Source organism: Ursus americanus, chromosome 4 (genome assembly GCF_024610735.1).
Source record: "Ursus americanus isolate L20-20 chromosome 4, mUrsAme1.1.p, whole genome shotgun sequence".
Lineage (NCBI taxonomy): Eukaryota > Metazoa > Chordata > Mammalia > Carnivora > Ursidae > Ursus > Ursus americanus.
In genome coordinates, this window is record NC_142130.1 from 53,452,291 (window position 1) to 54,029,006 (window position 576,716).

The window sequence follows — 576,716 nt, forward strand, 5'->3', positions numbered from 1 at the left end:
CCAGCACCCAGCCACAGTGCATGAGACCCTCCTCTGGAGGATGAGTACGGGTCTGCTGCCGGGGTTTCTGAAGTTTGGAGTTTTGAATCCCACCATGCACCTGAGATAAAACAGAGTGCTGCCCTGCTTCGCAGGTAGACAGCTCAGACACAGACAGAGTGAAGGCAGCAATTTGATAGAAGCTGGGGACACAGGAGGGTGATTGTTTCTTCTTTGAGGGCTTCCTGGAGTGGTGGGTGTAAGTTCTCTCATCTGAGGATAAGAGAGTGGGGCAGTGCTATTTCCCCACCCCCCCCATTAAAACTGACCAACTTCAGTGAACAGCGCCACCAAGTGGAGGCTAGGGCCGCTTACACCAATTCTGCACCGCCCCCCTTTCCTGCAGATGCATGTCTCCTAGGGCAGGTCCACCTGAGAATCAGCACAAGAGGCCCCAACCCCAGAAGACCAGCACAAACCTCTCACGTGCACCAAGTCTACTGATCATATAGTGCTGCAAAGCTTCAGATCTGGGGGAAATAAGATCGATCTCCCTTTGTCTTTTTTAAAAAATGGGATATAGAAAAAAGCTATTTTTAAAATTATTTTATTTTTATTTTAAAATTTATTCAATTTAATTAATTAATTTATTTTTTTTTGATCTGGTTTCTTTTAACAAGTGGACCAAAACACACCTAGGATCTAGCTTCCCCTTTTTAAAAAATTTAAGTTAAAAACATTTTTTGACCTCTTCTTAATATAGCCATTACTCTCAGAAGCAGGAATATAACAGACTTTCCTAATAATCACACACACAAAAAACAGCAACTTTGACAAGATGACAAGGTCGAGGAATTCACCCCAAAAGAAAGAACAGGAAGAAGTAACTGCCAGGGATTTGATTCATACAGACATAAATAAGATGTCTGAACTGGAACTTAAAACAACAATTACGAAGATACTAGCTAGGCTTGAGAAAGGTGTAGAAGACACTAGAGAATCCCTTACTGCAACGATAAAAGAACTGAAAACTAGTCAAGCTGAAATTAAAAATGCTATAATTGAGATGCAAAGCTGAAAGGATGCCATGACAATGAGGATGGATTAAGCAGAGGAACAAATCAGTGCTATAGAAGATAACCTTATGGGAAATAATGAAGCTGAAAAGAAAAGGAAAAGAAAGGTATTGGATCAAAATGTGGACTCAGGTTGGAACTCAGCGACTCCTTCCAGCTTAATAACATTCGTATCATTGGAGTCCCAGAAGATGAAGAGAGAGAAAAAGGAGCAGGTTCATTTGAGCAAATTATGGCTGAAAACTTCCATAATCTGAAGAACAAAACAGATATCAAAATCCAAGAAGCACAGAGAACTCCCATTATGTTAAACAAAAGCTGGTCATCACCAAGACATATCATAGTCACATTCACAAAATAGACAAGGAAAGAATTCCAAAAGCAGCAAGGGGAATAAAGTCCTTAATCTATAAGCAAGGACAGATATCAGGTTTGCAGCAGATCTGTCCACAGAAAGTTGGCAGGCCAGAAAAGAGTGGCATGATATATTCAACATACTGAATGGGAAAAATATGTGGTCAAGAATACTCATCCAGCAAGGCTGTCATTCAGAATAGAAGGAGAGACAAAGAGTTTGCCAGACAAACAAAAACTAAAGGAGTTCATGACCACTAAACTAGCCCTGAAAGAAATACTAAAGGGGACTCTTTGAGTGGGGAAAAAAAGACCCAAAGCAACAAAAACCAGAAAGGAAGAGAAAACATCACCAGAAACACCAACTTTACAGGTAACACAATGGCTCTAAATTCATATCTACCAATAATCACTCTGAATGTAAATGGACTAAATGCTCCAATCAAAATACATAGGGTATCAGAATGGATAAAAAAAACAAGACCCATCTATATGGTGCCCTCAAGAGACTCAATTTAGACCTAAAGATACCAACAGATTGAAAGTGAGGGGATGGAGAACCATCTATCATGCTAATGGATGTCAAAAGAAAGCGGGAGTAGCCATATGTATATCAGACAAACAAGATTTTAAACCAAAGATTGTAATAAGAGATGAAGGGCAGTATATCATAATAAAGGGGTCTATCCATCAAGAAGATCTAACAATTATATATATTTATGCCCCAAACTTGAGAGCACCAGAATATATAAAACAATCATTAACAAACATAAAAGAACTCGATGACAATACAGTAATAGTAGGGGACTTTAACACCCCACATACAGCAATGGATAGGTAGTCTAAGCAGCAAATCAGCAAGAAAACAGTGGCTTTGAATGACACACTGGACCAGATGGGCTTAACAGATATATTCACAACATTTCATCTTTTTTTTTTTTTAAAGATTTTATTTATTTATTTGACAGAGATAGAGACAGCCAGCGAGAGAGGGAACACAAGCAGGGGGAGTGGGAGAGGAAGAAGCAGGCTCATAGCGGAGGAGCCTGATGTGGGGCTCGATCCCATAACACCGGGATCACGCCCTGAGCCGAAGGCAGACGCTTAACCGCTGTGCCACCCAGGCGCCCCACAACATTTCATCTTAAAGCAGCAAAATGCACATTCTTTCAAGTGCACATGGAACATTCTCCAGAACAGATCACATACCGGGTCACAAATCAGGCCTCAACAAGGAAAAAAAGATTGAGATTATGCCATGCATATTTTCCAATCACAAACTTATGAAACTTGATGTCAACAACAATGGAAAAAAATGGAAAGACCACAAATACACAGAGATGAAAGAACATCCTACTAAAGAATGAATGGGTTAACCAGGAAATTAAAGAAATAAAAAAGTACATGGATGCAAATGATAATGAAAACATGACCATTCAATGCCTTTGGGACGCAGCAAAGGCAGTCTTAAGAGGGAAGTGTATAGCAATACAGGGCTACCTCAAGAAGCAAGGAAAGTCTCAAATACAGAACCTAATTTTACACCTAAAGTTGCTAGAAAAGGAACAGCAAATAAAGTCTAAAGCCAGCCGAAGAAGGGAAATAATAAAGATTAGAGTAGAAATAAATGATACAGAAACAAACAAACAAAATGCCCAGTAGAACAGATCAATGAAACTAATAGCTGGTTCCTTGAAAAAATTAATAAAATTGATAAACCCTTAGCCAATGTATCAAAAGAAAAGAGAAAGAACCCAGATAAATAAAATTGCAAATGAGAGAGGAGAGATCTCAACCAACACCACAGAAATACAAACAATTGAAGAGAATACTATAAAAAATTATATGCCAATAAACTGGGCAATCTGGAAGAAATGGACAAATCCCTAGAAACATACAAATTACAAAACTGAAACAGGAAGAAATAGAAAACTTGAACAGACAAATAACCAGCAAAGAAACTGAATCAGTAATCAAAAATCTCCCAACACACAAAAGTCCAGGGCCAGATGAGTTCCTGGGGGAATTCTACCAAATATTTAAAGAAGAGTTAGTACCTATTCTTCTCAAACTGTTCCAAAAAATAGAAATGGAAGGAAAACTTCCAAACTCATTTTACAAGGCCAACATTACCTTGACCCCAAAACCAGACAAAGACTGTACTGAAAGGGAGAATTACAAGCCAATATCCCTGATGAAGTTGGATGCAAAAATTCTCAACAAGACACTAGCAAATTGACTCTAAGAGTACATTAAAAGAATCATTTACCACGATCAAGTGGGATTTATTCCTGGGTTGCAAGTGCAAGTTCTATATTCACAAATCAATCAACATGATACACCACATTAATAAAAGAAAGGATATGAATCATATGGTCATTTCAATAGATGCAGAAAATGCATTTGACAAAATATAGGTTCATTCTTGATAAAAACCCTTAACAAAATAGATATAGATGGAACATATCTCAACATCATAACGGCCATATATGAAAAACCCACAGCTACTATCATCCTCAATGGGGAAAAACTGAGAGCTTTTCCTCTGTGGTCAGGAACAAGACAGGGATGTCTATTCTCACCATTGTTATTTAACATAGTACTGGAAGTCCTAGCCTCAGCACTCAGACAACAAAAAGAAATAAAATGTATCCAAATTGGCAAAGAAGAAGTGAAACTTTGACTATTCACAGATGACAGGATACTATGTAGAAAACCTGAAAGACTCCACCAAAAAATTGCTAGAACTGATACTCGAATTCAGCAAAGTTGCAGGATATAAAATATGTTGTATTTCTCTACAGTGATAATGAAGCAGCAGGAAGAAAATTAAGGAATCAATCCTATTTACAACTGCACCAAAAACCATAGATACCTAGGAATGAACCTAACCAAAGAGGTGAAAGATCCTTCCTCTGAAATCTATAGAATACTTATGAAAGAAAGTGAAGAGGACACAAAAAATGGAAAAACATTCCATGCTCATGGATCAGAAGAAGAAATATTATTAAAATGTCTATACTTCTCAAAACAGTCTATACATTAATGCAATCCCTATCAAAATACCAACGGCATTTTTTCACAGAGCTAGAATGAACAATCCTAAAATTTGTATGGAACCACAAATGACCCTGAATAGCCAAAGGAATCTTGAAAAAGAAAAGCAAAGCTGGAGGCATCATGATTCCAGATTTCAAGCTATATTACAAAGCTATAGTCATCAAGACAATATGGTACCAGTGCAAAAACAGACACATAGATCAATGGAACATAACAGAGAACCCAGAAATGGACCCACAACTCTATGGTCAACTAATCTTCAACAAAGCAGGAAAGAATATCCAATGGAAAAGAGTCTTTTCAACAAACGGTGTTGGGAAAACTGGACAACAACATGCAGAAGAATGAAATTGATTATTTTCTTACACTATACACAAAAATAAATTGAAAATGGATGAAAGACTTAGATGTAAGACAGGAAACCAAAAAAATCCTAAAGGAGAGCACAGGCAGGAACCTCATTGACAATGATTGTAACAGCTTCTTACTGGACGTGTTGCTAGAAGCAAGGGAAACAAAAGCAAAAACTACTGAGACTTCAAGATAAAAACTTCTGCACAAGAAAGAAAACAATCAAGAAAACTAAAAGGCAGCTTACAGAATGGGAGAAGATATTTGCAAGTGACATATTTGATAAAGGGTTAGTATCCAAAATCTATAAAGAATTTATCAAACTCCACACCCAAAAAAACAAAAATCCAGTTAAGAAATGGGGAGAACACATGAATAGACATTTTTCCAAAGAAGGCATAGAGATGTGACAGACACATGAGAAGATGCTCAACATCATTCATCACTAGGGTCAGGGAAATACAAATCAAAACCATGATGACGTATCACCTCACACCTCAGAGTGGCTAAAATTAACAACACAAGAAACAATAGATGTTGGCAAGAATGTGGAGAAAGGGGAGCCCTTCTGTATGGTTGGTGGGACTGAAAACTGGGACAGCCACTCTGAAAAACAGTATGGGGGTGCCTCAGAAAGTTAAAAATAGAACTACCCTATGACCCAGCAATTGCACTACTAGGTATTTCCCCAATGGATACAAAAATACTGATTCAAAGTGGTGCGTGCACCTGAATGAGTAAAGAAGATGTGGTGTACACACACACACACACACACACACACACACACACACACACACATTACTCAGCCATCAAAAAGAATGAAATCTTGGCATTTGTAATGTCCTGGATGGAGCTAGAGTGTATTATGCTAAGGAAAATAAAACAGAGAAACGCAAATACCATATGATTTCACTCATGTGGAATTTAAGAAACAAAACAGAAGAACATATAGGAAGGGGGAAAAAGAGAGAGGGAACAAACCATAAGAGACTCTTAACGATAGAGAACAAACTGAGGGTTGATGGAGGGAGGTGGGTGGAGGATGGACCAGATGGGGGATGGGAATTAAGGAGGGCACTTGTGATGAGCACTGGGTGTTGTCTGTAAGTGATGAGTCACTGATTCTTCTCCTGAAACCAATATTGCACTGTATGTTAACTAACTAGAATTTTTTAAAAAATTTGAAAAGGAAAAATTTTTTTTTGAATGTTAAAAAAAAAGACCCATCCTCTTGTTTATCAGTCACATGGGGGATGTTTGCATATTTGTGTTGCTGTTTTGTCATATGCTCCATTTTGTCTGAGATTTTCCTTGACAGGACAGCATTGGAGATGTTTGGTGGATCAGCTCTAACATTACTATAAGTCATCTTTTATTATGGTAAAACATACATAAAATTTACTATTTCAACTATTTTTAATAGCATTCACAATGCTGTGCAACCATCACCACCATCCATTTCCAGAACTTTTTCACCATCTTAAACTGAAACCCTGAACTCCTTAAGCAATAACTCCCTATTGCTTGTCTCCTCAGCTCCTGGCAACCACAATTCTACTTCCTGTCTCTACGAATTTGACAACTCTAGGTACCTCCTATAAGTAGAATCAAAATATTTGTCTTTTTGTGTCTGTCTTACTTCACCTAGCATCATGTTGCCAAGATTCATCCATGATGTAACCTGTATCAGAATTTCATTCACTTTTCAGGCTGAATAAAATTCAATTGAATGTATATACCATATTTTGTTTATTCATCTTTCCATAGACATTTGTGCTGTTTCATATTTTGGTTTTGTGGATAATGCACTATGAACATGGTGTACTGATTTAATCCTTGTGCTATGGACTGAATTATGTCTCCCCAAATTCATATGTTAAAGCCCTAATCCAAAACGTGACAGTATTTGGAGATTGGGTCTTTAGGAAGTAATTAAAGTTAAATGAGGTCATAAAGGTGGGGACCTAATCCATTAGGGCTGTGGTTTTGTAAAAAGAGGAAGAAAGCCCTCACCCTATCATGTAAGGCAGCAAGAAGGTGGCCATTTGCAGCAAGAAGAGAGTTCTCACTGGAAACTCAGCCCCACTGGACCTTGATCTGGAAATTTCCAGCCTCAAAACTGTGAGAAAATAGATTTCTTTTGCTTAAGCCACATCATCTATGACATTTTGTTACAGTAACCTGAGCTGACTAAGACATTCTGCTTTCAATTCTTTTGGGTATATACTCAGAAGTGGAATTGCTAGATCATATGGTAGTTCTAAGTTTAATTTTTTGAGGAACCAATATATTGTTTTCCATAGGAGCTGTACCACTTTTACATTTCCACCAGCAATACACAAGCGTTTTGATTTCCTCACATCTTGCCAACTCTTTCCCTTTCTTTTCCTTCCTTCCTTCCTTCCTCCCTCCCTCCCTTTCCTTTTTTTCCCCCCTTTCTTTTCTTTCTCTTTCCTTTCTTTTCCTTCTACAAATATCTATCCTAATGCACATGAAGTGGTATTTCATTATGGTTTTAGATTTGCATTTCCCTACTGGTCAGTGCTATCAATCATCTTTTCTGTGCTTATTGGCCATTAGTATAACTTGGGAGAGATGCCCATTTAAGTACTTTGCCCATTTTTAATTGGCTTGTTTGTTTTTTATTGAGTTGCTCTAAGTCATTTTGAAAAGAGTCATATTGAAAACAAATTATCTTTTTAGTCAAAGCTTCCAGTTTCCATATAATGTTGATTTTCGGGAATTTCTTTGCTATGGTCAAATTTCATTTTTTCCTGTTAAAATTTTTTCATTTTTACTGGGAAATTTGGATTTTTATCTTAGCATCTGTGTTATGAAATACTGATGACTGTACTTTCTGGCATTTGTTCTGATTTAGTTGCTAGTTGGATAAACCACTATGGTAAGTTGACCAAATCATACTTTAAAACATTTACATTTTAGTAGTTGAAATTCATATTTTATTCCTAGTTTTTCAAATTATTTAAATGATGTCCTCTGAGGTCTTATAACACAGCAAGTCTGTCCCCCCCCTTTTTTTAACCAAACTTGATGTGAGAAGAGTAACAAAATATTATGACCCTCAACTGAAGAAATATCTCATAATCAGAATTTTTTTTTGCCTAAGAGTAGATGACATAATAACTAAATTTATTGCCAAGACAAGATTATTAGTTGACCTATGGATTAGTTTCCTATGGTTGCTATAACAAGTTATAACAACTTGGTAGCTTAAAGAAACACTAATTTATTCTCTTACAGTACTGTAGGCTCAGAAGCCCGAAATCAGGTTCACTGCTCTGAAAGTACGGTGTTACCAGGACCCTATTCCTTCTGGAGGCTCAGAGGGAGAATCTGTTTCCTTGCCTTTTCCAGTACCCAGAGGAGCATTTCTTGCATTACTTGTTGCGTGTCCTCTTCTCCATCTTCAAAGCCAGCAACATAGCCTCTTATTTCCAATGTCATGATACTTTCTTATTCTGAGTGGGTGAAATTTTCTTAGTTCCTCAAAAAATTAAAAATATAAATACCATACAAATCAATAATTCCATTGCTGGGTGTTTACCCAAAGAAAATAAAAATACTAATTTGAAAATATATATGCCCCCCATGTTTATTGCAGCATAATTTACAATAGCCAATATGGAATCAACCTAAGTGTCCATTGATAGATGAAGCAATGGAATGTTGTGCAGCCATAACAAGGGATGAGTACTTGCCATTTGTGACAACAGGGATGGACTCAGAGGATATTATGTGAAGGGAAGTAAGTCAAACTGAGAAAGACAGATACCATGTGATTTCACTCATATGTGGAATCTAAAAAAACCAAATAAACAAAAAGCAGAATCAGACCTATAATTATAGAGAACAAACTGATGGTTGCCAGAGGGAAGGAGGGTGAGGTGATGGGCAAAATGGGTGAAGGGGAGAGGGAGATACAGGCTTCCAGTTGTGGGATGAGTAAACAATGACAATAAAAGGCACAGCATAGGGAATATAGTCAATGATATTGTAATAGGACTGTATGGTAACATGAGGTCATACTTCTGGTGAACAAAGCATAATGTACAGAGATGTTGAATCACTATGTCATACACCTGTTACTAATGTAATATTTTGTGTCAACCATACTCAAAAATTTTTTTTGATGAGCACTGGGTATTATACATAACTAATGAATCGTTGAACACTACCTAAAAACTAATGAGGTACTATGTGCTGGCTAACTGAACGCAATAATTTTTTTTTTTTTGAAAAGAGAATACTTGTGATTGCATTTAGGGGACACCTGGATAGTACAGGCTATTTTTTCCATCTCAAGACCCTGAAGTTAATCATACCTATAAAGACCCTCCCTGGTTTCCCCCCTATATATAGTCACTTTCACAGGTTTCAGGGATTAGAATGTGGACATCTTTTGAAGGACCATTTTTCTGGTCTTCCACAACCTATATAAGGCTCTTTGGAAACTTGAAAAGAAAAAAAAAAAAAAAGCTGTAAACACCATAGATGTTACTGAATCCTAGTTCTGTAAATGAAGTTTAAAGTTTAACGCAATTCTCCTGTTTTAATCATGCTGAGTGCCTCACTTTTTCTTTTCCCATTTTATTCTTAACCTCTTGCAGTTTGGTTTCTGCCCATGCTACTGATACATGGTTTCAAAAGTTTATCAGTGACTATGGAGACAAATCCTGGAACATCTCTCTTTGGTTTTCATCCTCCTCACTCTCTTTGAAGTGTTCAGCACAGATCACTTATTAATAAATGAAATCTTCCCTTCTTTAAATGTGTATGACACTCACCTACTGGTTCCTCTTCTGTCATAATCATTGTAAACAATCCTTCTTTCTTCTTCCTCGGTGTCTTTCATTCTACTAAACCATGAAATAGAAATTCGCTGAGGTTCTATGCATGGCTGTTTGTTTCCCTTTATTGTCTCTTGGGTTTAGTTGCTGAGTTAATGAGACTTGCAGATCTCTATCTTTAAATGTGAATTCTAATTAAGTGCCTGGGACAGCCATCTATTTCCAGCTCTTTTACAGGTCACGTGCTCATAGTTACCCTGGTATCATCTCCAACCCACCATTTATAAAAACAAAATTCATCTCTCATTCATCCCACCAGTTTTTTGTTTTGTTTTCCCAATTTCCATGAAGGTCAGTGATCCCACCATGATCTTAGAAATTTTTTATCTTATTCCTTACAACTAGGCTTTATTATAATTTTTGAATCTTAGTGAAAATAGTTTTTGGTTTTGTTACTCGTAGCTCAGTAGTCTGGAGCAGTGCTACTCAGAGTGGTCCGTGGGTCAACAGCATGGAAATCTGTTAGAAATGCGAATTCTAGGTCCTATCCCAGATCTTCTAAATTACAATCTGTATTTTAACCATGGTTTAGCAAGCCCTTCAGGTGATTCTGATGCAGGGTGGCATTCAGTGACCACTATTTTAGAGTCTAGTCCAGATTGGCATTGCTCCATGCTTACATTAGTCCAACAGCTTCTTACTAGATGAGTCCCCTTATTTTCAGTCAAATATCTTATGGACAATTGTTTTCTTTTAAAATTCCTATCCTGTTTGTTAATCTTATTTCATGTCTTACAGCATTATGTATTTCATGTGTATGAAATATGTGGAAACTTGCCTGAAGGACATGTTTAAGTTGAATAGATATCTAGAATTGATTAATGGACTTCTAGTTTTTCTTTCCTGTTTTAAGCGATGGGCTGTGTCAGGTGTTTTGTTTTGTTTTTCATCTTTCTTTGCTTTTTTAATGCTCCCAGCTCCCTAGACCTAGCTCTTTACATAGTAAACTTCAAAACAGAAGTCTTGCTCCATCTAGGAAAGTTGGTGACAGGAAAGGGAAAGAGACAGAGATGAGGGAGAGGACTGCAATCCAAAAACTAAATTTGGATTGCAGATATGAGCGGGAATTTTAGCATCATAGAATTGCCGAGGTCTGTCACTAGTATTAGCATTTTTTTAAGGAAAATAATTTACATAAAATTTCTAGGTCTTTAAGGTCCTTTTAGCTTTCTTCATGCAGTTAGAATTCATGGCAATGGTTTACTTGAGAGAATCTCCTTTTCTATTTTTCATTAGCTAAGGCCAAGGATACTAGGAGGTCCTTTTGTTGTATTATTGACATTTGGAAAGAATTTGGAAAGAAGGAAGAAAGTCTCCAAATAATTTAATTACACAAATTAGAATCTGCCCCATCGTTCCTGAATATATTGATTTAACTAAAATTTAGTATTCTATGAACATCTTTAAAAAAAAAAAAACCAAACAAAATGGAATTGAACATTTGCCAATGTTGAGATATATGCTGGAAACACAATACGGTGATACTTAACAGGAACTCTCTCATGTTGCTCACTGTTTAATGTAGGAGACAGACTAGTAAACAGACACTTAAAATATAATAATAATGTAAATGGCCCAAGACCCCTCTGCTTTTTGGATGTCAGAGAAGCTCTTAATCCTGCTACACATGTATGAAAAGTTCAGCAGTGTAAAGACTGTTCTGAGCAGCACATCATTTGTTCTGGAAGAGCAGAACAAAGAGTGGCAGCACTGTTGGTGCTGGGAAAATGGCAGGGTCAAAAGTCCCTGAGATTTGGGGTGCCTGGGTGGGTCAGTCGTTAAGCATCTGCCTTTGGCTCAGGTCATGATCCCAGGGTCCTGGGATGGAGCCCTGTGTTGGGCTCCCTGCTCAGTGGGGAGCCTTCTTCTCTCTTTCCCATCCCCCCTGCTTGTATTCTCTCTCTCACTGTCTCTAAAGGAATAAAATCTTATAAAAAAAAGGGAAAAAAAGTCCGTGAGATTGTTTTTAATGACAAATGTTATTGACTTATTTTACAAGAAGAAACAATAGGAGCAAGGCTCCTAGCAAATCACACCCATTTCATTTCCCTGATTGGAAATTTGTGTTAGCAGTGTGTCCTAGATAAGGGAGTTGAAATGATGTATCAAGTCGTTCATTCATTCATATGATAATCTAAGAGTCACTCTGAACCAAAATAAGATTGTTAAAACATTTGCTGAAGCGACTTTACATCTGTGACCATTTTGGGTTTAAATGCTGTTTGAACTTGTGAACTTTCCTAGAGATTTCTTGATGAATTAAAATGATGAATCATTTTTTTTTCAGAGAAGAAGCAGGTAAGCTAATAAGAGCCAAACAAATTATTCAGTCAGAGGTTCTATCGCTTAGTGAACACAACTACTGATTTTATATTGTCCATTCAACAAGTAAGAATTCTGTAGTTTTGCATCTATGTGCTATAAAACCATTGAGAACAGTAAACAAAATTGAATTATCCGTGATCTAAAGAGAGTACAGAAGGTTTTTTAAATACTTCAAAACAGATGTTTTCTCTTCCTTCCTCCCTCCCTCCTTTCTTTCCTTCCTTCCTTCCTTCCTTCCTTCCTTCCTTCCTTCCTTCCTTCCTTCCTTCCTTCTTGTTAAAGTGGAGGAACAAGGATTATCGTTCACAAATTTCTGAGCATTGGTTTAACCTTAAAGCTTTCTTGGCCATTTATAGGAAAATATGGTACGGAACCAACTGACCTTACTTTTTGGTGCCAATACACTTAATCCAAGTGATAGGTGTGAGGCCACGTTTAAAAAATCATCTTATGCACATATATTAATAGAATCACATTTCAAGTCTATCTCCCAGTGATTTTAGTAACTATATTTATAAATGAATCACCGCATTTATAAAGGACAGATGAGTATACAGAGCACAGTCCTAGACACGTTGTACATGAATGGAAAAGTCTTTCCCTTAAATATATAATATTCTTGAGAAATGGTGCAAAACTGACATGCAAACCATGGAGACGCTGTGTTGCTGCCTAAAAGTAGAAACAATGAGTACTCTACTAAATAAGTAGAAAAATGAGCAAAGTTATCCTTAATTGTGAAGACTTGAGGATAAAGTGCTTTGTTATTTTGCTCTGCTGAGTATCTCCTAGCTCTGTATAGGTTGGTAGAGTTCCAGGCTGATGTTTACATGAAGTTGTGTTTATATGACATTTAGGAACCATTGGCATGTCTCTCTTTGAAGTTTATTATAAGCAGCATAAATCAAATCAAATCGTATACTAAGTTATGGCAGCTTTCTAATTCTGGGACATTTTAAAAGCCCCACTTGCCTGGAAGTCAGAGGGTGGTAAGTGGAGTTACAGGACATATTAGGGTATTGTTTCAACTCTACTTAATCTCATCCTCAACTCCATTTCGTATCAATGATTTGTCTTGTCATATCCTCTTAGAAAGTTTTCAAGTACCTTAATCTTTTGAAAAAATCACTTTCTGCTAATGCAATGTTTTATAGCCTCTCTTAACCTTTGTCCCATTGTGATAAACATGTCATTCTTTAATGTTACCTCAAATTTTAAAATGTTGTGACACACACTTAATAATAACAAATATTCTTGTCCTTCCTGACATTTCTCAGTCTCCTCTGCATTTAGGTTGGAGCCTTGTGACTATTCTAGGCATATTTACATTTACATTTACATATATGTATGTAAAAAGGTGATTTCTGGGCTAGGACAGTTAAGGACCAAGTGTCACCACCATCTCTCTCTTTCTCTCATCTACGTAACTGGAAGTGAAGAAATGTAAGATGGTGGAGTTGCAACATTGAGGAGCCTGGGCCCCTGAGTCACTGCTTGGCCAGCTGTTCTGTACTAAATTGACATGAGTGAAAAATCAACCACTGTAGTTAAGCTGCTGAGATTTCAGGATTTATTTGTTACCAAGGCATAACTAAGAATTACTTAAATAATGAATGCAATATGAATCAGACGTGGGATAAAAGGCCACCTCACATGCTTATTTTACAACCACTGAATGGGGTTTGGATTTAAATTAGTGAGTTTCTGAGTGGCATTTGAGGAGTACTTCCAGAGAATGAAGTCTTTTCTGCCTGTGATGAAGATTTAAATTGCCACTAATTTTTTTTTAATGATTTTTTATTATATTATGTTAGTCACCATACAGTACATCCCTGGTTTCCGATGTAAAGTTCGATGACTAATTAGTTGCGTATAACACCCAGTGCACCCTGCAATACGTGCCCTCCTTACTACCCATCACCAGTCTATCCCATTCCCCCCCCCACACTCTGAGGCCCTCAGTTTGTTTCTCATAGTCCATAGTCTCTCATGTTTCATTCCCCCTTCTGATTACCCCCCCTTTCTTTATCCCTTTCTTCCCCTACCGATCATCCTAGTTCTTATGTTCCATAGATGAGAGAAATCATATGATAGTTGTCTTTCTCTGCTTGGCTTATTTCACCTAGCATTATCTCCTCCAGTGCCGTCCATGTTGCAGCAAATGTTGAGAATTTGTTGTTTCTGATAGCTGAGTAATATTCCATTGTATATATGGACCACAACTTCTTAATCCAGTCATCTGTTGAAGGGCATCTCGGTTCCTTCCACGATTTAGCTATTGTGGACATTGCTGCTATGAACATTGGTGTGCATATGGCCCTTCTCTTTACTACGTCTGTGTCTTTGGGGTAAACACCCAGTAGTGCAATGGCTGGATCATAAGGTAGCTCAATTTTTAACTTTTTAAGGGACCTCCACACTGTTTTCCAGAGTGGCTGAACCAACCTGCATTCCCACCAACAATGTAGGAGGGATCCCCTTTCTCCACATCCTCTCCAACAATTGTTGTTTCTTGCCTTGTCTATTTTTGCCATTCTAACTGGCGTAAGGTGGTATCTCAGTGTGGTTTTGATTTGAATTTCCCTGATGGCTAATGATTTTGAACATTTTTTCATGTGTCTGTTAGCCATTTGTATGTCTTCATTGGAAAAGTGTCTGTTCATATCTTCTGCCCATTTTTTGATTTGTTGATTTGTTTCTCGTGTATTGAGTTTGAGAAGTTCTTTGTAGATCTTGGATACCAGTCCTTTATCTGTAGCGTCATTTGCAAATATATTCTTCCATTCCATGGGCTGCCTCTTGTTTTTTTGACTGTTTCCTTAGCTGTGCAGAAGCTTTTTCTCTTGATAGAGTCCCACAAGTTCATTTTATCTTTTGTTTCTCTTGCCTTTGGGGATGTGTCATGAAAAAGGTTGCTTTGGCTGATGTCATAGAGGTTGCTGCCTATGTTCTCCTCTAGGATTCTGATGGATTCCTGTCTCACATGGAGGTCTTTCATCCATTTGGAGTTTATTTTTGTGTATGGTGTGAGAGAGTGGTCAAGTTTCATTCTTTTGCATGTAGCTGTCCAATTTTCCCAGCACCATTTATTGAAGAGACTGTCTTTTTCCCACCGGATGTTTTTTCCTGCTTTATCAAAGATTAGTTGCCCAAAGAGCCGAGGGTCCATTTCTGGGTTCTCTATTCTGTTCCATTGGTCTATGTGTCTGTTTTTGTGCCAGTACCATGCTGTCTTTGTGATCACAGCTTTGTAGTACAGCTCGAAATCCGGCATTGTGATGCCCCCAGCTTTGTTTTTCCTTTTCAACAGTTCCTTGGAGATTCGGGCCTTTTCTGGTTCCATACAAATTTAAGGGCTATTTGTTCCAGTTCTTTGAAAAATGTCCTCGGTATTTTGATCGGGATAGCATTGAAAGTGTAGATTGCTCTGGGTAGCATGGACATTTTAACTATGTTAATTCTTCCGATCCATGAGCATGGAATATTTTTCCATCTTTTTATGTCTTCCTCAATGTCTTTCAAGAGTGATTTATAGTTTCTAGAATATAGGTCCTTTACGTCTCTGGTTAAGTTAATTCCAAGGTAACATATGGTTTTTGGTGCTATTGTAAATGGGATGGATTCCCTAATTTCTCTTTCTTCAGTCTCGTTATTCGTGTATAGAAATGCAACTGATTTCTGAGCATTGATTTTGTATCCCGCCACATTACTGAATTGCTCTATAACTTCTAATAGTTTGGGAGTGGATTCTTTTGGGTTTTCCATATAGAGTATCATGTCATCTGCAAAGAGAGACATTTTGACTTCTTCTCTGCCAATTTGGATACCTTTGATCCCTTTTTGTTGTCTGATTGCTGTTGCAAGAACTTCTAGTACTATGTTGAGTAATAGTGGCGAGAGTGGGCATCCTTGTCGTGTTCCTGATCTTAAGGGAAAGGCTTCCAGCTTTTCCCCATTGAGAATAATATTTGCTGTAGGCTTTTCATAGATGGCTTTTATGAGATTGAGAAGTATACCCTCTATTCCTACACTCTGAAGGGTTTTAATCAAGAAAGGATGCTGTATTTTGTCAAATGCTTTTTCTGCATCAATTGAGAGGATCATATGGTTCCTGAGTCTTTTCTTGTTGATATGATGTATCATGCTGATCGATTTGCGAATGTTGAACCACGCTTGCATCCCAGGGATGAATCCCACTTGGTCATGATGGATAATCCTTTTAATGTACTGTTGGATTCTATTAGCAAGGATCTTGTTGAGGATTTTGGCGTCCATATTCATTAGGGAGATCGGTCTGTAATTCTCCTTTTTGAGGGGGTCTTTGCCTGGTTTGGGGATCAAGGTAATATTGGCCTCATAGAATGAGTTTGGTAGCTTTCCTTCTGTTTCTATTTTTTGAAATAGCTTTAGGAGAATAGGTATGATTTCTTCTTTGAATGTTTGGTAGAATTCCCCAGGAAAACCGTCCGGGCCTGGAGTTTTGTTATTTGGAAGGTTGTTTATCACTGACTCAATTTCTTCATAATTAATTGGCCTGTTTAAGAAATCAATTTCTTCCTGTTTCAGTCTTGGTAGTTTATAGGTTTCCAGGAAGGCCTCCATCTCTTCCAGATTGCTTAGTTTTTTGGCATATAGCTGTTGATAATAGTTTCTAATAATCCTTCCAATTTCATTGGTGTTGGTCGTGACCTCTCCTTTTTCATTCATAATTTTAATAATTTGGGTCCTTTCTCTTTTCTCTTGGATAAGTCTTGCCAGTGGTCTGTCAATTTTATTGATTCTCTCAAAGAACCAGCTTCTAGTTCTGTTGATGTGCTCTACTGTACTCCTGGTTTCTAATCCATTGATTTCTGCTCTAATCTTGGTCAACTGCTTCCTCATGAGTGGATTAGGCCTGTCCCTCTGTTGCTGTTCCAGCTTCTTGAGGTGAGAATATAAAAACTGCATTTTAGATTTTTCTATTCTTTTGAGTGAGGCTTGGATGGCTATGTATTTCCCCCTTAGGACTGCCTTTGCAGTATCCCATAAGTTTTGGACCGTTGTGTTTTCATTCTCATTGGTCTCCATAAATTGTTTAAATTGATTTTTGATTTCCTGGTTTATGGAGTCATTCCTGAGCAGGATGGTTCTTAGTCTCCAAGTGTTTGAGTTTCTTTCAAATTTTTCCTTGTGGTTGAGTTCTAATTTCAGAGCGTTGTGGTCTGAGAATATGCAGGGGATAATTTCAGTTTTTTGGTATCGGTTGAGACCTGTTTTGTGTCCCAGAACATGGTCTGTTCTTGAGAATGTTCCATGGGCATTAGAATAGAATGCGTATTCTTTGGTTCTGGGATGTAGTGTTCTATATATATCTATGAGGTCCAACTCGTCGAGTATGGCATTCAAAGCCTTTGATTCTTTGCTTAGTTTTTGCCAGGGTGTTCTGTCTATTTCTGATAGTGGAGTGTTGAGGTCCCCTACTATTAATGTATTTTTATCTATATGTCTCTTTATTCTGGTTAAGAGTTGGCTTGTGTATCTTGCTGCTCCCCTGTTGGGGGCATATATATTTATAATTGTCATATCCACTTGTTGAATACTTCCTTTAAGAATAATATAGTGCCCTTCTGCGTCTGTAAGTATAGTGTCTAGTTTAAAATCCAATCTATCTGATATGAGAATTGCTACCCCAGCTTTCTTTTGAGGTCCATTTGCGTGAAAGATGGTACTCCATCCCCTTACTCTCAGTCTGAATGCATCTTTGGGTTCGAAATGAGTCTCTTGTAGACAGCAAATGGATGGGTCATTTCTTTTTATCCAATATGCAACCCTGTGGTGTTTTATGGGATGGTTCAAACCATTTACATTGACACTAAGAACTGAGAGATAGAATTTTAATGATGCCATGTTGCCAGTAAAGTCTTTGTTTGTATCGGTTGTGACTTTCTGTTCTGTGTCACTCTTGGGGCCTTTTTACCTTTATAGAACCCCCCTTAATATCTCCTGTAGGGCTGGTTTCATGGTTACGAAATGGGTTAATGACTGGCGATTCTGGAACGTCTTTATTTCTCCATCAATTCTGAATGACAGCTTTGCTGGATAAAGGATCCTTGGCTGCATGTTTTTCTCTGAAAGAGCTTTAAATATGCCCCCCCCAACCCTTTCTCTCATTCCAGGTCTGTGTAGACAGGTCTGACGTAATTCTGATGCCTTTGCCTTGGTACATGAGAAATTTCTTTGCCCTGGCCGCTTTCAATACTGTATCGTTGCATCTAATATTTGCAAATTGCACTATGACGTGACATTGCGTAGGTTTGTCGTGGTTGAGCTTGGGAGGGGTCCTCTCTGCCTCTTGGACATGAATGTTTGTTTCCCTCGCTAGATTAGGGAAGTTTTCAGCTACAATTTGTTCAAATATCTCTTCTAGACCTCTGTTTTTCTCCACCCCCTCGGGGATGCCGATGATTCTGACATTGGATCGTTTCATTGAGTCAGTAATCTCCCCTAACCTACATTCATGGGCGTGGATTTTTTTAAGACCAGCTTCTATTTTCGTTTTTTCCTCTATTAACCCATCCTCCAAATCAGTAATACGTTCCTCTGCTTCGGTGATCCTGGCCGTCAGAGCCTCTAGTTTTGCCTGCATTTGGCTCATAGAATTTTTAATTTCTGTCAGATTTTCTCTCATTTCTGTCCTTAGGGATTCTATATTCTCAGTAACCTTTTCGTTAATAGTTTTTTCAATTCTACTCATCATTTTGACCATCATTACTCTGAATTCCATTTCTGATAATTTGGTTACATCCATATCCATTATTTCTGTGGCAGAGGCCACAGACTCAGTGTCTTTTCTTTGCTGGCCGGGGGGGGGGGGGGGGCTTCTCCTTCTTGTCATTCTGATGAGGAGAGGTTGTGGGGTTGTCCAGAGCCCAAATTATTGACTGAGTCCCAGGCCGTGCCCCTTGTTTTATACGGATCTTAGGGATGTGGGCTTCTTCTTTAAAGATTTTATTTATTTATTTATTTATTTATTTATTTATTTATTTATTTATTTATTTATTTATTTATCTGAAAGAGAGAGACAGACAGTCAGCAAGAACGGGAACAGAAGCAGGGGAGTGGGAGAGGAAGAAGCAGGCTCCCAGCGGAGGAGCCCAATGAGGGACTCCTTTCCGGAACGCCGGGATCACGCCCTAAGCCGCAGACAGGAGCTCAATGACTGCACCACCCAGGCGCCTCGGGATGTGGGCTTCTTGATTTTTCAGCCTGCCTTCTGGGGGAGGGGCCTGCCGCGCCGATACTCAGGCAACCCTGTTTGGGTAGAGTCTCCGTGTCCCCTGCGAGGGGGGATGGGGTTGGGCACTCCCTGAGCCGGTATTTCCAGGCTTTTGTTCTCTGGCGGCTTTCCCTGACGGTTTGCTGTGCCTCTTCTGAGAGTCAGAGCAGCAGCGGCCGAATTTCAGCCTCTGTCAGAGAACAGAGGGATTGCGGCCCGTTCTCTACTAATGTTCTGGCCACTTTAACTCTGTTTCTGTTGGTGGTGCTCAACCCTGCAGCGTCCGGGATGTGCGCCCCACACCCGGAGTCCCAGCCCTCACTTCCAGGGCCGGCGAGTCTCTGTCCTTTGTGTTTCTAATGCCGCCAGGCGCCAGCCGCCCCACGCGCGCTCCCGGATCTCCCGGTCTCAGTCTGGATCCAGTGAGCGCACCGGGATTCCGGTGTTCCGCGAGATGCTTGGTGGCGCGCGCACCCGGCTCACGGTCTCAGTCTGCTGTTTTGCGGGTGCCGTCCGCGAGCCCCGCCCGCTCCCCCGTGCAAGTGGCTACCGCTTCCCGGCGCCCGAACACGGCGGCTCCCTCCCCCTTCCGTTTATCTTCCGATATCTGTGCACGGTTTCATGGCTCCCCGCTTCGTACCTCAATACTCAGCGCTGGAGATGTTCATTTGTAGAGATCCAGATGTATCTTCCTGTGTCTCAGGCTGATTCCATGGGTGTTCAGGCTGGTCTGGTACCTATCCAGCTCGACTCGGGGGACCGGCTGAAAAAGGCGTCCCCTACTCCTCCGCCATCTTAACTCCTCTGTTCTCCACTAATTTTTAAAATATATTGGGGTTCCATAATATTGATGCCAAAAACTTCTGTTATTAAAAAGTAATCTTAACTATTGGTTAAATAATTATTTTTTTTCCAAAGATTTGCTTTTCATACATTTTTTTCTGATTTTAAAATGAGCACATGCTCACTGTGGGAGAAAAAGTTTTATAAATACACAAAATAAATTGAAAATGCCCCAAATCCCTCATCATCATAAACACCAAGATTTAAATAGTAATATTGTGGGGTAATGTTTTCTTCCCATCTTGTTACTTTATGTAAGTACATGTTCTTGTTTTGAAGACTCTCAACTTCTATATTGTTTCCTCCTGGTTTTACATTTAATTATACCACAAGCTCAAGCTCTTCTACACATTAAATATCCTTGTAAATATTGTTTTAGGTTTTTTGTTTGTTTGTTTCATTTTAATTAGGGCTTCCTTGAAATAGATTAGCTTTTGGTTAAGACCTTGTGTGAATTTTCGATCTGTTTATTTGTCGGATTGGTCCCGGTAGGCACACTGAATTTGTGAGAACACGTGTGTGTGTGTGTGTGTGTGTGTGTGTGTGTACATGTACACACACATAGGCACACCAAAGGGATAGATTTGTTTGACAATTCTATAGCCACTTTTAAAAAGTTGACTTTTATTTTAGAAACAGAGTCACTTGAAGAGCAGGGTGGGGTTATTATTTCAACTGAAGAAGCCCTTACTGGGCACCAACTTAGCAAAGTACTGTAAATCGCTGTAGATCAGAAGATGGTCAGTCCTGCCCTAAGGGAGCATACGCTCTAGATGAATGCTTAGATAAATGAGTTCCTGGCTGCATCTCCGTGGGACTGGAGGAGGTACTAGGCATTAACACCACTTAGGTAAGTTACAAAGATGCATTTATCTGAGCGATACAAAATGAAGTTAGTACAGTTAGACTACTCAGCAGAGATTCACAGCAGTGGCCAAAGAAGGCACAAATCTCATCCCATGACAGGAAGCACCAGTGAGCATACAACAGCAGGTGGTAATGTCTGATTGTGTGAGGATCCATGTGCTGTCTGGGAGCGTTACTCTCCTCTTTGTGTTACAACCTAATTTATAATTTCCAATTAGGCTACTGACCCTCTCATCAGGGTAAGGTCAGCTTCATGGGTGTGTGACCAGTGCAGTTGCATAGTACCCGTGCTCCAAAGGGGACTCTGCACTTGAAGTTTAATGCTCAGTTATTATGATCCTAAAATTCTTAATAATTTATCTTTCAATTTGTGTTTTATAAGTTAAGTCTGATGGCAGAATGGAACTTGCACTGGGGGCTTGGAGCTTGGACTCATCGCAGATCCCACTTCCTGCCACCTCCCTTCCTGCCTGCATCACCATATTGGGCTCTCAGCCACTTGCTCCCCTGCCCCATTCAGCAGTTACTGTTGCCCATCACCCCTGGCAGGGGCCTGGGCATGGGAAAGGTCAGTTTGGGGCACTTTTGTCCCACTCAGTCATAGGAGAGACCAGGCATCAGTGACACCGGCAAGTATCTTTTTGTCCAAGGGAGAATAATATTAAGTAGCAAAATAATAACAACAAAGAACTACCATGACAGGTCAATTGAGAGAATGCAGAAGGAGGGAAAGTTTTATCCCCCCTTCCACCCCAGGCTAAAAAGATCTGACCCCAAATACTTGCCCGAATTCTAGGAAGTAGAACCAGAACAAGGACCAGTAAGATTACCCACAGGTCTCTGAATGTCATACAAACAGGTCCTTGGTCTAGCTCTTTGGTATTATCTAAGGGCATTAACAGGCCCCTAGTCTAGGATCTATTAGGCATTATCTAAAATTATTTGGTATAAAAAAATCTGTATTCAAGTCATTACTATTCTCTGTTGATCTGAAATTAAGATAATATATTCATGAGGGCTATAACATTTTCAGTTTTGTGGACAATCTTTATGACCATAGATGTATAAGGGAAAAGAAATAACATATTTAAGCAAAAAATTGGGGAAAATTAAGTATGAATTGGCATGAGGAATTGACTTATGAGCCATATGCTTATTTTTAAACCAAAGATGCTGTTTATTCATTCATTTATTGAGTACCGTATATGCCAGAATATAGAATATGCTAGAATCTGGAGATAGGATGGCAAGCAAAACGATGTGGCTCCTGACTTCATAGAGCTCACAGACTAATGGGCAAGAATGGCATTCATAAAATAACCGCATGATCGAATGTGCAATTACAAACCGCGGCACATGCTCTGAAAGGAAGAAACAGCCTATAGGAGTAGGTAAGAAAAGAACCTAACCTAGCTTTGGAAGTCAAGAAGCACTCTTCTGTGGAGGTTGAGGAAAGCTGAAGAACCAGTAGGTAACTGGGTGACAAGGGCTGGGAAGGGGAAGACATTTGCAAAGGCTAAGGTGGGCTGGGAGTGAGGGGAGCATGAACTGTTTGAAGAATTAGAATGTCAGCTGGCGGAGCTTAGTTCGTGAGAGAGAGGAGCGTGGTGCGAAGTGAGCCTGAGGGGCAGCAGGGACCAGACGGTGCAGAGGCTGCTAGACCATGCTGAGGTTTTGATCTGCAGCCTAGGAACAAGGAGAAGACGTCGAAGGTGCTTAAGAATGAGGTTGGTAGAATTAGGGTGTGTGCAAGATTTATGATTTGTTAACGATGACTTTGCCTGCAATAGGGAAAAATAGTTTGGAAGGAGTCTTAGGTGAATGTCGAAAGTCCTGTTAGCGGGCTGGTGCCACGGTTCCGCTAACAGACAGCCTGGACTAGTGGAGGGTGGTGAACACAGAGAGTCCTATGGATTCAGGGGATGTTTAGAGAACAAAATCAATGATGAAGTGAATACAGGAGGTGTCAGACAATTTCAAGTTTTGTTGGCTGGCATACTTTGATTGTGAGTCTCTTCATTGAGATAGGGAACAAAGAAAATCAGGTTCAGAGATAAATGTCATGAGATTGATGGAGATGCCCCAGGCATTCAAGTAAAAGTGTTGAGGATATATTTGTACATATGGGTGAGCTTTTACAGTATTGGGCTCATAAATGGGTAATTGAAACCTGGTAGATGATTATGTTCCTGCAAGGGGGACAGAAAGAGAGCTGTACCTTGAAAACAAGGGAAAGAAAGTGTTCCAAGAATGAAGGGACTGATTCAAGATATTGAATGTAGTCTAACAGATGAAATAAGAAGAGCACTGAAACAACACAGTCTTGACTTTAGCAAGAGGTTCCTGGACAGAGTGATGGAAAAAAATTGGAGAAGTTGGAAGTAAGAAAATGAAGGCCACTTTAACCATCTCTGAGTATGTGTGACCATTGTAGAGAGAAGAGAGAAGACAATAGCTGGAGAGGGATGTGCATGGTAGAGTTTTAAACTGAAGCAGCTTAGATTGATGAAGCAAATGGGGAGGTTTGGATACTATCACTGAGAAACAAAAATATATGTGTTTATAATTGATGCATAAGACCCATTGGTTTGCTTTTCGAATGCACCTTTCCTTCAAACTTTAAATTGTAACTTGAGATCTGTCCCCTAGTAAGCATTCTTTTAATATTAACTCCACGACACTTGTCATTGCATGCCTTCTGTCTGGAGATCCGAGGTGAATAATGCACAAAGTTGCATTTACAAATAAGCAAAATGTGAATATTGCCAAATTGTTTTCATGACAATGCTGTCTGATGTAATTCCCAAAGGTTACTTTGTTGGGTTTGAAGAAAAATTGGCTTTAAGCTTTTTGTGATTGCATGTATTCTTTCTCCCAAATGATATGTTTTTGGAGCAGGTCACAATGGATGAGTAAGATTTAGAATAGAATAGAGTTGGCAGAACATTTTTTTACATGTGTTATGCAGTTAAAATCATAAATAGCAGTATTTTTTCCAATTCTGTTAGTAAAGAGGCAATTATAAATAGTGTGGAAAGCCATGGATCAGCTTTCAGTTTCCATGTGCCTATTTTGAGTATTGTCTGTGAATGCCAAAGGCATCTTTGTACTTTCTTCTTTGTTATAATTGATGAGTCTGTGTTTATAAATGTGAACACATTTTGGTGAACGTTCTCATTCCTCGGCCCCCATTACACAATGATATTTTTCTCTTTTTCCCCTTGCTGCACATTCTCCACAGGTGCTCTAAGTTTAACTGGGATGATTCTTAACTTTTTTTCTTTCTTTTTGTTTTAAAACTTTTGTTGGTATCAGTTCACCTCTTAGATTTAGGTAAATGCCTCTCAAGTTCATATTTTACCGCAGAATTTTCACTTACTTAACTGTGTATTTCCCAGGGTCCTTATCTTCTTCCCTCAGACCAGTTACCAATTTCCTGTCTTGGGTATTTTGCTTTGTTTTGTGTTTTCCCTGTGAGATCACTTTCTCAATTATTATTATTATTATTATTATTTCTAAATTCTTTATAAGATTTTATTTATTTATTTATTTATTTATTTATTTATTTATTTATTTATCAGAGAGAGAGAGAGAAAGAGAGCGAGCACAAACAAGGGGAGTGGCAGGCAGAGGGAGAATCAGTCTCCCTGCTGAGCTGGAGCCCGATGCGGGGCTCGATCCCAGGACCCTGGGATCATGACCTGAGCTGAAGGCAGATGCGTAGCTGACTGAGCCACCCAGCTATCCCTACTTTCCCAATTATTTGGGCTCAAAAAGGTCAGCCTTCATTCCTTTTTTCTTTGCCACCAATCCAATGAGTTGTAAATTGCTAATTAACTTCTTTTAAATAAACTAATTCAAGTATGTGACATTACATCAATAGAGAACAATTTCTGAGAAGCAATAGTTTCCTGCTTCTCCCTTCTCCACCTGCAATTCCGTTCTCAGAGGAAATACACTGTAACTGTAGTTTGTTCTCCTAGTGGTCACTTGAAAAATTGTAGATAATGTACTTATACTTGTATTTATTTATTGATCTAGCAACTTCATGTCTATTGACTCCCAATATAAAAGATGAATCTTTTGATTCTTTACCCTTCCTCTTCTTCTGATGTTCTGACATTTATATTTGTAACTTTAATTCTTTTTTGTTTCTTTAACCTAGCTAAGCGTCTGTTTCTTGTCCTTTAACTCTTGATATTATTTCTTGATCTCCTCTTTGTAAAATGAGAACATCTCTTCCCTCTGTCTTTATTATAGTCTTCGGTTACCTTTGATCTGCAACTGCTTCCAAGTTTTCTGTGTTTGATTATCTCTAAAAGTTTATAATCAATAAATATTGCCTATATTATTATAACCTTGTTATACATATATATCCAGAGCTTGGCCCCATTGCATTTTTCTCCCTAGATTCAATGTATTATCCCCAGGCCCTGGAAAACCATAATTACCGCTCTTTCTCTTTATTCTCATTTTTGTCTTCCACTCTTTTTCTGCCTTTTGTGATTTTAATTGAGCATTTTATAAAATTCCATTTTCTCTCCTTTCTTAGTATATCAGATACCTTTTCTTTCCTTCTTCCTTTCTTCCTTCATTCCTTCCCTCCCTCCTTTCTTTCTTTCTTTCTTTCTTTCTTTCTTTCTTTCTTTCTTTCTTTCTTTCTCTCTCTCTCTCTCTCTCTCTCTCTCTCTCTCTCTTTCTTTCTTTCTTTCTTTCTTTCTTTCTTTCTTTCTTTCTTTCTTTCTTTCTCTTTCTTCTTTCTCATTCTTTTTTAGTAGTTGCCCTAGAGTTTGCAATAAACATTTAAAATTAATCCAAGTCTCAAATAACACTCTATTGCTTCATGGATACTGTATTTTGTAATAACAAAATAATCCTAATTCCTCCCTCCCATCCTTTGTATCATTGCTGTCATCCATTTCACTTGTTTATAAGCATACATACAATATATACGTAAATCTACATAATTGAATACATTGTTGTTATTGTTTTTTTTTTTTTTGAGGAAACTGTTATCTGTTAGATCAATTAAGAATAAGAATTTTTATTTTACTTTCATTTATTCCTTCTCTGTTGCTCTTCCTTTTTTATGTGGACCTGAATTTCTGACATATAATTTTCTTTCTCTCCGAAGAAATTTTTATTAAAATATTTCTTGCAAGGCAGGTCTACTACCAACAAATGACCTTATTTTTTGTTTGTGTGAGAAAGTCTTTATTTATCCTTCATTTTTGAAGGGTAATTTCACAAAGTACAGAATTCTAGATTAGCTGTTCTTTTCTCTCAACACTTTAAATGTTTCCCTTCACTCTTCTTGCTTGCACGGGTTTTGTGAAGTTGGATATAATTCTTATCTTTCTTATGTTTCTCTATAGGTAAGGCTCCCCCCCACTTCTGGATTCTTTCAGGACTTTATCTTTGATTGACTGTTAGTTGAATATGATGTGCTTGGTTGTAGCTTTGTTTTGTTTTTGCTTTTTGCCATTTGTCCTACTTGTAGTTCTCTAATCCTCCTGGATCTGTGGTTTGATGTCTGACATTAATTTGGGGGAAATTCTCAGGCATTCTGTTTCTTCCATTTCTTTCTCTTTTCTTTTTCTGATATTCCCATTATGCATACATACACCTTTTTTTTTTTTTAAAGATTGTATTTATTTATGTGACAGAGGGAGACAGCCAGCAAGAGAGGGAACACAAGCAGGGGGAGTGGGAGAGGAAGAAGCAGGCTCCTAGCAGAGGAGCCTGATGTGGGGCTTGATCCCATGATGCCGGGATCACGCCCCGAGCCGAAGGCAGACACTTAACTGCTGTGCCACTCAGGCGCCCCCATACACCTTTTGTAATTGTCCCATAGTTGTTGGATATTCTGTTCTGATTTTTTCAGTCTTTGTTTTCTTTGCCTTTTAGTTTTGGAGGTTTCTATTGGTGTATGTTCAAGCTCAGAGATTCTCTTCTCAGCCATGTCTACTCTACTAATGAAGCCATCAAATACATTGTTCATTTCTGTTACAGCGTTTTTGATCTCTAGCATTTCTTTTGGTTCCTTCTTAAAATTCCATATCTCTGCTTAAATTGCCCATCTTGCATGCTTTTTTATCCATTAGAGTCCTTAGGATAATAATTGTAGTCGTTTTAAATTCCTGGTTTGATAATTCCAACATCTTGCCATGTCTGTTCCTAATGTTGGCTCTGTCTCCTCAACCTATATTTTTAGCCCGACATGATGTACCAGGTAAAGGGATTTGCTGTAAATAGGCCTTTAGTAATGTGATAAAGTATGGGGTCAGGGGAGTCATTCTGTAGTCCTACGATTAGATCTCAGTCTTTTATTGAGACCGTGCCTCTGGAATATGGGCTTTACCAATGTGTCTCTGTCTTTTTGCCCTATAACTTACGTAGAACAGGACGGCTTGAGTAGTCCAGTGATGGGTATTTTCCTTCTCCCTCATCAGAAGCTAGAGGGAATTGGAGCTGGATATTTCCTTTCTTTCATGCGGAAGGCTGCGTCTGGTTAGTGTGGTGTATTTCTCTTCCTACAAGTCAGTTAGGCTCTGATAAAACTCTAGCAGGTTAGGCTCTGGTCAAATAGTTTCTCCTGAGGGCAGACCTTGTATTTTTGGGTTATTTGTTTGTTTGTTTTTATGTTTTTATTTAAATTCCAGTTAGGCTGAGTAATATTTCATTATATATATACGTACACACACCACATCTTCTTTATCCATTCGACAATTGATGAACACTTGGGTTGCTTCCATAATTTGACTATTGTAGATAATGCTGCTATAAACATTGACGTGCATGTATCCCCTTGATTTAGTATTTTTGTCTTCTTTAGGTAAATACTTAGTGCTATTGCTGGATCATAGAGCAGTTCTATTTTTAACTTATTGAGGAAACTCCACACTGTTTTTCTGAGTGGCTGCCCCAGTTTGCATTCCCACAAACCATGCAGAAATGTTCCCCTTTCTCCACATTCTCACCAACACCTGTTGTTTCTTGTGGTGTTCATTTTAGCCATTCTGACAGGTGTGAGGTGCTATCCCATTGTAGTTTTGATTTGCATTTCCCTGATGATCAGTGATGTTGAGCATCTTTTCATGTGCCTGTTAGCCATCTGTATGTCTTCTTTGGGAGAATGTCTATTCATGTCTTCCGCCCATTATTTACTTGAATTATTTGTTTTTTGGGTGTTGAGTTTGATAAATTCTTTACAGATTTTTGGATACTAACCTGCTACCAGGTATGTCATTTGCAAGTATCTTCTGCCATCCCCTAGGTTGCCTCCTCATTTTGTTGATTGTTTCCTTTGCTGTGAACAAGCTTTTTATTTTGATCAAGTCCCAATAGTTTATTTTCACTTTTGTTTCCCTTGCCTCAGGAGACATATCTAAAAGGAAGTTGCTACAGCTATCTCAAAAAGTTACTACCAGTGTTCTCCTCTAGGATTTTGATGGTTTCCTGTCTCACATCTAAGTCTTTTATCAATTTTGAATTTTTTTGTTTATGGTGTAAGAAAGTGGTCCAGTTTCATTCTTCTGAATGTTATTGTCCAGTTTTCCCAACACCATTTGTTGAAGAGACTGTCTTCCCTATTGGATATTCTTTCCTGCTTTGTTGAAGATTAATTGACCATATAGCTGTTAATTCATTTCTGCATTTTCTATTCTGTTCTGTTAATCTATGTGTCTGTTTTTGCACCAGTACCATATTGTCTTGATGACTACAGCTTTGTAATATAGCTTGAAGTCTGGAATCGTGATGCTTCCAGCTTTGCTTTTCTTTTTCAAGATTCCTTTGGCTATTCAGGGTCTTTTGTGGTTCCATACACATTTTAGGGTTGTTTGTTCTAGCTCTGTGAAAAATGCTGGTGGTGTTTTGATAGGGATTGCATTAAATGTGTAGATTGCTTTGGGTAGCATAGACATTTTAACAATATTTGTTCTTCTGATCCATGAGTGTGGAATGTCTTTCCATTTCTTTGTGTCCTCTTCACTTTCTTTCGCAAGTGTTGTATAGTTTTCAGAGTACAGATATTTTACCTCTTTGGTTAAGTTTATTCCTAGGTATCTTATGGGTTTTGGTGCAATTGTAAATGGGATTGATTCCTTAATTTTCTTCCTGCTGCTTCATTATCAGTGTAGAGAAATGCAACAGGTTTCTGTACATCGATTTTATATCCTGTGATTTTGCTGAATTCCTGTATCAGTTCCAGCAAGTTTTTAGTGGAGTCTTTTGGGTTTTCTACATGAGTATCATGTCTGCACATAGTGAAACTTTGACTTCTTCCTTGCTGATTTGGATACCTTTTATTTCTTTGTGTTGTCTGATGTCTGTGTCTAGGACTTCCAGGACTAGGTTAAATAACAACGGTGAGACTGGACATCCCTGCTTTGTTCCTGACCACAGAGGAAAAGCTTTCAGTTGTTCCCCATTGAGGATGATATTAGCTGTGGGTTTTTCATATAGACCTTTATTATGTTGAAGTATGTTCCTTGTAAATCTACTTTGTTGGGGGTTTGTATTATGAATTGATGTTGTATGTTGTCAAATGCTTTTTCTGCATCTATTGAAATGATCATATGCTTCCTATCCTTTCTTTCATTAATATGGCATATCATGTTGATTGATTAGTGAATATCGAACCACATTTGCAACCTAGGGATAAATCCCACTTGATCGTGGTGAATGACTTTTTAAAATGTATTGTTGGATTTGGTTTGTTAGTATTTTATTGAGAATTTTTGCTTCCATGTTCATCAGGGATATGGCCTGTAATTCTCTCTTTTAGTGTAGTCTTTATCTGGTTTTGGTATCAGGGTAATGCTGGCCTCAAAGAGTGAATTTGGAAGTTTTCTTTCCTTTTCTGTGTTTTGGAATAGTTTGAAAAGAATAGGTATTAACTCTTCTTTAAATGTTTGGTAGAATTCTCTTGGGAAGCCATCTGGCCCCGGACTTCTGGTTGTTGGGAGTTTTTAATACTGATGCAGTTTCTTTGCTAGTTATCAGTCTGTTCAAGTTTTCTATTTCTTCCTGTTTCAGTTTTGGTAGTTTATATGTGTCTATAAATTTATCCATTTCTTCCAGGTTGTCCAATTTGTTGGCATGTAGTTTTCCAGAATATTCTCTTATAACTGTATTTCTGGGTGTTCGTTGTTATTTCTCCTCTCACCTTTGGGATTTTATTTATTTGGGTCCTTTCTCTTTTTGGTAAGTCTGGCTAGAGGTTTATCATTTTTTTTTTTTTTTAAAGAGAGGGAGAGTGAGAGGGCTGGGGAGGGGCAGAGGGAGAGGAGAGAGAGAATCTTAAGCATGCTCCATGCCCATCATGAAGCCCAATGTGGGGCTCAATCTCATAACAGTAGGATCATGACCTGAGCCAAAATCAAGAGACAGGCACTTAACCTATTAAGCCACCCAGGTGCCCCTAGAAGTGTATCAATTTTACTAATTTTTTTCAAAGAACCACCCACTGGTTTCATTGATGTTCCATTGTTTTAAAATTTCTATATCATTTATTTCTGCTCTAATCTTTATCATTTCCTTCCTTCTCTGGCTTTAGGCTTCATTTGTTGTTCTTCTTCTACCTCCTTCAGGAGTAAGGCTAGGTTGTGTATTTGAGATTTTTCTTGCTTCTTGAGGTAGGCCTGTATTGCTATATACTTCCCTCTTAGGACCACTTTTGCTGCTCCCAAAGGTTTTGGATTGTTTTGTTTTCATTTTCATTTGTTTCCATGTATTTTTTTAAATTTCTTCTTTGATTTCCTGGTTGACCCATTCATTCTTTAGTGGGATGTTGTTTAACCTCCGTGTATTTGTGGTCTTTCTATTTTCTTTCTTGCGGTTGATTTCTAGTTTTACAGCGTTGTGGTCAGAAAAGGTTCATGGTATGATTTCAGTCTTTTTGTGTTTGTTGAGGCCTGTTTTGTGACCTAATATGTGATCTATTCTGGAGAATATTTCATGTGCGCTTGAGAAGAATGTGTATCCTGCTGTTTTAGGATGGAATGTTCTGAATATGTCTATTAAGTCCATCTGGTCCAGTGTGTCATTCAAAACCATTGTTTCCTTGTTTATTTTCTGTTTAGATGATCTGTCTATTAATGTAAGTGGGGTCTTAAAGTCCTACTATTATTGTGCTATTATCAACTAATTCCTTCATATTTGTTATTATTTTTTAAATATATATTTGGGTACTCCCACTTTGGGTGCATAAATATTTTAATTGTTGTATCTTGTTGTTGGGTTGCCCCCTTTATGATTACATAATGCATTTCTTTGTCTCTTATTGCAGTCTTTGTTTTAAAGTCGACTTTGTCCAATGTAAGTATTACTACTCTGGCTTTCTTTTGACATCCACTTACATGATAAAGTTTCTCCACTCCCTCACTTTCAGTTTGCAGATGTCTTTAGGTCTAAAATAAGTCTCTTGTGGGCACGATATAGATGGGTCTTATTTTTGTTAATCCATTCTGACATCCCATTTCTTTTGATTGGTTCATTTACATTAAAAGTAATTTTTGATAGATATATATTTGTTGCCATCTTATTACTTGTTTTGTTGTTGTTGTTTCTGGAGATTTGCTTTGATCCTTTCTTGTCTTTGTCACTTTTGGTCTCTCCTTTGTACTCAAAGAGCCTCCTTTAATATTTCTTGTAGGACTGGTTTAGTGGTCAGAAACTCCTTTAGTTTTTGTTTGGAAACTCTATCTCTCCTTCTATTCTGAATGATAGCCTTGCTGGATAGAGTATTCTTGGCTGCAGATAGTTCACATTCAGCATGTTGAATATAGCATGCCACTTCTTTCTGACTTGGCAAGTTTCTGTTGAGAAATAGGTTTTCCCTTATAAGTTAAGAACTACTTTTGTCTTGCTGTTTTTAAGATTTTTTCTTTATCACTATATTTTGCAATATGTTTAATGTAATTACAATATGTCTTGATGTTGGCCTGCTTTTGTTGATTTTGATGGGAGTTCTCCATGGAGGGCAGACCTTGTCAAGAAGAACAGAGTATTCTGGCATGTATTTACTGTAAGAACCTGGTCAATGTCTAGAGGTAAAACTCATAAAAGTATGACCCTTTAACTGGCACCTCCTGGATTGTTTTACTCTCAAACTTGTCCACTCTGAGCTTCCAGCAGTTCATCAATTATAGTTCTGATTTTCTAACTCCAGTAATGGTTCCTGTAGAGATTTCAGTTTCTGTCTGCTCCTGTAAATTGTGGTTTTCTAAATTCATTTGTTGATCTTTGTAATTTTGTGGGGGGCGGCAGTTTGCTCTGTGTCCTTAGTTCTCTTGTGGATCTAAGAAGAGTAGTTGATTTTTCAAATTGTTTTCCTTTTTACTTGTTAGAATGGAGTGGTGACTTCTAAGCTCCTTAGAACTGAACTGAAAAACAGAAACCTTGAATTCTTTCTTCTTTTACTTTACCAATTGCTTAACTTAGTTTCCCATTTCAGTTTTCTATATATTTAGAATGTAACCTTTTTTGGGGGGAGGGAGCTTTGTGGTATTTTTATCACACCAAAAGGAAACCCCTTTAGCAGTTATTCCACATTGCTCTCTACTTTAGACCCTGGCAACCATTAATCTACTTTATTTTGGATTTGTCTATTTTTGACCTTTTCATATAAATAGAATCATACAATATATGTGCTTTTGTGTTTGGATTCTTTGACTTAGCATTGTCTGTTGTCCATGCTGTAATGTGTTCATCCATGTTGTAGCATGGATCATTCATTTTTTGTGGCTAAATAATATTCCATCGTAGAGATGGAATACCATATTTAGTCTTTATGTTCATAGGCTTATGAAAATTTGGTTCTTTTCCTCATTGTATATTCTTGCCTCTTTTGCTATAGATTAATTGACCATATAATTATGGGTTTATTTCTGGGCTCTTTATCCTGTTCTATTGATCTATGTGTCTATTTTTGTGTCAGTACTATACCATTTTGTAGTATATCTTGAAATGTGGATTGCGACATCTCCAGCTATGTTCTTCTTTCTCAAGATTGTTTTAGCTCTTCAAGGTCTTTTGTGGTTCCATACACATTTTAGGATATTTGTTCTAGTTATGTGAAACTTACTATTCAATTTTGATAGAGATTGTATTGAATTTGTAGCCTGTTTTGGGTAGTATGGACATTTTAACAATATTAATTTTTCCAAGCCATAAGCACAGTATTTTTCCATTTATTTGTTTTCAATTTCTTTCATCAGTGTCTTATAGTTTTCAAGATACAGATCTTTTTTTTAATTATGATATGTTAGTCACTATACAGTACATCATTAGTTTTTGATGTTGTGTTTCATGATTCATTGTTTGCATATAACACTCAGTGCTCCATGCGATATGTGCTCTCCTTAATACCCTTCACTGGGTTAGCCCATCTTCCCACCCCCTTCCCACCTCTAAAACCCTCAGTTTGTTTTCTGGAGTCCATAGTTTCTCATGGTTCATTTCTCCCTCTGTTTACCCCCCTTCATTTTTCCCTTCCTTCTCCTAACAATCTCCCTGCTATTCCTCATGTTCCACAAATGAGTGCCAAAATACAGATCTTTTAACTCTTTGGTTAAATTTATTCCTAGGCATTTTATTCTTTTTGATGCAATTATAAGTAGAAATCTTTTCTTAATTACTCTTTCTGATAGTCTATTATTAGTGTATAGAAACACGACAAGTTTCTGTATACTATTTTTGTATCTTGCAACTTTACTGAATTCATTAGTTCTGTTTTTTGTGGGTTTTTGTTTTTGTTTTTTTGGTGGGAGATTTAGGGGTTTTTGCCTTTCACTCTCGGTTGATAGTTTAATTAGTTATTGACTTTTAGGTTTCAAACTTCCCCTCAGAGTTTTGAGGGCTTTGCTCTTTTGTTTTCTGTTATCTATTGCCATAATAATGATGCATAGCAAAGTATCTTAAATGTAGTAGCTTAAACAAATCCAGCCATTTATTGCTGCTTCCAATTCTTGAGTTGTCTGGGCACTCGTTAGGGTCTCAGATGAGACTGTGGTCAGCTGAGAGCAGTTATGCAGCTGCTGATTTTAACTGGGATCACATATATTTGGAAATTGGCTTGCTGTAGGCTGGTCTCGGATGACTTCATGTAGAATGACTCAGCTGTTTTCCAGGTTGCTCTCTTTTCCTCCCAGGAGGCTAGCCTGAGCATGTTCTCAGAATAGTGGCAGGGATCCCAGAGAAAGACAGGAAGAAAGACTGGAAGTACTCAAGCTCCTTTTCAGATCTCTTTTACTAATACTCACTGGTCAAAGCAAATCATGTGGCTGAACTCAGAGTCAGATGAGAGAAGACAACAAAATTACAAGACAAAGGGTTCAATACTGTGAGATCATTATTTTGGGTCATTAATACACTTAATTTACCAGTGCTCTGTAATGTTGCTGATGAGAAGTCTGGTGCCAGTCTAATTCTTATTCTTTTTGTTTAGGATATACTCTTTATCCTTGGCCTAAAATTTCATAATGGTGTAACTAAAGTATATATTTTTATATTTTTAGGAAATAATTTTAATGTATAGTTGGTGGATTTCAATATGAGGATTTGTCCTTAACCTTGAAATTATCCCCTTTGATAAATTTTTCTTGCCATTTTCTTTTTATTCTTTGAGGTTTCTGTTAATTGAATCTTCTGGGTCAGTTCTCCATTTTTCTCATTTTTAATATAATCCATATCTGTCTTCTTATTCTGGGAGATTACTAAATTTATTTGTCAGTCATCCTATTAAACATTTATTTTATTTGGCTATTAAAAAATTCCTAAAAGCTCTTATTCCCTTCTTTTTTCGTTGCTTTCTGTTTTAGCATTATGGATGTAATTTCTTTTTTTTTTTAATGATTTTTTATTATATTATGTTAGTCACCATACAGTACATCCCCAGTTTCTGATGTAAGGCTCGATGATTCATTAGTTGTGTATAACACCCAGTGCACCATGTAATACGTGCCCTCCTTACTACCCATCACCAGTCTATCCCATTCCCCCACTCCCCTCCCCTCTGAGGCCCTCAGTTTGTTTCTCATAGTCCATAGTCTCTCATGTTTCATTCCCCCTTCTGATTACCCCCCCTTTCTTTATCCCTTTCTTCCCCTACCGATCATCCTAGTTCTTATGTTCCATAGATGAGAGAAATCATATGATAGTTGTCTTTCTCTGCTTATTTCACTTAGCATTATCTCCTCCAGTGCCGTCCATGTTGTAGCAAATGTTGAGAACTCGTTCTTTCTGATAGCTGAGTAATATTCCATTGTATATATGGACCACAACTTCTTAATCCAGTCATCTGTTGAAGGGCATCTCGGCTCCTTCCATGATTTAGCTATTGTGGACATTGCTGCTATGAACATTGGGGTGCATATGGCCCTTCTCATCACTACGTCTGTATCTTTGGGGTAAACACCCAGTAGTGCAATGGCTGGATCATAAGGTAGCTCAATTTTTAACTTTTTAAGGGACCTCCACACTGTTTTCCAGAGTGGCTGAACCAACCTGCATTCCCACCAACAATGTAGGAGGGATCCCCTTTCTCCACATCCTCTCCAACAATTGTTGTTTCTTGCCTTGTCTATTTTTGCCATTCTAACTGGCGTAAGGTGGTATCTCAGTGTGTTTGTTTGTTTGTTTGTTTTTTTAAAGATTTTATTTATTTATCTGATAGAGATAGAGACAGCCAGCGAGAGAGGGAACACAAGCAGGGGGAGTGGGAGAGGAAGAAGCAGGCTCATAGAGGAGGAGCCTGACGTGGGGCTCGATCCCATAACGCCGGGATCACGCCCTGAGCCGAAGGCAAACGCTTAACCGCTGTGCCACCCAGGCGCCCCCTCAGTGTGGTTTTGATTTGAATTTCCCTGATGGCTAATGATTTTGAACATTTTTCATGTGTTAGCCATTTGTATGTCTTCATTGGAAAAGTGTCTGTTCATATCTTCTGCCCATTTTTTGATTTGTTTATTTGTTTCTCGTGTATTGAGTTTGGGAAGTTCTTTGTAGATCTTGGATACCAGTCCTTTATCTGTAGCGTCATTTGCAAATATATTCTTCGATTCCGTGGGCTGCCTCTTAGTTTTTCTGACTGTTTCCTTGGCTGTGCAGAAATTTTAATCTTGATGAAGTCCCATAAATTCATTTTATCTTTTGTTTCTCTTGCCTTTGGGGATGTGTCATGAAAAAGGTTGCTTTGGCCGATGTCGTAGAGGTTGCTGCCTATGTTCTCCTCTAGAATTTTGATGGATTCCTGTCTCACATCGAGGTCTTTCATCCATTTGGAGTTTATTTTTGTGTATGGTATGAGACAGTGGTCAAGTTTCATTCTTTTGCATGTAGCTGTCCAATTTTCCCAGCACCATTTATTGAAGAGACTGTCTTTTTCCCACTGGATGTTTTTTCCTGCTTTATCAAATATTAGTTGCCCAAAGAGCCGAGGGTCCATTTCTGGGTTCTCTATTCTGTTCCATTGGTCTATGGGTCTGTTTTTGTGCCAGTACCATGCTGTCTTTGTGATCACAGCTTTGTAGTACAGCTCGAAATCCGGCATTGTGATGCCCCCAGCTTTGTTTTTCCTTTTCAACAGTTCCTTGGAGGTTCGGGGCCTTTTCTGGTTCCATACAAATTTAAGGACTATTTGTTCCAGTTCTTTGAAAAATGTCCTCGGTATTTTGATCGGGATAACATTGAAAGTGTAGATTGCTCTGGGTAGCATGGACATTTTAACTATGTTAATCCTTCCGATCCATGAGCATGGAATATCTTTCCATCTTTTTATGTCTTCCTCAATGTCTTTCAAGAGTGATTTATAGTTTCTAGAATATAGGTCCTTTACGTCTCTGGTTAATTCCAAGGTAACATATGGTTTTTGGTGCTATTGTAAATGGGATGGATTCCCTAATTTCTCTTTCTTCAGTCTCGTTATTCGTGTATAGAAATGCAACTGATTTCTGAGCATTGATTTTGTATCCCGCCACATTACTGAATTGCTCTATAACTTCTAATAGTTTGGGAGTGGATTCTTTTGGGTTTTCCATATAGAGTATCATGTCATCTGCAAAGAGAGACATTTTGACTTCTTCTCTGCCAATTTGGATACCTTTGATCCCTTTTTGTTGTCTGATTGCTGTTGCAAGAACTTCTAGTACTATGTTGAGTAATAGTGGCGAGAGTGGGCATCCTTGTCGTGTTCCTGATCTTAAGGGAAAGGCTTCCAGCTTTTCCCCATTGAGAATAATATTTGCTGTAGGCTTTTCATAGATGGCTTTTATGAGATTGAGAAGTGTACCCTCTATTCCTACACTCTGAAGGGTTTTAATCAGGAAAGGATGCTGTATTTTGTCAAATGCTTTTTCTGCATCAATTGAGAGGATCATATGGTTCCTGAGTCTTTTCTTGTTTGTATTGGCTGTGACTTTCTGTTCTGTATCACTCTTGGGGCCTTTTTACTTTTATAGAACCCCGCCCGTAATATCTCCTGTAGGGCTGGTTTCGTGGTTACGAAATGGTTAATGACTGGCGATTCTGGAATGTCTTTATTTCTCCATCAATTCTGAATGACAGCCTTGCTGGATAAAGGATCCTTGGCTGCATATTTTTCTCTGAAAGAGCTTTAAAAATGCCCCCCTAACCCTTTCTCTCATTCCAGGTCTGTGTAGACAGGTCTGACGTAATTCTGATGCCTTTGCCTTGGTACGTGAGAAATTTCTTTGCCCTGGCCGCTGTCAATACTATATCCTTGGATCTAATATTTGTGAAATGCACTATGACGTGACGTGGCGTAGGTTTGTCGTGGTTGAGCTTGGGAGGGGTCCTCTCTGCCTCTTGGACACGAATGTTTGTTTCCCTCACTAGATTAGGGAAGTTTTCAGCTACAATTTGTTCAAATATCTCTTCTAGACCTCTGTTTTTCTCCACCCCCTCGGGGATGCCGATGATTCTGACATTGGATCGTTTCATTGAGTCAGTAATCTCCCCTAACCTACATTCATGGGCATGGATTTTTTTAACACCATCTTCTATTTTCATTTTTTCCTCTATTAACCCATCCTCCAATTCACTAACCCGTTCCTCTGCTTCTGTGACCCTGGCCGTCAGAGCCTCTAGTTTTGCCTGCATTTGGCTCATAGAATTTTTAATTTCTGTCAGATTTTCTCTCATTTCCGCCCTTAGGGATTCTATATTCTCAGTAACCTTCTCGTTAATAGTTTTTTCAATACTACTCATCATTTTGACCATCATTACTCTGAATTCCATTTCTGATACTTTGGTTACATCCATATCCATTGTTTTCTGTGGCAGAGGCCACAGACTCACTGTCTTTTCTTTGCTGGGGGGGCTTCTCCTTCTTGTCATTCCGATGAGGAGAGGTTGAGGGGTTGTCCAGAGCCCAAATTATTGACTGGGTCCCAGGCCGTGCCCCTTGTTTTATAGGGATCTTAGGGATGTGGGCTTCTTCTTTAAAGATTTTATTTATTTATTTATTTATTTATGTATGTATGTATGTATGTATGTATTTATTTATTTATTTATTTATTTATCTGAAAGAGAGAGACAGACAGTCAGCAAGAACGGAACAGAAGCAGGGGAGTGGGAGAGGAAGAAGCAGGCTCCCAGCGGAGGAGCCCGATGAGGGACTCCTTTCCGGAACGCCGGGAGCACGCCCTAAGCCAAAGACAGGCGCTCAATGAGGGCGCCACCCAGGCCCCCGGGTTGTGGGCTTCTTGATTTTTCAGCCTGCCTTCTGTGTTCTGGGGGAGGGGCCTGCCGCGCCGATACTCAGGCAACCCTGTTTGGGTAGAGTCTCGGCGTCCCCTGCGAGGGGGGATGGGGATGGGCACTCCCTGAGCCGGTATTTCCAGGCTTTTGTTCTCTGGCGGCTTTCCCTGACGGTTTGCTGTGCCTCTTCTGAGGGTCAGAGCAGCAGCGGCCGAATTTCAGCCTCTGTCAGAGAACAGAGGGATTGCGGCCCGTTCTCTACTAATGTTCTGGCCACTTTAACTCTGTTTCTGTTGGTGCTGCTCAACCCTGCAGCGTCCCGGGATGTGCGCCCCACACCCGGAGTCCCAGGCCTCACTTCCAGGGCCGGCGCGTCTCTGTCCTTTGTGTTTCTAACGCCGCCAGCCGCCCCACGCGCGCTCCCGGATCTCCCGGTCTCAGTCTGGATCCTGTGAGCGCACCGGGATTCCGGTGTTCCGCGAGATGCTTGGTGGCGCGCGCACCCGGCTCACGGTCTCAGTCTGCTGTTTTGCGGGTGCCGTCCGCGAGCCCCGCCCGCTCCCCCGTGCAAGTGACTACCGCTTCCCGGCGCCCGAACGCGGCGGCTCCCTCCCCCTTCCGTTTATCTTCCGATATCTGTGCACAGTTTCATGGCTCCCCGCTTCGTACCTCAATACTCAGCGCTGGAGATGTTCATTTGTAGAGATCCAGATGCGTCTTCCTGCGTCTCAGGCTGGTTCCGTGGTTGTTTAGGCTGGTCTGGTACCTATCCAGCTCGACTCGGGGGACCGGCTGAAAACGGTGTCTCCTACTCCACCGCCATCTTAACTCCTCCTCCGGTGGGCTGTTTTAATATCGCCACGGATATAATTTCTAACTCTGAGTAAGTTATAAATTTTCTTTTGTCTCTTAAAATTTTTTTCTTCTACACCTTGCTATTTGTTTCCACCAAGGTCTTTTGTTATTTATTTTTATTTATTTATTTTTTTGGGAGGAAGGGATCTTTGTCTTGTATAATGTTGGTTCTCCTCATATGTATAGACCTGGTAGTCCTTGGTTGTTCATTTACATTCATGATTAAAGCAGAAGATAACTGGCATGTGCCTTATTTATTATTTTATGAATGACTTTACTTTCTAGTTAAGTGTCTTTCCTGAAGGAAAATTCTTACCACAAGTCTATGCAGACTGACTAGTTTTCCTGAACAGCATTGCTTAAAATCGGAAAATAGGGTAAGGACAGTGCTATGGGATGGAATAGCCTCTACTGAAGCACATAGCAAACTCATCATCATCCCTAGTGCACATTTGGGCACTTTACTGCTTTGTATAGTTAAGTCTAACTATCTCTTAAATCTCTAACTTGATTCCAAGGTAGGAACTGTATTATACACGTACTTTACCTTACACAATCCTGCTTTGCACAAGAGAGTTGCTTAATAACCTTGATTAACCTGTTTTCAGAAGACTTTATTATTTGAGCAAGTTTCCTTTTTCTGCTATAAAATGTTACTGATCTTAGTTGGATAATAATTAAGCTCACTTCCTGTTTGTTCTAAACTATTTTCTTTACTAGGATCTCATAGTTTAGACACTTTCCATTCCAATAACAATTTATTTTGTAACTTCAGAGTTTCCTGAGATTTCCTGTATGGTCATTGATATCTACAGGATCGTCTGGGAAAATCTTTGAAGTCAAGTAGAAGATGATGTGCGTGAACATCTGCTGAAATTCTCATTATTTTTAACTGTGCTTAGCTTACTGATGTATTGTACTTCCTTTTAACTAGACATGGGATTCGAGAAAGCAGAAGTTGAAGTTCATGGGTTAAAAAGTTAAGTCTAAATCCCTAGTTGATATATGTAGCCGTGGAAATCTTAAAATCAATATTTTCTAAGTTGTTACTGTTTCTCTTTCTCATAAATTTTATTTTGGGAACTTTTAATAACACACACACACACACAGAGTATTATCATTAACTTACATATCCATCACCTAGAATTATCAACCATCCCCGGTTACGCTCCATCTCTGCTCTGCCACTGTTTTTCTTCTGGAGTATTTTAAAGCAAATTTTAGTCATCATTTCATTTGACATGTATCTTTTTTCCCCCATAATCACTCTGCCATTATCAAACTTAACAAAATTAAAACTCCTAAATTTCATCTAACAGTATGTAATTAAGTTTTCTTGGTAGCTCACAAATGTCTTTTTTGACTTTTTAGAATTAGAATTAAAAAATGACACGTTCATTGCATTTGGTTATTATGTAAGTTTCTTATCTGTCAGAGTTCTTCCTCCGTTTTTCCCTTGTCCCTGGTGTGTTAGAGCGCTGGTGCTCAATTTTTTTTTTTTTTTTTTTTTTTGCCTCAGCATTTCTTTACACTCTTAAAAATTGTGGAGAATTCCAAAGAGCTTTAATACATGTGGGTTATTTATTAATTTAATTTGTTTAATTTATGTGAATTACAGCTATCAATATTTACCATATTATAAAATAAAACTAAGAAGTTAAAAATATTCACTAATTAAAAATGTTTAAATAAAAATAATTTCATTTAAAATAATAGTAAACCCACCACATCTTAACAGAAATAAAATATTTTATGAAAAATGTATTTTCAAAAACAAAACTGATTGTTTCACATTTTGCAAACCTCTAATGTCTGGGTTAGTAGAAGGCAGCTATATTCCATATTTGCTTCTGCATTCAAACTGTTGTATTAGGTTGTTTTGGTTGAAATATATGAAGAAAACCCAGCCTCATACAGTTATAAAGTCCTGTAGCTTTTGAAGAACTCCACGGAACATGTAGATAATAAAAGTGCAAGAGGCAAGTACATTTGCCTCTTGCACAGCATTTCAGCAGGTCACAGGGACCCTGAGTGGCTTTCTGCTCTTACCACTGAACTACCAGGGCTCCCCCATCACACAGGGATGCTTTCCTTGCTCTGCCCCATCTAATGGCTTTAGGATCAATGTGTTTGGGAAGAAATCCAAGTAGGGCAGTATGGAATTCTTGAATTTTACTTATAAGCATTGAGGATGGTTGTGCTATTGGTGAGTTAATTCTGAAATTGTTTTATGTGCATTGTGTGAGAGAGCATATGAGTAAAAACTATTAATGTTGGGAATGATGTTCTCATTGTAGAAAAAGGGAAAAACAAATAGGGAATGGGGAATGTGAGGAAGAATCTTCTGTTAACAGGTTTGAATTGGAAATATAAGTACTAACTAATCAGTATGAGTTTGTGATGTTTTTAAAAAATGTTTCTTAATTCTGTTCAATAGAAGGGTATAGAAGCAATGACACCAGAGTTAACAATGAGCTTATTTAGTGCCCAGATCTTGCATTCTGATTTCTTCTTTGGAGAAATGCCTGATTACAATCCTGGGAAAGGTGGGCACAGCAGAGCCTCTAACACCTTGTGCCAGCAAGCGAAAAGGGGCGCTCAGTGTCAGGTGGAACCCCCAAAGTGTGAGAGCTGCCTGAAGGGGCTCTCACTGGACTTAAACTATTTTTTATGTTACTATTACTTAGACACTTCATATTTGCACATATTTATCAACTCCTTGCACCTGTGGTTCCTGTACAGCTATATAAGCAAAACAAATTTACAATTAAACAAATAAGAAAATAAATACAATTCAGATGAACTGTTTTAATATGCATATTTTGTTGGAACTAACTTACCTTTTTAAAAGATGTAATGTAGTTTGTGTATTTGAAATTCAGTTCTGCAAATGCAGAGAATGCCTGTGTATGTTGTATAGAGTGTCATTAACTATTTCAAGGCTTTGTTTGCTAGCTCACCACGATCAGATTTCACACTTAGCCAACAGTCTACCAAGGAATAATCCTAGATGCCATTGTTGATAATATATCACTTTAACTATAAAGCTTCCATGTTCATTCTAGATAAGATTATCATGTTGTTATTGAACTCTATACTACAGTGGCGTCTAAATCCAATTGCTGCAAAAGAAAAATACCTGAAGTTTGCAATTTTTTGCAGATGTTGAAAAATAGTAATATTTTAAACACTGAGCCTGATTCAGACTGAGATCAGTCCATAAATACTTAAAGTGATTTGTGTACCCCATTTAAAAATGACACGACTGCAACTCAGGTTTCCTTATTCCGTCTCGATTCTTAACTAGAAATTTTCAACTCCTTTTCTAGTAGATTGGCTGTGATTTTTCCTTGGCTTGATGTGGGTACGTTTATATATTAAAGTCCAGATTTATGTTCTTTCTCATAATCTGTGACAATTAATTTAGTATATTTCTTCACTGTACCATGTTTTTTATCTCAGGTTTGTTTAAATGTCAATATCTTAAACTGAAGTCTGTGTCTATGAAAGACATGCCTTTCAACTATAGATTCTCTTGATAAAAGGAAAATTGTCTTATAACTGGTAAAAATTATTCAGTACAAATACTGCAGTACAACTAGCTTACTGTTAGGTAGAACTACCTAATAGCAGTTATATCATGCTTATCTATACATACAGTTAAATTCTGTGACCTTAGGTGATCACTGGTGTTCCCATGATCCTAACACTTGGGAAGACAGCATTCAGCCTTGAGGTAGCTTTCTGGATGACGTGAAATATATTCACATACATTTTTTAAATTGTTGAATAAGGCTTAAAAACATTCTTAGAGTGCTTAGAGACAGCCCACAACATCCTCCACTACACACACGCGCACACACACACACACACACACACACACTGCAGTAAGACTCTCCGGAGATATCAAGTGATGAGGATTTGGAGCTATGTTTGGGAAGGGTGTTAATTAGGCCTCTTTTCTCATAGGCATAATCCAGATCCCTAATTAATTTGACAGAAGCACTTCCCACTGACCTTTATTCACCAGCATTCTGGATTTGCTGAAGTTTTTCTTTCCCTCTTAAAGGCTGTTTCCAGTACTCACAGGACGCTAAGCTTGTAGTTCACATAGCTGTAGCCTACTTTCTGGTACATCCATGTTTTTCTGCCACCACCCATTAAATTGTTCCAAAATCTGTTCATTTCGGTTGTATTTTATTATGGCATCAAATATATATTTCTTATGTGTTATAATTATATAATCAAATTAGATAGATACTACATAAATCAGTGAAATAAATATTGGAATGGGAATTATTTCTGTGAAAACTAAGGCTGAACGCTTTGGATATTGATAAAAACATGACACTGTACTTGCTGCTTAATTGGTGTGAATGAGATAACTGAGATTGAGGGGGGAATCACACTATTCTAGAAAGTGTTTTCATTTAAACTGCCTGACAAGGGACCCCATGCTTTTTCCTGCCCTGAGACTAATTAGAACTTTGAATGTGATACTGTGATAATTTTCCTTATATCTGAAGATGGGCGAATGCATGTATATTTACATGTCTTAATTAAAATATTTGAAGTACTAATCAATTTTTGATTGTCCACATTAACCAACTTTTACTTAAAACAGTTAACTAATGGTTCTAAATATATCCTCTAAGAGAGAATCTAATGTACTTTCAACCAGTCTCATTATTTAAACCTTTAGTCCTAGCTGGAAAATAAACAGTGATGCTGAGTTATTAATTTTTCTTAGATAAGTTTTTATAACACTGGTCCTATGTTTGTTTGTTCGTTTATTTTAAAGAAAATAATATATAACTATTTAGTCCTTGAAAAGGGAAGGGAAGAAATTAGAAAAGACTCTACTGTAATTATCCAAAAACGTTGTAGATGTGCCATTGTTTTTTACTCACAGCAGATGCACAGAGCACGTGGTTCCGAATGAGTAGACCCAAGATATTTGTTTTAAGACCTAAAAATGTTTAAGAAGTCTCCATATCTCTTTTTGAGGCTGCTCTTTGAATATTTATATTCTTGTCTTCTCATATTTTCTGGTTTGTGCTGGAGTCACCTGCTGAGCAAGGGTTGATCTGGTTATATGCTTATGATCCAGAGAGATTGAAGGTGCTTTAGGCTAAGGACTTGAACTTAAAAGAAATGATCACGTGATGCATAGGATTCCATAATGCCACTTGTTTCCTATTCTCCATGCAGTTCTAACACCTACGTAGGTATTTGAAAATGTGCTGACCGGTGATCTGTTTACTTAAGTAACAGAAAGTTCTGCAGTCTCGTAGCTAAAACCTTTTAATGATTCTGAAACAACACTGGAAAGATTTTATCTTTGAAAAACAAATACATATATGACTCACCATGGGCAAATGCAAGGTACTTTTTCCTCATGTTGAAAATCAGTGGAGTTTCTCCAGTGCTTTAATTTACTTTTCATAGGCTATAATATCACAGTTTTGAGAATTTCCAATAACTCAGATGACAGCACAGCTGCACAGTTCGGAAAGCAGCTGCCTGAGCGGGGTGGATCTTGCTATGCTTATTTGAAAAGATGTTTGTGGTTATTTTACAAAAGGAAGAGCTTAGTCAAGGATACAGCTTTTTATTCCGTCTCTCCCTTCTCTATATGTGGCCTAATATTTTTATTAGATGACTCATTTGTTAATTATGACTTGGCTAAAGTTAAAATAAACATATTTTAATACTTAACTGGACAAATAGGCTTTTTCTCTCTATCCCTTATCCTTTCTGGATAAATTGAAGCAACTGAAGCATATCCCTTTGCAATCACTGTAACCATTTTGTTGAATATATATATTGATAAGTCATCATGTTTACCTCTGAAAATAACCTGTTAGAATTTTCTTAAAGCACCTTTTGTGCATTGTAGTTTTTGCAAAAAATAAACTTTATTTTTTAGAGTAGTTTTAGGTTCACAGAAAACCGAGCAGAAAGTACAGAGTTCCCATGTCTCCTGCCCTATATAGGCACAATCTTTTTCACTATCAGCATTCTCCAACAGGTGGTACATTTGTTGCAAATGATGAACCTACACTGACATGTAATTATCACCCAGGTTCCATAGGCTTGGTGCTATACATTCTATGGATTTGGACAAATGTGTAATAACATGTATCTACCATCAAAGGATCATATAGAGTCATTTCACTGCTCTAATCATCTGTGCTCTGTTTATTCATTCCTCCATCCCCCCTATTCTCAGCGACTATTGATTTTTTTTTTTTTTTACCGTCTCCATAGTTTCGCCTTTTCAGAATGTCATACAGTTGGAATTGTATGGTATGTAACCTTTTTAGATTATATTCTTTCAATTAGTAATATGCATTTAAGTAATATTCAATAAGTAATATGCATTATATTCTTTCAATTAGTAATATGCATTTAAGTAATTCTTGCATGTCTTTTCATAGCCTGATAGCTTATTTATTTTTAGCATTGAATAATATTCCATGTTGGGGATGGACTGCAGTTTATTTATTGATTCACCTACTCAAGAACATCATGGTTCATGAATGTAGGCTTAGGGAACTCAGTGACTCCAAGAATATAAGAACATTCATAGCATAGCAGTCCCAGAAGAAGAGAGGGCAAAAGGGAGAAGAGGTTGGTTTGAGGACATTCTAGCTGAAAACTTCCCTAATCTGGGGAAAGAAATAGACATCCAAATCCGGGCGGTGCAGAGAACTCCCATCAAAATCAACAAAAGCAGGGCAATACCAAGACATATCATAGTTACATTTACAAAATATAGAGATAAAGAAAAAAATCCTAAAGCAGCAAGAGAAAAGAAATTCCTAACTTACAAGAGAAGACAAATCAGGTTAGAAGCAGATCTCTTCACAGAAACTTGGCAGGCAAGAAGGCAGTGGTATGATATATTTTAACATGCTGAATGGGAAAAATATGCAGCCAAGAATATTCTACCCTAAAGGCTATCATTCAGAATAGAAGGAAAGATAAAGAGTTTCCCAGACAAACAAAAACTAAAGGAGTTCGTGACCACTAAACCAGCCCTGAAAGAAATATTAAAGGGACTCTTTGGGAAAGAAAGCCCCAAAGTGACAAAGACAGGAAAGGATCAGAGAAAATCTCCAGACATTGACTTAACAGGTAACACAATGGCACTAAATTTATATCTAACAATAATCACTCTGAATTTAAATAGACTGAATGCTCCAGTCAAAAGACATAGGGTATCAGAATGGATAAAAAACAAGAACCATCTATATGCTTCCCACAAGAGGCTCATTTTAGACCTAAAGATACCAGCTTATTGAAAGTGAGGGGATGGAGAACCATCTATCATGTTAATGGATGTCAAAAGAAAGCTGGCGTAACCATATTTATATCAAACTAGATTTTATTTTTAAAAATTTTTTTAATAAAAATTTTTATTTTGTTATGTTAGTCACCATACAGTATATCCTTAGTTTTTGATGTAGTGTTCCATGATTCATTATTTGCATATAACACCCAGTGCACCATGCAATATGTGCCCTCCTTAATACCCATCACCAGCCTATCCCAATCCCCCACCCCCCTCCCCTCTGAAACCCTCAATTTGTTTCCCAGAGTCCACAGTCTCTCATGGTTCATTCCCCCTTCTGTTTACTCGCCCTTCATTCTAGATTTTAAACCAAAGACTGTAACAGGAGATGAAGAAGGGCGCTATATCATAATAAGGGGTCTATCCATCAAGAAGCTCTAACAATTATATATATTTATGCCCCAAAGTTGAGAGCACCCAAATATAGAAAATTAATAACAAACATAGAGGAACTCATTGATGATAATACAATAATAGTAGGGGACTTTAACACCCCACTTACAGCAATGGACAAATAGTCTAAGCAGGAAATCAGCAAGGAAACAGTGGCTTTGAATGACACACTGGACCAGATAAACTTAACAGGTATATTCAGAACATTTCATTTTAAAGCAGCAAAATACACATTCTTTTCAAGGGCACATGGAACATTCTCCAGAATAGATCACATACCGGGTCACAAATCAGACCTCAACAAGGACAAAAAGATTGAGATTATGCCATGCATATTTTCCAACCACAAGGCTATGAAACTTGAAGTCAACCACAAGAAAAAAATTGAAAGGCCACAAATACACAGAGATGAAAGAACATTCTACTAAAGAATGAATGGGTTAACCAGGAAATTAAAGATAGATATATCAAAAAGAAAAGAGAAAGAACCCAGATAAATAAAATTGCAAATGAGAGAGGAGAGATCATAAACACCACAGAACTACAAACAATCATAAGAGAATATTATGAAAAATTATATGCCGATAAACTGGGCAATCTGGAAGAAATGGGCAACTCCCTAGAAACATACAAATTACCAAAACTGGGGGCGCCTGGGTGGCTCAGTCGTTAAACATCTGCCTTCAGCTTAGGGCGTGATCCTGGCATTCTGGGATCAAGCCCCACATCAGGCTCCTCCGCTGGGAGCCTGCTTCTTCCTCTCCCACTCCCCCTGCTTGTGTTCCCTCTCTCGTTGGCTGTCTCTCTCTCTCTCTCTGTCAAATAAATAAATAAAATCTTTAAAAAAAATTACCAAAACTGAAACAGGAAGAATAGAAAACTTGAACAGACAAATAACCAGCAAAGAAATTGAATCAGTAATCAAAAATCTCCCAACACACAAAAGTCCAGGGCCAGATGACTTCCTGGGGAAATTCTACCAAATATTTAAAGAAGAGTTAGTACCTATTCTTCTCAAACTGTTCCAAAAAATAGAAATGGAAGGAAAACTTCCAAACTCATTCTATGAGACCAGCATTACCCTGATTCCAAAACCAGACAAAGACCTCACTAAAAAAGAGAATTATAAGCCAATATCTCTGATGAAGTTGGATGCAAAAATTCTCAACAAGATACTAGCAAATTGAATTCAACAGTACACTAAAGAATCATTTACCATGATCAAGGGGGATTTATTCCTGGGTTGCAAGTGTGGTTCAATATTCACAGACCAATCAATGATGATATACCACATCAATAAAAGAAAGGACAAGAACCATATGATCTTCTTAATAGATTTAGAAAAAGTATTTGACAAAATACAGCATCTGTTCTTGATAAAAATCCTCAACAAAGTAGGGATAGAGGGAACATATTTCAATACCATAAAGGCCATATACAAAAGACCCACAGCTAATATCATCCTCAATGGGGAAAAACTGAGAGCTTTTCCTCTGTGGTCAGGGACAAGACAGGGATGTCCATTCTAATTATTACTATTTAACATAGTACTGGAAGTCTTAGCTTCAGCAGTCAGACAACAAAAAGAAATAAAAGGTATCCAAATTGGCAAGGAAGAAGTTGAAGTTTCACTATTTGCAGACATGGAACTTTACATAGAAAACCCAAAAGACTCCACCAAAAAACTATTAGAACTGATAAATGAATTCATCAAAGTTGCATGATATAAAATCAATGTGCAGAAATCCATTGCATTTCTATACACCAATAAGGAAGCAGCAGAAAGAGAAATCAAGGAATTGATCCTATTTACAGTTGTACCAAAAAACTTAAGTTACCTAGGAATAAACCTAACCAAAGAGGTAAAAGGTTCATTCTGTGAAAACTATGAAACACTTATGAAAGAAATTGAAGAGACATGAAAAAATGGAAAGACATTCCATACTCACGGATCAGAAGAACAAATATTGTTAAAATGTCTATACTACCCAAAACAATCTACATAAATCCCTATCAAAATACCATGAGCATTTTTTCACAGAGCTAGAATAAGCAACCCTAGAATTTTTATGGAATCACGAAAGACCCCAAAAAGCCAAAGCTATCTTTAAAAAGAAAAGAAAAGCAAAGCTGGAGGCATCCCAATTCTGGACTTCAAACTATATTACAAAGCTGTAGCAATCAAGACAGTATGGTACTGGCACAAATACAGACACATAGATCAATGGAACAGAATAGAAAACCAAGAAATGGACCCACGACTCTATGGTCAACTAATCTTTGACAAGGCAGGAAAGAATATCCAACAGAAAAAGGACAGTCTCTTCAACAAATGGTGCTGGGAAAACTGGACAGCCACATGTAGAAGAATGAAACTGGACCATTCTCTTACCCATACACAAAGATAAACTCAAAATGGATGAAAGACCTCAATGTGAGATAGGAATCCATCAGAATCCTAGAAAAAAAAAATCCCAGAGGAGAACACAGGCAGCAACCTCTTTAACCTCGGCCACAGCATCTCTTACTAGACACATCCCCAAAGGCAAAGGAAACAAAAGTAAAAATGAACTATTAGGTTCATCAAGATAAAACCTTTTGCACAATGAAGGAAACAATCAACAAAACTAAAAGGCAACCTTTGGAATGGGAAAAGATATTTGCAAATGACATATCTGATAAAGGGTTAACATCCAAAATCTATAAAGAACTTATCAAACTCAACACCCAAAAAACAAATAATCAAGTTAAGAAATGGGCAGAAGACATAAATAGACATTTTTCCAAAAAAGACATACAAATGGCCAACGGACACATGAAAGGATGCTCAACATCACTCATCATCAGGGCAATGCAAATCAAAACTACAATGAGATAGCACCTCACACCTGTCAGAATGGCTAAAATTAATAACATTAAAACACAGGAAGCAATAGATTTGGCAAGGATGTGCAAAAAGGGAAACCATCTTACACTGTCGGTGGTAATGCAAACTGGGCAACCACCGTGGAAAAAAGTATGGAGGTGCCTCAAAAAGTTAAGAATGATCCAGTAATGGCACTACTAGATATTTACCCAAGGGATACAAAAATACTGATTCAAAGGATATTTACCAGTTGTCTATTAACTGATGAATGGATAAAGATGTGGTATATATGTATGTGTATATATATATATGTATATGTATGTATATATATATGGAATATTACTCAGCTCTGAAAAAGAACAAAATTTTGCCATTTGCAATGATGTGGATGGAGCTAGAGTGAATTATGTGAAGTGAAATAAGTCAGTCAGATAACAATAAATATATGATTTCACTCATATGTGGAATTTAAGAAATGAAACAGATGAACATGGGGGAGAAAAACAGGCAAATCACAAAATAGGCTTTTAACTATAGAGAACAAATTGAGGTTTGCTGGAGGGGAGGTGGGTGATGGCATGGGTTACATGGGGGATGGGCATTAAGGAGGGGACTTGTTGTGATGAACATTGGGTGTTATATGTAAGTGATGAAACACTAAATTCTACTCCTGAAACCAGTATTACCCTATATATTAGTTAACTGGAATTTACATTAAAAAAGAAAAAAAAGTAACTTTTAAAGACAAAAGAAAAATTTGATGATTACTATGACATATTAAAGAATCATAAGGATAAATGATGAATTTTCCATTGGAAGAATGGGTTAGAAAGGGAAGTTTAGTGCTAGTACCCACTCTATTCTCAAAGGGCAAGACATCCCAAAGTAGGTTAGTTCCCCACTGGTTCGAGTACTAGTTGGGAGGGAAATAGTAGTTCTTGAAGCTTATATCTTTTCTAACCTCAGCTTATTTAGTGATAGCCTTGGAAATAAATCCTTATGTTTCCTCAAGCCAGGTGTTGCTTGGCTATTGTGCTGTCAAAATCTAGGGACTTGAGATTCTCAACCTGGCTGTGAGTACAATTTAGGTACATGTCTAATGTGTGTAAACTTGTTGGTGGAGTGGAGTAGAGTAGAGGAGATCCACTTCTTGCACCAATGGTAGATCTCCCTATAATTTATACATTGTTGCAAAAAGAAAGAAATACAGTATTGTTTCACAGGGTGAGTGGATAATTCTGACAACACATTTATGAGCTAACTTTTTTCCTTTAGAAAAATGGAAAACAAATGTGTATTTTTGCACGTGTGAGTGATGGCATTTGTCTCATCCCTTGTATTTCCTCCCAAATAGAGTTACATCTTTTGTTACCTTGTCCTGTGATCCTACAGTTCCTCTAAATAGATACTTTGCAATGCAATTTATCTATCTGGAATCTCTACAGCCTCACACAAAATTTGTAAGCACCCCTACTTCACTCTGTTGTCTCCCCCACTTTCTCCTCTTCACACCTTATTCCCAAAACTAATCCCTCTTCCAACCTCATATTCTGTTAGTTACATTATATCATGGCTGTTGGTTTAGCATCTAGCTTAAGCTGGCCCCAGGAAATTAGACTCTTTATCCTCTCTTTCTTCAGTGCTTAGCACAGTGTGTGGCCCAGACACAGAGTAGGAGCCAAATGTTAGGATGGGGAATGTTTTCTGTGAGACAGGAGCCTCACTATCTTTGAATGTGTGTCTGCCCTCTGAGAGTGTGCTAATATGTGCATATGCACTCTGGTCCTTATTATACTAACCTTCTGGGACCACAGGAAAAATGTTGAATTTCTTCCTAAGTACTTTGAGTATGTGAAATATCACTGCTTATCAAAATCTAGAAATCTTGTATCTCCAAGTTTTCTTTATTATATTTGTTTTTGTGAAAAAAGAAAAAAAAGTGTAAGTGGAATACATTCATCAATTCTTGAATTAAGAGAATTGAACTGGAAAGTTGAAGTACCAAGCTAATTCAAAATTCTAAGACATTTTATAAATAGTATAATGTCCCAAGAGTATAGTGGAAATGTGCTAGGTTTAAGGGTGACATAGGTGATCCCATGACACGTAATTCCTAAGTTGAAGAGTACATTAGGTTGACATTGAAAATTATAGTAAACCTCTCACGAAGCCCCTTGTTAACATGCGGGTGATTAACCCCAGGCAGGCTCGCGCTGTTGGCGTCGGCCGCCTCTCCCTCGCGTACAGCACAGAGCTGGAGCGCATGTGGTGTTACACCTGTCCTCAGCAATGTTTTCCATGGAGTTCTATGACTTTGCAGTGGCTTAGGGAAAATGGTATGTGGGAAGGATTCTTAATATTTATTATCCTAGACATAATATTTTTTTCTAAAAATTAATTGGTCAAAAGATTTCCTCAGTGTCTTCTTTAATTTCAGAGGCAAGGGAAGGAAGCTGGTGACCTTTCTGTATTCTCACATCAACAGCCACGAGGCATTTTAATTTAAGGGGAAACAAAATCTGTGACCCACTTTTAAACAATTGAGACTGATTAACCTTTGTTTAAATTCATCTAACTTAAAATAAACAGTCTGGAAATAAGTTCTTGGACATTTTTCAGTAGGAAGTAGAGAAAATGGTCATGTAAATACACCAAGTGAGAAGAGATGTTAACTACACAGTTGCTGGTGTGAATTGTGGGAGAATTTTATTTAAAAATCTCTATTGGCTCCTTTAGTGTAGAGATCATATCCTCATCTCTACTGGTTTTAAAAATAGCTTGGTTTTACAAGTGAATGAAACCAAAGAGGATCTTAACAAGGGTCTATATTTTACATATGTATACCTTTAAACAAGGAAAAATATATTTATTCTTTGCGGAAATTGGGAATATATCTCACCTCCTTCTCCCAAGTGTAGGGAATCATAGTGTTAAATACACAAAAGCTGAACAGGACTAACCTGAGAGTCTCTTTAACCTGAACCCTCCAAAACCTGAATTCCTGGTAGAATTTGACAGTGTGTGGCATTTTTATGGTGCTTTATTTTATAGTTTTGGGCTATGGTGGTATGAGTCAGGAGCCTGAATTTGTAATTACGTAGTTGTATGACATGGACATGCTATTTAAACTCTCTATGCCTCAATTTCTATTGAAGAATAGAAGAGGGAAAACTGTCTTTGCTGGGGCAAAAACTAGATATGAGCATACTGTGTTTTCAGTCATATAGTTCTATAAAAACTCAAGTAGAATTAAGACATGAACATTGAAGAAGTTGGCTTAGGTGGGGATGTTGCTAAAAACTTCCATGGCAACAAAACATACTAAGCTTTATTTTTAAAAATTATTATATTCATAAATTAAATGCCTGTAGAGTGTAAAGAATTATGCATTTTGTTGATAGAACACAGTGCATTTATAATTCTTTGAGGACTCTTTTAATTAGTATGTATGTGTATATTTAGTGCTTATTAAATATCTAATAAATTTACTTAATGACTTGCATTTTATATCACTAATATGATTGTTTTTCTGTCCTCGTTAGCCAAGATTGGTTTCAGTTTGGGACCAGGAACTCAGACTGTTGTGTATTGATTTAAAATAATTTTTTTTTGCCTTAAGGTACTTTTTCTAATTTTCCTTAGATGAATGTCATTTAACCAAACTTGTTATAGGTTTTTCTTCACAAATATTTCCAAACTACCTTTTGTTTTATTTATTTTTTAGAGTTTTTATTTTCATTCCAGTTAGCATATTAGTTTCAGGTGTACAACATAGTGATTCAACACTTCCATATCACCCTGTGCTCATGACGATGAATGTACTCCTTAATCTCCATCACCTATTGTTCTACGTCTGTTTGAAACTTCACAAAGACTTTGGAATATAATTCAACAGTATATAACAAACTCTTGGTACTTTATTGATAAGAGGATTAATCATATATTGATGTAATCTATTAAAGGAAAAGATGGGACTTATGTAAGAAAAGAGGCAAAGAGGAGAAGAGGAAGATTGTGGATCCTTCAGAGACAAAAAATTGTTTTCCTTTCCTTGGGCAAGATGTGGATGAGTTGGTAGCAAGCCAACGTTTTAGTTGCTCCTGGATTTTCTTTTTGGTTGCTCGTGTATTCTCCAGAAGACCTTGGATATTTCCCTATAACAGGATGCTCAGAATTGGGTCTCTTAGTGCCCGTCATTAGCATCTCCGTCTCAGTTTGCTAGGTGTGCTTTGTTCCTCTTATCACTGTTTTTCATGACCAATCACTTTTTTTTCCCCGTACACCCAGTACATAACTATCTTAATTTCCTATTGTTGCGGTAACAGATTATCACAAAATTAGAAGCTTAAAAGAACACAAATCTGCTATTTCATAGTTCTAGAGGTCAGAGTCTAAAATGAGTCTGCAGAGCTCTAGGGGAGAATTTATTTCCATGCCCTTTCCAGTTGCCTGCATTCCTTGGCTCATTGCTACATCCTGCTGACCTCTGCTTCTGTTGTTATGTCTTCTCTGAGATTACACTGGGCTCACCCAGGTAATCTGGGGTAACCTTCCTATCTGAAGATCCTTTACCTAATTACATCTGTAAAGTCTCTTTTGCCATGGAAGGCAACATATGCACAGGTTTTAGGGATTAGAATGTGGACATCTTGGGGGGGGGGGCGTTATTATTTCTGCCTGTCACAGCAGCATGACAAGATCCATAGTAAATACAAGAAGCTACAGTAATTACAATAATGCCCATAGTTAACCAGAAGCTTAAAACAAATGCTGATGCTATTTGATATCAATCAATAATTGATAATCATGCCATTTATGATTGAAGTTCTAAGGCCCCTTCACAGAGTAGTTAAAAAGTACAAAGTGACTTTGTAAGAGTTCCAGTGAGATCCATCAGTGAGATCATAATGTGTTTTTACTTTCTTCAAGGGGATTCATTTATTCACGGGTATATGTGTTTATCGGTTAATGATTACAATGAACAAACTACGTGTCAGGTCCTGCCCTCACAGGAGCTTACAGCAGAGGTGGAAGATGGCTGTTGATAAAGTTACGACCTGTAGTGCTTGATGTGCTTACAGGTAGCAGTTTAGCAATGAGGGAGGAGAATAAATGGAGTTCCTAACCTAGTGTGGAGGATGACGGTGGATTTCAGAAGTCATTTAGATAAATAGCCAAATGTTCTTAGAGAAGAACTGGTTCACCTTTAGGCACTGGCATTCTAGGCACTTATACCACAAGAAGACTAATTATAAATACTGGCAATAGCTGTCCCTATTATTCTACTGCAGGGCGTTTTCCAGGGTTATGAGTGAATTTTTCTTGGGTTTCAGAAGTCCATCAGTGGTACCATTTTCAGACAATGATCTGATGACCATAAGAAAGGAAGAACTGCTTTTATGTCAATGAATATCAGACGGTCTGGTAAGAGGGCAGCTCTAAATTTGAAACTGCGTCGTCTTCTCAAATTCCTGCCTCAGTTACTGACTACCCAATTTAAATAACCAAAAAAACAAAAACAAAAAAAACCCCCAAACAAACAAAAAAACACAATCCAAACAAACCAAAAAACAAAAAAACATTCAGTTCGTGTTGCATCGATGCCAGAGACAATGCAAGAAACTCTGGACTTCTTAAGGCAAGGGTTTCCTATGGAGTTTTCCTCCATTTAAGGCAATCATGGGCTGGCACAAGGATGCCTTCCCTAATGTCTGAGAGCTGTTGAATCCGGATCATTGCTACGCGCTAAGGAATGCACACCACTCTGCACTGATGCTCTTTACTTTATGGTATTAGGAAGGTCTTTGGCTACAAAATCGTATTTAGCTTTGGGGCCACAATTACAACACGACTTGTCACCTTCAGATCTGCATATAAATGCTAACACTAGATGTTACCTGGAATCTATTTTCATGGCCATGTCTTAATAAACTGTACTGGTCCCACACTTCATTAATTGTTTGTTTTAGGGTGCACCTATGACTTTATTCTTGTTTGTTTGTTTGTTTTGTTTTTTGACTTTTTTTTTTTACTTTATTCTTTATTGCACTATAGCTCTTGAAGCTTTTGTCTGGGTTTCTATTCTGAGACATCTGTCACTCGATTATACATTTGGTGCAACTGACTCAGGAAGTTTGACCATAACAGAACCTCTCTTAACCACCTCTTCAGGGTGATAACATTGTACGGTTGATTTCCTTTGGACTACTGATTCAAAGAGATAGGTAATAGATTACTAATCAGAAAGCTTTCAGAAGAACCTAAGCTTTTATAGACTGTACCTGCTTTTAAAAATAATGTTTTGTGGGGAAACAGACTTGATATTCCCACAGGTATTTGCTGCATTCACCTTAGGGGGTACTTATTTCTAAGTTAAATGTTTGTTTTTGGTCTCTCTAGGGTTGTATAAAAGACTTGTTTTAAATTATTCCATGTTCCAGGATAGATTTTGTTTTATTAAGGAACTACCGTTAAGGCAAACCTATGTTTTGTTTAAGCCTAACAATGCACTTTTATTACAAGCATTTTTTATTTTGTGAGGAAAATATTGCTTCTTTAGTCTTTATTTCTATAGTGGTAGTCTTAGATATGTATCTCCATGGAATGTTAAAATAAGTAATAATTTGGAAGAAGAATTTAAAAGTTTCTAAAAAGTTTACTTAAGGTTTTGTAAACTTTTATACAAGTTACTTGCTATTAGAGAAACATTCTAAGGGAGTATTTCTCTTAGATTATTTTGAGCTCTCATGTGCTGTTTTCTGGCAATTGCTTGAGTTTATGAACTTGACATATCAGACTGGGCTATTAAGGAATTTAAAATAGCTTTATCACCCTGGGTAGGTGGGAAAATTAAGGAATATCCTATGTCAAATGGCAAACAACTTGATTATATTCTCTATAGTCTTGGCTTTCTTTCAATAAAGTAACTAACATAAACATTTCTAACCGCAAGTTTATCCAGGGTAAATGCGCAGAGTTACTTCCTAGCACCTTGTGCTCATTTTTAAGGTAATTATTGCTCCCCCTTTACTAAGATATAAATGACAAGTAAAATTGTATATATTTAAATTGTACAACGTGATGATTTGAAATACACATACCTAGAGAAATGATTACTACAACAAGGTAACACATCTGTCCCTTGACATGATTACCATTTTTCTTTCTGTGTGGTGAGAATGTCTAAGATCTACTCTCATAGTGAATTTCAACTTGACAATAGAGTATTATTAACTGTAGTTACTATGCTATAAATTAGATCCCCAGAAGTTACTCATTTTATAACTGAAAGTTTGTACATTTTGACAAACGTCTTTCCATTTCCCCCACTCCACAGTTTCAGGCAACTACCATTCTACTTTATTTCTCTGAATTGGACTTTTTAAAGGAAAAGATTCAACATCTATGTGAGATCATATAGTATTTGTCTCTGTCTGGCTTATTTCACTTGGCATAATGTGCTCCAGATTTATCCATGTTGTCACAAATGACAGATTTTCCTTATTTTTCATGGCTTTTGTATGACCCTGATACCAAAGCCAGACAAAGACACTACAAGAAAAGAAAATTATAGGCTAATCTCCCTGATGAACATAGGTGCAAAAATCCTTGACAAACTACTAGCAAACCAAATTCAACAGCACATAAAATGGATCATATATTGTGATCAAGTGGGATTTATCCTTCAGATGCAAGGATTGTTCAACATATGCAAATCAGTAAATGTAATAATACACATTCACAGAATAAAGGATAAAAATCACATGGTTATTTCAATAGATGCAGAAAAAGCATTTGGCAAAATTCAACATCTTTTCATGATAAAAACTTTCAACAAATTAAGAACAGAAGGAATGTGCCATAATATGCCAACATATACATAATATATTGTAATGTACTATAATTACTGTAGTAAAGCCCATATATAATAAATCACAGCTAATAGCATACTCAGTGGTGAAAAGCTGAAAATCTTTCCTCTGAGATCAGGAACAAGACAAAGATGCCCACTGTTAGCACTTCTATTCAACATAGTACTTTAAGTCCTAGCCAGAGCAATTGGGCAAGAAGAAAAAAAAAGGCATCCAAGTGAAATTGTCTTTATTTGCAGATGACATGATTTTGTACATAGAAAGCCCTCCACCAAAAGCTCCAAAAAAATTCCCCCAAAAACCCAACCCCCCAAAATAATAAAAAACCCCACCAATAAATTTGCTGGATACAAAATTAATATACAAAAATCAGTTGTGTTTATGCCAACAACTATCTACAAGAGAAATTGAGAAAACAATCCCATTTACAATAGCATCAAAAAGGATGAAATACCTATGAATAAATTTAACCAAGGAAGTATAAGATCTACACTCTGAAAACTATAAAACGTTGATGAAAGTAATTGAAGAAGACACAAATAAATGGGAAGATATTTTGTGCTCAGGGATTGGAAGAATTAATATTGTTAAAGTGTCCATACTACCCAAAGCACTCTACAGATTCAATGCAATCTCTACCAAAATCCCAAAAGCATTTTCCACAGAAATGAAAAACAACACTAAAATTCATATGGAACCACAGTATCTGAATAGCCAAAGCAACCAAAAAAACAAAACAAAACAAAACAAAACAAAACAACAAACAAATCTGGAGGCATCACACTGCCTGATTTTAAACTATATTACAAAGCTATTGTAATCAAAACAGTATGGCACTGGCATAAAAAAAAGAGACAAGTGAGAAGGAATAGAGAGCCCAGGTATAAATCCACATATATGTTCAAGTAATTTTGACAAGGGTGCTAAGAATATACAATGGGAGAAGGACAGCTTCTTCAATAAATGGTGTTGGGAAAACTGGACAGCCACATGCAAAGAATGAACCTGGAGCCTTATCTTACACCACTCACAAAAACCAACTCAAACTGGATCGGATCTTAAGTGTAAGAACTGAAACCATAAACCTCCAAGGAAAAAACAGGAAAAAACTCCTTGACGTTGGTCTTAGCAATGATTTTTAAAATATATATATAACACAAAAAATACAAGCAACAAGAGCAAAAAATCAATAAGTGGGACTACAGTAAAGTAAAAGGTTTCTGCACTACAAAAGAAAAAATCAGGAAAGGGGCAACCTATGGAATGGGAGAAAATATTTGCAAGTCATTTATCTGATAAGAGGTTAATATCTAAAATATATCAGGATTATATCAGGTACTCAAAACTCAATGATAAAAAATCCAATTAAAATATTTAAATTCAATTAAATTAATTAAAATAGATTGTAAAAGGCTTTGAATAGACATTTCCCAAAGACATACAAATGGACAATAGGTAAATGGAAAGGTGCTCACCATCATTAATGATCAGGGAACTGCAGATCAAAACCACAGTGAGAGATCACCTCACACCTGATAAGATGACCAATATATAAAAAAAACCCAAAAGATAACAATTTTGGGTGAGAATATGGAGAAAAGGGAGCTCTTGTGCTCTGTTGGAGGAAATTCAAATTGGTGTAGGCACTGTGGACAACAGTATGATGGTTCCTTAAAAAATTAAAAACAGAAGAGCAATCCTACTTCTGGGTATATATCTGAAGGAAACCAAATTAGTGTCTCAGAGAGATATCTACACCTCCATGTTCATTGTGGTATTATTCATAATAGCCAAGATATGGAAACAACAATAGTAACTACACTTACTGTGGTGAGAGTTGAGTAATTAGAGAATTGTCAAATATGATATGTATAATTGTATCAATTATACACTTTCTGAAACTGATATAATATTGTATGTCAATTATATGTCAAAAAAAGATACGGAAATAACCTAAATGTCCACTGATGAATGAATGGATAAAGAAAATATATATCTTTTGCTTTGATACAACATATAGTAAGCACATGCCACTGTAAAGATTATTTTTTCTGTCTGTAATGAAAATTTAAGAGCTGTATCTGATTTGACTATTAGTACACTCCCCTCACCTGCCTGGTTCTGTCTCCGTAATCCTGCAATATTAAATAAAAGAAGATTCTCTTCTCGAGCTTTCGAAGTAAAGTATTTATGTTGCAGTGAGATTAAGAAGCAATACTGAGCAAAACTCTGTTTTATCAGCTAGGTTTCAGGCCCTGATGAACCTAAGAACAATGATTCCTTTTGGTAGTGGTTTGTTGGTTTGTTTGTTTTTTAACATCTTGTTTAGAATACTCATCTGTAAAGGATGGAGCAGTGATGGTTGAGAGTGTGTCAATAATCTCAAAATTAAAAGCTGTGAGGGTAATTTAAGTGAATAACTTTTGTATATTAGAAGACACTTGCCCCATATAAATGTGAGAAATTGGACCAGGCATTCTAAATTTTTAAAAAGAAATGAAGTCTGAATCTTTTATATGCAGTGTACTATTGTTTAATATTGGCAATGAACTAAATCAAAACATCGCAGACCAAAGAAAACACAACTGCAAAACGAGCTGCAGGGATCGAGACCTCTGGAGGAAAGGACATCTAGGTTCCTTCTAGCTGTAAAAAATGTCTAGTTAATGAATGATACTCACCACTCCATCACCCTGTTCTTCTTGGCTCATCATACAGTTTCTTTATTAAATAAGATGCCAAGGTGTATTATATAAATAATTTGATTATGTTTTTTTACCACAAAAACCTAGCTTTGATATTTTGCTTTAGAAAGATGATAAGAGAAATGGCTCTAGATTTTTGTCCAAATGTATCTAATGAGAGCAGCGGGGTTCCTTTTGATCAGAGACTCTAGTATCATTGTCACAATAAATATTAACCTGAATATGAACTTGTACTTTTAAAAACACTGTTGTATCAAGTCAGGGATTAGGTTGTCAGCCATCACGGACCTGACTGATAAAATCAGCCAGGAAGCACAGTGACTTTTGTTCTAGAATTTTTGGTTAAATAAAACTTGGTATTGGGGTGCCTGGGTGGCTCAGTTAGTTAAGCATCTGACTTTGGCTTAGGTCATGATCTCAGGGTCCTGGTTGCCGCCCCCCCATCCTGGGGGTCTGGTTCCTCACACAGTGGAGAGTCTGCTTCTCCCTCTCCCTCTGCCCCTCCCCCCACTTATGCTCTCTCCCACTCTCTCAAATAAATGAAATCTTAAAAAAAGAAAAAAGAAAACTTGGTATTGGACTCAATCATAGGGACTGTAATAACTCTTTGGGGGAAAGTCTCTAATAAAATGATAAGTGGGGAAAAAAGTAAATCAGAATTTCAACATCTAAAAATAGAATTACAGATTTTCCTCAAAATATTTGGCGTTAGTATTTGACCTTTGTATTGGACCCTCTGTTAGGAATACATGTAGCAGCTGAATATAGAATAAGGAAAAGCAGGGAATCTTGGTGAGTTTTAAGTCTTCACCATTGTATGGAAGATTCTTTCAGAAAAGCCCTGAAACACCTGGGCAGAGCTCAAGAATGCCCTCCAGTTGCTGTGTGATGCAAATGTTTGAACCCTGACAGATTTCTCTTAGTATCAGTCATTCACATGTTAGTGTGATTGAGTTCTAGATTCTCCCTGGAAGGTATTAAGCAAGAAGAATTGTACTGGGTATAGGAGGAAAGTAGTTCGCAAGGAATACTAGGGAGCATTCTCTGAGACATACCTCAGCCAGTTTTTAGATTTAACCAAGGCCATTGCTGCTTACTTGATAAAGTGGTGGACTTTGTTTTACGTGGCCTTTCTCTATTTGATAAATCTACTTAAATATAAAATCATGGCAACTCAGGAAGAGTACTCACAGACAAGGAAATTGGCCAGAGGTTTGACTGGGAAAGGAGGAGTCAAAATATATTAGACATGACTCTTGAGACAGCAAAAGAAGGAAAGAGGAAGATAATAGTATCTCACGGAGCACTGAAGCCTAGTGTAACTTCTCCCCGAGCTAGCAGGCTGTGAATTGTGAGCTAGAATTCGAAATAATGAAGGCAGTTGAGCATGAAGTGGAGACAGGTCATAATGGCTAGAGTTGTGCAGGAAAGGACACCCACACGAGTATTCTGTTGTTTCAGCCTTGGTGGAGGACTTCCAGAGAGTGGTGTTTGGGTAACAGAAGTTTGGACTTCCATTTGAAATTAGACATGCTGTTTACTTATAAATGACCATCAAAATCCAGTTTTCCTTAGAGTATTGGGAGAAGAGACTATGCCCAGGACACATTCCCTGAAAGAATTCCCTGATAAGTTTGTGGAAGAGTGCCTGCGAGTCACTTTTTTTTTTCTCGGCTCTCCGGCATTTTACCTCCTTTCCTACATGTTGAACATTCCCTGCCACAGATGTCTTGATGGAAAGGAGAGCCCATTGCCCACGATAGGACCAGAAAATTCCTTACCACCATAGAAACAGAAAATTCTCAGAAATTGTTTCTCTAGCTCCTATGAAACTAGGTCAGTTGGAACTAGTGGCTGGGAGTGTTCCCCTTGGAGTTCCTGAGGCAGAGCTGGAGGCACGGATAGAAAGGGGCTCCCTGAGGGCAGCAGCAGAGTGCCTTGGGAATGGGATCCAGGAGAGGGTGCAGGAGGCAGGGGAGGGGCTGCAGGTCCTCGCGGCAGCTGGCTGTGCCCCAACTCTGGCTGGTGGCTATGGCTGCAAAGCTTTTCTTTGTTCCCACCTATTCAGAGCCTGATTTTCCAGAATCCTCAGTAAGTGTGAGATACCAACATCCTTTATTATTATTTTTTCTGCTTAAATCAGGTAGAGTTGGTTTCCGTTCCTTGCAACTGATTTATAATACACAAGGGAATCACAAAACATTTTCCCAGTTAGTCCCTGAGGAATAAAACTTGACGCTGTTTAAAGAGCTGAATTAGACTGAGCTTTTTAAACTACAGAGCTTTCAAGGCCAAGTACCACCCTGGGAGGAGGAGGGGAGAACATGGTTCTGTGTGAAAACTCGTGAGCACTGAGCAGGGCAAAAAGCAAAAGCATCTGGTGATACGAGACTGCGTGACTGCTTTCCTCAGAGTCATTTATCTCTTCTCCCCTAGGCTCCAGGTTCTTTGTTCTCCTGTGTCCTCTTATGACTTCTGCTTCTAGCCGGGGGCCTGGCAAACAGGGGTTGCTACAGGATTCGTTGAGTCCATTTTCCTGGTTCTGCTGTTTCCTGACTCTAGAAATAAGTAGCCAAAAGAGTTTCAAAGAATGATGTATCTTTGGTTTATTTCTTTCCAAATGCTGTAAAACCACTCTCTAATTAGAAAACAGACTGTTATTTTTCGTGGAGTCTTAAAGAATCCCTTCATGTATCTTTTGTTTTGCAGAGCACTCTGCTACTACAGACTTGTTCCTTGCTGTTTCACTTTTGAGTGATTACATGGGGATAAGGCAGTCTTTTTGAAGAACTTACATGTGAGTTCTGAATGTAAATACACCATTGCAAGAACTGCTTTAGGAAGAGTCCTGGAGCTAAATAAATCTTAGAAACTTGTGAGCAAAATGGCAGGACTTTGTTTTATCCCAAAAAAGAAATCCTTAGGACATCATAATTGGAGCCCAGTGTACTTGGAGCCAGACGGCTTGCCCTTGGCCTTGGAAGCCAGCAGGCTGATCTCCAAACATCACAGCCTCAGACAGCCTTACAATCTAAGAGGAAAATAACTGAGGAAAACTTTGGAGAGCCACTAGTCTCCATTTATTTTTGTTCCTTTGTCTACCTGGTAATAATAAGACTTTTTACGTTTTTCTGTAGTCCTTGGAGTGGTTCTTGAAAACCTAACATTCGTCCTTTGTCCATATACATATCAGAAAAGTCTTATAAAGAGGAACTATAGAGGATCAGTGTAAGATTTTATATAGCCCAATATTTTGCTTTCGGGTAGTGACATTAAGCTATCCTCCTAGGAGAGTGTGACAGTTACCTTCACTGATGCCACCCTTCTCCAAAGCAGAAAGGGCATCAGAAACATATGGGTATCTCTGTATTATTTCTTACTACTGTATGTGAATCTCTAATGATCTCAAAATAAAAAGTTTAATTAAAAAAACAGAAACATATGACTCTTGTTCAGCTTCACATATAATTATGTTGAAGTTTGAAGTAGAGTTAAACAATGTCTGAAAAAAATAATAAACAACTTCCTGTTTTCATGAGATTATCTGAAATGGCTAGTTTTACGTTTCAGCTGCTTAGCTCAGGATATGTGCTGCTTCCGAAATTTTGCATTTGTAATTAAGCATAAATATTTTCTGTGACTGAGAGGATATATGATTTAAGACCCTAAAATATTAAATATGATGTAAAATAGGTTTATAAGTTAATATGAAAGAAATTTTAAACATGTAAACTCATCCCTAAATCAGAGGATTCTCATCCTCGGCTGCACACGAATCACGTGAGGCGTTTTAAGAATCATCGGTGTTTCGGTCCCACCGCAGGCTGACTTATCTCGTGTGCGTGCCCAGGCTATCCGGATTTTACAAAGCTGGCGTACGTAAAACTGTTTGACAGACGGGAATATATTAGAATTTATTGGCTTTATCCAGGTGTTTCATAGATTTAAGTTAAACAATATCAGATCAAGTAAAGCCATCAGTCGGTAAGAAGCAGCATGGTATCTAACCCTGGGTCTTTACTTGAATTTAATTACGGGTTGTGTGCTTTGTTTAATATCTGTCACACCCTCCAGACTATAAACTCTCTGACGTCAGGGAACCCGTGTTATTTTCTCTGGTGTATTCTCAAGGCTCTATTCGTGATAGGCATATGGTTGGCCCTCAAATATTATAGAATGCATAGAGAAATACTTGTACAGAAATACTTATAGATACTCTTTGGAAAGCGTCAGCTCAAGGTAATGTCATGCCAAAATTTCTTTTATTGGCATAAATTGCCTTTAATTCTTTAAATTCAAAGCTCTAATTCTGTGTGACTAAACTTCTGGCTAAGAAAATGTGTTAAGCTACTGATTTTTCACATTGCAGTGTCAGGTAAAAATATAAGGTCCATAAGGGCAAAGACTGTGCTTTTCTAATTGCTCTGTCTTCCATGCCCCTAATAGTAAGATTACAAATATTTGTAAAAAGAGAAGATTATGCGTCAGTGCTTTTTAAACTGCGTCAGTGCTCTTTAGATATGCCCCGAGCTGGGGCTGGGGTGGTGTATAAAGGAAAGACAGAGGCTAAGCAACTGGGCTAAGCTCTGTCCATGGTCACTTCGACTACAGCAACTTTTATTCCTTGCGATTTCTCATTTTAGTTTGAAAAGCTTGAGTCACTAATGTGCTATTTCAGAGGAACATTTCCTTAAAATATTATGTCCTAAGAGGTTTATTTTAAAGAGCGAAACATTTGAACCTTGTAATTATATAGTATAACACACATTTATAAAAGTGTTCGAAACATCTGTAACTGTATTTATAACACTAAACAAGCACCCACATAAACACCAAGGTCGACAAGTAGAAGATGGCCAGCATCCCAGAAGCCTCTTCTCTGACCCACTTAAATACTTCCTCTTTCCCCTCAAAGAAACTTCTATCCTGACTTCTAACCCTCTGCTTTTGCCTGCCCCCCCCCCAAGTAGTGTGTTATTCTATTATATGAATAGACCATGATTTATTTATCCATTTTTCTTCTGATCGATCATTTGATTTGTTTGTAGTCTGGGCTACTATGAATAATGTTGCTGCTTTAAATATTGTCGTATCGATTTTGTTGTACATGTGAATGCATTTCTGCTAGGTTCACAATGAGGAGTGGAGGTGCTGATGATAGGGTATGAGTGGATTTGAATAAACAGCTTTATTTGATACCAAACAATTTTTCAAAGTAATTATTTCCATTTACAGTCTCCCCAGCAATGTACGAGTGTTCGTTTCCCATTGTTCCTTCTTCACACCAATACTGGGTATTTTCTTTCTCTTTAATTTTAGCTGTCCTATTGGATATATAGTGTAGCTCGTTATGGTTTTAATTTTCATTTCCTCAAGCTACTGAAAAGTAGGCCATTTGGATGTTTTCTTTTTGAAGCACCTTTCAATTTCTTGCTCATGATACTATTGGATTGTCTGTTTGTTTTACTATTGGGATGTCTCTCTATTGGTTTTTGCGAGTTCATTGTATATTCTGAAGATAAGCCCTCTGTTTACGATATGTATTACAAGTGACTGCTCCCTTCTGCAGCTTGCTTTTCATTTTCTTAGTGGTATCTTTTGATGAATAGAACTTCTTACATTTAATGTAGGCCGTTGATCAATTTTTCCCTTTATGATTTAGGTTCCTTGTGTATGTGCGTGTGTGTGTGTTTCTGTACATGCGTAAGTTCTGTTTAAATAATAGCATTTCCAGGGATGCCTTGGTGGCTCAGTCAGTTAAGCATTCAACTCTTGATTTTGGTACAAGTCATGATCTCAGTTTCGTTATATTGAGCCCCAGGTGGGGCTCTGAGCTGGGTGAGGAGCCTGCTTAAGATTCTCTCTCTCTCTCTCTCCCCCTCTGCCCCACCCCCCTTGGGTGCACATGCTCTCTCTCTCTCAAAAAAATAATATATTAAAAAATAAATTATCTTTCAATGCTGTGGTTATATATTCTTATTATATCCTAGAGCAACACTGTCCATAGAACTTTCTACAGTGATGGAAATATTCTGTATCTGCACTGTCGAATACTATTTTTAAGTGCTTTTGAGCACTTGCAATGTGGCTAGTGTGACTGAGAAACTGAATTTTAAGTCTTATTTAATTTTAATTAATTTAAATAGCTACTTGTAGCTACTTAAGCTACTATGTCAGGGTAACTTTACAAGCTTTATTGCATTGTCTTTTACGTTTAAGTCTACAATCCAGCTGGGAATCATTTTGTGTGGTTGTACGGTGTGAGGTAAGGTCCAGGCTTAATATTTTTTGCCTTATCCAATTGCCTAGAACAATATAGTGAAGTGATTTCTTTCTTCACTTCTCTATAGCACCACTTTTATCATAAATTATCATATTATAATTAGATATATACACACTTGGGTTTGTCTTTGAGCTCTTTATTCTTGTCTATTTGCATATTTTTGTGTTGATTCTATATGATTTTAATTATATGGATTTATTAATATTTATAATATTTAAAAGTGTTTCTACTTTATTTTTAAGGGCTTCTATATTTCCATATAAAGTTTAGAATCAGCTTGTCAAGTTACACACACATGCAAAATTCTGTTGGGTTTTGATTTGGATTTTATTGACCACTCTATAGGCCAGTTTGGGAGATAACTGACATCTTTACATTATTGAGTTTTCTAAGAAGTGTCAAACCCCTTACATGGTCTTTTCTTTGGTCAAACATGTGGCAATTTTTCACATCTTTTATTGGATTTATTCATAGAGATTTAATATTTTTGATACTATTATAAATGACATCTCTAAATATTTCATTTTCTGTTTGTTGTTGGTATAGAAATGCAATTGATTTTCATTATATTTACCTTGTATTGGGCAATCTTGCTAAGCTCACTTATTTATTCTAATAATTTATTTTAGATTCTCTTGTATATTCTCTAAGCAGATCATAAGCAAATAATGACTGCTTTATTTCTCCTTTTCTGAATTTCAAACCTCTTACTTCTTTTTATTGCCTATTGCGCTAGCTAGAACTTCCAGTACGAAGTTAGGTAGTAAAGACACAGGGAACATTGTTGGATTGTTCCTGATATCAGGGAGAAAGCTTTTGGTGTTGTACCATTTTGGATATGCCATCCACTGTGATTTTTTCTCCACTAGATATCTTCTAAGAAGTTATATGTCTTCTGTGCTAGAAGTTGTATACAGAATTTTATCAAATGCTCTTTTGCATCTATTGAGATGATCAGTTATGTTTTCTCCTTTTTTCTACTAATGTAATGATTTGATTTTTGAATATTAAGCCAACCTTGTATTTGTGGAATAACCCAATTTAGTCATGATATGTTATCCTTTTTCTATATCAGTTAGCTAAAATTTTGTTTAGTTTTTTGCATCTATGGTTTTGAGCAAAATTGGCCTGTATCAAGGTTATACTGATTTCATAGAAAGAGGGGAAACGTTTCTTCTTTTTCTATTCCTTGAAAGAGTGCATAGAATAGATTTTATTTTTTAAAAAATTGTTGGTAGAATTCATTAGTTAAGCTATTTGGGTCTGGAAATTTTGGGGGAGGAATAAAGAGGTTTAAAATGACAAATTAGATACACAAATTAAAGGAGGTTATTGATTCAGAGCTTCTATTCTTTTTTTAAATTTTTTATTATGTTATATTAGTCACCATACAGTACATCATTAGCTTTTGATGTACTGTTCTATGATTCATTGTTTGCGTGTAACACCCAGTGCTCCATGCAATACGTGCCCTCCTTAATACCCATCACCGGACTAGCCCATCTCCCCACCACCTCCTCTCTGAAACCCTCAGTTTGTTTCCCAGAGTCCATAGTCTCTGTGGTTCATTCCCCCTTCTGTTTCCCCCCCCTTCAGAGCTTCTATTCTTAGGTCAATATCAGTAAGTTATATTTTTATTTTCTGGGAACCTGTCATTTCATCTAAATTTCCAAACTTAATGGCTTAAATGTTTATGATATTTATATTTTTTATTTTTTAAATTTTTAAAAAAGATTTTATTTATTTATTTGCTGGAGAGAGAGAGAGAGAGAGAGAGAGCACACAAACATGGAGAGTAGCAGGCAGAAGGAGAAGCAGGCTCCCTGCCAAGCAAGAAACCCAATGTGGGACTCAATCCCAGGACCCCAGGATCATGACCTGAGTGGAAGGCAGACACTTAACTGACTGAGCCACCCAGGCATCTCAGGGTTGACTTTTTAAAAAATAAATTTGGTAAACCTCCAAGTAGAGTTACCAAGATAAAAAGAGAGAGAACTCAAATATAAAAATATGAATGAAATAGGAGACATTACATCTAACACCACAGAAATACAGAGTATCATAAGAGACTACTATGAACAATTATATACCAACAAATTGGACAACCTCGAAGAAATGGAGAAACATACAACCTACCAAGACTGAATCCTGAAGAAATAGAAATAGAAAATCTGAACAGGCCAATAATGGGTAAAGAGATTGAATCAGTAACTGAAAACTTTCCAACAAAGAAAAGCCCAGGACCAGATGGCTTCACATCTGAATTTTACAAACATTTAAAGAATTCATGCTAATTTTCAAACTCTTCCAAAAATTGAAGAGGGAACACCTCCAAACTCATTTTATGAGGCCAGCAATACCCTCATACCAAGGCCAGGCAAAGACATTACAAGAAAACAAAATTTTAGGCCAATATATCCCTGTGAACATAGATGCAAAAATTCTGAACAAAATACTAGCAAACCAAATTCAACAGCATATTAAAGAGATCATACAGTATCATCAAGTGAATTCTATCCTTGGGTGCAAAGAAGTTCAACATACACAGATCAGTAACTATGAAATACCACATCAACAGAATAAACTATAAAAATTATATGGCCTCAATAGATGCAGAAAAAACATTTGACAAAATTCAACATCCTTTTATGATAAAAACTTTCATAAATAAGGTATAGAAGAAATGTACCTCCACAAATAAGGCCATATATAACAAACCTACAGCTAATGCCATTCTTAATAGTGAAAAGAACTAATTTTTTATTTTATTTTATTTTTATGTCTTTTTAGTCAGGCAAAAAATTTTATTAAAAGCAAACTACTCATTCAAAAGTGATCAAGAACAACTCAAAATATAGATCAAGAAGGATAAACAACTTCTCATTGGCCAATAAGTTGTTTTAATTTTCTCACTATATGAAACTTAAACTTTTCATGTTTAGGAAAGGTTAAGTGTAACTTTAGTAGACAGCAATGCAGAAAGATTTTATCACACAGACTGGTTTCCTTAGTCAATTACTTCTAGCTGTCTCCATTGGGATAGACGCATTTACAGACCTAGCTGTGCTTGAGCCTTCTTTGCAAGCGGCTTTAGATCTGCAGTGCGCTTGGCAGTTGTCTCCTGTTGCTGCTGTGTGTGGATGCTCTGCACCACAGGCTTCTCCACCCAGTTTATCACATGCTCTTGGTCCTTTTGACGCACCATGCTCTGCACGGAGATGTGATAGTCCAGGCAATTCTTCACCTCCTTGTATACTCTATGTAGCCATTCCTGGTAAGTAAACTCCAGTGTCATAGCAATGTTATTCATCTAGACATCAAAAAGGTAATGGCACTTTTGAAACAGTGCCTGCTGTGACTTCTCCATATCATTTGCATCCAATCTGTTTGATGGAAGCCTGTTTCACTTCTAGTTGGGCGACTTTTTGCTCATTGAGTTTATCAGGAAGAATTCCTTGGGGGATCAGCCCCAAATGAACATTTCCTCCGTATTCAGGAAAGGGTGGTACAGGGGCAAGACTTGGCTGCCCTATGTGAAAGATCCTTGCTGCCTGCAACACCCTGGACCAAGGAGGTCTGCGTTCTTTAGACAGGGGCGGCCGTGGCGGCTGTAGAAAGCACCTCCTGGGACAGCATGGTCAGCGAGGGTCCACGCAGTAGTCAAGAACTAATTTCTTAGTTGTGTATCAGATATATCTGTCAATTCTACTTTTTAAAAATAACTTCACTTCATTGCTTTATTTGTATCTATCTAATTTTGAGTGCTTTATTCATTTATTCTCACTTTTCAAGGTCAATCTTTTTAACGACATCTGAAGTAATAACCCAGAAGTTTTGGCTTATAGGGATCTGAATTTTATTTTGCCCAATTAATCTCTTGCATATTTGATTTTTATTATTGATATTTTAATTATGTAGGGAATTTAAAAAAAATACAACTTTCTTCCTTTTTATATCTTACCTGAAATCCTGGGATGTTTACTATGGTCTCCCCGTGGGTGGGTCACGAATTCCAACTTCTGTCTCTCTAGCACTGATAGACTCCTGGAGTCTTGGCTTTACAATTTGGCATCTCAGCTGGGGTTTTTTGCTTGGGACTTCAAGTCTCACTCTTCATTGGAAAGTCTTAGGAGTTGGAAATTCCTCAAGGGCAAATTGCTGCTGCATTTTGGGTTATCCTGTTGTTCCTTTCTCCTTGTTATTTTTTGTCCCCTTTGGTGTGTGTCTCCCAGCCTGATGAAACTGCTGTAAGCCACAATCTACCACTCGTGTTTAAAAATGATGGTCCAAATTACCAATATTCTGAGAGGAAAACTAGTCATCAAAGTGGGTTCATCTTTATCTGCCCTTCTTTTCTGTGGGGTCTTTGCCCCTCAACTCCCGATTGTCTTGGTTGTTCTCTAATGCCTTCACTGATGCTTTCAAACTTTTAAGAATGTATTTGATTCAGCTTTTATAATTGTTTTTGGCAAACAAATTGGTAATGAGAATACAAGATTTTCCCCTTAATACATTCTTTTCTTATAACGTTCAAGTCCTTCTTAATTTAAAGCTTAGCTTTTATTCCAGTTTATTCTACTTTAAGCTTACTTCTTATGTTTCAAAAAGTCTGTTTTCTTTTAATTTTCTTAAAAATACAAAGTTGATAATTTCTAACGATGTCTTTGGTTTCTTACGGTAAATCATTTTATGTGCGTGCCCTGTATCCCTACGGGACTGCCTTGCTTTATGTTATTTAATATTGCTTTACTCATTCTTGAAAGAGAAGAAATCTCCCCAGCTTCTGTGTTTGGAAAAAGCAATTTAAAATTTCTCTAAGTCCCCTGTACTCTTCACTCGGGTGTGGAGTAAGTTTTTACTTTTGTTAGAAGGGGGTTGCTTTTGTTAGGTATCTAACTAACCAGATTTCCAAGGTCAATGGATCATTGCTTTAGAATGGCTCTGCCAGATCGTCTGTCTTACAGCTAGATTGACTGACTCAGAGGGAGCTGACTCCTGCATCCCTAGAGAGCAACCACGGTTCTTTGACCAGGGTAGTCCTTGCGATGTAACAATCCCAAATGTCCTGGTTTCCTTGCCTTTTCCTTTATCTCACCCTTCTAGAGATTTCACGTTAAAAGATGCAATGTAGCTCCACTTATGTGCCTTTATAAGCTACAACTACCTTGGATTACAGAGGGCTATAAAAAATGAGGCTTTTGGAAGAAGACTGTCTTAAAAATTGTTCTTGAGTTGTAGAGGAGTGACTGCCAAGTGTGGGATAAGGGAAAGAGCAGAGGTTTCATGTCCAGCAGTGCTGGGCTTTCATACTGGTTACCCACTCTCAAGCTACTCGGTACTGGAAAGATCTAAACTTTTCTCAATGGTAAAATTGGTATGACAATGTACCCTCCTGAAAGGATGATTGAGGGACAAACTAACAAACACAACACAATTAGCATGCTCTTGGTGAAAAGAGAGTGCTCCAAATACTAGCTATTGTTACTAATTTTATTATTATTGTTATTTTAGTAATCATTACTAACCTCTTTTTGGATATAAGACTCTTTGAGAAATCCATGTATGTTGTTCATGAAGTGAGGTTTTGTAATATTTCTAATCTGGTGAGGTGGGGGACAGGGTCCAATGAAAACTAGGGTGTGGCAATGAAAAAAGGCGGTCTTGTGGGAAGCTTAGTCTTAGGCCAGTCTTTGCAATACAAATGATGTAGCCCAGTCATCTTGGAGGCAAGGGTTTTCACATCAGAGCCTGTGCAATGCCCTATTATACTTCTCCATGTCTCCCAAAGTTCTTGTTGTCTCTGCCATGTCTGACCTCATTTCATTTTGAAGGCCTTCACAAGCTGACTTCAATTTATCTTTCCAGCCGGAACTCAAACCATTTACGCTCAGATATTCCAAGTTACAATCATATCAGGCAACTGTGATAGTCTCTGGATATTTTAACTCTTTTCCTCAACCATTCAGTTTTTTGTACTATTCTCCCAGACTGACCAGGCTTAATTGCCTTTTCTCATTTGTTATTGTCAACACTAATTCTTATATTTTTCTTCCTGCTTCATGAGTCAGCAAAAGTATCTTCTTCCCAAGACCTCTCCCCTTACTCCTCACTACTCTTAGGGTATTTTATCCTGCATTTGAAAACTTATATTTGCTATTCTTCACCCTCCAAGCTGTAAATCTTTTGACCTGTGTATTATTTTTCTTTACATTTCCTGGCAATGAGGTACAATTTTTGTACCTGGTAAGCATTCAGTAAAGGCCATTTAAAACTGAACTCCCATATCTTAATTAATGATAATGTCTTTATTTAGATGCCACTGGTAAAAGATTTTACTTAGACAAACAGAAAATGCCTACTTTCAAAATCTGTTCGTTATAATTATGTTTGAGTGTAGCCAACTGTTACTCACAGTTTTAATCATCAATCTACTCGATGATTATTTAAACTAATACTGCTTTCATTTCTGTGGTCCCAGCTGTAATCATTGAGTCAGAGAAGTACTCTGTTATTAATTATAAACGACTGGGTACTTCATACTGCACAGAATATCTCTAAATTTCCTTCATAGGATCAATAAGCCTTTTCCTAGATTTTTAAGCCTTACTTGCAGAATTCTTAAATGAAGTACTCATTCTCTTACTCTCAGAATTAACACCTTTTTATTCTTGATCTTGGTGAATGATACCACTGAGCTTTCTGAGTCAGAAACTGTAGTGTTTCATCCAGTCTTTTCTTTCCTCTATTCTATTTATAAGCCCTATCTAAATCTACCAATTCATTTAAGTTTCAAAATAAAATGCAGCTCTTTTATTTTGTCATTATCTTTTCTTTCTTGCAATAAGTAGTAACAATTCCCAACTTATGTCCCTGACCTTAATCTCTTTCCACTCTAGTCTGTCTGTTTTTTTTTTTTTAAAGATTTTATTTATTTATTTGACAGAGATAGAGACAGCCAGCGAGAGAGGGAACACAAGCAGGGGGAGTGGGAGAGGAAGAAGCAGGCTCCTAGCGGAGGAGCCTGATGTGGGGCTCGATCCCAGGACGCCAGGATCACGCCCTGAGCCGAAGGTAGACGCTTAACGACTGCGCCACCCAGGCGCCCCACCACTCTAGTCTGTCTTAAAAATAGTTGAGGATTTAATCGATGCCAGTTTTCAAAATGATTATTCAGTAATACCATCTATGTGGCTTGAAAATCTATTAGATTTAAGTGGCTGAAATTACTTAATTGAAACTTCTCATCTTTGACTTAATTGATCTTGTCAGCCTCATCTGGTACTATTCCTTTCTGTGTAGTTCAATTCCAGGAACACACCAGATCCTTTAAGTCTCTGTTGTCCTTTGCTTATTTTCTGCCTAGAACAGCCCTTCTTTGCTGGCAAGTTCCTACTTACCCTTCAGGATCTAACAAAATATTAATTCCCATGTAAGAAGTTGCTTTTTCCTTGGGGCTTCTCAGCCCTTTGCTAATGTACCTTCAGTAGTTACTGCAGTGGGTAGTTATTTATCTATTATCTTTGTCCCCCTGGAGTGTAAACCCTGAGAGAGCAGGGTTCCTAAATTACTTATCTTTGTAACCCAGGGATTGCAATGCCTAATAATGGTAGGGACACATACTGCTTTTCTTAACTCTGGCTCTAAAATTTCAGCCACATGTTTAAGATATAAAGAGAAGGACCCTAGATGCAAGTTAGGAGACCTGAGTTCTAGTCCTGGGTTGGTTATTAACAAGCTGTATAATCTTGGGTGTATCACATCATCTCTTTGTACTTTGGTTTCCTCATCTGTACAGTGAGGAGATTGGACTTGATGTTGTCTGGGGACCTTCCTGTTCTAAAGGATGACAATTCTAGGTGGGGAGGCTTATACACTGATTTGAGCAGATCTGCCAATGGTAATGTTCTAGGACACATTTTTAATTTATAACTATTCATTTCTAACCACCCACTCATTCTGATTTAATGAATTTTATTTCAGAGTGAAACATTAAAGTTCACAGTGTTAGAGTTTAGACACGTGATCTTGGAAACACATGGGGTCCTCACTGCATATGGTGCGCACAAAAAAGCTTTTAATTAAACACATGAAATGTATTAGTCACATGCTCTTGAGAAAACTATAAAAAGGTCCCATCCCAAGCCCAGATGTGCCCTTGGGAAGGATTGGGCCGGCAATAGCGGAGGAGGGGTGAGAGTTTCAGCTATGATTACTCCCATCTGTTGTTCTTTGAAACAAACAAACAAAAAAAGTTCCATAAATGAACACTAGACGTGGGAAAAGTTATAAGAAGTTGATATCAGAGTTGGACTAAATATGTAAAATAGCTTCATAGTCCTAAATTTTGAGGTGAAATTTTAGATTTCAGATTTTGTTAAAGTTGCAACTGCTTGTCACCTTTTTTGTTCTTTGACTTTTGCTCTTTGAATTCAATGATGCTTCTGTGATGAGTCTAGAACATACTATATATTATGGTAGATAAATCTGCCCCATGGAGCTTATTTGATCAGAATTTTTCCAAACATAGTTTTTCAAATATGTTTTGGACACATAATACATTGATCCAAACATGTGTGGACAACAGTGATACCAATTTTCTTAATTCATTTAAGGATCAGAGAATAATTACAAGTGGAGAGAACTCAGGTAATGTCATATTAATCAATTTAGCTTCAGTAAGCCACCATTTAATTTAATAAAGAGAGACACACTACAACACAGGGTAGATTTTAAATTATTAGCTACTCTGTTATATTTTCTGAATAGCAGCAGAGTTTTAGATAGTGTGTACCCTCCATGACTGTTGGCATTAATAAATAATTGAATGAACCAACTAAATTCTATAGATACGTTAATAAAGTATGCAGTTGATGTCTGGAGATTGTTAAAGACTGAGGTGCTGAGAATATTTCACTCTGATTTAAATTTCTAATTTGTTGCTGTTCATTATAATTTAAGATCCTTCTGTGAATTTATGTAAGTCCAAAGAAGATAGATAGTTTGTACTTAACCTTTCTAATGTATTTAAATGTATTTAATGTAATGTATTTAAAATGTTTTAATGTATTTGTTCTACATAGTTGAAAAATATCATGAAGCTGACAAGCAAATAATTCCTCTGAGATACTTTGCACTCTGATTAAATGTGGAATCTTTGAATAGTTTTTTAAATGTGTAATTTTTAGGGATGCCAATATTTTAAAAATAGCAACTAAATATTGTATTCTCTTCATGCAATCAGATTAAAAACAACACCTAAGTACAATAAGTTTCCTTTACGAGTTCTACCTAGTAGTCAGATTTAGAGGCTTCATTCACTACAGCTGTAGAGAATCACTCTAAAGAGAAAAGCTGTTGCATCAAGTTATGGGACATGGGAACAATTTCAAATACATTAGGGTATTCTTTCCAAAGCCAGCTTATAGGAAGGATAAGGATCATAATTTAACTACTGAAGTAATTTTGCCCTTGTTTTTTCTTCTTATTGTAAATCTGAAGGAAATGTGATACAATTTGTTTTTAACATGCTCACATGTGTTCCTATGGGATCTCTTAAATCAAGAGAAAAATCTTGGTATTTCCGGGGACAAAAAATATGAACACATCTGGCATTCACAAAACGTGCTGAGTGAGTGGATCAATAAATACCCAGCGACTTCAGTATTTTCTGCTCTGCTGGACCACTGATAACTTTCTGAATGCCATCTTAGAGATGTCTTCTACACTGAAGCTGGTAAGGAAGGTGCCTCCCTTAGCTCTCAACTATAGAATATTTGGGAAAATTTGAAGGAAAAGCAAGAATTCTTTTTTCTCTCTCAAATTAATTTAAAAAGTTAATGCAATCTCACTCACAATTCTGGCAGGATTTTTCACGTAATGAGACAGATTCGAAAATTCAGATGGAAGAAGAGTGGTCAACTCCAAGGGATACTGTTCATATTTTGTTTTATGGAAAAGTCATCTATTTTAGCAGTACAAAGGCCAAAAGTAATCAAGAAGTTTGAACAAAGACATAAGGAGTATATCTGTTCTGCTAGATATACCATGACTCATTATAGAACCATGGTGTAGAATGGGTGCAGGAATGCACAATGGAGAAGACAGAGCTGAGAGAAGATCCATGCATATGCCAAACCCTTGTAATAGAGGTGGCATTGAGATCATTGGGGAAATCATTACTGAGTAGATGGGTATGCTAATTGGCTCTCTATATGGAAAACTATAAAAATAGATCTCTATCTCATATTGCATGTCAGAATGTAAAAAAAGAAACTTTGCAACATTCAGGAGTAAACATAAAGAATATCTTTGTGAACTTGGGGTAAAGAAGAATTTCTTAAAGGAGAGATAAAACCCAAAAGTTATGAAATAAAAGACGAATTTGTCTAAAATAAAGCATATCCCTTTCAACACAACACAACACAAACAAATTTAAAAGTCAAGTGATAGATGAGAAGAAGAGATTTGCAACATGAAGATTAGGATCCAGAATGATGGATAATGAATAAAAAAATAAATACATATGAAATATAAAGTAATGTTTATTTCTTGGAAACGGCTGCTCAGAAAACAGAGCTTATCTGCAATGTATGGGCAGCCTAAAACCACCCAGTCAGTGATATTTTTGCAAGTCTGTAGGAGACTCAGTTTGGAGTTGGTTAAAACAATAAAATAAACAAATAAAATGATATAAAGTTTAATATAGATTATGTATTCCTGGGAAATGACCTGAAATTGCAAGGGTTGGGTGTGATAGAATACAGGCCTTCTAAAGATTATTTTTAAAATATCGAGATCAGTCAGTTTCTCAATGGGAAATTGATGGCATATTCAACTGAGGACAATTCAAGCATGATTTATTAATCGAAAGACTAATTATAAACTGTGGTGGGAAATAGGCGAGCTGCAAGGAAAAGTGCAGGAACCAGGGCCAGCAGGCTCATAACTCTGCTGCATCCTAGGTCTGCAAAGGTAAACCAAGGGAAGAGACAGGTTTCTGGACATGGAAGAAGAAAGTTATGAGGAGCAGGGAGCCTTGAGAGAACAATGACCTTCTGTCCCATGATGCAGCCAGACTGGGCTGGTGTTTAAGAGGAAGTGCCGGAGAATAAATACCCCAACCTCAGTCTCTGCCCTGCCTCTGATCCCCTGTTAAGACTTGCTATAGGCTAACCCTAGCAGGAAGCCTGGGACCAAGGAACTGTGGGGACCTGGTCCACATAAGTCAGCTTTCCAGGGCAGAAAGTAGGCTGGAGAAGAAAGGGGAGTGGATCTGAAGGTAGAAATGGAAGATAACTCGCACAAGGAGCAATATTGTCCTTGATCATATTGTGAAGATCATGAATAGCAAATGGTATTTTGTAGCTTGGACCAAAGTCTTGTGAGTGTATTAAACACAGATTCAAAATTTATCTGAATAAAAGTGAAGATATCTGCTTGAGAAAACTGTAAATGATGCAAAAAGTGGCTCAAAGATGACAAATCTTGATGTTGGACATCTTCATTAGAAATTTGAATAAAATTGTTTAAGAAATGTGAAGGAGAAAGCAGTATTTTAAAATATTTTATTAAGTAATGTATGATTTAAAATATGCATTTGAAATGGCATTAATATGAAATGTGACACAGACATTTCATGATTTTATCTTTATACATAAGTATTTTTATATTAAAGTTGTACAAAACTATTTGTATCTTCTCATTTGAAACACTGGGAGAGATAGCCTTATATTTGGGTCACCTAATGGACAGACCCATATGGTATATAAAGAACTACGGAGAAAGTGACAAGTGTGTATAAAAATGGATAAAAGATATGAACCAGCAGTTCAAAGAAGAGATAAGCCAAGAGGACAATAGACATGAAAAGGATGCTTAACTTAGCTAGAAATAAAGTAATCAGGGAAACTAGTAATCAGGGAAAGGATTAAAATAAGATACCATTTCACACCCTATTTGGCAAATATCAAGTCAGATGTGTATAAAAAAGATCTTGCCCACTGCTGCTAAGAGTGTTAATAGTTCCCATCACTTTTTGAGACTTTTGCCAATGTCCAGTGAAATGATGCTTAAGATTCTCTTGCCCTAGATCTAGAATGATCTAGGTTAATCTAGAACCTCTTGCTGATGTTTATAGGAAAATATGCAAAATATCTTCATTGTGATATTTTTTAATAGTGAAAAACTAGAAGATATTTAATACCAATCAAGAAAGTAATAAAATGTAGTTTATTTATATATTGGAAAATTAATAGCAATTAAAACAAACTAGAGCTATACATATCAACATAGAGAAATCTTAAAATCAAAGGGTGGGGAGGATGGGACTGGATTATACAGGTGTTGGTAGCATGAAAGTGTACAATGCTTTGCCTTGAAATACCTGAATGTTTGTTTATATTCTGATTAGATTTAGACTCCATTCCTCTTATGTCCTGAAATAGTCTGAACACATTTCCAAGAATTGTAACTATAGTCAACATAGTTTTTATTATTTGGAGGCAAGTGGAGATTTGTATCCTTAGTGCTGTGATTTTCAGGGCAAGTTATAAAGCTGTCGATTGGAGCAATTAGAACCATTTTCTACCATTTATTTCTTCACTAGCCTATAGTCCAATAGGGGGACTTTGAAATGGAAGAAATTGATCTCAGGTTATGGAGTAGTAGGAAGACAAATGCAATTGTCCCCAAGGGTAGCTGAGAGCAGGTTGTTTAAAAATTGATGAGTCTTCGTTTTACCGATTTAAAAGGTGACGTGCTTCTAAGATGGCAACAGTGTGTAGGAAGAACGCGGAACACTTGACCAACTTTCCAATCTGTATTGTCAATTATATTGTGACATTATTTTTAATTAAGTATTCAATTTACCTGTATTCAAATATAATTATCACCTATAAGCAAAAACTGAACAAATTAATTTTAAAATATCCACCACTGTTAATTATGTGTTGGTCACTCTTGTCCCCATTCCCCATTGATCTGTTTCCATCCGTTACGCCCGAGCTACAGTGTTCTCTTCTAGTTCAGTTGGGTTCTCTGAGAGCTCTATTTGAAGGGAATGCTTCTATTCTCTCATTCCTTTGTAATTGTTGGGAGCATCCATTGTGTGTGAATTTCTCACTTCCTATGCCCCGTCTCCTTAGTTTTACTTTCTTATGAAGTTGTAATAAATGAACCCCACGAGCATTTTTTCCCCACTTGACTACTTCCTCCCATGTACACTACTGCTGTAATTATTGCATCAGAAGTATTCTATTTGCACACACTGCCTTTTCTGCATTAATTAACAAGCACTGTGACAAATTGCCAAAAATACATGACATGATCATAGGGACAGAAGTACCAATACGCTATTCACTAATGGCCCATCAATTTCTTTCTTCAACCCTTACCTCTCCTCTGAGTTGCTGCCTATTCAACACACCATTTGGATGACTCTGAGTAAATCAAACTTAACGACCTTCCCCCCAGAACTACTCTTCCCACCATGTTTTCTGTTTAGTCAGTGGCATCTCCGTCTGCCAGGATGTGCAAGTTGGACTGTCACCCAGTTCCAAGATCTTATTACTCATATCCAGGTTTCTTTCAGGATATGTCAATTTTGCTTTCTATGTATCCCACAATGATTGATCTCTCGGCTCTTTCTCTTGCATCTTCCGATGTGTTCTGTACACTGCAACCAGAAGGAGCTTTTCAAAGATGCCAAGACAATCACTTCACATACACTCAAACCCTCAACCTCTGATTGCTAATAACCCTGTCCTTAGGCTAAATACCAAAATCCCTTGTGTGACCTGTAATGCCCTGTAAGGCCCCTAACACCTTCTGCTTCTCCCACACTATTACATAATATCATTTCCTTTTCATTCTCAGTGCCTGGATTGCCTTCTGCCATACCCCCCTCTATCTGGTTGACCCCTACTCCTTTTTCAGATTTCTTCTTTTTTGCCAGTTCCTTAGAGAAGTTTTTCCTGACCTTCCTGAATTGTTCAAATCCTCCTATTATTAGTTTTCAAAGCACTCAGGACCTAATGTTTCTTAGCACCTAGCACAGTGGTAATATTACACTCATTGGATTCAAGTATTTTTTCCCACTAGACCCACACTGTCCAATACATTAACCACTAGCCTAATTAATTAAAATTACATGAAATTAAAAATTGTTTCTTAGTCCCACCAGCTACATTTCAAGTGCTCAAGAGTCACAGGCAGCTAGTAGCTACCATATTGGGCAGTGCAGAATAAGGGACATTTCTATCATCACAGGAAGTTCTATAGGACAGCAGACACCATACTCTAAGTTCTTCTAGGCAGACACTCTTTCTTTATTCTTTTTTTTTATTCTGTCACCTTTCTATCTTTGTCTTTGCATGTATTTCCAGTGCCTAGCAACATGTCTGGCCCATAGAAGACCCTCCAAAACATTTGTTAAGCAAATGAAAAAATGAGATAATAAATAGCACCTTAGAGCCTTGTGAGGACAAAGTAGAGCAGTCAAGAATGTCCCACACTGGGAAGACTTTCTCTGAGGCTGGTATTTCCACACCTTTGCTTCCCGAGGCCTTAGTACTTTATGCTTTCACGTGCTCACTTAGTGACATGTCTACACAGAGCTTTGTGTGCTCTCTCACAGTTTTACTTGGCCAAACATGGTCTGGAGAGCCTTCATGAACATTTTGTAAGAGAGGTGTCTTTGTGGAAATAAAAAAGGTATCTGATTGAGGCGGTATACATGCTCACAGATGTTTATCAGTTTTTAGCAGTGAATAATTGTCATGTCTGAGATGAGTTCTTACGCCTACAGCAATATGCCAAATGATGTGAGGGATCATATTTCTTTTTTTACTTTATTTTAATTTAATTTTACCTTTCATGAGAGTTAATGAACTATAGTCTAAAAAATGGTAAGGAGGGGCTCTGTTTTCACAGAAAACTATGTTAAAGCTGCAAAACATCACAAAATGTTCTAGTGCTTTAATTGAGGGAGAAGCAGGCATGCCTCAGTCGGTGATCTCAGGGCCCTGTGCTGGGCCTGCCTTGAGCCCCATGCTCATGGGGGCATCTGCTTGTCCTTCTCCCTCTTCCTATGCCCCTCCCCCCACTCATGCTCTTTCTCTCTCTCTCTTTCTCTCTCTCTCTCAAATAAATAAGTAAATAAATAAATAAAATCTTCAAAAAAATAATTGAAGGATAATCAAATTAAGGCCCATGGGCCAAATCCAGCCCCTCACCTGTTTTTGTAAATAAAGTGTTGTTGGAACAAAGCCCCATCCATTCATTGGTTCATCTCTTGCTGTTTTCACTATGGCAGCATTGAGTAGTTGGGACAGAGAGCAGGAGCCGACAAAGTCTAGAATATTTGCTACCTGGCCCTTAACAGAAAAAGCTTGCCTGCCTTTGCTTTAACTCCTACAGTGCAAAAGTTACTTTTTTGGGGGGCTATGGGGATGAAATCATGAACAGCACGTGTGAAGTAAGCTGCCCCTTGCCATGCTGTGTGGATTGATATCCTTCAGATGTTGGTGCGGGAGAAACTGGAGGTTGGTCTAAAAAATGATAATGGTTCAGGAAACATGCCAGTGAGAGATGAAAGCTGGAAAATGAGAGGCTTTGGAAGTGAGGCCCATGTGGATAGGCTTTGAAAGAATGTGGGTCCTAAAGGCAAATTAGAAAGAACACCTTTATTTTTCAGAGTTAAACAGTATTAATATTTTGGTATTTTTTTTCTACTTCTATGTTTCTTTATATAAATGAGATCAAACTGAATATATAATTATATCATTTGGGTTATCTCATGTTACAACATGAAAAATTTCCCCATGTCCCGAAGTATTAACAACAAGATCTTTAGTGCAGAGTATTTTCATCATAGAGCTGTATCATATATTTTATGTGACCAATCCCTTCTTATTAGTCATTGAGGTTATTTCTGAATTTTCTTTCTTGCTATTATAAACAAGGGTTATTAATTCTCTTTTTAAAGTCACTGTCTGGGTGCTTGGGTGGCTCAATCAGTTAAGCATCCAACTCTTGATCTCAGCTTAGTCAGCTTAGGTGTTGATCTTGAGATCGTGAGTTCAGGTCCTGCATTGGGCTCCATGCTGGGTGTGGAGCCTACCTGGAAAAAAAAAATCAGTGTCTAACTTTCATGTAATAATGTGCACAAATTGTAAGGGTATATAACTTGTTGAATTTTCATGTGTGCACTCACCTATGTGACCCCTAGGGTGATTAATTTTTCTTAGTTACTCTGAACAAATGAAAGTCTCCAAAAAGAAGCCTTTCAAGAACTGATGCTGGTGGTTCCTGGCTTTCACCAAAATTAGAAGAATTCTGTGTCACAGGCCTTTAATTCTTTTTTTTTTAAATATTTTTTTAAATTTAAATTCAATTAACATATAATGTATTATTAGTTTGAGAGGTAGAGGTCAGTGATTCATCAGTCCTACATAATACTCAGTGCTCATTACACCACATGCCCTCCTTAATGCCCATCACCCAGTTACCCCATCCCCTCACTCCCCTCCCCTCCAGCAACCCTCAGTTTGTTTCCTATGATTAAGAGTCTCTTATGGTTTGGGTCCCTCTCTAATTTTGTCTTGTTTTATTTTTCTCTCCCTTCCTCTATGCTCTTCTGTTTTGTTTCTCAAACTCCACATATAAGTGAAATCATATGATAATTATCTTTCTCTGATTGGCTTATTTCGATTAGCATAATATCCTCTAGTTCTATCCACGTTATTGCAAATGGCAAAATTTCATTTTTTGGTGGCTGAGTAGCATTGCATTGTATGTATATACCACATCTTTATCCATTCATCTGTCGATGGACATCTGAGCTCTTTCCATAGTTTGGCTATTGTGGCCATTGCTGCTATAAACACTGGGGCGCAGGTGCCCCTTCAGATCACTACATTTGTATCTTAGGGGTAAATCCCTAGTAGTGCAATTGCTGGGTCATAGGGTAGCTCTATTTTTAATGTCTTGAGGAAACTCCATACTGTTTTCCAGAGTGGTTGCACCACTTGCATTCCCACCAACAGTGCAAGAGGGTTCTCCTTTCTCTGCATCCTCACCAACATCTGTTATTTCCTGACTTGTTCATTTTAGCCATTCTGACTGGTGTGAGGTGGTATCTCATTGTGGTTTTGATCAGTATTTCCCTGATGCCGAGTGATGTTGAGCATTTTTTCATGTGTCCATTGGCCATTTGGATGTCTTCTTTGGAGAAATGTCTGTTCATGTCTTCTGCCCATTTCTTGATTGGATTATTTGTTCTTTGACTGTTGAGTTTTTTTTTTCCTAAAGATTTTATTTATTTATTTGACAGAGAGAGACAGCCAGCGAGAGAGGGAACACAGGCAGGGGGAGTGGGAGAGGAAGAAGCAGGCTCCCAACGGAGGAGCCTGATGTGGCGCTCGATCCCAGGACTCTGAGATCACGCCCTGAGCCGAAGGCAGATGCTTAACGACTGAGCCACCCAGGCATCCCTGACTGTTGAGTTTGATAAGTTCTTTATAGATTTTGGATACTAGCCCTTTATCTGATAAGACATTTGCAAATATCTTCTCCCATTCTGTCAGTTGTCTTTTTTTTAATTAAAATTTTTTTTAAATTTTAAAAATATTTTTGCTTTTATTTATTTATTTTTTAATTATTATGTTCAGTTAGCCAGCATATAGTGCATCATTAGTTTTTGATGTAGTGTTCAATGAGAACACCTTTAGATCAACTGTTGGGAAACTGAATTTGACAGCTGTGCCCAAGAGGGAGAAATGAAGTCAGAAAAACTCTATGGACAGTTTCCAGGGAAGCCCAGTGAGGAGTGAAATGGTCATAAAGAGATTAGGTTTGAACTAGGACTGAGGATACCCTGATGTAGACAGAAGCCAAATCTAGTAGAGGCAGAGAGGTCAGGAGAGCCCATTAACTTGAGGCTCACATTTACATTTTTGATTTTACCTCTGAAACAGGTTGTATATAACATCAATGAGCAATACTGGCAGGTTTGAAAGAAGGCAACGATATTTAAACTTTTAAAAAATTTGACTCTGTGTGTGTGTGTGTGTGTGTGTGTGTGTGTGTGTGTGTGAATCTAGGAAGCCATGGAAAATACAAGTGACAAGCCCTGTAGCATAAACTCTAAAGCCAGGCTATTTTTGTTCAAATTTTGGCTCTGCCATTTACTAGCTGTGTGACTGGGACGAGTTACTTAACCTCTCTATGTCCTGATTCACTCACCTCCAAAATGAAGGTCATAACAATAGCATTCCACAGGGTTGTTGAGAGGACTAATGAGCTTACATTCATGAAGTGCTTACAAGTGGGCCCAACACAGTGGGTGCTCTAGGAGTCCATGAAATACTAGTGGCCTCCCTCTCTCTCAGCCTTTGACTTGCCCTGGTTGGAAGATTAACTAGATAAAAACTTTGGATATGACCTCAAAAATGTCTATTCATGCAGGCATCTGTTTCTTTTCTTTTCTTTTCTTTTTTTTTAATTTTTTATTATGTTATGTTAGTCACCATACAGTACATCATTAGTTTTTGATGTAGTGTTCCATGATTCATTGTTTGCGTATTAGGCACCTGTTTCTGACAGACTAAATGGTATTAAAGAATTCATGTCCTTTAAATAGATGGCTGTTTAGTGTATGAGGCATGAGGACTCATTTTTTGAATTTTTCCCCCTTTGAACAGATTGTAAAATAGTGTCTGTGTGGGAGTTGCATCTCATTGACCCAAATTCCTGCCTGCAAAAGAGCATAGTACTGGGCAGAAAAGGAAGTGAAAGGGTTGGTTAAGGTGGGGGAAACTCAACTCAGGCAGGTGTTTTTGTTTGTTTTAAAACTGTGGTAAGAAAGTATATAACATAAAATGTACTATCATAACCATTTTAAGTGTACTACTAAGTAGCGCTCGGCTGTACGACTAATCTCCAGAACTCTTTCATCTTGTAAAACTGAAACTCTGTACTCAGTAAAGAACTCTCCATTCTCCCCTCCCCCCAGCTTCTGGTGACCACCATTCTACTCCGTTTTTATGCGTTTCACTCCTCTGGCTCCCCCATGTAAGTGTAATCATATGGTATTTGCCTTTTTGTGGTTGCCTTACCTCAATATAATGTCTTCAGATTTCATCCATGTTGTCCCATGTGTCAGAATTTGCTTCATTTTTCAGGCTGAATAATATTGAAAATATGTATTTACCACATTTTGTTTATTCACTCATCCACTGATGGACGCATGGGTTGCTTCCACATTTTGGCTGCTGTGAATATGCTGCTACAGACCTGGGCGCATGACAGGCAGGTCTTTACGAGATTCTTCTGTGGCGTGGCTTTCTTGGCTCCCTGGCACCCTTGCTCCCCAGAATATTAGAAGGTTGGGCTCTAAACCAGGCAGACTGGGGTTATAAGAAGGTTCGCTCTACAATCTTGGGCAAGTTACTCACGTTCTCTGAGCTTGTTTCATTCTCTATAATAAAGGAACAGTGATCTTTAAACACAGACTTCTTTTAGGAGTTAAATTAGACCATGCACAATGTTTGTTATATTGTAAAAGTTCAATGAATTCATTTCCCCCTTCTCCTTCAAATATTCCATTTCTTCTCTGATCGCCTACAAATATCTCCTTCTTTTATTCTTGTTTTATTACAGGGAGAGCCACAAACATATCCATGAGGCCCAAGGTTGGCTTGTGTATTAATACTCAAGGAAAAAAAAAAAGTCCTCCGGGGATCCTAGTACAGTTGGGCCAACCTTGCTTAACTAAACAAGTTTCAGGGTTCTTTTGAAAAAGCTTTGACCTATTCAAGAAGCCTTATGATCCTAAATTGCCTTTCTTACTTAAAAGCAGGAAATAGTATTTCTCCTTTTTCAAAAGCAATTTTAGATATTTGAATTCAATTCAACACAAACTTTCAGGGAATGCCAAATTTGACCCACATATGTTCCCTGATGCCTAACTCTTTTGGGTCCACGTATTTGACCCTGATCTAATAAAGAAAATAAGACCTTTACATGTTTATGTTGGCAGCAAGTGTTTGATTTCATTCCCTTTGCGGAGTGTCATTGACATAAATGCTTCTGTGTGATACACCTTAAAGAACATTATAGTATGGTGACTATGCCAGTAATGGTCTGTTTACTTAAACTCAATTCTGTGGCATAAATATTACTTTAAAATGTCAGCGAAAATGTATTTTTAAATGTTTGGAAAAGTATATATACAGAGAGAATTTGTGATTTTAGATCTTGGCAAAAAAGCTATAAAGAAATAAGTTGCCAGATATGCTCTGCTGGAAAAATTAAGCTTAATGATTATTTTGTTTTGAGAGAAAAAATTCGAGAGAATGACTTGAACTTTGAGGAAGAAAAATAATGTAGAATAAAAGGAACTTGGTAGAGGTGACATGAAAATTGGACAGATGGATGCCAATGATACTTGCTCTTAGAATTCCACACATGAAATAATGTAAAATAGCATTTCAACATCACGATTCAATCTGACATTAGCTAGTACTAAAATGGGTAAACATACGTGAGCTTATTTATTTTGAAGTTCTTTTAACTATTGAATCAGAAAATTAGGTTAGATTTATACAATGTTTTGCTTTTGCAAAAACAAGCTCACACAAATATAGATTATGGTCATTGTTGGACTTTTACTGTGTGTGAATGTTTAGCATAACATGCTTGCAGAGCAAATTGAGGAACCTAAGAAGTGTTCTGAAGAATCCTGGGAGTTTGAGCATCATCTTCTCAAAGGGGGAAGAGAATTTCAGTCTTACAGGATAGGAGTGAAAACAGGGTAAAGGTGAGCAACAGATGGTCCCCAATGCAGTAAATCCTATGTAGTGTTGGGGTAAGAGAAAGTTCTAGAGTCTTTGAGTCTGTCATTACTTGAGCAGAGTCCCATCACCTACCTTGACATGGTGGATTTTGAAACCAGGCAGTAGCTGAAGGTATTAAGTCAAGACTTTCGGTGCTTATTACCTTCAGAATAACCTGTGGTGCCAGGTATTGGGGGTGAGACTACTAGCAGGGGGCTGGCAGCACTGCAATCACTTTATTATAAGAAAGTTTCAAATATTAGATATATTGTTGCTGAGGTCCCACGTAGTATTGTGGTCACAGTTCCTCCATTTATCCAAAATAAAATTTTTAAAGATTTATTTATTTATTTTAGAGAGAGAAAGAGAGAGAGAGAGAGAGAGAGAGAACACAAGTGGGAGGGACCGAAGGAGAGGGAGAGAGAATCTGAAGCAGACTCCGTGCTGAGCGCAGAGCCTGAGGTGGAGCTCGATCTCACAACCCTGAGATCACGACCTGAGCTGAAACCAAGAGTTGGATGATTAACTGACTGCACCACTCAGGTGCCCCCAAAATAAATGGTTTGAGGTATTATTGTTTGCTGGGTGCCCCCTAAGACCTAGCTTCCCAAGATTAGGAAGTATATAATTCCTGCCCTCAAGAATACTGAAGTCCCAAAATTAGTAAGTGCACAATTCCTGCCCTCAGTGCACAGTTCTTCCTGTTCAAAGGTGTGTACAATGTTCGATGGTGTGCATTGATGTTCTCACTATCGATAGGCAGGACTAAAGTCAAGAGATGAGTGCACATCTCAGAAAGGTAGTCCTTATATAAGGGCCCTTTGACCCACAGTTTCCACAAAGTGAAAGTCAAGGGGATGGAAAATAAGGATTAGAGTTACTTCCAGGAAGGGTGAAGCACAGGATAGTTCAGAGTTGTTTAATAGCCTGTGAGAGTTGGAGGGGACCTGACCTGTCATCTATTAACCCATTCCTCTTTCAGCTCAACAAAGTGGAGCCTATAGGCTGCACAGGTATGCTTTAAAGAGAACAATTAGCCTTTTTTTGTGGCATAGATACTCTTAGAATATCCATATGTTATAGGGATATCCATATTTTATTTTAGGGATAATCCATATGCTGGTGACTTTACAGGTCTTTCCAAGATCGCCAATGATTACATTGTGTCTAAATTTATGCAGTGCTTGTCACTGATCTTGTTTAAGTGATCTCCTTACCATTCGACACTGGTCATTCTTTGATACCACCAAAGGAGTCAAAAGTTTTAAATAGGAACTTCCAGGCCCTTATTTCAGAAGCCTCTTGAATATCTCCACTTGGCTGTTTCATGTGAGCCTTAAACTCAATAAACACACATCTGAAGTTACCATCATTTCTCCCCACCCTGACACTGTGTCCCCAAATCTCTTCCTCTTCTATTCCCCATTTTGCTTGGTACCATGATGCTTAGACTCCTCAAACCCAAGGTTCATTTTTGATTCATTCTCATATTCTTTTGAACATTTTTTTAACCTGTTTAATTCCTTTTCTCCCTATCCCTACTGCTGTTAGGTTGAAGGACCATCCTTTTCCACCTGGATTATCAACCAACCCACAAAAACTCATTGACCTCCTTGCCGTCACCTCCTTAGCCACCCCAAGCCGCTAAAACCCAAAAGGATCTAACTGGGGGGAAAAACCTAATCCTATCATTTTCCTGCAAAATGCTCTCTGAAGGCTTCCTATCACCTGTAAGGGCAAAGTTCAAAATCCTTAGCATAGCATAGGGCCCTTTGTGACCTCCATTTAGATTGCATTTAGACTTTGTTTTAGGTTTTGGTTTCTTTGGGGTTTTGTTTTGTTTTTTAAAGATTTTATTTATTTATCTGACAGAGAGAGACAGTGAGTGAGGGAACACAAGCAAGGGGAGGGGAAAGGGAGAAGCAGGCTTCCCGCTGAGCAGGGAGCCCAACGTGGGGCTCGATCCCAGGACCCTGGGACCATGACCTGAGCCGAAGGCAGACGCTTAACAACTGAGCCACCCAGGTGCCCCTGGTTTTTTTTTGTTCTTTGTTTCATTTTTGTTTGTTTTTGCCACTCCATCCTTACATTTGTCTCTTGGCATTTCAAAATACCTTCCATTCCTTGAACTTGCCATATTCTCTGTTTGCCTTTTTAGAAAACCAGGGATGCTTTTCTCCCTGCTCTGGAGCCTTCCTGCTCATCCTTCAGATCCTAGCTCCGATACGATCGCATTCCTCTTCCCTCCCTGCTCTGCGTGGTGCATGTTTGGCGTCCTCTGTTCATCCCATCCCGCGATTTCTATTCTGTTGAAATCCTGTGGCCTATTTGTTTGGATTCTACTTCCTCACCTCTAGACAGGGCTCTCATTGAGAGCGGGGTTTGTGGCTTCTCTGTACACCCAATCCTGGTGGAGTCTATGGTAGGCATCAAGTGCTCACAATTGAACAAAAAAGGGTAAATGTTTCTATGTTATTTTAAATCAGAGTGGGAGGGGGAAACATACTGGAGTCAGCTGGAGAACTTTTTTTAATAATTTTTTATTATGTTAGTCACCATACAGTATATCCTTAGTTTTTGATGTAGTGTTCCATGATTCATTGTTTGCGTATAACACCCAGTGCACCATGCGATATGTGCCCTCCTTTATACCCATCACTGGCCTATCCCAATCCTCCACCCCCCTCCCCTCTGAAGCCCTCAGTTTGTTTCCCAGAGTCCATAGTCTCTCATAGTTCATTTCCCCCTTCTGTTTGCCCCCTTCTCCTACTGATCTTCCTGCTATTTCTTATGTTCCGTAAATGAGTGAAACCATATGATAATTCTCTCTCTCTGCTTGACTTATTTCACTTAGCATAATCCCCTCCAGTCCCGTCCATGTTGCTGCAAATGTTGGGTAATAGCTGGAGAACTTAATTAAAGTTCAAATACCCATTTTATCATAGAATGTGCTCTACTCCTACTGAGAGCATATAAGAATTTTGGGGGAATGATTGAAATGATTGCAATCATTGAAAATAAGATAAACTACTAGGATTATAAAGACACATATTTTTTTTTGAGAGAGACAGAGAATGCATGCTTGTTGGGGGGGGGGCTGCAGAGGGAGAGCAAGAGAGAGAATCTTAAGCAGGCTCCACACCCAGTGCAGAGCCCAATGTAGGGCTCGATCTCATGACCCTGAGATCATGACCTGAGCTGAAATCAAGAGCCAGACACTTAACTGGCTGAGCCACCTAGGTGCCCCTAAAAATACGTATTTTTAAAAATCTAGCAATATAGGAGAAACCAAGTAAATACAAAATGATGCTTAGGCTTACAGTGAAATTATTTAATGCCCATCAGAGGGGCAAAAATGAAAAATTGACACTTAAGTGTTGGTGATAATCTGGAGACATGGGAATTCCAACATTGCTGGTGGTCTTTTGGAGGGGGACTTAGCAATAACTAGTAAACTCAAAGCTGTATATACCCTTTGGCCAGTAGTTGGAAATTACAGGTCTATACCCTAGAGAAACCATAGCACGTGTACACAAGAAGAAATGTTTGGAAATAGTGACTGCAGCCATGTGCAATAGCAAAAACATGTAAACAGTATGAATGTTCAATAGAAGAAGAGAAAAAATTCTGAATAGGCATTCCCTCTGGGAAGAAAAGGAAGAGAATGAGACTAGGGAAAGTATCTGTATTGCTTCATTTAAGACAAACTATTAGTAAGAGTCTTAATGACTTTGCCAAGTTACCAATTAGCCAGACCTCTAATAGTCTAAAAAAGAGTAGAAATAGTAAAATTGGGGTTGAAGTATTAAAAAATAAAAATGTGTTTTTGGAAGGGATAAGGATCAATGCCTTATGTCACTGTGGGTGGGTACATAAACAATTTTTTATTTTGGCCAATTCACAAAGACCTGTCTTGACTCTATCAGAGCAGCGTTGAAAACATTGTCTACTCTGACTTCCTGGCTATGCCCTACTTTAGTGGTGCCCTGCAAACAACCTCACTGGCATTTTCAAGGGGAGTTGTAATATGAAGGTATCATGTGATGGAAATTCTGTTATGTTTCCTTGCTAGTCCATTCCTTTTCTACCTGACCTTTAAATGTTTTAGTTTGTCATGACTCCATCTCCTTAACACTCTGTAATCTCTAAGTAATTGCAACTATTTCTACATTTAAATGTCAAGTTCAGATAGCTCATTTACGCTCTAGACCTCAAATAGCCAACTACTCACTCAACATCCCACTGGGGATCTTATGGACAACTCAGAGTCCAAATCTAATACTGAATTCACTCTCTTCACCCCCCTCCCCCAAACGTATTTCTGCTGTGTTTCCTTTCCCAAATCACCATGTACCCAACTGCACCTACCACCAGAAAACTGGGAGTCATTTTTGACAGCTCCCTCTCTCCTATCCTGTATATGCAACCCATCACAAAGTCTGTTAATCCTACCTTATCGACATACCTCAAATCCTACCTTACAAGCATACCTTTACAAATTCTTTACTACTCGTAGTTTTTCTGGCTTTTGCATCCTCACTGGCCCACTTATATGTGTCAGCACCCCCCTCCCATATTTGATGAGCCCCCACCCACTAAGTCACTCTCCACACTATATCCAGAGTGATCTCTTCAAAATGCAAATCTGAATGTATCACCCCTACCTAAAACAGTTTGCCATGGTTTTGGAGGTCCATCCCAGAATCCTTCACAGGCTGTCCCGGACCTGGTCTCTCCCCATGTTGGAAGCTCATCTCATTACAGTTTTCTCTGCTCACTCTTCTTAAATCCAGCTTCCAGTCATACTGTCTCTCTTTTGATTCCTGAAGTGGTCAAGCTCCTTCCCAGTTCACAGCTTTGCCCCATTCTGCTCCCTCCGCTGTAAAACTGACCCCAGCCACTACTTCCCAATTCCTCCACCTAAGAGATGTTGCTTCATTCTTCAGCTCTCAGTTCAGACATGACTTTCCCAGGAAGCCTTCCATGACCACCACAGAAGGGATTATTAGTTTTATAATTACCCAACTCTGCACTTGTTAATAGCATTTAACCAAAAAGTAATCAAACACTCAATTGCATAGTTGTCTGCCTGCCACACTAGATAGTAAGTTTCACAGGAGCAGTACAGTGCTTACTGTTCACTGTGGTGTTCCCGGTTTTTAGCGCAGTGCACCCCCAAGTAGTGCCTGAGTGAAAGGCTGGCTCCTAGAATGTCTACAGAGAGAAGGAACTGCAGGGGATTTCCAATATTTGGAAATCAGTTCTTTTTATTATTTCAGAAAACTAGTCTGGGAATAATAGTTGAAATGTTTTTTAAACTTATATGGAATTAAATATGTAGCTATGTCTTCATCTGTATTTGAGTGTTTTCCTAAGCTGAAGTGCATTTCTTTGAAAAAAGTGATAAATCACCTTTGCATGTTAGATAGGCTTGCTTTCAGAGGCTGTAGTGTTTGTGCTTGGGAATGACTCTTTAGAACACTCTCTAGAGTGAACCCTCAAATAATCCTTGGCCAACGAGTATTAATTGTGGGCTGGTGAGTGAGGAGAAGAAAGAATGATTTTTCCCATGAATGGTGTGAATGTCTTGTCTCTGCTATTGAAAGAGAATAGATTTTGGGATTAAGATCTGAGTCAGAATCTCAATTCTTTCACTTAAACATTGGCTAAAACGTTTAACTGCCCAGCTTCAGTTTCTTAATTTATGTAATTGATTCTATGTCACCTTCATGTGAACATTTATGTAAATACCAATCTTACTGAGATAACATTAATCAAGCTCTTAGCACAGTGCTTGTTCCTGGTAGAGACACACAAACTAGTTTATCTGTCCTTGAATTAGCATCTAGGGCCTGAGATAATTGAGTCAGAGTTTGAATACTTGACGTCCTCCCCTTCTTAGAGCTTATTCTAAGAAACTGTTTTGATAGACAGACTTAACGAAGGATTGTATGATCATAGTAACATAACAGGGTACTTTTATGCATTTGGACAAACAGATAACAAAGCAAGGAAAAAAGATTTCTAGCAATATAGTGCTTTATTGTAAGAAGCCAGTGAAGCAAGTCTGTCTCACCTGGGCTGGGTGTCATTTAGTTGTGACCTTCCTAGAATATAGCAGTAGGTGCCTTGTGATGAGTAGCTGGAAGGACTAACATGTATCTTCCTGCACTGGAGAGTGATTCATCCATCCCTCAGCCCATTTGTGTCACAAATATCTGAGTGCTTGGGATATGGCAGGCACGGCGCCTGCAGCAGAAGTTCAACAGTCAACAAGACACAGTCGTGTCTGGTGTAGCGGGGAGAAGGAAAAGTACAAGATAATAAGCGAACACATACGGTATCAGGTGGTGATAAATAGAATAACACATAAAAAACAACAAGGGGATAGAGAGGATGGGGGTGTGTGTGTGTGTCCAGTCTTTAATACAAGGTCTGCAAAAGCCTCTAAAAGGCAGATCCGCACAGAGGCTTGAAGATACGGAGGGAGGAGGTCTTGTGGGGTCCTGAGGGGATGAATTCCCAAGCAGGGGTGACAACAAGAATGAAGCTCGTAAGCAGCTCGCCTGGTATATCTAAAGGATGGCAAGGGAGCTGGGGCCAGAGCAAGCAAGGGTGAGAGGGAGGGAGGTCGGTGAGGTGGTAGGGTCCAGGAATCCCATACTGAGATTTTCGGCTTTGAATCCTGGAGAGCTGGGAAGCCATGGGGGCGCGGGGTTTGAGCATGATCTTACCTTTTAGCAGGATTATTCCGGCTGCTGTGGGGGAATGGGCTGCTGGAGGCCCCAGCAGAAGTGGGGAGACTGTTAAGGAGACTGTTACCAAAGCTAGATCAGAAGTATGTTCCCTTCAGGACTAGCTGTAAAATTATATTAACGAAATATACCTCCATATGGCATCTTTCACCAAAAGATGTTCTTTCTACTGTCTACTGACTACCACGCTAAGTGCAGCCCGTTTCTCTTTGGTTTTTATTATATTTCCCTCTATGTACTATCCCTCAAATATTGAAATGAGAGCAACAACAGTGCTGGTGAAGTATGTTGGATTTTGGATACACATCAGCGTAGTAGAGCTGATGGGATTTGCTGATGGATCAGACGAAGGGTGTAAAAGAAAGAGGAATCAAGGACGGCACTTAAAACTTGAGTCTGAGTAACTGGAAGACATGGGGATGACTAAGAGAGGGACAGATGCGGGGGATGCTTTAAGGATTTTTTGTTGTCTAAGCATCTTCTATTCCCACAGTTTCTGGAATCCTATCTTAATACCTGTCAGCGATCATCTGGCTGTGGCTTTGTTGACTGCCGAGGGCCGAGTTCTGTGGGATACAAGAGAATTGTCTGGCATGAAGGGTATTCCGTAAAGGAAGTTGGGAGGAGTGTGAAACAGAGATTGCACCTATTTGCTGCTTAGCCAAGGGCTAGCCCTGTTTATTAAAAAACATTCCAACTGTCTCCCCAGAGGGCCAAAGCTGGAGTAACAGCTGGAGGTGATTCCCAGTTTGGCAGAGGTTGCAAAAGCCATTAAATCTCCAAACAATGAATCTTGAACGTTTCCAAGTTTTAGTCAGTGAAAGCATAGAGCTAGAGGAGGGAAGACTCAAAGAAGGTTGTAGCTGGAAGGGATGTTAACTGGGGTCCAAATCAAGACTCAGAGAAGCATAGATTCTGGGAGGTTCTACAACTTCTGTGAGGATGTGAGAGTGGCGGAGAAAGGACCAGAACCTGGGTCCCTGACTCCCAGGGCAGCACTTTTCTTGCTGTATTATGCTGGAGGGAACATGGCAGTCCCAGCTATGCACTGACTTGGAGCAAATCAACCTTTACTCTAGGGAGGCTGGAAATCTTGAAGCCTTCATTATGTTCCTCTAAATCCCATGGTTTTGCCCTGACGCAGAAACTGGAGTTGGCTGGCTTTCCAGGTCTAGGCAAGCGAAGAATAATCATAATAGTCCTTGCTTTCCTCTGGGGATAGAATAGTATAGACATCACGGATTGTGAGCATAATGATTGGAAACGAAATACTGGTGTAATGAATGATGTAGTAAACCGCGCAGGTGGGTAATTAACATCATTTACATGTAACTACTGTAAAAGTAAGTTTGTAGTATTTCAATTTCCTTGCCTTATCAAACTGACAGGTGAAGGCAAAATGGCTTAATTTGAATTTCAGCCATCTTTTTTAGAATATTGAAGGGGTAGGAAAGGTTCAAAGTAGACTGCTGTGGAAAGAAAGAAAGGTGATATGAGTAGTTAGCCCCTGAAAAACTGAGATTGGTTTGTTTGTTACTATTCAAATACTTTGAAAATCTATGTGAAAGTTTGTGAATAGCTCCTCAGCAGGGCCAAGATCATCTCTGATTACTACAAAGTTATTACACCCCCGTGTCAACAATGGTTAGTGCTCATACAAACTGCCGTCACATTCTCAGCTTCTGTGTGTGTGTGTGTGTGTATATATCTGTAAAATCAAGTAGAATGGGACAGTCCAGGCTTTTGGTAAAAGTTTGTCATTGTTTTAGCTATTACGCTTGATATCTAAGTATAGTATCCAACTTGATTTTCAAGTTCAATGAATCTAGATATTACTAAGATTTAGGGACCCACTCAGTTCTGTATCCACTGACTAATACCTGATGTTTCTCAGATTTTATATATTTATTTATTTGACAGAGAGACAGAGAGAGGGGGGGTGCACAAGCAGGGGGAGCAGCAGGCAGAGGGAGAGGGAGAAGCAGACTCCCCATTGAGCAGGGAGCCCAATACCGGGTTTAATCCCAGGACCCTGGGTTCATGACCTGAGCTGAAGGCAGACGCTTAACCGACTGAGCCACCCAGGCGCCCCCAAAATATAGACTTTCTTATTAAAGATTTTTATTTATTTATTTGAGAGAGTGAGCGACAGAGAGAGAGAGAGCGAGGACAAGTGGGGAGGAGGGGCAGAGGGAGAGGGAGAAGCAGACTCCCTGCTGAGCAGAGAGCCCGATGGGGGGCTCTATCCCAGGACCCTGGGATCATGACCTGAGCTAAAGGCATACGCTTACCGGACTGAGCCACCCAGGCCCCCGTTTCTCATTTTTTTTTAAGGGAAAAGATCTTCATAACTATATATTTCTCACTCCGGTGTGTCCTAAGATAGAATATTTCTTTTATTTCATCCTATGTCGTTGCCCTGAGCTTTTCTGTCTTTGGTTTCTGAGACATTGATCCCAAGGATTCAGGAAGAATATTCTTCTTTGAAAGCTGGCTGCTGGATCTCTGATAGTTTAAGACGGAGAGCTATTTTTCTGTGAGGTCATGTGACACTGTTATTTCCCTCCTCAATCTGGCAGCTTCCGTAGGAAGACTTCAATTAGTTGCATAAAGCAATCTACGAGTTAAAGTTAGAGTGATTTTCTTCCATGTTAAATCTAGTTACACTTTATTCTTTCTCTTTTCATATTTGTTTATTGTGCTAATTGATTAAGCTCCTACCCACTGCCTGGGAGTACACAAACCCCCCAGCGAGCATGGCACATTTTCCTAATTATATTCTAAGATATGGAGGAGGTGGTGGGGTGTTGAATTGTTACATTCCTGAAGGTTTTGTAAACTACACATAGAGGTAAAATCAGTGAGTCCTACCTTTCTGCTTTCCTATGGATATTTTACAGACCAAATTGGGGAAAAAATTAGATTTTTAAGATAAAATGCAAAATTAGGAAATTCTGAGTATGTCGCAGGGTGCTTCTGGCTAAGGCCAGGCTTCCAGTTCATTATTCTGGGCCTTTAGGTTTCTTCAGTGAAGTGTGAGGAAAGCTTTATCATGTTTTCTCAGTCTCAACCACCTTTTATACTGCCCTAAAAATTGATATCCCAAATTCTAGCTGCAGAATTTATTGCTTTTATTTGCCTCTGTTTGCTTATTTGGCCTTGCTCCTGCTCTCCCACTCGCTCTCCCTTTATAAATAGTTCTATGCATTTCGTTGGGAATGAAACATACTCGTATCAATTTTTATGACAGTATAAAAGCCATTCCTTCAATTATCCAAGTGGGTGAGCTGCCCTGTTTGCTCCATCCCAAAATAATTTCCTTTGGTGTATTTTTGAAACTCTCTGTGTTCTAAAATCAACTGTTGGTAACCACAATGTCCATCAATCAATACAAGCAAATATCGGTATTTTATATTGCACTGTTGTTTATGTTTTTTAAAATGCTCTCTCCAGCAGTGTTGTCTGTTACCGATGACTAACTTTCTGAAGGGAAGACTTTCTGAAATGAGGAGATAGGCCATACCAGGAGCTCATCTTTGAGATCCACAGATTAGGTGGTTCAGCCCATAAATGAGATGGGTCCTGGGCCAGCGGAGTGAATGTCTTAAGAATGGCCATGGCAATAGCATCTAGAACTTGGTAAGAATTGGGCTGATCTTAGAGCTGAAGCCACCCCCCGCCTCCAGATCATACATCACCATCTGTTTCCATGGGAAAGCGGAGGGGAGGAGCTGCCTAGTGCAGTTATTCATTTGTAAGTAGTCTCCGCATCAGCTAGAGAGAGTGTGCTTGTGTAGACGGCACTTGCTGAGAACCTTTCCCCTTAGTCAAACAGGCATTTGATGCCCAAACTGACTTCCTGTTTGCGGTCAATTTCAGGGAAACTTTAGACATTGTCTTAGATCGTCTGCAGTCCTTTAGTTGCTTTGCAGAAGGTGGTGTTGCAAGGCTTTTTTGTATGGTCTCCTCAGCTTGGAGCAGGGGTGCTGGTGTCCAGAGATAGCTGACTCATGATACCCAGACCCACACACGACTGGCTTTAGCTACCAGCAAGTGTGTGTGTGTGTGTGTGTGTGTGTGTGTGTGTGTGTGTGTGTGATTTAAACACACACGCACATACACATATATAAAGAAAAAGACTGAACTAGCCTCATAATTCTCTTACTTGCTTGATGGTACACGGGAGGAAAAACTACTTGGAAGAAGAAAATGAAATTTCAGTCAGAATGATTCTTGATGAGCAGGGGATCTGAGTGAGGGAGAAGCTTGGCATCTTTGCACAGATGTGACATGGTGACACCCTTTCCCCAGTCTGGAGACCCCTTCCCCACAAAGGATTGAACCTCCATTTCCCTGTGAGGACAGGCAGGTGGGCCCAAAGTAGTGGTCCACGTTCTCATTCACATTCTTATTTTGACTAGGAGAGACTAAGAAATATTTGCTCTTCATGACTTGTTTTTTTCATTTCAACACAGATTTTAACACAGTCTCACCTTGTTTCAGACACATTGTCTTACTGATTTGTGTAAATATCTAAGGAAATTCCTTAATCTTACTGGGCCATGTCTCCAGACCAGGTATTCCCTGATCAGTATGTTAGGCAAGGCAGCTTGCTATTAGTATTGGTGGAAGCTGTCTCATCTTTGATTAACCTTGAGTTAACACGTGTTTTCTGCTAGACCTAAGTTTCCAGACTTCACTTTCTGATCTTGCTCTATATGAATGCTGTTTGCATGCAAATATTTTTACACATACAAAATAGGTAACATACATAAGTTCTGAAGAAAAATCATGAACATTCACGAATTTACAGTGAAATTGAGAACTGGAACATTACTATACTGTTCTCTCTTGCCTCCAATATGTGGTGAACTACTATCCTGAAGTTTAATAATCTCATCCTTTTTTTTTTTGGCAATTTTTATATGTATACAACCCTTAAGAATATTTCGTTGAGTTTTGTTGCTTCAGCTTTATTAAAATGCTACCGTTCTCAATATAATATTTTTCGACTTGCTTTTGTTGCTTAACTTTGCAATTCCTTGGTGTTACACATAATTATAATTCACCCACATTCACGGTTGCATAATATGCTTTTGTGAGGCTATACAAAATGTATCCATTTCCTGTTGAAGTTTTAGATTTTATGCTTTTGCTACCACGAACATTCCTATACCTGGCTTTGGGGCCGGATGCACAATTGCTAGGTCACAGTGTATGCTAATATCCAACACGAGAAAATAATGCCCAGTTGTTTTCCCAAGTGGCTGCTCAGTTTCTACATCTCAGCACATATGTAAATTCCTTTGGATCCATGTCCTTGCCAGCACTTTTATTTCCAGGCTTGGCAATTTTTGCTAATCTAATGGGCATAAAACGGCATTTTTTATTAATAACCAAGACAATGCAAATTAAGATGCCAAGGAGGTTAGGCATTTGTGATGTATAAATTGGCCATTTCTCCTCTTTGTGAAATAACTGTTCAAGCCTGATGTCCCTTTTTCTAAGGGGTTGCTTGTCTTTTCCTGACATGTGAGAGCTTTTATCTGGTTACTTGGCCTTTGTCAGTTGTGTTGCAGTTAAAGTCCTTCTAGTATGTGACTTGTCTTTTCACTTCGCTTATGCTATCTTTTGATGAATAGAAATTCTTAAGTTTACCAGGGATGAATGCTAACTTTTTCTCATGGCTAGTGCTTTCTATGTCTTAAGATGACCTTCTCCATCCTGAGGCTATATTCTCCTAAATTAAACATCTTAAACTTTTGCCACTTAATCCATCTAGGATTGATTTGATTTTTGTGTATGGTATGATGTGAGAGGTTAGTTTAGTTTTCTTTTCCTGAGGGAGAATCATGTCCGTCAGCACTATTTATTAAGTAGTTTCCTCCTTTCCCAGTGATCTTCAAAAGTACAAAATATTTCAAATTTCTATGTTCTTTGAATCCAGTTTGGGACTCTTCATTCTGTTTGGAAAAAAGAGTGCTTAAAAACACACACACAAAATCTTTTGTTATGAATTTGTATTGAATTTTACCAAGTATTTTTTTCCTGGAAGTTGAGATCACTTTTTCTCCAGTAATCTGTTACTGTGGTAAAGGACACTTATAGATTCTCCGTTAAACCACCCTTTGATTTCCTATGATAATCTCAATTCAGTCATGATATTATATGTATTTTTCTAACTGCTGGACTTGGCTTGTTAAGATTTTGTTTATAAATTTTGCATCTTTGTTTCCGAGTGAAATTTGCCTGTGACATTCTTTTTATACACTATCCTTTACTAGTTTTGGCATTAAAATTGTGTTTGCCTCAGAATGCATTGGGGAATGTTCCTTTTTTTTCCTCTAGAAGAGCTTGAGATGATTCGTACTCTGGAAGTTTCATAGAATTCACCTTAAAAAATCTTTTTTTTTTTTTTTTTAAACTGGTAAAGATTTTCAACTAATAATTGAATTTCTTTCATGGTCATGAAAAGTCTCTTTTAGGATCTCAGGCTTAATAGGAATCTCAGGTTCAGTTTTCCAGCCTTGTTGCTCCTCCAAGACTTCATGTTTTCAGAACTGCATCCCCCATAAGAAGCACTTCTTAAAATAATTTTCGCGAAGGCACTCGTTGGTTTGACATTGTCCTTGTAGACCATATTGCTGATGCAGGCATTGGGCCTCAGGGCAATCTCTAACATATTTTATAAGCCTTAACTCTCAAACTGCTTGCACACATTATTTTTTTTTCAGAGACATCTGGGAAATTCTGATTTTGGTTTGCCTGATTTGTGTACGTCCCCATGACAGGAGTAGCACCCTCTCCAGTCCGCCCCGCTTGAGGAACCCTAAACACTCATCTCTCTCCGCCAGCTCCTGGGAAGCTGCCCCGACTCTAAATGCCTCATGAAGAGAGCAGCAGTGTGTGGCATGTATGTGCATGTGGTCACACAGTAGTTACAAGGGATCAGGGTCCTTCACTATAAACACAATAAATGGATGTTTATTATAAAATAAAAAGCTTATGCATTAAATTGGCATTTTGTGCATCTGAAACGTACCTGTGTTTTTAATTGTTATATGTGCCAACAATAACCACATGGGGAAACCCTAGCAAACATTTCAGGTGTCACTTACCTTTTGCAGCTTTGACCTGCTTTTCATTTCATTTCCAATCTCCTAAAGTTAAAGGAAAATGCAACAACAAAACAAGTTCTCGCTTTTGAGGAGTTGCAGTGAGGCTGCCAGAGGCTTGTTTGATTGGCTCTTTTCCTCATCATAGCCACATGTGTCTCTGCCCCGAACCATCTCTCCTTGCAAATGTTAGCAAGTGCCTGAAGCTGAGAAGTGGTAGGGTCTGCCTGCCTCAAAAGGCATGTTAGGCTGCGTTCAGGTTAGACCAAGTGGAGAGATTTCTAGGGAGGAAATAGTAAGATCTGATGACCAAGCTTTTCTTACCCCACTCACCTCTCCCACCCCCACCTACTTCCTGCAAGCCGTAAACTTCTCTTTTTAATGATATCTCGCCAGCAAAGCTCATTATTAATTCAATGGAAATGCTTTTCTCAGAAGATTAGTTGGACATCCAGTTGTTATCCTATGCCTATATTTTCTCTTCTAAAGCAGAAATAGCGCGCCAGTTGGAAAAAAAATATTTTCTTTCCTATGTACAAGTCATAATTTGCTGCAGTCTTAGGAATGAAATAGCAGAGGTGTTTTAGAGCAGGAGTTGACAAGTTTTTCTGTAAAGAGCCAGAGAGAGAGCACCTGGGTGGCTCAGTTGGTGAAGTGTCTGCCTTCAGCTCGGGTGGTGATCTCAGTCCTGAGATCGAGTTCTCAGTCGGGCGGCCTGCTCAGCGGGGAGTCTGCTTCTCCCTCTCCCTCTGCTTGTGCTTGCGCTCTGTCAAATAAATAAAATCTTAAAAAAAAAAAAAAAAGAGCCAGATAGAAAATATTTTAGTTTGTGGGCCATATGGTCTCTGCCACAACTAGTCATCTCTGCAGCAAAGCACCAGAGACAAGATGGCAGAGCATAACAACTACGCGTGGCTGTGCGCCAATACGGTTTTACTTACAAAAACAGGCAGTGGGCCAGATACGGACCATGGGCCATAGTTTGCCAACCTTTTTTTAGAGCCACTGTTTCAAAGGGACTTCTCTCAAGGTTTGTTGCGCGTGGTTTGCTATCATTCATGTATCTAAAGCAGAGTTTCTCAACAAAGTTTCCATAGACACTTTGGGTTGGTGAATTTTGATACAAGGGATGGTTCTTTGCACTGTAGGGTGTTTAGCAGAATCTCTGGCCTCTACCCACTAGAGGGTAGCATCTCGTGAGTTGTGATAACCAAAAATGTCTCCAGACATTGTTAAGTGTCCCCTGAGGATAAAATTACTCCCTGTGGAGAATCACTGATCTGAAGTGATGAGAGCGACATGTCACAAACTGTTAAACTGAACATAGAGCAAAGGAGGGAGTATGAGGGATTGAGGCCAAGAGGTAGTCAAAGGGAAATCATTCAGGGCCATTTAGACTTCCTTTTGAAGGCAACTGGATGCCATTAAAGGGTTACAGAGATGGGTGTGGTTTTATGTTGAGTTTTATATGTGAACACGGTCATTTTTGCATGAGAGAATGCGTCAGGCAGAACAAGACTGGAGGCGGGAGGTCAATAAGACAACCCAGTTCTCAACGTTTTGACTGGTACCTCTTGACAATGTTGGTCTGGTTGCTGGGCATTATTATATTCTCATAATCTACAAAAGACTAATTAGTGCCATCAATTCAATCTATAATTTATTAAAGATGTGCCTGATCTTACAATCAAGCTGAGTTGTCTTGGAACACTTGTTTCCTTCTACAAGGAAAATTATCTTAGAAAACAAAACCACCTATTTCACTTAGCATAATCTCCTCCAGTCCCGTCCACGTTGCTGCAAATATTGGGTAATCGTTCTTTCTGATGGCTAAGTAATATTCCATTGTATATAAGGGAAGAACGAAGGGGGAGTAAACAGAAGGGGGAATGAACCATGAGAGACTATGGACTCTGGGAAACAAACTGAGGGTTTCAGAGGGGAGGTGGTGGGGGATTGGATAGGCCGGTGATGGGTAGTAAGGAGGGCACGTATTGCATGGAGCACTGGGTGTTATACACAAACAATGAATCATGGAACACTACATCAAAAACTAAGGATGTACTATATGGTGACTAACATAACATAATAAAAAATTATTATTAAAAAAATATAGGCTATCTTGCTATAGTAATATTCCAGATAACTGAAGAATTATTAAATTTGATGGCTTTTGTACAATAAAGGTACCACAAACAGCCCATAAAAAAAAAAAAAAAAGAAAACAAAACCACCTAAAAGCATTCTCAACTAGAGAACCAGAGCAAGGATACTGACCATCATTATGGTATGTACTCACCAAGTTATTGTGGCCAACGAGTAGGCCAACTCTGCTTCAGGGATCAAGAATTAACTCTTGATTTAGAAGGAAACCGAAAGTCCAATGTTCACTGAATACATTTACATCATCATCTTTAATTGGTTATGACACCTCTGTTTAAACGACTCCGATGGTGATGCAGCTCCCAGGAAGCTCATAACATTCTGTCGTCCGTAATTATTATATAGCTCTTTTGTTTCTTTTTTAACTTCTACAAGATACTAGGTATTTAGTTGTTTCTTTCTACAGACCTGGAATGGTTGCATTGATGGGTATTCCCTTCCCTGGACAGTCATGGGAATGTGGAGAAATGCTCATCCTCAAACGCTCCTTTGTTACCTTCTGCCCTTAATTCCAGTTATTGTCCTAACTGTGATGTCCAATTACAGTTATCAAAGGTTTCCAGTCTATAGTCACCATGGTAGGTAGTGGGGATACAAAGGTGAGTAGACAGTTTCTGCTCACAAAGAGTTTGTAGTTCCACGGGAGATGGAGGAGGGGCTTCAGTCATTAAATTAGTAAGTACAATTGATATAATTCATATAACGTGATATATTCTTCATCGTTATTGAGGGAGGAATGTGAAAACCACTCGGTCACTCTTTAAAATTAAACTTTCCCCCTTTTTGCCCTCAAAACTTCAAGTTTTTACTTTATTTTCAGGAAAACATGATTCCAACTCCACTTCTTTAATAACTATTCTGTTTGGGTAAGTTTATCTCTTGTTGGCCAGACTTCAGATCTGGCCCCAAAATGTACAAGTCACAGAGATGCTCCCTGTGTTCTTACAGAAGAGGTGGCCATTCCCACAAGTAGCCAACACCAGAGAGACATCATTTTCCCGGCAACTTAAAACTATGAAGACTCCTAAGTGGGGGAAACCTCAGGACTGAATGATTTCAGAATACATGGTTTAGTCTCTAACGAACTAGGAGATGAGCTTGAAGATTAAACAAAAGCCTTGGTTTCATATGTAATAGTTTAATTCCTTTTGTGTGGGCTTGACATCATATCCACCAACCTCATCACCCATATTTTGAAAATCCAATGAAGTAACAGAAACAAGTTCCTTGAGGTATGCATTAATGAACATTGGTTTAAGCGTTACTGTCCATCTTCCAGTAAAAACAGTAAGTGAAGTACTTTAAGCTGGAAGATGGATAAGAGTTGTTATGAGATTTTTTTGTTTCTTTTCTCTCACCATCTGCCACATACCTTGCTGATAGTGTAACGCTTTGGATGAAATTCAGTAAATTTGGTAAACTTAAGGGAAACCAAGGTGAGAACTTTTTCTTTTAAGCTGCTATGTTTTTCAGTAGTATAAAACCATTATAACTAGTGTTTAACAGAAGCATACCCTTGCCTCTAAAGGCACAGAAATATTTGTAAGATTTAGTTATGTAAATTTAAGTACTCTAGGTTTTTTAATCTGAAGATGTAGCAATTCATCTCTTAGGAGGGATGTTGTTTGACCTTAATGAAATAGAAGGAAGTGTAAATCAGAAAAAAATCACTTAGCTTTGTATATATATAAACATGTTCTTCATCTCCAAACTGAGAAAATTATATTTGTTGCATTTAGAAAGGAAAAGCTGCTCTTTTTTTTTCCTAGTAAGAATTCCAGGAAAAGCAAAAAACTCGTTAAAACACTTAATCCTTTTCTGTGTGACTCACGGTTTCCTTTTTGCTCCTGACAACATAAGTATCTTTGTATCTGTGCATCAGCCTGCCTGAGGCTTCATCTCCTTCCTTCGCTCAAAGACAGAGCCTTGGGGACACTTCCAAGAGTCAGCTAAGGAGAATGCACACACTTTAAACCCACACCTGTTAATCCCCCGTTTTTTCCAAAAGAGTTTCTTATTCAGTATTAGACTGAGAGCCTTTGTGAAGGCGTCCAGAATATTTTAACATTTCCTGCTTCATCTGCAACTTCGAGCCAAAAGTATAGCCCCAGTTTCTTCCAAGATGTTTTATGAGCAAAGAGTCATGTGCTCTGTAATCATTCTTAGTTTAAGATGCCTCAGGTTTCATGCTTTGGGGATAGAGAAGGAAAGCACATTTTCTCCTGACACTTCCAGTCCATGGGATATATGTTTTGGAATTTTTTTTTTTTCTCCAGCTGGATTGTGATTTCCTGATCACCAAGTTGGGATGCTGCATGAAAACACATAAGTCTCGGGGCACCTGGGTGGCTCAGTCAGCTAAGCATACAACTCTTGATTTCGGCTCAGGCCATGACCTCAGGGTTGTGAGATCGAGCTCCACATCAGGCTCTGCACTGAGCATGGAGCCAGCTTAAGAACCTCTCTCTCCCTCTCCATCTCCCCCTCACCCCTGCCCCTGCTCACACATGCGTGCTCTAAAAATAAATAAATAAATAAATAAATAAATAAATAAATAAATAAATAAATAAAGATGCTAAGTCTTGATTTGACAAATGACATGTTACTGTGTGTGTAAGTATGTTTAAGACCAGCTACAAGCAAACTAGCGTAGTTTATGTACTGTCATTGCCTCCGTCTGCTTCCGTTTCCCGCGCCCTTTCTTACCTTGATGCTGCCCTCCTTGGGGCTTCCAAGATGTCATCCTTATAATTTTTTTGTTTTTCCTTCCTATCAAAATGGGTTGTGATGAAAATATTAGTAGTTCACTCACATGATGTAAAAATAGCTTAACAATTCCCCATCCCAAGCGATTTAAACAAATCGCTGAACTAAATTGCTTTTGTTTTCTGGTAGATTGAGATGGAGGCCAGGGCTTTCCACCAGACAGTGGTCTAACTCTCATCCTAATTATATGTTTTATGGTCATCACTGGGCTGATTCCACATTAAACATATTTTCCTTTTTTGATCCATCAGTTCTTTCATGCATGAAGGAGAATGGGAGAAAAATCATCTGAGAAAAGTTACTCTTTATTACTCTAGAAGTCATAATTTGTTACTTAAGTATATTGCATATCCATTATGCAAATGAACAGGCAAAAACAAGTAACAAATACTTAAAACTGGGAAGATAAACTGAAAATAAATAGCAGGCACTAAGTACTCGTGATTGGAACAGACAGCAAGACTAAATCAGGGGAGGAAACAGCAGACTGGCGCTGTGGGATTTAGGGAATTTTTGTTGGATTAGAGGTGGTAGAGGCAGAAAACTGGCAACAATTTGGAAAACAGCAGCAGTGGTGCAAGAATAGAGGGAGGCTTCACACACACATGCTCATGCTCACACACACACCCCACCCCCACCCATACACACTCATACTCATATTCATACATGCACACACACACCCGTAGACACTCATACCCCCCCACACCCATGCACACCCATACCCACACATGCAGAGATGACCATAATAGAAGACAGTGCCTCTCCCTTCTCTTTGCTCCTTTTCCATGTGACAATTGGAAGTCGGGGACCACTGAATCCCGTTTCTCAGTAATTGTATTGTGGGAGATGCAATATAATAAAGATGATTATGAATGTCTGCAGTGGATGATACTGGGCTTTCCTAGAATAGCCACCATCAGCCCCTCTGCTCTGAAGGAGGCCTTCTTAGGCACCACCCCTCAGGGTAGTGTCTGAAGCCCATCATTTTCAACTAAATCTAGAACAACATAGCAATTGTGCCTCAGCCTATGTGATTGATGTGGACACCAAGACTGGTTGGTGATTTCTTTTTTCTTTTTTTTAAACATTTTACTTATTTGAGAGAGAGAGAGCAGAGAGAGAGAGTGCACGTGCTCACAAGCAGGGGTGGGGAGGGGCAGAGGGAAAGGGAGGGAGTAGCAGACTCCCTGCTGAGCTCCATCCCATGACCCTGGGATCATGAGCTGAGCGGAAGACAGACACTTAACTGACTGAGCCACCAGGGCATGCCTGGTTGGGGATTTCTTTTATCCTGTTGGGTTGGGTATGAGCACTACCACTGCATGTTGTGACCTGGCCGATGTGCTGTGCGTAACACAGCAAGAAAAGTGGGGGACCTGATTATCTCCTGGGCTCACATCCATGCCCTTCTAGATCCACCTACTGCTATTGACTATTGGGTTAGAAATAAATTATTTCTAGAACATTTTGTCATTATCTTATCTGCCGTAACAAAGTATCTAAGATTGGGTGGCTTATAAACAATAGGAATTTATTTCTCACAGTTCTGGAGGCTGGAAGTCCAAGATCAAGGTGTCAGCATGGCTGGGTGAGGGTCCTCTTCTGGATCACAGACTTCTCACTGTGTAACCGTACATGGTGGTGGGAGCTTGGGATCTCTCTGGAACTTCTTTAGTAAGGCAGTAATCCCATTCATAAGGGCTCCATCCTCAGAGCTCAGGCACTTCCCAAAGGCCCCAGCTCCTAATACCAAGACCTTTAGAGGCTAGGATTTCAAAATTTGAATTTGGGGGGATGCACTTAGACCATAGCAGTCATTGCACAAAAGGTACTTGGTTATCACAGATAAATATTTGAAATTACGAAAAAATACAAGAAAAAGTATCTCCATTAATTCTATCACACAGGGACAACTGCTTTTGGTTTATATCCTTCTAGCCTTTTAACTTTTTGTAAGTTTTATTTACTTATTTATTTATTTAAGAGAGAGCAAGCACACGCACAAGTAAGGGGAAGAGCAGAGAGAGAATCTTCAAGTAGACTCCCCACTGAGCAAGGATCTTGATGGGGGGCTCAATCTCACAATCTCTCAGGTGTTTGTTAAAAGTCATTGGCCCATTTTTTAAATCAAGTTGTTTGTTTTCTTACTGTTGAATTTTAAGATCTCCATATTTTGGCTAACGGTCTTTTATCAGATGTGACTTTGTAAATATTTTGTAAATATTTTATAGTGAGTTTTAAAGTCAAGTAGTATCAGTCTTCCAACTTTGTTTCTCCTCTTAAGGATCGACTAAGTGGGGGGGTGAAGGAGGAAAGGTGGTGGGATGTCTTGGGTAGGGAGGAGGGAGCTCTTCCTCTTTGCTGGGTCTAGATTGAGAAGTTAAAGTGCTAATGCGGGGAGCTGAAGGAGTCATAGGTTCCCCTTTTCTTTAAAGACGTTTGAGGTGTCTTCAGTATGTAAAGGGGCCAGGGTGGACCTGACTAGACCTCACATAGTAAGGGAAGCAAGGGACACCTTTTTACCTTGTTTATGGCAACGTTTCAAATTCTCTCCAATTCTTTCCCATACTTCTAAATCTAAAGTTCCTTGGTCAGGGAACCATGGGTTCTGTTCAATAACAACCTCTAACAAACCCTGAAGTTGGTCCTCCATTACAGAGGCCCCGCTCACTGTAAGGAGCTGTTTCTCATTTATAGTAGGTCCGTTACCTTTAAGAATTGCTTTAAAACTTTAACATACTGTCTCTGTTCAAGGGAGAGGCTTTGCCCTGTATCCGGAGTTCTTAGAGAACTTTCGATTCTGTAAAAATTCCCAAGCCTGAAACTTCCGTAACTGATGCCAACTTACTGTGTGCAGACTTTTCGTTTTTTTGGGGAGGGGTGACCGTACAGTGTCCATTGCAAGATGGTCATGTCGGGTTCACCACTTGCTGGGAATGGCCTGCAATCCCCGTAATAATGGATGGAAGATTACTCCAAACTTTGCTGTGAAAGAAATGAGAATGAGAACGCAAGATGTTCAACACTCAGAGAGGAAGACCCTTTGCCCTTCTTTTCTCCTGCCTTTATTGGTCCTTCAAGATACTCACAAATCCTTATCACTGTGTCTTAAGTAAGTGATGTGTGACAAGGGGTCTTACTGGAACTAGGAGGATCTATTTAGGGGAAAGATATGATAGATATGCTAATCTGCGTGCTCTAGGAGTTCTGCTAAACATAGCCTAAGGGACAATGCAGACATCTCTTAGGTCACTGGGTGGCTGTTTGGGCTAAGAAAGCTTTGGGGAAGGCAACTCCCTGCGGCCTTCCAACCACAGAGCAGTCATGCAGCCCTCTGCATGCCAAAGGCCCATGCCCTTCGCGGAAAGCTTCCATTGCCCCAGCGGCCTCCGTGTTACATTTTAGCAAGCCACGTATTATGGCTGATTTCATGCTCTACGTTAACCCCCAACACTCTTTCAATATAGTCTTGACTATTTTGGGTTTCTTACTTATTCACATAAATTTAGAACCAGTTTCTTGGTGGGGTTTTGATTAGAATTGCGCTGAATCTATAGATCAAGTTGGTAAAAACTGACATCTTGACAGTACTGAACATTCTCTATGAACATGGAATACCTCTCCATTTATTTCTTTGATTTTGTTCATCAGCATTTTATAGTTTTCCTCATACAGCTATTATGCATATTTTTTTAGATATATACTTATTTCATTTTGGGTGGCTGCTAATGTAAATGGTATTGTGTTTTTAATTTCAAATTTCGCTTGTTCATTATGGTTTATAGAAAGTGGTTGACTTTGTATTTTTTTTTTTTTTACTATGTTCAGTTAGCCAACATACAGTACGTCATTAGTTTTGGATGTGTTCCATGATTCATTAGTTGTATATAACACCCAGTGCTCATCACCACATGTGCCCTCCTTAATACCCATCACCTGGTTACCCCATCCCTCCACGCCCCCTCCTTTCTGTAACCTTCAGTTTGTTTCCCAGAGTCTAGAATCTCTTATGGTTTGTCTCCCTCTCTGATTTCTTCCCATTCAGTTTTCCCTCCCTTCTCCTGTGGTCCTCCACGTTATTCCTTATGTTTCACCTATAAGCGAAACCATATGATAATTGTCTTTCTCCGCTTGATTTATTTCACTTAGCATAATCCCCTCCAGTCCCATCCATGTCGATGCAAATGGTGGGTAGTCATCCTTTCTGATGGCTGAGTAATATTCCATTGTATATATGAACCACACCTTCTTTATATTTTAACCTGTGTCCTGCAAACTTATTGTAACTGATAACTAGCTCCAGGAGTTTTTGGGTGATTCTTTCGGGTTTTCTACATAGATAATCAAGTCATTTGGAAACAAATATAGTTTGGCTTTTTCCTTCCTCATCTGTATACTTTTATTTCCTTCTTGAGCTTTACTGTATAAGCCATTGCTTCCAATATGATGTTGAAGTGGAGTGCTAAGAGAGGACATCATTGCCTCTACCTGCAGAATGGGAAAGTTCCAAGTTTTTCACCATTAAGTATGATGTGAGCTGCAGGATTTTTTATATACCTTAAAAAATATCAATTTAAAGTAGTTCCTCTCAATTCCTAATTTACTGTGACTTTTAGATCATGAATGGTTTTGGATTTTGTCAAATGCTTCTTCTGCATTTATTGATATGATCATGTGATTTTTTTTCTTTTAGTCTGTTGATGTGAGGGTTTACATTAATTGATTTTCAAATATTGAGCCAGCCTTGCATACCTGGGATAAATCCGCCTTTGTTGTGATGTGTAGTTCTTTTTTATACATTGTTGAATTTGATTTGCTGCTATTTTGTTGAGGATTTTTGTAACTAAATTCATGAGAGATATTGGCTTATAGCTTTCTTTTCATGTAACATCTTTGTCTGGTTTTGGTATTAGGGTAATGCTGGCTTTATAGAATGAGTTAGGAAGTACTCCCTCTGCTTCTATTCTCTGCAAAAGATTGTAGACAACTGGTATAATTTCTTCTTTAAATGTTTGGAAAATTCACCAGTGAATCTATCTGGGCCTTGTCCTTTCCATTTTGGAAGGTTATTAATTATTGGTTCAATTTCTTTAATAGAGGTAGGCTTATTCAGATTGTTTGTTTCTTCTTGCATGAGTTTGGCCAAATGTGTCTTTCAAAGAATTTGTCCATTTCATCTAGGTTATCAAATTCGTGGGCATAGAGTTGTTCATAGTATCCCTTTATTATCTTTTCAATGTCTATCGGAGAATTCTGCTCTTTATATGCCTAAAAATGACAATCTGGATAACAGAGCAAGATTCTAGAGGCTTGGAGTGTGGTAATGGTGCCCCAGGTCTTAGATTGGTGACGAGATTGATTTGAGGGGGTTGGTCAATACAGCACGTCCTGTGCTGGTGAATGGGTTGGGTCATTTGGAATAAGAAATTCTGGTCTTCTGGGAATAATTCAGAGCCCTCTCAGCATCATCTCATGTGATTGGCATTCCTTGACACAATTTAATGTCCTGCCTGAGCACTGGTGCTAGGAATGAGGCATTTCACAAGTCAAAGGGCACCAATTTCATGTTCAGGCAGTGACAGCTGATGATATATGGAGTAAGAAGTTGCCACATCTCATCCCATTGACTCTCTATCAGACCCTCCCTGTTGCTTTCTCTGTGTCTTTGTATTTCAAGCCCTTGTTCCTGGAATTAATGTCAGATGTTTGTAGTGAATCATATAATTTCAAGGAAGGCTATTTTCTTTCACTTTAGCAGAGAGAAGTCAGGAAAAAGATATTCTCAGTATTGGCCTGGGCTAGTAATTGAGAAGAAATTCTCTGAGTGTTTCTATTTTCTTCCTTCACTAGACCTGAGATTCTGCTTGGTGGTGAATGAATAGCCTGTGGCCTAAGAACAACTGATTTCACTTTATCAGGTGGGACCTTAAAAAGCTGAACTTCAGAAAGTTTGTCTTGGTCCACAGGATAACTTGAAGATAACTTAAGGATGCCTCTGTGGTTCCTTGCTGCTATTCCCTGGCTCCTTAAGTTCTTGTGGTTGAGGCTAGAAGAAGAATATGGAACTAAAAACAAGCTAGAAGGAATGGATGGTTCAATGAATGGATGAATTTAAAAGGGAAACGGGTGGGAAAGCAAGGTCTTCTTCACATTTCAAAGTACTTTGGATTCATATAGGCCTGGATTCCACTCAAATCCTTAGAAGGATTCTGTTTTTCCCTTCTTGAATACCTTTCCAACTTCTTCTCATTCCTCTCAAGAGCCCAGTCTTCTCTTTCTCTATCCTCCAATCTGTTCTGAATGTCTTCATGAGCTCTAAGGTTTAATGGTTGGTAATATGCTATCTCATAATGTTACCCCTCTAAGGGATTCTCACATTTTTTCCATCAGCCAAAATAAATCTCTAAAATATAATTTCAGACATAAGATAGAGAACGAGAGAGGAAATTTAATGTTTTAAGGCCTCTGATTATGATACACACTAAAGTTCATGAACCCCCTGCATTACACCACTGACTCACTCTGTTTCTTAAGCAAGTCTCTTAAGTTGTTTGAGTTATGCTTTCTCCACCTCAAACTTTCACAGAGTTGTTAATGAGGATGAGACAGTGTAAAAAAATGTATGGATTGGGAAATAATTTAAAAATGAGCACTCCCAGGGGAATGCTAGGGGAATAAGTAGATCATTCAGGGTTGGGGGGGGTTGTTTGTCTTGGGGGGTTTTTTGGTTTGGGTTTTTTGTTTGTTCATTAGTGAATGAGTTTTGCAAGTGGTGATGAGAAGGAGACTAGCTTTTCTAGAAATAAACTGGGAAGAAAAATTTTAGAAAAAAAGTGTTAAACATTCAATAAACAGTAGCTGCTATTTATCAAAATCACCATCACTATCATCACTGTCATCATCATCATTCCAATTAGACAGATGCTAAATTCTGCTTTGGTAGTCTTATTCTGACCAGTACTTTCCTGTTAGTTTCCTACTTGAATTACAACAGAAATTCTAGTTATAGGGTATTCCACTGAATGATATCAGAATATATATTCTTTTCAAGGGCACAAAGATAGACCATATTCTAGACCATAAGACAATTCTCAATAAATACAAGAGGATTCAAGTCATTGAGAGTATATTTTTCAACTACAATTGAATTAAAAACAGAATGATTCCTGGAAAAGTCCCCCAAATATTGGAAACAAAATAACATACTTCTAAATAACCCATGAGCAAAGAAGAAACAAAAGTAAAATAGAAATATTTTTAACTGGATGAAAATAAAAATGTGATATATTTAAATTTTGTTTGAATAGGACAGAGAAGACACAGATCAGTATTAGGAATAAGAGAGGCAACATCATTACAGATTTTATAGATATTAAAAGGATAATATGAGAATATTATGTATATTATGTATAACTTTATGTCAACACAGTTGACCACTTTTGTAAACATTCAAATTCATTTAAAGATGTAAACTAACAAACCTCACTCAAGAAGAAATAGATAATCTGAATATCTCTGTGTCTATTGAAGGAATTGAATTTTTAGTGAAGCAGAGAAACAAAAAAATACCCCCCAAACCCAAAACTTTCCTACAGAGAAAACTCCAGGTCCAGATGATTTCACAGGCAAAGTCATACTACTTGAATCTAAGACTTATAAGCTGAAGTGTTTAATACAATGTTTTATTGGTATTAAATAGAACAAATAGACAATGGAACAGTAAAGAGACTTCAGAATCAACCTATGTATATATGAACAAATGATTTTGATGAGGCGTAAGGTCTATTCAGTAGAAAAAGAATTGTCTTTTCAACAAATGGCACTAGAACAATTGGATGTCTGTATGCAAAAAAAATGAACATGAATCCATACCATTCATCATATGCAAAAAATCAACTCAAAATGGATCATAGATTTACATGTAAAACCTAAAGTTATGAAATCTTCATGACCTTTGATTTGGCAAAGGATTTTTAGCTATGACACCAATAATACAATCCTTAACAGAAAATTGTATAAATCAAAAACTTTTCCACTACAAAAGACACCATTGAAAGAATTAAAAATCAAGCTACAGTTAGGGAGAAAATATTTGCAAAGCATAAATCTGATAAAGGACTTAAAGAGCTCCCAGAACTTTATAATAAGAAAATAATCCCTACCTCTGCAAATAAGTAGGCTAAAGGTTTTGGACAGACACCACCACAAAAAAAGAAAAAAAAAAAAAGACGAAGAGATGGCAAATAAGCACATGAAACTATATATGTATAGCATTGTTTATCATTAGGGAAATATAACAAAATCAAAATGAGATACTATATACCTGTTAGAATGAATAAAATTAAAAAGTTTGACAGGCATGTGTCAACAAGGATGTGGGAAACTGTAACACTCATACATTGTTGGTGTCAATGTAAAATTGTACATCCACTTTGAAAGAGTTTGGTAGTTTCTTAAAACTTTAAATGAAAACCTACCATATTATCTAGCAGAACTGGGGTGTCTAGGTGGCTCAGTCAGTTGAGCATCTGGCTCTTGGTTTCTGCTTAGGTCATGATCTCAGAGTCGTGGGATTGAGCCCTGAGTCAGTCTCCCCACTCAGCAGAGAGTCTGCTTGAAGATTCTCTCCTTCTGCCCCTCCCCCCACTTGCACACATGTTCTCTCTCTCTCTCTCTAAAATAAATAAATGAAACTTTAAAAAAAATTATGGGCCAGAACTTATTCACATGGGCCTCCCAAGGTATATTCTATGATGGGAGGCAAGTGCTGTCAGAGAGAAAGGACAGAGAATGGTTGATGGGTTAGCAGCCAACAATGGCTGGACCACTTTGATATATCCTGCCAGAAACCCAAGATCACATTCTCTCAGTGATGGTTCCCTGACACTTTAGGAGCTGGAAATTTGTAGATGAAATTCCTTCGTCCTTTGTTACTTTCTGTTTGTTTTTCCCCCTTTGTCCTTTGTTACTTTCTCAGTTTGAGAACTTCCTATATTACTTGAAGTTTAATAACAAAGAATAATAAAAGCATATTATATTTATTTTGAAAAGAGAGACAAAGAATCAAAAGAGAGTGATTCATTCATTCAGTGTTTCATTCATTAATTAAATGACAATTCAAAATACGAATGTTGGTCATTGTCCATGAGTAGAGTTTGATGCTAGCTGACATGGTCAAGATCAGTGCTTTACTACAGAACCGCAATGATAGAAATCTTTCACATCTGGGCTGTCTGATATTAGATAACCAGTAGCCACATATGACTGAGCATTTGAAATGTGGCTAGAATGACTGAGGAACTAAATGTTTAGCTTTAATTAATTTAAATTTAAATAGCCATATATGGCTAATGGCCATCGTACTGAACAGCGTAAGTGTAGAGCAAGGAGATATTTTGTTTTCATTTTCTTATTTTTGTTTATTCTCTCATTAGAGACATTATTAATGATATAATTATCAACCTCAATTTTTCAATATCCTTAAAGTATTATTACATCAAATTATTATTTTTTTCCTTAACCTCAAACACAATTGTTTTTAAACTGTAATAGAGATAGCAATTAGAAAATTAGAGTGTCACAAAGTCAAAACAGAGAAGATCACAAATTAAAATTTTGTGTACTTTTGTCCTTGTCAGTGATTGTTATTTTAAATACTCAAATTATTCAACTATTAGAAGCTGTCGCTTTCTAAGAACAATTTATTCTTCTCAGTTAGCCTCATTTACTACCTCTTCCCTTTCTGTTTCAGGATTTATTTTTCTAATTGGATTTGAAATGTGTCCTTTCCTTCAGATTATTTTTCTGTACTTTATTTCAGTGGGTAGCTATAGCCAGAAGGGCCCACAAATGTCTATCCTGTTAGGGAGAAGCGCTTTCAAATTTGCTTCAAAAAGTTCCTTTTTATTTCCTTATTTCTTTTTATTCCCTCATTAGAAACATTATTACATGATGTATTCTCAACCTCAATTTTATAATATAATAAAGCATTGGATGTCCTCTGCTTGTAGCCTGGTTGTCACAACCAAAACCAATGCAAACAAAGCTGGGAAGTGTCCAGAGAAGTGTCACTTCCATTAAATAATAAACTAAAAAGACCTGGGATCTATTGTTTAAGAGATTATGATCATGACTAGTCCATCCCAGCCTTTAAAACATATCAGGCCTTCCATATACCACATTCAGGAAAGTGTAAAAGTCAGCCTGCTGGCAAAAACTCCTATCTAAGGTATGTTCCCAGGACCACCATCCTCTGACTTGTCCCATCTGCTGTTGCCTCCTCACATTCCCCATGCTCTCTTGGACTTCTGATGCTATACTCTTTCAGGACCTACTTCTGACACATCCTCTGGTTTAAAATTCCTTCTCTGGTTTTGGCCATTATCAAAAACACAAGAAACCAAAAAAAAAAAAAAAAGTGAGGATATAGAGAGAGGAGGACCCTTGTGTACTCTTGGTGGGAATGAAAACTGATGCAACTAATGAGGAAAACAGTATGGAGTTTCCTCAAAAAATTAAAAATAGAAATTCCATATTATACAGTTAATTCCACTACTGGGTATTGGCCCCCCTCCAAATCAAAAACACTAATTAGAAAAGAATTATGCACCTCCATGTTTATTGCAGCATTATTTACAATTGCTAAGATATGAAGCAACCCAAGTATTCATCAATAGTTCAATGGATAAAAACGATGTGTATATATACAATGGAATATTACTCAACCATAAAAAGAATAAGATCTTGCTATTTGTGACTACACCTAGAGGGTATTATGCTAAGTGAAATAAGTCAAAGACAAATACCATATGATTTCTTTGATATGTGGAATCTAAAAAACAAAACAAACAAACAAAAAACCAGATTCTTAAAAACAGTGAAGAAACTAATGGTTACTAGAAGGGAGGTGGGGGGAGGGATGGGTGAAATAGGTGAAGGGGATTAAGAGGTACAAACTTCCAATTATAAAATAAGTAAGTCATGGAGATGAAAAGTATGGCAGAGGAAATATGGTCAGTGATATTGTAATAATATCCTATGGTGGTGGATGGTGACTACACTTATCATGATAAGCCTTGAATAATGTATAGAACTGTCAAATCCCTATGTTGTGTACCTGAAACTAATATATGTCCACTATACTTCAACAATTTAAAAAAAGTAGAATTTAGACAAAACAAGGAAGGAAACTTTACAGCTCAGCTTAATAGGAAGAAAGTAGATACAAGTTGCTTATTTCCTCAAGGTTGTGAAGCCAAAAATCTAGAGGTCTAGATGCCTTTAGACAGACTGAAAAATGACCTGCAAACGTAGGCATTTAAGGAGCAGTACTTCCCTGTGCTACAAAGAGCGTTGTGGAAGAGAACTTCATACTCTGGTCAAACGTACCCCCAATGGAGCAGGATACCTGTACAATTGAATCATGGGTCTCATTCTGTGCAGTAATTACAGAAACAACATTTGGGCTAAAAATATGGAACATCGAGGTACCTCTTTCAAATATGAATCATAATAAAAATTATTTGTATTAGCATCCCATAGAAAGTCACAGCATACATTTGCATATTATTAGTTGTAGATATAGAAGCCTTTTAAAATGTCCTAGCATAGGACCTTAAGAAGGAGAGACTACAAAATGTGAACCGATAGGTAAAATGACTGTACCGAGTTTACGTCCAAGAGTAGAAAGATTTATGTTTTAGTGGAAGGCACATTTAAAACAATGAAATTATTATTGAACACTTCAAAGTCCAAATGTGAAATGATTGAAAAATCTGACATGTGCATAGCATAGTGTTCTGGATTTCCTCCTGTCTTTTGTCTACTTTGCAAAGAGAAAATATATATAAAGAGGTGATGCTATATGATCGTTGGACCAGAATTCCACCAGGGTTTACTGTTGTGTGAGAAGGAAAGCAGAGAACAAGTTCCCAGATTCTCACTTCACATATTTTGACACGTACTTCTGACAGAACTCCTGTGTGTCGAGTTTGTGTAGCCCTCACTTGGTTCCAAAACAACAATGAAAGAAACTTATGAAACCAACTTATGAAACCACATAAATTAAAACTCCAAGTAAAATAAGCAATAAATAAGGGTGGGATGAAAAACAAAGCCAGGAATGATGCCAAAACACGCACACCACAAAGACCTATACACTTAGTCTGGGCAGGGACACATTTGGCTCTGGCTTTCCATCAGTCAACACAGAAAGAAAAACCTGGTTATGATGTCACAAAATAAATACGGTTGCTCAGGAAAAAAAATTAGTCTTTTTTTTTTTTAACATAAAGAACAGACTTTCCCCCCCAGAGTTTTAATAAAGAGGATGCTCTATGATTTAATAAGCAAATATCTAACAATGCTCTTACTATGCACAACAGAAAGTTTCATTGTTGATTCTTATAGTGGACTTGAATGTTGATGATGGCATTATACCAAAGTTTATCTAAAAAGATATTTTGGAGTGCGCCAATCTTATTGTCAAGAATTATGAAGGGTTGAGTTTTTACCCCATGTGCACGCTAGCATGCACTGTTCAGTAATGCTGGCAGGAGACACAAGACTCCAGGGTCAAAGACAAAGGACAGTTTATTTACTCACAGCCATACAATTAGCCTGAATATCAGCATTTGCTCGCATTCTAGGAGCTCAGATTCCCACTGGGCCACGCAAAGAGGTATGGGTGATACCTACGCATGCCGCAGAAACCCTGAACTTAGGGAACTTGACTCTTTGATAATAGGATATGAGCATGTGTTCCCTTTTTGTCCCAGAGGGAAACCTTACTTTTTATTCAATGGGACAGTAAACAGACTTCTATCTTCCAAGGCTGTTTCCTATACAAACGTCTTTGCAAAGATAGTCTGGAGCACAGGAAATCAGTACCTTTGCTTGTAAGATACACAGAAACATGAGGGTCCCTTGGAGAACTGTCCCCCAACGACTGCGCATTCCAGGACATGGTCTAGCTTTCTCTAGCTCGCTCCTCTTAGACTGTTTGGAGGAACTGATGGATGCTGTTTCATTTGACACTTACTCATCATACTGCACCTTATTATGTTCTAGGCACTGGCTACAGTGATAAACAGGCGTGGTTCATGTCCTCATAGAACGTAGAGAAAATACAAATATATTTTATGTATTTTTCCAGCAGTTATTCCTAAATGTCCTCTCAACGAGGATTTTTTTTTTTTTTTGGTAATAGATTTAATTTTTGTAGAGTAGTTTTAGGATCCCAGCAAAATTGAGTGGAATGTGCAGATTTCTCATATGCCTACCCCCACACATGCAGAGATACACCATACACCCTTTGCCCTCCTCATTACCAACATCCCACACCAGACTTTGTTACAAATTGGTTACATTTGTCACAACTGATGAACTCACACTGATACATCATTATCATCTGGAGACCTTATTTTACATCAGTGTTTACCCTTGGTGTTGTATAGTCTATGTGTTTGAACAAATGTATAAAAAAAAGTTTTCCATGAATATTGGTGACAATTCAATATTCTACAATCTCACAATAGAGCCTTCATAGTTTTAAAAAAGATTTTATTTATTTATTTGAGAGAGAGCTAGTGAGCACAGGCAGGGGGCAGAGGGAGAAGCAGGCTCCCGCTGAGCAGGGAGCCTGATGCGGGGCTCCGTCCCAGGACCCTGGGATCATGACCTGAGCCGAAGGCAGAAGCCCAACCGACTGAGCCACCCAGATGCCCCATGGAGCTTCACATCTTTATATTTTTATATTTACAGACACAAGTGCCTGCAGAGGCACTGGAACCAGAGCTTCATGTCAGTTTTCTTCTGTGACAACCGAGAAACCAAACAGAGATGCACAGATTACTCCACAGGCATCATCTCCAATGTACCTGTTGTCAGACGATAATTCTTCCTTGAAAATGGCCTTAACTCTCCACCAATTACATGCTCATAGCCCTGAAGTGTTATCTCACGTAGCAAGGCACTCAGAGTTTTTCTGCAGCATTGGCATACCTCCTCTTTAGGGGGGACTCTGGCAGGACTGAAAACTTCTTGGTCTCTGCAAAGGTGAATCACCTCCTTTGACATGGTCCATTTCTTTACGACGTTCCTCCTCCCCTGGTCTGAGGAGACCTCTAAAATTTTACCATCTGCACGGAATGCTCCTTGTCTTACTAGTAAGGTAATGCAGCCGTCTTTTTGGAGATTGCCTCTATTAGCCCCCAGTCAGTTCCAAACTGCAAATACTGATTGCTAACGGTGATCGGACTTAGCCTGCGGGCCAAGTAGAGGCTGACTCTTGAATTCCATTACCTAACCCTGGGACCAGCCCCTCACACTGTTGGAAGAATCAGCCTTCTTTTCAGTATTTCTGCTGGAGTTTTCTCCCCCCTCTCAGAAAACCTGTCGTTTCCTGCTAGCACAGTGGCCTCCCTGGCTTAACTTGATGGCACTGGCATATAGAAGCCGAGACTGCAGTGCCAGCTGGATGCATGTCCAAACTTGGGTTTGCGAGAGCTGCCTATCCAAGTAAAAAATTAGAGATGAAAAAGACCTGTTAAATAACCCAATCCCTTCCGTAGCCGGTGCCAGAGCATTCCTATGGTGAGAGCGTAGACCTGGCCAGCTCCAAATGACTTTAACAATGTGCCTTCTCACGCTTTTTTTGGAAGATGGGGCTGTCTCTTCAATTTTTCTTTTGGTAACTTTTTTGACTAGAATTTTATTTGACCAGCATTATTCCACTTCCCACTTAGTGTTTTGGTTCAGCTACAGCAAACCCATGAAACGAGCTATTTTCAGAGTCCATATAAATGTTTGGATGACATTTCAAGTACATTATTAACCCAGTCATTCCTGCAACGTGTCTAGGTTGTGGGAGAGGCAGAGAGGACATGTGTGGGCTTTAGAGGCAGACAAGTGCAGTTAGAATCATAGTTCTCCTTAACTGAGGGCCTTGTTATTGTCATTATTGTTGTTTTCAGTGACTGTCCTTTATTAAATGCTTTCTGTATGCCAGGTGCTATGGTAGTTACTGTCCAGAAGTCCTTCCTGCTAGCAAATGTCTGAAATTGATACTATCATCTCTGGTTTAGAATTGAAAGTTTAGCAGTTAAGAGTGGAGGCTCTGGAGTTAAACTGCCAGATTAAAACGCCAGCTCAGTTGCTGACGGCACTATGACCTCAAGCCTTTCACTTAACCTCTCTATGCCCCGGTTCTCTGTCAGGAAAATGCGGGTGATGACAATGCCTGCCTGCTAGGTTTTTTTGGGGAAGGGACGGGTTAATATATGTGAATTGATCAGATCAGTGCCTCGCAAGGAGCAAGCCCTTGAATTTACACAGCGTTGATGAGATAGAGATGGAGAAATTTGCTCAAAAGCACAGAGCATCCAAGTTTAAATTGCCGTCAGTTCTGTTCCAGAGCCCACCCAAATGATTAACCATTCGAATACCTTGGCCTGGTCAGGAGGCTTAACCTCTCTGAGCCTCAGTTTTTCTCACTCATAAAATGGAAATAATGCTAGGTCTCCTGTCTAGTCACTCTGAGGATTAAAATGCAATCATATAGGTAAGGGCACTATTCCAGAGCCTGGCCCGGAGCCTGGGATCGTTTAGTAATAGTGATTTCTCCATTTCTACATCCACGTCTCTAGAATATATGTGTGTATGTATCTGTGTGTGTATATACACTTGAATACATATGCGTGTTATGTATAATGAATTGCTATGGAATCAATGACTTACTTTTAAAAGTTTCTCATGATATTGGAACTTCAGAATGGTTCAAAGTATACTTTTATGAGTTTACTCCCATTTAAAAGAAGAATTGGATTGTTTTACTAGATAATTAAAAACAGTTTCCTTCTTAATAAGGTTTTATTCTGTTCCAATGGTTTGGGGTATGCCTTTTCTGGATTTTTAAAAGTAGTTCATCGAATGGCTAAGAGTTGCCTAAATACTTTTTCTTTCACAAATACAGAGTGACCAAAATTTCAATTTTCATACCACAGAGAGAAGGGACAGTTAGAAACTAGCAGAGAGAAATGTGATGGTATGTTTTTTGCTGTTGTGCCTTCTTCTTCTTCTTCTTCTTCTTTTTTTTTTTTTTGGTGTGTGTGGGAAAGGGTGTGATGTCATTTTGTCTCCACCCCCTGTGAGTAAGCCCACAGCAGAGCGAAGTGCAGCCGCCCGCCTCTGTCACTGGGAGACACTCCAGTTAAATGCAGCTCCAGGGTTGCGGGACACCCACCAGCATCACTCCCCGTGTGAGGTGGCAAATGCAACATGCTCTCCAGCTTGGGGTGTCTACTTCTCTGTGGGAGTATTGCACTAACCCTGGGAAATGCACAGAAATTGCCAAAAGGCAAGTAGCTCTGCTGTTTTGTGTTTTAAAAAATAGTTTTTAAAAAGATACTAGTTTTTAAATGTTGATATTAAATGCGATCTACTTTACCAGATCGGGGGTGGGGGGGGTACAGTTATTCTGTGGAGAGTCGAAGTTTAGATGTGTATGAAGGAGTTGCTTAAACTTTTACTTTTTTTCCCCCTCTGGTTTTTACTTTTCAATTGGATCTCTTTGATGCAAAAAAGAAGACCAACTTCTTAGGTTTAACAGATGTTCACAGTAGCCTGAATGCTATAGATTCAAACTATAGTATTTGTATATTGAGTCGTATGTAGATGGGTATGGTAGTCTTCTAAGCAGCGTTGTATGGTGTTTTTATTCCCCTTCCCAGAGACTAAACCAATACTGGCTTTAGATTTAAAAGAAGCTAATTCTGAAACTTTGGATGGTGTAAACCTCACGTGTACTTGCTAACTTGGGGGTTGAGGGACACTGGGCAGGGCACACCAAAGAGGGTCATGTGCTAATTTGTAGACACTTCTCTCCAGGGGAGTTTGGAAGAGGATTTGATCTGCTGGACGGGACACTCCCCCTTTCCCTGGCTAAATTGCTCTCATTTTAGTGTTGGTATTTTGTTTACAAATGCCATCAAAAGAAAATTAAACTTTCCAAATTTAGATGCTAAAAATCTTTTGCGCCTATCAGCACCGCCACAAGAGCTTGCCTCTGTCCTGTCTTTAAACGTAAACATTGCATGTGTTTTTCTTGTTCCTCTGCAGAGGCACTTTCTAAGCCAACTCCAGGTCAGTGAAGGCTTTTTATGGCTGCAGGCTGTTGTAGTCGGCAGGATTATGAAAAACAGGCTGAACTTACTATACAGTTATGATGGAAAATATTGGAGGTAACGCAGAGCCACAGGCTTGTCAAAAACCTGGTGTGTCTAGAATCAGAAAGAAAGGTTGTTAGTGTCAGACTATCCAAAAGATCCTTCCTAGGTCCTCCCTTTGCATAGTTTGTTCCAAAATCATCTTGTCCCAAGTGAAAACTGTTCTCTCCTCGGTGTGGTAAGTGAAACTTGAATCTAGAATGTGAGGGCTGGAGGGTTTAGCTAGTTGATTTTTTGCTTGGTGATGTAAAAAGCAATAAAAAGGGCTGAGTAAATCTTCTTAACTCTGATCAGATAATTATGCAGAAATACATACATACATACATATATATACTATTAGATCTTTTTCTTCTATTAAGAATTTTGTTTCTTGATCATAGTGAAAGTGTTTAAGTAAATCAGTTAAGAGGCACAAGCACTGAGAATTAATTGTTCCTCCTGCTGAAATATTTAACAAGGACACATCATTTGAGAGCAGTTGGGTTTTCTCAGGCTCAATACCTACAGACGGTTTTATTTTACCTCATATTCACTGTGTAGGGATGATAGCCATACTTTTGTTACTGCAGACTTCTGCAAATTCCAAATGCTTTAATTATCGTGTTGCAATCACTGGGTACAAATCTCTTGACACAGTTTTCCTTTATGCGTTGTGGTTAAAAAGAAAAGTTGCCCAAAATGGCCATGAAACTTTAGTTCATTGTACTTTAATTTGAAGAATTTTCATCCAGGTTTCCTTTGTAATTTTAAGAAATATCCATGGTTTTGGTAATTGTTAAAAAGCCCTGTCAAATTAAAATAATTATATTGTAAAATAATTGGCAGTCCCCTTGTCTCTGATACTACGTCTTTTCTTTATTATGGAAGCTACTGAGGCACTTTCTTTTAGCCGAAGTCACCTTTCTCAAACTGTGTTCCAAGAATAGGTGTACTGTCCTCAAAAGGGGGCTGGGCAGGCATCTGTTCTCCACCAATAATTTAAGGAGTGGTCGTGCTTTGTCTTCTTTTGGGGAGTCCCAACAGATGTGAGAATTTCACAAGGTCTGACACGCAGTAAAAAAACCTGCCCAACATTTTTAACACATTGTTTCTCAAACTCATTTGACTAAGACTCCTTTTCCTGGTGAAATAGCTGTAATATCTTGCCAGGGGCTTGTCTTTCATGGAACATATTTGGGGAAATGCTGAGCTAAACAAGAGCAAGGAGGGGAGGGGAATAAAAAGGGTTGCTCGTCTTTTTCCTTCCTACTTTCGAGTTTTTTTTATATCATCTGTGATTGAAGAAGAGGATAGAGTTTTGAAGCTGGACAGGACATTAGTGGTTAATTGAGTGGTTGCCAGACTTTTCGATTTATGAACTGGTGAAAAGACAGATATGCTTTCACTATCAGGGTTCCATTATAGAGGACGTACTTGAATTGTGTGAGATGTTCAAAGAGGAAACAAAATCCCCATTGTTCATCAACGCAAACCATTTTAGCGTATTTATAAAATAAATGAATTTATACAAATAAGTCTATTGTTTTTATTTTTCTCTTTTCACCATCAACTAAGGGAAATGTCATCACAGGCCAATATTTGAGAGCCACCGCCCTAGCTTAACTGTTTATTTTACAAATGAAGACACCCAGAGGTAGGAGGGTTAGTAACTTGCCCCCATTGATGGCAGAACCAGGACTGGATTCAAGTCAGAAATCCCCGTCCCACCCTGTTTCCTGCCTGGCGAGCAGTCTTCTCTACCCCAAACCTTTTGAGTTACATTGTGCAGTGCATGCGTGAATGCTCCCTTCTCGTGAATACAATGTTTCCTACAAATATCATAACCATTATCTTAATCTTCACATTTTCCCAAGAACATATCCTATACACACACATACACAAATTATTATATCTATATATCTGTCTGGTTGTCATATTTGGTTGAGATATATATAGTTGGCTATTTATAAGAAAAATTATTTGTTAAATAAGGTATCATTTGTCCCTTGTCTTATGTCTATTTGCATACCTAGCCATATTCTTTGTTATAGAAAATAAGACATTGGAAGAGTCTTTCTTACTTTTCAAAAGCTTAGAATAAAGTTAGAGACTATTACTAATGGATCTCTTCTCCTCTCTACCACTTAATGAGTATGCGTTTTGGCAAATCATTTACCTTTTCCAAGCCTCATTTTTCTCATCTGTAAAAGGGGAATAATGATAACTATCTCATTGTGTTTTAGAATTAAATGAGATGAGCTATAATATTAATTGGGCATAGAAAAATGGATCAATATATAAAAATATACACTATAATTAGTGATCTTGTGTCCAGACTGACAGGTCTCTGGAAGGGCAATACATTTTGGCATCATGTTCTTGGCAGAAAGGTGGGGCAAAGGCCTTCAGTGTTGCTCTACAGACAGTGAGGGAAGACCTCTCCTGGGCTCTCGCCTGACCATCATCAACCAGTGTTTGATTGTCAAGACCAAACATTGCTCTTCTCTATGGAAAGCTGTACCTTTGCCTCAAGATCAGCTTTCCCCGGGGATTGGTAAGGCCTCACAGAGCTTCCTGGAGAGATCCCCTTGAACTTGTTTTTCAGGAAGAGAATTAAGCCATAACATACAGGCCCTGAGAAGAATCACCACATTGTTTTACACTTTTGAAAGCCCCTGTGCTCCAGCTACGTCTTGGAATCTTTATTCTTGGCACCGCAGAACTTTTCTTCCCCATCGCATACCAGGCTAAGATAAAAACCACAGAGAACAATACGTAGTGAAGGGAGCCAACAAAAGCTTATAGTGGGACATGAGGGGCTTGACATACCTCTCTGCAGAAACTCCTGTGTGCAGAAGATTGTCATCAGCCAGAAGGCGAAGGCTACTATTTCCCGCTAACGCTATCAGTCCTGAGGTACGTGTGAGGAAAATCACAGAGGAACATCCAAGATACAAGTGTAATGAGATAGCCTGAAGGCATAAGGCTCTTGGGCGTGACTTTTGGCATGTGGCAGAGCGAAGAGGCAGCTGGCTCTTTGCCTCAGCTTCTTACCTGACAGGGTAGAAATCACGGATTCCAAAGACAAAAAACAGGGGCAGATGGTAACAATAACAATAACTCCATAGATATTAATAACTCTTATTAACATTTTTTGAGCTCAGATTGCCTGTGGTAATTTAGGGCCAAATATCTTTAATGTGGAAAATCTAAATTCACAAAGCTCCCTGTTAAGCAGGTATTTCACTTTTCTTATTTTACAGAGCATAAAATAGTGTCCAGAGTGTTTAAGTGATTTGCCCAAAGTCGTACAGTCAGCAAGCAGCAAAAGACTATACCCTTAATTTCTGTGTCATATCAGTTCCCTGCTTTATGTGAAGATATGCTAATGTATTCAGGTAACAAATTATATTCCATGTATATGCAGAGCACTGAGGCTAGGAAGACACAGCTTGGTACCTGTCTTCAAGGAGCTGACCAGTTAATGGAGGAGATAGGGATGTAAAGGAACAATGACAATGGAGTGAGATTATCCTTCAATTTGGGTAAAGCTCAAAGAGATTTAAGAACAGCCAAAAGGACCCAATCCAGCCTGGAGGGATCAAGAATTAGGAGAGGGTAAGTACTTAAGTAGAGCCGTGGAAGACACATATAAGTTGGGGCAAGTAGGAGGATGGCTGAGAGGTGAGGGGCCTTCCCAACGAAGGTGGCTGCATGGCCAGACCCCGGGCACCCCCCAGGTGCCTGTGCGCAGCCGGGGTTGAAGTACTCAGAGAAGAAGCCAGGACTGGGAAGTCCACACAGGATGCAACTGTGTCTTCCCTGTCTCTGTCTGCCTGACTCCCCAAGATTGATGACAAGGAGGGAATAGAAGCTTGTCTTTGGAGAGGAGGACTCCTAATGTCTTGCTCTGTAAACTTCCCCAGACACTAACCTGGGGTCTGGTTCTCACTCTCCATGGATACCTCCCAATCTCCCTTTGACAAAATTTCATGTGTCACTCCAATGGCCCAGTCCATTTCCCCAAAGGTAGCTGATACTTGTGAGGGGCTGGAGAGGATCTCTTTTAATCTTAGGGCAGGGATGTTGGGGGGGAAATAGTGCGGAGTGCAAAAGAAGCCTGGAGTGGGTGGGACTCTGCTTTTAATAAGTGGTACGTATTTATGTACTTTCACTGTAGAAGAGTACAATAGAAAAAAATGGCCCCCTGCTAAAAGGAAACAAAAAAGTTTGAAAACCATGGGAAAATTATTTTAGCATCTTTGACAGCTCCAAAGTTTCTTGGCAGTTTTATTGATTTGTTTGTCTATTCGAGCCGTGTTTATTAAGCATCTTCTAGGTAAAACTGAATAGATCCAGCCCTTGCTATAAAAGCAACTTATATTAGGAATGTAAAAATTGATTAAATATAATTTGTTTTTATGCTGAGACTATCATGTTTAGAACTCAAGGTTTAAAAATAAAGCTCCCCTGTGTGAATGATACATTCACAGGTTTAGTTTAGTTTTGTAGACTGCTAAATCAGACTATGAGACAATGAACAGTAAGGAATTTTAGCCTCTTTCCCTCTTTTAAGTTAACGGGGCACAGGGGAACAATTGAGAATAGAAGAATTTGTCTATACCGAATCACAGAAAAGACAGCTAAAATGTTTTTGTATGTTACTGTGAGTTGACAGAAAGTTTGAGACAAAAGTAAGGTGTTTAATAAAGAGAGGGTCATTCAGGAGATGTGACTCACCTTTCTCCCTGGGTCACCATCCTCAAAGGTTTTCCTTTTATTGTTTCCTGATTGTCATTATAAAAGTCGGTATAAAAAAAAGAATGTTGAAATATATGAACTTAAAGTGATCTAAGAATAAATACAAAATTAAAATATAAATAGGATAATCTAGAGTGAGAGGTATTAGAATAGTAAAATAAAAATGTAAAAATAAATAGTATCAGCTAAAGAAAGAACATGCTAAAAATAGAAAAACAATGGTTTCAATACATACATTCTGTTAAAATCACATTTAAAGAATATGATAACAGGGGCACCAGGGTGGCTCAGTTAGTAAAGTATCCGATTCTTGATTTCAGCTCAGGTAATGATCTCAAGGTCCTGCGATCGAGTCCTACATCAGGCTCAGCACTCATCAGGGAGTCTGCTTCTCGTCTCTTCCTTTGTGCCTCCCCCCACTCATGCACTCTCTCTCAAATAAATATTTTTTTAAAAAACTGCTTAATAAATACAAAGATGATAACCATATTACTCTATAGCAGGCATGGTGTTTAACGCTAAGTGTTTAGATAAATTATCTTTTTATCCTCATGTCTATTAAAGATATGTTAGTATTTCTTCCATTCTACAGATGAGAAACTAAGGCTAAAAAGTTTGTTAGGTATCTACTGATGCATAACAAATTAACACGAATGCATCAGCTGGAAACAAGCCACATTTATTGTCTCACAGTTGCTGTGAGGAGACTGAGTCTGGCTTAGCTGGGGCCTCTCCTTGGATGTCTTTCACAGGCTGAACAGAGAGTTGGCCAGGGCTGGGGCCTCACAAGAAGGCTGAACAGAGAGTTGGAACTTCTTGTGGTTGTTGGTAAAATTCAGTTTCTTGAGGAACACTGGCTATTGACCAGAGGTCACATCAGGTCTTTGCCACATGGGCCTTTCTATTATGGCTGCTTACTTCATCAAAGTGTACAAGCCCAGATGAATCTGCAGGCAAGAAGAAAATTATAATCTTATGTAGCCTAATCATGGAAGGGAAAGCCTATCACCTTTTCCATTGGTTAGAAGCAACTCATTTCCTGTCATATAAGGTGATTACACAAGAGAATGACTACCAGGAAACAGGGATTATTGGGGGTTATCTTAGAAACTACCCACCACAAAATGGTCAATGGCTGTTGGGGTCATGTAACTAGTAAGTGTTATAGTGCAACTATGAATAGAGGAAATGTAACTCCAGAGAATATAACGGTTTGAGCATTAGCACCCATTCTCTCCCCATAGAATTCAGCCTTCAGTGGCAGATGCCCATTAGGCTCACAGCCAGTTTGTCTCCCTACATGGTTAGGGTCAATTCTAGGAAATTGCTGAGAATAGAGATAAATATGATAAGCACAAAGACTTAATGTAAATATTGAGGACACAATTTTCTGTATGCAAGAGTCCAGTCAATGCCTAGATTCCTCTGCTGATTTCCTCTGTGGCACATCAAATGTGGTCAGTCCCATGTAGAAAGATATGCAAAGTAAATTCTCCCCAAATGGAAGCTCTGCTTTTCATTGTAAGACTTGGATGCCACCATCTCTCAAGCAGAAAGAGAAAACGTAAGACAAGGCAAAAATTTTCTTTAACAAAATATATAAATATTAAGAAAGTAGCCCCTATTGAGTTGATGACACAGTTTCCATAAAATATGCTTCTGAAACAGCCAGTGGGTGGATTCTCTGGTAAATGGAGGAGTTGTTATAAGGTCAAATTAAATTTGTGTTTGGAGGAAGAAAGTATACTTGTATTAGTGGATGTGATGGAGACAACTGGAGGAAACGAAGGAACTTCTTTCAGATTCTTTTTGTTGTTAATAAAACAATTCTTCCATATGCTCTAGGAATCAAAACAAAATTTAGGTTGTACACAGGATATATTCTTAACATGATATCTAGAACCTTGCAGAATGTTTAATACCAAAGTATCCTGTGTGTGTATTTTACTCTAGCCCACGGTCTCTTCTTGCGTTGGGATTACCCCAAAGGCTCAGGAGGTACATGGTAAGAAGGGTAAAGTTCATGGTCTCGGTCTATGTTGTTGAAGTTATATGGACAGGAAGACTGAATCAGGGCTCACTCTGCCACTCATGTTAGCTTGGGGTCCCCACCAAGAACCTTGCATGGTGAGAATTTTAGGGTGTTCTGTAGGTTTCCCTGATCTAACAAAACCCTGACTTGTATTCCCAGTGATTTGGATAGAAATTTGGGAACCTTAAAAGTAGCCTGAGGTTTTTAGGCTCTCTTGGTATAGCAAGCTATGAAGTCAGCTAATGTTCCTCCTTGTGGGATTCTGAAAAGAAGGTAGAAGATGTGACACCTTCATAGACGGTTCATTACTGTTCTCCAGTCACAGACTATACAACTAAAGTCAATACATTAGAAAACCAAAGCCCACCTGCTCCAAGCACCTGCTGGTCAGATTAGAAATTAGTTTTAGATAAAGTTGAGGTCCAGTTCAAGCTTCTCTGATGATATAACAATTCAATGTTTTCTTTTAAAGTGAGTTTAGCTCTTGGGGCACCAGGGTGGCTCAGTCAGTTAAGCGGGCTAACGCTTGATTTCAGCTCCCATCATGATCTCAGGGTTGTGAGATCGAGCCCCATGTCCAGCTCTGCACTCAGCATGGAGTCTGCTTGAGATTCTCTCCCGCTGCTGCTCTCCCTCTGCTCCTCTCGTGGCTCGTGCTCTCTCTCTCTCTCTCAAAATAATTTTAAAAAAAAGTAAGTTTAGCTCTGAGTACGAATACGATAACATCTATCCTGATAGTTGTAACCCTCACTGCACATTAGAGTAACTGAAAGTTGTCAAAAGTATCAGTGTTGTTGTGCTTCCGTACTCAGTTATGATTTGATTGGCCCGGGGTGGGAGAGTTTTAGAAATTCCTCAGGTGGTTCCAATATGAACAGAGTTGAGAACCACCAATCTATGGTTTTGAAAGTTCATATGTGTAAGTGATTGATAAATCTTTCTGGATGAGCACTGAGTAAAATTTAAAAGTTAGAAGTAAAGCATTTTGCTATTTCAGTTTTAACATCAATTCAAAGATGATTTTTATTTTTTTGCTGCTTTGTTCTACAATTTTAAAGCCTTATTTGGAAATTTTTTGAGACTCCCTTCTCAGACTACATAGAATAAGGAAATGTTTAAAACTGAGATTAACATTTGTTTTTGGCATTAGAAAATAAGTGCTAATCTCTACTTTTATAAAATCTCAGAAACTAGATCTGAGAAACTATGGTTGATTGTGTTTTTCAGGACTGGACTTAAGTTTATTCATTCTGTTATTCAGTTAGCATTTAAAAAAAATCAATATTAGGATTACAAAGATGAGTAAGACATTTCCTGCCTTCAAGGAGTTTGAGAAAGTTATATTAAAACTATTTGGCCACAGGGGCACCTGGGTGGCTCAGTCAGTTAAGCATCTGCCTTCAGTTCAGGTCAAGTTCCTGGAGTTCCGGTATCAAGTCCCGCATCGGGCTCCCTGCTCAGCAAAGAGCTGCTCCTCTCTCTGCCCCTCACCCTGCTCGTGCTCTCCCTCTCTCTCTCAAATAAATAAATACAATCTTTAAAAAAAAAACAAAAAACAAAACTATTTGGCCACAGAAAAGTATTTTTTTTCTTTTAGATGAAACTGTGTCTTAATTCTTTATCCTTATTTAGCAAAAATTTGTAAGAGTATGCTATTCCATTATACATATATGAAAAAATGAATTAATGTAATATATTAAGAAAAACAAAGAAAGCACTCCATGATCCTAGTTAATGCAAAATACAGGAGTTAAGCAAGTGTACAGTGAATTTCCCTATTAGAAGGTCCAAGTTTTATGAATCACCTTTGGAAATGGTTCCTTTAATTGTGCATGTTTACCGAATACATTCCAGCTTATCTTCTGTTTTATGTTAAGGATACTTTGTGGGCACCTAGGTTGGTTTATAATATTTGACATGTATTCTACTGAATTTCTAATAAAACCAAAGGTCTCTCCTCTCTGAGTGGAGAATAAACCCTCGCTAACAAAGCTCGGATATTTTGCTTCGGACAAGATCCCAAATAGAGTCGCAGATTTCCTTTCTCCTTAACTGCCATTCTTTGATTCTTCCATTCTGTTAACTGATAAGAAAACATTCCGGTTTTCCAAGACCCTGCTGGGAGTCCGCGGTGCACCCGTGTGCCTGCGAGCCCTCGCAGGCCTTCCTCTCCGGAGAGCGGCAGATGCTGTCGTTGGAGGAGGAGTTTGGGGCAGCTGCCAATGTCAGGCGGGCAGAGAACGCTGGGATTCAGTCCTGTCACAGATATGCCAGCAGGGGATACGGGACAGAATTTTCTTTTCCTTTCACTTTCCCAGACGGAGTGAAAAGCTCTCTAAGTGGTAAGGGTAGGACAAGGTATCAGATGATCTGAAGGACAGCCCCTCTTTCCCCCCTGCTGGCTCATCCTCTTCAAACACCCCAATGATCCTGTTGTCACAGAAGAATTCCCTAATTACTCCTATTTTTACCAGAATTAGAAGGAAAATGAGGCTGGCCATGTTCTTCCGTGGAGGTTTAATCTGGAGTTTCATCGTGAATTGAAATGGCAAGTATTGGAAAATAGCAACAGGGGCTAGTGGGCGAGGTGCAGGAGTAAATGCGAGTCTGGGCAAGTGACCTGACCTCGCTGAAATCAGAGCTGCTTCCCTGAGAAAAGGGTATAATAAAAACAACAGTTCTCTTTCTAGCTTCCACTAATAAATAATAGTACGATGACTTTAACTGGTTGGTTTTTGTTTTGTTTTGTTTTATTTATTTTTAATTTTCTTTCTTTTTCTTTTCTTTCTTTCTTCTTTCTCTTTCTTTCTTCCTCCTTTCCTTTTCTTTTTCCTTTTCCTTTTCCTTTTCCTTTTCCTTTTCCTTTCTCTTTCTCTTTCTCTTTCTCTTTTTCCTTTTCTTTTTCTTTCCCTAAGTAAGAGGGGCTGTGAAGGGGCACCTGGGCGGCTCAGTCTGTTAAGCGTCTGCCTTTGGCTCTGGTCATGATCTGAGGGTCCTGGGATCAAGGCCTGTATGGGGCTCCCCGCCTGCCTGCTGCTCACTCCGCTCCTGCTCACCCCGCTCGTGCTCTCTCACACTATCTCTCTCTCCCCCCCCCCAAAAAAAAAAAAAAAAAAAAGGAGAGAGAGAGGAGGTGTGAAGACCAGATGCGTTTTTGAAAATCCTCCCCCTGCCGAGGCAGCTAGAGGAAGACTCCCCTGGACCGTTCCTGAAAGGACGTGGAGCTACCAGAGTGCTCCGCGGCTGGTTGGCAGAGCTGCCTGAACCGGGCCCGTCGTGGGTCAGCCGCACAGTGACTCGGGGCCTGAGGAGAAGACCCACGGATTCCTGAAGCATGTGGATTTTTTAAGCATAATTCTTGCCATCAGCATCTGCTCCTGTTCCTTTGTCCAGTGCTCTGCAGGGGTTTGGAAATTTTACCTTTTATCCTGAAAGATCTGGGAGCACGAGTTGTGGTCGTTGGTCAGTTTTATCCCCACATATCCCTGGGATGCGGTTCTGCGTGGCTTGAACGTCCCCTGGCTGCGTGCGACGCTCTGTCTAGCCGACTCTCAGGGACTGCGCTGGTCGGATGAGCCACCCAATGGGACTTTTTTCCCCGCCCTCTCTTTTTGTTCCTAATCTTCCTTTCCTTTCACCCTCCTTCTCTCTTCCTTTTCCTCCTACTTCCCTCCTTTCCGCTTTCTCCCTCTGTCAATGCCAAAGGAATCCTCAGAACATTCTCCTGGCTTCCATCCCCAGCCTGTTCTGCAGGCCACTTGGACCCTCATTTTCACCTCACAGCTGACTCTTTATCTGTTCAGATATAGCAGGAATCATCTCTTTGGAAAACAATGCACACTTCATAATTTTTTCGAGGGAACAGTGAGTGTTTCTGTGTCATGCTAAATGTTCCACTTGACTGAAAATATGGCTTCCCACTCCTTCATCCTGGCATCGGCAAGCTTCTTGCAAAAAGCACAAATTTACATTCATCTGATAAGCTCTGTGCCTATCAGATTGGACAAACCATAACTGTATATTAACACCACAGTTCATTCTTAAATGTTTTTGAAGATGGCCTAAGTTATTACATCTCTTGAATTATGGCAACAATATATGCAAGATAAAAGCCAGATACCACAGTGATATTTTGTAAGTTCACTTTTCTATTTATTCCTTGATTTTTGTTCCATTGTAGTTGTTGGGGTTTGATGTTTTGAAGAACTTGCTGAGAACTTTGCAGTTTTCCAGGGGCTCATTGAATTAGATCTTAAGCTCAAACGCCATGTTTCTCTTCATTTCACTGGTAGCCAACATTTCCTTGAAACCGAGTTTCTGTCTCAAATGTCCCCATAACATGTGATCTTCAAATTGGCAACTGGATCACAGTTGCAGGCATTTAATACCATTTCAATGTGCCAGTCTCCCTCTTTGATCTCTGTTTCTCCGGCTCCCCCTTTGCTTTGCTATACTCACAGATGCCTTCCAAATCTTTCTCTCTTTCCAGCCTCCTCTTTTCTGCTTTCATGTCTTTTTCAAGTTCTAACCCTTGTGCTGGAAGAACTCCAGTATCTCCACCACAGAAACTTTATATATTCTATTGGCTTCTAGACCTTTTCAACAATGACCTACAGTAATAATGACTAGTGAAAAAATAGATTTCCAGATCCAGGTGTGGGTGCTTACACACGTGTGTGCCATGCTGCATTATTGCTCTGGTTCTCCTTGAGATGCTAACCAAAAACCAATAAATATGAAATAGATGAAAGAGCTAGAAATGAGTTAAAGTTGGTGTGGTGCACCACTGATTTTTGACTGATGAACCTACTGGTATTATGTGGTTTAGGGTTTTGCTCTTATGTGGAACAATCTAGTTGAAAAATCTTTATAAACAGTCTTTCACTGGAACAAGTGATTATTTTTATTATCCTGTTTTGGAAAACAGTAACTCAAATTTTAAATATTGATACTACAACTCAATCTCCAGAAAGACTAATTAAAAATATCCTTAAGTCACTTAAGGAAGTAACAGTACTTCACACTCCTTGTTAGTCAAAATTCCTTCTCCACATACTCTTGGCAAGAAATCTCACTTTCACAATTTTTCACCAATGTGTCATGCTTTTTCAAATACTTTCAGGTGCCTTTCTCAGCTCTTTACAAAGAACACAATTTAATTTTATAATCCCCTAAATTTGTCAGCTGAATTGCATTATATAACACTTGTTCTTAATTGGCCATTTATTCCAAGCATCTGTTTTCACTTATGTCAGAAAATTAAGACAACAAGTATTTACTGTAGTGTTTTCCAAAGTCATCATAACCCATGCTCACATGTCATCTGTAAGGTTTTTGTGGTATCCCAGAAACATCCATTTCAAACATTCCTTTTCATGGCCAGAGGTTCATAGGCCACAAAGGGACCACAGGCATTAACACTAAATAAACTTCCTGTAAATTATATTATCAAATAATTTAAAAGGCATTAAAGGATAAGCATTAGCAATGTCAAGATCTTTTTAGGGATATTTCTTTCTAGGCACTTTTCTTATTTTGTTTCTTTCTTTTCTTTCTCTTTCTTTCTCTCTTTTCTTTCTTTCTTTCTTTCTTTCTTTCTTTCTTTCTTTCTTTCTTTCTTTCTTTCTTTCTTTCTTTCTTTCTTTCAGGGGAGGAACAGTTACCTCCATTTATCTGCTTTGAAACTAAAGTCTCTCTCCCACCTACTCTTCTTCCTTTATGGTACTTGCGTCCTACATCCATCCACAAGCTTTGGTTGTGGAAGATGGGAAAGGAAAATAAACCTATGAATTTTGTTTTATTGAGCCACAGCTGTTTAACAAACCTAGAGATAATAAGTCTCAGACTGTATTGAGGAGCAAGGAATCACTAAGAGCAGTGGTCTTCAAGCTTGAGAGAGTAGCAGAATCATCAAGAGGGCTTATTAAACCTCAGAGAGCTGGACACCATCCCCAGAGTTTCTGACTCAGTAGATCGGAGATGAGGTGGCCCAGAGAATCTGCATTTCTCACAAGCTTCCAGGTGCTGCTGGTGCTGCTGGCCCTGGGACCACAGTTTTGCAAACCACTGACTTAGTGAATCTGTTAAGTATGCAGAGCCCTACCTTCCCCATCGCCCGCCTTCCATGCCTCCTACCCCTTACTACACTCATATCGGATCTGCGTGTTTGGCAGCTATCACTGCTGATTCTGGTGAGATTAATTGTGTATAGAGAAATAATGCTGATCTTTTTATATAATCAGCACCAAGTACTGAGACACTAATTCGAAGAAAGTGGTTAAGAGGAGCCTATCTAGCTTATTATAGCTCTATAAACTTGGAAAACCCATAGTTTCCATTGTTCAGTATAGGATACATGTCTGCAGAAAAAAAATTAAGCTTGAGATGGTAAGTTCACCACTAGTTCTTGTGATGAATTTCTGTCTGCCTTTATACCTAGAAACTACCTTTTTCCATACCTGGCTGGAGCTCTGAGCAGCATTCGCCATTAATGTAACCTTGTTTGGTAGTGAGTAATGTTTAAAACTGGGGCTGCAAGGTTTTTGGTGACATTATGAGATATTAGTGAGAGTCATTCCCTTGTGTATATATATGTTAAAGTTGATGCTTAATATTAGCCTGATGCATCTGTTAAGTGTAACCCAAACTCAAGAAATCCTACTATAGTATAAACAATTTACTTTACCAGGTCAATCAAGAAAAATAACAATTGTGAAATTGAGGATGAATTTGATCCTTTGCATAAAAGTTCTTTGTTATTTTTACTTACATAGACTGTTAGCTAGTCCCTCGGCAAATACTGGACATAAGCCTATTAATGAGCATTAGCTATGACATTTGTATTTGGCGGCCAGCTGAAAACACTGTGTAGGTTAGAATTTCTTGTCTTAGCTCTGCGAGTCCGTAAAGCTCTTGAAGTTGTATGTAAAGTAGTGTACTTGTATGTACGTTTTGGAGGGTATTACCCCTGAGGTATTGAGATTCTCAAAGATGTGCAGAAGCCAATAAAAGTTAAGAGCCATATGTCTAAATAGATGCCTTTTACTAAGTTAGAATTAGGATGTATCAAGTAAGTGGCTAGAAGGATTACCACTATGTGCATAGAACACGAAGAAAGGGCTTTGAGATGGTTCATGAAAATCTCAAACCACAACTAAGATGTGAACAGTTTGTTTCATGTTGTTGGTTTTGTTGTGGTGCAAAAAATTTAAATGTGGAAGTATATATAGTATTCAAATGACCCTCAATGGTCCTCCTTGTCTGGTATTCAGCCTTTGCAGAGTCCCCTTGCACACTGAAGCATGGCTGGTTGTGTTCCATTAGCATACAGAGGAAGTGAAATGAAGACATGTGACTTCTGAGGCTACGTAATAAAAAACATTGCAGTTCATACCTTGCTCTTGATCTTGGATCACTCAATCTGGAGAAGTCTTGTGGAGAGGTCCGCATGGTGAGAAGCTGAGACTTCTTCCTCCTCAAAGCCAGCATTAATTTGCTAGCCATATGAATGCACCATTTTCAAAGTGCATCCTCCAACCCCAGTCAAGCCTTCAGATGACTGCAGTTCTGGTCAATATCTTGATTGCGTCTCATAGAGATTCTGAATTGTAACTATCTTAGCCAACCTGTTCCCAAGTTCCTTCCTGATCCATAGCAACTGTGTGCATAATAAATGCTTATTGTTGCTTAAGTCTCTAAGCTTTGGGTTAATTTATAATGTAACAACAGATAATTAATACAGAGGGTGCTTTTTTACTGTAATTTAAAGGATGATTTCAGTGGAGTAAAAATAGAATAAAAAATACAGGTAAATTTATTTATTGGCATATAGCTTTGATAGGCAAAAGATAAGTGGAAATAAATTCTGGAGGATAATTTTTGGATCCATTACAAAAACCTGAGCATAAATGTTGACCAAAGAGTGAGTGGAAACAATACGTGAACAAATATCCTTCTAAAGTAATCACAGAAAATGTTTGATAGTTTAGAGCAGTTTAAAGACCATGTCTTCTGAGGACTTAATTGATGGCCTTGACTTCCATTCCAGAGGCCATTTCAGGACTGGCCCAAGGCTAAGGGTGAGTCTCTATTGGACATGCTATCATTTAGGAAAGTCGACCTGTGCCCAGGAGAGCTTAAAGAGAACCAGATCAAGATCCACCCTGTAGCTGACTGACATCCCTGAATTCCCCTGAGGAACAAATGGGCCTCCTGGGACAAACTTGGATCAGGCCAGGCTCTTATCTCGTTAGCCTTTGGCCTTGGCTTTGACCTCATGCTAAAGTTTATGCCATAGCATTCTTCATTAATTATATCTCTGAGGTAGGCATTTGTGAAATTTCTTGTCTCTCATAGAAAAACATTTTATAAGCACCCGACTAACGTTAGGAGGAATAAAGATATAAAGAGAATAATGGTTACCGTTCCTGTGGAGTTTATATCCTAGAAAAAGAGATAGATGAACTAAACAGGACACTACAATGTAATAAATATTCTAGTTATATCTTACCTCTAGTGTGCTACATTAATGAATGTGATTAGTGCTTTAAGCTGAACTCATTTGCTCCCTTCAAAAATACCATTGTTTATAAAATGATTATGAAGAAAAATCAGACACTTACCATCAGTTGCTAAGACCTTATTAACGAAGAAAGTAACAAAACATAAAACTGGGTAAGGACTTTCCATCCACTTGGCCTATTCCTTGGCCGGTCAATATCTAGGTTTCTTGGATGATACAGGTCACAAGGGATAAGGAGTCTTCCTGCTTACATCTTCTTTCCCAGACCAAATTCCAGTCTAGATCCCAAGTCTCTTTTACTAATGTGCATCATCATTCAAAGAATCACAAGGCTCCATGTGGTCTCTTGCTTTCATGCAGGTTCAAGGCACCATGGACTTGACCTTCCCCGAGCGTCTTATCACAGTTGCCAAGGAAGGGCTGTTTTATCAGTAAAAACAGCTCATATCCTACCACTCCTTTATCCACAGTTGATGAACACACCTAATTAAGCAAAACATTCAGGCTTTTGAAGCAGGCTCTACTTGTGAGGGATGCTGTGGCAAAGAAAAAAGTCAGGGAAGGCCAAGAAATTGAGTCAAATCTGAAACCATCCTCCAAATAGGCAGCGTGCCACTAGAAGAGTCACAACTGTGACTAGAGATCAACTGTTTTAGAATCCTTATCCCAGTCTGTCCTTGGAAATGAAGGACCCTTCATCCTCCAAGGCAGCAGTGGCGCTCAGTCCTAAGTGACTTTGCTCCTTGGACTTATGTATTGCTTTTAGGTTCTGTTTGTCATCTTGCTTTACTGTTTTATTACAGTATAACAAAAGAGGGGATTAACTTCCAATGATTAAAGGCTTTTATCTCATTCAAATGTAAATATTTTTTCTTTCTCAGTATCTTGCTCTTTTTCTAACATAACGTGATTATAACCATATTCTTTAAGAAATTCTCTGTACTGTTGACTAAGTAATCTTCAGGTAACTATATTAAAAGTAACTAACTTCTGATCAAAGCAAAGAAATAGTTTGCCTAGACTGTCTGCAAACAACTTGCCTATTGTATCTTAGAGAAAGAGAATCTCAAATAGCGTCTTGGGCAGGTTTTCAGGGTCCTGGGATCAAGCCCCGTGTTGGGCTCTGCACTCGGTGCAGAGTCTGCTTGGGATTCTCTTTCTCCCTCTCCCTCCCCCTGCTCACACACACTCGCATTCTCTCTCTCTTAAATAAATAAATAAAATCTTTTTTTAAAAAAGAAAATATTCTTTTGTAGTTACAGCTTAATCTAGAGGATAGGCAACTTTCCTCTTTCCTTCAAAATTTAAACACACTATGAAAGATGTCTCTATTTCCTATTTCTCTACCCTTGTTTCATCCAATCTGATAAACTTTGGTATTTTGTCAACTTCAGTCAAGATATAAAACATTTTTATCACCCCAGAAAATTCCATCGTGCTCCTTCATAGTCAGTCTCTTCTCCCTACTCCCAGCTTTGGACAACCACTGATCTGATTCTGTCTCCACAGTTTTGCCCTTTCAGAATGTCCTATAAGAGAAGCATATATTATGTAGACTTTTTGTCTGGATTTTTTCACTTAGCACAGTGCTTTCGTGATACATCCACATTGCTGAGGTGTTAGTAGTTCTTTTTATTGGTTGAGTAGGATTCCATTATATGGCTGTACCACTATTTGTTTACTCACCAATTGATGGGCTTCTGGGTTGTTTCTAGTTTGGGGCAATTATGAATAAAACAGCTATAAACATTTGCTTACAGTCTTTGTGTGAACATATACTTTCATTTCTCTTGGGTAAATATCTAGGAGTAGGATTGCTTTGTCAGATATTCAGTATATGCTTAACTTTATGAGAAATGCCAAACTGTTTTCAATGTAGCTATACACTTTTCATAGCAAACTATGAAGATTTCAGTTGTTCCATATCCTTGCTATAGCTTGGTATTACCATTTTTTTTTCTTCTTTAATTTTAGCTGTTCTAATAGCAGAGTCAGATAAGTTTTGAATTTTTACCTCTGCTCCTTAGAGACTTGTTCATACTGTTAGGCATTTTTCTTGGGGAAAAAAATGAGATCAGTTTTCTTAGAAACCACCATCTTTTCTAAAAGATAATAGGTAAATAAATTTGCTGAATCCACAGATTTCTTATTAGATAAGGTAAAATATGGGAATTGGCTATATTTGCCTGGCACAGAGGAAACATTCAATGACATCTAATCTTATCTCCTTCCCTCCCTGTATCTTCTATTCATGAATCATCATAACTCAAACATTAAAATTACACCACTTAAGTTGAGCTGTCATGTAGTCTTTGCCCCTTTCAGCTTCAAAATTCAATTTCAGCTGTTTTTCATATTTTATTTAAAGACTGTATGTATTTATTCATTTGTGAGAAGAGAGAGAGGCAGGGGGGCGGGGAGAAAGAGGGGAAAAGAATTTCAAGTAGACTCTGCACTGAGCATAGAGCCCAACACAGGGCTTGATCTCATGACCCTGAGATCATGACCTGAGCAGAAGACAAGAGTCAGATGCTTAACCAACTGAGCCATTCAGGGGCCCCTTTCATATTTTAAAAGACACACTTTGAAAGAGAGTGCTGTGGACAAGAGAATGCTGAGCAAATCTAGGCATCCCATGTAATGTGTAAAGGAAAGCCTTCTCTGTATCCATAACTAGGTGTGATTGGAGAAAGGGGATATTAGGCAGAAAAATGATCATCGGACTTGGAAATAATCCACCTCAATTTTAGTCTTTACCCTGCTTCTAACTGGATGGGTAACATTGAATGAAATCATTTAGTCTGTCTGGATCTTATTTTTCTCGCCATAAACCACGGACCACAATACAGTTGATTCTCATTACTCACAGTAGTTATGTTCTATGAAGTTGCTACAAACACTTTATTAGCAAACATTGAGCTATTCCTTTTAGGGGAAATGCAAGGTTAGGTTCCTGAGAGTCTCTGATCACATTTTTGTCAGCCAATCAATATATAACCTTGTTTTTCATATGTTTCTATTTAAAGACAGCTAATTTAATATATGTTGTTGATTCATTAGCATTGAACTCAAGCCCACGGCACTGTAGCTCATGCCCAAACAGAACTTATCTGATACACATATTTTATACTCTGTAAGGCCACAGGACAGCCCTTCAACACTCTACCTGGGGGCCATTTTCAACAGTGAAATCAGCAATAAAAAGCACAAACATGGAAAAAACATAGCACTAAACAGCGTAAAGGACGCTTGTTTATGGTCTGAGAGCGGAAACAAGGAGGCAGACTACTGCCCTGTTCAGCCGCAGCTGGAAATATGCACATCAGGAAGCTCAAAATTTTTACTACTCTCTGCATGTCCACAAATGACCACAAAATTGCTGTAGGTATTTATTTTGGGGTTGCAAATAAATTTTAGTGAGTAGGGAAAATTCACAGAGTGTGCTAATAATAAAGGCTGATTGACTATATTCTCTACTCCTATTCCACAGCGTGGATCATGTATATTGTTTCAGTGAATGGTCATGGCGATGCTGTAACTATGGTTGAGCATGAGTGTTTTCTCCAGTCGAGGCCTAAAAAATCTAGCATTTATAAGGAAAAAGAGGAAATCTTAATACTGAAGTATCTCACTGGGCCTCAAACACTGTAAACAGATTAGGAAACCATAGCACCTAATGAACTTAAAAATATGCATTAACATATGAAGATAACATCGTGCTGAAGAGCCTTGACTGGCTAAAGAATAACTCCATTGTTTGATTTCTTGAAGGTGGGTGAGGGCTTGTTGGAACCTGATGGCTTTTGTGCACATTTGCAGCTGCCTTGTGGGATCCTTTTAAAACTAAGTGGTCATCCCTCATTTGTCTTCTTGGTCCAGAGAGTCGTTTTCACATCTCAAAGGTGTTTTATACGTATTTGCCGTTCATTTGTGGATTCCCTTCAGTACACATAGATTTTTTTCACACAAAAATTTGATGTTGCTTACTTTAATTTCTATGGTGTGAGTTTCATTTTCTAAAATGTAATACAGATGTTGTTTTAATGGCAGTGCTGGCTCTGTCAAATCAAGGAAACTCTAACTACATGGATGCACTGAGCTATTGAGGTGAAATTACAGGCTTGCAGAAATGTGTTTGTGGGAATCTGGTGCTTAAGGGAATGACATTCCATTCCCAGTTGCCCTCCTTTCTACCTTTTTTTGGAAGGCACACCCTTCTCAGCCCACATTTCTATGATTCCTTCGCTGACAAAGTGCTAGCTGATTTGATTGGCAAGAACCCTCACACCTCTTTTCTGTTTTAATTTCCATTTTAAAAATCTATTTTTAATGACCTTGTTCTTGATCCACTCATTTTTTAAAAAACCTGTGGTTTTGTCGGGAAGAAGACAAACACGTTGATAAGCAGATGAATGAAATTCAACTTCCATTAACGTCTGTTAAACTTCTATATATCAAGCGCTGTACTTGTCAGTTATTTCCATTTTTATTGTGTGTTAAAATCCTATGTAAAGCAGTTTTAAAAACTGGGTTAGGGAATCCAGAATGGGCGGTAGGCATCAACATGTCTGGGACCCACCCACATTCTTGGTGTTCTCCTCTTCGGAACTCGATACCTAAAGACTTCTATTGCCCCACTCCACACTTGCCTTCTCTTTGCAATGCTTTCCCCTCCAGACTATCTCATCTGTAAAAATTTCTCTAGTCACTGCCCCTACTGCTAGCCTACTCTTTGAAAATACTCTCATATTCTCATTCATAATAAGGTCTTAATGGCTGGTAACAGCTAAATGTCTTAGTTCTCTGAAACATTTGGCTTTTATCTAAAGATGCTTGTGTGAATGAAGCTTTAGTTCAAGAGAATCTATCTTCTCTAATGGGAAGATTTCCACCAAGAAGGATTTGAGGGGAAGAATTTGTTAAAGCATGAGAGCCCTCCTTACGTCTCTCAAATCGTGTTAGATAAGCAACCTATTCTGTTTACACGTTCAATGTGCCTTGGAAAAGGTACCAAGTAATACCTTCACTGTAGAAAGTCCTGACTGTAGGACAATGTTTGCAGGGGACTTGCCAGGCATGTTGGGAGAAGGCTGTATATTTAACCCACAAAATGGTATCAGCAACCACCAAAATTTCTTGAAGCAGTTACAATTACCAAAAAAGCAGATTTAATGTCTCTTTGTTTGATGAACTCCTTGGAGTAACTCACTTTTTACGTTAGGATTCAAAAGGAAAACTCTTGGCCTGGAGCATGTGACATGAGCACCTGTGATGGGCCATCTCCCAGTCATTTTGTTTGGGTCTGGAAATGGAGAATTACTTACTAACAGGACGGACTTCACAGCCCTCCCAATCTCCTTTGTCCACTTGTATTCATCCACCTCCCCCATTCCCTACAGAGGGAGAGCAATGCTACAGGTACAGAAAAAAGGTTTCAGCACAAACTCCTGAAAGGCACTGCTCTAGGAGGGCAGGATAACAAGCTAAGAGCTCAGGAGCCCTCAGCCCTGAGGAGAGGGAGGCAAGAGGGGCCATGTAGGAGCACCTGGAAGGCACAGATGAGTGAGGTCTAGTCACGTGAAAGTCTGGGCACTCTAAGTGAGTGAGAACAAGTAAATTTAATAAAAGTTGCTGGACTCCAAGTTCTTAGGTTCTTTTAAACATTTGAGAGAGGCAATGTTAAGACCCGAAATCCCAATCTGGGTCCGTATATCTCTAAATGTGACTCTACTCTGCAAGTGGATGCCTGAGTCAGGCTTCTTGTGTTTGGTCATATTTTTTGATGGGTTCACTTTGGAAGGAGCTATAATTACTTCCCCACATGTCCAACTGGACATGTCACTTTTGACAGAAACAAAGACCAACACATGTCAAAGCCAAATTGATGCTTCTGATTTTTGCCACTGAGCATTGTTATGGAATAAGAAGCCCAATTTCTGCTTCAAATCAGTAAGAATTCATTCAACAGATACGTATTAATTGCCTTCTGTAGCCTAAGCACTATCGGAGAATGGGTATGATTAAGAGTACTCTTCGCATTTTTTATGACATAGACTTAAACATCTACAGAAGCTGTTGGTCATCCAGGTGTGTGGCCATAAGGGAATTCAGTGACTTTGGAAATTGACAGGGTTTGGCTGGATCTGTACTGGGAACACCCATGCAAGTACTCTATTGAAAGAAATGCAGTAACTCCTTATGTAATATGAAGCTTGTAAGTAAAGACCAATTAATAATCATTTAATTTCAAGAATATTTGTAATATAGCTTTTTGTTTGAGGCTAACTTTGCATGAGCAGGGGGAAAAAAGTATATTTTTTTAAAAAGATGTATTTAAAAAAAAATCTTTAAAAAATATTTCCTTTGCTGAGATTATTGGGGATTTCCTCTGACTTTTGGCAAATGGTTTACAAAAATGAGTTAACACCCTCAAATGTAGACACTTCCTACTCCACCCTGAGTCTGTCCCAGCAAAACCCATTCTTCTTTTTCAAAAAAGCATTTTTTTCCCCTTCTTGACAACATAGATCTGCTTTTCTGTCTGTTTTAAGCTATGCCTTGAGATGTGAAGATCCGAGAGTTTCTCTGCCTTTCTTTTCAAATGCACATTCTTGGGACAAGTTGCTGTTCTGAGTACAGCTTTTATTATATATTGTGATTGCTGGAGAATTTTGTTTTTAAGTTTATAGTAAAATCCAGAGTCAAGGATCTGCTGCTGGCCATGCTTACTGAGTGCACCCGTCTCTTTCGTACTTGGCTTTTATTCTCTGTGCACGGGGCAGCATGGGGGGTCTGCCAAGGGGCTGATTGGTAGTCAGGAATGTTCCAGTTCTGGCAGAGCCACTTGTTAGCTCTAGAGCCCTACGTTAGTCACCTAACCTCACCTGGCCTCAGTTATCTCAGTTTTTAAGTGAAGAATATGTTCTACAATCTCACAACTCCTTTCTATCTCTGAAATTCAGGGTGGTGCACTCTGTAAGTAAGATTGGGAACTGCCTCTGTGGCTCATTGCGGCTGCATGTGTGGGCGGCTTGGCTCTCACTCTGGTCTGTGACTTTCTCGCTTCGTGGTTTGCATCACTAAGGCTAAGTCTGTCTCTCCCCACCCTTCGTGTCAAACACTGGATCTGCGTAACATGAGGCATGAGTGACTCTGCTGGTGAACTGAGAATAAATAGATTACTCCTGTGAGTTTTAAAAAGCTCAGCAAATCCCAAAGGGAATTATGCATGAAGCCCATGTGTGCAGGAAAAACTCACAAAGGATAATCTATATTTCTTTTAGAGCAGCAAATTTGTGATTCTGAAATGGATCATTCAGGATTTTTTTTTCTGTTGTAAATGGGCTTCTGTGATTCAAAGCTGTCTATTTTACAAATAGAATAATAGGCTGGAAGATCTGTCATATGAAGAATCTGGGTCACGTATGGCCAGATTGTTGTATTAGAACTCTCTGAGCTCACTCGTGGTACTCTTTGCCCATATCCTCCACCACAATACAGCCCTATTTTGATACTAGCCCCAGACATCTGATACTTAGCCCCTTTCCAATCTTATTCATTTTAATAGATTTCAAAAAGTTATATGGCTACTAACCTGGATAACTACAGTTTTTTTCATGTGTATGAATGTACATATTTATGAATACTAGGTTAAACTGAAAAGTATTAGCTAATTGCAGATTAAAATTTTACCTTATTAAATGTTCATTGAGACATTTGTATTTCTAGACTAATATAAATTAAATTTAAACGTCAACCTAGTTGTAATCATTTTACTTTATTGAACTGTTTTTGCAATGATTGAAATCAGAAAATTGCATAAAGACTTGAATACATCAGCATAAAATTAGAATTGATTACTTTTATTGCATATATATTCACAGGATAAATTGTCCTTTGTCATATTGGTGCTGCAAGAGGTGAGGAAGCCCAATATATCTGAGGCAGCATTAATCTCAAATAATATTTGGTTTAACAAAATTCCAGGGGCGCCTGGGTGGCACAGTCGTTAAGCATCTGCCTTCAGCTCAGGGCGTGATCCCGGTGTTATGGGATCGAGCCCCACATCAGGCTCCTCCACTATGAGCCTGGTTCTTCCTCTCCCACTCCCCCTGCTTGTGTTCCCTCTCTTGCTGGCTGTCTCTATCTCTGTCAAATAAATAAATAAAATCTTAAAAAAAAAATTCCAATGCAACAATGATTTAATCTGTCCTTTGGAATTGATGGGGATCAAATAGGATTTGCCCCTACTGGTCATAGAGTTCAGAGTCCAAAATCCAGAAGGTACACAGTTCAAGCCCTTCCTTTCCCAGATGAGAAAATTGGGGTGTAAGAACATGGTTCCTAGGTTTAACTGTGATAACACTGCTAGTCAAGAACAGAACTAGGTCTGCTGAAGTAACTTTCCTGTACCCGAGTAATCTTTAGTACTGTTAAAAACAAACAAACCTTACAGATTCTAGAGCTTCACAATTCACTGCACGTGCAACAACATTTGAGTTCCTTTTACTCGTCATGGTGGGGGTGGAGGGACAAAGACATAGCATATGATTTTACAGGAAGGTAATCATGAATACAAAGTCATGAAACCTGATGTCTAAAATAACAGCTTCTGTCTTGAAAGAAGAACAGCGTTCTCAGACCAATCTATTCTATGTGTGATGGTTTAAGGGAGGTTATTTGAGTCTTTCCCTTCATAAAATTCCTACAGCTTAATCTGTATTGTAGTTTCATACATTTAACTAAAGAACTGTATTAACAAATTACCAACTTTTTATTTGTAATCCAACTTTGTGATCATGAAGCATCTGCCTACATTTTTGTTGTTATTTAATTATTTCACTTTAGAGCAGGGATCAGCAAACTTTTCAGGGAAGGACCAGATAGTAAACACTTTAGGCTTTGTGAGGCATATAGTATTTCTCATACTCAATTCTGCTGTTTTCACAAAAACAGGTGGCACCTTGGATTTGGTCCATGGGCCACAGTTTGCCCTTTAAAGCACGAAATTAAGAGATAATGTCACCTTATTTGCTTCACTTCACCAGAGAGAAGTTGGCAAAAGCTACGCTGTTGGATAAAAGTCTTGCCTGGTTTTCTAGATGATGAAGTTAGAGATACTGGGTTTATTGATAGCAGATCCCTTGCTTGTACTCATAGTCCACACATGAAGTCATGATTCTCCATTTGTGATAACAGCTGTGCATGATGGAAAAAATTAGTGTTGTGAGTCCAATGTGACCACTTAAGTTTGGAGAACAGAAGCATTCTCAGGCTTATAAAGTTGATCCTGCTTTTTTTGATGGAGCTCTTTTAGGATTAAATTAGAAGGAATACTAAGCTAGTCACAAAACTAGACTTAGTTCATGGACATTTTTTGACCCATCTTTGGCCTTGGGTGAAGTCCTTCCTTAACCTAGAGAGAGGACAGATGCATGCATTCATGCATTTCAGACACCCCTACAGTAATGGTAGCATTTACTGTTTGTAAAGATAATTTAGAACACAAAATTGAGCACATTGAGGACAGGGACTTTGTTTCCCACCTGTAGTGTTTCGGCAGAGTCACGTCACTGTTCTGGGCTTCTGCTGGCTTCACTTGTTAGATCCCTAAGGATGCTGACAGATGAGGCTGGAGAGAGAGAGGCACAAAGGCTAAATCACGCCTTGGGTGGACAGCTACTTTACAATTGGTCATCATCTCAAGAGCAATGGAAACTTTGAAGTGTTCCATGCACGAGTGATATAAGCAGAATTATGTTTTAAGAAGACATCTCGAGTGTGGAGTCTGTTTAAGTAGCTGAAGTAGGAGATGGTAGTAGTTTGGATACATATGGTACTTTAGTTATGATGAATAAAAAGGAATGACTTTGTGAGAAGGTGAAAATATACAGATTTGATAAACAGATATTTGGAGAGAAAAGAAAGCATCAAAAATGATTCCTAGGGGGGTGCCTGGGTGGCACAGCGGTTAAGCGTCTGCCTTCGGCTCAGGGTGTGATCCCGGCATTATGGGATCGAGCCCCACATCAGGCTCTTCCGCTATGAGCCTGCTTCTTCCTCTCTCACTCCCCCTGCTTGTGTTCCCTCTCTCGCTGGCTGACTCTATCTCTGTCGAATAAATAAAATAAAATCTTTAAAAAAAAAAGATTCCTAGGTTTCTAGCCTATACTTATAGTAAACACAAAAAAAATGTAATGATTGAGAATGTGTACCGTCACCCTGCCTATGTTCAAATCTCAAGTCTTCCGCTTACTAATGGTGTGATCTTAAGATGACTCTCAACTACTCTTTCTCATCTTTGAGATGGAGATAATATAGTAGCCACATCACAGAGTTGTAATGAGGATTAAATGAGTTAGTATATTTAAACAACATCTGATCAACAAAACTACTTTAAAGGGTGATGGGCATTCCTTGGGAAGAGAAATACTAGAAAAGGGTTTGTTATAGGGCTAAAGAATCTGAGTGCAGTCTTAGGCATGTTGAGTCTGAGGTGCCTTTGAAGCTTCTTGGTGAACGGTATTGAGTAGGGGTTTCATATAAAACTGGAATTCAGTGACAAGGTCTGGACTACAGTCATAATTCAGGAGTCACCAGTGTGTAAGTGACAGTTGAAGTCATAGAATTAAACAAAATCACCATGAAAAGTCTTCAGAATGAGCTTCAAGGGCCTCTGATATTTAATGACCGGGGGAGGAGTCTGAGATTACAGACACACAAGGGAGCAATCAGAGAAGTAGGAGAATATTTGAAGGAGTGTGGTCAATCGTGTCCAATGCTGCCAAAAGGTCAAGTAAGGTGCAGAGTAAGTGTCTGTGTAATCTAGTGATCTAAAAAATGCAGTCACTGCTGACCCTGTGGGGGCATTTTCATCTATGTAATTGACACATAAGCTACATTATATTGGGCTGAATGGTGAGGGAAGTAGAGTAAGTCAAGACTAAGTTGGGAAGTTTGGCTATGAAGGAGAGGGGAGGGAGCAGGAACTGAAAGAGAAAAAGAGGTCAGCTGAGGACAATGTTTTGTCGCCATTTTTTTATAAGACTTTTTAAAAAAGCAGTTCACAGCAAAACTGAGAGGAAAGTACAGAGATTCCCAAGTATCCCCTGCATCTACACATGACCAGCCTCCCCTGTTATCAGCATCCTCCACCAGAGTGGTACCTCTGTTACAATTGATGAGCTTGCATTGACACATCATAGTCACCCTAATTCCATAGTTCACATTACAGTTCACTCTTTGTGTTGTACAGGGGATGGGTTCAGACAAGTGTATAACGACATGTAGCTGTCATTATAGTATCATACAGAGCATTTTCACTGCTCCACAAATCCTCTGTGCTCTGCCTACTCACCCCTCCAGCTACCCAAACTCTGGTAACCGTTGAACTTTCTACTGTCTCCATAGGCTTTTTGGACTGGCTTCTTTCACTGAGTAATATGCATTTAGTTTGGCCCTATCTTTTCAGTGTTCGAGAGTTCATTTCTTATTAGCATTGACTATTATTCCTATTGTCTAGATAAATTATAATTTATCCATTCGCCTACTTAAACACATCCTGGTCACTTCCAAGTTGGCAATTATGAATAAAGCTGCTGTAAACATCCATGTACAGGTTTTTGTGTGGAAATAAGTTTTCAGCTCCTTTGGGTAAATGTCAAGGAGAGGGATTGCTGGATCAAATGATAAGAATATGATTAGTTTGTTAAGAAACTACCAAACTGTCTTCGAAGGTGGTTCTACCATTTTGCATTCCCACCAGCAATGTATGAGAGTACCTATTGTTTCACATGCTTGCCAGCATTTGGTGTCAGTGTTCCGGATTTTTGCCATTCTTATAGGTGTGTAGAGGTATTTCATTGTTGTTTTAATTTGCATTTTCCTGATAACTTACCATGTGGAGCATCTTTCACATGCTTATTTGCCACCTGTGTATCTTCTTACTGGGTTGCAAATATTTTCTCCCAGGCTGTGACTTGTCGTTTCACTCCTTTGACATTGTCGTACGTTGTTCTTATTTTAATAAAGTATAGCTTTTCAATTCTCTCTTTGATGGATTGTGCCTTTGGTTTTGTATCTAAAAAGTTATCCCCTTACCCAGTATCATCTAGGTTTTCTCCTATGTTATCTTCTAGGAGTTTCATAGTTTTGTGTTTTACATTTAGATCTGTGATTCATTTTGAGTTAATTTTTGTGAAGGGTGTAATGTTTACATTTGCTGAAAAGACCATCCTTGCTCCATTGTATTGCTTTTGCTTCTTTGCCAAAGATAAGTTGACATTATGTATGTGGATCTATTTCTGGGTTCTCTGTTCTGTTAGGTTGATCTATTTGTCTCCTCTTTTGTTGTATTGATTACTGTAGCTTCACTGTAAGTCTTAAAGTCAGGTAGCATCAGTCCTGCAACCTTGTTCTTCTTGTTCAATCTTTTGTTGACAATTCTGGGTCATTAGTGTTTCCGTGTAACTTTACAACAAATTTGTTCATATCCACAAAATAACTTTCTGGGATTTTGAATGGGATTGTATTGAATCTATAGATCAAGTTGAGAAGAACTGACATCTTGACAATATTGACTACTCCTATGCATGTGTGTGGAATATCTCTCCATTTATTTAGCTCTTTGATTTTTTTCATCAGATTTGTGTAGTTTTCCTCAAATACATCTTATACATATTTTATTAAAATTACACCTAAATATTTCATTTTCGTGGGGTGCTAATGGTTTTGTGTTTTTAACTTCAAATTTCACTTATTCATTGCTGGTATGTAAGAAAGTAATTGATATTTGTGTATTAAACTTGTATCCTTCAACCATGCTATAATTGCTTATTAGTTCTAGGAGTTTCTTTGTTCATTCTTTTGGATTCATATCATCTGTGAACAAAGACAGCTATATCCCCTCCTCCCAATCTGAACACCTTTTATTTCCTTTTCTTGTTACTGCATTAGCTTGGGACTTCCGGTATGATATTGAATAGGAGTGGTAAGGGGGGCATTCTTGCCTTAAACCTGGTCTTAATGGAAAAGACTCAAGTTTTTCACCGTTAAATATGATGTGAGCTGTAGGTTTTTTCGTAGATAATCTTTATGAAGTTGAGGAAGTTCACTGCATTCCAGGTTTATTGAGGATTTTTGGTTTTTTGTTTTGTTTTGTTTTGTTTTTATCATGAATGGGTGTTGGATTTTGTCAAATTCTTTTTCTGTATCTGTTGGTGTGGTCATATGATTTTTCTTTTTCAGTCTGTTGATATGATGAATTATATTAACTGATTTTCAAATATTGAGCTAGCCTTGCACACTTGGAATACATTCCACTTTGTCATGGTGTATGATTTTTTTAAACATTGTAGATTTGATTTGCTAATATTTTATTGAGGATTTTTGCATCTATGCTCATGAAAGATAATGGTCTGACACCTTCTTTTCTTGTTTGCCATTTCTTGTTTTGGTATTAGGATCATACTGGCCTCATAGAGTAAATCAGAAAATATTTCCTCTGCTTTATTTTCCAAAAGAGATTGTAGAGAATTAGTATAATTTCTTCCTTAAATGTTTGGTAAAATTCACCAGTGAGCCCATTTAGGCCTGTTGCTTTCCATTTTGAATGGTTGTTACTGATTTAATGTCTTTAATAGACATATGACTATTCAGATTACTTCTTTTTGTGTGATTTCTGGCAAATTATGTCTTTCAGAGAGTTGGCCTAATTTGTCTAGCTTATGAAATTTGTGGGTGTAGAGTTGTTCACAGTATTCCTTGATTATCCTATTAATGTCCATAAGATCTGTAGTGATGTCCCCTCTTTCATTTCTGGTATTATTTGTGACCTTTCTCTTTTTTCTTAATTAACCTGGCTACCAGTTTATCAACTTTATTGATCTTTTAAAAAACCAAGTTTTAGTTTTATTGATTTTCACTATTGATTTCCTCCTCTCAATTTCATTGGTATCTGCTATAATTCTTATTATTTCTTTTTTCTTTTTATTTTAACTTTAGTGATTTAATTTTCTCTTCTCTTTCTAGTTTACTAAAGCAAAAATTTAGAGTATTGATTTCAGATCTTTCTTCTCTTCTAATATAAATTTTTATATAAGCACCACATTTGCTGCATACCACAAGTTTTGATAAATTATGTTTTCATTTCCATTTAGTTAAAAATATTTTTCAATTTCTCATGAGATTTCTTCTTTGACTCATATGTTATTTAAAAGTGTATGGTTTAATCTCCATATATTTTGGGACTTTTGATTAATCTTTCTGTTACTGGTATCAAGTTCAGTTCCACTGTGGTCTGAAAGAAGACATTGTATATTTCTATTCCTTTAAATTTGTTAAGGTGTTTTTATAATCTAGAATGTGGTCTATCTTGTTGAATGTTCAATGTAAATTTGAGAATAATGTATATGGACTAGTATATATATGTCAATTATATCCAGTTGATTCATGGAATTGTTAAGTTCAACTATTGTCCTCACTGATCTTCCGCCTGTTGGATCTGTTCATTTCTGGTAAAGGGATGTTGAAGTCTCTAACTATGTTGGATTCACCTGTTTCTGCATACTTTCATACTCTGTGGTTAGGCACATTTATAGTAAGGATTGTTATGTCTTCCTGGAGAACTGACAACTTTATCATTATAATGCCCTTATTTATTACTGATACGTTTCCTTTCTTTCATGTCTGCTCTAGTCTGAAATTAGTATATCCACTCTGCTTTCTTTTGATTATTGTTAGCATGGTATAGCTTTCTCTATTTACTTTTAATCTATATGTGCCTTTATATTTTTTGTAGACAACAGATAGTTGGGTCTGGTTTTTTGATCCACTGTGACAATATATCTTTTAATTGGTTCATTTAGACTACTGACATTCAAAGTGGCTATTGATATAGTTGGATTTTTTCTACTGTATGTGTTACTTTTTTCTACTTGTTGCTCTTGCTGTGTTACTATTTTTGTCTTCTACTCTTTCTCTGCCTTTTGTCACTTTAATTGAGCATTTTATATAATTCTACTTTCTCTCCTTTCTTAGAATATTTATATCTTTATTTTAGTGGTTGCCATACCAATCATCCCTTGTATCATTTCTGTCATTCATTTCACTTTTATAAATATATATATGTGATATAGACATAAGCATATGTGATATATACATGATTAAATACATTGTTGCTATTATTTTGAACAAAATATCATTAGATCAGTTAAAAATAAGAAAAATAAAAATTTTTATTTTACTTTCACTTATTTCTTCTTTAATGTCCTTCCTTTCTTTATGTAGATCCAAGTTTCTGACATGTATTATTATTATTTTTTCTCTAAAGGACTTCTTTTAACATTTCTTCCAAGTCAGGTCTATGGGCAACAAATTCCCTCAATTCTTTTTATCTGAGAAAGTCTTTATTTCCCCTTACTTTTGAAAAATAATTATGTAGGCCATAGAATTCTAGGTTGGTGGGTTGTCTTTTTTTTTTTTTTTCTCTCAACACTGTAAATATTGTATGTACTCTTCTCTTGGTGGCATGGTTTCTAAGAAGTCAGATGTGATTCTTCTCTCTGTTCTTCTATAGGTAAGACGTTTTATCCTTTGGGATATTTTTTTCAGGAGTTTTTCTTTACCTTTGATTTTCTTTAATTTGAAGCAATATGCTTAAATATAGGTTTGTTTGTTGACATTTATCCTGCTTGGTATTCTCTGAGCTTTCTGGATCTGTGGTTGGTTGTCTGACGTCAATTTGAGGGAAATTCTAAGTCATTGTTTCAAATATTTCTTCTGTTTCTTTTTCTCTTTCTTCCCATTATATGTATGTTACACATTTTGTAATTGTCCCATAGTCCTTGGATATTCTGTTTTGTTAATTTTTTTCAGTCTACTCTTTTGGCTTTCAGTTTGGGTGGTTTCTATTAGCACATTCTCTAGCTCAGAGACTCTTTCTTCAGCTATGGCCAGTCTATTAATAAACCCACTAGTATGTCAGAATTATTCTTCATTTTTGTTATCTTTTAAAAAATCCGTTAGTGTTTTCTTATCACTTGCATTTCTTTATGGTTCTCCCTCAGGATTTCCAAGTCTCTGCATTGCCCGTCTGTTCTTGCATCCGTCTACCTCATGCATTAGATCTGTTGGCATATGAATTATAGTTGTTTTAAATTCCCATTCTGATAATTTCAACATCCTTACCCTGTCTGGTTCTGATGCTTGTCTGTCTCTTCTAATTTTGTGGGATTTTTTTGTTCCTTTTAGTATTCCATGTAATTTTTTCTTGATAGAATATGAAACACCAGATGAAACTGCTGTAAACAGGCCTGCAGTAATGTGGTGAAGTGTGGAGGGAGAAGAAGCATTTTATAGTCTCATGATTAGGACTATAGTCTTGTAGTGAGGCTATGGCTCTAGACTGTGAGCTTCAAAAGTGGTTCTCAATATTTTTCTCTCCCCTCAGGAGTGTCAGGATGGCTAGTGTGGGCTGGAGTTGGGTATTTGCCTTCTCCAGGTTGGTTAGGCTCTGGTAATACCTCCCGCTTGTTAGGTTCTACCTAACTAGTTTCCCCTGTGGGCAGGCCTTATTAAGAAGAACAGAATGCTCTGCTGTATTTCAAAAGGGTTCTTTTTCCCCTCCTTTTGCTTGAAGGAGGGAGGGGATTTTTCTCTGACATTTCCAATTAGAACCTAGTTCGTTGAGCTTCTGGAGGTTAATCTCATAAAATTTTTGGTGGTGGGTGGACTACGACTGGGTTCCCCAGGACTTTTTTAACTCTCAGAGTTGTCTACACGGAACCTTCAGCAATTTGTCAATTACAACATTGGTTACTGCAGCAGTTCTGGATCATGAGACTCTGCGAGGCAAGCCATGAATTTCTGTTTTCATTTGTCTGTCTCTCCAATCTTGGGGTTAGCTGTTTGCCTTGTCTTCCCCTCTCTTACATATCCAAGAAGAGCTGTTGATTTTTCAGTCTGACCAGATTGTTACTTACTGTTAGAATAAGTGCTGAGCTCCTTACATAGAGAATAGGAAACCATAACTTGCTTTTTAAAAACAAAAAACATACAAAACCCCCCACAAAACAGTGCTCATCACGACATGTGCCCACCTTAATACCCATCACCCGGTTGCCCCATCCTCCCAGCCCCCTTCCTTTATATCAGTTTGTTTCCCGGAGTCCAGAGTCTCTCATGGTTTGTCTCCCTCTCTGATTTCTTCCCATTCAGTTTTTCCTCCCTTCCCATATGGTCCTCTGTGCTATTCCTTATGTTCCACATATGAGTGAAACCATATTGATGGTAATTTTAAGGCTGATTTGAGAATAAAGCTCTGAGTTTGTAAACACCTAAATTTTTGCAAAAGGAGAGTTTGACCTTTTGCATTTTAATAGGGGCAATGATATTTGGATCTTGCCAAATGTGATCATGGCACATTTTATGATTACCCTGGTAATTAGGTCTACTGTTGCATCCAAACATTCCTCTCATGCTAACATTTCTCTTCTCCTCTCTATCCCTTTAAAAAGTGCTTGTTGATGTGAACCTCAGCCCATCCTTTAGTAAACTATCACTTCATAACACGTGTGACTTATAGCTGAACCCTGGGATGGATCGTGCCTTCTTCATCTTCTATTTGTTAGTAGCACAAGTATCTTCTATTTCTAAGATTGACTCTGTGATTCAAAACTGGATATTCAAGTGTGATGTTGGGCAGCTGGCACGAGGTATATTTTACTGGATAGAGCCTTTCAGTGTTTGAAACTGGGCCCCCGTGATTACTTCTTTGCTTTCTTATTGCATTGAATGGTTCACACTAGGGCTGCCTTTGTCGGTCCTTGCTGTTTATGACGACTGTTTTTGAGTGGACTGATTCAAAGGCACTGTATTTGTTTTCTGTTGCCGCCATAATAAGTTACCACAAACTCAGCAGCTTAAAATAACACAAATTTATTACCTTATAGTTCTGTAGGTCAGAAGTTTGGGAGCCATGGCTGGTCTTATGAGACATAAAGGCATTGGCCAGTGTGGGCTGTTACCTGGAGGTTCTGGGAAAGAATCCGCTTCCAGGCTTATTCAGGTTTTTGGTGGAACTGAGTTCCATGTGGTTATAGGTCTGAGACTCATTTCCTTGCTGGATGTTGGCCGAGAGTCTTCCTCCACATCTAGAGGCCACTCATATTCCTTGTCCTATGGCTCCCTTCCTTCATCTTCAAAGCCAGCAACTGTGGGTTGAGTCCTTTGCATGCTTTGAATCCATCCGATTTCTCTTTCTGCCTCTTAAGTCCTGCTCCCAGCCAGAGAAAGTTCTCTGTTTTTAACGAGTCATGTGATTAGATTAGGCCCACCCAGATAATACATGAGAATGTCCCTATTTTAAGGTCCACCACCTCAATTACATCTGCAGATTTCCTTTACCATTTACTATATCTTTGCTCTTATGTATATAATGTGTCTTTTTGCCCTGGTTGCTTTCTGGTTTTGTCTTCAGTTTTCAGCAGTTTGAAAATGATATGTCTAGCTACTATTGTTGTTTGTATTTATTCTGTTTGGTAGTTTCTGAGCGTTAAAAGTTGAGCTGGGCTTATATTTTTTTGGTTGCCATGGTTATTCCAGTGTACTACAGGCTTCATATGTCTCTAGCTGCCCTTGTAAAGTCAGAACTGATGTATGAGAGGGTATTTCTTAATGTCTTCCCTTTGAGCCTGCACCTCAGGGAAGGTTTCTCCCCAAGTTCTTGATGTTTTCTTAGCATTAAAATGCTGTTATTTGTTATTCAACTCTTGTTAGCCTGCTGCTAGGGGGCTTGAAAGGGTTCCCTCTGTTCTGATCCAGACTCAGTCTTAGAAAGCATCCTTCCCTTGGTCTTAGGAGGGGCGTCTTCTTAGTGGTCCTGCCTCCTCCCCAGTGGAAGTCTTTAACGTTCTGGACCTAGGAGGTATTTTTCTCCTTCCTCCAGGGATAAAACATGTTTTCCTGTTCCCTTCTCCCAGCTGCAGTGGCTCTTCGCCTATGCTCTAGGGCATCAAGGTTGTCACGTCCCCCGTGGGGTTAGGCTTGTGTTCCATAGGAAAGATAAGAGAGAAGGATGTGGGGGGAGCTTTATGACTTTCTTACAGTGGCTGCTGTTTCTCTGGTACTTGCTCCACAAAGTAGGTTTTCTCAGGAACCTCTTGCCACTTCCAGTCTTTCTTGTAAGTAACAAGGAGATTCCTGAGGAAGAGCCAGCAAGTGGGTGCAAATTCTCCTTGTGTCTGTGGCTCCAGGAGTTTTATATTCTCATGATAGTCCACACTAGGCCTTTAGGAATTATTTAAATTTTCAATCAGGGGCACCTGGGTGGCTCAGTTGGTTAAGCATCTGACTCTTGATTTCAGCTCAAGTCATGATCTCGGGGTCATGAGATCAAGCCCTGTGTCAGGCTCTGCACTCAGTGAGGAGTTTGCTTGAGATTCTCTCTCTCCCTATCCCTCTGCCCCTCCCCCCTCAAATAAAAAAATAAAAATTAAAAAAAAATTTTCAATCAAATTCTTCTTATTAGTTTCAGTGACATCCAGTGGCATCTCTCTTTGGCTGTGTTTGTTTTTTCTTAGATTTCGGACTTCCCTGGAACCTCAAGGTTTTGATTAGTTTAAGAAAACCTGAAAATTTTAAGATTATTTTGGGTTCTTTTTTGGTTATCATAGAGTAGGAATGATGTTTTTCTATTATGCTATATCCTAAATGGAAATCAGAAGTTCAGTATGCTAGGGGCACCCAGGTGGCTCAGTCAGTTAAGTGTCCAACTCTTGGTTTCAGCTCAGGTCATGATCTCAGGGCTGTGAGATCAAGGCCAGTGTCGGGCTTCATGCAGGGTATGGAGCCTGCTTAAGATTCTCTCTCTCCCTGTTCCTCTGCTCCCTGGCTCCCTCTCCCTCTAAAAAAAAAAATCACTTTGGGGCACCCCACTCAGTGGGGAGTCTGCTTGAGATTCTTTCCCTCTGCCCCTTCCCCTGCTAGAACTCTCTCTCTCTTTCATTCTCTCTCTTTCTCAAAATAAATAAATAAATCTTAGAAAAAACATTCAGTGTGTTAGAGAAATTTTGTAACACTTTTATGCTTTTATACTATATTCCTGTTTTAAAACTACAGGTATGTATGCTCCTTTCATTAGTTCTCCAATATAGTACATTAGAGGATATTCATCATATGACCGAATTATCCTGGATAAAAACACTGTATTGCTTGTCCTTCTGGTAAAGTTTATCCTCAAGTTACATTCTCTCTAATGGAGTGAGGCTGCAAAGAAAATGCTTATTCCAACTTGCTTTGTCTCTTTCTCACTCGTATAACCTCCTCTTTGTTTTCTGTTTCATTTCTTAGGCAATTTATTGTTTGTAGCACCAATCACATGTTTTCCCATTTGGACTATTTTTTGCAAGATATTCCACAAAAAAAATAATATGCAGTTATGATGAGTTCTAGCACAGTCTCCCTGCACCATGTGCTGAGCTGTGAACAGTGGGGCCCAGGATCACAGTGAAGGCTTGATTCTCCTTTGGCAAGTAACTTAACAGTTTTTGGGTTTAGTGTCCTCTTATGTCTGGTTTTCCTCTTTTCTCACTGGCTGCTCTGCAGTCTCCTTGGCCGATTCCTCCTCATCTCACCAATTTCTTAAATTGGAGTGTCTCAGGAGTGAGTCCTTGGATAACTTCGCTCTTCTATCTTCTCCCTTGGTGATCTCATAGTCTAATGTCTTTAAATACCATCTATATACTAACAAGTTGAAAATTTTTATCTCCAGCCCTGACCACACCCCTCAACTTCAGACCCATTTATTTAAGTCCCCACTCAGTAAATCTGCTTGACTTTCTGATAGACACCTAGGTTTTAGCCTGTCCAAAACTAAGCTCCTGAGTGCCTTCTGTCCCAAACTTGCTTCTCCTAAAGTCTTTCTCAACTCTGTTAAAGACAACTCCATGTTTTCACTCAGGCCAAAAAACTGGAGACATTTGTAACTCCTTTTTTTTTTCTCATTAATCTCCTATTTGGTTCATCAGCAAATATTTTCAGCTCTACATTTAAAATTTATGAAGAATTTTTATGTCCCTATTTTTCCCTCTCACATTTTCTCTCATCCAGATTTAGCTGCCTTCGGGTCTCTCATTCACATTGTTGCTATAGTGCCCTAACTGCTCTCTCTGCTTTCACCTCTTAGAATATTCTCAACAAAACACTCAGAGCCATCCTTTTAAAATAGAAATCAAGTCTTGTCATTCCTCTGCTCAAAAACCTCCAAAAGCTTACTGTCTCAGAGTAAGCACCCAAATTCTTACTAAAAGGCGCTATTGATCTGTTTCACTTATCTCTGGCTTCACCTTTTACTGTTTCCTGTCTTTCATCTTCCTACAGCCACAGTAGCCACACATGTCCCTTTCTCTGGGCCTTAACACTTAGAGTTCCTTAAACTAGTCATGTTCTTCCCCCAGATATCTGAATGACTTACCACCTCCCTTTCTTCAGGTATTTATCCTCAAGAAAAAGCTTCTCTGTCCTCTATCTAAGATTGTACCCCTTCCCCACCTAGAAACTTCCTAAGTGCTTTCCTGCTTTACTATCTTCCACAGCATTTATCACCATTTGTTTTAGTCAGCATAGGCTAGATTATGCCTCAACAACAAACATCCCCAAATCTCAAGGGCTTTAAAATGACAAAAACATACCTTTTGGTACATATCTACTGATTATGGCCAGGGGCCTCTGTTCTTTGTAGTCTTCGAGGACCCAGGCTCCCTCTGGTTATTTATTTCCCTGTCGTAGGGGAAGAACAGACTTGGAAGCTATTGCACCAAACGTTTAATATGTGGGCCTGAAAGTGGCATATATCTATGTTGCTCACAATCTCCTGGTGAGAATTAATTACGTGATTATGACTAATTTCAGTGAGATGGAAACATACACTCCTTTCATGTGCCCAGAATAGGAAGGGAATCGGATCACCAAGAAACAGCAGTAGTATTTGCCCCATCATCTGACATACCATAAATCTTATTTATGATTTGCTTATCTCTTCTCACTAGAATGTAAGCTCAATGAAAACATAGCGTTTTGTTTTGTTCATGGCCATATTTTTTTAGCTCATAGAGCTTGGCATATTCTAGATGCTTAATACATTGTTAAATAAATAAATAAATAAACAAATAAATAAATAAATAAATGAGTTTATGTAATGTTAAAAAAATCTACCACCCCTATAGATGTGTCAATAGATGCAAAAGATTCCATGAGTGAGGTATTGTCCATATTATTACTTATTATTGTTGTATGATTTAATTAGAAGACATTAGTGAATAAGAAACTATTGAAAAATTATGAATATAATGGAGGACTCAAGCAGAAAACAGTCTAACTTAAAATTTTATGAAGAAGAGAAATACATAGGCCAAGCATCTGACCAATATGGCCCAATAAGTTGGTAAATGTAATGTAAATCTAATATTATTTATAGGAAGGGCGTAGGTGAGGTCAGACAGTGACCATGTTACAAAGGGGAACTGGATCAGCACAGTCATTCATGATAGTAAAGTTCATCTTCATTTTCAAAAAGTCCACTCATCATCTTCAAGGAAGGAGAGTCTCTAGGGCTAGTTCCGTGCCCCACCCTGCTCAGATGATGCCATTGTGACCCTCGTCTGACATGCAATGAGTGTACTGCCCGGCCTTTTTTCAGGGCTGGAACCCTGTTTCTTTCTCGGGCTGAATCTGTTGTTTTCCTGGGTAGACAGCAAGCTCTTTGAGCTAGAATTGTGCAGCAGGGATTCTCCACATCGAAACTGCCACTGCTGTCTGCTGATCACACTCATGTTTATTGCTCTGTGTGCTTATGGAGAACCTTTACTGAGTTTATAAGAGAGACGTGTCCTGATTTCCCTGCCCAGTCACTTGCCAGACAAGCTGTACAATTCTGTAAAAAATCAAAGTTTTTAAAAAATGGAAGGAATGACAAACACATTTTACTTTTGCCCTGGGCTTGGTGGAAATGTGCCATTTCTGATATCATTGAGAGCTGCTGATAGGCATCTCCATGTGTGCTGTTCTGCCTTGCGGATTTCTATGACAAGTTATCTGGCACTTTAATTGGGGCCCAGAAGTGTGGAAGAAGAGAGTTCACTGTGCCTTGAGCAGTCATGCAGACGAACTAATATATTTTGCTCCCCAAACAGATTAAAAGTTTCATGCTAAGATTATCCAGTGCAGGGCACCTGGTGGCTCAGTCCGTTAGGCAGCAGCCTTCACCTCAGGTCATGATCCCGGGGTCCTAAGCCCACATCAGCCTCCCTGCTCAGCAGGGAATCTGCTTCTCCAGCTCCTTCTGTTTCCCTCGCTTGTGATGTCTGTCTCTCTCTTTCCATCAAATAAATAAATAAAATCTTAAAAAAAAAAAAAAAGATTATCCAGTGCAGATTATTTGCTAAGACTACGTGTAATGTAAAGGCCTGTGGAACTGTGGATTTTGTGTTGTCTCATACCTCCTTGAAGGAAGACTTTACTTCTATCGTAAAGTACCTGTAATTCCTTACCATAGCCAGCTTATTGCTACTTCATTAATTTTGTTGCATAATTCGTATTTAAATTATAACAGTGAGGGGCGCCTGGGTGTCTCAGCCCTTAAGCAGTTGCCTTCGGCTCAGGTCATGATCCCAGGGTCCTGGGATCGAGCCCCGCATCAGGCTCCCTGCTCAGCGGGAAGCCTGCTTCTCCCTCTCACACTCCCCTTGCTTGTGTTCCCTCTCTCACTGTCTCTCTCTGTCAAATAAATAAATAAATGAATCTTTAAAAAAAATAAATTATAACAGTGAAAGACAGAGGAGAGGCAAAAGAAATGAAGACAGGTTCCCGTGGAATGTCCATTCTAAAAATAAATGTAATGGAGGGAATTTAGGAAGAGCATGTAAGTGAAAATGATCCTTAAATTGATTAGAAGTGATTCCGTGACTAACAGCTAGCCAGTGAAATTCTATCCAAAGGGTAATTCCAACATTTCATGAGTCCCAGCTCTCTTCAGCCTTTTTAAAATTTTGCCAAAAAATCAGAGTTGTTGCTTTTTTGGCCTGAAGTTAATGCTTCCTGTTTGTATTGCTGATTCCAAAGTTTGGTTAAATATGTCACAATAGAAAATAACAATAAGTCTTTGAAATGACCACTGCATCATTTCTAAAAGGCAAATATCGCTTGCATATCTTAATACTGTGTTTGAGAGGAAAACATTCTGATGAAAACCAGAAATGCAGTGCCTTGGCTCACTGTTTCTGGGCCTTTACTAGATGAACTAGTGTTTAGGAGGGAGAAAGATTCTCAGTTCATCCTAAGAGCTAATCCACAGTCTGGCTCCCCTGTATCTGTCTAGTGTCACTGGGAGTGAGAGAACTGACACAGTTGCTCTTAAGCCCCTTCCAGCTCCAAGATTCCAAGTAACTGTGAACCTCATCCTTCTCTTTCAACCAAAGCGGCCTATTTGCTTTTTGTAACTATAGGCAAGGTTCGTAGTTTAGCACGGGTTTCTGTTTCTAGCATTTTCCGCCTGAAATGCTCTTCCAAATCCTGCTTTTCGTTTGACTCTTAATTTTTGAGGCTCAGTTGAAGTCCCACCTTCCTCACAGACCTTTCCCTGGAGAGGAATCTCTACTTCCTGTAAATTCAGTATGTGGCAGACCTTGCGTTGTACAGCAATAGTCTCTCCGACTGTCCGGTAAGCTCCTCAAGGGAAAATAGTACTACTTTCTCTAAGATGTGCTCCTAAAAGTGTCCTTCATGCCTCAGAAAACTCCTTTCTTCCTCAGCAAATGTAACACTCCGGGCATAGCTTGTATCATGCTTTAGAGTTATAGCACTTGGAGATCAGTATCCCTCATTACCGAGACTCCCTCCTTTCTGAAGTGCAAGGTGGGAAATGTCTTACTCATCTTTGCATACACACTATTCAACTTGTGCCTGGGATGTTATTTTGTGAAAGTCTGTCTTCTTTCCCATTTATGATGCTAGTCTTTATGCTGTGAGCATTCAGGAGTCATCTACTGTTTTGGTGCTAGTGGTAGAAAGGGGGTAGGGGTAGTATAACAAAACAGAATCGTATGATTATTAACCTGGATGTATTAGGGAGGATAGATGGGAGAGGTGGTGAGTTAGGTGATGACAAAAATGGGTAAGATTGCATGGTGTTTTCAGGCTAACTCTGTGGATATTACGATAAGGCCATCCTACATGGGAGTTTGGGAGAACTGTATTTGAAGAGTGAGGAAAAAGGTGATGCAGATGCCTGAGACTACAGCAGAATAAGGGGAGTAGGGAAGGCAGAGAAGTAAATTGGTTTTCGAAGATTGTGGTGGTTGGGTTTTGGTGTCACGTATCAGTAGTTCAGGAAATCTGGAGGACTAGAGGTGAGTGAGTATCCAGAAACAGAATTGCAGATTGCAGAGAAAGCTAAATCACACAGTAGTTAGCGGCTGTTCTTGTTGAAGACTTGGGTGTAAAGGAGTTCTCTGAAGGAGCAAAAGATTAAATCTTAATGAATTGCCAAGTTATGAGGGCTAGAAGAGGAAGAAAATAAGAGAGAGAGATAGAGAAGCATCTTAGAGAAATTAGATCGAGGATACCCTTGTGTCACAGAGTGAAACCAAGGTGGCTGTGGATGGCTGGGTGTGTGTATGCGTGGATGCAAATGTGAAAGCACGTGCACTGAGGTGGTCAAAGGTGCTAAGCGTCACAGAGAAATTATGGAGAATGGAAACTTGAATGTCTGAAACGTGGAATTCTCCAATCTATACTAGACTTTTCTCAGACATTTCAAGGATCGTTGAGACCATTGAAATTGTTCTAATGCTACTGTGGGAAATAACAGATTTTTAGCTGCTCTTCCATGAACAGTTGTTATCACAGATAAATGTGAAGAGTTAGTCCATTATTGCTCATGAGAGAGAATCGAGCTGCATCTCTTCATCCTCGGTGGGTAGAATTTAGCATGCTCGGTTTAGCGTCCTGGCCCCTGGCCACACTATCTCAGCTTCATGAAACTGGGTACCACATTACCCTGAATGACTAGGATGAGACGCCTGGAATGGGATGGACACCACAAAAATTAAGTGAATATATTTTTTGATGTTTGGAACCCTTACAAATAACTCCCCACCAGAAGAAAGATTTCCACGTAGAAATGATAGGAAATGGCGTCAGATGTTTAGGACCTTATATTAATTTAAATTGGAGAATGGATAGAAAGACTGTTTTGACAAGACGGTTCGGTAGCACATGCCCTACGCAATGTCTTGTGGAACAGATTATCACAGACATCAGCATACAAACACACCTCTTTACTTTTTCTCAGTCTGACATTCTCTTCCTCCTGTTTTCCGGACAAGTCCTTCTTGACATTCAAGACCTGGCTCAGATGTCACTTCTTCTATGATGCTATTCCTGACCCATCCCGTTCTAATTAGTCAGCATTCCTCCGAATTACCTCAGCTTGAGGCTTATTCCTCTATGTAGAATTTATTGAGTATACTGAGTAATAACTCTTACAGTTTATATCCTCCAGTATAATACGTTTTCTTTGAGGAGACTCATTTGTGTATTAGCAATGATTCCTGTCAAGCACAGTATTACTCATTTGAGAAAATATCGTATGTATTTGTTCATTCAAAAAATATTTATTAAGTACTCTCGGTGCCAGTGACTGTGTTCTTGTGTAGTTTACAATCACATGTCAGATGTGTCTGTATTTACACAATGAATATTTGGTTGAAATGCAAAGAACTTTAAAAATTCAAAGTACAGCCAAATTGAAAGGAAAACACAAGTAAGGTCACATTAGTAACAACTATCATTGAGTTGTACAGTTGTACTGCTTTTCCTAAAGTATTTCACCTCATCTTACCAGCAACTCTGAGACGGTAGCTATGTAGGATTAATTCTACTTTATAGGGAAGAATGTGGCCATTCAGCCATTAAGTTAACTATTTAAATAACTAGGACCGGGGCGCCTGGGTGGCGCAGTCTTTAAGAGTCTGCCTTAGGCTCAGGGTGTGATCCCAGCGTTCTGGTATCGAGCCCCACATCAGGCTCCTCCGCTGGGAGCCTGCTTCTTCCTCTCCCACTCCCCCTGCCTATGTTCCCTCTCTCACTGGCTGTCTCTCTCTGTCAAATAAATAAAATCTTAAAAATAAATAAATAAATAAATAAATAAATAAATAAATAGGGCAATTGTGGGTTTAACTTGGGATTTGAACACAGGTTTTCTGGCTCCAAACCCCATGTCTTCCCATTATACAGTCCTCTCTCCCTAAAATACCACTCCTTGTGGGAGCAGGCAGAGAATCTCAGGGACACAGAAATATCGTCACCCCCACAGCCCGAAAATGTTAGCAATAATCTCACGACCAATATAATGAGTTTATCCAATTGTCAATGGATTAAATATGACAGATCTCAAATGTCATTAAAAAAAACTAGGCTCAAACTAATTATACAAATTTTATAAGATCAAGTCCTCATCTCTAAAATGAATACCAAATTTTGCCAAAATAAAGTCAATTGTGAAATTATTGAAATGATAAACTCGACCAACTCACAGAGTGAAATGGCATGTTAATCTATTATCAAAGGAAGACTCCTCTGAATAATTAAAAGATAGTTGTGGTCAGTAAAAATGAATATACAGAAGTATATTTATGTTAAGGAAAGTGCAGGTTATAAAACATCACTTAAACTATAATCCTATCTTTGTAAGCTGTCGTATTTATCATACCCAGGAAAAAAAATACCTGGAAGGAGATATTAAAGTCATCACCATGTATTAGATAATGGATAATTTTTAAAACAAATCCTATCTCTTTTGCAACTCTTTAATTTTGTTCATTAGAATAAAAGTGTATTATTTGTATAATTTTTAAGTTAAAAAGTCCACGCAGGGATTATTATAGGGGTAGGTGGGAAGGAGATGAAAATACGCCAGGCAGCAGAATAGGAAATGTGCTACCAGCCTGGGATGGAGTGCAATGAAGAAAAATTTGGGAAACAGAATTACAGTAAGTTGTAAGCAGCATACTTCTCAGGCTGTTCCTGCCAATAGAGTCAATTAGAGCCAATTGGTTTGTTTTCATTTAGCTTTTGGCTAAAGAATAGAATTAATAACAATTGCCTTTTTGTTTGCTTTTTTAAGAGAAGTAAGCTTTTATTTCCTTGTCTCGTAAATAAATCTGGATGAGTTGGTTGCAATACCAATTGATTTTAATAACGTATCTGATGTTTGCAGGAGGGATCTGTATTAATTGCACTCCATTTAAACTATAATCTATGTGTAAAATATCTTTGATTTCTTTTATTAGAAAATAGCATATTTCTTCCTACTTAAAACAAATTTTGCTCTGAGCATTTTACTTGAGTTGCTTGTTGCTAAGGGCATGGGAGACGAGATTTCTCCCATGTGGATATATTTTAGAACTCTCGAAGATTTAAATTTTGTATTGTTCATTTCTCAGACTGTGTGTAGGTTTGTGTGTGTGTAGCTTAGTGGAGGAAAATACTTTAGATTTGCTTTTTAAACAATGACAGATCTCCCAACGTGGCCTGCAGGGACCCCTTTTGTCCTTTGAAGCATCACTGTGTGCCACTTGCCCCATTACACCCCCGCTGCACTGACCTTCTGTAGCGTCTCTAAAGGCACCAGTTACTGTTTGTGTCCTCTGTCCTCACCTCAGATGTACACAGACACTTTGACTAATTCCTGCCCACCTTTTATATCTGTCACTTCCTCGGGTCATAGGAGCTGTGGATCTCTGGAAGGGCTGGCCACCTCTGCAGGGCAGCACTGGATTTTTAGTCTCGTAACCCTTTAGTCTATTTCTTGGTACCGATAAACGGCCTTGGCAGGTATTTTTTTCTTTTTTCTCTGCTTCAGAGCCGCTGTTACCTCACAGTTTACCATCTCAACTTCAACTTACTTTGGTCCTTGATTCTGTCTCCTGGCCTCTTTTCTTCTACTTACAACCAAATGGATTCATCCCACGCTAGGAAATGGGGTGACCAGTGGGAATTGACTTATTCCCATTTTCAGTTTCTAAGGGACAATCTCCGGTGCATAGTACTTGGAATACTCAAAGGACAATCTCACTTCTTCATCTCCCAGTTTAGAATTTGGAATGGAGTGGGAGCAATTCATCAGAGTTCTGAAGTTCTAAATGCAAGAAAAAGAAAAAAAAAAAAGTCACATAAAAAAGAATTATGAGGAAGCCTTTTTTTTATTTCTACAATTTTAAGTCGAGAAGATTCTACCCAAAATAGTTCATTCAGTTAGATTTTGTTAACATTTGATAAATATTACAAAATTCTATTTTAAGTGCCTAGACTTAAGCTTGAGTCCCATCCACCGTGCAGGCTGGGATATTTTAATGTCAGACTGGAAGGCAATGATTTCAAGCCATGTTGCCTTGCTTTTTCTCACCTAGAAAATGCTACATGAATCACAAACTACCAGAAGAGTTAACAATAAGGCATATTTTATTAATACTGAAAAACATTTTAGAACTTCAAAATGTTTTAGTTCTGTTTGAATTTTAATTCATTGGAAAAGAAGCAATGACAAATATTATCAAAATAATAACACATCCCAAGTTACTATAGTTTGTCTGGTTCTTCTGACTATGTAGATAAATAGCTAAGTCATTTGGGTCACAAAGCCAGAGTTTATATCTGATTTCACTTTAATTTTAGGAAAAATAATAATAATGTCATTCTCTCCAGAGCTGGTTAAATTCTCTGGTGGACAAATATGTGCAAAATTGGTATAGGCTAAAAAATTCTTAAAACGGAAATGACTAGAGACAGAAGACAACTCGGTCATTTATCCTGAATGTCAGTAACCATCTTACCATTTTGCAAAAAGCTCATTTCTTGCATTTGGAATAAATTGGAATTGCTGTATTTTTAATACTTACTGTAACAAGGTAAGTGGTCTTGTTTCATTAATGACTAAAGATAGAAATCTCAGTTTAAAATGACTGATTTTAGGGGCACCTGGGTGGCTCAGTCATTAAGCGTCTGCCTTCGGCTCAGGGCGTGATCCCAGAGTTCGAACCCCACGTCGGACTCCTCTGCTGGGAGCCTGCTTCTTCCACTCCCACCCCCCTGCCTGTGTTCTCTCTCTCGCTGGCTGTCTCTCTCTCTCTCTGTCAAATAGATAAATAAAAACTTTAAAAAAAAATAAAATGACTGATTTTATTATATAACATATTTAGTGAGAATGAAAAACAATATAGCTCATTTTCTGGATGTTTACCTCAAGCAAGAGTAATATTTATAATCTTGAAAATTAATATAAAAGTGAAAAGTTTGTCAGTTTATTAAAAATTTAAACATAAAGTTACCATACCACCCAGCTATTTTACACCTAGGTATTTATCCAAGAAAAATGAAAACATATGTCCACACAAATACCTGTAGCATTATTCATAATAACAGCATTATTCATAATAACCCAAAACTGGAAGTAAGCCAACTATTCATCAGCTGAGGAAATGGATAAACAAAATGTGATCCGCAAAATGAAATGCTATCAAGCAATCAAAAGAAATGAACCAATGATACACCATGGATGAATGAATCCCATAAACACTACACCACGTGAAAGAAGCCAGACACAAAGACTACATGTTGTATGAATCCATTTATATTAAATTACCAGAAAAGCAGAAAGCAGACCAGTGGTTGCTTGGAGCTGAGGGGGGGAACTAAGGGTATGCCCACCGACTACAAATGGATACAGGGGAATATTTTAGAGGGATGGAAATGTTCTCAAACTGGATTTTGGTAGATTTAGTAAATTCTAAAAGTTCGCCAAAAATTACCAAATTTTTAAAAATTATTTACAATAGGTGAATTTTATGGTGTGTGATTATAGATACCTCACAAAAGCTGTTAAAAAATATTTGTGACAGTCACACACATTCTTTCCATACACCTATGAACGTATTAGTTCTCTTTTTCATATCTGAGGTAAATTTTGGGAGTTGTGTAAAAAAATAAATATTATCTGGAAATTATTAGGATTGTGTATCTATAAACAAATTCATTTTCTGATTTGTTTTCCTTTTTTTTTTATTTCTTACTTTTTAAAAATTTTATTTATTTGACAGAGAGAGCACAAACAGTGGGAGCAGCAGAGGGAGAGGGAGAAGCAGTCTCCCTGCCAAGCAGGGAGCCTGATACAGGACTCGATCCCAGGACCCTGAGATCATGACCTGAACTGAAGGCAGATGCTTAACTATCTAAGCCACCCAGGCACTCCTATTTTCCTTCATTTTTATAGGAAGATAGTATTTTGTCTGGAAGAAGTCTTAGAGATATCCTTGAATATGAGATAGAAAATGGATTGGGATTCTCTAATTCCTTCTACGGAGGAGAAAAGTGAGCCTCAAAGAGGACAGGTGACCCAGGTCAAATGCAGTGAAAGGCAAAGTTAATGTCAGAACCTCCCCTTTGTTTCTTCTACAACGTATTAAAATGGGATGACTTACTATGGGGTCGTTAGCAAGTGGCTCTTCTTAGAGCCGCGTAAGTCTCATGACCTATTCTGTCTTGTTCATGAGGCCACCTGAGCAAACTGTCAGATGGTTTAGACATTTTCTTCTAGCTTATGGAAGGCTTTTGATGCTGTGAAATCTCAAAATAAGCAGCTGAATATCATCAGCATTGGGTATTTATTACCCGAACAAACTAAAATTCATGAAGATTTCAAACGTCTAAACAGTGATGGCAAATGAAACCATTTGTTCTAGCTACATCTCTTGTTTTTGTTTGCGAGACTGCAAAAATAAATAAGTAAAAGCCAGATTTATTAAAGAAAGTTTTGTTAGTGCTTGACAATTTTTTACAAGATGGCAAAATTTTCGTTTTTATCAAGAGTATTTCTGATTTACTCCCTGGGACAATGTTTTCACAATGGAAATATGTATAGTACTACTTTGATTAAACTTGATTTCTACTTGTTTAGTGGAATTTAATGTATGGTAGAATTGGAGTTACTGAGAGTAGGGGAAAAAAAAGGAGTATTGGTCCTTTTGGAAAATTGACCAGTAGAGTGGTAATAATCCGAATGACAGTTTATCTGTTTTTTGGTACCAGATCATTTTGAGATTGCTAGGACAAGCAATTTTTTAAATGGCACACGTTTGAACTTAACTACTTTGGTATCAGTGATAATCATTCTTAGACATAGGAAAGTCAATATTACACTTTGTTGTCAAAAGAGGCTTGTGCCTGGTATTCCATTAACTGAGAGTGAGAGGGAAAGATATCCTAGATCTTGAGTATCAGTGACTAGTATGCAGCATTCTCGTGAAAATGAAATCATTATATAGTTTTGTCTGCATTTACTATTGATTTTTTTTAAGTCTTAAAAATTAAGTGTCTGTTGTAAATAACAGAGTATATAGTTTTATTTTTCTGGCAAATAGTATAAGGTAAGTAACTGGAAAGAAAAAAGATGTATATATAATTTTCCCTTGTTCTCAGAGAAAATGTTATTAAAATATAATCAATATTTTAAAATACAGTAAATCAAGAGAGGTTCATACCCTGAAGATGCAAGAATATGTAAAAATGTTGATTTTAATAATTACCTGAATAGTGCTCAGTGAAAATAGCAGCAAAACTACTACTGATGTGTACAATAAAACAGGTAAATTTCTATAACATTATGGTGAGTGCAAGAAGCCTTACATAAGAGTGCATATCATATGATTCAATTCCACTGAAGACTAGAACGGTAAAATTAATCCATGTCTTAGTAAAAATCAGAACAAAACTTGTTTCTGGGAGGATGGGGGCGGAAATGGACTGAGAAGAGACATGAGGAGACTTTCTCGGTGAAGGTAATGTTCTAAATCTTGCCTAGGTTTGGATTACACAGATATATAGCATTTGAAAAACTCAGACATGTAGTGTTAAGATTTATGTATTTTCTTATATATAAATTTTATCTCAAAAGAAAAATACACCGAATTCTAGTTAATGATATACCTACTGAGGTGTTGAGGAGTGAAGAAGACTGAAATATGATTTCTTTGAAATCCACTTAAAAATAAGACGGATTGATGGACAGATAGAGAGGCAGATAAATATGATGAAAGCATCATTGCCTCTGGGTGGTGGGTCTATGGATGTGCACTGTGCAATTCTTGCCACATTTCTCTGTTTAAAATTTTTTATAATAAAATTTTACCTCATAGTACTTCTTTTTTTTTTTTTTAAAGATTTTATTTATTTATTCGACAGAGATAGAGACAGCCAGCGAGAGAGGGAACACAAGCAGGGGGAGTGGGAGAGGAAGAAGCAGGCTCCTAGCAGAGGAGCCTGATGTGGGGCCCGATCCCAGATCGCCGGGATGACGCCCTGAGCTGAAGTCAGACGCTTAACCGCTGTGCCACCCAGGCGCCCCTACCTCATAGTACTTCTAAGTCTTTAAATAGATTGGTTAAAGACTTATAAAGACCTATAACAGATGCTAGAAGTCAGAGACATTTTCCAAATATTATTAAATATTTTACCTTACGAGTATCCAGGATTTATAATTCTAGAAAACTCTAATTCACAGTTTGTTCACAGATCGAAATATATGTAAAATTCTCATGATAGGAAATTTAATAGATTGGTGGCTGAAGTCTTTTTTTCTCCAATACTGTGTATCTGTAAATCTCTTCCAAAGAAATTGGGCCCATGAATTTTATTTTTGGTGCACTGAATTTTCAAAGAGTAATGGTTCTCAAACCTGAGTACGCATTGGAATTACCCCGTTTGCTAAAGTACAGATTGCTGTGTTGATCCCAAAGTTTCTGATTCAAGAGGTCTGGAGTGGGGCCTGAGAAATTGTACTTCTAACAAGTTCCCAGGTGATGCTGATGCTCTAAGGGGGGGGGGATTCCTTGGAGAATCCTGGCCTGGAGCCTCTCCTGCCTTCCATCAGGAGCACCAATTGCCATCACTCCTTACTTTACATAGCAAGAGAATGTAGGTAGATCAACTCCAGGGTTTTCATGAAAAATCAGACAAAGAACAAAAAGAAGAGAAATGAGTTTTGTTAAGTCTCTTAGCCTGTGTGATTTCTTCTTTTTATTTTCTATATATTAAAAGTAATAAGAATATACCAATAATCTAAAGTGGTAAGAGAAGTATTACAAAGTAGACTTTGAGATCTATTTCTCTACTTGCATTTGGCATATTTTCATGTAATAAAAACAATTTTTGTGACTAGCTTAACAAAGCTAAGGGGATACCTTCTTGTACACCCTTTAACCCCCTTCCATCACATTTAGAGTTCCTCTGTTGTAGCCACACGTACTAATTGTAGGAATGATGCAGCACTGAAGTCGTTGACTTACCCACCTGCCTAATTTACTAGACTGCTTAATCTGTGTGATGTGACAGATCATATTTGAGTTGGTATCCCTAATGCCTACTATCTAGTAGTGAATGAATAAAGTGAAAAGCGGATGAACGGATACATACATTTCCCAAGGCAAATGCAGAATTTATTTAGATTTTGTTGTTTGACGTTAACCATGTTGCTGCCCCCATTCCCTTATAGCAAGTATGTGGTTATTGGTTGCATGTGGTTGTCCCCCACCCTCAACGTGCTCCAGACTTTAAAGAGTAATTTTAGGAGAATTAGATTGAGGGTGTGTATGCAAGTGGCAACTGTGTATGTCTCAGGATGAGATTTTCCCCTAAGGATGAAATGCTGTTGACTTAGAAGGTAGTCTATGAAAAGTAATTTTCCCACTTGGCTGTTGGTTGGGTTACAAGGTAGGTAATGAAATTATTGCTCCTTTGGTAAAACTATTAGTCCTGCCAAGTGGTGCTGAAATGTCAACATTGGCAGGTTGAGTCTGTCTCGCTCAGTCATCCAAAGTCACCAGACGGTGAAGTATTGGCCTGAGGAATCAGGGCACGGGGAATTCTGACCAAGGTGGAAACTGGGGTGGTTTTAGCTGAAATGGAACTCACTTATGCAAACAGCTGGGCAAACAGAAATAAAGTGCTCCATTAGGAAGAAAACATTTTCCCTCTCAGATTTCTAGCAAAATGTCATTCCTTTCTAAATTCAATAGCAAACATTCTCCAGGTACTTGGTGCCCATAATATCCTAATAAAAAGTTAACTAGTTGACCCCTGGGAGTTATGGCTCAATGGCAGTTGTTTGGGTGTGGCCTTATAAAGGGAGCTCTTCAGGTGAACCAGGACTTTTTATTTGCTGAGCTCTGAAGGCACGTGTTGCATGCAGGCTCATGGCATGCATGAGGCAGGAGACAGAACGTGCTGCTCTGCTTGCACGAGAGCAGAGAGCACAACATGCTGTAGGCTGAGCTTCCTGCTCGCGTTGACCGTGTATGTGTAAAGTCAAGTTCCGAGTTTCTTTAACGGCCCCCGTCCCCACACTCTGGCAGTTATTCATGTGGCTTCTGGGACTTTTACCCAACTTTTTCTGTGCTTTTTAAAAAATGACTTTTTTTTCTGTGGATTTGTAAAAGCCTCTATTTATATCTAAACTATTTTCATCAGGATGTTTTTAGATTTGAGTTAATAAAACACAAGTAGGGATGCCTTCTATCATCTCTAACGCGGGGTGCTATTAATTCACCATCTCCTGAATGCCCCAAATCTCTTTTAACCTGGTGTTCTTATTTAGATTTTTCACCTGAATTGTGTATATCAAGCGAAGCAATTTCATTTGTACATTAGAAAGCACAATGTCCAAAATGTCTGTGGCTGTGCTCCTCTCCTCTTTACATAAGGCATCCTGCCACCCAAACCCCTATTACCAGTGTCAGCATCAGAAGGCAGGGAAGATAGAAATCAAAGCCATGAAGGAAGAAGAGTGGGCAGGAGCAGCTTGAGGCTTATGGGAAGAGTTTAGAGAATACAAGTTAGTTACCCTCATCAAATCACCCATTTTTGTAAGTGGCGACTATTTCTGCGGGTCTTTGTGAGTGTGGTTAATGTATAGGGCCATAAATAAGAGATGATTTGAAAGATGCCATTTAGAGTTTTGCAATGCACAATTCAAACAACTGTCAGTGGCATCCCTGTTTCTGGAAGATGTGTTGAAGAGCTGCTACATGTTTACTGCACACCAGCTTTTTGCAAGCTCCCATCAATTCTGCACTGGGCCGTGGTAGAACTTCATTCCCAAAGAGTTGGGAAGAGAGTGAAAGAGAATCAGTGGATTTTGAGAAGGAATTCCATTCTGGAAACCAGAGAGCCAGGATACCATGAGATACATGGGATTGATGATAGATGGGATACAATAAATTGAAATTTAAAAAGGATTTTTCTAAGAATTACTTTGTGAGTGCTTTTAATTATAATTCTGCATATACACCACCACGACCAAGGAATTTAATTCCCTCTGCCTATCTTGTCTGGCATGCCATCATGTCGCTGCAGAATGGGCCATGTCTTTCTTGATCTTCATAACCACTTTGCACAGACTCTCTTCTAATGGAATGTTGTACAAGCATCTTGCTCTTACAGCACTGGTGGAAGTAGTTTTTATAATGTCTAATTATAATGTCTTTTTATAATGTCTATTTATAATGTCTATTTAATTGATGGAAACATTTCATCTTTATTCTTAAAATATTTAACTAAAATTGTCATGCTTTTTCTGCTATGGAAAGTTTCCACTCCTATCACTGGCTTTCAGTTTGTTGCTGTTTTTGGTAAGAAAAGCCATGCTATAGACTACAGACAACACATTTTTCTTTAAGGATGAGAAACAACTGAAGATTCTTGTATAACTGACTTTGGCCACTTCCTTCATACTGTGGCTGCCACAGGAAAATGAATGAAACTCCATGTGGTTATTTTTCCCCTTCTAACACATTTCCTTGGATCATGGTACCAGAACAGGGAGTCCTTTGAGTACCACGCCTGTCATATGATCTCTTTTTGGCTCTCTAAGAATTAAAACATATGTTAAATTATTGCCAAGCCCTATGTTAAAATTATGGTTTATAAAACTTAACATTATAGTTCAATTAAATATAATTTGTGCCATCAAATATGGTTTTTGGAAGCTTTTGAATGTGTTGTCAGACAGTAACTGCCCTGCTTAATATGTAAACTGAAGATGTGACCATAAAGGCATCAGAATGTTTTCCACCCACTATCCATTGTGTAAGAAGAATATAGAATACATCTGAAACTTTGAACTGTCGGTTCTGGGAATATAATAATGCCTAAAAAAGACCTGCTGGATTTTATATATGTACCATTTGTTGAATGTGAATAATAATATTAGGCACTATTAAAACTAGTTTCACCAGTTGCTGTAATGGCAAGCTGATGGAATGACCTTCCATCAGAGGAAAGTCTTTCATCTCTGAGAAAGGCATACTACTCAGTGATGAGGAAGGTCCTGCCCATGCTACGGTGGCATGACCTCACGCCAGACAAGAGGTTCAACCATGCTAAATTACATAAGTAATTTTTTGTTTTGTTGCTGAGTCCTAGCCCATTGTGTGGGTAAGCCATGTGTTCATCCCTTTAACTATTGATGGACATTTGGGCTGTTTCCAGTCTGGTGCTGCTTTGAATATCTACATACAAGTCTTAGCATAGCATTATTTTTCAATTTTTCTCAAAAAATACCTACGAATGAAACTGACAGATTATTTGGTAGCTGTCCCACAGTTTTTACAAGTAGTTACACCACTTAACATTCACATAAAAATGCACGAGGGCTCCAATTATTTCAAATCCTGCCCAACACTTGTTGTTGAGTCTTTTAATTTTATCCATTCTTGGGTGTGTGGTATCTTACTGTGATTTTAACTTGCATTTCCCTGAAGACTAATGATGTTGACCAGGAGTTGGTAAACGATGACCTGGTGGACAAATCCAGCCAACTGCCAATTTTTACAAGCACAGTTAACCCTTGAGCAATATGAGTGTGAACTGCCCTGGTCCACTTATACACAGATTTTTTTTTTTTTTTTTTTATAAATCAGTACTGTAAATGTATTTTCTCTTCCTTATGATTTTCTTAACATTTTCTTTTCTCTCACTAACTTTATTGTAAGAATACAAAGACAGAATACATATCACAGACAAAATGTGTGTTAATTGACTGTTTATGTTCTCAGTAAAGCTTCCAGTCAGTAGTAAGCTATTAGTAGTTAAGTTTTGGGGAGTCAAAAGTTATATGCAGATTTTTGTCTATGTGGTGGGTCAATGCCCCTAACCCCCATATTTTTCAAGGGTCAACTATATAGTTTTATTGAAACACAGACATGTGATTTATTGCTACAGGGCATGTATTTACCTTTAAAAATTTGAAGAGGATTAATTCTAAGGAGGGCACATATTGCATGGTGTACTGGGTATTATACGCAAGTAATGAATCATGGAACTTTACATCAAAAACTTGGGATGTACTGTATGGTGACTAACATAACATAATAAGAAATTATTAGGAAAAAATAAAGAGGATTCATTCTAATTTGATTTTGAAAGAATTTTTTTTCCTTTTAGTATTTCACAACACCCTTTTGAACTATTTAGAGATACCCTAGGATGTTGCAAAAAGAGGATTAGAAACAACTGTCCTAGATCCAAGGTTCTCCTTTACCAATGTGCAATCTTTTTCTCAGCCATAATGGTGGTGTTTTCCTGGAATGTTCACATTCTTTATTTTGTCTCACTCTTGATTGGCCTAGGTTTTATTTCTCACAAGACACAGTAAAATGTTTTTCTTATTACTCTGTACTCCTGGGCTTTTCTGGGGAACATATCTGCCATTTTACTTATAAATGTTTTCCTAGTTAAGCCCGTATCATGTAATATTATTTTTCTATTAACTCTACCTTATGTCATTCACCAGAGGTGTTCATACTAACATTGAAAGATAACTGTCATCACATGACTAGTGCTCCAAACCATTAAACTAGAATTAGAATGAAGAATAACTTATCAAAGATTAAAAATTATTATAGGATGCATGGAGATATACCCTAAAATATCAGGAAATTGTCCAGTAGTATAAAATTGAATATTAGTTGAAACATTCATTTGAAGGAATGCTTGACAAACTTAATCAGATTGAAAGGGCAAAAATTGCTTAAACTTTTTGCTGAGCACTGAGAAGACCAATGGCTTAATAACTGAGTGGGTGAAGGGATGTAGAGAAGACAAACAGAAGATAGAAGGAATCCATATTGGGTGACAGTGTGAGCATAGGTGGAAGTGCATTGCAGAATGTGAGAAGATTATACTGGCCAAAAAGAAATAAGATACATTGAGAAATAATAAAGGAAGAAATAATATGTGCCAGGATAATGAAGAGACTTGAATTTCTAACTTCAAATAAGCAACTGGGCTGATAGTCTCAAAATACTAAGTTTGTGATGCTGCTTTGAGGTAAGATCTGTCTCTGTGCATCTCTCTCTCTTTTTCAGGCCTTTTAAAAGTTTAGCTCCAGAGAGGAGTATGAATTAGAATTTTGGAAAAGTAGGTCTGCTAAATGCCAATTCATTCAAAAAGTTACATGATGTTGATGTATTTGCTGACATAAATCATTAGTGAAAGGGAGAAAGACTGGAGTCATGAAAATTCCCATGTGGAGGAAATGAGAACACTTCCATTTTTGTTGGTCAGTAATTCTGTTTACAGCCTTCCTTTTCCTCACTTGGTGCCATTATCCTTTCCACTTTCCAAGTGGAAAAGTAATGTGGTACATCAGGCCAAAATCTATGAGCAAAGGTCTAATGCGATGATGCTGTGACTCTTGGCTCTTAGGCAAACATGAGTGCAGCCTAAGTACACTAAGATTCCTTATTCTCTGCTTCCCAACAAGGGGTTGGAAACAGGCCGGCTGTGTTTTAATTTACCGTGGGACCTAATAATCTTCTAAGGTGGTGGAGTGACTCTAGGGTTAATCTAAGCACATAACTGAGAAGGGGAAATTTGACTTGGACAAAATCTATGTTATAGCTGAAGTATAAATCCTCTCACCAAAATCTAATGAGGTTAGGACAAAACATTAGCAGTTAGCATTGATTTGAGCATTTTGGTCTGGGGGTTGGCCACTCCTTACTCTAGTGGGTAATGATGATGTTCTCAATAGAAACAGCAGGAAGTGCAGGTTGGTGGGAACTGAGACCCAGTTTTGACCTTGCACTTAACTTGCAGAGTGACAGAGAACTGGCTGACTAGGTTTGTTGTTTGTGCTATGAGAGAGCTGCACTGGGTGAGCCGGACTAGACGAGTCTTCCTTGGACTTGGGTAAGCCACCCAATATCTCTGAGTTTTAATTACACCAGAAATGTAGGAATAACAATTTGAGAATCTAGAAGTTTATGGAAATTTCATCAAATTCTTGGAAGTTTAAAGAACTATGTACATACCTAGAAACAGTAGTACTGGTTGCTGAGAAATAGTAGTACTGGGTCCCACAACTGGGTATCCAAGAAGGGCCTATCTGTATTTTTTTTAAAGGCTTATTGGAATCCTTTATGTAACTATATTACAGGCTAATTTTGACTGGAATAGTATAAATTTAGTGTGATGACTTTGGGAAGCCATGCTGTTCAGAGGTGCTGACTGGCATTAATGCAATATAAATCTTTGAATCATGACAAATCAAATGTGGATTACTAATTAATAAATGCAATCTTTCCAATGGGTAAATTATTCTAAAAATATTAAATCTCTGTAGAATAAAGAAAGAAAATAATTGAGATCTACAATCTTGTATCTAAAACTCTTGGGGCCAGACATGTTTTAGAACTCAGAAAATCTTTGGATTTTAGAAATATACTAGGTGGTCTACACCAGATATTAAGGTACCTCTTCAGTGGGCATTTGGCCAGCACCCCTTAATTAAACATGTTAATATTCCTACAGTTAAGCATGTGAATAGTTACACAGACTATTCAGTGAGATTTGAGAAAGACTTAGTGGCCTCATATGGTTCAGACTTCATTTTGTTACCAAATTAGTTTAATATGAATTTACAGAAAATCTTACAAAGCTGGTTTGGATTTCTGTCTTGTGTTAAAAGGTTATGGATGGCCTTCATTAAGTAACCAATTATTGAGCAATTACTATGTACCAGCTTTAAGATAGTGCCATTTGCACTAATCTTTGTAAACAACCCATGAAAGTGGACATCGTTCTCCAGTATTCATAATTTACAAATCAAGAAATTCAGGGTCAAGTATGTTCAGTGAGTAGCCAGAGGCCCCAGTGATAATTAAGTTGCAGAGCTGGCATTTGAACATCGCTCCTTCTGGTCCCAAAGACAAAAGGCAATGTTGTTTACTCACTGCTTGGTTAAGACTTCTGGTTAGTGTGATAATCTGCCCCTGTTGCCTACATAGTGTAAAAAAAAAAAGCCTTGAACATTTAATTAAATTTTCTCTCCTCATTGTGCACAGTCTCTCTGGGAAGGTTCATCCGATGATTATCTAGAAAGTGCCGACATCCTCATGGACCTGTGTTCCATTCCTGAGCATCGCACTCGGTTATTCAGCCTCCTGGAGGTCATCGCCATGTAGTTGTCTCGGTGACCCTGCAGGCCCCAAATAGACCTAAAGGGCTCTCTCCTCCATTTATCGCCTCTCTCAGAACTCCCTATTTTCCCTAAGCTGACCCCCCACCTGTGTCCCTTTGTTTCTAACTCTATATCTAAATCACTGTCTTGTGGGGATACAGCTGGAGAGCAGCACACTGGGGGTTTTCAAAACGCAGTAGTGAAATTTACTGATAAGAAATTTCAGATGCTTCAAACATTGCCGGACATATGTATCCAGTGAAGGTTTTGACTATCGTGGATAACCAAAGTAGCCTCAATCCCATCTACCTGCTCAATCATAAATTACCAAATTCTAAGCCCTAAGATTCTACTTTGTGTTCTAGCCTGCTTTCTACGCTATTTAGTTTGGGGTTTTGGATCTCAGAATGACCCGTGCTTTAGCAGTTTGGGTGGATGTGCTGGAATATCGAGTAGCTACGTAGATAGCATGCTTTCTAGTAACAAGGCCTCTAGCACCTCACCTTTGCTCCAGATTTGCTCTGGGATGCTAACTGGTAAAATAACAGCCCTGTATTTTGTGTTCCCATCTTTAGGTAAAAGGCCAAGCCTGAAAGTCCACATCAATACCACGAGTGACTCCATCCTCTTGAAGTTCCTCCGTCCAAATCCAAATGTAAAACTAGAAGGTTTTCTCCTGGGATATGGCAGCAACTTGTCCCCAAACCAGTACTTCCCTCTTCCAGCAGAAGGGAAATTCACGGAGGCTGTGGTCGGTAAGATGTTTGGGTTTCAGGCATGGGAAGAAGAGAGGTAACAGGTAACTGGTACCACGTGAACTATAAATCTTGAAGGCAAGTACCCTTTCTTCTACATCTCAGCCAAACCAAATGCCAACGTTACAAATCATCTACGTAATTGTCGTAACCTAGATAGTACAGTGCTTTACGCGAAAAAATACGGAATGTGAACCCTGCGTGTGCCGCAGAGACAATCACCTTCGTTGCCCTTACACCTACAATCCCTGACCAGAGAACTTAAATTGCATAAGGAAAAGTAAGCTAAAATGCCCGGTTTAGTTCGCTGTAACATAGCCTCTTTAGCTGGATTACTTTTACCCCCTGTTTTGTCTTTACATTCTTCTGGTGGAAAATAACAACTACAGCTTTCTGGGCATCCCTTCATGAGAAGCTACGTTTAAAGAAGAAGAGAAAATATATTACATTTCTTGAAATTTAAAAAGATTAAAAAATTAAAAGCTTTTACAAGTATGATACAATTTTACATTTCTTCGGAAATAGTTTTAATGTCATTAACAATGTAATTTGTGTTTGTAACCATCTTTAAGCCTTATTCAGAAAAATGATTTGCAAACATGAAAACTTTTTTTTAAAGGAGAACATTTTTGAAAAGGGGATCATCTGTTATAAATGCCTTCAAAGGCCTTCTGAACAGTCTCACACGAGATTTGGGTTTTGCTCCACTGCTAGGATTATTGCTAAAGAGCCTTGCCCTGAAGTTCGCATGTGTAACCCTGTCACTTGCACTGGCATAGATCAGTCAGGTCTGGCACTCATGCGTCTACGCAGGGAGCACTGAAGAGAAATATGTTCTGTCCTGCAGCCCCTTGTTCCCCATAGAGAAGTCTGTTGTACTCTAAAATCAGACAGGAGAGTAACATTAATTAAACGTCTAGACTAGATTTTACCGAAGATAATTGTTTTAAAACAAAGTTTGTTGCCAAAAAAAAAAAAATTGAGAATTATGCACTTTCAACCAGTGTTACGACACTAACCCTGACCATGTAAACTGTAAAGAATTTGAAATTTTGCAAGTATTCCCCCACCACATTCACGCTTTACTACAAAAAGTGCCTGGACGCTATATACGCACCCCACGCGCGAACGGAAGCGGGTCTACTGCTCCTGTATTTCTTGGGCATCGGAGGTAATAGTTTATTTATGATAGTTTTTACCCTTGGTTATTTCGATTGAGAATTTGGTGAATAGTAAACTTCCTTTCCATCAGAGTTGAAAAGTGTTCAATCTTAAAGGGATAGAAGTCAGATTGCTAGTGAAAAATATGTGCAAAAAAAGTAAAGAAAATTTCTGGTATAGATCTACCAAGCTTTCAGTAGTGCTGTGATGAGGGATAATCAAATGGACCCGGCACACTTTTATTTACTTACTGTTGTTGTCTTTAAAATTTTTTTATTATGGAAAGTTCAAGCATCTAAGGAGAGAAAATATTATAACGACCCTCATGTTGCATCATACAACTTGAATATAGATCACTGTTTCACTGGTCCTGTTCTAGGTATTCCTCATTCGCACAATTTTTTATTGGAGGATTTTAAAGCATAACTGGATACTGTATTTTTAAATCTGTGACCCCTTTTGTATGCATCTCTAACAGATGAGGAATATTTTGAGTAATGCCATGCCTTTATCACGTTGTAACAATAATCCTATAATATCATTTGATATCTAGTCCATATTTAAATTTCTCTGCTGATCTTAAAAATGCCTTCTTTGAGTTGTTTCTTTTTTGCATCAGGATCCAACAAGGTCTACATGTTACATTTGGTTGTTATGTCTCTTACGTGTCTTTTGTCCTATAACGAGCCTCTCTCTCCTCCCCTCTTAAATGTCACTGGTTTGCTGGAGTACTGGCTCATACATCCTGGTCCATGTTCTGCATTTAACTGGTTGCTTCCATTCTGTAATCTTTAACTGGTTCCTCTATGTCCTATATTACCCTTGGAAAAGTATGTAGATTTGGAAGCTGTGTTAAATTGAAAAGAGACACATAAATGGCTGGTGTCATACTCAGTGATGTTAAGACTGTTCGGTGTGTTAGGTGGTCTCAGTCGGATCCCTCCACAACAAAATTCACCATCAAATTATCACTTAATAGTTTCCACATGTATTGCTGATGATTGCCCAGATCCATTATTTTATACAGGGCTTCTAAAATGGTAATTTTTATATTCTATATACGTTCTAGATACAGTCTAGATATAATCTAATTCTATCATTCTGCCTCTCTTAGCTGAAATTCTATAATAAAGAGTTCATTTTTAAAATTTTCCTTATATAGAAATTTAGGAAGGTTGGGATAAGTTCTCATTGTAATGGTGCTCTGATAGTCTCCAGTGGTGACCTATAATATTGTTTCATGATCAGTATAAGACTGGATTTTTCTATATCTAATGATTTTTATATATCTAATGAGCTTTAATCAATATATCACGCATTCAATCCTAATGATTCTTGTCATTGTCTAGCCTGCATAGGGTTGACTGTTTACCTTGGTTCACTATTAAACCGTGAGTTTCTTGAAGTCAGAGTTTATGTTATTCTTTGGTTATTCATAGCAGAATGGTTTACATTGAGTAGACAGGCAGTAAATAATTGTGGTGCTGAATTGAATGGACTCAGGTCTGTGTAGAATATTTAGGCCAGAGGAGGCCAGGAGAGATTGTCTCGTCTGGCCCCTTGTCATCAGGCAAGTATATATCTAAGCCATCCAGGGTAGATAAAATACATCGCTGTGTATCTTAAAGATCTCTAGGGACAAAGATTCCAAAACTTCTCCTGGAAGGCTATTCCAAGTAGCCTTTTAAAAACTCTTACCTCATCCTTTAGATAAATGTGTTCTTTTTTATAATTTCCTTTCTCTTCTAGTATTCCAGTGGAAGGGAAAAAAAATTCCTCTCACGTCTTTCCTTTTCCATCTTTCTCTATGCCAAAGAATCTGTGTGTTTCTACTTTTATTACTTCAAAATGGACTTGCATTTCCAAGTTATATGTTATTCTTTGGTTGCTTGAGTTTATTATTTATAGTCTTTCTTAATGACTATTTTGTATTAATTGCTCCTAATTGATTAAGCAACTATGTTTGATTGTTGCTATAACAAATAACGAATTTGGTGGCTTAAAACATCACAAATTTACAGGCTTACAGTTCTGTACGTCAGAGGCCCAGCCTGGCTCTCTCTGGGCTAACACCAAGGTGCGGGCAGGGCTGCATACTCTCCTCGAGGCTCTGAGGGAAAATCTGTTTCCTTGCTTTTTGCAGCTTGTAGAGGCTGCCACGTTCCCCTTCCACCTTCAAGCCAACAACGGTGAATCAAGTGTTTCTCATTCCGCATGGCTCTGAATTCATCTTCTGCCTCCCTCTTCCACTTTAAAAGAGCCTTGTGACTATGCTGAGCCCAGCAGGACAATCCAGGATGCTCTCCCTATTTTAAGATCAGCTGATTAGTGACCTTGTTTATATCTGTAACCTTAATTCTCCTTTGTCATGGTACCAAACATATTTACAGGGTCTGGGGATTAGGATTTGGCCATCTTTGAGGAACCATTCTTCTGACTGCCACAACCTGGTCACTTGAAATTTGTGTCTCAATTCTCTCTGGCACAAGTTGACTGTGTGATCATTCTCAATTCTCTTCATCTGTAAAATAGCAGTAAAGTCTATTTTTCACAGATGTGCTGTGGGTGCGTCGGTGAATTCATGATTTTCAAGTGATGAGTTGAAATCCCTTGAGTGCAAGCTGCTCTACAAAGCAAAGAATTATTCCTTTGTGAAAATAGCATCGCTTAAAGCCTCTCCTCCCTTCTGTGATAAGATAGTCGTTGTTCACTTGCGCTGAACTAGACCCAGACGGAGTAACTCATTTTCATTTTCCAAACAATATTAAGTGCCACATTGTGACACATTTCACTTGTGTGATATGTTTAAAAGATTCCACCATTGAAGTGAGAAGCTATTGATCGTTCAGAAATATTCAAGTTAGCATTTAGTGACTGGTGGACTAAAACTCTCTTCCTGTATAATCACTTATAAGTATTTCTGTGTTTATTTTAATAAACGTCTATCTATTGAAAGAGGCATTTTCAAAAGTTACATACTGGTCTTACATATACAACTGAAAAACAAAATATTCCCTCAAAATATGATTCATATAGAACTGCAAAAAAAATTTATTTCAGCAAAATCTTCTGAGATTCTAATAGATTAATTGGAGAAGAAAAGTACTATTATCCCAGGTGATGATGAATAACTATTAATGGCCGTGAGAGTCTTGCAATGATGTGATAAAACCTGATTCATATTTAGTAGATCTAGGCTTCTATACCCTTTTTTAAACCCATACCGTGACTGTTCTCGTTTCTGTTTTATACATCCAGGCATCGCTTTGTGACTTTTAGGTTCAGCTGTTGGTAATTTTGCAAATGTCCAATAAAGTAAAACATGAGACTTTTTTGACACTGAATCTTTATAGACTCACACTTTATGTTGTTCACTTGACATCAAAATGACTTTAATCAGTATCACCTGGGCAGGAAAGCGTTCTATTCCATCAATTATGTAGTGCAAGTTAAGGAGTTATTTTAGTATCTTTACTGTAAGAAAGCTTGAATTGAAAATAAATCATATAGTTATCACTACCACAAATTCTGACTAAAGAATTAGTCTTCCACCCAGGTGTCAGGACTCAAAGGGATTTAAGAGGGAATTTCTTGTCCTGTTCTCACAGCTGCTAACTCTCACACTCACTGCTCTAATAGGGCGAGCTCCTCGCCCACAACCAGGGGTCTCTCAGCCGCTCTCCCTAGTCGCCATCTTGCTGCTTGTTCCTTAGAGTGATTTCTGAGCTAGCTAAGAGGAGGACGCAGTACTAACTGCTCTGTAGATGGTCTGCACTGGAAGGAGCCTGGACCAGAATGCTAACAGTATGCGTTCTAGGAAAGATCCACCTCTACCCAGGGAAGCAGCATGATGTGGGGGAAGAGTATGTACTTTTGAGCAAGACAGACCTGGGTTCAAATTCGATACAACTAATGGCTAAATAGTTTTGGGTAAGTCCTGTAACTTCTCTCAGTTTCATTTCTTTCATATAAAATACAGAATAATCTTTCAGGAGTGTTGTAAAGATTATGAATAAGTTATATAAGGCAGCTACGATAAGCCCTAGTACAGAGTAATAGGTTTTATAAATTTTGTCAGTTGCTTTTATAACCTGCTGAGTGGTCTTGGATAATTTAAACTTTCCAAGCTTTGTTTCAGTTGTTAGTAACAAATGGGCTCAGGCACCACTAAAGTTCTGGTCTGCTCTAAGATTTAGCGCTAGGTTGAAAACCTTGGTCTAAGTGGTGGTCCTGTGGTTGGTTTTCTGTTTTGTTTTATTTGGTGCGGGGGCAGTCAGGAAAACTGTAGAGATATATTGTTTTAGCAAAGCTGTCAGTAACTAAAAAGTAACCAAACTCCTCTCTTTATCGTACCTAATAAATGTTTCCTTAGAAGGGACAACTCCCAACATAGATTAAGAAACTAAAGAAGCAGCAAAATTTTAAGACTATGACACAGTACCCTCGATATACACACTTCTGTTCCATAGTCATGATCATCTTTTAGTCATTAAGGGGCATTTCTCGTTTTGCGTCCTTTGTGGAATCGAGTCTTAAGGTGACTCTTAGAATTCCATAGCTGTGGCCTCTTAAAGGAGAATGAGATGAATCCTGAAAAGATACAGCTGAAAGCATTTGTCATCACTAAATTTCACTTTTCCACTGTCTTAGTCTAATGAAGCAATTTTTAGCAAGAGCGTGGTAAGAATTTTGACCTATTCTAATAAAAACAAAAGCATGACACTGTTTCAGTTACTAAACTGATGGTAGTTTTATCTTAGCAAGTTTAGGTCAAAATTTAATCATCAGTTTCTTCTGAAATTTCTCACTGTCTTTTATTTCACGGGGAAAATTGATTCTAAAAATTTGAATGAAGTTATTTATAATGATCCAGAACAATATATATTGTATGTTTAAAATGCAGTTTATATTCCTGTAGATTACAAATACACCCTACAAGATTGTGGTTTTTTTTTTTTAACTTAGATATAATTGACATATTAGTTTCAGGTGTAAAACAATGATTTAGTATTATATATACTGAGAAATTATCACAAGTCTAGTTAACATCTGTCCAGAGAGCTTACTGCCTATATTTACTTCTAGAAGTTTTATCGTTTCAGGGCTTATGTTCAAGTCTTTAATCCGTTTGAGTTAATTTTTGTGAAATAGTGGTCAAGTTTCGCTCTTTTTCACATGTGGTTGTCCAGTTTTCTCAACACCACTTATTGAAGAGACTATCCCTTCCCCATTGTGTATTCTTGACTCCTTTGTCATAAATTAGTTGTGTATGTGTGGGTTTATTTTGGGGCTGTGATTCTGTTCCACTGATTTATATGTCTGTGTGTTTATGCCAAAACCATATCATTGTGCTTACTACAGCTTTGTAATGTAGTTTGAAAGAAGGGTGCATGATACTCTAGCTTTGTCCTTCTTTCTCAGGATTGTTTTAGCTATTTGGGGTCTTTTGTGGTTCCACACAAATTTTACAATTGTTCTATCCCCCTACACGTTTTACCCTTAGTTTTTACATTTGTATAGAAAGTGAGAAGAAATGTACATTTTTTTTCTTTCAGCATTGTAAACTAGAATTTCCATGGTTTTTTTTTTTTTTTTTTTTTTTGGTAGCTTTTTCATAAAAATGTCTAGGCCTGCTCACTCATTTTTTTCTGGAAGTGGGATGAAATGTGAGTAATAGAGATTGGCATTTATTACACTGAAGAGTGAATACATCACCTTAATGACAAAAAGAAATGAATTTTTAAGTGTCACAAGGAAGGTGGTGGTGGATTCGTTGAAGAAAAATAGCTGGATGCGGAAGTTGAAAATAACTGAAGAATTATAGAGGGAATGAAGTTGACAAATCGTGAAAGAGGAGCAGGATAAACGAGTGGCGGGAAAAGATGAAGTGCCAGCCGTGGCAACCACCTCAACCAGGATGCTGTCCCTTAGCAGTATATTTAAGGATTAATGATCTTCAACAAGGGTGTGTGAGGGGAGACAGCAGCCAGCAATGAATACGAGGCAGTCCCCAAGTGCACACGGGGGGTACTAATTAGACAGGGGTAGTTAGTCTTATTCACTTTTACACATAAGGAAATGGATCTCCAAGAGTTTTAAGTCAACTTTCTGAAGTTCCTTACTCAACTAGTAAGTGGCAGGTCCAAGTTTTCAACCCAAGGAGTCTGGCTCTAGAAACTGAGCTCTGAAACACTCTACTGCCTCTAAAACTTTGGGAGCTTTATCTGTTCCTCTACAATAGACAGTCCATAAGCCCCTGATATGTTGCTTCTATGTCTTTCAAACAAATGGAGAAAAAAGGCCATATGTTCTGGAAGGAGCCATCGGCTACCTAACAAATTAAGTAAGTTAAATGAGTTAAAATTCCTGAAGCACCTTCTGTGTCCTTAAAACTTATTCTCACCCACCCATTCCATCACCATCTCTATTTGTTACGAGCTCGCCGTCTCTTAAGCCCTACCTCCTCTGCTCTCCGCTAGGCTATACCTGGCCAAGGCAGTCAATGTTTATGTCCCTCTCTATGTATGTCCTAGAGGCTGAGCATTTTCTTTTACCATCATTCTTAATAAATGGCTATTTTTATTTTTGTGGGCCTTGTGTGCTCCCATACTCCATCCAGATAGAAAACCTCGAGGAGCTAAGGACCCCAGAGGCTTTCTGTTTTGACCTCCAGTGTTGTCACAGTGAATGAAGCAATGAATGGCAGAGGGGCAAGGGAGACCCAGGAAGTCTAAAACAGCGGTAGGTCACATTTAAGATGGGTTTTCCTCTTTTGTTTCGAACTATTTTCAGAATATCTTAATTCCTACTTTGTTCTTTCTCTGGAAATCGTTTTCCCACTTGGGAAGTATTTGGCTTTGAATCTTCAAGATTAATCCAAAATTTTCATTAAAAACATAGGAATCTCACAATCACTTGATTTTCTTCCGAAGTGCAAAATTAAGCAGAGCTTAAGTAAGCTTCAAAAGAGATTTTTAAAGAAATTGGCCTAGTGGGTATCAATTTCTTAATAAATATTATGCCATTATTTAAACAGTTCACCATGAGTTGACACCAGAAAGGCCTGGTTTCATAATAGATGACCACCATGTTTTGATACAGATAACATCTTTTCTAAGTTCTATTTTTCTGTTGGATTCAACTATGTTTCATGGTCTTCCTGACCTCACCAAATAATAGATAAACTGTCTCCAAGTTTATCTTTTCTTGGAAATAAATTTACAATATCTCAATATAAAGCATGACATTTTTCTTTCAAATGTATTGCACAACCCTCTGAGACCAAAATCTAACTTAAAAAAAAAAAAATCATTCCCAATTATATCTAAAAGTGTTCCCCAACATAGCTTATGGCCCTTTGGTCATGGACCAAAACAAAAGTATACCTATCCCAGATTTCTTGTAAGAGGCCTGCCTTTAAGATGTCTTAAATGGAAAGACAGCTGCTAGTAGAAGGATAAATTGGAGGGTTATGTGGGAATAGATACACAAGATCATACGTAGATTTCAAAATTTCCTTTACTTTCAGGAATACATCTCACAAATAAGGAATACAATCAAATCCCAGTCTCCTAATGGCCCACTTATTTCCTTACAAGTTTTCCTTTCCCTGGGCATTTAATGCCTGGCACTTAAGGATCCTACCTGAAGTGTTATGTCATGAAGTCCAGCGTTTGGTTATATTCTGTTTTGGATTGTTCCCTGTTTTTGTTTTGTTCTGTGTTCATTTGTGTCCTGTCTGACCAACTAAATAGTGAATTCCTTGGGGCCAGAGCTGAGTCTTACCTTCCCTCATGTACTCCACAATCAGGGTCAATAGATCTCTGGGTAAAGGAGTTGACTACTCAGAGTTTGACCGGATGTTTGCTGGAGAGTCTTCCAGTCAACAAAATAAAACATCTCTCTTTGTCCAGAGTGGTAACCTCTGGGAGGGGGGAAAAAAAGTATCCAACTGGGTTAATGCATTGGCCCTACCTTATTTCTCAGGCATAGTTAGAGTTTACACCTGTTCTGACACAATTAATACTCGTCCCCTTTCTCTCAAGTGTCCTAGTTTAGTTAAAAATTATATGCTTAATATATACTTGAGAGAAAGCCTTGAATACATAGCATGGGCCCCAGGTCTTCCACCATCTGATTCCAAGCTGGTAGCTTCACCTTTTCTCCTGCAACTGGGGACAGTCCTCAATGACAAAAGAGGAACAAAATCAAGAAGAGGTTTACTACAAGTTCGGCCCTGATGAATTCCACTCAGAAGGCTGGGCATGTAGGGGTTGGTCACACAATGCTGGAGTAGACTTTCTCACTGACCTTTTTACTGATGATTTAATGTTGTCGAGCACCTGTAATGTGCTGGGCCAAGGGCTCCACAGAAGTTAAATCCATATAGCTACCCTGGGAAGCACAAGGTATTATAATCCTCCTCTTCCCAGTGAAGACAGTAAATCCCAGAGAAGTTGAGAAATCTCTAAGTGGCAGGTTGGCTCCAGAGCCTGTCCCTTTACCTGACCACCATACCATCATACTTTCCCCATGGCACGTGAGTATTGTTTCCTTTGAACCCGACGTAAAAACTCCTCTCGTGGGGATAATTCTTGACCCCCTCCCTCTACATGGTAATGTTGACTAAAGGATTTAAAAAGAAAGAAAAACCCTGCTGACTTGAAGGCTTTGACTTTTTTACCTGATAGCTAATGGGACCTAGCTTTTATTATTTGAAAGAAAACTATCCAAAAGAAGTCCTGTGTTGTTTTTTTTTTTTATAGTACTTCCTGTAGAGATAATAACGGAGTGATAAACTCACTGGAAAATGTGTGTGTGCGTGTTACAGGCTCCCCTTCAAAAGCAAGCCCTTGCCAAACCGTAGACCAGTTCACAGACAACACCCGACATGAAATTTCTCTGTGGGGCGCACATACAAAACACAGGCAAGGAAAAAACCAGAGGCAATAAAGTCAACAATTTTAATGTCTAACAGGTCTGCTAAACTAGAAAAGGATGTGGACTGGCTGTGGGGGCAAGTGGGTAAGAGAAACAGTTTATTAAATATTTGTTTCCAGTGTCCGGGAGAGAATTTGTCAGAGCTGGAGAGTAAGGCAAGGTTATCTTGGGACAGTGGCTGAATGAGACGCTCCAGACTGTATGCCAGGACTGCGGGAAATTAAGAGCGACCTGGTACATGACAGTTGTGGACTGGGGGTGGAAGGGTCAGGTCAAGGCTGACTTCGTGGGCATGTGACCAGTGCACTCAGAAGGGCCCTGCATTACAAGTTGAATGCTTTGCTGTTGCTGCCTTCTCAGTGAAGTCAGATGGGACGGTGGCATTTGTATTGAGGGCTTGGTGCCTGGGCTCCTGTGCGCTGATGTCCCAGCCCCTCCTCTGGTTTGGTTCGAAGCCTGATCCCCTCCTGCTCCTGCTGCTAGGCCCTCCTCTTCCCACCCGGAGTGACTACTGCCGCCGTTTGCCTTCAGGAGGGACTTGGGGGTGAGTGCAGGGAGGTTTTGGTGTGCACACCCCCTTGGTGATGTCTGGCAGGACCTGGCTGCAGCAGTCCTTGCACGAGCTGGCACTGCCTCATGCACTCGTGGGGTTCTTCGGCAGGTGCAAGCCCCTCTCCTACCCCCTCGACATACACAGTCTGTCTCAGTCCAGAGATTGCAATCCTGTGGAGTCTGTGGGTTGGGATGCCCTTCCATCCACCCCTTCCTTCCCCACATCCTCTCTTCCAACCACAGCTGCATTCTCCTTTCCCATCACACTCTATGTACTACTCACTGGAGGGGGGCGGGGGGGCGGGAGTAGGTACAGTGCTGCTTTTCCTCACTGCCATCAATTTCAGACAAGTCTGAACAACACCTCCTGTAGCAAACACCCCTATGGAAGCTGTCAGCTCCCTTCAGAGCAAATCTTTGAACATTTGGAATCCCACCAGTGGAGGCTGTTCCTAGTCATTTTTGCATTAGCAGTTGTGCTGTGGTTTCATTCGGCCTTTACATCGTCCCGGCCCGCTTGGGGGGGCCTGTGGGCCACCTCTCAAAGGCTGAGAGTAGTCAGACCTCTGAGCCCCGGGGGCACAGCAGAACGTCCTGTCAAAGTGGGGATTGGTTCAGTATTCAGCTGATTTCGTGATAGAAATAATTACTGAACAGTGTAGAATTTGCTTTAAAATTTGCTTTAAATTTTTCAGGTGAAGGAGGGGTAATTCTTACATACAAACCACATATTAATTATAAGCAAAAACTTCAAGTAGTTCTACAGATAGGCTTAAAGAGTAAATTCAGCAATTACAGTTTATTGGCTTTAAAAAAAAGAAAAAAGATGATTTGCTTTTGCTGTATCCCAAACCTCTAATTAGTTTTTCGTTTCTTCTTGAAAAGCCTCAGTCCCTCCATCTTTACTCTTGCCCCAGGCTATAAAGGCATGGCGGAACAGATTCATGATTCTTTCAGAAAATAGTTGTTGTGTAATTCCTGTTTCCAGGTTTCAAAGTACAGAAATGAACAAAATATGAACGGAGTCTGGGCCAGATTCGATGCCATGCTCAGGCTACCACATCATCCTACAGGGGCTTAGAAATACTCTAAAAGTCAGAGGACTTTTATTAATTTGTGATGGTTCATAATTCTACAGACTCATTTTTTGTGCAACAAAGGGCAAAGTGCTAGGAATCCAAGTGATTTACTAAAAATTATTAAACTTTTATATTCATAGTTAAATTAGTACATTTCATGCACTTCTGACATGACTTAAAACTCTCTGTCCTCTATTTGGACTTCTGGCTTCCATGAAGCTTTGTAAAACTACGAGTTTGCACGTACCTAAGCAAACATTGCTCTTTCCCCAATTTTCTAGAAAAATGCCCCATCAGTGTTTTTCCAGAAGGGACACCAAACTTTCTGAAAGGATATCAGTGATGTTCCTGAATCGGTCGAGTCTATCAGCTGCTGCTGTTCTAGCTTTTTAATGTCACACTTAATGGTATTTTGTGGTGAGTTTTTGTGTTGATACTACCCCCTGGAGGGATGCATCAACAATACTTGAGCTTCTCCTTTTCTAGTAACTTGGCCTCAGGGTGGATGTGGACTGCAGGTCAAATACGAATCCTTTATACCTCATTGCTGGAATGCATTCGGTGGAGTGGTGTCCACGTGTTGTTATTATTTATCACTGGAAGGTGAGAATGGGTGGAGCAGGTGGGGAGTAAGGTTGGTTACCCCAGTGAAATTTAGAAGGAACGAGGAGTGGCCTTTCAAGAAATGAGTAGACACGTAGCATTTACTGTCTTTCTGTATTCCAGCTCCCTGCCAGGTTGCACACCTCTCTTTCTCAGTGAGGTTCCCCTTCATGGACCAGCAGGCCAGGGACAGTGTCTGCAGGTTTAGGCAAAGGCAGCTGAGGTAGGACTGCAGAGCTAGGGGCCCGGCTGGAGCTCTGTTGGCTTCTCCCCACCACGGCCACACTCCGGAGATTCTTTTTTTTCAGAACCGAGTAGTGGGTAAGTGGAGCTCTCTGCCTGGGCTTCAAACACAAGGAGGCTTTTCAAGGGGATTTTTCAAACAGACATGACTCAGTGTTAGTGTTGGTGAAATAAGGCGCAGGAGCTGTCTGCCAAATGCTAAAAGCTAAAGGGAATTCTTAATTTGGAGTGTGCCCATTCAGGACCGATGACAGCCAGCTGTGGCATGTGGCCCCTTGTAGATGTAAAGGAGGATTGATAATACTTATGCATGGATACGTCCCTGGCCATAGTTTGGTGGTGGTGGTGGTGTTTTTAAAGGTTTTATTTATTTATTTGACAGAGAGAGAATGAGCACAAGCAGGGGGAGCAGCAGGGAGAGGGAGAGGGAGAAGCAGTCTCCCTGCAGAGCCGGGAGCCTGATGAGGGGCTGGATCCCAGGACCCCGGGATCATGACCTGAGCTGAAGGCAGATGCTTAAGGACTGAGTCACCCAAGCACCCCTGTTTTGTTTGTTTTAGGTTTTGACAGGGATTTTATTCTTAAGTTCTTAGTAGTCCTATGATGTGCCATGTTGACATCTCATAAAATAGTTACCTTACTTTATCAAATTCTAAAACACCTTTAACTGTAAATCACACCACTCTTTCATATACAACTAAAAAACAATAAAGCTGTTGATTAATGACACTGCTCTTGCACCCCTAGGGCTTTTCTTTAATACTTTATTGAAACAACTTCCTTTGCCTCGTTGATAATAATGATACATAATGTGAACATATTATCTATTTTTTATAAAGAGATGTGATTTTATTTTTTAAATAAAGTCTTTGTTAGAATAGCTTTAGATTTACAGAAAAATTGCTCATATAGTACAGACAGTTCCTAAATACTTTACATTCAAGTTCTCCTATTCTTTTTTTTTTTTTTAAAAGCTTTTATTTATTAATTTGACAGAGACAGCCAGCGAGAGAGGGAACACAGCAGGGGAGTGGGAGAGGAAGAAGCAGGCTCCTAGCGGAGGAGCCTGATGTGGGGCTCAATCCCAGAACGCCGGGATCACGCCCTGAGCCGAAGGCAGACGCTTAATGACTGCACCACCCAGGCGCCCCTCAAGTTCTCCTATTCTAAACATGTTATGTTATATTGTGCATTTGTCACAACCAACAAACCAATATCCATACGTTATTAACTGAAGGCTGTACTTTATTTGATTTCCTTGGTTTTTACTGAAGATCCTTTTTCTCATCCTGGATTCCACGCAGGATGCCACATTATAATCTGTCACGTTTCCTCTGGCTCTGGTGGACAGGGTCTGTTTTCTCGACTTTCCTTATTTTTAGTGAAAGAATCTGGTTAGATGCTTTGTAGAATGCCCTTGGATTTAGTTTTATCTGATATTTTTCTCATGGTTAGACTGGGGCTGAGAGCTTGAGCAAGGAAAATATTACTTAAAAAAGTTTTAAAAGTAAAATAAACAACCAAAAAGAAAAAGGTTCAACAACCGCTAAATATTCTTCACCTTTAGAGTCTGAACCTTGTTTCACCTTTGACTCTGAGTTCTCAATAGCCTTGTTTTCCCACACCACAGCGTTCACTGGACCAGCAAGAATGCTAGTGACGCAGCAGCTTTGAAACCCTTCTCTACTGGGTTTTCTCCCAAATCACTGACCCTCTTCAGCCAGTTTTGAAACTGTCAATTTCTTGACTTTATTAGGAAAGGTTTCAGGTAATGACAGCAAGGTCAAAACTGCCCCTGAATGATGTAAGATACCATCGATCATAGGACGTATTTGAGAAATCTTAAAAGCTGGCGGATGGTATGTCTTAGAGCCATTTAAATAGGGTACTCTGAATTTTTAATATACCATTTCTTCTAAAACAGCTTTATTTTCAATATTGTTTAATTATCATTTGGGATTCAGATAAGACTATGTTGCTTTTATGTCTCCAAATCAAATTAAAACTAGTAAACTCTCACCTGCTAGATGAGGAGGAAATCAGATTTCTTCTCTTTAGGACTGTTTTCTCCCCAGTCTTGCAAAGCCTGAAGAGCTGGTGGAGTTCATTTGGAAGCCCATCCAACTTCTGCACAAAGTGGAAGAGCCTGGGGCTCCATTCCATTCACAGCCCCTCCCCCGTCTGCCCCTAGACCCTGGTTTTCTCTTCCTCCATCCTCTGATCAGGTGCCGACTGGCCAAAATCCCAGAGAGGGCCAGCACAGCTGCTCAGAGGAGGCCCCTCGTGTGAACAGGGCGCTAGCTTGGTGCCCACTGTTCTCCTTGCTGGGTTTCTAGGGCCCACGTTCTGCATCCCAGAGGTCTTTCTACAGCCCCAGTTACTTCAAGAAAGCAAGAGATTTCAGCCTCTTCCACTGGGGACCCAGAGGCAGCTGTCTCTCCCCCTCTCTGAGGGTGAACCAAAGATTAAGCATTACTGTTCTTTTCAAATCTCCAAATCACAAGAGGGATAATTCTACCTATTCAACTTTTTCTTTCTTTCTTTCTTTTTTTTTAACATCAAAAATCTAGTTACTGACAAAAGGTGTTTATGGGCTGTCTTTAACAGACTCAGAGTCACCTCTGAATTCATTTTCATCTTAAATCCCTTCTCTGAACCTTGGAGGATGTCTGAGATGATGTTCACCTTCTCTGACCCAACTCTTTAAAGCACCATCATATGAACCGTTGGGTGCTTGGCCCCCCTCCTGCCAGAGTAAAGCCAGCACGGTGCCCCGTATGATTTAGTAGAGGATGTATGCTTTGCTTTATGTAGTTGAAATAGAATGAGACATGATCAGAGGCACTGTATTCACATGAACTCACTCACAGTAACTTGCAAATGGCTGCTTCTGTGATTCTGTCTGAGAACAAGTGAAAATAAGCTTGAAGAGGACAGCCATACTGAGTAAAGCAAGGAGGCACCTCAAAAAGGGAATGGACATAGAAACTTAAATCTGGGTCCTGGTGAGCAAGTTTGTTCTAACTTAACAATTCTGGTAAGCTGATCTTTTGTGTAAATATTCCAGTAATGCTTTGAACCCACTGCCTCATTTTAGTCCCCCAAAGAACACATAGTATCATTGGTGATATTACTCGTTTGTTTTCCTAATCTGTGGTCTCAGATACTCGATAGAAAAGCTGAAGCAGTTTCCAAAATAGAATCCTAGGATAACATTTAAAAAAATAAAGTAATAAAAGGAAAAGAAAAATGGGAGTTGAAAGTTCTGATAAAGCCAGGAAGAGCTACTCAACAGGAACGTAGGTAGTTTCCTCTACATTACAGAAAGTTGGGTCAGATGTCTTAAGATCTATTTTACCACTTAAGATCTATTTTAAGGAAAGAGTCCATGGAATCCTTATTTATCAATTAAAAATTAGTGTTGAATTTTATCAAATGACTTTTAGTACCTGTTGAAATAGGCTTATTTTTTTTTCTTTTTATGACACATTTCTGGAATAAACTACACTTGGCCATAATATATTATTGTATTATGTGCTGGCAGATTCTGCATACCAATAAATTTTCTAGGATTTTTTGCATTGATGGGAGTATGACGAAGGAAAATTTATTCAGTGGCATCTGTTAAAGACGGTTGGAAAGACTTTATTTAAGGGCGGGGACTATTGCAATCAGCGTAGGGACTGCTACGATGGCATCTTGCAGTGTGGCAGAGAGATCGAGCTTCACTCCGAATGCAAGGAAAAGTGGGAGTTTACAGCCCCGGAGCAGGACAGGAATGCGTGGATGGAAAATGAGAAGAAACATGAGGGTAAGGACGGGGGAACCTGGCTAAACTAACCTGCGGACTCTTGCTGAAGGCAGGCCGGGGCGGTCAGGGGATGGTGGAGGAGGGGAGCCTCACGTGTGCTGAGGTATGTGATCAGGTATGGACGGCAGGGCGTTCTGGCCAAACTGTTTTAGCAAAACACGTGGTAACATTGGACGACACAGAGATGAACACAAATGAAGCCCAAAAGTCAGGGCCTTGTTAAAAAGAGCTCATAAGAGCCTACTTAGAGTCTGGTCAGGACAGAGGGTCTTTGTATGGTGTGTAATTTTATTTTATTTTTTAATTTTATTTATTTATTTTTAAAGATTTTATTTATTTGAGAGAGACAGCCAGCGAGAGAGGGAACACAAGCAGGTGGAGTGGGAGAGGAAGAAGCAGACTTCCACCGGAGCAGGGAGCCCGATGCGGGACTCGATCCTAGAACCCTGGGCTCACGCCCTGGGCCAAAGGCAGATGCTTAACGACTGAGCCACCCAGGCGCCCCTGTAATTTTATTTTTGTGAAATTTTTGCATTTTGGAGCCTGTGGCGATTGCTTTAAAAAAAAAAAAAAGCTTTCAACATTTTCCTTCCTTTTTATAAGTCCTCAGGGTCTCTTAAGACACAAATTTCTGCTTTCAGGAAGTCCTCATCTTTATTGTTATATGAGCTACCACTAAATTAGCACTTTGTGTGATAGGTACTGTGAAAGCTTAATCATCACTAAGATCCCTGTGCGGCTAGGAACTATGATTTTTTTCCCATTTTGCAGGAGAGGAAACAGATGCACATACATTAAGCACTCACCTTATATAAGCAACTAGCGAGCAGAGATCTGATTCCAGGCTCTAGAGGACATGCTTTTGTGTCTAGAAATTTCGTTTGATATGAAATCAAATTGTGAAAAAGATGGCAGGGGTAAATTATTATTTTTGTTCAAGCCTCTTATATAATTTCCTGAGGATCATCCTGGCTTATTAAATGTTATTTCATGGAAATTTGCACTGCAGAAATAAACCTCACTATGACTTCATTCTAAAGCAGTGTGGCTTGCAAGGTGGCTGTCTTCCAATAAAAATGTGAGAATTGGGATTTATCAAACAGAGTGATTATGGAAGAATGATTTGCATTACCGAAAAATCTAGCACTTTATAAAGGATTTCAATAATAAATTTCCTTAAACAGGAAGCTGTCCCAATCCTTCACCTCAGGGCATTTGAAATAGTAAGCAAGTTAGATGTAATTAGTCTACAACATGGTATAAGCTTAATGATTAGGAATGGAAAGTTGGTTAAAGTAACTGCATTCTACACAAATTTGCTTAAATTGACATTTTAATTACATACATTTTCTAAAGAAAATGCCAAAACACATTGGCGTGTGTTACCAGAATTGCTGATCGAGACAAGTGTATATATTTCCAGGCTGCTACAAATTCACAAAGAATTTCAGAGCGCAGAACTGAAATAGAAATTTTGGTTTTTTAGTTGTTTTATTTTTCCATGTTTGTGTTCCAAATCGAGTGCAAAGACTGCTGAAATACATGAATGTTGGAAGTTTCTAATGAGTAGTGAGAGGCTGCATATCTGCACCCAGTTCCCGACATCTGCTCCAATTTGTAATTGGCTGTCACAGCCTCGGTTTTATGCAAAATGACTGATCATAACAAAAATTACTCTTAAATTGCTCATATAACCATATGTCTTGGATCATGGCACTATCTTTGGCTTCTGCGTATGTTATTTTTCTAGTATTTCAGGCCTTTTTTTTTTTTTTAAACCACTGAGGCAGAATTGAATTAATGTGCATCAAGGAAGGAAATAGACTCTGCCACAGTGAGTGTTACTTAAGAAAAATAGAGATTTAGCTTTGTTTTCTAGAAGTAAATTCAAGGTAACATATAGTTTGCATGGCCAAGTTAAAAATAAATACAAGGCCCTTGTTTCAAAAAGCAGGAGAAAATTGTCATTAAAGATACTAAAATATTTCCTTTCTTCCACAGCTTCTCAACTTATGATGATGTTATTTTATTTGCTATTTCATGTCATTAGTAAATTAAAATTTTAAATTATTTACGTGAATTTTGCCATTTATCTTTACGTTGTGCAATGCTAGTTTAAAATGAAAATATAGGCCTTCAACTAAGCAGAATCACAGATCACACAATTTGTGCTTTGTCCCTGATACAGGCATGTGTATTTCATTCTTGCCAGAAGAGTGGAAATACACAAAACTAGCTGCTCTTTTTCCTTCACTTCTTGACACGTGTACATTCTATAACTTTGCCTTTGGCTTACTTACAAGTGAGGAAGAAGGGAGAAGCACGGGAACTGGGGGTTGCTCCAGCTTCCCCTTTCCTTCTAGGTGCTCCTTCTCAGCATAAGTGGTAGGCAAATACAGAGAACTAACATGAGGAGGAGAGGATACTACAGGATTGCTTGGTCGTTTGTGTTACAATGCCATTGCCTTCTGCGTGGAAGCAAGTTTTGGTTTGCTTGAACAGTGTGTCCTCACAGGTCCCCTCCATGCCCTCTTCCTCAGCCAGAGATGCAGTAAGCTTGCCTTGTTTGGCCTTAGAGTCTTGCTGAACCCCCATCTGTCCTGGGTCCCTGGGAACGCTATGCTGAGAGGGCAACTCAACCACTGTATGGGTGTGGAAGAGACTGTAGGCCTGCCTGTTGTTCCTGTCTCCTCTGCTCGCACACAGGCTTTATGGTCCCTTCAGACTGCCCTTAAAAACCCAGAGGCAAAGATAAAACTATTAAGAATTTCAAGATGCTGACAGCAGGGCATTAATTCAAGCACGAGACCCTTCTGAGCATGGGGCCCTGTGTGACGGTGCATGTTGCCTGCCCATGAAGCTGACCCTGCCTCTGTGACCTCCTCTACAAATTGTGGTGATAATAGTGTGTGTCAAATAGGATTGCTGTGAGGAGTAAATAAGTCACAAATGTAAAGTGTTTAATAAGCACCCTACACATATATGTGGTACTTTCTTAATACTTATATTGCTTTATATCCCAAATAAAATCAGGAAATGTATTATGTTCCTATTAGGGACCTTGATTTAGGTTAAGCATTCCTGTATAAGCTCCACTAAGCAAGATATGCCTTCAAACATGAGACTCTGAAACATAACGAATCTTCTTTTATCTGTGTTGTGGTCATGAGGCAATTACCAGTAAGTGGGCAAAGCTCTGAGGTCGGTTCGAGAGGTTACCTGGTTTCCTTTATGTGGTATAATTACTGTAGCAGGTTACAGCAAATAAGGCTGTGTGGGGTGTCCAGAAAAAGACAAAGGCTCAAGTCATTCGAAGTGGCTGAATGGCCAGGTTGTCTGTAGCTGAGAATGAGGTCAGCCCTGTAAAGCCTTGGGCAGAGAAGGCATCTGTTCCAAACTCAGAGGGGACACCCTTAAACCCAGAATGAAAACAGACGTGAGCTCTGAGTGAGCAGGGGTGAACTCTTGTTGACTGCAGCATCCAGACAAAACTGGGTGTAGAATGAATTTCAGGAGCCAAGGTCACCGCAGAGCTACTGTAGATAATAGTCATCAGTCAGTTCAGTAGACATGCGTATGAAATGCTATTTAGTACACCCAATGTATATTTCACTTATTTATGTATATTTAAATCAACCATCTTGGAAACAGCAATTCAAAAAAAAGAAAGATTTGATAAATTATTAGCTCCCGATTTACTGTGTACTGATTGTTTAAACATTTTATTTAAAACCTAAATTTTTTTTTAAAGATTTTACTAATTTATTTTTACAGAGAGAGAGAGAGCGAGCACACAAGCAGGAGGGGCAGGGAGAGGGAGAGGGAGAGAGAGTATCAGGCCAACTCTGTGCTGAGGGCAGAGCTGCAGGGCTCGATCTCACCATCCTGAGATCACGACCTGAGCCAAAACCAGGAGTTGGACGCTTAACCAACGGCACCACCCAGGCTCCCCTAAAGCCTAAATATTTTTAAAAGAGATTCTCTTTTTATTTATTTTCCATTGTAGATGAAAAGTATACCAACCTGAAATTGTGACCTTGTTTAAACATTGCTCACAAAAATGATTGGTTGAATATGCTAACAGGCTGAGAAATTATGCAAATAGGATAAAAATAAATAGAACATTATGAATATTCATATTACTACAGAAGTGAGCCGTTTCAGATCATACAGCAGGTGAGATCCTGTTGTGTCTCATGTGTCTTATGCAACTATGATTTTCCTTCTTGGATTCTGAAGTATCAGGCTGAGTCCTGTGAAGAGTAGGATAACGAAGTGGATATGATTGGATTTTTAAAAAATCCCTTTGGGAAGGATTGATGAAAATGTGGCACAAAATCTGTGCCTAGCAAGATTGGTTTTGAAAATCTGGATTTAATTTTCATTTTAAGAACTTAATGGACTGAACCGTCTCAGGAAGTATTAACTTTCCACATTCCTGGGTCGTCTCCTCCGCTGGTGCTGTGGTTACAATGACTAAGGCCCGGGGAACACTGAGTCAGGACGTGCGTTTGCGGTCGGTCGCGGATGTCGCTCCCTCGCAGAGAATTTGATAAATACTGTGATCTTTTCCAGATGCAGAGCCTAAATACCTGATTGTTGTGCGGCCTGCCCCTCCTCCCAGTCAAAAGAAGTCATGCTCAGGTATATTCTGCTCATTTTTCAGGTTCTGTTCACTGTAAACCATGCTTTTTCATGTCTGCCTGTGGAGACCAAGTGCGTTGGGGAGGCCTTTGGAATGCGGACTAGAATATGTGAGACAGCAGCCCCATGGCAGCAGATACCCTGCTCCCTGCTTGCGGGTGTTACAGTCAGTCGGGATCTGATCCCAGCACCGCAGACAAAGCTATAGGGAATTTAGGCAAATCACTGACCTTCTTGGTGCCTCCTTTCACCTGCATTCCAGAGTCCTTGTGGGGCTTACGTGAGTTCATGGTGTGGCCTTGTAGGACAGGGCCTGGCCCACAGCAAGTGCTGGCTTCGAGTTAGCTCCTGTTAGCCTGAATCTACTTTGCAGTGTGTCAACTCAGGCCCGCTCTGGAGCTTTCCAGACTTCAAGGGCAAAATCTGATGTCTAACCTTTGTTGAAGGAGACTGTTTACATTTCAAAAGCATCGCTCCTTCGCGTGCATGGTAAATGGGTTGGAACTTGGGTTCTACTTTACTCCTCCTGTCTCCCTTTGGGACCCTCTTCTATTGAGTCCAACATGAGAGCAAGGACTGCTTTCCCCGAAGAGCAACACAACGCCGAGACTCCTGGGGAGAGGGAGACTGGAAACAGGAAAGTAAATAACCTATGAACGTATGAGTAGAAACATTTTCCACAGGCTAAAGAAAGATGAAAACCGTACATTGTCCCAATTTCACTACTAAAATTTCTTCTCAGATCAAAAAAGCAGGCCACTGCTCTCAGAACCTAAAAGAGCTGGGAATATGCCTTTACCGTCCGATGTCACATCTCCCTAACTGTACATAGTTGATAAAAATGCTTTTCTTTTCTTTCTTTTTTTTTTTTTAAGATTTTATTTATTTATTTGACAGAGAGAGACAGCCAGAGAGAGAGGGAACACAGGCAGGGGGAGTGGGAGAGGAAGAAGAAGGCTCTCAGCGGAGGAGCCTGATGTGGGGCTCGATCCCATAACACTGGGATCACGCCCTGAGCCGAAGGCAGACGCTTAACTGCTGTGCCACCCAGGCGCCCCTTATTTTCTTTTTCATCTAATGTGAACTGCTTTTAATATTTCCTAATCATGTTTATCTTTTATAGTACACTAGATGTCAAGCAAAAAGGATCTCTTTTGTTTGTTCTATGTTTCTAGAGGGATGAAATGGGCTGGGGGAGCGTACAGATCCTCACACCGGCCCTTTGCAGCTGTGTATGTCCTATCTTCCGGCTGCGTCAGCCACGCCTGTTACCAGAAATTTGTTGCCACAGTCCCCTCCCCTCCTTCTGTTGGTTTTCACTTCTTTTTAAAGAAGCAGTAAACAGTCAAACATTTTGAAAAATACAAATTCCTTTTCCTGGACTCCTAAATTCTCCCAAAGCATGAGGGAAATTTCAGTGACTCCTTATAACTTATAATGATAGTTGTCATTTCAAGACTTTATTTCAAAATATTTAAAAAAGTCAAGAAGTATTAGTATGGATCCATGGGATTCTGGCTTCATGTTCATCAAAGTATTTCTCAATACAAACATACAAAAATGTGTAAGGAGTGTCAAAAGAGTGATTACACCTTAGTCACACTTTATAACTTAGTCACACTTTATAACTTCATTTGGGAACTTGTAGGACACTGGTCTGGAAATTATTTTTCCCTTTGTGGCGACCAGCTCAGGAAATTGTTTCATCTTGCTCAGGATATAATACCCCACCTTTCCTTTCAGGCAACGGATGTAATTTTTTTGTAGTCTGCATTTGAGAATGATACAATGACTAATGCATTAACTTCGATTCATTTTATATTTGCATCTGCCACATAAATTTTAATCATTTTTATATCCAAACTTAGTGAAATAATTATTTTATGGTCATGTAGGCCTTAGGTTCCCCTGGAGAAAGGAAAAGTTATCTTTTGTGTCTGAATGGCATAATCTTCATACAGTGTGAGCTATGCCAATGATGTAGTGTAGAAAACAAAAAAACCCCCAAGAACTAGATTACATTCAGAAGACGGAAATTTGAATCTTGATCTTGCTCTTGGTGTGACCTTGGATACCCTTGAAACTTCTCTGGGCCTTATTTTTCATTTGTAAAATGAGATAGTTGTATTACATTAGTGAAAACCAACTCAGGGGTGGCAGGAGGAATATCAGAATCCCTTCAAGCCTTTTTCAAACTACATAAACCCCTTACCCTCACTAGGTTCTAATCTACCCTCTTTGGGAGTCAGACTTGGGCTCTGGGAATCACAATCACACAAGGCAGTATTACAGGTGGAGGTGGAAAACTTTATGGAGAAGGAAAAAAGCATGTTTGCAAACAAATAAACAGCTATCCTTGACAATTATTTCAAATATCTTTTAAAAAATTCAGCTATGTTACCATGAAACAATCGGCCACCACTAGGCTATATATGTTCTGGACTGAGAAGTTTTTTCACCAGAATAACAACTCACGGAACTTAAATCTAACAGAAGCAGTAAGGATGGGACAATTTTAAAGGGCATTTGGTTCAGATAACTTTAACTAAGCTTATATAAGAGGTACCTTCCTACCTATTAGTTCCTACTGCATTTGATCAAAATAAGGTAAGTTCTTCCAATAGCAAATATAACAGGCGTGGTCTCATAAAATTAAAGAGGGAATCCAATGGAAATAAAAAGAATGTTTTACGTTCTGCATAGTTTTATTAGCTATCTTATTGTATTTTTATGTTACTTACAGATCTTTTAATGAGCCATGGCAAAGGATCTTCATTGCTCTTTTTTATTGTCCCCCGTTCCTGAAGTTTCAAATATATTTGAAAATGCAAATACCTTCCCCCCCATATGCTGGAAAAGAATCTAAAGTGGTTTATCACCATCACTTGGCGTTGCCCAAATCCAATTCATCCCATCAGAACAACTGTACTCCTGTGTCATCCAAATTCTGCCAGCATTATTAAGAATGTGTAAAAAATGTGTATACATTTTCCATTTAGACAATCAGTATTTAAAAAAAAAGGCCTATTGTAATAGTATGACAAGGGATTTTATACTTCTAAATTGGTTTTAAAAAAGAATATAACCTACATTTCACACTAATTCATAGTCTTGGGAGAAGAGGGAAAAACCAACATGCTTTTATTGTATCTGTAAAAGAAATGAAGTGAGCGAAAGCAGTTGCATTATTTATTTCACTGCTAATAGCCACGACTTTCATATTCATCCGTAACCCATAAGAAAACAAAACCTAGGTATGATTGCATATAGTTTACATGCATATTACCCATATATGTATGCATATATACATATACACATAAATCTCAAAATGATATTTTGTTTGGTTTATGCTTAAATTCATGGGCAAAAAAAATTGGTAATATTTGTGCACTCCGTGAGAAGAAAAGGAGCTTGATGCTTTCATGCTCTTTATCATCTTCCCAAGTCATTTTCATGCATTCTACCGCAATCATAAAAATATACTGTGTTACCGGAATTAACCTGCACGTTACCTCCGTAGGTAAAGCACGCTCTCGCAAACCTCTCCAGCTGGTGGTTGGCACTCTGACACCAAGCTCTGTATTCCTGTCCTGGGGTTTCCTCATTAACCCGCACCATGACTGGACATTGCCGAGTCACTGTCCCAATGACAGGTAATTCATCCTTACAAAGGATTTTTTTTTGTTTTTACCTGAAAATTCACTCTTGCTTTTAGTAGTATCTGTGCATGCTCTGGAAGAATGAATAAATATCAGGGGCTTCAGCACATATCGATCACCCATTAGCTATACAGCCTGTTCTGGGTGTGAGAGGAAGGAAGACACTGAGGGTCCCTACCCTTGAGAGAATTATCATCTACCTGAGTAGAAAACACATGCAAGCATTTGTTTCTTCCCAAAGAATAAAGTACAAGGGAGCATGAGCCAAATAGCAAGTGGGGAGCTTCAGTGAGAACAGTAATAAAAGCTCAGAGGAAAAGGCCCAAGGCAGTTAGGAAAGATGGTTAAAAGTGGGAAATGCTGACCTTTGGTTGGAAAGGGATGGAACTTTGGTTTGACAGTTGAAGAAGTGCTAGAAGCAGTAGTTCTCAAAGGGTGGCCCCAAGCCAAGCAGCATCAAGATCAGCTGGGTTCACTTCTCAAGGCCCCCTCCAGATCTACCGAATCCGAAGCTCTGAAGGTGGGCCCAGGAATCTGTTTTAACAAGCCCTCTGGAAGATTCTGATGCCTACTTACGTTTGAGAATCACTGGTTTAGAAAACTGGAGAGTTAGACAGGGGGCGAGATGTAGACAGAGGAAAAGCACAGGTTTGGAGGTGAAGCTCCTATCTTCCTTAGCAGGACAAAATAAGAAAATCTAAGTATATTTTTAAAGCATGGCCATTCATCCACCCAGCACATATATTCGGCATGGTCTATGTGCTGGGCAGTGTACAACATGCTGAAGCTGGGAAATAAAATGGTTGTTTATCATAAATATTTACTATGTTCTCTTTAAAATTCAGAACTTTGCATCTGACATGCATTCTAAATTCTCGGGCTTCAACAAAGGCATTTCATTAATTTTTTTTAATTTTAAAAAGACTCAAGGTGATTTTTAAATTGTGGAAGTTTGATTTCCTTTCTAATAAAAAATGTGCTGTTGAGGTATAATTTAAGTCCAGGACAATGCACAGCTTGATCAGTTACGAAAATGCACGTGATCATGTATCCTCTGCTCCCTCGGGAAAGAGAACATTGTCATCCTTCCAGCCAGAAGCTTCCTCAAGAAGCAGCCACTGAGGGGATTTCCATCACTGTAGATTAGGTTGCCTAATTATGCCTCACCTATAATTACACATAAATTGAATCATATACTATGTTGTTCTTGTGTCTGTCTGTTTGCATTCAGCATATTTTGAGTTTCACTGAATGCATTGCAGGTATTAATAGTTCATTCCTTTTTTTTAATTCTTGAGTTGTATTCCGTTATGTGGCTATTCCAGCATTTATTATCTACTCTCTTGTTGGTAGACACCCAATTGTGTCTTGTTTTGGGTTATTATGAAATTAGACTTTACAAATTTTTTTGTAGAAGACTTTATGGAGTATCTTTTAATGTCTCTTAGATAAATACCTAGGAGTGGAATTGCTGGGTCACAGGGGAAATGTTTGTTTATTTATTTATTTATTTATTTATTTAGCCTGACTTTTCCACTTACACTCGCATAGGCGATATGAGAGTTCAAATTGTTCCACATCCTCAGCAGCATTTCATGCCACAAGCATTTTGCATTTTTGCCGTTCTGGCACAGCAGCGTCTTGTGAGAGTTTTAATACACACTTCTCTTGTCCTAACAATACGGAGCACTTTTTCATAGGCTTTTTGTCTTGATCTCTCTTGCGTGGTGTTTTGTTTTTATTTGTCGAAATTGAAAAGAAAGAAGGACCTTTAAAAATGTAAGTTCTCAAGAGTACCTTTCATATGACTTTGATTAGGAAATCTAGACTAAGAAAAATAATAGATTTTTCCTTCACATGTTCATAGTTCTGCAGGAAGAAATTATTGGAAAAAGCCATGTAGACGGTATTGCCAAAACCAATTTTTTTTTTTAAAAATAAGCTTGAGATGTTTCAAAGAATCTGAAATGTTCCTTTATCACTCATCACTAAGTCCATAACTCATTTTGTTTGGAAAATGGACTCTTAGAAGAACATGCTTTCTTGTGATAATTCCAGCTTTACTTAGTGCTAAGAAAATTAACACTTATGGATTGCTTTCTTACTCCTTTTCATTTTCTTTAGTCTTTAATTAAAAAAGACCAAAGGGGGGTGGGAAGGAAGAAAGGAAATCTGTTGCTCTTGTAGCAAAATGCAGCTGATCTTAATAGTTACTTAACTTGCTTGATAAATTCATGAAGTTTGGTGACCTGCAAATTCATAGAGAAAGCTTTGGATATGATTTCTTCCCCTGTCCTCAAACTTTTCCTTCAATTTCCCTTGGTCTTACCCCTTCATGAAAGCCTTTATCTGATGCTGATTCTAACTGATAGATGTTGCCATAGTTTGATAGCATAAGGAGGTAATAGGGAGGAGAGGAGCAGATGACCTGGTAAAGCTAGAACATTAACAAGGCAATTGAGGAGAAGACCCAAGCTACTCAAACCATGTGTGCGCCTCTCCCTCACCTCCTTGCTCACACACCCTGGCTTTGCTCTTCTCATCAAATAGATGGAGTCATGCCCATCAGATCACACTAGGCAAAATCAGTAATTCTACTTAGAACAAAGTTTTTTTAAAAGATTCAACAATAGCATATCGAGATGCTTGTAAACTTTCAAACCTGAATGAGTGGGACAAGCAAGGTATCCTTGACAGAAATAGGGGACTCTTAGGACATGACTAAAAGGGAAGAATTCAGTGGTGATGCCTGGAAAAAAGCACTTGGAGTTCTTGTGGATTTCATTTACACATGTCTCCTTTATTCCTAGTTAGTACTGTTAATAAAGAGCTGACATTTAAAGTCTTGGTGGAATCTGAGAAAAAGTAGTAGTCCTTGTTTAAAAGCTCTGGAACTACTGTGCACATTATAAACCCCCAAATAAATCCACCAGGATTCTAAATCAATGTAATTAGAAGCAGACTTGGAGAAATCTACCCCTACATGATGGTGGGTTGTTTTGTTTTGTTTAGAATTTCAACTAAGCCAGTAGGTTAGAATAAGGAGTAGTAGCTATAGGGAATGATTACTTCTTGAAGACTGGAAGATTAATATGCTGAATTTTTCCTTCAAGAGTACCTTCTTAAAAAATCGTTGGAATCTAATCCATCAAATTCTAATATTGGCACCCTGTGTAAAGTCTCTGATTCTTAAAAAAAAAAAAATCACTTCTTATTGATTTGTACAGCCCCATTTATCCTATGCAATGCAAAATAATTTGTTGGAAATTTTTTTCTTTATACTTTGATTTTGGACTTTCTGTATCCAAGTTCTGTGTAGTAAGTTTCCAGAGAGAAAACCCGTTTCATTTTGTTTTAAATTTGGAAGTATTAATGGAGTATCATTTTATTCTTCATGACACGTGGCGCTATTCCTGTTTGCACAGGGTCCATATGGGTATCCATGTTCTTAAATCCTTTTCTGAATTCACACTGGAAAATAGATGTGCTTAATTTACAGTTTTTATTCTTAATAGGCTTTGAATGGAAGAACATACACATTTGTCCTTAATACATCTAAGGTCCAAAGAAAACTTTCCAAATTGGCCCAAATGAAGAGTAAAACATGTTTTTAACCAAAATTTATTTCCTCATTAATAGCTTATTTTTTCCTTCCCATGTTTCCAGCTTTTTAAAGTGTTCAAGATTGCTTTAGTTCTCACTCCTTTGCCAACTTATTAAAGCTTTATGATTTGTTTAGAAATCATTTTCACATTTTCTAGCACTTTCACATTGTACTTATTTACTGTTAATGTAGAATGAGGCCCCCCCTTCTCAGCCAGTCCAGAACAGGCCCTTGCCTTTCTATTTCTTCCCCCCTAGTTTTTAAGAAGTGAATATTTTTGATGTCTGTGCATTTTCACTTGATTGAACCCAATGCCTTGTTTTCCATTTGTCTTTCCATGTAAATTTTAAGCTGTGTGAGGACAGGGACCATGTGTATTTTAACCAGTTTAATCTTCCCAGTCCCTGGGTCAGCATCTGGCACATAGTAGGCCTTCAGTAAATATTTACGTTGAATAAATAAAGAGTAAAACACCAGCATTTTCACAATGATGTCTCGCCATTACTTCAAACTTAGCGTGACAAAATCAAACACCTACTTTTCCTCTTGATAATCAGCTCCATTTCTTATACTTTCCAAAGTACCTTAATTCTTCCATTCATCCTAACTTGAAACTTGATTCATTTTTAATTTTTCTTCTCCTACAGCTAATGAGCCCCCAGGTTTTCTGGGTGCTGGCTTTGGGAAGAACTCACATCAATGTCTTCTATTTCTCCACATCCACGCCAATGATTCCAATTCAGACACTCTTCACCTTACCCTGATTCCTGGGAATAGCATCCGGGCTACTTTCCCTGGCTCCTTTCCTATCGCAGTCCGTCCTGGCTTCTGCAACGCCGAGGAAATTTAGATTATCTACCATCAGCTCACTCTTTCTTCACCCCAGATTTCTCTTTCTTCTCTTCTTTCCAAGGAATCCATTTCTGACTTCAGGCAGTGCTCGTCATCCTGTCCCATCCATGCTCTGTAAGCCTGCACTCTCACATTTCATGCTTACTGCCATTGGGGCCCTGCCTCCTGCTTCAAACATGTTCAAGATTTCCCTACTCCAGAACAACACCTTCTGTTGATCCTGTTCTCTCTTCCAAGTGATTTTTTCAATCTCTTAATTCCAGAACTTCTCAGAGTGGTCTGCTCTTATTCCCAGTTTCCATACCCCCTCCCCATAGTCTTTATGCCCTTTCAGTGGCTTCCCTTCCCTTTCTGCCATTCCACTGAAATATCTCTTTGTGGTCACCAATGATCAATTAATTGCTAAATCCAAAAGAATTTTCTCAGTTCTTACCCTTTTTAACCTCTCTGTGGAATTGGTGGGCCAGCTTCCTTTTTTGATATATATTTATATTTATTTATTTTATAAGTAGGCTCCATGCCCAGCGTGGAGCCTAGTGCGGGGCTCGAACTCATGACCCTGAGATTAAGACCTGAGCTGAAATCAAGAGTCAGATGCTTAATTGACTGAGCCAAACAGGTGCCCCTTTTTGACATTTTTATGTAGAGTTTTCTCTTTTTTTCTCCTCTCTTCTGCTAATTTGTTGTCGTACCTCCCCAAAATGGAATCGAGTTTTATCCTTGGATCTCTCATCTTTGTTTCCCCCTTATCTCATCTGTGTTGTCTTTAACCATCACTTCCAAGTAGAACAGTGGTTCTCAAACTCTGTGCACACAAATCACATAAAAGACCTTGTTACAATGCAGATTCTGGCTCCATAGGCCTGAGAAAGAGCCTGAGATTCTGTATTTCTAAGGGGTCACAAGAAGCGCTGATGTTGCTGTTGTCCCAAGAGCAGTGGGAGTGACAAGGATGTATATGACTTCCAGCGTTGACATCTGATCTTGACTCATTCCCAGAGTTTCTAAGACTGTGTTTTTAGTTGATGGAATCCTCTCCATTAGAGAGGCCAAACAATGGTGGTTAGTACATCGAACTCCAATAAAGCTAACATCTTCTATACCACCCAAAGAGCTCCTTTCCATTACTTTAATTTCCTTCAAGTCGTATCTCTTTTGTAGAGATATAATTTTGATCTATTTTCTTTTCATTTCTTCCATGATTCATTCCTTTGTTCTCTCATTTCTGGACTACAGCAATAATCGAGATTCCTCCCTCCAATTTCCCTCTAATTCTTCCACTGCTGGTAAGTCTAGCCTCCTTCATCACTGCTCAACTTTATTCACCAGCTGAAGAATCCCCACCAGGTCCTCACTGCCTGGTAAAAGAAATCTTAGAGTCTCTCATACAACCTGTCTCTAAGAATATATGAGTCATGCTCCTGCCATGAGTTTTAAATCTGGACTACTTTGTTTTCCTGGACTTACATAGGATGTCCTGCTTTAAATCCTACCCCTGAGATTTAAAATGTGGTCTGTCCATTTCAGCAGTTCAGGCTGCAGAGTGCTGTACCCAGCCACACTCAGGACCCCGTGCTTTTCATCCCAACTTCCTTAGTCCTATCCATTTGTATACCTACCCTGCCTCACTCTGCTGTGAGCTCATTTTTGAAGTTTTCATGATGCCCTGATCATCTTCCATTGCATGTGGATCTTAGCGTCATGCTTTATAATAGTAGGTCTCAACAAAGGTCCAAGGGAATAAGCAGATGGAATGTTGTTCAAAGCTAGCCTTCAGAATCATCTGGTCAGGGGCCCCTGGGTGGTGCAATCGGTTAAGAGACCGACTCCTGGTTTAGGCTCAGGTCATAATCTCAGGGTGATGGGATCAAGCCCTGTGGGGCTCGTGCTCAGCACAGTGTCTACTTAAGATTCTCTCTCCTCTCTCCCTCTGTCCCCCCCCCCCCCCAAATAAATAATCTTCAAAAAAAAAAATCATCTGGTCAGGCCATCTAGCTCTTGAATCTCTTCTGCAACCTCTCCCATCCAGATCCAGCAATGGTAACAGCATAGACATTGAGGATACAAATTCTGGTCAGATTGACCTAAGATCAAAATCCTGTTGGCGCCTGGGTGGCACAGTGGTTAAGTGTCTGCCTTCGGCTCAGGGCGTGATCCCAGCATTCTGGGATCGAGCCCCACATCAGGCTCCTCTGCTATGAGCCTGCTTCTTCCTCTCCCACTCCCCCTGCTTGTGTTCCCTCTCTTGCTGGCTGTCTCTGTCGAATAAATATAAATCCTGTTTTATAACTGCCATTTTAGGCAAGCTATTCTGTTTTAGATAGCACTAAAATCACTAGAAACTTATTCCTTCTGTTGATTTTAAGCCAGCCACCAGGAGGTGATAAAGAAGAGAGATTTTGGGAATTTTTTACCAGCTTGAAAATTATTTTGAGTCCAAAGATAATAAACACCTAAACTGGTCCCATAAGTGCTTAGAAATAGAGAAGAGACAAGTAAGAGGAATCATACAGTGAAACATAAGTGGGCTTGAGAACCGATTGGCCATGAGGGGAGAAGGCACCAGAAGTCAACAGGAATAGGAGCAGATCTGCAGAAGAATATGAGTAGATTTTAAGGTCGTTAGGAAATTCATGGAGGATTAAATCATTAGATTTGATCAAAAGGTTTTATCGACAGATCAGACACCAGATTACAAAGAGATTTAGGCATCACGAGTGATGAGAAAGTAGGATAAGGTAGATTACTTTGAAGAAATTTTGTGTTGGTGCCACCTGGGTGGCTCAGTCAGTAGAGCGTCTGCCTTCAGCCCAGGTCATGATCCCGGGGTTCTGGGCTCGAGCCCTGCATCGGGCTCCCTGCTCAGCCTGGAGCCTGCTTCTCCCTCTGCCGATCCATTGCTTGTGTACGTGCATGAGCGCTCTTTCTCATATAAATAAAACCTTTTTTAAAAAAAAGAATGTTTTATTTATTCATTTGAGACAGAGAGCAGGAGCAGTGGGGAGTGGCAGAGGAAGAGGGAGAAGCAGACACCCCGCTGAGCAGGGAGCTCAATCCCCAGGACCTGGAGATCACGACTTGAGCCGAAGGCAGATGCTTAACCATCTGAGCCACCGGGCACCCGTCAAATAAATAGAATCTTTAAAAAAAGTAATTTTGTGTTAAAAGATAGCAGGGATAAAAAGGGAATATTCATTTTATTTTTGCTAGAATGAAAAGCATTTAACAGTTATTCAACTCAGAGAGTGAGAGAATGGAATAAGGAAATGGTATAAAATTACCAAGATGCTTATGTGAACCCTGAAATCAGAGTGGGGGGCAGGGAGGGAGTGATAGGGAGAGATGCTTTGAGAAGAATGGAGTGAGGGCAGAATTTGTATCAGCAGTCACAGTCTCCACAAGGCAAGAAGCAAAAATATTGACAAAGGAGGTGTCAGGAAGTGTCCTTTGATATGAAGAGAGCAAAAAATATGCGGAATAGATGCTTTAGGAAATATAACAGTAGTTAATTACATAGAAACAAAAACATCACTGGAAAAAAAGCATAGAAAGCCCAAATGATAGCCAACCACGTGTATCAAGCCAGGCCAGTTTGTGAAAGGACTAAATTTATCTTGACATTACTCAATTTCTGCTCTTGGTAATTCACTGCCAGTTATTTCATAAATTTTGTTTATGGGGATTCTATCCTGTGTTCTGCCTCTGTGTTTTATTGGAATAAAATGTCTGATAGGCAGCTACAGTCATCTTTTACGAAGAGAAAGGATCTCAAAGATTGTCTAATCCACCCCTGTTCTCTTTTGAGGGAGAAAAATGAGGAGTAAGTGGGCAAAGACTCCCATGAAATCAGGCTTCTAGTTTGCAGCTGACACATACCCAAGCCAAGCCACTGCCTGCCTTCTCCACGACATTTCCAGGAGCTACGGATTTTGTTTAAGCTACAATAACCGTTACGGTCAATATTCGTACCATTAGGGAGATGTAAGCGGAGATCATTGTAATCGAACCAAACACTACCTTCAATGGTTCCTTACCACTTAGGACATGAACTTGTTCTCAAAGTCCCAAGTTGCTAGAGGCAGGCTTTCCAGAGGTCCGATCCGATGACCTTCCCTGAATGCTACCTGTATCTTTAATAGACTTGTGCTTATGTCCAAATTTAATCATCCTCAGAAAAGGGTGCAGTCAATGTTTGATCCTGAGTCTCCTCAGACAATAATGGGAAGTCTGTGACTCTATGTTATGGTAAATACACAATGAAATAACAAACCTTTCCTAATGTTAGACGGACTTAGGATTGTCCTCTTCCCTTCTGGGTCATTTTACCTGTCTTTTCTCATCTCCTTTGGCCAAGCCCCGCAGTAAAAAGACAGTCTAGTGCAGTACTAAAGATATTAGCTTAGGGGCCAGAAAAGAGCCATTTGCCTGGCTCTGTCACTGGTGATCAGAACTTAGACACTTGTCCCTTTTTCTTCTGTAATGATTCTTATTCTCTCTTCAGGGTTTATTGTATGAATAAACTGAAACACATTTTAAAATCTTAAGCCCTCTGCAAATGTTCGAGGTAGACATTTATTGTATTGTCCTTCAGTTTGCATTGATTCTGTGGGAATATTGAGTTTGGTAAGTGAAACCTTACACAATGACACATTGAAAAAGATCAGTTGTAAACTCGATTGTTTAGATTAGTGGTTTTTGGTGATGGAATTATTGGCCATGTAGAGTAATTATATTCTAATTTTAGAATGAGCCCATGAGCACTGAAGTATCCTTTCTATTCATTCCACAAATATTTATGGAGTACCTCCTCTGTGCTAGGTTTCAGCTTTGTTTATCATTGTAAGGCCTAAAGCTAGCTTTAAAATCAAGGAAATTTGATTACTTTATGCCAAATAGTCTTACTGACTCTTTTAACACTTAGAACTTGCCTATATGATAGAGTTATCAATGAAGCCACTGTTGACAAGGATAACCTCTCTGAAGCAGAAGAGAAAAGTTAGCTGCCTGCACATTTATTTTTCCTGACAAACTTGGTATCAGAGAGGGTATTTCAAATGCTTTGTGATCAAGATAAAAAAATTCGGAGGATGGATTTTTTTTTTTAACATGTGGGTAAGATCATAAAGCATTTTTATACCATTTCATTCCTAGAAAGATGATATAAAATCAAGCTTATTGGTAATCCTGGAATCTGGCCTTTGGTCATTATGTTAGCAGCCCCTCCCCCCCCCCATCATATGAGCAATTGAGGGATTGAGAGATGTGTCCAAAGTAGAGCTGCATAATTGTGGTCTCCCCTCCGGTCTGATTTTAGCTTCTCTGAACTCTGACATCTTGTCGTATCCAAGGCGGGGGAAAAAAACAGTAGAAATTCCATGCAGCATACTTGTCAATAAACGTTTCATGGATTTCTGTTGATGTTTCAACTTACAGGACACAGAGGATTAGTATTCCATACCGTTTGTTCCCAGTAGCAGTTAATATTTTGGCTGAACAGCCTCCTTCACTCATTCTGGCTTTTGCTTCTCTGACAGTAGTTTTACTAGAGAGAAGGAGGCTAATGAATGACTTCGGGCACTTCAGTAGCTTGTAACGAGTAGGAACGTAGGCTGAATACACAAATACATTCAAGATACAAATGTACAGAAACACGGACAATCCTCCCCTCTCTGTATTTGTTAAATAATAGCCCCCTGCTGACTAAAGGGACATTCAACGTGTGCATTTGCACGGGGTCGCCCACTTAGAAGGGCCCATGCTTGGTTTAATGCTCTCCTTTGTCTTGAAATTCTTAATCAATTTTGAACAAGGGGTCCCATGTTTTCATTTTGGAATGAGCCTCATAAATTGTGTAGCCAGCCCTGGCCGTTGTTTCCAGAGATTCTGGGTAATTGTGTTGGTGTAGCTTCGACAGCTTGCTCCCGGCACTTAGAGGTGGCACGGTCAACATTTTTAGCACGAGTATGAGTGACTGTGGAAGGCTTTAAAAGCAACTAGCCTAAATCTTGGCCCATTAGATTATGCTAGGGGTGGGGAATGGGGGAGAGGTACTAAATTTTTGAGAGAAAATTTAAAATAGAAGAACTTAAAATAGTACAAAAACACCTATGTTTCCATCATCATACTTGACAAGTATTATTTTATTTACTGAAAATGTTTATTTACAAATAAAAAGCAGATAAAATTTACCTTTTGGCCCCACCTCTAACCTTATTTAACTCACTGGGAACTAAAGCTCTACCATAAATATTAGAACCTTACAATATTTGTTGTCCCTCTACAATGCCAAAAATAATATACGGAAACACAGGCTTTTTTTGTGTGTGTGAGTGTTTCAATATTTATGTAAATCATATGAGACTGTGTATCATCTTGTAATTTGCTATTTTCATTCAATATTTTGTTTATAAAATCTGTTCATACTGATACACGTGACTCTAGCTCGTTCCTTCTTGTTACCGTACGCAGTACTGGTGAACTCCCCTGTCCTGACCTGTCCTGACCTACCGGCCCACTTTGTGAGGCCGTGCAGAGCAGGGTCAAGAGGAATCTTTGTATTCTGGTTCTGCCACTGGTTAAAGTCACTGGGTGGGTAACAATGGGCAAATTAAGTGATCTTTCTGAATCTCTATTTTCACATTTGTAAAATGGGATTAATAACTTCTACTTAAGATGACTTTAAGATATTTAAATGAGAGAATATATATAAAACCTCGCATGTGATAAAAGTGCAAAAAAAGTGGGGAGGATTAGCATTACTTTACCATATATATGGCTGAATATTACAAAGCCCTAAGCATATACGTAACCATGATCTTAAATTTGCATTGTTTCATTTTTTTTTTCATTGTACCCTTAGCTTGGCTGTGGTCTTGATTCTATTTTTATAATGAAAAGAAAATTTTACCCTTAAAACGCAGTCCTCGATGCATCTTAGAGCTTCAGGTTCCCCTTTTACAAAATTGAACGATGCTACCTTAATGGATGTTCCGTGGCATAAACCCATACAGTTCCAGGCTTAAACCCGTACAGCTGTAAAACTACAATATTACGCACTTACAAAATTATGCCTATGCTCTGCTCTATGCATAATTGGAAAAAAATGAACATCCAGCATTTTCCAACTTTCCTTTTGCAAAGTAGCAAATACTAGAACTGAGAGGTCTGAATTCTGTCAGTCAGTAACTGCACTGCTGCCCGCCCTCCAACTCGGAATTAGAAATTAAAAACAAATACACACTGAGCTATTTTTTTTCATGTTTTCTGCAATTTCTAAAAGAAAGAAAAACAGAAGCCAGTATTAAACACAGTCTTTGAGAAGTAGCTGGGCATCTGTGAGGTATTAAGAAACTTGAAATAGCGTTCTGAACCTCCCTGTGAATTTCAAGCGTCGTATTTTGGTTATTTAACAGATACTATACGATTCGCTATAGAGAAAAGGATAAGGAAAAGAAATGGGTTTTTCAGCTCTGTCCCGCCACTGAAACAATTGTGGAAAATCTAAAACCCAACACGGTTTATGAATTCGGAGTGAAAGACAATGGAGAAGGTGGAATTTGGAGTAAGATTTTCAATCACAAGACTGTCGTTGGCAGTAAGTACCTGGAACTGCTTCAGTGAGCTTTCTGTAATTCTTACCTTTTTTTCCTAAGGACCCAGTTTTTAATTATTTTATTCTTAAGTATGAGATGAGTTAATTTTTATCCTCTAGTACTTAAAGAAAATATGAAAGTGAACAGAATTTGAGTATCAGTATTTCAGAACCTTTTATATTCAGTGGTTTTTTAAACAAACAAAAAAAAGTGATAAGCTGATGTTTGATGCCTCCACTGATAACAGTTCTTTGGCCTTTGTAGTATTTTAAATCAACTCAGATCTATGAGCACCAACTGAGTGAAAACAGCAGTAATGTGTGCAGGTGTTCGGAATTGAAAGCGGGGCCAGTAGAAGTGAACATAAAAAGACTTCAGGGGGCCCTGGGCTTTCTTCCTGTCATCCTTTCATTCAGACTTCATTGGAATCAGTGTTTGAAATGATAGCAAACAAATAATAACGATTAACACGGCAGAGTTAGAACAAGGGTTACAGTTCTTCATAATGAGTAAGAAGAATTAGGAACACAAAGAATGAAAATAATGTTATTTTCCTCTTGTTTCTGTCAGGTAAAAACAAAGTTAATGGGAAAATCCAAAGCACCTATGACCAAGTCCACACAGTGGTAGGTACCAGGTTATTCTCAGGAATGTTTTTTAGCAATTGCGTCTGCATTATGTTTTTGTTGTTGTTGTTTTGTTTTTATAAGGAAATCGTTCTGTTAGGAAGTACTGATACGGGATTAACTGACTGGCTCTGGGGTTTTGTGTAAAGTACTTAATGTCTTAGGCATTTGCTGCTTTTTCAGAAGATTGGAGGTGGAAGTCTGAGACCAGATTATCTAATATGTTTAAAGCTCTAAAATATTGATATTCAATGTAGTTACTCAAGTATTTCCATATTCCAGGTATTTTGAGGTTAAGCTTATTATACTCTGTGCAGTGGATTGGTTTTTAGAGTAACACGTTTCCGGAGTGAATTTGGACATGTTCTGTTTACATGGGTATTATTCATTCCTGTCCTCGGTCCTCTTCCCTCTATCCCTTCACCTCCTACTTACAAAAGCCAACCTTTTCAAAACAACGAAGTTGCTTCGTTTTTACTGTGCCTAGCCTCTCCAGAGTGCATTAAATATCTGCACATCTTAGGTGCCTGGCAATCCCCCAGATCCAGACCCCCCACAGTTTTTACTGTGCCTAGCCTCTCCAGAGTGCATTAAATATCTGCACATCTTAGGTGCCTGGCAATCCCCCGGATCCAGACCCCCCACCGCCCCCACTACAGAAACTCAGTCCCTTGTTCTCTCTTTCCCTCCACTTGTCAAAACCTCCTCTCAGGAAGCACCATACCAGTCATGTGCTACCTGTTATAAATGTACGCCATTGTTATAACCATCACAGAGATGTTTGCGTTTTAAATCACATGCCCAATTATAAAGGCCATTATGTCCTGAGCAGGTAGAGGAGGCATTAACATTTTGAAAACTTCCTAAGATATATGATCAAATTTCTTTCTAGAAAGATTGTGCCACTTTACAATCTTGCTATCAATGTATCAGAGTTATCTTGCTATAGTGCCCTGATTATCAACATTCTATATTTCCATCACTACATTTTTAGCTAACGTAATAGTGCAAAATGGTTTTTTAAATCTTTATTTCTCTGATTTCTAAAATAGCAGTACTTTCTTCACTTGTTTATTAGCCATTTGATTTTCCATTTAATGACCTTTAGTTTTAGTTCTTAAATTTAGTTCTTTATTGGAATCTCATAGGTTTTATTGAATAGTTTAAAGACTATAGATTAAAGAACATCAACTCTGTGATATCATCTAGGAATATTCTCACATTTGTTACCAATTTTGTTTATGGGATTTTTGAAATAGGCAAGTCTTAACATTTGTTTAATCAAATTATTTGTCTTTTTCATTGTCATATTTTCAATTGGATTCTATTTTAGAAAGCCCTTCCCTTCCAGAGAGCAAATATTTCCCTATTCTGCTTTTGTGATAATTTTTTGTGATTTCCCTATTCTGATTTTGTGATAATTAAACTCTATATGAGTTTTATTTCGCTGTATTCAGGTAGTAAGGTTATATATTGATTAGGGTCTGCATTTTTTTTTCCCAAACAATCATTTGGCTTAGTACTAAGTATTGAGTTGTGCCATTCCTTATTAAGGTCGCTCTGGCTTTGTCTCTCTCAAATCCAATCACAGGCAATAGAGTCGCTCTTTGTTTCTCTTCTAGAACAATCCCTACTCGTGTTGTGAGTGGTTACCTAGGAGACATCTCTTATCTCCCACTCTCTTGGCTATCCTGCTTTGTCTTACATGTGACTCAATGATGTCATTTCTTTTATTCCTTTTGATCAGCAATCATATCCCAATAATGTCTTGTGGCAGAATATTTCATCTAGTGACAGTTACTCAGCAAAATTGGGAAGGGTGATTGATGTTTACTCCCAAGGAATTTAATTTCTTTTTCATATCATAAATAGCCATGATGAGAAGGTCCAGGAAGAAACTTCCTACATCTTTGACCCAGAGCCAGATATTTTATCACTTCAAGCTGTGGGGCGGAGTCCCCCCAACTCCAGCCAGCTGTGACAAGCTGTGGTCTGAAACTCTTGGCTATTTCCAAAGGAAAACCCAAATTAATTGAAAAGCTATTTTAAGGCTTCTCTGTGAGACTTTCTTCATTGTCACCTTCTGGAAAGCCATCTGTGCTCTTGGGTAGCTCTGGAACACAGGAAAGTTGAAAAGGAACCTCTTGGAATAGCCTTTGGGCATCTTACAAGGCCACTTAGAATCGATTATGAAAATAGATTTGATATTTTAGAGGTATATTTTAGGTCAAATAAAGTCAGTATCAATCCAGATATTAAGACAGACGTCTCTGAGACTGCTTTTAGAAGGCAATGTTTTAAGAGATATGAAATCAATTTACTTTTAGAGTTTTAAGCAAATGATACATTGGGAAATGCTTTCATTCACAGTGCCTGCTTACATCTAGAACTTACATGCAGCAAAAACTTAGTATCTTCTAAACAGAGATATTTGAAAAGGGATAAACAATGTGAACTTTAGGTTATCCATTTTTAGAAGATAAATATTTATATTAAAAACGCGAATGTTAAAGAAGCTGCATCTTAAGCATTCGTTTACATTATATACGTAATTCATGTTCTCTAAGGACGCGTTCTGCTGGCCCCAGTGCGTGTGCGCCAGGGACAGGGAGCAGTGGTCTCTTCTGATTGGTTGGTGCCTTTGTTCTGGCACTTGTTAAATACTTTCGGTATCACCCCTACCTACCTATACCTCTAGGAAAACAAGGAAAAGGTGCATAAACAAAACCATGATTCTTTCTATATAAATTGTATTACTTAAAATCCATGATCTTGAGAAAGAAAAAACACATCATAATTTTGCTGTTTCGTTCTTGTTGAGAATCTAGAACACTTTTTATGGAGGTGAAACCTAATGTTTACTATTAGGTTTTATTTTATATATATACACACACACATATATATACGTATATATATGCGTATATATATACATATGTGTGTGTGTATATATGCACATATATGTGTATATATACATATGTATATGTGTGTGTGTATATATATATGTGTGAATAATGATTCAATCAAGAACAATGGCTGAAAGGACCTAATTTTAATACATTATGTCTGTATTTTTAAAAAACTTAATTATCTTACTAGTTCACTAGCTAAACATTTTTTTTTTAAGATTTTATTTATTTATTTGAGAGCATGAGAGAGCACAAGCAGGGGGGGAGAAGCAGGCTCCCCACTGAGCAGGGAGCCCAATGTAGGGCTCAATCCCAGGACCCTGGGATCGTGACCTCAGCTGAAGGCAGATGCTTAACCAACTGAGCCACTCAGGTGCCCCTAAACAATCAAATTTTGAAGTACATGGCATTTAATGGAGATTTTAAAATATAAGTTTAACTGTTTAATTCCAATTTCCTTAGAATCAGCCTTCCTCTAATATATGACATCTGTTTTCACCCTTCCATTTTTTTTCCATCAGAGATCCACCCATCTTTTTAAAAGCATGTCTATTGTCAAAGAGAGAAGTAGTGCCAATTTTTAAAGTGTAACAGTTACCAGATGAGTGAGGTGAATAGGGAGGAATGCCATGTGGTCCCCACCCATACCTTAAGATTGTGTGCAATGAATATATCAGGTATCCTTCTGTTCTTAGCAATTGTTGTTAAGCAGAAACTTGAAAAATTTGTATCTAGGCCAATAATATTATCAAAGGTGTATGTCTGACTCCTCCTTAAACGACCAGAAATATGAAGACTTTTGCAAGTAGGACATTAGATTAAATCAATATATTTCGTAACTCTCATTAGAACATCCTAAAAATGAATTAAAACCACAGTGTAACAGGCCCAAGTTCTTCTCATGTGGTTTGGCTCTTAAACCATTGAAGTATGATTTTAAGCAACCCTTGCCACTCCCCAAATGGACAGTTTTTTTTTAATCTCAGGACCTGAAAATAAAGTTAAATCGATAGTGAATTTTCTGACACCACGAAAATACCAAATAGACAAACCAGTAAAGAAGAGCCTACAAAGAACAGCATTAGCACTACATGTATCAATTTTCAAAATAATATCAGGAGGAAGTTAGTATAATGCAGAGTGAATAGAAAGTCCCTCATCCTATATGATTACTACTATTCTGGTTATTTCTAGATAAGCATAGGCTTTCCCTAACCAGGACTAAAATCAGCTGAATTGGTTGTCAGTTCATTGCTGTTTACCACATCAGCATCCTCTCCCCATGTGATCTCCCCACTGGATACTGAGCCACAACGTCCCTTCAAAAATGGTAGAAATGAACTCCCTTAACTAGTCTCCTAGCTCAGGATATAGTACAACCTAGGTTCTTAAGGAACAGGATATCTTGAAAGTCAGGAAAATATAATACCACATTTCTTCTAGGGCAGAAGGGAAGTATGCTTACTTCTCGGCATACAGTAAACACATACAAAATACTTATTAAACGAAGGGAGGATGAGAGCTGTGGAAGGAAGTGGTGATGAAGGCTTGCAGCGGGAATGGGAGTCAACCAAAGCTCCACAGAAAAGAGCCAGCAAGGACATGGCTAAAGAGCAAAACTGGGGAGGCGAGGAAGGGTTACTGGTATCTTTTTTAAAAAACACTACATGGAACAGTTTGATTAAAATTGGGTTGCAATTGGTTAAACACTGTTAACTTCAAAGTTATCACAGTATTTCATTTCTCAGTGGATCCCAGTAACAGACATTTCCCTACACTTCTACAAGAAGACAGAGGGAAAGGACTCACGATGCCAGCTTCTTACTGGGAATTTGGAGCCTTCAGCATAGATAGTTGAGGCAGGACTATTTTCCTGTTGCTCCTAAAAACCCTCCTTCCAGAGAGTCAGCTACTCAAGAGTCCAGTCTTGATGCATGTTTGGACTGCAGATTCGGCACGAGCGTAATTGGAGGTCTAGAAAGCATTGGATTCTGCAGCTAAATTATTTCCTTGTTTTTTGGCAGCACATACTGTACATATAGTCTTGTCATCATCTTAATAGAACATTGGGAGACGCTCAAGGTAGAGTTCAAAGAGAAGCTTCGTGCCATTCATGTGAAGACTGGACTAGTTTCCATTTGTCCTTGTCAAAAATTGTTTAAAACAAATCATCACAGCAAAGGAACTAAAAATTGAAATAATGAAATTCCAAAGCAATCAACACAGCAACATGTAGGTGTTTCTGCTAAATTGTGATGTGTCTGAACAGCTTTGCATTCTGCAAAACGTGCGCTAAATGGCAGGACTCATAGGGCTGGAGAACAAGCCGTTCAAAAATCTTTGGAACTGTAGCTACAGCTTTAACAAAAATGGTTATTAGTGCCTGGAAAGATAATGTGGCTCCTCCAGTAAGTGGCTCCCATGTGGCTGGAGGTTGGCACAGCTGGCATTTAAAATTCTCAGATGATAAAGGCCATGTGCTGGCAACCCTTTCGCTAGAGCAGGACAGGTAGAAGTCAGGTAGGCACCTGAGGCAGAGCCTTTCTGGGAAAGGATCCTGTGTACAAGGGCTCCTATTTAATTTTCTTCTGATAAAACTGCAAGAGATCCTGCTTCCAGGGTGACCTCAAAGCTGAGAATTTTGTTTTTTTTTCACCTCCCACTGAAGGTTATACTTGTATTTCTACTGTTCCCTTCCCCTTTGCCTGGGAAAAATTCTGTATAAACCATACTTACGTCATTCTATTTACCAATAGCAAATAAGCTGTACAGTACGTAAGCATATGTAGTGACTGAACAGCCTGTTGATCAAAAAAAACTCAATTAAGATGAAATTCATGCTTGTAAGGAATTGGGAAATAGAGAAAAGTATAAAAATTAATCTGTTTATAAAAAACAACCACTGTTAAAAAAAACCCCTATGATCTATTTCTTTCTGATAATTTGTGTATACATACTTGTTATAAAATTAGGTTATAGTGTATATATAATTAATCTTTGTATTTCTATTATGCGTATTTCTCACTTCGTTAAATAGATGTCAAAAATTTGAAACCTAGTGTATTTAATAAAAGCTCTGCTTTTGGAAGATGTAGTTGTTTTGCCTAGTGGTAATAATTTATATATAAGGGTGTTTATCTTTGATTAATTCCCTAGTTTAGGATTAGATTAGATTGGGCTAGATTGTTATGGAGGAAATTACTGGGTGTGTTGGTCCATTAGGGCCGCTATAACAAGATATCACAGACTGGGTGGCTTAAAGAGCAAACATTTATTTGTCAGGGTTCTGGAGCTCAGGGAGTTCAAGAGCAGGTGCTGGCAGATTTGGTGTCCGGTGAGAGCTTGCTTCCTGGTTCACAGATAGCCCTCTTCTCGCTGTGTCCTCACAGGACAGAAAGGTGGGGGGACTTCTCTGGGGCCTCTTTTATAAGAGCACTAATCTCATTCAGAGGGTGGGCCTCTTAGGACTTAATCCTTCCTCAAAAGCCCTACCTGTAAATACCATCACACTTGGGAGTTAAGCTTTAACATATAAATTTTGAGGGGATGCAAGGATTCAGTCTATGGCTGTAAATAGTTTAAAAAACCTGGTAATGCAAAACTTCTGTTTTTTTTGTGGGTTTTTTTTTTTTTTTCGAAGATTTTATTTATTTATTTGACAGAGAGGCAGCAAGAGAGGAAACACAAGCAGGGGGAGAGGGAGAGGGAGAAGCAGGCTTCCTCTTGAGCAGGGAGCCAGATGAGGGGCTCAATCCCAGAACACTGGGATCATGACTTGAGCCGAAGGCAGACGCTTAACGACTAAGCCACCCAGGTGCCCCTGTTTTTTTTGTGGTTTTCAAGTATAAGGACCTTAATACAAGAAGAAAAATAGCCGACAGTAAGCTTGGTATTGTGGCCCCTCTTTTTATGGGCACATTAGTCACTAAAATGGCAGCATGTTAACAAGTCTCTGTTGCTCACAACTGTAAACACCTATATGGTAAGTATCTTACCCAGCACATCCTGGATTATTGATAGATCTAGTATATGAGGTCTCTTTATCATGTGTACAGGTTAAATCAAGCATCAACAAATCAATGGCATGTTCCCCTCTTTAAGTCAGTCTCATTCTTCCTTATATATTTGCTTCCCTTATTTTGTTCCTATGTCTCTCCCTTAGCTGTCTTGTCCTTGGCTCACAATTCTGTCCAGTGATGACACCACTTGAAAGTTAACAGTAAACCTGTCCCTAGTGCAAGCCACCCCATGACATCAAAACTTCCTGTGGGATGCCTGAGGCAATTAGGGAGAGGGGAGAATGCACCGTGCCCTGGGATGCCTTTCTATTTTGAGGTCCTTTGTGCATAAATATGTACAGAATGGCTTAGAGTATAGGATTTGGAGGTAGAAATGTCTGCATCTGAGTCCCAGCTCTGCCTTCTTGGGCAAGGAGATGCTTGGCCTCAGGAGTTCATGGTAGTCGGGTTATCTGTAGCAGCAGCAGCAGCTGGGTGCACTCAAACCGTGGATGTGGACCGTATTAAAAGATACTATGTAGCTTAGCATCTTTTTAAGTGGACATGTAAAGACAGAATTTGGTTGGGTCACATCTCAAATGAAGTGATAAATCAACTAGTAGACAATCCACGTGGTTTAGTTCCTTTCATTGCAGTTTCAAGATCAACTAAAATAATGGGGGTTCTGCAGAAACCGCTTCTTTCAAGCCTTTGGGCATTTATGGGGGAAACCAAATGAGTCCAATAAAACAGAGGTAGATATATGCACTAAAGATCTTTCCAGCAACTGTAGATAACACAGGGCTATTTCCAATTCTTTGCTGTTTAAAAAAAAAAAAAAAAAAAGTTAAAACTAAAAAGCTGACTCCTTCTCTTTTCAGCCAGCCTATGTCCCAAGGAAGCTAATCCCCATAACAGTCATCAAACAAGGTAATTTGTAGGAGTCTGCTCTGGATGTGTGTTTAGAACTATTTTTTAATTTTAATTCCAGTACAGTTTATAGTTTAGGACTATTTTTCATACACTTTTTCCACTGAGATAATTAAATATAGCACTTTCCCCCCAATTTTTCTGATTGTTTTAAAGCAAAAGTGTGAAGAAATCAGTATGGTCTAGCAAATTAGAAGTTAATAGATAATTTTGGCTCTTGTACCAATAGGCCAAGTCTTGGAAAGTCACATTGGTTGTGTTTTACCAAAGTAAAACTTCTGATACGAAGCAACCACAATAAGTATTACATTTTTAAAAGCCATCTGAATATGTGTGACTTTGTTAAGCTGGCATACATGAAGCAAATCATTAATAGGCTATTTGGATTAGTGAAATAAAAACTATGATTTAGTGTTCCTTTTAGGGAGAGTAAAGACATACAGTTTTCAAGAATTATAATGTCTTATTTCATTTCAGCATATACTTGTTTTTGTTTTGACTTTCAGTTTTTTTTAATTATTAAAGTGACTCCATTATTTCCAGAAAGTTTCTTGGTAGAAGAGATTAGACACTTAAAGTAATTATTCATTTAAAAAAAACACAGTGTCTCAAGTGTATTCTCCAAACAGTGTCAGTATTGAAATAGTCCAGATTCTTTGCTTTGAGAATATACATTTTCACTTTTTAAAATTTACTATATTAATTGCCGCATTTTGTGCTGCTTCTTTAACTTGGGAAGGCTGCGGGGAATGGAGATGAGGAAGGAAATTTTCAGCTCATTTGAATGGAACACTTTATGATAACTTTCCTTACTTAAAGTAAGGCATACGTGTGAAGGTGAGATGTGCCTTCCAGTCCCTTCATTGGCTGTGTACCAGCCCAAAGAGTTACTTTATGTTAATTAAAAAGATATATGAGGGCTTCCCCAGTGCAGATGTCTTCACATTACAGCTATTTACTGTTTCCTGACTGTTACCTTTTGTATTTCAACAGTGATTCAGAATGTTACTCACAGGGCTTCAACTAAATCCCCAGATAAGACACCCTTTGGAGGAACAATATTAGGTGAGTGTATCTTGGTATCTGTACCTACAGTAAGCACGTCAGGCTATTTTTTGATAATAGGGACTTGATGGAATTTTACACGGTTAGCAGGTCTATTAAATTGATGTTGGTTCACTTCCTTCTAGTACTGAGCATTCTGGCTCATGTCCATGCCAGGCTAGGAGCCAAGAGATGCTACCTCTATGAGTGTGTGTTAGAAAAACAACTCCTTCCCACGCCTGGTGGGAGTGATGGCACTCATCCTACTCGCTCCACAGTGTTGCAGATCAGAGGGAGTCCTTGTTGCGTTGAACCGCTCTTTTAAAAATTATTAATAATGGTATTTTGTTCACTATATATGTTAGACAGCAATTTTACTATTTTTGATTCTATAGATTAAAAGCCAGAGGATTTTGTAGTTCAGTTCTGAATACTTACAAAAAATCTGTTTAAAGTAGAGTCATATTTCTTTTTCCGACATTTTAGGTTTGAGTTAAAACTGATGAAGCCAAATAAGTACGAAATTTCATAGTGTCTATTATCTGATGCTCTGGGCTTTGTTTCATGTCATGATGCATTTCTTTCTCTTACCCTATTCTATTTCCTTGCAGTCCATCTTATTATTCCAGGCCTTAATGAAACCACTGTGAAACTTCCTGCATCCATAATGCTTGAGATTTCGGATGCAATCAAGACACAGCTAGGTAAGCAGCAGTGTTCCATATTTGAACTTTGTGGTGACTGAGTACTAGCACTGATAATGTTAGGGTACCCAAGGAATCTAGCAAATGAGCTGTTTGGGCATCTCAAAGTAAAAAGTAAGGGACAGGCATGTGCGCTGTTGATGGGAATGAAAATGGTATAGCTGCTGTGGAAAACAGTATGACCCTTCCTCAAAAAAATCAAGCATAGAATTACCCCATGATCCAGCAATTCTACTTCTGCATATATATCCAAAAGAACTGGAAAAAAGTTATCAAAGAGGTATTTGGACATCTATGTTCAAACTAGCATTATTCACAATAGCTAAAGCATGGAAGCAAGTCATGTGTCCATCAACAAAAGAATGGGTAGACACCCCGATGTTTATAGCAGCATTATCTACAATAACCAGATTATGGAAACAGCCCGAGTGTCCATCAACCGATGATGAATGGATAAAGATGTGATACACACACACACACACACACACACACACACACACACAGGAATAATATTACTTAGCCATAAAAAAGAATGAAATCTTGCCATTTGCAACAACATGGATGGAGCTAAGTGAATTAAATCAGAGAAAGACAATATGATTTCACTCATAGGTGGAATTTAAGAAACAACACACATGAGCAAAGGGGGAAAAGACAGAGAGCAGCAAACCAGGAAACAGACTCTTAACTATAGAGAACAAACCGATGGTTACCAGCGGTGGGTGTGGGGGATGGGGTACATGGGTGATAGGGACAAAGGAGTACACTTGGTGTGACTAGCACCGGGTGATGTATGGAGTGTTGGATCGCTATATTGTACATCTGAAACTAATATCATACTGTATGTTAACCAGAATTTAAGAACTTTTAAGAATTTTAAAAATTAAAATGAATGGGTAAGCAAAATGTGGGTGTATATGCAATGGAATATTATTCAGCCTTAAGAAGGAAGGAAATTCTGACACATGCTACGGGACTGATGAACCTCGAGGGCAGTATGCTAAGTGAAATAAGCCAGTCACAAAAATACAAATATGTATGATTCCATTTCCACAAGGTACCTAGAGCAGTCAAATTTATAGACAGACGGTATAATGGTGGTTGCTAGGGACTGGAGGGAGGAGGGTTTAATAATATAGTTTTGCTTTTGTAAGATGAGAAGAGTTTTGCAGATGGACAGGGGTGATGGTTGCACAACATTGTGAATGTATTTAATATTACTAAAGTGTACACTTAAAAATGTTAATTAAGATCATACATTTTATGTTGTGTATATTTTACCATGATAAAAAAAATTGGAAAAAACAGTGAGAGCTGAGAGATTGGAGTGTTGGAAATATTTATATAAATCATGTTCTATAGGTAAACAGTTATTATTATATCATAAAATATAAAATATATTTATTTTAAAAGTGAACATTTATCAAATTATCCAAAATCCATACGTTTATTTAGGTAAAATTTTCAAATAGAGTGATTGTTAGAAAATCGTTATACTATACTGTCAAGGGGCCACGAGATGTTTTCAATGAGAGCTGATGTAGAGATCAGGTGTGTTAGAATTATCATTTACTTAAGATTGATACTGCCTCCTACTTGTGGAAAGAACTTGATATAATTTCAGTGTCTTAAAAATACCAAACATGACAATTTGGGGGGAGACAAACCCAGCAAAACCCTGTAAAAGGAGCCCAGGGAATAATTGCAGTGCTCATTGGGGTAAATTAGTTGCCGCATTTGAGGATCAAATTAGTCAGGCCTCCCTGTATAGCACGGCATCTCAAACTTGATGGAACACGAGAAGTCCTGGTGGGCTTGTGAGCCCAGACTACTGGACCCACCCCAGAGTTCCTGATTCAGTAGATGGGGCGTGGGACCTGTGAATCTGCCCTTCTAACTAGCACCCAGGAGATACTGAAGCCGCTTGTCTGGGAACCATACTTTGAGTACCACCCTTCCACTGTCTCTGGGGATAGATCTGGAAGGAGATGGCATGATGCGGTAGCAAGTGAACAAAACCAAAAAATGCAGAATGTTTTCTCTGAATTAGGCTCTAGCGAAGAACTTTCACACTTAGATAAATGAATGTGCACCTTGTGCGGGTGCAGAAATGAGACCCCCGGGTCCCTGTTTGGCAGCATTCAGTTCACATACAATGACTACGTGTTCCTTTGTGGCAGAACTGCACGTTGCTGGCACTCTGCTGGTGAGTTACACGGGCACAGGACCTGCCCATACCGGGACTTCAGGCTTAATTTCTCCTGACGAGTTTGCTTGTTTGATGCTGGGCAATCAGATTGGAACAGTTTCAAAACGTGAACTCTGAAGTTCTCCTTAGCTGTTAATTTGAGAATTTACTGGAAGAAGGAGGAACAAACCTTAAGGGAGTAGAAGAGCTCTTCATTGATAGACTTAACAGTCCCACCAATTGTGGGAAAATTTTCAGAACTTACACATCATTTTGTTAAGATGTGCAAACATTTGCCAGTCTTTGTGCTTTTGTGATCCTGACATTTTTATTATGAAACAGTCATACCTATTAGTCCCAGAGTGAGTTACCTTCGAGAATGTAGACAAGGGACTTCAGACATCATTTCTTTAATTTGTACATCAGACTTGATCACCTCTTTGTTAGCTATAAAACTCTGTGACTAAACCCTGCAACATCCAAATGCTTGCTAAAACCCAGGAACCTTCCAAATTAACTTTCCTCACTGAACTAGTGTTTGGAATCCAGTGCTCAGTATTCCTGTGCTCACCTGTTCTCTGCCCGGAGCCTGGATGCCTTGCCCTGCCCCTGGGAAAGTCTTGTTTGGAAAGAGGGGGAAAAAAAAAAAGGAACTGGCCAGTCTCACTGATGTGATCACTAATCCATCCAGCAAAACTGCAAAATATAGAATTTGTGAAGGAGGTTGAAAATGAGCAGTTTTCCCCAGACCACTACTGTCAGTTTTGAACTGGAGGATGTTTTGTTCTTTAGTCTTGAGTGATATTTCCTAAACTTAACTGGTTTTGGCAAAGTTCCGCACACTACCTTAATACCCATTCAATCTTTCTGTTTTCTTTAGAGAGTAAAACAGTACATTTGTTTTATTTTGGTTTTGCTTTTATCTTTCTGATAGGATTTACTAAAAGCTTTTCAGGATTGAGTGTGATTTCAATAAAGAAAAATTTATGCAAGCAGTAAATATCTTTTTTGACTTGTTTTTCTATGGAAACACCATCTTAAATTTAACAGATGGCAAATTTCTTATGCATTGAAAAACTTGATAGCTAGTATCTTGAAAATGCCCAGCAAATCCATCAAATGTACTACCTTGACAGACTGTATTTAAAAATTACATTTTAAATTTACTGTTTTTAATGGAAAGCGATACTGCTTAAATAGTTCTTTATACTAGCAAGGGAGAAATAAACTTTCCTGAAGTTATTTAACACTGCAATTCAGAAAAGTACCATTTCTTTGAGGGGGTAAATCCTAAAAATAATATCCTCATTCCAGCAGGGCCCATCATGGGACATCAAGAAATTAATGGCTTTTGTTCTAAAAACACATGGTGTGAATAATGGGAGAAATAAACAAGAAAGCTAGTATTACACACACCCCTCCCTGGGGCATACAAGGAGTTTGTCAAAGCCAAGACCTTGCCTGCCAAAAATGAAAGGAAACAACTGTGTTGAATAAAGGTACAGAAGAATCAGAGAGGAAAGGGAATTTCCTAGGTTTTAGGCCATATTCTGGTGGCATTTTACTCTGCTCTTGGCCAAGACTGCAGTTGTCCAGAGATAGTGAGGTGAGCGCTCGCGGATTGGTAAGAGACACAAACACGCTCTCATACAAATATCTTCCCCGTCTACCAATTTTTCAGACATCTGAAATGCCATAGTTAGAAATACAGTATGCCCTTGTAAGGAGTTAGTGATGTGTAAAGAATACAAATGTCTCTTGGGAAGGTAGTTTACCTTCTCCCCCAGCCCCACATTAACAGCCTAATTTTAGGTTAATGTGATTGCCAGCTGAGGGCATGTTTTTAATATAAGGAGCTAAAGTGAAGTAATTCAGAGCATTGTTTGAAAGTATAGGATCTGTAGGTTAAAATAGTCTAGTCAGCGAAGGAAACCAGTGAGAATGTAGGATATTATACAGGAAGGAGAGGGTTAGCAAAGGTGTCTTGAGGGAGAAGAGGACCCTGAAAAAGAAAAGAGCACTAAAGGAAAACCTTATAATCTCACACTTAAAAAAGCTTCCCTTGGTACACCTTGAAAATAACGGGACCAAAGTTCATAAAAATCTGCAATCTGAATGTTTTTTTCCTATGCTAACAATCCCAGGGGTTCTAAACAAAAGCTGTGACTGCAACAGAAAAATGTTGATTAAATTAAGAAATTTTAAGAATGGAGATTTTAAAATTTTACTGGATCTGCTTTTTTTAGTTATTTCTGAGAGTCTCTTTATGCCCCGCTAAATTAATTTGAGCAATAGTATTTAACATTTCTGTTGTGCAAAAATGCTGGGCAACTTCACGTACACATGAATCCAAGAAACACGCACTTGACCGTTAGATACGGTGTGCATGGAAGCACTCGCGATGCCTGCGTCTAGCATCTTAAAACACTTCCTTAGTCCTGTGGAAAAATCTGTGTAGACTTCCATCATACAGATTGAAAACTGATTTGCTTCTATCATCATTGTGAAAGGGATGACTTTATGATTGTCTTCAAGTTCTTCAGAAGTAAATAAATATTTTGTAGCCCGTGTTAACTGATAAGAAAATGGTCTTTACAACAGTGATGTGAATTACAGCAGGAAGTTAGAAGATTTTCATCCTCAAAGAACTTTGAGAGGATCAGTTAGATCAATAGTTCTCAGTAGAGGGCAGCTCTGTCCCCCGGGGGATATGTGGCAGTATCTGGAGACATTGTTTGTCACAGTTGTGAAAGTGCTAATGGAATCCAGTGGGTAAAGACCAGAAATCCTGCTAACCGTCTTGTAGTACACAGGATAAAATAATTATCCAGCTCAAAATGTCACTCGTGCCAAAGTTGAGAAACCCAAGAAGTCCTGTATAGTTTTAGGACTCTAAAAAAATAATCCCATCTGATTATGATCATTTCAAGTTGACATGATCAGGGTATCGCAAGGATGAATGAATTCTTTCTTGCCCCTAGACTTTCAAAATAGTACAAGTAGGTCATTGATTCAGTGTGCTAACTAGCTGAATCAAGTTCATCCTGAGTGCATTTTTGAAATGGGAAATAATCATTGGGGATTTCTGGTATACGAATGTACTTTCTTTGAAAAAGAATACCTAAATTATAGAAGAAAGTTTCCTACATAGTTTTCTGAAGAGGTTAAAAACATGGGAAAAATTGATTTCATTCATTATGCCAAATTCGCACAGAGATCGAAAGAAAAGATCAGTGTTAATGTGTGGCTCAAATGAATAGCTGTTGGTATTTTTTTGGCCACAAATATTTTTAAATACCTTAGTTTCCTATGTGAGCTATTTGTTTTTCTAAAATTTCACTGTTATAACCTATTGTTTTTTTTAATACGTATAACAATGGAAAATCTCTATGCATTGGTTTTTTTTTTTCTTAAATTAGGAGTACTCAAATATAAAATTCTAGGGAGTATTTGCAATACAACCTGTGCTTTCCAGAAACTCTTATTTATGAATGAGAATGATTTGAGAGTTATCCAAGTATTGGGTTGTGATTATTTTTCTTCATTCCAATGCCAATTTAAATTTTAAAGAATTACTTAGAGTTCACGAGATGGAATTCTGAGGAATCCCTGGTGGAAATGCACAATAAATTTGTTGACTACCTGGTAGGAAGAATTAAGAGCAAAATCAATTTCTTGAAATAATCTGTTACTTGATGATGTTTTGAGTGAGCAATATTTGGGTACTATGTTATGAAGAAGTGAGGCGAATTGTTTGTTCTCTGACTTTTTAGCTAAGAATGAAACGTTGGCATTACCCGCTGAATCTAAAACACCAGAGGTAGAAAAAATCCCGGCAAAGCCCATTACAGGTAATGAGATCTGTATGTTGTTAATTTTGAAAGAATAAATATTTTTTGAAATGGTAAATGATTGATGAGCTTGTACTTTTTTCAGTGAAGGGCCATTAGGAGATTAATTTTCATCATTAGCACAAACAATAAGATCGTAGATCCTTAATTTAACATTTGGAAAAACAGCTGATGCAGAAGTAACCACGGAATCATATGACCCGATATGTAATATGGAAGCTGTATTTTTCACGCTAAGTGAAATTTGTCACCTCAACATTCTGAGATATTTTTATACTAAAATATAATACTATGGTTTATGTGCTTCCCTTTTCTATGAAGACATGAGCTCATTTTTAATTTCTTTCACAAGTGGTCATTTTAGCAAAATGCCATAATCCCTCCCAAATCCACAGCTTGATAACTATGGAAGTCCCCTAGAATTATTTAGAAAAATTAGAATTAATTTTCTATGGAAGATTTATAATCCTCGTATAAAGAAATATATAATAGTCTGTTGAAAATCCTTTAAAGAATAAATGCTAGATACATTTTCCCCATAGTTTATCAGCATTTACTAACAAACATTCAGCGTTTCTTCTCTGAATGAACTGCCTGCGTCCAGCCCACCGGGGACATGTTACTCTATGAACCACAGAGTTTTTGCCAGAGCGACACCCCCTCATCCAGAACCCAGTAAAACAAACATCTGGCAAGAATTTCCTCAAATCTGCAGTTAGCAAAATACCTCCACTCTAAAGTGAATTTTTTTAATCCATAAAATTACCATAAATTGAAATATCTGTGATATTTACCTCGCACTAAACTCTTGGATTCATAACTGGTCCAAAAGAGATCAAGATTGGCAGAGAAGTAAAATAACTTGATTCCAAGAAACCTATTGAAGTAGAAATATTTCTGACGGAGTAAGAAGTCTCTGCTCCCACCTACGTGGGAGAGGGACCTTCCATCCTCCACCTTCATGGGGTTGGTGCAAAGGTACAAACTAAGATGCTGGAAAACTCTATTCAAATTTAGTTCCTAGGTAATTTTTCTAATTTCAATATAATTTGTTGATACCACGAAAAGCATAGGCATGACCCAGTAGATGACTCCAAGTTCTTTTCTGCCCCAAAGATCCTACCCATTCTTCCCATTTATACTTTCCTCTCTTGGCACAGCAGCTGATGGGAGAGTCTACAGATTTCCTTGTTCTCTGCCAAAGCTTCTTCAGAATTTTCCTATTCAGAAGCACTTAGGCAAACACCATACCTTATTATTCAGTGTTGTTTATTTTGTGTCTTGCGGCTGAGTATTTGAGCCCTTACCATAATTACAATCCAGTCCCAAGCTTGGCATGTTGACTGCAGTTTGGAAGAGAGAAATCTTTAATGTAATAGTTCTAAATAAACCTTTTTGCCTTGGGTCATTCTTTTATCTGCCCATTTATTAATTCATTTAATATTTGTCATATGCTTGCTTACTATATCGCAGACATTGTGCTGAGCCCTGAAGATAAGAAAGAAAGAGGCAGGCAAGGAAAAAATTATGATTAATAAGTGCTTTCACCAAGATCAGCTCACTGTGCTTTTTGGAACACGTGGAAAGTGACCAAAGTCAGCGAGGAAGGGTTGGAAGAAGTGTCAGCTCAGGCATCTGGGGCAAGCCAGGGAGTCCTTAATTAACTTGAAAAGAATTGGTCAATTTGTCAGTTACTAATTCTAAAGGGCAACAAAAGCACCTTATAATCTTTGGTTGCTTCATTATTTTATCTGAATTTATAAAGTTGTCTCTTTTTTTTTTTTTTTTTACCTTCCAGTGACTCCTGAGTCAGTGCCACGGACCACGAAACCCACTGTGTCTAGCGCATTAGACTTTTCAGAAAAAACACTGGGTAATTCTAGGAATTTTTTTTCTTAACTCGCAACGCTCATAGAAACAAAAAGTAACCCCAAAGCCTTAGTTCCCCTCTTCCTTTTATTTCCCCCCTTTACTGGCAGTTGTTAACTCCTATTTCTTGGACCAATTCCATTACAGAGTTAACAACATGCCTTGATCTTGGTGACTGATACTCTAAGCAGCTCTGGATGCTAGATGCTGATGACATACACCTTTTACCAGTCTCTTGGGACGTATAGAAAAAACCCAGAATGCCAGCCTTTTAACCCTCAAATCTTGGAGGGGTGGGGGAAACCTGGAAGTCTTGACTATGTCTGTGCTTTGTTTCAATAGGCTTCCAAGTCTATGTGCACTAAACTTGGGGAGAATCCCCAAAAGTGTCCTGCTTTTTAATAAGAACTTCATGTCATGCAAGTTAGCTGCTTCTTGGCCCAGGAGAGTCTTGCTTTGTTGTCTTCTGCTGAAGAAAAGGAGCAGCTTGTTTTGTTGTGTACTTGTGATGTTGACCCTCCGTGTCACATCATGCCCTTGGAAACGGAACCTTCACGTTTTAACAGCGATGTGAAGCTTTTCCTGGGGGAGCCAGCTAGTTCCATGAAAGGCACCAACTGGCCTGTGCACACAGTGTTATGAGCGTGCTTCACATGATTAAGTGTGAGCCGCAGCGTCAAATCCTGACTCAGGGAGTTGCTGACCGAATTCTTCTTTATTGTAGTTCTCAGCGAAAGGACCCCGGAGGCACTGCAAACTGTTCTAATACCTAGGTTTGAATTGCCACTGAGCACTCTAGGTAAAGATTATTAAACATTGCAGCTGGTTATTACCTTGGAAATTTCATGCATGCTTTAAAAAAATCCTTAGGCTAATTGATTCAAATTTTTCTCTTCATAGGAAAGAAGAGACACACAGTTTACAGAACAATAAGCCCCCCAATACCAAGCCCTTAACTGTTATAAAATATTTTACAATTTAGTATCCTGAAGAGTCTTTACGACAAATCCTTTGGGGGTTTTTCTTTTTGGTGATCGTATTTGGATATTATATTTGATTCTTTTTATTCAAAATCATTGTGTCACTGAATAAACTCTTTTCTATACTTTTTCTAAATATATTTTAACTCAATTGTTTCTCCAGACGGAGAAGATACGTTTGTTATTTTGGCAGACTGTTTCTTAGAATTTGAGTGCAATATCAAAAACTGTCGCAGTGGGGGCTTAAATATAAAGCCGTGTAATTACTGAAATTCTATTTTCCATTAGATGGACATTTTTTAGTTCAGATGTGTTTGGTGCTTGATTTGAGTTAAAATGAAATACACGTAAAGGCGCATATCCACCTGACTAAAGAAGTTCGGAAAGTAGTAAGGGGTGAAAAGAACTCAAATTCCTCAAATGTAGTAGCTTGATTATAAAAAATAGAAAAAGAAGCTTTATTATAGTATCCAGCATCAAAACCACAAGCAATACTACTAACAAGACCTTACTTGACATGAGTAATTTGCCTTTTTGTGTTTGTTTTTTGTTTTTGCAAGCTTGAGATTGTGAAAAATCTTTTCTCTGTTACTTGTACCTCAGGTTATAACATTTGTTATGTGTTTCGTTGCAGCTCCGAAAAGGCTTCCAGAATTTCCTCAGGCAAACACACCCTTCCCCTTTGAGAAGCCTGAGGGCTCTCTGGGTAATAGCACCTTAAAGCTGGCCTTAAGATAAGGGTGGTGGTGGCTTAATTCTGTAGGACAAGCTTACTGGATCCTATCTTAGCAAACCGGAACTGATGAATTGCAGCAGCTCAGCCAAAGAAGGGGTTGATTTAAAAACAAACAGAAGAAAACCTGTTTGATTACATTTTCTACAAATTCAGTAACAATCGTCAGTATGTTAATTTTATACAGGTTTGGGAAATGTTGAAAGTATGACACTGAACTCTGGTCTCTTCTTCTTTAAAAGATTTATTTATTTCAGAGAGAGAGAGAGAGAGAGAATTGTGCACATGCATGTTGGGCAGGGTGGGCAGGGTGGGGGAGGGGCAGAGGAAGAGCGAGAGAGAAACTCAAGCAGACGGTGCTGAGTGGGAAAACCCGAGGAGGGGCTCAATCTCAGGACCCTGAGATCAGGCTGAGCCGAAACAAAGAGTTGGGTGCTTAACCAACTGCACCACCCAGGCGCCCCCAAAGTCTGGTCTCTTTCTGATCACTAACCAAATGCTTTCTGGATAGATGCATATTGATTCTTTGATATAAAATGACTTTAGATTGGATTAGTGTGTGCTTTTTATTGTAAGCTTCTGGTAGCCACCATACCAACAACCTATTTCTGTCCCTTTCGCTTCTCCAAAAAACAAAACAAAATGAAAAAACAAAAAATGAATTCCATTTCTTTTTGGTGTAGCTTCAAGTGAAAAGCCACGGATTGTGCCTACAAGAAAAACATCTGAAGATTCCACACTTCTCCCACCTCAAACTGGTAATTTCATTCTTTTTAAAAAATAGACTGGACCAACAGTATTGAATAACTTATTTTTATTTTTATAGGTTCTCTAGCTGATTATCAAAATACTTGTAGTAAATGGTAAAGCTATAAGCCATTCTTAATACTTAAAGGAATGTCATGTTTTTCTCAGTGCAAAAGCAAAATGGTTTTGTATTTGTTTAAAAAATTGGTGTTTTAATGTCTGGAGAGATAATTGGAAGTGTGGCTCGAAGATGAACTGCAAATTGGCTCATGGATTTTCTAGAGACATCTTTTATGACACTGAGAACAGAAACAAGAATAACATATCGTGGGTCTGACTTAGCAGTATCAGCTTAATGTTTCCCTTGTAGATAGATCTTTGCTTTTTTTTCCAACAAAAATATCCAGTGAACATTTGAGAGCTCATTATGAGTTATTGCTAAATCCTAAAATCTGTAAGCATATTGTCATATGGAGGAAAGACCACAGGTCTTGATTCTAGTTCTGGCTTTCCCATTAACAATATACTTGAGCTCTTCTCTACTGTCCTGGGTCTTAGTTTGTTATTTTGTAAACTGTGGCAGTGGGCTTTTTTCTCCTGAGAATTCTGTGTTCCACCACTAAAACTGATGACGGAGACAGCTTCTTCCTCTTAAACAGATTTCCTTACTTAAAAAGTGATCTCTTATACATCTTTTCTTTGCTGTCTAGCGGTTAACTAAAAAGAACGGTCAGCATGTGAGAATTATAAGAATACCTCAGAAACCACTTTGTGTGATTACTTCTGTGATTTTTGTTTTACTTGTTTGTATTTTAATTTTTGTGAACCTTCTAGTTGTGATGCTTTGAGTAAGTAGTATATAGTATAGAATGTAGTTGGAAGTCCATATAAGAAGTTAAGTACACTGCCATTCTGTGGTATTCTCCAGAAAGGATTCCAGCAGAGGACTGGTGAGAGAGAGTGAGAATGTGCTTTCAGAGGCATGGCATAGATTTTAGTCAAATCATTCTCTGTTACATGTGATGGGGTCAGACCTCAGCAAAAGATAAAAGGATGGCACCACATGAAGTAAGCATGTCCAGTAGTCTCCCCTTTCTAGTGGGGAAACACTTGACAGTTGGCTGTGGTTGTCAGCCAATCCAGAGAGGTCTCAAACTGGGTCTTTCTAAGGCTTCATTCCCCTAGTCACTGACCCTGAAACTCAAATGCAATTGCTTAATGTGGGTGCAGAAATATCTTTAACATTCCAGGTCACCTGAATCTAAAATCTGGGTTCTGAGTAGAGTTTCGTACCAAGCCATCCCACAGGCACAGCTGCACCGTGATTACGGAACAACAACTAGTCTGTGGGCCTGTGAGATGGTTTACCTGCTGCACTGTGGGTGTGCCTAGACTGACTCCCATATCATTCATGAAGATTGAGTTCTCAGTTCAAACTAGACTAGATGAACTCTTGGGTCCCTTTCATCTTTAGCTTTTGGGTTATTAACCTTGAGGGCATAGGGTCACCTAGGTTTCCCTTGAGCAGCCTACAGTTTTTTGGTGTCTATGGTTATTCAAGAGTGAAACTGACCAAAACCTTAAGGAAACGATTTATGAAATGCTAATGCCTAGGACATGAACTATATATAAACCTGAATTGAACCAGGCTTTGGGGAGTGAGGAGAATATGTTGGGAAGTGAGGTTTGTAGGGTTACAAAGAGACACAGATTGATGAGATTAAGGATCTTAATAAAGGAAAGTTGTTTCCTTTTGCCTTCAATTCCAGAAAAGGAATATTCTGGTCTTGCTCTGACAGAGTCTGAATAGTGCTAATACAGCAGGAAGCACTTGTATTGTTCTGTTATCTCACTAGTGCCAGAGCAATCTTCGGCCACCAGAGAACTTGCAACAATCAACTGCCAACCCCCTCTGGATGAAGTGTTGGGGCTTGTCATGGGCTCTAACAGTTCAATACGTAATGATTTCAGGCAAAAGCATTGGCCCTAGAAACTTCCTAGCCTTCCCTCACAACATTTAAATTTTATATTTCTCTGCTTAGTATGATCCTTAGACCAGAAGCATTGGCATCCCTGGGGAACTTGTTAAAAAGGCAGAATCTCGGACTCTACTCCAAATCTATTGAATCAGGATCTGCTTTTTAAACAAGATCTCCAGGTAATTGGTATGAACAGTAAAGTTTGAGAGGCCCTACCTTATCACTAGTCTATAATATTTCACATGGTGTAGGTAAGAATCATCAAATGTGGTCAATTATAGGATGAGAGGCCTCAAGTCAATATAAGATTAGTTTCTCAAAGTGGGTGATTAAGTATCTCTTATTTATACTAATGCACACAATGCTTCTATCTCTTATATAAGTGTTCTGTGGCATCTTCTTATGTGTTAAATTTCAAATTAAAATCCTATACACTGTGATTTGATATATTAATATATTCATGCCATCCTTTCATTCATATCAGCCTTTCCTGTTTCTCGTGATTGATTTTGTGTGAATTTATACATGTACTAAGTTTCTATTTCCTATTTAGTTTCAGTGTATATGATTATTTTACTTTCCACTTACTCATCATGGTTTCCTAATGCAACTGTTTTTAGAAATTAAGAGAGATAGAGATAGTACTAGAATGCTCGTGCATAAAACCATTGGTCCCATGTTTAGTTGTTGTATCCTTTGAAGAAATGATATATTTTAGCTGCTATGAATGCACAAAATGAACACATTTGGTTTTCTCTGTTGGGATACAGTGTACCTATACTTAACTATATCAATTCCCTTCAGCCAAAGACCACTAGAACCACAACTGTATTTGAAGGAAGTTAGATGTATTTACTCATTGCAACAGTAGAGAATGCAGAGCATGAGAAACTGTGGGATCTCTTGGTCAGAGGGTGCTGGAAAGGACTTACTGTAGGATGGGGCCTTGTTTTAGGTGATTCTGGGGAGGGTCCAAGGAAGTGATGCCTTGCTCTGGAATGGCTGCTGCCAGAAAGTGGGAGTAATTCTGTAACTGAATATCTTAATTCTTAACCAGAAGTGAAGAAGAGCAGAGTGAAGCAAAATTGTGATTGGTAAATTCATATTAGCCAGAACGCGGGGACAGTAATTTTTGTGTTCACGCATTTGTGTTCCACACAGTTACGGAGTGGTATTGTTCTTGTCTCGGTCCATCTTGGTCACCAAGTGGTCTTGTCTGATGTTGGTGTCCTTTCAAGTTGTGGATGCTCAGCAGGAGAACACCACAACCTAGCTGTGGGTGCCAGGCCAGCTCCAGGATGCCGGGACTGCTCTTCTCTTTACAACCATTAAGTGTGATTCATCAACACCTCTTATAAAACTCACTTTGCTTTGGCACTTGCTGGATTTGTTTTCCACATTTACTTCATATTTTGTATCAAATCATCAGAATGCATGCTCTTCAAAAGATGTCTGTTACTTTTGGATATAAAGCTGTATGGAAATTCTAACTTGCATGCCAATTATTGAAATCCCTAGGTCATTTCAATAGTTAATGAAAGAGTGGGGCAGGGTATTTGGAATTTGGAATATCCCAGAAGATGTGAGAAGTGTAATCTTCAAATATACTCTTCCCCGCTTTTAGCCTATTTGCCCTAATCTTTCATTAGTGCTGCATTTTGTGATCTCATTTTTTGGAATTGTATTTTGTATTAAGCCTTCTCTAAAATATGTTTAAATAGGATTGATTGATTTTTTTATTCCCTTGGCAAATCCAATTTTTCTTAAAGTTTAGAAGAATGATGATAAATATCTGCTCTATAATTATACACCAGAATATATACTTCTTTAAAGATTTTTAAAAAGATTTTGTTTATTAGAGAGTGAGAGAGAGAGAAATTGAGCATGAGTGGGGGGAGGAGCAGAAGAAGACGGATAAGTAGATTCTGTGCTGAGTGTGGATCCCACAACCCTGAGATCATGACCTGAGCCAAAATGAAGTGTCGGACTCTTAACAAACTGAGCCACCCAGGTGCCCCTGGAATATATACTTCTTATAATAAGTTCTGTATTAAAAGAAAGTTGGCCACATTTTAGAAATACTTAAGTGCTTGCAACAATCCTTCAGAAAAGTACATTTTTTGGTGATGTAACAGAATTGGTCTTAAGTTCTATTGGTAAGTGGCCAGTTGATGATTTCTGTGTCCCTACAGAGTGAGTTCTAGGAGAGCTCTCGGTACCTTCCACTCCCCCAAAGAAATATGCATTTGCACGCGTGTGCATGTACTGTTTGGATTATCTCTTCACTGGAATAATATAATTTTGTGTTTGGACAAATTTATGTTTGTTTTCTATTAAAAGATTCAAAGGGTTGTATATATACCATCATATTGACCCTCCAGAAGTCCCTGGAAGTAAAGAGAGCTATCATTTTCTTTTAAGGAGATAAGTGAGAGGCTTGCCCCTGAATGGGTAGAGGAGAAAAACTAGATCCTCATTCCTCTCTTTCCTAAGCTTCTCTCTAACAAAACATTCCAAGTTAGGAGTGAAACAGTGCCATGCATCTTGCTTTGAAATTTTTTGTTAACAGCTTCCCAACAGAGTTAATTAAATGTTATTAGGTGTCTTCTAGATTTTTAAAGAAACATTAAGTGGTCTGTGAGAAAGGCTGGGCCAGTTTCTGAAGTTCATTCTTATTGTGAATGTGATCACTAACCTGTGAACTATAGAGTGAGACAAAGCTGGGTTAATAACCCACCATTTAGCAGTTATGTGACTGTAAACAAGTGATTTAGCTTCTTAGAGCCTCAATTTCCCCATCTATAAAATGGAAATAATATATAAATTTTTTCATTGGGTTATGTCTTAGAACTAATGTGTGAAAAGAAAGGAATGTGTAAGTCACTAAATCTAATTCACAGAATCACAGTACGTCAGAGGTGCCCTGTGATCCTTTCCTTAATACAATGGACTCTGTGCTGAATGCATCCTCTTCCCCCCACAGTGCCCATCCCAAACTTCCTGAATTGCTGCAGACACTCAATAGTAATAATAATACAATAGCAACAAATTACTAAAAGAAAGGAAGAAGAAGGAGGAGAGAAAATAAAAAGACTCTAAACTCGCATATATATGAGCATACCAAATGATTCTTGGGTCTTCATTTCACTTGTTTAACCATTTTTATGAAGAGGAAAGGGTATGTGCATTGTTATTTAAAGAGACCCTGCCCCTCATGGAATGGTCTGAGGTCCTATTCACCCATGGCAAGCATGGCTGTTGAATTAGAGTGGCAGCCTGAATCATTCTGTAAACTCTGAGACCCTTTCTAGGCTCAGGGAGTAAAATGATGCGTGACCAACTAGCTGTGTTTTTCCATGGGCATCAGAGATGGGACAAGCAGCATTTATGCTGCGTATGTATCATCCCTCAGCTGGGGCCCACACTTGATACTACTGCCCTTTATATCCTTGGAGGGGGAAGATGGAAATCAGCTTTTTGTTTCTGGCTTCATAATGTCATCAGTGTTAAGCCTCTTTCACTTCTTTGATCATCCCCTTAAAAAGACCATCACTTAGTACCAGGAAAGATTTAAAACCTAATTAAAACAAAGAAAACGGTTTCTTTTTATAACCCAAGATGATTTCGGCATGTTTACTTTCATCCTTAGAAAACTCTGCTGCCTGTTCTTTCCCCAGTGTGTCCAGACTAACCGATTTTTCCCTCCATATGTACTGTGACTTGTTACTAAGATGACTCCTTCTTCTGACATAATTCCTTCCCCTTGAACAATAAACAGTTCTCTTTAGAGGCTTTTCCTTGACCAGAGAGTCAGAACTAAGAGTGGTCAGCTTCAGGGGCGCCTGGGTGGCACAGCGGTTAAGCGTCTGCTTTTGGCTCAGGGCGTGATCCCGGCATTCTGGGATCGAGCCCCACGTCAGGCTCCTCCGCTATGAGTCTGCTTCTTCCTCTCCCACTCCCCCTGCTTGTGTTCCCGCTCTCGCTGGCTGTCTCTATCTCTGTCAAATAAATAAATAAAATCTTAAAAAAAAAAAAAAAAAAAGAGTGGTCAGCTTCAATCTCTTCATTAGAATACACTTAGGGAATCCACTAATCATTTTCAGTACTTCGTAGACCTTCAGTAAATTACAATGTGCCCTTCAGCTCTCGAAATCATTGAGAGACCTGAGAGCCGAATGACCAGCACGGCCGAGGAGTGGGACACTGCTTGGAAGGTTGTGGCCGCAGGTGGTTTGCTCCGAGTGGTTGAAAAGAGATTGAACTCTATCTACATTTGACCTTACTGCCTCCCTGTGAGGTGTTGATGAGTGCAGCTCTGGCCCACCCAACTGGATGAAGCCCTAGAGAGGAGAAGAAGTGGGGATGAGTGGTGGTGTTGATGCTTTGAGAGTCGGAAAATAGGATTCAAACACAGCAGATGGTTTACAGATTCACTTCGAGATTTACAGCCTCAGCCTCTGGCTTTTGCTTCAGGAGCATTTTCTTGTAGGCACTATTTTCACAAATTTCAAGGCCAACCAGAAATGTATTTTATTTTTCCATGAACTGAGGAGAGCATTATTTATTTATTTCAATGGTACTGAGAACACTGTGGTGTTCATAAATGCTTCCCTTGTCCAGCTATTTATTGACAGTCCTGTTGTATTTTCCCATTTTTCCTTCATATATGTTTTTAAGATTCTATTTCCATGGCAGGGGATGGCCACATAAGCATATGGCAGGTAATTAATTGTGCAGAAGAGGAAGAGATCTGTGTGTACAAGTATGTGTATCATAAAATAATTAAAGGGGCCTATTCATTTCTTTTCATTTGTCCTCACCAAGAGCATAAACTACCCAGCTGTCAAACCCACTGTTACTCGTTCACTGTAATGGTCATCTCGCAGATTAACTCTGTTAATTCTATTAATTAATAGAATGATTTCTATTAATTTTATTGAGTCTACCATGTACCAGACTCTGGGGTAAAGTAAACTTGGAGTGCCTAATGAGCATGACTGATGCAATTTCTGTCCTAATGAGATCTTTCATCTAAGAATTTGTTTAAAAAGGAAAGTCTTTCCCATAGTTACCAATATTCATGGAATTTGAACAAAATAAATTGATGAATTCTTGGTAATTGGAAATGCCTTATCTGGGTGCCATCATATGTTTCCAGAGCAATACCAGAGCATTTTTATGATAGAATTTGCATCTAATCAGTTTTTAAGAACTAAAAAATGTATAGCCAACAAAACATAATTTAACAATGGGGTTTTAGGAAGTTGTGAGCAAATGAGCAAATGGTAGTGTGCCTTATTTCATACTAATATTTTTTCTGAAAAATACAAAAATAAAATTTGGTTATGACAAGTCATTACTGTTTTTTGAAAGAAAGTTAGTAATTGCTTTTCCTAACCTTTGAATTGATCTACCTATTTTACTTGCATTAGTTTGTTTCTGCAACTTTTGGTCCCATTTATGTCCTGCGCATGCAAGAGTAGTGTGCTTAATGTCCCATGGGAGCATCTCATCCACTGAAGTAAACATTGGTGATAGCAGATGTTTGCCTCTAAACAATCATGCATCGTAGCGTGTAGAGTGTCTAACAAATAGAAGGCTTTGCTTTGAACTCTTAGCTATCACTTTCATACTGGAGTAGCTGTTGAAAAAGCCAGCGATGTCTAACCATTTCACACATTTTGCTCTGGTATAGAAATACTCCAGAATTTGGTAAAGAAATCAAGAGCTGTTGATTTTTAGGGAACTTCATTTTTGACACTGTTCTCTCCTCTGACATCTATTACTTCAAAGTCAAGAAAGCATGTTTAACCCATGAGTCAAGAGAGGTGGTGGTGTGTCTCTCAAAGCTGCCCAAACAACATAAAACTGCTAGCAAGTGGTGTTTGTGAGTTGTTCGCCCTCTTGTTCTTAACTTCCTCAACTCTCTCAGAAACTCCAGAAGTAGAAATAGCAGAGACCAAGCCTCCTAGCAGATGTGTTATTTTAATCTTAAGTATATTTGAGAAAATGTTTGGAAGTTAGAGGTCCCTGACATTTGGGAACTTCCCAACATGAGCCACCGTAGCCATTGGATAGTGGATGCAGGGCTTCTTTCTCCAGGATATGCCTTCTAGGAATAACATGAGGGAAGATGGCAGCTGGTCTTGGAACCTCCAGGATAAAAGTAGGAAGAAGGTAAATAAATATCTCTTGGGACAACAAGTACAGAATCTAGGAAAGCTGGTTCAGTGTTACCAGATAGAAGGGAAATGTGGGACGGTAACAGATAGCTGTGGCATTTTTCAAAAGCAAGCAGCAATATAAATAAAAGCCAAACTATTTATTCATAATTTCTGGTATGAGAAGTTTAAGTTGGTAAAGTTTTCCTAAGTTGTTTAGAATCAGAGCTGACTTTGCTAGATCCATGACTTGAAATAGGCTTAAAGCAAGCCTCGGATCAGCAACTGCCAACATTTTTGTACTTTAAAAGGTCAATCATTCTTGGGGCGCCTGGGCAACTCAGTCAGCTAAGTGTCTGCCTTGGGCTCAGGTCATGATCCTGGGGTCCTGGAGAGCCTGCTTCTCCCTCTCCTTCTGTACTTCCCCCCCCGCCCCCCGTTCATGCACGCGCGCGCTCTCTCGCTCTCTCTCTCCCTCAAATAAATAAAGAAAATCGTTTTTAAAAAGGTTAGTCATTCTTATCTGACCCTTTAAAATTGTAGCTAGGCTCAAGACAACTTTGCATTACAATGTAATGGATCTTCTCTTAGAACATTTGCATGGCTCATAACGTTCTGTTTTTGAAGATTTTGCAAAGCAGTAGATTGCCCTTCACAAATTGAAATCTATATCCTGCTGCTTTCCTGTGTGGTGCGGTATAGACTGCCTCTCTGTGTCCCAGAATGTGTCCCACGGTGCGATATTACCTTTCTTAGATCTTCAACTAGCACTGGTTCAAAGTTGCTACAGTGTCACTGAATACAAGTAACTGCTGAGGAAATTTTCCTGTGAATTCCTGCCTTTTTAGTTTGTACAGCCATTTTGAATGGGTGAGGAAAGTAACATCTACCTCATAACAATTAATGCTTTCTCTACACCTCTCATTACCCTAGGGACAGCTCTTTGTGCCAAAAAGAGAACATTTTTATTTTGATGCTGTTCTTGCTTGCAGATTCAACTCTTATGTGGACATGTAATTTATCCCTGTGTTAAAAGCAATCGTTATTTTTAAGGTCACCCTGCTTTGTTTATTTTATGTAGTATATGAAATTGATCCTAAAACCCACCTAGACTGTAGAAGGGCCACAAGGAATATAGAGAGAAAGCTGCTTCCAGGTAAAGAGGCAGGAGGTGTGGTACAAGAGGAGGGCACTGGTCTTAAGTCAGCTCTTCCTGTTAATGGGATGGAAAATATGCTACACTTGACGATCCCAGGGTGGGACCACTGGCAAACGTCTTCCCCGCTGTGAATCTCAACTTCATTGTCTAGAAAATGGAGATATCATCCCATTATCTGGGAAATGGGGCTGATGTCTACCTCACTTGTTTCTCGGGGATGTTGAGAGGGCTAAATAAGCCAATAGATGAGAAAGTGTTGCGCAAACTGAAAAGTGCAGATTGCATGATGGTAACTTTTACTAGGTACGAAGACTAAGCAGTAGACCCGGTGCACAGAGCTTCAATGTGACTGCTCTTCCTTCTTTGGAAATCTCTCCTCACATTGCTTCTGACTCATATATGTTTATACTCTTCGAAGCTCTTTGATTTAGAGCTGGCACCACTTCATCGTAAATATATAGCGCTGCGTGCACATCCGCCTCCAAGCCAGTGTCGCGGCTCGCTATAGGAAAGCCTGTAGTTCAGGGCAAGAAAGACCAGAGGCAAGTCTGAGTGATGGCTTGCACGTTACTGACAAGACCAGTAGCCCGGAGTCAACGCTCTCTAGCACCTACATAAGACTCTCTTGTAACCAGCATTAGATTATGTCATGAAATCTTTTAACATTAGTCAAAATTAACATCTTCTCTTTTGTTTTACCTTTTCTTTTTAAAAGCAACTTACGATGTTTTCTCAAGTCCTGCGACATCAGATGAGCCTGAAATGTCAGAACCCCACACAGGTATATCCAGCTTCTCAAGGCTTTCTTTGGATGCCCGATAATTCTGACAGCACTGCAGCTAGTTCTCGCGTTAATTTTTGCAGAGTGAGAAAGTGCACTCGTTAGAGCTCTGCAGGAGAGAAACGCTGGTGTGTGTCAGGGACGCGAATGCTCCCCAATTCCCTGTTGAGCGATTATTTGTCTATATCGCTCAATAATAAGCTCTGCCACACGTGGGAGATGCAGATAGTTGTGGTTGCCACTGAGCCAAAGTGCTGTAACGGCCTAGTGCTCTCTTATCAATACCATTCTAAGAAGGTTTTAGAGTCTCAGATTTCTGTAGAGCAGTAGTTCTCCAGTGGGGATGACTTTTCTCTAGGCATTGGGCAGTGGCTAGAGACATTTTTGATTGTCACAGCTGGGGAAGGTGGTACTGACACCTAGTGGGTAGAGACCAGGGATACTACCAAACCCCTGCAAATATACAGGACAGTCCCCCTCCCCCCAACAAGGAATTATCTGGCTCGAAATGGCAATGGTGCTGAGGTGAGAAATCCTGCTCTAGAGCCATCGTGTCACTCACTTGTCTAGAAATTCAGTTGGGTCTAAACTGTAACAGTCACTTACAGATCCTTCTACAAAAGACGTTGACTCAATCTAATAGTTCCTTTTCGCAAGTGTTTTTAAAGCATCTGCTAAACTAGGTACCGAGAGACTCGGAGTAAATATGACTGGTCTCTGCTAGACATGGATATATATCTGATATTTTTTGTATATTTAGCTTTATCTCAGCATTATTTGTGCCATGATAAAGGCAAATAATTTTAAATAGAAAATAAGGGGAAAAAATGAAATAGAACGCTGAGTGGGTTCAGCTACTAGTTAAGAAAGGCGAGGAACCAGAAAAACCACTTGAAAACAAGTTGAATATGTGCAACATTGTTTTTGTCATGGTTTTTAATGTTTAAAGTACGTATGTTTTTAAAAGTGCATACGTCTTCAGCTCTTAATGAACCACTAGTTTAAAAATGTTGGTCAGTTCTCTTTCAAGTTTCCTTGATACTTTTCCCCATATGAGGCATAATTTATTACTCATGAATTTGTATTTTATTCTTGGGGCCTTCTGCTTTTATAAATGTTGACATTTATTCCAACAGCAACAAGTGATCCATTTCTGGATTCTGTCCCACCTAAAACTTCTAGAACTCTTGAACAGCCAAGGGCAACACTGGGTAATGTTTTTAACAGAAAAATCCTACTTTGTTTTCCATCAAAAGAAAATCCATGTGAATGCCATTCTTCCAAATGACCATTTCATTCCATCACATCTAATCATTTATTTCGTTCTTACTTCTGAATGTATATATTTTTTTCCTGTAATGCAGGCATCTTATGGTCCATTTTGGGCGTTCTCTCTCTCTCTCCCTCTCCCTCTCTCTCTCTTTTTGAGCTGTAATAGATGATCATTTTTTCAATCCTTAAAGGAATGAAAAGCTTTGAAAACTGCATGGACCTCTTCACCATCCATATCACCCCATCTCATTCACATGTTTGTGGCTTGTATGCCTCTCCTCCATGCATTGAGCCTGCCCGGAGGCAGCCACTGAACAATTATCATTCTGACCTTTTCTCTTCTTTACATCATGATTTCATCCACCAGCTTCAAGACTACATGCATTTTTCATTCTTAATCACATACGTGTAGCATGTGCTCTGTAATACCATCTAAAAGCATGTTAAAACTCTTAAAATACCTCATTTTAATTGGAATTACTTGGTGGGTGGGGTGTTTGTGTTTTCAGCTCCAAGTGAAACACCATTTGTTCCTCCAAAACTGGAAATCCTTACCAGTCCTGAAATGCCACCTACAACACCTGGTAACTAATGACATTTTTATAATTGTGTACTTTGAAAGAACAGATAAAGTGACAAGAAAAGACTCAGTTTTGTTGGAGAGCCAGAACATTTTCAATAGCAAATATTTCCCTTCATTCTCTACCATGAAATTCTTCCAAGAACTGGGTTATCTGTCATACTTTGCCTTGTGATAATTCTCAAAGAATTTCCATAATCTTGGTGTCCATATATTTAAAGAATTATTTTCTTTCTGTAATCCTTTCAACTTTTCTTACCAGAGAATTGCAGTGGAATTACAGATGATAATTATTTTGGAATATATTCCTTTCTATGTAGCACAATTAGATACCACCTGGTCAGAGTATTTTTCTCAAAGTAGTCTAAATGTGAAGAGCACCAAGTTGGTTCTGCAATGAGGAAAGATGGGTAAGAGAAGAGACACAGCCTAGATTCTGTAATACAAAATTACTTGAATAATGAAGTTCATTAACTCCTGCAGAGGCTGGTCATGAGCTACAGAGTTACAGTGGTTCTGAACTTCCATTCTCTAAATCCCAAATATTTGTACTTTCCCCTGTTGTTTGGTAAATTTTCTTTTGAGTTCTTAACTCTACCTTGTGTTCTTAAATCCCTCAAGAGTGCCCACTTCTCTGTATATTTATCTCAACAATGTACCTTCGGTTTTTAGATAGATACTTAATTCATTTTGGCCCAAACACATTTATTGAGCACTTGCTATGTATAAAGCACAGTGCTGGGCATTCCGGGGATACAAAGAAATGAAAAGTAGTTCTTGTGTTCAGGAAGTTTACAAATTAACAGTTATAACCTGATTGGCCCCTACAGCATATTAGTTATCAAAGCTATCTGAAATCTTCTTTCAGCTGCCCAGCAAACTACATCTATCCCTTCTACACCTAAACGACGCATCAGGCCCAAAACACCAAGGACCAAACCTGGTAAATAACTGCCTCTTTAACCTCTCAGGATATTTAATTCCAAATAGAGAATGTCCATCTCCCTATCATAAAAAGAGGTAATATTATTCTATAGATCAAAGTTTCTTTATAAAATATGGAATTAACTGAAGATGAATAATTCAAAATAACAGAAATAAGACTTTATTGAAAATTATGTCAGTGATGTTCTTGCATGTGAATTTTGGTATAAACCCAGAAATGGGTCCTCATGTCACACAGTGTTAGTAAGATATGTAGTGAAATTCATTTCCTTGGTGTGAATGTCTATTGAGGTGTTTATTAGGCTGACTGTTCTTGTTTTGGGTGCCTGCTGTGTTTTCAGCTCTGAACAGGGGCAGTGGCTCACGGGAGAGACCATGACTCCCTCTGTCCAATTGCTTATAATCTTAGAAAGGTCATACGGCATAAAGAATAGATCAACATAAAACTATACAATCTGCTTACGAGACTATAACACTTGTGGGGAAGCTCAGGAAAAAGAAGGAGTTGAGGATGTCAGTTTCAAAATATGTGTAGGGTTCAGACAAATTGGAAGGAGGAGGGAACGACAGAAACATACATGATGGCACAGAATTCGCATGGTACAGCTAGCTTCTTTGGAGGTAATATTTTTCATTGTCAAATAATACGCTCAGAATCGTGCTCCACAAATCAAGTTTTGCTTATCCCATGGTAGAATAAATACAATTTTTCATAGCCTTAACTACTATGACTGAACTTACAAATTATTTTCTAAAACTTGTACTCACTGCATTTGTAAACACTGACAGCTGCATATGGCAGGATTCCAAAAGGGTCATTCCGTTCTTCTTGGGACGATATCTTTTTATTGTCTCTAGGATATCTTACCTTTTTTTTTTTTTTCCTTTCCATCACCAGAAAGAACCACAAGTCCTGGAACAATTACACCTAAAATTCCTAAAAGCCCTGAACCTACACGGACAACACTGGGTAATGATATGTCCTTGGGAGATGTGTTACTTCATTTGACCATGAAAATCCTTAGCTTTGTAATGTCTCAGTCTCTGTTCTCATTGGATCGTTTTAGCAATACTGAGAATCTCTGAGTTTGGCAGCTCGGTAGCTTCCGTGGTTTTTGATAGTTGGCCGCACAGTCAGTGCATCTGAACTCAGCATTCAGGTATCATCCTGTACCTTGCACGCTGGCAACCCACTGCTGCCTCCACGTCTTGCTTCAGTCAGTGTGTGTGCAGTGGAGTCTCAAACACAGTCCTCCATTTTTTTCTGAGGGAGGCCCACAAATTCAACTTCAGGCTTCCTTTGGGAGAACAGTATTCTATTATGATATTAGAATTTCTTCATACTGTAGATGATGGCATTATACCTCTCAGTGACTCTTCATGTTAAGAGCTGCCTTTTTCTAGTGCTTAAAGATGTGGGTGTGGCTGAGAAATGTGAAGTGAGGGCAAAATGATTATTCTGATTTTTAAAAAAATAATGGATTAGAATAATTTTCTTTGTGTAGCTATTGTGGCTATTTGTAGCAATGCTATTTCTGTTAGTTCAAATACACTCTTGAAATGTTTTTCCAAACCAGATGAAAATTTATCACCATATTTCCATTAAATGCTGGTCTGTGAAATAGTCTTTCAATGGAATATTTCCAAAAACCTTCCAAGATGATGGGTTCATTCCACTTAGAGTATAGGTTTTCCTTTTGTGGTTTTAGACACTGAAATGCTTAAATGTTGATTTGTTGATTATTTTCTTTACTTTTCCAGCTCCCAGCAAAACACAATTTATTTCTTTGAAACCTAAAATTCCTCTCACCCCAGAAGGGACACCCACCAAACCTGGTAATTACCCTGAACTTTTTTTTTTTTTTTAATTCCAAAAGTAGGGTTGAAAAATTATTTCATGCCACTCTTTGGAGCAAGGACTTCTGATTTGTATTTTGTTATTTGATACAATTTTTCCATGTAAAGTGCAAAAATGCAATGAAATGTTCTCATTATAAACAGCCCCTCTGATGCTATCACAGCGTTGCTCTGAGCCGTTGGGTGGATCATTCTGTTCGTGACCATCACAGAGAAAATACAGACACGGAGGGATGGGAATGATTGAGGACTCCCTTGTCTAGGACTACGAAATAGTTTCCAATACCAAAATGGACTGGAATTCTGATCACACTGAACAACAGCTTTTCAGCCTGAAAAGGGGAAGTGTTTCCATCCCCTAAAAACTCTGCCCTTGTTTTAGGGCTTCTCAGTTCTCCAGCGGCAAGATTAGAAAGGGTCGGATTTTCCTAATGCTCCATGACTTCTTTCTGAAATGAAGCTGATTTCTGAACACTGACTTTTGTTTACTTCTCAGGAGATAATAACGATGTTTTGCTGAAGAAAAGAAGGCTCTTTTGCAGGGAGAGGTTATTTCATTTATGTAATTAAAAACAGAGACAATCCCCTGCATAAGGTGGCAGGGCATATTGAATGACCAAAATTTCATTTTTTTCTATCTATCCAGAATCTATACAGCAGTTTAAATGTTGACTTCTAAGTATCCCCTTATATACAGGAACTCTGTCAGTACAAATCATTTTCATCCAAATTTTAAACCCTTATCTCCAGGGTTTTTCTCACTATCATGTCCTCTGGATTTTTCATTAATGGGTGTTTACAAAGTAGGATCATTAAAACAAAAGATTTTCTACTTAAATGGGCATGATTTTTTTTTTTTTTTGCAGTGAAACGGGTAAGGAAGAAAAATGTAACTGTTCAGAAAAAGAATTCTCAGGACTCCCTTTAAAGAGGTCGTGAGATTTCCAGGTGTAAGTGTCAGACTGGAGGAAATGAGGGATTAGGCAAAGGGAGTGTAGTGGATGCTGTGGCCACGGGTGAGGTCTCCAAGTCAGAGAAATGGAATGAAGTGCTCTTACTCAGAGGGGTTATTTGGAGAAAGAAGCATAACTAATGAAACTCAAGAGCCCTAACAGTTTAAATCAAAGAACTTGACAGCTATATGAGAGAAGGGTTTAAGGTACACTTATTTAAAACTCATGCTTAGAGGGCTTTGGAATAAGGTAATAACTATTATGCTTATGCTGTACTTTGAAGAGAGGGCTATTACCAAGCAGGTTGCGAAATATTACCGTATGTTTAGACCATCAAATTTCAATAAATGTCCCTCCAATCTAAGTATTTCTGTTATTACAAGATAAAATTTGAAAGTAGAAAAAAAAAGTCTTCAGATATTCTGAACAGTTTAAACATGATTAGTTACATTAGGAATTTCTTTGGTTTCTAAAGAGAGGTTTAGAAGAAATTCATTCATACGAATAAGGGGAGAGGATGTATTCTTATTCTAAGCTGTTCGAGCAAAGAAACTTCTAATTTGATCTTTTCTTTTAACATGTGGCAACTTATTTGGAAGCTAGTAAATTTATATTCCTCTGATTTCTACCTTCTGATCACCTAAGAATAGCCACGCTTTTCCCCCTCGCATCAGGTATTAGGACTTGACTTCAGAATCTGTGCCCGAATTACACCAACTCATGTTGCCCTCCTGTGGTCTGAGGCAACACAGAGTAACAGATCTCTGCAGACCAGTGCTTGGAGTCTAGATTTTTAAAATGTATTTATTTTTACTTTAAGGCAGGCCACCATTATAGCTCTGCGGAAGATTTCTGTTGCTAGCCAAGGTTCAGGAGAGCAAATAAATGACCAAGAGCTTTTTCTTATTTGAGTGCTTCACTGCTTTCCCCAGCCCTCTCCTCACACGCTGCTGCTATTTTTCCATCTCGTTTTCCATGCAGATTGCTTTTCCTTTGGTTTTCCTTTGTGGTTAAACTAACGAGTAAAAACCCACATTGGGTTTGGCTTGTTTTATAAGCATAATCCACTGCTTTCTTGAAAATCCCACCATCTACCACGTCCCAATTTGTCTGCCTCATCCAATGAGAATTGCTTCATTCATAGTTCATCTTTAAGGTGGTAGTGACATTCAGCTCTTCAGGCTTTTAACAGACTAGGAAAAAAAAAAAAGAGACCTCCAATTATAGGTGTTTTTTTTACACAGTTCTCTGACTCAGTGGATAGAATTGTAAATTGTTCTCGTTGCTAGTCACAGATCTGTGAGCCAGGTGTATTTTTCTTTCGTGCTGAGGTGAGTGGGGTAGTTATTTGCATGCCGCTTAGTATTTTTATTCCTTTATCCATAATACCTTAAAATTATAAAATAGAGGAAATCTTGTCAGAAAATGTATTTGCTTTTAATAAACCCTGACTTTAGTATTTCTCTGTGCAGGTGAATTGGAAGCTTAACTGCTGGATGAGGCTCCATGCCTATTTGGTCTCCGTTTCAGTCAGGAACTCAAAAATGCAGATTTTTCTTTATAAAATTCCTAAGACCACATTCTTTAATCTTTGTAAATTCTAAAAGATGTTACAGGTAGCACATTTTACTTTTTCACAGTTTTAGAAGGAAACTTGGTAGAAATTAAGACATAAATTACAGCCTCAAAATTTCAAAAAGAATTTTTCTTTGCTGTTTTCAGATACGGACTTTTTTGATAGTTATTATATTTAATGTATTGACCCTATGTCCTGTGGAATCTGAGACACCCAGGCTCCTCCTACCCTCTCTCTCTCTTTCTCTTTCTCTCTTACACACACACACACACACACACACACACACGATTTTTGCCTTGGTATGTGTACTTCAATCTGATATATCACTTTGGCTTTGCCATTTATCTGTTTTAATCTATTTCTGGATAAATTCTTGAGAAATTAAAAAAAATCTTCTGGCCACAGACATGCTAATGAACAATGCCACCTTTCAGTGACACCTTGTACCTGTTACACATTGCTTCCAGAATAAATGAAAATTCTCTACCTGCAATATTTGTTGGTATATTTTCTATTTTTTAGATACTAAAGAGTCTCAACTTACTTCCCCAAATCTTTCCACAGCCCCTAGTCCAGAAACATCATCCTGGTAAATGTAGTATAAAAACTATGTGACAAAATGATTAAGTTGTTTTAAGCTGATTGGTGGGTGCCGTTTTAATTAACTTCTTTCTGTAAGAAAAAAACAGCAAAAAATCTTCACTTTTTCTTCTGTTTCAAAAATTGGGTCCCTTTTTTATTTTCTTCTTGAAAGAAAAGACTTCTTTTTGTTCTGTAGAATAAGAAATCTATTAGATGGTCTTTTTAAAAGCCCAAACAGATATTATAACCTAACTGTTTTCAGCACGAAGTATCATTTACTTACTGCCAATTTGAAAAACATTGGAAGGATTGTTATCTTTCAGAATATTTAGTAATAATATTTAAATAATATTGTTATTTAATTTGTTCAGTGTTTGATGAGATCTGAGATTACTGTTTAACTTCTTTGATTTGCTAACCAGAATGAACTAAATTTCATATGTTAACCAATTTGTTCACCAGCAATAAATGCTAGTAAGTATGAGGAATACCAGATGAACACTTGAGGCCCTTTTTACCTTTTTAGACCATATATTCGATTCCTCTGTGTGTGTGTGTGTGTGTGTGTGTGTGTGTGTGTGTGTGTGTGAGTGAAAGAGTACTGGCTGAAAATCATCCAAAGCTAACACATCTCAGACCTGGTTATAGATCCGATGGGTCTGTTGCCTCTTCCCACTTCCTTGGATGAACCTGACTATCCTACATGAAAACAAGATGGCAGGTGATGGGAGGCTCTGGCCAACCTTGGAGAGGCTACCCTGACCTCCCCTTAAATCAGTATTTCCTCAGGCACTAGGAGGAATCTTCAGAATATTGGGTAGTGGAGAAAATAGCTAAAAATCAACAAAAAATGGAATTCTCAATTCTTACTTTTGTTGTGGTTTGTGGAAAGGATGTGGGGTGATTGATCTTTAGTGTAATAAGCCATAGAACCTGATTGTTCACCAGTGAGAGAACAGCTTTTAGAGTAAAGGACGTTTACTTTCTGTCTTAACTGGTGATCTTCAGCATGGCCTTTGATAATTGTTTTATTGCAGCCCCAGAACCTCAGACTCTACCATCATCACAGTCAGCTCTAGGTAATGAAGTTTCCTTTAATAAGTGAGAAGGAAACTTCTTCCCTTAGCACCCTTTATGTTCAATTTTGTCCTTAGCTTGAGCTTTCTTTAAAACTTTCTTAATTGTCCTTCAGAACTTTATTTCAGCCATTGTGGTCAGAAGATACACTCTTGCCTTGTGCTGAACTAAGCGGAGGCTCTGAAAGCCCTACTGATTTCGATCGGACACATTTCTGTGTCGCCCTCCTTGCCTTTGAGCACTGAGTCCTGAGCTTGATTTAACCTAGTTGTTTCCAGTGCAGGACCTTGGCTTCCCTCTTTTTGTAGACTTTTTTGTATTTTCACATTCAGAGGTGTTTATCTTACTTTCAGAACTCTAACATTTGCAGATTTTCTTGAAAAGTAGTAGGATCTTTTCAGATCTAGATATCCTGATGTGTCACTAGGCAATTCATTAAGAGAAATAGAAAACTAACCCCAATATTTATAGCTTCTTTTTCTTCAACAGAGCAAAGAATGTGCTCTGCTGCTGCATCTCAGCCAGTTACCCGTATTTTCCTTCGTAACACAAACTGTTGGCCACTGTATTGCATTCATGTCTTCCAAATGAGAATCATGCCTTGTTTGTTTTTTCCATTTCTCCTTCCAAACTTAATGGACAGGACTACATTTTTGTTCATTTCGTCTAAAAACACAGGAATCTATTTAAATTAAAAAGGGCTATCTCACATGGATAAAAGCTTCACCATTTATATATAATTGCTCAACTTTGTAATTAGAAATCAAGGAGTTTTCATATCTAAATAGGTTTTATCACTTCTCCTTTGATTTTGACTCCTTCCTGATGGTTTTCATGCACTCTTAGGACCTGGAACTCTGGAAACCAAACCTTCGACAACATTAGGTAATGCAGGTATTGAGTGAGTGAGCTTGCTTTCTTCTTTTCCTGACTGTTGGTATCTTTCATAACAGGCTCACATTAGTGGATTCATCCATTGATATTCGTGTGTGTGTGTGTGTGTGTGTGTGTGCTTCTTACTTGCAGAGAAATTTAAATTCTTTAGTTTTATAAACTGTATCTAATTTTTAAAAAGTTGTCTTGCCTGAAATAATTTCTGAATTTAAAGACTTTTTTTTTTAAGACTTTATTTATTTATTCGACAGAGATAGAGACAGCCAGCGAGAGAGGGAACACAAGCAGGGGGAGTGGGAGAGGAAGAAGCAGGCTCCCAGCGGAGGAGCCTGATGTGGGGCTCGATCCCACAACGCCGGGATCACGCCCTGAGCCGAAGGCAGACGCTTAACCGCTGTGCCACTCAGGCGCCCCTGAATTCAAAGACTTTTTATACATGCTGTTAAACTGTAAACTTTTAAATGCTAAATGAAAAACTCCTTTTGAATCTTAGGACAAATAAATTTTAATTTGTACACTTAGTGGCTCCTTAAAGGTGACTTTCTCATGTTCCTGTTAAACATACACCTTCAAAGCTGTCAGGAGACTGTCTTCTCTAAGCTCTACAAAGTTTTGAGTTTTCCATCTCAAAAAGGAAGAATCATTTAACTGGGTAAATGATGATAGAAAGTTGCAAAACAGAAGGATATATACCCACAATAAGCCAAAGGACTTCAATGTGCTTCTAAGGTATATGTATGATTGTTGTCAGTTTTTAGAGCTACTGCTCTCGTATTAACTAGCTAATTTTCTTTCTTCAGCTCCACCAAAGACCAAACGACCAGGTCGTCGCCCCCGCCCTAAAACCACACCTAGTCCAGATGTGCCCAAGTCCAAACCTGGTAAATGTGATGTTCAGGGTTCCAATTAGCATAGAAAATGGAATATGGTAGCTTCTGATATGGTAGCTTCCTACTACCTAAATAGCTGGGCTTTAAGAACCGGTATAGTTGATTTTTATACTTAAGTATCTATCCTTCCTATGTTTATGATATATTGTTATTTTTTAATTTGTAACTGTTAGGTACACATAGCAATAGGCTGGCCCGCCAAGTGGATTATTAAAGTAGGCACCCTAAAAGTTTCACATAAGATGCATATTATGGCTGGTGGGGTGTGGAAAAGCAAGAGGAAGAGGGGTAAATGGGAAAAGTAGAAGGGAAAATAACATTCAGAAAAAGTAGGGCTTAAGAATGAGGAATACTGTTTCCTTCCTCAAGATGCTGCTTCTTGATATAATTAGTGTTCTTGCTTTTTGCTTCCATAGCTCTGGAACCTGCTACGGTACCTCCGGAGCTCTTGGTGCCCACAACTGGTAATTCTGCTCCCCTCCACTTGCTTTCACGGAATGTCACTTTTGCTTTTCCTACTCTCCACCCAGGCATGACTGCAGTTCCACCACACCATCACAATTTCATTCCATGCTTTTCCTCACGTTTCCTATCTGGGTCTGAAGAGCCTGAAGATAGGAGATTTCTAGAAGAATCCTACCTGTGTGCTTCTTTAAGGAAGGTCTGTGGTCTTGGACGTAACTTCCTGGTTCCCCACAAAACCCTTTGTCCTTCCGTGTCCTTCTGTTGAGGAAGCCTTCTACTCTTTCTCAGACAGGGTCATCTGTGCTCATCCTGGACTTGGCAAATGGCGAAATTTTCTTCCAGTGCCATGATTATCATTTCATTGCTTTACTCATTCAACTTGTAAGATCTTTTCCCTCTTAAAAAGCTGCATGAAATAATGGCTTCTTCAGCTTTCTGTTTCTTTGAAGAATGTTTTTGAGTACATTTTGATAACTAGAGGAATAAAGACCATTCTTGTTCTAGGGTCCAATATGAAAACAGTGTGGTGTTTGTAACTTGAGAACATTAGAAGTCCCAAGCTTGTTTTATTGTTTTGGGTACTAATGCTATTTGATTATTACTATTTCCTTATAATTTCTCGTTTTCACAATAAATCTGCTTTACTTTGGAAAATTCCAGACATCTGTAGCCATGTGAACTTCTGTATAAAGAGTTTATGAATTATTTTTCATGTCTCCTACTAAGCAAGTTTCAAATTTCTACTTTACTATTTTTATGCTGAAAAACCTTACAATTAAGAAATAAGTCTTGTGCTTGTCATCTCTGAAATTACTTACACAGAAAAAAGTCTTATTATAGTTCTCATTACTTTGCTCAAAGGCACATTTTGAGCATTTCCAAAAGAAATGAAAAATCAGGAGAGATGGACACATTTCCCTTCCTTCCCATACCCCATGAATTAATTTTGTTGTTTATCCAGTGAATTTATATAGGATCTTGCTCAAGCGTATGTGTCTTTAATTATGACAGTTACAGCCATGATCATTATGCTAATTTTTAATACCTTTCTCTTTAGTGTCAAAACCATCCAAAAGACCTAAAACCACACATAGACCAGATGCACCTCAAATCCAGCCTGGTAATCACTACTTTCATTGCCTTGATCTATAACTAGAAAAATGGTGTGTAAGTAACACTAATCTTGACCTCCACAGCTCTACTCTGATGCTAATTACAGGAACTTTTTCCCTTCAGATTCCAAACAACCAAAGCAATTACTTCCTAAACCCCAAGCCCCAGCACAACCAGATACGCCACCAACTAAACCTGGTAAAACATAATTTCCAATGCTTTAGTTTAAGAAGCTTTTTCTTGGGGAATGTTGTTGAAAATGTTTACAATTTGCCATACCGTATAAAGCATAGAAACCCAAATATGATTTTGTTCATTATCTTTTCAAAGTAACCACACCAGCTGTTAAATGAACAAACCAACGTGTATGAAGTTGGTGAATTTCACATCTGATAGTCTGACAGGTTCCATTTTCTTAACATTTTTAGACTTTGTTTTCTAAATTTGAGTATGTAATGAATAGAAGCCTGATTTTTCTGTATCTGCAACACATTTGAAAGTGATTTTAGCATTCACCAGTAGGTAAGGTTGGGAAGGCTGACACTGTGTTCATGCTTTATAAGTACGTAATCAGAGATTGACTTCCTCTAAAATACCTTAATGGTGTTTCAAACAGCAGCTATTACCTAAGTGGTTTCCTATGAAATAAGAAGATATTTATATAATAGTTCTAAAAATTCAACTGTTTTGCAATTGAAATTTTCTCCTAAGGTTCCAATTAGTACAAAATTCTGATTTAGTAAGAGAGTATCTCTCATAATAAATAAGCTTATGAAGAAGGCAATTTGTATCAACCTAGAATAAACCAGGGTCTGTATCCTATGAATTAAGTATCAGTGAACACCTGAAAGTTTAGACTTCTTTACTTTTCTTACTTGTATCTGTTTATTTTTTATGATGCAGTCTTTGAGCCTGTTACATTTGAGACGGAGGCTCCCTCCCCAACCATAGGTAATGATGTCTTCTTTCTCGGTTGATGTTTCTCTGAGCTCGCCCCTCTCATCTCTGTCATTAATTGTATTCTCTTATGTATACGATGGTCATTCATCATCTTTTTCATTCATTTCCAAAAATTGTTTATTATTTTCAACAGGGAACTTTTCAACATCCAAAGGCATTCTTACTTCTGCTGCTCAGGGTATAACCCCTGAATGTCATTCTTCCTTTGATCACCTTCAGAAGCAGTCAGATTGCTCAGCACTTGACACTGTCAAGAGTCACTGGGGCTGAGAGTGCATCCATCCTGCAATCCAGGAAATCTCTGAGATTTCTGCTTTTATGTGTCTATAATTTATGGTTATGGGAGAGGAACAGTTGAAAAGCTGGTTGGGGCTTGTGGCAATACCAAATTGTCCCTTTCTCACAGAAGTCCTTTCCTCTTTGATTCCGTACTATTCAAATCTGGACATTTCTGTCGATGAATTCATCTTGTGACACCAATTTCCACGCAAAACGGGGATTCCCTTTTTTGTTGAAGGCAATCAGTTTTGGATGTTGTATCTGTTGTGCTCACTTTCTCCATTTCTTCTGGAGGCCATGTTTCCATTAGGTCAGAAGATGTTGTCAGATGTGGCCTAAACCACCTCTGCTCTGAAGTCTTAGTGAAAGGCAATCTCCATACAAATGATCACAGTGTTTTCACGATAAGATATTTAATGTTACATTTAGTCCTCTGGACTTAATGAAAAATAGAGACGCCAGTTTAAATCCAAGGAGTTACAAATCACAATCAATTTCATATCTATGCATAATTCAATCATTTCAGAATATTATGGAATTGTAGGAATCCTGTTCATATAGACAAAAAGTTGAATTATTACTCTTCAGACTTTTTTCTTAATCATCTCTATTGCCCGCTTGAATTATCTCCAAATTATTCATTTCAAATGAATAAAAACGGAGAAATAGAGTATCCCATTGCGCAAGTTTATCTTTTGCATAACTGTCACACATCTCCAATAAACAGGCTAATTGAGAACATTTTTAAAGATTCTCACCACCACTGCAGTTCCTCAGAACAAGTAACAATGGTGGTAAAAGCCTTCCAAATACTAATAGAAGCTTTTGCAGTTTTTCAGAGTAATTTAAAACACATATTAGACCACTGAGATTTTTTTTTTAAGATTTTATTTATTTATTTGACAGAGAGACAGCCAGAGAGAGAGGGAACACAAGCAGGGGGAGTGGGAGAGGGAGAAGCAGGCTCACAACAGAGGAGCCTGATGTGGGGCTCAATCCCATAACGCCGGGAGCACGCCCTGAGCCGAAGGCAGATGCTTAACTGCTGTGCCACCCAGGCGCCCCAAGACCACTGAGATGTTTTTGAAACCAGGTTTCCAATGTAGTTGGAATCATATAATTAAGTACAGAAAAAAAGCTTTTCATTGGCCTCATAGGGATGCAAAATACAAAAGGTATGCCTATTTTGTGAGATAAATGGATTTCAGAACACAGCCAGTTATTAGAGACAAAGTACTATTCTTACCGTGTTCAGAAATGCTTTTTAAACATTACAGGGTAAAGAAGATTCATTTTAAAGATAATTTTCCTTCTTTTTATATATTTCTTAAATTTCCATTGTTTATTGCTTTTGGTCAGTTCCTGCCTCAGACCTTGAACCTGTCACTCTGAGAACTGAGACTCCCACGACAACTTTGGGTAATGACTTTTTACGTCTTTAAGCAAGTGCATTTTCTGCCCATTGTCTAGTCTATTTTGTTAGTATCTTGGTCAAGGGGTATTCTTTTTCCAAGATTTTCTCATTGCCCTCTCTTGTCACTCAACTCTAGTCTTCATTTTGAATATTGAAGGTGTTTAAAATAACTTGGTTAAGTCTGTATGCAGCTAGTACAAAGCATCTATCTTCCATGTTACCCAGCTTTGTTGGGGCTTTACAGAGCCTGTGATTCTGCTCCATGTTCTGTGCTAAAGCTAAATTTCAGATACAGTTGGGAGTGGCTGCTCCATAAATGACAATTTTATCTGTGGACATTGACAGAAGGTTGTGTTAAGATAGGGCATTTTTATTTTCTATCAGTGATTTTAGGAAATGTGCTTATTCTAATGTTTAATGGGAGGTATGTCTCAGCCAAATAATTTCTAAGTACGATCTCCCAAAAGCAGGTGAGTCTAGGTTCCTCTCTGATGTGGACATACTTTATTTCTGAGGTCAGGATCCTTTTTTGAAAATCTGACACCAATAATAATAAGCTTTTTGAATTATTAGAATAACATTATATATTCTTTCTCAAAAGAACTGTCAGTGGACCCCCCCTAAAAAAAATTTTCTTGTGTGTAGATGACGAAATTCCAAAACCAAAGAGACAAATTTATTAAGACTTAGAAAATCTAGCTGAATTTTAGAAACCCTAGACCCGTGTATCATCCTTTCTTGAATTTCTGGAGTTATAAGACAACATTAACCAGTTTCCTTTCTTCAGCTCCAAAAACATCACAACGACCAAGAACACACCGTCCACGTCCCAAACATAAAACCACACCGAGCCCAGCTGCATCTGAGAGCAAACTAGGTAAATATGTGGTTCCTGGTATGTGTGGAACCCTGTGGGATGTGATTCTTGCGTTTCAGTTTAACTTGCCACCTAATAGTTCTTGGGACCCTTCAGTGTGAAGTCCTAAGTAATAAGAGCTCTGGTCAAATAGCTATGATTTCCTTGTGCTGCTTGGTATCTTCTTGGTACCTTTGTATTTTATTTGCTTTCTCTGAAAAGTTATTTTTTTCTCTTTGATTCTCGTTTATCAAAAACTTACCTAGTTAAGGACCTGACTTGCATATTTAGTTCACTTGGTCACAAATTTTATTAAGTGCTACATTAGCATCTGTGAAAAAATAGTTTAGAAATAACAAATGACTTCACTTGGTTGAGGAAAGAAATTTCTTATATAGAAACTGTTCATAAATAGATATAAAGGAATATGGACAGAAGCAACATATTTATTGAGTTTGACCAACTCTCAGACCCACAGTTATTTCTTAGAGAAGTAAAAGAGTCACAAGCCAGTAAATGTAATATGGACCTCGAAATTTCTAGAGCTTTTAGATGGGTTGCGGGGATAGGCAGGAATAGCAGAAACAGAGGCACGGAGGACCATATGTGTGGGTGACAGCAGAAGGATAGGAATTAGAAGGGCAAGCTGATTGGGACAAAGGGGAAAGACAATGTTCACTTAGCTGATGCTCAGAAATTTTGGTCGGTGATGCCACTTTTAGGTGGGTCCATGAGGAGGACTTTGAACGCCTGATTTCAATGATAGGATTTAAGCCAATTGGCTACAGCATACTCTCCGATCCTCCTGGAGTCAGGCCTTTTCTGTCCTGATAACAGAGAAATGCCCTGACAAGTTTTGCAGACTGAATGAACTTTTGTATCTTTTTCTTTTATATGACTTTGTTTGGACAGAAGTCTTGGTCTTCTTCCAAACTGGACTCTCCACAAAAAAAAAAAATAAAAATAAATAAAATCATCTGTTTTGGTTATTTATTACAGTATATCCTTTAAAATATCAACTATTTCACCCAAAATGACCTAGGGCCTTGTTTTCCAATAAATTATACTTTCACATTCTTTTCTCATAATTTTTAATTATAATGTTACTTAGATGCCTAACAATTTTTCTAAGCAGGTTTTTTTAAATTGTTTTTGTGTTATCAGATAATATAAAAACAAGCAAAACGTGGAGCAGTGTGGCGATACTAAGGATGTATCTGTTTCATAAGAACAAATATCTTTGTACCCTCACCTCAGAACTTTAAAATTTTTGCTTTTTGGCTGTAGAACCAGTGAAGGCCATTTTCAAGAGAGTTTGAGGAATTTTCTCATGTGTTGAACATTTCTTTTTTTCAATTACTTTTGATTGTTGCTTGCTTCAGGCTCTGCACCTGTTACTCCTGGGACATATTTAGGTAATGATCCTTTATGTCCTTTGGCAAGTGCTTTTTCTTATTCATTGTCAGAGTTCTCTGTGGTGCTATATAGATGATGATGTCATAATTTGTTATCATCTTATTGCAGTTTTCAGCTTACAGTATAAAAGGCTTCCTAACAGAAATGTGTATGAACTTAAAGACCACTATCTGCCCCGCATCCCAGTTTCAGACGGCATCATGTCAATCTGAGTCTCTGTTTAAACAATACTGGTGGTTAGAGCGAAGGTCTGAATATGATTCTCCATATATCCCCTCCTTAGACCACCAACACAGTATCGATTATGATACCATGAATTTTCTTTAGGCATCTTGCTTTCTGTATTTGAAGTTCTCCCTAACTTTTTTTTCATTTCACAGATGTTTCAACAAATTTTTGTATGCTTAATCTAATAAGTTACCAAGTGCAAAAATTTGCCCAAGCCTAGTCATTTTAAATCATACTTAGAAGTGAATAGTCTAGGGTAGTTTGAACTTCTTCCACATCATCATGTTTTAGGAGCAATTTGTAACCAGTTCTGGATGAGGGACAACTTTCAAAGAAATGATAGTTCCTCATCTTACACGTAATTGTAATTTTTAATCTTTGGCAAACTCTCAATTTTGAAAGGAAACCTATTAATAGACTAAAGGAGAAAATATCAAACCAAAGTAACAAAGTTTTCTCCACTCAAACTGACCAATTTTAGAAAGCTTAGCTATATCTTCTTATTCAGAGTTTATGAAGCCATCAACACTATATTAATCCTAAATTTTCTTCCCTCAGCTACAACAACAAAGAGACCTCGTCGTCCACGCCCCAAACCTAAAACCACACCCCATCCAGAAGTACCTCAGACCAAACTGGGTAAATATGTGGTTTCCAGTTTAAGAAATTCAAGCAATCTACTCCAGTTGGGACCCCAAATTCTGAGGATACCTAGTCTGATATAGTATCACAAACGGAGGTTCTTCCTTACCTTTCTATATCAAACGGCATTCTTTTCACTAAGGACTTAGTCTCTCAGCAAGTGTAGTATCCGCTTCGTTTTGGCTATCTATAGTATGTGTGGTAAACAGACCCTAGGGGGACCCCTACTCCGCACCCCTTCTTCCTCCCACTCCCACAGTTCCTGCCTCTTGGTATTAAACATAGTGTAAGCCATCTTTTCCTGCTCTTTCCCCCTTAGAAGACTTAGAAGCATTATTTTTACTGGTAAAATGGATTTCCTGACATTTCTTGCATTCACAAAAATCTCTTTGGTTTCTCTCATTGATTTTGGGCAGTTCCTACCACCGTCTTTGAACCAGTTATACTTAGAACCGAGGCTCCCGTGACCACACTAGGTAATGACTCATTATGTCCATCAGCATCTGCTTTTCCTGCTCATTTGAAACCCATTTCATCACCTTCATAACCATAGCTGCTTCTTCACAGGACTCACATGTCATCTTCTATTGTCATTCAGTTACTTCTTAGTATATTGATGACTATTAAAACCACTCATTCGTTTTAAAAAAGTTTTCAAACTTTTAAAAAATAGTACGAACTTAGTCTAGTATATATGTCTGCAATGTAATGCATTTGAATTTATGGCATCTCACCTGTTAATCACATTTTTTGTGTCTGAGTTTCAAACATGGGGGTTGGGGTGAGGGTATCTATCCTTGATTTAAGCCGAGTATTGTCACAGCTGTTACAGTGTGACATAATTCTTGTGCAGATCTAAATTCCTATATTTTAATTTTGTGCATGATTTTGTTTTTGTTTTGCCATTTTAGATAATGATGTGGTCTTCTTTCAGTAAAGAGTGACATAGGAAATGCACTCAACGCTAATAAATGTAAAGGCCATCATTAGTTTAAATTTACTCTACACCTTCTCCACCACCATAATTCAGTAAAGTTTTGGAACTTTTTTCATTTAGAGATCCCTTTGAGACTATCTTTGATGTATAAACTCATGCTTCTGTGTGACTTTTGTCTTTCAGAGTAGTGTAAATGACATAAAGAGGCAGTTATTGAAATGGAGACAAATTGTATACTCCTATCCCCAGCTTCTAGCACTGAGAACACTCTGTTAACCTGAGGTTTTCTTCCTTCAGCTCCCAAAGTGCCTCAACAAACTCGTCATCCACAGCCCAAACCTGAAACCACAGGGAGTCCTGAAGCACTTCAGACCGACCTGGGTAAATGGGTAGCTCCTGGTTAAGCCCATCCAGTGGGGTCCAGAGAAAGCGAAGGAGCAAGTCAGGGTTAGCAGCTGCTTCTACTCCAGAGTGGCCAGTGAGAACATGGTCGGAGGGCTTTGGGTGGTAGCTGAATTTGTTACGCTTGTGAAGTAGAATCTTCTCTCTAAATGTTTGATTTCTCATTCAATTCTATCCATCCTTTAACTATTGAACATATGTGGGAGAATGAAATACCTACAGAACGAATGTATGTTTGGGTTAATAGGAAAGGTTTGTTGTTATGTGGCAGGCACTATTGTTAGTACCTCATTTTTTTCCCATTTTTTTCCATTTAAAAAAAATTTGAATTCAATTAATGAACGTGTATTATTGGTTTCAGACGTAGAGATTATGTCTTGTTAACTACAAAGTTAAGCCATAATGGAGGTCTAGGGCAGGAGTTGGCAAACATTTTCTATAAAGGTCTAGATAGTCAATATTTGGGACTTTGTGAGCATATTTTGCATATTTTTCTTTTTTTCTTTTATAACCACTTAAAAATTGGGGAAAAAATCATTCTTGGCTCTCATGGGCTGTATGAAAATAAGCCATAGGTGAGATTTGGCCTATGGGCTATAATTTGTCAACCCTTGGTTTAAAGAAACAATAACCAGGGTTGGCCAGTAGTTAGGAAGGGTTGAGTGTTGAAATCACTGTAGATTTGGATGACTGGAGAGAAGGAGGATGGAGAAGTACAGAAAAGAAGGACATGTGTGGAGGGCCAGTGAAGGGAGGCAGAGGCTTTTCTGAGTAGTTGAGTCTGTCAGGCTTCTAAGTATTGATCAGAACATTTCATTGAGGCTGCTACAGCTAAATGGGCCCAAAGGACCAGTTGAAAAGGTGTTTTGAATGTTGGACTTAGGAGTTTGAATTTCACGTAAGAATCATCGGCATCTGTATATGGTCATGCTTTCCCTGTTTACCCTGCTATAGCTCAGACTGGGTGCCTGTCCCTTATCCTGCTCTCTTAAGGGCCCCATCCTAATCCTAAAAGCCTAATCCTGTTACGCAAAGTTTGTTGTCTCTTTCCAAAGAAGAGTTTTCAGCAAGATTGGAATGGTCTATTTTGGTACATTACTTCCGTTAGGATCATGAAAGAGTGAGACACTTCAGGGGCACTTCACAGGGACAACTGTCTACTACAAAGATAACCCCTACTAAGTGATAAATTGGTACCCAAGTGCAGAGAGACTCCATATCCCTCAGCTCAGAAAGTTAATAGTTTTTCCTTTGTACTCTAGATGCATTACTACTTAGGTACAATTATTTCTGCAGTTCCGAGACTGTATAAAAGTTTTAACATTTCATTTTTTTATTTTTATTTTTTATTTTTGGTCAGTTCCTGCTGTAGTCCTTGAACCGGTCACTCCTATGAAAGAGGCTCCAGGGACTGCATTTGGTAATGCCACTTTCTGACCTCCAGCAAGAGCTTTTTCTGCTCATTGTCGAACAGAGTCCACTCGTTGCCATTCACTTTCCTTCTTTATATTTTGAGTTGAACATGCATAAAACAAATTAGTGCTTGTTCTTAGGAGATTCATGCCTGAATCTAGTTTGGGATAGCTTCCTGCCCAGGAACTTACTTAAAAATTTTTTCATGCCGCCTTCTATTTTCAGATTAATCTGAATTACCTGTTAAGGCAAATTTCATTTATTCATGTGAGCACCTGATCCTGATCTATGCTAACCAAGCTGTGACAGGGAAGTTTCTTAATATATCCGTTGTACATAGACCTTTTTTATCTGCCTGTGTTTTTGTTAACTTTTGAGTAATATGTTCTTAGTAAATTGTCTGACAGATAATGTGGCCAAGGATAACAAGTTTAAATAGTAAGCCCCATCCTTAGGGTGAATCTGACCACCCCTTACTCTCCACCATAGTTTAGAAATGATTCTTAACCTTTATAATGCAGTCCGGGGACCCTAGGAGAATATAATAAAGGGGTGCCTGCCTGGCTCAGTCAGTGGCGTGTGTGACTCTTGATCTTGGGGTCACAGGTTTGAGCCCCACATTAGGTGTAGAGAATACTTTAAAAAATAAAATCTTAAAAAAATATGATAAAAAATACCCATCTTGACTCTCTGAATTAATAACTTTGTTTTTATGTCAATTTTGCCCCCAGTGTATCAATAACAGAAGAAGATACAGTAGCATAGTAGGGGCAAATTTTTCACACTAGAAACCTATATTTTATGAAACTCAAAAAAATATGTCAAGCTGTAGAAAACAAAGAATTTTTTTAAAGCTCATAATTTGCAGAACCATAAACTTTAACTAAATGTTATCTTTTTCCACTTCCAAAAACATCCCAATGGACACTTCATTCACAAACCAAACTTGAGACCAATCCAAGCCCAGATGAACCTGGGACTATACCAGATGAAAGCTCAGTCCTTGGTTTCAGGAGACTGAGAGCCTATTACGGATTGAAAGTTTAAACCCACATACCCTCTAGTGAGGGAATCATGAAGAGTCCTTCCCCCTTCAGGGTTGGCAAGAAGTACATGTTTGGAAGGTACATAATTTTTCCTCTAGTTCAGGGTAGGAGGACACACATTTTACCTTATCTTCAGGCTGGTTGAACACAGAACCGTTTTCTGCATAAAAAGCCCACAGAAGGAAAATAAGGCAGGGTGTTTTTGCAAATTGAAGATTTTGGGGGGTATTTCAACATTAACTGTTAGACTCATCATATAAAGTCTTAAAGAACTGAAGCATCATTTTGGACTTCAGTATATCAGGGAAGGAGTTTAAGTCTTGACATCACATCAGAATTTGTATAAGTGGACAGGTGAGAACAAAGATGACAAAAAATAGGATATGTATAGAGGGAACCAGAGGAACAAAGGTTCTGCTTCTTTGAAGTGTCAGTCAAAACCTCTTATTGGTGATTCTTCATTTGGATAATGCCACAAGAAATTGAAGGAGGGCTTGAGTATTCCACTCAGGAGTCCAATGTTGTTCTCACAAGCATCATAAATCCTTTCTTTACTGGATGCCACAGAGTGGGTGCCCCTTACCCAGTCCTCTTGAGTACCTTTCTTTGGACACAAGTCACAAGATCTTTCCAAAGCTGAGTTCTCAGCAAGGTCATCATAGCCATTTTTGGTTACTTATGTAATGGTCGCAACCATAATTTGATAAACATAGTAGATGTTTTCTTTATTCAGCACCCACTAGAGCGCAAGTTAGTCATTTATATGCTTTTCAAGATGGTTAGGAAAGTATTTAAGTAAAAGCCTAAAAATGTTCTAGAGTCTACCACATTAGATGCAAATAATCAAGCACTAACCAGTAGAACTGTTTCCCTCTTGTGGTGCTGAATAGAGACCACAAGTAATGACTATCTCATGAGATGATGTCCTGAACTATAGTTTAGCCACATCTGGACAAAACAATTGGTTTCCCTTCGTATTAGCTTGCTAAGGCTGCCATAACGACATGGACTGGGTGGCTTAAACAATAGAAATTGATTTCTCACAGCTCTGGAGGCTGGAAATTAAAGATGATGGTATCAGCAGTTTCAATGTCTCCTGTGGCCTTTCTCCTTGGCTTGTAGATGGCCTCGTTGGCTCTGTCCTCACATGGCCTTTCCCCTGTGTGTGAGCATCCCTTGCGTGTGTCTCTATTCTTATAAGGTCATCAGTCATACTGGATTAGGGACCTACTCTTGCAACCCCATTTAACCTTAATTCCCTCTTCAAAACCCCTATCTCCAAATACAGTCACATTTGGGAGTTAAGGCTTCAACATAGGAATTTGGGGGAGACACGGTTCACTCCGCAGTCCACTTCATCTAGAATAAAGTAATAATTCTGGATGAAATGTTACACTGGCAAAATATATTTTGAAGTGAATTTCATAGCTCCTTATACATTTTTTAAAAACCTCTTTTGCTTATTTTATTACTTCAGTTCCTGTTACAGACCTTGAACCTGTTACTCTTAGAACTGAGACATCTGGGACAACATTAGGTAATGGTTCTGTGCAATTCGCCAAATGGTTTTGCTGCTCATTGTCCATTCCACTCAGTCTCCATCGCCTGGCTTTTCCTCTTTCATGAGACAGACATCATCCTCTGTTGCCATTCAGTCACTTCATCTGAAGAATCTTGAAGCCTCTTAAAAACAAGTTTCCTGTTGTTTTTATGAGAGCAGACATTAGCTTAATTCAAAACATTGCTGCCATTTGGTACGTTTGACATTGTCATCTTATCTCGTGCTTCCTTGAACAGCATTCTGTGTTAAAGCCAAGTTTAAAAACAAATTGGGATCTGTTTCTTATCTAGGCTGATCAGCTTATTCTTATGCTCATTTGCATGTCTAGGTTGCTAAGTTTTTAAAAAAAACTATTTGCATGGTATTCTTTGTTGGTGTTTTAAGCAATGACATGTTTTATTACTAACTTGACAAATAAGAAATTACCTATATCCAAAATTTTAAATTATAAGCCTTTTCCTCAGTGTGACCCTAACTACCACTCCCTTGCACCAGCGTTGAGCCCTCCTTCTCATTTTTTCCCCAATGAGGAAATTCTGCAAGTGTTTAATTTTAAGTGCTAATCTTCATGCCTTGAATGAACAACTCACTGTATACATGAGTTTGCCCCCAAAGTACCATCAATGAAAAAAGAAGACACATTGGCATAAAAGGATTTAAAATATTAAATTACAAGAAATTTCCTGTAACTTTTGAAAATCTAACAACTCTTGGAAAAACCTCTCTTCAGAATCCAGAGCCTTAGGACCTAGAGTAACACAAAGCTTTTCTTTCTTCAGCTACTACACCACAAAGACCCCGTCGTCCACGTCCCAGACCTAAAACCACACCAAGCCCTCAAGTACCTCAGACCAAATCCGGTAAATGTGTGATTCCTTGGTTTAAGGGTGAGCCCAAGTAGTCTATCCTAGTGGAAACCCAAAACAGTGCCAAGCTCTTAGTGGCTCTAGGTGTGAGGTCATGAGGCATGGTCAGGAATGTCTACTTTGCCCAGGTGCTGGAGAATGTGACCGGCTGTGATATATTTGGTGCCAGAATATCTTAATCTATGTCGTCTTTGATATGCACTTAGTATATTTCTTGCTATCAACTTCCATTCAAATTTTAATGATAAAGGTTCTTTAGCAGAGCCAATATATTCAGTTCAAGTAAACAAAAAATTCAATTCCTTGAATATTTCTGGTCCAATATGGGCAATTGTGGGGTGATATGCCAGCTGTGGGAGACTTTCTAAAAAAGTAGAGTTGGGTATCTGTTTGCATGATACGTTAAATATTGACCTTGCAAAGGAAAAGATCAAGGTCGCCTAGACTTGGACCTTGGGCCTACTACAGGATTTCAATGAATGGAGGGAAAAGTGAACCAAGGCAGAACGGCTAGACATGTAAGGTGGTAGGGAGTTAGCCACAATGGCAGTCCAGTGTGCCTAAAACAGACTGTCCTACTTCCCGATGGCCAAAACAAGGTTATTGCTGATGCTGCATTTGGAATAACCCAGACGGCCAACTGAAAGAGAATTTTGAGGACCTAATTCAGGAGCTTAGATTTGACACAGAGACATCAACTGTCTTTAATTTCTCTATCTGGGCTTCAGCCAGACAGATGATCTACTGAGTATTACAGACCGAGTGACCATCTTTATTCAGCTCTTTTATGTGCCATGGTTTGGATAGAGTTCTCAGACTCTTTCCATAGATGAATTCTCAGAATGAGCAACGTAGTCCACTTCAATGATTAACTTTTATATCTGTTTCAAACTTATTAACTGTTTATTATATCCATGTTTACTTAAACATAGTAAGTGCACATTTTCAGCTTCTGTAGAAATACAGATTGATCAGATTTTTTAAAAGACATTTTCTAAGTGTAAAAGGTAAAAGAATAGGTAATTCTAAGTGTAATAGGTAAAAGAATAAGAATATTTTCTAGTGCAGAGTTTTCCATTTCAGAATCCATTGGCTAAAACCTAGGAGAATTTCATGTTGACTCCTTTAAGACGATAGTTCAAAGGCTAAGCCTAAGACCATGACTATACTTTGGCCAAATCTTCAAAGATCAATCATCTAGTCATTCCTTCAGTTAGGAGGTTGATTTTTTTTCTTTGTTTTTGTAGAAGGATTGATACACAAGTAGATTTGTTTAGATATAAATGTTCTGATTTTTCATGTGTTTTAAAATTTCTTTGGTTTACTGTATTTTGGGGGCAGTTCCTGCTACAGTTCTTGAACCTGTCACTCTTAGACCTGAGACCCCAGGAACAACATTAGGTAATAATATATTATCTTTTCAACAAGGCTTACTCTGCTTTTGTCAAACCCAGAGTTTCACCTTGCTTTATGTGACCATGTGTCATTCTTTTTGGACATTCATTTACATTCTTAAAATTATGAAAACTCTTAAAACTGTCTGCCATTTTTAAGAGAACCAGTCATACATGAACGTACTTCAGGACATTTATTTGCCATGTAACCTATTTGAAAAATTTCACATTATTTTGTGTTTTATTTAAGTAGTATTGGTGGTTAAAAAAACAAACTGGTTTTCAGACACTATGGGTTTCTGCCACTTCTCTAGGCAGATAAAGCCAAATAATAGCTATCATGGGGCCAAGAGGATCCATTTATCCCACATCTATGTGTCTACCTTTTTTTTTTTTTCTCTATTTGTGTGATATTGTTTTGTTTCTACTTAGGTAATGATGTGTTCTTGTTTTAGTAGTTACATAGAAAGTGTGGAAAGATGGAAAAATTGATTATAAATCTCAGATTTAATATGACCATCCTTCATAATACATTAAAATTTGACAGTGGTTCTTAACCTGTCTGTTGCCTAGTCAACCTGCTGTATGACACTTTGATTGTACTTACTAATCTTTATTTCTTGAATTAAAAAGTGATTTTTTTTTCTTCAAAGAATCTTCTATGGTAAAAGAAATTATATAAGAAGTATACATGACAAAAATCTCAAACAGAAAGGCACATGTCTAATGAGTTGTAGAAAATCTAGAATCAATATTTTCACCTCTCATTGCTTCCAGAACAGAGGTAATGTAGTTGTGTAGTAACTCTAGAACTTCTTCCTTCAGCCTCCAAAACATCACAAAAGACACGTCGTCCACGTCCCAGACCAAAAACCACACCAAGTCTTGAAGCATCTGAGTCCAAACCAGGTAAACAAGTGTTCCTGGTTTAGAGTTTCAGCAGCCTAACCCAGCAGGGTCTCAAAAGTAATTCCAATGTTTGGAAGTAACGAATAGGCTCCATAAAAGTAAAGGTATAACTTGTGTTAAACAGCAGTTCCCACTGTAGAGGGGGCAAGAGGAGCACAGTAGGGGGAAATCTGTGGGGAAACTGAATGCCTCATGCTTCCTGAGTGAAATCTTCTCTGTCACTGTGCATATTATTAATTTCCATCTATGTCTTGAAAATTAAACTTCTTTAGAAAAATTAGACGTATTCAGTTCAAATTAACAATGGTATCTTCAGTATCCCCGGGTCATATTAGCACTTTTGTGGGTATAAATTTGGTGTGGGAGACATGTTTTCGTCCTCAAACCTGCAAGAAAGCTGAGAACAAAAGCCTTTGTAAATAAGATAGGAGATGGCATTAGCATGTATGCAAAGACAAGATCAAGATTGATTTCTGGATGGTATCAACAGAATGTGCTAGGTACATAAATATGTAGATCTGGAAAAGATGATAAAGTGGAGCCTTGAAACCACCATAGTACAGGATAAGTAGAAAAGTAGGAATAAAATCAGAAAGAGTAGATAGGAGTGAGACCAACCAAAGGAGGCAGTCTAACTGTAGTACTAATATAAAAGGTGTCTGACTAGACAGTAATAGTTAAATCGTTCTGAATCGTGATTGGTCCATGGATTCTCATGGTGGAGATTCTTAGGCATCTGATGGAGCAGTTCAGATTTGATCAAGTGGACATGAGTAAGCTCTTTGTTGCACATGAAGGCATGTTCCTTCTTTGCACAGAATGAAGGGATAACCTGCTGAGTTCATCATGCTGCAGCCTCACTTTCTTTCCAAAGTTGTTAGTAATATCCACACATCGCACTTTGCCTTATTAGTTGGAATCAGACCATCAAAGGAGGAATAAGGAAAGAGTTACTTCACTGAGGTATGGCCAAATTTTAGGAAATTAGTGGTCTAATTTTTTAGTTGAAAAGTTTTTAGAAGTTGCTACATAGTTCTAGAAAGTATATGAGTAAGATTCATTTTGAAGTAAATGTTTTAAGGGTTTTTAAAATTTTAAGCAATCATTTTGTTTCTTTTTAATACTTTTGGTCAGTTCCTACTGCAGACCTTGAAACTGTTGTGTTCAGAACTGAGACATGGGTAACAACACAAGGTAATAACACATGCTCCTCAGTACCTTCCCTTCTGATTGTCAGACTCATTCCATCAACATCGTAACTCCAGGTTCTTTTACTTCATAAGGGCTACATCATCCTCTGTTGTCACTCCATGAAATTCTTCATCCTAAAAGTTTTGAGGACTCTGACTCTTAAGACAAGTTATTCCTTGTTTTTAAGAGAGCCAAGCATAAACCTAACTCAGGTCATCTGTGGTACAAATAACCATCCGAAATTGTTCTCTCACCTCATGTGCTTTTTAACCATGTTTTGTTAAAGCTGGGTTTAAAAAGCAGTTCTTTTGATGCTAATGACTGTTATGGTATCAGGAAGTTTCTTTTTGCATCTGAAGTTCTACTTTTTTTTTTTTGACTCTCTAATATCTGTCCTTTGATAAACATTTGGTTAATTATATGACCTTATCTTAGTAAACTGTCACAGAGTTTGTATCTGACTATGGCTGCTCCATAATATTTCCTCAGTCCCCTTTTGTTCAATAGAAGAGAAATATGAACACTGTTTCACTTCTTGAATTAATAACTTAATTCTGTATGACTCATTCTCAATGAGCTTGCATTTATAAAAGAATATATACTATTAAGGGCAAAAGTTTCAAATTAAAAGGTTGATAAGGCAAATACACTAATGTAAGTTTAGAAAACCTGGAGTCATTTGTCATGCTATCTTTAACTTCTAAACTATGCAACTCTGTAGTAACCAAAGGTTTCCTTTCTTCAGCTCCTAAAACATCAAAACGGACCCGTCGTCCACATCCCAAACATAAAACTACACCGACTTCTGAAGCACCTCAAACAAAACTGGGTAATTGTGGGTTTCTGGTTAAAGGAGTGAGTCTTAGCAGCTATTGGGAGTCTGGGTTTGATGCCAGTGGTAGAGGTGATAGCCCATGTGAGCCCAGTATTGGTGAAGGCACAAGATGATCTACGCTGATCCGACCATTGACTTAGTGAAGGAAAACATTGTTTGGGGAGACATCTGTGGCAACTGGATTCCTTGTGCTTTGTGCATAAAGATCTTCTATTTTAATATGTATTTATTTACTCTTATTTCATTCCATACTTCTCTAGAAGACAAAATGTCTTAAATAGAATCAATCATTTTTATTTCAAGAAATATTAAGTCCCTTTCATTTCCCCCCAAGAGCTACATCAACAGCTGTGAGGATATCACAGATGTAGGTGGCTTTTTTTTACTTCTCAGTCTGTAGTATAGTCAAAGGTTTTGACTTTGACCATGGCAATGTGTCTGTGCCAATCAAGATTTTTTTTTTTTTTTTGCATCAATGAGCTTAGGGAGAAAGAAATTTGTGAAGGACAGGAATGAGGGGTTAGGAAGAAGGTGGGAAATCTTAGAATTGAGCAGAGGCAAAAAGAAAACAGGTATTGAGGCCTACCAGGGAGCACAGGCCTCCTGGAACAAGGGAAGTACTGCTTCTAAGTGGTAATGATAGTGCTGAGTTTGGAAGGGTCCATAAGAACAGTTGAAGAAAGTTCTTGAAGTTCTCAGAAGTTTGGATCTGAACCTAGAAGCAGTAGTGGTCTTTCCTGCAACCTCTTCCACATATATAGGGTACCACATTTTTGTGTGTAGAGCAGATAGCTGCTCTCCTGGGCACCACACACAGAGTGGTTGTCGCTTATCCTAATTAGTTCAATGCCTTTGTATCATGTGAGGTCTCGGCCTATTTCTACTTACAAGTTTTCAGCAAGATGAACATGGTTCACTTCGCTTTGTTCTTTTCTGTGCCTCCTTTCAAACGAGAATATTGTGTTGACTTTGAGATGCTTACCAGATTGTGTAGGCTATCACTGACTATTTCCTAAAAGAATGTTTACCTGGTTATAGGGTGACCAAATCTTTAAGTATTTAATTTCAGAAAAAAATTTAATTGCTATACATGTATTGAAGCAATGTTATACTGGTTAGATTTAATTTGCTGACCACAAGTATTTATTTCATTGCTTTTCATTAGTTCCTACTACAGATCTTGAACCTGGCCCTCTTAGAACTAAAGCTCCAGAAATCGTGGGTAATGACAATGTGTGTCCTTCAAATAGTGCTTTTCCTGCTCATTGTCATACCATTGTAGCCACAGTTGCTACCGCATCTTAAAACCATTTTAACAACTTCTCTTGTCTTCCATTGCAGTCTTCATCTTGAAATTATGCTAAGCTCTACCTCAAGTCATCTGTTAAACTTAAGAAAACCGTGACTATGCTAATTTCAGGACATCAAATTGCCATGTAACTTGTTCATTGTTGTCTCACGTGATCGTGTGTATGTGCCGAAACAGCATTGACTACTTGAAGCTTTGTCTCAAACATAAATTTCCATCTAACCCTTATTTGCAATGCTTATCCTTCATCAATTGCAGAAATACCATGTTCTTTCATCATATTACTTTTTATCGTATTAGGATCTGTGTGACTATATTGATGGATCTATTGTTTAAAAAAAACGGTGTTTTAGTTAATGGTCAAAATTTTAAATCTGCCTAAGTCTTGAAAGTTTAAATGATAGGCTTTCATGATAGAGTAGGATGATTCTTTCTTCTTTGCTAAGAGGGTTTAAGTGTTTCTTAACTTTTCTTGAGTCAAGGACTACTTTGAAACATTGATGAGCACACTGCTTTATGTATTGATCCTCATGCTTTCAAATAACTAAGCTCATTATACCCATGATTATTTAAATAATAGGCAATTGTCTCAACTCGCGCAGAAGTGCGAGTAGATTGATAAATGCTTTTTCCAGTAGAGTTAGAAAAGTATAAATATATACAAATGTGTACAGAAGTTTGTCGAGCAGAATTTTGCATGTTACAATAATCAGATAAACATCCAGTAGAACTTCTTGTTGATCAGTGATATTTCACAAAGTACAACGCTGTGTCTGTCTTAGGAGATGAACGGGTATTTGCCACAGTGTGGTCAAGTCTTCAGAGTAAATCTTTTTTTTTCTGTCAGTCCTAAAGTTTAAAAATTGACTTTTGCAGTTAGTCTTCAAGTGAATTTTTAATATCTCTTTGGTTTATTTTATTGTTTTGACCAGTTCTTCCTACAGTCCTTGAACCCGTCACTCTTAGAACGGAAGCTCCAGAAACAACATTAGGTAATGATATTCTGCGTTCCTCAACAATTTTTTCCTGCACATCATCAACCCATTCTATCGTGGTAATCACTCTGTCACCAGCTTTATAAAACTTGTCATCTTCTGCTGTCCTTCAACTGTAATTTTTTCCCTCTTAAGGGCATTGAAAACTCTTAAAAGGAGTTATCTATTGTTTTTAAAAGCTATGCATGAACCTGGGAATATCTGTCAACCATGTAATCTTGAACTTGTATCATGTACTTTTGTCTAAACAGGGTTCAAATTTAAAGCTGAGTTTCAAAGTCAGTAATGTCTGTCTTCTCTTGACCAACCAAATCATAACAATTCTGATGATATCATCGATTCTTTGGAAAAGTTCTATTTCTTGGTGTGAACCTACAACCTACCTAGAGCATGGCTAGAGTCCTTACTTGTTTTGTTTTTTTATAATTTTTATTTTGTTATATTAGTCACTATACAGTACAACCCCAATTTTTGATGCAATGTTCCATGATTCATTATTTGCATATAACAATCAGTGCACCATGCAATACATGCCCTCCTTACTACCCATCACCAGCCTATCCCAATCCCCCACCCCCTCCCCTCTGAAGCCCTCAGTTTGTTTCCCAGAGTCCACAGTCTCTCATGGTTCATTCCCCCTTCTGTTTACCCCCCTTCATTCTTCCCTTCCTTCTCCTACCGATCTTCTTGCTATTTCTTATGTTCCATAAATGAGTAAAACCATATGATAATTGTCTTTCTTTGCCTGTTTTTGAAGCTAGAGATTTATGAGATTGCTCACTCCTTGACTTCTTTTGTGTGTGAGTTTTATCTCTCAAGAATCTTCAGTGATTAAAAAAATAGTTAACAAAATAGAAAATATTTCAATCTTGAAATACATATGCCTTGAACTTCAAGGCAATATGATGTATTTTAAAAAATCTAGAGCCTTATTTCCAAAACCGCCTTCACTGGAGTAATCCGAAGTTTCACCCTTTTAGCTCCTAAAACAGCACAACGAACCCGTCGTCCACGTCCCAGACCTAAAACCACATCAAGCCCTGAGGCACCTCAGACTAAAGAGGGTAAATATGTTATTCTATGGTTTGGTGGGTGAACCCCAGCAGTCTGTCCCCATGGGTCTCAAGGAAATGCCTCTGATGGGAAGTAAGAGTCTTCATGTTCCCTAAAAGTCAAAGCATGAGGTATGGTTAGCAACTAATTCTTGAGGGAAATTTTTGGTCTGTTTAAAAATGTGTTTATAGCAAGATTGTCATAGTCACTCATAGTTATTTATTGCTGTATCTGCATTTAGACACATCTATTTATTATGGTCATGATTACATAAGTATAGATATTTCTTTCAGCTTTCAAAAACTACAAGTTACTTTCATACGTATTTTCCTATATATTGCCTAAACAGAATTTCCAAAACAAGCTTTCATCTTGGCTAGACTTAGAAAATCAAACGCCCAGAAAAACCTCATGTTGACCACACTAACCGACATAGCAGAATTTAAAGGTTGTGACTACCTTCTACAATGAATGGTTCCTAGCTAGTGTGACCAAATCCTCAAAAAGAAACGCTTCCTGTCAGTTCAAAAGTTTAAAAAAAATGTTTTTCATTTGAAACTAATATTTTGAAAAAGAAAAATTAAGATTTTCTATGTGTTTAAACTTTCTCATGTTCATGTTGTTGCTTTTGGTTAGTTCCTGCTATGAACTTTGAACCTGTTATTCATAGTTCTGAGGCTCCAGAAACAACATTAGGTAATGATTTTTGTGACCTCATTATATGCTTTTTTATTCATTAAAAATCTACTCCATCATTGTCATGGCCAGAGTTGCTCCTGCTTCCTTAGACTGCTGATGTTCTGTTTCATACTTCATCTCAAGGGTAGTCAAGATTCTTAATTCAAGTGCTACCTATTGTTTTTAACAGATGTCCCTGAACTCAGGTGAGGAAATCTATCTGCCATGAAACCCCCTTTAAAATTTCATTATCTGGTCCAAGGAACTGTCTGAAGCCCAAATTACAACCCATCTCTTTGGTATTTAGAGCTATAAAATGATGATAATTAAGTACCATGAAATTTTTCTGAGCAACTTACTTTCTATAGGATTTTTGAGACACTCTCATTCTCTTCCTATTTTAAAAGATGATTTCTCCCTGTTAAATTTTCCAAAAAAATTGCTTCATTGGAAGTGCCAAAAAATTGCTTCATTAGAAGTGCCAATCCTAGTAAATTTAAGTTACGGCTTTCCTCACCATGGATGAATTTGGTTATTCTTTACCTTCTAGTTTAGTATTGGTTCCTAATCTTCACTAAGTAGGAATCTCTGAGTATCTAATTATATTAATATCTATTCCTATTCCTTTAATTAATTGTTATTTGGTTTTCAAAACACCCTCAGTAATGCTAAAAGCAAATTAGATTAGTAAAGTGAAAATTTTCATGCTTAAGTAATAAACGCAAGAAAATCTAATGTTTTAGAAAACATAGGTCTATGTACAGTGCTTTTGAGGTTTCTAGACCTACAAACACAATAGCAACCGAAGATTTTCTTCCTTTAGTTTCTAAAACATGGGGGAAAAGATCCATTCTCCTCCCAAACTTTAAACTTTCCAAAGTTTTACAGTTGAAACCAAGAAAGTCAATGATTTCTAGTTTGAGTCTTTCTAGCTTTTTGCAGTTGAATCTCAGTAGTGACAATGATGTGGCTTGTTAACTTTCACTTCCCACCTCTATGCTATCTAAGAGAGAGCAGACACAAGTAGTGGTCAGCATCTTCACAACTGAATGTTGACCAGAAGGTTCATGGTTGGGGGAGATCTAGGGTAGCCAAAATCATCATGTACCCTGCATAAGGATTGTCTCCAACAAAAGATGCATCTTATTCAATTCTCTTACCATTCCATTCCACTTATCTTTTTAAAAATTAGCAATACTTCTTTGGCTTAGTAAACAAAAATTTCCTTGCCTTCCATGTTCCCAGCACCATATTAACAGTTGAGTAGAGTCGGGTGAGGTGAGGAACAGAAGTAGAGATCAAAAGTAAGAACACGTTTTACTTCTTGAAAAGACTACGAAATACTTGTGAGGAAACCCTGTTTTCAAGGGGTTTTTGTTGTTGTTTTAGATATAAGGCAATTTGCTTGCTTGTTTAATTGAATGGTAAAAATATAGAGAGAAAATATTTAAACAAGTCAAAGATCTATGTAGACTCACAGATAACAGTTGGGCTTTGAAATAACTTCAGTTTTTGTATTAGTAGTGGAAGGGTAGGAATAGCAAACATAAAATGAAAACTCAATACCTGTTGAGGTTACTGAAGTGGGAGGTCAAACTAGAACACAGAACAAAGCACTCCTAGATGGTACTAAACATTTCGGTAATGATAATATCATAAAGTCAGCCGTAGGAAGCTCTTAAAAAGCCCTTGTGGGAATTCAGATTCAGGTACAATAGTCAGTGAGAACCTGTTTTTTTGTTTGTTTGTTTTTGTTTTTTCCAAATTTTTCCTGTAAGGATGTCAGATGGTAAATATTTTATACTTTGTAGGCCATTCAGTCTCTGTCACAACTACTTGATTCGAATGTAGTATCTCAGTGGAAGGAAACCAAAGCCTATACATAAATGATTGATATGTAAATATGCTTTGAATCATCTTAGTTTGTGGGTGTGGTTGTGTTCCAATAAAGCATTAATTAGATTTTATACCATTTCACATGTCATAAAATATTACTCTTAATTTTTTTTTCCATCATTGAAAAATACAAAAGCCATTCTTAGCTCACAAGTCAGGCAAAGGGCTGGATTGGGAGGACCATAGTTTGCCAATCGCTGCTTTAAATAATGTATACTCTGCATGGCTCTCCATAACCCTGTAATTTTGAAGATCTATGCATTTCAGTTCATTGCTGCCTTTATCTAAAATCTGTGAAATATCCATAATTACTTTGACAACTTAGATGCTCTTCTTTCAGCTCCCACAGAACTGCTTATTTTGAAACCAGTGACATCACCAAGCCTAGAAATGACACAGAGTCAACCTGGTAACTGGACTCTTTTATCTGTCTGGGTACACTGTGAGCTTCAGGGGACGTGTTCCAAGTGTTGATTTCCAAATATAAAAAAGCTAATAATACACATTTAATAACTTAATATAGTGTACATGCTCTTTCCATGATTGCATATTGGTGTTAACTTAGTAATTTATTCATAGTAATTGCTATTCAACTGATAAACATACTTCTCTTCATTTCATTGTGTTTATTCTGTATCACATAGAGAATAACCAAGTATGTGATTAAGTAGTTAATAAAACCACTTAGAAGAACTGATTTTATTCTTCCTATTTTTCACTAAAGATTACAAATTTTCTTTTTAGTAATAAGTTAAATTTGTGCTCTGCTATGTGAAAAGAATGCTAGTTCAGTTGCGATCATCAAGGAAAGAGAAAGTGTGCACTTCAGTAAAGATAACAAAATCACCCTATACAGTATTGCCCTTCAAAATTGAAAACAAATATTTTAAGTTAGCAATGTGGTTGCTACCCCGGACATATATTTTGAAACGTAAGATCTTACTTTTTTTCTAGCATAGGATTATAATTTCTTTTCATCTCCTTTGCGTATCTTGTAATTAGTGAAATGGCATTTTGGTGCTCACGATGGTACCAGGTATGACTGTTAATAGTTACCTACAACACTTAGAAAACTGTGACTTCAATTCAGTTATTGGAGCTTCCCTTGGTGTTGTTAATAACGTTGTTATTATCATAACAGCCAACATTGAGCATCTATAGGTGCAAGACACTTTTCTAAATACTTAGTTTGTATGCATTCATTCAATGCTGGCAACAGCCCATCCTTGATCAATTGTATCATTTTGTGTCCTTTGCCAGTTTCTGAAGTCCTGGAATCTGTTACATTAAGCACTGAGTCATCAAAGGAAGCTCTAGGTAAAAATGTTTTCCAATGAGAAGTCAGATATATGTGCTTTTCCATCTCATTGCAGAAGTTGTCTTTGGATGTCCTCACGCTTTGTGACATTTCATAGCTCCTCACATCTTGTCTGTGCTCATCCAGTGAATCTTAAGAGTCAAATGTTTCACACAGCACATTGTGCTGATGCCTGTTGTAATGCTATGCAAGTTTCACAATTTCCTTAGCTCCCTTTCACTCTGAATTTAAGATTTACTTTTCTAATATTCTGATCATTCTTTAAATATGAATTTGCACATCCTATTTTTCATGTTTATATTGTTTTTAGGATTCATCCCTATGCTTTTCAAGGACTCACTCTTTGTCTTTTTCTTACTAGAATCCTTAACCAAAATCTGTAAGGAAGTGACATTACCTGCTTTGCTCCCTGTAGAAATTGCTGAAGACACTGCCAGTTGTGGTGTGTGTGCACGTGCCCACACTGAACACTGCCTTGATTGTCTGCCTTCATCTCCGCCCTCTTAAACTGTAACCATCTTCCTAATCTACCTAAATGTTATGAATTCTCATGTATGTATCCACTTAAGATAACTAACCTCTGTTTTCAAATTAAATACCATGTTCTATGACCACGTGTTACGCTCTACCCACCACTAACCGGCCATTCCCTGTTTATTCCATAGCACCAACTGTAACAGATTATCTGTATCCTTCTGCCAAAGCACCACCCAGTCCAGAGGAACCAAAGACTGAAGGTGGTAAAGGTTTTCATGCTTTGATTCATTTATTCAACAAATTTTTAATTAGCGTCTGTCATGTCCATGGAACATGAAAGTTCAAGCTGTGGTACTTGTTCTGTAACTGAATTCATTTGAAGAGGAGTAGCTTCCAAAATCCTCGGAGTCTTCCAACTACAGTGATAATTGATCTCTGAATACAGAAATTCTGGTTTCTCTATGGTATCAAAATATTGAGACATAATAGCATTTGACTGCCAGTTAATGACAATTAAAACATTAATATTAGTTGGAGAATTAGTATGACAGAATAGGATTTCCCCCTCGGTTCTCTCTCTTTTCTTCTCTCAATCCATTGTCCTGTCTGTAAAAATATGATGCACATTCCTGAGAGAATGAGGTGTGTTGATATTCAAGAAGGAAATAACTTGACTATAGCTTAGCGTCTTAAAGTTTTCTAAAATTGTTCTCCTTTGTTTTGATACAGTTGTGGAATCTATTACAAATGTGTCTGAACCACCCGAGACCACGCTAGGTAATGACACACCTCAGCAGCTTTTGTCCTCATCGCCACCATCACCTGAGAACCTCAGGTTCTCTTTCATTGTGAATTCATGTCGCAACATCATTCTTCATCGCAGCAGTTAATTTTCTTTCTAGGGCTTCTATTCATAACCATTGTCCAAAAAGTCTCTTCTGTTTTGTATCTAGATGTTGGTCTCCTTCTCTACTTAAGTCAGTGAAACTGTCAAACCTAAAGCATCTTTTTCCTAACATTGAACATTCTCCCAGCTTGCATTGTGTTGAATATTTCAGTTTTCTTTTTGTATGGTGATCCATTTTATACTTTCTGCCCTAGCCACGTACTTTCCATTTACACTCGTTCCATCACATTCATTTACATGTTTGATTTTTTTTTTTTTTGCTCTAATTTTAAGTGAAATCCAATGCTTCTTCACTGGCTCATGCTTTAACATTTTTTATTACTTTGGTTTTCCCTTTAAGGTTACTACTAAATATATCTTTCTAGGATTGTTGAGGAAGTATTAGTTTGAAGTGAGGATTTGAAAAGTAAGGATATCGCTTAATTTGAAAGTATTTTGGAACCTGGCATCTCAGCATTTTTTAAACTAAATGCATTATGAAGAAGTAGGAATACTATTTTGCTGCAGAGTTGCAATTTTCTTTTCTTTTTTTTTTTGTTTGTTTGTTTGTTACCATCCTTTCTGTCATCTATCTGTACTCAAAGTTTGTGAAGCGCTATCGTAACCCCAGGTACTTTCCTTCAATTACCATAGAGACATCTCCTCTGCCTTCCCAAACTATAGTCCTACCCAGCCCAGATGAGCCTTCGACCGAGCCGGGTAAATATTATTTTGTATTTCATGTAGAAGGTGAGTGTTTGCAGAATTTGTAAGAATGGAAAGACAGTATGCGCACCATAGACATCAGAATGCCTAAGTTAGCCACTCTGCTCACATTCTTTGATGGGCGATCCTACTTTTCTGATGCCCATTTCTCCTATCCATAAGCTGACAGTGTTGTGAATATTCTTCGGGATATGACGGAGAAACTGTTCTCAGCTACTCTGCAAGTGTCTCAAACGGGACGTAGTAATGTTTCTGGGGAAGAACATTTATATTCCATTTTTAAATATAAATGCATATCCTAATTTTAAATACTTTATCATCTTGACTAGAACTTTTACAAATTCTATGGTCATGTACAAAATATTTTAAGGTAACTAATTTGTGTTTGAGATTAACAGAAACCTCCAGAAACAGATTACACTATGAAAAACACATAAAGGGGTATAACTGGCCAATCACCTTATCATTACTCAGGTCCTTTACTTCTTTCTACTCCTCTTCCTGCAGCAGTTTGTCCATTTCACAGCATGTAAATAAGAGCAACTGAGTCAAACCAGCTAGTTGGCAAGTCGTAAAGGCTCACTTGATGGTGCAATTTGAAATATAGGAAGACAGATCACCAACATGAATAACTAAACGTGCTGCTTCTTACAAGGAAAAATCCTCTCAATATTTATAGGCTTTCTTGGACTGATAGTTTATCGAAAATAAGCCCAAACTTGTGTTTTGATTATCGTTAAACTATTTCACATGGGTCTATTTCCAAAGAAGATATGAATATTAATTTTATACATTGTCCTCTAAAATACGTTATTAAGTTTTGCCTATTAAACAGTTTAATTTTTACTGAAATTTCACACTAACTGCATTAACCGAATCTGTGCCAGTTATCTCTTACTTTTCCAAAGTTTCTTAAATAGCTGTATTACTGGATATCACTGAAATGTTTAATTGGGAGTACTCTTGGTGATACCTACCTCATACCCTGGGAGAAGTAAATAGCCTGTCAGGAACCTCAGCAAGCAAGGAAGTTGAGAGTGAGAAAAATCACAAGATTGAAAGAAACTCTACAGTCAGAATTTCAGGATTAGAAGGGCCCATAAGAGTCCTGTTACTTTTGATGCAACACATGAGGCTATAGATTGAGTGATTAGCAAAGGGAGCTCTGAATCTTCCAGCTCCTAAACCGTACAGTCTCCTGCATATCTTGGTGTTCATTTCTCTACAGGCAATTCCACTAAAGATTCCACTGAAGCCACTGTATGCAGACTCTTTAGAAACGTCTAGTTATCTCAAAACTCTAATTTTCAGCAAGCTTTCCTTAAGGTGCCAGAAACTTGGTGACCTTGAAAACCATTTTGTTTCTCCTAAGCTGTATATACCAAACACACTTGAGACAGTGCAAATGAGTTGTTTCCACAAGCTGCAACCTCACATTTAATTGTTCCTTTCCTCCAGCAGGATATACTTCGAATTTTCTTGGTAAAGATACAATTGATTTTTTACAGTGAATGTCCTAGAACTGCTTTAGGAGTTGCCCAAGAAAGGAATAACTTTCTGAGGAATGAGAAATTTCTTTCAATTTCTGTTCAGTTTTTCTTCCCCAGTATGACCAATGAAAACTGTGTTTTGTTTCATAAGATTTTTCCATTAGCACTGCTATTAAAACGTGTTTATTTTCTAGGTATATTCAGAATGTAACATGCTAACTTTGTTTTTAGAAGAAATTGTATTTATCTGCACTTAAAATATTATACTGGGATATTCTGGTAAAATGGTGTAAACTTGTAATAAGGATGAATTCTTGTTATTATGAAATTTATTTTCAACACTTTTAAAAGGTATTTGAAGTAGATATTTCAGAAATTCCAACAGTTTCATTTGCCAGCTGAATATCTTGGACATGATTTAATGTACTTTCTGTTTTTGTTTTCCGTTATAATAATAGAAGAAATTTATATTCCTATATTTTGTGGTTCTGTGGGAGCTTTACTTGCATTAATTGCTGTGTATTTAGGCCTTCATCTTTGAGATCCTGGAAGCTTAGATACTGTGATTCTTGAAGCGCTCAAGAGCTCCAAACCCTCCAAACCTATATTCTTTCTTTTAGCTCCCAAGCAGACACCGCGTGCTCCTCCCAAACCAAAAACATCTCCACGTCCAAGAATTCCACAAACACAGCCAGGTAAATACATATTTTATATTCTGGCCTGAAGAGTTTGATATTAGTGGAATTATTCTATTAAATCATAGCGAGTTGGGTTTTTAACTCTGGTAAAGCGAGTCTTCCTTTGAAACCTAAAAAGTCTTTACATTTACTTTTGAACTTCAGTAAGAAGTATGTTATTGGAATAACACTCCAGAAAGCTTCCCTATGGTTACACATTTGAAGAGGGAGCTGGAGAAGAATGGAATTTCTTTAGAGTAGGCTGCCTACCCCCATTGCCTCTCTGAGCTTGGGCACACCTGTCCCTTCCGGTCCTTAAATGTGCCTCCTCCTACCAATCACCTACTTTTCTTTTAACTTCAGTAGATTTTATTTAATAGTATGTCATGAAGATTTGTTTTATATGTACGTATATTCTCTCCCATAACATAATGTTATATAATATTGCTTTGGTGGTTTTGCTGTAAAATTTTGGTAAGGACCCAAACAAGAGTCATTATAAACTATTTTGCATTCTTTTCAAGAGGCTTTTCTTATTGGAATGACTAAATCAAACCCTAACTTCTCAACCAAGATCTTGTCCAATTTCTCCAACTGCCTCGGAGGATTTCTGTTGGGGGCTACCATAAACTTGATACGCCTCAAAGAAACTTCATCATCTTTTCCTCCTTTCAATTTCTCATTTGCATCGCTGGCAGGTTCTTAGTATTTTACATCTACTTTTTGCTCTTTTTCCTCATCCAGCCTCTGCAGTCCATCCGTTAATAAGTATGATGCATTCGGTTCTTCCGAACATTTCTAGCATTGGTGCCTATGCCAAGCATGTACTTGGTTGTGCCTTCTCTGTTGTCATTAATCTCTTATCTCTTTTCTTTAATTTCAAATTATATCACCCCTCAATGCTTAAGCAATTAACTAATTCGTTTCATCAGGTAGTCACTCAACAAATATTTATTGCATGCTGACTATGTGCCAGACATTGGGGATGTGAGACAAAATTGTATCTTTCCATGGTCAAGGAATTTACAGCCTAGGCCTATCACATAAATTTAAATATAGCATTTATACCTGGTATGCTTCCAAAAAGTATGAGGGTACACCTCCCCAATTTGCTAAAAAAGGAAACTTCACTACCACTTGGAGTCTAGGGAAAGGAAAATGTTAGCAGCATCAAAATTATGCTCGATCAATAGTCAGTAGTCGTTCTGAATTCCTACCACTAATACTTTAATCATATCTCGGTATTCCTACCAAAGAAAAAACTATAGATTTGGGCATAGTCTTTAATATCTGATTCTGAGAGAAACTTTGCTTATTGTTTTTTTCTTTAAAGGAAAATTCCTTAAAAGACGGTTCTATGTTCCACATCTAGCTAATGATTTTAAATTTGCTTTAATGTATTTTTAAATGTGTTTTATTTAATTACTAAAGCTTTGCTATGAAAATAATATGGGTATGATACATAGTGTATAAAGACACCAAGGCAAAAATCCCCGGAAAGAATAAGAAAGTTAAAATAACAATAAATACACATGAAACATTAATCCATAAAAAATACATTAAAAACAATGATTAGAGAATAAGTGGTGATTAATGAATAGAACAGGAATAAAAAAGCAAAGCAGGTGGATTAAATTGATAGAAAATTAAAATCTGATTTTAAAAACTCAACAGATAAAATCACATGAGAAGAAGCTCTCTGTTTTTTATTTGAATATAAGCCATAGGACAAAAGTAACAGAGAAGGAGAAATTGAGAGAAGTAAGAAAGCATGAAAACTTGATGAATGTTGGAAGATAAGAAATGAAAAGTAAGAAGTGGTGAGAATTAAGACATTGGGTGTATAAACTCCTGGTTAGTAAAAATTTTTAAAGTAAAGGAGATATGAGGTAACAAGACATTCATCATTTTCTTTTTCAGCTATATATTCTGTACTTATAAAAATATTTATTGTCAATTAGGAGTTACACTAATTTCCCATTATTATAGTATATTCTAAATTTCAAATTTGTTTAATTTTGATTTATACCATTAGTTAACCTTGCTTCACAACTTATGTAACTTCAGAATGGATAGATTCATGTGCTCAAGGCATTCCACTCTCTAACCCTGAACTTTTGGAGTGTCTGCCAGCCTCTAACAAGAGAGTCTCGTGATTCTGTCCCAACTGAGGCACCTCTCAGCCCCTTAGCATCTCCCGTGGGAAGTAGCTGCAACCCAGATACTTTTGGCTTCGTCAGTGCTATTTAATGCAAGAGAAAGATTTAGAAAATTGATCATGAAAAAGAAAATGCATTCTAATTATTCCTCTTAAAAGTGTGTGAAATTCCCTTGCCCAAGGGAATGATCTTACTGAATAGATCCTAGCAGTATAGGAGGTTTTTACAGTTCTTTAAGGATGTTTTGTACATGAACTAAATCTTTCAAAGATAAATATTCAAATCCTGCCTAGTACTCTCTCCCTTACCTTGGTTAGCTCTTGTAAATTTCAGAAGGCCATTTGGGTGGGAGAATGTCCCGTGCGTACATACGATACCAAATGCAAATTATTATTGTTAGACGTTAGGGGGGTCCCTGACAGTCGTGTGTACACCCTCAAGTGAACACAGCGTGTCCATCCACTACTTTTTTCAGAATGAAATTGTAATTGGGCATACCACCTTTCTTCCTATTTATGCTTAGATGGCAAGATTTGAATCTATATTTGGCATTTAAGGGCAAAGTGGAATAAAAAGTTTAGAATAAATCATCAAGAATATTTTGTCATTGAATAAAGACTTGATTGTTAGATTCCTGTGTTCATAGGTAATAGTCAACAACCCATTAATTTTATACCCAGAAATCTTATAACCACCAAAACTGTGTGTGCTTTTGGCTTATGTGGGGTCAAACATGAGAATCAGAATATACTCCGATGTCAAATTTGTAAAATTTGTAAAAATCAATGTCAAATTTATAAAAATTATCTAGAAGTGGAAAAATTTTATTACAGTCATATAAGTTTCACAACATTTTGACATTGCACATTTAATTCTCACAAACACCCTTTGGGTTAGGACAGGTTTATTATTTCCACCTAAAAAATAAGAAACAAGTTAAAATGTGACCTCAGTGCTGGCATCTAGAAAGCCCGTTTTGGACCTAGCGCTCCTGTCTGGACCTCAGCGTTCAGTTCAAGTCTCATCTCTGGTAGTTAATTACTGTGTAACCTCAGGCAGACAGTCACTAACCCAAGCCATTAAAGTGAAGCTCATAATTCCTTCCTTCCATCGTTATGGGAAGAATCAAAGAGCATAATCCTTTTAAAACCACTTCGGGAATTGTAAAATGAGCTATAAATAATTTAGACCTTTTTTTCTGGTATCTGTTACATTAACAACATATTACTCCAAAGGAATAGTTGTGGAAAGACCATTTTAGTTTGTGAACATGCTCATTTATGGATTTATGTGGGACCTAAGAATTGCAGGGGGTCTAGAATAAGAGCCTACCCACTCCAGTCCCTCCTGCTTCCCTTTCTGCTGTTGCCTGAGCTAACTTGAAGCTTGTCCTATCCATGCTTCATTGCCTTCTACTCTGAATTCACTAAATTCATCTTCACAGAAAGACATGAGGCTGGGTTTGAGGATTTAAGCACACATCCAGAAAGGAAGAATACTTCTCCATTAATTTAATTGTTATCTCTTCTGAAAAGAAGATTTCGAAAAAATTACCCATCCTACCCTTACGCTTAGTCATATTTTGTGGTTTCTCAGACATCATTTTTCTAAAAGTATCTGGAATTCTAACTGATAAATGTTTAGAGCTTAAGGTTTATTTTTCTATCTAATTCCCATTTCAGTACTTTTTTTTTTCTAACCCATGGTCAGACTTACACTTTGTCGTATCTTCCGTGTTTAGCAGGACTGGGAGATGCTGGAAGAAAATGACTCACCATCTGAGTTCTCTCTTTCAGCTCGCAAGGTGTCCCAGCATGTTACTTCAAAGCCAAAAGCATCACCAACTCCAGAAGTATCATATACTCTGCCTGGTAAATGATTCATTTCATGTTTAAGCCAAATGCATTCTCCTATCACACTCTCCTGCAATGACACCTGAGAGCTGATAGATGTGAGGGCGATATTTCACTCATGTTCCGACACCATGTTGAATCATCCATGTTCTGATCATCTCAGAGGTTTTGTAGGTTATCTAGTTGCTCATATAGTAAGCTATCGATTCAATCAAAAGGTAGCGAATTATGCCAAGGGTAGACCTTTCCTTTAGAACTAAAAAATCTCATATTTTCTGACTTATAAAAAAAATAAACCTACCATTGCTAACTATACTATATTCAAATGGTTCACCAAGAAAGATAAAATCAAGAATCTGAGGGTTATTTTCCCACAAAAAAAGAAGAAATGTTTTACAAATAGAGAAAATGATGTTTATCCATTATCCTTGGTTCAGTAATGTTATACTACCCAGCATTGAGGGTGTTTCTCTGTCAAATCCTACTTTACAAAGCAGTTCATGGAACAACAGCTTAGGCTTAGAAATAAGAAATTTTACATACACAAAGGATTTCTTTAGCTACAAATCTGTCTCTTGCCTATCATCTGAGAAGGCCTTTTGTCCGTTTATGGGGGGAATAATTTTATATTTGTGGGAGCAGTTGGTGTGGGAACCGCAAGGACCCAGACATTTCCTGAGTCTTGCCACCAATGCTCTAGATGCTCACGTGACCTTAGGAAACCACTGTAAGAGGAACAAACAAAGCTAATTTTTAACTAGAGTATCTGGAAAATGCTATAATTTTTTCTTTCTTTTAAATGTTCCAATTATTATAGATTTCTAGATGCTCCTAGAAGCCTATGGAACATTCCCGGAACCAAAGGATTTCTAAGCTATAGCGTGAAATGATGACATTTTGGAAGCAAGCCTGAATTCCCTTGCCATAAATGTTTTCCAGATTTGTAAGCGAGGGGTATTACTGCTGCTGTGGGATAATCTGGTTGTTGCAGGTGGCAGTAGGCCAGAGAGGCTCCTTAGCTCTGAAGTCTAGAATGTCAATTTGCTCACTAAACACAACACCCAGTATTATAAACACCAACAAGAAAGGAAGTTGATCTTCCCACTTGCAAAAAATTTCTCATTTTCAGTTTCAGGAAAAAAATGTCCCAGAAATTGAGTCATTAATGATAACAACAGTAGGTTTGAGTGATTTTGTGTGCTTTTCCTTTTTGTTAGAGAAAGTAATACCGTTGGTCCTAATGTGACTTAATCTCCTTACACCACATCTAATACTAAAACTATAACTAATAGTTAAATATTCCTCCTTTTTAAATATCTAATATTTGCCTTAATTCCACCTTATTTTTTGACAGGAACTCGAACCTTAAGTTTGAGCACTGAAACAACAGCACAAACTACCCCCTGCAGCCTCCGTGGGGCTTATTCCGTTGGCTCTCCAGTTGCACACGTTCAGTTAGAATTGCGTCTCTGAACCTGGTGCTGATCCCACCATTTATTCATCAGGCGCTCCCCTGTTGCCACAGGGATGTGGTGCCTACGGGAATAATCTTCAGTTTTCTCACCAGTGTTCGAACAGAGTAGGTTCTCTAGTGTTCAGTTTCCGGGTCATATCTAGGCACAGGTTTGCATCCTAATGAACCTAAGACCTGGTTTACCAGATCCTATAGGTTGTATCTCAGAAAGCAGAGGGGGATTTACACATATGTTTAATATGCTCTGGTATCCTAGAGAAATAGACGCTCTGCAAAAGTCTAAAAATGTGTTGAAATCAAGACAGAGTTATGTTTCATCACAAGGTTTATCTCAACATTTATTCTGAGAGAGAACAACAGTAACAAACTTGAATCTTTCGATCTACATCAAGTCAGTCAGTCTGAGACTGACCACACAGCTCTTCCGTTCCATAGATTCCTAGATATAGCACATATCTAATCCACTTAGGCTTTAAAAAAATTATCTTCCAGCCACTCAGTTAAATTCTCTCTCTACCCTTTAGTGAGGAATCTAGACAAATTGAGCCCACACGCCATGTCCAGAACCGACACAGAACCGGCTTTTCTTCAGATCTGCCTCAGAGGAATGATGCCAGATTCAGAGCAAAGGACTTGCCCTGGTACCTGGCTCAACAGAGCCGTGCTTTCTTTGTAGATGTATTTCTAAACAAAGATCCATCTTGGCTTTGTGGTGACTCTTCTAGCCTATAGGTATCTGGATAGACCTCAGTCATTGGAAGTGAACCAGAAAGAAAATCTAGATTTTGGCAAGTTATGCAATCCTCGCAAATGTTCTGTGTGACTACTGTCTTTGGTAAATTCCAATTGGAAGGCACACGTAAGCATTTTTGCAGTTAGGAAATGAGGGAAGAATGCTGAAATGCCTTTGGAAATAGAATCACTAGGATGTAGGCAATGACTGTTGCTATGGAGAGGAGGATGACACTGTTGCTTCTAGCTTAGGCAAGTGGTAGATGATAATGCCACTAACTAAGGCAGGGAACACAGAGGGGGGCATAAGCACTTGTGTTTGTGCATGCTGAGTTTGGAGTGCCAGTAGGACTTCCAAGTGGGAATGTCTAACAGGTGGTCAAAATGTATTTCAGGATTTCTAAACCGAAAATATGGGATATAGATTTGGAAGTCACCTGTCTACATCTAGCAGGTTATTAAATCTTGTGTGTGAATGACAACATCCAAAAGAAAGTATAGACTGAGAAAAATGAAAGGTTAGAGATCAAAGACTTAGGGGACACAGTTACATTTAGGAAATGGATAGGTGATGAGGAGCCAGCAGAAGTTGCTCCCAGAAATGTGGGAGAGTACCAGGAAGGAGGGCCTCTGGAGGTAAGGCGGGGAAATGTGGTCAACAATGACAGGTAGAGAGGGATCAGAGGAGCTGCTGAACTTGACAGTGAAGATCCAGAGACCCATATCCAAAACCCGTGGGCCCATGCTTCAAAATCCAGCAGTTTTACAAATTTTAGAAAGGTAAAACAGAACATATACCAAATATATTAATATGCCTACAGTAAGAAGTATAAATAGTTGTACCACACCAGATGAATAATATCTGTAATTAGCCTTAGGTCAGGTCCAGTCAGGTTTTGCTGCCTAATTAGTGAAGAAAAAACCAAGTATTCTGAGTATTTGGACTTGAGAGCTATGGATAAAGCATTGCAGACCCACCGTTGCAGGAGGTCAGTGAAGAGGAAGCCAGACCACAGCGGATAAAGATACAATTGAGAGACCAGAAGCAAAGACAGATAAAGTTTTTTGATTATAAGAATGAGAGCAAGGGAAGGATGGTTTGAAAGCAAAGCCATATTGAGGAAATGATTATTATTTTTAGGATGTTGGAGCATTTGAACTGTATTATAGGTGAAGAGGGAGGAAATCACGGATAAATGGAAATACGGACTAATGGAGAAACATAAGATAATAGAAATAATGAAAGTAAAAGGCTCCAGAAGAGAGAGTGGCCGAATGGCACAGGTAAAGCTTGGAAAGTGGCCTACAAACAGGTGGGAGACATGCTTCCTCCTAGACTGGACCTAAAGGTACAAGGTTAGAATAAAGGAAAAGAGAACTCAGAGATGGAAATGGTGTATAGTCCGTGTGTATTATTTTTCCAAGATAATCAGTCTCTTTGTAGCTTATTGAGGGAGTAAACCTCATTGAAAACTTCATATTCCACCATCTTTATCAGAAAATAACAGATTAAGTTCTCTCATATACTCTAGCAAAACATTCATGTTCATTCATTTACATTTGTCCATTTTAGCCATTTCCACTCATAATTGTCTTAGTTGAATTTTTCTTTGGATTGGTGCACTTTATTCAAAAAGACAGTAATATAATTGGTTAATATAAATCACAAGTTGGCTAATATAATTGAGTCTAAAATTATAATACTGGTATTGTATATTAACTACATATATTTATTATAAAAATATTCTTATAAGGAAATCAAAACTGCCTTCTCATATAAATTGTCATTATTAATACACGAAGTTTCTCCCCACATGGAAGATTTAGATTTTAGGAATCATGCTTTTGTTCAGTTTAATATATGGAGGAATGCCACACAGGGAAAAAGAAAAAAAAAAGTTTCATTTCTTGGAGCTGCCGTTGAGCAAGTAAGAGAATGATTCATATCCTTTTCCTGTGAATATTTCTATTCCTTTCCACTGATTTCACCTGCTTTAGAAAGTCTGCAGTGACAGTTTATTAAATCATCACTTCATGGTTAAAAAGTGCCAATTGCAGCAGCAGGAATCTGCATCACCCTGGCCTACATTCCACAGTAAACGAAAGCAGGCAGCGAGTAATGTATTTACAGTACGGTGGATTTATTGGTAGTACATTTTGTCTCCGCTCTCCTTAATGCCAGCTCCTGTCTGTGTAGTTGGGAACTGTAGCCTTTTAGGGTGTTTGGAAACTACAGGCCTCTTTGCATGGCATGATCTCCACACAGCCAGATGAAAGCCTTTCGCCCTCCACATAAACATTTAGTTTGATTTACAACTGGAAATTTCTCATATTTTACCCTTCGAATCCCCAAAAACACTATGTAGCAAAGGGCAAATGTTCACTATCGTGGTACATTTTCTCTAAATTTTGTGGACCACTGATCTTTTTTGAAGTTTTTTTTCCTTAAAAAAATTCAAATTTTCAAGTTCCTGGGGATGTTACCTTTTAGCTCATAAAAGTTCTAATTGAGCCAAGATCCTACTCACTGTATGAGTTTCCACAACTACATTGGGACTTAGAAGCCTAGACTAAGAGCACACGTGATATGCAACGTTAATTATGATCTCGAAAAGCAGTACAAAGAGAGTGTCAGTTCTGTGTAAACTCTACACTGTTAGGGGAAGTGGTGCTTGGTCACCTCATGGTGCAAAAGCTTTCCTTGTCTTTTTCTGAGGTAGAATTCTAGCCTGAATCCTAATTTTTTCCCCAGCATCATTTAAGGTGCAAGAAAATTACAATGTCTACCAAAGGGATTACCAGGTCTTCTTTGTGGTAGGAAAACCTTTCAGCAAGACAGTAGGACTTAGAAGGACCTTGCTCTTGGAAGGAGACTTTGTCACAGAATCTGGTGCTCATAATAAGCCAATTACCTTGGTGTTTTCCTCAGTGAAAAATAAGGTGTCAGATTCACAGCCTACTGTTTTATTTTGCCAGAATAAACTCTAAAAATGTACTGGGTATCAGGGACTGACTATAAGTAGGTCTCTTTTAGCTGACATTTTTGTCCCTAGTTGTCATACTCTCATCTGTCAGGAGACCCTGAAACCTTATATACCGGAAGCCACATCACTAAGAATGACAAAATGGCAGCATTTATCTAGCATTTATGAGTAATAAGCACTCATAAATTTTACATGGGGATAGTTTCTAATGATGGGTAGATTCCTCTTGCTCCATTTTCTCCCCAGAAGAACTACGAGTGCCTTTTAGACTAAAACTTTGTTCTCCTCTTAGATATTCAAGAATTTGACTTTCTTGTTGTCTCCCTTAATTTATAGGCCATTTATGCCTACATTGTCTGGGATAACATATTTTCTGTTGCTCTCAATGGACTTTTAGCATGAATATCAAATGGCAGCTATAACCACCTCAGGCAAAAACTTTCTGGTTTTCCTTTTTTTTTTTAAGATTTTATTTTTAAGTAACCTCTACACCCAATATGGGGCTTGAACCTATAACCCTGAGATCAAGAGTTGCATGCTCTACTGACTTGAGTCACCTTCTTGTGTTTAATGACATTAGTTATTTCCTCCTTTTCCCCCCTCAAGGGAGGCTTCATAAAGAACTGTGACCAATTTTGTTTAACTGCCACCAGAGCCTTCCTTACACAGTGACTTTTTCCATTTTGAAGAAAGCAGTCATCTTCTTGGCTTTACTCTTAAGCCATTGTGAAAATACCTTTGCTTTATTCATGTTTTTCAGGATATTTTATCTGTGGGTTAGGTTTCACTCCAAATGTGGCATTTAGAGTACAGTGTTTTATAATCTTTTTTCTTTCAGTTCCAAGAGATGTGCTCCTTCCCCCTAAACCAGACCCTGAAATCTCTCAGAGCGAACCTGGTAAATAAATAATTTTATTTTCCCAGCTAGGAAGTGTGTTTTTCAAAAAATGTTCTTGAGATAAATACATTTTTTTAATCATTGTGGTATAGAAGTTTGGAGAAAATTATGGATATAGAATGTGTATTTCCGTTTTGTGAAGATTTAATCTTATAATCTGCTTGAATTTTTTTCTCTGGTTAAAATGAAGGAATAGTATATAATTAGTTTTCCCTGGAAGTGTGTCCATCAAAAAGGAGATCATGCTAAAATTATAAGACATGCTTATTAACTGAGCCAACCATTTTTACCTTTTTTCAAAATGTAAATAGAACTACATTCCAACTGTGGTTGTACTTTAAGTCAAAACTGTGCGTGCCTACTCAAAAATTTTCGTCAAAGTCACAGTGAATGAGATCTTTGGTTTTTGCTAAACTAAGTTTCCTAAGTGGCATCTAACATGTAGAATTTTCTCATTTTTATTATGATTCTTCGAGAATGTTAGAATGCTCAAATAGAAGCATATAGAAACACAGAAGTGATGTTTACTTCTCCAGGTAGTAATTTTCATAAATACATGTCCTTGATTTGCTTTTGGCCTAGTTCTGCAGCCTGTTACCTTTAGAACTGACCCAGCAGAGACAACAATAGGTAATGGTTTTGTCCTCCCTACCAGCTCGGATTGTTTTATTGCTACAGTCCGATTTCAGGTCTCTCTCAACTTTTCATATTGAAACATCATCTCTTCTCAATCCACCTCATCATCTCATTCTCATTACTCTTACTTTTTTCCAAACTAGAAAAGCAATGGCTCCACTGTTGTAAAGGCTTTGCTCTGAAGACCAACTTAAGACAACTCCTTACTGAGTTCATCTGCACCTACCTCATGTATCTCCGTGTTCGGAGTGACTCCACGTGCTCATGCCCATCTAGTTAACAGTCTCTGCATGTTTGGTGGTTCTCAGCTGTAGTGTTACAACACTAGCATGTGACAAGTTACGGAAGGTTCTGGCAAGTAATTATTATTGGTCAAGATACTGAACTTTGCCAATGGTTTATTTTTAAAATAAACTTGAGGAGACTCCAGATGACTACAATAATGAACATTTTCACTCACTTTCTAATCCTGTATGTTCTCTTGGATGGGGGAGAGAGAGAGACAGAGCTACAGCTGACAGAACTGTTTCTGACTCCCGTCGCATCTTAACCAGAGAGGGTCATGAAGTGCGTCAAGGCCTGAACGTAATTTCTTATCTGCCCTTGTGGGGGAAAAACAAAAGACAGTTGAGAACCATTATTCTTCTCTTCCACAGTCATTCTCCTAAAGGTTCTGTGGACAGCTAACTTTCTTCTTCATGAACCACATAATGCTTTCCCTTTTTTGTTTCAAATGAAGGAATCTCATGTAATATCATTCTGGTCTGATGGCAGGTTTTGCGTCTAAAGATTGACACTGCTGGTTCTTTTCTTTTGCAGCTCCTTTAGAGACACGAGGCAGCCCTTTTATACCCATGATTTCACCAAGTACTAGTGAAGAGGACCTGCAAACCACTCTGGGTAAATTTTGTTTTCGTATTTCAGTCCAATGAGGACCTACCTTTCGGGGATTGCCCTTGAAGTTGCCATGTGTACATTGTGCTTATGGGATGTTTCCAAACAATAGAGGGTCTCTTTTTACCATTATAAAAAAACTATTCATTCTCTTGATTCTTTTACATTAACTATATATTTGTCCTTCTAACATTAATGCTGGTTTTCAATAGAAAAAATATCTTAAAACATCTTGACAAAATTTTAACTGTTCTAAAAAGAGGAATGTTCCCAAAGTGTATCAGTGCTATACTTTTTGGTTGCTTTTTTTCCATATTTGAAACTGCCTTGGGGAAGAAAAATTTCGTCTCGAATTTATTGAGTATCTTATGGGTGCTAAGTGAAATGCTACGCAATGGGAGTTCCAAAAAAGAAACTGTTTCAAGGGTGAGTCCTTACTCTGGAGAGCTCAGCATCTAATATGAAGAAACAGGGTTAGTGATACTAGTGCTTCCTCAGTGCCACCCAGTGTGCTATGTGTGATGTTTTCATTTAAACCACACAACAATTGCAAGGTAGGTTCTGTTACCTGCCCCATTTGATAGATTATAAAATTGAGGCATAGAGAGATTTAAAAATCGGGCCAAGTCACACAACTAATGTCAAAGCTGGATTGGAACCCACGTACTCAGTCACCAGAGCTCCTAGGGTGCACCCCAGTGTTGTACAAATGAGTGGGATAGGGAAATGAGCAACATGCTAAACAAGCAAACTACTGGGTGCATCAGGGGAGGCTTCATGGAGGAGGTGACATTTCCCCTGGATTTTTGAGTTGGAGTGAGAGTTGAAGTTAAAGATGTGAAAGGTTCTTTCAGGTTAAAGACAGATGGGAGAGAGGCAATCCAGAGAACGGTGGTCAGGCTGAGCTGCTGAGCATGTGACTCACCTGGAAAAACGAGGATGTTTAGATGCATCAGGAAGGTTAGTGGGGATAAGTGGGCCACGCTTTCAAGGAGTTCAGTACCAACACATTCACAGCATGGGAAACCCCAGTTTGACCCTCGATTGAAAATGAATCAGAAAACAAGCGTTCCCGGCTTGTGTTTGTTGGTTCCTGTGCCATACATTCCACATGGCTGTGTGGCCTTATTTTCCTCCCTTCATCCCTTTTCAAATAAATCTTCCCTTTGTGTGTGTCTACTGAGATGCAGTTCCTGATAAGATTTCTAAATGAAATCCTTTTTAAAGGAAAAAATTTAAAACTGAGCTAATACACCGTAATTTCCAAATATTCACTATTCTAGCCACGGCCCGCAGAGTGAACATCACCCATGACAGCAAAGTCAAAAGTACTTTTCAAGAGCCACTACTTAGATATGCTAACTAACTAACTTGTACTCCCTATTTTTTTTTTAATTGTACCTTGGTCTATTGAAGCAAGAGCCATACCTGCCAACGGTCACAAGCATGTCTGTTATGAGCAGAATCCAGATTATAAAGCAGGGCAGGAAAAAAAGATGACAGTGTATTCTACGCCCCAAGTGTTTTCTTGGATACAGGGTGTGGTAAAGTGGCACAGTAATTAGCTATGTCTAGGTGATGCTCTGATGACTTCGAGATAATATGGGAGTAGTAGTGCCACACTTAGTTTTTTCATTTTACCAGAAGAAATGTGTCCGTGTCAATAAACTTTAACTCTCACATGACATAAATAGAATATTTATTCTTATACAGTGTAAATGTGCCTGATTTCATACGATGTATTTCTTTTCCAACTCAAATAATTTGTGGAGTTTATGGAATAGATTATATATAAAATATATATAAAATATATATAATAATATATAAAAACAGTTAAGAGGCATAATTTGAGAACAGCCATGTCCAGGATCATGAAACAGTTATCGTGAACTAAAAGCTTTTGGAAATCCTTAAAATAATATTAAAATAATAGAGCAAGAAGGTAGCAAATATAATAAATGAGTTATTAAAATGTACCTTTAACCTTGAAATTTTGTGATGACAAGGCATACTTATAAATGCAATTTCCCATGGGGCAGAAAAAAGTGTGGTTTTTGGGGTTTTTTTTAACATGTTCATGGTGATAATTACTGAAAGCCAGACATCTCACTGTGTTTTTCCCCAGCAGAGACAGAGCACTCCACCCAAGGATTCTTCACAACGAAGATTCCATTAACAACTGAATTTGCAAAGACAACCCAGGGTAATGCTCTTTCCCCACTAACGCGTGGTACCCATTTATTTTCATTTTTAATCAGGAAAGAAATTTTCTTTTCAGAATGTCAGTTTTCATCACAGTGAATTAGTTTTCTTCATTTTGTAGGTGCAGGACATCGGCCAAATAGGAATATTTATATGTACATCACTCAAATGTAGGGAAGACAGTGTTTTTTGTTTTTTGGTTTTTTTAAAGATTTTATTTATTTATTTGACAGAGAGAGAGGCAGCGAGAGAGGGAACACCGACAGGGGGAGTGGGAGAGGGAGAAGCTGGCTTCCCGCTGAGAAGGGAGCCCCATGCTGGGCTCGATCCCAGGGTCCCGGGATCATGACCTGAGCTGAAGACAGACGCGACTGAGCCACCCAGGCACCCCAAGGGAAGACAGTTTTTTTAGTTAGCGCTTTGTTTTTGAATGTAGGGTTGACCATGTGATGCTGAGAACTAAGAATGAAAGCCTCCCCCCACCATGCTTTTTTAGTTTGTTTAACCTTCATTTGCCTCATTTTCCACATTTGATAAATAAGAATCTGTATTAGCTTTTTTCACTTCCCCATTCTCCTCCCTCTCCCCCTCCTCCCTCTGTCCCATCTTCTCTACTCCATAGCACATTGATACTGTGGCCTGAGGAAGGAAACTAGTGAGGAGAAGAATCAATTTTTAAAGATGGCTTAATATGTAAACGTCGAGGGAGAGTTTGGGGGAGATTTCCTTTTATTTCTTCCTTCCTGCTTCTTGGGACATGAACTTGCCTACACAAAGCTCTATCACATCTTCATGTTCTCAGAAGTCTATCCTTTTTGTAGTTTTCTATACTACTTAAGTTATAACCAGTTGTGGATTTCTGGTATTTTTGTGGGGTTTTTTTTCTTTCTGTTCTAAATGATTCCTTTTGTTCATCTCTACATCTTTTATATGGTAGGAAGCCCAAAACACAAAAGTAAAGTTTTTTTAAGGAGTTGGAAGACACATTTATTTTACTTTTTGTCAGTTATAATTTGTGAAGAAAATTTGGTGTAAGAAATTTGAAATCATAAGAAAAATTATAAAAAATCTAATTTTAAAGTATTTCATAATTAGATCAGTACTTATTCTAAATAAACATGACTAGAACACTATGGCATAGGCTAGTTCTTGTAAATGTTCTAAATCTTATTATGTTTTAAATGTTTATTATTTACCTTATTACTTTTCTATTTATTCACTTTTTATTTATTTATAAATCCACACAGAAGGAACTAACATAATGACAGCCCTCCCCGGTCCTCACGACCAGCTTCAACCATTAACAACAGATGGTCAATCATGTTACATCCATAACACACCCTCATTTTTTTGTTTATTTTTTTATGTTTTTGCTTAATAGAAGCAATTAATGTCTTACTTAATAGAAGATAGTTAGATTTTCATAATGAAATACATTGTTTTTTGCAACAAAATATATAAACATTTATATTAAGCAGCATAAAAAAGACTATTCAGTTCAGGTTGTGTTGCCAGACGAAAAAAAGATTTCAGCTTTTAAAGCTTCATAAATTTCAGAATTGAGAATAAAATATTAGAGGCCTGTTTTTCCTTGCTTCACTCTTTCTTTAATGGGAATGTCAGTACTGTGTCACTGTTACTTGTGCATGTGGAATTTTTATCAAATTCTTTCTAGAACATGGTTCTACTAGATAGGAATTTCATGGTTGACGTGGTGTATATCCAGGATCTGATATCATTATATGAAATGTCTTAACATATTTTTACAATGTACTCTATCTTCCGACTATCGTTAGCTTGAGCCTGAACTGTGCTGCCCTAGCTTTCATACTTTTTTAGGCTTGGACCAAGGATCTTTAGAGTGAGCTCGCCAGGGATTCACTGGTATGAGGCAACAAAGAATACCCTAGGAAAGAACTCATCTTAAGGATGGGAGTCGCATTCACCATCTGGTCCAGCCCAATAGCCCTGCATTACCAACAGGGTCTACTTTCGCAAAGGCGCGCTATGCGTCACTAGGACCACCCTCACAAAGCCCTCATGAACGTGTGCCTGAGCTCCGTGGAAGAGGAAGTCTGTCAGCTGTTTTGTTATGTTGTGTTTTTAACATCAAGCATTAGAGGCATAAGACAGCACACAGCAATTTAGAGAGGTGCTGGGGGGTGAATTGATTCCTCTTGGTCTTTGGACTCTCCCCAGGCATGGCCCATGACCCGTGTAGCTTTTTGATCTCTAAACCCTCCACGATGGGACCCAAGCGCTCCAAAGAAACTCTGAGCCTCAAACCTACAGCATAGAGCCTGCTAGTAGAATTTCCAGCCCCTTTTCTCTGTGACACCCTTACTCCTTTGTCTACTGAGACAATTCCCTGCGGCACGCCATAACCGAAACCCTGAAATATTCAAGCTCTTCTTTGTCTTTCTCAAACTGTTACAGAAATCCACTTGACTAGAGATGCTTTGGGGACACTGTTTTTTTAATTTATTTACACTCCCTTATCCCTGCCCCACCCAGGGAAATGTACATCTTCCTTACCCTCTCCTTGTGCCAGGCAGCACAGGGGACCTTCAGGGGGTTCTCATATAATCCTGTTTGTTTCATTTTGATGTTATCTTCAGACAGTATTATAAAACTAGGTACAAAAGCATCTTTTAAAATTATTAGTCGTTAAAAACTATGTGGACATATGTTCACAAAGCTCCTTTTCTTTCTTTTCTTTCAGTTTAAAATTAAAGCCCTAGAGCAGTTTTCTCAAGGCCGTGTGTTATTCAGTGATGAACTGTATGAGTAACTTACAGGCTAAACTTAAGTTATACTCTAGCGCTTGTATGAAAAATTCTGTCCAGATTTAAGTAAAGGTTGTGGGGAAAAAATAAAGCAAAAATTCTGATCCTGTGGCTTTGAAATACTGAGTGTAGTCCTGACTATTTCTCTGCTCTGTTTTATATCCCTTTCCTATCTAAAGTTTTAAAATTCATGTTTGTCCTAGAAGGATACTAATAAGAACGATGATCCTTGTATTTCTTTAAGCTAAAACAATCTAACATTGAAGAAATTAAGATGAAAAACTGAAATAGATTCAATTCACAGGGAATCCTACCGCTATCAAAGAGAATTTGAAGAAAAATATTTGCGAATCATCATTACACCATTGAGGGTGTAATGAGAATTAATTTTTTATAACAACAGTGCCTCTGTTCACTCTCTAGCTGCTATACTTTGAAAGGCCCACACTAAACCTACAGAGAATTTCAGTATGTGTCTGCTGGTTTTGGCCTGAAGCATGGCAAAATTCTGCTCATCCGTCTTCACATTGGAAGCTTATAAATGAGCTACATTATAATCTGTTTCGCAGGTGTATTTTTTTTTAATTTGGTAGGCAAGGCATTGCTGATTTATGATTATATAAATGCCCACTCAAGATGTGAACAAAATCATCAAAACGATGTAATCTACTTACATAGTTTGCAAGAAAAATTTTTTCCAGTCTTAGCTAAAGCATTACCAGGCGAGTTGGTGTTAAGGAGGCAGTGTGGTATGTTGAAGGGGGGAGAGGAGGGAAGGGAAAGATGGAGGAATTCCAGGATGAAATCACACTCTAAAACCTTAGGAAGCAAAAGTATTTCAGCTTAGTTTCTCATGAATTTGCCTGCTTACAGTGGTCACTCATTTTTAAAATTTATTTAGCAAGTCTTCATTAGGAGTCCTCACCGTGCCAGGCCCTGAGTAAAGGAGCGGGAAATGACAAGGTGGTATGTTGCTCCCAGGGCTTGTCCCAGTTCTTGCTCCTTGCTTGCCCTCTCTTGATAGGCAGAGCAATAGAGGTCATTGTCTTCCTTTCCTAAAGCTTTAATGGACAGGACGAAGTGAGTATTAATTTCAGGGTTCATGAGCTAGGACAGTTTGATAGAGACCACATGTTCCTACTCTTTTAACCTACCTAAAAATATATACTTTCTTTTTTATCTTTGAGATTGCCTGTCTTCTTTGGCAAAATAATGTTCCACTATGACTTCCTAATTGAGAGAAGTGGATGGGTGGGTGGCTGGGTGGACGGACGGACAGACGGATGGATGGATGGATGGATGGATGGATGGATGGCTAGTTGGCTTATATGTTTACCATGTTAAACAACTGTTGGGTAAAATAAATGCCCTTGAGAAACATGGACTAAATGAAAACTAATCCTTAACACACATTACAAATAACTTACCTCTGTGTGCCTTTATTTCCAGTCATGAATACGTTTACTTGTTTTATTTTCCTTTAGCAGCAATGCTGTAATGCATAATTGCAGGTTTCAGAGCATCCTTTCTACTTCCGTGCAAAGTTATGAGTTGCTGGTCCCTAGGATGCTAAATCCCCATTTCATGGAATGTTGGTTGTTAAATACAAAGCCTTTCCTCTGTTTCAGCACCACACAGATTGTATACTACTCCTGTGAGGCCCAGAGTACCGGACAAAACACACATCAGACCCGGTAAGTCATTTCTCTTTCCAGTGAACTAAATAATCAGCACACTGAGTGGAGCGCCTGGGTGGCTCAGTCGTTACGCATCTGTCTTCGGCTCAGGTCGTGATCTCAGGGTCCTGGGATCGAGCCTCTCATCAGGCTCCCTGCTCAGCGGGAAGCCTGCTTGTCTGGCTCCCACTCCCCCTGCTGGTGTTCCCTCTCTCGCTGTGTCTCTCTCTGTCCAATAAATAAATAAAATCTTAAAAAAAAAAATAATCAGCGTGCCCGAGAAGGTATAAAATGTATTGAAACAGCAACAGACACCAAGGGAGGGATAGATATCTCTAAATGGCAACGAAGGATGTGCAGAAGTTCAGATCCTTGTGGATAAGTGGAGAGGTAATGATGAATTCATGGTAATAATAAGACGTGACTAAGGTTTTTAAGGATGATCAGATCTAAAGACTCCCATGGAACTTTATCGATAGAGAAGTATTTTAGAATAGCATTTGTGGGTAAATCTCCCACACACTCCTTGAGTTTTCCACAGCGATGGTGGGAATAGCAGCAGAGTTAGCGATTCAGATACTACCAGCTCTCAAACGTTGTTTGAGAAGAGATGGGCTCTTCTAGTAGAAAAGACCTTGGTTCTGGGAGAACATTTTTCTTTGATTCCTTCAGATAATAAAACACACACACATACATTTTATAGGTCATATACAGTAAAAATGATAAGCGTTGGAAATACTTTACATTTATTGCCTTCTCCAGAAGTTCTGGGCTCTCCCTCACTGGAGCTTGTTAAGGAAACGCTAACTTGGACCGGTGGATTCGGTTCATGCAAACTGCTCCTGTGCTTCAGCACCGGCCGGACCGAAGACCCCGACATTTTCTGCCCTTTTGTGGCTGCAATGCTAAGTCTTCTTGAAGTTCTAAATTATAAAGCTGGCTTATAAATTAATGTTCTTTGTGTACATCTCTCCAGGCATATGGGGAAAAGAAATAATTATTTTTTTCCTTTGGTTTATAGAGATTCCATGTGTGTGGTTTTTTGGGGGTTTTTGGCAGTAATTTTCCAATACCTAAAGGTAATTAGGCACAGACATCTTTTATAAACAAATATATCTCTGCATGCCCTCTGGACCATAATAGCTGTTAAGAGCTTAATGTGAGGCTAGTTATATTAAAGGTTTCTACAAAATAATGAAACCGTAACAACAATGGCTGACATTGAGGGCTTGCCATGTGTCTTGTGAGGTACAGTTGGGGAAGCCAAGGCGTGAGAAGAGGTAGGAAATAGATTAGAAGGCATGCAGTCTGGCTCCAGAGCTTGCTGTCTCAACCACAATATAATTTGTGCTTTTCCTTGAAGAGTCTTCCAGAGGATGAGACAGGTGACCTCTTAAAGTGTTGGTAATGCTCTGGCTCTCCATAGAGCAGGAGAGAAATGAAAATGGTTTCATCCTACTCTATGTTCATCAATGGACTTGTACCAGGTTAAAAGGAAACACCTGTACCTAGAGAACCCTTGCAAAAGACCCACCAACTTATGAGTTATGAATTAAGACCTTGGCACATAAAGATGCTTCAAGTTTTGGTTTTTCATTGGGGGTATACATAGTCCTGATCTCTCTTCAGTTCTGTTTTGGAATGTATCTAGCGCTTGGAAATTAAGTGAGCGATTTTCCATTTAGACATATAGAGTCCCTTGCCAGTTAATTCTTCAAGCCAGTGATCACCTCAGAGTGAAAACTCAGGTCTCTCTTCCCAAATTCAAGTCTATGATTTTTGTAAACCACAATTGTGGTTTCCATGTTCTAAACCATAGTTTTTGGTAAGCGATCATTTTTCTGTTGTCAAGTTAAATGACTTCCAATTCTCTGGGAATGTTTGTTTGCCTTGGCTGCAAGGTTTTAACAAGAATATTTCTAACCTATTTGTTTTGCACTTTATTGTAGTTCTGAATAAAACCACTACAAGAACTACTAGACTCAAACCCAGCAGGATGCCCAAAGGGGATGGAATGGGAGCAGGTAATGATCACAAATTCTAAACTGTAAATGTTTCATTCAAAATTTATACTTAGGTTGAATTCACACTTCAATTTCTTTTTTATCAGTTTTGGAAGTTCTGGATATAACTGGAATTGGAAATTGTAACTCATTCCAAAATCAAAATTTGTAGTGTCTCTGAAAACATTGAAAAAGAATTTTTCTTCTCTAAACTCAGTCTACTAAATCAGCTCCCTAACACAGTCTTGATTCTTGAAAAGATCCTGATTAAATATATATAATATGCATTATTGAATGAAAACATCAAAATAATTTCAGAAACACTTTCTATACATAGGCTCAATCTTTAAGACTATGATCACTTTGTTTTTAAGTTGGCAATTTCACGAGTACCATTACGATTTTTTTTATAAGACCCGTATTTGTTGGCAGTGTATTCTAGCGAGAGCAGCGAGGAGTTGATCATACTGGCTATAGGCATAGTAACATTTCCAAGTCATTCAGTTTAACTCAAGAATTAAATGACATTGCCCTAATGCAGCCAGATCTGTGGGATTAAGAGTCATACAGGTAACTAAGACAGTCATCTGATAAAAGTGCAAACACCTAACTCACTAAGTGGATAAATGGTCGTTCTTAATGTCCTAAAATGGGATTGCATCCTTTCCTTTCCTTTCCTTTCCTTTCCTTTCCTTTCCTTTCCTTTCCTTTCCTTTCCTTTCCTTCCCTTCCCTTCCCTTCCCTTCCCTTCCCTTCCCTTCCCTTCCCTTTCACTTCATTTTTTAAAATTTATTTATTTATTTATTTATTTATTTATTTATTTATTTGAGGGGGAGAAGAGGGGAGGGACAGAAGGAGAGAGAATCCTAAGCAGGCTCCATGCCCACTGTGGAGTCCCACGTGGGTCTCGATCTCACAACCCTGAGATCATGACTTGAGCCAAAATCAAGAGTTGGACACTTAACCAACTGAGACACCCAGGTACCCTGCAATATTTTTTTAAATAGTACAATTCATGTGCTTGCTTATGAAAAAAGTATGGGAATTAGAATTTCTTTAATGCATACATTTTTAATCCATGATGATTCCCTAATGAGAGTGAGGTATGAATAATACCTGAAGATATTTGGTCTAAAAATCATTTAGATTTGTTTTTAAATGTTTTTCTACTAGGTTATTACAGTGCATGAAGTTCTAGGAATCCACTTTTCTCCAAACCAATTAATGAGGCAATTACTATAAATCCCTGACTTATGAAAAGCAAGAAGGCATTCCAATATCCGTTTGCGCTCAGCTGTTCTTTTTATTATTCCCAACTGTGGGATTAGGCAATGCATAGTTTCTCAGATTGACATAAACAATCTGGCTGTGAACAGAACCACCTTGTTAATAGGCAAAGCATTTCCCTGGAGTTTGTCGAAGTAAAAATAGAAGAAAGCATTTGTGTCAACAAAGGAAATGAAAGAACAGGTAGCTATGATCAAACTTGGAAGTCATTAACCTTCAGTGTAACCAAGTACTGATTCTCACTAGGAACATGCTAATTGTATTGCAGAAGAAAAACAGCATTATTATAAGTTTATCTGCAATATAAACACATTTTTTTCCAGAGTCCCTTGTAACACAAACTGACGTCTATGACCCTTTAGTGTAGATGAAATCAACTTTGTAGTATTAACTCATCTATCTAAACTGTGGATGGACATCCTCTTAACAGAGTTTCCTCATTTTATTTAGTTGGTTGCTAGTAGAAACGGGCTGGTGAGCGCAGGTAGACAAAGCTGATCTCAGTTTCTGCTTCCCTTGTTCTCCTTCTATCCCCAACCAAAGGCACTGCACATGTTCTGTTGTCCGTTGGAATTTCCCTTCGGGAAATGCTGCCCGTCTGTGGGGAATGAAGTCAGCAGACAGCATCCTCTTTCAGCTCCTTCAGAATCAGCCTCAGCTGAGTGAGCTTTGGTTGGAGGTCAGGGTGATACATCTCCAGGTCTGCTACAGTATCACTTAACAATCCAATGATATTTGCCTCAGGAATGCAAAATTGGTTCAACATTCAAACAAATTTGTGTAATTCACCACATTAACAGAGAAAAGGATAAAAATCATACCATCACCTCAGTAAATACAAAAAACAAACATTCGACAAATTCAAAATCCATTCATGATGGAAATTCTCAGAAAACTAAGAATAGAAGGAACTCTCCTCACCCTGATAAAGGACATCTGTGAAAAACCCGCAACTAACATCATACTTAACCGTGACAGTCTGAATGTTTTTCTCCTCTTAGCACAGGATTCCTACTTTTACCACTTAGCTGAAAAGAGGAGTGGAGCATTCAGCCAATGCAATAAAGCAAAAAAGGAAGTAAATGGTATAAAAATTGGAAATCATAGATGACATGTAGGATATAATGAATGGAAAATTTAATAGCTCTCAGACTATTTGCTTATGGAATAAGGTTTTTAAAAATTCATGAGAAAAAGGATGGCTTAAAAATCTGTTCTCTCCAGATCACTGACTTACATGAGTCCACCTTACTTTGATTCTGCATTGTGTTGTTCTGGCTTATTTCCAGAAATGCAGGTATTTCCGTTGTTTATTTTCTCCTCTCACCCAGTCCCACTATCTCATCCACTCTCACTTCTAGCTTCTATCGAGTCTTAATGAGACTTAATTTCTATGTCAACTGATTCCTAATCAACTTTGACATCTTGCCCAGAATATTTATCTTTATTATTCATCCATCTCACATACATTTTCCTATAGTTCTTCTTGCTGAAATTTTCAGCCTGGGTATTTTACATTAAAAAGAAAAATCAGTTGATACAGGTAGTGTTTAGGATTTATAGGACATATTCTTCATGGTTTTCGGCCACTTGAGATTGTGCCCTGGGAAGACTCAAAAAGAGATTCTGAGGCCTCAAAACTATGTACCTTTGATTATTTAGGCTTCTGTAAAAATCTTGCAATGATTCCATAAACTCTGGGACTCTTTAAACCATCTTGAGCTAGGTTTCTTATTTCATAACATCATTACATTTACCCAGCTTTATATGCATTTCTTAGCTATATTTATAAATATGCCTCCACCTCAAAGTCCGAAAGTAGCCTACAAAGGTTGAGGTTATATGTAGGTCATTTTTCCAGCACTCTGCTTTTAGAGGTTTTCCAGAGATATGTTTCAGCTTCACTGGTGTGTTCTAAAAATTACAGCCAACTTCAGGTCTACACTGCAGAGATGCAACATGCATGCCCTGGACCAGATCACATAGACTATAGTCCCACAGGCCAAATCTGGCTCACTGCCTATTTTCATGAGTAAAGTTTTGTTGAAACGTAGCCTGCTTTCATAATAGAAGGGTAGAGTGGAACAGTTGTGATGGGGACGGTATGGTCCACAAAGCTGAAAATGTTTACTGTCTGTCCAGCACAGAGTGGGCTAACTTCTTTTATCAAGGCTCAGTCTCCCAACTTTCTCCCTGTAGAAGGAAGTTGCTGAGCTGTACAGGGACTCTTTCATCCAACCAACATTTATTGAAGGCCCATTATGTTTCAGGCAAAATGTAGTCTGGAAACCAACTTGACACATGTGGTTTAGCAGATATGTTAAATACTTGAACCTGAGACTCCTCTCTCTGCCTCCTAATGAGGAATCCACACTTGACTGCCCCCACAGAGTGTGCTTGACAACCAGAAACCTCCAGACTCCTCCGAGATGAGCAATGTGTTTTTCTGGGCCGTGGCTAAATCTTCCAGTCTGCTGGCTCATCACTCCTGGCTTTTTAGCAAGGTGCTAAGATTTGGAGACAAAGGCACAGAGACTGATCATGCATAAATACCACCCCTTTTTGGTCACAGAGAATAGTGTCTGATACATCTGGAAATGGATTTTCAGTTTACTGTGTTTGTGACATTTTTGTTACCGTGGTTAAAAATACTCAAATGATTACTTCATTTTTGACAATCATTGGTAAGGGGTAAATTATGTAAATCCAGAGATTTTTGGAGAACTCCCATATGGCAGTTGGGGGCTCATGCTAAAACTCCACTTGGTGCCTCCAGAGCCAACTCTGCCCTTTCTAAAATATGTTGATTAATCCTGCCTGAGGGAAAAAGAATTCAGGTCACAGCCTGGGCCAGACTGGCTGATTAAGTGCCAATTCCTGAGAATTCTTTCTCCATAGTATCTCTCTTCCTGGCTTCTTCCTTTGCCTTCCCGTTGCCTCTCTGCTACCTCTGGCCTTCACTTGCTCTCTGATTCAGAGCAAAAGAAGTTCACTGGTGTCTGGGCTCTGGTGCTCACGTTGCTGCCTGGCTGACATGCAAACCACAGCAAGGTGTAGGCATGGCCAGACCCGGAGTTCTTCCCCCTATCCCCAGTTCAGTGCCCTTTCCCTGAGCCCCATGGCTGCCATTGGCAGGGCTCTTACCAACATTTTTCTACCCTGCCAACTTTTATCTGTTTCGGAAGGCTGAAGACAGTCCAGGTTCGCCGCTGATTGATTTGGGTACTTACCTTGAAGGATCATAAGAGTAAGATGCTTCTTTCTCTACCTACACAGAAAGTGACACAAGAGCTGGTTTCTGTTGATTTTTTTCTGAATTAGAAATGAAGCCAGGGAAATTGTATCTTTGGTCTTACTCATAAAGTCGTCTTGCAGAATTTTGGATTCTCTCCTGTATCTCCAATTCACTAGCCCCTGTGGCTGGAGGATTTGTCCACTGTCAGGATCTGAATTCTCTGAGTCCCACACACTAGTGGCATGGTTGGATGACCTTTGCTTGCCAGCCAGGGCCATTCAGACCTCACACAGTGGTGATGCCTCAAATCACCCAAACGGCAGAAGATAGGACTCTAAAGCTAAAGTCACTTAGCGTCTTTGTGAGGAATAATGGAAGCAAGACGCTGACAAGAGGAAGACAGTACGCTGTGCTGCGCCACTTAGTGGCTAAGAGCTAGGCTTTAAGCTGGGCACATGTCGGTCGAGTCCCAACACTTCCTAGCTTTGAGTTGCCTAATCTTCTCTTGCCTTGGGTTTCCTCATCTCTGGGACCTGGATAGTGTCTCCCACACAGAAGGGTTGTACGGATCAAATAAGGCAATGAATGTGAAAGGTGCTTTGAGCCAAAATGCTTTGTTTCTGTTTTTCAGTTAGAAAGATTTGGGAAAATGCTGCGAAGAATCACTAAAGGCACACACAGTCTACTAGCCTTCTAGAATACACAGTACATTTTTTACTCTCAAAGAGTAGTGGTAAATCAGGCTCACCAAGCCAGGTTATCCCAGTGACACAAATGGAAGTACTTTCCATTCCTCTGTGCCATGAACAAATGAGTCCTTTTCCAACCAAAACACCCAAATGAGTCCTTTCTCTGACCACATTACACTGAGAGTGGGCACAGGAAGAAAACTAATGAGCCATTTGTTTTCACCATGCCTGTGGCATTAGCCACAAAATAGTCTTTGACCCCAAAAACACATTCTTCCTACTACAAATAAGCAACATTTAATTCATGGCTCCATACAAACATTCTCCATGATTTTATATATCCTCTCTTAACCAAGCAGCAGAGAATATGGGATTGCAATACTGGGGTTTCTATATGAATGTTAATTATAATTATTATAGTATTAATAATTATGTTAATAATTGTAATGCTATATGTTAATTAAAATGTTGATTTATAATAATTTAATTTCATCACTTAATGCACTAATATCTGATTTTTGGCAAGCAAAGCTTCTCCTGTATTTTAATCTATATTATTTTAATATATCTGCCTGCATATTAAATGAGATTGAGTGTGTAATGTCACTACATAGTCCCTAGAACACAGTGAATACTCAAAACAAGGTGTTGATTTTGGTTGTCATTGTTAATGTATAGACTAGTATATTAAATGTTCTTATTTTTTAAGTATGTGAATTATAGTCAGATCCTCAGTGAAGATTCTTGTCTGTATGGATAATGTCTGTTTCTGTTCTTCATGATGACTGTCAGACATTGGGGAAGATTATTTGATAATGTAAAAGCACAATCATTCAAAAAATAAGACAAAACCTAATTTGGCTCCCCCTCTCCTTAGGACAGATATTCAAGCTCCAAGCATGACTATTTAGGTGAATGAGTAATAACCACCAGATTATATTTGAGAGACTTAGGAGATAAAATATCATACAAAACAATTTTCAGATCAATTTCTTCCAAACAGCAATTTGGAGCTCTGTGCCCGCCCAGGACTAATTTACAAGTCTCAAAGGCACAGATGCGGTTTGTGGCCTAACCAGCGTGATAGCCAAGGCTTCTCCAGGAATATTTTTTTAAGTCAACTTACCAAGTGTAAATCCAAACACATTGGATTTTTAAGAGGTTTTAAGGGGGTATTGGAGGGTTGGAGGAAAACTTTTTTTAAACCACAGAATGTGCTCATGAATATTGGCAAAAAATGGCCAGTCACTGAATGTGAAGTCTGCCTGATGAGACCATACCACCCAGGAAGGCAGTACAGTGTGGGCATCATGGAAAATTAAAACCATGATCCATAATCAAATACTAACTCTTCAGAAAAACTATTACAGCTACTGAATACGGGGCTTTGAATATTTTCTATATGCAGATAATGTGCGGCACGAAAACACCAGTGCCACCGTTTCGCATTGAATGCACATTATCACTGATTACCAAGTTTCTGTGAAAAAACCATTCAGCACATTTTTGCTGTCTATTTACTCCCTTCCGTTATGTCTGCTCACAGGGGTCAAGCAAGCACCAAAGCCATCAGGTGCTGGTAAAAATGTGTCAGTGGATTCTACCCACTCCACAAAAAGACCAGGTAAGAACTAAGATACTGGCTCCCTTACTTTGCTCTACTGTGCTCCTTGGGGGTAACTGCAGTGTCACATGTTGTAGCCAAAACAGCGTCATCCTCACAGCTCTCAAAAAACCATGGCAACAGGGCATGGTGCTGCTAGAGAAACATCCTAAAATACTATCTTTGGGGCGCCTGGGTGGCTCAGTTGGTTAAGCATCCAATTCTTGATTTCAGCTCAGGTCGCAGTCTCAGGGTCGTGAGATGGGGCCCGCGTCCGGTGTCAGGTGTGGAGTCTACGGAAGAGTCTCTCTCCCTCCGCCCCTCCCTCACCCTGTGCATGCTCCCTCTCAATCTCTTCCCCCCTCCAAAAAAAATTTAAAAATAAGATATTATCTTTGGGGGAATGAATAGTGCTCTGTGCACACATGAAATATTTATAAGAACCAGTAATGGGTACTAATTCAAGAATCGCTTTGTACAATGTTCTGAGGGATCACAATGGACAAATGCTGAAGAGTCACTGTGGGTTCTAGTGTTCATGTTGCAATTCTGTTCTTGTGTAATTTACTATAATATCCTTTTGCCTGATAGGATTTATGTGCCTAGTTTAAGACTGTGCTCTATATAATAGGCCAAAATTACGAAGCTGGTGACTTGGAAAGGTTTGCGTTGAGCAAGAACCATTCAAAAGGTTGCTATGCAACCTACTCTGGTGTCTTAACGCCTGGGCTACAGACCCGTATTCTGCTACCACACTCCCCGCCCTGCACGTGTCCGAGTGCACACTCGCCAGCCTGCCAAGAAGTACTTGTCACAGGGCATTTTCCTAGGTTGTTGGCTTCTACTCGAAGATTTTTAACCAACATATTATGCAAAGAAAGAGGTGAATTTTTAAGCCATAACACAAGACTTAGAATTTGGGTTAAGGTGGATTGCTCTAGGCATCTCTAGCCTTGCCAGCCTTTGTGCAAAGTATGAGAAGATAATTTGTGCGTAGTGTATAAAGGTATCTCTTCCCTCTGCCCTTTAGGCAGACTCTTTAGTAAATTGTGCCCTTCCTCTAGGCTGGCAGGCTGGCACCAGGGCTCACAGATGGGTGAGCAGAGTGCGTGTTAAACTTCATTTCCCATTCACATAGCCCTCGCCAAGGGCCCTTGTGCAGTGCACAACTGTTCGTACTGACCCTGCTCTTCACAGGCACATCTGCTTCTGCCATCAAGGCTGCTTTGTTGTAATATTTTGAAAAGTTCTGAAAGCGTTTGTTCAGTTGCAATCGTATAATAGATTGAGGTGGTGGGGTAGAGCATCCACCAAAGGAGAAATTATATCCTTTAACAATTTAAAGCTAAAATGACATAAGAAATTGTAGTCTGAAAATGAAAGGCAATGGGGGACAATGAAACTCAGAAATACTGCTGAGCCTATATGAGAAACTAAAGATGTTAAAGTCTATGTACAGTTTCAAAAAGCAGATGGACCTATAATTAGAGGATATTTTCCCATATGTTAATGGGCTTCATTATTCGTGGGTATATTACCAACATTAATTTAGAGGAATATCAGAATGTATTACTCATAGACACTTTTCTACAGAATCTGTCCCCTGTCTTCCAATTGCTACTTATCAAATGTTATATTTTTTAAAACCTGACATGTTTACAGAATGAATCCTTATGGCAGCTTTATCTGTAATATAATCTCATAGGCGCAGTCCCAGGCACTCGCCGCCCACCCTTGCCTCCTAGACCTGTACCCCCACGAAGAAAACCTTTACCACCGAATAATGTCACTGGCAAGCCAGGAAGTGCAGGTATGTCGGCCATGTGCCTTCTCCCTCCGTGGTGTTCACTTGCCTAGACAACCACAAGCCCTTCTTGGTGTGCTAGCAGGTGATAGACAAGTCCTTGGCTCATGGGACGTGTGCCTGTGTTGGCCCCCAGAACTGGACACCGTGAGTCCACTGGACGCTGGGCTTCTATCCTGATTCCGGGGGGTGAGGTCCCAGAAGCCATCCCTGTGCATCTAGGCCAGTTCGCTTTTTAAATGTTGTGACACAGAAGCTCCCTCAGGCCTTTCGACAAGTGCCTTATTTTGGATAAGGCACTGTGCGTTGCCAGCCTGCCAGGGGTAATGGAAAATGTGATGTCCTGTTGTCTCTTTATCATGATGTCCTGAAATGAAATCCTGACATCTCATTGAGAGCTCCCCTGTTCACCAGCCGTCATGCTGGCCCCAGTATTGGGGTACTGCGGGAGAGCCTGAGGGCTAGAACATTAGCCGCTCCAGGCTGTGCGACAGGGCAGGAATATATTGTAGAAGTCAACAGAACAGATACTACATTAAGCATCTTTTTCCTTCTTCTCCAGCCATGATCCATGCCTGCCAGTTACTCTCCAGGTCAAGCCATTGCACCTCCTTGATAGCTTTCCTGTAAAACGCCTTCCATCTAATCCCGCCACTTCATACGTGGTTCACCGGCTCTGCCTTCGCCTGCTACCCCTGCTTTCGGCTCTTGACTTCCCTCTTGGCTACCAGGCTCGCACCCCGACCATTCATCCCCTTCTCATCTCGTCTTATGACTTCCTAGTGAAAATCTTTCAGTGAGTCCTTGTCACCTAAAAACAATGTCCAAATCGACAGTATGGAAGGCCCTTCATGATCAGGCCTTTCCTGTCCTTCCACAGTCAGCTTTCATGGCACCTCAAAGTACTCTTGGCTCTCACACGGTCAAGTTAAACGCACCAAGTAGTTTCATGCTTCCCTGGCTTGGTTCTTCCTACAACCTCTGCCCAGAATATGGCTGTCATACCTACCTGCTGATTATTTCACTTCTTTATTGGCACAACCTCTGTGAAGACGTTCCTACCCTCCCCTCACCCACCCTTCATCTTTCTCCATAGACATTACTACTCTTTCTTACTTTCTCTGTGACCTTATCCAGTTCTTTCACAATTTCTGTAATGCTTCAATATATTTGGCTCACACATCTATTTCGATCAAAGATACAGGTTTTGTTTTCTCTCCAAGCCTGGCATATAGTGTAAGTGCTGAATAAATATTTATGGAATAAATGAAAGGGGAACTTGGCAGAGCTCCTATAAAGCCTGACTACTTTGGCTCTACGTTACAGGAATCATTTCATCGGGCCGAGTAACTTCTCCACCCCCAAGGGCCACACTCAGGCCTACTGAAGCCCCTTCAGAGAGAACAGAGACCGATGAAAAGCATCCAACAGCTCCTGCCTCAGGAGAAGATCTTGGTTAGTATGTCAGTCACTTCACACTGCATGCTTAGCCATGAAGTACCAAAAGATTTCAAGTTAGGGGGGAAAGAGTATCAGTTCTGGATTATCTGTTTTATTCAATTTTAGGATTAATAGGAGTCTTTTTACATTTTGAAATTATACTCATATTTAAAGCTTTGAGATAGAATATGGTCCTTCCCTTCATAGACAGAGAAGAAAGTACCCAAGATTTTTAGAGAAGTCTTCCTGAAAAGATCTAGATTACTCAGTGCTTCTCACTAAATCAGATGTCATTATTAGTCATACATATCTTGGGGTGCCTGGCTGGAGAGCATGCCACTCTTGATCTCAGGGTCATGAGTTCAAACCCCCCGTTGGGTGTGGAACCTAATTAAAAAATAAGTCATACGTATATTAATTTATTAATGAGTACTGCCTGCTTTAATCTTTAAATCATTATTTAGTATACTCAGAACACCTGCAGCAGGACACAATTAAAGGCCTTTTATTGTGGCTAGTATGTATAATTATAATAACAGAATAAGCAACTGACCAGGAGGCATATCAAGTATTTATAGTTTTTAATACTTTTTCATTTTATTGAGAAGGTTTTTTATATTTTGCTAAAATAATTTATTATCTTCTATTCTCAGGTAATATAACTGACTTTAGCTCAATTCCAACAAGAGAAACTGATCCTCTTGGGAAGCCCAGATTCAAAGGTATGTATGATTGGCTCCAAATCTCAATTTTAGCAAGGCTGTCTTTGGTGGAAATACCAATTAATAACTGCAGTAATAACTGCGAAATCTAAGTAGCATAGTCTAATAAGGATTTATTTCTCATGTGTTTCCAAGTCACCTGAGGGTCAGCTGATCTAGGTTGTGCTTGACTGGGTGGTTCTGCTTCTGGCAGCAGGTACAGCTGGGCCTCCTGTGGCTTGGGCTCAGCTGCGCTCCATGGTTTTTCATTCTGGTGCTCAGGATGAAGGACCAACAGTGACTTAGGACGAGCCATTTTAATGACAATACAAAGTCAAGAGTGGGGAGTTCAAAAACACAACAAGCTCTTCCTTGTTTTGTACCTGCCAATATCCATTGGCCAAAGAAAGACATAGCTGACCTCAGATAAAGATAGGGGAAGTGTGCTCCTTCCATGGGTATAGAGAATATTTCTGAACAGTGTCAAATCCACGCAGTGAGAGAGCTATGATACAGAGCCCAGTATTTCCTTTTCGTAATATTTTTTTTTTCTAAAGTGTAGAATTTGATAAATCTTGACATATGTACACACCCATGAACCCATCACAATCACAATCACACATGAACCACATCACAATCACATCAGGATAATAAATACATACCCCACCTCCAAAAGTGTCATCGTGTACTTTTACAATCCCTCCATCCCACTCCTCCCACCAAATCTCTAGTTCCTAGATAACCACAGATCTGCTTTACTGTAAATATCTATGCATTTTGTGGATTTTTATGCACATGAAAAGATATAGTATGAACTTTTTTTGGTCTGGTTTCTTTCACTCAGCATAATTATCTTAAGACTCATTCATGTTACAACATGTATCAATAGTTCACTTCTTTTATTGCTGACTGGTATTCTAGTATATGGATATATAATTATTAAACCTATTTATGACATTTGGGTTTTTTCTAATTTTTTTTACATTACCAGTGAAGCTGCTATGACCATTCATGTACAAGTGTTTATATAGACATATGCCTTCATTCCTTTTGGACAAATCCCTTTGGACAAATACAAGAGCAGTGGCTAGATCATATGAGTGTATATTTAACATTTTAAGAAACTACAAACTGTTTTCCACAGTAGTTGTACTTTCAGTCAGCCTTTCAGTCAGCAGTGACTGAGAGTTCTAGTTCCTCCACATCTTTGCTGACACTTAGTATGGTCAGTATTTTCCGTTTTAATCGTTGTAATAGGTGTGTAGTAGAATCGGATTGTGATTTTTCTTTGCATATCTCTAATGACTAAGGATGCTGAGCATCTATTCGCATCCTTATCAGCCACCTGTTTTGGTGTGTCCAAATTTTTTGTCCATTTTTTTATGGTATTGCTTGTTTTCTTACTGTTGAGTTTGAGAATCCTTAAAGGTTGGTTGGTTGGGTGGTTGGTTGATTGATTTTAAAGAGAGAGACAGCGTGCACATGAGCAGGGGGAGGGGCAGAGGGAGAAGGAAAGAATCCTCAAGCAGACTCCCCACTGCATGCAGAGCCCCATGCAGGGCTTGATCCCTGGACCCCAAGATCATGACCTGAGTGGAAATCAAGACTAGGATGCTTAACTGACTGAGCCACCCAGGCTACCTGAGATTCTTTGTATTTTTTGGTAGAAGACCTTATTCAGGTATATGCTTTAATAAATATCTTCTCCCAGTGTGTGTCTTCTGTTTTTTAATTTTAATAAATCTCAGTTTATTAATTTGATTTTTTATATACACTATTTTGATATTGTATTTAAGAAATCATTGACCATTCAGAGGTCATAGAGACCTTTTCCATTTCCTTCTAGAAGTTTCTCTGCTGTTTCCTTCTAGAAGTTTTCTACTTTTATATTTAGGTCTATGATCTACATTGTGTCAAATTTTGTATATGATACAAAGTATGAAAAAAATCAGTTTCCCTATGGATGTAAAATTTTTCCAGCATCATTTGTTGAAAAAACTATTCTTTCCACTAAATTTCACCCTGTTACCCCATCCCTCCACCCTCCTCCCCTCCAGCAACCTTCAGTTTGTTTCCTAAGACCAGTGATGGGTAGTAAGGAGGGCACATATTGCATGGTGCACTGGGTGTTATACGCAACTAATGAATCATTGAACTTTACATTGGAAACCGGGGATGTACTGTATGGTGACTAACATAATAAAAAAAAAACATTAAAAAAAAAAGTCTTTTATGGTTTGTCTCCCTCTCTGGTTTCATCTTGTTTCATTTTTTCCTCTCTTCCCCTATGATCCTGTTTTGTTTCTTAAATTCCACATATGAGTGAGATCATATGATAATTGTCTTTCTTTGATTGACTTATTTCTTAGCCTAATATCCTCTGGTTCCATCCACGTCATTGCAAATGGCAAGATTTCTTTCTTTCTTTCTTTCTTTCTTTCTTTCTTTCTTTCTTTCTTTCTTTCTTTCTTTCTAAATATTCTATTCGTAAGAGGAATGTTGTGTTTGTTTGCTAGGGCTGCCATAACAAAATGCCATAAACGTGGTGGTTTAAACAACAGAAATTTATTTTCTCATGGTTCTGGAAGTCAGAAGTCTGAAATCAAGGTATCATCAGATTTCAGTTCTTTTGTGGCCTCTTTCCTTGGATTGCAGATGGCCACCTTCTCACTCTGTCCTCATATGGCCTTTCCTGCGGGTGCACACATCCTTGGTGTCTCTTCCTCTTATTAAGGACACCAGTCACCGTGGATTAGAATCCCACCCTTATGACCTCATTTAACCTCATTTACAACTATAAAGACCCTAACTCCAAATAAAGTCGCATTGGGAGTTAGGGCCTCAACACAAGAATTTTAGGGAAACAATTTACATAACAAGTGTTCTATAAATGTCAATTAGGTCAAATTGGTTGATTGTATTGTGCAATTCTTTTATATATTCAGTGATTTTTTTCTGTCTACCTGTTCTATCAATTAAAGACAGAAGAAATTGAAATCTCTGGCTATAATTGTGGATTTATTCCTACTTACATTTCTGTCAGCTTTTGCTATATGTATATTAAAGGTCTGTACTTAGATATAGACTTAAATTGCTTAGGATTCTAATAAACTGATGAATTGATCCTTTTTCATTATAAAATTATCTTTTCTGTTTATGGTCATACTATTTGCTCTGAAATCTAATTTGTTGATATTAGATATCCACTCAAGCTTTCTTTTGATAAGTGTTACCATGTATCTCTTCTTTTCATCCTTTTAGTTTTAATCTGTTAGTCTCTGTATATTTAAAGTGTATTTCTCATAGGCATCATATAGTTGGTTCTTGCTTTGTTATCCTATCTAATAATCTCTTCACTTTATTTTAGGTGTTTAGAACCTTATATTTAACATGACCAATGATATAATTAGGTTTAAATCTATCTCATCTTGCTATTTGTTTTCTATTTGTCCCCTCTATGCTTTGTTCCCTTTTCCCTCTTTTCCAGGCTGCCTTTAGATTTTTTTTTTTTCTAGTTGAAGTATAGTTGACACACAGTCTTACATTAGTTTCAGGTGTGCCAACATAGTGATTCAACTTTTCTATACATTATGTTGTGTTCACTACAAATGTAGTTACCATCTGTCACCATACAACATTATTACAATGCCATTGACTATATTCCCTATGCTGGACCTTTTATCCCCATGTTGTATTCATTCTGTAACAGGAGGCATGTATTTCCCACTCCCCTTCATCCATTTTGCCCATCCTCCCACCACCTCCCCTCTGACAACCATCAGTTTGTTTTCTGTATTTATGGATTTGTTTCTGCTTTTTGTTGGTTTGTTCATTTGTGTGGGGTTGTTTTGTTTTGTTTTTTTAGATTCTACATATAAGTGAAATCATACAGTACTTGTCTTTCTCAGTCTGACTTACTTCACTTAGCATAATACTCTCTAGGTCTATCTATGTTGTTGCAAATGGCAAGATCTCATTCTTTTTTATGGCTGAGGAATATTCCATTGTATATATGTACCATTTTTCTTTATCCATTCATTTATCAGTGGACACTTGGGTCGTCTCCATATCTTAGCTATTGTAAATAATGCAGCAATAAACATAGGGTTGCCTATATCTTTTCAAATTAGTGCTTTCATTTTCCTTGGATAAATACATAGTAGTGGAATTACTGGATCATACAGTATTTCTGTTTTTAATTTTTTGAGGAAACTCCATACTGTTTTCCACAGCAGCTCACAAATTTACATTCCTACCAGTAGGGCACAAGGGTTTTCTCCACATTCTCTACAACACTTATTTCTTGTTTTTTTGACTCTAGCTATTCTGACAGGTGTAAGGTGATAGCTAACTGTAGGTTAGATTTGCATTTCCCTGATGATTAGCGTTGCTGAGTATCTTTTCATGTTTCTGTTGGCCATTTCAATGACTTCCCTTGGAAAAATGTCCATTCAGGTCTTGTGTCCATTTTTTTTTTTAAGATTTTATTTTTTTATTGGACAGAGAGAGACACAGTGAGAGAGGGAACACCAGCAGGGGGAGTGGGAGAGGGAGAAGCAGGCTTCCCACCAGGCAGGGAGCCCAATGCGAGGCTCCATCCCAGGACCCTGGGATCATGACCTGAGCCAAAGGCAGACGCTTAATGACTGAGCGACCCAGGTGCCCCTCTTGTGTCCATTTTTTAATTGGAGTGTTTGTGGGTTTTGATGTCGAGTTGTATAAAGTCTTTATATATTTTGGATATTAAACCCTTATCAGATATACCATTTGCAAGTATCTTCTCCCATTCAGTAGGTTGCCTTTTTGTTTTGTTGATAATTTCTTTGTGCAAAAGGTTTTTACTTTGATGTAGTCCTGATTGTTTTTGTTTTTGTTTAACTTGTCTGAGGAGACATGTCTAGAAAAATGTTGCTAAGGCTGATGTCAAAGAAATTATTGCCTGTTTTCTTCTAGGAGTTTTATGGTTTCAGGTCTCACATTTAGGTCTTTAATCCACTTTGAGTTTATTTTTGTGTATGGTGTAAGCAAGTGGTCTAGTTTCATTCTTTTGCAAGTAGCTGTCTAGTTTGCCCAGCACCATTTATTGAAGAGACTGTCTTCCCTATTGTGTATTCTCGCCTCCTTTGTCATAGACTAATTGAAATGTAGGTGTGGATTTATTTCTGGAGACTGAGTAGTATTATGATTCTTTTTTCTCTCTTTAGTTGTCTTACTAACTGTAACTCTTTATTTTGTTATTCTAGTGGTTGCTTTGGGGTTTATAGTATGCATCTTTTACTTACCTACCTTATCTTAACTTTATCTACCTTCCAGTGATACTCTGCAACTTCACAAATAGTGCAAGAACCTTCTGTTCTTATGTTAGTTATGCTTATGTTAGTACAGCAAGTTTTCTCTTCTCCTGGCCTATCGTTGTTATACATTTTACTTTTACGTGTTAATACATCACACTAAATTGTTACTTTTTATGTTTAAATAGTAAATTATCTTTTAGAAGGAATTAATAATAAAATGCTGTGCATATTTACCTATATAGTTACTATTTTCAGCACTCTTTGTCCCTTTGTGTGGATCCATATTTCCATCTGACATCATTCTCCTTCCGCCTGAACGTCCTTTAATCGTTCTTGTAGTGTGGGTCTGCTAGTTCCGAATTCTGTCAGCTTTTGTATGTCTAAAAGGTATTTCACTTAAAAAATTTTTTTCACTAGTTATAAAATCCTAGATGATAAGGGTTTTGTTCCCCCAGGATTTAAAGATGTTGCTCCACTACCTTCTCACTCACATTCTTTACAATGAGAGATCTGCCATAGTCCTTACCTGTGCTGTTCTATATACGATGCGTCTTTCCTTTTCTGCCTCCTTTAAAAGGTTTTCTCCTTATCATTGGTTTTGAGAAACTTAATTATATTGGTGTAGTTTCCTCATGTTTATTTTGCTTAGGTTTCTTTGAGCTTTTTGTATCTGTGGGTTTAGAGATTTATCAGATTTTGAAATTTTTTTTAATTATTTTAACTTTTTTTATAATTTTTTTTATCATATTATGTTAGTCACCATACAGTACATCCCTGGTTTTTGATGTAAAGTTTGATGATTCCTTAGTTGCGTATAACACCCAGTGCACCATGCAATACGTGCCCTCCTTACTACCCATCACCGGTCTATCCCATTCCCCCACCCCCCTCCCCTCTGAAGCCCTCAGTTTGTTTCTCAGAGTCCATAGTCTCTCATGCTTCATTCCCCCTTCTGATTACCCCCCCTTTCTTTATCCCTTTCTTCCCCTACCGATCTTCCTAGTTCTTATTTTCCATAGATGATAGAAACCAGATTTGGAAATTTTTTGACTGTTATTTCTTCAAATATTTTTTCTGCCTCTTCTCTATTGAGATACTAAAATTATGTGTATATTATACTTCCTGAAGTTGTCCCACAACTCACTGATGCTCTTTTCATTATTTTTAATTCTTTTTTTCTCTCCAGTTATATTTTGGGTCATTTTTATTGCTATGTCTTCAAGTTCGCTATCTTTTTTTCCAATATCGTATCTGTACTACCAACATCCTGTGTGTTTTGCATCTTATGCATTTTATTTTTCACCTCTAGAAATTTTATTTGGGTCTTTTTTATATCTTTCAATTTTTTGACCATGTGGATTATAATGATAACTGTTTTACTGTCCTTGCCTGGTGACTAACATCCATGCAAGTTCTAGATTTGATTTCAAATGATTTGTTTTTCTCCTCATTATGGGTAATATTTTCCTGTTATCTCATCATGTTGCTGGATGTTTTTTATTATAAAATATTCTTGAATTTTGATGGCTGTAGTTAAATTACTTGAAATCACTTTACCCTTTTGAGTCTGGCTTTTAAGATTTGTTAGGTGAGACCAGAACTTGTTTAGTGTAGGGCTAATTATTCCCCACTACTAAGGCAACACCTTCTTGAGTACAGTGGAAATCTGCCCCATCAATTATGCAGTTTAAAACATGCTCAGGGGGACAAATTACTTTTGGATATTAGCATAAGTTAAACCTATTTAGAAAAGTAAACCATCTACAACATCCATATCAGGTATCCCAGAGACAGGAATTCTAGATTTTCACAAGTTTGAACAACCCACATCACTGCTTTCATCTATCTGCTTATAATGTGAGACCAAATGTCCTCAAACAGAGAAATATATATGAGTCTACCTCCACCTTCTCTACAAGCTCAAACAAGGCTAAATGTCAGTGTCCTCTCTCTCTTAGGTCCTCATGTGCGATACATCCAAAAACCTGACAACAGGCCCTGCTCCATCACTGATTCTGTCAAACGGTTCCCCAAAGAGGATGCCGCTGAGGGGAATGCCACCAGCCCACCGCAGAACCCACCCACCAACCTCACTGTGGTCACTGTGGAAGGGTGTCCCTCATTTGTCATCCTGGACTGGGATAAGCCACTAAATGATACTGTCACTGGTAAGATCATGGCATGAGGACTGGTAATCTGATGGGAATCATTGATATGTGAATGTGGTACCTGGGTCAAACTGTGTCCTATGAGGTATATCTTAAGGGTCGTAAGTCCTAGCAGAGTTGTATTGCCAAAAGTGTCATATGATGGGAAAACATCATCCGTGTCCTGGTGATGGGCTTCCTGTTAATTTAATAGATCTCTTTAGGTTGCATCCCTTCCATTTCCTCTCAGAACTCTTTTTCACAGTATAAAGGTAGATCTGATCTTTCCATTATCAAGAAAATTACAGATAACATAGGAGAAGCTGGCAGTGCTGATGATATTTAAACCAGTTTTCATTTCACCAACCCAATTTCTAGATTGATCTAGAGGTTTCCAGTGGGCTATAAGTTCTTCAATTATTTTAGGAGAATTTTTTTTTAGAATTCTAATCCTAGTCAATTTTCTGCTCACCTCAGGAAACTTTAATTCTCTATCACTCACCTAATCCCTCTAAAAATGACTGTGAAAAATAAAATTCACTCTTTGAATTTATTATATGGGAATTTATTCCTTCATAGTGAACAGGTTAGTCAAACTAGAGAGGAGGAAGAAAAGACTAAGAGGCTGAATCAGCTAGAGGAATACAGCAAATAGTGGGATTATACAAAGCCGCTGCTGTCCATGTCCTGCCATGCCTGGGATGAGTAGATGGGGTTTGGAGGGGTCCACTGAGAGGCTGTCAGGATGGACAGGGGTTACACAAGGGAAGTAGGGAGTGTGAGATTCAGCATCTGACAAAAAAAAAAAAAATTTTTTTCCTGTGAATAAAGGAGAAAGCAGCAGTTACTTCTCCTCAGACAAAACTGTTTGGTCTGGGCAACTTCTGCTATAAACAGCCTATTTTTGCTTGGCTGGCTTTTTTTTTTTAAGCCATATTTTGTGAATTGCATTTTTCATGCAGACCTTGCCTTTGTTTTAAGAAAGAACCAGTCATTGCTCATATTTCCTGGGGATTTGCCTAGTCCTGCTTCTTTACTTGGGACTATGCCAGTAGGTCCTACCATCCCAATATCTAAAATACAATCTCTAAGCATTGATTATCTACATCGATTAAAAGCCCAAAACTCCCAATTCATATAAACTGTGCTAATAAGGAGGAGTTCTCATGACGGGCTGAGGCTTAGTTATCATAAAACCCAATGATCTATAAACTTTCATTAGCCTTAAAGTTGAGGGACATCAAGTTGGAATTGGTTAATATATCTAATAATCTAATACGTATTCCCTTTGGTGTCTCAATATCTGATTTAACTTTTTAAAGGCAAAAGGATTTTCCTTTCCGGTTCATCATGTAACTTTTTTTAATTGTAGAAACTTGTAATCTCCAAAAATAACGAGTATAGTTTATCCATCTAACCAATTACATTTATAACATTGTTACAAAATGTTAATGGGCTGCTTAAGATCTTTGACAAGATACTGGACTTATGATAACAATTTTCATGGATAAGGACCATATCTCTTTAGCTACAATATTTTCTAGATAGAAATAAGTCCATATTTAATCATTACCTAGTCTGTATTTAAATGTTGGACCATAAATCCTATTGTTCTATTCTATTTTTTGCACTGTTGTTTATTTTTAGTGTTTTATTAAATACCACTTGATTTCAGATGTAATCTTTTAGAAACCAGCAGCTCAGATAATACAGAGGTTAGTTCTCAAATCACTGGAAATAGTTTTATAAGAAAGGATTAAGAAGGATAACAAAAAGAGAGTGAAACATATTCTTTACTCCCCAAGTTGGCTTCTGTCAGTAATCTGTCTTTTAATTGACAGGCACATATTACCTGTAATAAATACGCTGAAATTTGGTTGCTTCTATATGTCCCTTCTACACTAAAGTGAAATAGATACACCTAAGAAATTGGCCATAGCCTGGGTCCTTGAAGAACTTTAAGTTATGAGGTGCTGCTTTGTGATATGCCAAGAGCGTGCCAGCATAGATTTAAATCCCAGACTGGCTGCGTACTATATATGCAACTTAACCTCTTTGCTTTAGTTTCCTTATTTGTAATAATAATAATAATAACTCCCACTGCTATCAACTAAGGATAATTTTTCTTAGAGAGGGATGGGGGAAGGGCAGAAGGAGAGGGAGAAAGAATTTTTTTTTAAGATTTTATTTATTTATTTATTTGTTTGTTTGTTTATTTATTTATTTAATTTTAGAGCTTGAGCTGGGGGAAGAGGGAAGGAGGAGGGAGAAGGTGGGGGGAAAGAATCTCAGACAGACTCCCTGCTGAGCCTGAAGCCCAATGTGGGGGCTCCATCTCACAACCCTGAGATCATGACCTGAGCCAAAACCAAGAGTTGGATGCCTAACCGTCTGAGCCACCAGGCGCCCCTATGAGGATACAATTAAACAGAATTTAAATCGGCAGCATTAGTCAGAAGCTGTTAAATTAATGTTTGTCAGTAGTAGCGACGGTGGGACTGGTAGAAATAGTGTCACCGTTACTATTTTCATGCTCTGTTTTCATGACCAAACTCTAATTTTCCAATCATCATAATAAATAGGATTTTTTCTGTCAAGTAAATGTTCTCTTAATAGGGCAGTAATACCCTCTGAGGAGGAAAAATACCAGTTATTCAGTGTTAGTTCTTTATAAATTCCTTGTATCTTTACTGTTAAGGAATTTATAAAGCCCATATTTTAATTTTTTTCCATATTTTAAAATATGGTAAGAAATATGGACACATACTAAGTGTCTGTCTTTACCTTCAGAATATGTCTATAGATGTTCATTCCAAACATTAATATTCCATTTCTATGGTGTTGGTGGACTTATGAAAAAGCTATGATTGCTTTAAAACATTATAAATGAAGGATATATTTACAAAGCCCAAGAATATACATTCAAAAGCTAGAATTCTAAGAGAAATTCTATTTTTTTTTATTTATGAAAATAAATTCTATATTTTGAAAACTTGTTTGGGTCTTTCAGAATAAAAATAGTATTAAATGAGCACTTAAAAATGAGTCAAAAGAAAATTAGAGAAGATATGCAGTAAGAGTTTCTAGTACTAAGAGCCTGGGATAAGATTAAAAAGAATATTACATAGTCAATGAGAAGTATCCTATGCCAAAGATGTTTTTTGGAAGGTGGTTGCTTTCATGCATAGTCAACTGGACTGTGATATAATTTTTTCTTTCAGTGACTAAGAATCTTTCCAATTGGAATCTTTCAAGTTTTTGTGACCCTAGTTTCAAAATACAACTCAGGGATGATAAGGGATAATAAAAGCAACAGCAATAATAGGTACCACCTGTTGGAAAAAAATGCAAAATACTATTAAGCACTTTCTATATATTCCTAATTTATTCCCCAACAACAACACTATGAAGAGATATTATTGACATTTTACAGATGGGAAAACTGAGACTGAGATCAAGGCAAGTGGCTTGGTCTGTCTCTTTTCATTGAGCCATGCAGTTTCCTTTTTTTTTTTTTTTTTTTTTGGAGAGGACTAACTAGCCCCTACCATGCCCTTTAATAGAAAAGTCATGAGTGTTTTCAGTCCCTCATATCAGAAGCATATCTAACCCTGTATCCAACAAGCAGTTTCCATTTTTAAAAAATCAGTTTTACTTCCATTATGATTATTCCCATCTTTTTCTAGTAAATATTGCCTCACAGCTGAGAAAAAGATATAAAATGGGTATATTTGAATTCAGGGCCCTCCCCTTCCCTCCCTTCCCACCGTCTGTGAGGACAGAAAGCCAACTGGGAGATAGGTTGGGAATAGAAGAGTTTGAGGAAGGAAATACTAAATACCAGCCCTTAGTCCTTTGGTAGCTATACTAATGTGTCCAGATACAATGGCCAATGGCTTCTAGTTTAATTTTGGAATTTTGGAAGGGTGGTCATACAAAATTATTAAGAAAGAGCTATCCTCCTTTTTCGATTTTTAAATATACCATTAAAACTTCTTCCCAAATTGAAATTGGTGATTATATCTTCCTCAGTCTTTCATAGTTTCAGTTTTATTTCCAGTCTCCTTCTCCCACCTTTGGTCTCAGTGCTGATAGCAGAAATCCCCAGGAACTTGCCTTTGCAGCCTTCTCACTTTCCCTGGTGGCTACATTCGTGTATTTTGAGTGGGGTTTGTTGTTCTTTGTTGTTTTTTGAGTTTTTAATCCCTGCATGATCTTGTCACATACATTAAACTAAACTCCAATTGAGAGCAGGGAAAAGCAACTAACAAATTTATAAATTATGTTCTTAATCTGAAAGTCTTTCTCTTGGTTAGTCCTGCAAGTTCATAGAAACATTGCCTTTAAGTGACATTTATGGAGATCGCTATGCATACTTTAAGGTCATAGTTTTTTTAAAAAGGATAATTATCAGGAAGGCATATGTAAGCAATAGGTACAAAACTTTGTAACTTACATAAGCAATAGGTACAAAAATCCCATAATTCTATAGTTCAGAATAATGAACTCTCATTCATTATTTGGTTAACTATTATTTGCTACATGATTTTTAAACCCAATTTTTTTTTGTAGCAGCACCATGAATGCAGTGGCCTTTTCCCCAGCTATATAGTAAAGCTCCATAGAGAAAGAAACGTGGCTTCTACTCAAGTACCACTTCTCATACACTGCTTTCCCCATACTGAGCGTTCCAACGAGAGCAGACTGTCCGACTTGCCTAGCAAAATCATTGGTTACCAGTCCAAAGCTGTCATCAGTCTTCACAGTTACCAAGACTTCTGTATTCCAGTAAAGGGAAAGCAGAAATGGTCAATGAGCAACTCCCAAAATGCTTTGGGACCTTCGTCATCCACTCACCACCCCCATCTGGAAATTGCTAATGCGTAAGATCAGTAGGCCTCAAGAACTGCAGTCTAAATTGCTCACTTTTATGAGAATGACTTTATGATGCTGTTAGCCTTAAGAACAATGAAATCAGCTGGGATGTAAAGACAAGTATTTGTTGGCTTTTTCACTTTTCAGAATATGAAGTTATATCCAGAGAAAATGGGTCATTCAGCGGAAAGAACAAGTCCATTCAAATTACAAATCAAACCTTCTCCACAGTAGAAAATCTAAAACCAGATACAAGGTAAGCCACCTGTGCTGTTACAGGTGAATTCTGAGAGTGTGAAAGTTGTAACAAAGGAATGAGATGACATCGTCTGTCTTTGTCTTAAGGGACGGTTTAGTTTGCATTTCATTCTTTGGCTTACTGTGCACAGCAGTAGATACCTCTAGAGTCATGTTTTGCAAATACACAAGTTATTGGTGGGGACACAAGAGCCGACAAGGTGGTCTTGTAAGTTAGCATTCTAGGTGAGAACATTGAAACATAGAAGGTCATTAATACCAAATGTTGATGTTAAGTACCAAAATTTAGAGAAGGAAAGGTCTGTAGACCAGACACAACAGGAGTGTGTATGATGTAAACTCAATCTGAAAACAGAAGAATTTGGCTGACCTGCTGGCAAGAGGAGGGCAAGGAAATAAAAGCTATGTAACAGATGTAGATGAAAATTTGTGATCGTTAATGCTTCAAATAACTATAGACCATTCCCTGGCATAGCAGTCCTTTGCTGTTGGGGTCTTTTTATCACAAACAAATGAGAATCAATTTTTGAAAATAGAAATATATAGTATTAGCAATTCTCTACAATAAAAAAAGACTTTTCTTGGCACCTCTTATTACACATTGGTACCAGGTTTTTTATATTACTGTATGGTTTTGTCATTTCTTTTTAAATCTAAAATACCCAATATTTTATCAGCTCATTGTATTGCAAGAAAAATAAGGACCTTACACACTTCTAGCAATGTAATAGGGAAGGTTGTTTTGTTTTGTTTTACATGGCTAAATCATCAAGTTTATTACTCAAGGAGATTCTTGAATGGATACAGCCAAGCATTTCCTTAATAAAGCCAATGTACTAAATTCATTTTGGGACTAAATAGCACTCTCTGTGGAAAATCAATTTCTTTTCTCAAACTCCAGAACACTGTTTGATAAGCTGTCTGTGCTTTCAGTTAAAATGAAAACACCCTCACATCTTAAGTTCAAGTACAGCAAGCCACATAGATCCGTTTTCAGAGAGACACAATCAGGAATCTTTCCAGATTGAATATTTCATAGGTTGATAAAGTTTCTTGATATCTAAAAAGATCAGCAGAGGCAAAGACTGGAACTCCAGCATTAGAAATTTGTTCATACGTTTTATTTATATCTTTCATTGTCATCAGTTGATTGAATTGAACCAGATATTGAATACGACCCTCAAAAGAGCCTATTTTAGTTCTGATAACAAAGAACCTCTTTTAATCTTTTTAGGAAAAAAGAAAGCATCTAGTTCATTCTAGGTGGTTTGCTGTGTATAAACTGTAGTCCTATAGTGCAAATATAATACTTTCCACAAGCATTTTTTTCTTTAAAGTTCTCTATTTTGAGCTGTAATATGGAAAATTTTACAACTGCTATTTTTTTTAAAGGATTTAAGGTAGCCAAAATAAGCATGTATTTCAGTAAAAGCCTATTTGATGATCTTGGTTCTGTTTCCTTAGTGAGATTAACAGGGAGAGAGAGACTATTTTTAACCTAATTATTTTAAGGAAAGAGTAAAAAAGAAAGTTATTTAGTTTGGACTTTTTAAAAGGTGGATTTGGGCTTACAGATGTGGATGGTTTCCAATTTCTTGCTTTTTATTTCATTTAATACATTGAAAAGCATATTAAAAGTATCTAATTTCTAAATGTTCATTGTGTTCCTTTTCTGAATTAGGCGATCCTCAAATCTTCTCAGAGTTCACCTATTAGTCATGATCAGAAGTAGAAAATAATTATTTCAGTGACATTTTTAAGCCTGATTTGTTTATAAAAGATGTGTGTTTCCATTCAGCTAAGATTTGTTAAGTGTCAGCAGTGTGGTTGGTGTTGTGACTACACACATGAATAAATGTGGTGCCGGAGCTTGAGGTAGTGGGGTCGGCAGTCAGTAACCGATCATTCTATACAAAGTGGTGAGAGCTCTGGAAAAAATATGTACAAGTTGCAAGGGGAACGCAGAGTGGGTGGCACTTGACAAAGTCTGGGGAAGTTGGGAAGACTTCCTAGAGGAGGTGACAACTGGGCTCAGGCTTGAAGAATGTGTAGGAAGGAGCTAGCTACGTAACTGTGGTGGGGAAAGAAATACCAGAGACAATAGTCCACGTCAGTGCAGAGGCCCAAATGGCATGGTTGTGTACAGTGGAGAGTCCGCTGCTTTCCCCAGTGAAAGGGGTAAAAAGTGGACAGAGGCAGTGGAAGCAGCAAGAGGCTGTGGAGGGCATTCTGCGCCAGATCAGGGACCTTGGTCAACAGATGGGGAGACCCAGAAAGATGGTAACTGGGAGTGACTTGCTCCAACTTTTTTTTAAAGTATTGTTATGACTTTGATTTAGTTGGAGTAATCACTTTTGGTACTAGAGTCACTTACAATGAGGAACAGTTGGTAGAATAAATCGAACAAAAACTTTTTGTTAATGTCTTGCAAGAGTGCCATTTTGGCATCTTGCCTAATTGGCCAAATAGGTGCATAAGAGAAGAGGACCCCTGGGCTAAGTTGCATTTCATTCTGGAATCACAGGACTAATTAGTCATGGAGTTCATGTCTAGCTTCTGGCTGTAGTTGTCGTAGGACTTATGCTAATTGTTTCTGGAGTTTACCTCAATTATAGGACTTACACTAATTGTTTCTGGAGTTTATAGCCTTGTGCCTTTTATCCCGCCATGGCGTAGGTGTCTTTCCTGTCACTTCTGTCTTGTGAAGGCCTGATGGGCCTTCTGAACAGGGACCCCTACAACTACCCAAATCTCAAGATAAGCAAAGCCCAAAGGAGGCTCTTTCTGGATTTGTCTTTGGGAAAAAATAATATTAAGTTTAGGAATCCCTGAAATCAGAATCCCATGCCAGTTTTGCCAGTCGGCATAAGTTTTTGGGGTCATTAAGTGTATTTATTTGGCTTATTTTATTGGTATAATTGAATGAAATCCTTTCAGCTATAAGGACTGTTTAAAAAAAAGGATTGTTAATATTCATATCTATGATTTGACCAGGACTATACTGCGAGTCCCTAATGGGTCATGATTTTAAAGTTGCATTTCAGCAGTTTGAAAACATTTCCCCATTTGGGACAGATATGATACACATGAATATAAAGGTGCTCTGATGAAAATTGTTTAGTTTACAATTTGTGGAACTTTGTGGTGGTCAGGTAGTTCAGTCCCCATGAGTGGGAATGCAGTCTGTGCTCTCTTAAAGGTATGCTAGAGATTAATTTGTTCATTTAATAGACAAGAAAAAAAACGTTTTCAACTGAACTATTATGAGTTGAAACCCCTATTAATCAAAATAATGAGTTAAGAATAAAGTGAAGTTGAATTATTTCATTTAATTTGAGATTTCTGAAGCCAGAAGCACCTGGGAAAACAAAAGTAACACCCATGAAACAACTGGAAAGCATGGTAAAACAGCATAAAAGATCACGTAGGACCTACTGAAGTCTTGCAATTTAAAAGAGTCTCCTCTCAGAATACTTGATACTAGACCTTGATGGTAAAGGATATAATTGAATGGGACAGACTGGCAAGAAAAGAAAGAGCAGCAAAGGTATTGTTCCTCCCAGTCAAGGCCACGGGTATGACTTGGGCGAATTACAAGTCGTCCTCCGAGTTACTACTGACAGGGTTGGTCAGAATAATAAAATTACGAGTGCCAAATGTGGGTTTGTTAGCTTTTGGTTTTTTTATGCAAGCTTTTTCCATACTATCTTATGTTGTTAAAGCAAGATTTCTTTCCATTATATATTTTCTGCCCCAACCATGATCCAAGATTAATGCTAATAAAAGACACGCTGCAAAATAAAGAAGTATGTACAGGATGCAGCCACCAGGTGGTTTTTATTACCTATAAAGAATGACTTTAGTCACATTTCAGTGCTCAGGGAAAATTGTATTCCCAATAGGCAAACTTTGAATTATAGCTGTTAAAGTCCACCACCACCACCACCACCACCACCACCACCACCACCACCACCCCTCTGTGAGCTTCTGGAATTCCCTCTCTGAAGAGCTAGGAGATAATAACTTTTGAAAGAATTACTGTAGCTGTGTTCCAATTTCAGGAGACACATGTATATAATTTATTTTAGGAGCATTTTTCATCATTTGTCTTGACTGAAAAACATGAGATCTAAAAAAAGGTGATAATTACTGGCTGACCATTTGTTACACACCGGGACGGGAGGAGTAGAGCTTGACGATAGAACTTTTAACCCAAAAGAATCAATGCAGAGAAAATAGACCCCCAGAGCTTTTTAGGTTAAAAATTCCAAGGAGTCTAGAACCAAAAGTACAGTGGACTGTGTTACCTTTTTCCTCTCACCCTGTATGCCAACCTTCTCCTGGCCTGTTGTTACCACGTACCCAGGTTTTTATCTCCTTTGCAGAAGCTCAAAAAATGACCACAGGGAGGGACCAGCCAACAGCTGTCTTGCTGCAGGAGAGTTTGGCTACACACTGGTATGAGATGTTTCTATCTATAGAGTGGAGCCCCATGGCTGCTCTGGGGCACCTGGCTGCAGTTCCAAAGGTGACACAGTAGGGACTACCCCAGCCTTGCCAACAAATGCTTGCAACCTCGGTAGGCTTTGGTCGTGTCTTTGCATGGGGAGGAGGAGATGTGGTGTGGAATCATCAGGTGAAGCAGGAGAGATGAACTAACAGAGGCACACACTGTGCGGCAACTCCATCTCTTTCCAGGACCCCCTCTCTCACCGCCTACCCCTAAAATACAAAGAAAATATCAATATGTGGAATCAGTACCCAACTAGCCCACTCCCCAATATTTATTTTCCATTTATTTCCCCCATGAAACCTCAATGTGCGGCTCTTGTTGAGCCGAAAGAAAAAGAAAAGTACTAAGAGGAGCCTCTCCTATCTGCAGCCAACCACTTTGCGTGCAAAGACCACTATGGTTATTTTTAGTTCGGGGAACAGAAGAACTGATAAAGTAGGTGTCGGACATGAAGTCTCATACCGCTGCTTAAGGGACCAGGAAGTATGAAGTAACGAATTGATCTCCAAGTCTCTCCCACTTCTAAAATGAGACATTCTTATGCTATCCAAAGATATCACAGAATCAGTGGGAAACGGGCACTGAAAATAAACCCCAAATCTAGGTTAAGTATGACAGCAAGTAGAACGTCCTGATAAACCATTTTTCTTTGAATCTCTATCTGTGGTCCGCAGTTTGTTTTCAGACAGATTGTTTCTAGCACACATTTGGATACTCCATTGATAGGCTAGGTTCTTCCTGATGAACAGGCTGGACAACACAGATGGACACACACAGTCGCTACACGGAAAAGACGAAAAGCTCCATAATCTCTTCACATGGGCCCTTCTCTCCTAACTTGACTAAAAAACTGAAGAATCCGTTGTGTGTGCCTGATACACATGTGGCCTGGCAATTTCCTATGGAAAATGTAGTCTGTCTGGTAATTAAGATATAAATCAAGTTCACTTAATGTACTCATGTACCTCTGTAGCCTGGGAGGTTTCTGGAGAACAGTTCTTCCTCTAAAACTAAAGCACACTGAAGTTTCCTATCGCTGACAGCGAGGGCAGTTCGGGACTATCGTTGATGTTGTTTGATTTAATAAAATCTTGGCCCTAAAAGTAAATGGGAATAGAGGCAGCAACTTCTCATAAACTATAATTCTGGCCGCACAAAAGCAGCATGTGTAGTAGCCGTTATGCCCGTATTCATGGTGTTCTGTGAAATTCCGGTCTCTGCAGATTCTGTATTAACTGTTCAACATCTTTTCTCATGGGCTTTGTAGAAAGGAGTAAAATAAACGAGCAGAGCATTAGGCACTTGATTGATTTTCCTTGTAGGTGTGGGTAGCAGGACCATCGCTTCATCATTGAAGAAAGAAATTTAGGGGATTGCTCAGTTTTGCAACTTTTCTTCTGGCAAAAGTATAGCTAAGAGCATGGAACTCCAGTAGTCTATAAAGAGAGCAATTATTCTTTCACATGAATATATTCTTTTCATTACTTTTCACTTAGAATTCCTTAGTCGGGGGAGGGGGGCAGAAATGCATAGCAACACTGTAGACTTGGAGTGCAGCCCAGATCTGGAATTTCTTGTCCCTGTAGAAATGGGAGATACGAGAATGTCCCTGAGGACGTACTGGGCAGCTGGTTGATGATACCTGATGCCTGTTGATGCCTGCTGATGCCCTGGTCCTCTGCCCTCTGTCCCTGATCAGGACTTATTTTATCCTCTAATGAATGTCCCTGCAGCTCTGTCCTTTTGGTCAGTACAATGTCTACATGTGGCAGGTATCCAGAAATGCCTGGAGAACTGATTGATTGGATTTCTCTTTCATTGTTTGAGTGCTCGTTACTCATTTTTTCATATTCTGCTCTCCCATTTCTCTCCCCCTGCCTGAAGCCCTACCCGAATAGGCCTCAAATATTTCAAGACGACATCGGGGTAGTATTAGCTAACCAAACCACTCAAACAACAGGCAGATAAAGGGTGGTCTTTCTATAGAAAAGGCAGGTTGCTTAAAGTTTGAGACTTTTGCTAGAGTGAAAACCAACTTTTAAATCAATGGGAGTATGTAAGTAAAAAGTTCATCAAATAATGAAAACTATAATTTATCTCTATTATAGGCAAAAATAGAGGGAAACTGTTACAGAGAGAAAGAAAGGAAGGGAAGGCAGGAAATGACAGAAAAATGTGTCTACCCTATAACCAAATCTGAAAGTTAGTTCAGATTAGATCCTACAGGTTGGAGGGTCCCCGTCTCTGACAGTTTCCCCCATGAACTACAGATCCTACTGTTTGAAACCCTGGTTTTTCACTTTTCTATGAATCGGTATTTAGTTTTTACGCTGATTTTCACAGTTGTTCTCAAACTCTACCCTCTGTTATCCCACTCCTCTGGAATAGTGTTTTAGCACTTTCTAGACTCTTAATTGAAATCTTAGAATTTTTTGTTAATGTTTTTCCTAGCCTATGGAGCTATTTTGATGGCAGACAGAAGGACTCATCTGCTGAATTTTTATTCTTCCCAATAACGCACTAGCTGTACCCTTATTATAAACTTTACAACCCCACAAGCAAGTACGTAGATACAGAACAGTTCTGCCTTGAGAGTTCTATGGCAATGTTTGTCAAGTTCCCCAATAACAAAATCAGCTTTTAAAAGATTTTCTAGACATAGAAATTTAATACTAGAGAATGTTTATAATCGCTTACTATGTACCAAGCACCTTGCTTTTGTAGGTGTTATCTCATTTCTTCCTCACAAAAAAACTGAATGAATTCTGTTCATTCCGCTTCCTAAATTCTACTTCCCAGAACCAACCATTCTCAATTTTTTTTCCAGCTTTATTATGGTATAATTGACAAAACTGTAAGATATTTAAAGTATATACAACATGATGATTTGATATGCATACACATTGTGAAATGACCCCCCCCCCAATCAGCTTAATTAACACAACCATCACCTTGTGTATTTACCTATTTGGGGGCAATGGTGAGAACATTTAAAGTCTACTCTTAGCACATTTCTTTTTTTTTTTTTTTTTAAGATTTTATTTATTTATTCGACAGAGAGAGAGACAGCCAGCGAGAGAGGGAACACAAGCAGGGGGAGTGGGAGAGGAAGAAGCAGGCTCATAGCGGAAGAGCCCGATGTGGGGCTCGATCCCATAACGCCGGGATCACGCCCTGAGCCGAAGGCAGACGCTCAACCGCTGTGCCACCCAGGCGCCCCAGCACATTTCGATCATACAGCACAATGTTATCAACTATAGTTGATAATGTTACACATTAGATCCTCGGATCTTATTCATCTTATAACTGAAAGTTTGTATCCTTTGACCAAGATCTATTTCCCCCAGCCCCTGGCAACCACTTTTCAACTCTATTTCTATGAGTTTGACTTTTTTTGAGATTCAACATGTAAGTGACACCATGCAAGCGTTTCTTTTACTCCACATCCTCACCAGCATTTGTTACCTCTTGTCTTTTTGTTAATAGATACCCTAACAGGTGTGAGACGGTACATGATTGTGCCTTTGATTTGCATCTCCTGGACAACTAGTGATGTCAAACACCTTTTTATGTACCTGTTGGCCATCTGTATAACTTCTTTGGAAAAAATGTCTATTTAGGTCCTTTGCCCATTTTTTTAATTCAGTTACTTGCTTTTTTGCTATTGAGTTGCTAGTGTTCCCTATATATTTTGTATATTAGCCCCTTAACACACACACGTTTTACAAATATTTTCTCACATTCTATAGGTTACCTTTTCTTTGTGTTGATGCTTTCCTTTGCTGTGCAGAAGCCTTTTAGTTTTATGTAGTCCCACTTATTTTAGCTTTTGTTGCCTTTAATTTTGATATCAAATCAAAAAAATCATTGCCAAGTCTGATGTCAAGGAGATTACCCCATATGCCGTTAGCTTTGTGGTTGCAGATCCTATATTCAAGTATTTAATCCATTTTGAGTTAATTTTGTGTATGGTGTAAGATAGTGGTCCAGTTTTATTCTCTTAGATGTAGCTGTCCAGTTTTCCCAACACCATTTATTTGAAGAGACTGTCCATTTCCCCAATTGTATATTCTTGTCTCCTTTGTCATAAATTCACCATATATGGGTGAGTTTATTTCTGTGCTATTATGTTCCATTAATTTATGTATCTGTTTTTATGCCAATACCATACAATTTTGATTACTAAAGCTTTGTACTATAGTTGGAAATCCAGGGCCATGATGCCTTCTGCTCTGTTCTTTTTCAAGATTGCTTTGGCCATTCTGGGTCTTCTGTGGTTCCATACAAATGACAGGATTCATTGCGGTATTTTTGTGGAAAATGCCATTGAAATTTTGGTAGCAATTGCATTAAATCTATAGATTGCTTTGGATAGTAGGGAAAATTTAACAGTATTAATTCTTCTAATCCATTAACATGGGATGTCTTTCCATGTACTTGTGTTTTCTTCAATTCCTTTTGAATTTCTTAGTTTTCAGTGTACAGATTTTTTACCTCCTTGGATAAATTTATTCCTAAGTATTTTATTCTTTTTGATGCTCTTATAAATGGAATTGTTTTCTTAATTTCTCTTTCTGAAAGTTCATTGTTGGTGTATAAAAATAAAACTGATTTTTGTATACTGATTTTGTATCCTGCAACTTGACCGAATTTGTTTATTCTAACAGTGTTTTGGTAGAGTCTTTAGGGTTTTCTATATATAATACCATGTCATCCACAAATAGAGATAGTTGTACTTCTTCCTTTCTGATTTGGAGGCCAGTATTTGGGGTTTTTGTTTGTTTGTTTGTTTTTTTGTTTTGTTTTTTTTGTTTTGTTTTTTTTGCCTAATTGCTCTGGTTAGGATTTCCAGTATTGTCAAATATAAGTGGCAAGAGTGGGCATCTTTGTCTTGTTCCTGATTGAGAGAGAAAGGTTTCAGCATTTCACTGTTGGGTATGATGTTAGCTGTGGGCTTGTCATTTATGGCCTTAATTATGTTGAGATATGTTCCCTTCATACCACTTTGTTGAGAGTTTTTGTCATGAAAGTATGTTGAATTTCGTCTAATGCTTTTCTGAATCTATTGAGGTCGTATAGATTATCCCCTTTCATTTCTGATTTTATTTATTTGAGTCTTCTTTTTTCTTAACTACTCTAAAGTTTTGTCAATTTTGTTTATCTTTTGGAAAGCCAGCTTTTAGTTTCATTGATCTTTTCTATTGTTTCTCTGGTCTCTATTTCATTTATTTCTATTCTGAGCTTTGTTATTTCCTTTCTTCTACCAACTTTGGGCTTAGTTTGTTCTTTTTTGTAGTTCTTTGAGCTGTAAAGTTAGGTTGTTTATCTTATATCTTTTTAATGTAGGCATTCATCGTTATGTATTTCCCTTTTCTAATTGCTTTTGCTGCATCTCATGTTGTATTTCCATTTTCTTTTGTCTCAAGATTTTTTTTTATAATATTTTTTATTATGTTAGTCACCATACAGTACATCCCTGGTTTTTGATGTAAAGTTCGATGATTCATTAGTTGCGTATAACACCCAGCGCACCATGCAATACGTGCCCTCCTTACTACCCATCACCAGCCTATCCCATTCCCCCACCTCCTCCCCTCTGAAGCCCTCAGTTTGTTTGATTACTCTTTTGATTTCTTCTTAGACCCATTGGTTGTTCAGGAGCATGTTGTTTAAACTCCACATATTTGTGAATTTTCCAGTTTTCTTCATGTAATTGATTTCTAGTTTACCATTAGGGCTAGAAAAAAATGCTTGATTTGTTTTCTTTAGTTTTTTCAAGTCTTTTTTTGTGGCCTAAAATATCCATCCTGAAGAATCTTACATGTGTGCTTGAGAATATGTATTCATATGGAATGTTCTGTAAATGTCTGTTAGACCTTTCCAGTCCAAGGTGTCGTATAAGTCCAATGTTTCATTATGATTTTCTGTCTGAATGGTACCCCTGCTTCCTTTGCTTTCCATCTGAATGGTATATCTTCACTTTCAGTCTGTGTGTGTCCTTAAAGCTGAAGTGAGTCTCTTATAAGCAGCATTTACTTGGTTCTTGTTTTTTGCCCATGAAGCTGCTCTCTGTGTTTGAATTGGAGAATTTCATCTATTTACATTAAAAGTAATTATTGGTAGGTTTGGACTTACTGTGGCTATTTTTTCATTGTTTTCTGGTTTTTTTTGTAATTCTTTTGTTCCTTTATTTCCTCTTTTGTTCTCTTGCGATTTGATGATTTTCTATAGAGGTTTGCTTTGATTGGTTTCTCTTTATCTTCTGTGTATCTACTATATAGGCTATTGTGGGGGTTGTTTTTTTTTTTTAATTTAACCAAAGAGGTGAAAGTTTGTTTTTTAATAATTTTTATTTTGTTATGTTAGTCACCATACAGTACATGCCCAGTTTTTGATGCAATGTTCCATAATTCATTATTTGTGTATAACACCCAGTGCACCATGCAACACGTGCCCTCCTTAATACCTACCACCGGCCTATCCCAATCCCCCACCTCCCTCCCCTCTGAAGCCCTCAGTTTGTTTCCCAGAGTCCACAGTCTCTCATGGTTCATTCCCCCTTCTGTTTATACCCCCCCTTCATTCTTCCCTTCCTTCTCCTACCAATCTTCTTGCTATTTCTTATGTTCCATAAATGAGTGAAACCATATGATAATTGTCTTTCTCTGCTTGACTTATTTCACTTAGCATAATCTCCTCCAGTCCTGTCCATGTTGCTGCAAATGTTGGGTAATCATTCTTTCTGATGGCTGAGTACTATTCCATTGTATATATGGACCACAGCTTCTTAATCCAGTCATCTGTTGAAGGGCATCTCGGTTCCTTCCACGATTTAGCTATTGTGGACAATGCTGCTATGAACATTGGGGTGCATATGGCCCTTCTCTTCACTACGTCTGTATCTTTGAGGTAAATACCCAGTAGTGCATTTGCTGGATCACAGGGTAGCTCAATTTTTAACTTTTTAAGGGACCTCCACACTGTTTTCCAAAGTGTCTCTACCAACTTAGAGGCTATTGTTTTTGTTACCATGAGGCTTACACAAACCATTTATGTCAGTGTATTTTAAGCTAATAACAACTTCAAACACATGTAAAAGCTCTACACTTTTATACTTTCCTCTCCATGTTGTATTTGATAACAAAATTTACTTTTTTTACATTGTTATAATCATTAACAAATTGTTGCAGCATAGTTATTTTTAATAGCTTCCTCTTTTAAACTTCACATTAGAGTTATAAGTGATTTGCCCCACCATGATTACATTAGAATATTCTGTATATAACTATGTATCTTTACCAGTGAGTTTTATACTTTTATATGTTTTCTTGTAACTAATTGACATCCTTTATTTTCAGCCAGAACTCTCTTTAACATTTCTTATAAGGCCAGTGTAGTGGTGATGAATTCTCAGCTTTTGTTTGGGAAACTCTTCATCTCTCCTTCAATTCTGAAGGACAATTTTGCTGGGTAGTTTTTTCTTTATTTGTTTAACTTTAGCATGTTGAATATGTCAGGTCCACTATCTTCTGGCGTGAATGTTTCTGCTGAAAAATCTGCTGATACTACTATGGAAATTCCTTTTATGAAACAGATGCTTTTCTCTTGCTTCTTTTGGGTTCTCTCCTTGTCTTGAACTTTTGACAGTTTAATTATAATGTGTCTCAGTGTGGATATCTTTAGATTCTCCTATATGGAACTCTCTGGACTTCCTGGATCTGATGTCTGTTTCTTTCCCCAGGTTAAGGAAGTTTTTAGCTAGTATTTCTTTACATAAGCTTTCTCCCCGTTTCTCTCTCCTCCTTCTGGGACCACTATAATGCATATCTTGGTCTGCTTGATGGTGTCCCATATGTCTCTTAGCAAATTCACTCATTTTCATCCTTTTATCTTTTGGCTCCTCTGATTAGATGAATTCCTCTGCCCTGTCTTCAAGTTTGCTGATCCTTTGGTCCACTTCATCTAGTCTGCTGTTGAACTCCTCTAATGAATTTTTCAGTTCAGTTATTGTGTTCTTTGGCTAAGTGATTTCTGTTTGATGACTTTTTAAGTAGTCTCTCTTTGTTGAAATTCTAGCTTTGTTCATTCATTTGTCTCTTGACCTTGGTAAGCATCTTTGTAACTATTACTTTGAACTCTCTGGTAAATCACTACCTATATCATTGAGATCTGTTTCTGTAGATTTTCCTTGTTTTGTTTGGAACATATTCCTCTGTTTCTTCAATTTCCTTAATTCTTTATTCATTTCTGCACATGAGATAAAATAGCCACCTCACCCAGTCTTGATAGAATGGTCTTGTGTAGCAAATGAATCTCTTGAATCAGCCCGGCCCAAGTTCCTGGTTGTCCCTCAAACCACTGAGGTTGTCCAAGCCACCTGCTTTGTTGTTAGTGGCTCCCCATAGCTGCAGGCACTCCAAAACCCATCGTTGTCCCAAAGGTGTGAATTGCAATCAGCACCTGGATGCAGGCTAATTATCAACTGGACCCTCAGATAGCAGCTGGGATACTATGTATTTAATCCCCCTTCAGAGAGACACTGAAAGATGGGCATTTTTGCCTGCTCTCTTTGTGCTAGGCCCAGGATATAGCCAGTAGGAGTGCTTCTGTACCTGTTAAAAATGCTCTGTGTGCTACAGTATTATGGGACTCAAGAATGCAAGCCCCATTGGTTCACCAGGCAACTGGGGACATCCCTTGAACAGCAGCCACAAAAGCTGGGGTGCCAGACATTTGTACACTCCTTCCAGGGAGATACTGGTGACTTAGTTTTACTGTTGCAGCAGGCTAGAGGGAAGGGATGAGGAAGGCGTCCACCAGTTTCCCAGTCTCTGGTGAAGACTGTAGCCAGACAGTACATATGTGGTATAGGTAGAAACCTCACCCTCAGATAGCAGCTAAAAAAAAAAAAAAAGTTTTTAGTATTTGGGAGAGAGTGAGTGAGAGAGGACAAGTAGGGTGAAGGGCGGATTACAGTTATAACCCTGCTGAGTGGGAAGCCTGATGTGGAATTCGATCCTGGGACTCTGGGATCATTACCTGAGCTGAAAGCAGATGCTTAACCAACTGAGCCACCCAGGTGCCCTAAAAAATTTTATTTAAATTCAATTTAGTTAATATAAAGTGTATTATTAGTTTCAGGAGTAGAATTTAGTGATTCATCAGTTGCATATTACACCCAATGCTCATTCCATCAAGTGCCCTCTTTAATACCCATCACCCAATTACCCCATCCTCCCACCCACCTTCCCTCCAGTAAGTTTGTTCCCTATAGTTAAAAGTCTCTTATGGTTTGCCTCCCTGTCTGTTTTTATCTTATTTTTCCTTCCCTTCCCCTATGTTCATCAGATAGCAGCTTTTAAAGTCTGCAAATAAACCTCTTTCGGGGAAGACTGGTATACAGGAGGTTTTGCCTGTTCTGTCTGTGCTGAGCCCTGGGGGTTTAGATGGTTAAGAACTGCTTCTTGGCTACCGTCCTGTGGGACTTATGAATGGAAGCTCTATTGACTTTTAGAACTAGGTGTTTATGGGCCTCATCCCTCATGTGGGAGTCTTAAAAGTTGGGGTACTAGATGTGAGGTCCAAACCATTTGCTCCTCATGGAGAAGCTGGGAGTTGGGGCTTTGCTCCCGATTATAGGACACTGTGCCAGGAGCAGAGTTTATGGCAAGAGTGTGTCTAAGGCTTTCCTACCCGTGTCAATGTGGGTGTTCTTTCATTTGCCCAACGTGTATGAGCTGCATGGCTAGTTTCTGGATCTTTCAGAGCACACTGCTCCATGTGCAGCTGTATATATGATGTGCCTGTGGGAGGGGAGGCACTCAGGAGCTTCCTATTTCACCACCTTAGTCAACTCTCCTCCATTTTCAACTATTTTCACTATTTCTTCTGTTAAATCCATATTTCTAGACCATTTCTCAAAAAAGGCAAAATACACCATTTCCCTGTTCCATGTGTTCATGGCAGTATCTCCTAGAATCCCTCACCACCATCTTTTGCTTCTATGTGAACTCCCCTATCTGCCATATCGTGTCTCCTTTTGCTCCTTTCCTTTGTGGCATTCCTTGAGAAATACATCTTTAGAATAGATTATTATGGAAGATAATATTTTTGAATTCTTGTCCAGAAATATTCTTGTTTTACTGATACTCTTGTTTAGGTGGACACAGATTTTAGAATAAAATGAAGACTTTTGAAGGCATTGTTCTGTTTTGTCTTGTTAAGTATTTTATTTATTTTAGAGATAGGGAAAAGCCAGGGGGAAGGAGGAGAGGGAGAAGGACAAGCAAACTCCACACGGAGTGTAGAGCCTCACGTGAGGCTCAGTCTCACCGCCCTGAGATCATGACCTGAGCTGAAATCAAGAGTTGGATGCTTAACTGACTGAGCCACCCAGATGCCCCTGTTCCACTGTTTTCTAACTTCCAGTGCTAAAAAGTCAAATGTTAGAAATTCTGAGTCTGGATCCTTTGAATGGGACCTATTTTCTTCTCAGAAACTTTTACGATCTTGTCTTTATCCCAGTGCTCTAAAATTTTTCAATTTGTCTGCTTTGGTTAGTCTTTTTTTTTTTTTTTTTTTTTTTTAATTTTTGCTGAGCATATAGACCTTTTAAATCTGGAAACCCATGTCTTTCAGCTCTGAGAAATTACTTTCTAGGATAATTATGCACCCTTTCCTCTCCTCTCCTCTCTCTTCTGGAATCTACTAGTTAAGTGTTATATTCCCTAGAACAATCAGATTTCCTTATTTTTGCTCATTTTTCATCTGAGTTTTTGTCCTAGTATTTGTAACATTTAAACTTGATCTGCCAAAACTTCTAATGTTTTATTCTATTTTCAAAATGTCTTTTTTGAAAATTTTTAATAGCATCCTATTCTTATTCCCTATGTGAAATCAGCATTTTCTGAGAAATTACTGTTAGACCTTGAGTGTTATAAATCTCATGAATGTGCTGAGAAAGATTTTGCCACTTCGAATATTTTCTTTGTATAGGGTTTAATCACCCCAAAATATATGCCTTTTAGTTTCCCTACTGTTAATTCAACTTAGTTTTAAGTGATTTCTTCAAAACTTGTCAAATATCATAAAGTGTTGGCAAGAAACAGGAAAAGTAGCTTATGAACATCTGTAGCCATGCTACAAATGGAGCTGAAGTGTAAATAACTGTGTAATAAAAAGACATGGAGATGATTCCAGCAATCAGACTTGGCCAAAGCACAAGGTTTTTGGCAATGGCTTGGAATGTGGAATGCATTGCCCACTTAAATCAAGGTCCAGATGCTTGTAATTTCTTTTTTCCAGTTTCCATTCACCATAATAGGGTGTGTGTGTGTGTGTGTGTGTGTGTGTGTGTGTGTGTGTGTCTGTGTGCACACGCACGTGCAAGGTCCTCAGGCCTCTGGGCAAGAATTTAATCTTTAGACATTATCCCATGCCCAAACAGCTTATGTACATGCAATTTATTTAAATGAGTGACATGGATGCTTTTATATCAGCATTCTCTTATTGCAAATGATAATGGCACCTTGTATCAGTTAAGTTTACCAAATGCTTTCATGTGTGGTCTCTCACTAAAAACCCTGTAAGCTTTAATCCTTATTGCACAGCTTGTAAAAGCAGACAGTAATAGTACAATGATTAAGTCTCATTGTTCTTAACTGAAAAATGGGTCATACTGATCTTGTAGTGTTTGTGTGTTACGTTACTTTATGTATGTACAATTAATGTGTCTGATATATAGCACTCAGAAAGTGGTTACCTTCGTTGTAGTGCTAGAATCTGTCGTCTTATAGATTCTAGCTGTCTTGTAATGCAATGCCTCAGTAATCAAGAATCTGATTTCCTGGAGCTCCGGAAAGTTCCCTTACTGCTCCACTCAGTACCCTCTGTACCAAATAGAGCTGTCATCCCTCTGTTTTTCACTCATTTATAAAACGTATTTCCATCTTTTATGTGTTCTGCATTCTTATTCAATTACAAACTTCTCAAAAATGGGAATTATCTCCCAACAGCCTTCTACAAATTTGAGACGCAATACTATCGGCTGACTCAAGTTGGTTTTACACTCAAAATTATTTTCCTGCTAAGTCTGCCATTGAAAAGAACTCTTAGTTTCAGGCAAATGGCAAACAGCTTTACTGCTTGAATTTCTTAAAAGGATTTGCTCTAAGTAGTCTATGAATGAAGTGTGTCAAATACTGCATAGCAAGTTAACGCATAATTCTTAGAATCAAACATACTTAGAACGCCAAGGGATCTAGGTTTATTTTGTGTTTTGTTTTTTAATGTAAAAAGTCAAGGCCTAGTATATATGAATCTGATTTGTACAGGGAAAGTCAGTTCTTGTGCCCATACTCTTCATGGTGATACTACCATTTCCCTATTCTGGAGATACGGCTTCCTGAGACCCACGAACACCAGAGTTCCAGGAGATAGAACCAGGAAGTCCTTGCAAAGAAATACTTTCACGTCACCTGTTCCCATAGCTTAGTCTAGTAGTTCTCAAATGCCAGTGGGTATAGGATTCACCTCAGGAACTAGACCCCCTCAAAAAATTGATTCAGTAGCCAAGATGAAGCAAGAACTCTGCATTTAAACAAACTTTCCCAAATGCCACTCTGTCATGTGTTTCTGACATATGTAGTTCAAGCCCCACAAGGAAAAACATGGGCTAAGTCTGAGGCCATCCCCAGGGCTGGCATAAGAAGAAATAAAAGGCAACCTTTCCATCAAGTAGCTAAGTAGCTAAGACATTTGAAGGATAGAGAGACTCCTCGTTGCTGGCATTAGCCTGGGTCCACCACATACCTCTTTCCTATATGTTCCTTACCAACTTGCCTAGTTCTTTTTTTTTTTTTTAAGATTTTTACTGGGTTTTATTGAAATCATGGTTCTGGTTAATGAAAGTATCTCAAAAAATTATCTATAAAAGATTAACAGGAAAAAATATGTAGGGTTACATTTAGTCCCAAGCTGCCTGCCTAGTTGTTTCTACTAGTGAACTGTCTTTTTAAAGACTCCAATCTTTTTTATTAACTTAATCCTTGTACAAAATATTAGACAAGGTGTTTGGAAAGTAAAGAGTTTATTTCCCCAGGCTGCTTCTCAAATATATGTGTACTCACTGTCCTCAAGGTTTCTAAATAGAATCAGGAAGGATTTCAGTATAACAAAGGAAGGTTGCTTAGTACCCCTGAAGAATATATTACAATTTCTTAAAAAAATTTCTCTCCTACACAGCTATGAATTCCAGGTGAAACCCAAAAACCCACTTGGAGAAGGCCCAGCCAGCAACACCGTGGCATTCAGTACCGAGTCAGGTAATCCCATCAACAGTAATTCCCAGCAAGGATGGACAGCGCCACAGCATTTTGCCTAAGGGGCTTCTTTGAAACCCAGCTAAACAAACAGTGTATAAAGTGCTTCTTGAATTTTGAAAAAGCAAACTGATAAAGGTAGCCTAAAGGAAACACTGCATATGTTTTCTCATTTATTTTGATGTAAAAAAAAAAAAAAAGGCATTATCAGTTTAAAAGATAAAAGCATAGTATACGCAAAAAACTAGTGAATGAATGCTCCTATGTATGCTTAGAGTAAACGCCTAGAATCGAAATATCAGACACGGTACATCCAGAAAGGGAATTCATTTGATAGTTTTTTTGATAAGCAGCTGTGAAATTTTCTGACCTCGTACACTCCAATTCCTTTAAAAGATATATCCGTACTCAATATTATTTGTCATTTTTACACCAAATGCACTTCATGGCATTTTGGTGATTTTACCATCAATAGTTTCTGTCTGAATCTAAAAGAGGAAGCTTTAAAATGCAGTGAGAGCTTGAAGAGCAATAAAGATTCCAAAAGATACAGCTGAGTACCTGGCAGGAGACTGTTCAACAGAAAATAATTCTAAAGCAAAACACACTTTCAAATTCAGTCTTTAGCAAGAGTGTACCACTTTCCAAGTCAGACTTAACCGTAAGCATCCCTCTTCTTCACTACGCCACGGGCACCCTGGCGCTTACTTACCTGATGTCACATCTGACTCTCTGTTTGCTCTTTCTCTTCAGCGGACCCAAGAGTGAGCGAGCCAGTTTCTGGTAAGTACTGTCTTGGTGTGAACACAACGACATGCTTTTCTAAACTGATTCAATTACACAGGCATGGCAGAATTTTGGTCTTGATTTCATTTTAGTCCATTTAGTCTTAGAGTATCAGCCAGGTGGGAAGTGAGCATTCCCTAACCTTGAGTACCTACAATGTATGGAGAACAAGTTGGACAATTTGAAACTCATTCATTCATGCACCAGGGCAGCTCAAAATTTCTGTTCAATAAGTCAAGATATAACATCCTCATTCTCACTTTTAATAACAAGTCACATTAAAGCATCTGTTTAAATTATATACCATGCTACCGAAAAACCCCACAAAAAAACAAACAAAACCCAAAAATCTAAATTTGCTCTAAGGGGATGCTATCTACATCGAGTCCTGCACAGATTCTCTGAAACCTAAACATACTGCTTATCTCACTATTGACAGGAACTTAAGTGGGAGTTTCTATGTTTAAACTGTTATTTTGGCTCCAGTATTTAGCATTGGAGAAAACCAGGTATCAGCATGTTGACAATGAACTTTGCCAACAGCTTTTTAAAAAACAATTGAGGACAGCTCTTCAATACCCAAAATTGAATACTAAACTCAGAGCTTGTGTTTTCCTTATGCAGCAGGAAGAGATGCCATCTGGACTGAAAGACCCTTTAACTCGGACTCTTACTCAGAATGTAAGGGCAAACAGTATGTCAAACGGACATGGTATAAAAAGTTTGTAGGAGTGCAGCTGTGCAACTCTCTCCGATACAAGATTTATCTGAGTGACTCCCTCACAGGTAAGCAAGGCTACTGGCTGTTTCGAGCCTTCAGGGAATGCTTCACAGCGTTCTGTAACTTGGCCTCTTCTGTGGATGGCTCCAGAGACTGAGGTGTGATATAAACACGGCTCTTCCTTTCGAGCAAGACGTTGCCGGAATGCTTAGCCTGGGATTTGAGGCATGCTACTAGAATGTAAATAATGAAAACGCAATATGAAACAAAATCATCAAGGCAAACCTGAATGTAACAGCACTTGCCACACTGAAGCTCAGTTTTGTTACAGCCACCAGGGACGGAGAGGCTACTGATAATAAAATGTGTGTATGTAACAATCATCATGGAAGGAATAGGGCATATTTAAGATTTAAACCTCCCAGAGACAAGATCAAAACACGTGACCGCAAGAGTGGTAACGCCTTGCTCCAGACGCAGTGGCACTGTTATCTTCTCTTTTGTATTCATACAGTAAACATTTTAAACAAGGCTGGCCCCAGCATGGAAAGGTAGACATCTGGCCAGTCATTCAACAAATAGCTGCTTCGTTCAGAGGTTTTCTAGGTACTAAGGACAAAGCAGTACACAAAACATATTCTGCTTTCTTACGGTTTATAATTTAGGAGAGACAGACCACAAATATGTAAATAAAAACTGCATGTAGTGCTTTGAAGAAAAATTAGAAACGGTGAGAGACAATGGGCAAGTGGAAGCTTCTTTAGTTAGAATGGCCTCTCTGAAAAGCTAACATGTGTGCTAAGAAGAAAACTATGAGGAGGAAACACCCCAGCAAAAAATCTAGGGATGAAGCACTAGAGGTAGAGGGGAGAGCAAGGCAAAGGCCTCTGCCGGAATGTGCCTCGCCAGCAGCACTGGCGTGGCTGAGGCGTAGAAGGGGAAGGGCAGGCAGGCAGGCAGAGACTCAGGTGGAGCTCTGACACCACGTAAAGATTTGGGGTTTTCTTTTGAATACAACAGGAGACTGCAGGAGACATTTATGAAGAGTAACATTATCTGAGCTGCATTTTAAAATGCACGGGGGCGGGGGAGAGGGAAGGTGTGAGGGAAGGAGTAAAAGCAATGGTGGTAGCAGCTGAAGACTTCCATAGTTCAGTCAAGGGACACTGGTGGCTTGAACTAGGGTGAAGGGGGGGTAAAGTACAAAAACAGAAAAGGCTCTATCTGAAGAAATTTGAATAGGTAACACTTCATGATCCTTTTAATTTCTTGTTCCTTAGGAAAATTTTATAACATAGGCGATCAGAGAGGCCATGGAGAAGACCACTGCCAGTTTGTGGACTCGTTTTTAGATGGACGCACAGGACAGCAACTCAGTTCTGACCAGTTACCCACCAAAGAAGGTATGTTTTCTGAGCCTCCTCCTAAGCAAGAGGATTTTACAAATTAACACAAAGAGAATTCAAGCTGAGGACAGCAATCACTTTAAAAATAATTCTACAGTACTACTGCTCTAATTATCTGACTAGAAAAAAAGACTTTCATGTTAAGACCTTAATAGAAGTTTCTCAACTTTCCTCCCAGTCCCTAAGACTCTATTCCTTTAGAGTAAGGGACATTACACACGGACAGCTATAGACATTCTACTTCAAGACAACACTTCAGTTTGCAAAAACAGTAGTGTTTTCCCAACCTTAAATCACCTCTATATTACCTTATAGTTATACAGAGCACACAGGCATTTTTTTATTCCCTTATTTGCCACATAAATATAATTAAAATCGAACAATTCTGGTGAGTATTAAATAACCACTGTAACTTGCTGAAGACATACTAGCACTAAGCTGCTCCTTGAGGATTTATAAGATTGAAAATTTAATCCTTAGCCACACAGGGCAGGAGAGAGTATATTAAATGTCGGTATTACTCAGCAATCACTAAGAGGTTTCTGCATTATTCTGACTAGTCTTTTCAGCAGCATTTTGTTCAATGGCATTTAAGTCCTCTTTTACTGTGGCTGGTGTTTTTATCTGCGAGCCCATTAACAGGATGCTGAAACATTGGATATAAAACATACTGTAAATTGTGTATACCGCCAAAACATTTTACATTTGCAGCAAAAATTTTAATCATTTAGTGTAGAGTCCTTGAAGATTTCACCTGTTTAATTTTTAGAAATTTAACGTTCTTAGAACTGCCCTTTTTTGCTTCCTAACATTGCAGTAAACGGCACCTTTACTCGATCAGGTCTTCATAGACCACACGACTAGTCCGGACTGTGCAGAGACTATACTGAACGTGCCCAATCACACTCAAAACACAAAGCCCTCCGACGCCTGCCCCCTTTCAGGAGTCTCTCAGCCGTTACCAACCAGCTCACCCCACCGTGGGAAGGCACGGTTCAGAGGAGTTTCAGGTGCCCCTCGTGTTTAGTCAGCCATTACCACCCAGGCTCTCTGTTGCTCTCCATTTTCTAAAATACTTCGCTTCACCTAGAGTAACATTCAGCCATTCACTGCCACCCTTCAATCTGTGAGTGGTGAGGGCAAAAATACAGCAGCTATTAAAATAAAATTATTTTCCTCCTTAGGCTATTTCAGAGCAGTTCGTCAGGAACCTGTCCAATTTGGAGAAATAGGTGGCCACACCCAAATCAATTATGTCCAGTGGTATGAATGTGGGACCACAATTCCTGGAAAATGGTAGATGCTGCAATTAGGATCAAAAGTGCCTTCTGTTTTAGTATGGCAAAAAAATAATTGGAAACACTATAGTATTTGTCACATTCATTTAAAGCTGTTATGTTTACTATGTATTAAAGTTTAATAGCGATAGTAGATGTTTATTAGAAATATTGCTGAGAATATTTATCAGGTTTTACAAAACCATTCTAAGAAAACAAGATATTGACATTAACAGAATACATTTTTAGGGAAGCTGGCTCCCTATTCATGGTATTTTAAGAGATCATTTGTATATTATTTATCACTCTGTTGTAATGATGTTTTGAGATACTTTTATAACAAATTTAACATCAAAAACTAATATAGTTTTAAAAAAATATTTACTTTTATTAAAATGTGTTCTTCTTACTGGTGAGTTAACTCCATAAATCTCAACTTGGTTTAACTTATTAGATCAAATTATCTTGAGCATTTGTATCTGGGGGAAAAAAGGTCCTAATATTCATGTTTATTTAAACTTCAAATTTTTAGTAATAGCTACATAGCTTTTCTGAAGCATTTCAATAGTTAACCATTCATGCCAATAATCTTTGCAAATTACTGAGAAGACTGAATCATTAAATTTGATTTCAGCTACAAACCGAACAATAACTGACCTATTCAATTTCAAAATATACATTTTGTTCTTTCTCTGCCCATAAATATGTTACAATGTCTGATTGTACTTTGTCAAACTATCCCTTTAAGCAGGGATTTGTCTTCATACTGTTACTATAATTCTAGTGAAGCTGTAAGTAGAGACTGAATGTGAACTAATGCATGCCATCCCTACCATTTTACAGGCTACTCAGTTTTTAGACCTCTAGGAATGAATGTATCAGAGAATGTTTTCGTAATTTTGTCTAACTCAACCTGTAATGAAATTCTTATTTTAAAAAAGTCCTTCATTCGGGGAGGGACATGGGAATACTGCACTGCTGCCCTCTTTCTGAAAGGACCTTTCCTCTGCTTACCCTTCAACATGCTTCAAGTTTATCATCGATGCTACATTTTGTATTTTTCAAGCAAGTATAAACTCTGCAATAAAGAGATGTAGTTTTTTTAAGACTGACTTCCTCATTTCTGAATGGTTCACTCTATAAGGAACATCACCAAGTTATTCAGGATCTACCCAAACCCCCCTCGTATCTGTTGTGTTTATATGTCATTTTAATTTATCTTCTCTGAAATCTATTTTAAAGAAGTTTCATTGTTTTAAACCGATGATTATTAAATGCATTTCTTTCAACGTCAGGACAAAAATTAAATGGCACCGTGTTTCTTGGAACAGAAAACTGTAAGTTAAAATGCCTATACTTCATTTTGAGACCAAGCAGCAAAAATAATTTTTCTCATGTTAATTTAATTTAGTCATTAACATATACAAGACCACTAATGGATTCAATTATCTTTATTAACCTATCAATGTTACATTTTATACATCATAATACCTAGTTGTCTTCTCAAAGGGATCTATTTTAGTACATCATGTTAATAATAAAAAGCCAAGTTAAGATGGCTAAACTTCAACCTAGCATTTTAATATCCTCCGGGCAAGCTAGAAAGTCAATCACTTTACACACATCAGAGTAGTGTTCCAAAATAACTAGGCAGCTGCTACACTTTTAAGCAAGGGAAGAAAAAAACTTTTTCATTTTGGTCTTTTTGTGTTCCAGCAAATTATACTTTCAATTAACAGCAACAATGATATCATAAAAAATGCTCTGCTTTTTAAATTTCTGAACTTCAATACAAACTAAAATAGTAGTATCGGAGTCTTTTAGGAGGCAAATAGCTATCAGCTACATTCATCACTGTAGCTGAGCCTCTTTACCGATAGCCAGGTCCAGGTTGGGTATAGCCCTGACCAAAGGGAGGCCGAGTGCGAGCATAAGGGTTAGGCCCACTAGGAGGCGGAGTCATAGTACTTCCAGGAGGTGGAGTAAAACCTGGTCTTGGTTGATAGGCCCCGGGCTGGCTTGGAGCCATTCCAGGTTGTGAGGCAGGAGCCACAGAATAACTGGTAGGCTGAGAAGTCTGGGTAGTGTAAGTTTGTGGAGGGTAACTGCTCGCCTGGTACTGCTGTGCTGGTTGAGCGGGCAGCTGCTGAGGCTGGCCAGCAAAGGCAGGAGCCGGTGCCTGGGAAGCCGGTTGCTGGCCATATCCCTGGAACTGCTGAGGTTGTTGGGGTCCAGTCTGCTGACTATAGCCTGCTGAAAAGGCAAAATAGAGTACATATAGATCTTATTTTTCTTTTGGTGAAAGGTTTTCCAGAGAATTAGTCTTACTGTTACGGACCAAAAAAGATGAGAAATTTAAACTTATTCCTAAGTATTTATATAACAAGTAGAGTAGTACAGTCCATCATATAATGTTACTTCAAAACCAAATAGTATCAAAAAAATATTTTCTAAACAAATTTTTTTAAACCCTCTAATCTAAATTGAAACCACTATATATCTCTTCATTACAAATGTTTCTATACTACATGATCCCTAAGAGCAAATACCTGTTCTAGCATAATTCCTGGTACAGAAGAGATGCTCAAATGATAAATGCAGGAATTAACGTAAAGCTAGTCATTAACCTGGCGTGGAGGGGAGGCCTAACAACTGCACCAAGTAAAAACATAATGAGACAATGAAGATTTTTAAATGAAGCAGTGGTGCTACAAATATATCTTACTGTGCTAATGAGATGCTTTAAGGTTCACACTCTCTATAAAAACTAAGCCATTTAAGAATAAACATTAAGTACCATTTTCACAATCCTTAAAATCTTTTAGATTTGGTATCTGATGTTTTGCCTTTACAAGTCAGAATTCTGACTTCTTAGTAGTAACAGCAGAACACATAAAAAACATACGATATTGCCCCACAATATCAACATCTATATTCATTATTTATTAGGATTTAAAAAGTTTTTTTTTTAAAAGAACAAGTCTGCTTCACTAAAAACTTTTATCTCTACCATGAAACACACCTGCAGCTACTTGCAATGAAACCTCTCCAATGACTGGAATCCTGTCAGCATTAAATACCAGATACATAAGAAAATAATTAAAATATGTACAACCCTGCATTTAAAAAAAAAAAAAAGGATTGAATGAATTTGAGTATATTCTGAACTCACCTTGAACCTGGGTTCAAAATTTACTCATGAAAGAAACCTTTTTGACACAGTCCATGAGTAAAACTGGAAAAGGTCAGAGGGAAACTGCCAAACCAACAGTGTCAAAAATTGTCCAATGTTACCACCACCACTTACAGTCTCCAAGCAGAGTATTTAGTTGACAATTTCCACATCTCCCAATCAAATTCAAGCTACTAGGACTAGTAGGATCAGAAATACAAAGATGATGATTTGAAAACTAAATTTTACTCGAGTGAAGACCCTGACTAAAATCATTAAGAACAAGCTTAACTTTTAATAAGCTGAAAATCAAGTATCTAAGGCATTTTACTTAATGGTAGCATCCAAATACTAAAGTCAATTCATGATAAAATCTTTAATGTCATACAACTTCTCCTATCCTCCACATAAAATTTGCTTAATTTTTTTACTGTAAGTTTATGGAGAAACAGAAGGACTCAGCTTTTACTGAAAATGTCTATGAGCAAAATACTGCTGCCTTTTCATCCTGACAGCTGAAATCTAGACTGGCTTTTTAAGTAAGTCAGGGAACGACCAGATCGTTAATTATTTCTCAACAGAGGGAATAACTCCTATGGGCCTAATGCCATTTCATTAGCAACCTATTAGTCTTTGATCATAATGTGGCAATGCTTCTATTATGTGTATAGTTTCCCTCCTAGCCCCACCCTCTCTCCCCTGAGAAACAACTTTGGTGAAGAACAACAAAAATCTCAAGAAATGGAAATTATGTGATTTTTTAAAAAATTAGTGTAGGACAAGGGATCATATGACCCACAAAGTCTAAAATATTTACTGTCCAGCCTTTTATGGCAGATGGTAAGTCTGCTGCCACTGGCCTAGGCTGGACAACGCAGAGTGATATAATTAACAGCAAAGCACACTGCCTCTGACGGAGCTCCCCCACTGAATGCCTGCGTGTCCTTCCATGTGTCACAACCTCTTTGAACCCTAACTGCCTCGTTTATAAAATGAGCGGGTGAGACAAGGACAAATGGTTTCCAGCCCTGCCTGCACTTTAGAATGACCTGCAATGCTTTTGAAACACCAAAGCCTGAGTCCCACTCCTAACCAACTGAAACAAAATATCTGGGAGTAGAGCCTAGGCACCTACAACTTTCAAAAAAAAAAAAAAGCTCTCCGGGTGATTCTGAAGCACAGAGGGAGTCGAAATCCCCTGGATTAGAATGATGACTAGGTCTTCTCAGCTCTGATATCTACTATTTCTACAAATTATATAATTTATAACACTCTAAAGGACTGCAAACCTAAAATAATCCTAATATCATAATCCAAGCTTAAATTCATCCCACCTACTTAACATAATTAAAAACTAGCAGCTATAGGTTAAATCACTCTATAGCAAATACAATACAAATAAAAATTGCTATATGCATTGAAGTATGTCAAAACTCCAATTAAAGATAGAATTTTATGGTCTAGTGCAGGAGTCATGACATACTTTTTTTGAACAGCCTGAGAGTAAATATACCAGGTTTTGTGGGCCACACAGTCTCTGCTGCAAGCACTCAGCTCTGCCCGGACACAGCGACAGACAGCACAGAAATGAGCGGGTGCAGATGTGTTCCAACAGAACTTGATTCACAAAAACTGGTGACATGCCGTATTTGGCCCATGGCTACGGTGTGCTAATGCCTGCTCTACTTGAACTCTAAAACTGCATAAAATAGAATTTTAGACAAGATTCAACTTAGATAAATTATTTTTAATTACATGAACTTTCGATACTTAAATCTTTGGCTGTGAAACATGAGTTAAATTCTCTGATATAACAAAGGTAAAATTACCTGATTTATAATGATCATGGTCAAAACTACACTAAACAGATTTCATATTAAATATGGATAATCGTCAGTGGACAGAAGGTAAAAGAAAATACCCAGAATGCCTATTTAAAAACAACTATATTCAACGTTCTTAGCTGCCCAGATTACATTTGACACAAGTCTAATTTTTTGGCCTATTTTTGGTATTCCTACATACTCTGGGAGATTTAAAAACCTAAGTAGCTTAATTTGGTTCTTATTTACTAAGACTGCCTTTTCATGTATGAGGAAAATGTTAATATTTTTACAGTACGCTGGATTGTATGTGACATATAATGGGCGAAAAAATCTTGCATTTCTGCTGTTTTAAGTCACCCGAGAGAAAAGGAGATCATACCAGTATGAGATAGCTTGTGCTAAAAATGTTTTCAAGCTACAAGTTATTACACAATCTACTATGACTGTTGACTGAAATGTTGATTTACAATAAAATATTTATGCAAAATATTTAAAAATAAACAAATGTTATTTTCTCCCATAAGTAAATACTTAACACCTCCTATGACAATGTAAGTATTACAAATCAAGGAGTTAAGGGGAAAAGATTCAAGTTTAATGAGTACAGAAACAGCTCACAATCAATGAGTCACCTCCATCTGGCCACACGCTCACCTGAATACTGAATACCGTACTGCTGGGGCGGCTGAGGGGGCGCCTGTGGCTGCTGGGCACCGTAGCCAGCCTGTTGCGGGTACTGCTGGTACATCTGACCTAAACAAGACAAGGAAAAGAGACAGGTTTAATTTGGCAGAGAGAAATATTTTTAAAGCACATTTAATTCTCTCCCCACCCAAACATAAATACACATAGAACAAGACACAGGAATGTGTTTGTTCCCCTTTAAGTGCTGCGAAATAGAGAAGACTGAACAACTGAACAAGCGCAGCTGCTCTGCTCTGGACTAGCGGCAGAGAACTCTCAGCAGCAGCAATTAACACTAGTGTGGTCACTTCATAAATTCCAGAAAACCAATGTTTTCGAAAAACCCAACTGCCAACAGACAGGGACTGCTAATGTTCAGTAAGAAATCAACCGAGTCAAAAATCAAGAAATAAAAATCTGAGAAAAGGAACAAATACAACTGACAGCTCCTAAATCTCTCTCAAAACACTGTATTTATTCTAAAGGTTTGGACCTTTGTTACCATATGAACAGACTCTCTGGTAACAAGGAACTAGGCGACATCTTTCAGGCAGGCCTCAAAGACACCTGCGGCATTTGACAACAGTTTGCTTTTCCATCATCGGAACATCCTCGCCCATCCTGCGGAATCTGATAAAAGCCTAAATGGTCCTTCACTGTGCACTTTTTGAAAATGGCAGACCTGCTTAACACTGGGGATCTATACTGGGAAATGAGAGTCCTGTTTGGGGTCAGGAGATCACAGTTCCTATGGAAAAACCTTTTGGACACTGTTACTACTTGTGATTTCTAAACAAGCAAGGATTTATTGGTTCACATCTTTCTCATCCCTCTACTACTTTACTCTTGTTCTAATGGTGGATTCAGCCAGACCTAATATCTAGAGTAGCAATAAAACTTGCATTTTACTATCTAGCTAATATTTAAATCTTTAATTATATACTGGCTAATTCTTTAAAAAATATTCAAACTACCTGTTATTAATCTAAAGATTATGAGTAAATAGCATATTTTTGGCAGAAAGGGACAAGTGAAAAAAAGTCACATTATCCTTAGTGCCACCACTCAAACTGAGGTTACAGGCAGCTAGCACTCACAGTCTGAAATCAAGGGATAGAGCCCACTCCACTGGGCTCCCCACTCAGCCCCGTGTACTGCCGCACTGAATGAGATATGCCTGTATTTATAGCCAGCTTATTTCCTAGCAAGCAGTTGTCTGCTTTTTATGGGAGAAATAAAATCTACTTAACTATTTTTAAACTACTAAACTTCCCAAATACAACAACAAAAAAACTGACAAGAGTTTCTTGAATGCTTTCCTAACAGTTTAAGACTTACAGATAGCACAAAAGGTAGTACAGGAGTTAACTACCTTGGAAGATACCACCTTAATCCTAGATTGTATTTTGTTAACTAAATTTCAGAACAGAAGTGACCAGAATCTGATACAGAAATATAATCAAAAGGGAAAAATATTTACAGCATCATAATAGGTTCTAATTCTCAGAAATTAGAATGACTGACTCAACAATACAAAAATGAGCAAAGAACAGAGAGGCAATAAATACATGGGCGGGGGGGGGGACCTTATTAGCAATTCCTATTTCAGATACATAAAAATTAAGCAATTTACCTGGGGTCAATACAGCAAATATGAACCATCATTGGAATGCAGGCAAAACTCTAGAGCTTTAGCAGAAGTTCTGTATACATTATCTCATTTAATATAAATATTAGCTTAGGTATCATCAAAAAAACTGAGATTAAGGCTCCATGTAACAGTCTGTTGCCATCAGTGATTTAAAGCATAATTATTTTCCTCAATAAAATCTCACAGGTATAACAACTATTCTTAAAGCAAGCACATATGCTATTTTTTTCCTAAGCTGCTATAAACCCATTATGAAAATGTCACCTCTGGGGTTAAAAGTTTCAGAGGTTTAAAAGTTCAGAGGTAGAGGTTTATCTCTACACAAGGTATTCCTTTTACTTACTTTGTTCAAGTCCAAACCAGACTCTGTCACAATATACTAAAAATGTAATTAAGAAGTCTGTGTCTAGTTGTAAAAAAGGAGGAATACCTTCACATACTCATAAGAAGAGAGCTATAGGATATATTATTAAGTGAAAAAGCAAGGTAGAGACATTGTTTAGCGTAAGCTGTGTTTTGAGTAAAACATATATATGCTATGTTTTGTGTATTATATTTTCAGGAAGAATCACTAGAATGACATAAAAATAATAAAAACTACTACCTAAAGGAAGACAGAGACCAGGATGAAGCAGAGAGTCACTCTGTTGCACAGAGTGGTAGCCAGCCTCCGGGATTAGCCCCTGCCCATTAGAGCACTCCCACAGGACTCCTGCCCAAGTGCTCCTCGTATCCTTTCCATTTTTAGAAATAAGAAAGATTAACTTCACAATACAAAAAGAGCAAAGAATAAGCCATAAACACAAGAGTATTCACGCTCTTGTGCAGTCCGCTTCTCACACTCAATAGGGCTGACCTGTATACCAAGAGAATATTGTAGAAATCATGACATTTCTGAGGACAGGTCACAAAAGACAGCCACCTTCTCTCTTAACTCTCTCTTGATCATTTGTTCACTCTCTGCTGGAAGCTGCTGTGGCATGAGGTCACCTAAGCAGCCTAGGAGCGGTCCATGTGAGGAACTGAAGCCTCCTGACAACAACGAAGTGAGAGAGTCCTCTTAGAAGCGGATCCGCTAGCTCAGAGTAAGCTTCTGAGGACTGCAAACTCACGAGAGACTCTGAGACAAACCACCTACCTAAGCCGCTCCCAGATCCCTGACTTCAAACTGCATGAGATAATAAATGTTTGTAGTTTAAGCATCTATGTTTTGGGATAAATTGTTTCGTAGCAACAGGTAATTAAAATACACAGTTTTTTAACTCTGGAAACAAGTAGGGGTGACAGCTATTGAAAAATAAAAGACACATACTCAAATGAAAAATGTGAATCTAGTTACACTCCTGATTTGAACAAGCCACTGCTGTAATAATTATGAGACAATTAAGGAAATTCAAATATAGACTAGTATGTAATGACATTAAGAATCACTTAATTTTGTTAGGTGTAATAGCATAGTTGTTATGTTAAAAGAAAAGTTTATCAGTAGACATGCGTACAGAAATAGTTGAGTGAAATAACGTGCAGGATTTGCTTTAAAATACCCCAGCAGGGGCGCCTGGGTGGCACAGCGGTTAAGCATCTGCCTTCGGCTCAGGGCGTGATCCCGGCGTTATGGGATCGAGCCCCACATCAGGCTCTTCTGCTGGAAGCCTGCTTCTTCCTCTCCCACTCCCCCTGCTTGTGTTCCCTCTCTCGCTGGCTGTCTCTATCTCTGTCAAATAAATAAATAAAATCTTTAAAAAAAAAAAAATACCCCAGCAAATTAAAAAAGCAGGGAGGGGCAGGAAGGATAGATGAAAAAGGAAATCCAAAACACTGGTAAGTGTTGAGGATGCATGATGGATCCATGAGGAGTTCATTATTCTAGCTCTATTTTTGTTTAGGTTTCAAAATTTATATAACAAAAGTGATTTCAAAAGACTATTCAGGTCACATTATCTTGTCATAGGATTTTACATATTTTAATTATAACCTTTTCACCTTTTCGCTTTGTCAAACAGCAATACCTCCTGGTCTCTGATGGTTTTTAATGTTCTTCTCTGTGTCCTCACCCCTTCCTTCCCTGTCTTTGGCAACTACTCAACTGCATATAGTTTTCCAGTAACAGAGGTACCTGCTTTATATGAAAAAGGATAAAACTGTCCAGTTCATTTCCTTTCATGATGGTCGACATTTTGTTGATCTTTTTAATCAAACATATTAAGACTGAAATCCTTGGGGGGGAAAAGTTACAATTCCAAGATCCCTTTTATGATATTTAAATAAAACAACTCAGATTTGTTTTTAGATTATTTCATTTTCTCTTGTAAGAGATTGCTATGTTAACCTATTATTAGTAATAGATTTTTGGTGATTATTCTATTCAAATTCTAACCCACAGCTGATCTAACTGGTGATGTCAGGGACTCATTTTACATCATATATCAAAAAGTATTCATTAAAATAGCCTATAATTTATCCTATAAATAATTGACATCTTATCCTAAAGCCGTGCTATCCAATACAACGGGCAGTAGCCACATATGGCGACCAAGCACCTGAAATGCAGCTAGTCTTGAATAAACATACTGCATGTATTTTTGAAGTGTTTCAAAGTGGTGTCATGCCCTAGTTTTCCAATGTGCAGTACAAAAAATAGAATGTAAAACATTAATAAATACTCCTTAATAATAACCTCATGTTGATACACCAGATACTGCATTAAGTAAAACGTATGATTAACATTAGTTCCACTGTATTTCTTCTGGACAGCACTCATCTAGGATTCACCTCCAGAATGCTACTGATTGACGTGACATATTAATAACTGCACGATTTTTATAGTGCGTGTTTCAATGTAAACTAAAAAAAACCAAAACAAACAAACAAACAGTTTCAGCAAGGCACACAGTTAATGCCGCCCTAAAGAAATTCAGTGCATATTGAACAGTGTTACTCTGATGCCTTTGGAAAAAGGAACTTGGTTGCTAGGGGTCAGAGGTGGGAGAGACAATATTTGAATTTTCACTGTTTATTCTTTTATATTTTAAAATTTTTACCTACTTGAAACTAATTTTTCAGTTAAAATAAACACAATAAAATAAAGTGAGACATTAAGAGGGCATTAAATCTCATTCTTTTGTAAGTGAACAAGCAAACATTATTTGGTACAATTATACTTCCAACTGTCATTCTACAACAGTATACACTGCTTAAGATGGGATTTAAAAACAAAACAAAAACAATGATGTCAGTTTACCTGAAGAACATATTAAAACTAAAATCCTTAGGAAAAATATTTACAATTCCAAGGCCCCTTTTATAGAATTTAACCGCTAAACTCCCATCGTATCCCAACTCTGCTTTTGCCTCCCAGTTTCAACCCACATCAGCTTCAGTTCTAGTCTGTTCCAGTTTGAGCAGTTTCATCTTAATACAAATCAAAGACTACAAAGTTGGTTGAGAAGAGGCTGAAGCAATAAGAAATTCTTCCCGAACTACCCACTCATCAGCAAACTGCCACCTGCTCGACCCTAAGCCTAGAATTCATCCAACAGGACCACTCTAAAACAGAGCCACAGGATGACTAGGACTCTATTACTAAATGTTCCATTCATCTTAGGCTATGAATTTTTTAACAGGATTGATAAATGCAGTCACTTCCTTCTGGTGCTGAAAATACACACCACCACTTGGCCCCTTTATAAAAATAGTTAGAGCACCACCTGGTGTTTGTTTTAAAGTGGAATGTGTACAGTTTTAAACTTCAGTGCCTGCTGTCCTGAGCTTGTGGTCTCTCAAACCCCTTCAACCATGATAATGAGAGCCTTTTAACTGTTTAAATACTGAGCTTTCAAGTTATATTTTATTCGGCCTACAGATTTTCTTTTAATATCACTAGTTTTGTCCAATTTTCATAATTTACAGAGAATATTAAAACCCAGAGAGATTAAATTGCTCGTCCAAGGACATATCATTTAGAGAAGACAAGCTTGATTTAAAATACACTGCTTTTTTCCACAAAAGACATATTGCTAACTGCACAAAAATTTAAAGGGCTATTTATCTTTCAAAAAAAATACACTTAAGTTATACTTTACCTCTATTTTAAAAATCTTTCCAATAACAAAAATAATACACAGATGCAAGAAGGGAAGGGGGAAGGAAATAAAACAGCACCGTAAGTATTACGCAAAATGAAATGCCCCCTCAGCGGGTTACCTCTGACCCCCTGGCTACCACTGACTGGTGACTGGTATGAATCCTTCCTGATCTTTTGCCATGTATTTATATTCACATAAGCACTTTCTCAGGTTTTTTTTTTTTCTTTTCAATAATCAGAAGCATACCTGACTTCTAACCCGAAAGCATACCATATCAGTAAATCAAAATTTTTACAACTGTATTCATAGCATGAATGCTTGTGTAAGCTCTTTACCATCACCAACAACGCTGAAATAACATCTCTGCACATTCACCTCCCCAAATAGGTGCTCTTATTTCTATTTTACCTTCACTCTGACCTGCTTGTGTCTGAGCTCCTGTATATGGTGGCTGCTGGGGCTGAACTCCTGGTGGATGAGCAGCAGAGGAGGAGGAAGCAATGCTGTCAGGTGTTCCTGAACGGTCTTCTGCAGGAGCACTGGGTGGCCCTAAACGGTCAGGACAAGTCAGGTTAGCTTCTAATATGAGACCTTTCCCCAGCAAGCTCAATTAATAAGTTTGGTTAAAAGACACTAAAAATGAAGCATACTATAGAATAAACATAACCACAAACGCAGCCTTTTACAGTGAATGTATGTACTTCATTTTTTCCTTTGCTCCACTCTCTTTAGAATCCAAAGCTACGACTGGAAATCCTTCCCTATGAAGTGTAGAGTGTTCTATTCCTAACCTCCCCCTGCAAAAATCAAAACTCACTTCTGCAGTTCCACTATCCTCTACCTCATGCTATCTAATTTATTTTGTACATCAACCAAAAGCACTTCATTCTTCAATGCATCTCCATTGCCCATAAATTAAGTTCAACCCTCTAGATTGGTATTCAAGGGTCCAAACTTTACATCTCACAATTCCTTCTCCCACAAGCCCCCTTCAGCTGAAACTATTCTATTCCCTAGTCCCACAATACATCTAATATTTTTTTTCTCCCTCCATGTATCACTGTTCCCTCCAGCCCTATTTTCATGTATTGAAATATAATGTTCTTTAAATCCCAGCTACTACTCCACACTTCCAGTAAGCCTTCACCCATGAATACTTTCTCCACTTGTGAGCTTCTATAAAGTACACTTGTATTATGATCCTTACCAACTTCTACTTTGCATTTCTAAACCGTTCCCATCTTCTTCTTAGATTATACAAGCTCTTTAGGCCAGGCTCCTTTCTGATTCTTTTTGTCTGCCTTTCAAAGACTATCTCTCAAATTCTTGGAGCCACTCAAACTCTTCTAAAGTAATGAACAAAGAAGTAAGTGGGGAAAATGTGCTACAGTTCCAATCCTGTGACAGTCAAAAAAGACACTCTGAAGACAAGTGTAGATATATTTACTCCTTTCAGTTCTTTCTGTTGGGCCATACAGAACAGTGGTTAAAAGCACAGACTGTGGAGCCAGACTGCCTAGGTTCAAACGCCAGTGTTGCCACTTAATAGCTCTCTAATTCTTGACACACTACCTCATCTCTTTCTGTGCCTCAGTTTCCACATCTGTACAAAAGAAATACCTTCTACTTCATTTATATTACTGTAAGGATCAGGAGTTAATGAGAGCTTACAGCAAATATTTATAGAAATGGTTATATCATAAGAGCTTATGAAAGTGGTAACTATTTAGAAAGTTCCACAGAGGGACTTGCTATTACTAGCTAAGTCCCCTGAGGGCAAACCTCTATCCTCTGCACTGGTGCATCCCAGAACTTAGCATTGTATTAGGCAACTGTGTAGCTGGCCAACGGCAGTCCACGTACGGATGAGAACTCAACTAGGATAACAGTGCTTGGTAATGCAAGAGAAACTGATGGTTACCAGAGTAAAATGGACAAGTGCTCATGTTACTGATATTTACATACACGTAGAAATACATCTACTCTCCTACAAAAGACACTGTATCACTGACCTAAAACTACATTATTTTGATCCCTCTTTACTCTCTTGTATGTAACCTATTAGTTAATGTTGCCCATCCTGTCTTTTTAATACTCTATTCCTCCTCCCCATATCCACATTCACTACTGCAGTCAAGCTTTTCACAACAGCAGACCTGAATAATTACAAAGTATCCTGGCATTTTCTACGTGCACAGTTTTTCTTACTTCAACATACAAGGCTACCAGAAAAATGGCCTTCAAATAATGTGAACCATGTTAATCATGTTATTCTGGTGTGGCATATACTATATTCTAATCCAAACTTTAAGCCTGACCTTATATATACCTATTGACTCCTCTATCTGCCATTTCTTGACGTCTTAAATATTAAGCATCCATTCTGTTAAGCTCAAATTTCAGCTGCTCTAAAAAGTGTTTTTCAGATGTTATCACTTATGTGATATCTTCATTTGCCAAGAAACATACATCATATACACATTTTTGTCTTTCCAGAATTTCACACAATTCTCTTTAGTGAATAGTACCATAAAAGTCCCAAAGAAAAATAAAATTAATAGACTGAATCCTATATTTCCAGTTACTAATAATAATGGCAAAGTAAAGGGTCAGAGGTAACAACTAAAAACCTGGACAAAATAGCAGAAAACAACTATTTGAAATCACTGGAAGTCAACCAAATGTCAGCAGAAACCAGAAAACTTTACCCCCAGTGGAATTACAGTGGCTAAGAATTGCAAGCCCTGACCTCTGTAGCCCCAAGAGCAGAAAGCCATAGAGTGAACTTCAGGGCTGGCCAACTAGCTGGAAATCTGAGGGGAAAAAACCCTGGATTAAGAGAGCTACCGAAGGAATGAGACCTAAAAACTGTAAGCTCTGCCTAAAATCCTCAGCAGGCCTCACATAAAAGGGCTCAGGTAAAAAAGCAGCACCAAGAGTTGAAAGGGCTGAGCAGAGATATTAGCTTCTATATTCCATGGGGACAAAGACTGCAGTCTGAATCCAAACAAGTTAACTCCTTGCCAGAGCAACAGTAACAAAAAATCAGTCGCTATAACATATTAACCGTAATGTCCAGTTTTCAATAAAAAATTATCAGATATGCAAAGAAAGAGGAAAATGTGACCCATACTCAGAGAAAAAAGGCAGGCAAAAGAAAGTGGTTCCAAACAGGCCCAGATGTTGGATGAAGCAGACAAACACTGGGCAGCTATTATATTTTTAAGAACTATAAATATTTGTAAAGAATTAAAAATGCATCAAAGAGTTAAAGGGAAATATGGTCTTAATGCAAAGGTAAGGAATCTCAAACAAAAAAAATAAACTACACAAAGAATCAAATGAAAATTCTAGAGCTATATGTGTAATTAGAATCTGAAGAGAAAGAAAGCAGAAAAAATACTGAAGAAATGATAGCCAAAAATAAAAAGAAGAAATCATAGTATAGGTGCTGTTTTAAGGTTAAAACCATTCATATAAGAGCAGTTTCCACACAAAAGCACTTTAACCAAAAATCTACATTTAAGTTTTAATTTCTCTGGTTTAACATCCAAAGAGAGAAGACATCAAATATAATTTAAATCCTACAACAAATCTGAAATAAGATTATAAAATGGTTCAGATTTTTTAAAAAATATAAACTTTCTGAACTCTACTTTTGATAAAATTCACCTATACCAAACAGTGCTTATTCTTTAGAGGGTAGGGTTCTACAACATGGAGAGCACATAAGAAAGCTTTCCAGGTGCTGGAAATCATCTAGATCTTTATCTTACTTGGTGTTTTATGTAGGTATATACAAAAATAAAAATTCACTGAACTGAACCTTTAAGATTTGTGCACATCACTGTATCTGTTATCCTTCTATTAATGAAGGAAAGGGGAAGGAAGGAAGGAGAGAGGGAATGAAGGATGGGGGGAGGAACTAACTTACCTGAAACCTGATCATCTGTTAAGCCAAACGCTGACATGACATTTTTATTGATTTCATCTTGGTTTTTTAAAGGATCAAAAGCTGACATACTTGCTGCCATAACCTGAGTAGACTGTTTTCCAGAAGAATCAGAAGCAGCAGGCTTTTCATCCCTACCATCGACAGTATCTATGAGAGGAATAAACAAAAACTTGTTTCCATCTTATCTATACTTAGTGAGGCCTAAAAAAATACAAAATAGGGAAAAATGTATGTGCACATAGTCTGAAATGTTCAGAAGTATCTCTGAATATAGGATAATTGTTAATTTTACTTTCCTCTTTATACTTGGATTTTTTAAATCAGAAAAAAAGGATCAAAAAGAAATTTTAAAAACAAAAAATTGTATCTACCTCCTTCCTTAAGAATTATTAGATGAGAAAAAAAAAATACAAGCTCCTAAACAGAGAAAAACATTTTGCCCCTTTTTTTGGAGTCCACGATCTACAATCAGATATATATTGAACACTAATGCTTCATATGTTGCAAAAGGATAAAGAAGCTTAACTGAAGTTCTGATGCCAACTCTTATGTTTTATTTCTACTTGTCTATGCGTTATTAATTACATGGAAATCTCAAGTCAACCAATACATTAAACACATCCTTTTAATTTGCTATGTCTCCCTTAAAATACTTCACAGTTGAAATGAAGTGTCTGAGATTTGCTCAAAATAATAGGGGTGGAAATATATGGGAGTCTAGATGACATGTACTATGAGTTGATAATTACTGAAGTTGGGGGGGGTTCACAAGATTCATTAGAGTACTGTGTCTACTTTTGTACATCTTTCCACAATGAATTATTTTTTTTAAATAGAAAAATAAAATTTTAAAACATGAGCATGATAAATTTAAAACCATGCTTTTCTTCTAAGCATACTAAAGTACTCAACAGGCATTTGTACCACTTATAATGTGAAAGAAAAATTACAACCATCTGTAAAACTAAAGCACAAAATGTATTATTCAACTCTTTAGATAACTAGGATAGGACACCCTGACAAGAAGGGATGCCACACAAAGAAACAATATGTGATATAATTTCCAAGATGCAGTGAAGAAACCAGTTTTAACATCTTTTACATTAACATAGGTAAGAAGTTAATAATAAAACATATGAAAATAAAGGGTTAATAAAGTAGTAAATACAGTGGCAAGAAATATGTAAGAACAGAAAGGTTGTTTCACCAAACCTAAAAGCTTATTTCCATTCCTTACAACAGAACACAGGCTACTATAGGTAATCTCTGCACAGTACTGGCTATACTTGTTGAATTTTCATCTAAGTTTCGGAAGATTCTACAGATGCTTAAAACCCCTGAAATTATCAGTGAATGTTGTTGTGTCAGCATCCATGAATTCTTCTGCTGACAAATGGTTAAACGTTTTCTTCAGATTTCTTGACCTAAAGTTAGAGGTTTTTGTCAGGCCATTTGCTTTGACCTGAAATATAAAAAGTTTCATCATAAAAAGGCCAGTTAGATCTTATTATAGTATTTCAGCAATTCCACATAGCTGGAGGAAGAGAGGAAGAGGAAAATTACAGAAAATGCAGCCTTTATTTACACTATATCTAAACTAAAGAAAGAAAAATCCAAAATTTAAATGGAGCCAAAAATACAATCTCTGAGAATCTAATGGCCGCAAGGGATCATAAAATGCCACTTTCCCACAAAATCGTCTTCTATTAAGCGCCTTATACACAGTCAGCCAGACTCTATAAAAAAATTACTATTTCATAATAAACAGTTTTAAGCATGTAATTTAAATGCAAACACAAAAATGGTAAAAAACAAAAACACGTAAGGTTTTTGAGTGCAACATCTAAGAATATTAAAAGCTGAAGAAAGCTTGGGACACCTGGATGGCTCAGTTGGTTAAGCGTCTGCCTTCAGCTCAGGTCATGATCCCAGAGTCCTGGGATCAAGTCCCGCATTGGGCTCCTTGCTCCGTGGGGAGCCTGCTTCTCCCTCTGCCTGCCCCTCCCCCTGCTTGTGTGTGCGTGGGCTCGCACTCTCTGACAAATAAATAAAATCTTTAAAAACAAACAAAGAAAAGTTGAAGAAGGCAGTTTTTTTAAATCTACTTTCAAGCCCTAATACATAAACCTCCGTCTACACTGTTAAATATAATTTGGTCCAAAAACTTTTGTTAGTTCCAAATTTGTCAATAAATCTTGCCTTAATATAAACAGTACATGTCATCTGTAAAATGGAAAAAAAATGTTTCTCTTTGCATATGATTAAAAATTGTGTTTAAGATAAACTTTACAATATACCACTTGAATGTAGTAATCTTAAATTATTTTTTATTTAAAACTACTTCATATGCCATATAAAACTCATGAAATGATTGCAATTCCTAAGGTGCATTAATTATTATAATGAAAAGTTCAAAAGAGTCAAAGGGGTTTGAAAACTGACCTATTCATAAATCCAGGGGTTTAAGACTAGCTGTAAAGAATCAACCAGAGAACACTTTAAAAATGGGATTCCCGGGCCCTGCCCCTAGTAGGTCTATAATGAGATCCAGGAATTGGTAAAATAAAATCTCCTGGTAATCCTAAAGGACGGCAGATTTGAATACTAACATAGAGGCAAGAATAAGAAAAGGTAACAACAAGGGTGCCAACCTACTCCTACTTGAAACGTTAAAAAAAAAAAAAAAGAAATCTGCAAGAAAGATATGAGTATATAGACAGTATAATGCTAGGCAAAAAAAGTCTAAGAAAGACAAATACCATATGATTTCACTTATATGCAGAATTTAAAAAAGAACACAAATAAGCAAAGGAAAAAAAAAGATTCTTAACTATAGAGAACTGCTGATTACCAAAGGGGAGGTGGATTAAACAGATGATGGGAGATTAAGGAGTGTACTTGTCATGATGAGCACTGGGTGATATATGGAATTGCTGAATCACTATAAAGTACACTTAAAACTAATACAATACTGTAAATTATATTGGAATTAAAATACAAATAAAATTTTTTTAAAAAACATAAGAAGAATTAAGCAGAATAAAATGGATTCACAGTCTACCATTTTCAGGAATATTGGTGGAAGGTCCTGGTTCTCCAGGTGGTTCCAAGCTATCCAACAAGCGATTCACTTTATTTCGCAGTTCTATCAGCTCTCGACGGAGATACTTCACTTGACTCGATTCAAGGGGTCTTGGTTGGCCATTAACTGGAATAAATACATTAATTTACTTAAAATTAGGCAATGTTCTTAAATAATATATCAACACAATAACAGCAATAAGGAAAAACAAATGTAATTTCTTTAAAAAGTAAAACAAAATCAAACAGTATACCTAATGATGTCATTTAAATGATAACTCTTTTTAAGGAAAGGATTCTTTATTACTAATAATTTACTTTTTGGAAAAAATAAATATTCATCAGTCTTTGTTGATGCATATCCATGGCCCATGATCAGAATGGTTAAAAAAAAAAAGTTTTATTAGGATAAACTACAGTAAACTAAATTAAGGTTTTAATGTATTTTTAACAGAAATTATGTACCTTCAAAAGCTCATTTTTTCCCACACTATTCTTTTATATTCTTGATGTAATATTATAAACACCTAAACACCGTATTCTACACATATATGTTAAAAGGTACAACACGACTGACAGGTCTGTTATCCCTCTTGCCTACTTTTGACCTAAAAAAAGAAAAAAACAGCCACCTAAAATAACTGACCTAAAAAGTAATCTATTAAAAAAAAATGCAGAATTCATGAGTCCAAATCACCACTGTCCTTTCAAAGTAGTTACTTCTAATGGCAGTATACACAAGAAGTCAAAGATCATTTAATAATCATTGGGTTTTTTTTCAATGAAGGCAACATTACCTCATTTAAACATTTTGTCCAAATGACTTTCAGCTGACTCAAAAATTAAAAAAGGAAAAAAATAAATCCTTCATCCAGCAACAGAAACTGCTACCACTAAGGTTACTTTAAAAAAAAAAAAAAAAGTAAGACAAGGCTCTGAGTGCAAGCTTCAAGACAGGAGTTCAGAAATTAAACTAAACTAAAAGGCTTTATGCATCATCAGTACACATATATATAAATTCCCAAGGCAACAAATTAAAAAAGAAAAGCCATTTGAAAATAAGAGTTCAGGGATTCTTTGTTAAGTAGTTGCAAATATCAAACCATCAATACAAGTTTTTTGAAGAGGACCCTATTTTATGCACTCCCTACATGGTTATGAGGAAGTTCAATACAATCTCCTACCTACATCAATTAACTACTTCCTTTTTAGGGTACTACTGGGTTTTCTCTAATATCTTAAAAGGAGAAAAGCAGCTCCTGACAAGCAGAAACTGGCCTAGTCCTGTAAGACAGGCCTCAGTGCTGCCGGAAGCTGGCCTGGCTGGCTCTCAACAGGTAAGCTGCAGTGTTCTCTTGGTGAACACGAACAATTTCAAAGAACACCAACGATCAGAGAAGATCACTCTGTGACTGCGATAGGTGAAGACAAAAACCGAGCCACTGCATAATCATGTGAGAACTCAGACAAAACAAGAACAACGACCAAACCACAAAAACGACCAATATCCCTGGCTAAAATGAGTGACTGCTGCTGTTTTACCAATTGAAATTTTAGCCTCAATTAATTCCTCCACCTTCTGCATAAGACTTAATAAGACACCCAATCATAGGACTATCCCCACCTCCCAACAGCATCCAATTCAGGGCAAGTCCCACTTCCTTGAACCTTATCCAAAATCATTTAACATAAGCCCAAGCCTATGAAAAATCCTTTCTAATACTTTTACTGAGACATCCCCTTGTTCATGGTGTTCATTCTCCCTCACTGCAATGTATCTGTAGTATGCCCCTTTTCACCCCTCACATTGCTTATTTGTGCCTTCTTTTTTCTTAACTTTCATCTTAACAGAGGTTTGCCACTTTGTATCTTCTCAAAACTGCTGATCCTATCAATCCCGACTTCTAGCTCACTTCTGCTCTTTATTATTTTTTCCTCTTATTTATTTGTCCTTCTTATATTGAATGCTACAAATATCCCTTCAAGTTTACCTTTGCACACACTAAAAATTTTGTTATGTAGAAGTCATAACTAATTACTTCTAAGTCCCATTATAATTGCTTCTTTGACTTGTTACTTAAAAGTGTATTTTTATGTTAAAAAGTCCCATAGTTCGTGTTACCTTTTTTGTCCAGTGGTTTCTAATGAGGCCTGAGAATATAACCTCTAGGACATCTCTTCTCTGATATTTATTGAAATTTGTTGGAAAAACCACTATATGGTCAACTTTTATAAATGCCCATACGTACTCAAAAAAATTATACTCCTTCCTGATTGCTAGATGCATAAGACCAAGCCTGTATTTGATTTGTTCAAATTTTCTCTATTCCTCTGATTTGGAGGCTGCTTGATCTACCAATTTCTAAGAAAAGAGTATTAAAAGCTCTCCCATGATTGTGAATTTATTTTTCCTTAGGGAAAAATCTAACACTATACTGTGATAGTGTTCAGAATTGTTTTATATTCCCAGTGGACTATATTTTATCATTATGAAGGGACTACTACTAACAAATTTTTCACTTAGAGTCCATTCTATTAGTATTACCAGCTAGCTTTGAGTTTGTATATTTTTTTAGCCCTCTACTTTCAAACTATGCATAATAATATGTTACTATGTCTCTTTTTTATATTTAAATTCAATTAGCCAACATATAGCACATCATTAGTTTCAGATGTAGCGGTTCAGTAATTCATCAACTGCATGTAATACCCAGTGCTCATCATATCACATGCCGTCTTTAATGCCCATCACCCAGTTATAATCAGCGTGTAACTAGATTTTTGTTTAATTCCAGTTAGAGGCTACCTTTTAACATGTACATTTAGTCCATTTATGTGTATTGTAGTTAGTTATTTTGTGCCTTTCTACTTATCAAGCTTTCTCTTTGCTTCTTTTCCTCATCATCTAGTGAACCACGTAGGTACTCTTTGCTACCCCTTTTCCCTCTACTGGTTATTTTTAGTCTTTCTCGAATCGCTCTTACATTTCAGACACATATACTTCAATTTTTAAAAATCTAAAGTTAATTGGTATCCTCTTCCCAAACAAGTTTTTAAAATATTTTAATTCCTATCATCCCCTCCTGTCTTGCATATAATCAGCATTTTTGTCCCATCTTGTTTTTATATTCCTAAAAGTATTATTTTTTTTTTTATAATCAGTGCTCATTTAAATTTCGTGTTAATGACTTTATTTGCTCACAATCTCTTGCATGTTTCACCATTCTTCTGGACTCAATTTCCTTCTTGCCTAAGAACTATTTTTTAAAATTCTTTTAATGGGGCCCATGAGTGGCAAATTCTCAGTCTTTATTTAAAATTTTTTAAAATTTTTATTTATTTTTATTTTTTAGAGAGAGAGCTCACGAAGGGGAGGGCAGAGGGGGAGAGGAAAAGAGAGAATCTTAAGCAGGCTCCACGCCCAGCACAGAGTCCAATGCAGGGCTGGATCTCATGACCCTGAGATCATGACTTGAGCCAAAATCAAGAGTCAGACGCTTAACCAACTGAGATACCCAGATGTCCGGAAAATGTTTTAATCTCCCCTTATTCCTCAAGCTTATGAGACTACAGAAAGCTACCTTTCCAGTTTTTTTTTTTTCTGAGCAGTCTGAAAATGTTACTCTACTGTCTCTAGCTTCTATTATTACTATGATGAAGTCTACCAACAGTCTAATTGCTTTGTAGGTGATCAGTCTTATTCTCTCAGGCTACTTTTTAAGATCTCTTTGCCTTACATATTTCCCAGTTTCATGATAGTATGCCCCGTGGAATTTTATCTTTATTTATCCTGCTCAGGACTCACTGTGCCTCCTGAATTTGATAGTTTATTTCTTTCATATAATTCTGAAAATTTCTTTAGCCATTACCTCCTCAAATATTTCCATACCCCATTATCTCCTTTAAAGTCTTAATGGAAATAGGCTGGACTTTCTCATTCTCAAATTCTATCTCATATTCTTCATCTCTGTTTTTGTGCTTGATTCTGTAATTTCTTTAGACTACCTTCCAGTTCACTAATTCTTTCTTCAAATGTGACTAATCTGTTGTCCTACCTACTTTGTATTTAATTTTAATGATTATATTTTTCATTTCCAAAAGTTACCCTGATTTGTTAAAAATCTGTTTATTCTTTTTTCATAGTGCCTGTCTTACATTTTTTTCTTCTTTTACACCTAATAACTTCAAGCGCATACTTTATAGATGAACACTTCTATTAACTAAAGTTATTAGAAGTCTCCTCCTACTACTAGTTGTGCCCATTGTTTCTTGCTTACCTGGACTATTTCACATGTCTTACTTGAACTCTAAGTTTATCAACAGGATCCTGTCTAGGAGAAGCCTGTAACCTGGACTGAGAACATACTCCTTCTAAGAGATTTCCGCCTTTGCTTCTTACCTTTTTTTTATGGTAGTATCTGGGCATGCAAGTTCCCAAACTATGCAGATAGTTTAAACTTAAACCCAGCCCACCTAGAGGCCACAGTTATAAATTCTTAAGAGAGCCTTCCCAAACCCAACAGCTCCAAGGTACAAGAGGTTCCCGTATCAATTCCTTGACTTTCCCTGTATCAATGAAGAGGTATTTTTCTTTTACAATATTCTTTTTTAGAGTATAGTTCACTGAGGGTCTAGGACCCAAGGTCTCGACCATATAAACACCAAATCCTTAGTCCTTAGATTATGCAGAATAAAACCTTGACCATCACCACCAAAGTACACCTAGTCTCAGCCTTTGGTCCTTCTGGTCCTGGTTTTTAATTCCATCTATCTTTTGGTCCCTGGACATTTCTTTTACTCTCCTGAGCAAGTTCAGGTATATATTTCAAAAAACACACTTATAATAGTTGATCTAGCATGTCCTCAGTATTTCTGGAAGGAAGGTTTTCAGTTTATCAAACCTTCCTGACAGCAGGGCACTAGTGGTTAAGTATCTTAGATTCAATATTGTAAAACGATACCGTTTATCTAAAAACATTTTAAGCAGTTTTTGTTATTAGCATTCTAAAATCTGATTCACATTCATCCTTCCTAGATGGAGATGAAATAAAATACAAATTAAATCAATTGGCCAACATCATGTTTCATGGAATTGTTAAGGTTCAGTGCCATGTAACATTTTAAAAATGCTAAACAAAACACCCAGAAGAAAAGCCCAGATTTTATTTTTCACATAATCATACTACCACTTTAACTTTGTAATCATTTCTATTTTATCCCTTAAGAGTTACGCCTCACAAAGTTGTTAATGTCAATAAGAAAATAAAATCTAAAGATTATAATTAATCTTTAATTCTTTTTTTTTTATCAAAACTACTTCTAATTTAATCTTTAAGTACTCCCCAAAATAATGCCTACAGTATGAGGCTTATATGTTAAGCCCTGAGAAGTAAAAACAAGTTACAGAAGAATTATATATACTAAGAACTTAATAAAATGAATAAGCTTAATAAAACTAAAACTTAATAAAGGTAGTTTTAACCCTGTAATTATTTTCAATCCTAGAAATACTTCTATAAGTGGCATCCATTGGCACGTAAGGTACTGAGCAGATGGAGAATTTAAACATACCTACTTTCTATTAATCCTCAAAAAATATATATACATATAGAGTAAGGTCTAATAAATCAAAAATTCAGATACAGCTGAAAAAGTTATCACTTAATTCTGAGTTTTAAAAGAAATAAAGCTGGGTGCCCGGGTGGCTCAGCCAGTAAAGTGTCTGCCTTCAGCTCAAGTCATGATCCCCGAGTCCAGAGACAGAGCCCCGAATCGGGCTCCCTGCTCATTAGAGAGTCTGCTTCTCCTCTGCTCCTCCCCACCACTCGTGCACTCTCTCTCGCTCTCTCTCAAATAAATAAAATCTTCAAAAAAATAAAAATAAAAGGAAAAAGCTAAAAAGTCTTCAACAAAAATGCAATGGACAATATAGTAAATTTATTAGAAGGTTTACCACTTACCAAATAATGTCAGTTTCAGTATCCTACTACACTGAATTGCAAAAGAAAGGTCAGAACTATCAAAAATTGTTATAAGATCTCCATCTGGAATTAAAAAAAAAAAAAAAGAAATTTCAGATTTGTGTGTCAGTAGTAAACCAGAATATACATTAAATTAAAATCTAAATGTAGATCACAGAGCATAATTAGAATCTCCCATAAAAACCTTAAACAAACATTAAAGGATCTAGGAAAGATGTATTTATTCAAAATACTATATCAATTTTGCTTATTACTTTTATAGCAAGTTTATCAAATCATCCTCATAAGAAGAGCCAAAACATAACTAAGATTAACGTATTAAGTGATATTTTACAAGTCACCAGGATATTCATGGTAGCAATATAACATGGTTTAGACTAAAATCTTTCCATTCCAAAAAATTTAAATATATCAAAGGTTAAAGAAATACAGATTCTCAAGGTTCAAATTTTAATCCTAAGTACAGTAAAACACCACTGATACAAAGGGATGGGAAGCTATTATAATAATAGGATCACTGACCATTTTGATACTAAGATGAAAACTATTAACTCCCCTTAGAAAAAAATATTCAAATACACAAAATTCTATAATCTCCTAGATCTCAAGGTTAAAGAATATTATAATCAGCTGCCTGTTTCAAAAGCTTTCAAAGGGCTAGGGGAAAAACGTTCTCTAGAGAGAAGAACAGAAAAGCAGCCACAGGCAAGAGCTGATCAGGGGCCTCTGCCAGGTATCTTCACAGACACGGTGGGGTGGCGGCGTGAGGATCACAGTTTTGTCCTGGACAGGCTGCTCTGCTACACCAATTTTAACATTGATTAGACATATCTATTTTGAACAAAGGTGGGAACAAAAGCCATAACTGAGAATTTTGTCATTGTTTTTAGAACTTTATAACCAGACCCACATCTTACAACATATCTAATGTTCAACTTCAGGGATTCTAAACATATTTTTAATAAAGTATATATGTAAAAGGAAACCTTCTCCAACAACTTTTTATTTTCTGAATTTCACAACAGAAATAGAATATATATGATAGTAAAAACTTTACCTAAGCCAGTCCTCCACCCTAGTACCCAACACACAAATGGAACACAAATCTATACAATTCAAAACACTTAGAAACACCATGAAAAAGAAATTCAATATGGTAACTGGATGTGGAGGACAAACTTTCAACAACGAGGACACCCTAAGCAAAGGGTCCAAAAACAGACCCATGGTCAAAATCCTTGTTTATAGGGATTGTGAACCGAGTATGGTTTTTACATTTTTTAAAAAGGTTTTAAAGAAAAATAGATGAAATAGAGGCCTTAAATGACTCACAATGCTATGATATTATCTGATCTTTTAAAGAAAAGTTTGCCAACCCTTACCCTAAACAAAAATAAGGGAGTTAAGAGAAAGCCAGATAAATAATGAGGTCAGTTTAAATTATACCAAGTTTGAGGTAAATTAAGCCACACATGAGGAAGTCAAAGAGGTGGAAGCCAATGTATTTTAAGTAGATGAGATTATACTAGGGAAGAGACAAGGAAGAAAACGCTCTCCCCTTCCCTGTCCGTTAGAACAGGTAACTCTCAAAATTACTTTTGGGTCCCGTCAGATCATACTTCATAAAAAAAGAAAGAATTACACCTGTAGCTAAATGGCCAGCTTAGCTGATCATCAGTGGTTTATACTTCTGTCCACAGTGTAGGTTGTTGGAAAGTGGGCCAACCGGGGACATACCCCAAGCCACTGACATCTCAGCAAAGTCATGTGACTAGGGTCTGGTCAATGTGATGTCAGCAGAAATGATATACATTACCTCAAGGCCTAGAGACTACGAGCCCCCATGTAATCCTCTACACTCTGTCTTCCTTCAACTGCTTGCCGGATGTTAATGCTCAAGCTGAGCTTGTAAGCCATGCACTGAACACAACGGAGCTTCTGTCAACCTGGGTCTAAATGATTCCCTGAGTGTTAAACCATGAAATTTTACGATTTCTATTATCAACAGCTGGCATTACTTTAAGTCAGCACACAGAGAAGTAACTGTCAGTGATAAGAAAACTAGGACAGCAGTGGCAGAGATATTAAGGGATAAGAGTATTTTTAAAAAGATGGTATGGGTAGCAGTGCCAAGTATTGAGATCAAGGTGAGATAGACTGAAAATAAATTCAGTGGTAAGACAGAAACTAGTAATTACCTAAGCACATTTCAGTAGAGATGTTTACAAAGAAGACAGGTTTAAAGAAAATGAAATCAAGATAATCTACTATTATAATTCTGCTATGTGTTTGATGCAACATCTGTCATGTAAAACCCATTGCCATAAAATTGGTTTTGTGGTCAGATGAGTCCAGGGACACTGCATACTATAAACTGACAATGTACATCAGCATATTACATGTTCTGAAAATTCCTACAGTAAAGAAACATATTTCTGTTTCAACCAGCTTTCCCACACTTAGTTGGCCATGAAAATCTTTTTCATTCAATACCTACTGAGGAGTGAAAATTTGGTTTTAAAAGCAAAAAGAAAGCCAGAACTGCATGAGCAAAAGAGAAAAAAATGCTTGTAAAAATATATATGAAAGTTCTATCACTTAAACCCCCATTTCTAATAATAAATCACTTAGCTATTTAACTTATAAAAGAACTATAACTACATGAACATCCAATCAAATTAAGTGGGTACTCAACTACCACAGAAGAGAACAAAATTTTTATTGAGATAGTTCAATAAAAGATAGGAAAAAAACACATATAATACCTAGACTTTTAATGACTAACTTTAGAAACAATTTTACCTTCATCTTTATACTTTATTGTAACTTCATCATTACTCAGGAGTTTTCCTCTGAAAACTCGCTGCATCATTAGCACTAATTCATCATAAGTAATATCTTCATTATGAATGGGAATCCGTCGAATATCCTCCCCAAGTTGAGCTTTGATGATTAGCTTCCCACTTAGGTCCAACTGTCCGTTCATGGTGGACTCCAGGATGTTGTGTATATACAACTCTAAGGAAAGACTGATAAAACGGTTTTGATGTTTAAACAGCTATAAAAACTTATCTTAAAAGTTGAAAAGCAAAACCACTATTAGAATCTAAGAAATTCTGGCCTTCAAAAGAGATTCACTGTTCCAATATTAAGGTTAAAATGGTCTGGAGATAACTTTATTATGTGCCTAAAAAAACAAGTTTTATTATTTTATGTCTATTATATTTTACCCACATACCTAACCGCTTATCTGATGTTACCATTTAGACTTCTAACTTAAGCTGTCTAAAAAACTCCTGATCTTTCCAAAATCTGCTTCCCCTACAGTGTTCCCTATCTCAGTTAGTGACAATTACTTCCTTCTAGCTGTTCATGATTTTTTAAAAAAGTCCATCAAATAGCCAAAAAACTAGTTGCCACTACTTCTAAAATATTCCTACATTCCAACCCTTCAGTACCTTTACCTCTAGCAACCCGATCCAAGCCACTACCATTTTTTGCCTGCCTCACCGCAAAAGACTCCTAACTGGTCCGCCGGCTTTTTATCTTTCCGTGCTTTTAATCTATTCTCAACATCAGACTTATCCTGTTAAATAAAATCTAACGTCACTCTGCTTAAAATCTCTCAATAGATTCACAGCTCACTTTTAGTAAAGGACAGAACTACAAGGTCATGATCTGGCCTCTAGCCCCTAGCCAAATATTTAACCTCATTTCCTACTTTTTTCCCTGGTTACACTGCTGCACCCATACTTTTAAGTTCTTCTCAACTCAAGGCTTTGCAGTTGCTGTTCCCTTTGTCATGAGCCCTTTTCACAGCTCCCATATGATTCATATCTCTGATCAAATGTTCACTTCTCAGAGGTTTGTCCTGACCAGCTAAACCAAAATGGATCCTCTTTCACTTTCTTACCCTGTTTCAATTTTCTTCAAAGCACTTATCACTATCAGACATTAAGAATTTATTAATTTTGTATTCTTTCCTACTAAAAAATGAAGAAGTAAATGGTTTTGTTCACTGTATTCCTGAGACTAGAACAGTGCCTAGCACACGGTAGTCATTCAATTTTGTTACATGAAGGACAAATAAATACTGGCTTCCACACTCTATTAGCCTATATCTAAATAACCCTGAAAAGCATATGTGAACACTAAAACAGTCTCAAATTTTTCTCTCTAAAGTAAGAAAGACTTCACTAATGTTTTCTCTAGCTTTCCTATTTGGGGAACTTAACGAGAAAAGGCAAATGAGTGACATCCTCCTGAGCTTTCTAATAAGACTGTGCACCACTGTCTCTTAATATTCTGTAACTCACCCCTCCCTAAACCTTAGTGGGTGTGTAGGATTAGATTCCATATTTTAAGAAAGAAGTAAGATGTCACAGAACTAGCCACTAAATATTAATTTGCTATAGAATTTTTCTTTCTTGGGTTTTACTTTAATCCTAATTTCAGGTTATTATTTCAAGGTGATTATTCTGTAATGACATTGCAATTCTAAACTCAAAATATAGTCTGAGGTCTCTAGTAATTTACATGGTTGCTACAGAGTTATAGAAAATACACTCAGAATTAAATAATGTGTAGTAGCTCTTCCTCTCAAGGCCTCTTGTTTTCAAAACCAAGATGTTCTTGAATACATCATCTATAACCACTGAGCATTTCCCTAGTTTCAACTCCTAGCTCCTCCTGCCCCAAGGAAATGATCTCTCAAACCGTTTAAAGTGCCCTACAATCCCCTACTGGCCGCATTCTGGTTTCAAACTCATACTTTACTACTGGCAGCTTTCTGTTTTCTCCTATTAATCTGTTAACATCATACTGGGTTTTCATGCTTCTCTACAATTATTTCTGTTGTGTGTGAAAGCACCTCATCTGCCTTCTAACATAGCAACCCTTCAAATACTTGAAGTTTTCATTCATTCCATCAATGTTATATATAATGCTCTAATATTCTTAATATAAACGCCAATGTCCTTCCAATTATTCCTTAAATGAATATCTCTAGTCCTCCTTGCCATATTCTGAAAAGATTACATTTATTAATTTTTCTTTCCTTCTTTTTAATTTTAGAAATACTCTTTTTCCATGATGCGCCGACCCACAAATCAGTCAGTCCTTTTTGACTGTGGGAAGATTATTCAATGCTCGGTTCCAATGGATCTGAAAATATTAGTGTGTTTTACTTTGTATCTGCCACATTAGCCTGCAAATTCACTTATTCCTTGGTGTTGCCCATGCACTGTAAATTCCCTGTGGCCAGGAACCAGGGCTTCTTTCATAAGGCTGTCCCCAGTTTGTGCAGCCATCTCCTCAAGACATGCATACAATCATCACAAAACTAAGGGCACCACAAAATTTTCCCTTTCTGGGGAAATCCCATTCCCACATTTGCTTATGTAACAGAATTCAGGTCCCCTTTTTCTCTAATCCCAGTCACCAGGTAGAGACTGGTAAGAACTACTAGAACTACTAGTTGCCAGGACTGCTGGTGAGATCCTTACAACATTTTCTTCTCCCATCTTGTCCATATCCCACTGAAGTCCAGAAATGACACAGCCACTAATTTACCAAACCCTCCAAGAGGAACACTGTTTTTAGCACTGAAGAATAAAATGACATGCCCAAAGGCACATAAAAAGCCTGCCTCCTGAACCAGAATCTAGGTTCAGTGGCCAAACCTCCTGACCACTAACCCTGTGGGTAAAGTCCTGCTCGAATTCAGAGGGACCTGCTTAGGCACCTCCACAGCACAGCAATTCTAAGAAATTCAAGCAAAATCTACCCTTGATTATTCCAAAGAATCCAAGGAGTCACAAATCCTGCCTGACCAGTAAGATGGTAAAGATTCCCACTACCAGACCTCTGACTTTAGACAAGTACCTCTCCAAGCCTAACTTTCATCATATGCAAAATAAGAATAACTAAATTTAAAGACTCTTTGTGATGATTAAATAATATCATCCATCTAAAATAGTACAGTTCATAGTAAAGTAAACTTAGAAGTTCGCTATCATCACTATAAAACTGGGTTGGGCCTCCAGACGGCGCTTGATTAAGCCCTGACACAGCTAAGGAACAAGGTTCCTCTTAGGTGACCCCAATAAACTTATTCCCATAGGCGCTATTCTTCACCTTTCCCATCTTTCCAAGCCCCTCTGGAGATTAAGTGTTCCACCACCCCAGGCCTCACAAAGCACCTCTCCTCTTCTCTCCAACTGGCAGTCCAACCCCAAGGAGCCAGGCGGACTCGGAGCGAGAGCACTTGCTGGCCCAAACTACCCCCAGAGACCCCAGAGGCCCGCCTCCCTGCCACCGTGGCCTGCGGGACTCCTATCCCCCCCCTCCCCAGCTTCCCCTCCCCCCCACCCCGCGACCGCCCTCCCGGGCCCCAGCCCCTTCCCAAGGCTCCTCCGCACGCCCCCCGCCCGGTACCCGCCGGTTCGAGCGGGGCCCTCAAAACGCTTCCTCGTCTCCCGGCCCGCCTTGTCGATAGAGCGGCCGCGCCCCCGTCCCCAGCGGCCATACCGGCTGGCCGAGGCTGCCGCGGCCGCCTCCCCGCGGATCTCCGCTGACCCGACCCGTGCGAGGCCGACGCCGGGCTCTGGGACGTAGTGGGGAGGCTGCGGTCACGGCCCACTCCGGTGCCCTCCGCCCGCGCCGCCGCACCTCGCTAGCAGGCTCGCGCGGGCCCCGGCCAATAGCACGAACCCACCAAGCCTAGCGCGATCTCGGGCCCAGTACGTGGCAGGTGGGGGAAGAAGAGGGGCGGGAACAAGAAAAAAAAAAAATCCGTCCTTTCGCTCCGCCTCACAGCAAGAGGCCAACCCAGAACGCATGCGCAGCGGCAGGGGCACGCGGCTGGCTGCGCCCGGGCCTGCGTGGGCCCGAGTCTCTGCTTTCTCACTGGATGATGGAGTGTAGCAGCGCGAGCCGAACGGATGCACGCATGCGCAAGGCGTGACCAGGCACTTCCGGCTTTCCTGAAAGCTTGAGTTTCGCGTCTGCCGCCGGTGGGTGGGGCATGGTTTGCTGTTCTGGACTCTTGAGTGTTGATCGAACGTGGGCATTTGTCCAAGTTTGGGTGTTTTTTGCGACCATTGTAATTCTCCTCGTCTTGTCTCGATAAAACTAATCCTTTTTTCCCGCCTTTCTTCCATAAACTCATTCATTCATTATTGGGCGCCTACGCTTCTTCGAGCACTGTGCTGGGAAGGGGGATGAATCAGTTTGTGAGCAGGGAGTTTCTAATAGCGTTTACGAGACTGGATAAACCTGTGAATGTGTAAAAGGAAAAGGCTGGAAAATTAAGGGTGCTAAGAATTCCGGAAGCCTTTTTGGGCAGCGTTGACCTCTATACTCTTTCCTTCTCTCTTACCTAAAGCAATAAATATGCGTTTTTATGTAATAAGTGCCTGGGCTCAGACTGGACTCTACATTTTGCGGAGGGCAGTGTTGAAATCTAGGGATGAGGGAGTGCTATTTTAAAAGTTGCAAACAACTTTTGCCTTACATGACGGAGACTAAGCAAAAAGCAAGTTGAACCCACGTGGTCCCCAGTTATTCACCAGATATTCCTGAAGGACCTGGGGTAAGGTAATTTAGGGTGAGAAGGTATGTTCTTTTAGTACGATACATAGTGTGATCTTTTTGCAGTTAGAAGTCTGAAAAATTCCGTTTGAGAGTGAAATATGTGACTTTAGAAGGCTTTTTGCCTCTAAATTGTATTTTCCAACACTGCATGTATTGCTCTTTGAGCAATTGCTTGCAGAGATTGAGGAGCAGAGGAATAAAGGAATGAAAAATGTCCCTGACTTTCTCTTCATTACTTGTTATTTAGAACTGAGTACTCCAGATTTGGGGAAATGCACAGCTGTCCAGTAATAATATTCTAATGTCCTTGAGATGGTTTGAGATGGGCAAAACCACACAAATATGATCAGAGGTAAAATATTCCCTAAAGGAAGTGAATTATATTTCTGTCAATTTTCCTAAAAGAAGAATAGATCCTGGGGCAGGAGATAAGGAGATGAACCTGAGCCTGGAATAAGGGGAAATAATTTCCTCTCTTTAGGCTCCCAGGAAAGGGACACTCACTTGAGTCCTGCCATTGAGAAGAAATACACAGATCCTTATTGCACTGGGACCAGCTCGAAGCTAGGAAAAGAGGCACCGATAGTGTGGTCTTGTGGAGGGGTTGGTGCATTTGGACTCTGAAAGCAGCTTGAGGTTCTTTATGTTATAATTCCTTCACGCTTCATCCCCAAACAATGAAAAGTCTTTTTAAATGCTAAAACCTGTTCCCAGCTACTGTGAAAACCGCGATGGTATAGTGATGATTCCTCAGATCAAAGCAACAGTAGGAGCTGCACAAGGCAAGAAGTGAGAAATGAGAGAGTAAAGCATCATTTGGAAGCCAGATCAGAGACTCAGGTGACATGAGGCAAGAAGGATGTCTATGCAACATTAAAGCATTTACCCAAGATTCTCCAGAAATATACATTGTAAAATTTTTAATGAAGAACTTTATGAAAGATTTCACCTCCTGCCGTCCTGTATGCAGACAGACTTACGATGTGATTAAGCATGAAATTAAGGACATTTGGGTTTATTTATATGTCATAGAGGAGGTTTAGAGAAGCACACAACATTATCAGCTGAGTGTGTCAGATTACCCCTTTAGGTTATAAACACCTTAATAACCAAAACCATATCCTGTTCATTTTCTTGTTTCAGCTTAATACTAAACTGTCCACAAACACTTCAGTAACCTTTCCTCTTCCTGGTCCTATAGAACAATTACATTTTTAAAAATAAGATCATAATGAACAGCTGGAACTCATTACCTAACTCAAGTATTAAACATTACCAATAAATTATGTCTCCCTGTGTGCTTCTCCCCGAGGTGATCCTTGTGCCTCTCTCCTGAATTTTGTTAACATTGCCTTGTTTTTAAATCTTCTATATAGTTTAATCATATATATATTTGCCTATGTGATGTGTCGTCATTCTTACTTGTTTATACGCATTATGTAGAGTATCATCTCTGTGGTTTTCTGGAACAATTTTTGCACTCGATATTATGTTACTAAGATACTATATTGCTACATGTAGCTGGAATTCATTTATTTTATTGCTGAATAATATTCCTTTGGGAGAGTATACCACAAATTTTTAAAATCTTCTATCAAAGTGTATTTAGATTGTTTTTGGTTTCTGCTGTGTGCCTACATAAACATCCTTTAGTATGTCTCTTGTAAAAGAGTATCTCTTGTTACATGGTAATACATGGATTACTGAATGGCAGATTATGCAAATATTTAGCTGTATAAATAATGCCAATTCTTGGTATCACTAAGACTTTTTTGGGGGGAGGGAGTGTAAATAGTATCTTTTTGTGGTCTTATTAAAGACCATAAGGATTACATTATAACCCTGAGTTTTTGTACCAAACATTTAACAATTAGACTTTTGGTCCCTTATGAAATTTCATTTGATTGTTCTGTATCCTTACTTATAATTCTATCTTTGAGTATATTGTTCACCACCATCCTCACCTCCCCCCCACCCAAATTGAAGGCTGTGATTGTATTTTCTCTATCCTTCCCAGCATCTGGCATTGATTGCCTGAGTGAATAATAGGCACTCAATGAGTAACTGTTGAGTCAGTGAAATAGTGATTACTGTTTCTGTAATGTGCCCACAGTTCCTGATGATACAGTTCTGTGTACTTAGGCTCCCAATAAATGCAGGTGATAACTGGCCAAGGAGTGATAACCTAAATTAAACTAGTTACCACGTTTACCAGGAACATGGTTTCTCCCACGGTATGTGTAGACATGGGTTTTAGTTACTGCTGTCTTTCATTAATGAAGCCAAAAAGGCTAAGTTATCATAGAATTATCACGTTTTAAACACTTATGGTCACATTTATTGGGGTAAGCATTAATCAAATCATTAAGAAAATTCTTCTGGGGATTCTGTAAGTGATTACACCTTTAAAATTCTATTAGAAAACATCTTACCCTCTTCTTTTGTCCAGAGTTTAGAAAGGTTCTGAGTCAGAGAAAATTGTACTTCATGCTCACCTGGCCAGCTGTCCTATGTGCAGATGAATCTGGTCTTAAAAGAATACCAAGAATAGTCTTGAATCAGAAATGTTGGAAATGTGAAGAAAGACGAAGCAGTGTAAGGAAATACCCACCTGTGGCAAGGGGGGAATTGAGGCACCAGTTCAAAGGTTGCTTTCCTTGTTGGTGCACTTCTGAAGAAGGGTTAGATTTGAACTGTGGTTTTGAGAGAGACAGTCAATTCATGTATGTACCACCTACTCTTTCTCCCTTTAAGTCTATGTGGCTAGAACTCTTCAACTGGATGGGGAAGATCCCAAGAATGAAAAAAGTAGATTCTCAGACTGGACGGGAAACGGGGCAAAGACTATGAGCCTTATAGCAAGTTGGATAAAACCTGTTTCGTCATGTTGTCCTTTCGTAGTTAGTATAAATCATTTTGAAAGTTTCAATCATCTCTGCTACCCTCAGGGGAACAAAAGAAAGGATGTGAGTTCCTCCTTGGGTGAGAATTTCAAAAGAGAAGTTACGTCCCTCCCCGAGAATCAGCTGTGTTGTGGCAGCAGTCGCTAAATAAAGAGAACTCCAAACGGAAGGGGAAACTCATGACAACCAAATGGCAGCCAGTTGGTCAGGTCAGCCTCCCTTCCATTGGCCAAACATAAAGATCTGTTTGTGTAAACAAATGAAGCTACCACTCCACGCAGAGATAATAAAGGAGAAAAGAATGATAGTTTTACTCTGTAACTTTGAGGAAGCCTTCTTAGCGCTAGCTAAAGAAAATACCTGTCTGTCCTACCAGCTGCGGAGCCATTGAGACCCTAAAATGTTTGTCCTTACCATGGGGCTCTACATCCAGCCCCTATTTAGAGAAATTGCTTCCTTGTAGGCAGTTCTTCCTAGATTTTATATACCTAGAAACTGGCACCTCCTAGGTATTCAATATGCATTATTGAATAAAAGAATACTCAGTTCCCCACCATTCTATAGGGTAAGCTTCCAGAAACACGGAGCAGCCATCACTGGTGAGTTCCTAGCTCCCTAGGAGTATAGGATTTTATCTCTGAGCAATCTGGAAGTGTTCACTTTTCTTCATTTATGTCTCCTGGAGACAGCAGTGAGTTACATCTGTGCATTCTGTCAGAGCTTTGGTTCAAAGACTAATGCCACAAGACCTACATGGAGATCTCACAGCTTTTCATTTGACTAAGAGTAAGGTGGGGTTTTTTGTTTTGTTTTGTTTTGTTTTGTTTTCAGCTCTTTTAAGAAACCCAGATGTCAGCTTCTAGAAATCATGCATGTCAAATCATAGTCTGGGTACTGAAAGGCTCTCACATCTCTAGTTTAACATTTATGCCAACGATCTTGCCTTTAGTCCCTCCATATAAATGCATAATTAAACAGGGCCTTTTTAAAAAGTCATTTCGGTGAAAACCAACTTATTATAAAAGGCGCAAAGTAAAACAATGAGATGACAATTTTCACATATTAGTTTGATTAAAAGAAGTTTCATAATACTTTACAGAAAAGGGTATCGCAGCGTAGACATTCACACGTTGTTGTCAGGGCGTAAACTGATACAAACTATTTAAAGAGTGGTATGGTAACTTTTATCAACATCCAAAACAGCCAACCCTATGTGATCCAGCAAGTCTATTTCTAGGGTACCAGAGAAACCCTTGGATGTGAGAGCACAGATATCCCCTACTGTGTTATTTTCAGATAAAAAACTATACAGCAATAAAAAGAAACATACACATACAGTTAGATCTCAAAAACCTTTTATTAGATGAAAAAAGCAAGTTTCAGAAAGTTATGTTAATGTGCAGGAAAGAGTTAACATACAAAATGAAACTGCTATGGTTAGAAAGAACTGCTTGCATGGTCAGCCTATGGCTAGTGACTAGGAACTTGGATTTCAGGAGCAGTCCCACTATTCTTTGATAAGGATGGTGCATTGAACCTAAACTGTACAACCAATGCGGTTTATGCTGAACACCTGCTTGCTTTCTGGGAGTGTGGAATTTGGGGATATGCCAGCTAAAGGGTGCCTTCGTGACCAGCTCCGAATAAAAACCCTGGGCACTGAGTCTCTAATGGGCTACAGCAGACAACATTTCACAAGTGTCCCAATTCATTGTGGAGGAATTAAGCACACCCTGTGTGATTGCACTGGAAGAGATCTTTTGGGAGCTTGTGCCTGATGTCCTCCTGATTTCAGTTCATGTGACTATTTTCTTTGCCAATTTTGCTGTATAGTGTTCTGCTACAGTAAGTCATAGTGATGAATACAGTTCTATGCTGAATCCTATGAGTGCTCCTAGTGAATAACTGAACCTTGGGGTGGTCTTGGGGACTACTGAATTAGTTCCCTAAACCATCTATATTTAAAAAAAAAAAAAAAAGGAAAAAGAAGCACAAGATGACGAATTTCAGTGGGTATATAATTTTATGTGTTCATATTTCTTGAAATCTGGAAGATTACACACCAAACTTAGTATAGTGGTTAACTGTGAGGAGACAGGGAAGGAAGAGAAGAGGGGCCTGGGTTTGGTAGAAATTAGCCAAAGGGCATTTTGGCTCCATCCGTCATGCTGTACTTTATTTCCTTTTTTTAAGAAAAATATACTCATGTAATACCTAGCTGGGAAAATATTTTTAAGTTAATTTAAAAATAATTTCAGCCTGCATGTAGAGTCACAAAATTTTAGAGCTGGTGGGGAATTTAGGGTTCACCTGGTCCTGCCTGTACCTTTAAAAAGGTAGAAGCTCAGGCTTCTGCCCTGAGAGTCAAGTATGGCCTTGAGTCACATGGCTTGTAGTTGGGACCACAACTCCCAGTCCAGGATGCTCCCCTAATCTGCAACTGCTTGGTAAGTACTGTAGTCAGAAGAGCCAGTCTTCTTTTTTTTTTTTTTTTTTGTTATTGCAAAGGTCCAGAAGGTCTCAATTGTTACAACGTGGTTGCATGGCAGCTTCTATCAAAGTTCAGCAAATTATCAATGTCATACTTCCACGTGTAACAAGAGCTGTACTGGAAGAAGATAAGAATTGGACCACAGTTCTCTGGGAAATGTAGTTTGTAAGCAATAACACCCTTAAATCATACCACTCTGCTTTGCTTTTATTTTTTTCTTCTTTGGTAAAATAGGGGGTTAACATATTAAGCAATGGGACTTCTCAGAAACATGATCAGTAGCTTGCAAAAAAGATTTACATCCTAATTCTACTTTTGAAGTACTTCACAAATAAGGACTTTAAAAACTAATTTCCAAGTTCATATATTGCTTTGGGGGCTATAAAATGGTACAACCACTGAGGAAAACTGTTTACCGGTTTCTTATACTGTTAAATATACACTTTATCTATGACTCAGCAATTCCAGTACCAGGTATTTCAAGAGAAAACATAGAGATTTATATAAGAATATTTATATCAGTTTTTGGGATGCCTGGGTGGTGCAGTCAGTTCAGCAACCGACTCTTGGTTTCAGCTCTGGTCCTGATGTCAGGGTCCTGGGATTGGGCCCACTTCTGGTTCTGGGCTCAGCATGGAGATTCTCTCTCCCTCTCCCTCTCCCTCTGCCCCTCTGGCTCATGCTCTCTCTTTCCCTCTCTCTCTGTCTCTGAAATAAATAAATAAATCCTTTAAAAAAAAGAATATTTTTATCAGTTTTATTCCTAGTTTTCAAAACTTATAAATGACCAAGTGCCCATCAACTGGTGAAAGCATAAACAAAATGTGATTTACCCAAAACACTGAACACTACTGCAATTAAAAGAAGCAAACCACTGATACAGCATGAATGAATCTCAAAAATACTATGGTGCCTGAAAGAAGCCAGGATCAAAAGAGGACATGATTCCATTTATGGCATTCTAGAACATGCAAGACTGATGTCTGGTAGTAGAAAGCACATAGGTATTACTTGGGGTTGGGGATGGCAGAGGATTTAACTGGGGTGGAGCACAAGGGAATGGTACAGGGTGATGAAAAAGTGCTTAATCTTCCTTAGGGTAGTGGTTTCACAGGTGTATACATTTGTTAAATGTTTTTTAAAAAACAAAATACTGTCTTTAGTGACCCACTTGTGATACTGAAGTTTCCTGTGGTGCGGGGCAACACGGAGCATTACACGTGACTGGCATGGATGTGAACATGCTGCATGTCCAACTGCAACAGCCTTTTTGTTTATTCCAAATGGTACGTCCTCTCATTTGGTAACATACCCTTGGGGACACTTTGAAGAAAATGCAAAGCCAATTTCAAGTAGCGTTGGAATAGCTATGTTTTGGCCAAGATAGGTTTATTGGGTTGTTTAATTGTTAAGAGATATGTGACTTGTGTGATCATGTTTACCTGTTTATGTTGGGCGTCAGGAAGCTTATGGTCTAATCTGAGACCCACTCCTAGCAAAAATAGAAGACCATCTGACATGTTTCTTGGGTACTACCTTCTTTGCTCCTACAATTATTTTCCCTTCCTCTGATTTCCTTACTTAGTCAGTTTTTCAGCAGCTTTTGTATATTTTTTCCAAATATACATTTAACAAGTTACATATATATAAACGAAGTAGTAGATGATGCATATGTAACACTACTTTCAATCTGAGTTTTGTATGTGTGTTTTAATAAATAATTGCTAATAAAACTTCTCCTCTCCTCTCTCAAGATTTAGTGTTTTGTTTTTAAGAAAAGGTAGATGGACACACACACAGAAAATGTATTTGAGAGGAAAAAATAACATCATGGAAGGCCACCTGCCCGCTGTACCAAATAATGAAGAGTTAAAGACGTCACAAGTCTGTCATATATGATTCATTTGACCTTGGTTGGCATATTTAGGTCCCTGTTCTTCATTTTAGAAGTTTCTGCATTGTTCCTAACATATTCCTTAACACAAAATGAAAAATATGCTGCCTGTATGAGGACATATAAACTCAAAAAAATGCTAAATGCTCCATAAATCTTTTGCATATTTTGAATCAAATGCAGAGTGAGCATTTCATTATATTAAAAAGTGAGGACAACGATAAATGAGGAAAATATTTTCACCAAATGTATCATTAAAGGTTAATAACTATAATGAAAGGAATTCATACAAATTTATGAGAAAAAAATAATAGCTCAATTGATAAATGGACAACACAAATAACTAAAAAATAAAATACCAAAGTAAACAAGTATATAAAAAACATTTATGGTACTGCAAATGGTGACATTACAAATTAGTGCAATGTTTTCAAGGCAATATGATAATATACACAAGGGATGTAAGCAAATGTCCATAACTTTTGACATGTTTATCTTAATCCTTAGAGTTTATCTTCAGGAAATAATTAAAAAGAAAGGGGGGAAAAGTATATATATACCAGTTTATTAATCATGTGTCACTACAATATAAAAATTTAAATAAGCTGGAAATCCAATAGAACTTAGTAACTTATGCTATATTATGTAATCAATTATTGTAAGGACTGCATTACTGGGTAATTTAAATGAAAATCAGGATAAAATTTCATTTACCATAATTACAGTTATTTAAATCCTTATGTATTCAAAAAGCATAAGAAAACATGGAAAAACAGCCATCTTTGATAGGTTAAGGAATTATGAATTTTGCTTTTTTGAAAAATATTCTTTGTAAATATCTTCCAAAATTGTCATAACATAGTCAGCAGTATTTTAAAAATCCAAGTAGGAAGCCATTTCTTCTCTTAGTAACTGTCCCTGCACCCCCCATGCTTGCCCCAGGAATGGAACCTAATCCTGGTATCTGTCTTGGACCTCATCTAAGGAGCCAGGTACCAGAGGTCCCAGGGAGACATATTAAGGGGGTTTCACAGAGCCAGAGAGCTCCAGGGGCTGCCAGGTGGGTATGATACAATTGGCACTTTTGGTCCTAGTTTCCCAAACATTTGCAAAGAATCCAAGTTCTTTTGAATGAGACAATGATTTTGACAATAATCTCCTTTGGTTGGTAACAGAAAAAAAAGAGGTAAGGTAAACTTCAAAATGGGAAGAGTAAGAGAAAAAGCAATCAAAACTCCAACAATTAAACAAGCAGCTCTGAACTGTCAGTTTAGACCCAGGAAAGAAAATCTAAAGGTCAGGATAGTTTGTTCCCCCAAAGAAACTACATGTGCTGCCACAAGCAGAAAGGCTACAGGGCATTGTTATCACACAGAATCTATCAGAAACATGGAAAATGGGCTCCATGTCATATCATGGGAACCAGGACTCTGAGTCTCCTTTTCCTGAAATTTTCTTTTTAAGTCACCATTTGGCTCCTATGGCCCCTGTATTTGCTCTTCAAATTGCAAAGCACCAAATAATTAATTCTTGCTTTCCTTACCCACCCCATTCAAACTCTGCTCAGACAAGGATCAAACAGGCTTATTCGGAGTAAGGGAAATGATTGATGAGCTCATCCTCAATGTAACTGCCTAAGCTCCACTCCAAGATATCCTGTCAGCGAGGTCATCCCCCATCCCTCCACTTCACAGTGGGCATGACACTCAGGCTGGCCCAATATTCCCTGAACACAATGCCTGTGGGCACATGTGGGCACATGACCAAGGAAGTGGTGCCAGTTCTTTGGTCCTTTGCTCTTCCTGCCCCTGCTTTACTCTATATCACAAGGAACTGAGCCCCACAGGTTCTGAGCTCAGCTGGCCTTCCCTGAAAGGAGGTTGCAGGGCAGGAGAAAGGGGATGCCAATGGCCAATGTTCAGCCATGTAATCCAATTTGAAGATGGAGCCAAACACAGAAGGACAAAGACCCAAGAAACAGGGAGAGGAACAGAATCCTAACACATTCTTTGAACTCCTTGCTTTTGAATTCCAGACCTAAAGTTAGTATTATCATATATTTTATGTCCTGAGCCAGGACCCTTGAGAGAAAAGGGGCTGCTAGTAATACAGAAGTCAGGATAACAGGTACAAATTAGAACAGGTTCAGGCAAACTAGAACATATAGTTACCCTACCTAAAACCAGCTCAGCCTTTGGACTTTAAAATTAACGGAGCCATTAAATTCTCTTTGACCCTTAACCTACTTTCAGTTGATCTCTATCACTAGACTTCCTGACCACTGCCTGAGGCAAAGGTTTAAATCAATAAGAATTACTCCCTAAGTAGTAGGATTTCAGGGTAGGAAAGTAAACATCAATGTCTGCCGTCTTATCCCCCACAATATGTATGTAAAGTTTGCACATTTTTGGTATAGCCATTCCAGGAAAATTATAGGGAATTTTGGTTGCTTTACTCCCAAGAAGACTGAAGAAGTGCAAAGAAAACTAAAATCACCAAGGGAACACATATACTCCACTCTCAGGCTAAAGGAGGCTCTTTGGTGATCTTTCTTTTCACTTTAAAGTGGCTCTTATTTAAGGTTTACTTTCATCTGAATATAAATTTTGGGATACAGAATAGGTCAGCCACATCTTATAATTTTTCCAGCCCCTATCTAGGGATATTACCACTACTAAAAACACTGACCTCTGAGAACTGCTTTTCGTCTTTATTCTCTTCTCTTTACTTTTTCCCATTAGCCTGTAAGGTCTCAGTTATACTGCAGATGAGATAGGCTCTCAGCTTGCCTAGGAATCCAACAGTCATTTACAACCATTTCTATAAAAAAAACACATGTTCGTTAGGGTGTGGTGAGAAGGGTATGGCACAGCTCACATGACATTTGTTAGTCCCTTAGTTCAGGGCACTCATAGCACTTGCCTAGTTTATGACAAAACAGAACACCACAATTCAAAGACTGTATGTCCTAAGTTCAGTGGGAGTGCTCCCCACTCTTGTAGAGGTCATTTTTTCTTCAGGAAGCCATTCATAAGCCATTCAAGTGTTTGAAATTCCATGAGCAGTGAGATTTTTCTAAACTCATAAGTAGTGCCAACTTTTCGTTTTTTGAGTCTCAATGTCACTTCCTCAATAAAAGGACCGATGTATCAAGAACCAGAAGGAAATATACAGAGGCTTTAGTAACCAGCTCATCTTTTTGTGTCTCACTGCCATTTCTTATAGAGCTAAATCCTCCAGTCACCAACATGCTCTTTTTTTTGAACAGAAAAAATATCCCTTTCCAGAGGTTAAACTGGCACAAAACCCTGAAGTAGAAATAAAAATATAAGTACATACAAATTAAAATATACAGATCAAAAGTATTATATATATAAGCAACTCCCTGCAGGGTTCATTAGGAGTCATTTTGTTCTGGAAGATACATTTTTCTCCTCATGTTCTCTTTAGTAAATTGTAAAAGAATTTGTTTTAGCAACATTTGTCACATTTATGATATAAGTAACAATGATATTTTGAATTATCTTGAATGTTAGGTGGAATTCTTTTCCTTGTATGGGTGAGAATCTATCGAATAATAGAAAAACTACCAAATCCATTATCCCTGATGATAATAAACAACAGGTTTTAGCCTTGAGCAAAATATATTGAGGGAGACTTTCTGGGAGGACTGAGTAATAAAGGAAAGAAACAGAATGAGCAAAACTTCATGTGAGTTGTACAAAAAGAGGATTACAACAGGGAGGAGTTTCACTGTCTAGATGCTTGTGTCCGCTTGGTCACTTCCACAGAGTGTCGTTTCCTCTACAATTACAGATGGCTCCAGCAGCCGGAAGTGCTCGCTGAGCGCTGGAACCGACCTCAGCATGTTATACATTCTCACACGCAGCCTCAGCGCCGTCACTGACGGCAGCACCTTCACTCTCCCCGTGGACTGCGACAGCGACTTCAACACTTTGGCAGCTTCACTCTGGAAGATTTTTGTTTTGACAGTGTAGAGGATAAAAATTTGCAATCCCTGGCAGATAGAGTAAAAGTTTAACGTTAGATGAGCATGGAGATACAGAATCAGGGAAGAGACTTACTTTACTTTTCAACCCACCCTTCTCATCATGCACACAGCTCCCCACCTCGAGTTTACATCGGCAGCTGCTGTGTACTTTGTTGTCTCAGAGGGCTGAGCTGGCGTTCCTCTCTTATGGAAAGTGCTACATGTAAGCGGTCGAGTCAGAAGACCCGAATTCAGGTCCCAGTTCACCACATGTTGGCTGTATAACTGAGAGGCTCTGTCTCTTCCGGACACCAACCGGGTGTCTCTGCAATCCAAGTGAATTCTGACACTAGCAACCCGGAGTTAGTGTCAGATTCCAAGGGTAAAGTCTCAGTCCTCGGACTGCCTTCACTTCAGATGCTAGTCAGAAATATTGGGTACCCACATTACCCATACTTCTGTCTGACTTGACTACAAAGTCGGAAGTTCCCACAACCCGCCTCCTTGCTTCAGGTTTGATAATTTGCTAGAACTACTAACAGAACTCAGGAAAGATCTTTACCTACTATTACCTGTTTATTATAGAGGATACAACTCAGGGACTGCCAAATGGAAGAGATCCTAGAACAAGGTATGCGGGAAGGGACATGGAACTTCCATGACCTGTCCAGGTACGCCACCCTCCCGGCTCTTCAATATGTCCACCAACCTGGAAGCTCTCCAAACCCCCTCATTTAAGGGTTTTTGCGGAGGTTCCATTATATGGGTTTGGTAATTGTATCATTAGCCATTGGTGACTGACTCAATCTCCTGTCCCTTTCCCCTTCCTGGAGGTGGGGCCAAAAGTTCCAAGCTTCTGATCCAGGTTTGGTTTTTCTGGCAACAAGACCCAGCCTGAAGCTTTCTAGGGACCCCAGCCACCAGTCATTCATTAGCATACAAAAACACTCATATCACTCCACAAATTCCACGGATTTTAGGAGCTATGTGCCAGGAACTGAGGACGAAGACCAAAAGTTGATGTTTTAGTATACCACAGTAACTTCACTTTTTCCCTAACATCTTTTATTTTCAATTTCTGAAGGAGGCAGATTGACTATGGGTCACTTAATTCTTCCAGTTCTAACATTCTATGATTGTACAGTTCTTGGCATTTTAGTAACATAACTAAAAATTTGGTGCATTTAAGAACAAAAAAAAATTTTAAGCACTTCCTATTCGTGGTTTTCCTGTCCTTTACATACAAAGATCAGATGTGCATAAGAAATTAATCCACAAAAGACTGAATATTATTTTCTGTACACTTTTAAAATGAAAACTGCCACTTAATGAAGTCCTATTGTTATCAGACACCGCTTTTCATTTAATTCTCACCATTTAATCCTTCTCATTTAATCCTAACACATCCTATAAAATAAGCCTTACTATCCCCGTGTTACAGGTGAGATAACTATAGCTCAGGTAAATTAAGTAACTTGACTAAGGTTACCCAACCAGTAATCACTGGAGTCTGGAGTTGGACTCAACTCTATCTGGTTCCAAAACTCTTCTAGCCAATATACTATTCTGCCTCTTGCTTGAACTGCAATAGAAGGATATTATAAAGTATATGACAACATCTAAGTGTCTACTCTTAATTTCTCATTAATATCCTTCGTTGGAAATAACAGACTAACATTTATAGTTGAATAACAGTATGTGCCAATGTTCACTTCTAGATTTTGATGATGTACTAGGGTTATATAAGATATTATCATTAGGGAAAGCTGGGAAAAGAGCACCTGGGAACTCTATACTATTTCTGCAACTTCTTGTTTTAAACTATTTAGAAATAAAAAGTTACTTTAAAAAATCTGTGATATCTCCAGATTAGCATCTCTAGGGCCCAAGCCTTAATAAGGATCTATTTCTAGAATCATAGCCTATAAATACTGTTGTAGGAGACTTCTGGTGCTCTCGTAAGATAACCCAAAGACCCTGAGACTTTAACTAATAAAGTCAATACATCTTGGCAAGGACAGACCAGTTCTCTGACCAAAAACAGGAAGATTAACTTGCTCATTATCCAACAGGTGGTATTTACTCTTCTGATGACGGACTTGATGACACAAGAAAGGGTGCATAGGGACATAGGTCTCAGAAGGGCAAATGTGGTCACCGGCCATTCTGATTGCTCAAGGGAGAGAGATCTATTTTGAGAACATGAGAAATCTGGTCCCCTTTGTGGATTACACCCTTTCATATTTAATTCTAAGGCAAAGACAGACTGGATGAAATTTCTGGTTGTGCAACTGTTAAGAAAAGACCCAGACCACAGAGAATTCATAAAGACACCATCCTGTGAAACTGTGTGAGTGGAATCCCAATACTTCTATACTCCTTAAAATCCCAAAGATGTTATTGAAAAACACAAAATGTATGGATCAGACTAATTCTCACTAGCACAAAGATCAAGTTTTGCTTTTTAAGTAGTATCTATAGCACTTAGTTAATGTCTGTTAGAATTATAGCCTTCTGGGGCGGCTGGGTGGCTCCGTTGTTAAGTGTCTGCCTTCAGCTCAGGGCGTGATCCCAGAGTCCTTGGGATCGAGCCCCACATCAGGCTCCTCCGCTGGGAGCCTGCTTCTTTCTCTCCCACTCCCCCTGCCTGTGTTCCCTCTCTCGCTGGCTGCCTCTCTCTGTGTCAAATAAATAAATAAAGTCTTAAAAAAAAAAAAAAAAGAATTATAGCATTCTAAATCTAGAAGGAGACTCACATGTAAACTAGTCACTTCAGTGTACATAAAAATCAAATCCTTGTTTAAAGTAAAGATTTCTAGCTCTTACCCCATAGATTCTGACTGACTAGGTAAGGGGTGAGGCCCAGGAATAAGCATTTTAACATACTATGTAAATTCTCACATAGGCAATAATATTCAGACCCACTTTGAAAAACACAGCACTAATTTTAACATGCCCCCTCCGTTTTATATTTTACATACCTCACTCAGAGAGGTTGTATGAGTTTCCTAAAATCATACGATCATTAATGGTAAAGCTAGAAGACAGCCTAACTCTCCTTTTAGCCCAGTGCTCTTGCCATATGGCCACCCTCAATTTTACCAGATAGTTTAAACATTTTGTAATGAACCTCTATTTTATAACATGCCCTTCATATGCACAGAGGAGAGAATATCCTTGATTATACCTCCTTTCAGGTACTTTTCTAAATTCCTCATCACTCTAGGCAACAAACCATGGGTCAACGGCAATCCAGACTAAGATTATCCTATTTATTTCCCTTCTGGAGAGTTTCCATTGGGTGTTAACAACAGTGAAAAACTGCCTTATGTTCCTTTAAATTTAGTGGCAGGCACATATCCATTGCTTGAGGTGGTAATTCTCAAATGGCAAAAAAAAAAAAAAAAAAAAAAAGTAATTTTCAAAAGAGGGTGAGGTGCTTAGAAACATTAAATGTGGTGGTTACAATTTACAGCCAAGCATCTCCCATGCTGCACTATACAGATTTCTCAACATTCATTGTCCAGTCAAATTCATCTAATGCTCTCTCCAATAGTTTCCATTTTGTATCAAAGACTTATCTCCTCAGTGATACTTGACCAGGGCCAGAAACAACCTCAGTGACAAGACAATCATCAAACACTGCAGTTGTTTCACAAAATATTAGACAACTATGGCCCATCCTGATATCACACAAGATGTTATCTACAATGAAAGATACACATGAGCATGTTTCTTGCATGAAAGACCTGGAAATCTAGTTAAGGAGATGAGACTTGAATGCATAAAAAGTTAATTTCTGAGTACAAGAAGAAAAAGGACAAGTGAACTTACAAAACTACAATAATTCTATTTAATTTGATAAATTATATTTATTGATTTAATTCATAGTAAAATTAATAAAGCTAGAATTAAAGTCATCACTTCAAGAGTTTAAAGCCTATAAGTAAATAATCTATGTGGATTATACCAATGTCAGTTTCCTGGGTTTGACAATGTATTATAGTTATATAAGATGTTATCATTGAAATAGCTGGGTGAAGGGTACATAAGAACTCTCTGTACTATTTTTGCAACTTCCTAGGAGTCCAAAATTATTTTTTTTAATTTTAAGGAATTGCATAAGAATGGGAAGAATAAAAAACAAAAGAAGAATTTTGACGTTTTTGCACAACATAAAATCTCAGTAAGTCTATAGAATTTCAATAAAAAAAGATTACTGCCAAGAATTAAATGCCAAGCTAATTTGTGGTTCACGTGTCATGGTACCTAAAGAAAAATTACCAGGTAGGAAAGTCCTCATTAATATTTACCAGCTACCTATTAAACAATTACTCAAAAATATACTAATGAGAGATTCATTAAGATTAAAAAGTCAAAACAATAAGACATTCCAATATAAAAGGACCAGCAAAAGGCATTGAGGCTATTTAAGCATAAGAAATTGTAGTTGAGTGTTTCAACTATACTTTAATTTAAAAAAAAATTTAAAGAAAAGAAAATGCCATTGAAATAATTATCAAATATAATCCAAGTATTACAAATATCTCTTGAAAGAAAATAATGTAGACACTCTAATTTAACAGCAATAATTGCAGAGTAAATTTTAAGTTGTACCAATAAAACCAAGAGACAGGAAGCAGCTACACTGTGTTAATGTTTTTAACTTAAAAAGGGAGGAATCAATATATGGTTGCTTTATTCTGGAAATTGAAAATTGTATCTTACTAAGTTGTAGTAATGTTTAATAAACAAAGATAATAATTAACAGAATGAAAGTGTCCTGATAATTAGAGAAGATTAAGTAAAAGCATGCATAATTTTTGTAGCACAATATATATAAAACTTAGGAAGAAATGGATTGACGTGAAAAATAAAATAAGATGACAGAACAAGATCAAATATATTAGTTTTGATGGTTAACATTCAGCTGAATAGCTAAAAGTTTAACTTTTTTAATAAAATGGAAAAACAATGAGAAAATGATTTTTTAAAAAAATACAAATCTGAATATATGGGATCTAAAAAGAGGTAAGTCAGAATCAAAGTGACACAGAAAGCTTAAAGATTAAAAAAACTAGTATAAATAGATAAGATCAAAGAAAAGCAAATTAGAAGTTGCTGCATTAATATATGGAAAATCAGATTTCGAGACAAAATGGGACTGAAAGTGACTTGCTATAATGATGAAAGATATAATGCACCAGAAATACACAATATCCATAAATTTCTAGGAACATGATAATACAGCATTAAATTGTATAAAGACAAACAGTGAAACTCCATATATAGACAGAAAGGTCTTTGTAGTATTTTTCATCAGAGTAAAAGCCATTGTTCTCTATGAAAGGAGGCACAGAGGTAAGAAGCACAGACAGAAATTCTGATTTCAAGATAAGTCTTTCAATAATGCACACTTGTTTTATCTCAGAATTTGACATTCTCCACGCAAATACACAAACAAAAATCCTCTAAGGCCAAACAGAATTATCTTCATTTTTAATCTAACATTTTTGTTCATTCAAGTCACTATTTTTGCCATGACAAAAATTAGAAGGTGACCATAATCCATAGTCTAAATGTTCTGCTTCTTAGAGTGGATACTCCCAATATATTAATAGAATGGGTTACAAAAAAGAAAAAGAATATAAATCTTCATTTCCTATTTTAAAACAAAATATGAATGGAATATTTTTTAAAGATTTATAATTAAATATCCTTGAGATAAGACTCAAGGAATAAAAGCACCTTCAGTCTTATGTATAGTTATGTTACAAAAACAACTCCATAAGTTTCTGCTCTTCAAATCAACCCTCTTGCAGATAACAACTATAATCTCTGGACAAAATATTTTTTAAAACCTACCTGAACACGTGAAGGAAAACTAAAAGCAGTCTGAAACTGGAAGGAGAATCTACATTTGGGAGAAAGGGAACTGTAACTGGGTAGGATTCCTGTTTTGTTTTATTTTAATATCTTTTAGCCAGAAGGCACAGTCTGATCACCCCACACAGGGTGACTAAACCTGGAATTAAAATAGGCAGTCTTACTAGGTTGAAGAACTGGAAGATGGGGTTTGGGACAACTACAGAATCTGAAAAATAAGGAGTAATATTCAGAATATCCAGGAAGAAACAGAGAAGGGGAGCTCCAGATTCTGTTTATTAATTCTGCCCAAATCTTTAATTGACCTCTGAACTGTAAATGCATGGAGTGCACTCTAAGAAGCCTGTCTGAGGCTAAAAAGACTAAACAAAGATTTCCATTGTTGTCCTCCCTAGGGGAGATAGTTTTCAGTTTTAGTCCAGCTAAGTTAATTATATGCTAACTCCATTCTTGGTAGGAATAAAACAGAATGAAGAGTTGCTAGAGCATATTATTTATAATGCCCAGGAAACAACCAAAATTACTAGACATATAAAGAAACAGAAAAACATGGCTTGTACTAAACAAAAAGGCAATCAATGGGGATTGATTAAAAGACCCAGGCATTAGAGTTAGCAGACAAGGAAAAGTGTTATTATGATTTGTGTAGGGTGGTAAAAGAAAATGTACTCATAATGAGCCAAAAATTAGGAAATATCAGCAAAATAAAATCTATGGAAAATACTAAGATAAAAACTCTTGAAACTAAGAAAGTATGATATCTGGAATAAAAATCATTAGATAGAGTTAACAGCAGACTGGAAATGATTAAAGGCAAAATCAATGTCCCTGAAGATGGATCACTAAGATAATCCAATCTGATGAATAGTAAGAAGAAGAAATGAGAAAGAATAAACAGCTCAGGGACCTGTGGAACAACAGCAAATGGTCCAACATGCATATAATTGAAGACCCCAAAAAAGAGAAAATTAAAATAACAGGATAGAAAAACTATTTGAAAAAATAAAGATAAAAAATTCCTCAAATTTGGTGAAAGATATAAATAAACAGATTCTGGGAGCTCAGCAATCCCAAGCAGAATAAATGCAAATAAAATAATATCTGTGCATATCTTAGTGAAAATGCTGAAAATTACAGATAAAGAGAAAATCCTGAAAGCAACCAAAGGAAATAATGCATTACATACAGAGGAAAAAGAATATGGAAACACTGAGGATGTCTCATCAGAAACTGGAGCAGGTTTGTGAAATGACTCTTTCATAATACCAAAATGGGGGGGGGGAATCTATCAACCCATTATTCCATATTCAGTGATAATACCCTTCAAAAATGAAAGTAAACAGAGGAATAAAAAACTAGAATGGCAACAGAAAACAAATAGTAAAATGGTAGATATAAATTCACCCATGTTAATAATTACATCAACTCTAAACAGACTAAACACTCTAATTAAAGACAGAGATTGTCAGAATGAATAAAAGGGTAAGACCTGCCTATTTGCTATGTACAAGATACATACTTTAAGTGTAAAAGCACGGATAGGTTGAAAGTAAATGTATTAAAATATATATACCATTCAACCAATATACACAAGAAGGCTGGATATCAGATAAAATAGATTTCATGCCAAAAAGTACTATCAGAGTTAAAGAGGGACAGTTCCAAAGGATAAATGGTTAATTTACCCAGAAGACATCACAATCACAAATGTATATGCATCTAATTGCAGAACTTCAAAATGTGTGAAGCAAAAATTGACAGAATTAAATGGAAAGTAGACAAATTCACAATCACAGTTGGAGATTTTAATACTCCTCTTTCAGCAATTGAGAGAACCAGACAAAAATATTGGTAAGGATAGAAAATCTGTACATTACCAACAATCACTTTGACCCTACTGATATTTTTAGAACACTACACACAACAATTGCAGAATGCACGTTCTTTTCAAGGATAAATGTTTCCTCAAGATATACCAATTCATGGCCATAAAACTATTATCAATAAATTTAAAAGAAATGAAATAAAAAATTCACACACAACTGACCAACACCGCATAATGAAGTAACAGAAAAACTAAACAGACCAATAAAAAGCAAGGAGATTGAATAAGCAGTCAAAAACCTCCTGATAAAGAGAAGCCCAGGATCAGATTACTTCACAGGTGAATACCACCAAACATCTAAAAAATAATACCAATTCTCAAAAAAACTGAAGAGGACAGAACACTTCCAAACTCATTTTATAAGGTCAGCATTACCCTGACACCAAGCCAGACAAGAACACTACAGAAGAGGGAATTTCAGACCAATATCCCTGACAAACACAGATGCCAAAATCGTCAACAACTATGCGAGGCGATGGATGTGTTCATTATTTTGATCTTGGTAATCATTCCATAATATATATGTATATCAAATCATCATGTTATACACTTTAAAGATATACAATTGCATCTGTCAATTATTCCCAATTATTCCTTAGCTACATAACCTTATAAAACTTTAAAAGAGAGAGAAAGAAAAAATTCGGCTTATCCCATGGGGGTCTAGGCTCCAATAGTAACTGTAACATTGTCTATATCAACCATATCAACCATGCTGAGGAGCTGCCGTGAACTTATTACATGGGAGAAAAGGAATCAGGAGGTGTTTTCTAAGCCAATCCCTGGACAAAATCTCTTCTTCTAAGGGAAGGGGGACTAACATGGTCTAACTGTACTGCAATTATATTCTATGAACTGTGCCCAAGAAAGAACATAGTAGGTAAGTCATAAAGAACTTTCTTTCCTCTTCCTTTGAAATGTACTGAAAATAGTGTCTCCTAAAGGTAACTAAACAATGACCTTCAAGGTCACCTTTAGTTTAGTCTAAGGTGATATCATCCCCACCACTGCATGATCTGCTCCTTTCAGACTAATCCACACCATACCTGAGTTGTGTTGAAAAGGCAGAACATGTAGTTGAAGATAAGGCTGAGGTCATCATTACCAATTAGCATAAAGTATGCCAGAATCCAGGTAACTCCAAAAACAACTGTAATAGATAATGTACTAAGAATCTTCTTTAGGAAGGAAACCTTTTTTGTGCTAGATAAGAGAAAGCAAGAAAGAGAACATGGTTTTATTTCTTAATATCATTTTACTTATTAATATCACTGTTACCCTCCAACTGAGAATACATATTCGGGTGCCCATATATACTGTTTAACAATATTATGCATTAGGTGGAAAACCATGTTCGACCTACATCTGGATAAAATCTGATGTAGCAAGCTTCATTAAGGAGTACAGTGATACTTGCTGGAAAGCTCAGGCATAAACGGTCCTTCATACACTACTGCAAGCAAGTACCACACACACACAAAATCAGTGTTTTCTTTGGAAAGGGATTTTATCTTGGTGATTATCTTGTGGATCAGCCAGTAAGAAATTCCTTTTCTGGGCATCTGGTACTTTCCCATGATGTACGTTGATATGAGAATGAAAGGTTAGTAAGATGTAGAAATCTAGGAATCTGAACTCAGCCATATGACTTACCAGGGGGATACTGGCAATTGTCCGACAAGCAGAAGCTTGAAAGCACTTTGCTCAGTAGAGCTGGCCTTTTTTTTTTATTGTTCTTTGGAGCCCTGACACCACTATATTGAGAAGCCTGGACTGGCCTAATTGATGATGAGAGAACTACACAGAACAGAGATTAGCTTTCCCAACTGAGCAGCTCCCACTCAAAACCACCACCCACCCACCACCAGGCACAAAACTAAGTCATCTCAGATCATCCATCCATATTCAAGTCAGTGAAGGCCAGAACAAGCACCTGACCAACACTCAAACTTAGGACATATGATAATAAATATTTGTCACTCTAAACCAATAAGTTTTGGGGTGGTTTGTTATGCAGCAAAAGCTAGCTGATACATGAAAGATAATTTGTTAAACAATCAAATTGTAACCTGCTTTTCACGGTGACTAAGCCAATTTAAGAACCATGAGCTGTCAGTCAAAATCTAGAAATATAAATTTGTTGCTCTCTGTGACCAAAATGATACTGTTTTAAAGGAAATATAACCTATTCTGCAATTAGGCTAAGAAGATTTTACCAAGATGTTTCTGCATTGTTAATAAAGGTTTGAATGATTAGTAACGATAGCCTTCTCCCGCACATTTCCCCTCAGTATGGATTATCATCCATACAGGAAAGATGAAACTTACTCTCAATCGGTAAAGCACATATTTAAGATGAAATTCCCACTAATGATGGTTGTTTTCACACATCTGTTCATACCAAATGGATCCATTTGGTGACCAACAGAGCTCATGGATGTGCTTATAATAAATGTACTGGGGGTAAACACAGTCTTGAAAAATTAAACCTAGATTCATGGCCTCATTAGCACTGCGTTCTAACCAGTTGTGATGTTTGAGGTGTGGCTAAGGAGAGTATATCCTTTTAATAGTTTCTGTTCTTTACCTCCCCAACTGAAAGCTTTTTTGTTTACCAGGGACAACAATGAAAATGCTTATTGAGGCCAGGAAGGTTATAATAAGGACAGAAGCAGCACACGTGGGAACTGATGAGCCAGAGTGCACATGTCCCACCTGCAGGAAATGTGGACGCAATGCTGCCAGATGTTCCAATTTCTCAAGAGAACATATAACGTTTAAGTGAAATCTCCCAATTTGTATATGTTTTAAACTAATTTTAAAAACTTAAAGTCACTATCAGATTCAAGAAACACATGTAAAATATAGCCTGCAGCTACTAGTTTGTAAAATGAAATAATACAGTTACCAGCATCTCCTCACAATCTTCTCATTTCTTTAATGATTCAAATCCGATTTCTTGAATATTTGGGATTGGGGGAGAAAATTTCTTTTTTTGAAGTCTTTGGGTTTAGTTTTTAGTGGGGCTTATACAGCACGAAAGTGTGTTATGTAGTTCCATATTGTTGGAAGATTTACTTTCTGAGACAAAGTTTAAAAGAAAATCTTCCCTGCAAATCATATATCTAGGCCATTGTTCCAGAAGTCTGAAAACTGTTTTAGGATCTGTCGATGTACTGTGGTGCTGTATTATGTACTACATGAGTCATGCCTGGAAGCATCTCACGAAGGGGTAATCTTACCTTGTCAGATTCTGGTTAGTCTTCCATATCACTTTAACTACAATGATAATAAATATAACAATATTGTTGATGAGGATAATGGTGATAGGTATCATGAATGACCACAACAACGGACTTGATATAAGACCATTGTTGCCTGAAACTGCCAGCCAGCAGCTATGGGGAAGAAAAAAAATGATTTTAGTAGATTAAAAAAGGTTATACATACTGGTTCTCTATGCTATTAACATTACTGACATTCACTTTACTGAGAGAACTGCCAAAAGCCAATATCCCTTTGCATTCTATATATTTGAAATGACTCTCAAGAATTCAACTGCTAGAAAAAAAATGAAATACATGAGTTCTGCCATATTTCTTGATGTATGGGCTAGTGGAAAAAATAGCTTTTAAATCAGGCAGTCCTAAATTTAAATGTCACACTATCACTTACTAGATGTCTGACTTTAGGCAAGTTATTGTTTTAGTACATTTTTTAACATGAAACACATCCAGGTGGCTCAAAATTTTAAAGGTACAAGTCATCATAGAGAGACAACTGCCCCTACAACTATCCCTCCTACAACTATCCTTAGTCACCTAGTTTCTATCTCCAGTGCTAATCAATGTTTCTTGTGTATTCTTCCAGATTTAGGTTATACATATGCCAGCAAATACATTTTTTTCTGATTTTTAAACAAATAATAACATGATACTTCTATAACTTACTTAACAACATATCTTGGAGATCACTCCAGGTGAGATTATAAAGACTGTCATTATTTTTTATAGCTGTATGCTACTCCATTTTTCTGTTACAGGGTTATTTACATAGTCACTTATTGATGGGCATTTTTAGAAGTTTAATGTTTAAAAATATTTTAATAGTTTTTTAACCTCACTGCATCTGTTTTGAGGTTTTTGTTGCTGTTATTGTTGCAAATGGTTTTGGTGTATGTTTTTTTTTTCTCATCTGTGAGGTATGGTAATCACTTCCTGGCATTGTTACAAGAATGAATTCATTTATTTAATAAGTATTTACAGGATACATGTATGTGATATCTAGTTCTAGATATCAGATATTAGCAGTGAACAACAACAATAAAAAAAATTTCTTCTTTGTGACATGATACTATATATAGAAAACCCTAAAGGCCTCCATACTGTTTTCCACAGTGGCTGCATTCCCACCAACAATGCAAGAGGGTTCCTTTTTCTCTGCATCCTTGCCAACACTTGTTGTTTCTTGTGTTTTTGGTTTAGCCATTCTGACAGGTGTGAGGTGATATCTCATTGTAGTTTTGATTCGTATTTCCCTGATGGCGAGTGATGGTGAGCATCTTTTCGAGTCTCTATTCACCATCTGGATGTCTTTTTGGAAAAATGCCTCATGTCTTCTGCCCATCTAGAGAGCTTCACAAGTGGACCTCAGATGAAGTATTTAACTCCACAGTGATTTTGCCCCGTGAAACAGACCATGAAGACAGCGTTATCATATACTTGCAAAGACTTTCCCCCTCAGGCGTTATAATTTCCCATGTTACCTCAACCCTTCAGAAAAGTCTGAAACAGGCCATGTGATGGTGGCACTAACAATTAGGGGATGGGGCATTAAAGAAGAGTGTGTCCTGCCCTGCAGTCACCCCTTAATTGGGTCCTTGCAGAGAAAGCAGTATCTCAGAGGAAGTGGGTTAGGGGTTTCAGGTATGACTGGCAGAGCTGGAAGCAGTTGGGGGAGAGCATGGGATATAGTGGTGCAATTGCTGCGGGAATAACTCAAGAAAACCAAAAATACTCCCTCCTCTTTCTACATACATCCCAAAGAAATGTGGCCCTTGAAGCACATGTACAGGGTGAAAGGTGGGGGATGTGGGTCCAAGATAAGGCAGATATTTATGTTAAACATCCTTCTTCTCTTCCCAACTTCTCTTATTATCATTGCCTCATGTCTTCCCTAACCTTTAACAGTGTACTCAGGAAAGAATCTGCTGTCAATTACTCATAGCTTAGCGTGAATATATTTAAGATGGTAGGCTTCTTTCTCCTGAAGGCTTTTATAGGGGCAGCTCTAGCCCTGTCCCAAGGTTAGGGTAGGAAATCAGTGGTGCGGTTTGAAAGGAATTGCCTCTCCTGTGACATAGTTGCATCTTACCCCTGATCTGTAATCGTGGAATTAAATTTTTAAAATTCATTAAAAGATATTTAACCCTAATTAAACAGAAAAAAATAGTACCTGGAGTATTTGGCTCCTAAAATCAAGCCAGGCAGATAGCCTCCTACTCTACAGTCGGGCACGGTCAGCCTTGGACATAGGTGTGCACCCTAACACCACAGCCTTCCCTTGGCTATACTGGCAGTTTGTTTTAGTTGCTTTGGGACTTACGGTGGAATCTGGGAGTGAGCATGGTTGAATTATAAAAGGAGAGGGGAGGATAAATTAGAGAGCAATTGCCATTTGGTAGCGGAAATACAGGTAAAGGGGCACCCGGGTGGCTCAGCTGGTTAAGTGCCTGCCTTCGGCTCAGGTCATGATTCCAGGGTCCTGGAATTGAGCCCCACATGGGGTTCCTTGCTCAGCTGGAAGCCTGCTTCTCCCTCTGCCTGCCCCTCCCCCGCTTGTGCATGCTTGCTCTCTCTCTCTCTGATAAATAAATAAAATCTTAAAAAAAAAAAAAAGAAATACACATAAAGAGTTCAGCTCAGTTTTCTCTTTTTTTTTTTTTAAGATTTTTTATTTATTCATTTGAGAAAGAAAGAGAGAGCCCGAGCAGAGGGGAGGAGCAGAGGGAGAAGGAGAAGCAGACTCCTTGCTGAGCGGGAAGCCCTATAAGGGGCTTGATCCCAGGACCCTGAGATCATGACCTGAGCCAAAGGCAGACGCTTAACTGACTGAGCCACCCAGGTGCCCCTCAGCTCATATTTCTTCTCTCCCACCTCACAGAGAACACAAACACCATACAGTCAGATATTTCCATTAGTAACAACTATTAACACTGTAATCTCTGCGAGAATTTTTCATGTGTGATAAATCATCATAAAATATTCATTCTAATCGTATCAACATAAAACCGGTCATAAGAATGGATAATGCTCTTCAAACTATAAAACATCTTCACACTTTCTTGACCCCTCACCGTGACCTCAGAGTGGGTGTTACTATGATTGTTATTCCTATTTCCTAGATAAGAAAACCAAGATAAAGGGTTACTAAGGAGCACACATACTGTGTCCTATGATTTTTAGGCTTAATAAAAGAAGACAAATCTAACAAAGTTTATATTATCAATTTAGAAGGTAATAACTTGCTTTACAAAAGGATTTATCAGGAAACTTTCATGTCACTACATTTAAAATACAATGTATTGTTTGAGAATTTGAAATACCCACTTACAATACATTATGATACTTATAAATGAAGATGCATATATACAGTGACACTTGGACTCAATATCACTGAACAGTTACACTCTTATAACAAATAAATGGACATTTTAAAAAATATATAAACTCACATTTCTTCTTGTCGGTAGTCTAACTCCCATTGTGAACCACTCTGAGAAAAAATAATTCCCACTGTCACAACCACCACTACAGCCGGGACTCCTATATGACAAAAGAGAGGCATTGAATTAATAATTTACCCAAGACTGGAATTCATTATAAAAGAATATGAATGAATTATACATCTGACCCTTTTCAAGACTGTGCTGTTCTTCCACTGTAGACAATGTACCAAATGATCTTCAGATGGGGGTCAGTGGAGGACACAAGTTTTGGTAACTGCTTGCCTCTTTCTTTTATTGTTGGCTCTACCTACTAATCGTATACATTTCTGATTTCTTTGTAACTCTTACCACAATTTCCATTCTTAAATGGCCTAATTCCTCTTCCCCTTGAATAAATTTAAATTTAGATATGGCCCACACAATTCTTTTCTGGAACCCAGTAAATTTTCAAATTATTTTTCTTAGAGTCACTTCTGATGTTCTTGAAACATTTTTTTAAAGTAGCTAGGAAGTTAATCCTATGTGGTCTAAATTTCTAATGAAACTAATAGAGATGGCAAAGGAAATTAACATCTTGAGGTTAGCTTAGGATGTGACTAGTGAGGCTGCCTGATCACATCTGCCTCCTTCCCAGGAGTGTGAGCAACGAGGCAGAAGGCGCCCTCCTAGTGACCGCTGGATGGATTTCCATCTCGCCTACCTCAAGGTCTTGTACTGTTAGGTTGCTGAAATTAAGTTATTTCAACAAAATTAAATTTCTGAGTGAGTGGAAAGGCAAACACCTACCCCATCCGATTAAAGAGATGAACAGAATGAAATGTTGAGGAAGAGGCTTCATGGTCCTAATGAGAAGGAAATAGAGCTGTGCGGCGCTCAGGGCAGTCCAGGTAAACGTCACTAACAAGAAATAGTGCAGCAAGACAGCGACGGCAGTGCACGTGGGATTCCAGACGTCAACAGTGTCTTGCATGAGCATTTCATTTCTGTCTGAGTCAGTCATACCGGTGTCACTATCACTTTTCTTTACATTCTTATTGGAGTTTTCAATTCCAAACACAAAGAGGAGGTTAAAAATCAACATGGATGCACACAGACTGACCAACACCCAGGTTACTGAAGTTTTTCTGACGTTCCTGAAAACAAAAAAGCAAATATAATCAAACAAATAAACAGCACAGCTGCAAGAAATAAACTCGAGTGAAACTGTGAGTGAACAAAGAAATATTATTACCCACTGGAAATCCAGCTCATAGCCCAGTGGGTTATGCCTTCCCAAGCACACTGGAAGAGCACCCTGTCTTCGCATTTCCACAAAGAGGTGAGTTAGAGAAAATAGGTTGATGCACCCTTCCTTAAAACTGTGTTGTAATCAAAGGTGACAGCTATTCTTCAGAGAGGACCCCCCACTGAATGCTACTTTCTGGCATCTATACCCTGTGTAGTCCCCCCCCAGGGCCAGCTTGTGACTTGATCTAACTAATGAAATGCACCAGAAAGCCTGGCCGCTGGGGTCAACTCATTCAGCAGATAAAGTAGTGCTTAGGGCCAATGATACTTTTATGGACCGCAGCAAAGTTTTAACTCCTTTTAAAACCTGAAGGGAAAAGAATGAACTTTTATAGGTCAAAGTACAAATAGGAGTAGATAATATTAATATATTCACCTTTATACCAATACAGTTGTAAAACACAGTTTTTAAATCTTTTTTTTATGGGAGAAGGATCCCATAAAGGCACTTTGCCCATGAAAGTCATAATAAGCGTTCCCTTTGGTTCTCCTTGGAGTTCTGAGCCTCCGGGTAAAACGTTTAGCTAACCTGCTGAAGAAACCACATAGGAATGTTCTGGGACTATATGGAGATGGAGAAAGACCCAGCTGTCCCAGCAACCCAGAGGAGCCCCGAGTCCAACTCTACCCACCATCTGACTGCAGTCTCACAGGAGACCCTAAGAGAGACCAATAGAGGAACCATACAGTTGAGCCCAGTCAAGCCACAGAATTGTTAGAGAGAAGTAATTAATGTTTTAAGCCACTAACTTTTAGGGCAGTTTCTTCTACCACAACAGACAATAGGCTCTACTCTAGATTTGCAAACATATACAAAGGCTATCTATAGAAAGGCTCTAAATGGATTTTTTTAAATTTCAAAATAGGAAACTTGCATATTAGTAGATGAATCCATGTTCAAAGGTAGAGGAAAACATCTCTTGCATTTTAAAAAATATTTTATATAAAAAAATTAAGATGGATTTTAAAACAATAAGGCCAAATATAATTTTAAACTACTTTTACAAGTTTGAAACAAAATGGTATAATATTTAGCTTACCTTACATTTAAAGAGCAAGGTTCCCATAGACATTTTAAATTAAATAAAAATATTTAAAATTTGTTCCGTGGCCTATTGCTGCTACTGAAGATATTCTTAGCAGACTGATGATTACTATCTCTCTGAAAGGCCTACACTCAACAAAATTTCACATGTGTCTTTTCTGTAAGACGTTTCATAACCCTTTTTCCACGGAGTACCTCCCAAGGACTAGTGTCCCAAGGACGATACTTTAGGAAACACCTGTTGATAGTCAAATGGTCAAGATGCTCTGAATGAGCCAGTTAATATATATAACATGCTTGACAACTGTTCCTTCATTTGAAGATGTAATTTCTCGGTGTAGAACCAAGTGCTCTTTAAAACTTTTGGGTTTTTTTTTTTTTCTTCTCATCTTTATCTAAGATCTTTGCTAGAAAAGAACAGCATTTTCTCATTTTCTCTGCAAGCTGGCATTGTTTATCAGTAGTCTTTAGAAGGCAGCACGAGAGAGAAAATGTGTGTGTGCATGTGCTCCTGCTCACGTGCATGTCCTCTGGTGACCCACCTGCATGTTTTCAGATTGGCAGAGAATTCAAGGTTGCCCTAAATAAGGTGGATCTCAAATGTGAGGTTTCATATTCTTTTTACTGTGCACGTATTGTTTTCCTTAGTGGGTAAAGGCAGATATAGCCTTAAGTCCCCTCTAGTGACATATTACAATTCTCTGTATACTATGCCATGCAGTCTAATATTGATGAAAGTTTTAGAATCTCCATCCAGTACCATCTAAGCCCTCTGAGGTTTTCAGACTACGAGGCCTCTTGGAATAACTATTTCCCTAAGTTTATTACTGTGCTTAAAATTCTAATGTCTTATCCCCATCCCCCATAACATAATAAAAGATTATTATTTAAAAAAAAGATGGAAAAAGCCAAACCATATAGAAAAAGACTGATAAATTCAATTGCATTAATAGTTAAAACCCCATATGGCAAAAATTAATACATAAATATACAAATAAAGTGGAAAAAAATAAAATAAAAATCTCATATCTGGGCAAAAAAAATTCTAATGTTTTGAAGTACCCATTTTAATTATTCATTATTATTATTTAATATTTAATATTATTGGTATTAATATTTAATAATAATAATATTTATTTATTTTAATGTCCCAGAATCTGATGAATAAATCTGTTCATTATTTACATAACCTTCATGATTTTATAATATTCCATCATGAACCCTCTCAGTCTTTGGGAAGGTGCATAAAAAACATATCTTTAATGCATAAATATTGTATATTTAAACAGAACTTTGTTAATTCCCTTGATTTTTTTTTTAAAGATTTTATTTATTTATGTGACAGAGAGAGAGAGACAGCCAGCAAGAGAGTGAACACAAGCAGGGGGAGTGGGAGAGGAAGAAGCAGGCTCATAGCGGAGGAGCCTGATCTGGGACTCGATCCCGGAATGCCGGGATCATGCCCTGAGCCAAAGGCCGAAGCTTAATGACTGCGCTACCCAGGCGCCCCTCCCCCTTGATGTTTTAGTTGAGATTATCTGGATAATTCAAAATTTCATTCAGTTTTTTGAAATTTTTAATGACTAGAACTGAAAAAAGTATTTAAAGAAATCCTTTTATATAAAACAAAGTTAGTTTCTAATTTTTTCCAGTTTCAAACATAAATTATAACCCACAGGGAGAACGGGCTATTTTCAAATACCCTGGCTCTTCTGTGTATTACTACCTTCTGTGCATTAATATTACATTATATTATTTTTACATATAACATATATTATAATTTATATATTATGTAACATATATTGTATATATTTAAATTATATATAATTTATTATAACTTGCACATATTATATATAAATTAAATATAATTATGTGGGACCCTGTCTATGAACAAAGAAAACTATTTGATTCACAATTTAAAAATCAATGCCATTTTTAGATTTTTGTTTTTATTTCCTGATGAGTTTTTAGTGACAGCTATGGCAGCAAAACTGTGCTAAGAAACATGTTGACAGATAATGAAAAAAAAATCTGGTGACGACTAGAAGGGGTGAAATTTTAGGCAAAGAAACTCGTTATGCAGCTACTGCAACTTATTCACATGGGATCAAATAATTGTTCAAGAGTGATTATGACAGAAATACTAATGAAAGGACAAATACAAGAGCCATATCCTTTTCCATGACAGACCTGTAATTACATGGCATGGAATTTTCCTTTAAGGCACTTACCACTATTTGTAATTATATACTTAATTCTGTATATATTTGTGTAACATCTGCCTTCCCCTGAGAATGTAAATACCATGAGAGATGGAGCTTACTTGTCTCATTCATTATCTTGTATTCAGTCTGAACATGGTGCTTGGCCCATAGTTAGCATTCAGTATAAAACCTTTAAATGACTGGCAAGAGACTCATTAAGTGTGATGGATACAGAAGTGGAATCAAATGGAATTCTGGCTCTTTGAACAAATGGCTGATTCTAAGTATGAGGCAGAGAAAGTGAAAAATGTGCTTGGGTCATCTTGTTGTATCTGAAATAAGAAAGTGCTGATAGGGACATGCCAAAACAACATGAAGAGATTCCCTCTGGTTACAGCGGAGAGTACACTTCTTTACAAAGGAAGACAGTAACCAGATGTAGAAAGAACAATAAGTAAGAAAGTCATCATTTTCAACCATCGATGTAGTAATATATTCCAGTAAGCATCATTGGTGGACACCAAAACCACTGAGAAAGAGTTGAGGAACAGGATAGTCACAGAATCACGAAGAATCATCCCATGGATTATCTTTTACTTAAAAAGGGAAAAACATGAACCTTTAGGGTGTAGAAATCCAGTAGACACTACTGTCAACAAGGGTCAAATGTAAGAGAACCAATAATGGGACAAACTCACGTTACGTGCTTCTTCCTCTGTCACACTGAAAAAAGGCTTCATGATTTAGTACTCTCATCAAAAATACTTAATCTGTATCTAATCATGAGGAACATTTCAGACAAATCCTAAACTGTAGAATATTCTACCTTCTACGACATAACTGACCTGAACATCTCAAAAGATTTAATGTCCCGAAAGACCAAAACAAACAAAAAAGCAGAGGAATTATTTTGGGCTAAATGAGACTAAAGAGACATGACAATGATTGAATTGGAGGAAAAAACACCCAGTTATAATGAACGTTACGAGGACAACTGGAGAAATTTTAATACGGGTTATATATTAACATGGTAATATTATATTAATGGTTTAGTTGAATTTTCTGAGTGAGGATAATGGTACTATACTACAAAGGAGAATACCTTTGTTCTTAGGAAATACTTGAAGAATTTAGACACGACAGTCACGATGTCTACAACTCATTTTCAAAATTAGGGCAAAAAATAGAAAAAGAAATAAAGCAAAATATTAATAATTAATGAATCTAGGTGAAGGGTATATGATTGTTGTGTTCTCTCGACTTTTCTGTAGGTTCTTAATTTTTTAAATAAAACTTCAGGAAAGATTTCTAAATAGCAATGCCTTTAAAATAAAAAATTCTGAATTTATACATCTGAGAAAATATGAAGGAATTTAGTAGGGAGAAACGATTCTGAGGGAAAGATGAGTTCATCTTGAAACATCTTGAGTTTAAGAAGAGAACCAGGTAGGAATGCACAATAGACCCCCTTACTCCACAGATAGCCCTCTACAATGGGCCAGGTATTGTGCTCGATCCTGGGGACACAGATATCAAAACAAACAACAACAGCAACAACAAAATCAGAGAAGGTCACTGTCCTCATCAATTTTCATGAGGATGGGGAAAACAGAGAGTACGCAAGTACGCTAATAAATAACAAGCTTATATTTACAGATTATTAAAAATACAGGCTATGAAAAAAAACACAAGCGCTCCTTTAGTGAGGAGTTCAAGGTGGAAAGAAATGTGTGTTTATAGGTAATTTTTTTAGTTAGATTTTTTTGAACTATGGTACTCAAAGACTTTTAAAAAGTTTCACCATTTGAAAACTTTATATTTTTAACCACTTTAATTTTCAAAAGCTTGCTGTTTAGCAATGGGTTATTCTTTTGCAAATGCAAATTGGTAGGTATGTTCTGTTCCATGCAAAGGAACTACAGCACTCATGAGCTACGGGACATACTAGTTTTATATGACAGGCCTATAATTACATGGTATGCAATTTTTCTTCAAGGCGCTTATCACAGTTTTAATTATACATGTACTTGTATGTATTTCTTAGCTTCTCCAGAACTGAGTGTCCTCTTCTATAAAATGACTTTGTTGAACTAAATCTGATTTCCCTTGTAGTTCCAAGAGACTGCATTCTGACGAGAATATGTGCAGAGGAAATAATATCAGGAGAGCAATTTCTCTTGTAAGAAGAGCCAGCTTCCTTTCTTACCTGGTGACAATCTGAAATACAATTGTGAGAACCAGACCGGTGATGGACAGGGCACAGCCAACGCTGGATAATGTGCTTAGTGATTCAGGATATTTATATATCTTTTCAAAACTCTGGAAAATAAGTTAAGACTTATATTTTTAAATAACCATTCCTGAAATGTCTGTGAAAGTCAACATCATAAAAAGTTACATTGGTCAAAATAACCAGATAGTTGCAAATATATCTTTTTATAGAACTGTTGATAAGTTTTAAAAGGAAATAAATGAACCCCTTATCTCTAAGCAGGCTATATGAAGTAGTGTTGAGAACAGTTATCTAGCTGTCAAGGAAAACATACATACTTTTCCTCATGTCTAAAATCAAAGTTGTTTGGATTAGATCTAAATTGGCTAAAGTTATTTAATTTATCCTTTACATTATTTTTATATGTAATTATAATCCAAGAGGAAATCTGCATATCTAAGCTAATGCACTAAAAATAAAGTTGTAGAAATATTTTTTGGATGTGGAAAAATGTGCATACAATCCTGTAAATTTTTTAAAAGGAGATCTCATTTTGTCTGATATATCTGTATCTATGCCAGTATTTTAATATATATTCATAGATAAGTATATTCCATGTGAGTAAGTACTCTTAGAAACCTGGAGAGGTAATAATGGTGGCCACTGAGTGAGTAGGATATATATAATTTTTGTCTGTCTTTATTCTACTAATTTAAAAAATTAGAAAGTAATATTCATACAACATGAAAGTAATATAGAAGCATAAAAAAACCCATGGATTTCTCTTACCTACCAGCTACCCCACATCATACCACCCTACCTCCTGAAATCCTATCTCTTCTCCAGAGGTGACTTTTTTTAATGTACCTACAAATATTACCTGTTATCTCTTGTACAAATATATAGCAGTTTGTTAGCATATTTTATTTTTTTTAAGATTTTATTTATTTATTTGATAGAGCGTAAGAGGGAACACAAGCAGGGGGACTGGGAGAGGGAGAAACAGCCTTCCTGCTGAGCAGGGAGCCCGATGGGGGGTTCGGTCCCAGGATCCTGGGATCATGACCTGAGCAGAAGGCAGATGCTTAAGGACTGAGCCACGCAGGCACCCCTGTTAACATATTTTTATTTGAACTGTTATTTTAATTCAAGATGTTAACTAAATATTTTTCATATTAGTGTATTTCTGTTTAATAGATAAACTTTCATACCTTATGCAGTAAGTATATCTTGCTTGTATAGGAAGAAAACAAAAATAAAACAAATTTCTTTTTAAAAACAAAGATTTCACATTACTTCCTGTGTACAGTATACTAAGTGAGTACTGAAGAATCATAGACTATATATAGATCATCAAACTTAGAAATCATCTATTCTCTTAGAGTCTATCTGCTCCTACTTTACATACAATCCTAATCGGCCTTTTAAAAAATTCAGGAACCCAAAACTAATTACAAATGTGAATGGTAGACATTGTGGAGGACTCAGACATTAATGAGAAGAAACAGCTGAAAGCCCGACCTCAGGAAAGAAGAAAAATAAGTATGACGATGGAGCTGTATCATTTCATATATAGAGCAACCCAAGCTTTACACATCTAGTGAATGATACTAATGATCTTAAGGATATTGAAAAAGTTAAAATGTTACCTTTACTATTTTCTAATTAAGAAAGCAGATCTCTGGGGGCACCTGGATGGCTCAGTCTGTTAAGCAGCTGCCTTCAGCTCAGGTCATGCTCCCAGGGTCCTGGGATGGAGCCCCACGTCGGCTCCGCACTCAGGAAGATGTGGTGTTTATGCATGACGGAATATTATGTAGCCATCAAAAGGATGAGCTTATGCCATTTGCAACGACATGGAGGGACTTAGAAGATATTATGCTCAGGGAAATAAGTCAGACTGAGAATGACAAATACCATATGATTTGACTCATATGTGAAATCTAAAAACAAAAAAACCAAATGAATAAACAAACAAAAAGCATAATCGGATCTGTAAATACAGAGAACAAACTGATGGTTGCCAGAGGGGAGAGGTGTGGGCAATGGGCAAAACGTGTAAAGGGGAGTGGGAAATACAGGCTTCCAGGAATAAGTCATTCACAGGAATAAAAGGCACAGCAGAAGGAATATAGTCAATGATATTGTAATAGCGTTGCATGGTGACAGAAGGTAGCTACACTTGTGGTGGGCATAGCCTAACGTAGAAACTTGTGAAATCACTATGTTGTACACTTGAAACTAATGTAACATTGTGTGTCAATTATACTCAAATAAAAAAATTAAGATATAAGGAATACATAAAGGAACCATGGGACAAACTGGATGATTTCAAGAGCTTTTCCTCTTTTATCTTCTAGCATAAATTTAGCAACTTAGATTATTCCAATGGAAAAAGCTTTGGGTAACGGATTTAAACTGCTCATCCATAGTTAAGTATGTATTGAACCCATTCCCAACACACAGTCATACAGCTTACCTCTGGCTGTAACAACTTCAAGCTTCACAACATGTGAGTTAGTTGAATGGAGTCTGTCGGCTCCTCTTTTGCACATGGGCTCCCTTCTCATTATTAAATACATGGTGCTGACCTTCCCCAGCCTAAGACCATACTGCAGAAAGCTCTATTTACTTACTTTTACCACCACTTCCTTTTTAGTCTTATCACTCCATTCCCTGTTTATCCATTTAACCTAGGTCGACTATCTATGCAAACTAAGCCCCGAAGTTATCTGCAATTAGCACATACCAGGTTTATGTATAAGGAAAATTCTTGTCTGCAAAGAGATTACTGTGTACATCCGTACCATTAATACAGCAAAATTAGTAGTATGGTTGCAGTGGCAGTACACGAATTCATCAGTGCTTTTATTTTTGTGACACCCGTGTGTGTCCCAATCCTTTGTTAAAACATTCCAGTAGACACAGGCATAGGAATGGAGCTGGAATTCTTTTCGGTCGTACTGTAAATTGAAAAGACAATTGCAACCAATTTTTTAAAAATGCTTAATCAGGTAGAAAAAACCAAATAGGATAAGATAAGCATATGAGAAATCAAATAGGTATGTACTAAGTATAACATCTTCATTATTGATTAGGGAAGGGGAAAAAGGATACAAAATTCAATCATTTTGCATCTAGCTAGTCTGACAAAAAACATGGGTGTGGGGAATGTTTAAATGAATATCTTCAAAGAATCTTTTAAAGAGTTTTTCTGCTAAATTGATATATTTCATGCCCAAAATGAGTATTACACTGTATGCTAACTAACTGGAATTTAAATAAAAACTTTAAAAAATATAGAGTTTTCCTATGGATTTCTTTTGCTCAACCAATCCTGCTTTTGTAATCAAAAGTGGCCTGAATTTCTTTGTTGTTGTTGCTAGTGGAAAAACTCACCTTTGGGTTAAAGACAATGTCAACGGAAGCTTCCTGACTTCTAGTGTTATTTTGAACAGTACTGCTTGAGATAATTTTTTGACTAAAATCTGATTTAGCTTTAAAAGTTTTTGATTGGAAAAGCTTGTTGTTTTGATACACTACAAAGCCACATGCCTTTGTGTCACCTGTGAGACAAAAAAAAAAAAAATCAACAAATGAACCCTAGGTCAAACAAAAAACAAAGTCCCACGTCATTGTTCAACTGCATGACTGCTTAGTATATGAGTGAAGTACAGTAAAAATGGTTTGCTCACTGAATCTTTAGTTAATTGCAACATGTAATTAATATACGTAACCCATGCCTGGCCGTTCTACTCACGTTACTTTTTTTCCTGAGGTTCAGATTCCTTACCTTGTAAATAGCTACAAAAATTTCCGCCTAATGCATCTCAAGGAGGTATTGCAAAGATCTCACGTATAAAATAAACATCTTGCTTTCTATGCAGTGAAACAGAGTGAACGTGACATTCAGGTAGCCCAAAGCCATGTCGCTTCACCCGCTGATAAGACATCAGACAAGAAACAGCAACGAGTAAATAGTGAATATTGGGTGGGCAATGCCTAGGGAAGTGCTCTATGAGACCTGTTTCCTGCTAAAAGAGATGGAGCAGAAACCAGTCCATTCAGTCTCAGAGCCAGGAGTTCACGTTGTGTGTATCAGGGACTGTTTCAATGGAGCCAGATACGTTCCGTCACCTCTTGAACTACTGGTCTCTGCTGCTTCATGATGATCATGGGTTTTTCCCAAGGCTGGAAGACCATTGTGACATATTTCCTCAGGACATTGGAAAAAAGTGGTCATCTGTTCCTCAGAGATCTTAGAAAAACATGGCCACAGCAGAGGGTTTTGCGTGGAGGCCGGCCACAGCAGCCATCAAATAGAACGACCTAAGGAACGCCCCTAACACTTTATACAACCGTTGGCCGTGTTGAAGACAGAAGCAATTATAATAATTACATGTTTTAACTGAATTAATTTTTATTTATTTATTTTTTATTTATTTTTTTTAAAGATTTTATTTATTTATTTTGACAGAGAGAGACAGCCAGCGAGAGAGGGAACACAGCAGGGGGAGTGGGAGAGGAAGAAGCAGGCTCATAGCGGAGGAGCCTGATGTGGGGCTCGATCCCACAACGCCGGGATCACGCCCTGAGCCAAAGGCAGCCGCCTAACGACTGCGCTACCCAGGCGCCCCTAACTGAATTAATTTTTAAAACTCTGCTTTTACAAGTGGCATCAGGAAAACTGTAACAGTGACAGTGAGACCAGCATCTTCAATGTGATTGGAGAGATAGGCAGACAATGCCCCTGACAGTCCCTACATGTCCTCCCCAGCCAGCCCTGTTCTAGCCTCTACCTAGAAAAAAAGACATTGATTTATGGAGCTTTTTCATGGCACATTGGTCTTGCCAAATTGTTCCTTCTCGACACTAGATGACAAAGTTAACCCTAATATTGCAATAAGGCTTCTTTGCGTTATTATTGTGTTTTGTTTTTTTTTTTAAATAAAAGAACGACATGCTTCATGTAAAAGTCAAATCCAGGGGCACCTGGGTGGCTCAGTTGGTTAAGCACCGGACTGTTGACTTTGGCTCAGGTCATGGTCTCAGGGTCGTGAGCCCGAGCTCCATGTCAGGCTCCATGCTCAAGCAGGGAATCTGCTTGAGATTCTCTGTCTCCTTCTCCCTCTGCCCACCCCCCCCCGCCTTGTTCGTGCTTTGTGCACGCACACACACATACCCTCTCTTATTCTCTAGCTCAAATAAATAAATCTTTTTAAAAATATAAATAAATGTCAAATCCATAGAAATATGTAAGTAAAAAAATGAAAGTCCCTCTTTCCCTCTCCTCATTCCTATAGTATTTGGTCATTTACTAGAAAATAATCACTTTCATCTAGATACTCAGATTCATTAGAAAAGATTCTATTTACCATTATAATACTTTTAAATTATAATTATAGATATACCTTGTAGATACACTTTCTTGATGTTTATTTATATTCTTTCACTCTCTCTTTCCCTTTTCTTAATCAAGTTTGTTAGAATCTTGCCTATTTCATTAGTCTTTTCATGGAACTCTGATGTTTCGTTTTGTTGATCAAGTCTAGCATTTGTTAACTCCTATTTTTATTAAGTTTCTCCATTACATTTATTAATTCCTTCTTTCTAGTTTCTTTCATTTACTTTATTTTTATGATTCTTTAGTTGAGTGCTCAGTTCATTTTTTAACAATTTCATTTATTTTCTAATAAATTTATTAAAGCACATACATTTTACTTTAAATAATTCAAATAATTTACTTTAAATAATTTACTTTAAACACTAAAAACACGCAGAAGAAAATACAGGAGACTATCATTATGACTTTAACCTGGGGAAGAACTTAAATAATTCTTTGTCCATATCCCATAGGGGTTGATATGTGGTATTCTCATTGCCATTAATTTCCAAGTACTTTGTAATGTACACTTTAATTTCCTTACTAACAACGTTTATTTTTAATTTCTAATTGGATAAAATTTTGGCTATTCTTTTGTGGGACATTTCAAGTTTTATTGCATTGTGGTCAGGAACTATGTCTTATGTAACTTTTATTTTATAAAACACATAAGCTTTTCTACATGGTCAGTAGAAAATGACCATGTAGTGAGTAATAAATAAATGGTCAGTTTTTGAAGCACTTGATGGACATGTGAAAAGAATTTTTATTATCTCTTTTCTGTCTACAAACGAAATTACACACACACACGCAAATATATATAAACATCAAATTTATTATTATTTTTTGTCTTCTTGATCTTTAATTTCTGGGATAGTTGCCCTAAAATCTTTCCTTAGAAGAATGGTTTGTCAATGTGCCCCTATATTTCTAACAATTTTTGTTTATATATGTCAGTGATGTATTTTTAAGAGAACAAAGAATTAAAATGTAGATAATTTGGGGGTTTGGTTTCTAAAAATCATATAAAATATATCCCTTTCAGGGGCGCCTGGGTGGCTCAGTCGGTTAAGTATCTGCCTTTGGCTCAGGCTATGATCCCAGAGTCCTGGGGATCGAACCCCAGAGTCCTGGAGATCGAACCCCCACATCAAGCTCTCTGCTCAGCGGGGAGCCTTCTTCTCCCTCTCCTGCCTCCCCTGCTTGTGCTCTCTCTCTCTCTCTCTGTCAAATAAATAAATAAAATCTTTTTTTATAAATGTCCCTTTCAGTCCAATCTGAGTCTCTGTCTCTTAACAGTGTGTTTTAGCCCATTTGAAAAGATTGATAATTTATAAGGAATAAGAAGTTAGATCCCTATCTTTCACCAAACACATATATTCTACGTTCATTGCAGACCTAAATGCATACATAAACACTAAAAACACGCAGAAGAAAATATAGGAGAATATCGTTGTGACTTTAACATTGGGAAGGATTTCTTTTAAAAAGTACCGATTATAGAGGAAAATACTGATATATTGGACCGCCCTATAAAGTAAAATTTGGGTAGGATAAAAGATGTCAAAAGCCAAGCAAAACAAAGCTACAGACTGGAGGAAAGATATTTGCAACTTTATAACCAATAAAGAATTAGTGTCCAGAGTACATGAGGAACTTCTAATGACCGATAAGAAAAAGACAAACAATCCAATAGAGAAATGACCATAGTATTTAAATAGGCAAGTCACAAAATAGAAAATCAGAATGTCTAATAAATACACGATAAGATGCACAAGTAACGGAAGAAAAAAATCTACCGTATCATTGAATTTCCAAGCTGCAAGAGGAATGCAACAATGCTTGTAACATATTTATCAGACAAAAGCTAATATGCTTGATAACATATGAATAAATCTCCCAAAAAGGATGTTTAGTTTAAAAAAAGCAAGTTCCATATACCATGATACCACTTAGGTAAATATTTAAAACCCACAAAATAGAATATTTTATGTATGGATATATAAATATGTAGCAAAAGTTTAAAGGCAACCATAAAAATGCAACATACCAACTTAAGAAAGATATAAGTTCGGGGGGGGATGGGAAAAAATAGGACATGGACTTCAGGTACATCTGTAACATCTTCCTTTGTTTTTTTTTTTAAAGAGGTCTGAAGCAAACATAGCAAAATTTGATATCCGTTTACCTTGCTGGTGGGTACACGGGTGCTGCGTGTATTATTATCTATGCTTTTCTATATGCATGAAATATTTTTAAATTAAAAGAATAACACAAAAAAGAACATGAAAGACTTAGGTTTAGTCTCTTACCTTCACAAAGCATGTAGCCAAAGCAAATAAGAGCAAAATTCCACAGCATGCCAGATCCACGAATAATATCCCTTCTTCTTTATCAGTGCTATTATGAATTCTAAAATATGTACTTTCTAACATTGGAGTGCTCTTTAAGGTTTATTCTTTTGAGGGGGGAGGGGCAGAGGGAGAGGGAGAGAGAGAATCTTAAGCAGGCTCCACATCCAGTGCAGAGCTGACGTGGGACTGGATCTCACAACCCTGAGATCATGACCTGAGCTGAAATCAAGAGTCCAACGCTTAACCAACTGAGCCACCCAGGCACCCCGCATTGGATTTTTTCTATTTGGGGGGAGAATAAAAGTAAATGTGTGTGCTTGCTTTCCTTATTATTATTGTCAAAATAATCATTATTTTAGACTTTGAAGAGTACAAACATTTCCTGTTAGACATAAAATTTTTTGAAGGGCTATATGCAAGATATAGGGAGCCCATGGTGAGCACCATATTAGTGGATATAACTAAAATCTGTTGCTACAAGAGGATGACTGTGCTAATTACATAAAATAACCCAAGGCAGGTCCATAGGACCAATCTGAGCCTGCGAGTGCCATGCCACTAGTAAATACGGGCAAAGTTTATGACTGAATATTTTTAAATATATTTTTAAGTGTAAAACTGACCTGCATTAGCTAGATTTTTCTTAGAAAACAGACTTGTGTCCATGACCAGAGCATTTCAATTCTGCTCCAAAGGTTTTGAAAAGGAAAAAAAGAGATCATCTCTATCATCTAGAATAGGAGTTGAGATTACCATAATTTTAAGATCTTATTTATTTATTTGAGAGAGAGCATGCAGTGTGCATGAGTAGGGGGAGGGATAGAGGGAGAAGCAGACCCCTCACTGAGTGGGGAGCTGCATATGGGGACTCAATTTCAGGACCCTGAGATCATGGTGTGAGCCGGAAGTCAGATGCTCACCGACTGAGCCAGAAAGCATCCCCTATTTGAGTGTATTTTTTAATGTAACAAAGTTTGAGACCTACTGTTTGCGGTACTGAGCAAGATTTGAAGTTCAGTCTCCCCATCTGGATTAAGGTCGCTCACATCTCTGTCCACAACTGTGGAACCAGAAATGAGAGAATCACTAGTTCCTGTCAGAAGGAAAAAAGTAGAATTTTAAAAGTCTACATTTTCATAGACAGAGCATTATTCATGGTTGATAGCAGAATGCTGTCTGCTACTAGAAATACGAGACAAACAACTCACCTCTCTTCACAGAGAAGCGAACATTTGTAGACTGCATAGTGCCTTCTGAAGAGAAATCCACAGACTGTACTGCCACATTAGATTCCACCACTGACTTGTTACCCAAGGACGTGGAATAAATCTCCATTTGCTCAACAAGGCTGTATAAGACAAAACATAACAATGTAATATTCTAGAGATTCGTCATAAAATCAAAGGTGTGCGTTCTCTCCCACATTCCAGTAGAAAGCCATGACCATAGAACTCATGTGAACATTGGTCCAATCTACTTAAAATAATTTATTTTCTTCACCAGAATATTGCTTTGTTATATATATACTTTTTCTAAAGTTCTGATGGACCATCTCCACTGAAGGATATCCTGTATATAGATGCCAGAAAGCTGGAACTCAAGAATGACAGATTTCCCCACAGAAATAGTCTTTATTGTGTTGCTCTTCACATAAAAGATGGTGTTGCTATCCATCATTGGCCAGAAATGTGCTTCTTGTTTCTCCAGTGATGAGAACCAATTTCTACTCATTCAACTCCCTCCCCTCACCCAAACCCCTTGGGGTCTAAAGCATCTCCTGTTAGTTGTCGGTTCCAGAGGCAAGAGTCCACTTGGAACCATGCAAGAACAGAGCTCTGAACTCACTGCCTGGGTTGTTAACTCTACATTGCAGGTTTCCACAATGTTCTTTTCTACTTTGGATAACTTCAAAGATTAGATGGAAAGTGGGAGGGAGTGGGGGAACCTGTCAATTTGGTATTCTCCAAAGAAAAGCTGTTAAGACCTTTTCTTTTCCTTGTTTCCTATAAGAAATATATGCACTATTTTTGTACTTGACAAAACAAAATCTCTACAGCTAAGATAACTGATTCAATCTAGTTTTCCCAGAAATGAAGGGATTTCATTAAAATGTAGTTGTTCCATATTCTAAATCTTTATTTTGCCCACTAAAGTATTTTTCACTTTCCCCAATTAACTTCATAAAGAGACAAATTTTTAAAATAATTAAAGATTGCTTTTATAAAGAGAATATGATAATCGTTTATACAGAAACATTCAAGTTGGCTTCTCTGTTTGGAATGTTTTCCATTTATAACACCGTTTTCTGAATGTTTAGCAGTTCACACTATATATTTCCCACTTAATGAATTATAATCATACATACTCCAGAGCTGCTTTAGACAGGAAGACAACCTAACAAAATTCTAATCTTCTAAGAATATATTTCATACATTTGTCAACCAAACAATATCTGTTGAGCAACAACTAAGAAGTCATACCCTATGAAACACTGGAGATAGCAAGAGGTGCTCCCTCAGGCATTGGAAGGCTAGAGGGAAGGATGTACTAGATATCTGGGAGTGACTGCAGGATTCACAACCACTTTTAAAGGGTTGATCTAGCCACAGCCACATTTAAGGTCATTTTTTCCTTCCAGATGATTCTTCTCTGTTCTTGCCATAACTGATTCGATTAGAGATGAGTGCCTGCCTCAGAGTACCCAATGCAGAGGCTGGCCACCGAGCAGTATAAATGACTGGAAGAAGCAATCAGATTCTTTTCACTCAAGAATTTTCAAGTTAGTGCTATAGTTTTATCAGGAAAGTCACAGTTCAGAGGTGACCAGAGAGGTCATTCCGTCATTGTAAGAACAAATACAAATTTAAAATAAGAGGCTTAATTTTTCCTGTTGAAAATAAAAGAAGATGGGACGCCTGGGTGGCTCAGTCGGTTAAGCATCTGCCTTCTGCTTTGGTCATGATCCCAGGGTCCTGGGATCCAGTCCCTCATCGGACTCCCTGCTCAGCGGGGAGCCTGCTTCTCCCTCTCCTTCTGCCTGCTGCTCCCCTTGCTTGTGCTCTCTCGCTCTCTCTCTCTGTCAAATAAATAAATAAAATCTTAAATATATATATATATATATATATATATATATATATATATATATAAATTCTTTTGAAAAGTAGATTGGCATTTTGTCCACTTTATGACCTAGGAATGTCTTTCTCAAGGATATCGAAGCCATCTCTTTGAAATGTGAACATCAAGGGAGTTAGTTTCCCTATTTCCCAGTTTCTGTGGAGGGTAGGAGCCTGATTTTAGTGTGTGGGTACCTTGCTCCAAGTTGCAAAGCTACCTCTTGTCATAAAGACATGAGAAGTTTGTTCTTCCTCTGGATAAAGTCAGTTAGCTAACACAGATGGTCGCCTCAATTACTGTGTTAATGTAGGATGAACTACGTATGACAGTGTTGTCAAGTTCTCTTAATTGAGGACTAGTTATTGATTACCTGAAAACACATATGTATTGGGTTATATCTGCTTGGCTATATAAAGAGGTGAGATTCCTCTCTGTCTGCAATCTCTTAGTGTTTGCCTATGATCATCACATTCTGGTTTAATGCTTATGCAGTAAAAAGTGTTTTCTTTCTCTACTATCTTTGTGGAGAGCATTTCCGGGTTGAGAAAAGATTGTTTTTAATTATATTTCCCCTATGTCATGAACAGGGTTAATTTATGAGAGAGCAGAAACTAGAAGTAAAGGTGAAACATACATGTTTATTGAGTCATGTTAATTACAAAGACCAACAGCTAACCTTTTTTTTTTTGACTAAATATATATGAGTCAAGTATCGTGCTAGTGATCTACATATATTAACTCAGTTGAGCCTCACAAGAATCCTACTGAAGTGAGTCTCAAAGTTACTCCATATGATACTGAAGAATCTGAGGCTCTCCCCAGAGAGTGGGAGAAATGAATTTGGCCAAAATCATGTACCTCCTAATTAGCAATGCTAAGATGACCCCAGGACTGTCTGATTCCAAAGGCTGTGGCCACAACCATTATATTATCCCAGAAGGAAGGCCCACAAACTCATCTGCGGGGACCTTCAAAGCTGCCTTGGATGCCCTGCCATCTCCCTACTCCGGAATCCATAAAGCCCCGCCACATTATGATAGGGTTCCTAGGTTCCCATGAGATTCCGTAAGCCTCTTTACAATAGATCGCTGGTCAAGTTAATTTAAGCGGACATCTTTTAACCAAAGAAGGCTGGCTGGAACAAAAATACAAATAGAGATGTGAAATGTAAACATACAAGATGGTCACTATTAGGGAAGCAGTTATGCATTCCCAAGGATAGGTAAACACGGACAATTATGAGCCCTGAATTTGACAGCAAAGTTTCAGGATGATAGCTCAGTCTTTGCAACAAGTGATCAACATGGAGAAATGAGGTCCTAGTTTCACTGATTATAGTAGGAGGCCTTTAACAGCAGAGACCTTGCCCATGGCTCCTCCCAACTCAGACCAAGAGAATGGATGAATGGGTGCTAGAGAACTCCACTATGACAACTTGAGCAAGATGGAGCTGGGCAGGTTTTTCCCTCCCTGTCACTCTCCTGTTTCAGTCTCACACTGTCCACTTCTCCCTATGACTAAAGAAGGGGAATCCAGTAGCTTAGGGCTGCAAAAAGGAAGTTGTGAATGGAAGAAGGGAGAAGCCAAAGTGAGATGGGCAACGAAGGCCCAGTGTCTGTCAGCAGACGCTACAGGTAGGCCCAGGTTCAGGGGACAGAGTTTGGACAGAAGAGTTCCCCAGATCAGCAATTAATTTTTTTCTCCAGGGAGAGAGGAGCGTTAGAGTCACCTCTGCTGGCAGTTTCTAAGGAGTGCTAAGTGCTTGGTGATCTGATGTGGGGGCTGGAGGCTGAGGCGAGAGCTTTATCTAAGTGAAAAACGCTCCGAGTCCGCAAGGGCTTATGCATAAGATCACCTGGGAGAGTCAACCGACAGACCAGGATTAGAAAAGTAAGCAGACTAGAAATCCAGACTGGGAGGAATTACTATGAGTGTGATTGTAACATTTCATATTTCAGTGTGTCCCATATTTAAAATTTTTATTCAGCCTCTAATCACATCTTTTGAAGCCCTTTGGATATTGCACATAAACCACACAGAACCAAGTTTTTCTCCATGTCTTAAGTCAGTAAAATTCATAATTGCTTATTGCCAGGACAGTATTTTCACCTGTATCATGGTGTGACTTTCTCAGCCAAATCTCATAGTTGCTCTCTCCTCAGCTTTCTCACCAGAACATCCACCCTTTTTCTTTCCCTTGAGCAAGACTGCAAACACAGAGCCTCCAGCTCTGAAGGGAGCCCACTCCGGCTCTCAAGCTCCATGTTCACTGAACAGAGACTCTGAATCCCATGGCCACTGCCTTCTCCAACTTCAAAAAAAATGGGAGTCTCCACACTCCCAGTGAGAAGGGCCCAGACTCCTACTGAAATTCGAAGTCATAAAATACACCAGTTAAACTACTGAAACAACAACCTCTACCACCATCTCTCAGAATTATCATCTTTTGAATGTCCTAACCATTTCAAGCTTTTGTCCTTTTTCTACTTTGAGGGCTCAACACTGTAAAAATTAGAAAACTGAGAGCTACTTCTAGGAATCTCTCCTAAAAAATAACGGGCCACGTAAACAGAGATTATGTATAAGAATGTTGATTGCTCAAAATATTAAAAGACTTGAAGCAATCTAAATGTACTTCAGCAGGAATTGCTTAAATAAAAGTTCACTCATATTATGCAGTATCTAAAATTTATGATGTATATGTATAGATATTTACATTGAAAAGAGGTTCATAAGGTAATATTAAGTGACAAAAACAAGCTATAAATCAGTAGACTATGTAATATGATACAAACACACACACATACAAAGAAAAAAGTCTGGAAGAATACATACCAACAGGTTAATAAAGGTGAGACAATTTTTAAAATTTTTGTTCATCTATATATTTTCTTATTTTTCTATAATGAGCATACAGATTTACTTAAATTTTTTAAAAATCAAGAAAACTATATGTAAGATTAAAACATAATGAATCCTAGTAAGGGATCTCTGTACTAAAGTACATGAGTTTTATTATAAATATACAACCAAAAGTATGCAAAACATAGGAATCAAAAAAAGAGAAAGCCGGTAGAGTTGGATTTTTTTTTTTTTTTCAATGTAGGCTTGGGAAAGCTAAAGAAAGCTTAACCAAGATACACAGGATCCGGGGGATAGCAGAGTTGTGTGTAGGGAGCCAGCAACATGCCCTGCAAAGTTCTGCTATTATTTTCAGCTCTGTACATTGAGAAGAGCTGGAAGAGCTCTTTTTGTGCTTGCAGGCTGACCCTTGGCCATGCCTAACTAAGGCTAGGAAAATAAGTTCTAAACTAAATCATCCCAGTTGCTCTCTATCTCCCAGTCCAGGGCCACCCCAGGAGTCAGCAGTTAACTAGCTACTAAATGAAGATCAGGTGGAAAGCCAAGGCTTCAGTCTGCATTCCAGAGGAATCAGCCAGTTAGTGCAGCCGGGAGAGAAATAAAGACACTTCTCTTCATGCTTTGACCTAGGAAACCTGAGAGCGCTTTGTAACGTTTTCTTTTTCAGCTGGAGTTGTGCTTACGTTGCAAAGGTGTCATCATTATCAGTAGCAGCAGCAGCAGCTTTTTGAAAAACAGCTTCCCCGGCATCTAGAAGTTGACTCACTGTTGTTACAGCAATTACTTTTGCCTGTCAGAAGAAGCAGCAAACGATCATCCTAGGCACATCATCACATGTACCACACATCCGCATCACCATCATTATCTTCATTATGACGGTATCGAGTGGCACAATTAGTATGGTAATCCACAGGCAAGTATTTTTCAAACTTGAAGGTTTAGTTTTAGGTGGCAGAGAGAATAAAGATAAGGCATGGGGAAAATCTAAATTCAGTCCATCCGGAAGCTTAGGCTTCTGAATTTGCCTCCGAGCAAGGTCTTTCACAGAACCTCTACCCCACCCCCAAGAACAAAAACGCAGACGCTTAGATGCAGAAGCAGAAACAAAATAAGACTGCAGGGCTCTGACTGTGGAAACAGGTAGCCCATAATACTTAGCATAACTAGTATACTTACTATTGAACTAAGTGAAGTGATTTCTAGTTTTGTCTTTCTCTGTTTTTTCTTCCCCTCCCCCTTTTTAAAAACCTTGTGAGTTTCACCTCATAGACAGCATTTCTGGTTGGGTTGAAGATCTGCCCGACCACTCTAGTAGCAGAAATGATGCCCTCGGGAGTTATTCTGTCGACATCAGATGTTAAAATCTGAGCTTCAGCAGATATATTCAGGGACTGTGTCGAGATATTGACTATCTGTTTAAAAAAGAAAAAACAAAACCCTAACATTATACAACTATGTCTAAACACTTCGCAAGCAATTGCAGGTGAATAAACTGGAATTTAGCTGACCCTCAATCTCCTGCATCTACTCAGTTCTTCGTGTTTGCTTCTCTCCTTGTGTAAAGGACAAAGTACGTGTAGGTTGGTGGCTTCTCCTGCCTGTACTATCTGCCAGGATTTTAACAAACTGAAGCAGCCTTAGGTAGACTGGTGCTACTCGAGGTGAGATCGAAGAACTTTGTAACAAACAGTTACAAACAAACAGTTACAGGGTTTACAGGAAGAATAAGCGCAGAAACTGACTGTAACTGGTCAGAAACTCACACAATTGTATGCTGTTGAATCTAACGATTTTTTTCCAGTGATTTATATTTGGATGGTAGCTACACTTGTTCTAATCACTATGTTGTACCCCTGAAACTAATGTAACACCGTGTGTCAACTATACGTCAATAATAAGTAAATAAATAATTTAAAACTTTTTTAAAGAGGAAAAAAATTATTTGTATTTTATATATCATTTTTCATCATTTTCCTAGGAATTCATTTTTATTACATTTTACAAAATTATTGGCCTGCAAGGGGTTGGAAATTTTGAAAACTAGCTTTTCAGCACAGATTGGGGAACACTGACTTAGACCCATATTGTCTTTAGTAGAGCCAGGTGTTAACATGTGTGTATGTGGCTTAGTTTTCACTAGATGGCAGCATTATTTCAAAAATCAAACTGAGGTCACAGGCCATTCAACTTTGGGGAGAGTTGAAAACAATGTTCAATCAATAGAAACAAGGAAAGCGTTCACTCAATAGCTAGGTCCCTGCTCTGTGCTAGGCACTTTGCTGGATGTTTTATAGGAGTTATCACATTTAATACACGAAACAACACTGTGAGTGGAGCATCGTCATCCCTGTTTAAAGGGTTGGAGAGGCAAAGGAGTCCATGCAGCTTACGAGCCTCAGAGCCGACAGCCAAAAACCGGCTAGTCAGACCCCAGAACATGAGGCCTTTCCCCCAGTCTGTGGAGTTGGCATCAACTATGGAGTTGGCAGCCATCTCCACACTCCACTCCCAACCCCATCTCTACCCCTAACCCTGCCCATCTACAATTAGGGAGCCAGAGTGATACAGGGTGGGCTTTAAAATAAAAAGTCACTCCATCCCTTTTTGGCTGTGTTTCACTGTACCTCTCAGAAATAGTTTCCTCATCTATAAAAGAGATATATTAATATCCATATAGTTGTTATAGGAATTAAATATGATAAAATAACATGTAAAATGTTAGCTCAGGCTTTGGCACTCAGTAAGTGGCTCAATAATTAGTATAATCCCTCTATCTATGAAAATAACTAAGGTTCTGTAAGGACTAAATGCAGTAACATATTTAACATGCCCTGCACTTAGAAGGACCACTTAAAGTTTCCTTTTCTTCCCCTTTCTTTGCCCCAGATATTAGTAATTCCATGCATTTGCATTTAGGTACACACTAGGTCAAAAGAATTTAATCTGCATGACAAAATACCTAGTCATATATATTTTCCACTGCACGGGCACTTAGATACAGCCCTGACACCATCATTAGGTTCTAGGGTTCCCTGCCTTGAAAGGTCTTTGATGGTCATTGTTGTTTTTTCTCTTTATTCTGATTCAGTCAACCATTAGAATAACTTCCTTTTTGGTCTCAAATGTCAGTGATCTATTTTCAATCAACACTTCACTGCTGTAAAAAGATGAGGTCATTTAAAATGTGTTATAGATTCTCATTTGCTAAAATTTGCTGAACCAACAGGTCCAACGGTCCTTTTTCACAAACAGACGTCAATTAAAAAAAAAAAACAACAGAGTGGTTTCAGTTACCAGTTTTTGTTATTTCTAATTTGAGAGTTTTAAAAATATTGATTTGGCCATTAGGTACCTAAAGAACAGAGACTTTACACAGTCGGAAGTTTTTCCAGTTGCCCAGCACATGCACCGTGTGGCGTACCTGCTTTTCCAGGGTTTCCAGAGTTTCATTGCAATTTCCTATTGTCGCGTTTTGTAATACTATCTCTCCATCTGTAGTAATATTGCACAGCCGGGTTGCTATTGGATTGCCCGCTTTAATAAAAAGAAGAAAAAACGACCGCGTTTACGGAGATGGCCACTGGCAACTGCCTGCTCCTGTGCACAGCCCCTTCTCGGTGGGATTGGGCCGCTCCTCCCACCGAGAGGTGGCGTCTATTCCTCCATTTTCTGAATCTGGGCTGGACTTAACCTTGCATTGACCAACAGAATGTTCTGTGAGAGCTCCAGAACTTGGGCCTCAAGAAGACTTGAAGTTTCAGCCTTTGCCCTCTTGGAACACTGCCCGGCGACTATTGTACAAGGAAGCAGCCCTGATCTACTGGAGAAGAGAGGCTATGTGGTAAGAGAACTTAGCTCGTCTGGCCAGCACCGAAGTGCCACGTGAGTGCGGTTGTCTTGGACATTCCAGCAGTCCATCAACCAATAGAACTATGAAAAATCTAAATCATTATTCAGTGAAGCCACAAAATTTGGGATGGTTTAATATCTAGCCATGGAAAATCAGGCAGTCATTACAGGAAACTTTTAGGGAGATGTCACTTGTCTTGATTTTTAAATCTGAAATTCAAAAGACCAGTTAACTCTTTCCTACCTCAAGTCCGCAAGGAAGACGTGCCTTCCACAACTAGGTACATAGGGCTTTGAATTGGATGGGATGAGGGCTGAGAGATCAGAAATAATATGAAAAAGTCCTACTAGATATTGAATTACATATTGATCTTTCCTTCTTTAAACAAGTCTGAGTAACACCTGAAAGGAAAGAGTTCTATTGTATTGTCGCACTTATTTGATATCTGGTTCACTCTCAATAAATACTTTTTGAATCATTGGGTTTTTTTCCTGTAATTATCACTGAGCCATCCTACCTCAGTGTCCTCCTGTGACTAATGCTTAGGAGCCTGTTAATAGATAAAATCACCTCCAGCTGTCATTAGAGAGACAGCTGATCAGACGGCAAACTTTTCTCAGGAACAGCTTCCAGGAGCTACTTCTTGAGGTAACACCTTGAGAAATTGAAATTTGAGACACAAAGTAGAAGGTTGAAGCCACTCTTAACTTATATGATAGCTCCATATCTACTTTATGACATAATGAAAATTTCAAATATATATGTAGAATTTTACTCTTTTAAGGGGATATAGTTCAAATGCATCTTTTCCTCTATATTCCTCTCTATATCCTCTAATTCTTAATATAAAACTAAAAGCAAATTTGCCAATAGTTGGATTCTATACCTTTAAAATTATTTTATAGGCTCAGTCTGAAATTCAAAGGTAAGTAAAATAAACGTGTTGGTAATAATTGCTCAGAAAAGAAATATAACCAAATGAAAGAACCAAATGAAAGATGGTGATTCTCTTGTCCCAAAAACATAATGTATATCAAATAAGTGTGATGTCCCCTGATGAGCATATTGCTTTTTTTTTTTTTTACTGTTCCTGACTTGGTAGCACACAGTTATTTTTTGTAGCTGTATCACTTTTATAAATTATAATGAAATAGTTAATGAAATAGTTAATGAAAATTAAGATGATAGGTATCCATAGACATATCATAGAGTATAAGTAGTAAGTACCAATAATATGAAACCTCCCTTTTACCTTCTGAGCTTTTAATCAAGAAGCTAGAAGGACCTAAGAATAGGATCATGAATATTTGAGTAGGCACGGTACATGTGGGCAGAGGCAATTTTAATTCTGCAAATGGAATACTGGTCTACATGATCTCTTAGTAAGTAAGGTAAAGAAACACACAGGAAAGACCAGTACCTGTAAGTACTACAGTGTTTCAAAAAGCCCTTGACATACATGAAAATAAATATAGAACTAAAATGTGAAATTCTCCCCAGGATTATTACTGACAGAAGTTCTATCAAACATTTTCATAAATGATCTAGAATTGGCCGTGTTATTGAGATATTCAGTTCTGCAGGAAATGATGATATCGTGCAGGAAGGTATGAGAAATATGAGGACTGGGCAAATGAAAGTCAATGCAAACAAAGTTCAGATAAAACATTAAGGGAAAATCATACAGCATAATGGGCTCTAAGCTGTCAGGAAAGGAATCTATGAATTTTTAAGGGATGCTCTCAGAAGGTATTACCCAATACAGCATTGAAATAAGTCACCAAAATCATGGATATCATCAGGAAGCATATTAGAAGTTAAAAATGTTATTTGCTCCTTTATTCTTGGAATGTGTCTATGCAAGCAAGGTTGTCATGCTTCAAGGGAGGTATGATGAAGCTGGAGAATGTTCCAAGATGCATAACTAAAATGACCAAGGAGATGAAGACCTACCAGCTGTGGACAGACTTAACTGAGCATCTCTGCCCAGAAAGACGATGTTTGAAAGCAGATATGGTACAAATCTATAGCTAATGTTTTAAATTCAGACAAATTATATAACTCAATGAGCAGATATTAATATGTTCAAATTCCAGGACATAGATGAAACTGGGAAAATAAACCAATGGAAGAAGGATTAAAAGGAATTTTTCTTTCTTTTTTATAGTAATATTTTTTATTATATTATGTTAGTCACCATACAGTACATCCCTGGTTTCTGATGTAAAGTTCCATGATTCATCACTTGCGTATAACACCCAGTGCACCATGCAATACGTGCCCTCCTTACTACCCATCACCAGCCTATCCCATTATAAAAGGAATTTATAACTGATCCATATTACAGTTTTTAGGAGAATTAGAATTCTGTGAGGTTGTATCCTAAACTTTGAACATGGGCATCATGAAAGACAGCCAAAACCTTCCCTGATGCCTCTTTCAGGGACTTAATACTAGTTGGAGGGATGATAGGTATGACCCACCATAGTTATTCATATGCTTAAACAGGTGATGTTTGGAAAAACACATACCATTTAAAGTGTCCTTATCACATCTTTGCTGGGAAGATCCATATTTTCCTGCTGGAATTCTATCAAAAGTAAAACTCTCATAGGTACTTTTTTCACAGAAGTTAGCTATAATGAAAAGAAAAATTTTTCATCATAAATTATAATTTTCTTTTGAAATTTCAAACTCAAAGTTCAAAACCTATTCAGTATACTTCGAATGCTAATAGAAAATTTTAGGACCCACTGACCCACCAGGAACTTCATACTTTTTTATCTGGTTGAGTTAATACCATTAGAAAAACTAGTATGTTAGACAATGGGTTCTAGTTAAAATGTGCACAGTATATAACCTGGTAGAGGTAGGACATGAGCACTAACACACCAGAAAGGATATTGAAATCAGATTAGATGGAATCTTGAAAATTAAAGATATAGAACCCATAGTAACAAAGGGCATCATCAGGATGTGGGTCAAAGCAAAAAGACCTAAGTCATGGAGCATGTAAGATATACTGGCTTGCAGGAGTGTAGGAAATTATAGGAGTGCCTTTCTAAGACTCTGGATCCTAAGCAGGCAACATAAAGTGTACAGCGTATTGGGAAGCACACTGCAGATGAAGATGCAGCTTTGAAACATTATTTACAATATCCAAGACATGAAAGCAACCTAAGTGTCCACTATATATATATATATATATATATATATATATATATATATATATATATATATATATATTACTCAGCCATAAAAAAGAATGAGACCTTGCCATTTGCAACAGCATGGATAGACTTAGAGGGTATTATGCTAGGTGAAATAAGTCAAACAGAAAAAGAAAAATACCATATTATTTCACTTATATGTGGAATCTAAAAAACAAAACAAATGAATAAACAAACAAAAAACAGAAAAGTTTCATAAATACAGAGTACAGATTGGTGGTTGCCACAGGGAAGAGTGTGGGGGAATTGGTGAAATGAGTGAAGGGCAGTGGGAGGTACAGGCTTCTGGTTATGGAATGAATATGTCATGGGAATGGAAGGTACAGCCCAGGGAATGGAGTTAATGGTACTGTAATAGTCTTGTATAGTGACAGATGGTAGCTACACTTGTGGTGGGCACAGCATAATGGATAGAGTTGTTGAATCACTATGTTGTACACCTGAAACTAATAGAACATTGTGTGTCAACTATACTTCAATTTAAAAAAGAAGTGGCTTTGAACATTGATTCTGAGAGAGCACAGCCTGAAGTCAAACCACCAATTTAAAAACATCTCATCAAGAGAAAGGATGAAAAGACAAAAACTTCATTTAAATATATACTTGGATAGGAAGGTGTACCTTGATTTCAGAAAAGTTAAATATGTTGGAATTGTGATATTTGAAATGGGGTGATACAGCATATCACCAACTGAAAGGACCTGAGGAAACTATACCACCCATTGGCCTGAAGTAGACACTGCAACCAGAAGGAAAAGCATCTGTCAGTTTACAGAGAAGCTTGATACTTGGGAAACATACTAGGTATTTTGAACATATAATTCAATACCCCAAAAAGAATACTCCACTTTTACTTTTAAGCTAACAAACACATCTTAAAGCCACCCTCATTATACCTGTTGTTACTAAATCATTAACAGAAACTTCAAAAAGCTTTGCTGCTGTCCTTATTAACACAAGTCACCTAAGCCTCAAACCCTAGTACCATCCCAAATAACTTACCGATTGTACATCTCCATCCTTTCCATAAGTCTGGACAAATGCATCTGCCATTTTCCCAGGTTCCACCATTCCTGCAGAACTCTACAGGGATGCTTGGTGAGGAGGTTGATAGTTCTATAAATAAATAAATAAATAAATAAATAAATAAATAAATGTACACGAACTGGCTGATCAGTTTCTCCTTTGGGGTCTGTGGCCTTTAATTTCTATATGTAGAACAATTACTTTGAGTACCACTGGAGAAATATTTTTTGTAATATAATCATCAACAAAAATATACATTGAGAATCTACACAGGATATACAATGCTTCTGAGAGGTTATGAAGACCAAAAAACTACATTTGAAAGACACAATACCTTGATCAAGGAGATTAGAATCTACTGGGGAAAACAGGAGATTATATAGAAGAGATAGATGGATAGATAGATAGACTGGCCAACTAAGTCAACATGCAGATTTGTGCTATGAGAACACAGAAGAGAGGTATTGAGGACAGAGGTAATTTATCCAGCAAGGACTTTCCAGAAGAGGTGGTATTTGAATCAGATTTTAAGACTAAATCTAGAAAAGCCAAATAAAAAAAGGATGGCCCCAAATAAGCAGGATACAAAGTACAAAACCACAAAAATATGGAAAGTTCTGATGTGTCCAAGGAACATAGCAAAGTTGCACAAATCAGAACATTGGGTCTACATGGAGCACAGGACACTGGATTGTGAGTGGGTTTGTAGACCAAGCTAAGGAGATTTAATTCTGCAAGAGTGTAGAGAGATATTAAAATAAGGTAGTAACATACTAAGGTATGTGTTTTACCTCAAATGATATGGGAAGTGACTGAGGCTAGGAGGCAAGGAAGGCCAATTAAATGGGGTTCAAATCTAGAGCAGTAGCTCTAAGGAAATTAGGTGTCAGTAGATTCAGGAAGCATGCCTGAGACAGGATTGTAAGGATCTAGTGACTAGTCGTTTTGAGCTGGGCACACTCGGGTCTCTGCATTGAAGATAGGGTGGATGGTGAACAAATTAAGCTTAAGAATACAGAAGGTAGAGTTCCAGCTGCAATAATGATAGAGTAGATTGTATAATTTAAGCCTCCCTCAGAAAACACTTTTAAATTCTGGAAAAAGTTAAAAAGAAGAAGAAGAAAATGAAGAAAGGAAACTACTTGTGGACATTGGACAGCAATGTAAAGCAGACAGAAACTGAAGGCTATTGCAAGTTTACGCAGTATCTAAGGGCACTACCCAGTCTATATGGCAGGAGTGACTGACACTCCAGCAGAAAGCCATAGTCTTAATGGATTAAGGTATGAAGTAACTTGTTCGGAGCTGCCGCAACAGGTGGAAATTGAAGGGAGATATCCAAGAGGAGATGCCATATAGAAAGGTGGCTCAAAGTCTATGTGTAAATTCCCTCAAATCTAGGGAGAAAAATAAGATAGAAAAAAAAAATAGAGTTTGAGGGACATGGGAGACATTAGAGAGCAGTCTAATATGTATGCAATTGGAGTCCCAGAAAGAGAGAAGGAATAGGACATATAATATATCAGAAAAAGATATGGTCAAAATTTCTCAAATCTGCCTGTGAACTTTAACCTATAGATCCAAGAAGTTCAATAAAATCCAAGCAAAATAAATACAAGGAAAATCACACCTAGACATGTCATGGTCAAACTGCTGAATCTCAAAGATAAGGAAAAAATCTTGAAAGCAACCAACTACTAGCCCAGACACCTTAACTGGTGAATTAGGGAAGAAATAACTCAGCCTCATACAAATTCTTTCAGAAAATAGAGAAAGAGAAGCTTCTTATATATTTCACAAGACCAGGATAACCCTGATACCAAAATCTGACAAAAACATTACAAAAATGGAAGAGTACAGACCAATAAACCTCAATTACAAAAATGTAAAAATTCTTTAGAAGTAGCAAACCAAATCCAGCAATATATAGAACTGATAATATATCATGGCCAGGTGAGAGTTACACCAGGAGTGCAAAGTTGGTTTAACAATAGAAAATCGATTAACTTAATTCACCATATGATTATTTCAACAAGTGCAGGGGCCAAAAAGCCTCTGATATATTTTTAACTCTCAGCAAAAATAAATAAATAAATAAATAAATAAATAAATAAATAAATAAATAAAAGGAAACTTCCTCAAGCTAATAAAAGTCTTCTATGAAGAACCTACCAATAACATCATACTTAATAGTGTACTATTGAATGCTTTCCCCCCTAAGATTGACAGAAAAAAATTTAATCTAATGGCTGTAACCACTTTTATTCAACATTGCACTGAAGAGGCTAGCCAGTGCTAAAGGTAAAACAAAACAAAAGCATAAAGTTAAGAAAGGAAGAAATAGAACGTTCATTTTTTGTTGCAGATAATGCTGTGAAAATCTTAATGTCTCAAAAAAAGTGAATTTAGCAAGACTGCACGATACAAAATACATACACAAAATGAAATTCATTTCCACATATTAGCAGCAAATCATTTGAAAATCATTTCCATTAAATCAACAAAAAATCATACAATTTTTGGAAATAAATTCCACAAAATATGTATAAGAGCTCATTATTAAAAGAAAATTTTAAAGACGTAAATAAGGGGAGATATATACCATGTATGTATGGAAGGCTCAAAGTTGTTAAGGTAGCTCTTTTCCCCAAATTGGTACAGCCAAAATCCTAGAACAAAAGACTTTTTTTTTTTTTAGAAATTGACAAACTGGCTTAAAATTTTAATGGAAAAAATAAAAGACCTAGAAAAGCCAAAACAAAGTTTTAAAAGAACAGACTTGGCTAATTCATATTACTAATGTTATGACTTACTATACAGCCATAGGCAGCCAGGACAGTTTGACATCAGCATAAAGACACACAAATACATCAATGAAGTAGAATAAAGAGTTTAGAAATACAGTTGACCCTTCAATTGTTGTTGTGAAGATTCATTTACACACAAATTTTTGTCAATAAATACAGTATATACAGCAAATGTGTTTTCTTTTCCTGATGATTTTCTTTTTTTTTTTCCATTTATTCATATTGTAGTTTTTCATTATTGTTGTTTTGGTGGGTTTTTTAAAGTTTTTATTTAAACTCCAGTTATTTAACATAAAATACAAAATTAGTCTCAGGTACATAATATATTGATTTCAACACTTCCATACAACATCCAGTGCTCACCACAAGTGCCCTCCTTAATCTGCATTTAGAATTTCACTCATATGTGGAATTTAAGAAACAAGACAAACAAGGGGCTCCTGGGTGGCCCAGTCAGTTAAGCGTCTGCCTTCAGCTCAGGTCATGATCCCAGGATCCTGGGATCAAACCCCACATCAGGCCACCTGCTCAGCAGGGAGTCTGCTTGTCTTTCTCTGATGCTCCCCCTGCTTGTGCTCTCTTGCTCTTTCCAAATAAATAAATAAAATCTTAAAAAAAAGAAGAAAGAAAAGAAAAGAAATGAGGAAAAGGGGAAAAAAAGAGAAAGCGGCAAATCAAGAAACAGACTTAACTATAGAGAACAAACTGATCTTTTCCTAATGATTTTCTTTACATTTTCTTTTCTCTAGCTCACTTTATGGTAAGAATACAGTATATAATACACATAACATATAAAATACGTGTTAACCTTTACATTTATTATTAGTAAAGTTTCTGGCCTGCAGTAAGCTATTAGTAGTTAAGTTTGGGGGAGTCAAAATTATACACAGAGTTTTAACAGTACAATGGGTTGGCACTTCCCACCCTCATGTGGTTCAAGGCTTAACTGTAGATAGAACATATCTAGTCAGTTGATTTTTAAAAATGCCAAGGCAGGGGCGCCTGGGTGGCTCAGTCAGGTAAGTGTCTGCCTTCGGCTCAGGTCATGATCTCAAAGGTCCTGGGACCAAGCCCCGCATTGGGCTCTCTGCTCAGCTACAAGCCTGCTTCTGCCTTTCCCTCTGCCTGCCACTCTGCCTGCTTGTGCTCTCACTCCTCTCTCTCTCTCTCTCTCTCTCTCTCTCTCTCTCTCGCTTTCTGTCAAATAAATAAATAAATAAATAAAACTTTAAAAAACAAACAAAAACGCCAAGGCAATTCAATTGGAAAAGAAAGCTAAAGATATACCTACTATGACACAGAAATTCTACTTCTAAACAAATATGCAAAATAAATGGAAATACATGTCCACAAAGGGATTTATACAAGAATGAAGGTGCTAGAAACATTGCTATTGTATGCCACTTGGATCCTTCCCTTCATGTTTGAAGCACTCATTCCTCCAGCTTTTGTGAATGTTGACAACTGAGAACACTTAGCTGACTCCTTTTCTAGAATTGCTCTCAACTAAAGAGAATCAGTTCATCCAAGATCCTCGTGACATGTACCATGGCTGGTCAAAGCCAGGGAATAAAGCCTCATCCCCCAGACTCAAGACCTCAGAGAGTATATTTTCCAAAGACAGCTATACTACACATCCCATCTGTCTTACTCTTTTTTAAAATAGGATGATGATACTTCTCCACTGAAAGATGGAGTTTATGTTCCGTCTTCTTGAATTGAGTAGACTTTTGTATCTGCCTTGACTAATAGTGTGGCAGAAATTATGTGACTCCCAGGCTAGATCACAGAAGATGATTTGTCTTCTACCTAACTCTCTCTCACTCAGGATATATGCCTTGGGAGACCAGAACCTACAGGTAACACGTAAGAAACCTGGCTACTCTGAAGCCTCTATGCTCGAGACAGCAAGGGGAGAAACTACACAGAGAAACTACACAAGGGGTGAAACTACACTAAGGAGTTTCACCTATTCCAAGTTTTTGAGTCTCCCTTGTCCAGGCACCACACATGACTGAAGAAAGTTTCAAGATGACCCCAGCTCCAGCTACCATCTGAAGGGAACTTTATGAGAGATCCTAATCCAGAACCACCCAGGCATGGTGCTTCCAAATTCTGGGCCCAGAAAAACCGTGAAAGATAATAAACACTTTAAGTCACTAAGTTTGGGGATGACTTCTTCTGCAGCAATAGATAACTAATACAGACATCAACTCTGGAGGGCTATACCAACTTCACCTGTCTTGCAGTTCAATTTCTCCTTCTACCCAGTCCTGACTCCATAACCACCCCCACCACCCTACAAGTATTGATCCTAAGAGCACTTGTTGAAACTTTCATGCAGATAAATCTTCAATTCAGAATTTGTCCTCCAGGGAACCCAATCCTGGCAGTTTTACTCATGTTAGCAAAAAAGGGGGGGACATGGGTGGCTCAGTTGGTTATGTGTCCAACTCTTGATTTTGGCTCAGGTTATGATCTCAGGGTCATGGGATTGAGCCCAGCATTGGGCTCTGCACTCAGCAGGGAGTATGCTTCTCTCCCTCCCTCTGTCTCCGTCTCCCTCTGACACTCCTCCCCCCACATTCTCTCTCTAAAAATCAATAAATAAATCTTTAAAAAAATAGTCCATCAACTGCATAAGCAAATTGTGTGTATTCATATAGTGGATTATTGGTTATTTAGCAATAAAAAGAAACACAACAACATAAATAAATCTGGAAAACACTACATTAACAAAAGTATTCAGACATACAAGAGTAAATACTATATAACTTTTTTAATATAAGGTTCAAGAATAGCAAAACTAATCTATGGTGATAAAATCAGAACAGTGTTTGCCCAAGGGGGAGGGAGTAGGGGTGAGGAGATTGACTGACAAAGAACACTTGCAGCTACAGAAAACAGTGAATACACCCTAACTTTTAGCCAAATAAACGTAAAACCTCACTCTAACGGCCTGTAACTCAATTCCTTTTACCTAATACCTCATGTCTGACTTTCAACCAAAAAAGTACAAAGCATACTAAAAGGCAAAAACACAGCCTAAAGAGACAAACCAAGCATCAGAACAGATTTATATATGCAGATATTTTGGAATTATCAGGCCAGGAATTTGAAATAATGAGGGTTAATATGCTAAGAGCTATAATGAAAAAAGTAGACAACATGCAAAAACAAGTAAATAATATAAGAAAAGAGATGGGAACTCTAAGAAAGAATCAAAAGAAATGCTAGAAACCAAAACCACTGTAACGGAAGTGAAGAATGTGTTTGACAGGTTTATCAGTAGAGCGGACAGGTCCAAGAAAAGGATCACTGAGCTTGAAAAAATGTCAGTAGAAACTTTCTAAACTAAAAGACAAAATCAGAGAGGGAGACAAACCATAAGAGACTCTTAATCACAGGAAACAAACTGAGGATTCCTGGAGGGGAGGGGAGTAGGGCGATGGGGTAACTGGGTGATGGACATTAAGGAGGGCACACGATGTAATGAGCACTGATGAATCACTGAACTCTACATCTGAAACTAATAATACATTATGTTAGTTAATTGAATTTAAATAAATTTTTAAAAAACAAGGAGAAAAAAGAATGAAAAATATAACAGAATATCTAAGAACTATGGGACAAAAGTATAACATACATATAATGGGAATACCAGAAGGACTGGAAAGGGAAGAAGGAATAGTAGAAATATTTGAAGTTTTTTTTTTGGTTAGGTTTTTTTTTTTAAAGATTTTACTTATTTATTTGAGAGAGAGAGTACGTGCATGTGAGCAAGAGACCACAAGCAGGGGGAGCAGCAGAGGGAGAGGGAGAAGCAGACTCCCCACTGAGCAGGGAGCCCAATGTGGGGCTTAATTCAGGACCCTGAGATCATGATCTGAGCCAAAGGCAGCCGCTTACCTGATTGAGCCACCCAGGTGCCCCAAAATATTTGAAGATTTAATGTCTGAAAATATTCCAAAATCAATTGCAGATACCAAATCACAGATCTAGGAATCTCAGAGAACACCAATCAGGATGGTTGGTCAAAACCAAACCAAACCAAACAAAAACTACACTTAGGCACATTCTATTCAAACTTCAGAAAATCAAAGACAAAGAGAAAATTTCAAAAGAAGCCAGAAGGGTGATGGGGGAGAAATCTTATCTGTAGAGAAACAAGTATAAGAATTACATTGGAATTCTCCTCAGAAGCCATGCAAGCTATAAAAGAATACAGTGAAATATTTCATGTTGAAAGAAAAAACGACCAATAAAGAATTCTGTATCCAAGGAATTATCCTTTAAAAGTAAATGAGAAATAAAGACACTCACAAAACAAAAACAAAAAATGAGGGAGTTTGCAAGAAATTTTAAAAATTCTTCAAAGAGAAGGAAATGATATAGGCCAGAAACTAGAATCTACATAAGAAAAGAAGAGTATCAGAGAAGGAATAAATGAAAGTAAAATAAAATATTTTTCATTCTTAATTGACTTAACAGATAAGTTTATTCAAAATAATAACAGCAATGACATATGAGGTGATTATAGCTTATGGAAAAATGAAATAAATGACAAAAAAAATGTTTTAAGGGAAGAGAAGGAGGAATTGGGAATACTACCTAATGAGGTTCTGGCATATTCATCAGGCCATATATTGTTACTAAAAAGTAGACTTCAATAGTTAGGGCTTTTTAAAAGATTTATTTATTTATTTATTTATTGAGAGAGAGAGAACACAAAATTGAGTGGAGGAACAGAGGGAGAGAGAGAATCTCAAACAGACTCCATGCTGAGTGTGGGGCCAGTGCGGGGCTCTATCTTACCACCCTGAGATCATAACCTGAACTGAAATCAAGAGTTGGATGCTTAACCAACTGAGCCATCCAGGCACCCCAGACTTAGATTAGTTGTAAATGTATATTGAAAACTCTAGGTTAACCACCAAAATGTTTTTTTAAGTATAAATGATATGCTAAGAGAGGAGAGAAAACAGAATCATATAAAATGCTCAGTTGAAACCAGATAAGGCAGAAACAGACAATATCAATGGAAGAAACAAAGAAAAGAACAATAAAAACACTTACAAATATTATAAGACAGATATTATAAGATTGGGGGGAAAAAAAAAAGCAAGACCCGGGGTGCCTGGGTGGCTCAGTCGTTAAGCGTCTGCCTTCAGCTCAGGGCGTGATCCCGGAGTCCTGGGATCGAGCCCCACATCAGGCTCCTCCACTGGGAGCCTGCTTCTTCCTCTCCCATTCCCCCAGCCTGTGTTCCCTCTCTTGCTGGCTGTCTCTCTCTGTGTCAAATAAATAAATAAAATCTTAAAAAAAAAAAAAACAAGACCCAACTATATGTTGTCTCTAAGAAACCCACTTTAAATCAAAGGACACAGATAATTTAAAAGTAAAGTGATGGAGAAAGATACACATGGCAATACTAATTAAGGGAAAGTTAGAGAAGCTATATTAACTTCACACAAAGCAGATTTCAGAGCAAGGAAAGTCATTAGGGATACAGGATGTTTCATAATGGTAAATGGACCAATTCTCCAAGACCTAACAATCTTTGATATGTGTGTACCTAACAATATAGTGTCAAAATAAGTGAAGCAAAAACTGATAGAACTACAAGAAAAATAGATAAATCTGCTCTTGGAGCAGATGGTTGGAGACTTAAACATCCCTTATTAGTAACTGACAGATGCAGCAAACAGAAAATCAGTAAAGATAAAGTTAAAGTGAAAACACCATCAACTAACTAGATCTATTTGACAATAATTTATAGTATACTTCATCCAGTGTTGTCAGAATACACATTCTCCTCAAGCACCCATGGAGTATTCATTCATGGGCCATAAAATACATGTAAACAAATTTAAAAGAATAGAAATCATTCAAAGTATGTTTTCAAACCAAGGTGGAATTAAACTAGAAATCAATAACAGAAAGACAGCTGGAAAATCCCCAAAATATTTGGAGATTAAACAACACACTTCTAAATGGCAAATGGGTTAAAGAAGTCTCAAGAGAGTGTTTTGAATATTTTAAACTAAATGAAAATCAAAGTGAGATGCACCAAAAGCAATGCTTAGAGAGGAATTTACAGCATTGAATGTATTAAAAAAAGAAGAAAAATCTAGGATTAATCATCTAAATTTCAACCTTGGGAAATTAGAAAGAAGAACAAATAAGTTTAAAGGAAGAAGAAAACAAATAATAAAAAATCCAAGCACAAATCAATGAAGTTGAAAATAGGAAATTAATAGAGAAAACCAAAAGATCATTAGTTGAAAGGATCATTAAAATTGATAAATCTCTATCCAGTCTAACCATGAAAAAAGAGAAGGCACGAATTACTAATATCAGATATGAAAAAGGGTCATCACTACTAATACCATGTACGTTAAAAGAAAAATAAAGGAATATTATGAATAGCTCTATGCCCACAGATTTGATAATGTAGATGAAACAGACCGGTTCCTTGAAGGACAGGCTCTACTGAACTCACACAAAGAGAAGAAAATCCTTGGAATAGGCCTATATTGATAAAGAAACTGAATCAATAATTAATAACCTTCCAAAACAAAAGGCACCAGGCCCCAGATGGATATACTGATGAATCCTACCAAACGTTTAAGGAAAAAATGATATCGATGTTTAACACTCTCTTCCAGAAAATAGAAGCAGAAGGAACACTTCCTAACTCATTCTATGAGGCCAGCATGACTCTAATACCAAAATCATACAAAGACATTACAAGAAAGAAAAATTACATATCAATATCTCTCATGAATATAAAGGCAAAATTCCTCAACAAAATATTAGCAAATCAAACCTAATAATGTATAGAAAGAATTATGCACCATGATAAATTGGGATTTATTCCAGGTATGCAAGGCTAGTTCAATATTCAAGAGTCAGTTAATGTAACCATGAGAGATTCTTCATGATAGAGAACAAACTGAGGGCTGATGAAGGGAGGTGGGTGGGAATGGGTTTGATGGGTGATGTGTATTAAAGAGAGGACTTGTGATGAGCACTGGGTGTGGTATGTAAATGATGAATCACTGAATTCTACTCCTGAAACCAATATTGCACTGTATATTAACTAACTAGAATTTAAATAAAAATTTTTAAATCAATTAATGTAAGTCATCATATCAACAGGCTAAAAAAATCACATGATCACATCAATAGATACAGAAAAAGCATTCAACAGAATCCAATTTCCATTCATGTTAAAAATTCTCAGCAAACTGGAAATATAGGGGAATTGCACCAACTTGATACAGAACAACTACAAAAAACATAAACCCAATCTCATACTTAATGGTGAGAAATTACATGCTTTCCCCTAAGATGAGAACATGGCAAATATTTCCCTTCTCACCAGTACTACTCAACAATATACTGGAAGTCATAACTAATGTAGTAAGACAAGAAAAGGAAATAGAAGGTATTTCAGATTGGGAGAAAGAAATAGAAGTCTTTATTCAGAGATAACATGATTATCTATGTAAGAAATCCCAAAGATTCACCAAAAAACTTCTGGAACTAATAAACAATTATAGCAAGATTTTGAGATACAAGGTTAATATGCAAAAAGTAAATTGGATGTGGATTTGAAAGCACAACACTGTTTACATTAGCACCAAAAAAATATGAATATAAATCTAACAAAATATGTACAGAATCTATATGAGGAAAACTACAAATGGCTAATAAAAGAAATCAAAGACTTTTTAAAGAAGTAGAGAGATATTCCATGCTCACGGATAGGAAGACTTACCATTGCTTAGATCATCAGTTTTTCACAGCTTGATTTATAGATTTAATGCAATTCCAATCAAAATCCCAGCGAATTATTTTGTGGATATAAAAAAAAACCACAAAGTTTATATGAAAACGTAAAAGTTCTAGAACAGCCAATTAAAGAAGAACAAAGTTGAAGCATAGAATATGTGACTTCAAGACATTCTGAAACCTACAGTAATCAAGACGTTGTATTGGCAAAGAAGAGACAAGTAGATCATTAGAACATAATAGCGAGCCCATAAACGGACCGACACACATACAGTCAACTGACCTTTGACAAAGGAGTAAGGGAAACTCAATGGAGAAAGGATAGTCCTTTTAATAAATGTTGCTGGAAAAACTAGACACATGCGAAAAAATAAATCCAGACTCAGACTTACAGCTTTCACAAAAAAAATAACTAAAGATATATCATAAATCTAAACGTAAAATGCAAAACTATAAAACTTCCAGGAGATAATACAGGAGAAAAATCTAAGTGACCTTCAGTTTACCGACAACTTTTTAGATATAACATGAAAAGTACAATCCATGAAGGAAGAAGGATAAATACAATAGATAAGTGGAACTTCCTTAAAATTAAAAAGTTCTGCTCTGCAAAAGACGTTAAGAGAAGAAAAACAAGATACAGAATGGGAAAAAAATACTTCTAAATCACATATCTGATAAAAGACCGATATCCAAGATACACAAAGAACTCTTAAAATTCAACAATAAGAAAGCAAACAACTCAATTAAAAGTGGGGGAAAGATCTGAACAGACATCTCACCAAAGAAGATCTACGGATGGCAAATAGGCATTTAAAAATATGCTCAAGATCACGTCATTAGGGAAGTACAAATTAAAGCAATGAGATAACACTACACACCTATTGGAACAGCTAAATTCCAAAACACTGTCAACACCAAATGCCAGCCGGGATGTGGAGCAACAGGAGCTCTGGGTCATTGCTGGTGGGAATGCAACATGGTACAGCCAGCTTGGAAGACAGTTTAGCAGTTTCTTATAAAGCTACACATAGTTCAACCACATAATCCAGCAACCGTGCTTCTAGGTATTTACTCAAATAAGTGAACACTTTATTTTTTACAGTGGTTTTTTTTTTTTTTTTGAGAGAGAGAGAGAGAGAGAGAAAGTAAGACAGAGAAAGAAGGAGCATGAGCTGGGGGGAGGGGCAGAGGGAGAAGCAGACTCCTCGCTGAGCAGGGAGCCCAACTTGGGACTTGATCCCAGGACCCTGAGATCATGACCTGAGCTGAAGGCAGATGCTTAACCAACTGAGCCACCCAGGCGCCCCCAAAATATAGACTTTCTTATTAAAGATTTTTATTTATTTATTTGAGAGAGCGAGCAACAGAGAGAGAGTGTGCACAAGTGGGGAGGAGGGGGAGAGGGAGAGGGAGAAGCAGACTCCCCACTGAGCAGGGATTCCCCATACGGGACTCTATCCCGGACCCTGGGATCATGATGTGAGTGGAAGGCAGATGCTTAACAGACTGAGCCACCCAGGCGTCCCCAAATAAGTGAACACTTACGCCCACACAAAAAGCTGCACATAAATGTTTACAGCAACTGAATACATAATCACCGAAAACTGGAAGCAAACCAGATGTCCTTCAATAGGTAAATGGATTTTTTCAAAAGATGGTATATCCACACAATGGAATATTATTTAACCATAAAAAGAAATGAGCTATGAAGCCCCTAAAGATATGGAGGAAGCTTAAATACATTTAACTAAGTGAAAGAAGCTTTCAGAAGGCTGAAAAGGCTACATAGTGTATAATTCCAAATATGACATTCTGGAAAAGGCAGAACTATAGACAGTAAAAAGATCAGGGGTTTGGGAAAGGGAGGAAGGAATGGATAGGTGAAGCAGAGGGGATTTTTAGGGCAGTGAACTATTCTGTATGATACTGTCACAGTGGATACATGCCATTATGTATTTGTCAAAACCCCCAAAACTGTACAACACAGGAATGAACTGTGATGTAAAATGCATTTTAATTAACAATGTATTGATATTGACTCATTAATTATAACAAAACCAACCCACTAGTGCAAGATATTAATGATAAAGGAAGATATGGAAGGCAATGGGCAATGAGAGAGGGAATAAATGGGAACTCTATACTTTCTGCTTAATTTTACTGTAGCCTGACCCTTCTCTAAAAATTAGGTTTATTAGTATAAAAAATAAGATACAGATCCAGACCTCACCAAAGAGCTTAAGACCTACTGCGAGAGATTTAATTGTAATTGTTATGTGACAAACTTCTCCGTGTAATCAAGGGAATACCTAAGTCTTTTTAAATTGTAGATTGCTTCATATACACAACGTGGAGAGTATAAAAACATCCCCCACTATCCCAAAGCCAGTTTTAAAAGATAGTAACTTTCTCTCAGATTTGTTTCCGATTTGTTTTAAAATACGTAATAAAACTTTACAGAAATAGTTGAAACTCTTTGTACTCCTTTCTATCAACATTCCTTTCCCTCCATACCCAGCGGTAGCACTATATTGAAATTGTCATTTATCTTTTCCATATTTTATAGTATTATATCTAAGGCAATTAATACATAGCATTTGCATGCAATTTTTGTTTTGTTCTGTTTTGTTTTTTATGATTAACTTAAATATTTTAATTGTTACTATTTTTTTAAAATATTTTTTTATTATATTATGTTAGTCACCATACAGTACATCCCTGGTTTTTGATGTAAAGTTCGATGATTCATTAGTTGCGTATAACACCCAGTGCACCATGCAATACGTGCCCTCCTTACTACCCATCACCGGTCTATCCCATTCCCCCACCCCCCTCCCCTCTGAAGCCATCAGTTTATTTCTTATAGTCCATAATCTCTCATGCTTCATTCCCCCTTCTGATTACCCCCCCTTTCTTTATCCCTTTCTTCTCCTACCGATCTTCCTGGGTTCTTATGTTCCATAGATGAGAGAAACCATATGATAATTGTCTTTCTCTGTTTGACTTATTTCACTTAGCATTACCTCCTCCAGTGCCGTCCATGTTGCAGCAAATGTTGAGAAATTGTTCTTTTTGATAGCTGAATAATATTCCATTGTATATATGGACCACATCTTCTTAATCCAATCATCTGTTGAAGGGCATCTCGGCTCCTTCCACGATTTAGCTATTGTGGACAGAGCTGCTATGAACATTGGGGTGCATATGGCCCTTCTCTTCACTACGTCTGTATCTTTGGGGTAAATACCCAGTAGTGCAATGGCTGGATCATAGGGTAGCTCAATTTTTAACTTTTTTTTTTTAAAGATTTTATTTATTTATTCGACAGAGATAGAGACAGCCAGGGAGAGAGAGAACACAAGCAGGGGGAGTGGGAGAGGAAGAAGCAGGCTCATAGTGGAAGAGCCTGATGTGGGGCTCGATCCCATAACGCCAGGATCACGCCCTGAGCCGAAGGCAGACGCTTAACCACTGTGCCACCCAGGCGCCCCTCAATTTTTAACTTTTTAAGGGACCTCCACACTGTTTTCCAGAGTGGCTGTACCAACTTGCATTCCCAACAACAATGTAGGAGGGATCCCCTTTCTCCACATCCTCTCCAACAATTCTTGTTTCTTTCCTTGTCAATTTTTGCCATTCTAACTGGCATAAGGTGGTATCTTAGTGTGGTTTTGATTTGAATTTCCCTGATGGCTAATGATTTTGAACATTTTTCATGTGTCTGTTAGCCATTTGTATGTCTTCATTGGAAAAGTGTCTGTTCATATCTTCTGCCCATTTTATGATTTATTTATTTGTTTCTCACGTATTGAGTTTGAGAAGTTCTTTGTAGATCTTGGATACCAGTCTTTTATCTGTAGTACCATTTGCAAATATATTCTCCCATTCCATGGGCTGCCTCTTAGTTTTATTTACTGTTTCCTTGGCTGTGCAGAAGCTTTTTATCTTGGTGAAGTCCCACAAGTTCATTTTATCTTTTGTTTCTCTTGCCTTTGGAGATGTGTCATGAAAAAGTTTGCTGTGGCTGATGTCGTAGAGGTTGCTGCCTATGCTCTCCTCTAGGATTTTGATGGATTCCTGTCTCACATCAAGGTCTTTCATCCATTTGGAGTTTATCTTTGTGTATGGTGTGAGAGAGTGGTCAAGTTTCATTCTTTTGCATGTAGCTGTCCAATTTTCCCAGCACCATTTATTGAAGAGACTATCTTTTTTCAACCGGATGTTTTTTCCTGCTTTATCAAAGATTAGTTGCCCAAAGAGCCAAGGGTCCATTTCTGGGTTCTCTATTCTGTTCCATTGGTCTATGTGTCTGTTTTTGTGCCAGTACTATGCTGTCTTTGTGATCACAGCTTTGTAGTACAACTCGAAATCCGGCATTGTGATGCCCCCAGCTTTGTTTTTCCTTTTCAACAGTTCCTTGGCGATACGGGGCCTTTTCTGGTTCCATACAAATTGAAGGACTATTTGTTCCAGTTCTTTGAAAAATGTCAAGGGTATTTTGATCGGGATAGCATTGAAAGTGTAGATTGCTCTGGGTAGCATGGACATTTTAACTATGTTAATTCTTCCGATCCACGAGCATGGAATATTCTTTCATCTTTTTGTGTCTTCCTCAATGTCTTTCAAGAGTGATTTATAGTTTCTAGAATATAGGTCCTTTACGTCTCTGGTTAAGTTAATTCCAAGGTAACGTATGGTTTTTGGTGCTATTGTAAATGGGATGGATTCCCTAATTTCTCTTTCTTTAGTCTCATTATTCGTGTATAGAAATGCGACTGATTTCTGAGCATTTATTTTGTATCCCGCCACGTTACTGAATTGCTCTATAACTTCTAATAGTTTGGGGGTGGATTCTTTTGGGTTTTCCATGTAGAGTATCATGTCATCTGTGAAGACAGACAGTTTGACTTCTTCTTTGCCGATTTGGATACCTTTTATCCCTTTTTGTTGTCTGATTGCTGTTGCAAGTACCTCTAGTACTATGTTGAATAATAATGGCAAGAGTGGGCATCCTTGTCATGTTCCTGATCTTAAGGGAAAGGCTTCCAGCTTTTCCCCATTGAGAATGATATTTGCTGTAGGCTTTTCATAGATGGTTTTTATGAGATTGAGGAATGTACCCTCTATCCCTACACTCTGAAGGGTTTTAATCAAGAAAGGATGCTGTATTTTGTCAAATGCTTTTTCTGCATCTGTTGAGAGGATCATATGGTTCTTGACTCTTTTCTTGTTGATATGATGTAGCATACTGACCGATTTGTGAATGTTGAACCACCCTTGTATCCCAGGGATGAATCCCACTTGGTCATGATGGATAATCCTTTTAATGTACTGTTGGATTCTATTAGCCAGGATCTTGTTGAGAATTTTGGTGTCCATATTCACTAGGGAAATCGGTCTGTAATTCTCCTTTTTGATGGGGTCTTTGCCTGGTTTGGGGATCAAAGTAATATTGGCCTCATAGAATGAGTTTGGTAGCTTTCCTTCTGTTTCTATTTTTTGAAATAGCCTTAGGAGAATAGGTATTATTTCTTCTTTGAATGCTTGGTAGAATTGCCTGGGAAAACCATCCGGTCCTGGAGTTTTGTTTTTTGGAAGGTTTTTTATCACTGTTCAATCTCTTCATAATTAATTGGCCTGTTTAAAAAATCAATTTCTTCCTGTTTCAGTCTTGGTAATTTATAGGTTTCCAGGAAGTCCTCCATCTCTTCCAGATTGCTTAATTTATTGGCATAAAGCTGTTGATAAAAGTTTCTAATAATCCTTCCAATTTCATTGGTGTTGGTTGTGACCTCTCCCTTTTCATTCATAATTTTATTAATTTGGGTCCTTTCTCTATTCTTTTGGATAAGTCTTGCCAGTGGTCTGTCAATTTTATTTATTCTTTCAAAGAACCAGCTTCTAGTTCTGTTGATCTGCTCTACTGTACTCCTGGTTTCTAATTCATTGATTTCTGCTCTAATCTTGATCAACTGCTTTCTCGTGTGTGGATTAATTCTGTCCCTCTGTTGCTGTTCCAGCTTCTTGAGGTGATTATAAAAACTGCATTTTAGATTTTTCTATTCTTTTGACTGAGGCTTGGATGGCTATGTATTTCCCTCTTAGGACTGCCTTTGCAGTATCCCATAGGTTTTGGACCGTTGTGTTTTCATTCTCGTTGGTCTCCATAAATTATTTAAATTGATTTTTGATTTCCTGGTTTATCGAATCCTTCTTGAGCAGGATGGTTCTTAGTTTCCAAGTGTTTGAGTTTCTTCCAAATTTTTCCTTGTGGTTGAGTTCCAATTTCAAAGTGTTGTGGTCTGAGAATATGCAGGGAATAATTTCAGTCTTTTCGTATCGGTTGAGACCTGTTTTGTGACCCAGAACATGGTCTATTCTTGAGAATGTTCCATGGGCATTAGAATAGAATGAGTATTCTTTGGTTCTGGGGTGTAGTGTTCTATATATATCTATGAGGTCCAGCTCGTCTAGTATAACATCAAAGCTCTTGTTTCTATGTTGGTTTTCTGCTCCGGTGCTCTGTCTATTGCTGATAGTGGAGTGTTGAGGTCCCCTACTATTAACGTATTTTTATCTATATGTCTCTTTATTCTGGTTAGGAGTTGGCTTGTGTATCTTGCTGCTCCCCTGTTGGGGGCATATATATTTATAATTGTCATATCCACTTGTTGGATACATCCTTTAAGAATAATATAGTGCCCTTCTGTGTCTCTAACTATAGTCTTTAGTTTAAAATCCAATCTGTCTGATATGAGAATTGCTACCCCAACTTTCTTTTGAGGTCCATTGGTGTGAAGGATGGTATTCCATCCCTTTACTTTCAGTCTGAATGCATCTTTAGGTTCAAAATGAGTCTCTTGTAGACAGCAAATGGATGGGTCATGTCTTTTTATCCAATCTGCAACCCTGTGGTGTCTTATGGGAGCATTTAGGCCATTTACATTGAGACTGATTATTGAGAGATATGATTTTAATGATGCCATGTTGCCAGTAAAGTCTTCGTTTCTATAGATTGTGACTTTCTGTTCTGTATCACTCTTGGGGCCTTTTTACTTTTATAGAACCCCCCTTAATATCTCCTGTAGGGCTGGTTTCGTGGTTACGAAATTGGTCAATAACTGGCGATTCTGGGAGGTCTTTATTTCTCCATCAATTCTGAATGACAGCCTTGCTGGATAAAGGATCCTTGGCTGCATGTTTTTCTCTGAAAGAGCTTTAAAAATGCCCCCCCAACCCTTTCTCTCATTCCAGGTCTGTGTAGACAGGTCTGATGTAATTCTGATACCTTTGCCTTGGTACATGAGAAATTTCTTTGCCCTGGCCGCTTTCAATACTGTATCCTTGGATCTAATATTTCCGAATTGCGCTATGACATGACGTGGCGTAGGTTTGTCATGGTTGAGCTTGGGAGGGGTCCTCTCTGCCTCTTGGACACGAAAGCTTGTTTCCTTTGCTAGATTAGGGAAGTTTTCAGCTACAATTTGTTCAAATATCTCTTCTAGACCTCTGTTTTTCTCCACCCCCTCGGGGATGCCGATGATTCTGACATTGGAACGTTTCATTGAGTCAGTAATCTCCCGTAACCTATATCTTGAGATTGGATTTTTTTGAGCCACGTTTCTATTTTAGCTTTCTTTTCTACTAGCCCATCCTCCAATTCGCCAATAAGTTCTTCTGCCTCATTCACCCTGGCCATCAGAGCATCTAGTTTTGACAGCATTTGGCTCATAGAATTTTTAATTTCTGCCAGATTCACTCTCATTTCCACCCTCAGAGATTCTATATTCTCATTAACATTTTCATTAATACTTTTTTCAAGTCTACACATCATCTTGACCATTGTTACTGTGAACTCCATTTCTAACAATTTGGTTATATCCATATCCATCAGTTCTGTGGCAGAGGCCACAGTCCCTGTCTCCTTTCTTTGCTGAAGATTCCTCCTCCTTGTCATTCTGATGAGGAGAGGTTGCAGGGATGCCCAGAGCCCAAATTATTGACCAGGACCCAGGCAGTGTGCACTTGTTTTATAGGGACCTTAGGGATGTGGGCTTCTTGATTTTTCAGCCTGCCTTCTGGGGGAGGGGCCTAATGCGCTGACACTCAGGCAACCCTGTTTGGGTAGAGTCTCCGTGTCCCCTGCGAGGGGGGATGGGGATGGGCATACTGTGAGACGGTATTTCCAGGCTTTTGTTCTCTGGCGGCTTTCCCTGGTGGTTTGCTGTGCCTCTTCTGAGAGTCAGAGCAGCAGTGGCCGAATCCCAGCCTCTGTCTCAGAACAGAGGGATTGCAGTCCGCTCTCCACTGGGCTCTTCTGGCCACTTTATCTCTTTTTCTGTTGGTGCTGCTAAACCCTGCAGCGTCCTGGGTTGTGCACCCCACACCCGGCGTCCCAGCCCTCACTTCCAGGGCTGGTGCATCTCTGTCCTTTGTGTTTCTATCACCGCCAGCCACCAGCCGCCCTCACGCACTCCCGGAGCTCCCGGTCTCGGTCTGGTGGCGCGCGTTCCCCAGCTCATGGTGTCAGTCTGCTCTCAAGCAGGTGCCGGTCCGGGAGTCCACCTGCTCCCCCGTGCAGGTGGCTACCGCTTCCCAGGCCCGAACGCGCTGGCTCCCTCCCCCTTCTGTTTATCTTCCGATATCTGTGCGCGGTTTGACGGCTCCCCGCTTCGTACCTCAATACTCAGCGCTGGAGATGTTCATTTGTAGAGATCCAGATGTATCTTCCTGCATCTCAGGCTGGTTCCGTGGTTGTTCAGGCTGGTCTGGTACCTATCCAGCTCGACTCGGGGGACCGGCTGAAAAAGGGGTCCCCTACTCCCCCGCCATCTTAACTCCTCCAAGAGCTAATTGTTACTATTCTATTTAGGTTTTTTCCTTCCTTTGGGGGTGAATTTGGTCATTTACATTCTTTTAGAAAATTGCCACCTGGCCAAAGTTTTTATATTAGCCAGGATAAGGTTTTCCATAGTATTTGCTTTTGGTTTTATTAGGTTTTTGTAATCACTGCTTTACTTTATATTTTAATAGGTAATACATTCACAGAGTTGGAAAATAAAAATAACATACAAAGGTATATAATCTTGCTCTCATCCCTAAATATACACAAGTAATAATTTCTACTCATTTTTCCCAATCTTTTTTTCAGTACAAACAATATGAATCTGTAGTCTTATTTTCTTCCTCTTTTCTGTAGCTTCTTCTTGCACTTAACAATGCATGTTGAAAATCTTTCCACAACAGTTCATAGAGAACTTCCACCTCTCCTTCTACAGCTATATTATAGTCCATTGTATGGATATACCCTAATTTATTTAATTGACCCCTTATTTGTGGACACTTTTGTTGTTCTCAATTGTTGTTTCAAAATGACCCTGTACAAATTCTACCTTGCAATTGTACAAATTCATCTAGAAAATACATTCCCAGAATTGGAATTCTGAGCCAAAGAGTCCACATTTGTCATTTTGACAGTTATTTCCAGCTTGCCCCAAAGAGGTTGTACTAATCTGAATTTTCACTAACAATACAACTATATGCAGGGTCTGGGACAAAGTACAATGAAGACCTATATACCATTTATATAAAAGTAAATGTAAAACTTACAAATTAGTCTATGCTGCTAAATAAAATCCATGGGTTTGATTCTAATGCCATGATAAACATACGTTCATAAGGACCTGGAAGTCCATGTCTGAATTTAGAAACAGTGGATTCCTTGGGATTTCTACATCAGAATGTGGCAAACAGCCCCAGCTGCAGCTGCCGCCTTTCTCCCCATGCCTGTCTCAGTCCCACTCCCAGGATGCTTTGTGCTCACACCTACAGACACCCTAGCCCACACCATCAAGCTATGAACAGCCACCCCTCAGAGAATGTGCCGTTGCTCCCTGAGAGGCCAACTTGGGGTGGTGGGGGGAGGCACCCACAATCCCTGGAAGCCCAGCAGGGTTCCTGAGGACCCAGAGGCAAGGAGGCAAGCCGGGAAGGGGAGACTCAGGCTCTGGGTTAGCATTCCCACTTGACTTTTGCTTAAATCTTGTCTGTTATCCTACTTGTATTATGACCCCCTTTATTTTTGTATATATTGCTTAATTATGCCTTTTTGTCTTAACAAATCTCACCAGGTATTTATCTATTTAAATTCATCTTTTAAAAAAACTACCTTTTGGTTTCATTGATGTCTGCTTTTGTTTTGTTTTTAATTTCTATTCCATTACTTTGTTCTTTTCATTACTGCCAAACAGCCTTCCCTAGAATTGACTTTCTTTTATATTTTATTTTTTAAATTTCTTTTATCCCCAGGTCCAGCTCCATGACAGATGCATAGACAGTACTCAACAAATGTTTGCTCACTGGCCTCTCTGGAATTTGCGTTTTGGTTGAGGATATCAAGCCCAAGCTGAGTTACCACTCTTCCGTCATAATCACAATTTTAACACCTTTTGCTCCCCATTTCAAGACCCCGTCCCCTTAAATTACCCACAAAATATAACAAAGGGAGTATTGGTATTTTTAAACCTCCATATTTTAAGTAAAGAAAATCAGACCCAGAAAGATTAAGTGCTTTGTTTCTTTCATTTAACTAGTTTTTAAACCTATGGACTCATAAAAATGACATTAGCTATTCATTAGCCCAACATCTCCATTTGACATAAAGAGGACCTTCTATATGAAGAGTAACTTGTTCCAGATCAGTAATTAACTGATAGCTGAGTGGCGTTAACTCAGATCTCTTGTTTACTAATCAAGTGCTGCTTGATTCGTAACTCTCCTAATTCTCCTAACAGTGCTGCCTTTACCACAGGAAAACAGGGAGGGTAATCATCAGCTTCAAGTTACTGGAAGATTAATACACTGGAATATGTTTAATAGTAGTATTTTTCTTTTGTAACACCAATATAATATTAATATTTCCCTACATTTTCTTAAATTATAATAAGTAATATTTCCAGAAATATTAGCACTATTTTCAATATCTTTACTACACAAACATGGACAATTAAATGCAGAACATATGTAAAACCCCTTCATGATGCCTGAGAAAGTAGCAGAAAATATTAAAACTTTCAAATGGAAAACGTGAATTTCATTTCCTCTCCTCAACTAGACAAAATTAGAATCTGTTTTGAAAAGTCTAGTTTAATTAAGTGCAGGAATAAAAATATCTTTCCTTAGTTAAAGAAATTCCATCAGAAGACTCTAGTGTCTGGCTCCAATTCTTAGGGTTTTAACGTCTTGGTATCTGTCATTTGTCCCAGACCAGGAATTTGAAATATTTGGATGAGGAGGAAGATTCCTCTTAAATGAGAAGACAATATTTAGGAAAGCATATTCCATTGTGAAAAGAAACCCTAAAAAATTTAAACAAATAAAATACATAAGGTATAGTTTTTCCTTAAGGTAAAAGTTATTCCGAAAGAACTACCTGGTTACATAGTTTAATAAACTGGTTACATATTTTAATAAAATTTTCCCTGATGGCATAGCATAGTTTAATATTTTTTTTAATGCAGGAAGATACAGCAATTCTTAGAACTGTTTCTGTTTCTGTTTTAAACTAATCAGTTGAGGGGCACCTGGGTGGATTACTCCGTGGGACTTCTGACTCTTGGTTTCAGCTCAGGTCGGCTCAGGTCCTGATCTCAGGGTGGAGAGATTCAGCCCCGCCTCAGAAGCCACACTGGGTCTGCTGAATCAGGAGTCTGTTTCCCCTCTCCCTTTCCCTCTCTCTCTCCCCCATGTGCTCAAGCTCTCCCTCTCTCTCTCTCTCTCCCCCACACTGAAATAAAAATAAATTGTATCTTTTAAAAAGTTTTTTAAATAAATTAATCAGTTGAACTTAATGATTATACCTATAGTAGACTTTCAGTTTGATAAGCTGAATTTCAATCCAAAGGTCCAGTCTAGGTCAATGGCATCTATTCAAGGTATAATTCAGGGAGTGGAGAAAACTATGCACTAAATTATCGAAGAATTCATAAATTAAAAATAACACTTAACATTTGTTGAGTGCTTATAGTGTGTTAGATATCATCTTAAACCTACAAGTGTATTAACTCATTTAATCATTTAATGAGAGCCCGGTAAGGTAGGTATATTATTACTCCCATTATAGGAAAACTGAGGCACAGAAATGTTGAGTAACTTGCTCAAATTTACTCAGTTAGTAAGTGGTGATGTTGGCATTTCAGTAACATATGTTATCAGTAACATATGTTCTTCTTCAGTAACATATGTTATCAAAAGATCTATGGATGGCGGTCGTATTCAGAAATTTAACTAAAACTAATACCTGGAAATCAAGGAAAAATCCACTAAGCCAAGCGTCTAACCTCTTAATTTAAGAAACTGACTTTGAAAATGGGATCAGCAATTTGAACATCACTGATGTTAAAATAATTCATTCCCCTCAGGCAATTACATAACAAAATTTATTCCTCCCAAAATAAATCCTTTCCCTTTCATAGTAATTGTGTTCTCGATTTAGAGAGTGCTTATATGAGGAAGTAAGAAGGGAAACTGGGAAAAGGAGCAGAATAGATATTAAGACTAAATAACACTATAGCTGCCTAAAACCCAACCGTTTCCATGGGGACCTTTTCTTTGAACTCCCAAATGCAACCTGTACTCCAGGAGCAGTTCAATGAGTTTGACTTATTACCAAGTTTGCCTCTTGAGGAAGCACTGTAATTGAGTAAAATGAAAGTCAAGCATCTGTGTGCAAATTATTTTCTGAGAATCAGTAAACTCTCCTTGACCTTTCCCCACAATCCACGTTTCCTACTGTGCAAGAATTCCAATGCTATGAAGTTTGACCTTGGGGTTTGGGAATATTTCAACCTGCTAAATCTCTTGTTGGCCTGAGGCATAAGTGAATCCTGTGATAGGAAATGAAGGTCAGAGCATCTGGAGAGGGGTGGAAAAGGCACTCACGATGGCAGAGAGGAGGAATTTTATAATCTAGAAGAGACACAGGATATGGTTCAATAAGGCATTATCATCAGTGCTAATATGTTATGAGGTTAAGATATTCTCCCTAAGAGTTAAGGAAAACATCCCCTACTAATATATGATTATGGACATCTGTCTGTGTTTACATCAGGCCTAGCTCCAGTTGGAAAATGTCAAGGGAAAGATGTACAATAAAACTTAATTATGTTTCATTTTACTTTCCTCAAGTGTTATTGGGCCAAAAAGCCATGCTGCTTCTTGTATCACAAGGTTCATTGCTATTGGGAGCACAAGTCCAACAGAGATAGAGCCCCTTATTGTTGTCCATTCTGAAAACACATTAGATAAGGTGCATATTATTTGATATTCTACAAGGAATATTTAATGTGAAAAGGTTGGAGGTCTGGCAAAACTTTGATTTGCTCCAACATAAAAGCATCCTATAAGATTGCTGATCACACAGCCAAACAAAAGAGGCCATACACAGCTGGAGAGGTCTGAATGAAGCCAAAGTTCTGGAAATGGTTAGAGTGTTGCATGGCTTGGAGCAGAAGAAGAAAACTAAAATGGTGTCTGCTTAACTGCTGAAAACAAATCCATAATAAAATTTATCTTAATATTTTGAGGCAAATTACAAGGAATTGGTAGCTATATTCTTTTCCTTCCAAATACAACTATTTGACAACTTTTAGTCCAGTTGTCAAAACCAGTTCCTGGTTTTCACATGATTCTTTCAAGGTGCTCATCAGCTATGTATTGGCAACTATATTCCAAGTACTCTTCTAGGTGCAGGGAATGCAGATTAATAAGTCAGTTCCCTGCTTTCTTGGGGCTTTCATTCTAGGAAGGGGGAGACAGCAAACAAATAAGTGAGAGATTATCAGATGATAAAAGCCATGAACAAAATACATGTGAAAGAGAGCAAACAGAATGATAACCTTAGACCAAATGGACAGAAAAGGTTTCTCTGAAGAGATGATACTTAACCTAAGACCTAAATCAACAAAGGAGACAGCCATGTGCAACTCTGGATGAAGAGTGTTCCAATAAACTGACATCATCTCAGAAGAACTCCAAGTTTTGAGCTCCTTTTGGAAATTGCAAGAGTCATCATTAGTTTTGAAAAATTTCTTTACCAAACAAAACTTCAAAAGCATAGTATATCTTTTTTTTTTAAGATTTTATTTATTTATTTATTTGACAGAGATAGAGACAGCCAGCAAGAGAGGGAACACAAGAAGGGGGAGTGGGAGAGGAAGAAGCAGGCTCATAGAGGAGGAGCCTGATGTGGGGCTCGATCCCACAACGCCGGGATCACGCCCTGAGCCGAAGGCAGACGCTTAACCACTGTGCCACCCAGGCGCCCCAAAAGCATAGTATATCTTATTCCTGAAAGCCTAGGTGGAGAAAATGTTGCACTTGACAATGTATCTCATTGTGATGCTTTGGTGAAAAAAAAAAAGATCATTATTATTTAATGTTTTCAACAGTGGCATAAAAATGCCAAAGACTATTCTAGCAATTCTGAAAGAAGTTGTGTCTACTTCCATGAAATGCTATCAACTTCATCTGGACTAGAGCTTTAAACCATGACCTTTTACAAGAGGCCTTATTAAGCAGTAGGGGGAAACTAAAAAGGTTTTCCATACTACACAGAAGATCACTGGCATTCTAGAGGCCATGTCTTGAAGCACTTGTTTGATATTTAAACCAACGTGGTCGGCACTGGAGGAGATAATGCTAAGTGAAATAAGTCAAGCAGAGAAAGACAATTATCATATGATTTCTCTCATCTATGGAACATAAGAACTAGGAAGATCGGTAGGGGAAGAAAGGGATAAAGAAAGGGGGGGTAATCAGAAGGGGGAATGAAGCATGAGAGACTATGGACTATGAGAAACAAACTGAGGGCTTCAGAGGGGAGGGGGGTAGGGAATGGGATAGGCTGGTGATGGGTAGTAAGGAGGGCACATATTGCATGGTGCACTGGGTGTTATATGCAACTAATGAATCATCTAACTTTACATCGGAAACCGGGGATGTACTGTATGGTGACTAACATAATATAATAAAAAAAACATTAAAAATAAATAAATAAATAAATAAATAAATAAATAAATAAATAAACCAACGATTCATTGGAAAAGATGAATAATTACACTTAGAATAATTAGGGATAATTTCTTTCATGGCTTGTTTGATGGCCAGTAGATGTTGGGGCTTACGTGAATGTGAGTAATCTTTCCATTAAAGGCAGTCACCAGGAGGAAAGCTGTTAGAACATGAGCAGTTTTCCAGGCAATGCAGTCTAAATGCAGTCTCTCTTGCTGCTCTAGACTAGAAGTTCAACAGCAGACAATCACATAACTTTGCGAAGCTGAAGGAAATACTTTGGAAAAACCCTAGAAGAATGTGGCAAAGCTAGAGCAGTTACTCCAAATGTCTATAAACAACACTCAAAGACTCAGAAAACCTTAAAAGTGAACATACTAATCTACACTCTATACGCAACATTGGTCATGTAGATCTCGGTGACTTGAAGACAAACAATGTGACTTACCAAAGTGCCTAACCTTGCCTAGCAAACCATTCTACTGGTTACTGCTTATCTTTGTGAATTAGGGGTTTGGGGCATAGTTGCCTCAAAAAAAAAAAAAAGAGATGAATTAATTGATTGAGTCACCCTTGTCTTCCCTCTAGGAAGGCAGAATATGCGGGAGTGAAGAGAAAGAAACTAACGTCAGAATAATCTAGATTTAAACCCAGACCCAACACTCTCTAGCTAAGTAGGCTTGACAACATTTTCTGAGCCTGAGTTTCCCCATCAATATCATGGATATAATAATAACTGCCTCAAGGTAGGTGTTAGGATTAAATGAGATAAGCATGAATCATAAACTTGTCAAATCATTTGTACACTTGAAGCGAATGTAATAATGTAACATTGTATGTCAACTACAATCAAATTAAACATTTTTTAAGAAAAATTCAGAGCAAGGACACATTTGTCTCTCTTTTTTTTTTTTTTTTTTTGAGGAGCTGGTATGCTTGTACTGCTAAACGAGGGTTTTCTTTGCTTATTACGCTTCCTTTGGGGTCTTAGCCCTCAGGAAGTTCAGGGATGGGTTTCAGGAATTATGTTTCGCATTTGTTTTTAGCAACTCCCTCTGTTTACTTCCTTATAATGTTTTATACTTTGGTCCTTATTTTAATAGTTCTATTGTACCTGTGTTCTTTATAACTCACCACAAATTTCCCTTTTAAAGTAGATGTCATATAATGGAAAGAAGGAAAGGAGGGAGGAAAGAAAGACTCCTTAAAAGTATACTCTTTAAATAAAGTCTTATAAATTTAGCAGCCTTAATAGGGTGAAACCCATAGTTCATAATTTTTTTTAACTTTAAACAAAACTTAAACCAACAAATAAAAACACATTTTTCTCAAGTTTAAATGTTATTGGTTTTGTTCTGGCAAATCTTCTCATGCTAATTATCCAAATCCTGTTAGTACAATATTTTCTAAATAAAGGTCTGAGGGGTGGGGGGGAGGGGAGGGCGAGCAGCCCCCTCCTCAGCTCCCCCTCCATCAGCAGCTAATGTACAGGACTTCTTTTGTCCCCAACAGTGGGTCCTCGCAGCTACTCATTGTGCTTCTGCCAGCTCTGCACACCTCCTATCCTCCTCAGTTACCTTCTCAGAGGCCATCACCCCTCCCTCTGCTCTTTTGATGGTTTTACTCACCCTTATTTACCCGGTTTTATTAGGATCTTTCTCTGTTACAAAGGGAATACTCAGCACAGCCAGCTTTGAATCCCTTTCTGGAGAGCCTCTGCAGCCCAGGGGGCCAGCGCTGGGGCTATAGACAGTCTTTGCTGCGAGTTTCTGGGGGGTTTGCCTCTAACGTCATTCTTTTACCCACCGTTGCCCCCTCCCACCTTCCAGTGTCAGCTCTAGCACACAGCAGTTTACTAACAAATATTTGTTGAACAACCAGAAAAATCATTTTCTAAGTAGTCCTCATTTTTGAGTAGTTTTTAATACTTGGAAAGTGAGAAGTTTGTGTACAACCCATAAGATTTTATTTACAATCCTAGTGAGAACATCCCTAAACTTTCTTCTGGAGGTGAAATTCCATTCTGCACATGTTTGATTATGTGCATACGTCTGTGTGTGTCCGTAATTATTTATCTTTCTTGGATTTAGCTAAGCAAACCCAAACATGTGTTATTAATGATTTTAATTAAGCTGTTATCCAGTCAGGAGTTCAAAGAGCATGGGGCGCCTGGGTGGCTCAGTCGTTAAGCGTCTGCTTTCGGCTCAGGGCGTGATCCCGGTGTTCTGGGATCGAGCCCCAAATCGGGGTCCCCTCCTCCACTAGGAGCCTGCTCCTTCCTCTCCCACTCCCCCTGCTTGTGTTCCCTCTCTCGCTGGCTGTCTCTCTCTCTCTCAAATGAATAAATAAAATCTTAGAAAAAAAAAAGGAGTTCAAAGAGCAAGAAGAGGCTAAACTATGTAATTCATCCCCCTGCACACTCACACACACATTCCTATTCGTGTGTGTGCAGCCATATGCTAGCCATCGATTGACCCTTGCCTGTTGTATTTCACACATGACGCCTGGGTGGGCTGCCTCAGCCCAGACGCAGCTATTTGCAGTACTGGCGTCGGGCCAGAGGCTCCATACCTTCTCTTGATTTGAGTTAAGCATAGTAAGTTAAAGATAAACATACCATAGTTAACCATAAACAGCATTACCTTTCTGGATCTTAATCACAGTTGTCCAGATGCCCAGTCCCAAAACGATGGCTGTCAGCAGTCCACATACAACAGCCACCAGCACCCTGAGGTCGAAAGCACGGCAGGAAGCCATGGGAAAGCCAAGCCACAAATCCACTCCTGGAGGAAGAACAAGTAGCGTCTTTCTTCTTGAGCCAAGAAGCTTAATCAGAAACTACTCTAAAAAATAAAAATAATTCCTCCTTTCAGTGATCTATCAGGCAGAAGTCCTCATTTTTAGGACTTTTTAGGTTAATCAGGCAGGCTGCAGTTTGAATCATCTAATGAAAGGTACATGCTCTCATTGCAATTTCCTCATCCTTCACTGAACGAGAACAGGAAAAAGGAGGTTGGAATTATGGGAGGAGAAGATAACTGAGGGTCATAAAGAAGAAAGGGAGGGAATAATTGACAGGGTCAAAGTATAAATGTCCAGATAAACAGAAGGTGGGGAAGGGAACAAAAAAATAAAAAAGAAACCAAGATGTGCTGTATGGTGATTCACATAACAAAAAAAATTTTTTTGAACATGACAAAAAAAGAAAGAAAGAAACCAAGCCATCTTCTTATACTTTGGTTTTAGGGGGGTCCAGTAGAGGAAGCCTGACAGCTTCAGGCCACACAGACTCCCTCTTGTCAACAGGGGGTTTAAGCAGTGACACACACACATGATTCTAGTACTTGCACTTTTTTAAAGGAACCCCCATTTTGAAAGCCGCAGCTGGTGAGTGGGCTTTACTAGCACAGAGTGAGTTTTGAAAAGCACAAAATCCCAGTACTGAATTGTGTCTCCCTAAAGAACCCTATCAGTTCTAAACCCTAGTACCTCAGAACGTGACCTTATTTGGAGATAGGGTCATCACAGGGGTAAGCAAGTTTAAATGAGGTCATTAAAGTAGGCTCTAAACCAACAAAACTGGTGTCCTTATAAGAGGAAATTTGCACAGAGATATGCACAGAGGCAAGAATTTAGGAAGAAACACAGGGAGAAAATGGCTGTCCACAAGCCAAGGAAAGAGGCCTGGGGCAGAGCCTTCCCTCCAAGCCCTCGGAAGGAACGAACACTGCTGGCACCTCGATGTTGGACTTCTAGCCTCCAGAACCGTAAGACCATAAATTTGTGTTGCTTAAGCCACTGAGTGGTAACCCTTTGTTGCAGCAGCCCCGGCTGACTAGCTCACCATCTGGATCAACGTACGCTGGTTTCTCTGCACCTGCAGCTCTGACCCTCTCCTGCCCAGGCTCTCATGTTCTCTCCCCCATCCCGTCTCCATCATGAACTGAAAGAATGGAAGAATGAATATCTACCTCAATCAGAGTCCTGTTCCTGGTGGGTTAAGAAAGATTTTACAAAAGAGGACACATTTAAGTTGACTTTTTCAACCCCCCAAACAACGATATATTTCCACTATTCTCTCTAGTACTCACTTTATCAAAAAACAGCTTTAGGGGACATGAACATAGGCTCTAACCTTTATCCCACCCAAGATTTCAGAAAAACACATTGATGTTCCCCCAAATGGAAGAACTTAGAGGTAATGCTGCAGCAGCACAACATAAATGAATGTGAATCCACTGTTGCGTTTGCTGTGAATAGATTTTTAAAAATCTGTTTCTGAGATGTCTGCATGTACATGCACAGAAAATGTTGGGAAGGGTACATTAAAAATAATTCTTCTTGGGAATCTCAGAGATCTAAGAAGCTCATTTTTCATTTTACATCCTTTATAATTTGAAGTTCTTAACTTTCGCATTTAATATTTTTTCAATTATAATAATAATGAATATATCTATTACTCTTTCAATAATAAAAGAGATAATTTTAAATAAATAATGTCTAAGGAAAAAGTAGCACTTACAAAGTGCCTAGAACATACCAAGCACTGTGCTATGCACTTTATATATCTTTATCTCATTTATTCTGTAACAGGTATTTTTGCCCATTGTATGAATGAAGAAGTGAGACTTGGGCAGGTATTACTCTAAGCAGGAGCTCTCTGGTTAAGGAAATTTGAGTGACATTAGGTTACATAAAAGTAATAGTTTTCTTCAACTCTGGAATTTCTTAGAACCTTTAATATGTTCACATACATTGTGAATTGTCAAGTTCCCAGTGTTGACCACAGAATCCTCTTCTCAAGAATTTCTCAGGGATAGCAATCTTTCAGAGCGTGCTTTGGAGACACTGCTCTGCACGATCATCTGCAGAAAGGTCTTATTTAGTTGCGCAGAGTGACTAAAGGAACTGATCATGGGACCCACGTTTGTCATGTAGTCTGGTGACCAAAAACTGACTTTGATGGTTCTCAGACATTTTCTCTTCCGTACTCGATGCAAGTGCTGGAATCCTGGGATATTATAATGGCTATAGATTCTTAGTACTTTTATATTTTCATTTATATGCCAACTATCCAGCTAGGAACTCTAGAAATTTATGGAATAGAAGAAATTCTTAGGCACAGATATTTAGATGTTGACATTTATGTAAGGGCATGGATTTCTATTGGTTATAGACAAATGTATAGACATCAATTTTGTATACACACACATATATAAGATCACAAAAAGAAACAGGAAAAGGAAAAGAACTAAACAGGGAATAATTCATTTATTCATTTGTTCTACTCATGCAGACATTGCGCTAGGTGCCGAGGATGATAGAGTGAACAAGAGAGTCAAGGTCCCTGCCCTCACATAGCTTATACTCAGGAATACCTGAATTTGTACTGACAATGTCTTTAATCTGCTCGGTGACCCTGGACAAGTCACATAAGCATCTGAACCATCATTTCTTCATATTTTAAACAACCTAGTTGAGGCCTTGCCTTCCTGAAAATTTCAGTCCTAAAGTCATTAGTTGAAGAAGAGCAAGGCAGGTGTTTATAGTGAGAAAAGAGTCAAGCAATAGACCAGAGCAGATGTCAGAGCCCAATAGGGGAGGCAAAGGGTGCAAGAGAGCCTTGCGTGAGATGTCAGATTCTAAGCAGAGTGAATAAGGCATCCATCCGTGCGATGGGGAAGAGCAGCCTCACAACCAAGGGTGAGGAAGGCCTCCAGGCGAGAAGTAGCCCGATGTGGGAAATCAAATCCAGAGCAGGGAGAGGAGGGCATATGTGTACATCTGCATGGGTGGGCTGGTTGTGGTGGGAATTCAGAGGCAGAGTTAAGTGAGGAGGGTGTCCACACGGAGTGGCAGCCTAAAATAAGGAGTCAGACCCCAAGCAAAGAGAGAAGAGTGTCCACACACAGGTAGGGTGGGGCTGAAGATCAGAGATCAGTTACATACAGGATGATCAATCAAATATGTAAACACAGAAGAATAATGAGAGCCAAGTTCCTTACTCCAAGAGAAGGGAATTACAAATTTGGAAAGGGACAAAACTTTAATTCCATAAGAATTTCAAAACAGGTCCTCAGAAACATGGAGAAAGAAAAGCTACAGGGGGCTAATTCTGAAGGAAGCAATTTCCTTTAAGGGAAATGGCTATCAGATAAATGCATGAATACGATCATGAACTTCTTATCCAAAAGAGGAAAACTGATTACTGAAACAAAGTCAAGTATTTCAAGGGAAGGAAGGTGTGTGATATTACTTCTTATTTCTAATATTTGATCTAAATGACCTCCATTGTGACTTAAAAAAATAGAAACTTATAATGTTGGATTGGAAATGGATGTGTGTATCAATACAAACTCATGGTTTTCTACGTATATTAATAATATATATTTCAATATATATTTAATAAATACATTTCATATATAAATAGATGCAAAACTATGTATATATACACAAATTTATAAATGTGCATAAATGTTTATGATATATATCACACATTAATATACATATATTCTCTAGTTCTGGACATTCATAGGTCCTGAATGCAGTGACATCCCATGAATCTTAAGCACACAGATTGTAAACCTGAAACAAATATAATACTGTGTGTTAACCATAGTGGAATTAAAATTTTTAAAAACTGGGGGAAAAAGAAGAAGCTAGAATTCTTCCTTTAGAAAGACAGTGAAAGCTGCTGGTTTGGGCTGTTTTTCCTTCCTTTCCCATCAGTGGCTAGAGGAGCAGTGATTCAGGTGTAGCTGGTACGTGCTCAGGGCTGATGCTCAAGTGTTTGGAACAGGGCTGTTGTGCTGTAGTCTTTGGATATAGGCCAGCTCCCGGGGCATACTGCACATGCGTGAACGGTCTGCTCTTTGGAATGAAGGTATCTCATTCAGCCAGGGGAGGAAGGCAAGCTAACCAATCATTACAGCCCTTACTCCAGCAAGCCAAGCACCAAGCCCTCAGTGGCAGGACTACAGTCTCCTTTGGTATATCAGAACCTGTTGGTTCTGGGTTAGCAAAGCACGATTGTGAGAGCTCCCCACCTATCCCCGGGTACTCTCCGTGTGAATGATCTCCCCTTTCTGGGACTCAGGAAATAATTAGAAATATAGCAAGGGGATGGGAATGCCTACAGTAAAGGCTAAAGTTGTTCACTCCAAATGAGAATTGGATAAAACTGAGAATCAAGGAAACAGTCAGCAAAACTAAACAACAATCTGTGGAATGGGAGAAGATGTTTGCAAATGACATAACAGATAAATGTCTGGTATCCAAGATCTATAAACAACTTCTGAAACTCAACACCCAAAAAACAAATAATCCAGTCAAGAAATGGGCAGAAGACATGAATGGACACTTCTCCAAAGAAGACATAAAAATGGCCAACAGACACATGAAAAATGCTCCACATCACTTGCCATCAGGGAAATACAAATCAAAACCACAATGAGGTACCACCTCACACCAGTCAGAATGGCTAAAATTAACAAGACAGGGAACAGCAAATGTTGGCGAGGATGTGGAGAAAGGGGAACCCTCTCTTACACTGTTGGTGGGAATGCAAGCTGGTGCGACCACTCTGGAAAACAGTAAGGAGGTTCCTCAAGATGTTAAAAATGGAGCTACCCTACAACCCAGCAATTGCACTACTGGGTATTTACCCCAAAGATACAGATGTAGAGAAAAGAAGGGGCACATGCACCCCAATGTTCATAGCAGCAATGTCCACAATAGCCAAACTGTGGAAGGAGCCAAAATGCCCTTCAAGAGATGAATGAATAAAGAAGGCGTGGTTCATATATACAATGGAATATTACTCAGCCATCAGAAAGGATGAATACCCACCATTTGCATCTACATGGATGGAACTAGAGGGTATTATGCTAAGTGAAATAAGTCAATCAGACAAAGAAAGTTATCATATGGTTTCACTCATGTGTGGAATATAACGAATAGGGGAAGGGAGGGAAAACTGAATGGAAAGAAATCAGAGAGGGAGACAAACCATGAGAGACTCTTGACTGTAGGAAACAAATGGAGAGTTGCAGAAAGGGAGGTGGGTGGGAGGATGGGGTAACCGGTGATGGGCATTAAGGAGGGCACATGATGTGATGGGCACTGGGTGTTATACACGACTAACGAATCATTGAACACTACATCAAAAACTAATGATGTACCAAATGTTGGCTAATTGAATTTAAATCAAAACAAAACTGAGAATCAAGTGTCTAGTTCCATTTTCTCTTGCCCCCAAAGTGAAGACAGCTTTCTTCACCTCTGGCAATTTGAGCATCAAAATAATGTCCTAACATTATAACCCATTCAATAAAATAGGAAATTACTGAATCCGAAACTCTGGGGGTGGGGCCAGCAATCTGTTTTAACTAGTCTTCCAACTTGATGACTGCTGAAGTTTATAATCACTGTTCAAGGGTAATTTTCCCAAAGGAAGTGAATCAAGTTTGCAGTAAACCAGCAAATGGCAAGAGATTAAATGGACTTTTTGTGTCCTAGGACAGTCCTCTGTTAATGCTTATGGAAATCTTGCCAGATGTTCCGATAAGCCTGCTCAAATGCACAAGGAGCCTATATTTCTCTCATCTGTGAAACCACTAGTCTTTATCTTATTCATTTATTTAACCAGATTCTTAATGAGCTTATACTCAGAAGCATCAAGATGTTCTGAAATCTCTTTTCTTTCCCTACTATCTGGACTGTGAACCCAATAGAGAGTTAATTACACAGAAACCTGCTTACCTTACCTCCCCTGATACTAATGACAAAGGCCAGTCTCAACTTCCCCACCTGTTGTTCCTTAGAGATGAGCCTGAGTTTCTCCATTGGAAAGCCTCCCAATGGCGTCTACCACCCCTTCGTTAGTGAAAACTCTGAGCCACTGCTAACAGAGAAACGGTTGAGTTCACCTATCTATACACCCCTACCCACCTCTGTTTCTACCTGGTGGTCAATGGGGGGCAGGGAGAAAGGTTATAGCAAAAGGTTTCCTGGGCCGAGGGAAAGTCACTAGATCACTGACCTTTCTTCGTGTCTTCCCACTTTCCTCTCCTCTTCGTGCCTTGGTTCTTCAGGTGCCTCCTATGCTCTCCAGACCCAGGTGTTCTAGATCTTGAGGGTCTCGAGGATCTTGATGGCTGATTGCTCCACAGAGGAAAAATCAGCATCACTTTGTGAAAGTAATTCACTTAACACTAGCAGAAGTTTGGTGTCTATGAAATTAAACTATGTGTCCACAGAAGATTCTGGACTCCGATTAATGTAACTCTGAATTAATCTCTCTGTGCTCCAGAAGATGGAAGAAAAGGAACCCTCACATTCTTTTTTAGTTTGAAGTTTACTTCTGCATCTTGCTCCAGAGAACTTCAGTTCCTCTCTTCATCTCTTCTGACTTGTTCCCTTATCTTTTCTTTTCCCACTTTCTCCTCTTTCATTCCTTCCCTTTTATATCCCCCAAATCTGAGCTGATAGCCACAGGTGTGTGGTTAAGATTGAAAGAGGAGAGAATTGGTCAGTTATGGGTTGGTTGAGAGGCATAGTGTGGGAAAGGTTTAATTTAGTTTAGTTTAATTTTCTTCTTTCCTTTCTAAAAAGCCTCATTCGGGTGAAATGCAGATCCAAAATTTACAGTAAATGAAAAAGAGCCTCAGCCAAGAAACACTAGTCCCGTGTGAACACTAGTCCTTCTGAAAATAGGAGTAAGAAATCATAAGCGTACCTGAGGTGAAATTTCTTGGTATTTTCAATGTCCTGCATTAAATCCCACTATTTTTATTTTTTTAAAGATTTTATTTATTTATTTGAGAGAGAGAGCACAAGGGGGTGGCGCAGAGCGAGGAGAAGGAGACTCCCTGTTGAGCAGGGAGCCCAATGTGGGACTCAATCCCAGGACCCCAGGATCATGACCTGAGCTGAAGGCAGACGCTTAACTGACTAAGCCACCCAGGTGCCCAAATCCCACTGTTTTTATCTTGACAAGATAGTATTCTGGATCCTAAATCTCTCCATTTAGTATAATTATTTTTATTAATATTGAATTAATAATTATTAATTAATTGTTAAATTAATTGGCCTATATATCTTTTTTTGGTTTTGTTTCTGGAGAACGCTGAATAATACAGGAGCCACGTCACAACAGGCACCATGCATTTTCCAGCTGAGACGCATAATCCCCAGAAAGCTTAATAATAGTGTATGATACTCAAGGAGTTTGTGATCGAGTTAGAGAACAGGCATATAAGCACATCAAAGACAATAATGCAGAAGTCACTAGTTGGTAAATTATTTACTCCTCTGGTGTTTACTCTACATTCCTACCTGAGGAATATTGGAATGAATGACAAAAAGACCAGTTAAGGAAACTTGCCAACACGTGTGGGGCCATAAAACAGCATAAACGTATTAACCAAGCCAAGTTATCATCAGGTTTCTCAATAAGGTGACTCTATTTTATAGCTGGTAATACAGCTTGGGAGAGATAATATTTTCATTCCTGGCATTTGCCATATTATGTTCAGCATCCATTTTGCAGTTCAAATACATGCCTTATTTTCAAGCCTAAAACATTAAGCTTAAAACTGATGTTAAGTGTAAGTGCAAGTTAAGGTCACGGATGTATTAGGTTGTTTTTTTTTTTAATTTTAACGTTTTTTAAAAATTAAGATTTTAAAAACTAACCCAAACTCTACCTCTAACGATGTTTGTCGTCTGACTCGATCTTTTAGGACGTGAACCTGGTAGTCTTATGCGTTGTGTTGCCACGCTCTGCCACTAGAGGGTAGCATCATTGCTATTGTCTTTTCCGCTGTTTATTACACAGTATATCCAGTACTTAGCCATTCATCCAGTCTAATCCTCACTGTGATTGTATTTGGAAGTGAGGCCTTTGGAAGGTAATCAGATAATCAGAGAGGGGCCCTCATGCTGGGATCAATTTCCTTATAAAGAAGATACTGGAGGGAGACAATCTGTCTCTGCACATGAGGATACAAGACAGTTTGCAAACCAGTAAGGCCTTCGCCAAATACCGGGTCTGCTGGTGCCTTGATCTTAGACTTCCCACCCTCCAGAACTGTAAGAAATAAATGTTTGCTGTTCACACCACGCAGTCCATGGTGCTCTGTTATAGCAGCCCAAACTGACTAAGAAAATGTCTGACCAGATATTTGAACAGAAGCCATGTGGGGAGCAGGGATGGGGGCAGATGGTCTTTAGAATGAGGCAGGTCCATCTAAGAAGGAACTGAGCTATTCACCCTGCAGTCATGTAACCTCTAAAGTGGAAAGAGCCCCAACTTTTGGTATCAGAAGACTTGCGTTCCTTCATGGGCTCCGCCACTAATTGACTGCATGATCTTGGACAAATCACTAACTCTCTGGCCTCCAAGTCCTCACCTACAGACAACCTTTTAAGACCTCTTTTCTCTAAATAATATCTTCCTTTGGTTTTTCTCTCTTTATTATGTTGCTATAGCTCACTTTGCAATGCTACAAGCTGAGGAGGGTTCCTTAGGAGTTACAGTAGAGACAAAAGAAGTATGGCTGCTGCCGGTGGGCCAGGCCAGGCTGGGAGTAGGAAAGCAGGCGCGGGCTCCCCCGTGCCCGGATCCCACCGCGCCCGCAGCGTGGCCCAGTCCATGGTGGTCGTACTGGTCGGCCAGGGTGGAAACCGGATGGACTGCTGCTTCTGGGATCTGGCACTAAGGGAGCATGCTGAGGCCAACCAGAAAGAATTTATAATGAGGCAATAAACAGCTTCTTCAGAAATGATGATACCAGAGTGAAGGGTGATAGCGGCAGTGTTTCCTAGAGGAAAATTTGTTTTTTGAAAGCACCAGCTGTCTTGATCGACATGGAAGAAGGAGTAATAAATGAAATTCTGCAGGGCCCATTGAGAGATGTGTTTGATAGCAAGCAGCTCATCACCGATATTTCTGGCTCAGGGAATAATTGGGCTACGGGTCACAAAGTTTTTGGCAGTCTTTATGAAGAACAGATTTCAGAGAAACTCAGAAAGTTGGCAGAGCCCTGTGATTGTTTGCAGTGTTGTTGTTTTTTTATTATACATTCCATGGGAGGGGGAACAGGATCTGGACTTGAAACATTTCTCTTAAAAGAGCTTGAGGGTGAATTCTCAGAACTCTACAGATCCATGGCTCTAATGTATGCTTCTGAAGAGGATGATCTCATAACCTTGTCTTATATTAGCACCTTGGCAGTGAAGGTCTCCGTGAGCATGCAGACTGTGTATTCCCACTGACAACTAATCTTTATTTGACATCATTAGCAGGATTGACCTCATGGTGAATTCCGGAAAGCTGGGTACAACGATGAAGCCAAAGAGTCTGGTTACTTCAAGTGCCAGGGTTTTTTGAAAAGTGGCACCAGAAGCCCTTGGATGCAATGAATACCACTGTGGCAAATTTGCTGCTGAACCAGGCTTGAAGGGTCCCTTAATATGGACCTTAATGAAACCAGCATGAATTTAGTGCCTTTTCCTCAACTGCGTTATCTCGAGTCAAGCCTAACACCTCTATATACACTGGCAGAAGTTAACATTCCTACCCGAAGGCTCGATTAGATGTTTTCGGATGCCTTCAGTAAAGATCAACAACTCATTCAGGCTGACTCCATAATCTCTACCTTGCCTGTGCCTTTCTGGTTAAAAGAAATGTACCGGTTTCAGAACTTCACAGAAATATTGAACGATTAAAACCTTCTGTATGGTTTGTCTCCTGGAATCAAGAAGGCCGGAAAACCAGACTGTGTTCAGTACCTCTTGTGGGCCCTTCCCATTATTAGCTCCAGCAAATAACGCACGCGTGAAGCCGACGTTCACGGAACTGAGAGATTCATGAGTTTCCACAAGAAAAAGGCTCATCCTCACCCAATGGAAAGGCCGGAGGAAAGCTGTTTCATGGAAGCTGTGTCATCTTTATCAGGGCTCACAGAGGAATAGAACCAACTGGATGCCACAAAAAGCATGCCTGTGGAAGATTTCCCTAGACGAAGCATAGCTGTGTAAAAAAGAAACCCCAAAATACAACTTTTACTTTTCTTAATTTCACATTGTTGGGTTTTTTTTTTTTTGTCACTTTACCTTTCTGTTTCAGAACTTTTGTGATTCAGAAAGCCCAATTTGTGCTTTTCCTATTAGACAGCATTTTTGTCTTAAAAAGAGCGGTTTCCGTTTCATCACAATCTGTTGATGATACCAGTGTGTGAAATTAGTGAAGTCCTTGTACTTTAACTTCAAATATTTGTCTTCAGAAAATTCCCCTTCTCTAAAATTGAGAAAACACAGTCCTTCAACATTTTACTTTATTTATAATCTCACATGTAGGCATTTATACAATGATAATCATGTCTTCAATAAAAATCTTATACAGGTATATTTTTATATTTATTTATAATTGATTTTTTCATATTCTGTTTAAATTCTGATTCTTTAAAAGCAAGCATGAGGAGCAGTAGAAGAACACAATATAAATACTTTCGTGTAAGACCTTCTAACTTTTCAGGGGTAGGTTTTATTAGAACTATTAAGGAGGTCTTATTTCTCCTTTGGGTAACCACTTGTTTGCACTCAAAAGAATCATAATTTATATTTATTTTAACATGCATGTGTATTAAATCATCTTTAAATATAATGCTTTTTATAAAACCAGTTGATTTTATAATAATAAATGTCTATGTTTTTAAACACACAAAAAAAGAAGTATGATTGTCTTTAGGGGATTGTAAAATACTAAGAAGGAAGAATTCATGTATAAAGAGAACTACAGCTGGGACGCCTGGGTGGCTTGGTCAGTTAAGCGTCTGCCTTCGGCTCAGGTCATGATCCCAGGGACCTGGGATCGAGCCCCACATCAGGCTCCCTGCTTGGCGAAGAGCCTGCTTCTCCCTCTGCTGCTCTGTCTGCTTGTGCTCTCTCTTTCTCTTTCAAATAAATAAAATCTTTAAAAGAAAAAAGATAACTACAGGACTGGATGGACTATGATCCGATGTCACTCTGTACTTAGTGCTGTGTGAGTTCACAAGCAGAGAAGAGTGGGATGAAGCAGTAGCAAAGAAAGGTTTTGAACTGAGCCTTAAAGAATCTCCAGAGGTCAGAATGCAAGGAGCTGGGGAGGTAGGGTAGTTGATACAACATAGATTCGGAAATTAAACGTATTTGGGGGAACAGAAAACAAGTCAGCCTGACTGGCCCAAGGGTTTTGTTGGACAGTCTGACAGCATAACTACATAGTGAATTACGTTCAAGTGAAATGATTTTATTTCAACATGACGCTAATTAATTTAGACCTGATCTGAGAGACAAAGGAATCCGGGGCGGTTTCTCGTCAGAAGACAGAGTTCCATTTTAAATTGCTAGGCCCCTTGCATACTCGGGTGAGCTTATGTCTATATGTTTTGGAACCTGTATGTATTTTAGCTTCAGACACAAATCCTCAAATAGGGATTATTTGCATTCCACCCCAAGCTTCTTACTTGAACTCCGTATCCTCCCTTAGGACATTTGGAAAACAGGCAGAACAGCCCAAGATCATGAGGGTGACCAGGTAAGAGGTGCCTTCTCACTTCTAACATTTCACGTTAGTCATAGCAGTCCCTCCCAAAACACATACACACACTGAACAATGTTCTCCCAGCTTTAAAGCAGTGAAGGCAAAGAAATACTGGCATCTAACCTCAGCTGTTAGTTGGAATTATCTTTAAAAGAAAGTGACCTAGAATTCATTAGACTATCACCTCAATATCTGTAAAAATTGAGGAGTCTTACCCAATAGGAAATATATGGGAAAAAAAAGTGCAGGATAACGTCAAGTTCAGAAGTCTTTATACTCAGAAGGAAATATATTTAAATATCTTTAGAGCTAAAGAATAATGAAATTCCATCAAGTGGCATGACAGCCTGGGCAACTGCGGCAGATTTCCATGAGTAGGTGGAAAAGACAGATAATTTTAAGTATGACTCCAGCTCAGGATGGTGCCTTCCCTGTGCTTTAAAAGTCTGGGAGACAGCTTGTGTGGAGAGTCTGATAGAGTGACCATAAATAACAGTATTCAGCATGTGCCGTTAGGGTCACTGTCAAGAATCCTGTTCCATTCAGTATCTGGGTCCAAGAGCTCAAGGAGCGGACTAGGTATTTCCCAATGCTGCCTATCATAAATAAATCACTTCCTTAACAGTAAGCCTAGTTTATCGTGGAAAGGCTTAGAATTAAGTACAGTAATGTTTAAGAGAATCAAACTCATAATGAGATTTTTGTGTTAAGAAATTATACTTGTGTAGCATTTTAGGTATTTATAATTTTGAAAATAATTTTGTCTATGCTGATTAGTCTTGCAGGTCTAATTTATAAATGTTTAATTGAGTAACAGATTTAGGCTTGTGATTTTCACTAAGTTTACACACTGTAGCAGAAAATTAAAGAACAGTTATGCTTTGGGGCCCCTGGGTGGCTCAGTCAGTTGGGCCCCCAACTCTTGATTTCAGCTCAGGTCATGATCTCAGGGTCATGATATTGAACCCTGAATCAGGCTCCGCACTGGATGTGGAATCTGCTTAGGATTCTCTCTCTCTTTCCCTTTGCCTCTCCCTTTCCCCCCCAAAAATTTTTTTCTTAAAAAGGACACTTATGTTTCACCACATTTATAAGTTTAATACATTAGATTTGCAAGAATAACTTAACTTGGGAAGATTTGTCAGTTAATTGAAGTTTCCTTCTTAAGAAGAATATTAAAAATATTTAATTCATAACTACAGTTTAAGATGTTTAAAGGGAAATCTAATTATCTAAATGTAAAATTGTGCCCTAACATCAAAGTCTTCTTAAAATCGCGTGTTTAAACTTACAAGACTCAAAAATAGAATAATAATATTTATAAATTGAACTTAAAATATAAAAAGGATTAAGTTTTCCCATTTTCACTGGTTTAGCCCAGAAACCCAGTCACTCTCATCACCGCACATCTCTTGAAGTCCCTCCTTAAGCTTAAAGCAAAAATCTCCCCTCATTGCCATTTACATGGGGGAAATTCTTTTATTCTAAGTTTGTCCTCGATTCTCTCAACCTCCTCTATCTGGAATTCATTCGCATTAGACAGAATATAGAATTTCTGGATCTATTCTCCATGTCTACAAACCTTTCTTTCATGGTTTTTTTTATCTACTGACTCCTTGAACTTGGGGAGAATTCTTCACTTCTCAGCTTTTATTTTCATTGTTCTTAGTCCCCAGTGACTCCTGCACCACCTTATGAATCCACATCCCAAACACAACCAATATCATCTCCATTAACGAGCCCTGGAGTGATAAAATGAGGAGGAGTACATCACACCCCACCTCCTATTTCAACAATGAGCTGAAAGGTAATGTAGCCAGAAGCTGCACTGTGCATTTCTCAAGCAAAGGAGAGTGGAAGTTACAGAGATCACTGAGGAGTTAGTGTCACATCAAGAGCCAATGTTGATACTGGGCTGAGTTATGTAAAAGAGTTTCTTTACTTTGTTTATGGCAAATGAAGCATGAGATACCCACAAAGGAAGTTTGACAAAGGCTCAGGAATTGAGACCCCAAGATTTTGGAAGGGTTGAGATAAAATACAAATATAAATAAGGAAGGTTACCCCCTCCCACTCCTTCCTTGGTGAAGGCTTCCATAAAGTTACAACAATGGTGTTCAAATGTATTGTTCATTTCAGGGACTAGAGGTAGATAGCCCCAGACTGTGGCCTTAGACCGAACCAAATATTCCCCCGCTGAGAACTCACTGAGCTGTATCTCTCTTGCATTCTTTTGGTCCAGAGACTGGAGGAAAGGATGTTTCTGCTCTCTCATAAAGACTGCTGGAATATTCACACTTACATCAGTTTTCAAAGTTCCAACCTTACTCTGGCTTTGGCTCATTGTTCTGAGAGTCCCCACTCAGGCCTACATACCAGCAATGCCATCTTCATGAATGGCATGTGTGTGAAACACAAACTTGCCAGTTATAGAAGCTTACTGGACTAGAAAAGATATAGGACATGCATGGAACAGAATGCCATAATCACACGCTGACACCACATGCATGTGGGCATTTCATACACCAGAAGTGTACTCAGGTTTATCGTATTATTCAAAATAAGTGTTTAGGCACCCACATCAGTTCTTTCCGACCCTTAAGTTAAAAAAAATGAACGTGTCCAGTTCTTTGGCCTAAAGAATCTACTCACCTCCTCCCTCTCCAGTATCACTGTGATAATACCAGACTGGGACAGACTTCCAGATTTGTCAGTGCTTCTAGAATGCCATGGAGCTTCAGGATTTAATTGCCCACATTTCACCTCCAGCTGCCCATGAGGGTCCTTCCTGTCTTCTATATTCAATCAGCCCTCAAGGATTCTGAAAGCCTTCCTTACCTTTGCTATCATGGCAGGGACTGGCCTTTCTGACTAACATTGTATTAAATCAGCTGTCGTTGGCTTCACTTTCTCTCAGAGATTCTAGATTCATAAGACGTGACAGCCAGAAAGTGCCTCATCCAGTTCAATTCCCTTACTTTAGAGAGGACATGGTGATTGCTAAAGTCCTAGAGGCTGGTTAATTGTAGAGACAGAATTAGAAATAAGATCTCCTGACTCTCCACTAAGGGCTACTTAGTGCAAGACAAGTAAGAGCTCTGACTTTTTACACAGGTAATCCATAAAATACTCTTCCTTATTTTAACCCCTCCACTATTTCAGCAGAGGGGACAGTATGGAGGCCATGCTATGGTGTAGTGATGACTTTTTACTTTAGAGATAACATCATAACTCCCCCTTCCCAATTCCTCATGGCTTTGCATCCATGTGTCCTAGGGATCATTTCTCTGTCTTCTCTAAAAGACTGCACAGGGGCGCCTGGGTGGCACAGCGGTTAGGCGTCTGCCTTCGGCTCGGGACGTGATCCCGGCGTTATGGGATCGAGCCCCATATCAGGCTCCTCTGCTATGAGCCTGCTTCTTCCTCTCCCACTCCCCCTGCTTGTGTTCCCTCTCTCGCTGGCTGTCTCTATCTCTGTCAAATGAATAAAGTCTTTGAAAAAAAAAAAAAAAAGACTGCACAACTCAGGATGACTGCTGGCTGGCTTTTCTCAGGGGACAACTCAGGTACTACAGAAGGCGATGTCTCACAAAAAGGAGTTTGTCACACTGCTCCTTCTTCATGATGCAAGGGTGAGGTGCAGTTGAATTAAAGAAACATATGGGTGAAACCATATGATAATTGTCTTTCTCTGATTGACTTACTTCGCTCAGCATAATACCCTCCAGTTCCATCCACATTGACATAAATGGTAAGTATTCATCCTTTCTGATGGCTGAGTAATATTCCATTGTGTATATATACCACATTTTCTTTATCTATTCATCTGTTGATGGACATCTCAGCTCTTTCCACAGTTTGGCTATCGTGGACATTGCTGCTAAAAACAGCACAGAGGATCATAGGGGAAGGGAGGGGAAAACTGAATGAGAAGTCGTCACAGAGGAAGACAAACCACGAGAGACTCTGAACTATAGGTAACAAACTGAGGGTTGCTGGAGGGGAGGCAGGTGGGGGTAACTGGATGATGGGCATTAAGGAGGGCATGTGATGTGATGAGCACAGGGTGTTATATGCAACTGATGAGTTATTGAACTCTACATCTGAAACCAATGTATTATATGTTAACTAATTGAATTTAAATTAAAAAAAGAAAGAAAACAATGAGAATGTACCAAAAAAAAAAAAAAAGACTTGAGGTGTTGCGGTGTCTGTACCAAGGTTCCTGCATTCATTTATTTCTCATTGCAGCAACAACAGAAACAAGTGTAATTCCATGTTTCATGAGTTACAGTGGTAGTAAGCCCAGGAAGCTTGAGCATATCTATAAGGCAAATAAAACATTTTTCTTAGCATGGATGTTAACTTTAGATGATCTGGGAATAGTCGCTCTAGGCCCCAAATACCATGACTGATGTGCAAAATGCATTTATCACCCAAAGTACTTACAAACCTAAAAATAAAATATTTGAATTCAAATACTTTAACCAAATTGGAAATACAAACAATATACCAAGAATCATCCTCAGCCGCCTGTTCTCCAAGCAAAAGTTCAAAAAAATAAAACCATAAACAAAAATAACCCAAAAAAGAGAGTCTCATCCAGAAAGACTAAATGCCCATCAAAATCACATCTCTTCTTCAGATTCTTGTTCTCGTTCAGCATTTTTCAGGAGTCCAACTTCTGAGGGGCAGAACCTCTGAAGTCGAGATTTAACCAACCTGAGGAGAATGAAAGGCAACTCATGTTACGCCGTTTAATAAAAACTCAGAACAATGTGTATCTATAATACAACAAACTCCAAATTATCTGTGCAAATGGGAGAGGCAATCCAAAAAAGGAAGTCACTTTTATTTGGTTTTGGAGCTACCTGAAAACTTTTTGTGGATTAAAGCAGGGTGTAAGTAAACAGATGTAACACAGTTTTTAAATGTATAACATGATTATTTAATTAGGCATCAGAAAATGCCTAATTATGCATAGCTTTGATCATTTCTAAAACAAACAAAAGAATCTCTGGTCTGCAGCAAGCCCAGATGAAACCAAGCTCAGCCGAGAACTTTTGCATCAAGTCCACATCTGGCTACATCACTTTCAACTCAGCATTAACTCCTTCAATATACAACTGAGTAGTATCAATAACAACCATTGCCTCATCAAGATCAAGGAGACCAATCAAAATAATTTGCCTTGATTCTTAATTGACTACTGATGTTGCTCCCAATGTCCTCAGCTCTTCAAGGCACTCTTCTCATGAAGGACTAATTTCTTTAAATAAGTTAAATGTTGGGACAGTGTTTGTGTCATTTTTTAGATTCACACAGGTATCTCTACATTGCATAACCTCAATACATGGTAAATAAAATGGATTAACTGTCCATTAATTAGATTCATTCCTGATGGCTCTGTGGAAAATAAAACAAATACATGGCTACTTATTACAAATTAATTGTTAGCAGAGACCCTAGCGACTTTTCCTGTTTCCCACTCTTCCTTTCTGGGTTGTGTCTGCTGTTGTTACAAGCTACCACGCTGAGGCATGTTCAGGCTCTCTGCCCCCTGCCATCCTCAGTATTGGCACATGCATCAGTGGGCACTGAAGACAGATTAAATGCTGGAATGATAAAGAGGAAGTGCAAATAGTTGCTAGTTCCCGGAATGATGTTAGTCCAGAATACTAAGGTTAGGATGTGTCTGAGGTTTTGCTCCCATAAGTTTTCTTCGATTAGTAAGAGAAAGAGCAGAACTGAGACTCTGGGTGTACTTTCAGAGTCTATCTGGAAATCAAACTTCCAGAAGGCAAACCATCATATTCCTGGAATTTGGTCATTTCTATTTTGTTCTTCGAAATGAGTTACCTGAATTATTGCTTAGGGAACCAACCTGAAAGTGGGCATATTTCTCTACCCATAGAGAGGGGCTTTTGAAATAGTTCTATGAATAGTGGTGTTTAAATAGGAAATACAGAGCATCTAATAAAATTTCCAAACATATAAGTCTCTCCTATGAGTTGTCATTTCAGAACTGTAGGTATGGGGCTGAATGAGGTAATCTTTGAACCATTATTCTGGAAAGTTATGGGGCTGAATGAGGCAATCTTTGAACTATTATTCTGGAAAGCTGGGAAGTACAACTTCATTTTTCTGAGATTTGGCTGGTTGTAGTTCCATAACCCAGTTCTGTTTCCATGGTGATCTTTGCACTTTGTCAAACAAATTCCAATATAATGTCCTGAAAATCCATCACTGGTGACTGAATTACAAACTATTCCAATCAAACCCTGAAAAAACAGATTGTCAAAACTCCTTATGATTATAGAACTGAATTAGCCAGCCATGTGACCTCACTGAAAGTTACTGGATCTTCATGATATTTTTTAAGTTATTGCTTAAGTTTATATCAACATACCTCACAACGTGAGCTCTTGTTCTTATATTTCCAAGAGCACTATGAGAGCAAGACTGAAAAGCATGTGAAACATGATTTCCAAACAAATAAAGCCCATATTCATGTAACTCTGAAGCAGATCTATTAAAACAGTAAATGTGTTTATTGAGTACCTGCTATATGTTTGACGGCATGCCAAGACCTGTGCAAAATATGAAAAGGGTATTTTCTTCAAGGTGGTACAATGTAGCTAGCAGATAAGGCTGATGTGAACTGAGTAAAGATAGATCGCAGTTGTTAAAATGGGTAGTAGTGACTAAAGTCCTATACAAACTCATGAAGGGAGATGAGGGCTAGAATTGTCACAGAAGTTTTCACAGAAGAGATGGGCATTTAATTTGGATATGCCAGGTAAGGGGACTGAGTGGTCAAAAAGGTAAAGGCTGAAAAATTCAACATGGACTTTCTGGTTTCTAGAAAACTGTAAGTGGTTAAGAGAGGTCAGAAGCTTTTTGAAACAGGAAGAGACAGTAGTCTTCTTTTGGCACTGGAAGGGAGCTGACATGAGCCAGAGAGGCTCCTTGAATGTTGCCATTATTCTTGGAGGCTGCCCAGCCCTTAAGGAGATGAGGCCCAGATGTCAGCCTAGAACAACAGAGGAAGAAGCCAAATTTCACTCAATGGCAGAGCCAATCTTAACAGCCATGTGCATGCTTTGGAGGAATTAAATAGGACTAATAGAAATCAGTCAACGAGAAGCTAGAATCTCCCAGTACCCAAAGCACTTAGACCTCTAGAAGCACTTAGACCTCTAGAAGATCAAAGTAAGCTGACCCAAAGCCTAGCAGAGACATCTGGAGCTAGACAAGGAAATGGTTCTCTTACTTAGAGACCCAGCACCAAAGCTGCATCAGCAGTGAAGCTCAAAGAAGCACAAAGCAAGAGAGGTGACCTGGGAGAGAAGAGTAGAATGCTAGTTTTTGAAGAGGTTGAGACCCCATTGGGCCTAGAAACATCTACCACATTTTAGGAATCTAGAGAACCTACTAGATGTATACTGCCCAATATGGTAGTCGCTATGGATATACAGATATCTAAATTAATTAAAATTAATGTGGCACTAGGCACATGTCAAGTGCTCAACAACCACATAGTCAAATAGCTCATGGCCACCCAAATGAAGACCGCAGATATAGAACATTTAGGTCAGTGCTGAAGTCTGAAGAATTAAGTGTGGAGCCTGCATGCCTAGTAGTTGGGACCAGCCAGACCCACTGTGTTTTGGTATTAGCTACCTTAAAGACAGACACCATGTTCAGCTCTTTCTATACCTTTTCATCCTTCAACCTGAAACTTAATTCTCACCTGCGAGGAAGCCTCCTCTGGGCTCCAATAGTGCTTTGTTCTACTATTTCCACCTATTGCCCTGTATTTAAATTGTCTATCTCTCCCCCTTAGGGCCTATACCTTATGCATTTTGTGATACAGAAGAAGGAGGAGGAGGAGAACAAGAAAAATAACAAAAAGAACAAGAACAACAAGAAGAAGAACCTCCACTGTGCCCTTATTATGTCCGAAACAATTTAAATACACATCTCATTCAGGTACTATTATTATGTCCATTTTGTAAACAATAAAACTGAGACTTAATGTGGTTACATAATTTGCTCAAAGTCATACAGCTGATAGGTAGCAGAGCTAGAAATATGTGTTTTATCAATCTGTTATATTGCTCTTCATCCATTGTGAAACATTGTATTGGGGTCTAAAAACATGATTTTCAACTGAATCTTACTTTTAGAAATACTAGAGCAAATGTCAAATTAATCATGTACTTAAATTTAATGGGAGACATAAATGTTGGTCAAAAAAATGACACCAAGCTTGTGAATTGCTATGACTGATGTACATGTGGGCAAGTAGAAGGCTCACTGCAGGTATGGAGAGGACAATCTGGAAAAGGAGACAGCATATACAAAGATATGATGGCACAGAAAAGTGTGTTGAAGGGTGACACATAGGTCTGAGACACAGTTGAGTGAGTCTAACTTTAAACAAGCATTTATTCTTTCAAGGAGGACTTCCTGGGTTTGCAGATAATTTTCTACTACATTACCCTGTCTTGTGGAATACAAAGGAATGAAGTCTGCCTTTGAATTTAAAGTTCAATACTTTCAAGTCTTGATGATCATATACCAGGAAATAGAACTTACATGAAGAAAAAAATCACTAACTTACCAAGCGACAAAGGCATAAATCATTCCGATGATGATAAGGTTTAATGCATAATGCCAACAAAAGCATATGGTAAGAAACATAATGTTGTCATGATCCATTGCATCCCATGCAGGACCTCCACTGGGGGGATAAAGGACAAAACCAATCTGTAATTTAAAAACAAAAAGCACATGTTAAAATAATCAGCCGCATTCCCAAAGATAGTACATTTCAAAATGTTTGGTTCTAAGATTAATCTTAACTAAGGTAACTCCAATTATCTGAGATGATACAGATAAGACATCAGGTCTTATTGCCTGCTTTAGTGATACAGATAGAATCTACCAGGCCATATTTTTGAAAAAAAAAATGTTAAGGACATTTAAAGAACAATTTTCGGGGCACCTGGGTGGCTCAGTTGTTAAGCATCTGCCTTTAGCTCAGGGCGTGATCCCAGAGTCCTGGGATCAAGCCCCACATCAGGCTCCTCTGATGGGAGCCTGCTTCTTCCTTTCCCACGCCCCCTGCCTGTGTTCCCTCTCTCACTGGCTGTCTGTCAAATAAATAAATAAAATCATTAAAAAAAAAAGAGCAATTTTCAAAATATGAATAGTAATCATCTCTGTGGATTAGTGGACTTTCAGGGAATGTACCATGTTTCTAAGTTGTGCAGTCTCACCCAGTTATTTCAAAATTAGAGTATAAAGAGGTTTTAAAATAAATAAATGCTCACAGCTAACATTATATTCAACGATCAAAGACTGAGAGCTCTTCCCCTAAGATCAGCAATAAGAGGAGGGTTCACCACTTCAATTCAACATTATACTAGGAATTTCTAGCCAAAAATTAGTCAAGTAAAATAAAGGGCATCCAGATTCTAAAGGAAGAAATGAAAATATCTATATTCACAGATGACATAATCTTATATATAGAAAACCCTAAAGAATATACACACACAAAAAAAACTATTAGAGATAATAAATGAATTCAGCATACTTGCAGGACACAAAATCAACACACAAATTCAGTTGTATTTCTATACACGTGCAATGAACAACCCAAAAATTAAATTAAGAAAACAATGTTACTTACAATAGCATTGAAAAAATTGAAATACTTAGGAATATATTTCATCAAGGAGGTTCAAGACTTGTACACTGAAAACTACAAAGCATTGTTGAAAGAAATCAAAGACCTAAATAAATGGAAATACATCTCATGTTCATGGACTGGGTGATTTAATATTGTTAAGACGGCAATAACACCCAAAGCAATCTACAAATTCAGTGCAATCTCTATCAAAATCCCAATGGTCATCACCCAGTTACCCCACCCCCTACCAACCTCCCCTTCCACAACCCTCAGAGGGCACGTGATGTGATGAGCACTGTGTGATATATGCAACTGATGAATCATTGTAAAAACAAAAAACAAAAAAAACCCATGGTCTTTTTTTACAGAAATGGAAAACTGATCCTCAAAATCATATGGAATTACCAGGAACCCAGAATAGCCAAAACAACCTCAAAAAATAAAAACAAAGTTATAAGACACAAGCTTACTGATTTCAAAAATTACTACAAAAACTGCAGTAATTAAAATAGTGTGGTATTGACATAATGATAGAAATGTGGATTGATGAAATAGAATTGAGAGTCCAGAAATAAATCTATATGTTTGTAGAAAGTTCATTTTTGACAAGAGTGCCAAGGCCATTCAATGGGTAAATAGTAGTCTCTTCAGCAAATGGTGCTGGGACAACTGGATATCCACATGCAAAAGAATGGATTTGGACCCTTACCTCACACCCCATACAAAAATTAACTCAAAACAAATCAAAGACTAAATATAAAACTAAAACCATAATACTCTTAAAAGAAAACATAGAGGGAAAGCTTCATGCCCTGGGATTGGGGATGACCTCTTAGATACTACACCAAAAGTACAATTAATCAAAGAAAAAAATAGATAAATTGGACTTCAACAAAATTAAAACCTTTCGTACATCAAAGGACACTATCAAGAAAAAGGGAGCTCACAGCATGGGATAAAGTACTGCTGTGTCATATATCTGGTAAGGAATTAATACCTAGAATGTATAAAGACCTCCTAAAACTCAACAACTAAAAGACAAAAAAATAAATATTTTTAAATGAACAAAGGAGTTGAAGAGACATTCCTCCAAAGAAGGTATACAAATGGTAAATAAACTCATGAAAAGATGATGAACATTGTTACTTATTAGAGAAATGCAAATCAAAACCACAAGAAGATACCACTTCATACCCACTAGGATGTAAAAATAATAAATAACAAGTGTTAGTAAGAATATGGAGAAATTGGAATCCTTGCAAATTGCTGGTAGGAATATAAAATGGTGCAGTCACTGTGGAAAACAACTGGACAGTTTCTCAAAAACTCAAATGCAGCATTAATTATCACATGATCTGGCAATGCCATTCCTAAGTATATACCCAAAAGAACTAAAAACAAGTATTCAAACAAAAACTCGTAAACAAATGTTCATAGCAGCATTATTAACAATAGTCAAAAGTTGAAAACAACCCAAATGTCTGTCAACTGATGATGAATAAACAAAATGTGGTATATCGATACAATGGGATATTGAACCATAAAGTCAGGATGCACTACTATGTGGCACAACATAGATGAATCTTGTAAACATTATGTTAAGGGAAAGAAGGCAGACACAAAAGGTCACATATTGTATGATTCTGTTTACATGAAATATCCAGAAGAGGTTAATTCATAGAAACAAAAAGCAAATTAATGGTTATCAGGGGCTAGGTGGAGAGTGAAAGAGAATGATTGCTTCAGGGTTCCAGGGTTTCCTTCTGGCGTGAAGAAAATGTTTCAGAACTGAATAGCAGTGATAGTTGCACAATACTGTGAATATACTTAAATGGCACTGAATTATATACTCTAAAACGGTATATTCTGTTATGGAAATTTTATCCTAACAAAAAACAAGATGATAGAGAGAGAGAGAGAGAGAGAGAGAGAGAGAGAGATGGACAAATGATGGACAAATGGGGGGATGGGGACATGGGGGATGGACATATGTCAGGTCTCTAGAAATAAATGAAGTATAATACCAAGATAATTACATGGATAATTGTATGAATGTCCACCATGTATTGGCTAACTATATGTCAGTTACAGTGCTTGGGAGTTTTCCTTACAATGGCCCTTAAATGATGTATTATTATCTCATTTTAATGTATTATTGTCTTCATCATCCAGATAAGAAAATTGAGTGGTTTCATAATTTGTCTGGGATCACACATCTAATAAATGAAAATCTTACAAGAACAAAAAAAAAAAGCATTTAGTCCACAGCATTGAGTGAAACGTTAATTCCATTTCTGTTTGAAATTTCAAATAACCTGAGTAAATTAGGAAAAAACGACTTGGGCCTTAATCACTTGTTCCCATTTCCCGTTCTAAAGAATTCCCTTTAGTTGGAAAGAGCACTACCGTTTGTACCACCCAGTACATGCACCACTAGGAGTGGGGCATCTTAACCTCATTCATGCACATAAACTTCACAATAATTCTCAGTTCTCATAATAACCCCAAGAATAAGATATCATTATCCCCATTCTTCTCATGCTCTCCTTTTGCAGCAACTCATGAAAGGTGACAAAGAAATTGTGTCAAGTAGGTATCTTTTAGGGAGAGTTGAGTGTAATGAACTGTGGACCAGCTCCCCATTTCCTACCAACTGGTCCCACCAATGTCCTTCCAATGCCATCCACCCATCTATCCCTGCTTGGGGAATGATTTGCTACAGCTCCCAGAGGTAAGGGTTAGAGTTGTTGTGGGTTATATTGTGTGCCTCCAAAAGGATATGTTGATGTCCTAACTCTTGGTGCCTGTGAATTTGACCTTATTTGGAAATAAGGTCTTTGCAGATGTCATCAACTTAAGGTGAGGTCATAGTGGATTAGAACTGGCCAGGGGCCCATTTCCCATAGGTTAGAGTTTGAATTTCCTCGTGTTTTACGTCTTATTCTCCAATCACTTATTTCAACACTATTAGCCTTAAACAAGTGTTTGATCTACCGTATCAGACCTCAGACCATTACTGCTTAGTTGGGTCTTTTTGACATCTTTGAATGAACTTTTATCTTTGTTAAAGGCAAGACAAGGCTGCATTTTACTTTGGGCTCAGCAATCTGGGAAGTCATGGGAGGAGTCCCCGGGGCAATTAGTGGGGGTGGGTGATGCAGCAGAAGTTACTGTTCAAAGTAATGGGAAGCAAAGACAGCAGAAGCATCTTCCTCCCCCCTTGATGGTCTCTGCCTCAACTCTGACAATCATGGGAAGGAACTTGGAAATGACAAAGTGCAAAAATGAGCTTTAGAAATATTCTCCCCCAGGCGTACCTGGGTGGCTCAGTCGGTTAAGCATCCGACTCTTGATTTCAGCTCAAGTCGTGATCTCAAGATTGTGAGATTGAGCCTTCCATCCCACCCCCCCCACCTCTAGGGCTCTGTGCTCAGTGGGGAATCTGCTTGAGATTCTCTCTCTCCCACTCCCTCTCCACCTGCCCCTTCCCCCCACTCACACATTCTCTCTCTCTCTCTCTCTTCCTCTCTCTCAAATAAATAAAAAGAAAGATTGATTTTCCCACACTGAGTCTCAGAGAAGCCATGATTCATGGATTGAATGGGCCTGAAGGGTATCTTTTTCTTTTTTAAATTGCATGGTAGGGATAGGTTTTTGTAGAGAGCAAAATGGAGTCTCTCATGTCAAGCAGGAGCTAGGAGATATGGCAGGGACAAGCATCAGCTGATACCCCAGAACTGATAACGAGCAGAACCAGAGGAGTTCTGCAGTTACCCAAAACCAATTAATTCCCTTTAAAAAGGGAAGCATTTTGGCAGCAAACTGCCCAACTTTTCATAGCTGACCCCCCTTCATGTCTGACCACTTAAAAAAGGCAACTGCTGCGGAAGGCTCTGCCCAGCTGATCCCCAAACAGAACAGAGATCCTTCTCTGCTTGAACATCAGAAGCACTAAGTGCAGAGAGCGGACCCGGGCCAGACCGAGACCTTATCTTAACTGCGCACCCACAGACTGATAGTGCGTTTATATGGTGAACTTCCTACACCCTTCTGTTATCTTGCTCGTTGTGTTGTTTGTCTTCTGTCTAGCTTTGGGTGCTGCGTAAGAAGCCAAGTTTAACCACATGGTGAAATGTCACTGAGTCTGGAATCCTGAACCTGCTTTATCATTGTGATTTAACTTGGCTTTATGATTGAATACAGCTGACACTGTGGAAAGACACAACTCAAGTGCGCTCCTTCATCGCGTGCTCATGACAGTTTTTGAGAAAACGTATCTGACTGTAGTGAGGTTTGGGAAAGAAACTATTTTTATAGGTTGGGAGTGTAGTTCCCTCTATGTTTGCCTATTATGAGTTATAAAAAAATGGCCAATCTGAACATTTGCCTCATACATTTTGCATCTCCTTATTTATGGTTCCAAGAGTCTAGGTGTGCTAATCTGTGTACATATTGTTTATGCACTAGTATTAACCACCTGTGGACAAGTAGAGAAGAAAAAAAATACGATGAAAAGCACATCATAATGTCATATCAGCTTAAGACAGAGTTTTGGCCATTAACATTCATATACCACACATAGCATCGAAATAAAAACAAAATAAATTCACCTACGTCTCTAGACATTTTTGTTTCGCAGGAATCTGAGGGTGGGGAGAGGTACTACAGTTAAACCTTCATTTCCTGCCAGTGTGTGTGTTTGCAATGGTATTAAATGTTCATTTTTCTTCAAGCCTCCAAACGTTATTTAGTCTGGCCACCAGGTAAAAAAAGAAACTAGTCTAGACATACTGATAGATGGAAAAGATTTTTTAAATAGTCACAGATTTATGCCCAAAGATTTTTAACCTCATAGCGCTTTCCTAGAAAAGCTTTTGGTAAAATATGAAAACATTATTTCTCCGCCAAAAGGGACAACATTAGGTCAACCTATTCTCACTTCTGACAGCCCATGCTTCTTCCCTCAGATTCTTAATCGATCATTAATTATTAATGGAACACTAATTAGTTTGCAAATCCCTGCAATAACCTCATCCCAAGTTCCTGCCTTCTGGTGATGCAACGTCTCCTCGAAGAAGTCACCCCCTATTGAACCCCGTTCACCGTTCATCTCAGACTTTCCTTACATCTATATGAGCATATTAGATTATGATTTACCGGTCTCTATGAAACATAAGTTCACTAATTGGAATACATGTTTTTGACAACACGCCACGGTTAGGTAATAAACAGGGTAAAATGGAAAGAGCCTGGGACTTGGGGTCAGACAGACCCACATTTAGATCCTAGTTTCATTACTGTACGAATCTGGGATAGTCATGTGGTCTCGCTGAGTCCTGTCCGTAAATTTGGGATGACAATACCTAACTTCCAAGTCACTGTGAGGACAAAAGGAAGCAACATGTACGTAATCGTCCTGTAGAGTGGCTGGCACATCATCGTTTCTCAATAAGTAATCATTTCCTCTCCTTCCTGCCTTTCATATGTTTCTCAAGCTTATCACTCATTAGGCTGTAAACTGCTTTACTATTAGCACCTGCTGCCCACAAAAAGCAATGGTTCAGAAGGCCTACATTATGGATATTCCGGTGTGTGCTGAAGATGAACACACCCCACTTCCTTCCCGGCGGCTCTGCCAGCACTCCCACCAGGGCTTCTGGGCTACTCAAAGAAACATCACCTCTCCAAGACCCACGTTCTCGCTACAGGCAGCACATCAGAAGGAAGTCTCTGATTCTAGATCAAAATACCCCATGAAAGAGAGGAGAGTGCGATGGAGATACCAGATACATTCACCGGAGGCCCCGACTCACCTGCCAGAACCAGCTCCCCTGAAGCAGGATACAGCTTGTCCGAAGAAGTTCCACAGTGATATTGGTCCGTATGAAGAGCTCCAAGAAGGCAATCAGTCCTGCCACAAAGACGGCCAAGACCAGCAGCTGGTGTACAAAGATGTCCAGCATTTCCCGGCCATGAGTGTGATTGTACATGACAAAAGCTGATAGAGAGGGAAAAAATAGTTTCTCTTTTTCAGTGAAACCAAGGGACATCCACCATTTCTCTCCCTCGCTCTCTCCCTCTCCCTCTCCCCCCCTCTCTCTCCCACCCCACAGAATTTTACACACACACACACACACACACACACGTACACACACCAATTTGTCCAAAATATCAAGTGCTCTCTGCTTCCTACAATAATGGAAACTTCTAGCATTTTTGGAGTCATCACTACCTCTTTTTTTTTTTTTCAAGACTTTATTTATTTATTTGTCAGAGAGAGAGAGAGCACAGGCAGGGGGTGAAGCAGGCTTCCTGCTGAGCAAGGAGCCCAATGCAGAACTCCCACAGTCCTGGGATCATGACCTAAGCTGAAGGCAGACACTTAAGCGACTGAGCCACTCAGATGTTCCGTCATCACTACCTCTTAGGATAGAGATCTATCACTCCTTTTCCCTGTCTCAACCTTTATTTTCTTGTCTAACATACCATGATGTTTTTGACTAACTATATTTCAAAGCATTTTCTGTGCAGGAGGATGAATAGTAAGTGTAACACCCAAGAGTTACGGTGAATACACAGATGAATGAGACAAATCCTCCCCTTAAGGATTTCGGTCCATTGGAGTAAGCAAATATGTATATATGTAAGCAAATATGTATATATATATATACACACAAATCATAAGAGTGGACTTTGATGGGTATGACAAGATGCTCTGGAAGCTCCCAGAAGTAGTAACTACCTATAGTTTTTAATCCCATGAGCAGATTCCAGCTTTATCTTCGACCTTTTCATGTAGATGAGGAGGAAAGGATGTTCACTCAAAATGGTAACACCCTGAGATACTGAAAATCTTGCTGTTGGTTGTTGATGCCCAACTTTTAGTTAGCCTTTGTTCTCAGGGAGGGGTTGGCAAAAGTCCTTATCTTCAGATGTGGGAAGGAAGGTAGACAGTTAGGAAATGACTATCTCCTGATAAATTGGGGCTTTTGTAGTTCTATAATCAATCAATTCCTTACAAATACAATAAATGAAAACAAATGACTGAACACCTGTTTTCCCTACACAGTAACAGGGACATCGACTGAACAAAAAGTGTTTTTCATTAGTCTCTCAAAAATAGGACCTCCTATTTTTAGTGACTGATTTTTTGACCCTACTTATCAGGTAATGGTGGAGTTTCACTATATCAACATGAAAAAAGCTAGTTAGCAGGTTAGTAGGTTGCTGTGAGTGGTCTCCTTGTTTCAGGACATTCATGCTTCACTACCTTGAGCTCAGTTTCACTTGTTAAAAATGGAAATAATGATTCTCTCCAAGATAACCTAGAGATAAATAACCATGGTAGGTGGTTCTTTAAGAATGATGTGAAATGTGAATCAAGCACATCAAATGTCGGTGCTTGTCTGGTTGTACTGTATGAGTCAGTAGAAAGGGAAAATCCTTGGCGTCCTAAGGAGGACGTCTGACTACCTCACCATGGCCCAAACAGATGGCCCAATTGATCAAGGCAGCACCAGTACACCAAAGCAATATTATTGTACAGGGCTAGACACGTGTCCAAGGATAGCGAAAGGTATAGGAACATACTCACTTATACTTACCCTCCACAAATAAGGCATTTGACAACATTAACTTGGTTAAGGAGGTGGGAAGTGAATTGATGATAAAACATAAGACATTTGCCACACCCAGCAGCCCAAAGAAGAAATACATGGTGAAATGATGCCAGCTCAGGAGTTCAACCCACTGGCCCTCTTTATAGTCATATAAGGCCAAGTGGGGCCCTCCAGTAATAAATTGCTCTCCAAGCATGCCTGCAAAAGAACATATCACAGTTTTAGCAACCCTCTCCATGACTTCACAAAGAAAGCAGGAAGATGCAGAATTAACTTCACATGGCTTAGTCAAATCTAATGATGCTGATTCTTCTTTCTGGGCTGTTCCCGAACAGCTAAGTACTGGTGCTTTAGGCTGCTTTTATAGGTTCAAATACGGGTTTGGGTGATCAACTTTTAGTTAAAGATAACCAATTTAGTAAAGCAGCTAGTTATTTCAGATCTTCAGAGCTGATCATTTCAGTTCTTCATAGTCCTCTGATCAGTTCCACTGATGGTCTTAGTTCCCGTTTTCATCTAATGACTAGATAAACCCTACAAAGGTTGATTACTTCCTTCTGACACATCATGCGTCTTTGGGTAGCTGCCAGGAAGTGGAGAGTTGTACTTGATTCAGAATCAAAATACTAGAGTTCAGCTTTTCCCCAATTAGGGATAACTGAGCAAACACAGGTTATAGCGCGTGATCTAGTCAGTTACAGGAACAGTAAAACTTCCTTTAAAATGCCGCCTTATGTGTCGATCTACGGAATTTGGCAAGGCAATTCCTCTCTTTTGGAAATGGTGGTTCTGTAATTTCGTGTCCATAGCAAAGACGTATTGCCATGAATAAAGCATGAAGAAATCCAAAGGCAAATGAGAGAGTTCTGCCTTTCACAAGGGAGAGGCTACGGTGGAATTCTAAAACCACAGAAAATTTCCACAGAATCTTATAGTCAATGAAAGGCCTTAGAAGTCATCTGGCCTAACTTCCCTTTTCAATTTAGGAATCACACAAAAAGGATGAGTGTTGAAAGTAAGGTCTTCTTCAGCCTGACGCCTCTGTACAGTCTCACCAGCAGCAACAACCTCTGACTGAGGTTTTCCCACAATAACTTGATTATTCTAGCATCATTTTGAAAAAATGGTTTCTGACAAAGTTTACTCTTTCAGAGTAAATGATATAAAATTATCAGAGGTTCCAACTAATTCAATAAAGGAAATTTGCCTTGAGTAGGCAGGCAAGTTAATACCTATGACTGACTCATTAAGGAATAGGCCTTTGTATAAACATGAAGTGTCACCTTCTAACAAATGATATCAGATAGAAATTACAATTAGAATATGTGTTCAGAGATATTTTTTAATAAAAATTCATTTTAGCAATTTCTTGATTTGATATTTAATTTCCTCTTTGTATATAAAAATACCCAAAAGGAGAAAACAGAACACAGAAATGGTCCACTCACCAGTGATAGCCATGCCAATTATTACAATTCCCTCAAAAATTTCTATTCGTTGGAATAATGCTTTGGAGCCAAGGTAGGAAGTCCGTTTGTGCTTTTTGCAGGCATACTTCAGAATGCACTTGATGGTCCACCAAATACCCATGATAATGAAGAAGGTTCCAGGGAGGGCATGACCTTTGAAACTCCCCATGTCTACCAAGATAAGAACATATAGAAGATGAAGATATTTTGTTTCCAGAACTTAGCCAAAACATCGCTCATTCTCATAAAATACACTATTTCTTGATGATTATGGATATACCGTTGATTTAAGAGGAGTCAATATTACTGTCAATCACTGCAATACCAACAATACCAACAAGAGAAAAATTCATATTCATTGAATGCTTACCTTGTGTTAGGCACTATGTCAAGTGTTTTACACATAATCTCTACCCTAATTTTTACAACATACCCATTTTCAATTGGGACACAGATTTAGAGAGATAAGTGACTTGCCCAAATCTCACAACTATTAAGCAAGTGTTCTGTTGTTTTTAATAGGGAGCTCATGGATTTCTTAAAATGATAGCCTGTGCAACACCATATAGTTACACTTTAAGCATATTTGGAAGAAAGTAATATGAAAGTTTTACCTGTATGTTTAAAACTTGAAATGATATAAAATTGCCTATAATTTTTTAAGTAATTTCAAAGTATCAAGCATCAGAGTATATAAAAGATACCATTAGTGCTCATCAAATATTCAAGTGCTCCTCTACAGACTTTTCCCAGCCTCTTCTCCAGGTGACTCAAAACCATGTTTCTAAACAGTATGGAGGTACCTCAAAAAGTTAAAAATAGAACTACCTTACAACCCAGAAATTGCACTACTAGGTATTTCCCGAAAGGATGCAAAAATACAGATTCAAAGAAGTCCATGCACCCCGATGTTTATAGCAATATTATCAACATTAGCCAAACTATGGAAAGAGCCCAAGTGTCCATCGACTGGTGAATGGATAAAGAAGATGTGGTATTTTTTTTACAATGGAATATTACTCAGACCTCAAAGAGAATGAAATCTTGCCATTTGCAATGATGTGGATGGAACTAGAGGGTATTATGCTAAGTGAAACAAGTCGACTTAGTCAGAGAAAAACAAATACCATATGATTTCACTTATATGTGAAATTAAAGAAACAAAACAGATACACATAAGGGAAGGGAAGGAAAAATAAAATGTGATAAAAACAGAGAGAGGGGCAAACCATAAGAGACTCAACTATAGAAAACAAACTGAGGGTTGCTGAAGGGGATGGTGGGATAGGCTACATGGGTGATGGGCATTAAGAAGGGCCTTGTTGTGATGAGCACTGGGTGTTGTATGTACGTGATAAATCACTAAATTCTACTCCTGAAACCAATCCAACACATATGTTAACTAACTTCAATTTAAATAGAAACTTCTGAATAAAAGATTTTATTATACCTAAACAAACAAACAAAAACCATATTTCTAGTTCTGGTCAATGGACTATGGCATTTGTCATTTCCAGGCTGAGTGAGTTAAGACTCACTTATGACCCCTTTAACTCTCCTTTCTCCTGCCTTGGCAATCTTGGCATGGCTTATCCACAACATAGTGGATGGCCAACCAGTCTGCTTCAGATTAATTGTGCTAAGTTATAGAACCTTTAAGGCTTACAGAGTTTAACCCAGCCTATCCAGATGGATACCAAGCCAAATCAAATTGTTTACACAATTGTTACGTTTACATGGTACGGCAAATAATAAAGAGAAATACCCTCCATTTTTGGTCAGTGTTACAGAAAATCAGTCTTGAATTATATGAGCAGCACTTTGTTCAAATGTACTGTACCATCAACAGAATAATGAAGACAGAATGCAGAATCATCTTTATGAATCTCACACAGTAGGCCAGATGTAGGAGAACTGATGAAAGGAGATTTCATGTTTCCCCTGGCTCAGCAGAGGGCTTTATCTCCTTATATCCCAGTGGCTACTGGGCATCTCAGGTCAGGGAAGACCCCTTTGGGTTACTTTCACATCCTTCGCAACTGTGAAGTTTCAAGGGGGAACTATGAAGTTAACCCAAACAGTAAAGGTCTGTTAAATTTCCAGTCAAGCCCCCAGGCGGACATTTTGGAACACCCCTGAATCATCCAAACCTTCTGGGAGACTCTGACTCAGTATAGTTGACTCTTGAACAGCACAGGGTTGAACTGCTCCAGTCCACTTACATGCAGATTTTTTTACAGTACATACTGGAAATGTATTTTCTCTTCCTTAAGATTTGCTTCATAACATTTTCTTTCCTCTAGCTTACTTTATTGTAATAATACAGAATATAATTATATAGCATACAAAATACGTGTTAATTGACTGTTTATATTATCAGTAAGGATTTCATTCAACAGTGTCACTAAGTTCTCCTGTTTGTCTTGGTTTATGAAGGCACATAGTATTGAAAAATGCTTTTATGTGGGATTGAAAAATACATCCAGACTATAAATTATTTGTATTTTTCTGGAGAAGAATCTGATATGTTTTAAGAAGCTTGGAAGGATTTATATTCCTTGGTACAGGAAAACCATTTCCAGGAATTATCCTAAAGTTATAACTGGAAATACAGGCACCAAATTAAAAAGATACATTGTCTAAAATCAAGAGAATGATTTAAAAAGTTTTGCAGCCACTTAAAGTTTTCAAATAACTTAAGTAATAGGGGATATATTTAGTGAAAAGAATAGCATTTTTCAAACCTGAGAAGGGGCTTTGGATTCAGGCTGACTAGATCTGAATCCCAACCCTACTATTTGCTAGCTACGTGACTTGGGCAAGTTATTTAACTTCTCAGTGCCTCTGTTTCCTTTTCTGTAAAATGGGACAAAGAACAATACCTACTCCTAAAATTAAAATGCATTTCTCCAAAGCAAATAACCCACAGTAGTATTAAATAAGCTTATGTTATCCTCAACCCACCTCTAACTAGAACAAAAGTAAAATTAAATGAGAAATTGTGCTTGGATAATAAGTGCTGAAAAGCAACAAGCATCTATGTAATTCTCTTGGCAATCATTCATGTAGTGCTTGTAACATTTCTCCTGCTATTGTTACTAAGGTTACTGCAGTCTTCTGTAGTTTTTTAATTCCTTCGCTGTATTTAAAGAATAAGCTTCTTGAAAGCAAGGACCATAAATCTATTCTTTCTACCCACCCACCCCATAGAGCCTGGATAGCATCTTATACACTATAAAGTTCTAAATTAACAAGAGTAACTAAGGCCTTCTTATAAGATCACATATTTATAGAACATCTCTACTCTGATGTCTCAAACTTCACTCATACTCAACATACCCACAAATAGAACTAATCATCTTATCTATCCACCCACTACCAGGAAATAATTTTTCCCTACTCACTGATTTTGTTAACACCACCACCATTCACTTAACTTGCCCAAACTCAAAATATGAAAATCATCATAGAGGCCACTTATGTCTCTGAAAATTAATGGATTATTAAGACCTATTGCCTCTACTGCCTTATATCAACACTCCCTCCCCAAATTTGGCTGACTCCCCTTGCTGTTTCAATTTCATCTGCTTAGGGAAATCCTCCGTGATGGCCCAGAGAGAAGACCCTCTTATACCTTCTCAAGGTACCCAGTTCTTATTTTAATGGGTTCTTTGTGTGATTCGTTTTGAAGGTCTGTCCTCTTCATTAGCCTCTATGTCCATCACTATTGAGAGCCTGTGTAGCAGTCAACTGGGACCTCAGACATTAGGAGCCTGGGCTAGCCTTCATTTTTTATGCCCCAATAAATTGAAAAAAGGAAAAAAATGCCAAACTCTTTCCTCAGAGTTACAGAAACCATGGTTGCTTTTCAATGCTTAGATTTACCTAATAAATACCTTCAACACACATGTAAAACATACTGCCTATGTTGGAGCTACCATGAAAACTTAAATTTGGGGCCCTTCTTAAATGTATGGCTCCGGCCAAATAATCTTCCTGATGCACCTCCATGACCAGCATTATAATAGGTTCCTGCTGCCCCAAAAACTAAGTGAACCAATATATCTCAGCACAGCCACTGGGATGTGATAGGGAGGCAATGTAAATAAAGGTTGTTGAAGAGGGATATGAGGTGATCAGGTAGGGGAAGAAATGAGGCATTGCTCCTACCTCAGTTATAGAACTCCTGACTTTAGCCTTTTATTCTGAAACAGTGTGATGGCTCAATTGTTTTCTGTTTAAAAAACCTCAAAGAAAATGAAATCAGGGGCGCGTGGGTGGCTCAGTCGTTTAGCGGCTGCCTTCGGCTCAGGGCGTGATCCCGACATTCTGGGATCACATCAGGCTCATCTGCTGGGATCCTGCTTCTTCCTCTCCCACTCCCCCTGCTTGTGATCCCTCTCTCTCTGGTTATTTCTCTGTCAAATAAATAAATAAAATCTTAAAAAAAAAAAAAAAAAAAGAAAATGAAATCAAAGCAGGCTTGCTGTATTTGCCTGGCTAAGGGACCTAACAGACCCAGTTGCTCCTGGCAATGAAAATGGTATTCAGTTTATTTCACTTCCATTGTGGAGAGGAGAAACTGCTCAAATCCTCAAATATCACTTCAGTGTGATCTCCGAGAACACCATTATCCATAAGTCTACCTTTTATTCCCTGCTCTACTATTGCCTGAGGTTGCAATTTAGGGCTCATTAAAGCCACGTAGTCCAAGTTTGAGCCAGTCTAAATCCAAAGACCAGACACGTTCCCCTTGGAAGGAGAATGCAGGACTTTTCTCACCCACAGAGCAATTATACTTGCCAGTCAACCAGCAGAAACCTCAGGAAAATCACCAGAAGAGGAAACAAAAAGGTCTTTCCTCCACATCTTCCTTGCCTGATCTTGCCAGTTAAAATCATCTCATGGGGAACGTCGTTCACCCAGGCCGGAAATGGTGGGCTGCAAGATTCAATCACCAGCTTTCAGCTGCAATTTATCCTAAAAACTCATACTCCTCCCCGAGCCAAAAACAACAACAAAAACAACAAAAACAAAACCGCCTCTATTCCTAATGATACCAAACATCATCTTCTGGGCTAATGACAAGCAATGACTCCTGATACCCTTTTGACCTCTTTTTTTTCTCACCGTCCTCCAAACTTACATACTCATCCACCCCCTAAAGGGAAATCTTTTTGAACTCTAGTACTTAGAGATAATATTGGACAAATCCCAAGATCTAACTTAGGTGTCAGGTGTTAATTCCCAGTGTTACAGCCACATAAATCACAGACCAGGCCTGTGCACAGAAAGAGGAGAGAACTCAAAATAGCTCACAGAGATTCTACAGTGTTCTTGATGGAATCTCAACCAAATACTAACTTCAATATAAAATGAATGCCATGGGGAAAACTTGAATTAAAATTTCATCTTGAGCCACCACCAAAATAAAGTATTCCTAAATATTAGTGACTCATTTCAAGGCACATTTATAAATCCCAGTGCACTAAACAAATTTGAACTGTTTCTGGAACTTCACTTTACCATTTGCTTGAACACTCAAAGCAAAGTATAGACAAGCATTTGTAGCTTTAAAGTTCTCCATCACTCCATATCAGTATATTTTCTACCAAATTTCAACTATTTCAAAAGAATTTTCTTAGTTAAATTATCCTTACCTTCACACTTTCCTCAATGTCAAGTCCAACTCAATTCTCTTCTCCCAAGAACTTATAATGGTTCCAGCTTCAAGAAGGAAAAGCAGATACTGACTGGTCTAAATCTAATTACTCTCCTTCTTAGAGACTAAACCAATGTGCTTATGTTTTTCCAGCATGAAGGCAACAGATAAACCTTCAGAATATGTCACAATGCCTTCATAAATGTAAATCTTGGGGCCACACCCTTTTGAAATCCTACTTCATGTCCAAACATTGTGCCATAGAGTAGTTCCCAAGAAGACTCACCTTGCCACCCACCCACATGACCACTAGCCTCAGACATGTGTTCCCTGCTGTGAGAACCAAAACCCAATAGAGCATGTGTGATCATTGCTATCTCTTCCAGGTCATCAAGATGGACAGAAGACAAGGAGAATGGTATGGCAGCAGTAACATAACAGAGCAGGTCCAATAAGTAATATGAAGACAAACCATTTCCTAATATGCAGTGCCTCAAGCAAAAGACTGTCACAGGGGCTAGGGTCGGAGTCATAGCCAAAAACCAAAGTTATAAGAATGAGAAAAGGTGATGGAACAAAATTGCTGTAGTCATCAATGAAGCTCACTTGCCCTCAAGAAATACACAAAGTGGTAGAGAGACAAGTGCATAAATTATTCTAAACCAACATGAAGTTTACACAGAGTGAAATGGGAACAAAGAAGCAGCAGCAGTTTGACTCTAACCTGAAGAACTAGCAGCTGTTCTCCTGTCTCTCTATATATATAAGTCTTATTTCCCCTCTCGAAGATGGTGAGCAAGGGCCATACCCTCTAATTAGCACTCAGTAAATCGCCAATGAATGATGGGCTTCTGCCTGGAACTCCATCACCCTGAAACACTGACCTGGGCGGCAACCAGAGTCAGAAACAGCTGATGTGGTTAATGAAATGCTGATTCTTGAGACCCACTTCAGATCTACTGAATCGAGCATTGGGGGAGGCCCATAAACCTGCATTTTTAATGTGCACTCATCCGTTGTTTTTTTATATTCTTAAATTTTGAGAACCAAAGGTCTGGACTATCTGGAGACAAGCAGAATGACACCAAGACACTGAGACTTAAATGTGACTTCCCTATCACCATACCCCAGAAGCCATTTGTCTCCCATCAGTGTCATAAACCCTGATGGGCTTATTCACATGAGGCTTCATATTGGGCAGAGGTGGGTGGCTCAACAGCTGCTCCTGAGGCCAGAATGATTCCAGAAGAAGACAATAACCATTCTACAGCACTGCTGTTCTGTTCTATTTTATTTTATCATACATTATTAAGATATTTTATTTTATTTTGATCTCTTTTATACCCCAGCCTCTTACACCCATACCGCTATCAATCTTTAAATACTAAAACCACCCATATCACATGGGTTATTCTTAACCAAACATCCAGAATGACAAACAGAACTCTACACTTAAAAAAAACAATGACACAGGATGATCCAATCCAAAGACATATGTATTAAAAAATAAAACCAACAAACAGAAAGTAAGAACAAATGTCATGTTGAATCAGCTGTCTGTAACAAACTCTTCAAAGTAAATAGAAGCTTGGACTGTTTCTGTTAGTAGGGGTGTATCTGAGATGGGAAGAAAGTTAGCATTCATGGAACATCCACTTCAGGCTAATAAATTCTCATGAATCTGTTCATTATTTTGAGACAACTCAAATAAGTATTATTATTTCCACCATAAGTATGAGGAAACTGAGACTCCAAGAGATTTGCTGACCTACTCTAAGTCAGAGTTAGTTAAGACTAGAGTCAGGATTCCAAGGTCCTTATATATCTGATTCCAAATCTCAGACTCTTCCCCTAGATAAGTGCAAAGACCAGAAAACGTTTGGGAATGAACCCAACAGTATTCATTAAGTTCCTTTGACTAGGTTAAACACCATAAGGAAAGAGCCTCTTCTGGGACTTTCTACCATTGAGTTGTCTGTGCAGGTAAAGTAAGTGAAGCTCTGCACGTAGCCTGAATATTTATTTACCATTATTATAGTCAGAGTCAGAGTGCACAGGGATGCCAACCAAAAGGAAAGCTGGTCTGAGTAGTCTGCAATGACTTCACTTGACAAAATGAAGGTGCTAGAGATAAGTATCAGTGATGTGGTAAGAACCTAACGAAATTATTCTATGGTTCCCAGCTTCATATTGCTTCACAATTCAAGTCAATGAACAATAACCGAGTACTACATACACATCTAACAATCTGCTTCAGATTATAGGGAACTCCATCGTGAGCAAATATATCTATTTTTCATTGCTGTTATAGCTCAGCTGGCAAATGTTCTCCAGTTTTAAGGACCCAGATGATTAGACTGGGCCTGCCAGAATAATCTCTTCATCTCAAGGTCATTAATTTTATCACCTCTGCAAAATCCTTTTTTGCCATGTAAAGAAATATATTCACATGTTCCAGGAATCAGAATGTGGTGGGGTGAGGACATTATTCTGTCTACAACAGCAACACATACATGTTTACAGTTTGGCAGAAGAAGGCAAAAACATTTGATTACGATACCAAGGAGAAGAGTCAAGATTTATGATAAAGGAATAAACTACTAAAGGTATGCTGAGCCCCTTCATTTGATTTAGAGGAATAAGAAAGGCATATGGCAGGATCCTGTAAGACTATAAGGACCATTTGAGCTGGACTTTGAAGGTGATTAGAATTTTGAAAGGTGGAGCTGAAAGAGAAGAGCACTCTAGACATAAGAAACAGCATGAATAAACTCATAGTGGCAGAAACTTACAGGAGATATTGAAGCCACTTCTACCGTAGGAGTAGAACACAACCGAAAATGCACCTGGAACCCCTACATATATGGGAAGTTGGTAAATGGCAAAAGTAACAATACAAATAACCAATAGGTAAAAAATTTAATAGTCTTTTTAAAATTGAGTCTCTCATAATGAATAAAAATCAAACTAGATTCCTACCTTTCACCAGATTCAAAAATAAATTCCAGGTGGATTAAAGACCTAACTGTGAAAATAAAATTTTAACATTTTTAGTAGAAAATATTTGAAAATATCCCTATGACCTTGGGATAGGAAAGGATTTTTTTAAACAAAACACAAAAAAGTAAAGTAATGAAGGAGAGGACTGATAAATTTGACCTCTTCAAAAAGTAAAGTTTTTAGGATGCCTTGGGGGGCTCAGTTGGTTAAGCGTCTGCCTTCAGCTCAGGTCATGATCTGATTGAGAATGAGTCCCACATCAGGCTCCTTGCTCAGTGGGGGGCCTGCTTCATCCTCTGCCTGCCACACCTCTTGTTTGTGCTCGTTCTCTCCTTCTCTCTCTCTGACAAATAAACAAATAAAATCTTTTTTTTTTTAAAAGTAAAGCTTTTATATGTGAATGGCAAAGAAGCATAGGAAAAGATGCTCAATATCATTAGTCATTTGGAAAATGTTAATTAAAATAACAAATACCAATACTCATCCACCAGAATGGTTAAATTTTAAAAGACTGACAATACTGATGATACTGACAAGGATATGGACCAACTTACGCACTCTAAGTGGGAACACGAAATTGTACAGCCCCATTCAAAAGCAGTTTGTCACTTCTTATAAAATTAAACATGCACTTACCATTTGACCCAGCAATCCCACTCTTAGGTATTTATCCAAGAGAAACTAAAATTATGTCCACACAAAGATTTGTACCTGGATGCTCACAAGGTTTATTCATAATAACCAAAAACACAGAAACAGCCCAGATGCCCATCAACTAGTGAATGCATGAACAAACTGATACATCTCTAAATAAGTTTCTTCATCTATAAAATCAGAGTGATATAAGTATCTATTTCAGGGGTTTCTTGTGAAGATTAAATAAGTATAATGCAAAGTACTTGAATGGAAACTGGTAAACAAAAAGCAATCAATAAGTGTTAGCTATTATTTGGCATCTGGAAGTTTTAATACTTTTTGTTGTTACACAAAATAGATTTAAATATTTTTTGCTGACAACTTTGTGGATCTACCATTCCATCCCTGAATACTCTATTTTGATAACTATTTTACGTGATATGGAAATGAAATTCTATCATGCGTAAAGGCCTCTTTCAGTTTCCCTGCTCCTCCCCTTCAATATGGGCTTTATCCTCATAATCTAAAATAGCTGCCAAAGCTCCAGCCATCACAATCATGTTCCAGGCTGCAGGAGAGAAGAAAGGGCAGAAGGAGTCTCTGTGTCTGCTTTTCAAAGAGTTTTATTGAAGTACAACTTACATGCAGTACGATTCACCCCTAAATTTTACAGAGGAAGAAACTGAGACAAAGTTAGATGAACTAAAATGTCCGAGGTCATGGAGATGATAAGCAATGGAACAGGGATTGATATTCAGCCCTGGGTCTATAGTGCCTCTACCACAACAGTACCATAAATAAAGTTAAATGACACATGGCAGATACAGGACATATTTGTAATAAATGTAACTGATGAACGTTGAGTAGTCACAATTCATTTGAGTAAATACCTAGGAGCATATCCTGGATTATATGATAAGAGTATGTTTAGCTTTGTAAGACACTGCCAAATTGTTGTTGTTGTTTTTTTTTTTTTAAAGAGGGAGAAAGAATCTTAAGCAGGCTCCACGCCCAGTGCAGAGCCCTATGCGGGGCTTGATCCCACCACCGTGAGATAATGACCTGAGCTGAAATCAAGAGTCAGATGCTTAACCGACTGAGTCACCCAGGCATCCCTTCTGAATTGTCTTCTAAAGTGTCTGCACCATTTTGCATTCTACCAGCAATGAATGACAGACTTCTTATTTTTCCATATTGTCTTTAGCATTTGCTAAAGAGTTGTCAGAGTTCTGGATTTTGGCCATTCTAATACGTGTGTAGTGTTATTGCTGTTTTAATTTGCAGTTCCCTAATGTTATATGATGCTGAGGAGCTTTTCCTATGATAATTTGGCATCTGGATATCTTATTTGGTGAGTAATCTGTTCAGATCTTTTGCTCACTTTTTGAGTTGTTTATTTTCTCATTGTTGACCTTTAAGGGTTCTTTGTATATTTCAGATATTAGTTCATCACCAGATGTATGGTTTGCAAATATTTTCTCCCAGTCCATGACTTGTCTTCTCCTTCTCTTAAAAGTGCATTTTTCAGGGGTGCCTGGGTTGCTTAGTCAGTTAAGTGTCAGACTCTTGATCTCAGCTCAGGTCTTGATCTCAGCTCAGGTCTTGATCTCAAGGTCATGAGATCGAGCCCCGAGTTGGGCTCTGCAGTCAGTATAGTGTCTGCTTGAGATTCTCTCTCCTTCTACCTCTGCCCCTCATGCTTGTGCTTTTCTCTCTTTCTCTTTCTCTAAAATTAATAAATAAATCTTTTTTTTAAAGTGCTTTTTGTAGAGTGGAAATTTTTAATTTTCATGTGATCTAACTTACATGTATTTTCTTTCATGAATTGTGTACTTGATATTGCATTTAACAACTCACCATCCTACCCAAGATCTCCCCATTAAGCATGATGTTAACTGTAGGTTTTGTGTGGATTTTCTATATCAAATTGAGGATGTTCCCCTCTATTCCTACTTTGTTGCTTTTCATATTTAAATTTTTTTCTTAAAAAAACAATGACAACAATAACAACAAAAAAAAACCTAAGAAGGTGGTTTAGAGCCAGATAATAGAAGACTTTAAATGCCAGGTTAAAAAGTTTAAACTTCATTCTATGGGCAATAAGAAGCAACTGAATGTTTTGAGCATCAGAGCTTTTAAACTTTAAAATGTTTTGAGCATCAGAACTTAAAACTCTTCAATGGTTTAAAAGTTTTATTTAAAGATGTTCTAGTTTTATTTCAAGATGTCCAGAAAAGGTGACTCCTCCAACTCCTCCAGTAATCAATTCTGGTGAAATACAAATCTCAGTCTCCATTAACCCTGCTTCCTAACAAACTTGAACCTCTTGGAGTCCCAAAGAGGACGCGGAACTTTCATCAATCTTGATGAACTGTTTCAGCAAAGACAGGACTCCCAACCCAGCATTCGGCTACCCACTTACCCACCCACAAAAGAAAGCTACGTCACTGTGGTTCAGGGCAGAAGCACAGGCACCCAGTGGCCCACACTCGGTATTAAGTATGTACAGACAAAATGCAATGACCACACCTGAATCAACAATGTTGACACATTCCTTTGCCTCACACTTTCTACCAAGGGAGTTGCTGTTGTCAAGGGCGCTATTGCTAAGGACATGTGGATGAATCCTTGGCCTATCTACGGAGAACACCTTGTAGCCTAATTCTCATTGCCTTGGTTGCCTCACTTCTTCTTAACCCAGCTTCCTGCATCCTGCTCTTCCCCTCCTTTTCTCCCTTCTGCCTATCACAACCAGTTCTCAGAAGGGCAGCAGAGATGTGTCTGGATTCTAAGCAAATTGCCTTCCAGGACATAGCAACCACCTTGAGAAGGAGAGACACTTCAGGATCAGATTCCAAATTTTGGCTTGGTTTGGATTTCTGCGCGTGGAGGGGTAGCAGACAGAAGGTAATCCATAGGAGCCCAGATAGCCATGAATATGTAAAAAGGAAATGATTTGCCAGCTAGGGCTAATGCATCTCTGAGTTCTTGAAGTTCACAGGCTTACAGCTGCACAATCATCCCATTCTTTACACCTCATCCGTGAGTTGCCCACTGGCGGATGTCCGTTCCTCTCCAGGCAAGTCTATGAAATTCATTCTAACCTGACTTTCCTCTAAAAACCTATTTTAGTTATCCACTCCCTCCTTTCTCCCTGCTGCCAACACACACACAAATATGATTTGATCTGGATCCTTTTCCCTTGGGGCAGGTTCAGGTATGGGGCTAGGGCTGGGGCCTCTAGTTTTTTCCCACTGTTTCCAACACACATTCATCCTTGGCAACCACCCAAATAACTAACCTTCACCCTGTGTCCGAAGGGACAGCGTGAGGCATCAGAGAAAACAAGTCGTTTTTAATCTGAGGAAATCTGTCATGCCCTGGGCTTTTGGTAAATTGCTGGCTTTGTGGAAAAGAAATTCCGTTTTCTTTGGAATAAGTGCCTCTAAGGGTGCTCAGACATACATATGGGAACGATCGCCAGTGCTCTTGGCTGCCTGCTTATCCATTTATTCCCTTATTTCTCCATCTTTCCATGCGTGCTTTCAACAAATATTTATTGAACAACCACAGTGTGCCAGGTCCAGCGCTATCCATGGGGGACATGTGACGGAGTCAGAACCCTCATGTTAATCAGATGCCCAGATGATTCACATGCACATTAAAGTTTGAGAAACACTGGTCTAGGGCAGTATTTCTCAACAGCAGCACTAGCTGACATTCCAGACCAGGTCATTCTTTGTGTGGGGAGCCACCTCGCACTGTGTAGGGTGCTTATTTAGCAACATTCCTGGCCTCTGCCTACTAGATCCTGGCAGTACTTTTCCCCCAGTTGTGACAGTCAAAAATACCTACTATGGACGCTGAGAAACAAACTGAGGGCCTCAGAGGGGAGGCGGGTGGGGGAATGGGATAGACCGGTGGTGGGTAGTAAGGAGGGCACGTATTGCATGGTGCACTGGGTGTTATACGCAACTAATGAATCATCGAGCTTTACATCGGAAACCGGGGATGTACTGTATGGTGACTAACATGATATAATAAAAAAACATTAAAAACAAAAAAAAAAACAAAAATACCTACAGATATTGATAAAGCTCCCCTGAGGAGCAAAATAGTATCCCCTTCCCCAATTAAGAAGTACTGGTTTAGAAGACCCTAGGTCAAATGCCCCTAAACATAAAAAGGATTTTTTTTCTTTTCTCTTAGGATAAAGAGAAATATAACAAATTTAACTGTTAACTATTGTATCAAAATAAGTCCAACCAAGATTATGTACAGCTTTTTCAGAAAGATAAAGTACACATCATTGTAACCAATAAAAACAAAACATCATTTGGAAAAATGTTTGCAAGATTCCCCTGACTTTTTAGACAAAAATCTTTCAAGTTTGCTGTTTAATATTACTATTAAGGAGACAGAGGAGCCTGACATTAAATATGATACACACGAGTCAAGGACTTAGCACTGGATGTCATCACTGTCAATTACATGCGGATCAGATACAAGCAAAGGGCTCTATAGAACACCTTCCCATCCTGAAAAAGAAGGTTATTGTGGTTATAATGCTCTGTGCCCATCCTCAAATAACGGAAGTGGTGGCAAGGGAGGAGAAGTTATGTTCAAATCCAGTGTGTGGAAAAATAAATGAGTAAAATAAGCAGAAGCTGAAACCAGTATGGCGATATCTGAACATTGTACAGTTTTAGTTGGCGTATGGGAGGAACTGTCAGCAGAATCACTCTTCGGTCTTTCCATCTCTTGGTGTCAGGAAATTTATGTCTCACTGTTTATTTTAATTATTATTATTATTATTTTTTTAAATAGGCCCTATCTAGGAAATAATGACTCCTGGTTTTGAAAAGTGCCTCTGACAAGTAAAGAAAGAAACAAGATCATTTCAGCTACTGATAAAATAATGCGGAGCAATGAGAGAGCGCCCAGGCTCAGCTTGGACGGTGGGGACAAGGGTTCCACTTCTGAAGTTCTGACCTAGGCTGGGCTGAGCTGAGCTGAAGGATCGAGGCTGCAGCAGGGAACGCGTGTGACATGAATGAGGCCATTGGCCCATCCTGCCCTCAAATACATCCATTTTTACTGGTCGCATTTCACAGAAGAGGCGTTAGATATTTGGCAGCTTGACTGAACGTCTATCGCCGGTAAGTGGCGGAAGGCAGAAAAGGAATCCCGATCTCCGGGATACAGGTTGGCAATTTTCTCTCTGCAACACCAAATTCCCCTGTTTTCGTGTCCGGTTGTTGCTTTAACAAATTACCACAAGTTAGGATCAAATGTAACATTGCAGAGTTCTGGAGGTCAGAAGTCCGAAATGGGTCTCGCTCAGACCTCATTCTCCGTTGCTGACGCTGACCCCATTCCTCTGTTGCCACTCATCCTTCTGACTTGGATTCCCCTGCCTCACTGGTACAAGGACCCTTGTGATTACATTGGGCTGGGCTGGATAATACACCGGTGTCTCCTCATCCCCAATCTTTAACTTAATCAAATCTTCCGAATGTCTTTTCCCATGTGAAGGAAACCAGAATATGTCACCTCAAAATATGTCTCTTTGACATAAAAATTATTTTGAGCTGAAGGCAGTTAGGAATGCAGGAGAAGCTCTCTTTACTGACTAAGCACAGGAAATAAATTCCCCTTTCACCGGAGGCAGATGCTTATCAGCCCAGAGGTAGCATAGAGAAATCTGCAAACAAACCTTACTCCATTAGTTCCCTCCCATATATTTATCTTCCTACGGTTTGCTGTCCTTGGAAGCTTAAAACTGCTTGACTTTGTCCTGTCCTTTCTCAACAAATTTCTTGTTCTTTGCTAAAAATGCTCTATAAGACAGAATTCTAAGCTGCTGCCTGGAGTTACTTTTTGTTAAGATTTCTCCTGAGTGATGTGCACTGCGCATGTTAAAAAATTGTTTTTTTCTCTTATTATCTATCTTTCTGTTAAAGAGCCCCAGCTGAAAACCTAACATGGGTAGAGGTCAACTTTTGCTACCCTGACACACGTAAAGTAACATCTTCTAGGTTTCTGGAGATTAGGGCGAGGGCATCTTTGGGAGGCCAAAGCTTACCACACCCCCTTAGGAATGCCAGTCGCAAGAAGGGCTTCTGATAATCATAAAAACAAATTTTTTTAAAAAAAGTCGCTGCCAGTGGGGAAGAAGAGAACAGGAGTAGAAAGAGGCTTCGGTGTCGTTGAGGGAGGCTCAAATGCATAGTGCATCTACTTCTGATCCTGGCTGTCCATCCAATCGCTTGAAAAGACAACCAGTGCCTGGGAGGCAACTCCTAGAGCTTCTGCTTCAGTTAGTCTGAGCAAACCCAGGCATCAGCAGCTCAAAATTCCCCAGAGGGCAGAGCACCTGGCTGGCACAGCGGGGTCAGCATCGGACTCTTGGTTTCATCTGATCTGGTCTTGGGGTCATGAAACTGAGCCCCGCATCAGGCTCCACAAAGAGTCTGCCTGGGTTTCTCTCTCCCTCTGCCTCTGCCTCTCCTGCCACTTCTAAAATAAATAAATAAATCTTTAAAAAATAAATAAAATTCCCCCGAAGAGTCGAAGAACCCAGATTCTGGAATCAGCCTGCTTGCACCCAATGGCCAGATCCATCACTGTGTGCTTCACCGGAAGCATATTATTTAACTTTGCCTCAGTTTCTTCCATAAAATGGGAACGATGCTATTAATAGAACCACCTTCTAAAGCCGAGGCTAAACGGACATTACGCTGGTAAAGTTCCTGCAGCTTAGTAGGCACTGCGTAAATACCTCAAAGCTCCCAGAGGGCCACCTGGGACTCCGCAGGCTGGAACCAGTGTGATTTCTGTGTGTGTCTAGGATGTGAAGAGTGGCAGGCACCATCTCCCTGGACTGTAATGGGCTCCGGAAGTGCTAACCCCAACGTGCGGAGGGAGGGGCAGAGGGTGGCCGCAGAGTTGCAGGAATGCGTGCAAATTAGACAAGTGAATAAGAAGAAACAACCAGAAAGGCTGGAGTGGGGGGGGGTGGAAAAGGTGTGGCAGACCAGGAAAAACAGGAGGAATGCTAAGGGCTGTGTGATAGTGATCAAGGTTTCACTATCTGCTAGAGCTGCCACTGCAAAACATCTGGGGAGCCAAAAACACACTTAGAGCGTCTGGTTCCCACCCAGACCGATTAAACCAGAATCTCTGGGAGTGAGGCCTGAGAATCTTTTTTTCTTTCTTTCTTTCTCTCTTTCTTTCTTTCTTTCTTTCTTTCTTTCTTTTTTTTTTTTTTTTTTTTTCCTTTTGTAAGCTCTCCAGATGATTCTAGTTAGCCAGAGCTGACAGCGCCAGGCCCTTCTCCTATGCCGACTGTCCTAGGTTAGTCAGCCTCACCACCTGCAGCATGAAGGGAGGGGAGAAAGGCTCACAGTGACTGGGTTGCTATTATGTGCCAACACACCTGACACACACCAATTAATTTAACCCCCATAATTATTATCCCCATGTTACAGACAATAATAAAGTGGTGCATTTCATAAGAATTGTAATGCAACTCACAACAGTATCATGACCGACCCAAGACTCAACCCTAAGTCTATGTCCAAAAGGGACAAAGGAAGAAAAATGACCATTTAGAGCGTCCACCACTCTCAGAGTCATTTAGAATCCTCTCAATTCCATGAGGAAGCATTTTGCTCCCCATTTCACGTTTAACAGGACAGAGACTTGAAAAGCTAACTAACCTGCCCAAGTCACCAAGCTTGTAAATGGAAGCACTGGAATCTTGACTCCAGCCTGTCCACTTCTGATCCCCATCCTCTTTCTCATCATTCTGCTCTCCACGCCTCAGAAGCTAGTTGTACCAACCGTAACAAGAATCATTTACTGAGTGCTGACTGTCTCGAATACTGTACTGAGAACTTCATATGCATTCCCCATGGAAAAATCAAGTAAAATGACCATGACGTAGAAACAAAATAGCTAATGTACCAGGTAAGGGCTTGCAGCAACACCTGGGAGGGTGAGAACCAGAGCTGGTGTGGCCCTACCCCTGACCTGCTAAGTCAGAATCTGCATTTTTTTAAAATATTTTTTTATTATATTATGTTAGTCACCATACAGTACATCCCTGGTTTTTGATATAAAGTTCGATGATTCATTAGTTGCGTATAACACCCAGTGCACCATGCAATACGTGCCCTCCTTACCACCCATCACCAGCCTATCCCATTCCCCCACCCCCCTCCCCTCTGAAGCCCTCAGTTTGTTTCTCAGAGTCATAGTCTCTCATGTTTCATTCCCCCTTCTGATTACCCCCCCCTTTCTTTATCCCTTTCTTCCCCTACCGATCTTCCTAGTTCTTATGTTCCATAGATGAGAGAAACCATATGATAAGGAGCCAAGATGCCCTTCAAAGACGACTGGATTAAGAAGTTGTGGTCCATATATGCAATGGAATATTACTCAGCTATCAGAAAGAACGAGTTCTCAACATTTGCTGCAACATGGACGGCACTGGAGGAGATAATGCTAAGTGAAATAAGTCAAGCAGAGAAAGACAGAATCTGCATTTTAACAAAATCCGCAGGTAATTCATCAGCACAGTGAAGTCAGAGAACACTGCTTTAGATGCTTTTGGTTCTGCTTTTTATCTTTCCGAAGAGTTGTTTTGGTAATGTGTAAGCTCAGCGTAAGGTTATCCATTTACCAGCCCTCGTGAGGCTCCAATGAACTACACCAGGAAGCCACTGCCTGCTGCTTTGTGGTTTAAAATGCTGCCTGGGAGGGCGGAAGGCCCTGACACCCTCTCCCTGGTACAACTCTTTTTCTCTGAGTGTCCCAGGGTGTTGTTCTCTACATACACACCGTCGGACTCCAAATACCATCAGCAGGAAAGTCACTCCTTAACAGGACAAATTACCCTGAAAGTGAGATTTGCTAATAGCCTGTGAAAGCCAGAATGGGATAAAGCAGTGTTTCTCGAACTTGAGTAATATGCAGACATTTTAAAAGGAAAAAAAAAATTATTTCAAAGCCATTATATTAACCTAAATTGTTTCTTTTTGTTTGAGAGAGAAAGTGTGCATGTGTGCACGGAGCGAGGGCGGAGGGGAGGGATGCCCAAGGGAGAGGATCTCAAGCAGACACCACACTGAGTGCGGAGCCCAAGATGGGCAGCTCAATCTCATGACCTTGAGGTCATGACCTGAGCTGAAATCAAGAGTCCCATACCGAACCCACCAAGCCACCCAGGTGCCCTGACTTAAGTTGTTTTTATTATGAACTTTCTTAAATGGTAAAAATATATATTTGGACAACTATAAAAATAAAACCAATTTACAAATTAAATAAGCAAACGAATCAAATAAACTAATGCAAATCAAATATAACAGATGATTACTTTGCTAAAATAAATGGCCTTTCACAGACTGTTGCACTGATAACTACAGTGCATGTTCCTTTTGGTCCAGAATATGTATATTATTTCGTGCCTAAATTGACTCAATTTCTATTCAAATTAAATTCCACCAAAAGGTTGTTTGGCATGTTAAGTCCATATTTTTTATGCATCAATCCTTGCTAATTAAAGCAGTGCTTCCTGCCTGTCACAATCCTGAGTACAAATGTAAGCTCCAGCACTGACATCATAGGTTGAACCCTGATACAAGATACTCCTCCAGGTGATCTAGAATACACTTCTATTTCTCAGCTCTTGTTGAGATGAAAGTGCAAAGTTAGATTACTATAATACAAAGTTTAAAGACCTCTGTCCCTGCTCAGAAGAACATGTCAGCAGATGTCTAGGAATTATCAACTTCAATTTGGGAAATGCTAGGATAAAGAATCAGGAAGAACTATACCTCAATAGCTAATGAGGGCAAATTCCTCTTTATATATATATTTCAGCTAGTAAATGCAGAAGAAATGATAGAATTTAGAATTTCACAAACCCTAGTGAACTAATAAATTCAGCCAATAATAAACAAAGATGGTTCACACCCAAGGGAGATAACCTGACAAGATGTGCCTGAAGTACTATTGCAAAAAAAAAAAAAAAAAAAAATTCAACTTGGGTGTGACTCAACTTCTCTATATAACTACCAACCAATAGGAAATTTAGAGGCAGAAGAGCATTGTTAAATGACATCATGGGGATACAACAAGGAAAATCCAGACGATGCAAAATTCTACAGGACAAGCTAGTTTCCTCAACAGATAAATTTAAGAAAACAGAGATAAAGGGCGAAACTGGATACCAATAGAGACTTCTGAATAGTATCTACAATTGCAATGTATGGACTTTTTCCAGTTCCTAATTCAAACAATAATAATTCAGGATTTTAAATTTTATAGGGGTGATAATAGAATTGTGTCTAAGTTTTTTTAAAGAATCTTTATTTTTTATAGATATATCCTGAAATATTATGGACCAAATAATATGACTTGGATTTGCTTCGAAATCGTGATGGTTGATTTTTATGTCAAACTGGCTAAGCCCACGGTACCCAGTATCCAGTCAAACACCATCTAGATGTTGCTGTGAGGGTATTTTTTAGATACAATCAATGTTCAGCATTTAAATCACAGACATTGAGAAAAGTAGATTACTCTCTACACTGGTGGAGTGAGAGGTGGCTCATTTAATCATTTGAAGGCCTTAAGAGAAAGGAAGTAATGCTGCCTCCAGATTGTCTTCCCGATAGAAACTGCAACATCGACTCTTCCCTGGGCTCCAGCCTGCTGGATTGCCTTACAGATTTCAGACTAGTGGGCCCCCCATAATTGCAAGAATCAATTCCTTAAATATCCTCCTCTCGATATCTTCCCCTCTCTCCCTGACTCCTCCCCATATATTTATGTACACGTACACACACATCCTTCTGGTTCTGTTTCTCTGGAGAATTCTAACACAAAAAATGATCTGGGGGAAGAAAATGTGGATGAGGAAATAGGTAAAAGAAAATTGGCCATAAGTTAGTAATTGCTGAAACTGGCTCACAAGTACATTATACTCTTCTCTCTACTTATGGATCTTCTTGAAATTTTCCATTTAAAAATTTGGGAAGGATGATAATAAATGGAAGAGTCAAACAGAGACCCAGTTTTTTTTATCACTGGGTCTGACAACAGAACAGCGTATTAGAAGTCAAGGCTGTCCTGAGAAATCCAAGACTATGACTCCAATACTCACAAGGGAGAAATTAAAGCTGGAAGGACCTGGCCTTGGAGGTGACTCTTCTCTTGATCTTGAACTTCCAGTCTAATTTACACTGCACCCTCTCTGTAACTGCACATCCCTTTACCACAGCACTTTCTCACACTTCTACTCTCAGTCTTTGCTCACGAACCAAGAGCTCCTTACTCATCCACACACCAAGCTTGCACTCAACAGTGCTGGATGAATGAATCTAAGCAATGCCTACTCTTAAGCCAACTCATACTACTGCTTTCTAGTTTGTGTTTTCTTCTAATTGGTAGAGCCTACCACCAAGTGCTCCATTTTTAATTTCTGCATATGCTCTGATTCTAAATATTCCTCCCTCACAACCAAACATTTGAGTCTCACTTTGAGGTGGTGGTGGGGGAGTGGACTTTGGCATTCACCATCAGAGAATTTTGTGAAATGAACCTTCAAAATCCCAGTTCCTGGGCAGGAATCAAAATCCCATGCAACAAGTAGCCTAATTTGCAGTGCTTTCTTCCCAACCTCTCTCTAACTTCTTTTTAAGATTTTTATTTATTTATTTGACAGACAGAGAGACAGAGAAAGAGAGAGAGAGAGCACTCACAAGCAGGGCGAGTGGGTGAGGGAGAAGCAGGCTCCCCACTGAGCAGGGAGCTTGAGGTGATGCGGGGCTCCATCCCAGGACCTTGAGATTATGACCTGAGCTGCCCAAGGCAGACATTTAACTGAGCCAACCAGTTGCCCCTCTTTCCAACCTCTTTAAAGGAAAACCCTCTCTTAGGGCCTGCTATGAAAGTCATTCTTTTACACAGGTCTGCGGTGAGGTGGCAGAATTTCAATGTGAATATTCATTCAAATGGACTGTTTCTTTGGCTTTGTATTCTGCATGGTTTTGGAATACAATAATTGATTCTACAATTAGAGGGAAGACAAACCCCAGGATATCCCATTTTACAAATTAAATAAGTGAAAACAATTGGTCCAATGGCAGGTTTTATTTTGAATCTAATGTATAGGAAAGAGAAACTAAGAAAAAAGAGAGACAGAAATAGGCATTTCTCTCTTTTTTAGCAAAATGAATATTTTAATTTGAAAATTTGATTAGAATGTTTTTAACATTTCTAAAAATTCAATTTGCCAACATATTTGGTAGTAGGATAGAATGATCAGAAAGTTAATACTCTTTTTTTTAAGTAACATATAATGTATTATTGGTTTCAGAGGCAGAGGTCAGTGATTCATCCATCAGTCCTTATACTACCCAATGCTCATTACATCACATGCCCTCCCCAAAGTCCATCACCCCATTTCCCCATCTTCCCACCTCCCTCCCTTCCAGCAACCCTCAGTTTGTTTCCTAAGATTTAGAATCTCTTATGGGTTGTCTCCCTCTCTGGTTTTGTCTTGTTTCATTTTTTTCCTCTCTTCCCCTATGATCCTCTGCCTTGTTTCTTAAATTCCACATGGGCATCTAAACTCCAGCCTCCTCTAAATTCACATTCAGACAACAAAAAGTGGAGAGTTCTACAGCTCACTAGGCTCCATGGAAATCCTCCGACTCTTGTGCAGGAACATGAGGGGTCAGAGTGGGTCGAAGTCTCCTTCCCTCCTGCCCCTTACACTGTCCCTTGATTTGATGCTTAAACTCATCCCTTTAATCCAAAGAAATATCCACCTTGACTTTTGCCTCCACCAGACAGAGGGGCAGGGCCCAAGTTCATGAAAAACCTCAAGGTAAATGAGAAGGAACAAAGAGGATAGAGAGGAATGAGTAAATGCTGCCTGGGCTGCCAGCATCAAGCTGGATTACATGTCCATGAAGAACAGCAAGGCTTCCAGAGAAAACTACGCACAAGCCTCATAGCCTTTGACAGAGATCTGAAAGGGCCTCAGAGAACATGTCAGTAATTGTTGACAGTGTTGACACCTGTGCAGGAATGTCACCCACATTTCCGTTCCTGCCCTTCAACACTTGGTACCCCTTTGGACACGTGGAGGGAGATGTGCCACATTCAGCAGCAACAGCTAAAGTACAGGATACCCAGTAACATTGGAATCCCAGATAAGCAACAAATAATTTTTTTTGGCATAAGTATATCCCATATATTTCATGTTATTTGACATTCAAATTTCACTGGACACCCTGTGTTTTATCTGGCAACCCATGAAAGGATTTCCATTGGGTAAAGAACGTTGCAACAGCTCTGGGTAGAGGTTTCTCAGGCAATACCCATGAAGCTGGGGAAGAAAGAGACATAGAAGTGCCCCATGAAAATAAGAGGAAAGAACCCAAGAATATTTCTGTTTCCCCAAGCATGAAATCCATTAGAAGACTGGCATGTTTCTCTGAGTAAGAAATCTCAAGTTGATTTGGCTGCAACTTCTAGAATCAGATGCACTACCATCACACCGCAAGGTCACAGACTATGACTTTTGAATATTTCCAAATCAATATTTAAACATCCTGTGGTGGGACACCTGGGTGGCTCAGTTGGTTAAGCATATGCCTTTGTCTCAGATCATGATCTCAGGGTCCTGGAATCAAGTCCCACATCGGGCTCCTTGCTCAGCAGGGAAACTGCTTCTCCCTCTGCCTGCTGCTCCCCCTGCTTGTGCTCTCTCTCTCTGACAAATAAATAAATAAAATCTTAAAAATTAAAGTAAACATCCTGTGCTTTTCTGAATAATATCCTGGCTATTTCTTAACCAAAATGGCTCCCATGCCTCATTTATACAATGAGAAATTTGGTCTGAAACAGTGGCCTCATCAGGTAAGCTGAGGACCTCTGGGCCAAGATTCCATTGTAAGAGGCCACCTGAAGTGGTACGAATATACCTTTTTTTTTTTTTTCTCAATCAATAGATAGTAAAAGTATAGCCATAATCAAATTGTTAAATGGGGTAGGGAGGGATATTAAAAGTCCTATGATGTTAAAAATGGGTCAATCTCATATATGATAAAGTTGGAAGCATTGGTCAACGATGATTTTCAGTTTCTTTCAACCTCTTCATGATTCTTAGCATCAGAGCCACCGACTCATTGCTTTTTGCTGGTTCTTCTGAAAATCAGTTCTGAACAAGTAGAATAAGAGTCTTGGCGCTCAGAGTTGGAAGGATGGGTCATAAAGGTGGTCAAGTATCATGGGCAGTATATTAACCTTGTTGTTCCCTTCAATGGATTTAACAAATACAAGACATCTTCTGAATTCCTGTTGTTTTTTTATTTCTTTTCCTATAGGCACATACCATGGTGATTTAGATGGGGTAATTTATAGACGTTTTGGTGTCCATAAAAGAATTGGTAAAAACTTACTTTTTAATTAACTTTCATTTATTCTCACTTCACAAGTATTTACAGTGCACTAACTCTAGACCAGTTATTATATTCTGCTCTTGACAACAAAGTACTGCATACTGCACCTTCCAAAGAGATAAATGCAAAGAAAGATGAAGTCTCTTGTTCAGTGATTCTTGATGTAGATGATACTCCCAAAATCATAGATATCATAAATTATATTTATGTATTTTAAATACTTACTAATAAATGATGTGATATTTTTGTATCTTGGTCTAAAAAAATTGAGAAACATTACTGGAGCCATATTTATTCATTCCTGCCTTTGACTGCAAACATAAAAGTCAATATTGAACCAAAGATTTCCTTCCACTTAAAGCTTCCTACTTTAAAAAAGACTCCTTAATGACTTAGGCGACTCTGAAGCACAATGTGTTCTTTGTAACCAAATTTGTTTGAATTGTGACTTATTCTGCTGTAATGCAAAACTAATGGAGAAAAAAAAGTCAGAATTGTTTTGGCAATGTTCTTTTTGTTGTTGTTATTGTTATTTATTTAAAATGAGAAGAATTCTGGGGAACCTGGGTGGCTCAGTCGGTTAAGTGTCTGCCTTCGGCTCAGGTCATGATCCTGCGGTCCTGGGATGGAGCCCCGCATCAGGCTCCCTGCTCAGCAGGGAGTCTGTTTGTCCCTCCCCCCTCCCTCTGTGCTCTTTCTCATTCTCTCTCAAATAAGTAAATAAGTAAAATCTTTTTTAAAAAATAGAAAAAATAAAACAAAATGAGAAGAATTCTTAATGGCTAGTTTCCCTTAAGTCTATCTGCAGTATTGTCTGTTTCCTATGAGACTGCATGTTGCCTCATTGTACAGAGTCTTATGCCAAGTCCAGAAATAACAAAAAAAGTGAGGAAAGCCTGGCTAAACATAGCACTTTAAATTTGTGTGAAACTTTTAACACTTCCAAGTCCGTGATCTGGTTAATTAATAATGAAGGACTGAACACAGGAAGAAGAGAGGCTGGCCTGAAGTTTCACAGCTGAGGTCTAACCAAACCACCAGTCTCCTATATTCCCAGCTTCAAGCCTTTTTTTCACTATTGCTCATTGACAGATGTCAAAAAAGACTTCTGTGGCCAAAAGCAAGTGATAAACCAGCAATAAGAGGACTTTGGGGAGGGAAAGCCAACTAGAGACTGCTGTGCAAGAAAAATAATAAGCCCCGCAAGGGCTGATGGGATTTTTTGAGTATGTCCTTAGAATCTACTTGGACACAGTGAGGGGCCTCAGGGTCCTACACTGGATGGTCTCTTGAGGGCCCATCTAGGTCCTTGACATCACTATTCAGTGTCCAGCCAGCATCACAGCTACACAGAATTCAGACCACAGCCCATCACCAGATACAAGGCGGCTGCTAACTGGCATTAGAGATGAAAAAGAAAGCAAGGCCAGAGATTTCTGGAGGCATCATTGTTGATCAGCACGTATATGGCTTATCATTCATTTAAACAATGCGGGGATTAAGGGGTTTATATTGAGTAGGCACCAGTGTCTTACCTATCCACCCATGTCTCTCGAAGGGGTACAAATTACTATTAGCCTCCTGGTATTAACAGAGGAGGAAACTAAGGCTTAAAAAAAGATAAGTAACTTATAGAAAGGATTCGCACAGCTGGTTAAATGGCAAAGCTGGGACTGGAACCTGGTGTGACTCTAGAACCCATGCTCTTACTAATATGTTCTTGCTCCTCCCCGAGACCCAGAGCAACTGAGTGCTTCAAGGATGATTAGGGCTCCAGCATGCCTGGCCCAGAGGGCAATGTAGGGCAGAAGTGGAAATACAGGAAGGTGGCCGGAGGTGAGGCTTCAAAGTCTGCTCAACGTCAGCTGAAGAGGTGGCCCTCCCTGCTGTAAGCTGTGCGTCTCTGGGAACTGTGGTTACCTATGGAAGGAAAAGGTTAAAGGTGCAAAGTGAGAGGACAGAGCACCTGGCCTACTGCTCCTCTGCCAGTATCAGGAAGCTAGTAAAAGCTTTGAAGGAAAGCAGTTACATGGTGTAAATGGTATTTCAGGAAGATTAATTTGCCAGCCATGCACAGAAGATATTAAAAGGAGCAAGAGGCTGGAGGCAAGGAAACTGGTTAAGAGGTGATTGCCGGCACTCGTTTCTGAGATGATGAGTCTGAGTCAGAACAAGGAAGTGAGAACAAGGGGAAAAGGTGCAAATGTGACAGTTACCCACAGCGAAGGCAGGGCTGCAGGCGAGCTGCAGAGCCAAGGCTGTGGTCCGTGATGGTCTGAGGCAGCCAGAAGAGAGGAGGAAAGGCACTACCAGAGCTGGAGTGGCTTCACCTCTGCACACTAGGGAACCTGCCTCTTCTGTCTCCTCATCAGACCAAAATCTCTGAGGATACAGGGACCCTTCCTGTGCTTGGAAGCCCCACAACTTGTCCCTGTTGCCTACCATAGGCCAGGTGTTGAGTAGACTGCATAAATATTGACCGACAGTCTATTTCCTCTGCCTGGAACTCTGTTCCCACCTCTGTCTGGAAACTTCAGGTAGGAAGGCCTTCCTGAAGGCCCAGCAAAAACATGTCTTCCTCAGATGGGCCTCCATGACGAGCTGATCTCAATTAGGTCCTCCAGTTTTCCTCCCCACAGAAAACTTTCTTCACAGTTCTTACTACAATGCAGAATTTTATACTTGCTTAAAATTTTATTTTTTATTTCCTTTTGTTGCATTTGTTCTTGGTGGTGGTTTTCTACCTTCCCACATTAAATTACAAGCTCCACAAAACCAGTATTTCATTTCACCACTGAGTCCCCAACAGCCAGTGGTGTTCCATAGAGATAAAATGCAAGTCACAAATGTAATTTTAAATTTCCAGCAGTCACATTTTTTTAAAATAAGAAGAAAAAGAAACAGGTGAAATTAATTTTAAGAATATATTTGATCTTATTTAACCAAATAGATCCAAAATGTTATCATTTAAATATGTGATCTATTGAAAAATTGATGAGATAGTTCACATTCCTTTTTTTTTTATACTAAGTCTTTATCTTCTGTATTTTACACTCATAGCACATCTCAACTGGGACTAGCTACACATCAAATCCCATGTGGCTAGTGGCTACCATAATGGACAACACAGATCCCTGCAGGATGCTTGACGTGTATTACTAACTTAATAAAAATTTGATTCATGAGAAAGGGAAGGTGGGAAGGGAAACAAGAAAAAAAAGTGGAGAGAAAAAAAGAAAGAGAAACTAACATTTGTTGGGTATTTTATGTTAGGTTCTTTCATAATTCAATAAATTATGTGATTTAATTCTAACATCAGCCCTGGTGAGGTAAGCATAATGAGAACCACCTTTATAAATGGGACACTGGTTTGGAGACGTCACATAACTTGCCCAGGATGACACTGTCTTATGAGCGAAGGAACCAAGATTCAGAATGCAATCTTGCTTACCCAATTGTGCTGCCTGCACACACAGAAGTCATACATAACAAGTCTAGTCAGGCCCAGACTGCTATCTAAACCTCGCATTCAGATAAAACATCCCAGGGCTCCTATAATATATTGTTTTGAATTTCACAGACACTCATTTCAGAAGTATGATCTGATTATTGCAGGCTAACATGGGAGTCTCCGCTTCCTCCTCCAGAAATGTTTTAAAGGGATCCTTATCGCGTTTGCTGCTGTCCATTAGGAAGCTACTATGACCAAACAAAATGGAGGCATTTTAAGTACCCCAAATACGCCAAGCTCGCTAGCATGCCTCCTAGCTCTACATAGTTTTCCTGCTACCTAGAACCCTTCCCTCCTTCACCTGATTAACATGCATCCTATATGACTCAGTTCAAGAAAAAAAGAAGGAACAAAGAAACGGAAAAAAACTCAACTCATCAGTCATCTCATCTCAGCCAAGGAATCTCCCTGACCTGCTCTCCAAGTGTGAGAGCCTCCTTTACTGTGTTCATAAGATATTCATGTGGAATTTTTCATGCAAACCATCATTATACACCTAGCGTCTCCCTCACCAGACTGTGAGCTTCTGGACAGCAAGAACCACGTCTTTTATCTTTATATACCCACTGGCCAGCATTTATTGAATGGGTGGTTAAACAAGTTGATAAAGGAATGGAAGGATCGATGAGAATGCTCATAACCCTGTTTAAGTATAAGAAGTAATACTTGGTACCGCACAGTCCAAAGAGTTAAAAGAGGACTAAAGTACTCTTCTGATATCTGTGTCACACTCAGGTTAGTTGTCAAGTGTGGATCACAGTGACATGAGCAGATGGCATCGGCAGAGCACCGTGATGCCTCCAACCATACCGTGAGAAGCATTGTTTTAAGCTGTGCAGATGTAGCAAAATTGGGACTTGTCCCACTGTGAGCTCCAGGGAGTTTAGGGATATGTGCAAGTCATGAAATAGGAATATGGTGGGTAGGAAGATGCATGCTAAGCATCAGAATGTGGGCCACAGAGCCAAAGACCCTAGGCATGCTGACCAGGAGGGGACAGGAGACATGCAGTGTTGGTATCCATATACCCATCAGAAGGACAGGTGGTGGCCGACTGCACTGAGCAAAGGGCCAAACCTCAGGAACTTAGTTCTCCCTAACTCACAACACCTTGGACAAGTATGTTCACCCTCTGGGAATATCTTGAAAGATGTTTACAGATGGAGCTCTTGGCTGTACCTGAGATTGTGCTCTGTACTAAGTGTTAGGTCAGAGCTTTTAACCTTTTGTGCACCACACTGGTGTGCTCCTGGTGGGTACAGTTATGTCAGAGGAAAATACAAATTCCCTCAGTCCTAGAACAACCAGGTGAGTATAAGGGAGCTCCAATGCTTATGGAAGCCAAAATCTACCTCCCAACCCTGGCCTATCGCCTAGAAATGAGCCCTCTCTTCTACATGGTATCATGTTCTATGTAAACTCTGCCATGAAAAATGTTGGAAAGTATTGAGTTAGACTGTATCAGGTGAATGAGCAAGCTTCAGAGACTTAGGACTTTTAAAAAGTATTTCATTTTGACAGGGCCAAGTGGGTAGAAGATAGGAGATATGATAGTAGCCAGGATCTGGCCCAATAGCCTAGCAGAATTATAAGCTCTCAAATGTAAGTACAAACCAAGATGAGCTTAATTCTGAGAATTCAGGTGGAAGATGGGACACTAGCACATGGCACCATTGAAAGTAAATTAATAATAATAACCCACAAGAATAAGGCCCAGGTCCTCAACAAAAGCACACTCCTGAAAAACAAACATATCAAGGTGAGTGACACTTCATCCCCCCAATAGCCCATATTTCCTAATTGAGAAAGGCAGGTCAGGGGCCAGAGTCAGCCCTACAACCACTGCCTGGCAACTCCCCACCTCTCCTCCTAGCAGGGTACAGCCCAGGGAAAAATTAGTCCTTAGAAATTAGAAACACTCAAGGAATTTCTCATGCATACCATCATTAAAGCCCCATAAACAAGCCAGAAAATGAGGAGGAGAGGATATGATTGTCAGTGAAGCTGGGCTCATTACTCCCATGCCCCAAATTTATTTGCCTGCCCTTGTTTGGTTGTCTTTTCAAGCATAGATCTGAACTCAGGGTTGGATAGAGCTAGGAAGGCACAAAACCAGAGAACCAAAATACCTAAAAGACAATTAAAAGTATCAGGAAAGCATGGCTTCTTTTGAACTCTTACTTAACCAGAAACAACAAATAAGGAAGAACAAACACCTCTTCCCACACTACTAAGCTTGTCAGAAATATGTTTGACAGTCACAGCCAATGGGCCTCAAGCTGTAACAGGACCAGGGTGCAGGAGAAAGGCAAGAGCTGAATGTGGCAAGGAGGCCCTATTCACTCTGAACAGGTGGCAGACAAGTCCCACTTCTCAGCATGACTCTGGATGGCATCACACGCTTGGGGATCTGAGTGGGCAGGAGAAGGCCAGGCCCATCTGGCACAAAGTAGTATGGAGCAAATGGTCCCAAGGGTGTGTGTGTATGTACGTGCTGAAGCTACCGAGGCACCTCAACAGCCCTAGCCAAGGAGAAGCTAACATCTGAGATCTAGATAAGCCCTGCCAAGGTAGGGCAGACACCAAAAAGAGGAAACTAAAGTTAATCCCCACCACACCCAACCTCCACCAGAGACGCAAATGTCACCTATACTCCATCTGTTAACTTTGTCAGTAGGGAGCTGAGCACATGCCAGAGGAATTTAAGCTCTACTAAATACCAAATTAAAAGGCAACCAAGGCATTTACAGAGCTCTACTCTCTAAATTTTGCTCCCAGCTTCTAAAGGGATTCTTCAACAATTAGAAATGACTAGAAAGCAAATATCTTCCTTCTTGAAGGCTAATAAAATGTGCATTAACTTATCATCTACCATGGGCCAAAGAAGAATTAGGGAGCCTCCTTGATATGAGTCCTACCTTGTCACTTCAAAGTAGCACCCAGGTCCCAGCCTGGCAGTAACATCATGGTAATCTCAACTTTTTACCTCCCCTTACTCCTCCATCCCTAGAGCAAGACGGGAAAAGCGACAGGACTTTCTTAATGATGAAATACTCTTGCTCCCATTGTCTTAGGGACAGGAAATGATGAAGGCAGAGGCTGCTATAGTCCAAAGGCTTGAAGCCAGGTTGACAGCACATGTCTACTTGTTTCTTCAAGGGATGTAAGAAGAAACACTAGAACCAGAAGCCCAGCCCCACCATGGTTCACTTCAAGCAGCACAGAGTTGGAGGTTCCCATGGAGTGAGTGTGTCTTAGAGGCAGGGTACGGGAGGAACAGGATTATATAAAGAGACATTGCAGGTAAAATCACACACACACACACACACACACACACACACACACACACACAGAGAGAGAGAGAAAAGAGCAGAAGACAAAAATAGGAACAAAGAACAAGGACAATGAATAGAAAATAGTAACAAATATGGTAGATATTGAACTATACCAATAATTAAACATCAGTGGTCTAAGTGCACCAATTAAAAAACAAGATTGTTAAAGTGGATCAAAAAAAAAAAAAAAAGACCAAACAGTATGTTGTCTACAAGAAACTCACTTTAAATATCAGGACACATATAGACTAAAGGGATGGAGAAAATTATATTATGCTAACACTAATCAAAGGACAGCAAGAGTTAGATATATTAATTTCAGACAGAGCAGACTTCAGGAAAGATATCAGGAATAAGGAGGGGCACTGCATAATGATAAAGGGGTCAATTCTCCAAGAAGACATAAAAACTGTTAATGTGTATGGGCCTACCAACAGAGCATCAAAATACCCACTGCAAAAACCAATAGAATTGCAAGAAGAAATAGATGAATACACTAGTCTAGTTGGAGGCTTTAACACTCCCTATAAGAAATGGACAGATCCAGAGCACCTGGGTGGCTCAGTTGATTAAACGCCTTCCTTCAGCTCAGGTCACGATCTCAGGGTCCTGGGATCAAGCCCATGTCAGGCTCTCTGCTCAGTGGGGAGTCTGCTTCTCCCTCTCACTCTCCCTTTGAGCTCTTCCTCTTTCTCTCTCTCTCTTAAATAAATAAAGTCTTAAAAAAAAAAAAGAAATGGACAGATACAACAGGCAGAAAATCAGTAAGTATATGACTGAACTCAAAAGCACCATTAATCAAATGGATATAACTGATATCAACAGACTACTTCATCCAACAACAGCAGAACACACATTATTCTCAAGCTCACATGAAACAGTCACTAAGGTAGATCACCGTCTGGGCCATAAAACACACCTTAACATATTTAAAAGAATAGAAATCATACAATATATTCTCTTAGATCACAATGCAATTCAATTACAAATCAATAACAGAAGGGTAGCTAGAAACTCCCAAAATACATGGAGATTAAACAACACTATAGGAACACTATAAACAACTCTACACCCACAAATTGGATACCCTAGATAAAATGGACCAATTCCTTGAAAGATACAATTTACCAAACTCATGTAAGAAATGATATAGACAATCTGAATAGGCCTATATCTATTAAAGAAATTAAATAAGTAATTAATGACCTTCCAAAACAGAAAGAATCAGGCCCAGATGGGTTCACTGGTGAATTCTACTGAAAATTTAAGGAAAAAAATGCATCGATTCTGTATAATCTCTTCCAGAAGATAGAAATAAAGGGAATGAATACTTCTTAACTTACTCTATGAGGCCAGCATTAGTCTAATACTAAAACCAGACAAAGACATTACAGGAAAACAAAACTACAGACCAATATATCTCATGAATAAAGATGCAAAACTTCTCAGCAAAACATTAGCAAATCAAAGATCACAGCAATGTATAAAAATCATTGTACATTACAACCAAGTGAGATTTTCGTTGTCAGTGTGGTTTTTGAATATTGTCAACATTTGGAATGTTGGTTCAACATTCAAAAATTAACTAAATTAATATATCACAACAACAAGCTAAAAAAGAAAAATCACATAATCATACCAATAGATGCAGAAAAAACATTTCACAAAATCCAATACCCATTCATGATTAATTAATTAATTAATTAATTTATTTAAAAGGCCTCTCAGCAATCTGAAGTAAAGGGGAACTTCTTTAACTTAATAAAGAATATCTACAAAAATCTACAGCTAACATCATACTTGATGGTGAGAAACTAGAAATTTTCTTGCTAAAATCAGGAATAGATGCCATCGTACTAGAAGTCTTAGCTAATGCAATAAGAGAAGAAAGGGAAATAAGAGGTATACATTGGGAAGGAAGAAATAAAACTGTCTTTGTTCACACATGACCTTATAATGTATATAGAAAATCCAAAAGAATTGACAAGAAACTGGAATAAGCAACTGTAGCAAAATTTTGAGATGCAAGGTTAATATGCAAAAGTAAGTGGGACTGCTTCCCTAAGACAAAGAAAACCATCAGCAGAATGAAAAGGCAACCTATAGAATGGGAGAAAAATATTGGCAAATCATATATGCCATAAGGAGTTAATATCCAAAATATATAAAGAACTCATACAACTCAATAACAAAAAAATTAATCCAATTTAAAAATGGGCAAAGAAATTGAAAAAACATTTTTCCAAGAAAGACGTAAATGGTCAATGGGTATGTAAAAAGATGCTCAACACCACGAATGATTAGTGAAGTGCAAATCAAAACCACAATGAGATATCACCTCACATCTGTTAGAATGGCTATTGTCAAAAAGACAAGAAATAACAAGTAATGTGAAAGATGTAGAGAACAAGGAACACTGCTGGTGGGAATGAAAATTGGTGCAGCCACTATGAAAAACAGTATGAAGTTTCCTCAAGAAATTGAAAATAGAAATACCATATGATCCAACAATTACAGTACTTGGCATATATCTAAAGAAAACAAAATCACTATTTCAAAAAGATATCTGCATCCCCATGTTTATTGTAGCATTATTTACAAGCCAAGACATGGTAACAACCTAAGTGTCTATCAACAGATGAATGGATAAAGAAAATGTAGTGTGTGTGTGTGTGTGTGTGTGTGTGTGTGTATACACACACATATATATATGTATATGTATATATTTATGTATATATTTATGTATACATTTATACATAAATATATATATATTTATAAAGAAATCCTGCCATTTGGGACAACATGGATGGAACTTGAGAGCATTATGCTAAACAAATTAAGCCAGACAGAGAAAGACAAGTAGTGTATGATCTCACTTATATATGGAATCTAAAAAAAAAAAAAAAAAAGGAAAAACAAAATAAAAAACAACAACCAAACTTGTAGATCTAGAGAACAGACTAGTGGTTGCCAGAAGTGAGAGAGGAAGGCATGATAAAATGGGTACAAGTGGTCAAAAGGTACAAATTTCCAGTTATAAGATAAATAAGACCTGGGGATAAAATCTTCAACATGGTAACTACAATTAGTAATACTGTATTGTATATTTGAAAGTTGTTAAGAAAGTAGATCTTAAAATTTCTCATCACACACACACAAAATTGTAACGATGTGTGGTGGTGGATGTTAACTAGACTTACGGTGGTAATCACTATGCAACATATACACATGCCAAATCATTATGTGGCATATCTAAAATTAATACAATGTTATCTGTCAATTATATCTCAGTAGAAAAGAAAAGAAGACAACCAATTGGCCCAATTAAAAAGTGGGCCAAAGACCTGAACAGACAGCTCACCAAAGAAGATATACAGATTGCAAATAAGCATGTGAAAAGATGCACAGTAAATATGCCATTAGGGAATTATAAATTAAAACAACAGTGAGATACTACTACACACAAATTAAAATGGCCAAAATCCAGAAACTAGCAGTACCAAATGTTGGTGACAATGTGGAGCAACAGGAACTCTCATTCATTGCTGATGGGAATGCAATATTGTACAGCAACTTTGGAAGACAGTTTGGCAGCTTCTCACAAAACTACTCATATTACAGTATGATCCAGCAATCAAACTTTGATATTTAGCCAAAGTTGAAAGTGTCTATGTACACAAAGACCTGCATGTGGCTGTTCATACCAGCTTTATTTATAATTGCCAAAACTTGGAAGCAAGAGATGTCTTTGAGTAGATGAATGGATAAATAAAATGTAATACATCCATAAAATGGAATATTATTCAGTGCTAAAAGGAAATGAGCTATCAAGCTACAATAAGACATGGAAAAAACTTAAATTCATATGACTACATGAAAGAAGCCAATATGAAAAGGCACTATATGATTCCAATTACATGACATTCTAGAAAAGGCAATCACCATGAAGACAGTAAAAAGATCAGTGGTTGCCAGGGGTTAGGAAGGAGGGAGAGATGCATGGGCAAAGCACCAAGGATTTTTAAGGCCGTGAAACTATTCTATATGTCACTATCATGGTGGATACATGTCATTATACATTTGTCAACCCATAGATTGTGAAACACTAAAAGTAAACCATAATGTAAACTAACTTTGAGTGATAATTTTGTGTCAGTAAAGGTTCATCAAAATGTATCTCTCCACTGAGAGATGCAGATTGTGGGGAAGGCTGTGTACTTGTGGAGGTAGGGGATATATGGGAACTCTATACTTCTGCTGAATCTTGCTGTGAATGCAAAACTCTTCTAAAATACAAAGCTTATTTTCAAAAAAAAAAGGCACTGCAGGTAGATGCCCAATGTATAAAATCACATAAACAATGAAACAAACAGTATCACTTTCCAGAACCCAGCAGGGATAGCGAAAAGGGAGAACCACAAATTTATTCTGTATCTGGCATCTAACCAGCATCTTAACACAGCCCCAAAGGAAAGGCCAAAATTCATATTCTGTGCTTCCCAACAATTTTTGTTTTCATGACCCAAAGTTGGTGAGGTCTCCTTGAAACAACAGGAGAGAGTGGAGGAGTCAGCAAGCATTCCTACTGACTGGAAATTGTGTCTAGTATGCTGCAGGGGAGCTCTCTGGGTACCTCAACAGAAGCCAGCTATGTCCCAGCTAGCCAAGTCATCCTCTGGCCTTGACCCAGGAAAGAGTCTCCCTGAAATAACTGCCAAATTCCACAGTCCCTTTCAGCTTCTGCAGGCCTATTGGTATGATCAGAGCCCTAAAGGACCATAGTCACAGCTGGAGAAGCTTCTTCATGTGTCCTCAGTTTTTTCCCCTTTTAGCACCATGTTGCCTTCTTCTGAAATCCCTCTAGTTTATCTCAATTTCAAAAGCTCTATTTTTCCTGCTCTATACCTATAACAAGACAAGTGCTAAAACACAGTTACTGCTTGGGCCTCACCAAGAGGAGACAAGAACAAGCATCAACCAGCTACCCGTGATCATACCCAAATGCATCCTCTAGAAGGGCTTGTGTTTCCATGTGATTGCAATGTGCACAGCTGTGCTGAGAGCACCCCAGCTCAGGATGCAGCCACATCTCTAGCACCAGATGTGAAGGGTAGTAATAATGGGCCCTGTTGATATAATGGTACCCCAACCGAAACCGAAGAGAACCTACCTGGGGGAGTATCCCATCATGCTTGTTTGCCAGCCCATTCCGAAAGAACTTAAGGTTGCTTACAAAGATTGGCAACATAAAATAAAGAGGAATGAGAAAAAGGGAAGTTGAGGGGCTTGGAATCTCTGGATTGGGAGTGGAAAAAGACTGGCTACAATTGAATGATCTTTAACTTCACAGTTCCCCACCTCATTCTGTCCCTTCTTTACCGGTCCTGCATGATTCTAGCTTTCTTGTCAAGGTCACCAAAGACCCCCACAGTCCTAAATTCAATGGCCAATTCTGTCTCGGCTTAATTGAGCCACTAGCGGAATTTCACAGAGCTGATCACTGCCTGCTCCTTGGGAAATATTCTTCCCATATTTTTCCTCTTCACTAGCCCCTCCTTCTTTTCTGGTTTCTCCTAATCCCTAGCTTCTTAAAATTAGAATGTCCTAGGGCTCAGTGTTTAGAATTCTGTTTTATCTCCTCAGTACTGGGGAACCTCATCCCTTTTCACAACATTCAACAGTATGCCACATGCCCACGACCCCCAGATTTTTATTCATAGCCCAGACTTCTCCCCCAGAACCCTAGACCCCTTATATCCACCTACCCACTCAGCTGTCCAACATACATCTCAAACTCAAAACTGTCCAAAGCAGATCTCCTGACACCCCAACAAGATCTGCCTACCCACAGTTTTCCCCACTCAATGACAACACCATTCTCCCAGTGTCACCAAGTATTCTACGGTCATCCTTGACTCCTCTCTTTCTCTCATTTCCCACATCTAATCTGTTAGAAAATCCTATTGGCTCTATCTCCAAAATATGCCCAAGATCTGACCACTTTTCACCACCTCCCCTGAAACCACCCTGGTATAGGCCTGGTTTATTAAAATGGTCTCCTAACTGGATTCTGCTTCCACCTTTGCCCCTTTCAGACTATTCTTAGCACAGAAGTCAGTGTTACCCTGTTGAGATCTAAGTTATGCCCAAGTCCTCACAATGGCCTACATGGCTCCATATGATTTAGCTCCCAACACTTCTCCAGGCTCCTCTCCTTTCATCTACTCCCTACCAGCCACCCTGGCCTCCCTGCTTCTCCTTGAACACACCAGGCTCTCCTTTACCTTTGTATTTGTTGTTTCTCCTGGTTGAAATACCCTTCCCCCTTATCTCATCTAAGCCTTTGCTCAAATACCCTCTCAAGAAGGCCTTCCTTGATCACTCTATTTACAACTTCCCCATCCCCTTTTTCTGCTTTATTTTCCCCATAATGCATCCCCTTCTCACGTACTACATAATTTACTGATTTATTTTGTTTACTGCAATTAGAATGAAAACTCCATGAATGTAGTATTCTTTTTTATTTTTCTTTGCTGCTTAGAACTGTTCGTGGCATATAGTAAGTGGTTCAGTATGTAAGTGTTGGATGGATGAACGGAGGCATAAATGGATGGATGGATGGATGGATGGATGGAAAGAGTGGATGGCAGGACTTGTGCTTCAGCTGCCAGATTCCTGAATATCCAAGAGGGGAGAAATGTAATAAATCAAGTACAATTCAGCATTTAAGACACAGATCTCCCCACATCTACTCTGCCTGTGTAACTGCAGTGCTAGATCCTAACATAGAATGATATGAAATGTCCATGGAATCATTAGAATTAGGCCAGGCTTAGCTTTGTCTCAATCAGCCATAGCCCACAATAAGCTGGCTGGGAAAACACTCAGGAGTACAGGAGTTGAGAATGGCAAGCCGTAACTCCAATGCAAGGGAAGGTGGCTAGAGGAGGAGTTGATACACTAAAGGTACCAGTTTCTATTGAGTTTCTACCATGTGACAGATACAACACAAGATTGTTGGTCAGCACTACCTCATTAACTCCTTGACACTGGGAAGAAGGTATTATTACCCCTATTTTACAAGTCAAGAAACTGAAGTTCAGAGAGGTTATTTTCACAATATCCCAAATACACTGTAAAAGTCAGGATTCAAACTAGATCTATATGAATCAAATTTCTTATTCTTTACATACTAAAGATTACTCTAGAAATGGTGAACTAACCTTTGACTGTTTCAGATCAATTCTCCCTTCCTAGTTCTTCATCATACTGAGTCTCAGTATAGCAAACATCTTAGAATTGGAGCAGAAAGCATAAGAAAGATAAAGTTAAAACTGAGTCTTTGTTTCTTAATTAATGCTGAAAATTTTCCAGCAGAATAAAAAAATCAGTAGGCTGAAACTGGACACCTTTCAGTCAGCTTTACACACATTCACATACCCACATGGCACCAAAGACAACAAACAGGAAAACAAGATTTAAACTTACCACACTACCTTCACCCAAATCTCTCATGGGTCGTAAGTACCAAAGATGTGCTGCTTAGTAGCTAACAATCCTGGCAGATGCTGCTTAATACTCAAGAAAGACAAGCATATTTCACCAGCATCTGCCTTGCAACAGCCCCAGAGAAATCTCTTTTCTTCCTCCCACTCACATTTCTCCCTAAGCATTGTATACACTGCCAGTGGCCTCCACCTCCACCCAACTTCCAGAAACCTGGCCCATTACACCCTGCAATTAATATCTCAGACATGCAAGTCTGATTGTCGACCTACTGGTCATGTTCTCGTTTACCAGAAGACACTTGTCCTTTGCAGTCGGGGAGGCACTACTGACTCACTGTCAGTATTTCTCCAAAACCTGTGAGGTATTTACCTTCATTTATCCCCACTCTCACCAAGTCTGCCTCCAGATTAATCATTTCCATGAAATTGTTCAACCAGCCAGCTTAGGTGTTCACTGTGAAAGCACAGCAAAAGTAGAAGTTTCCCACAGGGATTAGGCCCACCCATGACTCTGTTTCCCTTACTTGGGCCAACGTACCAAGCCAACTAGCTCACACCCAGTCCTACCCAAGGGCATCTATGAAGACTCAGAAAACTCAGGAATGAATATTCACATTCATGCTGCTGGTTTCAGCATTTGGACCCACGACTAATAAGAATATTTCTTGGTTCTTGCTTTAAAAATAAGACCCACTGGGGTGTGTGTAGAATGCACCTGTGAAATTGAAATTGTGCTATCAAGAGCCCACAAAACAAAGTAAAAAAAGGAGATTTAGAAAAAAAAAAGAAAACACTTGTTTTCAAAGGATGGAAGTACCATATGTTGCCAAGACTTGACTCACTTTTTAACTCCAGGCTCTAAATTAGTACAGAAATTATTCTAGAAAGGGAAAAGATCCTCTGAAAATCTCCTATTAAAGGAGATTAAACATTAAATCAATAAAGACAAGAGAAATGAGTAGCAGTTTCACTAGGCGCTCATCTGGATACATAAATTTGGAGGAAAGTGATGAAACAGGCCCTTGATTTTACTTTCTCACCCTTGTTACACCTGAGTGACCCTGAAAGCTGAGAGGGAGAACCAACTATATGATTTGTAGGGCCCAGAGCAAAAGGAAAATGCAGAGTTCCTTGTTTATAAATTGCTGAAAATTTCAAAATAGTGGCAACAGAGCATTAACACAAGCATGGGGCCCTTCTAAAACGGGAACACAGTACAACTACACAGGTTGCACACCCACAAAGCGGGCCCTCCAGAGAACCTGTCCTCCGAGTGATGGAAAGAGACCTGAGAGAAACTGTGGCTGAATTACATGCTTTCAGGCATCATTCCTCCTGGATGAAGTGTCCTAGGAAGCTCAAAGATCCCAAGAAGGGTTATTCCATTCTGGTATTGCTTGGAGAGGAAAAGAGCAATTTCTCCTGTAAGATGTAATTCTGAACTGGACTTGTGCAAATATGTCTGTTTCCTTGGGAGATTCGTAAGCTTTCTACCCCTGTAACCGTTTTTTTTGTTTTTTTTTTTTTTTTAATTTAAGATTGACTGAGCTCAATTAACCTAACCAACTGGATTGATCTGAAAAGATAAATCTTACAGGAGTGGACCCAGTAAGAAATCTGAGTGCTTGCTGACAGAAAATTGCCTATAATTTTGGTTAAAGAAGAGATTATTCTGTCAAGTTGGAAGAGTCCTCTTTGGTCATCCGCTTAGTAATGGTTGAATTTTATAAGAACTAATTACAAAAAATATAAGACTCAACTCTATGGCTAAGGGAGTAAATTAGTCTTCAAGCAAACTTCCAACAAAATTTTTGAGAAGACTGGTTCAGTCATTTTTTTTTTCTCTGTCTGCTTCTTAACTAGTCTTAAGTTCACCTTTATTCTTGCGTTTTTAGTCAATATGGACTCAGAACTGCCCTTGATGAATTCCTTCTCAAATCATACCCACAGGAAAAAGACAAAAAGACAAACTTTGGTTTGGGGATGGTGGAGGAGAGGATATTTCTAAACATCAGTTGTTAACTGAAACATGGAAAAGCAAAGTGACAATGTGCCGAACAAGGAAGGAAAGAAGATGCCCTTCGAGCCCAGGCTTTCCTGAAAATTTACTTTTTCAGGACTTACCCAGTTCCTCATTAACAACAGTCCATTTCCAAATCGAGCAAGATGCTTTATGATTCAGCACAAGCAATGACTGATAATGTACCAAAAGGAAAATTCAGAAGCTTAAGTGGGCTCAGTAAGTCCAAGCTGTTTTCCATAAAATGTAGGACTGTGCTCTTTGAAAGTAGGAGTGGGTGCTTTTTCAGTGATAGCCCCAATCTTTTTTTTAAATTATTTTTTTTAATTGAGTGTAGTTAAAACACAATGTTACATTAGCTTCTGGTGTACAGCCAGTTACTTGACAAGTTTAGACATTATGCTATGCTCACCGCAAGTGTAGCTACCATCTGTCACCATACAGCACTATTACAATATCATTGACTGTATTCCCGATGCTGTGCCTTTTATTCCCATGACTTATTTATTCCTTAACTGCAAGCCTGTATCTTCCACTCCCCTTCACCCATTTTGCCCCCTCCCCCACCTCACCCCTTAGGCAACCATCAGGTTGTTCTCTCTATTTACAGGTCTGACTATGCTTTTTGTTTGTTTATTCTCTTCTGGAAAACTCAACTCCCATCATAGAAACGATCAGAATGTCACCACCTATCAGGGTGCAGAACCAGTTTCAATCCACTCACCCCACCCTCTCTTACTCATTACCACCATGAAACATAAATAATTAAAAATAATGTCAAAAGCAAAACCAACAACACTTATCACAATTAATAAGACAACAATTAGATATTATCAAGTTTTTTACACATTTCTCTCCAGAAACCATAATCTTTGTCCTGAATTGCATCTTCCTGGTAGACTAATAGCCCCTAATATGCCCAGGAGTACAGAAGGCAGTCCTGAGCTCATCATCAGTCCTGATAGAGGCAGAAGGCTCTCATCCATGCTCTCTTAATCTTGCCTGCATCTCTCTCTCTCTCTCTCTCTCTCTCAGTGGAAAACACAAGAGAAACAGAACCCCCTTCAAACAATGCTGATTTGGAGGAAATTAAAGTGATAAATAGACTCCATCTATCATCTAGTGTGGCTGTTCTTACTGCTGTTATTATTATTATTAAATACTGCAAATGAATCATTTCTGCTATGAGAACCATCACAGTGACATGGGAATACTGACCAGCATCTATCCCTACATCCCAATAAAGTTTTTTAAGACTTCTGACTGAAAGCTTCCTTTCAACGTGAAAAAGTGACTTTAGTACTTCTCCTTTAAAAGACAAACTGACTTCTGGTTTTCCCAAAGACTGAGCATTTAGTCCCTATCCTCCAAAGAAAGTAAAATCTCTATCAAATGATAGTCATAATATCTTGTTGTCATCTTGAGTAGGAGTTTCCCAATAATTGATCTGGGCTACAACATGTTAAAAAACAGTTTCCCAGCATCTGAGAAATGGTTATAGGTTGTATGAAGAACAGCAGTATAGCTGCACAGACAAAATGGAAAGGAATGACAAGGTGCTCAGCACCAGCCAAACTAAGAAAACTCATTTATTCTATAAACTGGTCAAGTCACTAAGCTGTACACCTGAAACTAATGTAACATTGTGCATCAACTATACTCAAATTTTTTTTTAAAAAGGAAAACTTATTTTAAAAAGTTATACTTATCTCTGCAAAGCACCTATGCAGAGATATCCAGACGTTGGGCTGTCAGACTGGACTTCAAGGAAGCACTGGAGCAGAGAAACAGAGAAAATGTCCAGTTCTCAGAGGGAGAAGAGACAGCCCAGGCTCAAAGCTGGGACTAAGGTATGAACCTCCAGAGCTTTAAACCCAAGGCTGACTCCAGGGCATCCTTCTCTGACCCAGCCTCATACCTCTAGTAATGAAATCAAGCCCTGCCTCTTCAACTTCAGTCACAGTCCCAACTGGACTTTGCTGAATTCCCTCCCCATGTTGGGTTTCAAAGGCTTCTGGTTCTAGACTCAGGCTTAGTCAAGCCCCTTAGACCTGTCGCGGATCTTGGCAGCCCTGCTTTGACCCTTGTTGCTCTCCATAAGGCCTTTGATTCTGAGTCATCCATTAGCCTCAACAAATTATCCTCACCTCACCCCCCCACCCATTGCCCCCCTACTCCTAGCTCCAACACTTAGGATGCATGATGCATTTGGCCAGTATTACTCTTAGCTGAGTTTACCTCACCATAATCCAATGGGGAGGTTGGAGTTCTCAAACACAGAAAAAACACAGAACTCAGAAGTCAAGGTAAAATCAACACAGACCATGGTTTGGCAAACTCTGGCTTATTATGTACAAAATGTTACCATAGTGAAGACCTCAACTGTTTGACTTCTTAATAGTACAAATACATGCATGTAGGTACACCTCCAGGACAGTCCGGCATAGTGTGTTTATTTCCATTTTAAACATAACTGCTTCACTATTTTAGGGTGCCAGACATTGTGAATTTTACCTTGCTGGGCACTGGGTATATTTTTATTCCCATAAGAATTACTTTTTATCCTACAATTCCACTTCTAGGTTTATATCCAAAAGAAATGAAAGCAGAAACCCCAACAGATGATTGTACACCGATGTTCACAGCAGCACTATTCACAATAATTAAAAGATGGTGTATTAGTTAAGGTTCTCCATAGAAATAGAACCAATAGGATATCTACCTATATTTACACATCTATATGTCTATATCTACTATCTATCTATAGCTAAAACTATAGATATATAATATATATAGAGAGAGACTTATTTTAGAAATTAGCTAATGTGATTATGGAGGCTAGCAAGTTCAAAATCTTCAGGATAAGCCAGCAGGCTAGAAACTCAGGGAAGAGATGATGCTGCAGTTTAAGTCCAGAGGCAGTCTGCCAGCAAATTTCTCTCTTGTCAAAGGGAGGTCAGTCTTTTTCCATAAAGGCCTTCAACTGATTAGATGAGGCCCATCCACATAATGGAGACCTATCTGCTTTACTCAAGTCTTCTGATTTAAATGTTAATATCATCTAAAAAATACCTTCTCAGAAACATCTAGAATGAGCCTCGCCTTATTTGGTTAGAGTGGCCTAGCCAAGTTGACACAAAAAATTAGCCATCACAGATGGAAACAACCCAAATGTCCTTCAATAAATGAATGGATAAACAAAATGTGATATACACATACAATGGAATATTATTCAACCTTAAAAATACATGCTGTAATGTGGATGAACCTTGAAGACATTATGCTAAGTGAAATAAGCCAGTCATCAAAGGAAAAATATTGTATAATTCCACTTATATGAGGTACATAGAGTAATCAAATTCCTAGAGCCAGTACAATGGTGGTTGCCAGTCAGGGAGGGTAACAGTTACTGTTGAATGACTATGGAGTTTCATTTTGGTGAAAAAGTTCTGGAGATGGATAGTTGTGATTGCTGCACAACAATGTGAATGTATTTAATGCCATTGAACTACACACTTATAAATGGTTAAAATGGCAAATCTTATGTTATACTTTTTACCACAATAAACAATAAATTGCTTGTATGTATAGATTTTACTATGAGCCAGATACTATGCTAAACTCTTTATATGGATTTTTCTCATTTAAGGGCCATTGCTATTCTCCTCTTTATAATAATAAATACAATATAATAAAGCCTCTTAGAGAAAGTGACTTATTCACGGTACACTAGAAAGGAGCAGATCTGGGATTGAACCCTCACAGTCTGACTCCAAAATCTATGTGCTCAGTCACAGTGCTATACTGAAAAGACTGACTACATTAACATAATGAAGTAGAAAGGAAATTAAAATATTTTTCAAATACTATTTTAGAGTTGATACAAGACTTAAAGAGGGGCTCCTAGGTGGCTCAGTCATTAGGCGTCTGCCTTCGTCTCAAGGCGTGATCCAGGGGTTCTGGGATCGAGCCCCTCATCGGGCTCCCTGCTCCGCTGGCAGGGAGCCTGCTTCTTCCTCTCCCACTCCCCCTGCTTGTGTTCCCTCTCTCGCTGGCTGGCTCTCTCTCTCTGTCAAATAAATAAATAAAATCTTAAAAAAAAAAAAGACTTAAAGAATATAAAAGAATTAAAGAACGAAGTACCAAAAAGATGTCAAATCCAGACTAGGTATAAATAATAATGGAACACCTAAAATAACCCTGCATTAACCTTCATCATGAGAAGTTCTTATCCTAAAACCATAGCATCTCCAGGAATAAGACAATAAACTTTGATGTCCAAGAAATAGAAGTAGAATATTTACCTGACACCTGCCCCATCTTCCCACAAGCCTTGGAACATTTCAGTTTCTCTATTTTTTTTTAAATAAAATATGTTGTGGTTCCAAATCACAGTATTTTCAATGATGAAAAACAGAGCTTTTCCACCATTGTCATGAATAAGATAAGGTTGTCCACTCTTACTACTTTTATTCAACATAGTACCAGAAGTCCTAGCCACAGCAATCAGACAAGAAAAAGAAATGAAAAGCATCCAAATTGGCAAATAAGTAAAACTTTCCCTATGTATAGATGACATGATACTATATAGAGAAAACCCTAAAGACACCACCAAGTAAACCACTAGAATTTATAAAGGAATTCAGTAATGTTGCATGATACAAAATTAATATACAGAAACCTGTTGCATTTCTATATACTGAATGAAGCAGCAGAAATAAAAATTAAGAAAATGATTCCATTTATAATTGCACTAAAAAGAATAAAATAACTCGGAATAAACTTAACCAAAGAGGTGAATGATCTGTACTCCAAAATATCAAACACGGCTGAAAGAAATTGAAGAAGACACAAACATATTTAATGCAATTTCTATCAAAATACCAACAGCAGGGGCACCTGGGTGGCTCAGTCAGTTAAGCATCTGCCTTCAGCTCAGGTCATGATCCCAGGGTCCTGAGACAGAGCCCCACATCAGGCTCCTTGCTCAGTGGGAAGGCTGCTTCTCCCTCTGCCACTCCCCCCTGCTTGTGCTCTCTCTCTCTCTCTAATAAATAAATGAATGAATGAATGAATGAATGAATGAATAAATAAATAAATAAATAAATAAATAAATAAATAAAATCTTTAAAAAATATATACCAACAGCATTTTTCACAGAACTAGAACAAATAATGCTAAAATTTGTATAGGACTTTGAATAGCCAAAGAAATCTTGAAAAAGAGGAACAAAGGTGGAGTTATGATAATCCCAGATTTCAAATCATACAAAGCTGTAGTAATCAAAACAGTATGGTACTGACGTAAAAACAGATACAGAGATCAACAGAACAGAATAGAAAGCCCAAAAATAAATCCACGCTCTTATGGTCAGTTAATCTATGACAAAGGAGGCAAGAATATAAAATGGGGAAAGATGGTCTTCAATAAATGATGTTGGGAAAACTGGAGAGCTACATGTAAAGAATGAAACAGGATGACTTTCATACACCATACACAAAATTAAACTAAAAACATATTAAAGACCTAAATGTGGGACCTGAAACCATAAAGCTCTCAGAAGAAAACATAGGCAGTAATTTCTTTGACATCGGCCATAGAAACATTTTTCTGGATCTGTCTCCTAACGCAAGGGAAACAAAAGCAAAATTAAACTATTGGGACTACACCAAAATAAAAAGATTTTACACAATGAAGGAAACTATGAACAAAACGACAAAGCAACCTACTGAATGGGAGAAGATATTTGCAAATAATATATCTAATGAGGAGTTACTATCCAAAATAAATGAAGAGTTTATACAACTCAACCCCCCCCAAAAAATAATCCAATTAAAAAATGGGCAGAGGACCTAAATAGACATTTTTTTCTGAAGAAGACAGATGCTGAACATCACTAATCATCAAGGAAACGAAAACTGAAACCACAATAAGATATCACCTCCACCTGTCAGAAAGGCTAGAATCAAAAAGCCAAGAAACAGCAAGTGTTGGCAAGGATGTGGAGAAAAAGGAAACCTCCACAGTATTTCCAGCCACTGTGGAAAACAGTATAGAGGTTCCTCAAAAAATTAAAAATAAAATTACCACATGATCCAGTAATTTTGCTATTGGGTATTTACACAAAACAAGTGAAAATACTAACTCAAATATATATCCCTATGTTATTGCAGCATTATTTACAATAGCCAAATTATGGAAGCAAACCAAGTGTTCTTTGATAGATGAATAAATAAAGATGTGGTATATATACACAATGGAAAATTACTCAGCCATAAAGAGAAGAACGAAATCTTGCCATTTGCACCAACATGGATGGACCCAGAGGGTATAATGCCAAGTGAAATAAGTCAAACTAAGAAAGACAAATACTATATAATTTCACTCATATGTGGAATTTAAGAAACAAAACAAATAAACAAAATAAAAAGAGTCAAACAAAAGAGTAGACTCTTAAATATGGAAAACAAATTGGTGGTTGCCTGAAGGGACATGAATGTGGGAGGGGTGAAATAGATTAACAGAACTAAGAGTACACTTACTGTAATTAGCACTGAGTAATGTATAGAATTGTTGTATTATTTTACAACTGAAACTAATATAATACTGTATTTGAATTATATTTCAATTTAAAAAAATTGTGGTCCCATTTATATTTTCAGATTATATTTAGATCTATACCTGTGAGTAGATCCTTACAGAAGGACTGAAAGGACACAGACCAAACAAGTAACAAAGGCTCTTTGGGGGAGAGTAGGAGAATGAGAAGAAAGCAGGTAAATAAAGGTGAAACCATTGCTTCTGACTCTTAAACACTTTCAGTTGTTCAAAAAGGATAATCAGTGGGGTGCCTGGTTGGTTTAGTTTTTAAGCGTCTGCCTTTGGATCAGGTCATGATCCCAGGGTCCTGGGATTGAGCCCCCCATCGGGCTTCCTGCTCAGCGGGAAGCCTGCTTCTCCCTCTCCCACTCCCCCTGCTTGTATTCCTTCTCTTGCTGTGTCTCTCTCTGTCAAATAAATAAAATCTTTAAAAAAAAAAAAGAAAAGGATAATCATTCAGCTGATATTTACCAAATGTCTACTATACGTTCAGGTATTATGGTGGGTTTTGTTCAAACAAGATGAAGAGACAAAGTGCTTGCCTGCAACGAGCCCCATCTAATAAACAAATAAAATGTCTTCTGTCGCCACACACAGCACATCCCATAGACATGACTCATGTTTATATTCTGAACGCTCTAGGGAAATTTTACCAACTCAATTCTTAATTCTTCCCTCCCCCTCCAATGATCCTACTTCTGTGGAGTTCTTGACTATCATCATGACAAGCAAGAGTAGAGTGTACCTAATGGTTAAGGCTTGGGCTCTAGAGTTAGACTGGGTGTGCATCTGCCATTTGTTCACTGTGTGACCTTGGGCAAGTCTCTTAATTTGCCTGTGCCTCTCTCTCCTCAGTCAATACATACCAACCCTCCCAGGGTTTAGCTCATGAGGTAAAATATGTTAAGCACTCATAATAATGTTTGCCACGTATTAAGTGGTCAGGAAATGTTAGCCATAGATGTATCAAAGAGCCATCTGCAAGCAACAGACTGTCCCAGAGAGGAGGAGAGAAGAAAAACAAGATCATCCAAGGGAGCTGGAACCTTAGAGATAATTTTACAGATGACAGCACAAAGAAGGGCATAAGGGCTCCATGTCTTGCCTGAGGTCACACAGGTGGTCAGCAACAGTGCCAGGGCCAGAACTCAGGTTCTCTCTGCCCCAGCACAATGCCCTCAAGGAAGAGAAAACAGGAGAGCTCCGACCTGACTCTCCACTTAGGTATACATTACAGGTCTTATCTACTTTCATAATTGTAAACTACAAAGTTACAAGTACTAATACGTGAATAGATCATTCTCTCCGCAGGGCGAGAACGAGCTGCTCTGCAGACGCAGTGTGTGTATGGGAGGAGGGGAGAGTTGGAACAATCACATCCACGTCAAAGACTTTAGGGCAAGGCCTATTTCTAAAAAGTATCAGAGATAATAGCCCAGAATATCAGACCACTTCAGCAGAGCTCCCAGACAGACACTACAGAGTCTAAAAAATATGGCCCAGGCTTACTGCTCAGTCCTACCCACACAACCTGCAGGCCCTGAAGGGAGGTCATAGAAGTAGTGGAGTGAATGGGGAGTATATGCTGGGCAAGAGGTGGAGACTGGACCCTAGAAAGAGATTGTTCCAGAAACACCTCCACCATATAACTGTTGCCATTTCAGCTCACCATCCCCCACCCATCTACATCCCAAGCCTCCCCATCACCACCAGGCTTTCCATACCATCCTCTCCCACCTCTCCCACCCTTCCAACCCTTCCACCGATGCACCTCTCACAGATTATTCTGCATCACAACCCATTGTCCCCAAGATAGATCTACAGTTTCCAGCCTCTGTGCTTTGCCCATGTTTTCCCTTTTTCCTAGAATGCCTGCCACCTGCTGTTCCATGATCCCCTTCCTCTCAACCAAACCTGTTTGGCAAAATCCTTTCCCAGAAAACCAACCCTTCTATGAATCCATCCTACAATAAGAAGACCTTTTTCCATTCTCTGCACTCCTAGAAACTTCTAGCTCTTTCTCTGGAACCTGATAAATTCTACTCTCCTCTCTAGAAGCTCTCCTTTACAGCCTTATACAGTGCAACATTAGCAAGAGGTCAGTACTCAGTAAATGCTAGTTGATAATTTGGAGGTCAGAATGGTGGCTAGGAAACTGACATATAGAAGAGGAAGCCAAGAAGGAAGGAAATGAAAAGTGAGTACAACAGTAAGGCTTACTATGTGCCAAAACCATTGTTTAACTCATGTTATCTCACTTAGTCCGCAAGACAACCCATGAGGTAGGTGCTGTTAATATCTCCACATTACAGAGGAGGAAACTGAGGCACAGATGGTCTAAGTAACTGACCCAAGGTTCAAACAGCGGGATTGTAAGTTGAACCAGGCCAATGGGCTCTTTCTATTGTTTTTCTGCGACACAGTTCTTCTAACCTTGCATCCGTGAAAACTACTTCAACTGTTCCATCCACCGTTTGCACTACTGCTCTGATTCAACAACACTCTGCAACTTGCAATTATGGCACCAAATCTCCACTTATTGCTTTCTGAGCCAGAAATTACATACCAATTCTGTCCAGATCTGCCATGACAGTAAATAATATATGACAAAGTCTCAAAATCCAAAACATTGCTTAAACAAAATTATAGACGTTTTGAATGGAATGGGCCTCAGGCCATACACCTAGCTCAATATTTGCCATCATTTCCCTTTCTAAATCCTGAAGTATGTGCCACAATTATCTGCAAGTATACACATCTATCACTCTAAATATTACTTTGATGGAATTATGCGATTAACATACAATTTTAACGTTATCAATGCACACAATTGTCTGTCACATATTTAATGTGCTTTTTAACAGTCATAAAGGAATGTGACCTCCCACTATGGACAGGAGAAGATATATTTGGGTTACAACCACATTCACATGTAAGTGAAACAGAGTTACCTATAGAATTCAAACTGAAAGTTAATATTAAACATCCTATTAACGCAAGCAAAAGTTTTGTTAATTCAGAATAAGTCTGGTAACTTTCTCAATCTTCTATCCAAACAGTCAGGGAAGGGGAGGTGGATAAAGATTTCAGCTTTACAAATGTATATTTTGTTCCCACAGAAAGAAAACAGGAAAATAAAGTTTTCAGTAGATTCAACTTTGAGGTTTGGAGAGGCTTGACAGGATACCAGTTAAATTTCTGTTCCCAGGAAATTTTTAAATAACACACACGTAACCAAAAAATTAAATTAAAACGTTAGCAAAGCAGAAGGGAAGGAAGCCGGGGGTCTGTGCAGTTTGTGGCAGCGAGCGATATTTTCAACTCTCTGATGAAAAGCAGATAATGAGAACAGCAAAAAGACACAGGAGAGAGATCACAGCGGGAGAAATAAGATACCCAGCACGTCTCCAAAACTTACCCAACTTGGTCTGTTTACTCAACACTATTTTTCTCACTTTGCCAGTTTTAAATCAGACAGCGGCTGGGCTTTTGTTGTTGCTGTTTCTGTTCTTTTGATCCCAGAGCCCCATGAAAATTAAACTGTGTGTTGGGTGGGATCTGGCCCCGTCTCAATTAGAGGGAGGAAAAGTTTTAAGCTTGGATCCTCGGTTGCTTCTTTGGGAATATGAATAATAATAAGTGGCTAGCCGGAGAGAACGTGGGGGACGTGCCCAGCTGACGTCGGGCCCGCGAAGGGGCCGCACAGTTCCTCAGCGCAGCTGTCCAGATGTGCTTCCATCTGGTTCCCCCGCGGGGCACGAACCTCAGCGGGCGGACTACCCGAAGCTCTAGCTCATTGGCTGCCGCAACTCCTCGCTTGCCTCCTATTGGTCAGCCAGTCCGCCACTCTCGCGGGTTTCGGCCCGCCCCCGCCCGCCGGGCTAGCTCGCTCCATCCTCGAAAGGAACCTGGAAGTGCAGCGCGGGCGCTGATGTGGCACTTAGAAGCGGCAGCGGGCCCGGGAGGGGCCCGGGATCGAGAGGGGGTCCTGCACACCCAGGATTTACCAATGCCCTGGTCCCCGTTATACCCATGCTTTTAGGCCGTTAGGCTGGTTTGTTTAAACACAATGACTGGAGACTGTTCTTGGGATGAAATTAAGGCACGCCAGAGTTGGCTTAAATCCCCTGCATTTCCGAGTGGAAGAGACTGGGGCCCCGAGATGCCCACGCCCCCAAAGGCGTTCAGGCCACGCCTGAGGACTTCACTCTTGCCGCTTTCTCTGGGGAGCAAATAATAAAATTCAAGAGCCTGTTTCTTGGGGACAGTATTCTTTTGCTGGGGAAAAAAAATTAATGAATCCTTCATTGAAGTCATTATTAACCGGGAAGGTGGCTGTTTCTGCCGAGAAGCCCACTGTTGGTTACAGGAATGCTTTGGAAGACTTGGTTGGCTTGGAGTTTTTTGACGGGTGTTGGTAGTTGTAGAAAAATGGGAAATGTTGCTTTATTCTGTGAGAATTTAGACAGAACTGCACCAAACGATACTTTGATCCTGGGGAAATCATTGAGGGGTTGACTGGTTGGTTGATTAGTTGGGGTGCAATTGCAATTACAATGTAAGGATATGATAGAAATGTGACCTCACTGAAATACTAAGATGCCAAGAGCAACACTCATTTGGGCCACACACCATGAAATGTTACAGGCCTTGTACTAAACTGCTTTACCCACATTATCATATATAATTCTTACAACCGTCTTATGAAGTCGATACTATAACTATCTCCATTTTCAGAAGAGGCCACCAAGATGCAGAGAAGCGTATTCTAGCATGCTACCAAGGTCTCCAGATTATGTTTGTGGTACTGTATCACGGGTACTTACCAAATGATCTTACCTGTCATTTGCCAGAAAGGGATGGGTCAGAATGTATTGAATGCAATGCCTCTACCTTCTGATGTCCAAAGTTTCACTACACAGATGATGTCCTCATGGTTGTTATATTTGTTACCTATTGCTATGTAACAGATTACCACAAATTTAGGAGCCTGAAATACCACACATTTATTATTGCGCAGTTCCTAAGGGTCAGAAGCCAGGCATGGCTTAATTGGATCTTCTGCCTAGAGTCTCACAAGGTTGCAATCAAGATGTCTGACGGGCTGCATTCTCATCTGAAGGTTCAACTAGAAAAGAATCTGCTTCTGAGCTCCCTTAGGCTGTCAGCAGCATTCATTTCTTTATGCTATAGGACTGAGTTCCCAGTTTCTTTCTGGATGTCTGCTAGCAGCTGCTCTTACTTTCTAGAGTCTAGCTCTGCAGTTCTTAAAATCCAGGAGGTGACGATCATGGGGGACCACCTTAGAATCTGTCTGACACAGTAGGCTAATCCCACGCCTTAGTCTAGGTAGCTCTGATTACACACCTCCACAAACCCTCCAAAAATTTAGGGCCCTGCTCACCAAGTAAAAAAATACATGAGTGGATTAACAATATTCAATCCCTCTGGGAGTCATGGAAGCCCACAGACGAGATCTGGCCAATGAAATTAATCATGAGCATTTGTAATCTGATGATGGTGCACCTTTTATCTAAAAAGCTACTCAACAATGGGCTGATGGTCAAGGTATATATGATCGACCTTCCACACTCATTACCACTGACAAACATATGATATTATTAACCATTGGAACAGTTTCCTCAAAAATTGATTTTAAAAAAAGATTCCTGGGAAATTCTACTTGTAAGAAAATGGAGTAGACAAAGTTTTCCCTATTTCCCCTGCTGATACAACTAAAAATCCTGACTTAATATGAGGAACACCCTGTTTTATCATCCTTTGCTTTGTTGTGCTTCTCAGATATTGTATTTTTTTTTTTCAAATTGAAGTTGTGGCGATCCTGTGTTGAATAAGTCTAGTGGTGCCATTTGTTTTCAAACAGCATTTGCTCATTCTGTGTCTTCATGTCACATTTTGGTAATTCTCACAATATTTCAAACTTTTTCATTATTATTATATTTGTTATGATGATCTGTGATCAGTGATTATGACTTGCCAAAAGCTCAGATGATAGCATTTTTGAACAACAAAGGACATTTTAATTAAGGTATGTATGTCATTTTTTTAGACATAATGTTATTGCACACTTAATAAACTATAGTATAGTGTAACTATAACTTTTATATGCACTGGGAAACCAAAAATTTCATTTGACTCATTTTACTGCAATTTTCACTTTATTGCAGTGGTCTGGAACCGAACCAGCAACATCTCCAACACAAGGAACGACATGATGATGAGTTCCCTGGGTTTTCTTTCTGTCTCACTGGCCCAGACTTGGAAAACTACAGACAAATTTGCCTCGTGAACATAGATACAAAAATCCTTAACAAAATATTAGCAAATAGAATGCAGCAATATACAAAAATAACTAATAGTACACCATGACCAAGTGGGTTTTTTTTCTCAAGGATGGAAGGTTCCTTTAATATTCAATCAGGGTAATCCATGATATTAACAGCCTAAAGAAGAAAAATCACACACATTTCAGTCAATACAGAACAAACATGTCACAAAATTCAGTACCATAAAAATGCTCAGAAAAAGAGAGGGGGGAATGTCCACAGTTTGTCCCACAAAAAAACCTATAGCTAATATTACACTTACCGCAAAAGACTAGATGTTTTTCATATATATGTTGTAACTTTATTTCTATAACATCCTTTTCAATGACAAAATTATAAAAAGGGAGAACAGCTTCATGATTGTCAGAGGTTAAGGAAATTGGAGGTGGGGGTGGGGAGGGAAATGAGTATGGCTATTAAAGGCAACAGTCAGGGATCCTGTGGTGATGGGTATGTTCTGTAGCTTGACTGTATCCATGGCATATTGTGCTATAATTTTGCAAAATGTTACCATTGAGGAAAACTGCAAGTGGTACATGAGCTTTCTCTGTGTTATTTCTTACAATTGTATGTACATCTACAATTATCACGAAGTAAAAAGCTTAATGAAAAAAATATTTTTGTCTTTATCTCCCTCACCTCCTCCTGGTCAAACTAGTAAAGCAGTTTGGTCACTGAGCAAAAATGCAACTCTCTCCAGAAAGGGATAATACTCTCTCAGCTACTTCCTGAGTCATGTTCTGGTTGGAAGGAGTGGAGGGTGACTCAGAAGTATTTTGAAAATTCAGAAGGCTGCCCCGGCCATTCTTGGGCACAGTGTTTCATTCTTGTCTCCATAGCAACACTAGGTCATCTAGGTTGGTACACCTTCCAGGTGCAGGCTGACCAAAAGAGGGTCTAGAGCATTGAAATTTCATTCTGGTTCAGCTGCCTGCCTTCTCTTGTTGGATTGACATGGTCCTAGATCATAAGGCTAATGAACACTTGGTTGAGTACATTGCTCACCGAGCCTCCCATGCAGGCCCAACTGGAGGACATAAGGGCTCTCTGTAAGCTTATTAAGATGTGTTTGTCCTTCTTGCCCCTGACCCTCTAGACAAAAGATGTGAAAATGAAGAGGGTATGATTAGGAAAGAGGTGAGGTTATAGCTGCTGGAAGGAACACACTGATTTTGTAGAGCTAAAGGGAGAGCAAGGAAGGACACCAACCCTTGGAAGGACACCAGAAACCCTGGGACATAGGGAGGAGTGGATGGGAACATTAATCATACATGGTCTTTCAGAACTGCCCCGGAGGGCTTTCTCCCCAAGGAAAATGCCATGATGCAATGCTTCTGAACTGTTGCAAGCATCTTAGATGACACAGTGGGTATGTCATTCCCTGTCAGACAGCTCTGACCACTATTTAATGGCTGTTCCCCTTAACCTTACCATAAAGTCTGTTGGAAACAAAGGATGACTCCAGCTCCTACACATTCCCTGATAACACCTGTCAACACTTCTGAATACTATCTTCATCCCCATTCTCAGTCATCCCATGAGCTAGTGACATAGACAAACAGGACAGGTTGTACTGACTACCCTCGGGTAGTCTTTCCAAAAACAGGGACTAGCTTCAACTCTCCCTAAGGTTACCAGCTAGCCAGGAGGCCACGTTGGAGGCACTGTCAATCTATGTCCCCATCCCACACTGACGCAGACTCCCCTGAATTGATACTTTCCAGGAATTATCAACAACCCTGGTCTTTCCAAGGACACCATGTGCATCCCCAAGAGTGTATTTCTTGAAGTGAAGGCCAGGCACTAACTTACCTCCCTTCTCAAAACACAGTGAGTTGCACCTTAGTGATTGTCACAAGAGACTTGTAAGTGTTTAAACAAACACCACCAGCAGATCATGTAACTCTCGGACCAAGGAGAAGCTCTCTCAAAACTGAGACTATCCTTAGTTACTTGAAGACGCTTCCCAAAGGGATAAATGACTCATTACTTATGTGGAACTTGCTGGAATCTTCTTCTACAATGGGAGTCATCCAATTAGAAAAAAAAGTCCAAAATTTACCTTATTCTAGCTGAAGTGATCTTGTTCCTCAAAGGCACTCAGATCAAGATGATTGAGGATGATAGACTGTCTTCATAACTATATCCTCGGAGTCTCACTTCTCGGTCAGGGCTCTGGTTTTAGCACAGGAGACATATCAAGGCTACCGACTCAGTTTCCTTTGCAGGTCTGCTGAGTTTTCTACTAAATCTTGGGCTTGATTTTCATCACCACATATTGATCCCTGCAAGTGATGAAGGTCTCTTTAAACACCACCTTTGAGGGCTCCCTGCTTTTCAGCCTAGATTAAGTTCATAGTCTGTTGAACTGAGACTGTCATTCTCTTCTTTGAGGCTTTCGAGGAAACTAACAAGAGGCTGTCAACTCTATAATTCATCTAATCTAATCTAATATTGTTCAAGTGCTGACCCTATGGTATAATCTAGTATTTCCTGTTCCACTTATACTTCATCCCAATGCATGAAAAGTAAGAATCTAACTGTGATGGTAGACCATGCCAGAGATTATCCCTGCCCCTTCTCCACAGTGATGGGACCCTTGCTGTCATCTCACCAGTAAGTGATCCAATTCTAGAGGCCCATCCTAATTATCAGGGTTCCAGTACTATTTCCAGTAATATGTCTTAGTTTGGGTCTCCCCCAGACCCCCAAAAAAATCAGAACCTAGGAAAAAAATTTGGATGCAGGTAGTTTACTTGCTATGTGATCTCAGGAAGCAGGAGCAGGGGAGAAGAGAGTGAAGTGTCCAACTCTTGGTATCGGCTCAGGTCATGATCTCAGGGTTGTGAGATTGAGCCCTGCATCGGGCTTATGTTCAGCGTGGAGTCTGCTTGGGATTCTTTCTCTCCCTCTCCCCCTGCCCCTCCTCTCTCTCTCTCTCTGTCTCTAAAATAAAATAAATAAATCTTTTTAAAAAAGTAAATGGATTAACATTGTGGTACCTCTATATAACGGAATACTACTCAGCAATAATCAACTTGGATGAATCTCAAAACAATTGGGCAGAGTGAAAGAAGTCAGACAAAAAAAAAATTCATTCTGTGTAATTTCACTTATATAAGTTTCTAGAAAAAGCAAGTTAATGTTTAGTGACAGAAAGTAAATAGATATGGGGCCGGGTGTGAGGGTTATGGGGAAAAGAAAGGGAGAGCTTACAAAAGGGCACAAGTGTGTACATGTGTCAATATTTATCAAATGGTACATTTTATGTATATTTAACAATAAAAAAAGAAAAAACATTAAGTTGTACAGTTTAAACTGGCATAATCGTATGCCAATTACACCTTTATAAGGCTGTTTTAAAATGGTATTTTTAAATAAAATAATGCTATACAAAATAACATTCTGCAAAAGTACTTTATCCCACAATTATTATTTTTTAAGAATAGATTCCTATAAGGAAATTTAATAGGTCAAATAGCAATGATATTTTTAATGTTCTTGAGACACAAATTACTTGCAAGAAAGGTTAAACAAATCATTACTTTTAACACCACATCTCACCCTCCCCAAGCTCTGAGAATTAATTTTTCAAAACATTTGCAAATTTGATCGTTTTAAATGACCTCTTATTTTCATTTACATTTTTATTACTATGGATGCCACATTTTAAACAGAAAATTGACAAACTAGAGAGGTTCAAGGGAAGGCATTTAGCGTGAGGGGGTTGTGGAACTCGGGTTTTCCATGTGGGATGAGGAATGGCACAGGAATGTTTGCCTGAGGAAACCCCAAGGGACCAAAGAGGCAAAGAAAGTCATGAGCTCTCCCCTCTCGGAACTGTAGTGGTAGCTTTCAGGAAGAGAGGAAAAGAAAAAGATCAAGTCCTGTATGGCCGGAGCTCATCCCAAAGGGAGATTGTAGGTTGGGATGAGGAAAGACTTTTTCTTTCCTTTTTTTTTTTTTTTTTTTGGTGGGAGGGGGGGCGGCAGGGGCGGGGTAAGACGGTGAACAATGCCAACCACATGAGCTTTAACACAAGGAAACAGGCTGCCTTCCCAGCCCCGGCAATCATCAAGAAAAGCCTGGAACATACCTGGCAGACTCATTACAAAGGGGGTTCTTGACTCAAGTAGGAACTTGGATGAGATAGTCAGATCAGACGATCTTTATTTTTTCTCCACTTTTATTGACATGTAAACAGCATACGTCACTGGGTAAGTTTCAAATGTACAGCATAAATGTTTGACTTGCATATATTGCAAAATGATTACCACAAAAAGTTTAGCTAATATCCACCATCTCATATCGATACAATTAAAAAGAAATGGAAAAAATTTTCTTTCTCCTTGTAAGGAATACTTTTAGGATTTATTCCCTTAGCAGCTTTCATGTATATCATACAGCAGTGGTAACTATAATCATCATGGTGTGCGTTCCATCCCTAGTACTTATTTATCATCTTTAAAATCCTCTTATTTTCTTTCTCTCATTCCTCCTCCTCTGCTTTTTGTTTTTGTTGTTGGTTTTGTTTTTTTTTTTCCTATTTGCTTTTGCACTTCCTTGGAAATAGTGACTTGTCATTATCTATGTTTGCAAATTGAGGGGTGAGAAATAAAGCCACTTGTTTATAAGAACATTGTGAGAAGACTTTAAATACATATTAACTAATCACAGGTGATGGATGTATTTCAGAGATGAGAAGAGAGATTCCTGAGAAAGTATTTGGCTGGTTCCATAATCATATTAAAATGGCTCAGGACCAGCACAACATTATTATTACCTCTTAATGAATGACTAACCAGTGCCCATCCCAAACAGAAAATCCAAACAGACACAATAGTCATTATGAAAACTTCATTAGTTTGCACTTATCCCTCCACCAAAACACTTGAAGGCAATTTACATAATAGCAATGAAAATATGTGCTGTGAAGAAAGATGTATCATGCACTGAGGAAGGAGGAAGTGGAAGGGAAGGAGGTAAGAAGAGTTTCAGACAATGTCTTCATTAAAGTCTAAAAGCAGCTGGATCGGGTGATCGATGCCATGCTAAAAGGTTTTGATTTAATTCTGTAAACAACGAGGAGCTGCCAAGGTCTTCAAGCTAGAAACTGACACGATCATCTGTTTTTAAGAGTTATTTCTGAGGAAGTGATGATTTTTGTTTACTATCTGTCTTCCTCACTGGAACGTGAGCTCCTGGAAAACAAGTAGTTCCATGTTTTGCTCACTGGTGTACCCCCAGCAGAGCACCGGCAGTCAAAATTTTTTTGTTGAATGAATAAATGAGTCCTAGCAATTAGTAGGCAAGGGAGAGACTCAGAGATTGTGAGCCAAGGCAAGGTGTGACTACACTTTGGGGTTTAAGCCACTCAAGAGCTGCTGGGCATACATGCATGCATAAGCTGGGGGACAGAGGCTGGGTAGAATAGGTTTCACAGTTAGCTACAGCTTTTGGTTTGGTTGGGCATTTATTGAGATACAGTTGACTTATAATGTGTTAGTTTCAAGTGTGCAACATAATGATTCAGTATCTGTATATATTGGGAAATGATCACCATAATAAGTCTCATTAACATCCATCATCATACGTAGTTACAATTTTTTTCTTGTGATGAAAACTTTTAAGATCTATTTAGCAACTTTCAAATATGAAATACAATATTGCTGACTATAGTCACCATGCTATACATTATATGCCCATGACTTATTTATTTTATAATTGGAAGTTTGTATCTTTTGACTACCCTCACCCACTTTGCCCCTCCCACCCCCCCCCCCCACCTCTAGCAACTACCAATCTGGTCTTTGTATGTGTGAGTTCAGGGACTTGGGGGGGGGTATTTTTTAAGACTCCATATATAAATAAGATCATATGGTTTTTGTCTTCCTCTGTCTGACTTATCTCACTTAGCATAACCCCTCAAGACCCACTCATGTTGTCGCAAATGGCAAGATTTCCTTCTTTTTATGGCTAAATAATGCTCCATCGTAGATAGATAATGATAGATTAGATAGATAGATAGATAGATAGATAGATAGATAGATAGATAGATAGACAGATATCACATCTGTTTTATCCATTCATTCATCCATTGGTGGACATGAGTTGTTTCTATGTCTTGGCTATTGCAAAATAATGTTTCAATATACATCTTTTCAAGTTAGTGTTTTCATTTCCTTCTCATAAATACCCAGGAGTGGAACTGCTGCATCATATGGTAGTTCTATTTTTCATTTTTTGAGTCATCTCCATACTGTTTTCCATAGTGGCTGCACCAATTTGCATTCCCATCAACAATGCACAAGGGTTCCTGTTCACTATTGTTTTTTGCCTCACACCCCATATGTGCAGATGGGGCAGAACTGTGCTCAACCAATTAATGTGGTAACTGGCTGCAAAGCTATAGCGGAAATTCAGCTCAAACAGAAGTATATAATCCAAGGTTGAAGTAGGGTGTTTAAAACGCCAAAGACAGAGAAAATTAGAATTTACAATCGCCCCCTTCACCAGTTTAAAAGTTCCCATTGTACCAAGTGCAAATCATCTGCACAGTATTTTAAGCTCTCTCTTACCGTTTGCACCCCATAGATACAACCAATGTCTCACCTTCCTTCATATATATGTACCTTTAGATATGTTCTAAATCATAAAAATTACCCACTATTTATTTTTTTTTTAAGATTTTATCCATTGATTTGACAGAGAGAGAGACAGCCAGCAAGAGAGGGAACACAAGCAGGGGGAGTGGGAAAGGAAGAAGCAGGCTCCCAGCCGAAGGCAGACACTTAACAACTGAGCCACCTAGGTGCCCCCCACTATTCATTTTGTTTAATCCAACCTCCAAGAGTTTTGGTAAGAAATGCTACAGTTCTCTATTTGAAAGTAAGGGTAGTGGTTTTGTCTTCAGTCCGACACAGGCTTCTGTGTGTCCCGCATCACTTGTCCAAATGTCAGCTCAAGTCTGCCCCCTAGAGCAGAGTAGACCAGAGTGCCCTGACAGTGATGCTGAACTGTTTTAAGTTCATAGTTCTGACCCTGGGCTTTCCCAGGGGACTGCCATTTTCTATTTTATATGCTTTTGAATTATTTGAAAGTGTGTCAATATTACCTTTATAAGTAAAAAAAAGTTTCCATTTTAGGGAGGAAATGTTAGCTATAAGAGAGTATAATATATGACAGTGTCTTGCCTAAAATAAGCAGAAGTCATTCAAGTTTTCGGGCCCTAGTTGTTTAGAATCATACCTTCAAACTATATACATGTTTAGCTGCTATTATGTTATAGACACCTACTGGATTCTGGGAACTCAAAGAAGATGAAGACATGGTTCCTGCCACTAAGAGACTAAGAGTTTACAGTATAATGGCAAGACAAACATGTAATGAAATCATTACATCGTATGATAAAACCTACCTGAATTATACTATACACAGAGGAGAATATGAATGGACAGAGGCATTTTTATTTGGAAAGGGCAGAAGGATGGAAGGAAGGAAGGAAGGAAGGAAGGAAGGAAGGAAGGAAGGAAGGAAGGAAAGAAGGAAGGGGAGAGAGAGATATAATAAATTTCGAAATGTTGTAACTCGTTTAGGCCAGTTAACCCAAAATCACACTGTGAATTAATTGAATGTTGATACTTCCTCAATTGAGTAGAACTTAAAAGTAAAGTTAAAGTAATACAAAAAGAAACTTGAGAGTTAGTCCTAGTATAGGTCAGTACAAATATAATATGAGACATATAGTATATGTAAGTTTAAATATCCTAGTAGCCACATTAAAAAAGGAAAAACCAGATAAAATTAATTTTAATAATATATTTGATTTGACCAAATATATCCAAAATGCTATCATTTTTGTTGGAATGAAGATGAGTTAGGAAGGGCCTGAAATAGGGTAGTGGCAACGAGAATGAAGAGAATTGGATAAATCTAAGTGATATTTAGAGGCAAAATAGGGAGAAGTTGAGGATAATTTGGATGGAGAAGGAGAAGAGAGCAAGATGGCTTCAAACCCAACGAGGTTCTCACGTGACAACTGGTAAATGATGCTACCATTCACTAAGATAAGGAACACAGGAGGAGGGGCAGATTGGGGGCACACAGTGCAAGAAATCATAGTTTACTTTTTTGTTAAGGAAATAAAGTATATTTTATTAGGATAACTTTGTATTCCATTAAAGCTATTTCATAGTTCAGCTTCGGCTCTCGAATCCTGCTTCCTTCCCCTCCCTTCCATAAGTGTTTCTCCAAGCACACTCCATAATAAACAAGACACGTGCTGATTTCCTTCTCAGAGTCAGCTTTCCAAGGAACCCAAAGGCTATATCCCTCCTTGTAGAGACGTGGAAACCCAGGCTTAGAGGGATTACCATTACACATCTACTGAGTGAGAGGGCCGATAGGAAACTTTTGAAAGATGTGTTTGAGATGCCCGTGAAACCTGCAGCTACTTCTATGTTCAAGAGCCAATTGTGTATGTGAGTGTGGTGGTCTGGAGAGAAGTCTGCACCACAGGATAGATTTGGGGATCTTCCACTTGTATGTAGCTGATGCTTTGGGAATGTTTGAAATTCCCCAGAGGGAATAAGGGTTGAGAGAAGTGCCCAGGAAGAGCAAGAGGAACACCAGCATTCAAAGGATAAGGCTCCCTCACCAAAAACCAACCAGGAGTGATCAGAGGCCCCAGGAAACCCAAAAGAATATAGGTCACAAGAACCAAAGAAAAAGTTTCAAAAGGGACAGAGTGGAGAGTGGTGTCGGATGCTGCCAGAAAGTAAGTAAATAAGCAGAGGGATATTTTCATAGAATTTGACAGTAAGGAGCTCATGTGTGACTCTCATGAAAACCTTTTCTATAGAGTGTAGACTGCCTCTATCTACCCTATGCCACAGACTGAAAGCTGAGAAGGAAATGTAGATAACTCTTCAAGTTTTCTAGGAAAGGGAAGATAGCTAAAACGGTAACTATTGGATATCAAGAATGACACCTTTGGTATAATTTGAGAGAAGGTTTTTAAGATAGAAGGATCTTGAGCATGTTTAAAAGCTATAGGAAAGGAACCATTAAAATTATGCACTAGACTTATTGATTTGAAAGGATGTTAATGTTTTATTGGTAACTGGAATGAGCTCAGGTCTGACAAAAAGTGTTTTATGTGTGTGTGTTTGTATACACACAGATAATACTCTAGACACAAATGCCAAAGTATTAACCGTGTTTATCCCTGAGAAGGTAGAATAAAAGGTTTTAATTTTTATTCTTTTCCTTTATCTGTGTTTTTTTTTATTATAGGAAGGTCATTTTATGATATTTTAAAAAAAGGCAATAAGCTGACAACTTCCTTTTCAGACTACCCCCTCCTCTACATGATATGGGCCTGAAAGTGTGTTGAAAATAGACTTCCTTTCAGTTGATGAAATATATTATAAAATTCCTAGCCATGATTTTTACAGGTGTCACTATCCTTGAATCTAGGGAGGGGAAGAATCTTCCCAGGTAACCTATATCAGCCAGCCAGCCACTCCATCCAGGTGTCTCCTTTTCCCATGGATGGGCCATTTCTCCCCAGCCCTTTCCATATTCTATGAGTAGACCATCCCCAAATCTGAAACTTGGTTGTCAAGACTGAAAAGTATATGAAACAAGGACAGGGAAAGAACTGTTTTCTGCATAACTACAGCAGAATGCAGACGTTGAAGGCAGGTTAGGCTCCATCCTCCCCCTCTGTGGTGGCAAATAACAGTCAAACAGCACCAAGTAACAGCTTGACGTCATCTTTTACACGTGTGAAAAAGCATCATACTGCATTAAAAGACCACATGAATGTGCCAATCCAAAATGGATGAAGGTACAAGTTGTATGAAAATTGAAAAATTTCACTCAACATCACTTACTATGAGGGAAATGCAAATCAAAGCCACAGTGAAAGTGGCAGCAGCCTCTATGTCATCAGCTGTAGCAGCTTACTAGATACGTCTCTGGAGGCAAGGGAAACAAAAGCAAAAAGAACTATTGGGACTTCATCAAGATAAAAATCTTCTGCACAGCAAAGGAAATAATCAATAAAACTAAAATGCAACCTTTGGAATGGGAGAAGATATTTGGAAATGACATATCTGATAAGGGATTAGTATCCAAAATCTGTAAAGAACTTATCAAACTTAACACCCAAAAAACAAATAATCAAATCAAAAAATGGGCAGAAGACATGAATAGACATTTTTCTAAAGAAGACATACAGATGGCCAACAGACTCATGAAAAAATGCTCAACATCACTCATCAACAGGGAAATACAAATTAAAACTACAATGAGATATTACCTCACACCTGTCAGAATGGCTAGAATTAACAACACAGGAAACAACAGGTGTTGCCGAGGATGTAGAGAAGGGGGAACCCTCTTACATTGTTGGTGGGAATGCAAACTGGTACAGCCACTCTGGAAAACAGTATGGAACCTCCTTATAAAGTTAAAAATAGAACTACCCTGTGATCCAGCAATTGCACTATGAGGTATTTACCCAAAAGATAGAAAAATACTGATTCGAAGGGACACATGCACCCCAATGTTTATAGCAGCATTATCGACAATAGCCAAATTATGAGAAGAGCCCATGCACATCGACTGATGAATGGATACAGAAGATGTGATGTGATAATGGATACAGAAGATTCTTAACTGTAGAGAACAAACTGAGGGCTGCTGGCATAAAGGTGGACAGGTTGGTGGGTTAAATAGTTGATGGGTATTAAGGAGAGCACTTGGTGTTGTATGTAAATGATGAATCACTAAATTCTTTAAAAAAAATTTTTAATGTTCAGTTAGCCACTGCATAGTACATCATTAGTTTTTGATGTAGTGTTCAATGATTCATTAGTTACATATAACACTCAGTGCTCATCACCACACGTGCCCTCCTTAATACCCATCACCCTGTTACCCACTCCCTCCACCACCCTCCCTCTGAAACCCTCAGTTTGTTTCCCAAAGTCCACAGTCTTTCATTTTTCACCTCCCTCTCTGATTTCTCCTCCTTCAGATTTCCCTCCCTTCCCCTATGGTCCTCGGTGCTATTGCTTATGTTTCACATATTTCACATATGAGTGAAACCATATGAAAATTGTCTTTCTCTGCTTGACTTACGTCACTTAGCATAATCCCCTCCAGTTCTATCCATGTCGATGCAAATGGTGGGTATTCATCCTTTCTGATGGCTGAGAAATATTCCATTGTATATATGAATCACATCTTCTTTATCCATTCATCTGTTGAAGGGCATCTTGGCTCCTTCCACAGTTTGGCTATTGTGGACATTGCTGCTATGAACATTGGGGTGCATGTGCCCCTTCTTTTCACTATGTCTGTATCTTTGGGGTAATTACCTAGTACTGCAATTGCTGGGTCATAGGGTAGCTCTATTTTTAATGTCTTGAGGAATCTCCATACGATTTTCCAGAGTGGCTGTACCAGTTTGCATTCCAACCAACAATATAGGAGGGTTACATCCTCACCAACACTTGTTTTCTGTTTTGTTAATTTTTGCCATTCAAACTGGTGTAAGGTGGTATCTCATTGTGGTTTTGATTTGTATTTCCCTGATGGCAAGTGATGTGGAGCATTTTTTCATGTGTCTGTTGGCCTTTTGTATGTCTTCTTTGGAGAAGTGTCTGTTCATGTCTTCTGCCCATTTTTTGACTTGATTATTTGTTTTTTGGGTGTTGAGTTTGAGAAGTTCTTTATAGATCTTGGATATCAGCCCTTTCTATAATGTCATTTGCAAATATCTTCTCCCAATCTGTGGGCTGCCTCTTAGTTTTGTTGACTGTTTCCTTTGCTGTGCAGAAGCTTTTTATCTTGACAAAGTCCCAAAAGATCATTTTTGCTTTTGTTTCCCTTGTCTTTGGAGATGTGTCTTGAAAGAAGTTGCTGTGGTCCATGTCGAGGAGGTTGTTGCCTGTATTCTCCTCTAGGATTTTGATGGATTCCTGTCTCACATTGAGGCCTTTCATCCATTTTGAGTTTATCTTTGTGTATGATTAAGGGAATGGTCCAGTTTCATTCTTCTATATGTAGCTGTTCAATTTTTTCCCAGCATCACTTATTGAAGAGACTGTCTTTTTTTCCATTGGATATTTTTTCCTGATTTGTTCAAGGTTAGTTGACCATAGAGTTGAGGGTCTATTTCTGGAGTCTCTATTCTGTTCCATTGGTCTATGTGTCTGTTTTTGTGCCAATACCATGCTGTCTTGATGATCACAGCTTTGCAATATAGCATGAAGTCAGGCAACATGATGCCCTGAGCTTTGTTTTTCTTTTTCATCATTCCCTTGGCGATTCTTGGTCTTTTCTGGTTCCATACAAATTTTAGGGTTGTTTGTTCCAGCTCCTTAAAAAATGCCAATGGTATTTCCATCGGGATGGCATTGAAAGTGTAAATTGCTCTGAGCAGGATAGACATTTTAACAATGTTTATTCTTCTGATACATGAGCATGGAATGTTTTTCTATCTTTTTGTATCTTCCCCAATTTCTTTCATATGTGTTGTGTAGTTTCTAGACTATAGATCCTTTACCTCTTTGGTTAGGTTTATTCCTAGGTATCTTATGGTTTTAGTTGCTATTGTAAATGGAATCAATTCCTTAACTTCTCTTTCTACAGTTACGTTGTTAGTGTATAAAAAAGCAACTGATTTCTGTGCATTGATTTTGTATCCTGCCACATTGCTGAATTTCTGTATGAGTTCTAGTAATTTGGGGGTGGAGTCTTTTGGGTTTTCGACATAAAGGATCATGTCATCTGCAAAGAGAGAGAGTTTGACTTCTTCTTTGCCAATTTGGATGCCTTTTATTTCTTTTTGTTGTCTGATTGCTGAGGCTAGGACTTCTAGCACTATGTTGAACAATAGTGGGGAAAGTGGGCATCCCTGTCATGTTCCTGACCTTAAGGGAAAAGCTCTCAGCTTTTCCCCATTGATAATGATATTCATTGTGGGCTTTTCATAGATGGGTTTTTATGAAATTGAGGAATGTTCCCTCTATCCCTATACTCTGAAGAGTTTTAATCAGGAAAGGATGTTGTATTTTGTTAAATTCTTTTTCTTCATCAAATGAGAGAATCAGATGGTCTTGTCTTTTCTTTTATTAATGTGCTCTATCATGTTGATTGATTTGTGAATGTTGAACCACTGCATCCCAGGAATAAATGCCACCTGTTCACGATGGATAATCCTTTTAATGTACTGTTGGATTCTGTTGGCTAGGATCTTGTTGAGAATTTTGGCATCCATATTCATCAGGGATATTGGTCTGTAATTCTCCTTTTTGATGGAGTCTTTGCCTGGTTGTGGGATGAGGGTAATGCTGGCCTCATAGAACAAGTTTGGAAGTTTTCCTTCTGTTTCTATTTTTTGAAACAACTTCAGGAGAATAGGTATTATTTCTTCTTTAAATGTTTGGTAGAATTCCCCTGGGAATCCATCTGGCCCTGGACTCTTGTTTTTTGGGATGTTCTTGATTACTGCTTCAATTTCGTTACTGGTTAGTGGTCTATTCAGATTGTCAATTTCTTTCTATTTCAGTCTTGCTAGTTTATAAGTTTCCAGGAAGGCATCCATTTCTTCCAGCGTTGCTTAATTTGTTGGTATATAGTTGCTGATAATAATATCTAATAATTGTTTCTATATCCTTGGTGTTAGTTGTGATCTCTCTCCTTTCATTCATGATTTTATTAATTTGGGTCCTTTCTCTTTTTCTTTTGGATAAATTTAGCCAGTGGTTTATTGATCTTATTAATTCTTTCAAAGAATCAGCTTCTAGTTTCATTGATCTGTTCTACTGTTTTTCTGGTTTCTATTTTATTGATCTCTGCTCTAATATTTATTATTTCTCTTCTCCTGCTTGGTGTAGGTTTTATTTGCTGTTCTTTCTTCAGCTTGTTTAGGTGTAAGTTTAGCTTGTACATTTGGGATTTTCCTAATTTTCTAAGAGGTGCTTGGATGACTATGTATTTCCCTCTTAGGACCGCCTTTGCAGTATCCCATAGGTTTTGGACTGAAGTGTTTTTGTTCTCATCAGTTTCCATGAATTGTTTAAGTTCTTCTTTGATTTCCTGGTTGACCCAATCATTCTTTAGCAGAATGCTCTTTAACTTCCAAGTGTTCGAATTCCTTCCGAATTTTTCTTGTGATTGGGCTCCAGTTTCAAGGCATTGTGTTCTGATAACATGCAGGGAATAATCTCAATCTTTTGGTATTAGCTAAGACCTGATTTGTGACCCAGTATGTGGTCTATTTCGGAGAAAGTTCTGTGTGCATTTGAGAAGAATGAGTATTCTATTGTTTTAGGGTGGAACGTTCTGTATTTATCTGCGAAGTCCATCTGGTCCAATGCGTCATTCAATGCTCTTGTTTCTTTGTCGATCTTCTGCTTAGATGATCTGTCCAATGTTGAGAGTGGAGTGTTAAAATCCTCTAGTCTTAATGTATTATTGTCAATCTGATTCTTTATTTTGTTTAACAGCTGGCTTATGTAGTTGGCTGCTCCCATGTTGGGGGCATAGATATTTACAATTGTTAGATTTCTTGTTGGATAGACCCTTTAAGAATGATATCATGCCCCTCTGGATCTCTTAATACAGTCTTTGGTTTAAGTTCTAATTTGTCTGATATAAGAATTGCCACCCCAGCTTTCTTTTGAGGTCCATTAGCATGATAAATGGTTCTCCATCCCCTCACTTTCAGTCTGGATGTATCTTTAGGTTCAAAGTGAGTCTCTTGTAGATAGCATATGGGTGGGTCCTGTCTTTGTATCCAATCTGCAACCCTGTGCCATTTCATGGGAGCATTTAGGCTGTTCATGTTGAGAGTAACTACTGAAAGATATGTATTTATTGCCATCCTATTGTCTGTAGAGTCCCTGTTTCTATGGATTGCATCTGTAAATTTCTGTTCTGTACCATTCTTGGGGTCTTTCTCCTTTTATAGAATCCCCCCCCTTAATATTTTTTGTAGGGCCAGCTTGGTGGTCACATATTCTTTCAGTTTCTGCCAGTCTTAGAAGCTCCTTGTCTCTCCATCCATTCTGAATGACAGCCTTGCTGGATAAAGTATCCTTGGCTGCATGTTCTTCTCCTTTAGTACCCTGAGTATATCTTGCCAGCCCTTTCTGGATTGCCAGGTCTCTGTGGACAGGTCTGATGTTATTCTGATGTTCCTCCCTCTGTACATAAGAAATCTCTTCCCCCAGCTGCTCTCAGGATGGCATCCTTGGATCTATGATTTGCAGGTTTTACTATTATATGCCAAGGCTTTGGTCTATTCTCCTTGATCTTGGGAGGGGTCCTGTCTTCCTCTTGGACATAAATGCTTGTTTTCTTCCCCAGATTAGGGAAGTTCTCAAGTACGATTTGCTCAAATATACCTTCTAGTCCTCTCTCTCTACACCCCCTCAGGGATCCCAATAATTCTGACATTGGCACGTTTCATGGCATCGTTAATCTCTCTAAGTCTGTTCTCCTGGATTTTAAGCTGTTTGTCCCAGGCCTCCTCCTGTTCCTTCCTATCAGCTTATCTTCTAGTCACTAATTCGTTCTTCTGCCTCATATACCCTAGCTGTTAGAGTATCCAGTTTAGACGGCATCTCATTCATAGCATTTCTAAGTTTGGCCTGATTAGCTCTCATTTCTGCCCTTTGAGATTCTGTATTGCTGCTGATGGTTTCCTCAAGCCTAGGTATTGACTTCATAATTTCTACTCTGAAGTCTATCTCTGACATCTTGCTTATATTCATATCCATTAGGTCTGCAGGAGAGGCCATTGTCTCTGGTTCTTTTCTTTGTTGGGAGTTCCTCCTCCTATTCATTCTGTTGAGCGGTGTTTGAGGGGTGGTTGAGGGTTGAGGTACAGAGTCCAAAATATCAACCACAATCCAGGCAAGATGCACCCTCGTGACCACCGGAGATTTTCCGCTTGTAGAGATCCAGATATATATTCTTACATCTCATGCTGATTTTGTGGGTGTTCAGAATGGCTTGGTAGATACAAGCTAAATTCAGGGGACCTGTTGAAATGGAACACCCTACTCTTCCACCATCTTGCCCCTCCTCCTGCCCAACTTTCTTAATGCAGCAGCTCCTCACCCCAGAATCCCAGCAAGAAAGCCCAGAAGGTCTTTGGCCCAAACTTGTGCCCCAGAAGGCAGCACCTGTGGCCCAATGAGGAGGTGAACTCAAATCACTAAATTCTACTCCTGAAACTAATATCATACCATATGTTAACTGGAATTTAAATAAAAACTTCAAATAAAAAAAAAAACCACAATGAGATATCACCTCACACCTGTCAGCATGGCTAAAATCAAAAACACAAGAAGCAAGTGTTGGCAAGGATGTGGAGAAAAAGGAACCTTCATGCACTATTGGTGGGGATGCAAACTGGTGCAGCCACTGTGGAAAACAGTATGGCTCTTTCTCAAAAATTGAAGATAGAACTACCATGTGATCCAGTAGTCACACTACTGGGTATTTACCAAAGAATATGAAAATGCTAATTCAAAAGGATATATGCACCCCTATGTTTATTGCAACATTACTTACAATAGCCAAAGTATGGAAACAGACCAAGTGTCCATTGATAGATGAATGGATAAAGAAGATGTAGTATATGTATATACACTCAATTTCTATACAGCCATAGAAAAGAATGAAATCTTGCTGTTTGCAACAACATGGTTGTAATGCTAAGGGAAATAAGCCAGTCAGAAAAAGACAAATACCATATGATTTCACTCATATGTGGAATTTAAGAAACAAAACAAACAAAGGGAAAAAAGAGAAAAACTAAAAAATAGACTCTTAACTGAAGAGAACAGATGGTTACCAGAGGGGAGGGGGATGGACAGAGATGGGTGAAATAGGTGAAGGGGATTAAAATGTACATTTATCTTGATGAGCACTGAGTAATGTACAGAATTGTTGAATCACTGTATTGTACATCTGAAACTAATATAACACTGCATATTAACTATACTGTAATTAAGATAAAATTTTTAAAAAGAAAATTGAAAAAATACAAACTAAAGATAATTGCTACTTTATTTTTTTCTCAGTTTTCCTCTTCCCTTTTTTTTTTTCCCTTCTCCTTTTCCTTCTTTTTACTGCCTGTGACAAAGTTACCTTGTGCTTTACATAAGCAACCAACTGTAGTATTATGACTAGAGTTTTGGGAGATATTCTTTACAAATGGAGACTCTGGCTGCCCTTGGCATTTGAAGAGCCATGACAGAAACAAAGAATAAATAGGGAAAATGGGCAGGGGACATGAATAGACATTTTCCCAAAGAAGACATACAGACACCCAACAGACACATGAAAATATACTCAACATCACTAATCATCAGGGAAATAGAAATCAAACCATAATGAGATATCACCTCATACCTGTCAGAATGGCTATTAACAAAAAGACAAAAAATGACAAGTGTTGGTGAGGATGTAGAGAAAAGAGAACTATTGTGCACTGTTGGTGGGAATGTAAATTGGTGCAGCCACTACAGAAAACAGTATGGAGGTTCCGCAAAGAATTAAGAACAGAACTACCATATGATTCAGCTGGGCATCTGTCTGAGGAAAACAGAAACACTAATTCAAAAACAAATATGCACCCCTGTGTTCATCACAGCATTATTTACAATAGCCTAGATATAGAACAAACTAAGTGTTCGCCAATGGATAAATGTGTAAAGATGTGGTGTATATATACAATGGAACGTTATTAGCCACAAAAAAATGAAATCTTGCCACTTGCAACAATATGAATGGACCTTGAGGGTATTATGCTAAGTGAATAATAAGTGAAACAGAAAGACAAATACTGTATGATTTCACTTATATATGAAATCTAAAAAAAGGAACAAATGAACAAATAAAACAAAACTCGTAGGAGAGGAGGGGAGATAAAAGAGTGAGTGAAATGAGTGAAGGGAATCAAAAGGTACAAACTTCCAGTCGTAAAATAAATAAGTCATAGGAATGTCATGTATAGCATGGTGATTATAGTCAATAATATTGTGTTTCATATTTGAAAGTTGCTAAAAGAATAGACCTTAAAAGTTCTCATCATATATGTCTACGAGGAAAACTTTCTCAAACATACTAATTTTGCCTTAGGTAATTTCAAACAAGGATCCATACTGGGGTGCATGGGTAGCTCAGTCGGTTAAGTGTCTGACTCTTGATCTCAGCTCAGGTCTTGAGCTCAGGTCTTGATCTCAGGGTAATGAGTTCAAGCCCCACATTGGGCTCCATGCTGGGTGTAGAGCCTACTTCAAAAAAAATTTAAATAGGATCCATAGTAAGAAGAGAGGACTTGTATGAATTGTGGAAGTAGTCGAGAAATGCCATGCTTCAGAGCACTGCTGAACAGGAAAGAAGAAGAATTGATGTTTGGTGGTGATGATTCCATGGGAATATATATATGTCCAAACTCATCAAATTGTGTATATTAAATCTGTGCAGTTTGGGGATATCAATGATACCACAATAATGCTGGGGTGTGTGGGGGGGTGTTTTTTTATTTTATTTATTTATTTGAGAGAGAGTGAGCGAGAGAGAGAGAGAGAGAGAGCACAAGCTGAGGGAGGGGCAGAGGGAAAGAGAGAAGCAGGCTCCCTGATCAGCAGGGAACCTGACATGGGGCTCAATCCCAGGACCCTGGGATCATAACCTGCGGCGAAGGCAGACGCTTAACTGACTGAGCCACCCAGGCGCCCCTAAAGCTAGTTTTTTTTAATGGAAAAAAAAATGTTCTCATCATAAGAAAAAAAACATGTAACTACATGTGATGATGGATGTTAATGAGACTTATTGCAGTGCACAAAATATACAAAAATCAAATCATTATGTTGTACACCTGAAACTAATAGAATGTTAAATGTCAGTTATACTTCAATATAAAAAAAAGAATAAATAGGGAGCGTTCTAGTATCTTTTCTTCTAGGGAAGAAAAATAGTGATAGCATATGGCCTCAATGTGTTAATTAACCCGATTGTGGTAATCATTCCACAAAGCATGCATATGTCAAATCATCATGTTTGTACAATTTAAAATGTATAATTTTATTTGTCAATTGTACCGCAATAAAGCTGAAAATTAAAAAAAAAAGAAGTACTCAGTTCAGCAACACATATACTAGAATTGGAATGATATGGAGATTAGCATGGCCTCTGAGCAAGGATGACACGTAAATTCATGGAGCATTCAATATTTTTTAAATAAGTCATGGGATATAAGGTAAGCATGGTGACAATAGTAATAATGTATATTTGCAGGTTACTGAGAGAGTAGATCTTCAAAGTTCTTATCACAAGAAAAAAAACTGGTAACTATGTGTGATAATGGATGTTAACTAGACTTACTGTGGTGATAATTTCATAATATATTAAAAATATCAAATCATTATGTTGTACACCTGAAACTAACATAATGTTACATGTCAGTTATGTCTCAATATAAAATCTAAAAAAATAAGAATACGGTCTCATAAAGTTAAAACCCAGAGCATAAAGCTGACCTCAAAAAAATCAGTCTCCACCCATGTAATCAAAATCATAAGTTATTTCCAGCTCCTGCTTTTCTCATTCACATCCACTCATCCCATGCACATCGCACACACACACACACACACCAAGTTAGGAGCCAGGGCTAAAGGGAAATGAAGGTCCTGCCTCAGGTTAGGAGCATGAGTCAAAATGAACTGGGCTCTGGCCCTAACTCTGCCACCTCACCGATGAGTTCCCAGACATGTCTAAATTTCCATTTCCTCAACTAGCAAGTGAAAAGAATAGGTCCCACCTCGGAGTAGTGAGGATTATTCTAGGTAAGGCATTGAAGAACTCGGCAAGGTATGTGGCATGTTAATTACCAGTTCTCATTCAACGACGGCCATTAGACATACTTATATAATTACTTCTGATAAAGAAGTAAACTTAGAGTCACACCAATGACTTTTATTTAAAATGATTTGCACGGTTGATGTGGAAGAAGAGTTAGTGAAGACGGGTGGGTGGCTCTTTAAATATCTTTCTTTACATTTTTAAGAATCACTCATTCTATTAAAATACCTTTCATTCTCCTTATTCCCATAAAAGGACAACATAGCACATCACACTCTTGACTAAGACATCAGAAGCAGTTGGAGTCGAGGGCGAGTCATCTTGGGGAGCAGCTGCACCCACCCCCCACCGCAGTCACTCAGCAGCTGCGGACCCTCGTCACAGCTACCACCACCTGGCCTGGCGTACTGGGACCCAAAACCCACAGTGGTATCTGGAGACATGATGTGGAAACAAAATACTATTTGGGCTCTTTTTCAAGCAAGGGGGACATGTATGCTTCTCCGTGTTCTTCCTTCCTAGAGTTCCTTCTTTCCTCCACTTTCTTTCGAGATTTTATCTCCATCCTCAGGCATTCCCTTTCGCTTCTCTCCTTTCTGCTCTCAGGTCCCTGCAAGAGAAAGGTCAGAAAAAAGGCGGAGAAATGTGCTGACAGCTGACAACAAGCCACATTTCTCCTAACTCAGAAATGAAGAAAGCCCTGGCCATTTAGTAGACTTCCACATCTTAGCTTCTCATAATAAATTCACAGGAGCCCAGGGGTGTTGCTAAAGGTTTTAGTCATAAATAAAAGGAATGGGGCCTTGGGTGTCGGCAGAAGGTCTAGGGAGGAAACTCAACCCGTACACAGCCCTGAGGTATAGAGGGATGTGATTCCACGGGATATGATTAATAGTCTCCTGGTGCTTTCTGAAAAGGAATATGGCAAGTGAATGATATATGGGATGATTCTAACCTCCCAGTGTCTACTTCTTTAATTACATTAACAGGAGGGTTTGCCTGCAGTTCTAATGTGAGGACTATGTGAAGAATGAAGTGCTGAGGAAATGACATCCAAGCACATTACCATTCCCCAGCTGGTTGCCCAGGGGTCCACATTCACTGGTTTATTGAGCACACACGACTGTTCTAAGATCAGGAGATACAGTACTAACCAAAGAAACCCTCCTTCTTCAATATTACCCCTAGGTGGAGAGTGACAGACAACCCATAAGCCTAAGAGGAAACAAGAACATCACAGACAGTGATAAGTGCAATGATAATGACCAAACAGGGTGGTGATATGATAGGGAAGTATGAGGTGGGAAGGGGGAAGGCTTCTCTCCTTTCCATGGTCAAGGAGTGTCTTTCGAAGGAATTACTGACAAAAGAATGGCATTAATTAAGGTGGTGATGGCATCTACTTACACTTCTATTTTTAAAAATAAACAAATAACATCATGACTCTCCCCCTCCTCCATTTGAACGGGAAACGCTGGGGAAACGCCTGAGTGGCTGTCAAGTGAGTATGCGCTGCGATGAGTGCCCGTCTTGACTCCACCCTGCAGGCTGAGTCATGAGGGTGTCTGGTTACTGCCGCAGTGTCAGCTACTCTTCAGTGCTAAATCGTTTTTATACCTAGATTGTTTGATTTCTATCTGTACTGGTCCAGTGGCCAGAGTCACAAAGAGAAACAAATGAAGCTAAGATACAAGTTAAGAGAAACTTAAAAATTGTGTTAGTTCGGTTAAGTGTGCCCTCGGATTATTTTCATTAGCCCTACCGTCGTATTAGATCATCAGCCTGATCAAAGTGCCTACGTAGCAGTCATGAATATCTCCAAAACCTATAAGAACAGTATAAAAAAGAGGAAATATAGGGATAGTATTTTCAAAATAGTGATGGCTTTTCCCTCATTGAAAATAAAGACTATCTGAGAAATGCTTGTAAGTAATGAACTGAAATCTTTTTTCTTATCTCATTGTTTAGAAACAAAATGTAAAAAATTATCAAAATAAGACAACTGAGGTTTTCAATACCAAAATGAAAGAATTTAATGTTGTTGGTCATGATCAGGTCACAAAATTACCTTCAGATCTTTTTGATGCTAAAGGATATAAAATTTTAATCTACACATTACTCTACATTTGGCCCCCAATCAAAATATAAATCAGTTTTAGATTTGCTGATGAACTACACTTTTTAGTGTAGTTAGCTTTAGAAACGTATGTCAATTGTTAAATAAGAACAAGTTTTAAACTATATGTATGTTCTAAACTTTTAATTTTACAAAAGGATAAACTATAAAATACTCTTTAAAATTGATATAAAATATTTAATAAAATTATCTATCCTCTATGTTTATATATGTAATATGAAAAAAATTAAATGATTTTGTAAATTCCTAGCAGGTTTCTAGCTATTATATGGAACTGTGAGAAGAGTTCTTGAGTCAAGAAGTTGAAAATTCTAAATTGATTGCCTTGGCACTCAAAAGGAAGAGCATGGGAAATGAAATATTCGCTAACATTTGCTATTTTAGGGATAATGTGATGAGTATCTCTTTAAATTAGAGAACTGATTTCATGTTCACACACTGTTAGGGCTTATATTATTAGCAAATGGTATCATGCAAGCAGTTACGTAAGATGTGTTGTTATATGAAATTTTTTCTGAGGACATCAGAATCAACAAAGAACAGTTCAGATTAAAATTTTTTTCAAAATACACTTATACCGTAACTTGCTCCAGAAAAAACTGATATGTCTCCTGAATTAATATAATTAATGACTTGAACATGTAATTTTAAAACAGGAATTTGTGCACTCCTGTTATATTCCTGCTGAAAGTTCATAATCTAAATCTAATCATGAGGAACTATCAGATAAACCCAAATTAGGCATCATTCTAAAAGATAACTGGCCTGTACTCTTCAGATGTCAGTGTCGTGAAAGACAAGGAAAGACTGAGGGACTGTTCCAGAATAAAACCAATGAAAATTGGTTGCCACACATGATCTAGAATTTCACTATAGAGAATATTATTAAGACAACTGGTAAAATGTGAACGAGATCAATAAATTAGATATAAAAGTATTATATTGGTGTTGATTTCCTGAGTTTAATTATTGTACTGTGTTTCTGTAACAGAATGTTCTCCTGCCCTTGTTTGGGGGGTTGGAAGAGGAGAGAGGATATAAGTAAATATAACACATTAACATTTGGAGGAAATCTAAATGAAGAATGGGTTTTTTTGTACTACTCTTGAGATACTGTTCTAAGTCTGAAACCATTTTTTTAAAGAAACAATATAAAGAAAAGACAAAACAGGAACTCTTAATTAGATTTAGGTATGGTAACATCATTAGTTTTTGCTATAGTGTTCAACGATTCATTAGTTGCACATAACAACCAGTGCCCTATTCCTCTTTTGATCAGGTGGAGAGAGCGGCCTACTGAATGGGGAATCATACACAGGGTCACTCTCTGATAAAAGTGAGGTGCCACCTATGAGGCAAAATGCATGGAGACAGTCCCAACAGCCATCACTGCTAAGCAGAAAGCACTGTGTTCAGATGGGCAATGAGCTAGGAGGCAGCCACACGTCTTCCTCTGTACATCCACAGAACACAGCTCAAGAACCAGGTGGCAATACACCTGGTCACTTATTTATTCTGCCTAGTACATGGCAGAGACACATTATTATTCCAAAATAAAACAAAAAAACAAAA

General features: G+C 38.4%; 5 protein-coding genes, 1 non-coding gene and 2 pseudogenes across 48 annotated transcripts in view; 3 read left to right on the forward strand and 5 right to left on the reverse strand.

Annotated features, from left to right (window-relative positions):
• Window positions 1-70,078: 70,078 nt before the first annotated feature.
• On the reverse strand, window positions 70,079-70,665 carry LOC123784259 (ATP synthase peripheral stalk subunit b, mitochondrial pseudogene; annotated as a pseudogene).
• A 52,165-nt stretch (window positions 70,666-122,830) lies between these two features.
• Window positions 122,831-355,704, forward strand: ABI3BP (ABI family member 3 binding protein). 40 transcript variants are annotated; one of them, XM_087861659.1, is made up of 66 exons: window positions 122,831-123,013; window positions 181,313-181,492; window positions 202,457-202,525; window positions 206,046-206,178; window positions 218,053-218,234; window positions 218,803-218,858; window positions 226,644-226,692; window positions 227,686-227,757; window positions 228,348-228,440; window positions 234,402-234,479; window positions 236,278-236,352; window positions 237,073-237,147; window positions 237,963-238,034; window positions 238,745-238,819; window positions 248,823-248,888; window positions 250,025-250,099; window positions 250,670-250,744; window positions 251,609-251,683; window positions 252,584-252,655; window positions 253,447-253,521; window positions 258,577-258,615; window positions 259,425-259,505; window positions 259,931-259,978; window positions 261,037-261,099; window positions 261,216-261,290; window positions 261,996-262,043; window positions 263,691-263,750; window positions 264,533-264,622; window positions 266,804-266,884; window positions 267,304-267,363; window positions 268,122-268,205; window positions 269,587-269,646; window positions 272,163-272,222; window positions 273,026-273,106; window positions 274,454-274,513; window positions 275,332-275,415; window positions 276,550-276,609; window positions 277,352-277,435; window positions 278,607-278,663; window positions 279,683-279,742; window positions 280,726-280,809; window positions 281,435-281,494; window positions 283,713-283,781; window positions 284,633-284,689; window positions 285,356-285,436; window positions 285,897-285,944; window positions 286,708-286,773; window positions 288,890-288,964; window positions 292,902-292,976; window positions 298,987-299,046; window positions 299,629-299,676; window positions 300,502-300,582; window positions 302,702-302,779; window positions 307,193-307,258; window positions 309,190-309,264; window positions 316,001-316,078; window positions 317,763-317,867; window positions 319,188-319,316; window positions 319,955-320,023; window positions 327,255-327,464; window positions 332,466-332,574; window positions 350,332-350,411; window positions 351,162-351,191; window positions 351,819-351,980; window positions 353,196-353,318; window positions 354,506-355,704. In XM_087861659.1, the coding sequence occupies exons 1-66, from the start codon at window positions 122,935-122,937 to the stop codon at window positions 354,619-354,621; spliced, it is 5,295 nt and encodes a 1,764-aa protein (XP_087717785.1). In that variant the 5' UTR covers window positions 122,831-122,934; the 3' UTR covers window positions 354,622-355,704. The 40 variants fall into 40 exon arrangements, with proteins under 40 accessions (XP_087717785.1, XP_087717786.1, XP_045641277.2 ...); XM_087861660.1 differs by having other exon boundaries at window positions 302,705-302,779; XM_045785321.2 differs by having other exon boundaries at window positions 285,356-285,427.
• A 330-nt stretch (window positions 355,705-356,034) lies between these two features.
• TFG (trafficking from ER to golgi regulator) lies at window positions 356,035-385,810 on the reverse strand. 4 transcript variants are annotated; one of them, XM_045785349.2, is made up of 8 exons: window positions 385,562-385,810; window positions 381,836-382,062; window positions 379,013-379,096; window positions 373,033-373,179; window positions 369,951-370,118; window positions 366,437-366,565; window positions 360,251-360,349; window positions 356,035-356,848 (listed from the first exon to the last, which is right to left on the reverse strand). In XM_045785349.2, the coding sequence occupies exons 2-8, from the start codon at window positions 382,017-382,019 to the stop codon at window positions 356,469-356,471; spliced, it is 1,191 nt and encodes a 396-aa protein (XP_045641305.1). In that variant the 5' UTR covers window positions 382,020-382,062; window positions 385,562-385,810; the 3' UTR covers window positions 356,035-356,468. The 4 variants fall into 4 exon arrangements, with proteins under 4 accessions (XP_045641305.1, XP_045641302.1, XP_045641304.1 ...); XM_045785346.2 differs by having other exon boundaries at window positions 366,425-366,565; XM_045785348.2 differs by having other exon boundaries at window positions 356,035-356,851; window positions 385,562-385,808.
• An 8,476-nt stretch (window positions 385,811-394,286) lies between these two features.
• Window positions 394,287-469,664, reverse strand: ADGRG7 (adhesion G protein-coupled receptor G7). The gene is made up of 16 exons (XM_045785350.2): window positions 469,292-469,664; window positions 440,950-441,063; window positions 439,249-439,353; window positions 436,289-436,401; window positions 434,130-434,279; window positions 433,551-433,657; window positions 428,097-428,236; window positions 427,874-427,981; window positions 422,551-422,717; window positions 421,959-422,114; window positions 419,146-419,258; window positions 413,190-413,536; window positions 412,410-412,500; window positions 408,919-409,074; window positions 406,723-406,879; window positions 394,287-397,932 (listed from the first exon to the last, which is right to left on the reverse strand). The coding sequence occupies exons 1-16, from the start codon at window positions 469,404-469,406 to the stop codon at window positions 397,672-397,674; spliced, it is 2,400 nt and encodes a 799-aa protein (XP_045641306.2). The 5' UTR covers window positions 469,407-469,664; the 3' UTR covers window positions 394,287-397,671.
• An 8,626-nt stretch (window positions 469,665-478,290) lies between these two features.
• Window positions 478,291-479,690, forward strand: LOC123784260 (tubulin epsilon chain pseudogene; annotated as a pseudogene).
• A 5,029-nt stretch (window positions 479,691-484,719) lies between these two features.
• On the reverse strand, window positions 484,720-550,521 carry TMEM45A (transmembrane protein 45A). The gene is made up of 6 exons (XM_045785351.2): window positions 550,186-550,521; window positions 499,998-500,189; window positions 498,535-498,747; window positions 496,744-496,928; window positions 489,860-490,005; window positions 484,720-485,955 (listed from the first exon to the last, which is right to left on the reverse strand). Exons 2-6 carry the CDS (start codon window positions 500,185-500,187, stop codon window positions 485,862-485,864), a joined length of 828 nt encoding a protein of 275 aa, XP_045641307.1. The 5' UTR covers window positions 500,188-500,189; window positions 550,186-550,521; the 3' UTR covers window positions 484,720-485,861.
• A 21,758-nt stretch (window positions 550,522-572,279) lies between these two features.
• LOC123784460 (U6 spliceosomal RNA) lies at window positions 572,280-572,383 on the forward strand. Its single transcript, XR_006777453.1, has one exon. It is a non-coding gene; the product is annotated as a U6 spliceosomal RNA (small nuclear RNA).
• Window positions 572,384-573,114: 731 nt separating this feature from the next.
• LNP1 (leukemia NUP98 fusion partner 1) overlaps window positions 573,115-576,716 on the reverse strand; it is an 18,808-nt gene continuing 15,206 nt past the window's right edge. The window contains exon 4 of the mRNA XM_087861690.1: window positions 573,115-573,617. Coding sequence (XP_087717816.1) covers window positions 573,468-573,617 — 150 coding nt within the window. The 3' untranslated portion in view covers window positions 573,115-573,467. The remainder of the gene's footprint in view (window positions 573,618-576,716) is intronic.

Coding starts and splice junctions, on each gene's coding strand:
- TFG (XM_045785345.2), bottom strand. CDS start 382,019: ATGAACGGACAGTTGGACCTAAGTGGGAAGCTAATCATCAAAGCTCAA. Junction 373,180..379,012: donor ACTGAAACTGACATTATTTG/GTAAGTGGTAAA, acceptor TATTTATTCCAG/TTAATGGCCAACCAAGACCC. Junction 366,566..369,950: donor AACAGATGATCAGGTTTCAG/GTAAGTTAGTTC, acceptor CTGACCGTTTAG/GGCCACCCAGTGCTCCTGCA.
- ABI3BP (XM_087861659.1), top strand. CDS start 122,935: ATGCTCTCCAGCTTGGGGTGTCTACTTCTCTGTGGGAGTATTGCACTA. Junction 218,235..218,802: donor TCACAAGACTGTCGTTGGCA/GTAAGTACCTGG, acceptor TGTTTCTGTCAG/GTAAAAACAAAGTTAATGGG. Junction 300,583..302,701: donor GGACCTGCAAACCACTCTGG/GTAAATTTTGTT, acceptor GTTTTTCCCCAG/CAGAGACAGAGCACTCCACC.
- TMEM45A (XM_045785351.2), bottom strand. CDS start 500,187: ATGGGGAGTTTCAAAGGTCATGCCCTCCCTGGAACCTTCTTCATTATC. Junction 498,748..499,997: donor AATTGGCATGGCTATCACTG/GTGAGTGGACCA, acceptor GTTCTTTTGCAG/GCATGCTTGGAGAGCAATTT. Junction 490,006..496,743: donor AGGGGAGCTGGTTCTGGCAG/GTGAGTCGGGGC, acceptor TTTAAATTACAG/ATTGGTTTTGTCCTTTATCC.
- ADGRG7 (XM_045785350.2), bottom strand. CDS start 469,406: ATGGCTTCCTGCCGTGCTTTCGACCTCAGGGTGCTGGTGGCTGTTGTA. Junction 434,280..436,288: donor TGGAAACCCTGGAAAAGCAG/GTACGCCACACG, acceptor TTTTTTAAACAG/ATAGTCAATATCTCGACACA. Junction 433,658..434,129: donor CCAGAAATGCTGTCTATGAG/GTGAAACTCACA, acceptor TTCTTCTGACAG/GCAAAAGTAATTGCTGTAAC.